At 38.3% G+C, this 537,710-nt stretch overlaps 4 protein-coding genes and 2 pseudogenes across 12 annotated transcripts; 4 read left to right on the top strand and 2 right to left on the bottom strand.

Moving 5' to 3' along the window:
- Positions 1-19,461: 19,461 nt before the first annotated feature.
- LOC133091827 (large ribosomal subunit protein mL49-like) lies at positions 19,462-19,907 on the bottom strand. The gene is given in 2 exon segments (XM_061191028.1): positions 19,462-19,682; positions 19,685-19,907. Coding segments are annotated over 2 exon segments (444 nt in total).
- Positions 19,908-34,045: 14,138 nt separating this feature from the next.
- Positions 34,046-34,396, top strand: LOC133092296 (tumor suppressor candidate 2-like; annotated as a pseudogene).
- A 19,316-nt stretch (positions 34,397-53,712) lies between these two features.
- Positions 53,713-327,204, top strand: WDFY3 (WD repeat and FYVE domain containing 3). Of its 9 annotated transcripts, none has more exons than XM_061192466.1 (67): positions 53,713-53,913; positions 93,475-93,568; positions 154,171-154,381; positions 165,319-165,442; positions 176,057-176,166; positions 179,760-179,921; positions 183,815-184,007; positions 185,327-185,513; positions 187,247-187,413; positions 195,259-195,726; positions 196,633-196,734; positions 199,988-200,181; positions 203,635-204,092; positions 205,945-206,028; positions 210,538-210,715; positions 211,520-211,734; positions 214,119-214,231; positions 216,537-216,768; positions 218,194-218,294; positions 218,451-218,669; positions 222,316-222,497; positions 224,327-224,558; positions 225,924-226,084; positions 227,963-228,074; positions 229,831-230,021; positions 231,124-231,276; positions 235,488-235,561; positions 235,645-235,806; positions 237,174-237,268; positions 240,576-240,696; positions 240,915-241,132; positions 244,632-244,867; positions 246,053-246,187; positions 248,415-248,594; positions 249,981-250,214; positions 257,137-257,236; positions 258,831-258,991; positions 260,010-260,239; positions 261,386-261,495; positions 262,883-263,065; positions 263,957-264,114; positions 265,244-265,321; positions 266,817-267,044; positions 273,140-273,193; positions 275,471-275,639; positions 278,024-278,187; positions 280,712-280,860; positions 282,349-282,469; positions 283,003-283,088; positions 284,610-284,690; positions 292,314-292,368; positions 292,626-292,745; positions 294,601-294,718; positions 295,779-295,885; positions 297,413-297,566; positions 302,595-302,686; positions 302,909-303,121; positions 305,525-305,672; positions 307,710-307,864; positions 308,791-308,949; positions 311,562-311,741; positions 314,496-314,678; positions 315,856-315,952; positions 318,196-318,519; positions 319,135-319,246; positions 319,695-319,892; positions 323,639-327,204. In XM_061192466.1, the coding sequence occupies exons 3-67, from the start codon at positions 154,202-154,204 to the stop codon at positions 323,760-323,762; spliced, it is 10,584 nt and encodes a 3,527-aa protein (XP_061048449.1). In that variant the 5' UTR covers positions 53,713-53,913; positions 93,475-93,568; positions 154,171-154,201; the 3' UTR covers positions 323,763-327,204. The 9 variants fall into 9 exon arrangements, with proteins under 9 accessions (XP_061048449.1, XP_061048444.1, XP_061048442.1 ...); XM_061192461.1 differs by having other exon boundaries at positions 53,845-53,913; positions 244,632-244,822; XM_061192459.1 differs by having other exon boundaries at positions 53,845-53,913; positions 261,389-261,495.
- Positions 327,205-341,087: 13,883 nt separating this feature from the next.
- Positions 341,088-411,287, bottom strand: CDS1 (CDP-diacylglycerol synthase 1). The gene is made up of 13 exons (XM_061191549.1): positions 410,628-411,287; positions 386,220-386,347; positions 379,794-379,890; positions 374,608-374,705; positions 372,022-372,161; positions 362,423-362,481; positions 360,606-360,688; positions 358,741-358,828; positions 356,327-356,395; positions 353,412-353,564; positions 351,341-351,460; positions 348,887-348,990; positions 341,088-343,378 (listed from the first exon to the last, which is right to left on the bottom strand). Exons 1-13 carry the CDS (start codon positions 410,742-410,744, stop codon positions 343,249-343,251), a joined length of 1,386 nt encoding a protein of 461 aa, XP_061047532.1. The 5' UTR covers positions 410,745-411,287; the 3' UTR covers positions 341,088-343,248.
- On the top strand, positions 385,272-385,544 carry LOC133092294 (large ribosomal subunit protein eL37-like; annotated as a pseudogene).
- Positions 411,288-532,038: 120,751 nt separating the features above from the next.
- Positions 532,039-537,116, top strand: NKX6-1 (NK6 homeobox 1). The gene is made up of 3 exons (XM_061191548.1): positions 532,039-532,705; positions 534,395-534,567; positions 536,846-537,116. Exons 1-3 carry the CDS (start codon positions 532,039-532,041, stop codon positions 537,104-537,106), a joined length of 1,101 nt encoding a protein of 366 aa, XP_061047531.1. The 3' UTR covers positions 537,107-537,116.
- The last annotated feature ends 594 nt before the right edge of the window (positions 537,117-537,710 follow it).

Below are 537,710 nucleotides of genomic sequence, written 5' to 3'. Positions count from 1 at the left end.
TGTCCCCTGCAGGCGGATTCTTAACCACTGAGCCATCAGGGAAGCCCCCAGGTTTCTTTTACAGCAAGAAGATGAAAGGACTATTTAGAGAATAGGTTGAGGATACAGGAGATTTTAATTATAATGGAACTGGGACTCCTGAGGGCATCATGGAAGAATTTTAGGGTAGGGAAAGAGACCAGAATGGAAGTATATGGAACTCAATGGGGATTAGAGTATGGGAGAGAAGAGGTAACCTGGATGTCTAGGGACTCCTTTGGTGGCTGACATAAATAGACATAAATGGAATATTAGAGTACTCCCAGTAGACACGATGCAGATGCTGATAGGTTATGAGTATTGATGGGTAGAGAAAGATGGATTTCTAGGTCTTCCTAACAATGAGAATAGAAGGCTAGCGGTAAAATGCTCACAATCTAATGTACCATTTCTCTCTTAGCCTCTGTTGGGGAAAGGGCAATTTTATTTTAAGCCTATATCATCATCTTGACCCCTATGGATGGACTTAAGGGTTTTTGGAGTAGCCATTTACCACACCAAGCTATGCTTGTTCTCTCTTTTCCCCTCCCTAACTTCATTAGCTCACCAAAGTAATGGCTCAGATAAAGAGAATTTTGAGAAAATTAGAATGGAAAATGATGTCATGGCAGACAAGCAAGGATAAAAGTTTAGATCAAAGAGTGTTGCCTTGTGTACCCCTCAATCTATTGTGACTGTGCACTTAACTTTCTAGTAGGATGAACCCTGACTCATCCTGCTCTATGAAGTCTCTGGGATCTCTTGCATTTTTCTCCATACATATAAATTCCATGCTTCCTAATCTCTTCTTAAAATAACCATAGGAATGCAACTCTGAAATGTATCTAGCCCTTTAGAACGTATGTATGTTGTTAATTACAGCAGAAGCAATAATAAAAACTTCCAGTTAAAATTTTCAATGAAAACAAAATTATTTTCTACTTTATGCATTGTAACAACAAACACTGAAGGTACAAAAAGCTGATAGGAAATAACCTAAAACCTCCAAAAATAGAATTCACCTACTTATGAATGAAAAGTCTTCTAAATTAATGAATTACAGTCGACCCTCCATATCCACAGGTTCTGCATCTGTAGATACGGAGGACCAACTGTACTACATCATTTTATATATGAGACTTCAGCACCTGCAGATATCAAGGAATGACTGATTTTATCTAATTTTAAACAAGGCTAATAAGTTACTAAAAAAGTATTTCCTATAATACTCAGTTTGAGCTAAACTAAATGTGCTGACATTCAGTGGATTAACTTTTTAAATTAAATTACTAATATAGGCACTGACAAGATAGGTGAAAATGCAACATGTGCTGCAAAGCATAATCTTGGGTAACCTTATCCAAGCCTCAACTATTACCTATGTTCTGATTCTGATTCACTTATATTCTCAAATAACAGGAGATTAAGCAGAAGTATGATCTCTTCTCAATGCATATATTCACCTACCAAGAACACAACTTGGAGATCTGTATCAGTCAGATTCTTCATAAACATCAATTAGCACCCCCAAAATGGGTACTGAAGAGAGCTTAATACATACCTAATTTACAAAAGTGTGGTCAGTGATAAGGGGAATCCAGTACAGACTAATGAGTCTAGCAAAAGTGAGAGGCAACTACTATCCCTCTGTCTGAAGGGGCAAGAAGAATGAGCAGTTCCAAGAACCTACTTGTTACGCCTTGTTAATACTTGTTGAGCCTCGCAAGAGCTATGACACTCTGTAAAGAAATTCCACCACTGCCCATACATGGCTCAGCAGGGAGGTTTCCATAGGAATAAATACATCAACTGTACCTTCTTCCCACATTCCAATAACCTGCTGATGCCTCCCATTGTTCAAACCCAACTTCTGGAAGCCAGGAAGCTTGTGCTGCCGTCTGTAAAAACCACCCTCCTGGGGCATGCAGCAGGAAGAAGAAGGGTGGAAAGTGAATCTGCAGAGACAAATGGAGAATATCTAGCACAGGGGTCAACACATGATAGAGTTCAACAAAGTTATAGGAGACAGAAAATAGATGAGGGGTAGTGACTGATGAAGCAGCGAGGAATAAAAGGGCCAATTGAGTTTCAAGAAGAATGAGTGAAAAAGTACCCACACACAGTCATATCACCTCCCCCCTGCTTCATCAGAGATACATCATTATGAATGTTCATGAGACCAAGAATAAAAGGAAAATCCTAAAAGTTTATAGAAGTAGGCTTCTCGTGAGCACTGCTGGGTGTCAGAACATAATGGTGCAATGTCTTCAAAGTTCTCAAGAAAAAAAATATTTTAACCTGGTGTACTCAACCTAGCCAAATAAAATGTGGAGACAAAATATGGGCATTTTCAAACATGTGAGAACTCAAAATTTATACACACTAAACTTTTTTTAGGAAGTTGTCTGAGGATATGGTCCAACAAAACAGGAAAGTAAACCATGACAAAAGAAGAAATTGAACCATTGGGAAAAAACAACAGTTAAGAGAATTTTCAAGTTGTTCAGCAGGCACAGAAAATAAAGAACTTAAGTTGGAAAAGAAGAGTGGAAAGCTCTACCAGGAGATCTTTAAGGGAAAAAGGGATGGGGGAGAATTCAACATAATTGATAGTACGGATGAGGGCTTGAAAAAGCACAAGACTATGTGCATTTATGCACATAGTGCAAGTAAATAAAGAATGAGAGATAAATCAGCAAACAAGAAGGAAAAAAAGCTATAAAAGAAAGGCAGCTTAAGTTTAAAGGAAACTAAAACACGACATAAGTTTGAAGAAATGATAAAAAGAAATCTTTTGAACTTGATACTAGGTTTATTCTCTGGTAGGTAACACTGGATCCTGACTTTGTAAACTTAGAGAAGGAAGTATTATCAGAGTGCATTACTTGCCTCACAGAGCAATATTTTTTTAACAGCTGAAAGACTCTGAATGTTGTGTGTTGGCCTTCAATGTTAAGAATTTACCTATAATATGATTTTTTTCATTTTTAATTTTTCCAAATTAAATTTTATCCATATTTTTTTTAATTTTAACAAAATAAAAGCAGGGCTGATACATATATGGAGGTGAAAGGGAGACAAAGGTGGAGCAAAGGGAAAGAATGACAATGTTCTCACATTACAAGATTAGTAGAAAAAAACATATACTTTCCTTAGGTAATAGAATAAGAAATGAGAATTAGGTACATAGTTTGACATTTTGCAGAGTGACCAGTGGAGGAACTGAGAAGGGTGATATTTGTATCAAGGGGAGGAGGAAGGGGCATAGGAGAAAGGGAGAAAGTGATGGAAGTGACAGAGGTGGGGGGTGATATGGAAATACACTAAATCCTCATTATCTTAGAATAGCCCATAAAACCATCAGGAAAGCTAAAATGAGAAATAGAAAAAAAAAAAAAAAAGTTTTAAAAATAGTAAAAAGTTACTGCCTCTGGAGGGTGGCATTAGTTTTGTGAGAAGTAGAAAAGATGTATCAGTCAGGGTTCAATCAGAAGAGAGAAACATCCCAGTAATCTGAAGATGGAAAGTTAAATACAAAATGCTACTAACTATAACAGAATTGAAGTAACAAAAGATTGACTAGTAAGAACTGAAGAGGACTCTGAAGAATATAGGAGTAGCATATTAAAAAAAGAGCAGCCCCTCCGCTTAGGGCTGAGCTAGACTGCTTAAGGAAAGTCTCTTCCTCAGAGCTGATATCCAGACCTTGCAGGAGAGGGCACAGCTGTGGCTCACTGGATGACAGAAGAGTTGCCATGGTGCCATGCCAGCAGAATTTTCTGGAAATCTGTCACCTGGAGCTGGCTGGAAATCCACCCTCCGAGGTGCCAGAGGAGGGCATTCATAGGTAAGCCCTTTACAGGGAGGTGCTACACCTAGGAACTTGCCACAAAGCTGCCAGAGGAGGTGTCTGAGGAAGCTGCTGACCACTGTGTGCTGGAGAAGCTGTGCACACCGCCAGGCCTAGATCTGCAGAAGGCCACTCAGGCTTTTGGTGCTGGGTCCTGCAGAAGCCACCCATGCTGCAGGAGCCGACTGAAGCAACATCAGGAATCAGTAAGAGAAATCCCTTCCTCTTCCAGTGTCCTTCCAGTGCCCTCTGCTGTGAAAGCGTAACACTGGGCTTGTTGCAAAAGGGAAATGCTTCGAGGGTCCAGAGCTGACAATGGCAGATGGATTTGGAGCCGAGAGGTTCCAATCCATAACTGCCACACTGTAATCATGGTTTTTCTTTCTAAGCCATTACTGATGAATTGATGCTTTTAACCATGTGTATGTTTTACTTTGATTAAAATTTTAAGTAGAATTTTATTTTCTAAAATCCTGTTTATCTGTAATGTTAATTCCCAGATTTTCAGGCCTACCTATTGAGTATTTCCTGTTATATTTCATACATAAATTAAATTTATGAATGAGCCATCCTCTTCCATCACTCCCCTCCAGAAATCCTGTTCCTGATTCTCCTCCTGTCTTTCTTATCTCACCTGGTAGCCCTAAGACATAAAGATAGCCGTTAAAACTCCCTCTACACAGTTGCAAGCATTGCCACACACACACACACACCACACACACACATATACACACCTCTACATCAAGTCTGTCACTAAGTAAAATCATTCAGTGTTCTTATCTGTCTAAATTAGTCCCTCCTTTTCTTTCCTACTGCCTTACTTTAGGTCCTCATTATCCTAATAAGTCTCCTAATAGTCTCTCTCACCAACATCCAACACACAATCTATATTGTACACTGCTGCCAGGGAGCTTTTTCTAAATTCGAATCTTAGGCTCTCTCTCAACCCTCCCTGTAATTCATTAATCAATCTCCTGTATTGCTTTCAGAATAAAATCCAAATTCCTTAGCATGGCACACAAAGGCCTCCAGGATCTAGGTACTCGTCCAGGCTCACTTTTGAAAGTAACTACCACCAGTTACATTTTGTGCTCCAGTCACACCAAACTTCAGGCATATCTCCAACAGAACAAGCTTTTATAATGGGAATTAGATATAATGCAATCAACTAATTATGAAACCTACTTTGCATTGTGTAAACTACTATTGATTATAAGTCAGTCTCTATTAGGAATTAATAGCTCACTAGTAGAGGGGGGGAAATTCATGCAGACAATGCATGGAAACACATGACTGCTTTGACTGCACAGCCAGATGCTCTGCCAACATCTTTCCATGGACTTCTGTTCTTGGGCTGTTTTCTTTACCTTTGGCAGCTGCGATAAGCGTAGCAAGCACAATTGTGAGGTCAGGACTCAGCAAAAAAGGAACTGAGGCTGCGTGGACCAAGGAGTAAATGAGAAACTGTTTAGTTTTGATTCTGCCCATTTTGATTTTTTTGTTGTTGCTGTTTATAATATAAAAATACCCTTATAACAGTAGAGAAATTTCACACACTGAAATTTCTGCAGGAGAAAAAAACCTTACTATTACAATTTTGAAGTTCTCTAGCATCTTACTTACCTTTTTTCATTGAAGAAGTTATAATGTGACTTTTAATAACAAGAGGTTTCTTAGGAATGCAGCCAAACTCTACTTCCTCTAATTTGCCTAATTTCTGCTCCTCCTTGAGGTAACAAAAATATCTTCATCTTTAGAAAGTTTTTCTCTGATTCTCTTGACCTAAATCCAGTGTTCTTTATCCCTGCTACCATGGCACTCTGGACACATTTCTAAGTGTACTTAGCACTCTATGTTATAATTGTTAATTTAATGTTCTCTTTCTCCTGCTTGTTTAAAGTGGGAACTTGAGAGCAGAAGCTCTCCTTTGTTTGTGTATCGCCATGGCCTTAAGTGGTATTTCATATACAATACATTCATGACACGTTTGTTAAAATGAAGTGATAGATTAATTGTACAATGGCTATTGATTGATTATATGATGGTTATTCTTGTCTATTTTGTGAAATTTAAAATGGTTCAGGTGCCCCTTCCTTCAAAATTTTCTCCGGGGCTCCAAATTTCTAAGTTACAAGAATTTGCTCCCAGCAATTGTTACTGTAACTCACATGCAAATTGGGATACCACACTGTGGGAAGTCATTCTTTTCATTCACATTCAGGAAGCTGGATTGCATTCAAACCATTATCCGTCCTACCTGATAAAAAAAGATTAGCTGGCATGGTCCTCTAAGATCTGATTCTCTTGCTAAACTGGGACGAAGACATTTAGAAATCAATAACTCATAAAACACGCTAATAGCATCAATTAGTGGAAGTCGCTGGATAACATGTTCTCTATCCATCCTCTCCCATACACATCAAGCATTAAATCACCAACTGTGTATATTTATTTATTCATTTGTTTACTTAAGATTTATACTCTACCTTCCTTAACATAATTTTATAGGAGTGATTAGCTAGGAATACCATTAATATCGATATTTCAGGGACCTTATGATGCATATGTGTGTTGCAGTAGCTAATAACAGCTTGGTTCTAAATCAGTAGCTTAGTTTTATGTCTGCTTTCACTGGCCTTTGTACCAGCAATTTTTCAAGAATAGCTTTTGGATCAAGAATACTGTGATATCACACAGCTTGTATGCAGAAAGTATGGAGGTACTCTGTGTGAGTCTGTGTGTATAGAAAACAAAGAGAACTTATTTAATGCGTTCCTATATAACCAAATGATTGGTAAGTCTGTTTTTTTAATTAATAACTACAGCTGAAAATTCCAGAGAAAAACATATATAGAGAGTAATTTTACTTTCTGAAAATCAATAGCTATAGCAAACTGCACACTTAAAATGAATGCATTATCTTGTATGTAAATTATGCCTCAGTAATTTGGAAAAAATCAATATCTGTAGTGACAGAAAGTAGATTGCTGTTTTCATAGGGCTGGGGAGGTGAGGATGATATAAAGCATCATAAAGGAGTTTTGGGGGGTTATAGAAATGTTTTATATCTTGATTGTGGCTGATGATTATTTGGGTGGATGTATTTGTCAAAATTTATCACACTTGAAAGAGGGTTTATTTAATTTTATGTAAATTATACCTCAGTGAAACTGAGTAAAAAAAAGTCAGTAGCTAAGCAATGCAAAATTCTTATTTTGTTCAAGCCCCATTAAATTGCTTTTTTGAATATTTATAATAAATTAATGGTAAGTTCTATATCTTATGGTGACTTTTCTTTGCCAGATATGTCACAGACCAAAATAATGCACATAGATCTCATTAAATGAATAACATCATAAAATGTCTTTCTCTATGAAGAGAAATTATTAATGTTCAATAATGTAAGGTCACTGAGTTGCTCATGTATATTAAAATGTGTATAACATTCCATGTGTATAACAACTTACCATCCAGTTCTGAGGCCTGCTCTAAAATAAAAGCAAATAGCTGATAAACCTGTGAATTCACAAATATAGTTCATCTAAATATGTTATACTTAGATGGAGAAACTGTCGCTTCTAAATGGAGGACATTTAACAGTAACCTTTATTTTATGTTTCTTTAATACATTTATTTATTTTATTTATTTATTTTTGGCTGCATTGGGTCTTCGTTGCTGCGTACGGGCTTTCTCTAGTTGCGGTGAGCAGGGGCTACTCCTGGTTGCAGTGCACGGGCTTCTCATTGCAGTGGCTTCTCTTGTGGCGGAGCACGGGCTCTAAGCGCGCGGGCTTCAGTAGTTGTGGCGCACGGGCTTATATGCTCCGTGGCATGTGAGATCTTCCCGGACCAGGGCTCAAACCCGTGTCCCCTGCGTTGACAGGCAGGTTCTTAACCACTGTGCCACCAGGGAAGCCCTACAGTAACCTTTATCAATTATATGATATCTGGATAAGAAACTCTCACAGGTATTAGTGAAATGCTGTAATTGGTAAGTGTGCATGGCCCAATATAGTGAAGACTTCTCACACATGACCTCTCATCATCTTTTCAATAATATCCTCTATATTTTATGTTTCTTCATTGTGAGTTTTGCCCTCCCAAGATGAAATTCAGAAAATCTGTTTTCCCACTATCCTAGGCATCTAGGATGCAAACAGATGACCTTGGCTCCACCAATCAGGGTCACCCACATGAGGTTTCAGTTCATAACAAGAGGATACAGGCTAAATGTTGGACATCTACTTTCCTAATGCCAGTGGCAGTTGAGTAGCTTGCTTTAAAGGATAAAGTAGAACCTGCAGTAAAGTTGACTACCTGGCATCTAAAGCAATTTTAGAGATATGTAAAGCAATTTGAGAGAAGTTGAGTTCCTGGCATCTAAAGTGTGGGTTGTGGTAGCAATGACAGTGGCAGTTCCCACACTAGGCAAGTTCTGCACCGTGCTTCTGGGGTCAGAGGCAGCTGCAACAATATGCTTATCCGGCCAGTATGTAGTTGGTTCTGGACGTGGTTGCTGGTATTTGACCTGCTGCCTACTTCTTCAGCCCTGCTGAGGATTCTGTGAGCTACCTGATGTTCTCTACTAAATTCTTTGTTAGCTTAAACAAGCTGGAATGGATTCCATTTTCTTCTTTGACCAGTATGGACATCCTATACAGGGATTTGATCAGCTTCTTAGGAGGTTAATAACATGTGGAGAAAATTCTAATCCAGTTTATTTAGAAAACTCAATTTGACTATAGCGGCCACAGAGTGGAAACTATTTCACAAACTCTTCCAGGGGGATATCTGCTTACCCCTAACTGGGCAGTCTTAGTGTTTACTCAGTAACTTAGCTTCTTCTCTTACCCCAAAACTCCGGGCACACACTGAACCCCATGCTATGTGTAATGGAAATTGTATCTTTCAAGACTTGTCTACTTCTACTCTCTCTTTCTCTCTGAGTGATTTCATAAAGTCCCAGGGTTTTAAATATTGGGTTGGTCAAAAAGTTCATTTTTGGTGTTACAGAAAAACCTAAATGAACTTTTTGGCCAACCCAATACTATCTGTACACTGATTGCTCCCCAATTTCTATCCAGCTGATCTCTCCTCTAAAGTCCAGACGCACTTTCAACGGCCTATCTCCATTTGGTGTCTAATATATTACTAAAATTTAACGTAGCCATTTCTTAGATATGACCCTGAGAGCAAAAATGACAAAAGAAAAAATATAAATTTGACTACATTAAAATTTAAAACTTTTGTGCTGCAAACAATACCATCATAAAGTTGAAAATCCAACCCAAAGAAGGGGAGAAAGTATTTGCAAATCATATGTCTGACAAGGGGCTGGTATCCAGAATATATAAAGAATTTGTACAACTCAACAATAAAAAAAAACCCAATTTTAAAATGCGCAAAGGATTTCAATACATATTTCTCCAAAGACATACAGATGGCCAATACGCACATGCAAACGTGCTCAACATCATTAGTAATTAGGGAAATGCAAATCAAAATCACCATGACATACCACTTCACACCCACTAGGGTGGTTACAATAAAAAATACAGACAATGACAAGTGTTGGCAAGAATCCGGAGGAATTAAAACCCTTATTCATTGTTGAGGGGCATAAAAAATGGTGCAGCCACTTTAGAAAATAGTTTGGCAGTTTCCCAAATAATTAATTACAGAGTTACTACATAACCTAGCAATTCCACTCTTGATTATTTACTGAAGAGAAATGAAAACATATATCCAAACAAAAACTTGTACACAAACATTCATAGCAGCATTATTCATAGCAGCCCAAAAGTAGAAACAACACAAATGTCCAACAGCTGAATGGATAAATAATAGGTAGTATATCTCTATGATAGAATATTATTCAGCAATAAAAAGGATTAAAGTGCTGATTGATTGATACATGCTACAACATAGATGAGCCTTGAAAACATTAAGTTAAATGAAAGAATCCAGTTACTAAAGGCTCACATATTGTAACATTTCTTAATATGAAATGCCAAAATTGGAGAAATTTATAGAGACAGAAAGTAGGTTAGTGGTTGCCTAGGGGCAGGGGAATAGGTAAAGGGTTTTTTTCTGAAGTGATAAAATATTCTAAACTTAGATTGTGATGATGATTCCATGACTCTGTGAATACACTGAAAAGTCCTTGAATTGCTTCAAATGTATGAATTATATGGTATGTGAATTATATCTCAATACAGATATTTAAAAAAGACCTTAACGAGGTTAAAACTGAACCCTTAACTGCTTACTCCCTCAAACCCAAAGCTGGTTCTCTCCCAGTTTTCCCCTAGGTGTCCAGGCCAATAGCATAGAAGTCATCCTTGATTCTTCTTTATACATTCCCACATCCAATCCATCCACAAATCCAATTGTCATTGCCTCAAAATATGTCCCAATTCTGACATCCTCACTCCTTCTCAGTTCTAGTCCAAGTCACCATCATCTATATGTAGATGTAAATGCATTCTAACTGGTGTTTCAGCTTCTATATTTACCTCTATGGGTCTGTTTCCTCATTACAGCTAGCTGAGTTTTTAAAACCTGTAAATCAGACCATATCATCCACTGCTTAAAACTCTTCAATGAATTTCTATTGCACTTAAATGCAATTCACCCTCCTTTCTGCAACCCACCAGTCCCTACAGAATCTGGTGTCTGCCTTCCTCAACAAATTCACTGCATGTACTCTGTACGCTGCCTTCCTCCTTTTCCTTGAATAGGCCAAATCTGTTTGGGCCTCATGACCTTTGCACTTACCATTCATTCTGATGCTCATGGCTGACACGTGCCATCATTCAGGCCTCAGCTCAAAGTCACTCTCTCACAGGGGCTTTCTAAAGTAGCATTGCCTCTCAGGAACTCTCCTCTTATCCTGCTTTATTGTCTTAATAGTACTTACAATTAGCTGAGATTATCTCAATTATTTCTCTTTTTTATTGTGTTAAGAAATACAAAGCATAAAATTTACCATCTTAACCATTTTTAAGTACTCAGTACAGTTGTCTTAACTACACGAACATTGTACAAGACATCGACATTTCCACCTTGCAAAACTGAGACTCTAAATCCACTGAACAACAACTTCCTTTTTCCCCACCCCCTGCCCCTGGAAACCACCATTCTACTTTTTGTTTCTATGAATTTGACTCCTCCACCTACCTCATATTAAGTGGAATCAGACAGTATTTATCTTTTTGTGATTAACATAATATCCACAAGGTTCATCCACATTGTAACATAGTGCAGAATTTCTTTACTTGTTAAGGCTGAATGATATTTCATTGTATGTATGGGCCACATTTTGTTAATTTCTCGGCCAATCTGGTTATCTGTTCCCCTGCTATTCTGTAAGCTTCCTGAGAACAGAGACATTTTCTACTTTGTTCATTGCTGTATCCCTTACACCTAGAACAATTAAAGGAAGTTCCACAGATATGGCAAAACTGGAGTTGATACTAGGAGCATATGATTAAATAGAGGAATTAGTATTCCCCACCAACAAAGAACAGGAATGTTGGCATAGATGTTGAAATGAATATGGCCTGTTTGTGGCATAAAGAGATTTGTGCAATTAAATAACAATTAGATATTAGTGGGAAATAATTTGATATAGGTAGTTAGAGCCAAACTTTCATGATCTTGACTATCAGTCTGAATTTCTAGATTTTATCCTGGAGGCAACAAAAGAATGAAAAGTTTTTAACAGGAAAACGTATTATTAAATATCGTTTCTAAGAATCTACTCTATGCTACATACTCTTGCATACATTATTTCATTTAAAACTTACAACAGCCCTGTTGTTACCTTCATTTTCCTGAAGAATATTTTGGACAAGCAATTAATTAGTGACGATAATTCAGTCTACAGCAATAAGAGTAGATGTATTTAAATATCAAATTTTAATTTTTAAATATTTAATTTTTCAAAGAGAAAATTAGACAAGGTAATAAATTGTGAAAGAAAGATAAGGAATAGTTATTCCAAAATTCATTAACAGGGTGTTGATTGGGACAGTTCAAAGTTGGTTGGAGGAAAAGTATAAAGTTTTAGCAGAACATCTAAATAGAAAAGTACAGGCTTCCCTGGTGGCGCAGTGGTTAAGAATCCGCCTGCCAGTGCAGGGGACAGGGGTTCGAGCCCTGGTCCGCGAAGGTCCCACATGCCGCGGAGTAACTAAGCCCGGGCACCACAACTACTGAGCCTGAGCTCTGGAACCCGCAAGCCACAACTACTGAGCCCAGGTGCCACAACTACTGAAGCCCACACACCTAGAGCCCGTGCTCCACAACAGGAGAAGCCACCGCAATGAGAAGCCCGCGCACCGCAACAAATAGTAGCCCCCGCTCGCCACGACTAGGGAAAAGTCAGCACGCAGCAAGGAAGACCCAATGCAGCCAAAATTAAATAAATTAGTTGAAAGAAAAAGAAGAAAAGTCCTATAGAGATGCAAAAGAAGTGGCACTGGAATATTCACAAAAGATCAAAGCTGGAGATAAAGAATTTCAGTATCCTCCCCACCAAAGATGGTGTTATTTTAAAACTGAATTAATAACTTGGCAAAATTAAAATGTTGCCTTCTTTGTGTTTGATATTTCTAACAAAAGCAAACTCTAACATACTCCTAGTAATTCTACAAAATTCTACCCATTTGAGGTTTAACTTTAGACTCAGCCTCTAAAGTTGACTGGCTTGAGACACTCACATGGGAGGGAATTCATATGGAATGAGATCATATAAACATGGAGGAAGGAGGAAAAGGATGGTATGGTTTCAAATTATTGTTTTACAAAGCCACACTTGCTCTGTAGACCCAAGATTACTTTTAAGTTTCCCAAAACCAAACAAATAAAGCAGGAGTGTTCAGGTGTCCCACAAGCCACTCTCTGTTACTGAAACTTTCAATGGTATTTCAAAGATGTTACAACCTAAAAAGCATTTTCTTTTGTTGTTTTGATAATCATTACTTTCTTCTTCTTCAAGTCTTTTTTCCTATCTGCTACCCCTGGGACATTGTTTCATGCTTGTATTCACAGCCAGTTAAATGCTAGTTACTCTTCAACACCATCTTTCAGATTTTCTTTTCTAATAGTATTGCATTGGGGAACTTGAGATTTTAAGGAAGCTGTAAAAAGGCTTAACAGCAGTGGATAAAGATAAAAAAATAAGCTTTGTTAAATGTGTGCTCCCATTAGGTTTTTCCAAAGTTGAAATTTGAGTTTTATGTGAATATATTTGAATACATTAAACTTTCATTTTTGAAGTCCAGTTATCATTTACTGGTATGATCTGTGAGCATGTGCACACACACAACACACACTGTACACTTTTAAATCATTCTTTCATTAATTTATTCAACATTTCTTGAGCCTCTCCCTGTGCAGTAGGCATTGCATTCAATGTTATTCCAGAAACCTTGTTCTTCCTCATAGTATTATCTAATTTAAAGTTAGTCCTTCTCTAATATTCCTTTATGTTTTCTTCCCAAAACTAGCTTTGCTACTAAACATAACAATATTAAACATTAATCCAGCTGTGATTCTTAATGATGTTCTATTAAAACTTTGTTGTATTGCCAGAGTTGGTTTCCCTTCAAGAGTTAATGAGCACCTACTATATGCCAGGTACTGTGCCTAGTGCAGACTAATTCCAAAGAGTGGGGTAGTCCAACAGCTAAAAGCAACACTATTCCAACAACGCTTGCATGTGGGCCGTATTACAACTGAGCCCCAGTCTGCCTTTTTGACCACGTCTTTATTTCTCTACACACTCATGGACTCTCTATTCCAGCCATATAGAACTATTTTCCAAATTGAGTACATGAAAGACTTTAAGCTTTAGATCTTGTAATCAAGCTCTTAAGATACAGGACCTTATATTCAAGATTGGCTCTATTTCCGATTCAAATTAAATGAAATGTTAATATCTAAGAACTATCACGTACTCCAGAAAAAAATACAGAAAAATCACAGAATAATTGTTTTGTACAGACATTTAAGCAGGAAAACCGTAGATTTCTTCTCAGTAGGGGGAAAAAAGAATTTTAATTATTTTTCACAATAGTTTAGCATCCAAATAGTACCACACTTACAAAGAGTCCTAGTGAATAGCGTATAATTGGAATGCCAATATTTAGGAGGACTTTGGCCCAGCATAGCAATAGTCTCATAACAGAACCAAATATTTAAACTAGAAAAATTAAGCTATACTGATAGATGTATATAATAGAGATAGAATAGCATAGCAAGTAGGAAGGCTGGCTCTTGAGTACACAGTACAGAGAAAGAATCTGGGGCTATCACTTAACTACCCGTCTGACCTCTGAAATATTAACATCTCAAAGCCCCTCTTTCCTAATATGTAAAGTTTAGCTAGTCACACAGTGGTGATGAAAGTTAAGCAAGGGTGTAATAGAATAAATAGAACATAGAAAGTACTCATTAAATGTTATCAAATGTTTTCTTTCTATATCTTCTCTGAGCATATTTAAATTTAATTGTTATACTTATATATCCTTATCACCTCAACCCTTATCTATCCCCAGAGATTAGAGTCCGGGTTTACTGCTTGGTCCATTACGCTAAGCTTCTACTAAACACGTATGCTTCCCCATTCCCTCTTTTTTCTCTGAAGAAGGCAAGTATGACTTTTTATTGAATTGAAACAGTGAGATTCAAGACTCTGGTTTGAGTTTGGGGGTGGAAATGGACCACGTGAGCTTAATTTGAGGCTCTGTTATTATACCAGGTATGATAGTCCATTAAAATGCTAGATTAAAGTATTAACTGATTGGATGCCATTAAGATAAAATTAAGATCCATTATGGTGGTCTTTGCTAACACACACAAACACCCAAACCTTCCTTAACCTACCTCTCCCCACAATGTTGTAAAGAAGGTATATGAACATATGATGAATCAAAACAAAGTCACTTTATTACTGCCTGGGTCCTGTCACAGACTCCAATGTTAAACCCCAATTTTCTAGATTAGACCAAGTACAAACCCCTTTTCTACACTAGATAGGCCTAAGTACCCCTGAATCAGAAGGTCTGCTTCATTTATTTCCACTCCAAAATCAAGTCCAAGTCTCAGATCTTATTTTGTCAGTTTTATACAGAAAGCTGAGAAGAGGGAGGACAAGAGCGTGCTGTCTTATTCATACCCTCCTGATTAAGGTACGCTCTAAAAATGTGGCCTGGATAATGTCTTGATGAATCCCATTCAACTGGGGGAGATAGAAAATATTCCCCAAAAGGTCAGCAAGAGGTTTTCTCATTAACTTTAAAGTGTTTAATAAAATAAAACTATGAGGATCTACAAGCCTTCAGCTCATATGAATTAACTTTAATGTGTTTATGATCACTGCATTTGCAGAAAAATATGGAAAGATAGATATCTCTATATAATCCTAAAATAGATAGTGAAGCTCAGGGCTCCAGGAACACTGATGTTAAGTATCAATAGAAATGAAGTCAACCTACTAGATTAAAGAACTAACTGAAACCTTGCTATGTCCACAGTCATAAAGATCTCATGACTTGTTAACGTACAATCCATAGTCCAGCATATTGGAAATGATTCGGCAGTTAATTGACAGCCTTTTCCAAAGCAAAGCATAGCATGGTTAGTGGGAAATGGTGAATACAATATTTATCATTAAAGAGGAGAGGGAAATCCAGTTCAGAAAGGGGCCTTATACCTGTCGTAGACATTTCCAACTACTGTTATTTTTGCGACATAAAGGGCCTAGGCTCAGCAAGCATTGGCTGATCATATTTGAATTCCTTTTCCAAATACTATCACGTGCCTTTACAATATGATCTTCTCATGTCCAACACTTCATTTAAATACAAATATAAAATATAAAAAGGTTTTTCTTCTCATCCTATAACATTTTCTCAAAAATAATGTTTCAAAAATCTGATACTCTGATCGTTGATACGTTTTGAAGGAAATGACAGGAACCAATATACTTTGATTCATTCAACTAAAGAATTACAGATGGTAAAAACTAATCTCATTGACTGAAATGGGAGGATCAAGCAGGAAGATGTCAGTGAAAACCATACACTTTGGACATCAGCAGTTATAAACTTGTCTCTGAAGGGAGACTGGATCTTCAGCTTCATCAGTAAAATTGTATTAAAACAAAATTAACTTTTGAAAAGGAGTGGGAACATGGCAAAAATAATAAGTGCCTAGGGAAAAGAACTAATACTCTCCACCTTGGAACAGGGGCAAGAATAATGAGCTGTGTGTAAAGCTGCTTTATAAAGTTCTAAATAGGTGTTAGCTACCAGTCACATTAGAAACACTTAATAAAAGTTTTTTGAAGGAATAATTGTCAGTTAACTAAATAAATAGTTAAAATTAATGCAAAGTGAACCAGGGACATGAAAGATATTGTACTGAAAGATGATTTGTGTGACTCAGCCAATTTTCTCCATTCTTATGAAGGGTAAAACTATGATTCCCATTCTAACAGATTTTCAGCACAGCTCTCCTAACAACATTACTTTTACGCTCATAATATGACCTATGCAATTCAGTCAGAAGAGCCAAGAAGCAATATTGATATTTTACATTGATCAGAGGAAATGAAGTTAATTGACTCAATTATTTAACTCAGCATAGCAACACGTCCCCTTGAAGTATTTCTCACTTGAGGATCTCAAGGCACTTTATAAACCTTTAGTGATAAGTATCTCCTCTCCATTTTAATAGGAAGAAGCGGAGGCATACTTAGTTTTAATAAAAATTTTCCACTGGAAAGTGATAGGTCTTCACTCTGAATTTGACACATTAGAATGCTGTTGCCCACAGTATTTCAAGTTAGTATTAAATAAAACATTGCAAATAATGAAAAATTCTCCTCTGTAAGGTCAACCAAATGTCTTTTCCCCCTTAAGAGTATACTTCAGAGGAGAGCAGAAAGGAAGCTTCCAAAAACGTCTTTGTGGAGCTTTGTGGTAGTTAAGGGCAAGGGCTATGAGCCAGGCAGACCTGGGTTTAAATTGTAGAACCAAGGCTTACAAACTGTGGCTTGGACAAGTTATTTAACTGTTACAAGTCTCAATTTCCTTGTCTATACAATGATAATAGTAGCAGTAATTCCCTCGTAGGGTTGATGTGAGGATTAAAAGTTGTACACTGAGTAGCACAGTGTCTGGCACATGGTAAGCACACAATATAGTGTACGCATCATCATCAATCATCATCATCATCACTGGCTCTAAGCACCTGTGATGGATAATTTTATGCATTACCTAGGAGGGTGTTTTTGGATGGTAGCTAGCATTTAAATCAGTGAACTTTGAGTAAACAGATTGCCCTCCAATTAGACTACATCCAATCAGCTGAAGGCCTGCCTCCCCAGGCAATAGGGAATTCTCCAGATGATTGCCTTTGGACTTCATCTGCACTAACAGCTCTCCTGGGTCTCCATCCTGCCAGCCTTTGGACTGGAACTGGAACATCAGTTCTCCTGGGTCTCTGCCTGCTGGTCCACACTGCAGATCTGGACTTGCCAGTTTCCGTAATCCTGTGCACCAATTCCTTATAATAAGTCTCTTTCTCTCTATATACACATCCTGTTGGCTCTGTTTCCTTGGAGAACCTTGGTTAATACAGCACCATATACAAGCCTGAGAACCTAAATCATAAAATAGATTTGATGGTATGAAATAGAGTACTAACATCACTTGGAATATAAGATTCTTGAGGGCAAGGATCAACCTTTAAGTATCGACCATGAAACACATATTCAGTAAATTCTTCAAGAATAAATTAATCTATCAGTATATTTTAGCATAACATGAAAATATAGTGTCATTTTTTAAAGCATATGTGAACTGATATCATACATTAGGCAGAGCCTTAGGATTATAAAGTTAAAAAGACATAGATGAAGAAAAGCTCCAATCACCAGCTATGCCAGAAGGCTGTTAGAGTGTATGAGCTGCCCCAAATGTCATCCGAGGGAACAGAATGTCCTAAAAGAAACAGAAAGCTAAGGAATGGATGAATCACATCTGCCATTGTCATGGATACTGTTCATCTTATCTATGTGAACTTGAAAACTGAAAGCCCTATAGAATAGAGTGACTGGGTATCTAATTGAAGCCTCATCTGTTTACTAAAAGACCTAGTCCAATAGAGAAATCCTTAATGTTTAATAAGCACTCAAAGTGTAGTTGGCCTTGGGCAAAATGTACAAAATGTACAAACATAGTTTCTTTCCTATTGTCCAGTTGTTCTCTACTCTGGGTGCTCATTAGAATCATCTGGAGAACTTTTCTTTTTTTGACAGTTTCAGATGATTATTTAATTTGTTAATATTGTACAAATTTTAATAGCTTAAATTGTATATACAGCCAAATAAAAACTTGCATTAATGACTGGTGGAACTGGTGTGATAGGATCAGTGTGCCACGCTCCTTTTTCTTAATTCAGGCCGTAGACTCGAGAGTGGCCTGGAATCTCCAGGAGTGAAGGTTTACTTATACAAGCCAGCACTGTTCTTGGGCACAGTGTTGAATATTAAGGTATTAGGAAGATATACTCATTTTACATATGAAGAAACTGAACCCCAGAAAGGTTAAGTACCCTGCCTTAGGTCAGAGCAAGTAGGGGAGCCAGGCTCTGAACCCCGTCTTAAGCCAGCTTGCTGCTGAGTGGGGTGGGAACTCAGGCCTTTGGCCCTTGTGACTCCCAAGGATGGGGCAAGTGTGAAGGTTCCTTAGCTGGGTTGGGATAGGATGGCAGGGACAAAAGGTCAGCATCTTCCTGCCTGCAAACCCCCTGTCCAGCCTTGATACTAGGTCAGCAACCTGGGAAGGATGGCTCTGTGCTGGGCTGCTAGGAGCTCTCAGGGAGCCCCTTGTGGGCAGACCAGCTAAAGCAAACCATTTAATTCCCTGGAGCTGGAAACCCAGTCAGGCCCAACTCTAATATGGAATGGAATAGAGGTGACTTGCCTTTTTACCTCTCCATGGGTAAAAGGAATGAGCCGAGGGGCTGACATGCACTACACTTGGAACTGAAGACCTCCAGGACCCACGTCTGAGTCATGCTGTGCTCTCTGTAGCCTCTACCAAGTCGGATCTGACCTAGAGCAAGGGCTCAGTGATGTTTTGCAGCAGTGAGGGTCTGCGGGCCAAGGAAGGAATGTGCCCAATGGGTCTGCCCTGTGTTACCCTCCTGTAAACTGGGCTGGGCTATTGCTTCCAACAGAGGGGCAGTCAACAACCTCTACAGCTTGAATACCTGAGTCCAAGGAGCTCCAATGAAGGGAAAGCAGGAACACGCCAAAGTTGGGGGGGGGGGGACTAACGCTCCCCCCTAGCTTGGCTGTTCCTGGTGGGTCTCTAATATTAGACAGCCCTCCCCCAGTGCTGGCACCTATACAGAGTCCCATTTCCTCCTTTATGCAAACAAGGCCTGCTCCAAGGCCCTCAGCCCTGCTCTCTGTACCCCTTTCTCCTAGCTGCTCCAACAGCCACTTCCCTCCTCCTGAGATCCCTGGGACTCCAGTCTCAGGGGGACGCTGGGCATGCAGGCTGCTCAGCTGGGCTTCAGAAGCCCTTCTCCAGGAGCCAGGTTTTGAGCTGCTGGTCAAAGTAGCCCTTGACCCGAAGGGTACCTGTCACCTCATTGACCTGGGTGATAGGTGTCTTCCCCAGCAGCGGGCTCAGAAAATCTTCCACCTCCTTCTGCAGGGCCCAAATGTCCCCCTCCACCTTCCGGATCACAGTCATCTGACGGTTTCCATGCGTGATGTCCTTGTAGACCGGATGTTGTGCATACAAGAGCACCGCACAAAGAAGGGCAGGTTGGGTGGGGGGCCTCTAGGTGTGGGATAATGTTCATGTTTGGGGGGCTTTGGGATGCTGGTGGGGGGTAACAGGCGCTCCACAAAACGGTATTCATCCACAGACTCCACGAAGCTGGGGTAATCAGGAGGCCCCTGGGTCTGGCTCAGATGCCGTAGCCTGCAGCCCGGTGGGACACCGGTTCTCATCTGAAGATCTTTTAATGAACTTGATGAAATCCCATCCCCAGATATTCTGACTTGGTGCTATGGGGTAGGATCCGAGCCTGGGTATTTTTAAAAACCTCCCCAGGGACTTCCCTGGTGGCCCAGTGGTTAAGAATCTGCCTGCCACTGCAGGGGACACAAGTTCAAGCCCTTGTCCGGGAAGATCCCACATGCCACAGAGCAACTAAGCCTGTGCGCCACAACTACTGAGCCTGCACTCTAGAGCCCGTAAGCCACAACTACTGAGCCCACAAGCCACAACTACTGAAGCCCACGTGCCTAGAGCCCATGCTCCGCAACAAGAGAAGCCACCACAATGAGAAGCCTGCGCACCGCAACAAAGAGTAGCCCCCGCTCACTGCAACTAGAGAAAGCCCATGCGCAGCAATGAAGACACAATGCAGCCAAAAATAAATTAATTAATTAACCAAAAAATAAATAAAAGCTCCCCAGGTGATGCTAATATTTGGCAGCTGGGGTCAAGATCTCTCTGAGCTCCGACAGTCTAAGTGATGCACAAAAACACGTGTAACATACACACACATTAAACCCCTTCACATATCAACACTCTTCGTGATCGTTCACACTTCTAACTCAAATATTCAGGAAATGGTTAGCTATGACAATTTTCTGTCTTAATGGTTGAGATCCTTGCTATCTTCCAGTTATTTCAATGCTCTTCATTTCCCCTTTCAGAGAGTTTATCAAGGTAGTAATATAGGCACATGGGAGGTAGAGATTTTACTATTGATGAGAGGTTAGATAAAATAGGAGCTTGAAGCTAATAGTTAAAATCAATGGCTCTGTTAACCTGTGAATCTTAGGACAATCACAAAAAAATCCAAAGGCTAATACAAGTCAGAGACAAAATAAAGTGTGTCTTTTTAAGTGATAAATTATCTAAAAATAAACTCATTTGTGAAAATATATTTATAATATTATAAAGCTCTGGAACATCTGTACTTGTAAGAATTCATAAACTTTTGAATGGCTTTGGAAAAAGTTGTCTTGTTTTGACCATACCTGTTGACTAAGAACTTTAATTTGTAGAACAAGGCACCATAATATCCTGTAAAAACATTTAATTTGCCATACCTTGTCAAATTTTTTATCTAGAAAATTTATATTTGTATGTTTAGTGATTTGTTTGCTATGTATCCTATACTAAAGGAATTTCTTTCTTTTGACCGGTTTGGTTCACTCATAACAAGTAGAATGGTACTCCTTAGTTTAATTTATTTTCACTTTTCAGAAACAAATGGCAGTGAGCAATTCCACTTCTGAATATATATCCAAAGTAACTGAAAGCAGAGGCTCAAACAGATATTTATACATTCATGTTCATAGCAGCATTATTCACGATAACCAAAAGGTGAAAGCAACCCAAGTGTCTATCAACAGAAGAATGAATAAATAAAATGTGATATACACATATAATGGAATTTAATACAGCCTTGAAAACAAAGGAAATTCTGACACATGCTACAACATGGATGAACCTTGAGGACATTATGCTAAGTGAAATAAGCCAGTCACAAAAAGACAAATACTGTGTGATTGCACTTATATGAGGTTCCTAGAAGAGTCAAATTAATAGAGACAGAACGTAGAATGGTGGTTGTCAGCGCTGAGGGAAAAGAAGAATGGGGAGTTGTTGCTCAGTGGGTATAGAGTTTCAGTTTTGTACAATGCAAAGAGTTCTGGAGATGAATGGTGATTATGGCTGCACAAAACATGAATATATGTAATGACGTTGAGCTATATACTTAAAAATGGTTAAGATGATAACTTTCATGTTATGTGTATTTCACCACAATTAAAAATAATAAAAAGTAAAAATACCTACAATGAGATATCATCTCACACTGGTCAGAATGGCCATCATCAGAAAATCTAGAAACAATAAATGCTGGAGAGGGTGTGGAGAAAAGGGAACACTCTTGCACTGTTGGTGGGAGTGTAAATTGATACAGCCACTATGGAGAACAGTATGGAGGTTCCTTAAAAAACTAAAAATAGAATTACCATACGACCCAGCAATCCCACTACTGGGCATATGCCCTAAGAAAACCATAATTCAAAAAGAGTCATGTACCAAAATGTTCATTGCAGCTCTATTTACAATAGCCAGGACATGGAAGCAACCTAAGTGTCCATCAACAGATGAATGGATAAAGAAGATGTGGCACATATATACAATGGAATATTACTCAGCCATAAAAAGAAACGAAATTGAGTTATTGGTAGTGAGGTGGCTGGACCTAGAGTCTGTCATACAGAGTGAAGTAAGTCAGAAAGAGAAAAACAAATACCGTATGCTAACACATATATATGGAATCTAAGAAAAAAAAAGGTCATGAAGAACCTAGGCGTAAGATGGGAATAAAGACACAGACCTACTAGAGAATGGACTTGAGGATATGGGGAGGGGGAGGGGTAAGCTGTGACAAAGTGAGAGAGTGTCATGGACATATATACACTACCAAACGTAAAATAGATAGGTAGTGGGAAGCAGCTGCATAGCACAGGGAGATCAGCTCGGTGCTTTGTGACCACCTAGAGGGGTGGGATAGGGAGGGTGGGAGGGAGGGAGATGCAAGAGGGAAGAGATATGGGAACATATGTATATGTATAACTGATTCACTTTGTTATAAAGCAGAAACTAACACACCATTGTAAAGCAATTATACTCCAATAAAGATGTTAAAAAAAAAAAAGTAAAAATACCAACATCAGTCATTTATTCTGCTCATGAACCCACAATCTGGGCAGAGCTGGTTGTGGATGGCTCTCTCCTGGTCCATGTGGTATCAGTAGGGGCAGCTCAACTACACCCGGAGGATCCACTTCCATCATGGCTTACTCACATGCCTGGCAAACTGGTGCTGCTGTTGGCTGGGAGCTCACCCCAGGCTATTGATCAGGGGCCTTAATTCTCTACATAGGCTTCTCCATGAGCCTTTTGGTGGCATAGCATGTTGCTTATTTCCCAGAGTAAGTATTCAAAGAAATGGGAATTGGAAGCTAACAATCTCTTGAGATTCCAAAGTGGCACAGGATCGTTCCCACTGTATTTTAAGCAGTGGTCAAGTGGTCAAAAAAAAAAAAAAAGTCTACCTCACCTTTGACAAAGTGTCAAAGAATCTGCAACCATCTTTAATCTACTATACCAACTAGCCCAGTTTTTTTCTCTCTTTATTCTGGAACTTTTCTCCACCTGATAGCTTCTACTTATAACTCAGATTGCCCTGACTTTTCATAGACCTAAATCTAATCCCTCATATATAGCTCCAAATCTATCTCAAGGGCTTCTCTCTATGCATCTTTGGCTTCAAACTCACTATTAACTGTCTGATTCTCTCTTTTCTCAGTCATGTAAGTGGGAGTAAGAATATGATTGGCCCAGATCATCATTTCATGCTAAGTCATGCATGTCATAGGTTACAGACAGATCTATGCACTGGCTGTCATTAGATCAAGTGCTCCTAATCCAATACCTGTAGCCAAGGGTGCTATTTTATATTATATGACTGTTTTGGCTTATCTTTTTCATATATGCTGTGAGTATAGGGGTGAGGGAGATGGGTAGAGTTGTGCAAGGGTTGTGATTGCAGCAAGCACCGTAATTCATTTTCCTAGAATAAACTGGAACCTTTACTGGTTCTGAAAATACTTATCCACTGCTTCCTCGGTGATTAAGGTATTGAAGATATAACTGGTTTATTGTTTCTCCTTTTTATACCTCCTTCAAAAAAAATGCATGTGGATTTCCTATAACATTTTCTTTTCCCCTTAAGATTGCCTTTAAGGTCCACTTAATGCTATCGTCTCTGAATAAAATCGTAGTGTGATTTTCTCTGGACCCTGCATTCTACACAAGATTAATATTTCCTATTCATGTTAGCAGTAAAAAGGTAGCAGTACGTATGTGACCACTTCCTCCTGTTGGACAAAAACTCTCTATTTGGCCAAACTTTAGTCAGGCTCTTCTAAGCCCTCTTCTCAATTAAGCTTTGACCTTGGGCTTCAGTGTCCATCCTGGCTGGGCCTGCATACCCAGTTCAGCAAGAATCCATTAAGTCAGTTTAGAGAGAATCCTCCACCCTCCGATTCTGATCAAGTTCCTCATTTCTCACCATCCTCCAGGTGATATCTGATCACCCTAGCCTGTCTTCAGCAAGAATCCTGTCAAGTCAGTTTAACCAGAATCCTTCCTTACGCCTGACGTTGCTTCTTAGCAATTTTCCATACACTGACCCCCACCTTGCTCCTTGGCTATAAAGCCCCACTTGTCCCTGTAGTTTTCTTCAAATCATCCCTGGCACCACTTTTGTTAGTTTGGGTCCTCTGCAAAGAAAATGCCAAGATGGGATTAGATGTACAAAAGATTTATTGGGGGAAAACGCTGTGAAGGAGAAGGAGCTGGAGGAGGTAGGAAAAGCCTTCAAATCGTGATGCAGGTCTGCCCCCTGTGAGAGAGAGGGGATGGAGGAGGATTGTATAGGCAGGGTCTCAGATGTGGCACAGTTCTAAGAAAGTCTCCGCCAGGCAGAACTCAGGGGAGTCCTCTGGCCAAAGTCACCTATTCAAGGACTCCTGTAACTATAAGAATGGGCACGCATTAGAACAAATCCCCGTGCTACTCAGACTTTGGCTGAGAGAAGGCTTTGGGAAACATGGCCTTTACGTGAACACAAGAGTGAATCCAGAAGGACAGCATCTGGGGCCATCAGTCAATTATACTTCCCGTGGAAGGAAACATGAGTGCTGTATTTTTATGACCACAAATGAGTAGTAGCTACAAATGAGGCCACAAAGTAGGTAGGCGAGGGTCAGATGATAAAGGGTCTTGTATTCAAAGTTTATAATTTATCCTGTAGTCCTATAGTATAAGAAAGGGGTTGGGGAAAAGAAAACAGAGTCAAGAGATAACAGTGAAGTGGGATTAACTGGACATGATGGCAAATTAGACTGGACAAGAAGAGAGACTTGACTCCCAGGTTTCTGTCTTGGGAGGTGAACTGAAATTTACCACATGTTACCGGGAGGAAAACTGCACCCAGGCTTAAAGCATTGGTATTATTGCTGACCCAATCCAACACTATTAAATACCAACATAAATAATCCATCACCTCTGTGTTCCTTTAACACAATAATAATTGCACACTATTAAAAATAATAACATACTATAGTTAAAAGATAAACTAAGGTAGATTAAACTCTTGAAAAGTTTCTTTGAGCATACAGTGATTCAAATCAGGCAGCACCAAACTGAAAATGATTAGGTGCCCTCCCCAACAGGAGCCAGGAAAAGGCTTTTAGAGAGCAGATGAAGAAACAACGCAAGGAAATTATTTGATTGGCTGTAGCTTAAACCCTGCCTTATTTGGGAAAGCCTAGTTGGCTCTTTGTGATTGGTTGTCCTCAGGTTTCCATTTCTTGACCTTGAGGCATCTGCAGAAATTGACTCTGGCTTAGGTTTTGGTTTGTTTACATAGGCAGCCCAGGCATTAGAGACACCTTGGTCTAATGGCTTCTTTGTTAATTACTTTAACACTACAACTTTATGAAGCTTAACATGAGTGTTGTATTAATGGGTGTGTATTAATGTTGTATTAATATTCTTCACATTAGGAATAGATTGGTTTTTGGAAGAAAACTAAGATACGTAAAGTATATTTGTACTTAGGTAAATTCTGGAAGAAAAGAGCCTCAGTCATTGTTGGTGGAGAGCCTGAAACAAAGTCAGACATCCCCCAACTCACTGCAGCTCTGCAGGGCAGCCTCCCTCCTACCCCTTCAGACCAGGAGTCTCAAAGCAGAAGTAAGGCCCTTGGCAGCTGAAATCTGCTACAGGGGAGCTGATAAGAGGCGTGAAAAGCTCTGGGGCCAAGACCCCCTTAAGAGTCTCCCGGCACGTGGAGAGAGTTGGAGTCTCCCCAGGGAGTACTTGATGCGGGGACTGAGGGCAGGAGACAGTGAGAGGAGAGCAAATTGGGAATGAAGATGAGAATGGGTCAGAAAAAGGCTTCGTCACTCTTCTGTAGACCATAGGAGAACAAACAGTTAAAGTTAAAACTCCCACCTTCCAATTTTATACTCTAGGATAAACATTTCAGCTTAAAAAACGAAACAAAATAGAACAAAACTGTCTTACCGTATGTTGGTTCACAACCTCAGGACTTCTCCCGGATGAAATTCGAAACTGGCCCAGAACACAGAGGGCAAGGAGAGACAGAAGAATGAGACAGACCCTTCCGTTGTTGGTTGGCATCCTCAGGGGCTTCCCAGTTGAAATCTGAAACTGGCCCCTGTTCACGGAGGTGGGGGAGAAACCGAAGAAAGCGGCAGCTGCGCCAGGTAGGTGGCGAGCTTAATAAGCTAGGGAATTACATACGAGGCTTATCTTGGGCGGCTGCTAGACCAGTACATCTTCGCACCTGCCCGCCAGAATCTTGAGTTTTTATAGAGGCCTTAACGGGGTTCAGTCACATATTCTGTCCAGAAGATCTTAGCAACACATTGCTCTCTCAAGGCTGCATCCTTGAAAACGGCTCCCACTGTGGGAACGGTAGGCAGAAGTTCATCCCAAGGATGGGGAGGGGGCGAGGAGCCTTCCACTGCCCAGGTCCAGTTCACAGGTCAACCGGCAGTCACGTCCTCCCGCTGACCTCCTCCCACACCATGGAACACAATACAATAGTCAAAAGAGAGGTAGCATTCAGAAAAAGGGCAGCCTGACTCCCTGCTACCTGCTGTCTGGTCATCAACAGCCTTGCCCTTTCGCATTAGTAGAGTCATAGTTTCTGCAGAAGGTACTGAGGAATAGTCTCTGTACTTATACTACTGTGTGACATGAGAGAATGCCTGTCAATTTTGAATATTAAAGTGCAGTGGTTATTATAGAGGCTCGATTAAAATAACTAATCAAATGAGTTAGTGTTTTCCAAAGTTCATTTAAATTATAATTTTGATTTAATTTAAAAAGTTAATAAACTTTTTTTATTCAACTGTCACACACTTTGTCTTAAAATATAATAAATAATTTGTGATGCTTTTTCTAGAGATAAAAGAACATGCTTTTACATTATGACGAGAATAAATTCTCAACATTTACATTAAAATTACAGATCTAATGAACTAGAAAAATGTTGATGGATTATTTCTAAATTATTAGTCACTTACATTGTTTCTAAAAGTATTAGTTACTTACATTTTAACAATTTTTCTGTATTTATGTTACAAATGTAGAAAAATATCTTATCTTCTTATCCCTTCCCTTTCCTATCCAGCCCCCGGCAAATTGTAGACATTTAATAACACTGGAACAAATCAGAGATAATGCTGATATGTTAAGACTAAATAATAGAATAAGGGAAATGAAATTGACAAAAGGAAATATTAAAGAAAGATGATTTTAGACAAATTGGACTATCCAAAATTGAAAACCTGCAAATTATTATTTGTCAATTATAAGTAATTATTCCCTAACAAAATATATTTTATACCTTAATGTCTTCTATTAAACAACATTGCTAATTTGTTCTGGTGATTCTCTTAATCTGCTTTTACAGAACTACAGTTGTGAGAGCTGAACCGAGGTATTATGCTGGTTAACACAGGATAATGGTGCTGATATTTTTATATGTTCTAAATTTGTAGTGCTGATAAAGAATTTATTGTGGAGGCTGAAAGTCTAATACATGATTTATATTGCCTCAGAGGCAGAATTGCTACTGAAATTGCAAAGTGTTAACAGTTATTTTTAAAATGGCTTTTCTATATCTTAATTTGTATTCTAATTGCTTTGTTTGTTTTTTTTTGTCTTGCTGTTTCTTTGCCAAAAATATAACATGCTATTTCAGTTGAGAGGCTCATATTATTACCACTGTGGGAGGTTTCATGCAGATTAGGCAAAACAATGTGGTGGTTTTGTGCATATGGTAATCAAGTTTGAAGCCTTCTCATGATAAGTCTCATTCTTTGAGAATTTTCCCCTCTGTATGTTAGAAAAATCAAAGCACAAATGCTACACTGATATCTTTTCTTTTTAATGCTGAATATTTTTTTAAAGATTTATTTATTATTTATTTATTTTTGGCTGCGTCAGGCCTTAGTTGTGGCACGCCAGATCTTCGTTGAGGCATGCAGGATCTTTCATCGTGGCACATGGGCTTTTCGTTGCGGCACGGGCTTCTCTCTTATTGTGGCGTGCTGGTTTTCTCTCTCTGGTTGTGGCGCACAGGCTCCAGGGCGCGTGGGCTCTGTAGTTGTTGTGAGTGGGTTTCAGAGCACGTGGACTCTGTAGTTTGCGGCACTCAGGCTCTCTAGTTGAGGCGCGCGAGCTCAGTAGTTGTGGCGTGCAGGCTTAATTGCCCCACATCATGTGGGATCTTAGTTCCCTGACCAGGGATCTAACCTGTGTCCCCTGCATTGTAAGGCGGACTCTTTACCACTGGACCACCAGGGAAGTCCTGCTACATGGATATCTGATTTCAATACCAATCGCATCTTCCTCCAAATCTCCTTATCCCTTAATCTCACATTAAGAATTACAAAAGCAAATTAGATTAAAATGTATAAATGGTCAATATGTTAATGTTTTCAATAAATTCATAAAATACAGAGCCTATAATTTTCCGTATGGTAATTTATTTTCCTTTTTTTTTTGAAGTATAGTTGATGTACAATATTATTTTACTTTCAGGTATACAACATAGTGTTTCAACATTTAAATACATTGCAAAGTGATCACCATAATGTCTAATAACCATCTGTCATCATACAAAATTATTACAGTATTATTGACTATATTCCTTATGCTATGTATTGCATCCCTGTGACTTATTTATTTTACAACTGTAAGTTTGTACCTCTTAATCCCCTTCACCCAAACCTGCACCCCCCTCCCCTCTGGCAACCACCAGTTTGCTCTCTGTATCTGTAACTCTGTTTCTGTTTTGTTTTGTTTATTCATTTGCTTTATTGTTTAGATTCCATATATAAGTGAAACCATATGGTATTTGTCTTTCTCTGTCTGACTTATTTCACTTAGCATAATACCTTCTAGGTCCATCCATGTTGTCCCAAATGGCAAGATTTCATTCTTTTTTACGGTTGAGTAATATTCCATTGTGTGTATATACATATACCATATCTGTTGATGGACACTTAGGTTACTTCCATATCTTGGCTATTCTAAGTAGTGCTGCACTGAATATAAAGGTGCATATATCTTTTCAAACTAGTATTTTTGTTTTCTTTGGGTAACTACACAGAACTGGAATTGCTAGATCATATGGTAGTTCTATTTTTAAATTTTTGAGGACTCTCCCACAATTTTCCATAGGGGCTGCTCCAATTTACATTCCCACCAACAGTGCACGAGGTTTCCCTTTTCTCCACATTCTCGCCAACACTTGTTATTTGTTGTCTCTTTGATGATAGCCATTCTGACAGGTATGCAGCAATATCTCACTGTGGTTTTGAGTTGCATTTCCCTGATGATTAGTGATGTTGAACATCTTTTCATGTGTCTGCAGGGCATTTGAATGTCTTCTTTGGAGAAATATCTATTCAGATTCTTGGCCCATTTTTTAACCAGATTGTTTGGGGTTTTTGACATTGAGTTGTATGAGTTATTCATATAATTTGGATATTAATCCTTTATTGTCTATACCATTTGCCAATATCTTCTCCCATTCAGTAGGTTGCCTTTTCATTTTGTTGATGGTTTCCTTCACTGTGCAGAAGCTTTTTAGTTTGATGTAGTCCTATTTGTTTATTTTTGCTTTCCATTTGTGGTTCCTCAGTTATGGAGTTCTACTTCTTGTCCCTTGCTCATTTTTCTATCATAGATGTTCAAGGGCTTTTTACAGAAAGTGTTGGAACTAGATAAAACCAAGTGAGCACAATATTGATATCTGCTGAAGCTGGATGACGGCACAAGAGGGATTTCTTATGCTACTCTCTCAACTTTTAGGTATGTTTAAATTTTTCTATGATAAGAAGTTAGCTCTGCAACTGCATAGCACAGGGAGATCAGCTTGGTACTTTGTGACCACCTACCTAGAGGGGCGGGATGGGGGGGTGGGAGGGAGGGAGATGCAAGAGGGAAGAGATACGGGAATGTATGTATATGTATAACTGATTCACTTTGTTATAAAGCAGAAACTAACACACCATTGTAAAGCAATTACACTCCAATAAAGATGTTAAAAAAAAAAAAAAGAAGTTAGCTCTGTCTACTGAAAAGGTCTAAAATCAGTGACCACACCTACTGTCAGGTTGTGAGCTCTAAATATCCTTCACCAATAAAAAAAAACTAGGGGTCCTTACAGAAATGGCCAGATTCAGGTTCAGTTCAGGACATTTATAAGATGAGCCTTAGATATCTTGTGCCAAAAATCGAAGAAGCCACCAAACTATAATAGGGTTATGTCAAAAGGACATAAGAGCCAGCTTGGCCAAAGATGGAATAATCTGAGCATAAAAATAATCACTTCAATTCACTGAAAATAATTGTATAAAAATGTATGAGTCATAATGATATTCCAAAAGAGAGAACGAGAGAGCAAAAACAAAAAGTTAACAAGAACTCATCAGAAATCATTAGAGGTAGTTAGAGCACTGACTTTTTATTTTGAAAATGACAATTATAGAGAAAGAAATAAGCTTTTATCTCATCAATCCTGTGTAATTTATTTAAAATAGCCCTAGTTGATGAAGGAAAGTTACTTAGAGAAAAATTGCAGAAAGTAAATGTAAAAGAAATGGTAGAATGAGAAAAAGCCATTAAGAGAAAAAACTATCAGTTTTTTTTGACAGACCTTAACAATGGGAGGATCAACTTGCCACCACCAAAACCAATGATCCAACTTAAGCATCACTAAAAGTTGGTCAGCCACTTACTATGAGCCTTTAAGTATGATGCAATATGGAGTAAACAGCATAAGTAGTCTTGTCAAAAAATTCAGTCTAAATCTAATTAAAGCTTTCAAACCAACTTCTAATTTAAGAAATATAGGCGATAGAGACAAGTTAAACAATACCACAAGGAAGCAATACCACAAGGAAATAAGTAGACAAATGCAGAATATTAATCATTCCTCAAGACCTGAGACAAATGACCCAGTTTCTCCAATAAATCAATGGCAAAGGGGAAAAAAGGAGGTGAGACTGTTCTAGATTAAAATAGAGCAAATAATCTAATAAGTGTGATAATAACTGTGACTCTCGTGTGCTTCCTGAATCAAATCATCCATGAAAAAAGACTTTTTTAATGCAATTGGAGAAACTTAAATGTGGACTACATATTAAATGATATTAAGAAAATATGTTAATTGAATTTAATATGATGTTAGCAGTGTCTTTATGTCAGAAACAAATCCTTATTTTTTGGTGGTACATATTAAAGGATTTATGGATAAAGTTACCTGGTGTCAGGAATTAATCTTAAACATACACAGAAAAAAGAAAGGGAAAGGAAAGAACAAACTGACAGATAAAACAAGGATGGCAAATGTTGATAATTATTCAATCTGGCAATGGAAATATGGTTCATTATTAAACTTGCTCCACTTTGGAGTAACTTGGAAAAGTGTACAGTCTTTTTTTCTTTTCAGATACCTAAATTCAGTCTGTTGAAGTTTGATATAAGTAATAAGGTGCCCAATATAGCTCAATTCTCCACTGAATATGGGTGGATGTTAAAACTTTTTTAATGTCAAGAATTCCCAAGAGTGTAGATTAAAGACTTCTCCAGACAAAGGACAAAGAGTTCAACCTCACTTGGAAACATTCTCTCACCTCCCTATGGGAGTAGTGGAGGAAGGCAGGATAATTATCTATCTATATTATTATAGAGAATTCTCTATAATGAGATAGATAGATAGGTATTATAAGGAATTTGCTCACATAATTATGGAGGCTAAGAAGTTCCAAGATCTGCAAGCAGCAAGCTGGAAACCCAGGAGAGCTGATAGTCTGTGTTCCAGTCCTAGGGCAGAAGACCTATGTTGCAGGTCAACCAGGTTCCCTCTTACTCGGCCTTATTTTTCTATTCAGGTCTTGAAGTGATAGAATGAGGCCCACCCATATTTGGAAGGGTAATCTGCTTTACTCAGTCTACTGATTCAGATGTTAATCTCATCCAGAAACACCCTCACAGACACCTAGAAAAATGGTTGACCAAATATCTGGGCATCCTTTAGCCCAGTAAAGTTGACACAGAAAAATTTTTTTTTAATTTTTTTATTTGGTCTACTAATTAGGCAAATATTTTTGTTGAAATTTGAAGGGTAAATTTTGATCTTCCATGATTTCAACCAGTAAACTCTTGCAAAATCTATCAAGTTAATGTTTATATTTTTAGTAAATAGGTTCAAAGCCATTGGAACTCTTCATATAGGAGATTTTTAAACAGGCTAAGAAAATCTGTTTCCAAATGTTCAGGTGTGCATAGTGGGTTTACTAAGTGATACATTGTGGCAGTTTAGGTTCTCAGAAGGGAGACACTTCTGAGTTTGGGGAGACGATGTTTTTCAGGGACCAAAACCTGTAAAGAGAAGAGAGAAGCAGCCAAATGGGGCAGGGGAGGAAGTAGAACTTCCATGGAGCCAGCAATGCCTAGATTATCCTTTTAACAGGGAAGTCTGGAACAGGTATGTCCTGCATTGGTCAAAGAGGACTAAGCCTTTAAACTCCCACATCATTCAGTTACCAGCTGAAGCTGACCTTGAAACAGCTCACAGCAGGAGACAGTCAGCTGACCTCAGTCCTCACAGCTGGGCAGCAGGTCCTTCTTTGATCTGGTCAGCTCATCTCAGAATCTCCCCCACACGTACATCATGTAAAGATGGAATTATTCCAAACATTCATTATTTTTAAATAGTCTCTTCATAATACAACTCCCTTCAAAAAAGTACTAATTTTCTTTCCTATTAAAATACCACATTTACCTTGAAGGGCCAGATTAAGTAAAATTTTAAAATTATCATTATCTGATAGGAACAGGTAGTGAAACAGTTTAATAAACAGCTGTGCTTGTTATATAAGAAAGGGACCTTTATCTTTTTTTTTAAGAAAAGTGTATACTCATCTATAAGTTCAACTCTTTTAAAGCCCATGATACAAGATAACCAATCAGTCTCACTGTAGTACAAAAGATTTCCATAATCATGCCACCTGTGATTACAATGCTTAGAGCTTTTATTATAGGTTTAAATTTGTTATTTTTATTAAATCGATCATGTTGTGACACCTGCTGTGCATGTGTGACCTCCATTTCACATTAAGTGTTTATGAATGATAGAGTAAATGAATTTGCCATCTCTGAAACTCATCTGTAACCTAGTAATACTTTTTAATTCCAGGCACTGCAGCTTGGTTATACATAATGCTTGTAGAAAACAGTGTTTTGATTAATGAAGTCATTTATTATTGAGAAAGATCTTTTCTGGTTCATATACCTTAGAGGCTTACACAAAAAGTAGAACTTTTTTGTAGATTTAATTATTGAAATAGAACCTAGCAAATACCACAAGCTTAAACTTTGGAGAAATATTGGTATTTTACTATATATCATGTCCTCCTTTACTGTGTAATTTGTTGTAACTTTTTTCATATCTTCAGCAATGTTCACTCTGCATCTTCTGATAATTCTTTATGTAAAAGGAATGCCTGTTGGTTTGGTGGATTCTTTCAGGCCTTTTACTGTAACAGAGTGAACAACTGCTTGTTGCCTTTGCAATTAAATAAGAAATGTTAAAGGAGGCTCTCAATGTTTTTATTAATTTTTAGCAAAGTTTTATAAAGTTCTGGATTGAGTATAACTTCAGACATTGCTGAACAGTTATAGAATTTGTCTTCCTGTTCTAGATACTTAGTGTTAAAATGGCCTGCTGATCATTAACCAGTGTATCAAGGGAAAATATACACCTCATGTGATATTCATGAATAATGACAGAGGATGTAAATCTCTATTTTAAATATTATTCTCGATTGTTAAAAAACTTTTTGGGAGCCTGCGGAAGGCGGCGGCGGCGGCGGCGGCACCTGCGAGCGGAGGCCCTGTGACAGCGAAGCTGCCGCGGGGCCCGCCGTGCGCCGGCGGCCCTGACATGGGCGCCCGCGGCTCCAAAGCCTGGGGCCTGTGGCCCTTCGCCTCGGTGGCGGGGGACGGCGGCCCGGAGGCTCTGTCGCTGAGCAATCTTTGGTGCGACCGCGAGGCTGAGCCGTGGCCCCCTTCGTATTCACGCTCCGCGGCTCCATGTTCCAGGACGAGGATGGGGATCTGGCTCATGAGTTCTATGAGGAGACAATCGTCACCAAGAACGGGCAGAAGCGGGCCAAGCCGAGGAGGGTGCATGAGAACCTGATTCCTCAGGGCATCGTGAAGCTGGATCCACCACCCGCCCCCCTCCCCGCCCCGCATCTACGTGGATTTCCCTGTGATCCTCTTTGAGGTGTGAGCCTGTGGGGGGGGGGCAGGCATAAACACCCCCTGCCCCAGCAAGAAACCCCCAGGCTCCAGGTGTGGCTTCCATTGAGGAACCTAGGCTGGGACCACAACATCAATAAACTCCCGTGGCCGGGAACCTTCACCTGTGAGCATGGCCGTCCCGCAGTGCTGGTTGGGTGTTGCTTTGTGTGTGGACGGAAGGTGGCCGGTGGCTGATGGCAGAGTTCCCAGTCCCCCTTTCCCAGCTATCCCTCCGAGGAGCATGGCAGGGCATATGCTGGTCAGGAATGCCTGGCTCCTGTGCCCTCGCCTGGCCTGCATTCTTGCAAGCTTGCCCAGGGCCCAGCCCTGCTGGAGGCTACAGCACTTTACAGGCAAGGTCTGCCTTCTTCCAGCCCCAGGGTGTAGGAGCTGTGCACAGGTGGGAACTTCCTTTCCCTCACTTCCTTTACCCTCTCGTTGGAGCATTTCAGCCGTTTGCCGCCTCGATTCCTCCAGTGTTGGACAGAAGCTGGGAGCAGAACAAGCCTGATTCTTCCTGCCTACCTGCCCAAATGTTCCCACCCCCAGATGGGTGGACAGTTTGCTGGCTGTTAATAGGTGTGGGAGGCTTCTCCCTCTACCCTGGGCTGGGCTCATCCCTCCCCACTGCAGCTAGCTGTTGACCCCCACCCCAACTGAGAGGGCACAGGATGGGGATCAGGAAGGGCTCTGGATGCTTGTGCCTATGGGGTGTTGCCGCATCCCACCTACCGTGTCTAATCCCCCTTGCCCTTACGCATCCGCCACCCTGTGGTAAGGGACAGCACCCTAGGGCTGGTGCCAGTAGCTCTGAGGAGCCCACCACCCCTTCCCCTACAGCATACCCATCCCTTCAGGATCAGTAAAAGTACTGGAGCCCCTGGGTAGGGACAGAAAGGAGAGAACAATCATAAAGGAATACTTAAAATGTGAAAGCTTGTAAATAGTCTAGTCCGTGATGTTGGGGCAGAGTGTGATTTCTACATAGAAATGACTTTTTTTTTTTTTTTTTAATTCCTTACTGTGCAAACTCTGTGCTTTAAGTGTGTGAGAAATGGCTTGGGGAGGATAGCCCTCAATCTAGGAAGGCTGTCGTGTTATTTGTTCAATAAAATTATTTGTAGACCCTGCAAAAAAAAAAAAAAATTTTGGCCAACTGTTCTTCAGATTATTATTTTATCTTGTAATGTGGCTGATAAAAATCTCACATTTTGAGTAAGAAAAATGGCAGTTCTGTTATTTTCTTATTTGTCTGCTTAAACATTGTTAGTCTTCCAACTGGGATTTTCTTTACTGGAAGCTCTGTATTGTTATTTGTTCATTATATGAGGATGAGTTTAGCCCAAAATTGGTCATAAATCTTCTCAACTGGGCACATGCAAGCTGCTTTGTGACACAATACACTGAGAGTGAGCAAACAAGAGAGGGGCACTCTGTGAAGTCATCTTCAGGAGCTCCCACACTTCCTTCTGGACACCTCCTGTACCCAAAGAGCCAGGAAGCATGACCACCAGACATACAGACTGTTCGTCATATGAGGGTCAGTCTGTATATAAAATATCAGTAAAATTTAACTTCTGTCTTATTTTTAGATTTAAAATATAGAACTTCTCATTGTTTCTCACATCCAGTGGATTTTTTGTGTGTGCATACCTTTATTCCATTGATTAGAGACTGCTGGAGCCCATGAGCCATCAGAATAAAAAGAAAGAAGTAAAAAAAAAAAAAAAAAAAAAAAAAACTTAGGAAAGTTACTTAACCTCCTGAAGCTTCATCTTATTCATCTGTAAGATGGTAATTATAGTAATGATAATACCCTGCTGACAGATTTACTATGAACATCAAATTGAATATTATGTAAAAATACGTGATAAAACATTATGTAACTGTTAGTTAATACTAATAAACATTGCAGTGGGAGTTACAAACCTGCAGGCTTATAACTTATGTCTTGAGACATAAGTTGAGTAAAAAAATTATGTGAGACAACTTGCATGTTATTTGTATAAAAGTTTAATTTTCTTAGACTTTTTAAAACATTGACATTAAGATGTCCTGTGGGGTTTCCCTGGTGGCGCAGTGGTTGAGAATCTGCCTGCTAATGCAGGGGACACGGGTTCGTGCCCTGGTCTGGGAAGATCCCACGTGCCGCGGAGCGACTAGGCCCGTGAGCCACAACTACTGAGCCTGCACGTCTGGAGCCTGTGCTCCACAACAAGAGAGGCCACGATAGTGAGAGGCCCGCGCACCGCGATGAAGAGTGGCCCCCACTTGCCGCGACTAGAGAAAGCCCTAGCACAGAAACGAAGACCCAACATAGCAAGCAATCAATCAATAAATAAATAAATCTTTAAAAAAAATATTTAAAAAAAGAAAAAAGATGTCCTGTTATTGCAATAAAACTAGGTGGAAAAAAGACGTTCTGATATTATAATATGGAATGCAAAAAAATGGCAAATAATAAATTTTCTCTAAGAAAATATGTTTAAAATTTTTATATAAAATACATATGGGAATAGAATAAAATAATAAATAAAAATATCCATGTATTAAATTCAATCTCCCACTTAGAAAACTATGAAGGATGGATGAAGTGCCTTCAATCATCCTTAGTTCCATCAGTATAGCTTAATTCAATTTAAGACATTTATTTAAAGAGATTACCACAGAAGTCCAAAATGGTGGTGTAGGAAGACCCTGAGCTCACCTCCTCCCAGAGATACACTGAATCTACACCTACATATAGAGCAATTCCTCCTGAAGAAGACCTGAGGGCTGATTGAATAGCTACTGCACATAGAAGGACCACAAAGAAACAGTAGGAAAGAGAGAGATACAGTACCCATGGTAACACCACCCCCCATGGTGACCTGCAGTAAGGAGGATATTGCTGAGGGGCCCAAGTGCCGACTCGCCAACCTGGTACACAGCAAAAAAAAAAAAACCCAGCAGTTAAAAGGGCACCTAGAAATGCAGGAAGGAAATGCATTCACTAACCCTAGGTTTTCTGCCAAATGGGCAGGGAACTGCTGGAGTTCTCTCTAGGGTAAAAGGTGCCAGTGAGCACGATTGTTTGACTTCCCACCAGGACTGTTCCAGGCCCATGCCAGCACCAGCCATCCTGCCAATGTTGCCTCAGTGTGGCACTCCCCAGGGACTGCCCCCAACCCACACCTCTAGCTCCAATCAATCTGCCAAAGCAGTCTACATAGGGGACTCTCCCACACAAGGCCACTTTTTCAAGACCAGTAGAAGTAATTGTTTCACCTAATTCATGGAAACTAAATCCAAAGAAAAGGTCATAAGGATGTTCAACAAACTCAGGAGAAGAATGGAGGAACTCAGTGAGAATGTCAACAAAGACTTAGAAAATGTAAGAGAGAACCAATCAGAGTTGAAGAATACTGTGACTTAAATAAAAAATACACTACAGAGAATCAACAGCATTTTAGATCATACAGAAGAATGGACAAGCAATCTGGAAGATAGAATAGTGGAAATCACCCAATCAGAATAGCAAAAAGAAAGAATTTTTGTAAGTGAGGAGAGCTTAAGGGACCTCTGAGATGACATCAAGTATACTAACATTCACATTGTAAGGGTTCCAGTAGGAGAAGAGAAAGAGAAAAAGGCAGAGAACATATATGAAGAAATAAAACCTTCCCTCATTTGGAGGAAAAAATAACCAGACATCCAGGTCTAGGAAGTGCAGAGAGTACCAAACAAGATGGACCCAAAGATATCCACACCAAGACATACTATAATTACAATGGCAAAAGTTAAAGATAAAGAGAGACTCTTAGAGGCAGCAAGACAAAAACAACTAATCATATACAAGGGAAACCCCATAAGACTATCAGCTGATATCTCAGCAGAAACTTTACAGGCCAGAATGGAGTGGCATGATATATTTAATGTGCTGAAAGGTAAAAACTTACAACTTATAATACTCCATCTAGCAAGGTTACCATTCAGAATTGAAGGAGAGATAAAGAGTTTCCCAGATAAGCAAAAACTAAAGCAGGTAATCACAACTAAACGAGCCTTACAAGAAATGTTAGAGTCTTTTTTTTTTTTTTTTGGCTGCATTGGGTCTTCATTGCTGCATGCGGGCTTTCTCTAGTTGCAGTGATCAGGGGCTACTCTTTGTTGCGGTGCACAGGCTTCTCATTGCGGTGGCTTCTCTTGTTGCAGAGCACGGGCTCTAGGTGTGCGGGCTTCAGTAGCTGTGGCACGTGGGCTCAGTAGTTGTGGCTCGTGGGCTCTAGAGTGCAGGCTCAGTAGTTGTGGCGCACGGGCTTAGTTGCTCCGCGGCATGTGGGATATTCCAAGACCAGGGCTCAAACCCGTGTCCCCTGCATTGGCAGGCAGATTCTTAACCACTGTGCCACCAGGGAAGTCCCTCCCATAGGTTTTGGATCATCATGTTTTTGTCGTCATTTGTCTCTAGGTATTTTTTGATTTCCTCTTTGATTTCTTCAGTGATCTTTTGGTTATTTAGTAATGTATTGTTTAGCCTCCATGTGTTTGTGTTTTTTATGGGTTTTTTCCCTGTAATTTATTTGTAATCTCATAGCATTGTGGTCAGAAAAGATGCTTGATATGATTTCAATTTTCTTAAATTTACTGAGGCTTGATCTGTGACCCAAGATGTGATCTATCCTGGAGAATGTTCTGTGTGCACTTGAGAAGAAAGTGTAATCTGCTGTTTTTGGATGGAATGTCCTATAAATATCAATTAAATCTATCTGGTCTATTGTGTCATTTAAAGCTTGTGTTTCCTTATTAATTTTCTGTCTGGATGATCAGTCCATTGGTGTAAGTGAGGTGTTAAAGTCCCCTACTATTATTTTGTTACTGTCAATTTCCTCTTTTATAGCTGTTAGCAGTTGCCTTATGTATTGAGGTGCTCCTATGTTGGGTGCATGTATATTTATAATTGTTATGTCTTCTTCTTGGTTTGATCCCTTGATCATTATGTAGTGTCCTTCCTTGTCTCTTGTAACATTCTTTATTTTAAAGTCTATTTTATCTGATATGAGTATTGCTACTCCAGCTTTCTTTTGATTTCCATTTGCACGGAATATCTTTTTCCATCCCCTCATTTTCAGTCCATATGTGTCCCTAGGTCTGAAGTGGGTCTCTTGTAGACAGCATATATACGGGTCTTGTTTTTGTATCCATTCAGCAAGCCTGTGTCTTTTGGTTGGAACATTTAATCCATTCACATTTAAGGTAATTATAGATATGTATGTTCCTATTACCATTTTCTTAATTGTTTTGGATTTGTTTTTGGTCCTTTTCTTCTCTTGTTTTTCCCACTTAGAGAAGTTCCTTTAATTAATTAATTTACTTATTTATTTTTTGGCTGTGTTGGGTCTTCGTTTCTGTGCGAGGGCCTTTAGCATTTGTTGTAAAGGTGGTTTGGTGGTGCTGAATTCTGTTAGCTTTTGCTTGTCTGTTAAGCTTTTTATTTCTCTGTCAAATCTGAATGAGATCCTTGCTGGGTAGAATAATCTTGGTTGTAGGTTCTTCCCTTTCATCACTTTAAATATATCGTGTCACTCCCTTCTGGCTTGCAGAGCTTCTGCTGAGAAATCAGCTGTTAACCTTTTGGGAGTTCCCTTGTATGTTATTTGTCATTTTTCCCTTGTTACTTTTAATAATTTTTCTTTGTCTTTCGTTTTTGCCAATTTGATTACTATGTGTCTTGGTGTTTCTCCTTGGGGTTATCCTGCCTGGGACTCTGCGCTTCCTAGACTTGGGTGGCTATTTCCTTTCCCATGTTAGGGAAGTTTTCAACTATATTCTCTTCAAATATTTTCTTGGGTCCTTTCTCTATTCGCCTTCTGGGACCCTTATAATGCAAATGTTGGTGTGTTTAGTGTTGTCCCAGAGGTCTCTTAGGCTGTCTTCATTTCTTTTCATTCTTTTCTCTTTATTCTGTTCCCCAGCAGTGAATTCCACCATTCTGTCTTCCAGGTCACCTATCCGTTCTTCTGCCTCAGTTATTCTGCTATTGATTCCTTCTAGTGTAGTTTTCATTTCAGTTATTGTATTGTTCATCTATGTTTGTTTGTTCTTTAATTCTTCTAAGTCTTTGTTAAACATTTCTTGCATCTTCTTGATCTTTGCCTCCATTCTTTTTCCAAGGTCCTGGATCATCTTCACTATCATTATTCTGAAATCTTTTTCTGGAAGGTTGCCTATCTCCACTTCATTTCATTGTTTTTCTGGGGTTTTATCTTGTTCCTTCATCTGGTGCATAGCCCTCTGCCTTTTCATTTTGTCTATCTTTCTGTGAATGTGGTTTTCATTCCACAGGCTGCAGGATTATAGTTCTTCTTGCTTCTGCTGTCTGCCCTCTGGTCTGTATTTTTCTAATGTAGTTTTTACCTATTTAGTTTATTTTCTGAGATCTTCCATCTCAATATTTCCTCCTCTCATGCCTTAAATTATTATTTTGAACTGTTGATTCTCCAAGTTCTACAGAGTATTGTACTCGTTATCTATTGCTGCATAACAATATTACCAAAAATTTAGTGGCTTAAAGCAGCACATACTTGTTATCTCTCAATTTCTGTGCATCAGGTGTCTGAGCACAGCTTAGTTGGGTCCTGTGCTTGAAAGTCTCAGAAGGCTGCAATCATGGTGTCAGTTGGGGCTGCTGTCTCATCTGAGGCCTCACTGGATATGGATCTGCTTTCCAACTCAGTTTGGTTGTTTACAGAATTTAGTTCCTTGCGGGCTGCCAGACTGAGGGCCCCATTTTCTTGCTGGCTGTTGCACCCTCACCTCCTTGCTTTGTGGCTCTTTCCATATGGTGTGGAGCGTACAACATGGTAGCTTACTTCTTCAAAGCCAGCAAGACAGAGTCTCCTAACAAGATGGATTACAATGTAATGTAATGTAATCACATATAATAATCATGTACATCCTATCCATTTACTGAATTCAGTTGGTTAGAAGCAAATCATAGGTCCTACCTTCACTCAGTGAGAGAAACTAACACAAGGGTATAAACACCAAGAGGCAGAAATCATGAAGGCCACCCTAGAGTCCGTCCACCACACTCATGCTGTATGTAATTTCTTGGAGACTGTATTAGTTTCCTGGGGCTGCCATAACAAAGTACCACAAACTGGGTGGCTTGAAAAAACAGGAATTTATTGATTCATAGTTCAGAGGCTAAAAGGCTGAAAACAAGGTGGCAGCAGGGCTATGCTCTTTCTGAAGTATCTAGAAAAGGATCCTTCCTAGCCTCCTACCTTCTGGTGGCTCCCTGAAATTCTTGGTATTCTTTGGCTTGTAGATAATCACTCCAGTCTCTGCCTCCACTAATACATGACCTTCTTTCCTATGTGTGTCTCTGTTTGTCCTCTTCCCTTATTATAAGGATATCAGCCATTTGATTTAGGGCCCACTCTAATCCAGCATGACCTCGTCTTAACTAATTACATCTGCAGAGACTTATTCCCTAATAAGATCACATTCTGAAGTTCTGTGTAGACATGAATTTGGGGGTGACACTATTCAGCCCACTACAGAGACTATGAAGAAATGCATATTTTAACTCTTGGTCTATTTATTAGGTAATTTATCTTGCACTGTATTCTCTCTCTCGTAGTTCATTTATCTTCTCTTTCTCTTCTTTTCGGTTTTTTTTTTACTTCTAGTTTCCATCCTGATTCTTTTTTTTGTAGTGGCAAAAATTGCAGACTCACTCATCTTCTCCATTGCCTATCTGTACCACAGACACTGTAATAGTTGTGTGTTTTCCCTGCCTTCCTTAGAGCTAGTGGTTGCCATGACACAGAGTACTCATCAATGAGTTATTGGCAAAAATCTGTTTAGGAGTGGGGAGTGATCTGAGATTGCTGGCTCCTTTCTTCCTTTCCTAATTCTGCTTTAGCTCTAGCAGTCGCCAACAGACTGGAGGCTGTAAAGATGGCATGGCAGCCTGGTGTCTTCTTTAGTTCCACTTCCCCATCAAACTAGACATTCCACTTTTCCTGAGGCTCCTCCAGGCCCAGATCTTGCTGTTCAGATCACAGTTTTTCAGGACTGTTCCTCTTTCTTGGTGAGAAATCTGTGTCCTGCTCAAGGCTAGAGAAGGCATGCTTTTGTTCTCAGCACTCAGCCTCTTCCCACATTTCACTTCATTGCTTGGTAAACCTGCTTCCTGTTTTGTAATTTAAGGTTGTATCATTTCCTTATTTCATTGAAAATGAGAGATTTTTTTTTCCCCTTCTGCATTGTTTTTCAATTTTTTTTTTTTAACAATTAGTAGGTCTCAAGGAAGGGAATGAAATAAAAATGTCTTTATTTTTCCATCTTTAACTGCAAGCTTCTACTAAACTATCTTTAAGAATTTTAACATAATTATTTAACCTTACTTAATATTCAAAGTTCAGAGTAAAATGATATATTTCTAATTCTCTCTATTTGATACAGTGAATTTTGTAAATTTTTCTCTTTTCCTTATCAGTTTTGCTAATACAATATGGAATTTAGATCCAAAGTGTTACTATATGAATATTTTATATCTCCTTTATAAGAATTATTTATGATATTTGCATTCAGTTTATAAGCAGATTTGCAACCCTTTTTTTCAGATATCACTCTTTTACCTAGTTTCATTGTTTTCAGACAGTCATTTCAAACCCTCATTTCTCATTGGCTCTCATACTTCAGTTGTTGGAGAAATATTTAAGGTATTCATTCTTAAAAATCATATAAAGATTGTCTGATAGGACTTGCATATCTGAGAACGTCTTTCTGTTGCGTTTGTACATTATTAATTACATGGATGACTGTAAAATTATTTGGTTAAAACTTCTCCAGTCCTAGATCAGTCAGTATAGGCTAGGATTTATTATGTTAACAAATGACCCCCAAATTTCAGTGACTATAATCTTCAGGTTTTATTTTCAGTCATGCCACTATGGCGTCACCTTCATGCCAGCACCTGAGCTGATGAAGCATCTAGAATATTGTTGATTGTCCTGACATAGGGCAAAAGAACATGGCAAAGTGTGTTCTGGCTCTTAAGTATCTGCTGGGAAGTGACACAGTCATTATGCTTGCATTTTATTGGCCAGAGCAAGTCTCATGGTCAAATCTGCTGTCAATAAGGCAGGAAAGTATGACTGTCCCCCAGGGATCAACAGCAAATACTTGTAAACAATAATGCAATTTACTACACCCTCCATATGTCACAGAGATTGCCCCACTATGCTGGCATTTTCATTCTAAAAAAAAAAAAAGGTCAAATGAAGACTACTACAACTGAAATATAGGAAATAGGAATAGAAATAGGTTTAGGGGAAGATAATTTCAGTTTTAGAGATTGAGTACAAAATATCTAACAAGTAATTGGATATGAGACTAAAAGTATGGGGAATGGTCTAGGTTGGGGATATCAGGTTATGTAATCAGTGTATAGAACTGAATTCATAAGAATTACTGACAGGACCAGTGGAATGACAGTGTCAACTTGGAAAGCAATAACTGTAAGGATCAAGCAGAAGAAATAGATTTGGTAAAGGAAACAGAAAGAATGGGTAGAGAATTTGAGAGGAATCCAGAAGAAGCAGTGCCATATAAACCAAAGAAGAAAGTATCAGGGAGAGAAAGTATTGGGTTGGTCAAAGGGTTCATTTGGTTTTTTCTATAAGATGGCTCTAATAGCATCTAGTTGTCTTTAACTTCATTCGAAACAATTCTGTTAGATTGTACGTGACAGCTGTCATAACAGGTGGCATTTAAAAAAAGACTTATCGAAATTGGTGAATTTTTGTGTAGCCATTTTAATATTGAAGATGGAAGAAAAAGGCAACATTTTCAGCATATTATGCTTTATTATTTCAAGAAAGGTAAAAACGCAACTGAAACGCAATAAAAGATTTGTACAGTGTATGGAGAAGGTGCTGTGACTGATCGAATGTGTCAAAAGTGGTTTGCAAAGTTTCGTGTTGGATATTTCTCACTGGACAATGCTCCACAGTCGGGTAGACCAGTTGAAGTTGATAGCGATCAGATCGAGACATTAATTGAGAACAATCAACGTTATACCACTCGGGAGACAGCCAACATACTCAAAATAGCCAAATCAAGCATTGAAAATCATTTGCACCAGCTTGGTTATGTTAATCGCTTTGATGTTTGGGTTCCACATAGTTAAGCAAGAAAACCCTTCTTGACCATATTTCCACATGTGATTCTATACTTAAACATAACGAAAACGTTCAGTTTTTATAACAAATTGTGATGGGTGATGAGAAGTGGATACTGTACAGCAGCGTGGAATGGAAGAGATCGTGGGGCAAGTGAAATGAACCACCACCAACCACACCAAAGGCCGGTCTTCATCCAAAGAAGCTGATGTAGTGTATATGGTGGGATTGGAAGGGAGTCCTCTATTATGAGCTCCTTCCAGGAAAACGAACGGTTAATTCCAACAGGTACTGCTCCCAGTTAGACCAACTGAAAGCAGCACTTGACAAAAAGCATCCAGAATTAGTCAACAGAAAACGCATAATCTTCCATCAGGTTAACGCAAGACCACATGTTTCTTTGATGACCAGGCGAAAACTGTTAAAGCTTGGCTGGGAAGTTCTGATTCAACCGCCATATTCACCAGATATTGCACCTTCGGATTTCTATTTATTTAGGTCTTAACAAAATTCTCTTAATGGAAAAAATTTCAATTCCCTGGAAGACTGTAAAAGGCACCTGGAACAGTTCTTTGCTCAAAAGATAAAAAGTTTTGGGAAGATGGAATTATGAAGTTGCCTGAAAAAATGGTAGAAGGTAGTGGAACAAAATGGTGAATACATTGTTCAATAAAGTTCTTGGTGAAAATGAAAAATGTGTCTTTTATTTTTACTTAAAAACCGAAGGCACTTTTTGGCCAAATCAATATCAGCATTTCCAAAATAAGGATAGAGAACCTCTAGTTTAAAATGGAAATCATTTGATGTTGCACTAGGAGATCATTGGTGATTTTGGTGAGAGTAGTTTCAACAGAGTGTTAAAGTCAGGCAATTGATACTATTAGGGATTTGAGTGGAGAAATTGAGTATAAATGGAGTATAAATAGGCCACCCCTTTGAAAAATTTGGAGGGGAAAAAAAAGAGGTTGGGAGATATTCCCCCACATTTGAACAATGAAGAGACTTGGAATTAAAGGACCAAGGATTCTGTGTGTGTGTGTGTATTCAATCTTATTTTATAAAGATGGATATGCAAGATGAAATTGCATGGAATTTAAAACCAAAATCAATCAACATAACTATGTTTAAATAGTGTAAAATCCAGGTACCTATAGTCAGTCTTTAATGTCATGGTATGTGATTAGTCTGGGTCCTCCAGACCAATACAAACAAAACAAGTAGGAGATATATATATATATAATACATAATATATATATTATATATATATATATATAATCTATAGATAAAATGAAGAGATTCAATATAAGGGATTGATTCACACAGTTATGGAGGCTCAGAAGTCCCAAGAGCTTTAGTCAGCAAGCTGGAGATCCAGGAGAATCAATGGTATAAGTTCCAGTCCAAGTTCCAGTCCAAAGGAGGAGAAGACCAATGTCCCAGTTTGAAGACAGTCACACAGAGAGCAAATTCTCCCTTACTCTGCCTTTTTATTTTATTAAAGCCTTCTACAGATTGGATGAGGCCCACCTACTTTGGTGAGGGCAATCTGCTTTACTCAGTCTACCAATTCAGATGTTAACATCATCCAGAAACACTCTCACAGACACGTCAAGCATGTTTACCCAAATATCTGGGTACCTCATGGTTCAGTCAAGTTGATACATAAAATTAGCCATCAGTATATTATTAAATTAAATTTGGTTTATTTAAAGAAAAACTAATATTTGTTATTGCATCGATTGATGCCATATAACCTCAACTGATTTTATATAACCTCAATTTAAATTCAGAATGATTTAATTTCTTGACCAGGCAAGAAAATAGAAATCTATTTATTAGTGATTGGTTCTATCTGAAAACCCAAGCTACTGAGAAAATTTTAAAAATAAAACAAAGAAGCTGTAGGTTGTGTTTTGGTTGATTTGTTTGTTATTGTGTCCCTCTATTCCCATCCCACTGGCTGGAAATTTCAAAAGTACAGTAAAAAAGGAACTTGATTTTTAAAGGCACATAATGATAGCAGAAATGTCAGGAGATAAGAAAGAACAAAAGAGGAAGCACAAAACATTTCAATGATGGAGAAGATCTAGAAAATATTAGGTCCATGTTTAACTTTATTTGTAGTTCCTCCCCCAATATAATAATGTCTTGAAGATAGTGCACCCCCAAATTAGCAAGCATTCTGATTAAGATAACTAGACTCAGTAGGCAAATCTTAAAGAAAACAAATATGTTTTCTAGTCTTATTGTGACATATAGGAAAGAAGCAGGAAAAAATAATAAACTAAATTAGTGTTTCAATAAAAGAAAATAGTGTGCATTTGGAATCATCAATAATCCAGCTTATTTTATTCATCCTTTTTATTAGTATACTTTATTGAGTTATGATAGTTCTTAATTGCTTGATTCAAAACTTTTCTATATGAATTGGAAAATTTTTGTAATGAAAAATGATGTTGATAAGTTTGGAACAATAAAGAGCCAAAACAGACACAGTCATTGTCCTCATTGAATTTACAGACATAAGTCACTTAATAACATATAAAACTATAAAATTGCATCTGTGATGAGTGGTATGAAGGAAGCTGAGTGGTTCTATGAAAGTGTTTAATGGTGGGATTTTGTGACTTAGGTAGTTAGTTCAGTGAAGGCTTATTTAAGGTAGTAAAGAACAGAGTGACAGGGAATAGACTGTGCAAAGGCCCTGTGGCAGAGGGAGCATGCCAAGACAGAGGAACTGAAAGCAGGCCAGGGTGACAGCAGCAGAGAAATTGCAAGAAATCATGGTGTGAGCTGATGCTAGAGAGGTGGTTGGTGAACCAACCATGCCAGGTCCTGAGAGGCACTGAGATTTTTAAGTGGGAACAATGGATTGGAAGGGATCCAAGTGAATGTGTGTAGATCAGATAAGAGGTTATTGCAGTTGTGATAGTGAGCCTAGGGTAGTGCCAGAGAAAATAGAAAGAAGGTTAATGTTTAAGAGATACTTAGGGAGTAAAATTGTACCTGGCAGTAGACTTGATGCAAGAAATGAGAGAAATTGAAGTGCTAAGGATGTGTTAGCTTTTTGAGGTTTCGGAGTAAAGCAATAGAACAAAAACACCACGTGGGGAGAAAGTTTTAAAATAAAGTTCTTGCACAAGTCAGAGGATTATTTATAGCAGTTGAGGACAAGAACAAATGCTTATTATATTTCAGTTTATACGAATTATTGATAATGATTTGTGTGTCTCACTAGAGCAGAATGAGGTATTTCTGTACCATCCTGTATATGCTCTGCTATAGTTCTTAAGACATTATAATTTCAGGTTTACATCTGTCTCCTTCACTAGATGGTGAACTAAATGAGGGCATACACTAGGTCTTATTTATATCTCCTGCAGGCAATGAAGTTTATGGCCTAGCAGTCCCTCACATATTTGCAAAGTGAAATACTTAGGTCAAGAATCAAACTTTAAAATTTTCTATTTTCCAAATTATTTTTAGTGTGATCATACATTTAGAAACAAAAATCTTTATATAAAATTTATCAAATTCAAAATTCCAGGTTAATAACTTCATGTACTCATTTGCATTTTATCCATAAAACTACATGTGGTTTTAGTCAAATGGCCACATTTACTGATATGATCAGATTTAACTGTTGGCTGGATTTTGAATAATACTAACAATCACAAGCTAGTACAGAATACAATCTGAAATTTCCGTTTAGGAGGTTGATTAATTTTACATCACCAGCATAGTACTTTTTAGCATGATTAAAAGACATGTGGAGGGACTTCCCTGGTGGTGCAGTGGTTAAGAATCTGCCCGCCAATGCAGGGGACATGGGTTTGATCCCTGGTTTGGGAAGATTCCACATGCCGCGGAGCAACTAAGCCCACACGCCACAACTACTGAAGCCCAGGAGCCCTAGAGCCCACGCGCCACAGCTATTGAGCCCACGCGCCGCAACTACTGAAACCCGCACGCTCTAGGGCCCACGTGCCGCAACTACTGAGCCCGCCTGCTGTAACTACTGAAGCCTGTGAGCCTGGAGCCCATGCTCCTAAATGAGAAGCACGCACACTGCAACGAAGAGTAGCCTCTGCTCACTGCAACTAGAGAAAGCCCACATGCAGCAACAAAGACCCAATGCAGTCAAAAATAAAAAATTAAGGAAAAAAAAGACGTGGAATAAATTAATATCTATTTCTTGAACTCCTGTATCTTCTCATAGATGTGTCAAAGACCAACTACTTTTTTCATTCTGGTCAGCAGATGGCACTGTTTTACTTTATTTAGCTAATAGAGGTGTTTTTGTTTTGGTTTTTTTCTCCTGAGTCCTTAGACACTTACAATTTAGACTCAACCTATTAAATTACACAGTATTTCTGAGAGTTAACGTTACACTTTTTGATCTAAAAATAAATATTGTAGAATGGAGCTGGTCCAGATTAAAAAATAATTCACTTTTTTTTTTTTTTTTAGTCAACTTGAACTTTCTTAAATTCTTTTTATTTTTTAAAAATTGTTCTCATTTTTGTAAACAACAGGAAAACCCAGTTTATTTTACTTTGTTCCTTGGCTTTATTTCTGAGAAAGGTCGATGTTGAACAGTACTTCTGGAAATAAAGTTTAAATTGTATTTAAACTAATGTGGCATAGTTAAAAGTTTCATCGGGTTTCAGTTTCTCACCTGTGGGATTAATCCTTTCAACTCTGAAGTTTTTGAACTTGAGAGTGAGTCGGGAGATCTTGGTTTTATTCAGAGTACCCCCAAATATACACTAAGTGACCTATAATAAGCCATTAGAATTTTTTGCCAAATTTTTTAAATGAGTTTAATGAATCTAGTCTGCACACTACTATATTTAACTTGTAAAAACATTGTCAAGGTACTGTTTTAAAAGTCTGAACTCTCTATAAAGAAATATTGATACAAGGAATTGAAAGTTAAGAGAACCTTCAAACTTTAAGTAGAAATACAAATCATTAATAATGAAGTGTTCAGAAACCCCTGTTTCTATTATAATCATGATCATTATGATGAGCAAAAGCAAAATTGTTAGTATTCAGTTTCCTCCTGTGGTCATGTTCCTCTTCAAAATCTGAAGAAGTTTTACCTTGTATCACTTACTTAAGTAAAAATACAAAAACAATACACCAAGCTACAACCTAACCTCCCCCCACACCGCCCCCCCCCCGACAAAAAACCCACAAAACAGTACCTCTTTTGAATGTATGTATAAGAAGAACAAAAAAAGTCTCTAATTAGAACTTTCTAAAAGCATTTCTCCCCAATTAGAGTGCAGTAATGACTCTAAATGGCACTGTCTGGAGGACAGCTCGTCAGTTAATTATAAGGAGCTCTCTAAATTGAGGCGCGAAGAATGATACTAAATTTCAACCAGTGCAGATAAATATGGCTTGCCATTATTCACTTGATGTTTTAGACAGTCCATCTAAAGAGGAAGAGGTGGAGCAGAAATATTATTAACTGTCTTTTCTAAAAGAACAGAGATTATGAGAATAAAACTGAATATTTATCCAAGACTATATTCTTGTCTGGAGTACGTTTTTTATAGTCATTCGATTCCCACGATCCCCAGAGACTTTCATTTGCTCGCCCTGTTTATTTTCCATTTGGCTCTGTCAAGCAAGGGAAAACAATATGGCATTTCTATTGTTGTACCTAATAGCCTGGGAAAATGGACACATATTTGAAAAATAATAGTTATGTAATTTAAAAATATGTTGATTGAAGTTTCAATTCCTTTTAATTTTTGTGTTCCAGCATAATTTAGCATTCTGTATCCTGGTGATAAATATCTTAAAAATTCTATAACTTACTTATGTTTATCTGTGAGATAATTCTACCTGTTTAACTTTAAATTCTTAGTGTTAAATGCAAATGTAAAGAAAATAATTGTTTAAATAACAAATTGTCAATACATATTATTTATCCTAACAATTTTCCAAATTTATTATTTTCTACTATTTTTTATTTTCTTCCACTTACATTTCAATATTTTTCATGAGCCAAAGTTATGCTTTGCTTATTCATGTTCCTGGAATTCTCAATCATGTTAAAAACAAATATGGGTTTTGTTTATTGTCACAGATATTCTCTTGATCGTTATTCTCCAGTCACTTTATTCATGAATTGTAAGTTGGGGACCAGACTCTGCTTAGAAATAGTCCTTCGTGTTTGCTCCTCTATTCCCAGAGGGGTTTGTTGCACATGTCTCGATCCTTTTCCATCTGGCCTCTGCACAAAGGGTTTACCCGACTTTAACACAATTCTTTGTTTTATAGAGGACCTTGAGTTTATCTGAGAGTGAATACATATGAAACAATAACCATGTTGCTGGAGAACCTGGTCTGACCTTTTTTATTTTTATCCCCGAACCCTAAGATGACAGAGAAACTACACTTAGCCAGCAACAAAGACTAAAGAAGGTAAGGGCTGTAATGATGACAGATCTGAAGCAGAGCTGCAAAAAAGTGAATATGAAGGGTCTGATTTTTCTGGGTACTGTCAATTATTACAGTGCTTATGTTTACATGGCTTCAGTAAAAACAGAAAAAGCTTGCTACATTTTTATCATTTTTTTATCAATATTTTATCTTTTTGTCAGTATTTATTGTTTATTTTTATACATTTTTATTGGAGTATAATTGCTTTACAATGTTGTGTTACTTTCTGCTTTACAACAAAGTGAATCAGCTATATGCATACATATATCCCCATATACCCTCCCTATCGCACCCCTGACAATATTTATATCACTGAAGAAACTTTGTGAGATTTTTAGTTTGTAAGACATTAACAAGGGCTGCATTTGCATACTGATCTATCCATGCACTTCATTGCAGTGTATTTTCTTCAAAAGAAAAACGTTTCTAATTAAAGTGTTAATGAATTAAAAAATGTAGAACTCTTCTTTCTTCCGTGTAAATAAAATCATAAGTTTCCTGAAACCTCATATTTAACTGAAAATCCTCCTTTTAAAATGCTTGCTGCCCACAGTGTTTAAGTCAACTGATTTTCTTACTCTGTGTTCATGTTATCCATTTTATTTTCTCTGAAAATATTCATTTTTATAGGGAAATACTTAAGAATCAAGAATTTTGTGGTAATTTTGTCTAGTAATAAACTGGAGAAACACAAAATCTAAATAAAGAATAAACACCTAAAGGCCAGAAAGAAAACACACATGCAGACACACACACACACACACACATACACACACAGAGCCTTACACCATGTAGGTGCTTTGTTTTTAATAATTTATTCTAAAATGTATTATACAAAGCTGTCTCAAAGACTTTATTTGGGTTTAAAAGAGTTTTAGATGTTGATACAGGTTGTTGATTTCAAATAGAAGAATTACTGGTATTGAAAGATGGCAACTGAAATCTGGAACCAAACTAGGTACAGGTTACTTTGTGAGGATCAAAGAAAAAGATTCGAACCCCACCTCCCTGCCACAGTATACCAATGTTTTTTATTAAAACATATTTTTAGGTTTGTTTTGACATTTCCTTTTCAAACAGCTTGAAACACATTTTTATAACATAATTTTACATTTGAACTTAAAAAAATTACTTTGAAGTAGAATATAAAACTACATTTTAAAACATTTCCCCCTGTAATTGGCCTGTTGAAGGGAATAACCTTTGAACACGTCTACTCATCTTATTCTTCAAGGGCAAGGTGCTTTTTTTTCATAGCCACTGTGACCCTTCCCCAAAGTGCTCACATATAATATCCCCTGTATTTGTCAGCCATGCTGGATCTTGAAGTAATCTGTGAGTGAATCCTTACAAATGGGTCCAATTTGACAAAGGCCAAGTGGCTAAAAAGAAGCAAACAGCAAGTCCAGCTTGCTTCATCTTTAGTAGAGGAAATTCACAAGCTTCTGTAGCTTGCAGTGTTAGGAAAACCAAGTTTGTCATTAGTACGATGATATTACCACTTCCCCACTCTAAGCCTGCTTAAGGGAGTCCACTCATAATTGCTGGCTCAGCTTGCCTCCATTGCCAGAACTACAGGATGCCCCAAACTGTCCGCTGCGTTGATTAGGAACAAACAACAGAGGGGCACACTGATGATCACTTAGCAGCTCTAGCTTTACCAAAGCGTGCTAATTGGGTCTAAACACTTTGTTAGGACTGCAAAGGTATAAGTAATGCCCTTTACAGGAAGGGGAAAAAAAAAAACCCTAAAATCTTAAGGCGACCAGTTCAAGGTCACTGAGGGAAGGCAACCGAGGCTGGGCTCTTCAATTTCTCGGTCCTTTATTGGGCCGGAGCCAAACACGACACCATCCAGGAGTTTCAAAGCTGCGTAGTAAAACAGCTAGCGTGGGCAGTCCTTTTGTACTCCAGCTTGTGTAAAATTAACGCAGCCTCCCGTTCTTCCATCGCTGCCTGACAGCATCCAGCAAATGGGTGTAGGGTTAAGGAGAGCAGAACCCAGCTGTCCTTTCTTAGCTGAGTCTTTTGACTAATTGGGACCGAGGAGGGTGAGAACCACGGGAGAGGGAAACGGGAGCAGCTGAGAGCAGGACGGGGGAAAGGAAGGAAGCTGGGGTGTGCGCCTCTTGGAAGGGAAGGGAGAGAGGGACAAGAGTGAAAAGGGGGGCCAAACTCAGGCTAAGAGAATCGGAGCCCGCTGCCTGCAAGAGGGGGCGAAGCCAGCTAGTAAGAGAAGGGTAAAAGCGGGAAGCAGAGGGAAGGGAAGGAAGTAAGGAAAGAGGAAGGAACGGCAAGAGGGTTAAGAGGAAGAGCGGCTGCAATTTCTGCGGCCGGCTCAGTAGGAGGAGCAGGAAGGGAAAGAGGAGGATCCAGAGTCAGTCAGTCAGGCAGCCAGCGGGAGGTGGAGAAAGCAGGAGGAGGAGGAGGGGGAGGATTAAAGATGGCCACCAACAGCTGCGGGAGACGGCAACAGCCCCTCACTTTCCGGGATGGTCCCTGCGGGGCGGCCCGGCCTTGATGGAGAAGAGAAGCCCGAGAAGCGCCGAGGCTGAGGCGGCGGCGGCGGCGGGGACCCAGCGAGGAGGAGGACGCGGGGGAGCAGGGAGCGGGGCAGGAGAAGGGAGAGGCGGCGGCGTCGCTACCCCGGCCGCCTAGCGCCGCTGCACGCCTCGGCCGACCGGCTCCCGCACCCCCCGGCCGCAGCATCGATCCCGGCCCGAAGCCCCGTCCCCCTCAGCGGGGCTCCCGGGCCCCACCGTGGACGCCGCGCCCGCCGCCCCCTCCCCGTCGCCAGCGCGCCCCCGGCGCGGAGCCCGGCCCGCCGCGGTCCCGCTCCGGGTCAGGCCAGCCCGCGCCCACCCGCCCTCCGGTGAGTGCCCCCTGCCCGCCGCCTCCCACCCCCAGCCCGGCGCGCCGCGGCCGCTTTGTTCGTAAGGGGCGGAGGCGCTGCCCACTCGCGGGCCTGCGCCCGCTGCCCCTGGGGACAGGCCGCGGCCCAGCTGCCGTCCTCCCCCGGGACCGCGCTGCCCCAGAGCCACCGCCGCCGCCTCCAGGGCTGGCTGCCTGGCCTGTGCCCTCCACCGCGGCCTGGAGAGGGCGCCGTAGCGGACGGGTCGGGGTCGGGGTCAAGGGCTGCGGTCGGTGGGGAGCGATGCTGGGGTGGTTCGGGGGATGGGGGAGGAGGGGGCTGGACGTTACCTCCTGTAAGCAGTGGGGGCGTAACCTGGCGATACAGGAATCGGGGTCCGGTCCGGGTCCCTCAACCAGACCCCGCGGGGTCTCGGCTTCCGGAGCCCCCCGCCCCCGGGCGCCGTCGAGCGAGGCCTCCATCCCTCGGGCGCTGTCTCCGCCGATTGCGGGCCTCTCCTGGCTTATTCCCGAGCCCTGCTCTTCCCCCCCCCCTCTCCCCCCCCACGCCCTGTGCTGGAAACCTTCGTTTGTGGAAGCAACCAGAGATGCTCTCGCGGAGTGTGTTTGCCCTTTTATTCTCTTGTACGGGGGATGTGGTGGCATCGCGAACATTCACGGTTACTGTGGGATTTAAACAGCAGATGTGACCTTTCCGACCAAAAGCCATTCGGCGGACCTGGCCAGTGTGTGATCCTCAGGTGCAGCGTTTCATTGATTTTTACCATTGAATTCCGAGATCTACGGTATTAGGTTTTCCTTTCACTGAAATAATCAGATAAGACCGATTGAAAGGATGTTTACTATGTATGTGAACCCTTGCCTCGACTTCCAGTGCCTTAAAAATCGTTGTTTCCTGTGGGAAAATGGTGCTACTGCATGCGAAAAACTATTTTTTGTTCAGTGATGGGCATGAGTTGGTCAGTGCCAAGTGGTTATTGTAGTATGAAAACGAAACAATTAAAGAAAAGCAAAACCTTTTGCTTTGAGATAGCAGCATATTTCCAGGTTGGAATTATTTGATAGCAGGTTTGGAACAGTTTCCACCATCAGACGGGGTAACAAATAACATAAAACAGAACCAAAAATATGTTTGATTAAAAAAATAAATAGATGTGCTAGTAGTGCGTACGTCTAGGAAAATATAAATCTCGCTTGAGAAGAAAAATAAAACTTTAACATGGGACGCTAAGCATAGGAATCAGTTTTTTTTTTGATATTTAAAAATATATATTGCATTAGACTGACTTGGGAACCCTTCCTATGATATTTGAGCATCAGTGGTGCATGTTACACTTTGAACCATTCATTCTCTGGCTGGTAGAAATATAGGTTTCGACTACTAGTGTCTTTTTCTGAGTTGAAATTGATTCATGTAAAAAATGTTATGCTTCTAATTTAAAATTTCTGCAGAAAGGAGATATGAATTAGAAACATGATGTTCTGGTCTTACTTGCAAAAGAAAAGTTTTTTTAAAAAAGTAGATGACAGTGTGCTGTTTCAATATTAGTTGGATTCTCTACTTTGACGATTCTTAAAATCCACTGCTCAACTTTGTAATTTTAAGAGTTTACATCAGGCATTTTTAATTTCATGCATGAGCTTCAGAGGGTCCTTGAATCCTTGGGAATCATATGAATGTAGCATATATTTGCATTTTTTTCTGGGTAAAGGGTCCATGGAGTCAACACATTCTCAAAAACATCTGGCTACGCAAAGAATTATGAACCACTGGATATATAATTAAAGAATAAATCTCCTATGTTAGGAAAATTAAAATTCTTAGGATTAGATTTGATAATTTATATCTTTCACTTCCAATTATGCATAAGAAATGTTTGTTATTGATAGTTTAGCACATAGAAGTCATATTTCATGCATTCTTATTGAAACCTCAGGAAAATGTTAATCCCATTTTACAGATGGGGAAATAGATATCGAGAGAAGCTTGTTCAAAGTCACAGCCACTGGTGGGCCAACATTTGAGCCCAGACTGTAAAGCCAGAGCCAGCACTCCTAACAACAAGGCTACGGTTGGCTCTAAGTCAATGACAGCATTTGCTTGATGTTAATATTAGTAATTGATGTTTCGTTACAGTTGAAAAGTGGATCTGACATTGTCATAACACAAAATATCATGGGATTTTTGAGCCACTGACTCTGAGTAGGAAGAGACCTTAGTGATACTAACCTCTCATAATGATACTAGTCTGGAATGACAAAGTAGGGCCATTTCTACATTATTCTTGGCAGGATTATCCCAACCCTGTTTTTTTACTTCCTGTGATTACAAGTTCACTTTTTTTTTTTTTTTACATTTTTAATCTTTTTCTATTTATGTGAGTTGTCTATTTCCACTGAGTTCCAGTTCCCTCTTTGTATGTGTGATGCATTTGTCATCCATAAAAGAATTAAGAGATAAATGACTTCTATAATTTTTTTGTAGTCAGGTTTATTGGGTGTAATTTACATGAGGTAGAAGTTTTGGCAGATGTATACAATTGGCTGATCACCACCACAATCAACATATGAAACATTTCTATCACTCCGAAAAGTTCTCTCATGCCCCTCTGTGGCGAATCCGTTCCCTCTACCTCCAGGCCTTGGCAACTGTTAATCAAATTAACGTCCCTGTTGTCTTTCTAAAATATCACATAAATGAAATCGTACAGTATGTATTCTTTGGTGTCTTCTTTCATTTATCGTAATCCTTTTTTTTTTTCAACATCTTTATTGGAGTATAATTGCTCTACAATGGCGTGTTAGCTTCTGCTGTATAACAAAGTGAATCAGCCGTACGTATACACATATCCCCATATCCCGTCTCTCTTGCGTCTCCCTTGCGTCTCCCTCTCACCCTTCCTATCCCACCCATCTAGGTGGTCACAAAGCACCGAGCCGATCTCCCTGTGCGATGCAGCTGCTTCCCACCAGCCATCCATTCTACATTTGGTAGTGTATATATGTCCATGCCACTCTCTCACCTCCTCCCAGTCCACCCCTCCCCCTCCCTGTGTCCTCACGTCCACTCTCCACGTCTGTGTCTTTATTCCTGTCCAGCCCCTAGGTTCTTCAGAACCATTTTTTCTTTTAGATTCCATATATTTATCATAATACTTTTGATATTCATTAAGTTGTTGCATGTATCAGTAGTTTGTTAAATGGTATGCTGATAAACATTGTAATGACCAGCTCTCCAAAAAAAAAAAAAAAAAAATCCCTGATTGGTAGCATCTGCTAATTATTGCAGTGTATATACTCTCTTCATGGCCCGTGTTAAGCTACCTAAATCAGCTTGCAAAACTCCTGAAAATTAACAGTGGGCTTTCATAAGCCGTACCAGTCAGCCCTAGCACGCCACTAAATTTGTTCCTTTGTATTGTGTTGAGTAGCATTCCATTATATTGAGGTACCACGATTTGTTCATCCGTTCATGAGTTGGACATTTGAGTTCTCCATTTTGGACACTTATAAATAAAGCTGCTGTAAGCAGTTATGTACAGGTCTGTGTGTACGACAGATGTCTTCAGTTTTCTTGAGTTGTACCTAGGAGTGGGATTACTGGGTCCTATGAAAAGTGTATATTTATCAATATTGGTAACTTTATATTGAACTGCCAAACTGTTTTCCAAAATGACTACTGTTTTGCATTCTTATCTGAAGCAATGTAAGAAAATTTCAGTTGCTCTGCACCCTTGTTGACACTTAGTATTGTCAGTTATTAAAATTTTAGCTGTTTGTTATATGTCTAGTGGTCTCCTTTAATGTTTTTGACTTCTTAATTCTTACTTTCAGTAGTATTTGAACCACCGTAGGAAGTTTATGACAGACATTGCTAAATAATTTTTTTTTTTTTTTGGCTTGGTCATCGGTCATGATCTCAATATGAAGGCAGTAGCACTTAAAGGATGTTTCTTCGAGTTTCTTATTGTACAGTTGGCTTTCATTTATTAAAATTGCTTTTATGAAAGAAAGCATCATTAGAGAATTCTGATACTTAGCTCTTAACATTTTTTAATGTGGTTTTAGAAAAAGCTAGGTAAAGTTTTGTTTCTTTAAGAAAAATTTAGAATTAAAAAATTCTCAAATGATAAAGCATTTCTTCGATTTTTACTTGGACTTAAAGGGAAAACAATAGACTGAAATAATTCAGTCAAGTAGTCTTTGAAGTCATCCCAGATCTTGTAAGGAGCATTAATCCATGAATAATTGCAGCATTACTTTTCAATATTTAGAAAGCTAATTTTCATGTAATATTACAATGTGTGTTCCCCTCTGTTAAGGTGACTTTTGAGCAGAGGTTTGACGCATTTAAGGGAGTGAGAGAGTTTTAGATCTGGGAGAAAATCAGGTGCTGAGGCCCTGAAGCAGGAGGGTGTTGAAATGTTTAGAGAACAGTAGGGGGTTGGCTGGAGGGAGGTGAGAGCTGAGGTCAGGGTAGTGGAGGCCCACGGACCCTGTTGGCAGTGTAAGGACTTCTGATCTCAGTTTGAGCCTAGAGCGTGTCCTCTGCATGGACAGAAGTGTTCTGTTTCCTGCTTGAAGTTTCTGAAGTGTGCCACCCTCTCCTGCCTGGAAGCTGGTCCTTTTACCAGGAGTAGCGCTTGGTTGTCCCTCCCCTGTGTGTTCCCTTAGCACCTTTTGTCATACCTCTACTTAATAGCTGCTTTGTTTATCTGTCTCCTCCCCCTAGATGGAGGTCATAGATTTTTCTTTTAAACCTCTGAATTCCTGTTTCATTGGATGAATGCTTGTGGAATTATGGAATTGCTGAAAATGGTGTTAATCATTAAAAACTGGGTAAGAGATAACCCAAGAGTATTGCTCATGTAGACGTGGATTCTGTCTGTTTTGCTGACTGCTGTACATTTAGTGCTGGGGCAATGAGCTGTGCATAATAGGTGCTCAGTAAATACTTGGTGAATGACTGAGTGGACATCCATGTGCCAGCCTCTGCTCCCTCTTTCCTCTGCTTCCCTTAAACATTTACCATGGGCAAATCCCTTAACGTGTTTCCCTATGGCCTTCCTTTTTCTAACTGCATGCTCAAGAAATGCCAAATACTTAGGAAATTCACTCATTCATTCATTCTAAACAAATGTAATAATAAAGAAATGTAGATAATTTCTCTCCAAGCTAAATAGGGTTCATTGCACAATGTTTTTGTTCATTCACACTTCTGTTTTCCTTTCTTTAATGGGAATTTTTGAGGTTACTTTATAACTGGGCCCCTGAATCTTTAATAAACAAGACACTGATTATTTAATAAACAAGACACAAGGTCTAGAATATCACTTCTGTAAACAACTGAAGCAGAAGCCCTGCAGAGTGAGAAAAGTCTAGTATAGCAATAAAGTCGATATTTTGTAGTGTTTCATTTGGTTGAACAGGCAGTCGTAGCTGCTGTATTTATTCGACTGTACGGATGCAGAGCTTTGGGGTTTTGTGCTCACCACTGAGACTGTAGAAATGTCAGGCTCCAGCACAGACACCCTCAACACTGGAACATCTAGGTTATCATCTTAAGCCTAGAATTGTTAACGGTAACTGCGAATCCCTCCGTCCTTACATCTCAGGCTTCCTCATTCTGTCTGATTCCCCAGTACCTGTATGTCTTTGAACCTGCAGGAGAAGGACATTGGGAGATGCTAAGTATTGCATCTGCAGAAGCTGTAAGACTTGAGAAAGAATATTTAAAGTAATGTTTTTTAGTGATATGAGTCATTTTCCCTCCATTTTTGTTTAGCCAAAAAATTATTGTGTACAATAGATTGTTTTGTGTGTAACAGATCATAAATATTGGATTATTGATCTTCATAGTGTTGTAATCCATTGTGACAAGTCTAGCAGTGATATGCCCTGTAGTTCTTTTGTATATGAAATACTTTGTATATCTTAGCCTGCTTAATGTAGATACTATTTGTATTTTGACCAACTACACTGTGCTTTCACTAAGTGCGGAAAGTTTGTTTTGGGTTTGGGTGTTTTTTTTTTTGCTGTTTTAATGGTTATGTGTGAGTAGGGCCTTGGTTTTACTTCTCTAGTAGAACAGTCTTAGTATTAAATTTGCACATTGGTTTTCTTAAGTCAAGGAAAATTATTAACAACTTAAATTTAAGTTTCCTTCCATAAAGTTTGTTTTTAAATTTTTGTCACCTGCTTCGATTTGTGTATAGTATATGAGTATGTGGCTTGGCACAGTGTTAATGCAATTAGTTATTTTAAGTTTAATATATCATTGTTTTGTGATCAGGTGCTGTAGTACCCGCACAAACTTGAGACTTTGACATGTACTGTGGCAACCCTTTTTATCATCATGCCAACTCAATAACAGATACTTTTAAGTCTTAAGAGAACTGAATCCCTACTCAGTAAAGAGAAGAGACTTAGGCGGTACTTTAGTTACGCATTTTGGTGAGATTGCAAGCTTAGATGAGTAACTTTAAATCAACTAGGTACATGTGAAGCCACAATGGATTTAAAGCACTGCTGTACTGATTTTGGAGTTTAAAAGACTACTGAATGAGGATTTTAAAAAAATAAATAAATAAGCTAATTACGGTTGTTTGATTCTTTTGTGTGTGGCCTAATCCCTTTAAAGTATTTGTTATTACTACTTATAAAAGATAAGTGCCTATTTATAATGGTACTTCAGAGGCCCCCAAATTAAGAGATTTGAATTCTTGTTCTGCCTTTGCCCCTTGAAAGCTGTGTTACTTTGGGTGGGTCACCTGTCCTGTTTGCCCTCTGGTTCTTCATCTGTTGGCAGTCCTTTCTACTACAGGTCCCTTACATAATAGTGATCATTGAGTTCTGACACTACTTCTTTTAGCTTTCCTTGTTTCTTAAGCCACTGGTACCTATGTTGTGAGAGGTGTCATGTTACAGCTTGATCTTTGACATACCTTTGATAGGTATATCTTCAACACTTGATGAATCTGCCAGGCCCAGCTTCCTCTTCCTGTATAATGTTTCTTCCTAGTTGTGTCCCTCTGTTCTCCAGCCAGTATGGACTTCAGGGAGACCAATTAATTTAATATTAGCCTAAGAAAAGTAGGAATCTGATACACAGTCATTATCTGATATTAGAAAGTCATACCAAAATTATTTTGTGTTTGCTATTTTTTCTTCAGGGGCGACAACTAGTTTATCAGCACAGAATCTTTTAGGTTTATTGCCTTGCTCTAAGTAAAGCATCCACTAAAAAAAAGCATGTAAGTAAAATTTTGCTTTATAAATTATATAACTTAAGAGGTGATTAATTATTGTAAATATATAGGACTCAACACTTTGAAAAGAACCCCATGAGTATCTTCTCAAAATATCCAGATTTCTTAGTACATTTTGAGTGTTTGAGTTTAGAAAAGCAGCTTACTAGTTTTAATTTCCCTAACATTTGTTCAAACTGCATTACCTTACTGATATATTTTTTAAATTTTGAAGAAATTATAAACTCACAGGAAGTTGCGAAAATAGTAGTCCCATGTACCCTTCACCTATCACTCTTGACCAGTGGTAATATCTTACATGACTATATACAGTACTGATTTATACTTTATTACTAAAAGCACAGTGATCTTGCTAGCCTTGAAAAATGTTGACAAATACAAGAATGTTGATATTTTTGTTCTCCCCAGAGAGTGAAGAGGTTAGATTCTATACTTTGTTTCCATGGGCCAGCAGACCAAGGGTCTGTTTCTTCCCTTAATTTTCTGTGAAAAGGGCAACAGGTAACTAGGCAAAATGGCTGATTATTTTCTACCAAGTAGGTCATTCACAGCCCCGAACTAGTCAGGTAAAATTCAATCACATGGCATTCTTTTTGCTGTGCTCTTTTATTTAATCACTACTATATTTGCTTATTGGGAACTTTCATTCTTAACAAGTAACAATATAAGGAAAGAAATATTGGACAGTTAGTCAAGGGATGGTATTTATTAAGTACCTGCTATCATTTTGTTGAGTAGAGAGGAGATTTCAGAAATAGAAGGGGTGTTTTTAGTATAGTTGTATAAACAGCTGTAGAACATTACCATATATTGTATAATATATTTCAGCAAATTTTATTCTCTCTCTAAATACACATAGACATGTAATTGGCCTTCAGTAAGCACTGAGTGAATGAATGTAGTTAGGTAATAAGGATGTTGTCAGAAAATTATGTAAGTCTTAAGAAAATAAATGTTTACTGTCACTCCTAGGAATTCTAAGACTTCATTATCAAGTGAAAGAATGATAATATATGTTTTTTTATGTTTCCTTATTCTCTTTGTCCTAGAAATCCCTCAGTAAATTCATAATCAGATCTTCTTGATTAAAGCCTGGGTTTCTCTGACTCTAAAGCCCAAGTTCTTTTCCTGTGGCACACTGCTCATTAAAACACAGTGATTTAGATGATAAATGCCACAGTTAAGTAAACAAGTATGAAATAAAAATAAACTCAGTATTTTTAGAAATATCATTGTCGATTGATTGCATAATAATTTTATTTAATCTGATTTATTTGTTTAACGCCTAGTGACTAAATTAGACCAAATATAAGGGATTCAACTTGCTCTGGGAACCTACTTCTTATTTCCCAAAATGATAATACACTGTAAGTAGATTCTCAAATGATGCTATAATGTAAATTAATAATTTTATACTTTTTTCCTAATTATTTATTAAATGTTTTATTGTGTGCTGTCCTGAGTACTCTGGTAGATACATGGATGTTTAAGACATGGATAGTTCTGCTCTCAATAACTTTATAATATAATGGAGATAAGATGGATGCATAAATAATTGAACAGTATGTGATTAGTCTGTCTGAGGGGTACAGAAGTTCTATGGATACTTAGAGAGTAGAAAGATTACTTTCAGTTGAAATGCTTAGGGTAACCCTAAGATGAGGTTTGATCTGAATATCAGGTGGATTCGTAGAAATTCCTTGGTGAAAACTGTGAGATTTACTTATATCAGAATTACAGAAAATTATAAAATCAATCGATTTCACCATCAATGAATCAGATGAGGTCTCTTGGGAAAAAATTAGTCTGAATTTATTATTTAAGTAATGAGGAAAAGGAATAGGGATAAAGTAAAACATTTCGGAGAAAACATATTTTTTAACATGAAAACCTTAGTTTTGCTCCTGAAGCATTTTACAACTAGGTCACCATGAAAATTGTACTAAATATGACTTCCCTAGCATGTATTCTTTTTAAAGATAACTTGATCTGTTGGACTGATGGCAGACGTGCTTTATGTATTTCATTTCATTTGCTAAGTCCAGAAGTAAATTAGATGAGTTACCTCTTTGGTCAAGATGAAAACTGATTTGTTGCTGTTTTACTATTTCTGAAGTCTGACCAGTGTTTAAAGTATTTTTATTATCTCGGAGTGAAGTAGCATTGAAAAAATTATCTTGACATTGTGAACTTCAAAATTGCTAAGAGGTAGCTATTGGTGGCGGGCTTAAAGCAAAGGCTGGAGAAGGAAGGGAGAGGACAGTGTGGGTGAGTGGAAACACCATGGGGGGGAACAAGGAGAGAGAGAAAATAAAGAGTTCCCTGTAAAAGGGACTTGTTCTGCCCAGGGTCATTCAGTCTAGCAGATGCTGACCTGTATCTAGTCAAACCTGGAGCATTTCTGAAAGCTCGTTTCTTCGTCAAACTTATAAAAGAGCAGAAAATGTTGAGTTTGCTTCAGTTTTACAATAAATATTAATGAAAAATGGTGTCATAACATGCATTTGTGTTCTCTGCCTCCTTTTCCACAGAGACCTAGATTTAAATCTGAGTCACCAGAGTAAATAAGTTCAGTGATTCCCAGCTTGAGTAAGGTTACATAACCACCGCATGCGTTGGCATAGGTGTTTATACTTTAAGGAGGGTATGGGGAATCCTGACACGACATGGCAGCTGCTGAAAAGGCATTAAGACCACTGTAGCACCAACATGCACTTGTGTAGTTGGGAGAGGGCAGGGGGAAAATGTGCTGAATAGCCTTTCTGAGATGATAATACTAGTGATCTCTATTCATAGCTAGGGGTATTGTGTCTTTCTTAGAAAGCTTATTCTTTTTTCTCTTTATGGATTTTCATGAACTCTGATTTTTCTCAGCCTAATGCATTCATCAGAAATGACCCATTTTTTGACTGTTGTTTGCCAGCATTAAGAGATCTTTAAAAGGATCCCCATATTCTAGCCTTTCTTCTTGCTACTCTGCTTGTTGACACCCACTTTAGTGCAGAATTTAATAGTTGCTTTGCATATCCTAATGTCATCCAACAAAGCATCATTCCAGGCCAGTGAAGTTCTGCTCAGCGAGTGCTATTTTAATGGAAGAAGACTGGTTGCATTCCAGGACCTAATTGTTACTTTGGTCTTGTTATTTAACATTAAGCAAGCATACATTATAGATAGTAATCACACCTGGGTGTGCTTTCTTGTGTTTTGTTAAAGTTTAGAAATGCTCTTACATGATTAACGTAGTGGTGACACTGATTTGTATTAAAAATTTTTTTATCTCATTTTTCCAAGTAGCAGAGGTAAGTACTATGCACAGGTTTTGAGTTAAGACTTTTGCATTTTGTCATCTATTATCATTAAGAGATCAATAAGAAAGTCCTGTTTTTATTTTAAAAAAAGTTTAAAGATGGCAGAGTGACTAGTAAAGAATGCTATAGCTTATTGGAGTTACAGTTAAAACTAAATTTCGTTATTATTTTCCTCTTGGGACTTCAAATCACTAGAAAATGTCTATGAACAGCAATTTAGAAGATAAATTGGCCAGATGACTGAAATAGAGAAGTCCTACCAACGTAAACAAGTAGTAAGGTGAATTTTTAAAAGATAAATATTAAACATAGTGTTTGAGGAAAGTGTTATAGTAATATTAAGTTAGACTAGAGGGAAATAATTACCTGGTGAAAAGTTAAAAGCAAATGAAATTAATCCATCATGTGAGCTGCATTTTGCCTTGTGTTTATCGACTAGTAGGGAGTGTTTTGCGGGAAATGGAACTTAGGACTCATATTATACTTGGTTTTCTTCGAGTAAGGTCCTGCCTGGCAGTTGTCATTCCACAGTGACTTTATTACTCTGTAAGATGAGTACATTTGACACTGTTTTACTAGCCATCTGAATCCTTGATTTTTTTTTTGTTTGATTTTTTTCATTCAACAAGAGAATATTAACTCTACTTTGGGTTCTGAAAATAATAAGACGATAAGATACTATTTCTCCATTCAAAGAGCTAGTAAACTAGTTTAGTTTATGAACAGATAATTATTAAATAATGTGGTAACGACATCTGCTTTGAGGTTTTATTGGCTTTCCTTTCTAGCCACAGTATTTGGAGTTCCTTATTATCCATTGTACTTGTTCTTACTGCAGGCCTCTTGGCTTGTAAGGGGCCTGAGGTAAATACACACACCTTTTTCCTTGAATCTTGGGCTATTTTGCAGTTTTTTGTTAGGTCCATGATGATCCCATTTGTAACTTGATCTTTAGTTAGGAATCAAGGTAGAGAAAGCCAGGAGGGGAAACACCTTTAATGAGGATATACTATTAATAACAAAGCTAGACTTTGGAGAAAATGATGGGAATCCCATTTTTTGGCAATAGATGGAATTAGAAATTTAATCATGTTTCATAAAGAAGAATTTAGCATTGATCAAAAGAGATACGAATTTATATGATTAGATGTATATACTTTATTGCTTTGATGTACCTTATTTGTTTTGTGTCAAGAAATTTCTGCTTGAACTCTTGGGAATGAAATGGTCATTTCTGTATGCTATAATAGAATATAGTTACAAAATGTAATTTTTTTTCTCTAGTTTTAGAAATTATAATCTGATGATTTAAAAAAAATTTTTGGCATGTAAAGGTCCAGGATTCATATGATGTTATTTTAATATCACTGTATTACAAAGTTTCCAATTCATACCATTTAGAAAAATTTTTCATTTATTTGTTTTGTTTCTAAATTATGTTGTTTGTATACTTTTACCATATCTCAAGATTTGATAGAGTTTTGTTGTATTTGTGATATGACAGAGCATGGCCAAGTTTTAGAGTAGGGCCGAGCTTACTGTTATACAGGACAGACTAGAATGAGTGCACATTTGAAAGATTGCTGCATGTTAGAGCCAATCTTACCTAAACTACAGGCGTTTGAGAAAAAGTTCTCTTTGGTAGCCCATGTCAGGGATAGAACAGGCAGAGAACAATCTGCACAATCTATTGCTAATGGGAATTCAAGGTGAAGAAGCACATAGAATTGAGAGAGAGAGAAATTAATGAGTGAGTTCATAAATTTATACATATATTTATATGATTGGCTGCCAGAGAATTCTGTCTGGGTACTGGACTCTAGATAATGGCCTGATACCAGTCCTTGGGATTGGGACTGGTAATCGAAAGTAGGCGTCCCAGTACTAGGAAGACACCAGGCAGGGACCAGACTAGGAATCTCCAGAAGTGTTAGAACAGAAGCTTAGTTACAATAACTGAGGTATAAACAGGGCTAGAACAGCAGAGAGGGTAAGAGTAGAACACAGTGGGTATCAGAACAAGCTAGGAACCCTAGTAATCTAATCTGGGATGTAAAGGCTGGGTGAATTAATGTTAATAGTGACTTGATCCAGAATTGAAGATTAGGGCTGAAACTGCTTAAGCAAGCATCCCTTGTCAGAAGTCTATATCTAGGATATAAGTGACCGGAGAAGCAAGGCACATGGAGAGCACAAACAGACTAGGCTTGAAATTTTTTTTTATATACTGTTGTCTTTTAAGGACAGAATTCATTTCCATTGTTAATCAGTAATCATTCACTTTGCTTTGTTGGCACTAGTATGGGATCACGAGATGCAGAGAACTGCTGACATTTCAGAGTAATGTCTTAACACGGAACTGGTGCTAAAATGAACAGACTGAAGCTTTGGGGTAAATGTGCTTTCTTGCAAAATAGGAGGATATGAAAAAGCACGTTAGGCATGAGAGTTCTAATGTTACAATTCTGAAGGCAAAAGTACACTATGTTAGTTTAGTTTTTGAGCGGGCTAAGAGGAAGCAAGGAAAATGTACGATTGTGATAATTTGACGTTAAAATGAGAACATTCCATACGTTTTTACTTCCTAGAAGAAGTCAGTAGCATTTTGGGGTTTCAGTCAGCTGATACTCACCAGCTTAAGGGGGACCAAAAGGCATTTTTGGAACCCATACTGGAAATTGATGAATGGAATGAGTGGGGCTTGAACAGAAGAAACCAGAGCAGCTCTTGGGAGCTCATCAGCAGGAGTTTTTATACCTTCTTTCCAGACCCCTGCCATTAATGTGACTTCACTGTAAAGATTTATTCTCTGCCTTGCCTTTTCAATTTTTATATTCCAACAAGAAATGATTAGATTAGCCCTTTTCAGCTCAGGGATCTGTCTCCTAGAGCCAGAGGACCCACGGTTATGATGTACAGTCATAACCCCAGGAGTCTGCCCCTGTGTGGTGGGGACCATCCCCACAGAAAGAGAAATGGAAAGCCGGGCAGCCCTCCTAGGGGGTGTCTAGAAGATCTCACCCATTAGTAGTTTAACTACCCCTTTTCCTTCCCTTCTCTTCTCTCCTTTCCCCTCACTTCCCTCCCCACTTGTATAAATGTCGAGATAACCCTGCTATATCCCATCCATGGAGGCAACTTTTCTAGTGGGAGAAAATCTAAATGCAAGCTGAAGTGCCACATTCAGAGGCAGTACCATAGGGCTTCTGATTCGGGGTGATATCATGCTGCCCCTGGTTCCACTGTGATTCTATCTTGATATTTTACAACTTAAATTTAATTCCTGCTAACTTGACATCTTCATGATTGGAAGAAAGGAAATAAAAAGAAAATGTATTTAAAGGGAAAGATGGGGGTACTTACCATCTACCAGTGACTAGTAAGGAAATTAATGGTGGCTACAAGCCTTAATATTGTATCAGTGCACACACCCTGACCTGTTTCACTTCAGATTTCATACCTTCTGCTAGCATCTCGGCTTATCAGGGTTCTTTTCCTCACAGCCTGACCCAGTCCTTCATTCTTGAAAGCGTCTGAGCTCCTTGTAGCTCTGTATGGTATTGTGATAGGCTTCCACTAACCTTAACACTGCATAGTACTACCAGAACTTACTCCAGTGGATTCCCCTGAGTTCTTCTCATGGTCTTCCTAGCCCCCAAAGGTAGAGTAGCAACCTCTCTTCCCCCTGATAGTCATGGACAGTCATTCTTAACCCATCCTATAGCCTTCATTTTTGCTTGTTTTTCTACTATCATGAAGAAATCAAACTGAACATGATAAGCTCAGCTTTCAGTGGAGTAAAACAGTTATTCTGTCTCCTGGTAGAAGTATTTTTTTTTTTTTGGTACTAAAACTTCTAGGTCAGCAGATTCCAGAGTTCACAAGATAAAAAGCAAAACTTTGAGAGCAGAAAAGACACCACTCCACTATTACTGTTTGGTTCCCACATCCAATATATTCTGGAGATGGGAGACAGCATATTTTGGTAGATGGTTCAGAGCCCATTTTGTATCCTGCAGGACAGCACCCCAAATTCAGAAGTTTTTAGCTCTGGCAATAACTCTTACATCAAGCTTCTATAATCATTGCTTCCTACTGTGGGGACAGCTGTGTCTGAATAAGAGTCTATTTGATAAGATTAATCAGGCCATGTGCATCTGCCCATTGCCATTTGAAGTGAATTCCTGGATCAGAGGCCATGTGATTTATAGGAAGCATTCAGTTAATTCTGCGTAGTGGTGCTGGCAGAGGCAAATTCCGAATTGGTGACTCTTACAGCAAGGATCGGTCATCACCATTTCTGTAATCCAAGGGGCTTGATGCCTGCTAAGAGGTAGTGCCTGCGGGGGACTCAGGCAATTGGCTTCTCAATAGTAGAGGCAGTGAGGTCAGTCTTAGTGAGTCAATGTAATTGATCCCTTGCATAACTGCTTCTCCTGCCAGCTGCTTGTGGTTATTTTCATGAAACCACTGAGCAAGGACTAGGCTGGCTAGAGAGGGAGTATGACTTGATCTATGATGAGGGTCATCTTGTCCACCCGATTATTAAGAGGCTTTATATTTTGATTTGTTTGCATTGATTGGCAGTGGCAGGGTTCTGGTGAGGAATTTTTTTAGATTGCGGTCCTGTTGTGAGAGATTCATTCAAATAGCCATTCCCTAAATCTCCCTATTAGTTTTTTCTCTGATCTTTTTCTTCAAGGCCATTGATCATGGCACAGAAAAGGGAAGGGACTGTAGGCACTCCAGCTACTCTAAGAAGTGTCTACAACAGAAATAATAATATATTCTGTAAGTTCTCAAAACTTAAGCAAGATTTCAAGTCACATCCAATGGCTGTGTTAAATTTTAACCTAGTTTTGTCTTACTTGACTCAAATCTTTCCCCCTTTTGATTTCATGTTTTACAGTTCCTCAATCATAAAAGCCTCATTTAAAAACTTTAAAAAATTTTGGTTAATAGAATTTAAAAATGTCATATATCCTGTATTTGTGATGGCGTGTGTGTGTACGTGTGTGTACCTATATATACTCATTTGAGCAGAGAAAATGTCTAAAGTGCATACCAGACTGTTAAAGACTATCTTTGGGGCATGGGTTAGGGGAAAAGAAGAGTTGGTGTTGTGGTGGAGAGCAGTTTTATTGTTTCGCTTCAAAAAATGTGTTCTACTTGACATTTTATATTCTACTAAGCATGTATTTTTATTAATACGAAAAATGCCAACATATAATTTTTGTTTCTTATAATGTTAGGAGAGATAATTTTGGGATGATTAAGGACTAATAAATAGTACTTACATATAAAGCTATCTGTGCTGCCAACAAAAGCGTATGTAATTTTTGTTTAAATTGGAGTATAGTTGATTTACAATATTGTGTTAGTTTCAGGTGTACTACAGCAAAGTGATTCACCTGTGTGTGTGTGTGTGTGTGTGTGTGTGTGTGTGTATTTCAGGTTATTTTCCATTATAGGTTATTATAAGATATTGAATATAGTTTCTTGGGCTATACAGTAAATCTTTGTTGCTTATCTATTTTAAGTGTATATAATGTTTAAAATTTTTTTAGCATATGTATTTGACAATCAGATGTTTATTGAAAGTCATTGCATTAATTAGTTTTTTATGTAATTACACTAAAGTTGAATCTCTTTGCTTTTCTCATCAACATAAAGTTTCCACTTAAAACTGTAATTGACAAAAAGTATAATATATCCTAATCTGAAATGTCTAGAATTCAGAGGTCGAACTGCAATAAGGAATTGCAGTAGAGAGGCCTTCAACACAGTATTTTCCTTTGCTAATTTTAGTTTTCATGCCTGGGCATCTGATAGGACCCGGATGCTATGAAGGGCTCTTAAAGTATATGGATATATTTTCTAGTTTTTAGTATTTGCAGACCATTTTGCATCATCTTCAGACTACTGGTTGATGATGACTTCGTCACCTTTCAAAGAACCATCCATTATCTAGCTCCCTCTTTCTCTTTTTAAATAAACCTATTCCTTCAAGTATATATATAAATAAAAGTGAAGAAATTGTAGGTGTACAGCTCAATGAATTTTCTCTAAATGAACATTCTTTACCATTAAAAAAATGAAAAGGCTAGCCAAAGACTGGGAAAAATATTTGCAAAACATATATCCAGCAAAGCATTTGAACCAGAATATCTTAAGAACTCTCATAATTTAATAATAAGACAAAGAACCCTGTCAAAAAATGGGCCAAGGATTTCAACAGACATTTCACCGTGGGTATATGAATGGCCAATACATACCACATAGAAAGATGTAAGTACATAGAAGGATGCCCAACATCACTAATCATCAAGGAAATGGAAAACTTCCCTAACATGGGAAAGGAAATAGTCACCCAAGTCCAGGAAGCACAGAGAGTCCCATACAGGATAAACCCTAGGAGAAACACACCAAGACACATATTAATCAAACTAACAAAAATTAAATTCAAAGAAAAAATACTAAAAGCAGCAAGCGAAAAACAACAAATAACATACAAAGGAATTCCCATAAGGTTATCAGCTGATTTTTCAGCAGAAACTCTGCAGGCCAGAAGGGAGTGGCAGGATATACTTAAAGTGATGAAAGAGAAAAACCTACAACCAAGATTACTCTACCCAGCAAGGATCTCATTCAGATTTGATGGAGAAATCAAGAGCTTTTCAGACAAGCAAAAGCTAAGAGAATTCAGCACCACCAAACCAGCTTTACAACAAATGCTAAAGAAACTTCTCTGGGTGGGAAACACAAGAGAAGAAAAAGACCCACAAAAACAAACCCAAAACAATTAAGAAAATGGTAATAGGAACATACATATCAATAATTACCTTAAATGTAAATGGATTAAATGCTCCAACCAAAAGACACAGACTGGGTGAATGGATACAAAAACAAGACCCGTATATATGCTGTCTACAAGAGACCCACTTCAGACCTAGGGACACATACAGACTGAAAGTGAGGGGATGGAAAAAGATATTCCATGCAAATGGAAATCAAAAGAAAGCTGGAGTAGCTATAATCATATCAGATAAAATAGACTTTAAAATAAAGACTGTTACAAGAGATAAGGAAGGACACTACATAATGATCAAGGGATCAATCCAAGAAGAAGATATAACAATTATAAATGTTTATGCACCCAACATAGGAGCATCTCAATAAATAAGGCAAATGCTAACAGTCATGAAAGGAGAAATCAACAGTGACGCAATAATAGTAGGGGACTTTAACACTCACACCAATGGACAGATCATCCAAACAGAAAATAAATAAGGAAACACAAGCTTTAAATGATACGATAGATCAGATAGATTTAATGGATATTTATAGAACATTCCACCCGAAAGTGGCAGAATACACTTTCTTCTCAAGTGCACACGGAACATTCTCCAGGATAGATCACATCTTGGGTCACAAATCAAGCCTCGGAAAATTTGAGAAAATTGAAATCATATTAAGCATCTTTTCTGACCACAACGCTATGAGATCGGAAGTCAATATCAGGAAAAAAACTGTAAAAAACACAAATACATGGAGGATAATCAGTGCACTACTAAATAACCAAGAAATCACTAAAGAAATCAAAGAAGAAATTAAAAAAATACATAGAAACAAATGACAACAAAAACACGAGGACTCAAAACCTATGGGATGAAGCAAAAGCAGTTCTAAGAGGGAAGTTTATAGCAATTCAGTCTCACCTCAAGAAACAAGAAAAATCTCAAATAAATAATCTAACCCTACACCTAAAGCAACTAGAGAAAGAAAACCCAAAGTGAGTAGAAGGAAGGAAATCATAAAGATCAGAACAGAAATAAATGAAATACAAACAAAGAAAACAGTAGCAAAGATCGATAAAACTAAAAGCTGGTTCCTTGAGAAGATAAACAAAATTGGTAAACCCTTAGCCAGCCTGATCAAGAAAAAAAGGGAGAGGATGCAAATCAATAAAATTAGAAATGAAAAAGGAGAAATCACAACTGACACTGCAGAAATACAAAGGATTATAAGAGACTACTACAAACAACTATATGCCAATAAAACGGACAACCACGAAGAAATGGGCAAATTCTTGGAAAGGTATAATTTTCCAAGACTGAACCAGGAATAATTAGAAAATATAAACAGACCTATCACAAGTAATGAAATTGAAACTGTAAATAAAAATCCTCCAACAAACAAAAGTCCAGGACCAGGGCTTCCCTGGTGGCACAGTGGTTGAGAATCTGCCTGCCAATGCAGGGGGCGCGGGTTTGAGCCCTGGTCTGGGAAGATCCCACATGCTGCAGAGCAACTAGGCCCGTGAGCCACAACTACTGAGCCTGCGCGTCTGGAGCCTGTGCTCCGCAACAAGAGAGGCCACGATAGTGAGAGGCCCGCGCACCGCGATGAAGAGTGGCCCGCGCACCACGATGAAGAGTGGCCCCCGCTTGCCACAACTAGAGAAAGCCCTCGCACAGAAACGAAGACCCAACACAGCCATACATACATACATACATACATAAAAAAAAAGAATGTGGTAGGGGCAAGATGGCGGAAGAGTAAGACGCGGAGATCACCTTCCTTCCCACAGATACAGTAGAAATACATCTACACGTGGAACTGCTCCTGCAGAACACCCACTGAATGCTGGCAGAAGACGTCAGACCGCCCAAAAGGCAAGAAACTCCCCACGTACCTGGGTAGGGCAAAAGAAAAAAGAAATAACAGAGACAAAAGAATAGGGACGGGACCTGCACCAGTGGGAGGGAGCTGTGAAGGAGGAAAGGTTTCCACACACTAGGAAGCCCCTTCGCGGGCAGAGACTGCGGGTGGCAGAGGGGGGAAGCTTCAGAGCCACGGAGGAGAGCGCAGCCACAGGAGTGCGGAGGGCAAAGCGGAGAGATTCCCGCACAGATGATCGGCGCCGAGCAGCACTCACCAGCCCGAGAGGCGGGGGCTGGGAGCTGAGGCTCGGGCTTCGGTCGGATTGCAGGGAGAGGACTGGGGTTGGCGGCATGAACACAGCCTGAAGGGGCTAGCGTACCACAGCTAGCCGGGACGGAGCCCGAGAAAAAGTCTGCAGCTGCCGAAGAGGCAAGAGACTTTTTCTTCCCTCTTTGTTTCGCGGCGCGCAAGGAGAGGGGGTTCAGAGCGCCGCTTAAACAAACTCCAGAGACGGGCGTGAGCCGCGGCTATCAGCGCGGACCCCAGAGACGGGCATGAGTCGCTAAGGCTGCTGCTGCCACCACCAAAAAGCCTGTGTGCGAGCACAGGTCACTCTCCACACCGCCCCTCCCGGGAGCCAGTGCAGCCCGCCACGGCCAGGCTCCCGTGATCCGGGGACAACCTCCCCGGGAGAGCGCACGGCGCGCCTCAGGCTGCTGCAACGTCACGCCGGCTTCTGCCGCCACAGGCTCGCCCCGCCTCCTCCGTACCACTCCCTGCCCCTGGCCTGACTGAGCCAGAGCCCCCGAATCAGCTGCTCCTTTAACCCCGTTCTGTCTGGGCGGGGAACAGACGCCCTCAGGCGACCTATATGCAGAGGCGGGTCCAAATCCAAAGCTGAACCCCGGGAGCTGTAAGAACAAAGAAGAGAAAGGGAGATCTCTCCCAGCAGCCTCAGAAGCAGCGGATTAAAGCTCCACAAACAACTTGATGTGCCTGCATCTGTTGAATACCTGAATAGACAACGAATCATCCCAAATTCAGGAGGTGGACTTTGGGAGCAGGATATATTAATTTTTCCCCTTTTCTTTTTTTTGTGAGTGTATATGTGTATGCTTCTGGGTGAGATTTTGTCTGTATAGCTTTGCTCTCACCGTTACTCCTAGGGTTAGGTCCATCGGTTTTTTTTTTTTTTTTTAGCTTAAAAAAATTGTTTTTCCCCTAATAAATGTTTCCTTAATAATTTTTTCCTTGTTTTCTCTTTTTAAAAAATTAAAAAAAATTTTTTAGTAAGTTTTTTCATATTTTTTATTTTAAAAAATTAAAAATTTTTTTTCTTAATAAATTTTTTTCTTAATAATTTTTTTCTTATTTTTATTATAAATAATAAATCTATTTTTAAAAATTAAAAAAAATTTTTTTCTTAATAAATATATTCTTAACAGTTTTTTTTATTTTTTATTATAATAGCTTTATTTTATTTTATTTTATCCTCTTTCTTTCTTTCTATTTTTTCTCCCTTTTATTCTGAGCCGTGTGGATGAAAGGCTCTTGGTGCTCCAGCCAGGCATCAGGGCTGTGCCTCTGAGGTGGGAGAGCCAACTTCAGGACACTGGTCCACAAGAGACCTCCCAGCTCCACGTAATACCAAACGGCGAAAATCTCTCAGAGATCTCCATCTCAACATCAAGACCCAGCTTCACTCAACGTCCAGCAAGCTACAGTGCTGGACACCCTATGCCAAACAACTAGCAAGACAGGAACACAGCCCCATCCATTAACAGAGAGGCTGCCTAAAATCATAATAAGGCCACAGACACCCCAAAACACACCACCAGACGTTGACGTGCCCACCAGAAAGACAACATCCAGCCTCATCCACCAGAACACAGGCACTAGTCCCCTCCACCAGGAAGCCTACACAACCCACGGAACCAACCTTAGCCACTGGGGACAGATACCAAAAACAACGGGAACTACGAACCTGCAGCCTGTGAAAAGGAGACCCCAAACACAGTAAGATAAGCAAAATGAGAAGACAGAAAAACACACAGCAGATGAAGGAGCAGGGTCAAAACACACCAGACCTAACAAATGAAGAGGAAATAGGCAGTCTACCTGAAAAAAATTCAGAATAATGATAGTAAAGATGATCCAAAATCTTGGAAATAGAATAGACAAAATGCAAGAAACATTTAACAAGGACGTAGAAGAACTAAAGAGGAACCGAGCAACGATGAAAAACACAATAAATGAAATTAAAAATATTCTAGACGGGATCAATAGCAGAATAACTGAGGCAGAAGAACGGATAAGTGACTTGGAAGATAAAATAGTGGAAATAACTACTGCAGAGCAGAATAAAGAAAAAAGAATGAAAAGAACTGAGGACAGTCTCAGAGACCTCTGGGACAACATTAAACGCACCAACATTCGAATCATAGGGGTCGCAGAAGAAGAAGAGAAAAAGAAAGGGACTGAGAAAATATTTGAAGAGATTATAGTTGAAAACTTCCCTAATATGGGAAAGGAAATAGTTAATCAAGTCCTGGAAGCACAGAGAGTCCCATACAGGATAAATCCAAGGAGAAACACACCAAGACACATATTAATCAAACTATCAAAAATTAAATATAAAGAAAACATATTAAAAGCAGCAAGGGAAAAACAACAAATAACACACAAGGGCATCCCCATAAGGTTAACAGCTGATCTTTCAGCAGAAACTCTGCAAGCCAGAAGGGAGTGGCAGGATATACTTAAAGTGATGAAGGAGAAAAACCTACAACCAAGGTTACTCGACCCAGCAAGGAACTCATTCAGATTTGATGGAGAAATTAAAACCTTTACAGACAAGGAAAAGCTGAGAGAGTTCAGCACCACTAAACCAGCTTTACAACAAATGCTAAAGGAACTTCTCTAGGCAATAAACACAAGAGGAGGAAAACACCTACAATAACAAACCCAAAACATTTAAGAAAATGGGAATAGGAACATACATATCGATAATTACCTTAAATGTAAATGGATTAAATGCTCCCACCAAAAGACACAGACTGGCTGAATGGATACAAAAACAAGACCCATACATATGCTGTCTACAAGAGACCCACTTCAGACCTAGGGCCACATACAGACTGAAAGTGAGGGGATGGAAAAAGATATTCCATGCAAATGGAAATCAAAAGAAAGCTGGAGTAGCAATTCTAATATCAGACAAAATAGACTTTAAAATAAAGACTATTATAAGAGACAAAGAAGGACACTGTATAATGATCAAGGGATCGATCCAAGAGGAAGGTATAACAATTGTAAATATTTATGCACCCAACATAGGAGCACCTCAATACATAAGGCAAATACTAACAGCCATAAAAGGGGAAATCGACAGTAACACAATCATAGTAGGGGACTTTAACACCCCACTTTCACCAATGGACAGATCATCCAAAATGAAAATAAATAAGGAAACACAAGCTTTAAATGATACATTAAACAAGATGGACTTAATTGATATTTATAGGACATTCCACCCAAAAACAACAGAATACACATTTTTCTCAAGTGCTCATGGAACATTCTCCAGGATAGATCATATCTTGGGTCACAAATCAAGCCTTGGTAAATTTAAAAAAATTGAAATCGTATCAAGTATTTTTTCTGACCACAATGCTATGAGACTAGATATCAATTACAGGAAAAGATCTGTAAAAAATACAAACACATGGAGGCTACACAGTACACTACTTAATAATGAAGTGATCACTGAAGAAATCAAAGGGGAAATCAAAAAATACCTAGAAACAAATGACAATGGAGACATGATGACCCAAAACCTATGGGATGCAGCAAAAGCAGTTCTAAGAGGGAAGTTTATAGCAATACAAGCCTACCTCAAGAAACAGGAAACATCTCGAATAAACAACCTAACCTTGCACCTAAAGCAATTAGAGAAAGAAGAACAAAAAACCCCAAAGCTACCAGAAGGAAAGAAATCATAAAGATCAGATCAGAAATAAATGAAAAAGAAATGAAGAAAACCAATAGCAAAGATCAATAAAACTAAAAGCTGGTTCTTTGAGAAGATAAACAAAATTGATAAACCATTAGCCAGACTCATCAAGAGAAAAAGGGAGAAGACTCAAATCAATAGAATTAGAAATGAAAAAGGAGAAGTAACCACTGACACTGCAGAAATACAAATGATCATGAGAGATTACTACAAGCAACTCTATGCCAATAAAATGGACAACTTAGAAGAAATGGACAGATTCTTAGAAATGCACAACCTGCCGAGACTGAACCAGGAAGAAATAGAAAATATGAACAGACCAATCACAAGCACTGAAATTGAAACTGTGATTAAAAATCTTCCAACACACAAAAGCCCAGGACCAGATGGCTTCACAGGCTAATTCTATCAAACATTTAGAGAAGAGCTAACACCTATCCTTCTCAAACTCTTCCAAAATATTGCAGAGGGAGGAACACTCCCCAACTCATTCTACGAGGCCACCATCACCCTGATACCAAAACCAGACAAAGATGTCACAAAGAAAGAAAACTACAGGCCAATATCACTGATGAACATAGATGCAAAAATCTTCAACCAAATACTAGCAAACAGAATCCAACAGCACATTAAAAGGATTATACACCATGATCAAGTGGGGTTTATTCCAGGAATGCAAGGATTCTTCAATATACGCAAATCAATCAACGTGATACATCATATTAACAAATTGAAGGAGAAAAACCATATGATCATCTCAAGAGATGCAGAGAAAGCTTTCGACAAAATTCAACACCCATTTATGATAAAAGCCCTGCAGAAAGTAGGCATAGAGGGAACTTTCCTCAACATAATAAAGGCCATATATGACAAACCCACAGCCAACATTGTCCTCAATGGTGAAAAACTGAAACCATTTCCACTAAGATCAGGAACAAGACAAGGTTGCCCACTCTCACCACTGTTATTCAACATAGTTTTGGAAGTGTTAGCCACAGCAATCAGAGAAGAAAAAGAAATAAAAGGAATCCAAATCGGAAAGAAGAAGTAAAGCTGTCACTGTTTGCAGATGACATGATACTATACGTAGAGAATCCTAAAGATGCTACCAGAAAACTACTAGAGCTAATCAATGAATTTGGTAAAGTAGCAGGATACAAAATTAATGCACAGAAATCTCTAGCATTCATATATACTAATGATGAAAAATCTGAAAGTGAAATTAAGAAAACACTCCCGTTTACCACTGCAACAAAAAGAATAAAATATCTAGGAATAAACCTACCTAAGGAGACAAAAGACCTGTATGCAGAAAATTATAGGACACTGATGAAAAAAATTAAAGATGATACAAATAGATGGAGAGATATACCATGTTCTTGGATTGGAGGAATCAACATTGTGAAAATGACTCTGCTACCCAAAGCAATCTACAGATTCAATGCAATCCCTATCAAACTACCACTGGCATTTTTCACAGAACTAGAACAAAAAATTTCACAATTTGTATGGAAACACAAAAGACCCCGAATAGCCAAAGCAATCTTGAGAACGAAAAATGGAGCTGGAGGAATCAGGCTCCCTGACTTCAGACTATATTACAAAGCTACAGTAATCAAGACAGTTTGGTACTGGCACAAAAACAGAAATATAGATCAATGGAACAGGATAGAAAGCCCAGAGATAAGCCCACGCACATATGGTCACCTTATCTTTGATAAAGGAGGCAAGCATATACAGTGGAGAAAAGACACCCTCTTCGATAAGTGGTGCTGTGAAAATTGGACAGGTACATGTAAAAGTATGAAATTAGAACACTCCGTGACACCATACACAAAAATAAACTCAAAATGGATTAAAGACCTAAGTGTAAGGCCAGACACTATCAAACTCTTAGAGGAAAACATAGGCAGAACACTCTATGACATAAATCACAGCCAGATCCTTTTTGACCCAGCTCCTAGAGAAATGGAAATAAAAACACAAATAAACAAATGAAACCTAATGAAACTTAAAAGCTTTTGCACAGCAAAGGAAACCATAAACAAGACCAAAAGACAACCCTCAGAATGGGAGAAAATATTTGCAAATGAAGCAACTGACAAAGGATTAATCTCCAAGATTTACAAGCAGCTCATGCAGCTCAATAACAAAAAAACAAACAACCCAATCCAAAAATGGGCAGAAGACCTAAATAGACATTTCTCCAAAGAAGATATACAGATTGCCAACAAACACATGAACGAATGCTCAACATCATTAATCATTAGAGAAATGCAAATCAAAACTACAATGAGGTATCATCTCACACCGGTCAGAATGGCCATCATCAAAAAATCTAGAAACAATAAATGCTGGAGAGGGTGTGGAGAAAAGGGAACACTCTTGCACTGTTGGTGGGAATGTAAATTGATACAGCCACTATGGAGAACAGTATGGAGGTTCCTTAAAAAACTACAAATAGAACTTCCATACGACCCAGCAATCCCACTACTGGGCATATACCCTGAGAAAACCATAATTCAGAAAGAGTCATGTACCAAAATATTCATTGCAGCTCTATTTACAATAGCCAGGACATGGAAGCAACTTAGGTGTCCATCATCGGATGAATGGATAAAGAAGATGTGGCACATATATACAATGGAATATTACTCAGCCATAAAAAGAAATGAAATGGAGGTATGTGTAATGAGGTGGATGGAGTTAAGAGTCTGTCATACAGAGTGAAGTAAGTCAGAAAGAGAAAAAGAAATACAGTATGCTAACACATATATATGGAATCTAAGGAAAAAAAAAAAGTCATGAAGAACCTAGTGGCAAGAGGGGAAGAAAGACACAGACCTACTAGAGAATGGACTTGAGGATATGGGGAGGGGGAAGGGTGAGATGTGACAGGGTGAGAGAGTGTCATGGACATATATACAGTACCAAATATAAAATAGAAAACTAGTGGGAAGCAGCCGCATAGTACAGGGAGATCAGCTCTGTGCTTTGTGACCACCTAGAGGGGTGGGAAAGGGAGGGTGGGAGGGAGGGAGATGCAAGAGGGAAGAGATATGGGAACATATGTATATGTATAACTGATTCACTTTGTTATAAAGCAGAAACTAACACACCATTGTAAAGCAATTATACTTCAATAAAGATGTTTAAAAAAAAAAAGAATGTAAGCAGACAAGAATAGCATTTAAAAAAAAAAAAAAAAGAAAGAAAAGTTCAGGACCAGATGGCTTCACAGGTGAATTCTATCAAACATCTAGAGAAGAACTAACACCCATCCTTCTCAAACTCTTCCAAAAAATTACAGAGGGCGAAACACTCCCAAATTCATCCTCAAAGCCACCAACACCCTGATATCAAAACCAGAAAAAGATATCACAAAAAAAGAAAATTATAGACCAGCATTACTGATGAACATAGATGCAAAAATCCTGAACAAAATACTAGCAAACAGAATCCAACAACATATTAAAAGGATCATACATCATGATCAAGTGGGATTTATTCCAGGGTTGCAAGGATTCTTCAATATATGCAAATCAATCAATGTGATACACCGTATTAACAAATTAAGGAATAAAAACTATATGATCATCTCAATAGATGCAGAAAAAGCTTTTGACAATATTCAACACCCATTTATGATAAAAACTCTCCAGAAAATGGACATAGAGGGAACCTGCCTCAACATAATAAAGGCCATATATGACAAACACACAGCAAACATCATACTCAGTGGTGAAAAACTGAAAGCATTTCCGCTAAGATCAGGAACAAGACAAGAATGTCCATTGTTGCCACTCTTATTCAACATAGTTTTGGAAGACCTAGCCATGGCAATCAGAGAAAAAAAAAGAAATAAAAGGAATAAAAATTGGAAAAGAAGATAGAAAATCCTAAGGATGCCATCAGAAAAGTACTAGAGCTAATCAGCAAATTTGGTAGGGTTGCAGGGTACAAAATTAATGTACAGAAATCTCTGGCATTCCTATACACTAACAATGAAAAATCGGAAAGAGTAACTAAGGAAACAATCCCATTTACCATTGCAACAAAAAGAATAAAATACCTAGGAATAAACCTGCCTAAGGAGGCAAAAGACTTGTACTCAGAAAACTATAAAACACTGATGAAAGGAATCAAAGATGAAATAAACAGATGGAGAAATATACCATGTTCTTGGATTGGAAGAATCAGTATTGTGAAAATGACTATACTACCGAAAGCAATCTACAGATTCAGTGCAATCCCTATCAGACTAGTAATGGCATTCTTCACAGAATTAGAACAAAAAATTTTACAGGTCATATGGAAACACAAAAGACCCAGAATAGCCAAAGCAATCTTGAGAAAGAAAAACGGAGCTGGAGGAATCAGGCTCCCCGACTTCAAACTATACTACAAAGCTACAGTAATCACGACAGTATGATACTGGCACAAAAAACAGAATTATAGATCAATGGTACAGGATAGAAAGCCCAGAGATAACCGACACACATATAGTCACCTAATTTACGACAAAGGAGGCAAGAACATACAATGGAGAAAAGACAGCCTCTTCAATAAGTGGTGCTGGGAAAACTGGACAGCTACATGTAAAAGAATGAAACTACAACACTCCCCAACACCATACACAAAAATAAACTCAAAATGGATTAAAGACCTAAATGTAAGACCATACAGTATAAAACTCTTAGAGGAAAACATAGGGAAAACACTCTTTGACATAAACCACAGCAAGATCTTTTTTGATCTACCTACTAGAGTAATGAAAATAAAAACAAAAATAAACAAATGGGACCTAATTAAACGTAAAAGCTTTTGCAAAGCAAAGGAAACCATAAACAAGATGAAAAGACAGCCCTCACAGTGGGAGAAAATATTTGTAAATGAAACAGTGGACAAAGGATTAATGTCCAAAATATATAAACAGCTCATGGAGCTCAATATCAAAAAAACAAACAACCCAATCAAAAAATGGGTAGAAGACCTAAATAGACATTTCACCAAAGAAGACATACAGATGGCCAAGTGGCACATGAAAAGCTGCTCAACATCACTAATTATTAGAGAAATGCAAATCAAAACTACAATGAGGTATCACCTCACGCCGGTCAGAATGGCCATTATCAAAAAATCTAGAAACAATAAATGCTGGAAAGGGTGTGGTGAAAAGGGAATCCTCCTGCACTGTTGGTGGGAATGTACATTGATACAACCACTATGGAGAACAGTATGGAGGTTCCTTAAAAATCTAAAAGTAGAATTACCATATGACCCAGCAATCCCACTACTGGGCATATACCCTGAGAAAACCATAATTCAAAAAGAGACATGTACCACAATGTTCATTGCAGCACTATTTACAATAGCCGGGACATAGAAGCAACCTAAATGTCCATCGACAGATGAATGGATAAAGAAGATGTGGCACATATACACAATGGAATATTACTCACCATAAAAGGAAACGAAATTGAGTTATTTGTAGTGAGGTGTATGGACGTAGAGACTGTCATACAGAGTGCAGTAAGTTATAAAGAGAAAAGCAAATACTGTATGCTAACACATATATATGGAATCTTAAAAAAAATGGTACTGATGAACCTAGCGGCAGGGCAGGAATAAGACGTAGACGTAGAGAATGGACTTGAGGACATGGTAGGGGGAGAGGAAAGCTGGGGTGAAGTGAGAGTAACATCGACATACATACACTACCAAATGTAAAATAGATAGCTAGTGGGAATCAGCAGTATAGCACAGGGAGATCAGGTCGGTGCTTTGCGACAACCTAGAGTTGTGGGATTGGGAGGGTAGGAGGGAGGCTCAAGAGGGAGGGGATATGGGGATATATGTAAGCATAGGGCTGATTCAGTTTGTTGTACAACAGAAACTAACACAGTATTGTGAAGCAATTATACTCCAATAAAGATATATTAAAAAAAAAACAACATGGAGATACTACTATACACCCACTAGCATGGCTAAGAATCAAGTCTCACAATGTTAAGATTGATGAAGATGTGGAGCAACTAGAAGTTTCCTCTCATACATTGCTGGTAAAATGGTATAGCCACTTTAGCAAATAGTTGGTTAGTTTCTTACACAGTTAAACTTATTCCTTATGAGCTGTAAATTCCATTCCTAGGTATATATCCAAGAGAAATGAAAGCATATGTCTGCAAAAAAGCTGATTTTCATAGCAGCATTATTAAAAATGGTTTTAATTTGCTTTTCATGAGTAAGTAATGATATTTACATCCTTTCATCTGCTTGTTTACCATCTACATCTGGTTTATTTTAGAAGTATTGACATCTTTTGCTCTTTTGAAAATTAGGCTGCTTGGGAATTCCCTGGTGGTCCAGTGGTTAGGACTCTACACTTTCACTGCCGAGGGCACGGGTTCAATCCATGGTTGGGGAACTAAGATCCCACAAGCCACAATATGCGGCCAAAAAATAAATAAATGAATAAATAAAATTAGGCTTCTTATTTTATTATTATTGAGTTTTAAGAGTTCTTTATGTATTTTGGAAATACCAGTCTTTTAGCTGGTATTTGTTTTACAAATACGTTCTCCCGTTTTTAAAATAGTGGCTTCATTTTTAAAACAGTGTCTTTTGAAGAGAAGTTAATTATGATGAAATCCAGTTTCTCAGTTTTTTCTTTTATGGTTTGTGCTTTATATCCCATAGAACTTTTTGCCTAACCCAAAGTCACTGATTTAGCACCATTTTATTCTAGAAGTTTGATAAGTTTAAGGTTTTACATTTAGGTCTATGCTCCATTTTGAGTTAAAGGTTGTATGTAATGTGATGTATGGGTTGATTGAGATTTTTTTGTTTTGTTTTGGATTTTTGTACGTGGATGTCCAATTGTTCTAGGACTATTTGGTGAAAAGCTTTTCTGTTCTCCATTCAGTTGCTTGACATCTTTGTCAGAAATCAATTGACCATGTATGTCTACGTCTGTTTCTGAAATCTTTCTTTTCCATTGATTTAGGTTTCTGTCCTTTCACCAGTACCGCACTGTCTTGATTACTGTGGCTTTATAATAATCTTGGTATCATGTAATATGAGTACTCCAATTTTGTTTTGTTTTGAAATTGTTTTGGCTATTCTAGTTTCCTGGCTTTTCTATGTAAATTTTAGAATCATTCTGATGGTTTCCAAAAAAAAAAAAAAAAAAAAAAAAATCTGCCTGAGTTTTGATTGGGGTTGCATTGAATCTGTAGATAAATTTTGGAGAGGAGTGATAATTTAACTATGTTGAGTCTCCCAGTCCATCAATATGGTATATCTCTTCATTTACTCACATCATCTTTGATTTATCTCATCAGTGTTTTATGGTTTTCAAAATACAGATCTTGCATATAGTTTGTTAGATTTATCCTTAAGAATTTCACGGTTTGGTGGTGGTATTATAAATGGCAATATAGTGGGTTGGCCAAAAAGTTCATTCGGGTTCTTCCATAACATCTTAACAGAGAAACCCAAACGAACTTTTTGGCCAATGCAATATAAATATGTAATTTCCAAGTGTTTCTTTGTTGATATGTGGAAACATGATTGATCTTTATATATTGGACTTTGCATACTACAACCTTGTTAAATTCCCTTATTATATCTAGTAGGCTTTTTGTTTTTGTTTTTGTTTTTTGTAGATTCTTTAGGATTTTCTGTCTATATAGACAGTCATATTGCCTGGAATAACGACAGTCTTATTTTTTCCATAGTAGTGTATGCCTTTTATTTCTTTTTCATACCATATAGCCCTGGCTAGTACTTCCAGTATAATGTTAAAGACAGAAAACATTCAGCCTTTCGCCATTATGTATGATGTTAGCTGTATTTGTTTTATTTATTTATTTATTTATTTTTATTTTTGGCTGTGTTGGGTCTTTGCTGCACGCGGCTTTCTCTAGTTGTGGTGAGCGGGGGCTACTCTTTGTTGTGGTGCACAGGCTTCTCATTGTGGTGGCTTCTCTTGTTGCAGAGCACAGGCTTTAGGTGCATGGGCTTCAGTAGTTGGAGCACGCGGGCTTAGTAGTTGCGACATGCAGGCCCTAGAGTGCAGGCTCAGTAGTTGTGTCGCACGGGCTTAGTTGCTCTGTGGCATGTGGGATCTACCCGGACCAGGGCTCGAACCTGTGTCCCCTGTATTGGCAGGCAGATTCTTAACCACTGTGCCACCAGGGAAGTCCCTGTATTTGTTTTAAAGATGCCATTGATCAGCTTAAGTTCCGTTGTATTCCTTGTTTACTAAGAGTTTTTAAAATCATGAATGAATGTTGAATTTTGTCCAATGCTATTTTTGCATCTATTGGAATCATCGTATGGTTTTTCTTTATTCTGTTGATATGGTGAATTATATTGATTAATTTTTGAATGTTGAACCAGCCTTATATTTCCAGGGTAAACTTCAGTTGGTCATGATGTAATATCCCTTTTATATATTGCTAAAATTCTGTTAAAATTTTTTGCATCTGTGTTCACAAAGGATATTGTATTTTTAGTCTTCTTTTCTTGTAATGTCTCTGTCTGGTTTTGGTATTGAGGTATTGCTAGTCTTATAAATTACTTTGGGAAGAGCTTCCTCCAGTCTCGATTGAGCTGGTTAGTGTAAACACACATATTAGTTTGCTATCTTTTGTGAAAAAATGGCAGGGGTGGGGAGTGATAAAACGCACTCATATCTGCTTAACTTCACAAAAAGAAGGGGCAGTAGAGAACAAAGATTTATGGGAGGGCATGACACTTCTTAAGGCTATATACCTTTTTATATAGTTTTGATTTTTCAAAGCATATTATCTTCCATATTGAAAATAAAGATGGGAATGGGCAAAGTCCTAAACCACCAGAACAAATGAACCTGATTGTACTATAAATTAGTACTATACTTACATTGAAGGGGAAGAAAGAGTGACTCTAAGTAATTTTTTAACATAATATTTGATTGTTTACCCTCATCCTGGGTAGCGGTAAGAGAGAGGGATTGCAAACAAATCCTGAACTCTTTCCTCTAGAGTTTATTTTTTGTAGTGATATGGACAAAGCAACTCTGGGTCATTTTTAGATGTATTATGGATTGAGTAAATGTTTTCAGGTTGTTGAAGCTAGGACCTGAGGAAGGAGGGACATACAAATATGCATTGGGAGAAGGGAAAAATGAATCCTGTGGGGATGGATTGTAATTGAAGGTATCAGTGTAAATTTATTATTTTTGAAACCAGTATGTATACATGCACATGTATATGTATGTATGAACATATATATATATGTTTATATGCATATGTGTATATGCATGCATGTATTTCCTAGTAGTTTTGTCCAAGAAAAAGGCAAAGAGCAGTGGGCACACCTAATCCCCCAATCTCGATCTCTAATAGTATTCCCAACACAAAGGGACTGGAGTTCCTCAGAGGAATGGCTGATTGCAAGGGTATATACCAGGTGAATCTGTACCTTTTTTTTAATGCTAGAAAATAAAATGTTTTTGAAAAATATGGGAGCATGTCACAAGCCTGTTGGAGGTCCTACTGGTCTAGTCATCAGATAAGTATAGTAATGAATTATGAACCATTAAAAATAGGAATCCATTACCCATAATGATAATAAACTAATAAATGAACAAATAAAGAAGAGAGCTCTCATGCTTACAGTAGAATTCTGAATTCTAGAGTTGGAAAATCATCATTTTGCAGCTCTTATTAGGCAGGGCAAGAATCATAACAAAATCTAGGGGGGAAATATTGATGAGGAGCAGGGTATTTCCATAGAGTTAAAGTGTCTCCCCACCGCCTGTGTATTATTTGCAAGGTATAAAATAGGGATTATGCATTGGTGAAATCCAACAACAACATGGGTACCACGTGAATCTAGATATGATGCCCTGAGGGGATATATCGTCATCTGTGTAGTATTCTGGCCAAGACTACATAACCTGAATCTGGAGGAAACAATAGACAAACCCCACATGAGGAACATTCTACTTAATAAAAAGGGGAGGAGGCTGTATTCTTAAAACAAAACAAAACAAAACAAAAAACAATGTCATAAAAGACAAAGGCTGTGGAAGTGTTCCAAATTATGGGAGGCTTAAGAAAGATAAGCCTAGGTATTGCATTAACTGCAATACCTGACCCTGGACTGGATCCTATACTGGGTGGGGAGAAAAATACTATAAAATGATTATCATTGGATTCATTGAAATAAGTTGGAATACTGATCCTAAATACAAATACTGTAGCAATGTTCAAATTACTGACAACAACTGTACTGTGGTTATGAAAGAGAATATCTCTAAGGAAATACACATTGAAGCAAAGGCGCGAAGAACCATGATATACATAATTCATCCTCAGTTGCTTTAGGAAAAAAAAAGACAGCTCAAGTGTGTCTGTCTGTGTGAAGGGAAAGAAAGTTCATGAGCACAAATGACAAAATAAAGAAGGTAACGTTAACAATTGGTGACTTTGAGTATAAGGATGATTCTTGTATTCTTATATTTGCACCTTTTCTGTAAGTTTGAAACTATTTCCAAACAAAATAGTTAAAACACTTAAAAATATCTGTCCTTTATTTTTAGACTTTCCTTATTTATAAAGAGCTCAGTTCTTTATCTGGAACAAGTTTGGAATGAACATTTTAATAATATTTTCCTATGTGTGTTGTGGCTCTGCAAACTAACCATTGTTGAATATGATAACAGATGGGAAATAAATGTCACCCTGTGGACCGCCAGAGACTAAAACCTAATCTAGCAGGGGGTTGGGGGTGGGGTGGGGAACCATTTATTATAGTGGTTACTTAAAGTTTATGGAAGTATTGGCTACAACATCTACTGAAGTCTTTGAGTTATTGTTGTTATCACTTAACTATTGAAGAAATATTAGAATGATTCTTTTACATCAAGAATCTAGCTATTGTCTCCTGATTATTTATTTTCTTTTGTAAACTCAGAAAGATTGTCATATTTAGCCCTAAGAGTGTAACTATTCATTTCTTCATTCAAAAAATGTTTATTGAATGCCTACTATGTGCTGGACCCCTTCCTAAGCATTGAAGATGTAGCACGAAACAAAACAAAGCTCTTGCCCTTGTGGATTTTATGTGTTGGGGGGAGGAAATACACAAACAGGAATAGAAGTGAAATAAATGAATATTAGTAACATTGGAGAGAAATAAATCAGGGAAGTGTGTTAGGGATGCTGGGAGCAGAATAGTTACAGTTTAAAATAGACCAAATAGGAAAGAGTTAACTCAGACATTTGAGCAAAGATCTGAAGATAGCAAGGGAGTGAGGCAGGTGGAGATAATCATCTCAGAGTAGCTTTGAGGCAGAGAGAACAGTAAGTGTAAAGGCTCTGAGGCAGGAGTATGCCTAGCCTGTATAAGGAATAGCAAGGAGGTCAGTAGGAAATGAGGTCAGAGGTAATGGGGGTTAAATTGTGTAGGTTCTATTTTGCTATTTTAAAGATTTTGGCGTTTATGAGATGAGAAGCCATTGGGAGATTTTGGGCACAGATGTTACATTATATGATTTATGTAAGATTATCAGGATCACTCTGGCTGCTTTGATGAAAAAGGACTGAAATAGGGCAAGGGTAGAAGTTGGGAGGCCAGTTACTAAACTATGGAAAAAATCCTAATGAGAGATGATAGTTACTACTACAGTTTCTATGTAGATGTTGAGAAGTGGTCAGATTCTGGATATATTTTGTATATAGAGCCAGTAGTATTTGCTGATGTGTTAGAAAGAAGAGTCGGAACTTGAACTTCAGTGATGATGGAGAAAAGGAGAAATAAGCAAAGGAAGCTGAGGAGTGGCCAGTGAGATAGGATGAAACCAGGAGAAACTAGGAGAGTCTTTGTTCTGGAAGCCAGATAAAGAAAGTGTATCAGGGCTTGATGAGTCATGCCGATTGCTGCAGATAGGGCAAGAAAGATGAGATCTGACTGGCTTTTGGATTTTACAATATATATATATAAGTAACTGGTGACTTTGGAGTTTCAGTGCTGTGTTCAGGAGCAAAAGTCTAATTGGAGTATGTTCAGCTTGAACTGAAGAATACTTGAAGACAGTAAGGACAACTCTTTTCTGACTTTTCGCTGAAAAGGGAATCAAAGAAATTGGCCATAATCTAGAGGGGTGGGGTCAAAAGCTTTGCTGCTGATGTTTGTTTTCTAATGATTGGAAATATATACATATATACACACACACACACACACACACACACACACCAATGGTTCTGCTTCATTGGGAGGACAAAATTAAGAAATTGATGACATAGGAAAGAGAAGTGGGACTTACTAGAGCAATTTCCTTGAATAGTAGGGACATAACATCTAGTATTAAAGTGGAAGAGTTAGATTTTGATGTGGTTTCAGAAAGTTTAAGCACAGTAGAAGGGTACAGATTCAGGTAAGTGGGTGAGTGTGGTTCTGGAAGTTCTCTTCTGACTGCGTACATAGGAATCAATGCCAGCATTGTAGAGTGATTTCAGATTTTATGTGGCTTTCGATTTTTTTTTTCTGTGTGATGCTGTTCATCAGGTGATCTGCCAAGAGTCCTGAGAAGCCATAGGAGGGCTATAGCCCTGCTTGTTAACTTTTGTTTTTCAGATATTTAGCTTTTTGTTACTCTCTCCAGTTTACTTAACACTTGGGAAGAGATTCCTAAAACTCTTTTGGGGATATCTGGAAAAAAATTTTTTTCTCATTGATCTTCAAAGAGTATGATTCAAAGGTCCTTAGAATTTACCAGCACAATTTTCATGTTAGGTGTAAGAAAACCAACTTAAAGACATAGTTAGGCCAAGGAGGTACAGCTAATTGTCTAGCCAAGCCTGGAATACAGGTCTCTGTTTTTCTAGTTTATATAATTTAGTTTTGAAATTCAGTTTTTATACCTATGTACATATACATTCATACTCAACGTTTTGACAATAAAGCTAACTTATTCTAAATTGGAGGCAACCAAAGCATGAAATAAAAACACTTAAAATGTCAGGGTCAAAATGTAATTCTGTCTAAAATGTGATTTAAATTTTGATTTGTATCAAATGGATACCTGAAATTATATTATATTGGATATTGTAATTAGAATGCACTGAAATCATATCAAAGCATTTGCCCTTGGCTAAATTTATATTAAAAGATTACAAAACAGGATCAGTAATATACCATTTTAAATTTCTGGTACCTTAAGACATCTGTAGATAGTAATAAAATACAAAAATGGGTTGAGAAAAGCATTGGTATTCTAGCCCGCTCTTTCCAGTTCTGTCTGGCTTCCTGCTATTTCTGCTTCTTTATCTCAATACTTGGCTGTACCTGGTAATTCAAAATGGATAAAACCAAATAATCAGCATCCAAAATACATATATAATTTCTATGAAATAATAAGTAAAGGGCAAAAAACTGAGGAGGAAGTGGCCAATAGAAATAAAGAGGCATTTCATGAAAGAGGAAACATGAGTTAGCCAGTAAACCTGAAGAAATGCTCAGTATCATTAATCAACAGAAAAATGCAAATTAAGACTACAGTTAGATGGTTTTACACCCCCAAATTAAGAAGTTGGCATTACTAAATGTTGGAGAGCATGTAGATCAATATGAACTGCCTGGTGCTGATGAGATTATACATTGCTAAACACACTTTGGGAAAAAGAAAAATTGGCGACCTCATGAAAAAATTGAAAACACATATATTCCTCAACTCCTAGGCAAATACTTAAGAGAAACTTTGGCGCATGTGGAACAGATGTGTATGAGAACTTTCATAACAGTAATGTTCATAATAGCAAAATGAAGCAAAACCTGGGGAGAAAATAAGATGCTATCGTAAAGAGAATGAATAATTCAGTCATGGTGTATTTACACAATGTAGAATTATTCTGCCCTGAAATGAATGAACCACAACTATATGCAACATTTAGTTACATATGTATCATGAATACATCTTGAAAACATTATTGAATGAAAAGAAATGAAAGTGTGTTGAAGGATATGTACATATGTGATATGCTTTCTAAAAATCAGAGGAATGATAAACACAAAACATAGGATAGCAATTACAGAGGACTGAAGAGATGAGAGAGGTGGGGTATAGTACAGGGAAGAGCAAATCAGTAAAACATTGCCAGTAACTTATATTTAGGTTCTTGTGTTGGGTGACAACCAACATGTTTTATGTAAGTTGGTAGTTAATATATTAAAAAAACAGTGCAGGTATATTCTGATGTTACGATTTAGGAGACATGTCATCACTTCTGCCTACTCTCTCACTGCCACTTGACTCCCTAACATCACTCAGAATTTCACTAGAGGGATCTTGTTTTAAAATCTTCTATCTCATTAAGCACGTGTCTGCCATCTGACAAGCCACTCAGTAACAACTTGGATGAATAACTGAATGAATGATTTGGGAAAATAATTCCGAATTTTTCTTAGAAACCACCTAAGAGGTAGGGTTTTTTTTTAAAATAAATTTATTTATTTATGTTTTTGGCTGCATTTTGTCTTCGTTGCTGTGCATGGGCTTTCTCTAGTTGTGGTGAGCGAGGGCTACTCTTCGTTGCAGCGCGCAGGCTTTTCATTGCGGTGGCTTCTCTTGTTGCGGAGCACGGGCTCTAGGCGCGCGGACTTCAGTATTTGTGGCACGTGGACTCAGTAATTGTGGCTTGTGGGCTCTAGAGCGCAGGCTCAGTAGCTGTGGCGCACAGCCTTAGTTGCTCTGTGGCATGTGGGATCTTCCCGGACCAGGGCTTGAACCTGTGTCCCCTGCATTGGCAGGCAGATTCTTAACCACTGAGCCACCAGGGAAGTCCCAGAGGTAGATTTTTTAAAATACTTTTTCATAAGTAGTGAGATAGACAGCAGAACTAGGTTATTGCAAAACTAGGTTTTTGAATGAGAACTAACTGTATATTTGAGGGCAATATTATTGATGTTTGAACTATTGTACTAACATGATTACAGAGATTAACAAACATATGACAAAAACAAATAGTTGATCAGTTGATCAGATTAACAAACATATGACAAAAACAAATATTGATGTTTGAACTATTGTACTAATATGATTACAGAGATTAACAAACATATGACAAAAACAAATAGTTGATCAGAAAAGCAGAATGTTGTTAAAAGATGAATCTATTCTTAGGCATAACTTTTTAGACTTAGAAAGCCCATGGGGATTAATCCAAGCTCCTCATTTTTTTAAAAAAATTTATTTTATTTATTTTTGGCTGCATTGGGTCTACATTGTTGCACGTGGGCTTTCTCTAGTTGCGGCGAGTGGGGGCTACTCTTGGTTGCAGTGCGCGGGCTTCTCATTGTGGTGGCTTCTCTTGCTGTGGAGCATGGGCTCTAGGTGCGTGGGCTTCAGTAGCTGTAGCACGTGGGCTCAGTAGTTGTGGCTTGCGGGCTCTAGAGCACAGGCTCAGTAGTTGTGGCACACGGGCTTAGTTGCTCCATGGCATGTGGGATCTTCCTGGACCAGAGATCGAACTCATGTCCCCTGCATTGGCAGGCGGATTCTTAACCACTGTGCCACCAGGGAAGTCCCCAAGCTCCTCATTTTTGAATAAAGGAGCTTTGGAACCAAAGAAGTAATTGATTAAGGGCATAGAACTTGTTGAGAGCAGAGTTAAGAAAGACCAGAACCTATATCTCATCATTCATGTGCTGGTGTTTTCATTTTGGAATATTGAATGGTAAATAAAAGAAACAGTTAAATATCCTATATGAGACATGCTAAATAACTCGAGGTTGGATTATAACCATTGAGTGAGGAAGCACTGTTTTTTATTTTGACTTAGAACATATCAATTCAGCTCTATACCACATTTATCTTCAAGTACTCCTAGAGAAATAACATGATTTTTTTTTCTTTTTTGCTCATATTTGGTTCTCCAAAAAGAGACATTGTGATCTATGATGTACAAATGAATACTGGACTAAAGCAGAAAGAATTAGGTTCTGAACCTGGCTCTGCCACTAAATAACTGTGTTGTCGTTGATTCTTTGCATAACTTTTCCAGGTCTCGGCTTCCTTACCAGTAAAATAAAAAAGCTGAACCAGATGGTCTGTAGAGACCAGTTTTGAATGACTCTGTATTCTGCTTTGAAGTTTGAATAGCAGATTTTATCTGTCTTAAATAAAGTGTTGTCATGTGTTCCAGTATGAAGCCATTGGCAAGAAATAAAGAGGTAAAGAGAATTAGTAGGAAATGAACAACTCATAAAAAACATTCTGAAAATAAACTGGGTTTTCTTTTTTTTTTCTTTCATCACAGGTATAATACTTCTCCACGTCTGCTTCAGGAAGAAAGTGCCTGCCACTCCTATTGTTTCTACGCAGGTTCATGCCAGCCCAGAACATAGAATCAGGTCAGTTTTAGGATTGTTTTGTCTGTTGAACAAGAAGCCAGGAACAGAATCATGATAATCTTTGCTGCATCGTTGCATTGTAACTGAACTGTGACTCAGAAGGGCTGGGTTTTATCCTTCTTTACCACTGATGGCTGGGTAAACTAGACAAACCTTCTTCCCTGGATGGCTTTTAGTTTTTTGCACCAAAAAAAAAAAAAAGGATATATTGGAATATATTTCAGTTTCAATTCTGGCTTTAAAGCATCATACTTTTATTGTAGACACCTACATAGAATAGAATCATGTTATTAAAGTTTTTCCTTTTTTTCCTGGAAAAATCTAGTTGTAAGCACAGGCTTTGGAACTCTTTATCGTATTATAGTAACTTTGAGTGACTAGTTTGAATAATGAACTATGTTGTGAGGCACTTGAGAGTACTATGGCTACCTAGTTGCCTGAGTTTTAGTATTTTACTTTGCTCTATTGTTACTGAAAAGTTTATTTTTAAACAACAGAAATTTATTTTCTCAACAATTCTAGAGGCTGGAAGTTCAAGATCAGGGTGCCAGTGTGGTTGGATTCTGGTACAAGCTCTCTTCTGACCTGTAGATGGTCACTGTCTAGCTTTGTCCTCACAAGGCAAAGAAAAGGAGAAAGAGAGGGAGATCTCCCTTTACCTCTTCTTATCATATCAGGTTAGGGCCCCACCCCTATGACCTCATTTAACCTTAATAGCCTACTAAAGACCCTATCTCCAGATACAGTCATGCTGAGGGTTAAGGCTTCAACATATGAATTTTGGGGGGACACATTTCAGTCCATAGTAGCCACCTAGTAGTAAAATTGCTGGGTTGTATGAAATCTGCACTTTCAACTTTTCTAGATATTTCCAAATTGATCTCTAAAGTGGTTGTAATAATTTACACACCCACTAGCAAGTATATAGGTGATGGGATTTTTTTTTTTTATATAAATCTGATTCTTTTTTTATTTTTAATTAATTAATTAATTAATTAATTATTTTTGGCTGTGTTGGGTCTTCGTTTCTGTGCGCGGGCTTTCTCTAGTTACGGCGAGCTGGAGCCACTCTTCATCGCGGTGAGCGGGCCTCTCACTGTGGCGGCCTCTCTTGTTGCGAAGCACAGGCTCCAGACGTGCAGGCTCAGTAGTTGTGGCTCACGGGCTTTGTTGCTCCACGGCATGTGGGATCTTCCCAGACCAGGGCTCAAACCCGTGTCCCCTGCATTGGCAGGCAGACTCTCAACCACTGCGCCACCAGGGAAGCCCCAATGATGGGATTTTTTTAACTAGAAGAACTAAAAAATCCCAAATGGAAGATAGAGGGTATAGTCTTTTCAAATTGCAACTTCTTTTTCCTATTCCACCAATGTCTGGAAAGTCTTCCAAATAGCTGTTTAAACCTTGGCTTCTGTCAATCAGTTCATTTGTTTGTAGCCATGGTACTACATGGAGTGCTCTGTTCTCCTCTTTTTTTTTTTTTTTTTTTTTGAATTACTAGTCATTCGATAATGTTCTTCAGCTGTAGAGAGGGTATCTTTTTTGACCATGTTAGTTCTCTATTGATTGCATGTGACTCAGTTCAAATTAGCTTAAGCAGAAAGGGGAAGTTTATCAGACTTTTGGGCACACCAAAGGATCCAGGGCAGAAATGCAGCTGGGCTGTACACGGAGAACCCAGGAATCAAATGTAGTCAGGTCTCTCTCAAGCTCTCAGCGGCATGCCTCTCCTGTGCATCTGTCTCACTCTCTTTGGCTTTCTCCATGTTTCCATTCTTTGTCATGGGAAGCGTGGTTGCCACCACTGCCCATGATTTATATCTTGTAATTCAGACTCCCAGAGAAAGGCTAACTCTTAAGTACCTAATCCCAAATATTCCAGAAAAAAACTCTGATTCCCTGGACAAGTTTGCAGTGGCTGTCTTGCCATCTTTGTTTCAAGGCCTGTTCTCTGAAAAGGATCTGACTTATTCCTAGTAAAATGCAGATGACCAATAATATAGTATTACTCCTTCCAGGTGTATTTGTTAAGCTAAAGGTGTTTTTCTAAATGTTAAGCTAAAGCTGTTTTTCCAAACTGTGTGGAAGTGAAATCCTGTGTTCTGGTATATAAAAATGATTAACCTAGATGCAAGAAAAGTATTAGGAATTGAAAGGTAGTGTTTTAGGGTTCAGGGAGTGGAAGAAAATGAGTAACTCTGTAGGTAGAGGAGGAGGGCAGATAGTCAAATATATACTTCTAAGGTAGCAGTGTTACAAAGATTGAATACAGCAAGTAAAAGAAAAGCCTTTCTATTTGCCTTTTTGAGAAAAGATTTGAAGGTAGGAGAAAGGACCATTAGCCTTAGTCCCATCTCAACTACTAACTATGATTTTGGATAAATCACTTATTCTCTGTGTACCTCGGTTTACTAAATCCTGGCTCCTTATCAGCTGTGTCCTTAACTCCTGGACATCAGTTTCTTCATCTTAAAAATGGAATTGATGATAATGGTGCCTCAGAGGGTTCTTGTGAGGAATTAATATATGTTAAGTGTTCAAAACAGTTCCTGGCACATCAGCAGCAGCAGCGTCAATTTTTGAAATGAGTCAATTAGATTATATGATTGCAGGAGTCCCAGCTAACTTAAAAAAAAAAAAATCTGTGGTCTAAGATTTTCTGATACGACCTTATGTCTTTTTTCAGAATATAGACTTAGAAGCTTTGGCCATCTACTTGAGTCCTGCATTGAGGCTAATTTTGGTATTGCCAATAAAAGTCATTTTGAATTCAGTGTATGTATTAGTTCTTTTTGCTACATGTATTAATTTGTTAAGGTTGTCACAACAAATTACCACAAACTGAGTGGCTTAAACAGCAGAAATTTATTGTCTCACAGTCTGGAGACTAGAAGTCTGAAATCAAAGTGTCAGCAGGATTGGTTGCTTCTGAGATCTATGAGGGAAGGATCTGTTCCAGGCCTCTTTCCTTGACCTATAGATGGCCACCTTTTCTCCATAGCTCTTCGCATTGTCTTCCCTTTATGTGTGTCTGTCTCTTTGTTCAAATTTCTCCTTTTGATAAGGATACCAGTCATATTGGATTAGGGCCCACCCTAATGAGCTCAGTTTAACTTGATTACCCCTGTAAAGGTCATGTCTTCAAATAAGGTCACATTCTGAGGTGCTGGGGGTTAGGACTTAAACATATGAATTTTGAGCAGGACACAGTTCAAGCCATAGCACTACATAACAGATTACCCCAAAAGTTAGTGACTTAAAACAACAAACATTATTTCACAGTTCTTGTGGTCAAGAATCTGGGTGCCGTTTGCTGGGTCCTCTGGCTCAGGGTCTCTTGCAAAGCTGCATTTGACACGTCCACCAGGGCTGGTCTCATCTGAAAATCCTAGAGGAGGATCTGCCTGCAGTTCACTCACATGCTTGTTGGCAGTACTTAGTTCCTTACTGGTTGTCGGGCCGAAGGCCCCAGTTCCTCATGTTGGCTGTTTGCCAGCAGCCTACTAGTTCTTGCTGTGTGAGCCTTTGGTTTTTGTAGTGTAGTCTTGGAAGTGGCAACCCATCACTTTTTCCCTATTCCATTCACTAGGAGTGAGTCATTAGGTCCAGTCCACACTTACACAGGGATGTGTATCCCAGGAGGGGAGGTTATTGGAAGCCATTTTGAAGCTCCCTGCAGTAGACTATAAGAATGAAGAAAGAAGAAAATATGCTAAGTGGAAAAATACATAAATTATTTAATATTCAGGAAGCTTTAGTCTTAAACTCTAAGCAGAAGTTTATCACTTTTGTGCCATATAGCTTTGTAATCAGAAAGTACCCCCTCACCCTTAAAAAAAGGAAAAATGTAACTCTTATCATTTCCTTTTTCTTTTTTTTTTAAAACAAAGAGGAGTCAATTTTGTTCCATTTCATCAAATTTGTTATTTTTTTAATCCTATGTAGAATTCTTCAAGTGGTACCTGACTTTTCACTTTGCTGAGTGAAACCTGCTATTTCTCATAAAATATCCAAAGGCTGACCCTCATTTCCCTAAAATATTTAAGAGCAAGAGGTCATAGGTTATTAAGAGTACTTTAATTTTATTAGCTTTTCTGTGGTCACTTTCTACAACTAAGTTATAAAGTGTGAGAAATTATCAGACATTTGTGAAGATATTTAGTATACCAAATTGGCTAAGGGAAATGCCCAATTACAGTTACTTTTACAGAATATAGTGGCACAATCATGTATACTTCATTTACCAGCTAGCAGTTCTCAATATTTATATTGATGAAAAGGTAATTGGAAGGTATTATTATGGATTCATTTTTGTAATCTTTGTTTTGGAAGACAGTATAGTTGTGTTTCTGGAAGCAAGATTTGACCTAGTTGGCATTATCTGTATAAGTTAATCTAAGGGGTGTGTGTGTGTGTGTGTGTGTGTGTGTGTGTGTGTGTGTGTTTAGCACATGGAATAACAGTGTTTTAGTAAATTTAGTCTAAGAAAATCTCAAATTCATTGAGAAAAGATTGTCTTAACTCCATTAGGGTAGACTGAGCATGTACTTCTAAAGCATCTGATTACATGACTGAATTTTATAAGGAGTTTTAAAATTATAATTATTTGTGAATTACTATAAATATAGATCATACATTTTAGTTTAGTTATTATTAGAAATGAGACTTATTTTTAAATCTCAGTAGGTTTGGAAGTCAAAGTCCTCTCATGCTGTACAGAAATTAAATGAGTATAAATTCAATAAGATTTCTATGTGATATCCCTTTTTACTTGTTAGGGGGATGTAGTTTAATAGAAACCATACAAATTTTTGATTTAAAACTTCCTTTTGATACACATAGAGTGGACTGGGGAATTCATTCTTATAGTTGAACAAATGGTAATGTTTTTTCTTAGAAAAAAAGCACTGTTGCATTGATATGGCAAAGAGGAAGTTTTAAACTTAAGCTCTTAGTATTTTGCATTACGAGGATATTGAGCTAAGAGTTTTGTTTATAATTTACTCCCTTGTTTGAAAACTTCTGGGAATAGATTTATGACTAGATTTTGGGCTTTAGACTCTATATGAGAAAAATAGTATAGCATTTTTTGTGGTTTAGAAAACTATTACCCACAAATGAAAGTCTGTAGAATGTATTCTTTCTAGAAACATATATTAAGAGAGTTTAAAAGGTTCAAAGAAGGGAACTCAGTGCAGTGTAAAAAGTGCAGATGTACTTAATGTGAAGCTTAAATTACAAGATTTAAAAGGTTTTTATAATCAGAAAAAATAAGTTGAAAAGTAAAGTAGCACTACAAATTGGAGAATTGAGATTTAAAAATTTAATGCAGTTTTTCTTTATTTTAAGAAATAATACTTAAAGTTTGGGACTTAAAAATATGAATCATTTTAATCATACTTTAACCCATGTTGTGAAACATTTTTTCTTTTTTTTTTTCCCTTAGACTTTTGGTTTATTGTCTAGAGCTTACCGTTTCTATGACTATATCATTGAGTTGATTTTGATCCTGAATATCGCTTATTTGGCTCTTGTTTTGAGGTCAAATTATGCATCAGTCTTTATTGACAATATGTTAAAAAATTGTATAAAATATTAAAAGTAGATATAAGAGGGGATAACTGCAGTGTGTAATATGTATTAAGATTCAGTTTCCAAACTTAGTCGTACTTCCTGGTTTAACTGTTGGTGTCATTGCTTACAGCTGTTTGCCCTAGTATAAATTTCTTAATTTCTTATGTCCTCATCTGTTAGATGGGTTTACTGATAGTATTTAATGGAAGCTCATAAGGGTTAAATGAGATGATGCTTGTAAAGTGCTTAATATTGTGTCTGGCACATAGTAAGTAAAAGCTAAATTCATGTTAGCTGCCATTTCTTGTTACAAGCATCGGCCTTAAGTCATTTTTACTTATGTTTTTGAAGGATAGAATATAAGCAAACTGATATCCTGTTAATGATAATATATAGCCCTTAGTATTCGGTTGATTGATTACATATGTTATTAGCATATAGACTTTATTTTTGGAAAGTAGAATAGAGTTTACATAAAAGGTTATGAGTTTAGAGCCATCACCAAAATTATTGACTTAAAAGGGGGGAGAAAAAGGGAATGGAGGAGGTAAGTTTGCTGTTTTTGCTGTAAGTCTGAGGAGAGATTTTGTAGTCACTAACAACATCTTTTTAAAAAAATTGGAAACACTAGAATGTCAGCTTTTCATTTTCATTTTCTTTTTAAACTTTAACTGCTAGCCACTCTGTTCCGGTTTTTGTTTTGTTTTGACCTGGGGAAAAGGAGTGGGAGAAGGCGTGCCTGTTTTTTCCTAGTCTTACAAAGGATATAATATCCTTTTGGTCTTGTGTTCCCCGTGGTAGGAATGTCCCTTGCGCCTCAGTTTTATGAAGACCTCTACTAAAAGGCATCTTTAAGTATATTAATCTGGTTGTGAGATGACTGTGGCTGCTTCGTAGCATCCTAAGAAAGCTAAACTCCTCCGTTTAGAAAAAGGATCTATGCCTAAGTTGGGGGAAATAGGGAATTTAGGAGGAAGTTTCTGGCTCAGGTACATTTGCTCCTAATTTGGTCAGACATCAGCTCTATCTTTGCCTGAGGACATTTTTGTTGTGTGTGTGCTTTATATAAATGAAAACAAAGATGACCGCTGCTCTCCTAAGAGCTTGTAAATGGAAAGTGTTATACAACATACATGATATAGAAGGAAAGGGAATGGGGGAGGGGGATTCTGAAATATAAGTAAGCTCTCAAGCTGTTTTATTATCTTCTTTGTGTGTAGTCGGGGAGGAGCTTTAAAAAGCCTAACTTAGAATCATATTTTGAAAGTAAAGATTCAGTATTTCTTGACTGAATGAAGGATTGTCGTGAATATGTCTATATGCTGAAGTAGAAGGTGAGTTAAAGAATTATTTGATTTCAAAATGTGTAGGGAAGGAAGTACAGGTCGTTTTAATTTAAGTTGATTTAATTTTTTGCTTTTTAATTTTTTACATAATCATTTTGGGTCTTTAAGTAAAGATTAGGATATTTTGGTTCTTTCCTCTTCCAGATAGCTGAAATTATTTGTAATAGTCTGTTCTCTCTTCCTTCCACCTTCCTTCCCTTCCCTTCCTTGTTTCCTTCCACATAGTTTTTGACCTTTCAGTTGGTTCTTTTATATTTGGTCTTAACCACATGTTTTGTAGGAAGCAAATCACGTAGCATGTGTTCATGATGCAAGAATTGTTTTTCTCCTTATGGTATCCCTAGCTCTTTCTTAACTGTATCATTGCCTAGTCCAAAAAACCCCACAGGAGTGAATTTTTGTAGTTACCTCTGAACCAATCAGAATTCATACTTTATGAGAGCAGTTACTATTTGGTTTATTTTTTAAATCTTTTATAATTAAAAAAAATCTTTTGAAGATTTTTACCTTCCTCTAACATCAGTAGATTATCCTGTGCTTTGCTGTATCTAAGTGGGCGTTCAGGAAAAAGGGCTTCCTTTTTCGGCCAGAGTTTGTTGAAGGAAAGCTTTTATAAAACTTTATCAGAAGGCAAGCTATATCCCTCATGAAAGAATAACTCTTAGTTTATTGTTGCAGAAGCCCTACTAAAGAAATTGTAGGGTTTTTTTAAATGTGGGCTTATCTTTATCTGCCCTGTTTTTTGAATCATAGATTTTTAAGTTTTTCATTTCCTAAGCCTGCTAAAGAATGGCCTTGTTCAAGAAATTCAGTTTTATATGTCACAGATATATGAAATATACCTCCTTCCATGAATAATAATAAAAATAAATACTATTAATAACAATGAACATTTATTGTTTCTTAGGGTTTTTGCATGTATTACATCATTTATTCTTCATAACAATCCTATGAAATTGGTTCTATTATAGTAATTTTGTATGTTAGAAACAGGCAGAAGTAACTTGCCCAAGGTTACAGGATTAGGAAATGGCAAAACCAGGATTCAAACGTAGGAGTCTGGCTCCAGGGTTCAGGCATTCACCTGCTCATCTATCCTGCCTCTCTTATACATGAAGAAAGACATCACTTATTTCTTTTCCCTAAAAGAATGTGAAGCATTCTTATTATATTCGAATTTATATTTGAGACAGTAGCCTGTGAATGTTCATTGTATCAAACATGGGCCTCTAATATTTTATTCTATTGCTGAGAAAAGTAATAAAAAATGTTTAGAGCAGAATGATTTGTTCTGTCTTCTCAGGTGACCTTGTGTAAAGTTAATATACTGTATCGGGGAAGAATCTATTGATTTATAAGTAATTGAATCCTAGGCTTTGCTGTGTCCTAACCATATTTTTGATATTTAGTATGCTAATTTTACTTGTTTATTTCCTTTGTAAGTTTTGTACCTACATAGATGGCCATATTTACCTTTTTTCCAAAAAAAATAGTATTTTGAGAACAATTACCCATTACCAGATACTATACAACTCAAGTACAGGAAGTATAGCCAGGCTTCCAGGGAACTGAATATTTTTAGGTGTTTATTCTCTACTTCTTTTTCTGGAGTTGCCTGTACTCTTGTTTTTGTTTCTCTTTGCCAAGTGGTTTGCTCTGCTTTCTTAATCAGCGTACAGTGGTCAGTTGTGGGTGTTAGGTTCAGCTAGCTCTCAGCCCCCATAGCTAATTATCTTGGTTCTCATATTCTAAATTCTAACTTGCTAAGGGAGAGAATCCATTTGTCTCACGTTATGAAGGATGTCCAGCATTGTTCAGTCAGCGGTTATTGGAAGGACTCAGTTATGTGTTCACAATAGTGTTGCCTTTTCAGTGAGTGGGGAAAGGACAGATTCTCTAAGGGCTTGTGTGTAGGAAGAAAATAAATATCTTTAGTAACTGAAGCTAACCATTATCCATGAAAAAGTGTTTGAGCTTTTAAGTTTCGATACATTTCAAGGTTATTGATTTGAGTTACCTCTTTGCTTTTTCTTACCTTTGTAAGTGTAGGGATTTTGTGGCAAACTTATTTTCCACAGCTCACAGTTTATGAGTCTGGAATGGGGAATTTTAAGTCTAATGGTGGAAAATGGTCTGCTAATTAAATGAATGAATTTTTCAGTCATATCTTATAACAATTTTGAAGAAGCATAGGTGCTTAAAAAATTTAAAGTGTTATCTTTGACTTGTATTCCAGCAGAAAGAAAAAAAAAGTGGTGGCCTTAGCCATTCTTTTTACATTTTCTTTCGGTTTATTATACTCCTTTCTGCATGGTTTGCCTAAGAGCTGGGCCTCTGAGAGTGGTTGGGCCTTTTAAGAATAAGAAAGTATCTATCACAGAATTAACAGAAAGGAGAAGAACATATATGAGATTGTGTAAGGTATATGCAAATAATTCACAGATTTTATAAAAAAATACAGTTTGATCCCTTACCATTTGTTTACCTTGGTGTATGACGTTCTAATGGAGACTGTAAACTCCATGGTTTAAGGAAAGATTTGTGTAGTACAACCATAAATTTTCATCTTTGGTAACAAGGGAAAATTACATGGTTTTATGTTTAAAGTATTAATATAAAATACATTTGTTTTTAGAGGAAAAAGAAAGCATTATAATTTTGCATATCCCTCTAACTCACAACCTGGCTAGAGTGGTAACCCATTCTAATATTTAGCACTTAGCCCTTTGTAGACCAGTGGGAAGTTTCTTATTTCTGCTCTAACAAAAATACTAGAAATCTAAAAACAAGGGGAGACTGCCTAATGGTTTTATCCCCCTCCTTTTAAACCAAACTTTGAATTTCGAAATTTTCAAACATACAGAAAATCTCAATGAATAATACAGTGTACATCCAAATACCTTCAACCTTGATTTGACAACTACCAGTGTTTTGCCACATGCATTCTCATTGTGTTTATATACATTTCAGGGAGGAGGTGTGGCATCACTGAACCATTTGAAAGTAATTTGAACCATCATGACACTTCACTTGTAAATACTTCAGCATGTACCTCCTAGAAATAAGGACATTCTTCTCTGTGACTGCTGTATCATTATCATATATTAGAAAATAACAATAATTCCATACTGTCATGTTTAAGTCTAGTCCATATCCAAATTTTCCAGTTGTCCCCAAGTTTTCTTTTATAGCTTTTTTCACACAACGATAAGGTCTACTCATTACATTTGCTTATGTCTTTTTACTCTTTTAAAATCTAGATTAGTTTCCCCTATCCTTTTTCTCTTTCTCTATTTTTTTTTTTTAATGATAGGGACCTTTTGAAGAGAGTCCAGAACAAATTTGTTAGAGAAAACCACGTTCTGCATTTGTTTCTTCCTTGTAATGTTGGAAAATATTCCTGTCACAGGAGCAGGAAGCTACATGAGATATATGAGAAAAATCTCTAGGGAAACTAAATAGTGACTGGAAGTAGTTATTACTGGGTTGAGGTTAATAAATGAGAATAATTAAGAAAGGTTTCTTTCAGGTTAATGGAGCAGAAGTTGGGATAAGAAAGATGTTAAAGGGAATGCATATGGTACTGAGGTGAGGGATAGTATCAGGTAGTTACTTGGTAAAAAGAGGAGAGGGTTGGGGAATCACAGTCCTCAGCACCTAGAGGGTTAGGTGTTCAATTCCGTGTTGAGTGGTTGAACAAGCGAAGAAGTCTTTGAATTTTCTGCCCAGGTGAGCCCAGGTCAGCTTAACTGCTGTTGGAAAAGCAAAGAAGTTTGTGTGCATTAGACCTTTTGTATGTTATGAGGTTTTGTATGAAAGTACAGGTGTCATATTAATGGGTACTGCTTCTTGGAAATTTTCAGGGGAAAATATGGAGGCATGATTTTGTACATTGGCTATATCTGTATGTTTTAGAATGATTGTATAGGTACTAAAGTGGGAAGTGCCAGGTACTATAGTGAAAAGAATTTCAGCATTAGAAATCTTAGGTTGAGATCTTGTTTACCACATACTAGCTAAGCAGTCTTGTTTGAGTACCTCAGCCTCTGTTTCCTCCTTTGTGATGATGAAGCGGCATAGTGTAAGGGAAAGAACAGGCTTTGGAGTTAGGCAGACCTGTTTCTCAAGCAGCCCAGTTCTTCTGGTTACTACCATGTGACCTTGGGCTACTTCTCTTATTCATAATATTCTCTTTGGTAGAAATGGGATTGATAATATCAATTTCATATGATTATTGTTAGAATTAAAGAGATAATGCATGTAAAATGCTGAATGTGGAGCCTGGCATATGGTAAATACTTGACACATGTTGCTATTCTTCCCACAGGATTATTGCCAGGATCCTGTTAGATGGTCAAATAAATGTGAAATCTCTTTGTGCAGAATTAAGTCCTTTACAGGAAACTTAGCCAGTGCCTAGGAAATAGGATATGGATATGACATTTAGTTATTTTCATTTATTTTTACATTGAAGAAATCTCTGCAATGATGGTTTCCTAAGAAATATTCTGTAAATGCTATAAAATAACATTAATGGAATCTGCCTTTTAAGAAAATAGAATAAGTGTAAAAATCTTGTAATTATTTATGCTTTTGTATGTTGTAAAATGATTCATTGATCTCTCAGGTCTGTGAGCTAAAATCAGTGGGGCTAGGTATTTATAGCCTGAATGCTTTTGATGTACCTTGCAAGAATTTGTTTTATTTTCAAAATTTTTTATAAAAGAACAAAAATAAGCTGATTAAAATTTTGCAGTTTGGTAGGAAAAATAGTATCTCACTCATAGAGTTAAGGACTATTAATCTGTTATCCAATGGGAATTTTTATTTTTGATAGGTTGATACATGGTGTATGGAACCAACTGCTAAGAGTATCTATCATTAGCATTACAGATTGGTAAGGACTTCATTAAGAATCTGATGATCTTTTCACCAAAAGACTAAGGTGATTTTCCCTTCCCCCATTATTTATAAAATCTAAAGAGGTACACAAACTACCTTTGTAAGTTCAAAGATCTCTAAGCATGTTTCCCAGTGGAATAGAAGATAGGTCAAACACTTTCGCGTTTAGCTATCATTTAATTCTTTAAGCAATATGTATGGAGAGTAAATTAAACAACTTTGTGGCATATAAAAGTTTTTGCTGTACTATTGGCCAGTATATTTACATGCTTAGACCTATAGAAATGCAAGCAAAAGAGCCCATCTGTCAACTGAATTGACCTTTGGTATTACCTCTCTGTCTCTGTCTCTCTCTCCCCCCCCCCACCATCCCACCCCCTCCACACGCACGCACGCAACTGCACGCACAGTTAAGATTTTTATTTTTTTAATTTTTTTTTTATTATTTTTTTTTACCGTACCACACGGCTTCTGGGATCTTAGTTCCCTGACCAGGGATCGAACCCACGCCCTCTGCATCGGAAGCGCGGATTCTTAACCACTGGGTCTCCAGGGAAGTCCCAAGATTTTTAAATTAAAGTTTGAAGGACAAATGTTACTTGTTACTGAAAGACTAAATGAGGTGATGAAAACAAAATTTTTGTGGGGAGAGGAGACCATGCCGAGACTTATTTAATCTTCAGTACTTCTATTTAGTTTGTTTTCTTCCTTCTTGATTTTGTTTTCACTGCCTAAAAGAACAGTTTCATAAAAATGTTCCAATTCTAGGGAAAGAGGATGATAATTTCTATAAACTGGAAAAGAGCTATAAGAAGTAAGATTTTTGCCCTGAGGAACTAAATCGTTTAATGAACTCTTTAATATATATTTGCCATCTGTTGTTTTTTATATTCTTCGTACAAAATATAAAGAAATTTTATTTATAAAATAAAATGTTTTATTTATCTTTATTGTGCAGCTTAAAGTGCCACATGAAAGTTATTTGAATCTATTACTGATATCTAAAATCTACAATATGGGTACAAAAGTGGGATCCTAGAATTGAGATATAAATATATATTTCATAGCTTTTGTATATAAAATATACATATATATTATATATGTATATAGTTTTATATAGTATATGGGTCTATATTGATGCCTTGAACTGAGAAATGAAAAAGAGTCTACAAAGTGAGAGCAGTAGAAACATGACTCCATATTTGCTTATACTTTTCAGTGCTTATAGAATATACTTTGATTATGAATAATACTGCTCTCAAGTAACTTCTGATAAAATGTCAACTGTTCATAAAGAACATAGAATTTCATAAAGGAATTGTTCCATTAGGAACAATTAAGAGGGCTAGTTAATTCTCAAAAGGTTGACATCTTACCATGAGACAGATCTATTTTTTACCCTGAAATCCTAGAGAATAGACTTTTTTTTTCTTTTCCCTTTCTTTCTGTTACCTTCTCTATTTTTCCCTCCTCACTTTTCAATACTCGACCCTTCCTCCCTTCTATTCCCTACCTTTTCTTTCCATTCTTTCCTTTTAATGACCTCTTTTTCCAGAGGTCCCATCTCATGTTATTTGTGTGAAGCAGGCACTGAATATATTGCTCAATAGCAGTTGCTTTTGGATTGGGTCCAAGATGGCTCTGGCAGCTGTTTCATGACTAAGTTTACAATTATGTTAGACTAGCTCTTAAGGCTCTGGGCAATCATTTTTGCTTATTTGGATCTCAAGATCCAAAGCAGTGTATTTTATCAATATTGGGATTTTTAAGTTGACCCAGTGCATTCTTTCCTACCGATGTTCAGTACCAGTTGAGAAATGTAGGGAGTGACATGATCAGGTTTCATGTGGGGAAGGGCACTCTGTAGCGGTGGTTAGAGAGATTTAGAGCCAAGGCTGGAGAAAGAGTGATCATTAGTAGATTGTAACAGTAAATCAGAGGAGAAATGCTAAATGATTAGGACCTGAACCAGTTTGGTATGATTGGAGAAAACAGGACAAATATACAAGATAGTCCCTTAGGGTATGTCCCTTTGGGTGTGGGAGTTGAAAGAAAGGAAGGAAATGAATTGAAACCCTTGGGTGATCTAGGTTAACTGCCAAGTTTCTAGCTGGATGACTGGTTGACAGCGGTCCTGTTATGCTATGTAGAAATTATAGAAGAAAAAATAGAATTTAGTGGACTTCCCTGGGGGCGTAGTGGTTGAGAATCTGCCTGCCAATGCCGGGGACACGGGTTCGATCCCTGGTCTGGGAAGATCCCACATAATGCGGAGCAACTAAGCCCGTGCGCCACAACTACTGAGCCTGCGCTCTAGAGCCCACGTGCCACAACTACTGAAACCCGTGCGCCTAGAGCCCGTGCTCTGCAACAAGAGAAGCCACCACAATGAGAAGCCCGCACACCGCAACAAGAGTAGCCCCCCGCTCGCGGCAACTAGAGAAAGACGGCGCCCAGCAACAAAGACTCAACTCAGCCAAAAATAAATAAACAAATAAATAAAATTTAATTTAAAAAAATAGAATTTAGGGAGAAAAATAATGTGTTAGATTTTGAACATAATGATTTTAGGGGGAAATAATTTCAAACTTGCAGAAAAGTTACAAAAATAATATAAAGAACATCCATGTACCCTCACTCCAGATTCACCTATTGTTAACCATTTGTCCTCAAATGCTTTATTATTCACTTTGTAAATGAATGTTTCTGTGTATATATTTATAAATACATATATGCATGTATGTGTATTCTTTTAATTGGACTATTTGAGAGTTACATTGACTATATCATAGCCCTTTTAGTCCTAAATACCTTAGTGTGAATTTCCCAAGAATAAGGATAATCTCTTGCATAAAGTCTAAAAAATCAGTGGATTTAACGTTGTTACGTTACTTTTATCTAATCTACCATTTTCCAATTTTGTCAATTGATCAAATAAGTGTCCTTTTTAGCAAATTTCTTCCCCTTCAATACAGAATTTAGTCTATGATCTATTTTTGCATTTAAATGTCATGTCTTTAGTATCTTTTAATCTAGAATTATTCTTCAACCTTTCTTTGTCATTTATTATACTGGCATTTTAAAAGTATACAGTCATTCCCTTCCCTCCCTTTTTTTTTTAACAGTATATTCCTTATCTTTGGTTTATCTGATGTTTTCTCTTGATCAGATTCAGGTTATGCCTTCCTAGATGGAATATTACATAAAGGTTGTGTCTTTCTTAGCACATCTTATCTGGAGGTACACAATGTCCATCTGCTCTTTATTTGTGATACAAAATTTGACCACCTGTTTCATTGTCTGATTTCTCCACTGTGTTACTCTACTCCCTTACAACTAATAAGTAATCCGTGAGGAGATACTTTAAGACAATGAAAATATCCCACTCTTCATCAAAATTTCATCCGCTATATGTAGGATCCATTGATGATAGCTTGCTTAAACCATGGTTCTAAAATGATGGTTTTTTCTAACTCCAGAACTCCTACTTTTATCAGTCATTACTCAGCATCCTACTGTAATAAGAGCCCTTTTATTTATCTATATATATTATTAGTTATTAAACTCATGGATTCCTATTTTTTCCCTGATGATTAATAATTCATTACTGTCCTTAAATATTTTGGCCTTCAAATTATCTCAGATCTCACCAGTGGGACCCTCTTGTTTTCATGCTGCCTCCTTTCATTTTTCATGCCTCCATCACTTTTTTTTAATCACTTCATTATTTTCATCATTTATAAGACAACTCATTGTATATCTTCTCTGCCCAGCCTAGAGTCACTCATTTCTCCTAGAAGCCCTGGTCCCTTTGAGTGCGGAATGGGTAATGACAGAACCGAGATCTGGACACACAGTATGTACGTTGCTACTTGATGTCTTTACTTCTGAGCCCTGTGAGGGGACAGAGCTAGAAAATATGTCTTTATACGTACACACGTATGTATGTATATACACGTTTGCATGCATATGCTCATGGATGTATGTTTGAACCTGGATGTATATCTTAGAATATGAGTTCACACTGATTTCTCCAATTCTCCCTTGTTCTGTAGTGAGAACATGGGCTCCTAACAGTACCAACATTCTTACGCATTTGCTCTAAATGAGTATCACCTAAAGTAGTTTCAGAATTGTTTCATCTATACCACTACAAAAACAAAACAAAAGCAACAATCCATTTTTGTAGGTAAAAAAATTTATTGGTTTCTTGTTTATCCTTCTGATTTTTCTTTTGGTAATGAGCAGATATGTATGTTTTGTTTTTTTTTTTTAATAAATTTATTTTACTTATTTATTTTTGGCTGCATTGTGTCTTTGTTGATGCGCGCGGGCTTTCTCTAGTTGCGGCGAGCGGGGGCTACTCTTCGTTGTGGTGCGTGGGTTTCTCACTGCGGTGGCTTCTCTTGTTGCGGAGCACGGGCTCTAGGCATGCGGGCTCAGTAGTTGTGGCTTGCGGGCTCTACAGTGCAGGCTCAGTAGTTGTGGCACATGGGCTTCGTTGCTCCACAGCATGTGGGATCTTCTCGGACCAGGGCTCGAACCCGTGTCCCCTGCGTTGGCAGGCAGATTCTTAACCACTGCGCCACCAGGGAAGCCCTATGTTTTCTTATTTCACTTTTTCTAACACAAAAGGTAGCATACTGCCTATATAAGTACTTGGGCACGTAGTGATTTTCACTGAAAAATATACCCTGGGAATCGCTCCATATCAATTCATAGAGATTGCCATCATTTTTCTGTGTATGTATGCCAGTTTATTCATCCTGTCTTCTGTGTTTGGCTATCCAGGTAATATTTTGCAATTTTAGAGTGCTGCAGTGAAATAACCTTGTGCATATGTCTTTTTCTGTTGTTGGAGGTATATCTTCAGGATTAATATAGGAGCGGGTTTATTGGGTCAAAGGGTAAATGGATATGTATATAGTTTTACTAGATGTCACCAAATTCCCTTTCACTGGTGTTGTACTGTTTTGCATTCCCACCAGCAATGTATATGAGACTGCCTATTTTTCCACAGCCTTACCAAGAGAGTATATTGTCAAGCCTTTGAGTTTTGCCAATCTGAAGGGCAAAGAAATAGTATCTCAGTTTAGTTTTAATGTGTATTTTTCCTGTCAGTTGAGTTTATATCTTTCAGATCTGTAAGAGCCATATATAGATATATGGGGATATTTATACATGTCTTTTTCCATTTTTCGCTAGGATTTTTGGTCTTTTTTTCCTTCAGTTATTAAGGTCTTTGTATATTAGGGATATTAGCTCTTTACCTGTAATGTATATTTGGAAATATATCTCCCAGTGTTTTCATTTGTCTTTCGACTTTGCTTATGGTGTTTTTTTGCCATTCAAAGATTAAAAAAAAATTTTATATAGTCAAATTTATAATTGATTTCTTCTATTGCCCTGGCATTTTTGAGTTATAGTTAGAAAACATAATGCATTTGGTATATTTCACAGTGAAGGAATGAGGTAGTAATCTATACCAGAGAAACAGAGATAATTCTCTGTGCCCTGTTTCTCACTGACCCACAATTTTACATTTTAAAGCCTAAACCATAATAATCTGGTATTTCATACATAGAATATGCCAATATATTTATTTTACTTTTAACTTTTTATTACAGAAAATTTTAAACATCCATAAAATTAACACTTATATATACCTATCATGTAGCTTCAGTATTGCTTTTAAAGCTACTGGGCCAAATGATCTAGATTTATAGGTTTTCAGTTATTGTGAATTATCTTTGTAAAGAGGAAAGTTTGGACTAGCTTAGTAGGCGTTGGCCAACTGGCCTCCCAAGCTCTCTGGCCTCTTTTCAATGATCTCGACACCAGATCTGACCTCTTTCAGGCTTCTGTAACTCCACTAAATCCACAAATCTGAAGTGTATAGAAAAAAGGTGAGAAAGATAATAAGTCAGAGAGTAGTAATGTTGCCATGGATCAGTGGAGTAACTCAAGAGAGGTCCGCTTGATTGATTCATTAGAAGTTATATCTTTATTTCAGGTCAAAGTAAACACTGTTTACTGTGGACATATATATTTACATATATAGTGTATTTATGTTTTTCGTGGTTCAATGTTATTAGAGTAGAACCAGCAAACATCTTTTATCAGTGCATCTAAGAAGATAACCTACAGACATTTGCTACTAGAATCTAAACATAACACAGAAAACACTCAAAAATTCTAACTTGCTTAATGGAATTTTCTTTGTACTGCAATTATTTTAAACTGAAATTATATTGTTTTCATTTGATAGCCTCCATGGAAATTGTTTTATTAATTCAGTGTATTCATTTTCAGTTTATCAAGAGGCCATGATTAGTGTCAGAGAATGACTGGAGATCACAAAAGCTCTGGGATTTCTTCATTTCATTTTAGTTTAAGGGCCTGTATCCTATTTGGAACAACATTCTTGATACATCAAAACCCAGTTGAGTTACAGCTTTAGAGTTTTAGAATAGCTTTCTCTTCTCCTCAGGTAGAAGCCAGATAGTCACTTGCCAGTAATCATTTGCTGAGAATATCACTGTTCTTTTAAAAATACTTTAACAGAGGCAGGAAGGAAAATCAGTAAATTCTTCATCTAATGACTATAAATAATTTGCATAAGTAAAGTCCACATTTGGTTTCTTTTTTTCACTGAGGATAACAATGGTAGTGATCATGACAAGACAGAAAGCTTTCTGGCAAGAAGTGGATGAAGAGGACTGATAATAATCACAGGGGAATGTTGCTGCATGTGTCTGTATTCACTGTTTTTCCTCTGCCCATTTCTGTGAACTTGCCTCGATGGACTAAATGTTATCTTTTGCTTGTATTTTGCATTTCTTGACTTGTCCTTTTTGTCTTTCTGTTTTGCTTTAGTTTATGATGTTTTTCGTCCCTCTTCTAAAATTACAGCTTGTCCACAAAAAGGTGGTCTTCTTACCTAGCCAGCATGATGTTAAAACGTTTTTATGATTAATATCTACCCCCTAAATATATGACAAGGCTCTACTTTTGTGAATTAGGAACATCAAATGTAATTTCAAGATTAAGTTTATTTATTATGAAACATTCTTTATTAGTTTTTGGAAAATAGTAGCATTCCTTATTAGAAAATAGCATGTTAAGTGATTGGTTTTGTGCTGCTTGCCAAAAGCATGTAAGACCTTTTCTCCTAGTTTCTGTTAATTGAGGTTTGCACACTTAAAGTTTCTACTACCGGACTTCCCTGGTGGCGCAGTGGTTAAGAATCTGCCTGCCAGTGCAGGGGACATGGGTCCGAGCCCTGGTCTGGGAAGATCCCACATGCCGCGGAGCAACTAAGCCCATGCGCCACAACTACTGAGCCTGCGTGCCACAACTACTGAAGCCCGCACACCTAGAGCCTGTGCTCCGCAACAAGAGAAGCCACCACAATGAGAAGCCTGTGCACCGCAACGCAGAGTAGCCCCCCCTCGCCACAACTAGAGAAAGCTCACATGGAGCAACAAAGACCCAACGCAGCCAAAAATAAGTAAAATTAAGACTTTAAAATAATAAGTTTCTACTACCAAGAAATTATATAGTTTTGATTATTAAAAATTTACATGCACATATTTTTTCTTGGGAGTCCCATTTTTAAACAAGTTTAAAGAGAGAGTTGTCCATGTGGAAATAGAAACAAAGTAAAAATAGACAACTAAAGACTTCAAGCCGCAATGAACTTAGCTTTTATTTCCATGCAGTGTTTCTGAGTTTAGCTTGTCTTGAATGCCAAGTTCTTTCTATAAAAACAAAAATGTGTTTCTTTGGGTTAATTTATAAGCTTCTTTTTTAGTATGGCTAGTGGAGTTGGATGCTTGATATTAATGTTGGCTATATATCTTGAAGGTAGTACTGCATCAGTTTTTCTTAATTTGAAATTTTTGTTGTGATAGGCTTAGGTATAATTAAATTTTGCATTTCATGAATAATATTGAATCTTAAATGCTTTAATTTTTAAAAATTCTGGTAAAATACATAACCTAAAATTTACCATTTTAACCACTTTTAAGTGTACAATTAGGTGATATTATATATATTCCAAATGTTGTCTAACCATCACCACTATCTATTTCCAGAACTTTTTCATCATCCCAAACAGAAACTCTGTACCTATTAGGCAATAATTCCCCATTCTCCTTTCTCTTGGCACCTGGTAACCTCTATTTCTGTGTCTATGAATGTCCATATTCTAGATATTTTATGTAAGTGTGATCATACAAAATTTGTCCTTCTTTTTGTGTCTGACTTATTTCACTTAGTATGTTTTCAAGGTTCAATCCATGTTGTAGCATATATCAGAACCTTATTCCTTTTTATGACCCAGTAATCTTCCCCTGTATGTATATACCACATTTTGTTTATTCATTAATCTATTGACAGACACTTTGGTTATTCCCACCTTTTGCTATTGTGAAATCTGCTGCTATGAACGTTGGCTCACAAGTACCTGTTAGAGTCTCTGCTTTCAGTTCTTCTATACACACACACACACACACACACACACACACACACACACACACACACACACCCCCCTAGGAGTGGGATTGTTGAGTCATGTGGTAACTCTGTGGTTAATTTTTTGAGGAACTGCCATACTGTTTTCCATGGTGGCTGCACCATTTTACATTATCACCAGCACAACGCAAGAATTCTAATTTCTCCACATCTTTGCCAAAACCTGTTATTTTTTTATAATAGCCATCCTAGTGGATGTGAAGTAGTATCTCATTGTGGTTTTGATGGGCATTTTCTTGCTGACTAATGATTTTGAGCATTTTTTCATATGCTTATTGACTATACCTTCTTTGGTAAAATGCCTGTTTAAGTCCTATTTTTTTAATTGGGTTGTCTTTTTGATGTTCTTTATATATTCTGGATATTAAACCCTAGTCAGAGATGTGATTTGCAGATATTTCTCCTTTCTGTGGATTGTCTTTTCACTCTTTAGATAGTGCCATTTGATACACAGAAGTTTTTAACTTTGATGAAGTCAAATTTATTTGTTTTTCCTTTTGATGCCTGTGGTTTTGGTGTCATATTTAAGAAACCATTGCTAAATCCAAGGTCATGAAAAATTGCTCTTATGTTTTCTTGTAAGAATTTTATAGTTTTAGCTTTCAGATTAGGTCTGTGGTCCATTTCAAGTTTATTTTTGTATGTGGTGTAAGGTAAGAGTCCAACTTCATTTTTTTTGCATGTGGATTTCCAGTTTTCCCATCACTTTTTTTTGTTGTTTTTTAAGTCCTTTCCCTATTGAATGGTCTTGGCCCCCTTGTTCAAAATCAAATGGACATATATGTGAAAGTTTATTTTGGGGCTCTCTGTTCTATTCCATTGGTCTATATGTCCATACTTAGGCCAGAACAATGTTGTTTTGATTACTATATCAAATGTTTTATTTTTAACTGACTTATCATTCTTAATGTGTGCCTTTTAAAAGGTTTCTAATATATCTTTAAATTTTGCATTTAATAGTTTCATTTAATTGACATTACTCCAAAAAGAACTGTAAATATCAACTTTATAATGAGTTCTGGATTTAGGTTACCAGGAAAATTAATATTAAAGCAAGCAAATTTGGGGTTATTTAATTGATATTGCACTTTATTTGGAAATTAGAAGGAAAAGCATAAAGACAAAAAATGAAACGTTAGTTGTATTTGCTCACAGAAAGAATAAAAAGAATGGGAAAGACCAATTATTCACATAATCTATTAAGTGATCCTTTAATTTCATGTTAAATGTCACTTTTATTTTAGTTCTGGAAGTAATCTACTTAATGAAACTCTTCAGGAATTTCATAAAAGAAAATATTGGCATTTTGTAAGGAACATTTTCAATAAGGAACTCGTAATGACTCTTAATTATTAAGCCAGAACCAAATAACTGTTTATTAGGCTTTTTTTTTTATGTTACAAATATCCAACTTAATTTTGGTCCTTTCAGACTGCAACAAAGATTAGAAAACTTGAACATCAGCTGCTATTTTCCTTCTCTGTTGATATACAAATTTTATTTTCATCAGTTTTTTCAGAGTAGGTTTGTATCCCCTTCCCTTAAAAGAATATTCCCCCCAATATTTTAACTATAGTTCTTAAATAAATTATTTGGGATTTAGAACCATGAAGTAAAAATATTTTGTAACAAGAATACTGGGCTATACATTAAAAGCAAAAGCCTCTAAGAAAGTAAATTTAACCTCTTTAAAGTTTGTTATAAAGTAATTAATTCTGTCCCATACATTAAAAAGATACCCCTCTTCAATAACTCAATTGATTACTTTCACTTTTTTCTAATAGGTCTCACAATTTTTTAAAAGTTGTGTAATGGCCAGTCTTGTTCTATCTATATCCTCATACACTTATTCTACCCCTGAATTATTTTGAAACAAATCGCAAACATCATTTCATCAGTAAATATTTTAGTAGTTGTGTGCGTGTGTGTGTGTAGGAACAGACTGCTACTCTACAGTTTAGGTCAAATCCATTCAGTAAATAATTTTTGAATTTCTACTATGGTCAAGATGCAGTGGGGGATAGAAAAATGCTGAAGTCATCATCTCTGTCCTAGAGGAGCTTACTTTATAGCTTAGAGCCAGTTCCTAAGTTGAAAATTTATGGGCACTGAAGTCCTGAAGAATTTGAGTCCAGCCTTAGAAAAACTAAATAGAACTCTTGAGCCAAATTAGAACAGTGAGCTGTATTCTGACATACCTGACTCACATACTCAAGGAGAGGTAATGCCATATCCTTTTAGTCCTTTTATCGTAAAAGGGGAAAAAATAAAACTGTACTTGATATCAGCAATAAAAAAATGTTAGAAATATATACAGTTGGGCTTATCAGTTATAAATGACTTAAAATTTTAGGTTACGTGAATTAGAATGATGCAAAACCACTTACGCTTTCATCATATTGACTTTATAGCTCCTTTTTTTTGGACAGTCATAATTGTAAAGTTCATTTCCATTTTCAGAATGTACTGGCGATTTTTATTAATTTAGAAGGTATACAACATATACCAATTAAGATTTTTCTTTTATTTGTTCAAAATATTTTTATAGTACTGTAATTTTCCTTTTTTAGAGCTCTGAGATGTTGATGACATTTAATTTCAAATATAATCCCAAAGTTCTGTTTTTGTACCTTTTTAATGTCTATTGATTTCACCTACTACTTTTTGTCTTTCTTGTTGCTAACATTTTTCAGGCCATCATCCTGCCTAAACTGAATGGCTGCAATCTCCTTTTTTTAAAATAATTTTAAAAATATTTAATTTATTTATTTGGCTGCGCTGGGTCTTAGCTGCGGCACACAGGATCTTTAGTTGCGACGTGCACGTGGGATCTAGTTCCCTGACCAGGGATCGAACCCGGGCCCCCTTCATTGGGAGCGTGGAGCCTTAGCCGGGGGACCACCAGGGAAGTCCCTGCAATTTCCTCTTAACTGTCTGCACTAGAAAGAGCTCCTTTGGAGCCCTTTTCCATACTGCAGCCAGAGTCCTCTTTGTAGAATACAAATCTAATTTTTTTACTCTCCTTTTGGAAATTCTCAACACCTCCCTACTGCCTTTAGATAAAGCCCAGAGTATGGTATATCCCACATTTCTTTACCCAGTTGGAGCTCGTATGTCCAGTCCCTTCAGGTGTCGTCTCTTGTGCTTTCCTCACACCCTTACGTGTAGATATTTATACCCATAACCATTCTTGCCTCCTGCAACAACTTCTCCTCATCTTCCTCTCTCTTCTTTTGAAATCTGGTATTATGTGCTGGGTATACAGGTAGGGTCTTGTTAGTTACCTTTTAAAAGCACTTTTACATTATTACCAGCCTATTTAATTTCATCCCCTCTGTGATACATATAGTGTCTTATTTGTTCTCTGTATCTTTGGGGCCTGGTGACTGGGACATAATAGGCACAGATTGATGTTTATTGAATAAATGAATGAATGAATGTTACCTATCGCTATGATATGTTACCCTAAAGCTTAAAAAAATAAACAAGCATTTATTATCTTTTTTTTTTAATTATTACTTTAATGGTTGCTTAATACCCTTTTAAAAAAATTTAATTAATTAATTAATTTATTTTTGGCTGTGTTGGGTCTTCGTTTCTGTGCGAGGGCTTTCTCTAGTTGCGGCAAGTGGGGGCCACTCTTCATCGCGGTGCGCAGGGCCTCTCACCATCGCGGCCTCTCTTGTTGCGGAGCACAGGCTCCAGACGCGCAGGCTCAGCAATTGTGGCTCACGGGCCTAGTCGCTCCGCGGCATGTGGGATCCTCCCAGACCAGGGCTGAAACCTGTGTCCCCTGCATTGGCAGGCAGATTCTCAACCACTGCGCCACCAGGGAAGCCCAAGCGTTTATTATCTTATAGTTTCTGTAGGTCAGCCATTCAGGAGTGGTTTAGCTGGGTGGTTCTGTGTTGGAATCTCTCATGAGGCTGTAGTCATCAAGATGTTGGTCAGGGCTATTGGAGGTTTGACTGGGGCTCTCCATAGGGCTGCTTGGGTATCCTCATGACACGGAAGTCAGCTTCCTTCAGCGCAGGTGATCCAAGAGAGATAACAAGGAGGAAGCCACAGTGCCATTTATAACATGATCACACATAGTCACTGCCATTACATTCTGTTCTGTCACTAAATTTAACTCACAATTAAGAAGAGACTCAACCTTTGAAAGGAGGAGTATCAAGGAATTTGTGGCTATATTTTATAACTAACCACCACAGAGTGGAACAGTAATTTATGATTCTCCCTTGAACGTGACCAAAATAGGTCATTTTCCCTCCTATTGAAATGCATTTGTTCAAATGGAAATAAATTTTAAATGTATGCCTTTAAAATATTTTATTTTTTTTAACTTTTTATTTTGTATTGGAGTATAGTTGATTAACAATGTTGTATTAGTTTCAGGTGTACAGCAAAGTGATTCAGTTATACATATACATGTATCTATTCTTTTTCAAATTCTTTTCCCATTTAATATTTTATTTATCTTTGATGATACAAAGTAACTAGATTGCACATAAATACAATTATTTAAATGAGCTAATTATTTTCTAAATATTCATAATTTTATTGTAGCTCTTTCACTTAGATTCTGGAAATAAAATAAGAAAGTCATCTAAGTTTTATATTGTCTGTAAAATGAATGTGACACAATATTCACTGCTTTAAGGCTTATTGTAGATCTTCAAAAAATCAAACACATCTATCTGTAAGCCATATTTACATACTTTTAAGAGAGAAAATGATAATCTTTTAAACTTGTAGCTTAAAACAGTTTAAGTTAATTGTACAAAAATTAGTCTTTTTAGCCTAATATATATAACTTGCTCATTCAAGAAAAATTGGAGTCCGTAATATGTGCCAGGCATTTTACTAGGTGCTGGGTATGTACTGGTGAATAGAATAGACATATTTTTTTCTACTTGGAGTTCATCTTTTGGAGAGCAGATAATAGACAAATAGATATCTATGGAGGAAATAAAGAAAGCAAAGTGACAGAGGACTATGGGAAGACAGATACTTCCACATTGTTAGAAAAAGATTGTCAGGGGAAGTGACCTTGAAGGTGAAAACTGAAGGAGTTATCCTTGCCAGGAGCTTTAACGCCCTGCAGTGTTAACAGTTGGTGTATGAGGAGTTGAAAGGATGCCTGGAGATGTCCAGGGGGGGAAAGTGGAATGAAGTTTGAGAGGTAGAAAGCGATCATATTATCTAGTTTAAGAGTCCATGATAAACAATATGGATTTTATTCAGCATATTGAAAACCATCGAAGGATTTTGAAGTTATGATTTGTGCTAACCCCCTCGCCCCCCAAAGAAAGACTTTTTGCCTGCAAAAAGAGAGAAAAGAGAGGAAGTGGGAAAATGGTAAGGAGGTCATTATATTGATAGGAGTCCACATGAACAATGATGGAGGTTTGTTCTAGAGTGATGGGAGAGAAGAGGATGGGTTTGAGGTCTAGTTTGTAGGTAGAACCAATGGGACTTAACATGGATCGTGAGGGAGAAGGAAAGTAAGGACAATACTCAGGTTTTTGGCTTGAGCAGACCAGTGAATGGTAATATCCTTAAATGAGATTGGAGCTCAGTGAGAAGGAAAATTGGGTTTATTTTTGACAATGTTAATTTTGTGATGTCTGCAAGTCATTTGGTAGACATGTCAGATGGCAGACAGTTATGCAGTCCTGGAGCTCAGAGGTTTGAGAGGAGATATACAGATGGTATTTAAAGTTGTGGAATGGTTGAGATCCTTTCTAGGGAGGGAATGCCCTAGGAACTCCAGCTTTTAGAATTTGCACGTGTGGGCAACATTCTTGCTTTATTTTGTGAAACAACAAAAGACAAAACTACAGCACAGAAAATTTGGTTTATTTCTATCTAATATATATTGAAGATATGTATGCTTTCTTTCCTTCAATTTGACAGTAGTGTAGTATATGAGAAAAAAGTTCAAAGCTCCACCCAGCCACTTGTTGAATGAATAACTAAGCCACTTACTAGCTGTATGACTTTGGAATTTTACCTCTCTGAGCCTCAGTTTCCTTATCTGCTAAAGGAAGTAAGAGGAGAGTTATTTTGAAGATTAAATGAATTAATTTATCCAAAGCATCTAGGACAGTGTCTGGTACATAGTAAGTACTCAATATTCTTTATTTTCCCTTTCCTTGCTTTTAATTTGTTTATATGTGTATCTGTGAGCAGGCGAGCCACTCTGAAACAGGTGTTATATTTAATGCCATTCCCCCTGTTCTCATACAGTGTTAGAGAGAAAGGTAGATATAGGCATGTAACACATAAATATATGGGTGTGTAGCATAGTTTCTTAAATATCTGAAAACTATTCTTTGCTAAATGTTCATACACTGTTTTTGTCCTGCTTTTCTTAGACTGTCATAACTCTGCTGCCTTCAAAGAAGGTTATCTCTTAAATAATGAAATACTAAGATAAAGGTTTGTTTTGAAATACGAAGTCTAATGAGTATGAGAATGAATTAAAACAGTATTATAAAAATTTTCACTCTTATGTATTAAACTTTGTAATTATTAACAGAGTTCTCAATTGCATATTAAATTGTTCATTGTCAGATATAAAATTGGATAATCTAATACTTTGAAGGCAAAAATAAAGTGTTAAATTTGAATCTGTGAGGTCTGCTTCTAATTCATCCTTTCCCTCCCTCCCTCCTTCCTGCTCTCTTTGTCTCTTCCCTTTCTCTCCCTCCCTCCTTCCAAGTAAAAGCAGTGACTCAAACTCTCTTCATGTATGCTCTGCTATGGAAAATTCTCTAGAGGTGTCCTTTTGCTTTGAAATAAGTGATCATGTGTTTAATATCAAAAGGAAAACATGTATTCCATATGTGTTATTTCAGTTTTCTGTCACCTAAATGTACCCAATACAGCTACCAATGTTTTGGAAAGACCAACATGCATTGTACAGTGGGGCTTACAGTAGACCTCCTTATCTAGTGCCCTACGTGTGGGACAGCCTGCAAAACCTTAGTCTTTTGTTCTTTATTAATATTTCTCGGTACTTATAGGTATTGGCACAGTATTACAGAGAAACCCCTTGTGCCTTCAAGTACCCTGTGATAAGAAATCCCATTTAGTAGATTTATCACAACCTTATTACCTTTCGTTTATGAATGTAAATCATTGTAGAATGATGTACTATATTTCATCAATTCTAAGATACACTTTTTTCTCATTTGCAGAATTTTGAAACTAGAATCATCTTACAGTAGATATACTAGGAAGTTTTTTTTTTTTTTTAAATTGGCAGTGTTTTTTCTTGGTGGTACATAAAATAACAATAGTCTTATAATTGATGGTAACTTGGATTTGATGAAATTTGGTAGCACTTCAACTGCAAGTCTCTAGCCATAGAATGCATTTGATATTAATTAATGCTTATGTAAATTAAGAATCAATTTTTTTAAGATCAGATCATGTTTTTTACATTTGTTTTCTACTTGATTTGTTGCGTATAACACAAGAGGTCAGCAAACTTTTTCTGTAAAAGGCCACAATGTAAATATATTAGGCTTTGTGGGCCATACCGTCCCTGTTGCAGCTGTTCAACTCTGCTGTTCAACAAAAGCAGCTTTAGACAATACATATGAAAATAGTTATGTTGCAATAAAACTTTATTTACAAAAACAGGCTGTGGGCCAAATTTGGCCCATGAGCTGTAGTTTGCCAGTCCATAGCAGAACATTGTAAACAACTTCTCGAACGTTCACTCCCCAAAATACGACTTCTGGATCATCTTTGAGCTTTTGCGCGTGTATTCTATACCTAAAATTTTCTTTTTGTTTCTTTTGGTTGTTTGATCTATTCCATCTGTCTGTGTCTAAATCAGGGTCATCATACTTAGTTTCATGAACCAGTAGATATTTTGTCTTTGTCCATGTGAGTGATCTTTGGTTCAGATTTGTTACCCACTCTAACAAATGATTTGCCAGTTTGTGCAGTGAAAAGCTATTAACAGATTAATGAGTCAGAGATTTTTAAATACTGTGCCTGAGAATAATAGTTTATTTTAATTCAATCCTCTGCCTTGCTTGTGAGAGTTGGTATCAGAAAGTCAGCTGCATTTGGATCCATCCTAATAAAGTTGAATCTGAGCGGTAACCTAATGAAGTTGAATATGAGAGGTAGCATAATAAAGTCATTAAGAGTACTAACTCTGGAGCCAGACAGCCTGATTAAATCTAGGCTCTACCACTTACTGGTCTTGTGACGTTGGGCTACTTACTTAACCTCTCTATGCCTCAGTTTCCTCTTCTTTAAAATGAGGATAATAACAGTACTTATAGGGTTGTTTTGAATATTAAATGAGTGCCTAGAACTTAACTGTCATAAATAAATAGGATTTTAAGCATAAGATATATGATCTTTAGAAATAATTCCATTACTATTGAATTTAGTTGTCAGAATATTTGCAATTTAAAATGATAAATTAAAAGGAGCTCATAATGAGCAGTATTTTCTCCTTTTTTCCATGAACATATTTTAACTATCAGTGTTTTCTCTGTATTTACCTCCATGGCAACATCCAGTATCTGGCTCTCAGTGAATGTTAATTAAATGAATGGGAATTTGTGTTTTTGTTTCAAGGTGCTGTTTTTCCAATTATTTTCCTAACTTTTATAAGACCCATCTTTTGTCTGATTTGGAGAGAGTAGTCTCTTGCTTGTTGAAAAACATGTTTTATATTTCACTATAATCTAAAAATCTGTGAATTGTTCTTAAGGCATTTCTGTAAGCCATTATTTCCCTCAGTTTCAATGCCTCCTAGTGATATTTCTGATAGAGACTATAACTATATACAAATATGTTTAACTTTTGTTTGATCTCAGAATAGGCTGGGTTAATAACTGACATATTAAAATGGCTATGAAAAAAAGACTGACTAGTTCATTATATAGCAATCTTGGCTTCAGTTTTTCTTATGCCATAACTTGTGAGATATAAATTTATTTCAGTTTTTAGTAATAAGAAAATGCCTCTTCCATAATATTTCTATGCCTGCCTGTATTTTCTTTATATAACTACCATTAGGTTTAACCATATAAAATTGCTGGTACGCTACCGTTTCTGACCTAAAAAAATCGCATTTACATAACTCAACCTAATAGAAAGCAAGATTTTTTTTCTAACAGTCTTATGCTGTTTGTAGTTTCATTTGATTTCAGCAATTTGTGACTTTCATTCATTTAACAACATAATAAACATTTTTCATCTTTAACTTTTGATAATACACACCTTCCAGGAGCCTTTGAGAACTATATATAAGTGGTTAGTTAGAAGCTATATGTTAAGCTTTTAACGTTCTGGCATCACGTAAAAGGCTTAACGCACATTATCTCTGATCCTGACCATAGACCTGAAAGAGGAATTAATGTAAATAGCAGAGCTAGGATTTGAATTCATTCTAATGACCTAGTCTTGGAAGTTACAGAGTGTTAACTCCCAGCATCCTGTTTGTTAGGAGTCCCCATTCAGGAGGAAGGGAGATAGGCTCCTGTTTTTGAAGGTATCTAAGAATTTGTTGACATTTTAAAGTCACCACAAAAAGCTAGAGACTTTTGGATGTGTTTTCTGTCATGATGAAAGATTTTTCTTCTCTTTGATGTCGATGTAAATGATTTACAATTAGTGGTCATTCCTGAGTCCTTTGTCCTCCAGATTTTAACTTGAGACATGGTCTGTTAATTATACACAATGGAAGCAATCAATTTGAATGTTCTTACTGGTACAGGGATCTTAATCTTCCAGTTTTTCATGTTTGATTTTTTTAACCTATTTTATTGGATTTACAAAATACATAACTAATTTAAAAGTTGTTTTTATTATTGAGTCTGTGAAAGAACTAATTCCCATACCTCTGTTTTCCCTGAAAATTATTTTGTATTTGCCAGATTTATCTTTTGATTAAATGTGGTTGGCAGTTAGTTTACACACTGCTCATGGGCAGTCTGCAGGTCTGGCTGCCGAAAAGAAAGTTAGAGACCTTGTACAGAACTAAAACATATATGGTAGAATCTTTCGATGTGTGTATGGAATAAGATGTCAGATTTTCTAGACAGCTTGGAGGTGATGAGTGTGGAAAAAGGGCTGACAACTATGATATAAAACATACTTGTATATTTATGGGTAAATCTGGAGAGCAGAATGGGGGTATTCTGAGATAACTTGGATTGCAGTATTTCTTCATGTAATATGTCATATTTGACAGGGGAAGTATTGCATTGAGGGTTTTATGTTCACCCTCAGATACCACCTGTCAAACTGTGTGCACAAAAATCACAGAGAGTATTTCTCTGTGATGTAATGCTTTATAGTGATTCAATGATAAAAACCAGGAATAACGGCTTCCCTGGTGGCGCAGTGGTTAGGAATCTGCCTGCCAGTGCAGGGGACACGGGTTCGTGCCCCGGTCTGGGAAGATCCCACATGCCGCGGAGCGGCTAGGCCCGTGAGCCACAACTACTGAGCCTGCGCATCTGGAGCCTGTGCTCCGCAACGAAAGGCCGCGATAGTGAGAGGCCCGCGCACCGCGATGAAGAGTGGCCCCCGCTTGCCACAACTACAGAAAGCCCTCGCACAGAAACAAAGACCCAACGCAGCCAAAAATAAATAAATAAATAAATAAATTTATTAAAAAAAAGAAAACCAGGAATAAAACCCAAGAGTATAGCGACCTAGACCACACTTGCTGATCTGATCTTTCTTGGTAAACTCTCATTCTTTGGCCTGAATTTTTGGAGTCTGTTTCCTTATTAGTTTATTGTTTTTCTTTAACCTAACATACTGTTTTATAAAATTTTTATTTTTCTAATTATTACACAGTAAAATTTATCTTTCTTTGGAGTACAGCTCTATGAACTTTGATACACAGATTAGTGTAACCTCTACCACAATACAGACATAGAACACTTTTATCACCCCTAAAACTTCCTTGTCCTATCTGTTTATACACTTTTCTCTCCACCTCTAGCCCCTGGCAACCACTAATATGTCTTCATCAATAAAGTTTTCTCTTTTTAAAAATATCATATAAATGGAATCATGCAGTGTGTAACCTTTTGAGACTGTTTTCTTTCAGTCAGCATAATGCCTTTGAGAATCATTCAAGTTATTGTGTGTATCAAGTTTATTCACTTTTACTGTTGAGTTACGTGTGTGCCACAGTTTGTATATCCATTAACTGGTTGAAGGACATTTGGGTTGTTTCCGTTTTTCTGGCCATAATGAACAGAGCTGCTATAAACTTTGTGTATAGGTTTTATGTGATCATAAGTTATACAGATCAGCAGACTTTTTCTGTAAAGGACTAGATAGGCTGTATTTTAGGCCATATGATCTCTGCTGCAGCTGCTATGCTCTTGTAGGATGAAAACAGCCCTACACAATACAAAAAAGAATGGATGTGGCTGTGTTCCAATAAGACTTGATTTACAAAACAGGTATGGCACATGGCCATAATTTTCCAACCCCTGTTCTATGGTAAATGTCTAAGAACAGGATTGCCAGCTACATGATCAATATATTTAACTTGATAAGAACCTGCTGGTTTATTGATTTTTTAAAATACTTAGTTTAATAATATTTGAATTATGGAATTTTAATGAACTCAGACCTTATAGTTCACACATCAGGCCTATATAATTTATGGTAAGACAGACTTTGGTCTTGTCTTACACTGAGACTCTTTTTTGCCTTCTACTTTTATTCATGTTCATGTGAGGTCTTTTGCTTAGAGGAATCTTGTCTTCCCAGATAAAGTACATATCCAAATTTCAGTCATTTTTATTTGACTTACTTAAGATATGATGAGATATTGCAGGGAGGTTGTTTTTTTTCAGGGATGTATTAAGAACAGAGAATCATAGTGAGAGCTGCTAGATTTTAAAATCACTCAAACAGTTGACTTTTTTCCTATAAATTGAGTGTGACTGAATAGACAGCCATCACACCATGGCATACAGTCTCTTTATGTGTGTTTGTTCATTTTTTCAATTTCAAACCCAGATTGTTTATCCATAATGGGAGTTAATCTGGGAGATCATTGTCTTTATTTTATGAAGTTCCTGATGACAAATTAGGTATTAAATATTAGATTTATGCTCATGCCTTGGAGTTCTTCTAAGGAACAGCATTCTACAGTTGCTATTGGAAAGCTGTTGTTTCTGTTTGTTTTGTCTGTGGGATGCAGAATTAGCTTTCCATTAGTAGTATTTTGTTGTGATTCCCATTGCCACAAAGCAGGGGTGTGGGGTTAAAAGGAAGGCAAAGAATCTTGGATATACCACCAGCTAATGAAATTGGAGATAGTGAATAAAGCAAAGGAGGTGTATCTTTCTGGTTATGGTTTACGATTAGTTATGCTCTTCTGAAAAAGCAGTGAAGCCCCAGGACCATGACAACATCAAAGAGGTAGGAGAACATTTGGTACTAATCATAGTCCTACTTGTTTTGATGTGATGGTTGAAAGGTTATGTCTGTGGGTGGGAAATGCTACTGTTTATATATGCTTTTTTTATAGGAGGTAACTGTTATAAAGTTTTGCTAGTGACTGCCATATTGGACATCACAGGCTTAAGCTCTTCCGTGTCCCCTAGGTTAGAATCCCTAAAAAAGAGATGTTGAGTATGCAACTTCTTGGGGGTGTAATTTGTTCACTTCACTTCTGATTTTTTGCAGTCAAGCAGTAATCATTGTCTCTGGCTGTTCGGTTGTTAAATTTTAATATAAGTTTGGTTGTCTCTAAGTGTGAAACTTCTTTGTAAATCAGGGAGGTTTATATGCATTCCCACCTTTTGATCCTGTTTCTTCCATAACACAGTTACTCGGAGCAGGTTTGTACTGGGCTGTTAGGCTTGTCCAGAGAACGTGAGGTGATGCTCTACTGAGTGCTGCACTGTGAGATTTCCCATGTCACTTTGTCCTATATGAGGAACACTGATGATTTAGAGCCACCTTTGCCCAAGAGTTTTGTTTTGTTTTGTTTTTTAATTTTTATTATTTTTTTATTGGTTGAGTTGGGTCTCTGTTGCTGCGCGCGGGCTTTCTCTAGTTGCGGCGAGTGGGGGCTACTCTTCGTTGTGGTGAGCGGGCTTCTCATCGCGGTGGCTTCTCTTGCCATGGAGCACGGACTCTAGGTGCGCGGGCTTCAGTAGTTGTGGCACGTGGGCTTCAGTAGTTGTGGCTCGCGGGCTCTAGAGCACAGGCTTGGTAGTTGTGGCGCACGGGCTTAGTTGCTCCGCGGCATGTGGGATCTTCCCGGACCAGGGCTTGAACCCGTGTCCCCTGCGTTGGCAGGCGGATTCTTAACCACTGCACCACCAGGGAAGCCCTGCCCAAGAATTTTAAAAGTACATTTCCCATACTAGAACATTATTTAGTAACAAGATAAAGAGGTTAAGGGTGCCTTCCATAAAATCTGATCTTACGTTTCTATTCTCAACCCTGGGTGCATGTTAGAATCAACTGGGGAACCTGTGAAGGCAATGCCTGGGCTCCAGCCCCAGAGATTTTGATTTGAATGGGAATCAGAATCTTTTTTCAAGGCCCTTAGTTGATTCTGATTGATTCTGATTGAATCAGATTTGAATCAGATTTTCAACCAGGTTGAAAATCCCTCATGTATAAGGTCCAACCAGGTTGAAAATCCCTCATGTATAAGATAATTAGTGGACCTGGGCTAGCCATGTCTAGTAAAATATTCTGAATTAGAGACTAATTCATAATCTTTCCCCGCCCCTCTTTCTAGTTGGAGCCCAGATTTCAAGTCTTGAGTTAAAAATACCGTCAGGGAAATGGGCCTTATTGTGCTCACACATTCAGAATCTGTTATCCAAGGAATCCCCTGAAGGTCAGTGTATGGGAAGAGAATTTAGTGGGGTTTTGTTTTTAGTCTTTACTACCATTAAGTTTATTGGCAAATTAAGATTGCACACTACTTGTGAGTAGAAATGCCTTTTTTAATTGACTAGATTTTTAGTGCTATCATTATAAATTTGATTAATATAATACCATGTTTAGGAAATACAAATGTATCTTCGCATATTGTTTATTTTTAATAGGCTATTTAAATAAGCATACGTATAATATCTATCTATCTATCTTTATGCTTATACACATGTAATATAGCTTTGCAAAGATATTCAAGAGATGAAAAACAATGATCGATTCTGGGAAGGCCAACTAGGGCCCAGTGGTGGGATACTTACTTTTACTGTATCTTCTTCTTTGCAGTATTTATTTTAACCCAGACATATATTAAATTTCAGAAAATCTTTTTCAATAGATAGAAATGCTTTTTTAAAAAAAGTTTTACAAATATGCTTATAGTTTTTTCTATTTGGAAAATAGAAAATAACATCACAGTCATTTAAATTGAAGATCTCTGCTTATTATTTGGTACATTACCTCTTGTTTTGGATGTGTTATTTAGGTATATATCTGCTTTTTCCTATCCTGAGCCCACGTCCTGGGTTTTTATTTTGCTTTACATTTTCTCATGGCTCTTTTATTTCACCATAGCTAAATTTGTCTCTTTTTATCTGTCCTATTAGTTCTTATTACTTTACTCTGTTTCCTTACTTAGTCGATGACACTACAATTCTTCCAGTACCTCAGGCTAGAAATCTTATTCTTCTTTGTCTGTTCTGTTTGATCCCGAAAGACATCTCATTCCCATATTGTTAATCCTGTGTTGGTGACATTTTCCCATACCATTGCTCCTCACCACTACCTCCACTGCCACTGCTTTTATCACTGAGGGATAATTAAAATATTCATTTCACACTTCACACTATGCCTAGAAATATATTGCTCTGCTGCTTAATGGGCATTTATTGTTATCCTAGTATGAAAGGCCTTTTATGATCTGCCCATGTCTACCTATTCTATGCAAACCTCATCTCTGGCTTTTCCCCACATTCACCCTGTGCTCCAGCTCTGCTAACCTACTAGAAAGACACAGCAGCATGTCTTGTGCTTTCTCTTCAGTATACATATGGTCTGTCTGCCAGAAATAAGGTCGGGCCTATTTGTCAGCTGAATGAACGCCTATTCAGTTTCCAAAACAAAGTTCAAATGTCATTTTCTCTGTTGATCGTCAAATGCTTCTTCCTTTGTGTTCTCATAGCATCTTGTTTACTTATTGTTTGTTATAGTAGTTATCACATTACTTCTGTATCTTTAACTTAACTGTGAGACCCTAGAAGGTAGAACATGGTCTGTTTATCTTTCTGTTACTAACACTTAGCAGAGTACCCGGATGTAAGAAGTGTTAGAAATGAACAAGGAAATAAAAGTTAACACATACAAAATTTTGTACTGTTTATAATCACTTGAACTCACTAATTCAATGTTTTTAATAACTTAGTAAGAGCTAAACTAAACTTTTCATTTATGAAGAAAGGATTTATTTACTAAGTCGAATAACTGAGATTGAGGAAGCTGTTTACCCATTTAAAAGAGCTGACATTTTTAAAGTACCTTTAGATGATTCAGAAGAATACTTTTTATGCAAATTGATTTATGGTAAGTACAAGACATTTTGACGATTATTTAAATCAGAAACCAAAGTAAGCTTTTATTAACATAACCAGAGTTTATATTCTTGAAAGTAATAATGCTATATTTACTTAACTTATATTCTGTTGTTTCAACGTTTACTTATTCTCTTTTCACTGCATATTCATTTGGATATCGATACCCATTTATTTGCCTTTTATCATTTCTTAGCTTGAATATAAGTATCATAGTAGAAATTTACTATAGTTCACAATTTTATATTCATTTAGATACTTTAGTATATATTTAAAGTTGATTTTGTGCTAATTTTTTTGAACAAGAGTTATCAGTTTATAGATCTTGGTGGTTTATAATTTCTCAGATTTTCAAATAGGAAAATCTATTGACTGAAATAGAAAATGTAGGAATTGAGAAATTTAAGTTCTGCCCATCTATAGATGTACTACTCTTAATGGATGTTTAAATTTATCAGTGGTAGATAAGATAAAGGATTTCCACTTAAAGATAAATGAGTGAAAGCATTTGTATTCTGTTCTGCTTCCTAATGCTAACTGGACATAACTAAAAGGATGAAGACTAGGGAAGAAATCTTTTAACTTTAGTGAAATGAGTAGAAAGCCACAATCCCAATCCTCAGACTACAAGAAGAGCTGTAATCTTTAGAGCAAATTGAGGAAGTGTGCAAACATCTTAAACGTGGCACAGAGCTCTCCCAAAGTCGGTGGTATAGGGGCTACAGAGTGGCAGGCTTGGTGAGGCTGCAGGAAAAGACACAGATGTACTTTTTATGCAGAAAACAGTGGGAAGACACAGCAGAGTGGAGGAGACAGTGTACAGAGCTGTCGCCTTGGTATCAGTTGATTCAGAGTGGCTGAAGAGAAGTAAACACTGAATCACAGTGCAGACAATCGACAGCTTAACACTTTCCCCCCCTGTCTCTGCTTTAGCCTTACTGGCTTCATTACAGTTATCCAACCATGCTAAGCACGTTCTTCCATCCAGCCTTTGATTTTGCTTGTCCCTCAGCCTGGAAAATTCTTCCCCTAGAAATCCTTATGGATTACTGTCTCATTCATTCAAGTTTCTGTTCTGGTGTTAACTCCTTAGAAAAGCATTCCTTGACTGTGCAGACTCAAACAAGCAACCTGGGAATGTTCTATTTTCAAAGCTTACTTAGTTTTTCTTCGTAGCCATTACCATCAGACATATATTGGTTTATTTTTTTCCCTCCACTAGAATCTGAGCTCCCAAAGGACTCATGCTTATTACTATGCCTATATTCCCCCTCTGTATTCTGAGGACCTAGAACACTGGCTGGCACATGGTGGTTGCTTAATAAATGAACACACAGGTCTTCCAGTAGGCAACAGTATGTACCCTGTACAAACTGGGGAATCCCACGTTGAGAGGCTTAAAGGACATCATCACCCAATAGCAATAATTGGTCCCTATTTTGATCCTGATTCATATAAAATAACTATAAAGAATGACATTTATAAAGTAATTGAACATTTAAACACTGGATACTTGATATTAAAGAATATATAGTAGCAGTATGGATCAGTCAGGATTTAGTTGCAGAGAACAGAATTCATTCTAGCCAGTTTAAGCAGAAAGATACTTATTACAGGGTATTCGTGGTTTATGAAGGGATAGAAAGGGCTGAAGAAACAGATTTTAGGCTCATGGTTGACCTTTTATAAACACCTCCTAGTGCTATACCACAGAGCTGGGCCTTCAGGGGAGCTGCTGCTTTCTCTATGGATCAGGATACGGTTGCAAGGGTTAGCAAACTATGGCCAACAGGCAAAATCTGGCTTCAACAGTTTATGTGTGTCCCTCCAGTTAAGAATGAGTTTTGCATTTTTAAATGGTTGAAAAAATCAAAAGAAGAATAATAGGGTTTAAAAAAAATTATTATTGAGGTATAATTGACTTCCAACATTTTATTAGTTTTAGGTGTACAGAATGATTCAGTATTTGTATATATTACAAAATGATCATTACAAAAAGTCTAGTGAACATCTATCACCATGCATAGTTGTATTTGTTTTTCTTATGATGAGAACTTTAAAGATTTACTTTCTCAGCAACTTTCAAATACATGATACAGTATTATTAACTATAGTTGCCATGCTGTTCATTACATCCGCATGACTTAATCATTTTATAACTGGAAGTTTGTATCTTTTGACTCCCTTCACCCATTTGCCCATTCCCCCCCCACTGGCCCACCTCTGGCAGCCACCAGTCTGTTCTCTGTACCCATGAGCTTGGTTTCGTTTTTTAGATTCCACATATAAGTGAGATCCTATGGCATTTGTCTTTCTCTGTCTGACTTATTTCACCTAGCATATGCCCTTAAGACCCACCCATGTTGTCACAAATGGCAAGATTTCCTTCTTTTTTTTTTAATGGCTGAATAATATTTCATTGTGTATATATACACATTTTCTTCATCCATTCATTTCTCAGTGGACACTTTGGTTGTTTCCATATCTTGGTTGTTGTATATAATGGTGCAGTGAACATGGGGGTACATATATCTTTAGTTAGTGTTAGCTGGTGTTAGTGTTTAGTTAGTGTTAGCATTTAGTTAGTGTTTTAATTTTCTTCAGATAAATACCCAGGAGTGGAATTGCTGGATCATATGGTAGCTCTATTTTAAATTTTTTGAGGAACCTCCATACTGTTTCCATAGTGGCTATACCAACTTACATTCCCACCAACAGTACACAAGGGTTGAATGTTTTGTGGCACCTAAAAATTTTATGAAATTCAAATTTCAATATCCATACATAAAATTTTATTAGAACACAGCCATACTTTTTAATTTACCTGTTGTGTATGGTTGCTTTCACACTTCAGTGGCAACAGAAAACACATGGCAAAATATTTATTATCTAGCCCTTAAAAAAAAAGTTTGCTAACCCCTGCTCTAGAATACACACATTATTGTGGGCAGCCAAATGTTTGTGTCACACCCTGCCTCTCAGCAAACAGGAGGGTAATTACTGAATACTGAAATCTCTGTAGCTTAAAAATGTAAATGTCATCCAGAGTGTGGTTTCTCCTTCACTTCCGCCTTTCGGAATTTGGGCAAGTAGGTTTGATTGGCTGAACCTAAGTGGCAGCAACAACCTATTTGCATATGAGTCTGTGGAAACCCTGCTCTTTGCTTTACAGCTTCTATAATGTAAACATTCTGCCTAATTCAGTTCTCAATGCCTTTACAGAAGTTACAACCTCTTGCTTCGTTTCTTCAGTAAAAGACTAATAGACTTTATCCTCTTTTTTTTGGTGTAATATGGATTCATACTTAATGCAAAAGGCCTGTGATGTTCAACACTGTATAATTTATTACTTTCTTGGACAAAAAACTGTAGAAATATTAGTATTGATATTATATACATTTATGTTTTATGAGGAACATATGCATAAGCTTCAAGCAAAATATTTATATCAGAATAAAAATTTAGTCTTAGCAACCTCACAAGGAATAGACTTTGCCTTTAAAGTAGCAGAGTATGCTAAATCAGGTCAATCAGATAAGGATTCAGGGAAACATTTCCTATGAGAGTATTTTGGTGAAATAATATTTTTAATTTAGATCCTTAGTCATAATCTTGTAACTCTTTGAGGTTAAGTCTAAATATTTTCAATGGTAGGCTTTGGAAAAAAATTAAATAGAAGGACAAAGTCAGAGTTTAAAGAGAAAAAGAAGAGACATAATGAAGTAAATAAAATATAAGCTTCTAAAGTGCTAGTGAGGCCTAAGCACCGTAGTGTGCTGATAAATGTTTCACAACCGGCTATTCAGGAAAAGACCCCAAGGAACCCCCATTTTTAGTGTTTGTTGATTTCTTTGATATAAATGTTCTCCCCATGGCTGGTTTCAGGCTATTAAGGTTTGACAACTGGCTCTCTACAATTTCTGAAAATTTGGCCATCAGCTTTCACGAGCTAGTATGAGCTGGATCCACCACACCACTTAGCTTAGCCTAAGACCAAGGTAAGGAACAGTAGAGGCTGAAATAGTTGGCATTTACATTCATAGTGAATATGCAGGGAAGATATTCCATGAAACCTGAATTTCTCTTTACATCAAAAGCAATCATTTTATAAGGATAATATAAAAGTATATTATTTTATTCATAGAAGAATAAGATGAATAGTTTCTGTCGATGTTGGAGTAAATTTTTTCTAAGGTTATTATCTCATATTATTTTTCTTTAATGGAAAAAATTGCTCAGAAGATGTTAAAGTACATACATAATACATTGTTATATTTAATGGCTGGTAATATATTTTTATTTGTAATTTTACTTCGAGGAATTCTGCCAGGAAATTATTTCCTTACTATTTCTAAATATTGTTCCATATTTGGGGTTATGTGGTTGAGTGCATGGTGTGAGGATTGGGAAAGACTTGAACCAAAGAGAACAGGAGGGACTTCGCTAGTGGTCCAAGTGGTAAAGAATCCTTCTGCGATGCAGGGGACGTGGGTTCCATCCCTGGTTGGGGAACTAAGATCCCACATGCCACAGGGCAACTAAGCCCGTGCACCACAACTGCTGAGCCCGCGCGCCTCCACTAGAGAGCCCGCGTGCTGCAAACTACAGAGCCCACGCGCTCTGGAGCCCACACGCCACAACTACAGAGCCCATGCGCCCTGGAGCTTGCACGGCACAACTAGAGAGAAGCCCACGCTCCGCAACAGAGATCCTGTATGCCGGAGCGAAGACCCGACGCAGCCAAAAAATAAATAAATAAATAAGTAAAATAAATACTAAAAAAAAGAGAGAGAACAGAAAATTCAAAGGAAAAGAAAATATAGTTAGGTGTATATAACATTCCCTTGATCTGTCAGATGTGTGTCGAGATACTAAGAACTCTCAGCCAGGATATTACCCATGAATCATATTTCTTGTTGCCAGTCTGGTTACACCCTCGGTGGGAGATACACAGAGTAAACATGGGTTTTTTGTGTTTTTTTTGTTAACTTCTTGGGGACAAAAATACTTGGGTTAATTTTGTCCAAATGTTTTTAGAGAAGAACAAATAGTACTATCATTGCTAGGAATAGTTAGAAAATAAAATCACAGTTGCTTTCATAAATAAAATTATTTCATAAAGACAAAGAAACAGCTTCCAGTTAATAGGAAGAGCACTGGTCTTCAAGTTCCGTGTCTTGAATTCAAATTTCACGTAATGCTAGTTATTGGATTTTTTGGCAAGTTGCTTTCACCTCTCTGAACTTCAGTTTCTTAATCTATAAAGTAGGCATTGTACCACTTGTGGTAGGGAATAAATGAATACATTTCTGTGAAAATAACTAGCATTGTACTTGGGTATGGATCCTAACTCTGTATTTCCTAGACAAAAACTGACACAGAAGCAAGAAATAAGAGCTCCTTAGGGATTAACTCCAGCCCTGGCTGCTAATTGCTGATGCTGTCCCTTTAGACTCTTAAAATGATTCAAGGGCAGACGGCTGGTGTTTTCCACTTGGAAAAACTGATTACAAATCATGTATAGAAAAGTTTGCGTGAAGAGTTAACATACAGAAAACAAAGCTGCAAAAACCTGATTGTCTAGAATAGCCTGTGGATGGGCAGTGAAGTCTATTTGTTTTCTTCTGCTGTTGAAAATCTTCAAAAAATGTGCTTAATCTTCCCTGATACTCTTCCTCCCCACAGCCCGGCTACTCTGCAGCTAGATTAGGTTTCCCTGCTGTACTTTCTTTCCCCTAGTGTCTTATACTTCCGTGGTATAACATGCAACACCTATATCACACCATGGACTCTAAGCTCCATGAAATCAGATATCCTAAAAGAGTTGTCATTTCATAACAAATGGTAAATGTTACATTTGCTAGTTGTTGTTGGTATTCACCACTGTATCCCAAGGATCCACCTAGAGCAACAGTGGCTGACATTTTACACTTTACTCTTGATTCAGAATATTATAGTGCAGAAGTCATCATCCTCAACCATAATTCCATAGAAAGAATGGCAGATTATGCCAAAGTTGTAATGACTCCAAAATACTAATTGAAAGTTGCTTTCTTTTATTAAAACCATATCTCAGCTATCGAATACTACAGTACCATCTTGGTATTCCCAATGTGATTTCCTGTTGACGAAAACCATGGATAGGCTTCTCTGAGGATTGGAAGAAGCTCAGATTTATTTTGTTTTTAAAAACTGCACAATTTATTTTGACATAATAAAGAACCCAGTTTTATTTCCCCTTTTTTTTTCCGATAGTGGAAATCTTTCTGGATCTGAGGGAAGTTGACTGGTTTGGCTCTTCCCTCTCTGAGTCAAGTCCTGTTTCCTTATAGCTTATGATAGGTGGCAAGTTATCATCACTGGCCAACCAAGAGAGTTATTCCCTCCTCCCCAAGATGATGGACGTGTCCATCCAGACTTTATTTTGTTTATACCATTCTAACAGTCATGAATGTTAAAACAAAACAAAACAAAAAAACAAAAAAACAGGAAACTTTTAGCCAAATATTCCTACAGATACCAGTTTTTTTCTTGTTGCTTATGGAGCAGATAAAGTTTCCTTTAAGGAAATTTTTTAATGTCAGAGGAATAAAAAGGCTAAATTGAGGAAATCGCTTTAGAAAAAAAAACCTACTTGTATCTGATTTAAATATGGTTTCATTGAGAGTCATTCAAGAAATGAAAAAGTTGTTATTTAAGTAATTTTAGTTGTCTAATATAAATACATAGTTCTTATATAAAACAGTGATTTGTTGGGCTTAGTTTAACTAAATTCAAAAGTACTGGAAGGTAATTAATTATTTCCTTTAACGAGCCGCACATTTAGTGAGGGACAAGCACAACCCTTCTGAAGCATTTGGTGGTGTCATTCATTCATATGTGTTCTTGAAAAATACTTGTTTTGAGTGTATGTATATCTAGTATTCAAGAACTGGTATGTAATATATATTTCATCCTATTTCTTAGATCCTTTCACTCATCATTATGTTTTTCAGATGCATTCATGTGAAATATATACTTTTAAATGAATATGAATGATTGTACGTCAACCCAGTTTTACTTACTCAGTTTGTTAGTGATGGGCAGTGATATGGACCTCCAAATAGCCTACAAGTCCCCAGTCACCACAAATAACAGTTCAGTATACATCCATTTACAAGTTCTCACCCTTAAGAATTTCTTTGGGATATATGCTGAGGAGCAGAATGCAATACTGAGTAATACACACTGCCCTTTAGATCCTCTGTCTGTTTTCCATCAGTCATATATGTGGGTCCTGTCCACATCTCCAAGAACACAAGGCATTTTCCAGCTTTCTGCTTGTTGCTAATCTAATAGGTATAAAGCGGCCTTTCCTTATTTTATTCTGCATTTCTTTGATTATCAAGTAAATTAAAATATCTCTTGTTACGTTTGATGGCCTTCCATTTTGCTTGTTCATATCTTTTTAAATTGAGATTGCTGTATTTTTCTTGTTGATTTGGGAATTCCTTGTAAATTCTAAGTTATAATCCCTTCAGTTTTAGACATTTCAAATATCTTCTCCCATTGTGTTATCTCTCTTTTTGCTTGGTTCACAATGTTCTTTACTGAGCCAAAGTATTTAATTTTGATGCAATCACATTCATTTTATTTTTGCTTATGGCATGCAGCTCTGAAGTTATGCTTAAGAAATTTTTACATGATTCATAAAGATATCCTTATATATTTTCTTCTCTTAACTTTGTAGTTTTACCCACCTTTGTGTATGGCTGTAGGTGTGAGTCTAATTTATTTTATTCTAAGAGTTTGTCACTTTCCCAATACCATCTACATAACAATCACACCCTTTTCCTGTGACCTTTATCATGTATTAGGTTCCCAGTACATATAAGGATCTGTTTCCGAGCTCTCTCATCTGTACTTTGGTTTGTTTGTTCTTATGTCAATCAGCCACTGGTTTTATTACCATGGTTTGGTAGAGGACTGTCTTTGAAATTTAAAATTATATGATTTAATTTTCAAGTTTCATGAAGTTTCAGCAGGTTTCACTGTTACCTCTTATCTTCCTTAAAGACATTTATGTTATGTTTAACAATCTAATTAGTAACTGTTATGATCCTTGAAACATATGTATTGGAAATTCTTGATCAATTTCTTTAAATATTATTGTATTCCAATTCAAAATCTACTTAAAAAATATAATTAAATATAATTGTTTCATGGGTCTCTTTTTTTCCCATTTTGTTTAAAGTGTTAAATTTTGCTTTTTAGGAACAATCGATTTGAAATTAAATGAGTTGTTATCTGAAGTTTGAGAGTATATTAAATGGTATAAAAAATTTTTAATCATTCAAAAATTAAAAATAAGTGAAGTTTTTTTAAAACCTGGATATATAATAGCAAGTTTCATTGTAGGAATAGTTACTTTGAAAAACCAGTCCAAATATTTCAAGTAATCAAAGTTGGTGTAGCTCTCAGTATTTTTGAATGAATTAATATATGTTCTACTAGGAACATAAATGTATGCATAAACGAAAGTGTCTTGTTTTGACCATAGGATAACTTTCCTGCATGTAATTTCAAAAAGAAAAATAAATATGAAAAATAATCTCTCTTTTCTTGAATCTCAAGTCGTTGCCTGCTGCTGTTCCCTACCTAGTAAATTTTGCTTAAAACCAATTGTAATTTTTAGAATGTCGTATGTACTTTGTAGGTGGAAGGTGGTTAACAAAATGAAACTCTGTACCCTTTATTTATTGAAAATTTTACTTCTTATAGCTTATATTTTCTGTTTTAGCAACTCTTCTGTTTAGGCTTTTGGATTCAAAAGCCCAGACATTTGAGATAAGATAAACTAGGTGATGTATTTAATTTTAACCTCCAGTGCTAAACCTGCTAGCAAATATCAAAACTAGGAGATTTTAGTTGTAAGGGCTTTACCCTTGTCCCCCAGCTCTAGTTGAGATGTTAATTGTGAAATATACAAGGAGCAGGATGAGAAGAATAGCTAGTGTGCTTGATCCTCCGGTTCTGAAAGAAAAATCAGTGCTTTTTTAAATTGTTCCCCCAAATAATGAGAGTTAGGCTTTATTATAGAATGTTTAAAATACATAAACAAACCTAGGAAATAGCCATCTCCCCAGTGTCAGGGGGTCAGTTCATTCAAGGTAGTATTTTATGTATTTTATTACCTGGCATTCCTTCTAAGAGGAAGATGAGACTACTATAAGAAAAATATGGTAAACTGGGTTGTACTGTGCAAGATTATTCACTTGAGTAACTTACTTCCCAAGAATGACAGTATATTTTAAATATTATTGTTAATATTTCAGTTGGATTTATAAAATCTATTAAATAACAAACTGATAAGAATAGCATTTTTCCTCTCATTCTTCCCCAAAGGCATTTTTTAAAATAGGCTACATGTGAACAACAGTGAAATGGGACATGGCTGTTTGTGGTAATCATTCTTATGTTTTGCTCTGGTGGAAGAATAGAGAAACATAGCTTTCTTATTCTTTCCTCCCCTCCTTTCTTTTCAGCCTCTTCAGTCTTCAACCCCCATTCTTCAACCCCTTTAGTGAGAATGCACCTGTACCCCTTAGCCATGAGACATTTTTGTATTTCATTTGTAGAAGATCTAATGCCAGAATTATAAGGAAGCAATAACACTGATTAGCAAAGGGTTATATCTGGTAACACATAATTTTTTTGTCCTTAAGATTTATATCAGTACCACCTTTGATATTTTAAAGTATGTTCTTTAAAGATTCCATAAGTTTCCTAATTGTTTTCATTCATATACCTCTATTAAGTGAATAAAGAGTATTTAAAATAATTATGATAGAGGAGTTTCTGGAAAAGTTAACAAATAAGGTGTCAGCAGGAAGATTTCCTCCCTCACTCCATCCATCCAACTATTCACCCAGCTATCCATAATACATTTATTAATTATCTTCAGTGTTTCAGGTACTGTGGCAAATACTAAAAAGTTGAATATAAAAAACACAGGTCACTGACCTCGCACTAGGTTCATTTTCAAGGAATGGTGGAAAAGCTTCCTGTTCACTGAAAATACCTCCATAAATCCTAGGATGTTTTGACTGTACCTGGGGTAGGTTGAGAAATACCCTTATAGGGGGTCAGACTAGGTTATTGGCTGTTGACTGTTAGCATAACCCTTGTGGAGAGGCTTGATGTGGATATTAAGTGCATGTTTTTCTAGGGGATGAGAATGAGTATTTGTGGATTTGGGGTGGGTCAGACATACACACAGGGTAAATGAACAAACATCCTTACAACAAGGAGCAAAGAGCAGACAGAAAATTGTGTATTGATTTCCATTTCCTTTATTTACTGATGAGGTTATGCAGCCTTTGATATATTTGTGGTCATTCATTTTCCTTTTTTTGTGAAATGCCTATTTGTCTTTTGTCCATTTTTGTATTGGATGGTTTGCCTTTCTCTCGTTGAGTTGTAGCTATTCTTTACATATTTTGGATCTAATGCTTTTTTGTTATTTATAGGTGTTGCAAATATTTTGTTCCCAATTTGTGGCTTGTGTTTTCTGTTAATTTTTCATGTACAGAAGTTTTTAGTTTTGATAAGGTCGTGTGTGTTTGTGTGTGTAGTTCTTTTTTTTTAAGACAGTCTTCCTTACCCTGAGATTATAAAGATATTTTCCAACATTTTCTTCTAAATATTTAAAAAGTTTTGTTTTTCAAATTAATGTCTTAATTGCTTTGGTGGCAAGGACATGGTGAATATAAGCTACTGAAAGCAGAGCTATGTGGCTGGAGCAGAGAGAGATTCAGGTGGGATGGGGAGTGCCTTGATAAATATTTCTTTGAATCAGTGATCAAGTTGCTACTATAGAGTTAGGTTTAAATTGTTTTGGAATTAAATAAAGTCCTGAACTATTCATGATAGGTTGCCAGGCAGTAAAAAAATCTAAGTAGGCCATTTCCGGAAGAGGAAAGACCATGTGGGAAAAGCAACAAGGGTTTGAAATTGCATGGCCTGTTCAGGGAACAGCACTTAGGTGATGTGGTGTGAGCCGAGGCTGAGAGGAGGGATATTGCAGAAGATAGAGCTTCAAAATTAGATGGACAACAGATTTTGAGGAGCCTTTTATACCTTGCAAAGGGTTTTGACTCTATCTCATTGTAGGCGATTGTGTTTTTTTGTTTTTTTTTAATAAATTTATTTATTTATTTATTTTTGGCTGCGTTGTGTCTTCGTTGCTGCACGCGGGCTTTCTCTAGTTGCGGCGAGTGGGAGCTACTCTTCGTTGCGGTGCGCGGGCTTCTCACCGCGGTGGCTTCTCTTGCTGCGGAGCACGGCCTCTAGGCATGCGGGCTTCAGTAGTTGTGGCTCATGGGCTCTAGAGCGCAGGCTCAGTACTTGTGGCGCACGGGCTTAGTTGCTCTGCGGCATGTGGGATCTTCCCGGACCAGGGCTCAAACCCGTGTCCCCTGCATTGGCAGGCAGATTCTCAATGGCTGCGCCACCAGGGAAGCCCCGGATTGTGTCCTTTTTTTTTTTTTTTAAAGGAATTCCTTTATTTTTATTATTTATTTATTTATTTATTTATGGTTCTGTTGGGTCTTCGTTTCTGTGCAAGGGCTTTCTCTGGTTGCGGCAAGCGGGGGCCACTCTTCATCGCGGTGCGCTGGCCTCTCACTATCGCGGCCTCTCTTGTTGCGGAGCACAAGCTCCAGATGCGCAGGCTCAGTAGTTGTGGCTCACGGGCCTAGTTGCTCTGCGGCATGTGGGATCTTCCCAGACCAGGGCTCGAACCCGTGTCCCCTGCGTTGGCAGGCAGATTCTCAACCACTGCGCCACCGGGGTAGCCCCGATTGTGTCATTTTTAAGGAAAGTTATATACTGATCTGTTTGGAATTTTAGAAAAAATACAGCCACGCCATGGAGGTGGTTAAAAACTGGAGTTGGTACTCCCACAGCAACTTGCATACAGTAGGTAGACACTTCAGAAATTAAATTTCAACAATGGCATTGCTCAGAAACTATTCAGAATTTTTCCCCCATAATCAGCTTCAGAGTCTGTGATGCATTCTTTTGATTATTAGTGGTGAATTTTCAGTCTTTTTGAAAGGATTTGTTATTTAGTAATCTGCAGAAGCTATTTGGGGGAAGTTTGGAAACTAAGGCAAATGAGCAAGCTGGGTAATTCCACTTTTGGTAAAACATGGTACATGATGACATTAAGTTTTAGATATAGCTTATAAAATGCCTTGAAAGCAATCTTTAAAGAGGAATTTTTAAAAGTATTTTGAACCATGTCAGCATCATTATGTGAATATAACCTTCTAAGATAACTAATGGGTAGGGCAAAATTTATCTGAATGTATAAATGTTGATGTTTTTATAAAAATAAAAGTACAGGAATTCACAGTTTAAAACCTCATTACCATTATTATTTTATTACTTTTTTCTTTCATTTGTGAGGTTTTACTAATATAATTCTGCATAATCTTTTGCATTTGTCATTTTCCTTTCATTGCTTTCAGACCACAGCACATATTCCAGCTCATTCCGTGATGATTTGTTATCAATACTGGGGAGCTGACTACTTCTTTTGGATATTCCTTTGTTGTTGATGCACCAATTCCCTGTGGAGGATTCCACTTACTGCCTTTTGTTTTGTCATCCTCTGCTTACCAACCAAACCTAACTATTAATAGTGATTTTTTTTTCTGCTTCTGCCCCTGCATTCACATTCATAGTTCTTACTTTCCGAATTTATACCAGTTTTCCCTGAATACTTTTATTCCTATGGGGTACTTAACACCTCCCAGGAAAAATAGTCATATGGTAATGGTTTATAATTTTTTCAAGTAATAAAACTGAATTTAAACAAACCATAAAGAACAAAGTAGTCATCTAAGCCTTCTTGTTTTAAAATAAACAGGTAAGGAATTTAGAGAAAATTCTTTCTCTTTGGCCTATTTTAAATTAACCTTAACTTATTTTTGGCTTGAGCTGCCTCAATTCATTCATTGTCTAAACTTTTATTGATCACTTTTTACACATTTGTTAATCATGTATTGCTTGTATCTTTTTTGCCAGGCACTGTGTTAGACACTGAGGGAAAAAGTTGCATAGGGCATGATCTTTGCCTTCCATAATCTTATATTATTTGTCTAGTGTTGGAAAAAGATAAACAAAATAACAGTTACATAACAAGGTGAGAAATGCTATAATAAAGATATGCCCAGGATTGTATGGGAAAATAAGGGAGCATCTTTATTAAACTGAGAGATCAGGGAATGCTTCCTAGAAGAGGGGACAGTTGAGCTGAGATTTGCAGGATGATTAGTAATTAGCTAAATGTAGAATTGCAGGGGGAGAACCCACCACTCCCACCCCAGGAAGGGTATATGAAAGCACAGAACTGTGAAGGAACATCAGGGAGATGTGCAGGAGACAAAGCATGGGTGGAATAAAGAGGAGGGTTAGATCTAGGGGCCAGGTAGTGAAGAGCCTTGAAAGTTGTACTTTCCGTTAAAGCTATGGGAATTGTTGCTACATTCATTTGTTCATTTCTACTCTGTACTAAATCCTCAGCTAGTTGTTACGGATTTGGAGAGCATAGCCTGCTTTTAGGGAATTCATAATTTAATGAGAGATACTGATAATTAAGCAGAAAGAAATGATCTTTATTTAAGCAACTGGGTAACTTTTCAATTAAGAACAAATGGTTGGGGCTTCCCTGGTGGCGCAGTGGTTGAGAGTCTGCCTGCCAATGCAGGGGACACGGGTTCGAGCCCTGGTCTGGGAAGATCCCACATGCCGCGGAGCAGCTGGGCCCGTGAGCCACAATTACTGAGCTGCGCGTCTGGAGCCTGTGCTCCGCAACAAGAGAGGCCGCGACGGTGAGAGGCCCGCGCACCGCGATGAAGAGTGGTCCCCGCTTGCCGCAGCTGGAGAGGGCCCTCGCACATGAGGCGAAGACCCAACACAGCCATAAATAAATAAATGGATGAATGGATTAAAAAAGAAAAAAAACGGACCAAAAAAAAAAAATCCTTGCCTTAAAAAAAAAAAAAAAAAGAGAACAAATGGTTGTCAATGTAATTTTTTCCTGGAGATGTTTAAGAACTTCGACGTTTATGAACTGTGAAGACTTTCTATACGATGAAAACTAGGACATAACTTTTTAAAATTTTTATGTGTAACATGTAATTTTTTGTGAGGAATAGTAAAAGTAGCACATCCGGAATTCAGAATGTCTGCACATAAAATATGATGCTACCATATAGTAGGTGTATGACCGTATGTAAGTCTTTTAACATTTATTTACCCACCACCTACTATGAACTAGGGATACAAAGTTAAATAAGATTTGGTTCCCACCATTGAAGACATGATAAATTAGTGGGAGTAAATAACCACTGATTGGTATATGTTTGTTACGGTAGAATAGCAGTAAGAATAGCTGTCGCTTACTGAGCACCCGTGCCAGACATTACCCTCAAGCGTTTTCTGTGTAGTACCTCATTCGGTGAATTACACTACACCACCACTCTGGCCTAGGTTCTGATAGTTACTGTCTTCTTGCGCTTGAGGAATCTGATGCACAAGGATGGTGACTGACCTGCTAAAGTTACGCAGCTGGTAAATGGTGCAGCTAGGATTTGAAGCCAGGCAATTAGTTGCAAAGCCTCTGTAACCACTATACTATACTGTCTCTCTTAATGAATATTTTATGCCAGACTCTTAAAGTACCATGGTAGGATAAAACAACAAATTCTGCCTGGAGGTTTGGGAAAGACTTCTCTGAGAAGGCGGACTGAGAGCTTAGCTGCTAGGAAAAGTGGAAGAGGGGCCTTCCTTGGCAGAGAGAACACCATACACAAACACACAGAGGGCTAAAGAAACCAACAAGGCTGGGAGGTACTTTCAGTGGAGCAGAATTGAGAGCAAAGCAGGTGGCTTAGTGAGAGAGGAGGCTAGAAATATTAATGGGGCCAGAGTGTCTAAGAATTTAGATACTAGATTAAGGTGCTTCAGTTTATTCTTAGGCAATAGGGAGTCAGCAGAGATTTTAAATCAGAGAAGTCGTGTATCTGCTTTGTTTTTCAGAAGAAAACTGAGGAGCTGTAGGGAAGATACACTCAAGACAGGGGCACCGGTCATATGGTAGTGAGACTGAGACTAATTTTATCCGTCGTTTCAAAGAACCAGGCTTTGGGTTTTTTGATTTTCTCTGTTTTTCTCGTTTTCAATTTCATTGATTTGTTGCCCTCATTTATTTCTTTTCTTTTGCTTCCTTTAAGCTTAAATTGCTCATATTTTTCTAGTTTCCTAAGGTGGAAGGTTAGGCTATTTTTTATATCTTTTGTAATATATGTTTTTAGTGCTACAAATTTTCCTCTAAGAACATCTTTCACTGCATTTTATGCATTTTGATAAGTTATATTTTCATTCGGTTTAAAATGTTTAAAAATTTCTTTTGACACTTCTTTGGCTCATGTTATTTAGATGCATGTTGTTTAATTTCCAGATATTTGGGGGTTTTCCAGCTGTCTTTTGCTACTGATTTTCTGTTTAATTCCACTGTAATCTGATAGCATATTTGGTATGATTTCTATTCTTTTGAATTTGTTAAGGTGTGTTTACAGCCCAGTATGTGATCTTTTTTTTTTTTTTAATTTATTTTTGGCTGCATTGGGTCTTCATTGCTGTGTGCAGGCTTTCTCTAGTTGCAGCGAGTGGGGGCTACTCTTCGTTGCGGTGCACAGGCTTCTCATTGCGGTGGCTTCTCTTGTTGCGGAGCATGGGCTTTAGGCATGCGGGCTTTAGGCATGCGGGCTTCAGTAGTTGTAGCTCGTGGGCTCTAGAGCGCAGGCTCAGTAGTTGTGGCGCACGGGCTTAGTTGCTCCATTGCATGTGGGATCTTCCCGGACCAGGGATGGAACCCGTGTACCCTGCATTGGCAGGCGGATTCTTAACCACTGTGCCACCAGGGAAGTCCCTGTGATCTGTCTTGGTGAATGTTCCATGTGAGTTTGAGAAGAATGTGAGTTCTGCTGTTGTTGGATGGAGTGTTCTGAAAATATCAACTATAGTTCTAGTTGGTTGATAGTACTGTTCAGTAAACTGTATCGATTTCCTGCACACTTGATCTATCAATTATTGTATGAGGGCTGTTGAAGTCTCCAACTCCAAAGTGGATTTGTTTTTTTCTTCCTTCAGTTCTATCAGTGCTTGCCGCATGTGGGATTTTCATGTTAGGCTTATATGTGTTAAGGATTGTTAAGTCTTCTTAGAGAATTGACCCTTTTGTCAGTATGTAATACCTCTAACTATCCCTGATAGTTTTCCTTGTTGTAAAGACTGCTGTCTAAAATTAATAAAGTTACTTCAGCTTTCTTTTGACTGGAGTTAGCGTGGTTTACCTTTCTCCATCTCTTTACTTTCAGTCTATCTGATTATTTGTATTTAAAGCGGCTTTCTTATAGACACCATATAGTTGAGATGTGTTTTTTAATTCACTCTGACCTTCTGTCTTTTAATTGGTGCATTTAGTCCAGTCACATTTAAAGTGAGTTTTGATATAGTTGGATTAATATCTGTCTTGTTTAAAACTTTCGTATTTGTTGCATTTGTTATTTGGTTCCCCCTACTCCCCTTCTGTCTTCTCTGGTTTTAACTGAGCATTTTACATGTTTTCCTTTTATCTCCTCTCTCTGTGTATCAATTAAACTTTTTAAAAAAAATTTTAGTGGTTGCCCTAGAGTGAACATTTTTTTTTACTAATATTCATCTACCTTCAAATAACACTTTATTACTGAGGTATAGTATGGGTATCTTATAAAAATATTCCCAGTTCCTTATGACATTGCTGTTATTCATCTTACTAATTCAGAAACTTTAAGCACTCAATGCATTATCACTGTTACTACTTTAAAAACAATCTTTAGATCAGTTAAGGATAATAAAACAATTTTATTTTACCTTCATTTATTCCTTCTCTGACACCCTTCTCTTTATTATGTAAATAGAGACATACCCTGGAGATATTCCAGACCACCTCAATAAAGCAAGTCCCACCAATTTTTTGGTTCCCCAATGGATATAATAGTTATGTTTACAGTATACTGTAGTCTATTGAGTGTGCAATAACATTATGTCTAAAAAAGTATACATACCTTAATTTAAAAATACTTTATTCCTAAAAGACCATCATCTGACCACACAGGGTTGCCACAAACCTTCAGCTGGTAAAAACAAAACAAAACAAAACAAACAAAGAAAAAACAAACCTCAGTTTGTGAAGCGTAATAAAACATAGTATGCCTGTACAATTTTCTGACCTATATCATTTTTTTCTCCCAAAACAACTATTAATATTTCTGGTATGGCATGTCACCTCACAATACTTTCACATTTTTTGAGTGTCTGAGAAATTGTTTATTCTTTCTTCACGTTTTTTTTTTTTTTAAGATTTATGTATTATTTATTTATTTATTTTAGGCTGCATCAAGTCTTAGTTGTGGCATGTGGGATCTTTGTTGAGGCATGTGGGATCTTTTGTTGCGGCACACAGCCTTTCTAGTTGTGGCACGCAGGCTCCAGAGCACATGGGCTCACTAGTTGAGGTGCGTGAGCTCAGTAGTTGTGGCGTGCGGGCTGAGGTTGCCCCGTGGCACGTGGGATCCCGGTTCCCCGACAAGGGATCGAACCCGCGTCCCCTGCATTGTAAGGCAGATTTTTTTACCCCTGGACCACCAGGGAGGTCCCTCTTCCTTCACTTTTGAAGGATAATTTCATTGGATATAGAATTCTAGGCTGGCAGGTTTTTCTTCCAACACTTTAAGTATTCAATATTTCCTTTCATTCTCTTCTTGCTTGAACGTTTTGGATGAGAAACCCACTATAATATTCGTCCTTGTCCTTTTATAGGTAAGGTTTTCCTCCTCCTCCCACCCCCTCACCCCACTCCCTTTCAAGAGTCTCTCCTTATCTTTGACCTTCTATAGTTTGAATATGATATGCCTAAATGTAGTCTTTTAGGTATTTAATCTTTATATTCTCTGAGCTTTCTGTACCTGTGGTTTGGTGTCTGTCATTAATTTTGCAAAGTACTTAGACATTATTACTTCAAATATGCCACTCCTCCCTTTTCTCTTTCTTCTCCTTCTGGAAGCTTCTACTGATTTATCTTCAGGCTCACTGATTCTTTCCTTGGCCATATCCAGTCTACTACTGAGCTCATCAAAGCATTCTTCATAATTGTTACAGTGCTACAGTGTTGATTTCTTGCATTTCCTTTTGATTCTTTCTTAGAGCACAGTTGGTGGTTGTAAAGTGTAGAAGAGGGGAACTGTTTTATAATCTCGTTGTTTTAGTGGGCCTGTAACTCTTGGGCTGTGACCTTCACAAGTATTTCCCCAGGGTTATTTCTTCCCTCAGCTCCCTTAGGTGAGACTGGAAGGTTGGTGGGGGAGAGGGGGGAGGAAGAGGTGGAGTGGGAGAGATGCCCTTCCCTCAGGTGAGACAAGGCTAAGATAGCCTTTACCCTGGAAAGTCGGCCTTTGTTATAGAGTATCCTCTGGGAACATTTCAAAGTGATTGTGCTTCCCTTCCCTCCTGCCAGAGCCAGGAGGAGGGGGGGGTCTTTCCCACATCTCTGTGAGAAGGAATCTGGTGGGGTTCCTAGAAGTGCAACCCAGGAAAGTTGTGGTGAGAGCCTGAAGACTGTGGCCCCCAGGAGTTTCTCCCTCTCATGCTAGCCCACTGTTAACCTCTAGCAGTTCTTCATACTCATCATTTAAGTGTTCCCACCAGTTAATGGCTCCAGGGGTTTCTGTTCTAGATAAGCATATTTCATCTGTGAATTTCTGGATTTGCTTGTCTCTCCAGATTTCAGGGATTAGTTTGCCCTGCAACCTCAGTTCTCTGAGGGTTCCAGAAAAATCCTTGGTTTCCAGTTTATTCAGCTGTTTCTTGTGTAAGTACAGGAGTGATGACTTCTAAGCTCCTTACATTTTGGTGCTGAAATCCTGATTTTTTAAAATTTAACTTCCTTTTTCCTCCTAACTTTTAAGAATTGTACTATTCCATAATACAGGTGTACCATGAGTTGCCTATTCATCTATTAAAGGACTAGGCTATTTCTGATTTTTTGTTATTATAAACAATTATAACAACATATAATGCAGTAAACTGTCTTGTACTGTGACTATTGCTCTAGGACAGCTTCCTGGAAGAGGTATCACTAGAAGAAAGAGTAGGTATGTTGATACTATGAGATTGCCCTAAAAAAGGCTGCTAATTCAACAAGGTGTGTACATTTCAATTTTTTCTATTCTTACTATGTATATATTTTGTAAATCCTATCAATTTTTTGCCAAACTGAGCAAATAGTTGTACTTGTTTTTATTTGCATTTTTCTGATTATTAGAGATTTTCAAGTGCCTTTTTATATGTGCATTGTGTTGCATTTCGTATGTATAGTATTTTTACGGGGGATAGTCTATTTCTATTCAATTCTTATTTTGTTATTGTGTTGTTGATTTTAAGAGTTCCATGGATAGTCTCGTTATTAATGCTTTGTTATAAGGTTGCTATTATTTTTGTTTTTTTTGTTGCTTGTCTTTTAACTTTGTGGTATTTTTAGCTATAAATCTGTCTTTTTTTCCTTTTAAGAAGAATTTACCCTAAATTATAAGTATTTCCTTTTATATTTGCTTCCAATGTTTTACTGTTTGTTTACATTTAGATCTTTAATCCATTTGGAATTATTAGTTTTTATTTATGAAAATAATAATTTTAGAAAAATCAAAATTCATGTTGTAAGCAGTCTGCGGAATCGTAGAATTTTCTCCACAGTATCCAGCAACCCAAAATTAGAAATGGAGAAATTGTGTGGTTGAATTCATCCAGGCATGGGTACTAGTTGGAAATATGTATAGGCAGGAGTACAGGAGAACTGAAGGTACAGTTGTTAATGTCTTGAAGAGATTGAACATCATCATCTGAGGAGTAGAATTGGGAAAAGTTAAGAGGAATAAGCGATTCCAGTGAAGACCACAGATTTAGGGAGTGGGAAAGGCAGGTGGATTGAAAGTTAAGATCTCAGAGTAAGATTTCAAAACTTGCAATTTCAGAAATAGAGAAATTCCTAGTGCTGATAGGTCTAGGATATGGCCCTGAAAGTTCTAGGCCTACTTATATGCACTTCACTCCTGAGGTTAGTCTCCCTGCTCTGTGCCATCCATCCACTGAGGATACTGATACATTCACAGAGCTGAATGACTTGAACTAGAGGTTAGTGTAGATACAGGTATAATGCAAAATGTGTCAGTAGTAAGCAGTCACAACTTAACAGAAGCATCGTGCTACAAAAATTCTTTTACAGGTCTTTCATACAAAATTTTGAACACATTTTCTTATGAAGATACACTTTCAGAGAATGCTGGAGAATCTCTGGTCAGCCTACAAAAGTTTATCCCATAATATAATTTAATTGTACTATTTTTAATCATATCAAATAACTGTCATGTAACTATTGGGGTAAATGTGCCTTTGGGACTCCCAAAACAGCAGCAAGGGCCGTAGAAGGAGGGGTTTGACAAAGGTGTCAGGGAGATGTCAGTAGTGGCTACTCATGATTGGAAATCATATCTAAATGAAGTGTCCTTAAATGGAGGCAAGTTGCTTTTGGATTTGGAATATCCTTTCATCTGTGAGGAGAGAAAATTAAGCACACTGAAAAAGATGTTTTGAGAAATTGTTCAGTTCAGTATATGTGTAGGATGATGAGTTCACCGATGGGGTCAGAAGGGTGAAGGATGTTGGGAATAGGTCTAAAGTATTTTGCCATAGAAATGAGATGGCTGATCTTGTCATATCTCATAGGTGGGGCTAAAATCTGATATGACTGTTCTTGAAAGGCAAAAACAATGTTTCAGCAGGTAGAAATTTCAAATTCTAATTCAGGACTGTATTAGTAGTTCTTTTTCAATGTATGGGTTAGATTGCTGGGTTATATACACAGTTTTTTGGGAGCCTCTCAGAGTTCTGCCTTCATTCTTCAAAAGTGTAAGTTTTGCCTTTGCTCTTCACAATGTCAGAAAAAAAATAGGATCTTTTTCCCCAGAAAGTTTAAGAAAAAATTAAAAACCTGAGGAATTACTTATAATTCTTTGATGAAACTGTAAGATTTTCCCTAAGTCCTGTGAGCTATTTATTTCTTCTCTTGTGGAATTAAGGAGTTACTTAGAAAAGCTATTTTAAGTTTTTAGCTGAGCTACTCAAAGGCCATTAGTTACTTGGCAAATATATTTTTACAAATTTAGGCTATTTACTTGTTCTATAATTTAAATAATGGCAGACTGTTTAAAGGACTTAAACAGTTTTTCAAGCATTTCCAGAGGATTTTTAAGCTTTAACACAAGAGATTAGAATAAGAAATACTGTCTGGGCTCATTGCAATAATTATCTCATTGCTATTTAAATAACCCCCTGTTGGCAGTACAAACACTTTTCTCTTGTGAAACAAAATAGAGTTTGCATTAGAAAACTAGTTCTTATGCACAATAATCTTTGTAAATATTTTGAAAATCCCTGATAACATTACCCCCAAAATAATCCTTCTATGATTTGTCCTCAGTGTTATTAAATTTTGCCTATCTCTTCTGTATTGCTTTAGAAACCTCTTATCGAGCATCTAACTAAGAAATAAATTTTCCCTTAATTTTTTATTTATCATTTTGTAAGTCTCTAAAACATAGTACTGTAAGGGCCCACACTCTTTCCTTTGCTTTACTTGCTTAAATAACGAAAAATGTAAATGAAAAGAAATTAAATGTTTCATGATCAAGCTGAAGGAAGAAATTTAAAAATTGTTGAACATAATTAATGTGTTTGGCACTTTATAGAAATGATGTTATTTTATGTATGCATTACAAAAAGCCTATGAGGAAAGATTTTACGGGTGAGAAAAACCCAAGATTCAAGGGAATTAAGAGCCTTTCACCTGAAGTTGCCTATCTTAAATGGACGTGTTGGTACAGATTTCACCAAGAAGTACCCATTCTTTTCTGCTCTTTCACTGCTGAAGCGTACTTTAAACATGATAGTTCTTGGTCTGAATTATACTTTAAGTTACAAACATTGAAGTGCAGACAAAGCAATGAGTCAGCAATCTGATATGCTTAAGTGTTTCTTGGTAAATTAGGAGAAAAGGAGGAATCTGAATTTTTTTCCCCAGTGCTGAGATTATCTGAGTAATCGAGAAATACCAGTAAACCCATTTAGCTGATTGATATATTAGGTTGGCCAAAAAGTTCGTTTAGGTTTTTCCATACCATCTTACGGAAAAACCCAAACGAACTTTTTGGCGAACCCAATATATCCCTTTGTATCTGACAGATATAAAATAACGGTGGTACGATAGCTTGATTTACATCTAGCGAATGTCTGTCTTTGTGTGATTATGTGTGTGTGTTTACTGATAATTGATTAGTGTATCTTCAGAAAAGTCAAACAGATTTCTTTTGCATTCTAACTGCAACTTGATGCGAAATAAATAAATATTCTAGAGTCACAGTTGCCAAAAATTTTGTAATTTAAAATAGGCACATGAATATAAGTAAGCAGGAAGGGCTGAACCAGGAGGTGGGAGTCCTGGATTCTCATTCAGTTCTTTTTCATTGTGAGATTTTGAGCAAATTGTTCTTGTCTTGCGGCCTGACAAAAAGGTAGAATTAATCCCCTCCTCAGTCCCCTTGCTTAAGTTGGAATGAGGACCAAAGGAAATGGTCTGAAAGTGCTTTGACGCTCTATAAGAAAGGATTGAGGCTTGGCTTTTTAATGACATAGACCCCTTTGAAAGCTGGAGATCTCTTTAAAATGTTTTTTGAAGTGTTAGAGGATCATGAATCCTGTAAATCCTAGATTATGAACTGAAGCTATGGGTTAAGGAAAAAGAGCAGATCTATGTATAATCTAAAGTGTTAGCTAATTTATGCAAGTTTTATAGTTAACTTCAAATTTTATTTTTGTCCTGGGGGTTTCCAGGACGAAAAATACCAGCATATAGTAGGCTGTTTGAATGTATTTGTTGAAATCTTTATAATTTATACTCGGAGAATTTACACATTTTTCCGAGAATGAAATATGTTGAACAAGTTTGAACCGGACTGACTTTCACTTGTCATTTTGTAGTTCAGAGGGTCTCCTTGGCCCTGTGCCTGTGGTCTGAGCACTCTTCCCCACTACTGGACACCTTAGCAGTATTGAGTGCTCCTTGCACAGAGGTCCCTTGGCGCAGACCAGCCTTTGGCAGGGTGTTTTCCTGCTTCTCACCTGTGATGAGTCGCAGGTGGCCTCCTGTTGCAGTCAAGCTAGAATGCATAAACATGCGCCCGCAGGCAAACATGGAATCCACTCAAAATTCTCAAGGTCAAGCATGTTTAATATGCTAGTTCTTCTTAATGGTTTTAAAAAATCAATAGACAGATATTTAGTAAATAAACCTCTAGCTTTGCAGTGGTCTCTCATTTCTTAAGAAATGCCATGCTGGCTTATGTGGCAAAATTAAAAATTAATTTTCCGATTATTCCTGCCTTTCTACAGATTAGAAAGCAAAATTGCCTTTTACTCAAGTTCAGTATATCCATAGTGTCTGAACCAGCCTTCCTGGTTCTTTTTGTAAGATATCCTGTTTTTGTGTCTGAAATTAGCTAATTGCTGGCACAGTTCATGGTGGTTGAAAAGGGCTGATGATGCTTTCTGAAAGCTTAGCGTTATTGATTCTGGTGTATGTTCTAACCCAGTGATTGGTTTACTTATTTCTTAACTGCAGCTCTAGCCAGGGATACATACATTTTACATTGTGATTCAATACACATGAATACACCCTTACCTAAAATAAGTTTCATGAAATAATAATTACCCTTACTACATATATTCCAGTATCTTCTATTTCATTAAAAATATTTTTATTGAGGTATAGTTGATTTACAATATTATATTTTACTTCTTTTTTTTAATTGCTTGTCATGATCTATTAAATGAATTAACAGGACCTGCCAAAGGGTTTCAAACTATAGTTTGAAAAAATAGTCAAGTTATATGACAATTTTCACTTTTTTTCTTATGATTTATAATATATTGGAGGGTATCATTTCATTTAATTTGCATGTTTCAAACTACAGCTCTTCAGTGAGGACTATCCCAAGTGTAATCCTTCATCCACAAAAAAAGTTAAATAATTAAAAACAGAAAACTTTGTGGGGGTTTTTGTTTGTTTTTTTCAGTTGTTTGGATGTTTTGAAGTGAGGGTGAATTTTCTGTTCTTTTATTCTTTTTCCATATAGTCAACTATTAAGCAACATATTAATTATAAGATTTATGATCCCTTTATTTGTTGAACTTGTTATGACTAACTTGGAAATGTTTGTTGCTCATCCAGCAACAATTAATTTTTTACATTTAATGTTTTACATTTTATACAAATTGTGGCAAAGCCGGTAAGGAACACTGAGTGGCATAATTCGTAACTTGTCATCTAGGGAGATTTATCAAAATTAGCTTTGCCTCTCTACCTTTTCTGTTCAAAAAGTAGAAAAAATATTTTAGGCAGAATTTTTTTGTTTTTCTGGCTTTTAATGAGCTCCGTGCATGCTTTACCTGGTCAAGACGATGACATTTTGACTGTATGACCATCTTCCTACAGAATTAGAAGTGTTTATCACCAACCAGCCAAGATGAATATGGTGAAGAGGATCATGGGGCGGCCGAGGCAGGAGGAGTGCAGCCCGCAAGACAACGCCTTAGGACTGATGCACCTCCGCCGACTCTTCACGGAGTTGTGCCATCCTCCCCGGCACATGACTCAGAAGGAACAAGAAGAGAAACTGTACATGATGCTGCCAGTGTTTAACAGGGTGAGTCCAGGTTGCCAAGCACATGCCTTCTATGATGGGTGGTACTGCAGGAATCTTGAGGTTATAATAAGTCACAGATGGGAAAAAAAATGATAGAATGAATTAATGTTTAAGAAGCTTGATTCCTTCCTTTCAATTTGCTATAAGGTGATTTGATGTGAGATCTGGTCAGAATGAACTCCTCTTAGTTCTAGCAGATAAAAGGAAGATTGCGAGCATTTTGTAAAATGTTCTTCTAATGGTTGATACCTGGAAGAGGGATAGGTTGTAAATTACCACTTATGTTATTTCTATTATCTTTTGAAGTGATGATTTATGGCATCAAATGGTGCAGTCGCCCAAGTGCTTTTTATGCTTTGAAGAATCATCTCAGTTTATTTTGTTATTTGGTGGATTTTCTATAAGAGAACTTGCAAGAGGATAGTTATAGGCTCTAGAGAGTCAAAACTGAGCTAATGTTTTAATGCATTTTGTCAAGTTGATCACATGTAGCAATCTTAGTGGGGATTTTTAAAATAATTTTAAAATTTTTATCAAAGATGTATATGTACATAGTTTAAAAAGTCAAGTACTTCCACAGGCTTATAGGGCCCTGCTGCTCTCCACTGCTAATTGTTGCTGCCACTTTTAGCTCTTTCAGCTTTTATATAACATACAATACTTTTACTGCTGTCGTGATTATTCAGTTTTAATTGACTTCTTACTGAGAAATAGGAGAATTAGCTTTTTTTTTAAACTCCCCATCCCTCCAAAGCATGCACACACATACGTTCACTCATACATGCTACCCTCCTCCTTATCCTTTCCATACAATAATACCATTTGTTTAAATAAGATTCAGTGCTTACAGTCTACTGACCCTGCTGTAAATATTATTCATAGATGAACCTTATAGCAAACCACCACTATTTTGCCACTCTTATAGAACTTGTTTTCCCGAGACTTTGTAACATAACTGTCTCAATTTCTGTCTTTCCTCCTGTCTCTTTCTTTTTCTCCCCCATCTCTCTTTTTCTCTCCTTAGACCTATCTCTGGCCTTCCCCTATCTTTCTCTCCTTCCGTTCCTGTTTCTGTCTCTTTCTCCCCATCTCTGCCTGTCTCTCCCTGTGTCTCTCTTCCCCATCTCTCTCTCCTGTCTCTCTCTGTTCCCCTCTCTTGGTCTCTGTCTCTCCCCCCGACCCCCCAGTTCTCTTTCCTTGTTTCTCCCCTCCCATGTCTTTCTCTTTTCCCTGCATCTGTGACTCATTGTCTCCCCCCCAAAGTCTCACTTGATCTCTTTATTGTTTGTTCTCTGTGTCTGTTAGTCTTTCTGTCTGAAATTTTCTAGGTGGTTCTTCTCATTATTTTGAAATTTTATTGAGGCTTCATGATGAACCTTCTTAATCTGCAAACTTGTACTTTTCAATTCTGGTAAAATATTTTGAAATATTTCTTTGTTAATATTCTTCCCTTTGTTTTATATGTTCCCTTTTTCTGCAACTCTATCAATCAAATATTAACTCTTCTGGATTAACCTTGTGCTATCATATTTTTAACTTCCTTGAATTCTTCTTTATTAATTTAAAATTCTGCAATATCTCCTCATCCCTCTGAAAATATTAAAGCTTTTTCAAATTTTCTTATGCTTCTTTCATTGTTATTTGCTCCAAATTACTGTTTTTTCTTTGTTTATATTATTTCATATTAGAGTAGTCTCCAGATGTCTGGTGATAATTGTCTATACACTGATATTTAGGAATGAGGTATTGAAACACTAATTGGAAAGTAGGTGTGCAGGGGTTAGACTTTTCCAGTGGTAAGATGATCTGGCTGGATAAAATGCAGAGATTCGTTAGCCTAGGATATGTTGATATTCCAGGAAGGGGTGTTTTCCAGTCTCCTGCCTGGAGCATATATACTTGCTAGTGTTTTCTTAAAGCTAAGTTGAGGAATAAGACTGATGTTTCATATTCAGTAGATAGACTTCCACTTAATCTCCAATTTGCACCTATCAGTGTTCTTGGTTGTTCCTCTCTAGGGGTTAGACCTCCAGGTGTGTACTGCACTTGGGAGGAGCAGTCACCTTCAGTTTCTGGGCTGTAAAATAAGAATATCTACCTTCCGGGGTTGGTATGAAGATTAATTAAGATAATGTACTTAAACCACTTAACAAATGCTTGTCCTAGGGAACTTGTGTCTATTATTGTTACTGTTGTTATGGCATTAAAAATAAAGACATTACAAGGTGAAGCAAAGATTATAAACTATTTATGCTGAAATAATTTCATATTGAATATATGCTGAAATACATCTAGTTTATGTGTTACTCACACCAAGCCAAAGGCTAATTTGACAACAGAGAAGACGGATAGACTCTACATATTCTATGTTTATTTGTTTGCTTGTCTCTTCATTTATTCTGTTATTGTGCATTACTGATTCATTCAGTAAATATGTGTCAAACAAATAGACATTGTGCTCTACATTGGAGTTCTGAGATAAGATACAGTCCAGTTTTGTGAATCAGAAGTGTCATGAGGAAGATAAACATGTTTTTCTGTTGGAGAAGAGATAAACACATAAACAGATAATGGAATAACAAAGAAATGTAGTATTAGAGACACAACAGGGTATTATGGCACCCCTGAGAAGAAAGTTATCTGAAAGTCTGTGGGGATCAGGGAAGGGGAGCCTCCCTTGAGAATGTGATGTGATTCTTGAGTCCTTAAAAGATATGCATTAGCCAGCTTGGAACTAACTGAGCTAAATTAACCAAGAAGGTAATTAGAGTAAGAAGTTAAAGCATGAATCAAGATAAAGGCTACAAACATTTTGATGTGTGCTAGCATCTATAAGTGGTCCAAGAAGTTGACATTATGTCAAGGAAGGGTAAAAACATAAAAGACTGTCAAGTTTGATAGGAGGCACATCATGACAGGTTTTATATCATACTAAGTGCTAATACTTTTTCTCAGAGGTGTGCAGAGCCAATGAAGTATTCTAAGCAATAGAATAAGAAAGGAGAAGGGACCAAAGCAAGGCTGTCTCTTGGGTTTCTAATTTGGGAAACTGGGTGGATATTTTTCCTAGTAGCTGAGAAGGAGAGGTATAGGGGACAGATTCAGTTTGGGACATTGAGTCCAAACTGTTGATATTTGTGAGCTTCCCAGGTGGAGGTATTCAGTAGGCAATTAGAAGCTCCGGTGAGGGACTGTGGGGACTCCTGCAGAGATGTGGTAGTTGGAACCCTGGAAGGGGATAAGACATTACTTGTGCCTCCTGCTGCCCCATGAGTAGTATGCTAAGGATGAACCATGGAGAATATGAATGTTTAGTGAAAGAAGGGGAACCCATAAAGGATACAGAACAGGAATGGGTCAGTAGCAGTACAGAAAGAATCAGGAGAGGCTGGTTATGGAACTCAAGAGATAAAAGTTGCAAGAAGGAGGAGAGCAGTCAACACCGTCCTGTACGTTAGAGAGACCCAGTAAGATGGAGACTGAAAAATGTGCATGAGATTTGCCAGTTTGAAAGTTACTAGAATGGCAGCACCAGAAAGCAGTGAGTTGAGCAGTGAATGGGAGATGAGAAGAGACAGTATGGACTCAGCTTGTAGAAATGTGAAAGAAGAGAGGACAAAAGAGATTGATGGAGGTGAATTTGGCAACAGGGGGTTTGTGTTTGTATATTTCTGGTGTTTTGCTTTGTTTTTAAAAATGGGAGAGATCCAGGCATGCTCATGAAGAGAAGGAAGGAAACCAGCAGAGGGGGAAACTGGAAATTTTTAAGACAGTGAAATTGAGCATAGAGTCAAATCACAGGTGGGTGAGTGAGCCTTGAACAAGAGACACCGCACGCTGCAGGAGAGCATGTCTTGTTGGGTGTGAGCACAGATTTGTAGTGAAGGTAGTGGAAAGTTGAATAAGATCTTGCTTGATGACCTCAGTTTCTTATAGTTATCAACAGAAGATGTGGTCTGTTAAGAGTCTGGAGTAAGTAGGTCGAGTAGGAGACTTTAGGGAATGGTGATGGTTTGGAATATTAATGAAAGAGAATCGAGAAGGATAGTTGAAAGGGACAATAAAAGACTTAAAGAGAATTGAGGGCTCAATGAAGGTTGGAGATAGTAAATTTGTACTGGATCTTATCCATGCAGGCGTATGATTTTTCTCATTCAGTTACAAAGCAGCATGTGTGTAGAAGTAGAAAAGACAGATAGACGCGTTATATTGGGACTGAGATTTGCTGGGCTGGTAAAGCAAGAAGGGCAGGAGTAGAGGGACAGAGCATAGTAAGAGAGACTAATTCACATATCACTCGTGGAATTGGGTGGGATACCATAGGAACAGAGCAGAGGATGTTCACTTTTTAATCTATGAGATAAAAGGCTGAGAGTGAGGGAGGGGAGGGGATGATAGAGTAGGAATATGAGGAGAGGTAGGGAAAGGTTTAAGATAGCTGTTTTGAAATTGGGAGAGAACTGATTATGGACAAGCTATTTTTTCAAGCCCTGTTGAGGTAACAGTCATTAATTTTTATTGCAACCAGTTCTAGGAAGTTGGTTTTGTTTTGTTTTTTTAATTTTAATATTTTTGTTTTACTTCAATGTCACAGTGTGCTATTGGCTATTAAGTAGTTTGAGATAATTTCCTTCTCTCAGATTCATAAACACTGACAAGGTGATGATAATGTTAAGAGTAGTTAGGACAGTTGTTATTCTCAGCTATTAATATAGATTAATAACTAATATCCTGCATATGTGTCCCATGTATTTCATCAGTTAAGCTTCCACAGTCAATTCAATTGAGTCTTAGACTAGAAGAATCAAACAAATACTTGAGGTTTTTTGGGGTTTTTTTTTTTTAGAAGATTTGAGTTGCTTTAGTGATTATTCTCTATTGCTTAGACTGTTTGTCTTAGTTCTGTTGTGTTCTGTGTTGCCAGGAGTCTCTATTCTTTCAAGTCAGAAGTTTTTAGTTGGCTGATTAAAAGCATATACATATGCATTGCCTTAAACCTCTAAGACAATGAGTGATTTAAATATCATAAAGGTTCATTCAACTCTTTTTTTTTCTGTTTCATTGTGCTTCACTTTATTGCAGTTTTTACAAATTAAAGGTTTGTGGCAACCCTGCATTGTCAGATGGTGGTTAGCGTTTTTTTTAATTAATTAATTTTTTTATTGAAGTATAGTTGATTTACAATGTTGTGTTAGTTTCAGGTGTACAGCAAAGTGATTCAGTTATATATATATTCTTTTTATACATATATATATTCTTTTTCAGGTTCTTTTCCTTTATCAACTTTTAACTAATGAAAAGAAAGTTATTTCTGTACTATTGTGACCAATTTAAAAAATATATAGATTATATTCATTGGCCTATCATTAACAAACTAAAATTGTCCGTAGATAAGACACCACATCCATTAAATTTTGAAATAGATAACCATATTTATTTAATGTTTGACAATTTATACTTGAACATTCTCCGCTAGTAAGAAATAGCTTGGATGAATGAATAGCTCAGTATGGCTCCAGACTTCCTGCCACGATTGCCAAAAATGAACCGTACTGTTGATTTTTGAGACTTTGTTTGATTCATGCCAAATGGCAAATAAACCATATTACAGTTAGACATGGACATCCGTCTACAGAATCGTTTTTAAAGTGTGCCCCGTACTGTTATTTCAGTGTGTGATTTTGGCCTGTAAGAGACACGAGGTTGAGAAATGGCGCGTGTTGAGCCCCTTTTCTGGGCCAGGACTCGTGCTGGGCTCTTCAGCTGCCCCTTGTGCTCTGCATCACAGTGCTGCACGGGCGCTGCTGGCGTCCTCCTTCTCACCAGCTCTCTCAAACTGAAAGATGATGGTGAGGTCTGAGAATAGCTGGGTAATATTTAATCAGCATTCTTAAAAATAATTAACCTTTAGTCCCAAGAACAAAAGCTTACAGAAAAAAATACTTCATTTAAACGTATTAAACAATGAATAGCATTTTAGTCATCTAAAAGTTAACTGCCATTGTTAATTACCTTGGTGTATGTTATCATACTAAATTGTGTATGTTAAAATATAATCTTTACTAACTGGATCTTCTTTTAGAGACTCCTCTTGTTTTTGAATTTGCTTCTAATTTATATTCAAGAAACATCTAAGTTGAATCCAGTGTCTCTTTTTTTTTATCCCTCACAAGTAACCTTTACTTTTTAAATTGTTGGCTTTAGAGGAAGGATACTCAAGTTCAGAACCAAATGAGAGATAGATGAAGAGTCAGACAGATGAACTATTTGCATATATGAGGCTTATGTTTACAAATATACAGCTTTGTTACTTATTGCATAGTACCAATATTGGAGAATGGAGCTTAGGTCTGTGCGACAAAGGACTTGCTAGTTTCACCCTTGATATGGTTAAGCTTACTTACCCAGTCATTGGCAAAAGTGGGCAAGCCACACTCAGAGCAGATGAGAGTACATGTTCTCTTGAGGCAGGCGTACCCTAGAAGGAGAGAGAGGGACTGAGATACACCTTCTCATTTTCTTCTCCTGCAAGTTCGTGGTCCTTAGGAACAAGAAGACTGTAAGTATTAATGTAATGATTTATATTAAGTGGTAAATGCAATTACATCTTCACTGTCAATTTTCAAAATCTGTTAGATATATCAAATTATTCATATACTCTGTAACTTAATTTTAGATATTAGTATATATAGGGGAAAAAAGACACCATTTTAGAAAACTGTGTAAAAATTCCTACCTCTCTTTTACTAATATTTAATAAAACTTTACTGAATAGCTTCATTCGGTAACAAATATATATTGAGCCGCTGCTTCCTGCATGCCATTATACAACACCATTCATTTGCTCCCCCTGAGTATACCAAAAATATTTTAGTTGAGGAGCAGCCAGGAAATTTTCTGAAATTTATTTAGGTGGATATTTAAAATGACCCTTCTAAAAACAAGTCGAGCTGTGCTAATTCCCTCGTAAAGTAAACACTGTGCAAAGGTATAGTGATAGGGTTTCTGCGAAGTTTAATTCAGACAGTATATTACTGGGTGACTAAGAGCACAGCTTGGAATCAGACAGACCTAGTTTTGAATTCTCTCTCCACCACCTCCTGGCATCTACCTTGTCTAACCCTTAATTTCTTTTTCTGTAAAATGGGAGTAATGTGTAGGATTTCATGAGATTAGAATGACATTACATGTCAAGTATTTGAATAGTGCTAGGCACACTGTAAAGGCTCATTATATGATAATTGTTGTTATTTTTATTAAGTTTGCTAGAAGGCTTTTTGTTCCTCAGCACTGTTTTTTTCATCTGGGTAATGAATGTCACATGTCTATTATAGAATCATCCCTCTGAGTTGAGTGTATTACCGACCAGTTCTCTTGCTCAACTCTCCCCTTTAACAGATGAGGGAACTAAGAACCGGAAAATTTTGACCAGAGTCCCTGTGGGTGAGAAGGTGAATCCCAGCTCTGTGCTCCATCCTCTGTGGTGCACATTTACATGCATGATTGAAGCACTGTTTATTTCCCACTATTTGTGGAAGGTGGTGAATACATACCTAATATTTTTAGATTTAATTATTGAAGTCAGTCACCAAAAAAATCTCTTTTCTTTACTGCCTTAAACATTCAGTATTATCTAAAATGCCAGATACATGTTTTAGTCCCTGTACTTCTCCAGCCTTTTCTTGCCGCATTTCCCCTCTCATTGGAAACACTCCAGCTTCACCACCGCCTTTTGATCTCTCAAGCTCCCAATCTCTTGCCCATGGTGAGGTCTTAGCACAGTTCTTCTCACTGCCTGGAATCCTCATTCCTTGGCTCTTTGAATTGTGACCTTTTTTCATTATTCAGTATCATCCTTCCGGGTCAGTGTCATCTCAGAGAGCGTTTCTGATAACCTTTTCTCACTCCAGGTATTCCCTTTCAGTTACCCTGTTTACTTCCTTTATAACGCATCACTATCCAACATAATTTTCATTTTTAAAATAACTTAACTTTTGTCTCCTGTGCTAAAATGTACATTCCGTGAGAACTGGAATCATATTTGCTTTATGTGCCTTTGTATTCACAATTCTTTATTTACTTTTGTATTCAAGGTTCCAAATATTGCCTGGCATATATAGTAGACCAGTAAATATTTATGAGTGAATAAATGAAAGAGTGAATCAATCAGTAGTGTTGGATCACTAGATTAAAGATTGTTTATGTTAAAGAAGCAGTATTTGTTCATTTCAGATTAGCAAGTAGGACATGGTCCTTTTTCTGTAACATTTGGCTTGGTCAATTCAAGCAACACAACTTTTGAAAAAAATTTCCTTATGAAAATAAAGCTGTAAATATCAGGATTTGTATGAAAAGTTAGTTGCATTTTTAACAGTGCATTATCCCCGCAGCATGAAGACTGCTTGAATAACCATATGTTTATGCTAAGAAAAGTGCTATTTATTTTATGAAGTTGTTTTACTGTTAGGAATAACATAGTGCTTAATAATTCTCAGGAGCAAAATATACATCAGTATATTCTGAATAATAGGAATACTTATCTACTTTAAATCAGTTTGTCAAAAGGCTTAATAATTGCCTGAGCAGAATATACAATTGCTTTGTAAACACCTTCATTAGCCAGTTACAATACTCATCTCTGGGTGGATGTAGAATGGCTATTCAAGCGTGTGTCGTTCCTCACTAGAAACCAAATGGTGTAGATATTTTATTTGATAAAGATAGTTGATGGTTTATTTTAAAAGATGCACTTTGAGTTGCAATATGTTATTTTTATATGGGCCAAAAAAAAAAAAAAGGAGGAAAGAAAGGAATGAATAAACTTTGCCGTAATCAACTGTGAACTTCAAGCCAGGTTGATTTTAGTAACCAAATTGCTTTGATTTGATATTAATGTAGTCTTCCAGGGCTGTGCTTACTGGGCATACTTTTTAAGTCTGTGAGATAATTTTGGTTCAATAAATTGGCCATTCTTTTTATTTTCTAAGACACAGAAATGTATTTAATAAAAACTTCAAGAGAGAGTGACGAGTAGAATCTCTCCTCCTCGAAAGTATGCTCAAATTTAAAATTGAGGCTTCTCAATTTCTAATCTATCTCCAATTTGTTTGTTAAAGACTATGGGTATTTAGCAGGTGACATAGGTTAACTGTAAGCACATAACATTTATCAAAATCTCAGCAGAAAAACAATTTATTGAGGAGTTCCTGAAAAGAACAGTTTGTTTGTTCTTTGAGATAATTTAAAATTGTGTGTCAAGTTAAAGAACAGACTACCTGGCTAAAAGTATAACCTGTAGAACTGATTTATCATTTGTTTGGTACTTTCAGCTCAATTTGAGGGTGATTGTAAGAAAATGGTGTCTATTGTAAGAATGTAAGAAACATTCCTATTACAAGGATATTATAAGTTGTATCCTTTTATTAGGATCCTTGGAAGAAATTCTTTATATTATGGTATGAAGAATAGAGGTACTTCATTAAATATGTGTTTTCCTTACCTAAGGACATTGTGAACCATGTAATTCATGAGGTTTTCTCTCCTGTATGTTTGAGCCAAAATTCGTGACTAAAATATGGCAAATATAGACTTTTTTTCCCCCAGTCTACCTCCCTAGCCTTGGTTTTATTATTTGATTGTTTTTGGTTTTTTTCTTACTTTTTGTTTATATTCTCATATTATAATTTGTGTCCTTGAATGCTACCTAAACATTTTCTAGAATTTGGTTGTGGGGGCAGGCAGCATACAAACAAACAGCCATATTCAGGGAACATCCCTGTAAAAGGCAGGGTGCTAACTTGGCAAGGAACACAATGACGGGTAAGATACGTTTCCTCCCTTTGCAGTGACATTTGAACAGATAATAAGAATACAAAATATTGTTTAGTTAATATTACAATAGAGGGCTATCATAATAGTTTTAGGAGACACAGAATTCTCTTTTAGCTATAAAGAACATTTTAAAAAAAATATTTATTTATTTGGTTGCGCTGGGTCTTAGTTGCGGCAGGCGGGCTCCTTAGTTGCGGCTCGCCGGTTCCTTAGTTGTGGCAGGTAGACTCCTTAAGTGCGGCTTGCTGGCTCCTTAGTTGCCCCATGTGAACTCTTAGTTGTGGCATGTATGTGGGATCTAGTTCCCTGACCAGGGATCGAGCCCAGGCCACCTGTATTGGGAGCATGGAGTCTTATCCACTGTGCCACCAGGGATGTCCCACTATAAAAAACATTTTTTAAAACAATATTCCAGGATGCATCCAGTTATATAGCTATTATAATACTATTTCTTTTCCTATGACAGTCTGTCCAGGTTTTATTTTTTTCATTCTCTTTGCTGAACCCATGCCAGTTTAAGAATGATTTATTCTAAAGTTCATCTAGTATAGATTTTTGTAAAGACAAGTGTATTTCATGACCCTCTCATTCATTTTTATTCTAGTCTTTTCATTAACAGTCTTGTTTTGGGAATTATTATGGTTAGAATTCAGAAATTCTGAGGTATAAGATGAGTTTAGTAAATTCTGTATTCAGCCCAGGACTTAGCATTAGATAAGTCCCTGCTTTTACCATCTGATATGTCTTTTCGCCATCAAAGGAACTTACCACTTTTCTCTAAATCCTTAATTTAGATTTCTTCAGAGAAACATTATATTTTCTAAAGTTTATTAGTAAGATTGATTTAAATTTTATAGATAACTGGTCTTTGGCTTTTAGATTTTGTTTATTTAATCATTCATTCAACAAATTATTTTACATGTACAAGAAAATGTGGTTAGATGGGATTTATTGAAAGAGTTATGTTTTAAACTTATTCAGATCGAAGTAACTATGCAAGCATACTTTCTTTTATTTGATTTTCAAGTCATACCACACTTTGAAAAGCACATAATAAAAGAAAAAAGTTGACAATGCTGTATTAAAATTGTTTTTCTCATCCACAGGTTTTTGGAAATGCTCCGCCAAATACAATGACAGAAAAATTTTCTGATCTTCTGCAGTTCACAACACAAGTCTCACGACTGATGGTGACAGAAATTCGAAGGAGAGCATCAAACAAATCCACAGGTATTTTTACAGAAACCAGCAAAAACTAATTTATTTGAATGGACAGTTTGGTAAAAGTGTTGTCGAAATCTAACAGAAAATTGACCTGATTTTAAGCACATGGATTTCAGTACCAGTCCCCATTTCCATTCTTACTGTCACATTCTTCTGTTGGTGTCAGCACCTTTTACTCTCAAGTAGAGTACTTCTACCCAAGGCTACTTTCCTTGGACCACTACCACCCCTGCCCTAACCCTTTTAACAGCACTCTGTTTCCATCTGAACAAAATCCAAATTCCTAGCATGACATTCAACACAAACTCAGGACCTGGAAATACATATATATACCCACACATTTTTGCATACCCTTTTTTATTTCTTGTTTCCTTTTTCTATATTTCAACCAAATCGCGAGTTACTTATGGTCCCAAACATGTCTGTGCTCTTTTTACTATCCTTGTGATGCTTCATTCAGGAAGGAGCATCTCCCCCCATCTTAGTACATCTAAATCTTCTCAGCTTGGATTAAGTCACACTTCCTAGATAGAATGTTTCTTGATTCCCTTAATCAAAGGAAAAGTTTTCTCTTCTTAACTACTCAGCTTCACGAGTGGTGTTTATGTATGTATCTTTATCTTTCTATTAGACCATAAACTTATTTACGAGTCTTTATATAACCTACAGTCTTTACCACAGTGCTTTTACACAGTAGGCCTTTTATAAATGCTACCTGAATAGCTACTCTTATTCATAATTAGGTAATTTTAAAGTTCATAAAGTATCATCCCATTTAATCAAGATTAAAATATGATTTTTTGATTTTAATTACCATTACTCATTTTCTAAATTAGCAATGTTTGAAGGATTTTATCTTAATTTTTATCTTGTTGCTTTGGGTTTTAGTGGTTGAGTGCTTTCCTACTGAAGCATTAGACCAAGAAATCAATAATTTAAGTTTTGTTTCTATTGTCTCTTTGAAAAATCACTTATCATTTCCACCCATTGAATTATTATCTTTCCAATTGTAACAGTAATGCCTTTGTTATAAAATCCTATTTTTTAATTTAGTTTTTACTTCTAGTTTTAAAAGTATATAGATGCATGGTTTTAAGGGTCAAATAGTTTATAGGTTTATTAAAAACAGTATCTCCCTTCCATCATCCTGGTTCATCCTCATTTTTCACTCCTAAGATACACTGACTTTTTATGTCTCTTGACTTTTTTTGGTATTTACCTCTGTGTCTCTAACTAATGTGCTTATACTGTGTGCCCTTGATTTTTCATATTTAGATACTGTCTCCAGGCTTACCATAAGAGAAGTGAGACTTTTAAGCTCACCACCACTATCCCACAGATTCTTACTTCTATATCCCCATATCATTCTATCATAATTTGATTAGATCAGTATTCATTATATTATTGTGACTGAAAACATTATACAAAGATGAGCCATATGGTATACTCTGATTACTCTTCCTTTCTTGAAAACTTCTCCACCTCTATCAGAGTTAATAATTGCCTTCTTTTAAAAAAAACTAGTTTTCTACATTTTCATTATGCATTCTTCCCCTACTCCTCTGTTTTTCTGAATTTCCCCCCAATATCATTGAAGACATCAGATATTCTGTCAGTTTCATCTTCTTGCAAATAGCTCTTGCAGAACCTTCTGGTCTGCTTTAATCTGTAGTGGTTGCTCTCTAGGCCACCTGGACAGCTGTCACTTTTTCATCTTCACTCACTTCATCCTGGGATGTCTTTCCACTTCTTTGGGATAGAGCCTCTGTTTCCAGAATCTCACGTCATCTTTTTTCTCAAATTAACTTCCTCATTTTTGGTAAAATATCTTTTCCAGCAGCCTCCTGAAAAAGGATGCAGGGCAGTTATTATTTTGGTTTTTGGATTTTGTTTTTGTTTTTAGAAATCTGTGAGTGAAAATTCCTTTGACTCTTGCTATATAAAATGAGTTCCTTCCCCTTAACCAAGGAAGGTGACAAGCTTTCAGGTACTGGGGCTTAGAACAAACTTTATCACATCGTACAGGATGGCTTTATTGCAGAAAGGGGAACTTGTAGAACCAGGCTTCAACAAGAGAAAAGAAGGCACAGATCCATCACCCTCGTTATCTCACAGAAGTGTGCTTGGGATATTCCCCCCCCAGAGCATGAATGCAATCTTAATGGTGAAGAAACACCGTTTGTGATCTAAGCTGTTTGAGTACTGAATCTGAGTTCTTATTGGATGTTTCTAGGAGTTGTTTGAGAATGCTAGCTGTTTAGTTCCAGGAGACTTGGGGGCCCAGGGGAAGCTACAGGCCCTCCCACAGGGAGTGGAAGCTACGAGTGTCATAGAAAATTGAGCTTGGGTGTAGCACCTCTGGGAACATGGTCAGTGGGTCCTTCTCCAGGCAGCCTAGGTTGAACTCTCAGGGTTATTTTGGAAAATCTCTCAGCTCGCATTACATTTATCCTCCTTTCGGTGGATATAAGGTTCTAGATTGGAAATCATTTTATCTCAGAATTTAAAAATAATTTCTCCATCATATTTTAGATTCCTATACTCCTAGTGAGAAATCTGAAGCTACCTAAATTCTCCATTCTTTCTCTGTGCCCTGTATTGTGTGTGTGTGTGTGTGTGTGTGTGTGTGTGTGTGTGTGTGTGTGTGTGTGTGTTTATAAAAGCATTTAGAATCCTCTCGTTTTCCCTCCTCTTCTAAAATTTCATGATAACATGCCTTAGAGTGGACCTATTTTTATACATTATGCTGAGTACTCACTGGATCTGTTTAGTCTGGAAATTCATATCCTTTAATTTTGAGAAAGGTTTGTGAATTGTTTATATAATAATATCCTCCCCTCTGTTTTCTCTTTCTTATCACGTGTACCCCTAAGACTGTCCCTCTCATTTTCTTATCTTTCCTCTCTTATTTTCTATCTTTGCTTTTTTACTCTCTTTGCTAGGAGAGCTTTTCGGTTTTACCATCTGTTCCTTCCGTGGGTTTTTTTTTTTTTTCCCCCATTTGTGACATGATACTTTTAATTTCTAAGAGATTGTTTTTTTCTTTTTTATTGATGTCTTTTGTTTTCCTTTCATGGCTTCTCTTAGCTCTCTGAGGTTTCTTTTTCTTTTCTTTTCTTTTTTTTAAATTTCTTTTCAGATTTTTATCTTCCTCCACAGTCTGTTTCTTTCAGGTAGTCTTTTTTGTTACTTTATTTTTGTCTCTGTCTTTTATATTAGAGAATGTCCTCACGTGTCTCATCCTTGGCCCTCTACTGCTGTATAAGAATGGAATCTTGGAAAGTTGCTGGGTAGCTTTGTAATTGTGGCTGGAGTTTGCCTGGGCCTCAGCCTAGGGTCATTTTGTTGAGCCATTCTGTTGACCATCTTTCCCTTGAGCTAGACAGAGTCCCCAGAGAAGAATGTCCAGTCTTTACTTAGACAGTATATGCCTGACTCTGAACATTTTAGAAGCCAGTGTCTGAGGACCCTCAACATTTAGTATCAATACATAAGCTTCTATTTTATCTTCATGATGAGCCCACAACTGTGCCTGGTGTAATGTCATTGTCCCCCCTCCACCCCAGTCCAAACATCCTCTGTTTTCTTTTTAGTGAATAAATCTCTAGTCTAGTACCCACATAGTAGTGGGGATCTGGGGGTCTAGCTGCTCTTACACAGACTTCACCAGTCCTGTGTACAGTCCCACATTTACTTCTGCTTCTAAAGGTACTTAGTGCCACCAATTCCTGAGCCTCTTGGAGGTTGTGTTGTAGTTAGCTGCTTTTGTATTTTCCTTGTACTTGCTTTAAGTTAAGATTCTAGAGTCTGCTAAATCAGTTCCCACTAATTTCTCTGCTGTTTTATTATCCAAAACGTTGTTGTTTTCACCTTTCCTATTTTCTTTGTTCTTATGGGTTTATGCTTTTTAAAAAAATCCTTAAACAACAATTTTAGTGGGCGTATTAGTCTGCTTGGACTGCCATAACAAAATACCATAGACCAGTATAAAACAGGAATTTTTCTTCACGATTCTAGAGGCTGAAAGTCTAGGAGCATGGTGCCAGCATGATTGGTTTCTGGTGAGATCTCTCTTCCTGGCTTGTAGATGGCACCTTCTCAATGTGGCCTCATCTCCAGGAGAGAGAGCTCTCTGGTGTCTCTTCTTAATAAGGGCCTTAATCCCATCATGAGGGCCACACCCTCATGACCTCATCTAAAGCCAGTTACCTCCCAAAGGCTCCATCTCCAAATACCATCACATTAGGAACTAAGGCTTCAAATATGAATTCTGTGGGGACACAATTCAGTTTATAGCAGTGAGGTTTCAGGACAGAGAAGAGACAAATGCATGTGCTCAACCTTCCATCTTTAACGGGGGGCCCATTATGGAGTCTTTGGAGCAACAGCCATTAAAGTATTTTTAGATTGAGGATAAAATCTCTTAATCAGAAGCTGTACATTATATGAATTGATGTATGGATTTTAAAGTGAGGCTGTTTTAATTATATTTGTAGTCCTTGAAGCAAGTCTGGTGAGAGGTGGTTAAGATAGTTTAAGGTAAACTTCCTGTCTTTTCCCTTCTCCACCAGAATGGGATTGCATCCTTTTTTTATCTTTATTGATTTCAGTTGTCCCTATACAAGTGAAAAGTTTGTCTTAAATGTAAGATTTCTGTGTTTTATGCCTTTTTAGCTATTTTAAATAGGTAGTATGAAGGGAAATTTCTTTGTCACATGTTGACTCCTGTCATTGCATTTTCTTTTTTGAGTGACATCCCTAGATTAGAAAAAAAAAATTCCAAAGCTTATTTATGCTCTGTTCGCTGTTGCTGTCTTTATGAATACCTAATCTGCATGTTTGTAGAAAAACATTTTTCTACATTGGAGATGTGTTTTCCTAAATCTCTTTACAGTTTTATATCCATAGGGAAATAATGAAGAGTATCTTAAATGGAGGAGATGTCTCATTGTTAATTACAGTAATAGTTACATAAGTTATTTTTTTTTTAAACTTTCTATTTTGAAATAATTTTGGACTCACAGGAAGTTGCAAACATAGTTAGAGCCCCTTGTGCCTTTCCTTCCTCCATTGGTGACATACTGTTTGCCAGGTATTTTAAGATATATTTTTTCATATCATGTAATTCCATGTAAGTTTTATTTTTAAACTTTTGAAATTGGTTAACTGCAGAATCCAGTGAGATTCAGTTCAATTTTGTGTAAGTTTTACCTCCGCAAGAGAAACCTTTCCAAATCACCCTATCTCAAATTGATCTTTTATCCTCTATCTCCACACCAGTGAGTATTTATTCAGTCACCTTAAATACTTCCTTTAGAGGTTTGTTGTCATCTGAAAGTACCCTGTTTATTTACTTATTTAATGTTATTGTCTCTTGTGTTCACCCCTGTATCACCTAAAAGAATGCTTGTCACAGATTAGGTGCTCAAAAAATTTTTACTGATTTTGACATAGGATTTCTCTGTGCTCCCCCCCACCCCATTATGCTTTAAGAGTTAGAAGAGTGTTAGAAAAGCCAGCTTACTGATGTTTAAGAGAGAAAAGCGTAGTTTTGGAGCATCTCGTCTGTCAGCCTTGAAGAACTCTGGCTTCTGGAATCCTTGTTCTCTTCTTTCATTTTTAGTTTTGAACATTGGAAGTTTCTTTTGATCAGTGCTGTTATCAAAAGTACTTTCATGGAGATTTTTTGATATTTTGATTTTTCTAGTAAAAAATTCTAGATTTTGAGCATCTAGGTACATCCTGAATCATCTTTCTTCTTGCATATCCCATTCTGGTTTTTCGATTGATCAGTTGATTTCTGTTGTGATAGAAACACTAACATGAGATCTGCCCTCTTAACAAACTTTTACATGTACAGTACACTAAATTGTAAGTACAGTGTTGTACAGCAGATCTCTAGAACTTTTTCATATTACACAACTGTAACTTTATACACATTTATCAGCAACTTTCCATTTCTTCCTCCTCTCAGCCTTTGGCAACCACCATTCCACTTTCTGCTTCTATGAGTTTGGCTGCTTTCAATACCTCACATAACCTTTTATTTTATAGGAAGTTATCATTGAAAGTAATTTTTGTTATGATTTACATGCACATAATTTTTCTCCAAAAAGAAGCAGGTGGAATGAGTCCTCTATTATTCTTTTGAAAATTGGCTCTATCTGTTGTGCATCAGAGAAAGATTATTTTTCCAGGACTTCTCTGAATGTGGTGTGAAATACTTGTTATTTTGTTTGTTACCTAATCACCATTCACATATCAAGTCTTTTTACCAGATCACTTCTAACATTCATTGTAGATATCTCAGTAGGAACCATGCTTATTGGCAATTCTGTTGTTTAAATCTATCCATCAGAAGTTAGTAAAAATGGAAAATTTTAGGTAGGTCAACGTGCAAAGTGGGTTCATGGGCTGATTTGTAATACAGTAGTCCTCTTCTCTCTGTCTCCCTTAATTCTCTTGGTTATAGCCTCCCTGTGGTTTTGTTAAAAATATGTAGTGACTTTCAACTAATTTGAAAAAATATATAATTTTGTAGCCATATTGTGTACAGGACATGGCTTAAGACTTTTCCCTATCTCTTCTAGTTATTTGTTAAGTTCAGCCATGCAGTCTGCTTAATTCTAAGGTCAGTCACATGGTCGATTTTACATCATTGAAAGAGAAAATTCCCACCTGTGTAAAAATAGTATCTTCAGTTTATTGTTAATGACTTTGCTGCATGCTAGGTGCCACTGTTAAGCCCAGTGCTGTAATCCCCACTGGGCAGCGGCCCAGTGATAGAGAAGCCAAATGATGCTGACCACAGTTGGCATCTGGTGCAGCATCTTGTGGTGGGATTAGTATAATGTAGTGAATCCCCAATTAGACAACCCAGCCTTTTTTTTTAAACAGAAAAACAGTGTGCCCCGCTGTCCTCCAAGGATTTCAAAGCCACAACACCTTCAGGTAATTTCATTCCCAAGGTGTGATGATGTATTATCAAATTGAAAGAAGCATGGAAGCTATGAGTCCTAATACTATTTTTCTCACTAACGTGGAAGTGGGTTTTTTTGGAAGGGAGGGATGGGAATGGGCGTTCAGGGCTTGGTTTCTTCATTAATGAAAAAAGTGTAATAGTACTATTGATGTGTCTCGCATTATCGCATAAGTTTGAAAATGACTATGCTTTAAATGGACTTTGCAAAAGGAAAAATTATTGTATTACACTTATTATTAACACGTTTTGTGTTCTGGTTGTTCTGAATGCAGTCTAATTGAATTTACATATACTCTCTCAGTGTAGACTGGGAACTTAACATTTCCTTTAAAACTGTCTACATTCTATTCTTACTTAATCTAATAATGAGCTCTACTAACTTCATTTCTGTATTTTTTTGGCCTAACTATGTGTACTGAAATGCAGCATGAAAGCTAAAGCTTAAATCAAAATGATTGGCAACTCTCAAGATGGGCTGATATTAATATGTTCTTTTCATTATAATCTTATAATCTTAAGTTAAATCAGTGTTTAAATTAGTATTTGTTTAAAATTAGTGAAAATAGAAGATCATAATGCAATATTTTTTGACTAGGAGCGTTTTTCAAAGTTTTAGGAAATTCTGTGGTTTATGGAGGTTTAATACGTTGTCTACATAATTTTTTAAAGATAGCACTAAATGTTACATACTTTTACAATGAGCTTCTTGATTTATTTAAAATGAAAACTCAGAGATCCCATCAAGTTGTTTTGCATGGCAACCTACTGAAATTAGTAGGTGAAAGTAAAATAGTTCTTCTGAATATGTTTGTTGTGTAAAGATAGTCTATTTTATCAATGAGAGTTTCCAATTCAGCCACAACTATTGTCAGGACCTCTTTGTATGCACCTGTAATTCAAAGCCAGATAACGTAATTATACATTATTGCTGATGTAACTGAAGTCTCTATCTTCTTCTCAAAAAGAGCATTTGTTATTATTAAGTTGGTAAAATTGTTAAAGGGACACCATGAATAATTATACTGTCTTGATCCTTTTCAAGGTTTGTTTTCATACGTATTATCTCATTTAATCAGCTCAGCAATCTACTGAACTGTTGTAATGTTTAATAACAAATAGGACATTTTTGAAAATACATTGTCTTTTCTTATCTTGAGGAATATCTTAATGTTCATTGTCAACCGAAACGAAAGAAACCACGCACTTTTGTAAATGCCATTGATCAGATAGATATATGGAACTGTTTCAAACCAAAAGTACATTTTTGGTGTTTTGGTTCTCAAAATAACCATTGGCATTCATTGTTCATAATTGGCAACTTGTTGAATAGCAGTGAAAAAACATATTTGTCCAAACTTCTTCTAATGTTGATAGTGTTAAGTACTATGGGTGGAATCCGGAGTCACTCAAAATGTGTCTCATCTGTAGGTTTCTAGATTCTGTACCAGGGAGATAAATTTGTTTATCTTTTAAAGTAGGTTTAGTTCTTCAAAATATTTTTTTCCCTCTGTGAGAGACATAGGTAGTATTGATCAGTTGATTTACCAATCAGTGTTTCTTTTTTTAATGAAATAGAAGTTTATTGCATTGGTTTAATTGTAAAATAAGCAATTTGAAGACTGCAGGTATTTTTTTTTAAGATGTTGAGTTACGAAATTGGAAATGCACAATTTAAAACCAAAGTTGCCTGGTTACGAAGAAGCCTAGGAAATGAAAGCATAGCATGTCAGCCTTTGATTAAGAGTTTTAGCCAACTGGTAAGGAGCTGTTTTCCTTACATGAGCGTTTAATTCCTATCAAGGAAAGACTGCTCGTGTTATATAGCAAATGGCTGGGGTCCATTGTAGGCTTGCAGGAAAAAGTTGCAGGTTAGTTTTTACCAATGATCTTAAACCATGATTGCTAAAGATGGTTTCTCAATGGTATTCTTTTATTTGTTTTCTTCTTTCTCTATTTAATCAGCCTTGAACATTGCTTTCTTTGTATTACTCCCCTTTCAAAACTTTCAGGAATCTCTGTTACCCATAATAAATGCAAACCCCCTGATGTTCTTGAGAAGTTGAATTCAATGTGTCCTTCTTTGATCTCCCTGGGTTGATTTAGTCACTCATTTAACAGGTGTTTATTGAGTGCCCACTTAGTGCCAGTGATGTGCTCCATACTGGGGATCAGCTCTGAACAAGGCTGACAAAGTCTGCTCCCATGGTGTTTATTTTCTAGAGAGGGGCAAGAGACTATAAATCAGTGAGCATGAATACAGTAATTTCAACATTTACCAGATACTGAATACCAGAAGTAAGCCAGGGTTCTGTTGACTTCTCTTTTCCAGTAAAATTTTTTTATCACTATCTTTATCTTTTACAGGCTAAGCAGCCTGGATTTGAATATAAGTTCTGTCTCTGACTCTAGGCAAATTACTTATCCTCTCCATTTCTCAATTTATATTATAATAAGGGGTCTAAGAATAGAAAATAACTTACAGGGTTCTACATAAAGATTAAATGAGTTGAATCTGCAAGCACTTAAAACAGTGCTTGTTGTACAGTTAAGACTCAGTAAAAATAAGCTATCTTAAAAAATTTTCCTTTAACATGTTCTTTCAAATGGAAGTATATAAAGATGAAATATGCCCAGCACAGTATCATGTGTAAGTTTTTTATCATTCAATTATTGAATAAAACACTTTTATCTTGATTGTCTTAAATGTCTTAAAGGAAAGAATACCTCTAAAGTAATCTAAATTCTATTCTACATCCTGTGTCTTTATGACGTGTGTTAAGTATACGTTAGTAACTTAACATGTTGGTTTACAGTGAACAGGTTGGACTTATTTTCTGACTTTAATTCATCTCCTATTACAATGTAAAAATTGATGAACTCTGTGCTGATAAAATTAAATGCATGGTTAAGGATTTATCCATTTTCCCTTATCCTTAAAAACATAATCAACTAAGTTGACTTTCAGAGATTCTTCCAACACTACAGTTCTATGAATGACTCCCTCACTGTTTATCTCTTCCTAATGTCAGCTGTTTAGGTCACCCCTTGTGTGTATCACTGAGCCAACCTCCTAATTTGTTTCCCCCATCAATCTCTTTGCCCTTGCAGTTTGTCATACACATCAGTCTAAATTAATAGTCTTAAAATAATCCTTTCATCATCTACTTTGCTCAAGAAACTACATTTGCTCCCTCTTGCCCAAAGAGTCAAATACAGACAGCCCTTAGCTTACCTTCCTTCATAAGTAGGCATTTTCTGTCACTACTATTGATATTAGACTCTAATTCTCAACATATGCTCTTCTAGAATGTGAACCCTATGTTATTACAGTTGTTCCTCTTGATTATTCCTCTAGCCACACTTTTGTTTTAATACAGTGTGCCTAATCTCTCTGTTTCCATCCCTCCCTCCCAGTTTCTAGAGAGACTTGTTTTCCAGGCAGGTTTAACTCAAATTTCCCCTATTCCATGACTCTTTTTGACTAGTTTGTGACGTACCTTTTCCTAAAATATATAGGTTGACTTTTACATTTCTGTATTGATATGATGACATCTACATATACCATTAAAACATTGCTCTCTTTAACATATTTTGTATGTGATTTCTCTCCACCGAATGACTTTCCTTTGGTTTTATAGAGGCTGCAAGTCGGGCCATAGTCCAATTCTTGGAAATCAATCAGAGTGAAGAAGCCAGTAGAGGTTGGATGCTTCTGACAACAATTAATTTGTTAGCATCCTCTGGTCAGGTAAGTTCTTGGTTTTCATGTTTGAAACATCTTTTTATCCTCTTGGGATTTTGTGAAATTAAATTTATCATCATACCCAAATAAGATTTTATGATAATCTGTGTATTCTTCTAATTCTTCTTACACATTATTTCGTGCTTCTCACAACATCTCTATAAGGAGGTTATTAATGTTTCCATTTTACACATGAGGAAATGCTTAAATTAGAACAGTGTTTTCCATCTTTGTCACATCATAGCACACATAGAGCATGGTACCATTTGTACAGCACACTGGGCAAAAAGATGGGCTACCTGTGGCTGGAGGGAAGTAACCCAGGAACTGCATTTCTGTAACCCATGTTAGGGAAACTTTGACTTGGAAGAGTCATCTAAGATTCATCTAAGGTCACTTAGCTAATAAGGAATAAGTGACATGGAAAATACTTTAACATTTTTCTAACTTTTATGCAAAATAAGGAAATATTGTCATTTTCAGGATAATACATATTTCCTTCCTACTTGATTTTTTCTGGAGATTGCTTTTTTTCCCTTTAAATCAGCTTTAAGCATCTGTCATGATACATATGGCATGTAGTCATTTATGCTGTTTGAATACCCGATTTGTGACCTGTGATGTTTTGGGGATGAAGGAAGTTTATTCAGCCTTCTAAAATCCAGAGTATAATTACCTTCAAAGTCCACACCAATCTTGAGAATGACTATTGTCTAAATTACTATGGACTTTCAAATACCTCATGGAATTTACAAAAGTAAATGTGACACCAATCATACTACCGTCACAGGCCACAGGAGAAACAATGCATTTCTTAGTAACCATATCCTGAAACCAGTTACTAGCCTAAAGTAAGCAGCACTTGAATTTTTTTTCTTTGGAATGGCCTGTTTCCTTTTTCATTTGCTGGGATTTTGTTTTGTTTTGTTATTTATTTATTTTATTATTTTATTTTATTTTAAATTTTTATTTTATATTGGAGTATAGTTGATTTACAATATTGTGTTATGTTTTGTTTTTTAAATCAGAAAACGAATAAGACCAACTTGTCCTGATTTACCTGGGACTATCTGAGTTTTGGCATAGAAGGCCCACATCCCAGGAAACCCCTCAGTCCTGGGCAAATGGAGATGTTTATTCACCCTAAGTACTAAGTAACCTTCAGATAGTCCTAAAGTAGACCATTGTTTTCATGTATCTGTGGCCATATCAAGTGACTATCAAAATACCAATTCTACTTGCTATCGATGGTAGCTATAAATGCCTCTACGTTACTGTACCAAAGTTTGGTTTGGCTTAGAACAATACATAAAATAATAGTGTTTAATTGGAATATTTCTAAGTTTTATTCATATTTTCCGTAGATGCACTGTTTTTCTTTCTCTCTTGTGAGCATAGACTGTGTCATACCATAACACCTAGAACATGGTAGAAAATCAGTAAATGTGTATTAACTTAAATGTGCACAAATGGATAGACCAATTTAAAAGCATAAGAAAAGAATCAGGAGAAAAGAATCACTTAAAAAAATTACAAATGTTGCCGATTACCAGTTTGGATACCCATTTGTACTTTTAATCTATCCGTTATAAGATGAAAATGAAAAATCATATATTTTTCTTAATATGAAGGGACAGCTAGTAATAATCTAACTGGAAAAAGACATTTTAAAAAGAAAACTCAGTGTTATGTTTTGAGCTGATTTTCTTGTTTGCATGCTATCTTCTGTTGGCAGCAGTGAGATAGAGATGACAAAAACATGGTCCTGAATCAACATGTAGATGACAGAGATGAAGTGGATGAAGATAATACCATAAAATGCAATAATGGGCTATATGTAGTACTATGAAAATAGAAATGGAGTTGTAAATTTTGTAGGTGAGGGTAGGAAGAAAGATGAGGAATTAAAGAAAGTTTCAGGCATGAACAGACATTTAAATTGAGAGTCAGATGGAGACATGGGGTGTCTAGAAACAATAAATGGTAGATGAGAACTGCAGAGAGCTTTTGAGTATTAGAGGAGGGAAATGATAGTGGATATGTAGAAAGGGGCCAGATCTTGGAAAGGACTGTTGCTTAGGCGCTCTCTTCTCCCCGTCTCCCGGCTACTGCATTAGTTCAGGCCCGGCCGCTCTTACCGTTTTCTGTACTAGTTTCCTAATTGCTCTTGCCTTCCTGCTCTTTAGTCTGTGGTCTATACTGTCACCAGCTAATTTTCTAAAATCTGATTCTATGACTCCTTTGTAACACTTCATTGGGTCTCCAATCCCAGCAAAATAAAAATAAAACTAAAATGGGAGACCACACGCATAGGTCATTGAGCATGTATAAACTGGTGGGCCACTTAACCCACTCTCTAACCCCAGACAGGGTATATAAGTGATGAGCCTCAGTTGCTCCCTTTGTACAGTAAGGAGCATATAGTAATAAAATCTACCTTGTAGGGATGACTTGAGAAGTAGGTGAGAGCATGTATTTAAAGTGCTTAGCTTTATGCCTGTTATATAATAAACACTCATTACAGATTAGACATTATTATTGTGGCTTTTCAGGAGTCAGCAGTTTTGGACTCAGGTTCCTGAAACATTCTGTACCATATGGCCTAAGCTCCTGTGTATCTTCCAGGTGATCTTTCCCCTGTTGTTTTAATTCCTACACTTTGCCATTCTACTCCTGGCAGTGGTGATCATTCCCTTTTATATTAGCCTGAATGTACTACCATTGATACACACAAGAGATTAAATCATAGTTATTAACAAACCTGCCTCTGCTCTAGACTACAGTCTTCTGAAGGGCAGGGATCCTTCATCATTGCATGCCGAGCTCCCAACACACTGACTGACACACCCTAGGCATTCAGGAAATGTTTAATGTCAAAATTAATAAACAGATCAACAGATGATGCTAACCTGTTGATCTCCAGCATGGAAAAACTTTCTATTCCAAACTGTACCATGGAAAGATTTTTATAATTATTATAGCATATTTCTTAACAGTGCTGAAATGTTCACCATAGGAATGTCTAAAATTTCTTCCTTTAGTAATCTTTGAAAATAATGTAGAAATTTTTTTGTGTCAGTGATGGCTATATCCTTCAAGTGCCCTTCCAACCCTAAGAATCTACAATAAAAATAAAAGTGATAGTAAGGCAACTACTAATATATAGTTTAGTACTCAATGTATCTTTGCATTTGTTATATAACCCTCATATTAACCCTAAGCAATGTGTACTATTATATCCATTTTATAGGAGGGAAAGGTGAGGCCTAACAAAATTAGTTTGCCTAATAAGTTCATGGTTAAAATCTTTTCTAAATCCTAAAGGTTATGTTCTTTGAAACATGCTGCCTCTTAATAGTCAACCTAATAAATACCTTACTAAATAACACACTTCTCAATATTTGGTTACAACAAATTTGTCCAAATAGGAAATATGTATTTGTCAGCATGGAGTCATTTTAATTTTTTTTCAGGCATTTAAAAAGTTATTTTGATACATAATTTTCTGGCTTAAAATTTGAGCTTACTTAGCTGTACCAAGTACAGTTATGTCTGTCTGTCTATCTGTCAATTCACTTATTTATCGGTTTGTTTTCCAGAAAACCGTGGACTGCATGACAACGATGTCAGTGCCTTCCACCCTGGTTAAGTGTTTATATCTGTTTTTTGACCTCCCACATGTGCCTGAGGCAGTTGGAGGTGCACAGAATGAGCTACCTCTCGCAGAACGTCGTGGACTACTCCAGAAAGTTTTTGTACAGGTATGGAAGGTGCTATTTGCCTGGCCATCTGTACCACTCTATTTAAAGTGTAACAGGTACACTCCTTAAATAGATGTCCTGCCTATTCCATTTTCTGTAGTATTTCATGCTGTTTATTATAAGTTCACTTTATCTCATCTGTCACATTTCTTGAATCTGCACATTTCTTTTGAAGAATATTTGGATGAGGGATTAACAAGTTTGTTTCTCTGAACAGAGGTTACCTTTGATACAGCAAAAACATCTCTAAAATGAACTAAGCAAGGAAAACTTTTATTGACAATATAATTAAGTTTTGCATAATATTTCTTCTAATGTCAAGAAATTCTGTTTTGTTGCTGTCTGTATATAGGAAGTCCTTAGCCTATAAATATTTAGCTTAGAAAAGAGTTTATTTTAGTGGCTGCTGCCACCTCCTCTCCTCCCTGCCTATAAAGCCCTTCTTTCCCACTGTTGCCACTCTTCTTTTAATAGCATTAGCAGATTAAGTATACCTTTGTTAGCTAGCCTGGAAATATTGTCATCATTTTGATATCCTTTCTTGGGAGAAAATTTTCAAAACAAGCAAACTACAAACATTTAGAATATAATCTGTCCACGTAAAAATACATGTTTGACACAAGACGATAGATACTGCATGGTTCCATTTATAAGTAAAGTGGTCAAACTTTTAAAAGTAGAGTGTTGGTTGCCAGGGGCTGGGAGGTGGGGAAAAGAAAGTTGTTGTTCAGTGTTACAGAGGTTCAGCTTTGCAAGAGGAAAATGTTCTAGAGATGTGTTGCACAGCAATGTGCATGTAGTTAACACTACTGTACTCTATATTTGCAAATAATTTAAGATGGTTAAATTTTGTTAGGTGTTTTTATGCCTCAATTTAAGAAACCAACACCTGTTTGAGTCCCGTTTTCTGAAGTAAGATGCCAAGGATTTTGGGAAAGATTAAATGAATAATAACCAAAGCTATGGTTCTCTGCTTCAGACATAGTAGACATGAAATAAAAATATTTATTTTTTAATAAATAATTGTGATTCCTGCTGTTGCCACCACCAGCGCCATAATCTGTGAGAGGAGGAAGAGAGAACAGAGAGGACAGTGGATCTGCAGTAGGTGCTGTAGAGTTGGGGACCCATGTTGATGACACCTGGTGTAACTGGGGTCGTTGCTCCAGGAATGCTTCAGGCTTTGTTGAGGTCTAGCAATGAAGATCGGGAAGAGGGAGACCAAGACGGTTTAGAAAGGAAAAGACAAGATTATCAATAAAATGCTAATTCAAAAAATATTTATTGAACGCTTGATTTATTATATACTTTTGTGCTGGTGTTTAGCATCCCTTATCTCGTGTTAATTTACAAGACAACCCATGACTTCAGAGCTTCTGTTTTCCTCAAAAATGATGATGTGAGTGAATGGCAGAAGTGGGATTAGACCTGAGGTTTATCTAACCCTTCAATTAGATTGGATGAGAAGAGCAGTGGGAATAAATAAAAGAGTAAATCACATAGGAATTAAAGCTATTTTAAGACATTGATGAATGGAATGGGTTAGTCTTTGCTAATCAGACTAGAGCCCTGTTTCAATAAAGCCCTTCTGTAGAACTAATTAATACCTTAGGCAATAAATGGCAGCTGAATTTTTTTTTCTTCCACTTTTGTTGAGCTATAATTGCCTTACAGCACTGTTGAAGTTTAAGGTGTGCAGCATGGTGATTAGACTTACGTACATCATGAAATGAGGACCACAGTGTTTAGTGAGCATCCATCATCTCGCTTAGACATAACGTGAGGAAGCTGAATTTTATATATTTAACACATTAAATAAGTAGCAGAGATTTTTTTCCCTAAAACTTAATTTTTTCTGTATCTGAAAACACTGGGTGCTGACTTTGAACTAAATGTGGGATTCATTTTAGTATATTGGAATCATTGAATGTTAAAGGCCAAAAGGAACTCAAAAGAAAATTTAAAGGAAACGCTTCATTTACAGTTATGGAAACCGATCCACAGCAGGTGCGTGGCAGTGGTTAGAGCCCAGCTCTCCCACCACCTAGTCCAGTACTCCTTTAGTGCATCACTTACCTTTCTTAGTTCCTCATTGCAGGCTGGACATTGTTTTCATCATTTTGTCTAGAAAAACAATGGACACAACTTACTAAATGTTTTCAGAACACATAGTGTTTATGATAGATGAAATCCCTATGTTTATATTTTGTGACAGATGGTTTCCTGAGACCTTAGCAGTTGGTACTGCTTCATGTAGGCTTTTTTTTTTTTTTTTTTTTTTTTGCATTTGCATTGATGTGGCCAATTACTGCTCTGCCACAGTTGGCTGGACTTTATAACAGAGTCCCTACAAATAGAAGTGGTTAGTGTAGGGGCCGAAGAGGAATGAGTAGACTCTTCAGTTTTCTCTTCTGTAAAATGAAAGGATTATACTAGATTATTTTAAGAATCCTTTTGCCTTTGAAGATTAAGAACTAGTTATCTTAAGAGTCAACATCAAGGAATTAAATCCAGCTTATTTTTGAGAACAAAGATTTGATTTGGAAGAAAGTATTTTATTTTCAGGTTTATTTTTATGTTACAGATTAGAGAAATGACATCTGTCCCTCTAATCACATGAGGGTAGTATGAAAACCAACAAAAAGTATAATCAACAATACACTCTTCTGAGCTTTTTTTTTTTTTTTTTTGCTGCAATTGATTATCTTTTTTTTCATATATCTTTTTTGTTGCATTTAACACATATGGAAAAAGATACACATGTTACATGTATGAATGGAAATTCGGTATCCAACAGTGTGTCTCCAGACATTTTTTTGGTGGGGGGGATTGCCTGTACTTACAGATTTTATAAATATTTTGTTGTTTCTCTGAATTCTTAATTTTTTTCCCTGATATTTGGCAGCTATGAATTAGAAATTCTTATATTTAAGTAAAATTTTGCATTGAAGGAAATAGGAAAAGGAAGACCTAGCTTTCTCGGACAAAACATGATACTTCAAATACTTTTTTCAGTTTAGTAGTTTCCCCACAAATATTAAAATACTCCAATTTTATTTATTTATTTTATAAAGTTTAAAAAATATTTAGATGAGAAAATTTAGCACAGAGAAGAAAAATTAACTTTTTCTGACACCAAATCGAGATTAGAAGTAAAAGGTCCATTGAGGGCAGAAACCATAGCTGCATTCCCCAAGTAGCAGGCCCTTAGGGCTGTAAACACTTGTGCAGTGTGTATTTTGCAAACCATAGGTAAGGAATAAGTTCTCATTCCAGGGTTTAAGAAGTGTTGAATCATGCTTTAGAAGATTTTTGGCAACTAGACATAACTGATACTTCTGAATTAAGATGATTTTTTAGTTCTAATATCCCCTTCTACTTGTATAGAAGTTGGAACAATTTGAGAATGCTTTTACTTTTAAACACCTATTTTTACTTTCTTGTCTCCGTAAAACTGTTCCTTTTAGAGAAGAAAATTACATTTCACCTATGACAAACTAAGAATTAAGGAACCAAATTATCGATAGAAAACTAGAATGCTGATCTTGAAAGTTAACCTTTGATTTATTCCGTTTCATGGTAGGGTGAAACAATGCAAAAAAAAAAAAATACCACGGTAAAGAGAGGATGGTAAACATAGAACATTTAAAAAAAAAAAAAAAGCTGATAAAAGTAGAGGTGATTAACTGTCTTAACCATAACACACTTCTAAATTGTGGGTGTCTTTTTTAATGTTGCCTAAGTTAGAGCACTCATCATTGTGGCTTTAATGATATCGCTCAGGACTAACCCTGAACTTTCAGAGTTTTTAATAATCAGATCTAGTCCTTTTCTAGCTCCTCCCTTTCCCCAACCATTCATTTATTTATGTACATATTTTGTTTGTTCTTTAGATCTTAGTGAAACTCTGCAGTTTTGTTTCTCCGGCCGAGGAGCTGGCTCAAAAAGACGACCTCCAGCTTTTATTCAGTGCAATAACCTCTTGGTGCCCTCCCTATAACCTGCCTTGGAGGAAGAGTGCTGGGGAAGTCCTTATGACCATATCCCGTCATGGTCTCAGTGTCAATGTGGTGAAGTATATTCACGGTGAATATCTCGTAATGTATTCATTTTAGGTGCTCTGAATTTCCTCCACTTTTCTCTCCTCATATGATGGGAAATTTGTTTTTATCTCTCAGTTCTCCAAAGATTCTATTTTAAATTAAAAGTATATTTGCCAGGAGAAAAAAATTTATTTTTTGTTTGTGAGGCATTTCAGGTATAAGAAATTCTCATGTTCCAAATGATGGATATCGACAAGAGTTAAAATAACTGCTTTGTTATGTAAATGATCAATTGTAATATAATGTAAGTTCTATGTCATAGCCTATTCTTCCCTCCTTTTTTGCTGAATAAAAAGAGTTTTTTTGAGAAGCTATAGTTAAAGTCTTTCTGAAGATATTTCATAAGTAGACAATCGGTCAGATGCAGCATAAATAAAATTAGGTAGATTGTTTATCAGCACTGAGGAGAAATTGTCCATTCTGTTTAACTCGTATATAAATATGTGTCAACTATCCCTTAAAGTGTCTAATTAGGAGAAATAGGAGACAGTTGTAGCGTCTCAAATAGTCCATTTACGTATATATATATAGATGTGTATATATATCTATATATATATAGATACAGATATAGATACACATAAACTGAAGAATCTTTCAAAATAATTTTTAGTACAACTATTCACTTACCTGAGGTCAGTGAGTCATTCAATGTTTCTTGCCTCCGTTCTTATGTTAAATCTTGTTAGTTTTTGTTACGTGACACTGGGTTTCTTAAGACAAATAAATTTCATTAAAGGTAAGAGAGGGAATGTCTTCTTTGAAACACCTCCAATCCCAAAAGTCATTATGGGGTATAAATGTGTTTTAAACTAGTAAATATATACTACAAACATAATTTTTAAAATTTTATTTCCTTAAGTATTTCTGTATGTCAGTAGTCTATATTCACTCTAATTTGAACTTTTAACTAATTGGTAGATTTTTCTTCTTAAACTTAGAAGATAGTTTTTTTATTTTTTCCACTCTTTACTATATTGATAAAGATCAAAAATATCATATGGCAGCAAGCAGTCATTTTGTTGAATAGTAAAACATCTAAATATGATGTAAAAACTGTAATAAATGTCAACTAATTTTTAACATTTCCTGTATTACCCTTTGTTTACTACTTAGAGGCAGAGCTTCCTCAATCAATTTGAATCTTACATTTGCTTTTAGAATGTGTAACATTTATCTTACAGTATTTTATAGATACACTAAAATTTAATGTTTCATTAAACACCAGTTAAGAGTGAAGGAAATTTTTTTAAGCAGTTGACAAATTATACATATATATACTTATTCAATTCTTTATTTTTACAGAAAAAGAATGTTTATCTACGTGTGTTCAGAATATGCAGCAATCAGATGACCTGTCTCCCCTAGAAATTGTTGAAATGTTTGCTGGGCTTTCTTGTTTCCTCAAAGATTCCAGTGATGTTTCCCAAACTCTTTTGGATGATTTTCGGATATGGCAAGGATACAGTTTCCTTTGTGATCTCTTGCTTAGGTAAAACCCCATAATTTAAGAATATATTTTAAATTTCTACTCAGTCTTTTCATCAAAGGAAGCAATGTAGTTTGGGGTTATAGGGAAGAAGAAATCAACCAATCACTTATTTAATGTATACTTTATCCTCTTAGCTTTAATCACTTCTTTTTATTCCTGTTCTGTCAAGAGAGTTCAAAGAATGAATTTAGAGTTAATTTGGAAAATGTAGGCTGCAAACGTGGAGTCAGTGGCTGGATGTGAAGAAGAAATCTGTTCTTCTTTAGTAGCTGAGGGAGAAGAATTTGAATGAACTAATTAACATTTTCCTGAAGTGTAAACTCTTCTCGCTTCATTATATTTTTGATTTTCCTTATCAGTAACTCCAGTGTTATTATTAATGTAGTTAATAACAAGAATAATTTTGTAGATTGAATGAGACATTACAAATGTATATGTAAAACAAATGTCACTCTAAAAATGTTTCACTAGCCTTCTTTTTCATCCCAAATGTTCCATGTATATACTGGGAAAATGGCTGGTTACAAGTTTATTAGGAAGAAGATACTCCTGTCTTGCTAGTTGTTCCTGGGCCATTAATTATTTTTAAATCATTTGATCTACTGTAAACCAGCACTATTTTGTAAACTTTTTATTTCTAACACCAGTTTGACCTCATTGCCATTACTTAATACTAGGCAACCCCCAAGAATATAATCTTGCATATATATCCTAATTTCCAAACGAAGACATATGAAAGTTTATGAAATAACTAATTCACATTACTAATTGATGCAGTCCTTTGAGAATTCAAGAGCCTTAAAAATGTTGACACTCTTTGACAAAATAATTTCACTTATGTTTATTGATCCTAAAGACATAATTCTAAGGCACACAAAGTTTTATGCATGTTAGTGCTCCTGAATTCTGGTATCTACTAGCTGTCCCACCTTCCACTCCCCAAATCTACGGTTGGCTCTCTATAGCCATTAAAAGCATATCTATTGCGAGTTTATACTAACACGGAGAGGCATGTGCATAACACTAGTTAATGAAAAAAACAGGTTACAACATTCTGTGTATGGTATGAAAATATTATTAAAACAAAACTTTTTACATTAAAAAAAGACAACTTTAAAGGAATTAAGACTTTTCAAAAATTGTTAGAGACTCTCAGAAGTTTATTTAAATGTACTCTAATGTGAGTATTTGAATTAATTAATGAAATACAGATAAAGTGTTACAAATCTTCCCAAGGAATTCACTTTTTAAAATTAACAGAGAAAAGCAATTATACTCCAGTAAAGATGTTAAAAAAAAAAAATTAACAGAGAAAATTTCTTAGGAAAGAAATGGTTGATAAGGTTTTTGGTTATAAACAGTGAAACTTTTATAACCTTAGAGCCTTAAGGAACTTAAGAGATATTTAATCTAATCCTTTTATATTATAAAAGACTTTCTATACCAAAGATTAGTGATCTACCTAAAATAATACTGTTAGTGGCAAAATCAGCATTTATCAGGTGTCCTGACTATTGGTATAATTTCTTTCAAATGCACCATCATATCTTATAATAAAATTTGTAGATTTATAAAAATAGTATGTTTTCATATAGGAAAAAAATGTAAGAAGAAACTTCTTGTAGTACTCTATACATTTATGTATTGCATATAAAATTGAAATTTTCTTTCTGTATTAAATTTGAAAATACAACACAAGAGAAAACATATTTGCTAAATCATACTTTTCCTAGATTGGAACAAGCAAAAGAGGCAGAATCCAAAGATGCCTTGAAAGATCTGGTTAATCTGATAACTTCCCTAACAACATATGGTGTCAGTGAACTAAAACCAGCTGGTATTACCACGGGGGCACCTTTTTTATTGCCTGGATTTGCAGTACCTCAGCCTGCAGGCAAAGGTGAGTCTTTTTTTTTTCCCCCCCATTCTGAGCCACTCAAAAGAAATAGAGAAAGAATGAATTAGTCAGATTTTGATTGCTCTTTATTTATGTTATTTATAGAAAGGTAATATGCTGTTTTTCATTAAAGTTGGTGCTTTCTATGGTATAATTTCTTGAGTGACAGTCTTTAGCAGATCAAATACTTGAAAATAATATGAAAATATTTTAAAAAGCAGTAAGATTTATATTTTAGTATTTCATTTTAATATTCAAACAGTTTAATAATCCAAACATGCCTCTGTCGAATGTTGACACTCCACACATTTCCAGTTTATGTGGATGGAACTTGATTCACACTCTGATCTCTATACCTATCTCTATGTAAGAGGTATATAGAAAACACAGGTGTACGTGCTTATATTTTATTTAAGCAAACCTAGGTACAGAGAAATTACAGTACATATTTTCGGGTCAGAGAATAAATTTTATAGATCAGATTTCCTAACTTTGGTTCTTCATCTAGTGATCTTTTACTAAGAAAATTTATTGTATCATTAATAACATTTAATTGTGTAAGAGTGCAAGCTAGTTTTATTGTTTATTTTCATTTTTTAAATGCATAATAACCATTCTGAAAGAATCTGAGCCCACAAGCCTCTAATAGTTCCTTTCACATTATTGTTACATACTAAGTATTCAATACAATTATGATATTTGCATGTAAAATTTAACTAGCCAAAAAATATCAGTATGTCTGGTTATTTAAATTTCACAGTACATTATCTATGTATTTTATGACATAGAAGCTAGCAGTTATAAATTTTTAAGTCAGTGAGAATAAATAGATATACTAGAATATCCTAAATTTAATTTACTGGAGAAAATTATATTGTAAAGTCACAACTTAGATTGAAGTTGTCAAACTTACTTCCATAAGATGTACCCTCAGTGTATAGGTTATACAGAACTTTTTAAATAAGCAAAATCTAGGAATATCTACTGAGCAGTTCAAGGCTTCATTTTATTTAATATTAAGGAACAGTATTAAATTAACTCTTTTAATTCGTAGACTCTAGATTGAGTATTCTACAAGTAACTCTTTCTATGAGTTCAAACTAAAAATAGCTCGGCAATATACATCCTATTTTAGATTTCATTGTTTCATTTGGTTACTCAATCTGCTTGTAACACTGACGTAATATTTAGTTACAGTAGTATAATTTTGTAATTACACTACTATAATGAGATAATTAATGCATCTAAATTAACCTTCCTCATATGTCTGCCAGATTTTGTCTCATCCATAACAGGGATGATACGTACATAACCTAGCACCTCTGGGGGTTATTTTGAGAATTCAGTGACATGTTTATGAAAACAAGGTTAGCTAGAAAGGACGTTGCCCTAAGAGTCAGAATTCAGGTAACCATGAGTGACCTAACCTTTCTAGATATCAATTTCTTCTTCAGAAACATTGATGTAATATTCTATAAAATGAATGGGTCAAGCTAGATCATTTTGAGTTTCATTTACAACTTAAAATTATCTCTTTCCCATGACCTACTTTGTAGAGTTATTATACAGGCTAAAGTAGATAGTTTTATTCCACATAAAGGGAATATGGAATATGTTTTATTTTTTGTCAGCAGTATTGAGGTATAATTTGTATATATTAAAATGTATCCATTTTAAGTGTTGAGTTTGATGAGTTTAGGTAAATACATGTGGTTGTGCTGTCACCACCATAATCATGATATGGAATATTCCCATCCTTCTAAAAGTTTCCTTGTTCCTTTTTGTATTCAGTGCCCCCCTCATTATCCCCTTGCCCTGGTAACCACTGATCTGCTTTGGTTTTGCCCTTTCTAGAATTTCATAAACTAGACTCATAAATTATGTAGTTTCTTGTATCTGGCTTTGTTCATTTTCAACATTTATCCATGTTATTGCATATATCTGAAGTTCCTTTTTAATGCTAGGTAGTATTTCATTGTTTAGATATCCTGCAATTTGTTTATCCATTCAACAGTTGATGGTGTTTATTTAACTGTCATGAATAAATGTACCAGAAACTTTCGTATAAAACAAGTCTTTGTGTGGACATATGTTTTCATTTCTTTGGGGTGATACCAAGCAGTGGAATTACTGATTCATATGGTAGATGTATGTTTAACTTTATGAGAAACTGCCAAACTATTTTCTAAAGTGGCTGTCCCATTTTGCATTCACATTAGCTATGTATGAAAGTTTGCTTTACATCCTCAGAAACACTTGGTGTTATTAGTCTTAATTTTAGATATTCAAGTATGTAATAGTATCTTTTTTTTTTTATATAATTTGCCTTTTTCTAAAATATTTCAAGCATCTTTTCGTGTTCTTATTTGCTGTCTGTGTCTCTACTTTGGTTCAGATCTCTGTGTCTAATGTTTGATAGGATTGTTTGTTTTATTGGAATTTTAAGAGTTCTTCAGATATTCTGGATAAGTCCTTTATAAGATACATACATTTTGTAAGTATGTTCTCTTAGTCTTGATGTGCCTTTTCTTGGTAGTATCTTTGAAGATCACAAGTTTTTAATTTTGATGAAGTCCAATTTATCACTTTTAAAATACTTTGTGGGTTTTGCCTCATACTGAAGAAATCTTAACCCAAATTCACTGAGATCTCCTGATTTCTTCTAGGAGTTTCATATTTTAAGTCTTACACTAAGGTCTATGATACCTTTGTGGGTTTTGCCTCATACTGAAGAAATCTTAACCCAAATTCACTGAGATCTCCTGATTTCTTCTAGGAGTTTCATATTTTAACTCTTACACTAAGGTCTATGATACCTTTCAAGTTAGTTTTTGTATATGGTAGGAAGTAAGGTTTGTTTGTTTGTTTTCCCGATACGGCTAATGCACACGTGCTAGGACTCTTTATTGAAAAAGATTATATAGCGATACATCTGGAACTCTTTCTCAGTTCTGCTCCATTAATGTGTCTGTCCTTAAGCCAATACTATTTGGTCTTGATTGCTATGTCTTTAAAGTCTTGAAATAGAGTCATTTAAGTTGTCCAATTTTGTTCTTCCTTTTCAAAATTATTTTGACTATTCTAGATCCTTTGAACTTCCATATGAATTTAATAATTTGTCAATTATTGAAAACAAAAAAAAAAGCCTGCTGAGATATTCATTGGGAGTACATTGAATCTGTAGATCAGTTTGGAGAGACTTGACAGCTTAACAGTATTGAGTCCTTCAATTCATGAGCATACAACTATCCCTTATTTGGGTTCTAGTATTTTCTCTCAGCAATGTTTTATAGTGTCCATTGTATAGAACTTTCAATTCTTTTGTTAAATTTATTCTTAAATATTTTATTCTTTTTGATACTGTTGTGAATAAAATTGTTTTTGTAATTTCATTTTGGATTGCTTGTTGTAGTTTATAGAAGAGATAATGGACTGTTGCACAGGAATGGAGATGAGGAAATACAGCTGTGATGAGGCCATGTTTATTTAACATTGATAGAATGAGGCAGTGATAGTCCTTTACAGATTTTAACTCTTTGGTCTGTACTATTTATAAGTTGGAGCTGTGTATATTCTGATATATTTGACACTATCATACTTTTTGTCAGTTATTTCTTAGGGGTACTTTGGGGAATATTTTCTTTGACTTCACTGGTTTCCCTTTCATTATCTATGAAAAGAAAATTCCTGTTACCAAGGAATTTTTACCCATTCATTGATAATTACACTTAAAAGAGAAAACATGAATATATCTGCCTTATATTGCTCTATACATAGATACAGTTTACCTACCTTATTTTTATTTTTACTGCTGATTTTAGGTCAAGTGAAACAGTATAGAAATATAAAATTTAAAAGAAAAAGTAGACTGAGTTATTAGTGAAGCTGGTAAATGTATCTGTGTGTGTATGTTAAAGCTTGAAAATGACTCCTGTTTCTATGTTATATAGCAAAAGCTTTTTATAAAACTTTGTATCCTCACCAGCAGATAGATTTTTCTAAAGAAGGAAATTAAAGAAAAATGTAGCAGTCCTTCTGTTTAATAACAACTCCATGGTGGTTTTTTACCTTAACTATGCTAGAAACATCTTTGCAAGGTTGTACTCTGTAATTCATAGCTCTCCATAGCTTCCAAGTTTGTTCCCTAAACACAGCGAGTGCTTTTAATACATGTTTAATAGAGAATATATCTCTTCATAAAAAAAGACCATACCTGTCTTTTTCAGAACTCTTCTGTGGCTTCACCTTTACAAACATTGTCTTGTAACACATTAATTCTCATAACATATTAACCAATATAAAAGGATAATGTATTTTTTCCTTTCTCGTATTTTTGTTCACGCTAGTAACCAAAGTGCCTTGCATTGTTCATCATGGGTTTACTTTTGAGAGCTTTTTATCTATTCTGGTTCACTTTGTATTGGATGCGAATGTGGCCAGGGCTGATGTTCAGCTGGCTTGCGGGAGTATATATAACCCTGAAGATTGTCTATAGCCAGCTGTCATTCTGATTGGTCACTCACATGTGTAATTCATTCGTTACTTTCTGTCTCATACTTCCTAAACATTTATTAATTTCCTCCCTTCTGGTAACAGCCCTACTGCCACTAGTCTAGTTGAGGCTGTGCAGATCACTCACCTGGATTACCGTAGGTGTCTTTGTAACTGTTCACCTTTCTATTCGTCTCTTCTCCTCAGAGCCATCCTCTGCAGTGTTGTATGAAATCTAACTCTGGTGACTTGGAATCTGAAAAACAATATTCAGTGTCTGTTTACTGAATGAACGCTTGCATTTCTTTATTTAGACCTTTATTCTTACTTCATTTTACATTTTGCTTATGCTTGTGTCATATAGGCTCTTTTTTCAAGCGTTCACTTTTACATTAGATTCTGAAAATAGGAAAGCTCTATTCTTTGTTGTATATACACTTACTCTTCTAAACCTTAGAATAATTAGTTTCTTTTGTTTCTGCTTATATAGACTTCAGAGTAATGAGATGGTGATTGTCATCTGTTAGAATGATTTCCTTACTTTACTCTTATTTTAGTTATTTGTGTGCTAAACAGATCTTAGTCAGTTAATGCAAATTTTGAAACTTATACAGGATACATCTGTTTAGTTAAAATATTAGAACATTTATGTGTCAATATTTAGGGGATATTCCAGTCTCATATAGAGCAATCTTTTAATTATCTTTTAGATTTAATTATGTTCCCTTCCCAATTAAATATTGTAGGAATTTAATGGCTATGACAGTCCTGAATAATTACTCCTGATACCATCAACACTTCAAATGTGTATGCCACTAATTTTGGAGTTAGAGTTCTGACATTCCTTTAGATCGTTTTTCCTGATAGAAAGCCAAATTATTAGATTCTGTTTAGTTTCATTGTATATAAGGTGTACTAAATTTGGAAACAATATTACAAAATCTGTTTCTGGATTAGTCACAGGAATGATTGAATTTTACATGTTAGTATAAGACTGATTGGTTATTCCGTTGGTTAAAATGCTCTGCTCTTGAAGCTGGTCTTGGAGACCAGTTAGTCTTGATGTTCCTTGGTCATTTACTCTGATCAACCTACTTTAACTCCTTACTAATGGCCCCTAGATGAATTGGATAGCAAGGGGGATTAAGGAGTAAGTAATGAATCAGAGCAGATTCATTACTGTAAGTAAAAAGAAATTACAAAGAGCCAAAATTCCTCTGACCACTGCATTTCTACTGTTATCTTTATATGCAAGGATTACCACATTTTACATTTGACTTTTAATTGTGTGTATTTTTGCTCATTGTGTTCAGTTCAGCTCTTTGGGGTTGGTGGTTAATATGCCTTATCTTTTGTCAGTGACATCACTTAAAACCAGATCATGAAAATTAAACTCGGAAAAATCTAAATTTTCCCACATTACCCTAAGTTCAGCTCTTTCTAACTCCTTTCTTTATGGTAAGAATTGATATTGTCATATAGCCCAAAGATGCAAAATATTGATTAGAGTTATTCTTTAACCTTATTAGTCACACGTAGTCAGACTTGTACATTTGTATGTTCATCAGTCTATCAAAGCTTGGTTTTTGACTACCTGCAGGTAATAAAAAGTAAAGATGTACTCAAAAAGAGCAAGCATCACATTAATAAGGAACTGGAAGTAAGGATTTGACATTTGGCACACATGGAATAAGTTTGTATGTTATAAACAAACAGAAAGTTAAAGTCACATATAGACTGAAGAGTTTTTAAAAATCTTTGCATTTTTCAGATAATGTCCAAACCAGAATTTCTGAGCAGTCTTTCTAACCCATTTTATATTTTTCCTCGTTCTGTGTTTATCCTCTTTCTAAAATGCAGCTGATTCTGTAAGGCTCTGTGTTAACTGTTTGGTCACTCTTGCAAATGCTCTATATTCCTAATGGTTGTGAACCTGGGGACAGTTTTTATAGACAAACGCTTGTTTTCATTTGCCTCACATATTTCCTATGTTAATTTCTTTATAATGATTGTCACTAATTTGCCTCACAAGAGCTATTATATACAGATTTTTGTTTTTTCCAGTTGGTGTGTTTGAAAATCAGATATTTATAAATATAGCTAGTAGCTGGCCATAAATTGCTTTAACAAATGTGTATGTAAACAAATTGCACTTCCAGCTTGAAAACAAAATAAATTTCCGAATTAAAATTTCATGAAAGTTCTAATGTTATAATTAAAAATGTAAAACTGGAACTTAGAGAATTTTTTTCCCCTCCTGTTTTCCTGCTGCCATTTTTGCTGTTCTCATGCCTGTTACCTCTTCAGCCTGAAAGCCTTTTCACATTGAGAGGTAACTGTTCTTATAGTCAAGGTCAATCTTACAGATAATAAAAATGACACTCCTGCACATTTCCAAACTCTGAAGCCTAGACCTGTATAATTTGCTTTATTTTTTCTGAAACAGTCTGATGTTTCAATATATACTATTCTGGAATCAGAATATTCATAATGCTGCATTAAAAGCTTAATTAGTGTTATTTTTAATTAAATGACTGAACCTGTTGAAGACAAAGAAGACCTTTTGTGAAAACAGGATGTATTCTTAGTAAATAGTTGATAGATGTTACAATTCATAATCTGTTTAAATAGACTTGTTTTGGGACTTCCCTGGTGGCACAGTGGTTAAGAATCTGCCTGCCAGGGAGATCAGCTTGGTGCTTTGTGACCACCCAGAGCGGTGGTATAGGGAGGGTGGGAGGGAGAGAGATGCAAGAGGGAAGAGATATGGGGACATATGTATATGTATAACTGATTCACATTGTTATAAAGCAGAAACTAACACACCATTGTAAAGCTATTATACTCCAATAAAGATGTTAAAAAAATTAAATTAAATTAAAAAAAAGATATTATTTTGCTTACCAAAAAAAAAAAAGAAGAAAAAAAAAAAGAATCTGCCTGCCAATGCAGGGGACAGGGGTTCAAGCCCTGGTCCAGGAAGATCCCACATGCCACAGAGCAACTAAGCCCATGCGCCACAACTACTGAGCCTGTGCTCTAGAGCCCGCGAGCCACAACTGCTGAGCCCGTGTGCCACAACTACTGAAGCCCACGCGCCTAGAGCCCGTGCTCTGCAACAAGAGGAGCCACCGCAGTGAGAAGCCAGCACACCGCAACGAAGAGTAGCCCCCACTTGCCGCAACTAGAGAAAGCCTGCGTGTAGCAACAAAGACCCAATGCAGCCAAAAATAAATAAATAAAAATAAATAAATTTATTAAATTCCATATTTTAAAAATAAATAAATAAATAGACTTGTTTGCCACGATGAAAATATCACATAGCACTGACTTTTGTGTTCTTGTTTTCTATTTTAGGTCACAGTGTGAGAAACATCCAGGCCTTTGCAGTTCTTCAGAATGCATTTTTAAAAGCAAAAACCAACTTCCTTGCCCACATCATTCTTGATGCCATCACAAATATTTACATGGCTGACAATGCCAATTATTTCATCCTAGAGTCACAGCACACACTGTCACAGTTTGCAGAAAAGATTTCTAAACTCCCAGAAGTACAAAACAAATACTTCGAGATGCTGGAGTTTGTCGTTTTTAGCTTAAATTATATCCCTTGTAAAGAACTTATTAGTGTTAGCATCCTCTTAAAATCTAGCTCTTCTTACCACTGTAGCATTATTGCAATGAAAACACTTCTTAAGTTTACACGACACGACTACATATTTAAAGACGTGTTCAGGGAGGTGGGCCTTCTGGAGGTCATGGTAAACCTTTTGCACAAATATGCTGCCCTCCTGAAGGATCCAACTCAGGCACTAAATGAACAAGGTAAAGCATTTTCCATAATTTTATTTTTATTTGACAAAGGGGTTTGAGCAGGGTGTTTTGTTCATGTTTTGCCTGTCATTTTTTTATTGATTTGAATTACTTAGTAATGTGAATTATTATGAGATCCTTGTGAATGTTTCCCACAGGTTAACTTGTTCATTCAACCTCTATTAGGGAATTGGGGAAAGGCAGGGGGTTGGGGGGGACAGAAATATGTTGTGGTGGAAGAGAATTTAAGGTAAAAACTGAGGAAAACATTTATGATCCACGTGACCAATGTCTACTACTTTGTTTCTAAGAGGGAATAAAAAAAGCTTCTAGAAATAGTTGGGATGTTTAGGTGCCTTGAAATGTTTTTATTAATTATAGAGAGCAAATAAATATATCTTTTTAGTGATATTATGTATACACATATGTATTATCATTAGGTACCTTAAATTTGATGTTTTTCGTCCTTTCTGATAAATCTGTTTAAAGCATAGTAGTATCTGGCAGTTAGTATTAAACGTGTTGAATGAATTAATGCAAGTTGAATAGACAGCGCTATTCATAAACTTTTCATTCTCTTTGGTGCATTAAAATCTAGCATTCTTCTGTTGACCTCCTTGATTAGGAAAGCACCTGTGAGAAGGATACATTTTACTTTGATTGGCATTTTCCTTTTTAATATTTGTTAGGTAGCTCTAGCTTTCTAGCCACACCAAAATGAAATCTACAAACATTGATTTTGACTTCACTTTTGGTAGCTGGTAGACATGTGTATCATTTTTAAATGCTGTATTATGTAAGTTGTGTTGATGGTAAAAGTGATAGGAATTATTTTTTAAATTATTTAAAAAATCCTAAATCCAGAAAAAAATAAGCTTATAACGTCTGTGATTTGGACCTTTAATTCTTTTTTCCTAGGGGACTCAAGAAATAATAGTTCATTTGAAGACCAAAAACACCTGGCTTTGTTGGTCATGGAGACCTTGACAGTGCTTCTTCAAGGATCAAACACAAATGCAGGTAATTAGAAAATTTTCTAACAAATGCTTTGGGTGGATATTACCTCTGGTTTGTCTTCTGTAATGATTCTTGCTTCTGAAATGCTCCTGTCACTTAGAGGAAAAACTATTGATTCAGTGATGGCACCATCATATCTCTAGAAATGCAATACTTTTGATCTTCCCAAGTTTATGAATGACAAAATATATAACATTATTATTACTTCAAAATATATTCTTATATTTTATTGTATGCCTTGTGTTTGAAGTATTCTTTTTCTGTTTTTTTACTTATATAGTGCAGACTCTTCATCAAATAACTTTGCTTATTTAAATATTTTCCAAAACATGGTGATTCTCTTAATTATTTAGTAATTCAAGTCAGAGTATTATAATGTTACAACCTTAGGGAAATACTGAAAAGAGTAAAACTTGCCTCTCCCAGGTAAAAATGGATTCAGTAAATTTTTTGTTTATCTTTAATCTCAACTTTTCTTCAATCTTTTTCTACCTGTCATTAATAAACGGTCCAACTGTATTTATAAAATATCACACTTGCTTTTGAAAAAGATTACTTAAAATTTTAGCCAATGTCAAAAACCTTCCAGGCACCAATGTCAATACAGCTTGAAAGCAATAAGTGATGAGGAGGTGAGTTCGCATGAGTAGGCTGAGCCCAGATCATATAGAGCTTTTTTAGGCCATGCTGAGGAACTTGAATTGTATTTTAAGTGTTATGGCAAGCTAGGAATGAATGAGTTAATGAACAAATAAATGAACTAGCAAACACACAAATGCATGCCTATTTGCCTGAATGCGGAGGAGCCCAATATGCAACATATTTAAAATATATCGTGTGTCCTAGACACCATGCTAGGCGTTCAAAATGCAGAGATAATTCTTGGACTTACCTGGTGGTACAGTGGTTAAGAATCCGCCTGCCAATGCAGGGGACACGGGTTCGATCCCTGGTCCGGGAAGATCCCACATGCCACGGAGCAACTAAGCCCGCGCGCCACAACTACTGAGCCTGTGCTCTAGAGCCTGTGCACTGCAACTACTGAGCCCACACACCACAACTACTGAAGCCTGTGCGCTCTAGGGCCTGCGTTCTGCAACTACTGAGCCCACGTGCTGCAACTACTGAAGCCCACGCACCTAGAGCCCATGCTCCGCAGCAAGAGAAGCCACCGCAATGAGAAGCCCACGCACCGCAACGAAGAGTAGCCCCCATTCGCCACAACTAGAGAAAGCCCGCGCGCAGCAACGAAGACCCATCGCAGCCCAAAAAAAAAGGATACTTCTTGCCCCAAAGGAATTACAACCTGATGAAGAAAGATGTAAACACGTAATTGTATAAGTAATTATTTAAGTACAGTTTTGGTAAATGCCAGTACAGAGTTGAATGAATTTAGAAGGTAATATAAACAATAAGTATGATAAAATTTAATGGGTATGATACTAACATTTTGTCTGTGGTATCATAATCTCCTTATTTCCACTAACTAAGTTTAGTTAGCTGAAATAGTCAGAAATGTAATGAGGATGTACTAACAATTTATTTGGCAAATTAGCTTTTTATGACATGATCTAGAGTTACACAGGAAGAGACTGAACAATTCCGCTGAAGAGTTGACCCTATAAGACCAAATGTCACTTAATCCATCTCCCAGCGTGCCAGACATTTTCACAAAGTTCTTTTCTTATTGACTGTCTTTTCCTTGTTAAGAAAGATGTTACTAGCTATGTGATCTCAAGCACTTAAAATAGTATTTCACTCATAGTAAGTATTCAAAAAGTTATTAGCCATTATGATTGTCTAATGGGCACTACCTGACAACCAGGAAGTAAGTAAACCTGGCCTTCCATGTGCTAAATCTCAGGCACATGACTTAGACTCACTTCAAGGTTATAGAATTCTTATGAAGTTAGCAAATAGAAAGTCACTAAATAGAGAGAGCAGTGGCCACTTCCACAAAATATACTTGACATTTATTCCTTCAGGAAACATTTTTTGAAACACAGGCCAGAAGGAAATCAAATTCTAATGGGGGACCAAATATATAAGCAAATAATACTAAGACTGTTTGATACAAACTATTACAATAGTGGCATATACAAGGTACTCTGAAAGCATAAAGATAGAACAGTTACTTTGGAGGAAATACTAATTGATGATTTAGATCACTTGGTCCATTTTTTTTTATATACTCAAAAGATGGTATTTGACATAAGAATAGTATCATTCATGGTCAAAAGCACAGGCTATAGAACGCGCCTATATAGGCATAAATCCTGCTGGCTGCTTGCTAGCTGTATGGCGGACCTTGGCCACTCAACTTCTTGAGAAGTTACTCAACTTCTGCGTGTCTCATATGTTCATCTGTGTAGTAGGGGGTGAGGATTAAATAAATCAATCTACATAAAGCCTTTGGGACAGTGCAGTGCCTAATGCTTTCTGTTATAACGTTTGTCTTCTTTTTGTTTGTGTGCTCTACTAACTAAAAAAGTTTGGTTCCTTGTAATTTTTCTCATTGCAGAATAACTTATTCCATTGTTTTCTTGCTATCGTTTTAGAAGCCTTGTTCAGTTTAAACCTCATTTATTTGGGATATTGTTCATCTAAAAGCCTTTTACTAAACTGATTTCAAGTATTGTTCAGTAAAGCCTCTACATAAAAATATTGGCCTCTTTGGTATCTACCCATGAAATTTACGAATAGTCTAGATTTGGAGAAGCTGGACATGTTGACCATATCAGGACATGCTTTTTTTCTTTTTTCCTTTTCTTTTTTTTTTTTTTCCAAATTTATTTATTTTATTTATTTTATTTTTGGCTGCGTTGGATCTTCGTTGCTGTGCTCTGGCTTTTCTCTGGTTGCCGTGAGCGGGGGCTACTCTTCGTTGAGGTGTGTGGGCTTCTCTTGTTGGAGAGCACAGGCTCTAGGCACATGGGCTTCAGTAGCTGTGGCGCGTGGGCTTAGTTGCAGATTCTTAACCACTGCACTACCAGGGAAGCCCCAGGGCATTCTTGCATAAAGGAAATCTACAGAAAATTTGTATCTGCCTTTGCTGACAACCCACAGTTTTGTATTGTATTATAATTGTTAATTTAAAAGGAGATTTTTCTATTGTAATTTAAAAAGTGAAATAGCTGGGTGGGTTTTATGTGCATTCTTCTGAGTTACTCTTTCTACAAAAAGATCAGGTTTTAATTCATTCGGCTTAGAATGTTTTAAGTTAGCCCATATTGTTCTTTTTTCTCCTTCCTCCAAGGAATTTTTCGAGAATTTGGAGGCGCAAGATGTGCGCATAATATAGTAAGGTACCCACAATGTCGGCAGCATGCCCTGATGATGATCCAGCAGTTGGTGCTTTCTCCAAATGGGGATGATGACATGGGCACGCTCCTGGGGTTGATGCACTCAGCCCCACCAACAGAACTGCAGCTGAAGACTGACATCCTAAGAGTAAGTTTGATAAGTGTGTTGGTATGATTTTTACTACTAAAATCTGTGGCTGTTTTTAAATGACTTAAAACTATTATGAACTATTCTTGCAATTTTTCTTCAAGTCTAAAATTATGTCAAAATAATAACTGAAGAAAAGCCAGTGTCTCTAACCTGGCCTCCAAGGGCCCTGGGGACGACAGCTCTCTTTTCCCTCTGACTTCCTCTCCTGGGACCCTCACCCTGTTCCTGCCACAGACATGACAGGAAGTATAGCTTCCTTCTAGAATCATGTATTTCTTTTATTAAACTTTTGCTTTATTCAGTTAATTTCTCATCAATAATGAGAAATTTGTGTGTTTTTCTTTATGCTGTTGTATGTTTCATCCTGTTTTGAGTATAATGACAATTTTTTTTTTTTTGGCCTGGCTGCATGGCTTGTGGGATCTTAGTTCCCCAACCAGGGATTGAACCCAGGCCCTGGCAGTGAAAGCACGGAGTCCTAACCACTGGACCGCCAGGGAATTCCCATAATGACAATTTTGAGTGTGCATTTTAACTTAAAAGCAAGAATGAATCGGACCACAATTCATCTCTTAGACAAGGAAGATATCTACATGCATATCAATATAGAGGAACATTTGTATATTTGAGGGGATTGTTGGGGTAAAAACAAGTGCCTTCAAAAGTCGTTAAGGTTGCCAACTTTTTAAACATACATTTTCCTCCGTTCTTGGTACCTTTGTAATTGGATTTGTAAAATATTGGTAGATAAAGCCAACAAGAGGCAATTAACTGACCTGTAATTTTAAAACAGTGTTGTTCTGGTAAATGGTGATAACTGACTCTGAGACAGGAGGAAGACAGGAGGGGGTCCTGATATTGCTGCATTTACTGATTTCCATGGTGTCAGTACTCCCACTGTGACCTGTTTCAGGCAATTAATGTGTTACTGAATGTGGCTTGGGAAGAGGTGTACAGTAGCACCCCATTGTATAATATCTCAAGGGCACAAATAATCATAAAATATAGAAAATAACTAAGAAGTACAGAGTTTTGAGTATTTACTACTTTTGTTTTTAAAATAATTAATTTAGTTTTAAATTTATAGAACTTAATTTTTAATTATGGTTATGTTTTTAACAACTGGTATGCAGAATTCCAAAAATAAAACTGTTGGCTCTCATTACCGGTATGAGCTGGCTCCAGCATTCCACTGCTTTGAGGGCATGAAGTAGTGTTGGAAGGCAGCGAGGAGGATTTGGGATTCCAGTTTCAGTTTCCATTTTTGCTTCATTCAGAATTGCTTCTCACTGTCTCCATTCAGTTGAGACAACCACAGACCTATGTAGTTTAATTTGTAATATGTAGTATTTTATAATTCTGCCAGTGTACAAATTTGAATTGTAAGCATTAGATTTATGCAAATGGAGTTAATATGTAGCTGATGATTTTGTCTAATTAACCACCTAGCATCTACATCTCCTTGTAACTTTGGAATTTGCTACATTATCATTAATTATTGATTTAAACAGGATATTAAGTTATTCATGGTATTTGAAATTTTCAGATACTGAGATTATGCTGTGATAATGTCACAGTGCCAACAGAGTAACCAGTTTTGAGGCAGTAGGAGGTGAACTTATCCAGAAGCACACAACATAGAGTACTTTTAGACTAAGGATTAATAAGCACTGTTTTTCTGACCCCTATCATAATTCTGACCAGTGATATGATTTTGTACATATTACTTTGACTCTTAACTCGTGCTTCCTCATATATAAAATAATACATGTCCAGTTTTTCCCCAGTGTGTTTTTGAAGATGATGATGGTTATGGGTTTTTATGCCAGGCACTTTGCTAAGGGTTTTACATGTATTTCCTGTAAAGTAAGTTCTTATTATTGTCTAGATTTTACGTAAGATGAAACTCTGGCACAGAAAGGTTAAGTAACTGACCATAGTGAAATGCTTTTTAATGTTGGGGTCAAAATTTCCACCCAAGCGTTCTAACTCTAGCCCTTGCATTTAACCTTCAGGCTAGGTTCTAAGATGCTTAAAAATAACAAAAAGTTATGAAGTCTTGTTGTAAATAGGAGTTGATATTACAAGTACAGTTTATTAAATTTGAGAAGATACGGAAACAAAATGGAAACTTACTGCTTGCAGAATAATGGAAGGAATACACTGTATTTCTAAATTTTATTTACATATACAGATTGTACGTTTTCTGTCTTTTAAAATAATAAGGTATAGGTATGTACAGTGGAATCTCATAATTTCTAAAGTATCAATAGTATATTTGAAAAAGGTAATTATATATATTAATATTTAGCTTTTCCCTTTTGCAAATACTATTAGAAATATATGAGATATTTTAATAAAATGACCTTTTCAAATGTAATGACTGGGACGATTATAAATTGTGTCTTGAGCAAAATTAGGTTCTCATGGTGTTTCAGTTGCTGAAACAGGGAAAAGGAGCCTGTGTATCTGCAAACAGATTTCGAATTGCTCTTTGGGGCAGTATACCTTCATGGTTAATTGAATGAGTAGGGGAATCAGACTGCCTGGGTTTAAATCCTATCTTTGCCATTGTATAAGCCTTTGGCAAATTATTTAACCGTGTGGGGTCTCAATTTTTCATTTCTAAAGTGTGGATAATAATAGTGTCCAATGCATAGGATTATTGAGAGAATTAAATAAGCTAATGTAATAAAGCAATTAAAGAAGTACCTAATACACAGTAAGTGCCCCATAAAATGTTAAGTAATTTTATAATGTGTTATTTTTAATAATAAACTATGTTAAAAGTATGACAGTTCAGAAAATAACTGATAGTTATAAAAGATTGTTTTACCTGTTTGGCCTTAACAGCTATTCTGGGAAAGAGCATGCTTTCAGCCCTCAGGCCGCAGTTCACTTTGCAAGAGAGAATGTCTAATAACTCCTCTGAAGTGACTGCTCTTTCCAAAGCATCGGGATATGGTCATTTTATATGAATCGGAATACTTCAGCTCTTGGCGTCCCTGATCATCTCTCTAATCCTTTCTAGAATAAATCATTTTGTATACACACAGTCGTAAGTTTTCATGATCGTGTAAAATTATACTCAAATATGTATTTTACTTATTTAATAAAATTACTTTGTAAAAATCACTGAATTCATTGATGTCATTATTCATCAAATACATAGGAAAAGCTTTTCGGCCAGGATTTGGATATATCCATTATTCTGTCAAAAGCAATATGCGATAGTGTTTTCTAAAATGATCTTCTGCTTTTAATATGGCACTTTTTAATTAGCAAAATATTTGGCATGCTTCATAAGACTGCTTATTCGGTAAATGACAAAAATACTCATATCAGATGTTCACAGAATGGCATTCCCCTTTGACATTCATGTACGGTTATTTTTCTTTAATTTGAATTATAAGTTTGTTTTTGTTTGTGTTGTTTCTTTGTCCCCTGTAGGCCCTCCTGTCAGTCCTTCGAGAAAGCCATCGTTCAAGAACAGTTTTTAGGAAAGTTGGAGGATTTGTGTACATTACGTCCTTGCTTGTTGCTATGGAAAGATCTTTGAGCTCACCACCCAAGAATGGCTGGGAGAAAGTGAACCAGAATCAAGTGTTTGAACTTCTCCACACTGTATTCTGCACATTGACTGCAGCAATGCGCTACGAGCCGGCCAACTCTCATTTCTTCAAAACAGAGATTCAGTATGAGAAGTTGGCAGATGCCGTTCGATTTCTTGGCTGTTTCTCAGACCTAAGAAAAATAAGCCCCATGAATGTCTTCCCCTCAAATACACAGCCATTTCAAAGACTTTTAGAGGAAGACGTAATCTTGATGGATTCAGTGTCACCCACTCTACGGCACTGCAGTAAACTCTTTATTTATCTCTACAAAGTAGCCACAGATTCTTTTGACAGGTATGGCTCTGCTCTGTGCTCTGAATTAAAGGGTATACTATGTATGACTTCAACATTAAGGCTTAAATTATAATTTAACCTGAAAGAAAATGAAAACAAATGAATCTTCTCTCTCATTTACTTACCACTTTATTTGTGAATATTACTATTGCTCTGATGTTAAGCTTTTCAGCATGGACATCTGTGTATTATTTGTAAAACCAGGTTAGAGTTAGGCTCTCAATGCACTTAGTGGAACAGTTTCAATGAAGTTTACTTTTTTTTTTTCCCCCCATGTTGGGTCTCAGTTGCTACGCGTGGGCTTTCTCTGGTTGCGGCGAGCGGGGGCTACTCTTCGTTGTGGTGCATGGGCTTCTCATTGTGGTGGCTTCTCATCTTGTGAAGCACCGGCTGTAGGCACACGGGCTTCAGTAGTTGCAGCACGCAGGCTCAGTAGTTGCGGCGCGTGGGCTCTAGGGTGCGTGGGCTTCGTAGTTGTGGCGCGTGGGCTCTAGAGCACAGGCTCACTAGTTGTAGCGCATGGGCTTAGTTGTTCCACAGCATATGGGATCTTCCCAGACCAGGGATCAAACCCATGTCCCCTGCATTGGCAGGCAGATTCTTAACCACTGCGCCACCAGGGAAGTCCCTGAAGTTTACTTTTCATGGTGGTGTTTCCTATGTTTTCTTTTTCCTCTTTATTCTCAAGAACATTAGGTACATCCAGACTTATTGATATTAGTTATCAATAGAACATAGTTATGATTACATGTATTTTCAGACAGATGATATAGTCTCAACATTCATAATCATTCCTAACATTTTATAATCCTCAAAAAATGATTTATCTCCCTGGGAGACATTGATAGTTCAAGAGTCCATCAGATTAATTTACTCATTCCTTCATTAAACAAGTACTTAACAAACACCTATCGCATGCCAAGTCATCGTGCTAGGCGTTGAGGGTGCAACTCAGCACAAGGCTACTTTGGTTATATCCATCCTTTACCTTAAATACAAACACATAAATAAACCATAACATATCGTGATAAAATCTATGATGTGGAAAATCCAGGGTTCTGAGATCGTAAGTCTGCTTTACCTAAATCACTTATTTTCAGTTCTTAAAGTGTGTTTTCAATTAAGCTCTCACTTTGAAAATAATGTGAGAGTGATCATGCTGATCGTGCTGCTAATTTGCCCCAAGCATTATCACTTTTAGCCATTACCATAGTTTTACTTCATAAAACAAGTGAATTGTTTCTATAATGGCCCCATAAATAAAGCAAGTAACTCTATCGGGTAGAGCTAAAAGCTTTTATATCCTTAACTGTAAAATTATCTACTTTGAAATACCTACTGAGATGTTTCCTGTTTCTTAATATTTCTTTGGCCTTAGTATTTAGATAGAAAACACAGGTAATGTAAAAAAGGTTTTCAAATTTTCCCTGCCTTGAAAATAAAAATGCATATATATCCTTAACTTATAGAAACCATGGTAGAGTGTAGTGTTGAGGGAATAAGATGTTTTTTAAAATTAAAATTTGTGTATTTAGATTCAGCCTCTTTTCCCTTGTTTTCTAACTTATCCTGGTTAGTGTACCTTATTTTTAGTTTGCTTCCTCAAAAAACAAGGCCTATAGCACTCTGTTTAACAAATATGTTACGTGTTAACATGAATGAATAAGCATCTGCCCTAAGCATGCTTTTCTGTTTCCCTCAGTGCATGTGTTGTAGTCTTGTTCCTTGTTCCCGCTGAGTAGGGAGGACGTTCCCTATTAAACTTTTACTGGTATTTCTTGTGAAACTAACCGACTGCCAACCCGGTGTCCTGTTCTGACCTTTCTAAACCGCCCTGTTTTGTCGTCTGTAGTCGTGCAGAGCAGATCCCTCCTTGCCTGACAAGTGAGTCTTCTCTCCCCTCTCCTTGGGGTACACCAGCTTTGTCCAGGAAAAGGTACTGATCTAATAACCGAAGTCAGTCTTTACTTGTATGGGTTTTTTTCTTCTGTGCTCAATTATATGTTAATGTGGATTTTGTGCTTTGTAACTTTAATTATTTTCTTTCTATTTGATATCTTTGCTTTTGTTTTCAAAACTGTCAGCTTCTGCTGAGTATATTTATGAGAGTAAAATGTGTTGATGCTATGAAGATATGAAGGACATGTAGAATTTTGTCATCCAACCCTATTATTTGGACTAAAATATGCATTTTAGAGCCAGCATGTATTTTATTAAAATTAATTTAGAAATGAGGATGTAATGCCTCTACTCTTTAACTAGAATACTTTTCTCCTTTTTCTTTTCACTTTAAATGTGCTTGGGATCATTCTTTGGTTTTTAGTATTACTTCAAAATGAACATCCCAGCACTGGCTGAGGAAATGTGTATTTTCTCAATCGGGTTCAACCAGTTGAAGTGTGATGCTGTTATGAAGACTCAGCAGGCTAACCTTTGAAAAAGCGAATAAAAAAAATCTCCCCTAGCTCCTGTTTTCATCAGTTGTGTGTAAATCTCTTTCTAAACTGATGTAGTCTACCTCATATATAAAGCTTATGACTATAAAGAACCAGCAGTTGATTGACAAGAGTACAATTAAGATCCATTTGAGATTCCATTTGTGACCTGTACTTAAAAGGATCATAGTCTGTGCACTTGGCACCAAATACTCTTCCTGCCCCTGTTTTCCTCATAAGCAAGTGCAAGTCCTTAAGTCTTGTATTAATTCTCTTCCACTGTGGCTTTTTAAAAATGAATCCTGAGGTTCTGCTATGTTGTTATTTAATTTTATTTCTGTTGTTCAGATTTTGAAACTTGAACACAGTTGTGGTTAAATTAGTACTAAATTTGAAGTATTTGTTATAAATTTGGTATTTCAATATATTTTAAGAGTAATATTCATTAGGTATATAGGCTTATATTTTCCTTTTTCTTTTAAATTTACACTGGGGCTTACAGCTCATTTTCTTCTAGTAAATCATGGCATAGTTAACTGAATTTAGTATTGTTCAATGTATTTGTATTTAAAAACTACTATTTCTTTTTTGTTTTTGTAAGAGCAGTTCTTGATTCAAGATATTATGAAATCAATTTGAGTTGACCTAGTGTATCTTTCTGTTGCTAAAATGAGTAAGGTAAAAGGTATACTTTGTGTTGGAAGATTCATGTGTGCTTACTATCCCAGAGAACTACTGGATGTTAGAAAAATAGTTTCAATTACTAAATAATTTTAATCATTAAAAAAAAATCGTATTTATGATTCTATCATACATGGTAAAGGCTCAGAAATTGCTGTGTTTTAAATTCATTAAGTATTAACCAAAAATTACAGAACACTTTCAATAGGGATTCACAGATTAAGGGGACAAATATTTAAAAATCTATCGGAACCTACTATTTATTTAAATAGTAGTTTGACAGAGGGAAAACAGCATTTTATTCCATATCATAGTTTTTTAAGGCCTTCGATCAAAAACATTTTTTCATCTTTTGCAACACAGCTACATGTAAGGATGTCCTGTCTTTGACCTAAGGGGAAACTGTCACTGAATCAGCAGTTGTAGTTGAGTGTATCTTATCCATGGGAATTCTAATCAGGCTTACAAGTTGATGTTACCCCAAGGAAGCTCCCAGTGCTGTTCCTGCTAATAATAAGATCAGTGTTGACATTTTCAGCTTGCCATTCTGGTCAGGTTACATACATTTTGCTCAGTGATAAGAATCATAAGCTAATAAAGAAAACTTTTTTTACTTCACAGTATAGTAATTTTTGAAGTTAGAATATCTCAAGAACATCTCAAATTGCATCAGCTTATGGGCATCTTTTTTCTTGTGGCAAAACATGTTTTGTTTTGTTTTGTTTGCAAAAGGAAAAACCCGACATTGTGTTAGTTTTATGGCTTGTGGAGATTAAGGTACTAAGGAAATTTCAACTTGTGATACTTGTCTGGCAAGTAAAATCTTGGAGATTCTTCTCTATTAGAAGAATTGGAGGAAAAAGAACTAGGAAACCTTATTTTGGAAAACTAAAAGTCGTAATTTTTTTTCATTATTCAGAAGGAATAATGGAACAGAATTATGCTGAACAATATTCAATCACAGTTAGAGGAGGTGAAAACAAAATACAAAATAGTAACCAAGACTCTCAGAATATATCTGCAATAGCAAAAAAGGTGGCGAGTACTAGTTATCGTTCGAACATGGGGTCCATTACTTAGTGCCTATACACACTTGATAATTAAGGCAAAGCAAATTCAGAATTTAAATATTTAAGTATATATTCCCAAAAGAGGTAGATAAGTATATATGAGAATTTAGATTGAAATATTAAGTAGCAATTTCTTTAAGCTTTAAAAGTAACTGCAACATAAAAATTAACTAAATTTTGCAATGTCATTTTATCCTATCTTTACAAATGGTTAGGTCTTGGTTGGTAGCTACCCATTTAATAAGCTTACCACAGTCTCTAAATGTAAAAAGTGGTAATACCTGTGGTAATACCTAAGTGACTTAGTAAGAATTAATGTTATATAATGGCTGTTAAAATCGACCTAATTTTACTTAATAAATACCATGTTTTAGATTTCTACGATGTTTGCAGTATTTTTCTAGTTTGAGAAGAATAATGTAATTCCTACATTAGAATATTTTTCTATATAAGATTTAAAAGTTTACTACTATAATAGTTACATATTAGTAGAGTTCAGTTTCCAAAGACATAAAGGACTTCTTCCTAGCTATACATATCAATAATTTAAGTTCAAATTTATATTAAATCAGGCAACTAAGAAATAATTTCAGAAGGCCTGTAACTAGAATATACAATTAGAATTGATGTTTTTTCTCAAAATTGTGTTAGTTTTTGTGTGTAATGAAAACAATTTTTATGAAATTTCTTAATGGTTTGGAGTTCCTATTACACAATAGAGGAATTAGGAATCTTTTTTTTTCTAGTTAGGTCAAAATATTTTAAAGAATAAAGGGAGAAACATGGGAGGAGGATACCTGTTGTTAATAAACATTTAGAAAACTATTCTAGTAAGTTTAGAAATTAAATCTTTCTGAACAAAAACAGAAAAAAAAAACCAGGGAGTGAAAAAAATGAGTAGGTGGAGGATATGCTGACTTTAAACAGTAGAGCACATGTGTTTTTTTTCTTTTTTTTAAGTGAAGCTGAGTACTTTCCTAGAATCTCTGTTAAAAAGAGAATGGTACTTAAAAAAAAAAAAAAAAAAAAAGGCAGTGCCAATTCTTTGCTACTAAATCAGTGACTTAAAGCATCTGTTTCCCAAGCTGCTCTTGTGCCAGAGAGCTGAAACTGCGCTGCTCTCAGTGACAGAGCTCAGCATTAGACAAATTATGCTGAAACCAATTCATTGGAACAAAGAGCTCCCATAGGCTGAAGCCACAAGCATCTGTTTCCTTGTGCCAAGATACAAAATGTGCAAAACTCATGAATTGCAGAAGAAGAGTATGAAATAGACGGTGGAGATCACTGATGAGAAGAAATGTTGTGCATTCAGGGCATGGCTAGGCTTTCTAACTCATGGAAGCTTGTTACGTAAAATATCCCAAGTTTTAAAAAATTGTGAGTATTCTCAGTGGTAGGGAGGATAATGCAAAAGAGCTTGAATGTTGTTCCAAATAAGCTAAAGGAGAACTCCTTGATTCTTAATACATTTATTGACATGTGGCCAGGATTCTGAGCCAACTCTGACTCAGTTGAACCAGTTATAGAGTAGGCCGCTTTGATCTTGTTTGTTCTTGATTATATTACCCATGGTTTAAGGAAAGGTTAAAAACACATAAGAAATTTCAAAGAAAACACTCTCACTGAGGCACTTAATATAACTTGTACTCTCATCACAAATTATCAGAACTATCATCTTTCTTAGAGCTTTGACTCACTATAATTTCACCTATTCTTTATATCTTCTGTCATGTATGTTATTCTTTTTGTTTTTCTTTTTTTCAGTTTTACTGAGATATAATTGATATACTGCACTGTATAACGTTTAAGGTATACATCGTAATGACTTGGCTTACATGTGTTGCAAAATGATTACCACAGTAGGTTTAGTTAACATCCATCATCTTACATAGATTCAAGGAAGAAATGGTTTTTTCCTTGTGATGAGAACTTTTAGGATCTACTCTTTTAGCAACTTTCAAATACACCATAGAGTAATGTTAACTAGTCATCATGTGCCATTCTTTAATGAAACAATCCAAAGAGTAAGTGGTAAAAACATATAAGAGCCTAAAAGACTTGATAAGTTGTCTGTATGTGACTCAAGAATTGATAATATATTGTTTTTTAATTTCCCAACGTTAAGGTGTTTTGTAACCCACCCCTTAATTATAAGGCTTTTTTTTACTCAGTGGAGAAAGGTAGTAGAAGATGAAGAAAATGAACAGAGAATGTGATTGAAATTAAATACCCAATTACCCTTCTTTCTTTTCATAGGCATGCATATCATTCTGTTTCAACTCCCCCCGTCTACCCTCCTAAAAATGTTGCTGACCTGAAACTACATGTGGCAACTTCATCTCTCCAGAGTTCTGATGCTGTCATCATCCATCCTGGAGCCATGCTTTCTATGCTGGACCTCCTGGCCTCTGTTGGGTCAGTGACACAGCCAGAAGTAAGCTTGGATAGATTGGTTCCTTCCCGTCTTTAATGAGTGGAAGGTGTGACTGCATGAGCAAGGGAGTGGGACCAAGAAGGTGACATGGAACCTTTCTGTGTCACATACTGAAGTAGGTAAAGGAAAAAAACAGGATTTTCGTGTTTGAGTCTTAACTTTCCTAATGAGTAGTATAGATACGTATGTTTTAGAATACAACTCATTTGTTAAAATGCAGTTACTTCTGGTACTAAAATAATTCTCTTTCTCCTTGTAAATCCTGCTCAGCAGTGGAAATTGTTAATAAATAATACAGGAAGAAAAATGACTGAAGGTACCATTTTGAGGCTATTTATGTATTTTCATTTGTAACACAGGAGTTTGGGTGAACTGGAGTTTGGGTGACTAGTTTTGTTTAAAATGTTGTATGGTTTCAAAGGCCTAAAGTGTCACAAATGTTAACAATAGGTCATTCTTTAAACTGGTTATTTATTTACCGTGAAAAATATTTACTTTATACCCACTATTTCTATAAAAATAAAAATATTATTAGTTACATATAGTCATGTAATACGAAAGACTTGAAAGAAAATGGAGTCGAGCTAGGTATGCTTCTAGCAGAATGAAGACCAGAAATAGTTCCCTAGCCCTGTTCTGGAGTTGCTGTGTCCCTCTTAAGTCAGCTACTTAATTCATCTGAATGTAATTTGAAGCATGTAGAGACCTCATATTAAAAGGTGTGCTTCAACTCTTAAAAGGAGAGAACTATCACCTGTCTTATTAAGAATGCCCTGGTGGCATGAATTTCTTTGTTAACTCCAGCATGCTTTGGACCTTCAACTGGCCGTGGCAAATATTTTACAATCACTGGTGCACACAGAAAGAAACCAGCAAGTCATGTGTGAAGCTGGTCTCCATGCACGACTGCTGCAGCGGTGCAGTGCTGCACTGGCTGATGAGGACCACTCGCTGCACCCGCCCCTCCAGCGGATGTTTGAACGATTAGCCTCTCAGGCTCTGGAGCCCATGGTGCTGAGGTCAGTGTATTCTCTTCTTCACATTCAAATAAGCCACCACTAGTAATGGCTGTTTCTAGAGTCTTCATAGTCAAAGAGTTCTTGCTTTAATAAACATATATTCAGTTATCTGTGGGCAAAACCAAAACACCACAAAAATGGGCAAAATGCCCAAAATATCGCGCTTAGAAACAGATAAATCTAGTTATTAGTAGACAGGATGTTTTTGTCCGTTGGTCCTTTCTTCTGCTTGCATCCAGCAAACTGTCACTTCCCTTTAAAAATGAAGTCATGTTATATTTGTATGACTTGCATCTACTTTATAGATAAGAACATTTTATGTGTACGAACTCTTTTAAGAAACACTTTTTAAATTTAAAATAATTAGAGATTCAGAGGAAGTTGTAAAGGTAGATCAGAGAGATTCTGTGTCCCCATCATCCAGTTTCCCCTAGTGGTTACATCTTATGTAACTACAGTACAGTATCAAAACCAAGAAACCGACATTGGTACGATGTATCCATGTATGCTACAGTTCCCCCATTATTAATCACTTGTGTCAGATTGATGTAACCATCACACAATTAAGATGTCACAAAGATCTCCCCAGTGCTCCCTCTTTATTATCATATCCGCTTCCCTAACCCCCACCATCTCTAACCCCTAGAAACCACTCTGTTCTCCATCTCCATAATTTTGTCACTTTGAAAATGTTATGTAAATTGAATCATACGGTATATGACCTTTTGTGATTAGCTTTTTTCACTTGTTGTAGTGCCTTTGAGATGCATCTAGATTGTTATGTATCAAGAGTTTGTTTCTTTCTATTGCTGAGTTGTATTCCATGGTGTGGATATACCTTGCACAGTTTAGCCATTCGAGAAATAGGTATATTTGAATAACCTTTTTTAATATAAGAGAAACAGTGCTCTGTGTTTTAGGGATAAAACAACACTAAAAAAAATACTTTCCTTGAAATTACCTAGCCAAACAGATTTAATGTTTAAATCATCTTGTCCCTCCTTAAAAAAATACTCTCATGTATCTTGTCACTTTCAGCCACAACTAAGGAGCCCGCCTACTGCAACTAAGGCCCAGTGTAAATAAATAAATATATATATATATATTTTTAAATAAATAAAATAATTCTTTTCTGCTGTTAAAGTACTCCTTTTTCATAAAACTTTTGGAACTTTCTTAAAAATGATTGGACTCTATTTGTAATTTATATTTTTTAACTGACCCCAAGCTAAGAAAAACCTCTGTGGTTAACGTTTGTTAAACAGTATTGTACAGGGCAGTGTGCCAGGCCTTAGTAATAGCAAGATGAATGAGACAGTCTCTACTCACTTTGTCACATTATGAATATATTCAGAGACCTAAAGTTTTGAAAACAGCATGGAGATTTTCCCATGATCCTTTTTGATGATCTGCTCCTTTAAAAGTAGAGAGACTGAATGAGAAAAAGAGACTATCTCATACCTAATACTTGTGTTTTACTAAATAACTTGTACCGCCTACTTAGATAAACAGAGGAAGCAGTGGAAACCAACCATTGGGACATGCTCAGTTTTCACAGTGCATGAATTAGGTGAATGCAAAGGTCACCTGATGGTACAGGCACCTAGCTGCTGACAAGCCATAGATTATGAGCTAATTGTGTATCACACTCTATGTGAAAAACTGGCAAAGGGTACCTGACCTTTAAATATTTGTTTTTTCTGCTGTAGGGAATTGAAACTTCAGAGAAGTATTCTTTTTTTTATTTTTTCCCTTTACATGATGCTGTAAATGACTGCATATAAAGGGCTTCTGTCTTTGTCACCCCTGACAGTTCACTGTATTTCTGCCCGTCACGTTCCAGGAGAGCGTGCTCCTCAGGTTTCCTTTGTAACTTTTCACAATATTTGGTGCTCTTTTCACTGCCTGGTGAATTGAAACATAAAATTAGCATTGTAGGGCTTCCCTGGTGGCGCAGTGGTTGAGAATCTGCCTGCCAATGCAGGGGACACGGGTTCGAGCCCTGGTCTGGGAAGATCCCACATGCCGCGGAGCAGCTAGGCCCGTGAGCCACAACTACTGAGCCTGTGCGACTGGAACCTGTGCTCCACAACAAGAGAGGCCGCGATGGTGAGAGGCCCGCGCACCGCGATGAAGAGTGGCCCCCGCTTGCCACAACTAGAGAAAGCCCTCGCACAGAAACGAAGACCCAACACAGCCAAAAATAAAAAAAAATAAATTAATTAATTAAAAAAAAAATTAGCATTGTATAATAACTGTTCAGATTGCTTTAGTATTTTTAATTAGTCTGTGATAATTCATTAAGTCACATTTTTTGTGTGTTTAGTTTATGAATTATACAATGTTCCCAATCAAGGAATAACTTTGCTTTGTCTCTTCTTTAGGGAGTTTTTACGTTTGGCAAGTCCATTAAATTGTGGTGCCTGGGACAAAAAACTGCTAAAACAATATAGGGTCCACAAACCAAGTTCACTGAGTTATGAGCCAGAGATGAGAAGTAAGTTGACCTTTGAAGTTCCCTTTTTTGGTTTATCTTATAAATGAAAATCATGTAGGGGAAGAAAATTATTTCAAGAAGTTCGACTGTAAAAGAAAAGAAAGGGAAGGGTTTGTTGTTGTTTTTCGTTTGTTGTTATTTAAATAGAAAAACGTAAGATCTCATTGTTTGACTGGAGAAGCGGGCAGATGGGGGTGGCAAAGGAATCAGTGATACAAGCAAGATCCAGAGGAGGTGAGACCTATGTGCAGGATAACCCTTGGCTTGGAAGGGGGAATACCTCTTTCTCAGAAGATCCATAATTTCTTTACCTTTCTCAATTAGCCTTTGCTGCCTGAACTAGAGTGGTTGACTGGGCTATTCACAGGCTGTGGCTTTGCAGGACAGCTGGTGCGGGAGGACATGGAGGACAGGACATTTAAAATACTAATAAAAGTAGTCGAAGAGAAACACCAAGGAGTATAGGATAGATGGGGGAAGAAGTAAAGTCAAGCAGCTAGTGATAGGCTGGGAGAAAAGGGATCGATCACTGGGCTGGAGAAGCATGGCTCGGCTAAAAAGCAAATGTAGTGAGAGAAAAAGAATGAAACATTCTTTGGAGGAATGGAGGTCGGGTAATGGCAATCAAAATTGGAGCGGTGAGACAAGCAGAGAAAAGGACTGTGCCCAAAATTTGGCTCTGGAGTAAAGTAGAGGTAAAGCTCATTGGAGGAAAGGTGATCATAGAAGGGAGGCGTTAGATAGGTTGTTCATGTGGACCTTGAGATCCCCCAGTGCACTGGCAAGAATTAGTACAGGGAAGAGGTGAGAATGAAATGCCAGCAATAGTAGATGGCAGTTTCATAGAGAGGTGTGTGATAGGATTGCTGATGCAGAACCTCCAAGGAAGAGAAGTTTTTTGCATTAGGCTGATGCAAGGATGATGGAGAGGGGGGTGTTAGAATGTAGGCACTGCCTACCCATCCGGCATAGACCATGGAGAAGCACCAGATTCCATCCACTCAAGAGCCGTGGGGAAAGAGTATTCTCAACAGAGAGCTCAGATGCCCTGGATTTCCTCCCAGTGTTAATTCTATAGTTTTGTGGGTTTTAACTTTACAATTTATTTTGTCTTGTTGTTAGCCATAGTTAAGGCATTTGTGTTAATGGATTGAAATAACCGTTACTAGTGAAGCAGGAAAGAATGGAACCTAGAAGAGTAAAATGCCTGTTCTTCAAGCATATAGTAATCATTTAGTTCAACCCTTTTTTTTTTTCAGGTGAGAATCAAAGAGATTAAACAACCTTCAACCATTATTTCAACCTTAATATTTCCTCCTACAATTTATTATCAGTGATTAGTGAATACTGTGTTTTGGAAACACTAAGGTCTTTTGAGTTCCAACACAGTTTTATTGGAAAACAGTATTTCAATTTTTCTTATCAATTAATATACATCCCCTGCATGTATATATTTTTGTTGTTGTTTTTGTACTTTACACAGTTCCTTAGAATTGACAAAAAATAGTTCCTTTCTCTAAGAATATTGAAATATTTTTATGGTTGCCTGACTGCTTAGGACACTTAAGAGGGAAATAATTAAATTCATGTGGTTTATCTTGAGAGGGAATATTTTCTCCATTACATTTATAACGTATTCCTGAAAGAACAGAACAGCTTGCTTAAATTTTATTTTTTTGTTCTTAAAATCATTACCATTTGCATGCATATAGGCATTTTTAAATTCAAGTATTTTTGTGATCACGTGTCTAATTTTAATAGCTACAAGGGAAGAATTAAAAATGGGGAGAAAATGAGAGAAGCAAGTTTCTGCTATTTAGCTGTGATTTTTTTTTAATAAGAAAGATGACCTGTTTCTTTCCATGATAATACTTCTCAAATATTTTGTTTTCTTCTCAAAGAGAAATAATAAATTACTTTGTGAAATGAAAGTATAGTCTGGTTTTTATAAGCATCATTAAGTGTAGCTTATAATTAAATTTTACTGTAGCAGTGGCTTGGATAGTGGTCATTGGTGATTTTTATTCTTTTTCTATCTGATCTTTACTTGCACTCTGTAGTTTCCAACATTTCTGCAATGTGTTTATTACTTTAGTAATAAATATAAAGTAAAAACATATGATATGTAAGTTTTTAAGTGAACATAAAGTACATTAAAACTGGATAATAGCTTTGGAGTTTAAAAATAAAATTATTGTATATATTGAAACTGAAGAGTAGTATTTAAAATTAATCAGCCTTGTTAAAGTCACTGTTTTAGAAATCTATATGATATTTTTCCCAAGAGATTTTCTTTGACTTACAGGTAGTATGATCACATCTATGGAAGGTCTGGGTTCTGATAATGTCTTCAGCTTACATGAAGATAACCATTACCGCATAAGCAAGAGCCTAGTGAAATCTGCAGAAGGAAGTACTGTACCCCTGACCAGGGTGAAGTGCCTGGTCTCCATGACAACCCCACATGACATCAGACTTCATGGGTCATCAGTTACTCCGACTTTTGTTGAATTTGACACATCCCTTGAAGGGTTTGGGTAAGAAGTTTGCCAAGTAGCCAAGCTATTGTATTTCCTGCCTCAGTCTTGCCTTTGAGAAATAGATCTTTGGTTTTAAATCTACTTGATTAAAATTTAGTATATGCTATATATTTTCAAATGATTGAGTTCCTTGAGCATGTTAAGATTTTTGGATTTAATTGTTTTTAATTATTTATTATGCTAAATAAGTTGATATGGTATAGGAGTCAGCAATCTAAGGTGCACGGTCCAAATCTGTTTTTGTAAATTCTCTTTTTTTCTTTTTTTGTAAATAAAGTTTCATGGTAACATAGCCACATTCATTTATGTATATGTATTATCTATGGCTGCTTTCATGCTAGACTGCAAAGTCATGATGGAGGCTATCTGGTCTGCAAAGCATAAAATATTTATGCTCTGGCTCGCTCTAGAAAATGTTTGTCAACCTCTGATTTAGTACAATAAAGTTACAGATAATATGCAAATTACAATTAGATTAAAAGCTCTTTGGCTAGGTTTTGTCCTTTTTTCTCTCAAATTACCTAACTTAGTATCTTATACATTATAAGTATTAGTATTTTATACATTATAAGTATTCAGTTACTATCACATTAAATGAATAAATACTTTGAAGTGGCAGAAAAACTTTAATAGCAGAAGTAACAAATAAAGAATCTAGGGAGTTCCCTGGTAGCCTAGTGGTTAAGATTCCGGGCTTTCACTGCCTTCGCCCGGGTTCAATCCGTGGTTGGAGAACTGAGATCCCATAAGCCACATGGCCAAAAACAAAAAGAGAGAGAGATTCTCCTCTGCTTATAAAAAATAAGTTAAAAAAAAGTTCTATAATAAAGTATATTAATCATTTAAAAGAATCTATAGCGAATCTAGAAGAGTATATTTATAAAGTCTGTCAGCCTCGAAATGGACATAAATGCTAAGAGAAAAGACCTATGTCTATACTCGTTGTTTGTGGTATTCTTCTACATTGATCTAAAACTATAAATTGTATTTTAAGAACGTTGTCGCGGGTTAGTATCGAACAGTGAATTAAAACATATTTGGGACTGGGCAAAACTAATCAGGACAGTGTAACAGAGGAGAGTGACTCACTAGAAAGGGGCACAGGGGGAATTTTTCTGCGGTGATGAAAAATTTCCAATGTCTTGAACAAAGTTATACTTTGGTGCATTTTACCATGTGCAAATTATACTATGATTTTTTTAATTTAAATTTTTTAAAATGGAGATTTTTTAAATATATCGTTTGGTATTCTCACATAATTGAAAGAAGGGAAGGACTTTGTTAGGCATCCAGACTTATTCCATGATCTCTTATCTCTGGTTACTCTTAAATAATGGTAGTTTATTTCACTGTGGTAAGTACATAGTAATAACAGAAGAAAACAGTTGCTCTCTAACATGTACGTTTTCTTTTCTTTAACAGCTGCCTGTTCCTACCCAGTTTGGCCCCTCATAATGCCCCTACAAACAATGCCGTCACAACAGGTCTTACCGATGGGGCCGTGGTCAGTGGCATTGGTTCTGGTAAATATTACTTTCTCTGCTTATGAGATTCTTTTTTTTTTTTTTTCCAGTAGATTATATTTTATTTAGAGATTTTGCTTTTCTTGGCATCTTTTAAAAATATAAATATGAGTCAACACAAACTCTTTCATTGTTATTTTTCTATTTTCACTTTAGGTGAAAGATTCTTCCCTCCTCCATCTGGCTTAAGCTACTCCAGCTGGTTTTGCATTGAACATTTCAGTTCTCCTCCAAATAACCACCCTGTCAGACTTCTTACTATTGTTCGCCGAGCGAATTCTTCTGAGCAGCATTATGTGTGCCTTGCCATAGTTCTATCAGCAAAAGACCGATCACTGATTGTCTCCACCAAAGAGGAACTACTCCAAAACTATGGTCAGTATCTGTCTTTTTCTTTTTGCCTCTTGTGACTGTTAAAAGTAGCAAACTTCATTTTAATGGTCAGTTTTAAGGTCCAGCTGGTAATTCTTTTCTAATTTAAATTATTACAGAATAGAACAGGTTATATAAAATCTTGAATATTGTTTACCAGTGAAATTTTAAGGCACCTTCACTTTCAAAAGAGACTTAAATAGAAAACAGTGGAGAGAGTTCCTAAAATAAGGATTCATCTCTACTTGCCAAGAAATCACAGCTTTTGCTAGGAATGCAGGATGCTTGTTTAATATATTTTAGTAGGGATTTTCATTGGCTGTGAATTCTGCTTAACTCATGAATATTCATTGAGCACCTGCCTACCATATGTGCCACTCTGTGCTAGACACAATAACATTTTAATTACTTTATTCATCACTTACCTTCAAGACTTAATACAGTCCATTTAATAATCCTAATTCCCTAATTCCCTCCAATATGCCATAATGTTATGTTACTATACAATAGAACTTCAAACTCAAGGCATTCATGAATATCTTCTTAAATGATATGAGTAACATAAAATAGAAATCTCAGTTCACTGAATTTTCTTTGCTCTGAATGTAAGCATTTGTGTATGTATGTATGTGTATATATATATATATGTACCTCTTTTTTATCATCTGATTTTGTCTTTTAACTGACTAAATAAAATAATAGCACATATTGCTTCCCCTGTGGTTGGTATTCACATATTAATTGAATATGAATGTTAGCTCCTCAGTTTGATCGTAAGGCTTTTTGTCTTACTTAGGATTCTTCATCATGATCAGCACAGAGTTAGGCATCAATACAGTGCTTTAAAATCCTAGTGGATACTTTATTTGCCCATTTTGTGGCATTTGATCCTATTGATGTTTTCTTCCTAATTAAAACTATCTGCAGTCTTCAATTTGAGATACCCATTCCTTGTTCTGTCACTATTTCTCTGACCTCTCTTGCAATTTCTTTCAACAGCTTTCTCTTCCATCTTCCCCTTAAAATCAGTATTCTTCAAGCTCTTATGTTTAGTCTTTGTACTCAACCTGTTCTTCATGAGAAAACATCAATTTCTTTTAGCATTAGGGCTTTTTTTCCCTCAGGGACTCTGAAGTTAAAAAATTTTGATATGTCTGTGTCCCAGGCTTTGTCCTCATATTTTCAACTGCATATTAGATATCTTAATATGAATAGTCTTCTTGAAAAAATTCAAACTGTAATATCTGTTCTTAAAATCTGTATCTCCTTCTATTTTCCTGTCTTGGTAAATGACACCCTCACTAGCAGTTATCCCATCTAGAAACCTCAAGTCATCCTTGAAAATACCACCCCTTCTGCTAAGTCTTACTGTATTATGCCTCCTTAACATGTCTTGAATCTTCCTTTCCTCCCTATGTCCACTGTCATAGCCTTTGTTTAATATTCTTTATCACTTATCTGGATTTCATAGATTTTAATTCTTTGTTTTGTTTTTGTCTGTCTACCTTACTAGAACTCTTAAGTTCCCACACACAGTGTTATTATCTTTGTAATCTAGGCCCTGCCACCGAAAATAGTGCCTAGCATATATTAGGCCCACAAATATTACATAGAAGTATAAATGAATGAATGAGAAGAAGGAAAAATAAAGGAAAAGAAACACAGATGACTTGAAAGGGAAATAATGAGAAAAGTGAATAATAATGGAGAATTTGGAAAGGAGATAGAATTTAATGGAAAAGTTAGGATTAGATCTAGGGATATTTCAATAAAAAATGTTTTCTAACTATATCATTTTCACTAAATGTAATTTTCAAGACTACGATAGTCTATATATGACTAGAAATTATAGTAACATATACCTTAGTAATACAAACGATGTTACTATTACAAGCATCCGTCCTCTGAACAGCTATAGTCCATTAAGATGCCTAGGTAACTAAGAGCTGTCAGAAACCAGTTGGCTCACCAAATATCCTGACACACCACTGAATGCTGGGTATATCTTAGTTTAAGCCTGAGTCAGAATGTGAAGCTCTCAGAAAATTTTTATAAGTAATATCTTCTACAGTTCTCAAGAAGATTAAGTCTAATAACCAGGGAAGGGAGAGGGAACAGTTCTTGGTTTCACCCATAACCCTTTTATCTTTTCATTCTCATCCCTTGGTCCATAACACTAGACCTTTCAAAGCTATTTGACCCTGCTTTTTGCCTAGTTTATTCAAGTCTCTTCCTAATTAGGTCACCTATGGATAAGATGCTGTCTTTGTAGTGGTCTTAACTCATCAGTAGATGTATCTTCTGAATTGTCATTTAAAAATATAATCTTGGGGGACTTCCCTGGTGGCACAGTGGTTAAGAATCCACCTGCCAATTCAGGGGATATGGGTTCGATCCCTGATCCAGGAAGATCCCACATGCCACAGAGCAACTAAGCCCATGCACCACAACTACTGAGCCTGTGCTCTAGAGCCCGTGAGCCACAACTACTGAGCCCATGTGCCACAACTACTGAAGCCCGCGCGCCTAGAGCCCATGCTTTGCAACAAGAGAAGCCACCGCAATGAGAAGCCCGCACACCGCAACGAAGAATAGCCCCCGCTCGCCACAACTAGAGGAAGCCCGAGCACAGCAACGAAGACCCAACGCAGCCAAAAATTAATTAACTGATTAATTAATTAAAAAATAATAATAATCTTGGCATTTCAGTATATGCAAATATTAAGATTCCAGAAGTAGAATATTTTATTTGTAATTCTTTCTTCAAATAATTTAAACTTTTAATTTTCAGTATATTATATGTGCTTGTACTGAAAACCGGTGGGTCTGCTTTAAGATATATGGTTAACATTATCTCTTTTGAAAAATTTTTCTTGGGGTGGGGGAAGGAATGAATTTTTAACATCTGGATTTCTGCTGCTGTCCCACCTTCTCTTGAATTCTTATTAAAGATAAATTAATTTTTAACTATCTTAACATTAAGTTAATACTTAACCCATTATTTCCTGGCATGATTTGGCAATATACAAGGTAACAGAGACAAGCCAGATTAGAGTCAAGAGTGATTGCAAATGTTAGCAAATCACCAGAGTTGTCAGGTAAAGCAGGAAACTTGGACCAAAAAAATACCTTTCCACTCCATAAATCACCTCCTTACTACCAGCTATTGTTAGACAAGGGTCAGGGCAATACAACCACAAATTAAAAACAGATAGTTGCCCCCTTGTATCATTGAGAGCATAAAGCAAGAATAAAATTTTTAATTTTCTTGGTTGTTTTTCTAACCAGTGCTATAATCAAATGCATCTCAAACTAAGATTTTAAAAGACCTTTTATAACAGACCATGACAGGTAATAATCAACGAATCTCTTTTTGTTGTCTATTGTAACTTTATTTTACTGTCTATTTTATTTTATTTATTTTTTATTTCATTAGTTATTATAACTTTATTTGATTATAACTATATGTATCTTGAACAGAACAAAGCACAATGTATCCTAGGTTTTAGGTAAAGTTATTGAATGAATAGGGTATTTTCATTTACATCATCATCATATTATTTTAACATAGAGTCAAAGTCTAGATATGAATAATTGTTAGAATGAGGATGATGTTAAGTTTTTAATTTCTTTCCCCTCTTCATTGTAGTTGATGATTTTAGTGAAGAATCCTCTTTTTATGAGATTCTGCCATGCTGCGCTCGCTTCCGCTGTGGAGAACTGATCATTGAGGGACAGTGGCATCATCTGGTTCTGGTGATGAGCAAAGGGATGCTGAAGAACAGCACTGCAGCCCTCTACATTGATGGACAGCTTGTCAGCACCGTGAAGGTGAGCGTACTTGTGCTTATAAATCTCAACCTGCTTTTATAAGATAGTTTAAGGGTGGGTGTGCTTGCCTGTATGTGTGTTTGCAGGGGTATTGTTTTAAATTGCTGTCTTAATTTTAAGTTGACCTTCAGTACCCATTTAAACAATATGTGACAGTCATGTGGCTGGTTAATTCAAGTCACTTTATTAGAAAAGACTCGAAAGGAGGGGTTACAGGGTACTAAAGATGTTAGTGAATATGTCAGTGCTTGAGCCAGATTGTTAAATGCTTTTTCACCAGAGAGAAACCAGTTGGATGGTTGGAAACCAGATGGATGCCTAAATTAAATAAATTATGAACACAGTATTTTGTCACTTCATTGTTATTACTGTATGCAGTCCAGTAGATTCTGTGCTCCTTTAGAGCTGGAACTATTTTTATTCATCCTTGTTTTCAGACCACCCAGATTAGTCCCTGATAATAATAGTAATAAGGTGTTCCCTTATTGTTTGTTGAATAAATGAATGTATAAATATTACTCTAGATAGCTGTACTACAGTATTCAGAGGAGAGGCAAGAGAATTAAAGCAACCAGTAAAGAATCAGAAGTTCCTTTTGTGAATCAGGATGACTGCTACTAGTTACTTTCTAACGAATTGAGCTAGCAAGCTCTTAAAATTCTTTAACTTCTAAAAGATGGTATCCATTTTTATAGTGATATCACTTAAAAGAAGCAGCAAAGGTCTCCCTTTTGTGTGAATTGAAGTTTAAAAAGCAGTGAAATGGGCAGCCTTTTTGAATACATTTCCTTCCTTAATGATATTTTATTGTGACATTGTGTTTCAGTATGATAAACCCTAAAATGAACTCTGGGAATAGTCATTTATTTTCTTTGTATATAGGATTGCATTTGAAATGGGCTTGTAGATTCTTTAGTAGGTTGCTCCTTCATTATTTTTATAAAAATGTCCTCAACTTCTAGAATTGAGAGGTAGGAGATTTATTATTAATATATTTACATCGTCATCATTACTGTGCCTGTGAGAATTCACAGTCCTGTGAAACCAACTTTAGGTCACATGTTGGTCTTCATACTCATACTGTTAACATCACAAGGAGTTGTTCTTTAATATATGGAATAACAGATATGATCTGAAGCTAGGACAGTGTTACGACAAAACAATCTATGGGAATGTTACTCATTCTGTCAAGTGATGAAAGCTGCCTGTACTTCAGGAAGCAACTTGAGTTCCTAACCTCTTACACTCTAATTATATATTTATTGTAATGAATTGAATGATAATTTAAGCATCTTGTCAGTGTAATTTCAAATCTGAGAATATATTTTTCACTGAGATTAAACCGTGTGTGTATAAATTATAACATAGACTATTTTTCTAATACTTTTATAGCCCTTTACCCATTGTAAAACACTTTGCATGAATAATTTTATTTAACAGACTCACACTGAAGGTATCAGAACTAATTTCAAGACTGCCTGAATATCATAGTTGGAAAGCTGTTTTTATATCAACCTGAAAATTTCATAGCAGCATCGTTAATTTGGTATGCAAACCAACCAGATAGTAACAGAATCCCTATATTTGACTGTTGCCCTTTCTAGCGTTAGATAGTTTATCTGTATTACAGAGTTGGATTACAAATTTCCAACTTGCTGATCGGGTTCGAGAATCTTGGCCTGCCCTTATGTTTCTCTGCTCAACAGCTTTTGTACATTCATAAAGTTGTATGGCCTTGGGATGATGAAAATATACACAAAAAGTGGTTATTTTCCTGGTGAAAGTGTTTTGGGTTGAATTTCACACATTTGCTTTCATTTTCTTTATAGCTGCATTATGTTCACAGTACTCCCGGGGGCTCAGGCTCTGCCAATCCTCCGGTGGTTAGCACAGTCTATGCATACATTGGTACTCCGCCTGCCCAACGCCAAATTGCTTCATTGGTTTGGCGCTTGGGACCCACGCACTTTCTAGAAGAAGTTTTACCTCCTTCAAATGTTACTACCATTTATGAACTAGGACCAAATTATGTTGGAAGCTTTCAGGCCGTATGTATGCCATGTGAGTAACATATTCTTTGTTCATATAGTTGTATAAAACTTACCTCCTGTGTTATAGATGCTGCATGAATAAGTGCATATGTGTAGATTAGGTTATACGTTACATTTATCCAAAAAAAGGGCCTTTTCCTCCACTTTTCTTCAGCATGATACTATTGACCACTCACTCCTATTCAAAATGCTCTCCTCCACTGGTCATCCTATGCTTTCTTGTTTCTTGTCTTCATGCCTAGTCACTAGTTTTCCAGTTTCTCTTGTTGGCTCCAAAATGTGGGTATATACTTTCTAACAGTCTAACCCCAGCCTTCTTCTCTCTGTCATTTCTCCTATTACAAGAAGCAGTTTAAAGTATATCTACTCTGGTTAAAGGAAAGAAAGATGGGTCTAGAAAACACACACGTGTATTCTGTAGGTTAGACCAGTTAACATCAATTTTCCTCTTCTCTTTATTCCTGCAGTCCACTCCTGTTATCCTTTCTCCCAAAAGGAATTTAGAATCAGAGAGTTGATGTTAAGCTACAGTTCCTTTGTAGTACTCTTTCCAAATGATGTCTTCCATTCCCTTGTTCTCATTCTGCCAAAGTTCTCAGAAGAGTTGAGACAAATATGTTGTAAATGGTAATAATCTTATGGCTACGTAATTTCTCTTTCACTCAGGTTCTTGATTCAGATAGTGTCTGATAACAGCTAACACTGACTGAGCACTTAATGTGTGCTGAATAAGTTAATATGCATGAAGGACATAGCTGCTCTGAGCCCTTCACAAGTATTTATTCATCACCTCAAAACACTGGGACTTAGGGGGCTGTTGTTTTCATCCCCGTTTTACAGATGAGGAAACTGAGGTGCAGCGATGTACAGGTCACACAGCTTTTAAGCGATAAAGCAGAGGTTCAAACTTAAACCATCTCACTTTAAAACTACTTTGCCATGTTGTCTGGAAGAATAAAGAGAGGCATATATGAGGGCTCTCATTGGGAAGGAGACCTAGTGCTACAAAGCTCATAGACATTCCACTCATTTTCATTCCCTTGTTCCTTGGAACCAAGGGGAAGTGTTTTGTGATTTGTTTGGTAACAGTTAAAACTCTTCCTCTTCCTTTACATTATGCTGTATATTAAGTATATTTTAAGAGTAAAACTTAGGATGTAAAGCTTTATGACTGGATGCTTTTCCTTATTTTCTAATTAAAGAAATAAATGAAGAGCTGGAAATTAAATAAAACAGTTTTTAAATTTAGCTCCCCTGTTCCACTTTAAAAGATTTTCAAGGCTACCCATTTAAAAATGATAATAAGAATTAAAAAGTTGTGTTAGGATCAGGAGAAAAACTGACGATCTTGAAAAGGATTACTCTTCTTTTGAAGGTAAAGATGCAAAATCCGAAGGTGTGGTCCCATCTCCTGTGTCATTAGTACCAGAGGAAAAGGTGTCATTTGGCCTTTATGCACTGTCTGTGTCCGCCCTAACAGTGGCAAGAATCCGGAAAGTGTACAACAAGTTGGACAGCAAAGCCATTGCTAAACAGGTAAGCAGATTGATTCCCCAGTGGGCTGCTGCAGATTCTCACTGGAAAGATGTTCCAGAGCTTCCTTCTGGGCACCACACAAGTATGAGTGGTTGCTAAAAACAGTGCCTTTCATACATTGTTTTGGTTTATTTGCCTTTGAATTTAAGGCAAAACATATTTAGATATTTAGTTTAATTTGGAAGAGTGAGAATTCAAGTGCATAGTTTATATTAATTCTTATATTTTTATTGGCAATTAAGAAATCGAACTTTAGGAAACTAAAGGAAACAATTGCTATTTTTAAGGCTGTAATTTTTTTCTGGATAACCTACTAAATGCCGGGCACCATTTTGTTCATGACATAGCAGTAGATAAAGAGAAAATCCCTGCCTTTATTAAGGTTCTTAACATTCTAGTGGAAGAGGCATACGATAATAACTAAAGAAATAACCTGATCATAGAGTATGTTAGAAGATGAAGAGTGCTATGTAGAAAAGTAAAGCAGGAAAGGTGCGAGAAAGAAGCTTATAGTTTTAAGTAGAGTGGTCAGAGGAGGCTTCACTGAGAAGGTGAAATTGGAGCAGCCTTTTGAAAGAAATGAGGCAGCAAAGCATGAGAGTATGAAGAATAAGATGCATGTATGGGCAGGTGGGGTTTGCATTCCAGAATACAAGTGCTAAGGCCCTGAGGAAAGTGCATGCCTGCCACAGAAGCAGGTGTGGCTAAACAAAACAAGAGAAGGCCTGCGGGGTAGGTGAGGCAAAAGTAGAGTCACTTTTTCTGATATGGAGAAAACTATAGGAATAGTAGTTGGAGGGTGGGGGAGGTATTGAGAATTAAGTTTTGCAAAAGTTTGAGAAACATATTAGACATCTTAGGGGGGGACATCATTGGAAATATGAATCTGAGTTCAGGGGAGAGGTTCGAATGCCACGGGTGTTCATAGGTGGTGTTAAGGCCACAAGACTAGGTACACTTACCAAAGAGTAGATGGAGATGAGGAAAGGTTTACAGACGGAGACCTGGGACATTCCAGTGTGACAGCGTTGGGAAGATGATGAAGAACCAGCAGAAAAGACTACGGAGCCAGCAAGAGTGGAGAAAAACTAGGAGAAACTGGTGTTGTAGAAGTCTTATTCACTGTGACAGATGTGTTAGAGCAGTCAGGAAGATGAAGGCTGGCCATCGGGTTTAGGAAGGTGGAAGTCATCAGTGAGCTTGACAAGACATTTTGGCTGATTAGAGGAGGCAAAGCTAAGGGGAAGGAAATCAAGAGGCTGGAAGGGAAAGGATTTAGGAACAGTAAGTATTGACAAGCTCTTGTGCAGAGGTTTGCCTGTGAATATATATATATAAAATCTTCTAAGGAATATTAACCACATAAATTTATTCTACCGGTAACAACAGAATTAAGTCTATGCCTTATATTTGCTTTAAAAGCACATTGTGTATGTATGTGCAAAATTTAACATTTATTTTGTGTACAGGGCATGTTTTATCCATAAACTTTTGGATAATCTATGTGACATTTACTTGGCTATGGAGTAAAGCAAGTATTATATTCACCAATCAGAAATACTGTGAGGCAGCGAGTGATAAGAACCTTTAAACCACAACAGAGTCTCATTCAGAAGGACCCCTGAGGCTGTTTCCCAAGACCCCCTCACCATCTTTCTCTCAGTAGACTGTATTTAACTGAGTCTACTCAGGTACCTCTGAGTTTCCACACCTTTGGAAGTATTTGCACATTTAAAAAAAAATGAATACTCATGTTTTTAATATTCTGTTATGGAGAGAGAGAAAAGATATGTTCCCCATCATGTTCTTTTTTCTTTTCTAGTCAAAACGTTCAGACTGTTCCTGTATAGTTACATTTTTCCCTTTCCTATTCTTCAGTTAGGCATTTCCTCCCATGAGAATGCCACTCCTGTGAAGTTGATACACAACTCAGCAGGGCATCTTAATGGACCAGCACGGACAATTGGGGCTACTCTGATTGGATACTTGGGTGAGTCAAATTGCCTTTGTCTTTCAGACTTCTTTATTTGCCTTCAAATCCGCGTTCACTTTCTTCACTTGAGTGTGGTGTTTAAGTTCTTATTCGATAGTGCTGACCTGTAGTGTTCTTACAATATTTAGAGATCAATGTCAATCCCAAACTCCAGTCAGCTTTAAAAATTATAATCTTTTATAAAATTCCATTAACTTTTCCCCTCTTTTGTCATCACTGATGAGCACTGACTGTATACTTCTACATAATTTCAAGGTAAAAGTCACACTACATTTAGGGACAGATGTAAAGACTTGGAAATACTGATGATTGCTATTGTTACATGGTTTGGTGCTGCAGTGGTGACACTCATGGTGCTTTTTATTTGGAAATGAGCTAGAAATAAGAGCTTCAGAGTATGAGCACTGTGGATCCAACTATAATAGAAGTCAGAGCTGCAGAGCCTCTTACCCGATGTCTGCTTAGAAAGAATTGATTGTTTTCGTTAGATAGAATTTTGAAACATAACCCAGTCAGGCCATCTAAAATTCAGAACTAGCAATTATGTATTTTAATGTGCAAATCAGTACAGAATATTGGTTCCTTTTAAAATAAACAAAAAGTGTTGTGCTAGTCAGCGTCCTACATGTTTATCAGGCGATTATTATTGTCCCAGCAATGTGCACATCTCTTAACTTTGTTTTTCTTTTTTGGCTATGTTGCATTGATAAAAGTTTCCTTTATGCTAAGGCACATGGTAGTTTTTCTTTTTTCAATTCAGCAAATATTTACTGAGCACTGCTCTGTGTCCTTTGCAAAAATACAGCAGCACTGTGGTATAGTAGAAAGAGCAGTGAATGAAGAGTTCAGAGATTCAGGTTCTAACCCCTGTTCGGTCACTGTGTGGATTTAAGCCAGACATTGAGCTCCATGGATGTCAATTTTCTTATCTACAAACTAGTAATACTGGCCCTAATTACCTTAGAAGGTAGCTTTCAAAATCCAGTGCCATAGTATATAAAAGTATTGTGGATACTACAGAGCACACAAATATAAAATGCATATTAGCTTTATTTTTTAAAAACTCAATCTTGATCAGTAGGCAAATGACATTCAAACAATGTCTTTTTCAAAAAACAAGGTTAGGAATGTAGATGTGAATTTTTTTTTTTTTTTTTTTTTTTTTTTTAATTGACAAAGTTAGTTCCAGTACTGTGTTTCCACATACTTAACGCTCTTCAGGGTCACTGATGTACTGTTACTCAGATTACATAACTAAGAGAAGCTTTGAGCAGTGGTCAGGAATGTGCTCTGTTTGGCTTTTCTATAGGGAATACTTCATCCTTGCCAGGGTGGCTTCTCCATCCCATTCCCCAATTCACAGAGATGAAGTGCTTTTGCTCTCTCCCCAAGTTTATTCTCCAACAGTACCTAGTAAGGCATTCTCCCTTACTTCAGAAATATATTCCCAAGGCCTCTGTACTTTTGAGTCTTTACATTTCCCAAAGCTATATAGTAGAAACACTTGTGCTTGCTCTCAAACCCTCTCTTCTCTACTCCCTCCTTTACTCCCAACTCTTCTCTGAAAGTATATGTATCAGCATTTATTGCCTTCTCCCAAATTCTACCTTGAATTTTTTTTTTTTTAGGATAGAAGGGTTTTTTGTTTTTAGGTATAATTTATAATTAATTAAATATTTCTTAAGATGATTTATTCAGTTCTTGTTTACAGTGGGGAATTTATTTTAATTATTTTTCACTGTCTTTTAATCAGGAGTAAGAACATTTGTTCCTAAGCCTGTTGCCACTACTTTGCAGTACATTGGTGGAGCTGCAGCCATCCTGGGCCTGGTGGCCATGGCTTCTGATGTGGAAGGGCTGTATGCAGCAGTCAAGGCCCTGGTTTGTGTGGTCAAGAGTAACCCACTAGCCAGCAAGGAGATGGAAAGAATCAAGGGCTACCAGGTTTGTAACCATAAAGCTTGGTCTTCACTTTACTTTGCATTAAAAATCTTCTAATTTTCATTGTAGTTCATGTAGTTTCAAACTCTGGAAGAATAGTATTGTCCAAGTAAACTTTAGAAGTTGGTAGTTTTTATTAAAACTAACATATTTCGAGTGAGAATATAAGTTGTTAGTTTCGAGTTATTTTTTTTCTGTGGAAACAGGAATTAAATGAAATAGGGTCATATTACCACCTGCTCTAGAGACTGCCAAATTGGTAATAGATCCAGAGTTCTCCTGGTTAACCTCATCTCTCCCCTCCACACCCAGTCATCTTTTACTCCCCCCGCCCCCTTACTTACCTAGGGCATGTGAGAGCCACTGTGTGTCATTACTAGTCCTGAAAACGCATGTGGGATTAAAAATATGTTGTGTTCATGTATTTACAATCTCTACTAGGTTTAGGCAGAAAGTTACTTATAAGAAGAGAAACAAGTATTTGGAGCAAGATTAAATTCCTCTAGTGTAGATGAAGTACAAATGCCTTCTCTAACTTTAGCCAATAGTTCACTGGTAGTAGATAAGCTGTTTACTGTAGTGTTTTCTGTAGATTTAATTATCTAATTTGATGTTTTGTTTAGCAAAACTTTCAAAATGATAATTGCAGCATTGTTTATCATGAAAAAATAGGAATAATCTAAACGTTCCAATAGTATGAGAATGACTAATAATACTATAACCATCTCACATATCATTCAACCTTTTAACATTGTAATTATGGAAACTAGGTTGCAAAAGAAAAAAAATCCTTTGGATAAAATGTTATGTAGAGAACAAGAGCAGAAAATTGTATACACATGATGGCAACAATTTAAATATTTCTGTGTGAATAGAGTTTATGTAAAAGTGGATATTTTAATAAGAGGATGATGGGATTACCCTGCTTTTCAGATTTTCTCTGATGTTGCGTTGTCATAGTAAAAATTTAGAAACCAGCATAGAGGTCTCAGGAATTGCTCTACTTAGGGTTCTCCAGTGTGTGTTTGTGTGTGTGTATGTGTGTGTACGTATATGATGTATATGATGATTGACCAACAGGCATTTTGGTATTGCTTTCTTTTAGTTGCTGGCAATGCTGCTTAAGAAGAAACGTTCCCTTCTTAACAGCCACATTCTCCATCTAACTTTTTCCTTGGTGGGAACTGTTGACAGTGGACACGAGACCTCCATTATTCCAAATTCAACTGCTTTCCAGGATCTACTTTGTGATTTTGAAGTATGTATATAAACACTAACTGGTAATATATAATCAAGGAACTGATTTCTCATTCTGTATATTGATAGAGTTAACTATTAAACAGTTTTGTCTCTAAGATGTGTTTATGTTCTAAAATTTTATGATGCTCATGTTAATGTTATTAGTAAAATATACAAAATAAGGTAGTGATTGGGTTCATTCTTCCCAAAGATATTCCATTTTACAGGTAGTATAGAAGTGAAATGGTGCAATGCATATACCTAACTATAGCCAGTTTGCTGTTGCCACTGGCATTACAAGAGGCAAACATATTTTCATCAAAAAATTTTGATAGTAACTTTTCCTCAATAAATAGGAGCTAGACCTGAAATTTTGGTTACTAGTAGCTGCATAGTAAAATATTCTTTTCGCCAAAATAGCAAAATTTTTATTTCTACTGTCTTATTACCATAACAGCTTCCACTCTGTCCTCTCAAGGCACCACTTAATCTTGCATATCCTTTCTCCATTTCATTTCTTGTTCACAGCACTTTGCACACTCATCACTGTATAAAATCTCCCCCTGTGAGGCTGAAGTCTTTATGAATGCAGAGATCGTGTCTATCTTCATCTTTGTCTCCCTACCACCCAGAATGGTGCCTAACATTTGGTGTTTGCTGTGATGTCTGGCCCTCACTCTTCTTCTTTGTAACTCTTATAAGCTCGATCTTGTCAGTTATTGTAAATCCCTAACAAACAGACTGTGTGCCCGAATTGCTTTTCTGAAACTTTATTTGAAAGCTTATTAGGAGCCCTCTTCTAAATAAAAATCCATGGCTTCTACTCAGTTCTCAGTACCCCTAGCTCTCAGCAGCATCTGATGCAGTCCATTTCCCTCTTCTTGCATCTCCTAGTTCTTTTACTAGCTTTTAGGCATCACTCTCCTGGTTCATATATCTTGCTCACTACTTTCCCCATAATTTTCTGGTTATGGAATTTTCATTACTTTTTATAAAAGTGTCCACCTTTGCTGCTTTATCCTTTCCTTTATTTGTTTTTGCTTTTTTTTAAAGATAGTAGTCATCTTTTCTTTTTTAAATTTATTTATTTATTTATTTATTTTTGGCTGTGTTGGGTCTTCGTTTCTGTGCGAGGGCTTCCTCTAGTTACGGCAAGCAGGGGCCACTCTTCATCGCGGTGCGCGGGCCTCTCACTGTCGCGGCCTCTCTTGTTGCGGAGCACAGGCTCCAGACGCACAGGCTCAGTAGTTGTGGCTCACGGGCCCAGTTGCTCCGCGGCATGTGGGATCTTCCCAGACCAGGGCTCGAACCCGTGTCCCCTGCGTTGGCAGGCAGATTCTCAACCACTGCACCACCAGGGAAGCCCTATTTGTTGTTTTCTTTCCTTTAGATTCTCACCCAGTCCCACAGCCTCATTTCTACAGAGGTGACTCACAAACCTAAATCTTTAGCTTGATATCTGAATTCCAGGCTTATTTCTAACTTCTTCCTCAACATTTCCATTTTTATATCCCAGCAACACCTACGCCGAACTTAACATCCTTCCCCAAGTTAGTGCTTCCTTTTAACTTCTGTTCCTATTAATAGCACCACCATTCCCCCCATTCACTGAGGCTTGAAATTGAAAAATCAGCTTCCTCGTTCCTAACTGTTTATAAACAGCCCATATTAAGTCATATAGATTCTGCTTCCACATTTCATGTAGTCTGTGTTTTCTCTTTCTCCTGCTACATCCTAATCCAAGCCCTAATCAATTCTATTCTTACTAAAATAATGATCAATTCTTTCTCCCTTTCCTCAATCTATCCTATATTTTTTTTAACCTCATTCTTTCTAAGGTATAATCATATAACTTATTAAAAAACTTTCAGTGCTTTTTCTTTCCTACACAATAAAATACACATTTCTCAGCCTGATATGCAAAGTTCTGATACACAGACCTCTCATTCTGTTAGAAAATAATTATTGAATATGTTTGAGCCAAGCACTGTATTAGGTGCTAAGGATGTGAAAATAAAAGATAGAGTCCATGCCTCAAGGCATTTAGTGCATTAGAAGAGAAAAGCAAATAGACAATAAAAATTTTGTGAAAGCACAGAGATAAAGGTATGCAGAGAGGATTATGAGAGTACTAAGGAGACCTACTTAATAAGCCCAGGTTTGTATACATCTGGTACTTGACACATTATCTTTAGTTTCAGATTTCTGACGGAAATTCAATATACAAACATCAGAAATTTAGTTGCTTGACAAATTTTGGCTTCATTTTATAGTACTCTGCTCCCTTTGTGGCTTCATATGGCATTCCTAATAACCCCAAACTGTAGTGGTCAATAAATACTTAATTTACCCTATTTTTAGAACAGCTATTTGACAATATAAGTAAAATAATTGTAATAGCATCCAAGCATTTTCTTTTTTAATGGTTGTTCTAGAATTTGCAATATACATGTGTAACAATTCAGTCTGTCTTCAAAGTACATTATACCACTTCACCTATAGTGTAAAAACCTTGTGATGGTACCCTTCCATTTCTCCCTTCCTGTCCTTTGTGCCATTGTTGTCATACATTTTACTTCTATATGTTTATAATCCCCGCAATATTTGTATTATTTTTGCTTTAAATAGTCGATTATCTTTTAAAGGCATTAAAAATTTTTTATAGTCACCCACATAGTATATGCATCAAATAGTATTTATGGCATTCTTTATTCCTTTGTGTAGATCCAGATTTCCATCTTGTAATGGAATGATATGTCTGCCTGAAGAACTTGCTGTAACATTTCTTGTAGTGCGGGTTTACTGGTGATAAATTGTCCCATCTGAATAAGTATTTTTCCTTCTTTTTTGAAGGATATTTTTGCATAGAATAGAATTCTAGTTGATGATTTTTATTCTTTTCATACTTTAAAATTGTCAGTTATTCCCTTGTCTTTATGTTTCTTCTGCCTGGGGTTTGTTGACTTTTTTAAGTTTGTGAGTTTGTCATTTTTATCAGATGGGAAATTTTTTAGCCATCATTTCTTCAGCTGTTTTCCCTGGTCGACACCCACGCCCCTCCAGCGCCACCACCTACACACACCTTTTTTGGGCTGCAGTTACACGTATCTTAGGTTCCTGGCTGTTGTCTCACAAGTCACTAATACTTTGTCTAGTCATTTATTTTCAGTATTTTTTTCTCATGCTTCATTTTGAATAGTTTCTGTTGTTATGCCTTTAAGTTTACTGAACTTTTTTCTGCAGTGTCTAATCCTCTGTTAGTCCCAGAGGATTTTCATTTTATGTTTTTCATTTTGAATATTTTATTTCTCATCTGTAGAAGTTCATTTTGGATCTTGATTATCTTCTGTTTCTCTCCTCATCATTTTCATATTTTTGTTACATTCTTTAGCTTATGGAGCATATTTAATAGCTTTTAAAACGTCTCAATAATTCTATCATCTCTGTCATTTCTGGGCCTATTTATAATGATTGGGTTTTTTCTCCTACTTATGGCTCATATTTTCCCTTTTTTTTTTGCATTCTTGGGAACTTGATTGGATGCTAAATTTTACATTGTTGAATGCTAAATTTTGTTTTATTCTTTTAAAGAGTATTAAACTTTGCTCTAGTATTGCAGTTATCTTGATTCTTTTGAGGTATGCTTTTAAGCTTTGTTAGGGTGGACTTTGATTAATCTTTAGTGGTAATTTAGCCCCCCTACTAAGGTATTATACTTCTGAGACCTCTACCCATGTATTATGGGTATTGTATATGTATTATGAAGTCTCTATACTGGTTGGTGGGAGTGCAAAGTAATTTCAGCCCTTTGTGAGTTTTAGGAATTGTTTGCTGCGCCAGTTTGTAGTGGTTATTTCTAGTTTTGGACCCACACAAGATTCCTGTCATTCAGTTTTTGTATTCCGTATTCATTCTATTCAGTATATTGTATTCAGTATTCACTAATAGTATTCAGTCATTGATTCCAGAGAAATTTTCTATAGATCTTGCCTTTCTAGTTGTTTACTCTAGGAGGGTAATTTCTACAGCAATTATCTCTTTATGAACAGAACCAGAAGTCCTATATACAAGCAGTTTTGAAGGGCTACAATAAATAAAAACTAATAAAGTGGTTATATTCAATTAATTACCTAAGTGAAATAAGTTATATGTGCTGCATTTGTGCTTATTGGATTGGGACTTCGGGTATTTTTAACCCTAAATATACCACTGTTCTTTATTTTATTATAGGTCTGGCTCCATGCACCGTATGAACTTCATCTTTCCTTATTTGAACACTTTATTGAATTGCTCACGGAGTCCAGGTATTAGTTGATACCTAAATTGTTAGCTGTTCAGTTATAGAAGAGATACTAGTACAGTGTATAAAATCTTCTTTCTCTTATAGTGAAGCTTCAAAGAATGCCAAGTTAATGAGGGAATTCCAGCTAATCCCAAAGCTACTACTGACTCTTCGAGATATGTCTTTATCCCAGCCTACCATTGCTGCTATTAGTAATGTGCTGAGCTTCTTACTGCAAGGTTTTCCCAACAGCAATGATCTGCTCAGGTAGTGAAAACTTCTGTATTTGTTTGTTTGTTAACTAAAAGTACAAATGAGGTTAAGATGATTGAGATGAAAGTAATTGGTTCCTATGCCTAGGTAACACGTGTAAAGTTAATACTATTCAAGATATTTGTAAGGCATGGAAAACATGAATGTATCTTGCAAAGCCAGTTGTTGCCACTAGCGAATAATAGAATTCTGGTGAGAAAAGTTGTTAAAATTAGCCCAGTGAGGCTGATTGTCCTGGACATAAAAATGTTCAATGTAGGAATTCTTGGTCCACAGCCCTCTTCCCCAAGCCTTGCTATTTCTCAGGTGTACATGCAGAAGCACATATGCACATGCACGTACACCCAAAGCGGACATGCCATGTCTTTTGTATTTGTTCTCTATCACCCAAACTGATGGTGGTATTTTATTGTTGTATATTCAGACCTTTTTTATGAGTATTATTTTGCTGCCAATGTGAAATGTGGCTTAAGGCATATTTATGGAGTAGAACTGTAGAACTGTTCTAATAGGCACGTGATAATTCTCATCTTAACTGAAAATGGAAGGAAAAAAACTACCTAAGATATTTTCCAAGTAGAGAACTGCTTAAATTAGACTTAATCACTGCTTGTCATGTAATTGTTCAGATATCACAGGTGAAATCACACATTATTGCTAGAGTATTCCCAGTAAACTAATCTCTAATTGGTGTAGCATATAAATCACTCATTTTATATACAGTTATCTTGAAAGCATTTTTTTTTAACTTGGTGACAGATTTAAAACTGGAGTTTAAAAATTATTTTGGAGCTTGTCATTATTATTAACAATATTTATTTAGGTCTTATCCTGGTGTATGATGATCACTTTGCTGAAATTATCACTGAAACCTATCAAGGCTTTTATTTTTCTCTACATTACAAATTAAGAAATTAAAGCCCGGAGAGGTTAAGCTACTTGCCCCAAGTAACATAATTAAAAACTGTTAGAGCTAGGATTTTAATCTTACCTGTGTTTCCAAAACCCAAGTACTTAACTACTAGGCTACAGTAGATCCATATAGATAATGTTAGGACATTTTAATTTGGATCATGCCGTTGGGTTTTTGAAATTTGGATTAGTGCATTAAAGGACTCATATTTCTGATGAAGTATATTTTTCCCTATACGTATTTTAAAACATTATAGCATATATAATGTTAACTGCAACAGTTTGAGGGGAAGCAAATGAAATACAATCATGTGAGGTCTGTAAAAGATTAGTTAAAATAAGAAGTACTATTTTGGTTTCCATTTCTTTGCTTTTTGTTTCTTAGTGTTCTGTTTGTTTCGGAGAGAGAAAAAATGAAATCTATAACCTCTTTTTTCTTGTATTTAAAGGTTTGGCCAGTTTATTTCTTCTACTTTACCAACCTTTGCAGTTTGTGAGAAATTTGTAGTTATGGAAATAAACCATGAAGAGAAGCCTGACACTGGTGAGTCAATTCTGGAGCTTGGAACCTAATTACTATACCCTGTTTTCTTCTGACACAAGTTAGACCTGAATTATATGTGACACTGTTATATTACTTTTCTCCTTACATTACTTTTTTTGGTCTTTCACAGATGTATTTGTCTTAGACCAAGCCTCTACAGTATGCAGAAGTACAGAATTACCTACAAATTGAATAGGGTGTGAATTTATTTTAAAAATAAAACCTTTCCTATTTTTACAGGATTTATAGCAATGTTCCTTTAAATAATAAACTCTTCCAGTTAATTTTTGAACATTATTATTTTTAATTTATGTAAAACTCTTCAGAAACATCGATTCTTGCTAAAGTGAATTGTATCTATATTGCGGTTATTTTTATTTCCCTGTTAAATATTTAATAGTCATTGAGGGAAAGAACATTTTACTAGAATCACTTTATGTAAGTGTAGAACAAAATTTTCTTAAGTTGTAGTTCCTGGGCCCATGACAACCACTTTTTTTTAAAAAAAAAACTTTCCTCCCTTGAGGCATATTTTTCTCTTGTTAGAATGTATTTTTCCGGTTGTGTATTCTAGAACAGGAGATTTGCTCGGAAAACATCAAAAGGACCTTTAGATTAACCTGTAATTAAATTCACAATATTTTATATTTGTTCAGCATTATTTACATTATTATCCTGTTACATTATTCCCAAATTATGTCACATAAATGATTTCCTTTAAATCTCTTACGACCCTTTCCATCTGGGAGTTCTCTTCCACGTTGGCTGTATCAGTCAGAGCACAGCCTCTGTGGTGCTTCATGAATAAGAAGAGAAAGTGGTGTAGTTATGTTTTTCAAAGGAGAAACTGAGAGATTTGAGAGGCTGACTTCTACAAATCATAGAGCAGAATATAAGGCCAGTAACCACTTACTTCCTACCATTTGGAAGAATGTTGATATTTCTTTGGTGAAGCAAATTAGCAGTGGGTGAGAAGCATATAGATCAAATCAATGGATAACACTTATTTAGTGCTTAATATTTGCCAGGCACTGTTAAGTGCTCTATATAATCTTATAACAGTCCTGTGAAATTGGTCCTGTTGTTATCACAGTTTTACAAAAAGTGAGGACACTGAAACCCAGAAAGTTTAAGAGAAACTTACCTGAGATCATACCACTGCATTTGAACTCAGGTAGTCCAAACCAACATTCTAAGCTTTTAACCACTGCGCTATTCTACCATATACAAAGATTATTTCTAAGTTCTGAATTAATATAAGGCAAGTAAATAGGAATTAAAAAGGGAAGTCCTGGGACTTCCCTAGCAGTCCAGTGGTTAAGACTCCACACTTCCACTGCAGGGGGCTCGGGTTCGATCCCTGGTCGGGGAACTAAGACCTTACATGCCGTGCCATGCTGCCAAAAAAAAAAAAAAAGGAAAGTCCTTTTAAAATCTTTGGAACTGTATAACATGTTTATTTCAAGTATAAAAAATATATATAGGAAAAATATTTCTCTAGTCTCCGTATTTCTTGCTGGTCATTGAATTCAGTAACTACAACTAGTGCTGTAAACTTTTTTTGACAAGAGCACAGTAGCAGGGATGTATAAATTAGGAAATTTTTCTCTTGATCTGCCAAGTTGATTAGACTAGTCTTCTCATCAATTTATTGCCATTTGAAAGAATAGAGAAAGTCAGAAGCATATTGCTGGTCTTGTTAGTATATGACCTTGATTGTTTAATTGTGTGGACTGGACCGTCTTAACTATAACAGGATGTTCCAAAAAATTAAAACCACAGTTTTTTCTTTCATGTAGTTTACATAGTATTCAGGATACACCTGCCAAAAAAATGGCTTGAATAATGCTGAATGGTGATATAATTATTAATGCAAAATAAAATAAGTTGCATGAAAGGACAGTGCAATGTGGAGTAAAGCATCAGTTCGAATGGAAAGAAGATAACCTGGAAATTTCTTTCAGAGTTAATTGTTTTTTTTGTTTTTAATTTTTTATTTTTTAATTTTTGGCTGTGTTGGGTCTTTGTTGCTGTGCGTGGGCTTTCTCTAGTTGCGGCGAGCAGGGGCTACTCTTTGCTACAGTGCACGGGCTTCTCTTGTTGCGGAGCATGGGCTCTTGGCGCGTGGGCTCAGTAGTTGTGGCTCGTGGGCTCTAGAGTACAGGCTCAGTAGTTGTGGTGCACTGGCTTAGTTGCTCTGCGGCATGTGGGATCTTCCCGGACCAGGGCTTGAACCCGTGTCCCCTGCATTGGCAGGCGGATTTTTAACCACTGCACCACCAGGGACGTCCCAGAGTTAATTGTTTTAAACTGTATTTGAAAATTAGCGGGAAATAACTGACAGTGAAAAAAATAGGCGTAAAAACTAAGGAGAATTCTTAATTTCTATGTGGATTGTCATTTTATTGGAAGGAAGTAATTCGTTTGTCAATTTAGGTTGTCCATTCCATTTGTCAACAAGGCAATTTGTAAATTACCAGTCCTATGCCTGTTAGCCGGGGAGGGAATCTTGAGTTCCCCTTGGTAAGCTTAAAGCACCCTTCCCGATGATTAAGGCACTAAGTTAGCATTTTAAAAGATACTATTTAAAGGTAAAAATAGTCCCTTGCCCAAACAAGTAAAAGCATATAATCATGGTCATTAAACTTTAGCCTGAGCTTCAATTGTAGAATAAAGGAAAGCAAGCATGTGGATTGTGACTTATTAACCCAGAGCTCTTAGTGGCAGAGCTGGGCCTGCGACGCTAGGCCATTGATCCCAGTCCCTTGTGCTTCCAGTACTATCCATTGAGAACCGTAAGCTTTCTGTCTTCCTTCCTTTCTTCCCCAAGTTCTCCTGTGCATTTGTGTGCCTTTCCCTCTCGTCTGTGCTATTTAATTCTCACTTTACTTTATGCATTATAATTATTGAATGATTTATGCTTCCTCTTTTCATTTTTAAATCTGGAAATTTTAACCATTTAAGTCCTTCAAAAAGACTAGAAATTAAGGGTTTGCATTGTTATTTTTGTTCATGTGATCCTCGTTTGATTACTTTACCCCTGTTGGTAGGAGAAGGGAATATTAATATAAAAAAGGGTTCGCAGTCTTTATTATCACTTGTTTAGATAATGTCTTAAGTAAATGAACAGTTTTCAGGATTCTAAAGAGAAATGTTGGACCCTTTTTCTTGTTCACTTGAGTGGAAAGTACTCCTAGAGAAAATGTTTTCTGAAAGATGTGTTTCAGTGAGATTTCCTAGAACAGTGTTGGATATTTTATCCTAGTTTATCAGCTAGGGCAATTTAATGTATTTATTTTCATTGTAGGAACTGAAGAAGAGTTTGGAGGTCTTGTATCTGCCAATCTTATACTTTTGAGGAACAGACTTCTAGATATCTTACTAAAACTGGTTTACACATCTAAAGAAAAAACAAGCATTAATTTGCAGTAAGTAAAATCTTTTGAGCATTGATGGTAATAGCAGCTACTACTAGTTTATTCATAGTAGACAAAAGAAAGATTTGCCACTGACTTTTAATAGATTTTTTTTTAAACCCTGAAGTTTATCGTATCTCAAGAATGAAACTAGTCTTATTTTTTTTTATTTGAAATTATAATCCTTTAAATTAATGTTTGTTTTGTTTAATCCATCTATCTTTGAATAGAGCTTGTGAAGAGCTGGTCAGGACGCTGGGTTTTGACTGGATTATGATGTTTATGGAAGAACACTTGCATTCCACCACAGTTACGGCAGCCATGAGGATTCTTGTCGTCCTACTGAGTAATCAGTCTATTCTCATCAAGTTCAAGGAAGGACTCAATGGTGGAGGGTGGCTGGAACAGACAGATTCTGTCTTAACCAATAAGATCGGAACTGTTTTAGGTATGGGACTTTTACAGTCGGCTGCTTTGAAATAAGCTGTTGTGTTTTGTTTTTAAATCTTATGTAAGCTTATACTCTTCAGTTTATCTAACAACCATTGAGTCATGAATTTTAATTAATGATAGAGTAAAAAGCATAAAAAGTTTCAAATTTGGCTTTTTTAATTGCAAATCAAACTGAAGTGAGAGACAGGATAATAAGATGTGAAAACTCAAGTAAATTCCTTATGATTTCTTTCTGTTGTATAGTCCCCTTTCTGATCTATAAATAATTTGCAAATTATCAGAACTGAATTAATAATAATAATATTTTGAGTGTTTATTCTGTACCAGTTACAAACGCTTTTCAGTTTCACAATAACTTATTTCATTTTCACAGTAACACTATGATATATAAATACCCATTTTACAGATGAGAAAGTCAAGGCATAGTGGTGATGTCACTTGTCAGCTAAGAAGTGTCAAAATCTGAATCCAGGTCGCTCAATCCAAAACCCATGCTTTTAATAGTTATGTTATATTGCCACACAAAGATTTAAGCTCATGGAAGTTTCAGCCGAATCTCATTATTCTCTGCTCATTGGTTCTATGCTGTTTTCAACACAGAACTGAGCATTTAAACAATATTAGAAAATTACAGTTTCCTGTGTTAGATTTATTTGAACTGGTATATATTTCTGTTCATATTAGTGATCTTATTTTGGAAAATATATATTTAAGATAATGTTTTTATTGAAAATTATAGTCATTCAGTTCTTAAAGTATTTTAAAAATATATTTGTCTTTATAACATTAAAATCATATATAATTGTATTCTGCAATAAGCATTAAGAATAACTATTTACCCTGTCAGGTGGAAAAATTAGGGATCAGAATTTAATATGTAATTTATCTGTTAAAAAAAAAATGTTCAAGTATCAATACCTAGGTGCAACCTGCACTACTTTGTCAAATGTTAAAGCAAATGGTAGGAAGATAGAGCTTACACCATAGGATTATTTTATTGTTATTTCACATGTGAAAAACGTCTCAAGGAACTTTGTGATGAAGAAAGAAATTCACTGTGAAATGATTTCTCAAGAAAATTGTCTGCTTTAAAATATGCATTTTAAATTGTTATCATTATAGAGACTTCTATGATCTGAAAAATAGATTGCTGTTTGCACTGACTCTGGGAGAAAGATATAGCCAACAAGTGTCATAAACAGTTTCATAGCAAGAAATTTAGCTTTTTGGCCTTAATAGTAGCTAGTAGCTACTAAGAGAATAAACAGTGAAAGGCACAATTCAGTGTGAGTTCGGAGAATGTAAGAGTTTTAAATGCTAATTGACAGCACTGCTTCTCACTGAAGGCCAAAATAATACCTGAGTTTCACCTAGGACTTTGCAGTTTGCAAAATTATTTAACATATGTCACCTCACTTGCCTTCAGGATTCCAGACACGTGTGTATGTATTTTATGGTATATAAGTTATATATTATAGGAAATAAACCTAATGAGTATACATTAAGAATTAATTTCTCTCTAATTAGGAAAATAATACTGTTAAATACATAAGGTTCCTGCGTCAGACAGTAATATGTCTGAGTATCTGTCTTCTGACGGTCAGTTCTGTCCTTTTTTCTGTCCTACATCACTTCAGTAATATCAGGAAAAGGTGCTTTTAACTTATCTGACCTACCTGACTTCATGTCTTAGAATTTATCTGTGCTTCATTGATACCTGCTTGTACATTGCATATGCTGCTTTGGTTCTAAAAGAGAAATCTAGGTATTTAAGTTTAATTTAAATTTGATTCAATTTAATATAATTTTCCCTGAATATCTATCTGATACATACATACTTGTGTATATATACGGATGTATATCTATATCTACATGTATATAGATATATCATCTCATTTGATTCTATTTCTCTTTGATCTGATGAGCAACCTAAAGTTTTTGAATGTTTTATTCATGTTTGTTAGTTTTTTGTCAGATTTCTCTTTATAAAAATACCTTCCATGTAGCTGTAACTTGAATCCAAATTAATGCTTAATTGCTAATAACATATTAGATATTCCTTAAGATCAATTATGGGGTGGAAATAGAGTGTGAAATTTGGAAAGTTTTGGTTTTCATTTAGGACATAGTTTGATCAAAATTTCTTTTCCTACTTCATGTATAAAATACCACTTTATGTTTTTTGATTTCTTAAGGCTCAGACTTTTTTATATTCATGATTTCATTTAGAATTTACTACAAACAAAAATCATCCAGCATCCTAATGCAGCCAGTTTTTCAGAAATGTGGCAATGTCATTGAGAAGGCCAACGGAGACAGTATAGCTTTTACAGGCTCCAAGTCCTACTGCCACCACTCATTAACTTTATGACTTTGAACAAATCGCATATTTTCTACATTATAAAAAGGATAATAGCAGTTTCTTACTCACATGCTCATTGTCTAAGAAATGAGATGATACATGAAAGAGGTTGGTAATTTGCTGTCCAATTTTTTGTTAATTAGAAGAGCATGCTTTAGAAGATTAATTCATATCACACTGAGCAATTGATTTGGATGAACTATTTAAAAAGCCACCTAGATACAAATTTCTCTTTCATTATTTTAAGTAGTAACAAGTATGTGCTTACTTCATCTTAGAAAAAAGAACTTGGAAAAAAATGTGAATATTCATTTGAAATAAAAATTGTTTCAGAGTAAAAGTCAATCTTTCATCTTGCTGTTTGCAAAAGTTTTCCATTGAATCTCTAGCCAACATTTCTTCTGTACTGAGCACTGTACTAGGTTTGGGGTGGCAAAAGAACTAGATGTTTGAGTTGTTTCCCAAAGTTAGTTATATAACGGAGGAAACAGGATTAATAGAAAGGCTGGTGCTGTAAGCCACATTAATAAGCAGTGATCATCTCCTGGTAGAGCTGTGGTTCTAGAACGGACTTTGGATATTCAGATAACCACAGTGACAGTGCCAGACAGCTTTCCAGCAGAGTTACAGATCATGTTGTGAGGAAAGATTATTTTGCATATTCATTTTGTCTTGTCTCTTGATTCTTAGATCATTTAAGGTTATTAGTTTATCATGATTTTCAGGACAAATGAAATATATTAACTATATTTTGGTGCATTTTTAAGTTACATTTTTTGGTAGCATCCTAAATTCTGGCTGTTTTGAATATTACTTTCTTCTTAGGGAAATGTTAGAGCTCTTTGGAGGTCATTCTTTTAATGAGTAGAATTTATACTACCTCTTGTATCTGACTGCCTCAGCTACGTTTTGAGACCTGTATCCTAATAGACAGGCTTGCCCAAGTCAAAGAGATAGTAAAGTAAAACTTTTGACTGAAAGATTAATTCAACAGTTGAGTAGTTAATTACTTATATTATTGTGAATGTTGTGGATGGAAATGTCACATACGCTGAATTACTCCTTTCTGTGTTAATGTAGAATGGTAATCGATTATTAATTTTGTCCTTATCGTTATTTCCTCTTCTCTTAGGATTCAACGTGGGCAGGAGTGCTGGTGGGAGATCGACTGTCAGGGAGATTAACCGGGATGCTTGTCATTTTCCTGGTTTTCCAGTTCTTCAGTCATTCCTTCCTAAACACACTAACGTCCCTGCCCTCTATTTTCTCCTCATGGCATTGTTTCTGCAGCAGCCAGTTAGTGAGCTGCCTGAGAACCTGCAGGTCAGTGTGCCTGTCATCAGCAGCCGATGTAAGCAGGGTTGCCAGGTAGGAATTATCTAGTAGGGTGCAAGTGTAATTACATTTGTCAGAAAGTCACCACAGGGTGATGGGTTAATCACATTAAAACCAACTGGTTCCATCCCTTTCTCATGTTTGAGATTTGATTTGGAACATAAAAATCGGAAAGTACCATAGAAAATTTTCCCGAAAAGAAGTCCTTTGTACCTGTTTGGTCTTTTTCTCTTTATGGTTACTCTATATGATTATATATGTGTGAAGACTTTGGATGATATTTTAATGGTGATCAAAAGAATTCTTTTGAGTAACATGATTTTGTCTAGAAATATAATTTCTGTAGAATTAAAAATGGAGTAATGTACATACCATAAATTGGGTGGGTATGAAAGGATTCTTAGTACAAGTCTGATTAGAAAAATGTTTTTAAGTTCTTAATGATAGATAATGTCCACGTTAGGAAAACAGTAAGGCTTTACCTGATTTCTAATCTGAGACTATCATGGATATCTCTACATAGTTCATGTTTGTGGCACTGCAAAGACATAGGAATTTAGTCTTAAACTCAGTTATACTTCCATAATAATGCCAAAATGCTATTCAAATCAACTCTAGTCATTGACAGAACCTTTTAAATGAAAATGCTGAGTCTGTACCCTTACATTAAGTCACAGTACAGATTCATGCTTAGCAGAGTTTGGTTGGTTATGTAATTTTCAAAATAAGCATGACACCATAGTCATAAAGTGTTATATAAAACTACTATGAATAAATCTCCTCAAACTGATTTTCATTTTGTCAAATCTTCATCTGTATGTAACCTAAAAGTGAATTAGAACATTGCTGAGAGTTGGGGAAAGAGTAAGTTCAATGTGCTTTTTAAAAAGATCCTGCTTAAAACCATCAGTTCTTTAATTTCATCGCCTAGCTAAGTAGCAAGTATTTTATTTTCGTTTGTTTTCCTTAGGAAAAAAAAAAATGATGTTTTTAACATAGATACCTAAGACAGGATGGTACATAATATTCACTTTGTCTTGTAAATGTAAAAATGAGTTTTAAAATATAGGAGGGAGGAGTGCTAGGTCTCTATCTCTTTGTCATTGCTCACTTTGGAAAAAACTAATTTCAAAGAAATTTTAGAATATTAGTACTTTTGAGGGCCTCTACTGAAAAAAATTGGCAATGGCTAATCTTTATTCACTTTCACCTCTGCAGTTTGATTTAGATTCCATTTGGACATTTATCTTTGGAGTGCCTGCCTCCAGTGGAACTGTGGTCTCTTCTATCCATAACGTATGCACAGAAGCTGCTTTTTTATTATTGGGGATGCTCCGCAGCATGCTGAATTCAGTAAGTTCCCTGAGATACTGATACCTGTCGGTAGTTCCTCCTGCCTGTGATATTTTTTAAAATAGAAGAATCCTTTGCTGTCATAACTCTTTTATTTACTACGTGGTCTCTGGAACCTCAGCCTCTGTGTTTTGTTATCTTTAGTGTAAGGAAAGACCATGCAGTTGTTAAGATCCTGAGCTCGGGAGCTGGGTTCAAAATCCCAACTCTGGTACTTCAGACATACTAACCTCATGTGCCTCAGTTTCCTTATGTATAAAATGCTGGTGATAATAGAATTTACCTCTTAGGACTGTTGTGAGGATGTATGAGTTAGTATATACACAAAGCACTTACAAGAGTGCCTGGTGTAGAGTAAGCACTTCTTAAGTGTTAACTGATGCTGTTAGCGCTATAAAATACATATTTCAATGTATAAGTGTATATAACGAATATATATTGTACTGTATGTCATTGCAATATGTTGTTTGAACTTTTAAAATCACTCTCATTTAGAGATTTAAAATGTTATCAGTGCAAGTTTTATTTTGTATTTGTTTTTATGTTTTCTATTCTAATTATTTCTAACTTAGATATGAAAAATTGAAAGAGTAAATGACAAAATGTATGTTCCTACCTTTCTTACAGGAATACCGTGAATAATGATTTAATTTGTTTACACTATTTAGGATCACATTGTAAGAGGACTTATTAACTAGACTCTTTGGATTACAAGTACCTGATAAATCTGATTTTAGTCAAAACTATTCTTATGCCATCTAAAAAAAGAATGTTACTATTAAGTGTGTTAATTTAGAATGCTTTGGGATTCTTGTTTTGGTTTTTATTCATAAACAATTATAAAAATCTAAGCTGAAAAAGAAGCCAGTCTCTGGGCAAGTATCAGAAGATAAGCATTGTTGAAATATATTCTTTTTTTGTTACTCTTTTATCATCATCATCACTGTTATTGTTGTAAGGCTTTTAAGGAAAAACAACTCCTATGTGTCTACTTTATTCAGTATTCTACTACAACGCTACTTAACTTCTGACACTTCTGGTCACCAAGTATGTGGAAGGTTTTGCCACACTAGCTGGGTGTTCGACAGTTCAGTTCAGTTCTGACACTATCTACTGGGAGGTAGCATCGGGTACCACAGGTTAAGGGCTCAGTCTCACAAGATACCCCTCCCCCCCACCAACCCTGCCCCACTTCAAATACCAGTCACAAGTCCAGGTTGTTACCTGTGTTTCTGACTCACCAGTTACAAATTGCAGGTTCCCGTGACGGAGGAAAACATTTTACTTCCTAGATTACCAGTTTATTATAAAAGGACGTATCTCAGGAACAACCAGATGGAAGAGATGCATAGGCAAGGTGGGAAGGGACACGGAGCCTCCACGCCCTCTCCGTCCTGCCACTCTCCCAGCACCTCCACGTTGTTCATCAGTCCAGAAGCTTTCTGAACCCCGTGTTTTTTATTTTTATGGCGCCTTCATTACACAGGCATGATTGATTAAATCATTGGTCACTGGTGATTGAAGCTGGTCTCCAGCCCCTCTTCGTCCCTGGGGGCTGTGGGGAGCAGGTTCGGTTAACTTCCAGCCCTCTACTCCCATGGTTGGTTCCCCTGGCAAGACAGCCCATCAACATAAACTCAAGTGTGGTGGAAAGCGGCTTGTTAGGATTAACAAAAAGACACATTTATGGCTCTTTTATCACTTAGGAAATGCCAAGGGTTTTAGGATCTCTGTGCCTGAAATGGGACAAAGACTAAGTATATATTTCTTATTATAAATCACAATATCACAGTTGCATAATGGTTAAGAGCACTATTTTCATTTTTTATATGACAGTACGAGGCTCAGAAAGGTCAAGTAACTTCCCCATTTTTATCTTAATCCTAACTCTCTGGCGTGATGGAGGATGGGGCAACTTTGATGGGAATAGAGCCACTACTGGCTCCAGCCATACTCATGTTGGTAACGATGAATAATCAAAACCATTGACTCCAGTTACTGAGCTGTGAGTACTCAAATGAATAGAAAAACATCCTGTCAGTTTCTAGGGGTATCACCTTTGTTTTAGCTTATTTCTAGATTTGTCGCCCTGTGTGTTTGCTCCTGTGCGTGGTTTACAAGAGTTCTGGACCATCAGTCAATTTATCCGGTTTTAGAAGAGTAGTGAGTAACTTTTAGTAGTGTCAGTTTTTCTAACATGTTATTTCCTCTCTTGTCCCCATGACAGCCTTGGCAGTCAGAAGAAGAGGGATCTTGGCTCCGGGAATATCCTGTGACCCTGATGCAGTTCTTTAGATACTTGTATCACAACGTCCCAGACCTGGCCTCCATGTGGATGAGCCCCGACTTCCTGTGTGCATTAGCAGCCACGGTCTTCCCCTTCAACATTCGCCCTTACTCAGAGATGGTAGGAAAGGGGGAGGAAAATATCAAAACTGGAATTAGTCTGCTCCAATGGTTAGCAGATTTTTTTGGCCAGTCTTTTAAGGTTCTCACCAAGTTACAGTTTCATAACTTTCTGCTTCATCTCTTACATCATTATCTGGTATCTGGCTCCCCACACTCTCCTTCTGCTTTCCCCTAAAATAACAGTGAATTCTACTTCCTGTTTTCATTTACCGTATTCTTGTAAGTCCCTCATTAGTGAATTCCCTCTTCGTGTAGTTGTTGATCCATTTCTTATTATATGTAATGATAGCTGTATAGTTGTGAAATCAGGTTACAGATCTCTAGTCAGACCAAATTTATTTCCACTTCATTTATCTCAGGAATTAGGCATCTCCTGGATTTAGTCTTTACAAATTAATTACAGGATTGATTGTCTTTATAAGAAATGACATGTATGTTTGTCCTTTCTGTTCAACTTCTTCTATTTCGTTCAACTGTTATTTTTCATATTTTGCACTAACTTAAGAGAAAGTTATTAGACTGTAATCATATGTAGTATACGTACTTCTTTTGTCCTTTAAAACGAACCCAAAAGACAGTTATTCTTCCATAGAACTTCAGAATTTCATGATGTTTTGTCTTACTTCTACCACTTACTCGAGAGCCTAGAATAAGGTATCTTCTTCATACTAATTTTTCTTCATGTATAATGGTGAAATACTCGTTCTAAAATTGTGGCGATTTTTAGGAGAAAGGCAAGTATAGCACGTGACCTTAACACCATGGCTTGTTTATAATTTTAGAATCCACATTTTTGGTAAAAAAAGGATTTTAGTAATATTTCAATGTTTTTTCCTTGTCGGCATCTTGTAATCTGTCTTCTAATCCTTCTTTCTTTTTCTGTTGGCTCAAACTTGGTACTAGTTTTGTTGTTGTTTTGTATTGTTTATTTATTTGGGTTTTTTTTTTACCTACAAAAATGGGTCAGCCCTTGGGTGCAGTCATTATGCCAGATCTTTATCTGAAAGTCTATAACACTTGACTTCTCAGTAGGTATGTTTTAAATATGCAAATATAGTCATTCTCATTTTATTATTTCATTTATTTCAAGTTCAGTTATCCACAGTAAAGATAAAATTCAACATAAAGCAGTTTATATGGTTAGTGGCCAGTGAGTAGCTTAATATTAGAAAGAGCATGTGTTGAGTAATCGTGACATGTGGTGCCCGATTACCACCCTGAAAAGAGAAAATAAGTAAAGCAAAGTGAACGATGTAATGCACTGAATAGCTTAATAGGAGGTAAACACTGAACAAAAATACTGTTGCTGCTACAATTTGGTGGAAGTAAAAATATCAAATGAAATTGAATGTGACTAGGATATACTTCCACTTGATTTTATTAGGTGACTGATCTCGATGATGAAGTTGGATCTCCAGCGGAAGAGTTTAAAGCCTTTGCAGCAGACACAGGGATGAACAGAAGCCAATCAGAGTACTGCAACGTGGGCGTCAAGACATACCTGACCAATCACCCAGCTAAAAAGTTCGTTTTTGACTTCATGCGGGTCTTAGTAATAGACAACCTCTGTCTTACCCCTGCCAGCAAGCAGACTCCACTAATTGATCTTTTGTTGGAGGTAAAGACAAAGAAATGCATTTACATCTCTTTCAAGTTGTTTTTATAATGAGAGCGTTAATAACCAAGCAAGTTTTATGCCACATATCTTTCAGATTTCTAATTCTTTTGGGTTGTAAAGGCAGAACGTATCATGGGCTATGGGAATTTTTTATCACAAATGTGCTAATATACACCGTATCGATTTGTTTCTCTTCTTTCTATTCCTCTTGACATGTCCTTAATTTAGTCCTTTATCACCCTTCCCCTGGATAGACCAGGAATTGACAAACTTTTTCTGTAAAGGGCCAAATAGTAAATATTTTCAGCTTTGTGGGCTGTACAGTCTCTCACAACTACTTCACTCTGCCATTGCAATGAGAAAGCAGCCACAGACAATACATAAACGAGTGAGTGTGGCCGTGTTCCAGTACAACTTTACGTGCAGTAACAACTATAAGCTGAATTTGGCCCATGGACCTTAGTGTTCTAGCTCCTTCCCTAGTCATTTACAGCAGCATTGTCTCCTAAGCTTCTAACTCCCTACTTCAGTCCCTCTTATTTATCACTGCCGGTATTGCTTTTAGTGTCCTGTGGGGCTTAAGGCGTGGTGCATGGCAAGTGCTCAATATGCACTTACTGAATTTTCCCCAAGGCAGCAAACTTGTAGGTTGCTTGGTATCTGAGCTCAGGCTCCTGTAACAAAATACCATAGACTGGGTGGCTTCAGTAGCAGATAGTCATTTCTCACAGTTCTGGAGACTGAGAAGTCTTGACGTCAGGATGCCAGCTTGGTCAGGTTGTGGTGAGGGCCCTCTTCCTGGCTTGCAGATGGCTGCCTTGCTCTCACATGGCAGAGAAAGAGCTCAGGTGGTAATTCCTCTTCTTATAAGGGCATGAATCCCCTCCTGTGGACTCCCCATGACCTCATCTAAACCTAATTACCTCCAGGAAGCTCCACCTCTCTAATATCATCACATTGAGGGTTAGGGCTTAATTTATGAATTTTGCGGGGGGACACAAACATTTAGTCCATTGCACTTGCTAATTCTCCTGATAAGTGATAAGAACTAGCTGATGCATCAGAAAACAAACCCTAAAGTGGTCACACTGCTGGCTCTAGAAATTGACCATCCCTGAAAACCAAATGTTCACCTAGAAAAATCTCAAGAAAAAATAAAAGATCATTGAAAGGCATCTAATATATAATTAGTTGCCTATACATTCATTCTTTTGGCCAATTCATATAAATAGGGTCAAGCAGTACATGCCAGAGCTCTGAAAATAATGTTTCATGAAAGATTCAATCAGTGTAAAAGACTTAACTGCTTCTCTCTGTGAGGAGCTTCCCACATGCCGCCCTCAGCAGTTTGACAACTGAACCTGCACTTTCTCTGCTCCCTCTAGTGGCGAAAACAGTTAACTTTTTATTTGAAACCTTAAAATCCCAGCAAATGTTTTATCTTATTCATGTGAAAATATCTCAGTTTGGTCAATTAAAAGAAATCAGTGTAATTTAGGTACCAGCCACGCTAAGCATTTTAAAGCATTTTTTAATTTATTTATTATTTATTTATATAATTTTGGCTACGTTGGGTCTTTGTTGCTGCGTACGGGCTTTCTCTAGTCGCAGTGAGCGGGGGCTACTCTTCGTTGTGGTGAGAGGGCTTCTCATTGCGGTGGCTTCTCTTGTTGCAGAGCACGGGCTCTAGGCACGTGGACTTCAGTAGTTGCAGCACTCGGGCTCAGTAGTTGTGGCTCGCGGGCTCTAGAGCGCAGGCTGAGTAGTTGTGGTGTACGGGCTTAGTTGCTCCGCAGCATGTGGGATCTTCCCCGACCAGGGCTCGAACCCATGTCCCCTGCATCGGCAGGCGGATTCTTAACCACTGCGCCACCATGGAAGTCCTATGCAAAGCATGTTAACCAGGACCACAGTGTTTAATATTGGCAGAAAAATAATTGATTTCATCAAGAATTCATCTGGTAGAATTTAAAAGCCTGCCTGGTGGAGCTTGTCCTCTTTGGAAACTTTAAAATAAGAAGAGAGGTGGCTAGTATTTTAGTGCATGGGGTAAGAATTTGAAGCATTCTATGCAAAATAAAATGGTTTTCAGAAAATAACAGGATAAAGTTAAGAATAGGTGTGTGTAAGAAAGCATAACTGAGCAAAAAAATAAAATACACATATGTAGAGGAAATGGGGTAAGTGTATGTATTCAGTAATAACAGTCTTGTAGGAATCCTAATAGCTAATTAACTAGCAATGGGTAAATTGTATAATTGTCTTTTATTTTGGTTTTCTGTATTTTTCAGTAAGGAAAGTTTGATATGACATGTATTAACCTTGAGATAACATTCTCATTATTGTGGACACTAATTTGCCCTCAAGTGGAATTGTATCTGATTGCATTAGGGAGTCAGGGGCGGTAGGGTGGTATTTTAGGAAGAACCAGGGAGTGTCAAGATTGAATTTCCCAAATAGATCATCAACTCTTTAAAGTTAGGGACCAACTTTCATGTGTCCTTTTGTCTCTCACAAAGTTAGCTCAGTGCCTTGCTGTGTTCTTTAACTTTTTTTGAATTATTTAACTATAACTACATCCCTGGCAGTTCCCAAACAGGAAGATATGATACCATCTCATAAGAGAGAGATAAATTTGCTTTTAAAAATCAGTGCTTTGAGGAACTTCAAATCTAATACACAAACACAGAATACACATGCCAAAAATATTTAGTGGAAATGCTGTTGCACTCCATGTCTTCCTGTGGTGTAAAATAATAAATTACAAGCATATGATTCTGAATGTTACAATTATGAAGTCTATCTCTGAAGAAAGTCAGCAAAAGAACTATCCTATATATTTACCATTTACCTACGTGAAGGAAGGTGTTTGAACCAACTGATTTTCGGGCTGATATGCTCAAGCCAGGCCATTTTCAGTCTCATGATTGTTGGGATGTCATCATAAGAGTGTCTACTTACTTGATTGTATCTATAAAAGAATGTGTGAAGTTGTCTTTATCAGCAGTCTATAAAAATAAAAGCTTCCCATTCATATAGACTGGCTTGAGTCAGGCCAAATACAAGGGAAGCAGTGAAGGACCTGGTTTGAATTCTGGCCCTGTGGTTTATTATGTAAACATTTTAATCTCACTGAGCTAAATTCATCCTCTGGAGAATGATCTTATATACTGTCTCCCCTGCATGATTGTTGTGAGAGTTAAATATATATAAATCACCCAGCAAAACTATTTTGAGAAATTAAACATGTGCTGCTTATAGCTGTGTAACCTTGGCCCAGCTCAGTTCTCTTCACCCCTTACAGTTTGCCCATCTGTAACGTAGCATAAAAATAGAACCTGTCTCTGAGGACTGTTGTGAGAATTAAGTAAGATAATACATATAAGATTCATAACACAGTGCCTGGCACGTAAGACCTGCTCAAAAATCAAGTGGCCTGCGGTGGCTTATACAATCACCAGCGTCCTCTGCTGTCACCACCAGGCATCTCATGAAAGGCCAAATGAATTTGCTGCACGTGGCCACGGAAGGAAAGTACCTGAGAACAGATAAAAAAGTACTCGTATATACCTGAAGGAAAGAAATACGATGAAACGAAGGAGGCTGATTTGGAGTGTGTGCCTGTCTGATACCATTTTTCTGTAGTCTGAGGAGTTCACTGCTTTCTGCTCCCGCCATCTTCTAAAAGACATCCCCGTGCCCATCAGAGTGCAGCGCCCCCTGCAGAGCAGTAAACAAACCAAACAAAGTGGCAAAAGTGGGCAAAGAGAGTGCTGTGAAATAACTGAGAGAAGAGAAGCCAGTCAGGAGGAATACTGCAGTCAGAAGGGCAGAGCGGAAACCCCTCTTCCTTGAAGGCTTTGCCTGTTATGGAGCACTAAAGGCCTCCCCCCCAGAGCCAGAGGGCTCTCAGCCATGGGCAGCACACGCGCCCACGACGACTCTGCATGGTGTTCCCAGGCCTCGAAAAGGACGCTTTGAGTCTCTGAAGACTCGTGTTGTTGACTGGCTTCACTGTCTTCTCTGGGAAGACAGATCTCGCAGGCAGAGCAGAGCATAGGGCTCACCCTCTCTTCCTTCGGCCCTGAACTCACCCTGGTTGTCTGGTGGGCCAACCAGGTTTATCTAAAAACATGATGGGGAGATTGTGGCTGAATTGCTCTTGTTGTGCATTTGTTAACTTCAGTATGGAGATTTTTAGTAGGGCTGGAAGAGTACGGAATGGCAGGTGAGGTGGTGAACTTTGGCGTCAAAGAAACTGACGTTTGAAACCTAGTTGTGACTTGACCAAGTGACTTGACCTCTCAAAGCCTCAATTAACTTATCTCTAAAGTGGAGATGATAGAATCTACTGCGAAAGGATATTGTGCAGAATGAGATAAGGTACATAAAACTAAGCACTGTGTAGTTACATAATTGTAGTCCAGTGAATTGTTTAAAAAAAAAAAAAAAACACCCAAGAAAACTATGCATGCACTCATAAAGTCTTAAGTCCGTTAAAAGTTAGGCTACTATGAGTCTCAGCAAGAACATTTGAACTTGGCAGTTAGAGCCAGTAACAGAGTTAATTCTGGGTCATGATCATTCAAGAAACAGCTTCAGTGAGAGGAATCAGAGGATTAAATATGCCTGTTGGTGACTGAGCCAGCCTTAAGTCCTTATAGAATACAAAAGAATACTTTCTAATTAAGTAAAAATAAATATTGTTGACAGATCAAACTACTTCTCTATGTTCTATGTTCCCTGTTTTACGTACTCCAAAACTTTGTCTAATTAAGATTTTATAAACCCTACTCATTATTACTTATCCCATTAGCCACACTGAGTTGATTATAATCCTGAATGAGTATTGCCATCTTCAGGGGTGTTTAAATCCTCCTGTGAGTTGGAGAGGCTTACTCCTTAGTAAATTTTGATCACTCAAGCTGTTTGAAAATGGTCTCTGATCTGATTGCAGGGTAGTCCTCATAGACCTATCAATCTGTCACTTACCACTTGAAGGTCCTCGCTTTCCCTTCCGTTAACAGGGGTGGGGTCTTGATGTACTGTCAGCATGAGGAATAGGCAGGCCTTGGCCCCAGCTCTTCTGCTGACCATTGTATTAGTCTGTTCATCTACACAGGAAAATGTATTAAGATTATAAACAGGGACTTCCCTGGTGGCGCAGTCGTTAAGAATCCGTCTGCCAATGCAGGGGACACGGGTTCGAGCCCTGGTCCGGGAAGATCCCACATGCCGTGGAGCAACTAAGCCCGTGTGCCACAACTACTGAGCCTGCGCTCTAGAGCCTGCGAGCCACAACTACTGAGCCTGTGTGCCACAACTACCGAGCCTGCGCTCTAGAGCCCACAAGCCACAACTACTGAGCCTGTGTGCCACAACTACTGAAGCGTGTGCGCCTAGAGCCCGTGCTCCGCAACAAGAGAAGCCACTGCAATTAGAAGCCCGCACACCATAGCTAGAGAAAGCCCACGCGCAGCAATGAAGACCCAATGCAGCCAAAAATAAATCAATAAATAAATTTTCTAAAAAAAAGATTATAAACATGTCATGACCATCACTTTTTCCCAAATTATTCTAATGCCAAACCAAACTCCTAAGAACTAATATTCTTTTAACTGTTACTAGGCCCATGTTTTTCATTTTAAAACAAAATAAATATGTTTTATCAGAAAAACAGAGAAACGTTCATTACAACTTTGGTTGGTTTTTGAATCCTTAGAATAATATCTTTGATCTGAATGTAGGATTCCAATTTTAACTGCTTTTTTAAAATCTTCATCAGCACCACTTTGAAAATCAGAATAGAAAGAAGTGGGTTTTTCCCCAGTGGAACAGATTTTAACTTTAAATGCATAAAGCAGAACAGTGTTGTATAGCCCACTTCTGCGGCATGGTCATAAACATAGTCCTGGACCTGTCTGTGCGAGAAGAAATAGATTCTTTAACTTCACTTGCAAAGCATCAGTACTCTGCTTGTAACTACAACATCCAGATCTCTTTTTAAGAAACAACTTTATGTCAGTTTATTGAATCGTTCAATATCCAGCTCCTATCCAAAGCCAGCTAACACGACTGGCATTTGAGAAGAATGACAAAAGGATCTTTCCTACCTTTCATCCCTGTGTTCCCAGTGCTTTGCCACCTCTCAGGCTAGAGACTTGAAAGTTATGCATCTGGATCATACCACCCTAATTACCAAAAGAAATGCCATCAGAGAACTATAGTTTAACTTTTTGCCCTAAGCTTTTATTCAAGATAATTTTAAAAATCATCTTTGTACCGTGTAAAACCATTATCAAGGGTACAACCTATAGGGCTGTTCATTGTCCTCTTTATAAAAGCCCACAGGGAACATTCTTCTCAGAACAATCTTAGGAAAACATCCTTGCTGACTATATAGTATGCTTCCTTTTTTATAGATAATTAAAGGCTTTGTAAATCATATTATTTTTTTTCTCTTTCTTGACCCTAGGAAGCTCAAAGCAAAATTGTGTGCTTAATTGATTTTTTTGATATAAATACTTGCCTCCCCATTGACTTTACCTTCTTGGTTACTAGACTCCTGAGCTTTTGTGTTTGTTTAAATGGCTTTATGATTTATTTTATCTGTATCTCATTAGAAACTGCCAGATCTCTTTTGGAAGTGAGGTAGATAGATAATAGATATCAAATATTTATTAAATACTTTAAATGTTTAGAATACTGCTTTTGGAGGAGTGGATTCAAAAGAAGCTATTGTTTCACCTTTGCTTCAATTTGTTTTTTAATCTATGGTCAGAAAAATAAGAGAGCATAAGCATACATACCATCTCTCGTGACATATTCTACTACTTACCAGTAGTTTTTTTTAATGTAACTATGGTTGAGCCTTACCTTTGTTTACTGGGTTCTGTTTCTAATTCTAAATTTTATTGATTAGGCTTCCCCTGAAAGATCGACAAGAACTCAGCAAAAAGAATTTCAGACTTATATTTTGGATAGTGTGATGGACCATTTGCTTGCAGCTGATGTTTTATTGGGTAATATCATGTTTTCTTTTCAGTCTGTTAAAAGTACCTATAATCACTTCCCTTCTCTATCTAAACCCCAAGTATACCACTTTTTTAACGTCATCTTTTTCCTTCTTTTCTGTGCATTTTCCCCTCTTATTGGTATTTTCCTATAATGAGGAAAAGGCCCATCCAGCTCCTTCCTTTGAACCTGGGATAAAGGATCAACAACAGGGAGTACGAAGTTGCTTGTCCACGTTCATATGCTCAGAGGTGGCAGGAAGAGGACAAGGAAAGAGAAAAAATGTTTTTAAAACCATATTATGTGAACAGTATATTTTTATGAATTATCTAATACTTTTAAAAATTACCGTAATATACTTACAAATAAATTACAAATGTAGCACTCTGTGAATTACCACCCAGGCAACATGCCTGTATAAGAGCACTCAGATAGAAATGCATTACCAGCACCCTCAGAAACTATACCTATTAGTGGAATTATTCAGTTATAGGTATCTGTGTTATTCTTTAGAATGGCTTTCAGGATGTAAATTCGAAGCACATTAAAATGTTTTTCCTGTATTTCTCTAGTTACAATAAAACTACAAAACTTGATACATTTACAGTGGAGCTAACATTTATATGTAAAACAATGACAAAATTTAAAGGAGAAGGAAAAGTAATGATTTAGCATATTTGCTACTTGAATTTCTGGTAATTATATAAATCATAGAACCTCCATGCTATTACATTATCATTTTTTTTTAACAAAGTAAGTTTGCCAAGAAAATCTTCAGTGTTGTCATAACATGCAACTCTCAAAGCGTGGTGTCAAGGCAGACTTGTGTATTTGTTCTTATCACTTGAGAATCTTAAGTAATATCAGTCTTACTACATAAAGACACAAAACGAAGAGTTTTGCATTGTGTAGTGATTTAGAGTGAGGTGGGAATAATAATTACAGTCAGTTAAGGCTCCTAATTTCTAGAAAAGAGGGAGGGGCTTAAAGGGGGCATTCTGTTGGAGGAGGAGCCAGGAGGATTAGTGTTGAGGCAGTATGTACACAGCGAACACGCTGAAGCCACCGGGGCAGCTTGTAGAAGAGAAACAGTGCTGATGGGAATCATGGAGGGGTGAGAGGTACCCCATGGCACCACCACCACTGATGGTACTCTGTGTTTTACAGTTCTTCTGGACCTCTCTTCTGCCTCCATTACTTCGTTGTGCTTAAAGTTTTGTTTGATGATTTGTTTTGCCCTTTATTAGTTAGACAGAATCAATTTACAACTAATAAACTGACTTAATTTTTCTCTCAAAGGGAGGCTATGTGTCACTGATAGTTGAAGAACTGTTTGCTTATCACAGACTGTCTTAAGGCAGTAAGAAACTTCCCAGTCTCCATCCGTAACACTTTTATCCTGCAGAAATTATTTCTTCCAACATTTATCATGACTTCTGGCCATGAACATCATTTTGCTTAAAGTAGTACATAAGAGCTAATGGTCCTATTTCTAACGGTAGTAGATGTACTCATCTTGCCTTAGCCTGATTTGTTGGAGGGTCTGGTCTTAGGCTGGTGGACATCAATTTTCTTAGACATTTTTTTCCTGCTGGAATTTAGGGGAAGATGCATCTCTGCCTATTACCAGTGGAGGGAGCTACCAAGTATTGGTGAACAATGTGTTTTATTTCACACAACGTGTGGTGGACAAGCTTTGGCAAGGCATGTTCAACAAAGAATCTAAACTTCTTATAGATTTTATAATTCAACTAATTGCACAGGTAATCCATTGTCACGTTAGTTGTAGAGTACATGTTTTCCTATTGAAAAACTTTGCCTCGGGTGTCAAAATTGTTGGAAATAAGTGTAACTAATAAGATAATGAATGTTGACATTTTAATGTAAAGCTCAGCTTATTAAAAGTGAATAAAACGTAGATCTGTAACCATTCCCCCCCTTACCCGTGGCCCGGTGCCAGTGTGTCCAGTATGTAAAGCTTACTCATTCTCTCAAGCTGTGGGCTCCCACTGCCTTCCCCACTGGCATTGCTCTTTGCTAACCACATAGCTGGATAGCTTCCTGTTGGTTTAAAGACCTTAAGTTAATACGATTTGATAGATTTCCATAGTACAATGCATCAGTGTGTCAAGATTTACAGAGCATGAAGAGTTGATATTAGAGGAGTATTCTCTTCTTATAATTGAATCTTTACAAAGTTCACTCTAGTCCTTGTTCCTTTGAAGATGTCATATTAGTGTGTGTTTGTGGTACCTTTTCCGGTTTGGCACAAGTGATAAATCTTATTCAACACACGATGTAGAAAGTAGGAAATACTGTTGTCATGTTATTAGACACACACATGTCACCCAAGAATTTTTTAAGAATAAATTTGTATTTAAGCCAAAGAGAAAAGTTCTCATGTGAGATGAAACAAGAATGTCAGAAGTTCTTTACTAACATTTTAGGTAATTTTTTTTTTTTTTTTTTAGTAATTTTGAGTAGCGATTGATCACCCTTACAAAACTTGTGGGGTAGGAGTCTCTACCCAGATGGCACTTCCCCGTGTTCTCAGGGAGGCTGCTCTGCACACAGATGTGTATACACACAGCACTCAACTCATTACATTTATGTGTCTCTTGGGTTCTGAACCTCATAATAGCAAGAGCTTTGTATTTTTTATCTTAGCACCCCAGTACTTAGCATGGTGTCTGATACATAATAAACCTAATAAATGTTCATGTGTGAATGATAAGCAGACTTTTTTTGTCCATTTTACTGAAGTATCTCTCATATCTTTAGTCAAAAAGAAGATCCCAGGGATTGTCACTGGATGCGGTTTATCACTGCCTCAATAGGACCATATTGTACCAGTTCTCCCGGGCGCACAAAACTGTCCCGCAGCAAGTAGCTCTCCTTGATTCACTCAGGGTCCTGACTGTAAACAGGAACTTGATCCTGGGCCCTGGGAACCATGACCAAGAATTCATTAGCTGTCTGGCTCACTGCCTCATTAACCTGCATGTTGGAAGGTAACTCTTTTAGGTTCAGTTTGAATTTGTCTTTGATAGTTTTCTACCGGAACTCTTTGTTCTACTTTTTTGATTATAACATTTCTTTTTCCTTTAATCTCGGTTTTACTTAAAACTTCATGAGAAGGTAAAAGACAAGGGTTGAATTTCTGCAGTGAAATAATGAGTATATTTTTGCTTTAATTTTCTGTATCTTTAAATTTTTTGTTAATCACATGTCACATGTATAATTTTAAAAAAAGAGTTTGCTTTTCAAGTAAAGTAGATACACACTGTTGGAGGTTAAGAGGGGTAAAAAGATAAGAATGCAATAAATAAATGCAATATATGTTAAATGGGTAAAATTAGTATTTTGCCACTGATTGCTTTGCAAGATATTTCTTTGGTGTCTGCTGGGGGCCAGGCATTGAATTAGGGACTGGGATGAAATGTGAATGAGACAGACCCTGTGGCAGGTCTTGGAGCATGCAGCCTAGGAGGGAGGATCCATAAGTAACAATGTGCTCTGCTAGAAGCACGGTGCTTTGGGAGCACATAACAGGTGCCCCTAGCCTGGGAGAGACGCCTGCTGAGTTACAGCTTGAACCTGGTTGAGGAGGAAGTTAATCCTCCAAAGAGAATGGGGAAGAGTGATGTGGGAAGAAAGAGTCATCTATGCGATCGCCCAGAGGGCATAAAGAATATGGCACATGTAGGAAACTGCAGGTATTTCACTGCTGCTGGAGCAGAGAGTGGTGAGATAAGATATGGGAGAGGGGGGCATATCTTAGGATATAGGAGGAGAACATGTTCTCATGTTTAAGAACATAGGAGGAGAACGTTCTTAAATGAACTTTTCGTAATTTTTAGGTAAAAATGTTAACACTGATCAAAAAGCGTCTTAAATAGTAAGATGCTCCTCTTAATGCTGTCATTTAGTTTAATTACATTTAGTCGAGTGGATTTGTGACGTCATCGCTTGAAAATGGCATTTTCATGATAAACTATAAGTTCTGTTCTGTGCATCTGCCAAATGTTTGTCTGCCACTTACGGAGCTCTGTGACAGAGCCAGCGTTTCCTTGTGTCCGCAGAGTAGTACTTAGTCACCACAGTTTCCAGCTGCAGTAACTTCCTTCATGTAGTTTAAACTGACTGGAATTTTTCAGCAGTGTGGATGGGTTTGGACTGGAAGCAGAAGCCCGCATGACTACATGGCACATCATGATCCCCTCGGACATTGAACCAGATGGTGGTTACAGCCAAGATATTAGTGAAGGTAGCTACCTCAATTTTTCCCCCCTTTTCTCTCCACTCATTTCTGATTTTTAAGATATAGCCAAAAACACCGACTTGAGAAACTGCCAACATTGACAGCCGACCTCTCCATAGGGCGTACCTGAACATACACCGGTATGCCCGCCAGCATATACCAACGTGCTAGCTGTACGTCTCCTTGTGCCAGGATGAGCAAACCCCTGAAACTGCTCGCCCCCCACATTTCATAGTAACACCAGGAAACTTGGCGATACTTACATTTGCACAAGCAGTAGTGCAAATATGGTACTAACTTGGCGCTTACTATTAAGAGAGCTGGCTATTGGTAGTATTAGGCCAGTCACAGTAGAGGCAAATATTGCTTGAGACAGATTGTCAGTACTACCATTTTTATTCTTTCTCCCTTTTTTAAATCTAGTTTTCCCACTGATTTTGTAAGTATCGTGCATATGAGAGTCTTTGGGTGGATTGATTTCTAATTTCCAACGTTGTTCAGTTGAAAAGATTAGATAATTACAGAAGTGCTTGTCTCTCCAGCAATATTTAGTGTGGTAGTTTTGCATATGATTTTATCTCTTGTAGGTCCAGCACTCATTCCTTCATTCATTTAAGCATTAATTTGTTCTCCGTTCTTTCACTAAAATTTCTTGAACCCCAGACACTAAGGACACAGTGATTGTTTTCACCCCTCAAGGAACTAACAGTCTAGAACACTGGTTCTCAAAGTGAGGTGCTCAGACTAGTAACATTGGCATCATTTGGAAACTAGTTAGAAAAGCAGATTCTCTGGCCCCATTCAGGTCTACTGAGTACTCAGTACTCAGATACTCTGTGGGGTGAAGACCAGCAGTCTGTTTGAACAACCTCCCAGGTGATTCTGATGCTTGCTAAAGATTGACTGGCCTAGAGCAGGAGTCGGACAAATTAGCAAGGAGTCCAAAGCAAGATGGAATTTAATAGTAAAAACTCTAAAAATATTTGTTTACTATTTCTTTCCTTTTGCAAAATCGTCAAGAACAATTAACTTATTTGTGAATATACCTTAAATATTTAGATCTAAAATTTACTTTTAAGTGGAGAATAAGTTCTTTTCTTTTATAGAAGAAGCTAGACAATGAAATATATATGTAATTTCCAGTTTTATAAATAAAAATGTAGTCTTTTTGCTTGATATAAAGTTTTTTATTTTTTTTTTAAGTTTTCCAAGTAGCCAACCGCATTTTTGGTTATCTGAATAATCCGTTTTTACTGAGCTGGCTATGATGTGAAGCATTTTTTGGACAATTAAGTACTATACATCTAAGTTGAAATCCTTAGATATAAAAGAAGAAAAAAATACTAACTACCTTTATATTCTTTTTGATCAGTTGCTGTTTTTCATTTTCTAGGGCGTCAGCTTCTCATAAAAGCTGTCAACAGAGTTTGGACTGAATTGATTCATAGTAAGAAACAAACCTTGGAGGAGCTTTTCAAAGTCACTCTACCTGTGAATGAAAGAGGCCATGTGGACATAGCTATAGCAAAGCCACTCATTGAAGAAGCTGGTTTGAAATGTTGGCAGAATCATCTGGGTAAGAAAGTTTACAGATATCATGTGACCAAGGGACTTACATACAACTATCATATATGGGTGCACTTTAGATATGAAATTAAAACTTTCCCCTAAAGATATTATGATGACAGTAGAAATGAAAATCAATACAATATAGCCCATTCTAGAATGATTATGCTGAGATTAGGCTTTTCTTTTTAGATTTTTATTTTTATTTTTATTTTTTATTTTTAAATGTGTTATACATCAGGCATCTATGAGCTTGGTAAATAATACATTGCTCACAACTTTAGTATGGTCACCATCTTGGTTATGAGTCTACATCCCTTATCTATAATTCTGAAATTCAAAAAGCCCTGAAAACCCAAGGTGTTATTATTAATTTGATGCCAAAACTCACTTGGTAGCAAAACCTAACCTATCTTTGTTTATCCTACTAGGCATTAATATTCATACATTTTGCTGTAGAAATATTAATTATTATATTATTAATTATGGTTTATTACCCTAGTGGTCTAGGGTGATACAGTACCTATAATATACAGTATATGTACTGTATCACCTTCTTAAAATTCTAAATTCCAAAGTATACACGACACCAAAGATTTTAGGTAGGGGACTGTGAATTGTTATTAACATAGAAACTGATTACAGTTAAAATAAATTTGCATATTATTGCAGAGCTATGAGGTTTCAACCAAATGTGAGTTCAACTAGTACAATAATTGTCAAGCAGCTATCCTTATACAAGATAAGTAAATATAATATCTAAGAGAGTGTCTGCATCTGTAACATAAGCTGCTTTTGATAACTACAGAATTGTGGTTTGTAACCATTATGCGAAAGTATTAAAAGTAAGGCTAATAAATATATGGAGAAACTGTAAAATACTCTAATTTTAATTTTGTAGCCCATGAAAAGAAATGCATAAGTCGAGGAGAAGCTTTAGTGCCCACCACACAATCCAAATTGTCCCGTGTCAGCAGTGGCTTTGGTCTTTCCAAGTTAACGGGATCGAGAAGGAATCGAAAGGAAAGTGGGCTTCATAAACACAGTCTTTCCACCCAGGTACATTGTTTAGTTTTATTAATGATATGATTAGAAATTTGTAACTCAAGGTTTAGTTGTAGTGTTTTATATAATACACTTAATACATGCAAGCATATGATTTGAAATGGAAATTTTCTGCATTTTTGCTTTAGACAAGAGAGAGAAATAACTCAGGGTGTGGAGCCTTCTCCCATTTTATTATGATAAAATTGCACTATGAGTGTTGTGTATTTACATCCATTTCATAACTGGGCATAAGATGAGATTCAGATATTGATATATGATAGACTATGGATAATTTTTTCTCAGCTTTTCCAAACCCTCAATAATTTTATTAATAGTTATATAAATTTTAAAGCAACAGCAGACAAAATAGCTTTTTATTTTTTATAATTTTGTTGTACATGCCTGAGATTGATTTTTTTTTTTTAACTCCTCTACCTCCAGCATTAATTTCTTCCTCATCATTACTGTCTTTGCCATACTGTCTTTGCCATACTGTCTTTGCAATCTTAGTGGCAGCTGTGAAAAGGGCCTGGGAGAAACCATGTGTATGAGTCATTCCATGTGTCAGGTTGGGTTCCCCGGGAAGCACACTCTGAGAGGGGGTTTAGTGTGCAGGATGTTTATTAGGGGTGCCCTTGATATTTCTGGATGGGAGAAGAAGGAAGCAGGATTGGTCACAGGGAAATGTCAGGCTACAGTGCAGGTCTGGCGACAGACCCAGCTGTGACCCAAGTGGAGCTTTGGTACCAAAATGACTTGTCAGAGTTGACCTTTACTGAGCTGAAATGGCTGAGCCTGCTTGCCTCCAAATCAGCCAGTGATTGTGGGGTGCCCACAGCTCTCTGCAGCTGAGGTGATCCCTGAAGTACTGACAGCACTCCCAGAAGTTGTGGCAGTGAGCCCTTCCTTGAAAGGTGCACTGGGGGATGGGGGGGGGTATATGGATCTGTGTCCATCACATAAGCCTCCATCAGATTCATTATATAATTAATCTTTCAGAGTTTTCTGTGGGGTTTTTTGGGTGTTGTTGTGATGCCTTTAATAGAATTTTAACTAACTTGGGGGCATTATTTCAAGGCTAGTTAACATTTTTTCCAGGAAATCCATGAAATATTAAGACTCTTTTTCCATTCATCGTTAGGAGATTTCTCAGTGGATGTTTACACACATCGCCGTTGTTCGTGACTTAGTAGACACACAATATAAGGAATATCAGGAGGTAAGAATCATAACCATAATAATGGTTTGTTTTGCATTCCTTGAGTGAGAAAAGACTGCTTCCCTTGATATCTTCCTCCTGCTTTTAAGAATAAGTTGCTGAACTGAATTTATCATCAGATAATGTTTTTGATTATCCCTGCCAGCAGCTACTTTGGCCATTGGTTTTAACATAGAAAGACTGGAACTTCCTATAGGCAAACTGCATTAAAAAGTGACAGACTGGAGATCAGCACAGCTGAATCCTAATGACATTCACTACCAACATATTGCATGTGTTTGTTCTTAATAAAAATTAAAATATTGGAAAGATCCCTTTCTTTCATACTTAACAAGGAGACCATGAAAATGTACATCAAAATCTCTGAGAAGTCTCTTAAAATTCTAAAAAATTAAAAGATAAAGTTATTTTTTATTACAAGTGCTTGGTGATTTTGTCAATAAGAAATATCTTCAGTGAAATCCGCTTGATGAATTCATAATTACTCAACAACTTATTCAAAATATTTTATTTCCATGGCAGCTGAGTTATATCTATTAAAGATTTCTGAATGATAAGCTACTAATATTTTATGGGCATGATACTAGATACTTAGTTGTTACAGGGGATTTCCTCCTGCCAGGAACACATAAGTACTATGATGGTATCAGTATAATATCAAGATTACTCCTTCAATGATCATTAGTGTTAGTTGTACAGTATAAAGGGATCTTTACTCTTAAATTGTATACTTACATTCCATGAATTATTAGATAAGCATCTAATGATTAGATGCTTAGTTTTAAGCATCTACTGTTGAAATGTTACACATTTTGACATTTGACAAATAGAAGTTATTCCAAGTCATAAATTTCCATTTAAGTAAGGTGGTTTGGATCTATCCCAGGGCCAAGTAAAAATGGTTTTCCTTTAATTTTTATATGAATGTTAAGTTCCCTATCAGAGATTCATGTGTATATTCTTTACCTAAAATTATTGGAAATGTTACGGTGATTACCAGGAATCTAGTGTGTTGGCAATATTTCTCGATGTGGCTTTCTAGATTTTCTTTTATTCATGTTCTAGTAACTGTTTTACAATTGGGGGTGGGGAAGGGGATTCATCCTTAAATTACTGTCTTTATTAACTCACACTGGACAAACCATTTCCATGTATTTTCATAAGTAATATTACCATCTTCCCTGTGCCCGAGCTACAAGTTCCTTCAACACTCTGGTCAGGTGTACTGCACACACTACCCTCGAGGGATCTTCCATGTATTGTATACTTGGTGCTAAAATAATCGCCTTGGGCCATCACTAAAACCTCAGCTTCTCACAAGATCGGCAGCTTACTTTAACCATAAAATAAATGTAATTTTACTTTTATAATATTGCCTGAAATGACCTGGATTGGTTTTTGTTTCCAAAGAATAACTTGGTTTTAAGGTACTTGTAGACTGTTCATTGTTGCTCGTGCTTTTGCTTGAAAACCAACCTGGACTCCCTCTTGTTAGCGTCAGCAAAATGCCCTGAAGTACGTGACGGAGGAGTGGTGCCAAATCGAGTACGAGCTGCTGCGGGAGCGGGGGCTCTGGGGCCCCCCCATCGGTTCCCATCTCGACAAATGGATGTTGGAGATGACAGAAGGGCCCTGCAGAATGAGGAAAAAAATGGTGCGGAATGATATGTTTTACACCCATTACCCTTACGTGCCGGAAACGGAACAAGAGACAAACGTGGCGGTGAGTGCGCAGAATTCAACGTTTGTAGTGACGCTTCAAAGTCTTCCTTCTTTTTTGTAAGCGTTTTCCCTTATTAGGTCAATTACGAAAAACACCTAATTGAGAAGATTCGATGAACTTATAGTAAGTTGATAATGCCAGGGTGCTGGCAGTGGAATGAAAAGGTACAGCAGGGAGCCTTCACAGTGAAGTGGTTTGGATCGTAGACCCTGGAGCCAGCTGCCCGGTTTGAAACCTGCCTCTGCCCCTTCACTAGCTGGTGACCTCGTACCGGCCACGTTAACCTCTTCAGCTTCTGCTTTCTTTATGCTGAAAATGGAGAAAATAACAGTTCCATCTTAGAAGCTATTGGGAGGATTAAATTAATTAAAATTAGTAAAGTACTTAGAATAGTGTCTGGCACAGAATAAGCACTATCTAAGTGAGTGTTAATAAAATAAACATTGCCACTAAGCAATATTCTTTGAAGAAATACAGAGCACAGTTAAAGAATAATAATAGCCTGAGTGTATAGATCTTCCCATTTATATTGAGAAGCTTCATCACTGGCTCCACGGGTATAAAACGAACAGCATTTGCCCCTCAAGTTCCTTTTTATTCAGACAGGTTGCCCTTCCTAAAGCCTTCATTCAGATTTTTGCACTGACCATCAAAATTTTGTCTAAAACGATCATGATCCAGGAATCATGTTTTTGCGTTCGGGAAAATACAGTCTTCCCCAATAAAGTCACTGCGAATTTGGAAGAGAAACCCTTCATGGTTTAAGTACTTTCACATACTTGACTTTAATATGATTCTCTCAACAGTTGAAGAAACTAAGGTTTATAAAGAAGACTTGGCACATGTGTCTTCTAGTAAGTAGTTCAGATCATAAAACATGAGACAACTTGCATTGTTCCAGTGTCTCTTTTTTTCCCAACCAAAAGCCTGGCTCCATTTATCTTGTGCTAATTGACTACACATTTGTCCTGATGCTACTTAGAATATAGGCCTTAGACCTGCTAATATATAGTTATTTAAGTTTTTTTTTTTAAGATAGCTTCCTAAAGTTTACTTTTCTCAAAGCTATTCCGTTCTGTCGAGAATGCCGTACTTGGGGGACTTCCCTGGTTAAGACTTCACTTTCCAATGCAGGGGGTGTGGGTTGGCTCCCTGGTCAGAGAGCTAAGATCCCACATGCCTTGTAGCCAAAAAACCAAAACATATCGAGACTTCCCTGGTGGCACAGTGGTTAAGAATCTGCCTGCCAATGCAGGGAACATGCATTCGATCCCTGGTCCAGGAAGATCCCACATGCCGCAGAGCAGCTAAGCCCGTGTGCCACAACTACTGAGCCTGGGCCCTAGAGCTCACGAGCCACAATTACTGAAGCCCGCGTGCCTAGAGCCCGTGCTCCTCAACAAGAGAAGCCACCGCAATGAGAAGCCCACGCACCGCAATGAAGAGTAGCCCCCGCTCGCCACAACTAGAGAAAGCCCGTGCGCAGCAACAAAGACCCAATGCAACCAAAAATGAATAAATAAAAAATAAAGTAAATGTTTTAAAAAACATGAAACAGAAGAACAAATTCAATAAAGACTTTTAAAAAATAATAAAAATAAAATAAAAAAAGAATGCCATACTTGGTAAATTTTAATTTAAAGCACTGTAATTTCTAATACTAGCACACTATGTAGAAAAAAAAAAATCCACCCGTATTTTTGCAGCCTTTTAATAGCACCTATGTTTGTCAGAGCAGACTAGCAATATAATCTCTATTCTTCATCCATTTTCCCCAAATAAATAATTGAATAAGAATTTAAGCCTATAGCAATTTGATAAAATATTTCTTACTGAGTCAACGCTCATTCAAATTGAATCCATTCAGGGATAGGAAAATAGAAGATGAATGTGCTCTCCTAAATATGTGACCATTCACTATCTCTATATAACTGAGGCATATACGTTTTGAGTTACATAACCATAGTATTTTTTTTTTTTTATTGTGTCTACGCCTTTCCTTCTTTATAACAGTGTCATTTGTTTTACAAAAGTATATTTGAAGTTCTGTATCAGATAAAAACAAAATAACCTATTCAGAGTCCACACTTACAACCTTAATAATATCGTTAGCATTTTACCTAAGCAAAGGAGTTCACCAGTCTGTGAAATCTAAACAGACAGTCTCAGAAATACGTATGAACCATACGGAACTTTTTTTTTTCTTTTAAACCAGATGGGTTACATATTGGGAAATACAAGGCAGTCAACGAATGTTAGAGATACATTTACAAAAAAGGAAAAAGCAGGTGGGAAGGGGAGATGATTACAGATTGTGGAATTCATGCTGCTGCTTAAGTTCATGCACAAGTCAAGGTTAATCTGCTATGATGAAGTTTTCTGAATGAATAATGATTTTGGTGTTGCTAGTTCAAAATCTTTTGTAAATTTGAAACCCCATTAAATGTCCACTTTTTTTCTTTACGGAATATGCAGTCTGGCAATATCAACAGCAAAGAAAATTCCAAAAAGTAGAGCAGCTGCTATCCCACTAACTTCTATTGTGAAATCAAAAAAGGAGAGCAGATACTTAACACAGTGAGCTTGGTGCTCTGCAGAGCAGTCACTTGCAGTTTCCTGTATGTCTCATGACAGCCCTCTGAAGTATAGTTATATTATTATCCCAATTTCACAGATGATAAATAGAAGCCTAGAAGATTAAGGAACACCTTCTAGGTCATGCTAAGTACTGGAGCAAGATATAATGACTAGATTGACAGTTCCTCAGAAGTTCCTCACTCTTGAAAAAGGATTCCGATCTTTGGTGGTTTTGAGAAGTTGTCAGTGGACAGTGAATTTCTTCCAGACAGAACCACATATTGGGTCGGCCAAAAAGCTCGTGCGGGTTTTTCCGTAACGTCTTATGGAAAAACCCACACGAACTTTTTGGCCAACCCAATACTAGGTTTTGTCTCTCTAATGCTAAAGAATATCTAGAACTTAATAAATGTTGAGTGAATGGACTTACCAGCACTCTTTCTTCCTAAGTTAGAGTTTATCCATTGCTTCCCATTCAGCATTCTTATAGAATTTTCCTAATTATTTTTCCACTAAAAAGGGCTAGAGTCAAATTTTATGGGGTGTGAAGTTTATATAACTTGGGGAGGCGCTATAAGAAAAAGAGTACAAAATTATGAATACAAAATTACTAGGGCCCCACTTCCAGGACTTTGAAAGGAACCCATGGGAAGTGATGGCTGTTGAGGTATATGCTTCATTAAATTCACCATAAATCCTCCTGTGGTCTAAGCTGTATTAAATATTGCCTCCCAGAGTTAGAGATCAGTCACGTCTTCCCTTTCAGCTCCCATAAACGTGTTGCCCTCCTTGCACCCATGTTTATAAAATGTAGGCAGTACTTCTTGCGACGTTACAGGTATTTCAGGTATAACAGGTACAAACTGAAAATTGCTTTTAAGGCCTCTTGATAGGTAAAACAGGCTTTGCCTGGAGTAAGGACAAATGATTTGATCTTTGCCTTATTTATTAAGAACAATTATTGTTTTAAGTAACATTTAAATCTTTAGGCCTCTTAATTGAACTGAAGAAATACAGTGATGATTTAAAAGTTATTTCTTGTTTTAAAATCTTTGATGTGTTAGAAATGAATCAAGTGATTATTTCTTTAGTCATTAAAGTTTTATTTCTTAAACCTGGATAATGCTACATACTGTATTAAAAAGTAGCTTACCTTTTATTATAAGTTTTGAATTTTATTTTTAAATTAGTTGTTTATTTATAGAATGTAGAACATATTTGAGTGTTTCATTTGCCACCGACTTAAAAACTTTGAAAGTTTATCAACTAAAATTGTTTTAATGAGAACAACAATAATTTTTTTGTCCTGAGAAAAGTTATGTACATGTGGAAAATTCTCTGATCTCACATAAAAATAATTTATCCCCTTTGCACAGGGACTTTCCTTAGGGGACCATTTTCAAAACCAAAATAGCTATACTGAATTGCACTGTAATTCTGTATTTTAAGTGGTAATATTAGTTATAAATATTAAGATGTGAGCCTGGGATATGATGAAAATACAAAATATGGTGGTTTTTAAGCAGTTGTCTAATTACTCTGAATCCTAAGGAATGAGAATAAAATTCCATATTTTGCCATTTAAGAAGTTATATTTAAGTACTAAAACCAGGTTTTAATTCTGTAATCCCCTTATTTTCACAGAATAATAATCTCAAACAAATTTACTATTCTTTGCAAATATCATTGGGGCAAAGACCTCACCGTTTCCTATTAATGTTGGGCTGCTTGGGGCAGAAGGGTAAACGACTTACCTGAAGTTCCTTTTCTAATTAAGGGAGTCTCGTGTGGGTGCCTCCACATATATTTTTATGTAATATATAGATATCACAGGACTCATAGGAACTAAGCAACTCATTCAAGAAATTCCATTGCCAGCAATATAGAAAAATTGGAAGTAAAGGGAGTATAAAATTATTTTCTACGAATTCTGACTTTGAAAAATTTAGGTTTCTATGTAAACATAATTATAGTAATAATTTAGTTATAAAAGTTTAAAGAGAGCTATGATAATACTAAAATTATTAGTATAACATATATCTTCGCTAATGAATGCTGTACCTTTTAGTAAAATAAGATCCTCAGTCAGTAAGTGGTTCAGTGAGCAAATATGTATTAAACCAGCACTGTGCCATATGCTGCAGGGAAAATACGATTGTGTACATGTCAGACCCTGCCCACATTCTGGTTGGGGATATATAGTGGACATCAGAATTGGGTTTGACAGTAGTAATTGGTCATTTTGCTATATTGGTTTATCACATATCTATCCAGTGATCTATCTTGTTTTTTTATTAATTTCAAAATGAGTTGCAGAGTCAGTACCCTTCACTCCTAAATACTTCCCCATGCATATCAATAGAGTTCAACATTTGTTTGTAATTCTTTTTTATTGACATAAATTTTACATATATTGAAATATATAAATCCTAAGTGTACCTACCGTTCAGTGAGGTTTAACAAATGTGTAGTAATACTCGTGTAACCCAAATCTTTACCAAGATTGAGAACATAGATGTATATTTTCAAGATTATCCTTCAACATAAGGTATGGTTTTAAAAGTTTGCTTTTAAGGAGAGAGGTTTATTAAAACCATATTAACTATTTGAAAGTATGCCCAGTAGTTCAATGTTTGTTTTGCCAAGGGAAGCAAACATGTGTAAAAGCATTTTGCTTGCTCATATTTACTCTAGGGAAAGGTACTAGAAGTCATCTCCAGGTACAAACTGTGAAAAGGAAGAAAAGTTGGAATGATTCTTGGATGTGTTACTGTCTGTCTGTAGCTGTCTGTGTGTTTACACACACAGGCCACACACTCCAGCTCAACAGATACTGCCGCCTTGTTAGTCGAGATTTTATTGAGAATAAAATATAGAGTAACTACCTAATTCTTTAGAAAGTAATTTTTACAAAAACTTTTGGTTTGGAGGCTGATGATCCAGGCTCCCTTCTGCTTTCAGCCGTTCTGAGGTCATAGCTGTAAAGGTAGCAAAGGAAATAGGTCCTTGGGCTTTTAGGGGAAGGTGTTTTTTCACTAACAAGCGCTTAGTGATTTCTGTGGTATGGGATATTGTAGATAACAGTTTAAACCAGTTGCTTCTGTTACAAAACAGACCTAGGGATAAACACAGTAAAAGGTAGGTGGAAGGTGATAGCTAGCACTAGGTTCTATTATCTGGTTTTCTGTTTTTTCCTTTGAAGCCATATAAAGAGTTGCCTGTAAATCATCCATGACACTGGCAGCCTGTGGTGAAGTTTTGTCTGTGTGATTTTTAAGTTTGTCCTGTTCAGTAGCCTTGAGAATTTTAGTGTAGTTTCTTTTACTTTAAAACTACTTTGGATAATTGAGAAAATAATCACACGATGCTAAGTGATTATTTCAAGTAGCTTAGGATATCATATTAATTTTGTGTGAGTGCATCTTCCATATTCCATACAGTCCTCAAGAATATTTTATTTTTGTGTTGTTCTTTGTTATTTTTTTCTGATGTGTCTATACTTAATACCCTGTTTTCAGTCTGAGATCCCAAGTAAACAGCCTGAGACACCCGATGATATCATTCCTCAAAAGGTAAAACACAAAATACCATAAAAGAATGCAAAATACTTGCAGTTTTGTTTTCTTTTCTTTGTGTTATTTTGTTTTTGTTTTGTTTTATTTTGTTTTATTTTAGTGCATGGTAGACTAGACTAACCTAAAGGATTGACTTTCAATTTGTTGTTTCTGTAAGTTCCTTAGAGTTGAAAAGTGAATTTCATTCATGCTGAGAGATGTCCTCGTCTCTCTCGCTTTGTTCTGATTAGCTTTCTAGGGTCTGTATGCTGCTCACTAAAAGGCTGAGTATTCACTGCTCTCACCGTGAAATGTGTACTGCTTCACACTTAAACTAACAAGTCCCAAGGCATGTTAGTAATGGGCAGCCTGACACTACCAACTTTTTTTTTCAATTACTCATTTAATTCTTCTAGATATTAAACAGTATATATTTTGAGAATGCAAGTGTATTCTCTTTTAAAATTACTTTTTCAATCAGAAGAAACTAAATGGAAACTAAGCGTATATGACCACTTTTTAAAATACAATTTTAATTTATTTTAATTAATTTAAATTTATATAATTGTTTTCTTTTTCCAGAAGGATTCAGTACCTAATTCAGTAAAAAAAAAAAAAAAAAAAATGCAGTTCAGAAATGTCACAGAAATATACCTCAAAATATTTAAGGGAAAATGCTTATAGTTCCAAGTTTGTCAGATATGAAGTCAGTAACCAAGATGTTGTCCCGCATCTGTTAATTCATTGTCTTGCCCATCACTAACTATGCTTTCATCTTTTTAAAAATGAACAATTATGAGTTGAAGATAATTGTTAGATCTCATGGAGAGAATTGTTATAGTACAAAATTTACTACCCTGCTTTCATTTAAAAAATATTGCAGTATTATTAGTTGGTTCATCAGATCCTTCCTTCCATAACTGTAATTTTTTTTTTACATCATTTCAATACTTTCCTATGTTATATATTTCAGTTTTCATTTGCTGCATATCATTCATCAGTTAGCTTGCAGCTCTCTTCATTCTCTAACTTTATACATGAAGTTAAAAGAAGGGTAATGGTGGCTTGAGTTAGGCATCTTTTCATCTCAAAATTGGTTCAGTATTTTAGTCTAAATATTCCTGTTGGACACTTGTTTTCTACTTTAGTTGAAAATCATTTTTTTAAAAAGGTCTTGCTTAAAATAAGCATTATTGTAGACAATACATATAACTACCTGAGTCGAAGAGTTAGGCTGATAGAATACTTTCAATTAGACATTCATAGGAAAGGAAAGATAAGTTTTTTTTTGTTTTTTTTTTAAAAGCAAGCAAGTTGAAAAAAAAAAAAAGATAATGTTTAGAAAGGGAAGGTCTTTAAGCATGTTTCAAACCCTGTCTTTTTCTTAATTGTTAATTTAAAGTCTGGGTCTCATTATGATCAACCTGTATACATATAAACTTTTACCTATGGTTTTACATTTTTGTAGGAAACTTTAGACCTTAATTTTTCATTATCTATTGTTTTAAGAAAAAAAAAAAGTTTGGGTCAATCGGAGAACCTGTTTTTAGGATAAATATTAATTATTCTGAAAAAGAAATGCTCTTGTATCATACACCAAAAAGGTAAATCTTTTCTAATGTTTCTACATAATTAATTTCTTCTTCAAAATGGACTTATATGTTCTTGATATACTCATTTAGTTAGTAAGTTTATGGATCACATTCTTTTACACAACAAACAACAGGATGTTTTAACAAATTAGACACACCAGCTCGGAGTGGCAGGCCAACCAAACAGTGTCATCTGGCCTGAAGCCGGTCGATTCCATATTGGGTCAGGACTCTCTGAAGGTCTGGGCCATTTCCAGAGTTCCAGAGAGATATGGGAATATGGGAACAGGGCAGTTCTGGGTCCCTACCTCCAAATATCTGAAGTAAGCACTCACACAGGTAATTCCAACTGAATGGATGGCCCTTTAGGCCTATTTACTTGGGGTGGAAGCAACGTTTCAGGCTCCTCAGAAACTAGACTCCCCTTGCAACTTGTTGCTCTCCGACACTGGACATTCCCTCTACTGATGCATCAGTGAGGCTGTACTATACTAACATGGAAACATTTGGCTAAAGATGATGTGTTTCTTTTTTCGGGAGGAACAAAACTGCTAATATTGTTGTTTCATATATATTTTTTTAAATCAGTGCAATTTAAAAATAGAGAAACTTAACCCAAAAGACTGTGGATTTACCCTGTATAAATAGTCTATTAATTCTTGAAGATAAATTATCTGAGTCCTTTCCTTTTGTTGTTTCTTAGAAACCTGCTCGATACAGAAGAGCCGTAAGTTATGACAGTAAAGAATACTACATGCGACTAGCCTCTGGCAACCCAGCCATTGTCCAAGATGCCATCGTAGAGAGTTCAGAAGGTGAAGCTACTCAACAAGAACCAGAGCATGGTGAAGACACTATTGCTAAAGTCAAAGGTCAGCCTTCCTCTCTGATTTTAATTAAAAACCATTTGGGAGCATTCCTTTTACGTGAATCTATATGAAAATATTAGCAACTATAAACAGTAGGGCCAACCTAAAAGTATCCGTACATATTTTACTATCGCACCCTTCTTAAAGATTGATTTCTGTATCAGAACTAAAGAGACTGGCTCTTCTTTATTGCCTACAGATGAATGTAATGTGCAGTTGGCTTGATAATTTTTTTTCACTGTATCTGGCAGAATTCTCAGTGGTACCTGATATTTTAAGTTAAGGCCCTGAAAACTAAATAAATATGTATAAAACTAAAACAACCACTAAATGTGTCATTAGTGCATGTTAGCCAACAGTAAGAAATAATGGTCTTTCTTCCAATGAGCTAAGACAGATTATTCCAAAGCTATACTTTATGAGCCTAGAAAGACATGCATATGGTGATGAATTGGACTAAAATGGCCATGGACTTTTTGATTCTGTACTTCTGCATATGTGTGCCCTCTGCCCTCTTGCTACAACTTCTCTGTGATCTGGACCTACCCAGTCTTGAAGATACTGGTCAAACTGTCCTCCTCTGAAGGCTTTTCCAACTCCGCTGTCCTCCAATAGCACTTTGCTCATATCTTTTATAGCAATTTCAGTGATTTCTTTCACTGCTTTATGTTTTCCTAAATTATAAGTTTCTCAGAGGCAGAGATTATTTCTCCTCTCACTTTATAGATTTTGGCACATGCCTAGCACAAAATGGGGATTCGGTCAATATTGAATAAGTAAATCAGTCCATTGTTTTAATTTTTTAAGCCTCTGATTTATCATAAATTCAAAAGTCTTGGCGTAGTCTATAGATAAAGCCCTAGAATATAAATTAAGAACCGTAAATTAAAAATTATTTTCAGATCTCATTGATAAAAAACTAACAGTATATGACCATGTCAATAAAAAAATTTATCTGTAATTGTGATCGGTTTCTCCTATTACATTATACCTGTTCTCTCTTGTGATAACTATGAATTACTAAACATTTCATAATCCATCTAACATTTTCATAGAATCACTGAAAATTTATTAGTTGAACAAAGTTTTCAGCCTTATCATTTCTTGACACTGCATCAGCAAAGTTATTGAGATGGGTCCAAAGTTGTATTTCCTGGCTATAACCAAGGTGTATATAATTCACAGAGTTTGTGATGTCTTGTGTTTGGGTCATTGGCATTAACTTCTCATCTTGGCCTCATTTTCCTAATGTCTAATTGAGCTAAAACCACAAATATTGGTGTCACTACTATGATATGCAAGATGCTATGCTAGACATAGAGTTGGAGGTTTTGATTCGTCAAACTAAAAATAAAGCAGCTGGAAGCTTTTCCCCTTGTGGATATTCTCAGCAAGACTTGATCTTTCTTGTTTGTTTATTATACTCTTTCACATGTGAAAATGAGGTTCTTCCCAAGGCAGAGCAGAACCTCTGATAACTTGTGTTCAAAGGATAGGATTCTAACAGGCTGATTTACGTTTTTCCAGAATTCTTAGTGTAACTATCATTGGTAGATACAACATTACTTTTTTTGGTACAGAACTAAAGAATATTAAATTAAATGTGAGATTTAGAGTTTATTTTGAGTGCTTCCCATACTCTGGGTTATCAGTGGTTACTTTCATCAGCTGATTTTAATTTCATCTCCTGTGATTATCAATAAAATTATCAAAATGTAGGCAGTAAAATGTTAACTTATGTGGCACATTAAATTGTCTGGCCCTATATTTTTAAAAGAATTGTGTTCTTATTCTTTATGACCTGATGATTTAATCAAATTCATTCATGTATGAGTGACCATACTGCCACTTATAATATGAGTCTTGAAGTAGTCCTCATGGGCCCTCCAAGTAGGTGGAATCTCTTATAATCATGTTTATAACTTGCTGTCCTTATTTTTGTTTCTGATAATGACTGATCATTTATTGAGGGTATCCCCTCAATGACATCTGCCCATTAGCACCACCACTTTTACCATTAATTATGCTAAGCCCTCTGTTTATCATCATCATCTGACACTTACTGAGAATTTACTATTTATTATGCGTGATACTAAGCACTTTACATGAATTACCTCATTTAGTCCTCCAACAATCCTCCTGGTATCCATGATAGGTAGTATTCTTGTCCCGGTTTTATAGGTGAGAAACTGAGGTTCAGAGGGGACAAATAATACTCCAAGGTCATGCGGCTGTTTAACTCCAGAGCCTGTGCTGTTGACCACTGAACTGTGCTGCCTCCCCATACCTTCCAGAACTCTCTCAAATTGGAAATGTAGAGGAGGGACTAAATGGCTCCCACATGACCCCAGCAAGACCACATGACCCTCTTGGCTCTTATCCTGCAGGACTGGTCAAGCCGCCTCTAAAACGGTCTCGATCTGCACCTGATGGAGGAGATGAGGAGACCCAGGAGCAGCTACAAGACCAGATTGCTGAGGGTAGCTCTATAGAAGAGGAGGAGAAGACGGACAACGCCACCCTGCTGCGCCTATTAGAAGAGGGAGAAAAGGTGCCTTACTTCTGAAAAGGAGGGATTGTATTAAGTGGTTTGTTTCCATTTTACAAGACTAGTTGAAGGGTATTTATCTGGCAGCCAAAGATAAATATTTTAGCCTCTGCAGTGAAATCAGTATTAGGCGCCCTTTTGGGTTCAGCACTCTGCGTCTTTCATCTGTAGGGTTTTCTGACCTCTCTGAACACACTGAACAGCAAGAAGTTGCATCAGATATAGTATTAACAGTTGACACCTAGTTCACTGTCTTCCTCTAAACCCTTTATTAGGCTGCAACTTTTGCCATAATTCTCGTTTCAAACCCATGTACACAACGCATTCAGTAATTTGGCCCTGTATTTTTTCCTATACCTCTGTAATTCCAGTAACCACACAAGCAACTTCAACTAGCCCATCATCCCCAGCCTTGTACTTAACCCCTGCTGTGCTTCATTCACAGAAGACTACTTTGCCTTCCTGTTTCTCTCAGCCTCTTACACCCTGCGACCCCTCCAGGCTCACTTTACTGACTCTGCCATGTAGCCTGAGCCCCCTGCATTTTGTGCCTTGCAGTTCACTACATCCATGATATTTCTTTACTCTGCACTTTACTCATTGTGTTCTCTGCCTAAATGCCCCTCTTTCCATCACTTGCATAACCTCTATCCTAGTAACTCCCATCTGATGCAACATCATTTATCTGGATGTCTTTAATGCTCACACAGAGAAAGCTTTCCTTCGCTGTCTTGCCAGCTCAGGCTTAGTTAGACACCCTCCTCTATGCTTTTATTAAGCCTTAAAGGTATCACTCATTTTATCATGTTATTATTATTTGTTCCTGTGTCTGTCTCTTCACCTAGATAGTGAGCTCTTTTGAGGCAGGCACTGTTTCTTATTTCTATCCCAGTGCCTTACACAGTTCCAGTCACCTGATAGAAACTCAGTAAACCTTGAATGAAGGAGTGATTGGTTGAATAAATAAAGGGATAAATGAGTAAAGGAATGAATGAATTGAATGAGTATCCTTTTTAAAGGTTGTTTTGCTTATTATATTAGATCTTGGTATAACACTTGAAATCTTATCCACTAAGAAATAGTAACTAGAAATTAGGGTTTAATTTTTTTAATTCTGTTCAAATATATGGCCTGATTAATCTTGAATGAAAACATAAAAAGAAAAAAAAGTATGTAACTATAAAAGTACATTAGATCTGAAGGAAGCACAAGAGAGGCTTCTAGGGCCTTCGGAATGTTCTGTTTCTTGATCTGGATGCTGGTTGCATCATATTTTAAGCATTTGAAAATTCATCAAGCTATGCATTATGAAATAAACATTTTTTTCTGTGTGTATATTATACTTACAATAGAGTTATTTTAAAAGTATGTCAGTTTTTCTCCTGTAACATTCTAAGTTTTTATTATTGAAGTAGTTCAGATGTGGTGATGAAAATTAACTTACATTTGCATATTTTAGAAAATCTATTTTCTGATGCTGTCATTTTTTAAACTTTTTAAACTCATGAGTACAGTTTTTGCTCTAATTGCTTTAAATTTGAATAGTGCAGGAGGTGTATTTAGACTGACATTTATTTGACATTTGTTTGACTCTGATTTAATTGCTGATTTTTTTTTCCTTGATTCATGTTGAACTGAGTGTAAGCAAGAAAGAATTTTTACTAAGGACTAGATCCTGCCTGTTGGAAAGAAAACACTGCTAACATTGAGAGATTTAGCAAGTCCTTCCTTCTGTGAGGAAAATGCCACTTCTGCCAAGTTTGGCATTTTACAATGGCACAACAGGCTGCCAGGCAGGCAGACTCCAGTGGAGAGCAAATAGAGACAAATTCCACAACACCAGTTCCAGGGGTTGTTATGGAAAAAGAGGAAAGTAAGCTATGTGGAAGAGAAGACAGCCAACAATTCCTAACATGATTATGTATGTCTCACTAACTCTCGTGACAAGCCAATGAAGTATATTTGAAACTTATATGAAGACACAGAAGCCCAGAAACATTAAGAAATTTGACCAAATCTATAGTTAGACAACAGAACTGGGAATTCACTCAGGATTGTCAGGCTCTGCATACCTTTTTCACTGTATCATCCTGCCTGGCCCAGGGCACAATCCTCATCTCCTCGCATGTATGCCTCAATTCCCTTTCCTGCAAAGTTTGTGTCTGTCTCCTTCCTTTTCTAACTTGTTCATTGACTGTAGAGCCTAGTACACATGTGCCTGGCACGGAGTTAGTACTCAGTGAATATTAGGATAAGTGGATTGGGTGGATGGATATGAGTAATGGTTGTTTCCTTTTACTGAAGTCAACTGCAACTCAGACTGCAATCTTAGCTATTCTTTTTAATATGCTTAAACTCTGGTTAATATGCTTAGCTCAGGGGATGCCATCACAGAGTGACATCTTCATAAAATCTTGTTCGCCCATTAAATCCATGTTTAAAGACATTTTGCTTCATTTATATCAAAAAAAGAAATTACCTGATTTTTAAAAACTATATTAATGAATGTTTATGGTTTTCTTTGTAGATCCAACACATGTACCGCTGTGCTCGAGTCCAGGGCCTAGATACCAGTGAAGGGCTACTTCTTTTTGGTAAAGAGCATTTTTATGTGATTGATGGATTTACAATGACAGCAACCAGGGAAATAAGAGATATTGAAACCTTACCTCCAAAGTAAGTAAATGAATGAAGAGACACGAAGTACAGCTATCTTTAGAAAGCAATATATCTACATGGGTTTGTTTGGTTTTTTTCTTTTTTTTTTTTGGCTGCATTGGGTCTTCATTGCTGCGCTCAGGCTTTCTCTAGTTGCGGCGAGCGGGGGCTACTCTTTGTTGCGGTGCGCAGGCTTCTCACTGCGGTGGCTTCTCTTGTTGCGGAGCACGGGCTCTAGGTGCGCAGGCTTCAGTAGTCGTGGCACGCAGGCTCAGTAGTTGTGGCTCGCAGGCTCTAGAGCACAGGCTCAGTAGTTGTGGTGCACGGGCTTAGTTGCTCTGCGGCATGTGGGATCTTCCCAGACCAGGGCTCGAACCCGCGTCCCCTGCTTGGCACATGGATTCTTAACCACTGTGCCACCAGAGAAGTCCTACATAGTTTTTTTTAATGCAAAAATTGTGTTTCAAGTAATGTTATCTCTCAGTTTTTGTGCATCCATCATTGAATATTCACCAGAGTAATAGTTATTTCAAGGCTATAAGAGACAAGTTTGCCTTATTTATCAAAACGAAAACTAAATAAAATTTATTGCTATTTATTAATAGCACTAGATATAATACAAGTTCCTTGTATTATAATCTATATATTTATAAAGTTATTCTGAATTTGTAAATTGTTCTTTTTTTCAAATTTCAGTGCAAACACAGTTGTAGAGAAAATGCAGGTGGCTGTATAATACTCTAACAAACGTAAGAGCATCCATGTCCTCTGAGTACCCTAGAAGCAGTGTGACTGAAGCACAGGCAGGAATTAACTGCCTGAGTTTATCCATCTTCCTTTTCTTCTGCCAGCCCTATGATGGACGTGATAGTGGGTAATGGAAAACCCAGAGACAGACAAAGCCCAAAGGGAGATGAAAAAGCTTAAGGCTTAGAAAATCAACACGCTCTTCTCTTCCTTTAACATTTTGAACACCTAACATGCACTGTGAATGTGGACATGGTCATCTTCATTGCTAGGAGATATTTCAAATAATTACTTTCAGTAGCAGTCAGGGCCACATTGACTTTTACGGGCCTCTTCCTACATATAAAGATATCTAAAATGATGTTTTTCTGACTGTGTTGGTTTAAAGATGAATATATTCATATTATATATTAAAACATTTTCTTCTACCTAAAAGTTCAGTTTTTTCTTTTGATTTTAAAAGAAATTAAAACATTTTCTTGGACCCCCTAAAAGAATATAGGCCTTGGCACTTGCCAGCTGTGCCTGATAGATAAGCCCTGACAGCATGAATAGGATTTTTTTTAAGTTATATTCATCAAAGGGTATACTGAGTAGCTACCAAATTATTCTCTTAAAGGTGTGTCTTTTTTGAACTAAATATTCGGATATATCGATTCCTGCTTCTCTTCACATGTTGAAAATAACACACTCTTTATTGAACAGTGAATTTATCTCTTGCTGTGTTTTTATTATCTCCTTTCTCTGGGCTGCCTATAGTATGCATGAGCCAATTATCCCTAGAGGAGCCAGGCAAGGCCCCAGTCAACTCAAGAGAACATGCAGCATTTTTGCCTATGAAGATATCAAGGAAGTTCATAAAAGGAGGTATCTCCTGCAGGTGGGTTGATATAGTAGTAATAAACGTTTTGTCAGGTTCCTTTACTTAGAGGATGTATACATGATAGGATCCACATTATTCCTTAGAGTATTAGATTTGGTTGTATGATAGACAAGCTCATGTCACATGGGTGCATAACTTTATAATACATCCCCCTTCTTAAAAAAAAAAAAAAAAAAAAAACACAACCTAAAACTTTGAGTGATATTTTGTTATCCATCTTTCCCTATAGCTATCCAAATTCATATTATAATTTTCTTTTTATATAAAAATTGGATTCTCACTATAAATTTACAAAATTATAATTTTATAATTATTTTACCATTATTCTGTTAAAGATTTTAGAAACAAATTGAGCAGAACAAACTGGCACTGTTTATTGTGTAATTTAATCTGCTGGGAATTCATGACGGTAACAGTGTTCTTCAGTCAACAAGTTAATTTCTTCAACATTATAGAAATTCATAGTGGAAAAGTTAATATATAACCCTATTTGTGTTTTTTCTTAATGTTTTTCTCTCTGATCACTTCAGCCTATTGCTGTGGAAGTTTTCTCTGGAGATGGACGGAATTACCTCCTTGCTTTTCAAAAAGGAATTAGAAACAAAGTCTATCAAAGGTATTGTTTATTAGGAATACTTCATAATGCTGTCATGGGAAGAAATGGGAGGTAAAGCATTGCCAGTTCAGCTAGTTTTTAAAAAATCTGTTAAATCCATGAATTAACTTCTTTGAAGAAAATGTTTGTTTCATTTTTGCCAGCCTCTTGAAATGTGATTCTTCTGATGCTATTCTATTTTGAAATCACATTTTTCCTTCTGGTAACTTGTAGTAGATATCATCAAAAGCCACCTTAGTGATAAAGTCCCATGTCTCTAACTGTAAAAGGATGATGAAACTGGAGCTTAAAAAAATAATACTTCAGATTCAAAATAGGCTTCTTTCATATTTACCAAAAAGAAGACAGTGTCATACCTTGCTATTGAATGCAGAGCCTGAGTTTCCTTAGAATTTATATTCATATGAGACTTTTCTGACTTTGGAAGAGAAGTTGGATACCTTCATCCCTGAAAAAGTAGCATAGCCAAGTAAAGCAGTTGATGTAATCTAACCATATTTCATTTTTGGTAAACCGTGTTTAAATTTTATCTTATAAAAGAAAAATAGTATATGTCCATGTGCTTGAAAATACTTCTGTTGGGCATGTGAATAGTAAGGCTTTTATGAACTTATCATAATATAATATGAGAGCACTCTTATTCTTTGAAGAGTGGTGTAGATCCTGGCAATCCCTCTATTAGGGAAGTTTTGTATTTCAAGTGAGGAATGACTAATACCAAGCAACATTGCTTATCATTGCAGTACAGTAATACTTACCTGTGAGCACGAGGGAAATGAGGGAGGTTCTTCAAATAAAGTGCCTGTGGATGTTGATTGGGAAGAGCTAAGTAAATGACTGAAATTTTAGTTACCTATCTTATGAATTTCTAAAAGTGATACTGTTTTCAGTGTTAGTAAATTATCTGCTCTTCCCAACTAGAAGCTGTGGCAAGGAGATGAGATTGTCTTTATCTGAGAAATGTCTGTGTATATGCCAAGTTCAAGGTCCACATTCATTCCAAGAATTTTCCCACAATTCTTTTTTACCCTTAAAAAATGTATGTTGACATTATGAGCAACTCTGAAAAAAATTATAATAGTGTCACATAAAGGTTCTTATCATGTATATATTTTCATTTGTTAGAGATGTCTCTGTCCTATCATTTGTTTAGCTGTTAGCACTACTGACTGTCATGTGAATATTCAGCTTTTAATCACTCTTTAGGACATCATTAAGTTGACTTAATTCCTGTGAATCAGTGTGTCAGGCTTTTTCTTCAAGTAATGTGACAGCATATGTAAAAATCCAAAATGACAGATTTTGCTATGGATCTTTATATTTGGCTTTGGAAGCCATCATCCTACCCTTTTTTGTTACAGAATGTTCTAATTATTGTATATTCCCTTTGCCTGCCATTTACTGAGTAGTGCAGGGGTAAATGCAGCAATTAAGATCTAAATGAATCATGCTTTTGTAAGTTCCCATTAGATCCTGACTGAAACGTCATTTCCAATTTTATACTGTTTTTAAATTTTCCAGGTTTCTGGCTGTAGTGCCATCTCTAACTGACAGTTCAGAGTCTGTGTCTGGGCAACGACCAAACACAAGCGTGGAGCAGGGGTAGGTTGCTTGCTTCTTGCACATTATAGTTTAATACTGCAGTTGGATCATTTATATCTGGACAGTATTATTTAATACTTTTAATGAGTGTTCTCCCACCCCACCCCAACCCCCAGGGGTTTGCAAAAAAAATTTTAACTACTGAAAACTAGAAAAAAAAAAAGAAAATGTATGCATGATTGCTCATGTCAGATCAGTGTCAAATTGATCACATTTTGATCAATTCCCTTTAATCTTTTAAGCATGCATATATTCCTATGTGCACAATTGAGTCCATACTATAAACACAGATTTTTATTCTGCGTCTTCTATTCAGTCTTATATGTAAATATTTCCTCCTGGTTTTAAAAAATTCTTTAGAAACTTTGCCTTTATTTACTAGCCCTTCATCATATGTATAAAGCATTCTCTTGTTTTTGGATATTTCATCTTTATCAGGTTTCCCTGTTATAATAATGCAAATGTGATACCTCATTATTTTTTTAGGATAAAATCCCCTTAGTAAAATGTCATGAATTTTAAGACTCTTAATATACAAAACCAACTAGATTTCTATAAAAATTATACACATCTATATTCTACCAATAGTGGATAAGTTTGCTTATCTCAATAGATACCAGCTTTTTATATTTACTTTTTCATTTTAACCAATTTTTAAAGATGCTTTGTTTTTAAATGTACATTTCTTTTCATATTAGAATTCTTGAGCTCTGTATATATTTGTTAGCCATTTAAAATTATCATTTATGAGTTATCTGTAACTTTTGCCCATTTTTTCCCACTGAGTTCTTTATTGGTGGTGGTGGTGGTTTGGTTTTTTTTGTAGTTTTTTTTTTTTTTTCCAGATATAATTGACATTACATTAGTTTTAGGTGAGCAGTATAATAATTCAATTTTGTATATATTGTGAAATAACCACCTCAGTAAGTCTAGTTAACATCTCCTCTGAGTCCTGATTATCAATGTGTATGAGATTTTTCGGTAATAGCATATTATCCCTTTGCTTGTCATATTTGTTGTAAATTGCCAAGTTTTTCTCTTAATTTTTTTTTCTTACATTTAAACATAAACTTCTGTTTTTGTGTGTTCCAACCTATCAGTGGTTCCTTTGTGCTCTTTTCAGCTGCTTTTAATCTTAGGAAGTCTTTTGGATGATACAGCCATTTCAAGAATCTGTATACCCAGCTTCATTTTCAGGCACTCAGGAACTGGTAGCCCTTTATAATCCATTAGAAAAGAAGCAGTAGACAGCAGAAGCAAGAAGAACTACAGTCCTGCAGCCTGTGGAAAGAAAACCACATTCACAGAAAGACAGACAAAATGAAAAGGCAGAGGACTATGTGCCACATGAAGGAACAAGATAAAACCCCAGAAAAACAACTAAATGAAGTGGAGCTAGGCAACCTTCCAGAAAAAGAATTCAGAATAATGATAGTGAAGATGATCCAAGACCTCGGAAAAAGAATGGCGGCAAAGATCGAGAACATGCAAGAAATGTTTAACAAAGACCTAGAAGAATTAAAGAACAAACACCTAGAAGAATTAAAGAACAGACAAACAGAGATGAACAATACAATAACTGAAATGAAAAATACACTAGAAGGAATCAATAGCAGAATAACTGAGGCAGAAGAATGGATAAGTGACCTGGAAGACAGAATGGTGGAATTCACTGCCATGAAACAGAATAAAGGGAAAAGAATGAAAAGAAATGAAGACAGCCTAAGAGACCTCTGGGACAACATTAAGTGCATCAACATTTGCATTGTAGGTGTCCCAGAAGGAGAAGAGAGAGAAAGGAACCAAGAAAATATTTGAAGAGATTATAATCGAAAACTTCCCGAACATGGGCAAGAAAATAGCCACCCAAATCTAGGAAGCGCAGAGAGTCCCGGGCGGGATAAACCCAAGGAGAAACACACCGAGACACATAGTAATCAAATTGACAAAAATTAAAGACAAAGAAAAATTACGAAAAGCAACGAGGGAAAAATGACAAATAACATACAAGAGAACTCCCATAAGGTTAACAGCTGATTTCTCAGCAGAAACTCTACAAGCCACAAGGGAGTGGCACGATATATTTAAAGTGATGAAAGGGAAGAACCTACAACCAAGATTACTCTACCCAGCAAGGATCTCATTCTGATTCAACGGAGAAATCAAAAACTTTACAGACAAGCAAAAGCTAAGAGAATTCAGGACACCAAACCAGCTCTACAACAAATGCTAAAGGGACTTCTCTAAGTGGGAAACACAAGAGAAGAAAAGGACCTACAAAAACAAACGCAAAACAATTAAGAAAATGATAATAGGAACATACATATCGATAATTACCTTAAATGTGAATGGATTAAATGCTCCAACCAAAAGACACAGGCTTGCTGAATGGATACAAAAGCAAGACCCATATATATGCTGTCTATAAGAGACCCACTTTAGACCTAGGGACACATACAGACTGAAAGTTAGGGGATGGAAAAAGATATTCCATGCAAATGGAAATCAAAAGAAAACTGGAGTAGCAATATTCATATCAGATAAAATAGACTTTAAAATAGAGAATGTTACAAGAGACAAGGAAGGACACTACATAATGATCAAGGGATCAATACAAGAAGAAGATGTAACAATTATAAATCTATATGCACCCAATATAGGAGCACCTCAATACATAAGGCAACTGCTAACAGCTATAAAAGAGGAAATCGACAGTAACACAATAATAGTGGGGGACTTTAACACCTCACTTACACCAATGGACAGATCATCCAGACAGAAAATTAATAAGGAAACACAAGCTTTAAATGACACAACAGACCAGATGGATTTAATCGATATTTGTAGGACATTCCATCCAAAAACAGCAGATTACTTTCTTCTCAAGTGCACACGGAACATTCTCCAGGATAGATCACATCTTGGGTCACAAATCAAGCCTTGGTAAATTTAAGAAAATTGAAATCATATCAAGCAATTTTTCCAACCACAACGCTATGAGATTAGAAATAAATTACAGGGAAAAAAACATAAACAACACAAACACATGGAGGCTAAACAGTACATTACTAAATAACCAAGAGATCACTGAAGAAATCAAAGAGGAAATCAAAAAATACCTGGAGTCCACTGACAACAAAAACATGATGATCCAAAACCTATGGGATGCAGCAAAAGCAGTTCTAAGAGGGAAGTTTATAGCAATACAGTCCTACCTCAAGAAACAAGAAATATCTCAAATAAACAATCTAACCTTACACCTAAAGGAACTAGAAAAAGAAGAACCAACAAAACCCAAAGTTAGTAGAAGGAAAAAAATCATAAAGATCAGAGGAGCAATAAATGAAATAGAAACAAAGAAAACAATAGCAAAGATAAATAAAACTAAAAGCTGGTTCTTTGAGACGATAAACAAAATTGATAAATCTTTAGCCAGACTCATCAGGAAAAAGAGGGAGAGGACTCAAATCAATAAAATTAGAAATGAAAAAGGAGAAGTTACAACGGACACCGCAGAAATACAAAGCATCATAAGAGACTGCTATAAACAACTGTATGCCATTAAAATGGACAACCTGGAAGAAATGGACAAATTCTTAGAAAGGTATAACCTTCCGAGACTGAACCAGGAAGAAATAGAAAATATGAACAGACCAATCACAAGTAATGAAATTGAAACTGTAATTAAAAATCTTCCAACAAACAAAAGTCCAGGACCAGATGGCTTTACAGACGAATCTATCAAACATTTAGAGGAGAGCTAACACCCATCCTTCTCAAACTCTTCCAAAAAATTGCAGAGGAAGGAACACTCCCAAACTCATTCTTCAAACCACCATCACCCTGATACCAAACCAGACAAAGATACTACAAAAAAAGAAAATTATAGACCAATGTCACTGATGAATATAGATGCAAAAATCCTTAACAAAATACTAGCAAACAGAATCCAACAATACATTAAAAGGACCATACACCATGATCAAATGGGATTTATCCCAGGGATGTGAGAATTCTTCAATATATGCAAATCAATCAATGTGATACACTGTATTAACAAATTGAAGAATAAAAACCATTTGATCATCTCAATAGACACAGAAAAAGCTTTTGACAAAATTCAACACCGATTTATGGTAAAAACTCTCCAGATAGAGGGAACCTACCTCAACCTAATAAAGGCCATATATGACAAACCCACAGCAAACATCATTCTCAATGGTGAAAAACTGAAAGCATTTCATCTAAGATCAGGCATAAGACAAGGAAGTCCACTCTCGCCACTGTTATTCAACATCGTTGTGGAAGTCCTAGCCATGGCAATCAGAGAAGGAAAAGAAATTAAAGGAATACAGATTGGAAAAGAAGAAGTAAAACTGTCACTGTTTGCAGATGACATGAGAATACATACATACATAGAGAATCCTAAAGATGCCACCAGAAAACTACTAGAGTGAATCAATTAATTTGGTAAAAGTTGCAGGATACAAAATTAATGCACAGAAATCTCTTGCATTCCTATACACTTAACAACAAAAGATCAGAAAGAGAAATTAAGGAAACAATCCCATTCACCACTGCAACAGAAAGAATAAAATACCTAGGAATAAGCTTACCTAAGGAGGTAAAAGACCTGTACTCAGAAAACTATAAGACACTGATGAAAGAAATCAAAGCTGACACCAACAGATGGAGAGATATACCATGTTCTTGGATTGGAAGAATCAACACTGTGAAAATAACTATACTACCCAAAGCAACCTGCAGATTCAATGCAATCCCTATCAAACTACCAATGGCATTTTTCACAGAACTAGAACAAAAAAATTCACAATTTATATGAAAACACAAAAGACCCCGAATAGCCAAAGCAATCTTGAGAATGCAAAATGGAGCTGGAGGAATCAGGTTCCCTGACCTCAGAGTATACTACAAAGCCACAGTAATCAAGACAGTATGGTACTGGCACAAAAACAGAAATATAGATCAATGGAACAGGATAGAAAGCCCAGAGATAAACCTATGCACATACAGTCACCTTATCTTTGATAAAAGAGGCAAGAATATATAATGGAGAAAAGACAGCCTCTTCAATAAGTGGTGCTGGGAAAACTGGACAGCTACATGTAAAAGAATGAAATTAGAACACTCCCTAACACCATACACAAAAATAAACTCAAAATGGATTAAAGACCTAAATGTAAGACCAGACACTATTAAACTCATAGAGGAAAACATAGGAAGAACACTCTTTGACATAAATCACAGCAAGATCTTTTTTGACCCACCTCCTAGAGTAATGGAAATAAAAATAAAAATAAACAAATGGGACCTAATGAAACTTAAAAGCTTTTGTACAGCAAAGGAAACTGTAAACAAGATGAAAAGACAATGCTTAGAATAGGAGAAAATATTTGCAGACAAAGGATTAATCTCCAAAATATATAAGCAGCTCATGCAGCTCAATATTAAAAAAAACGAACAACCCAATCAAAAAATTGGGCAGAAGACCTAAATAGACATTTCTCCAAAGAAGACATACAGATGGCCAACAGACACATGAAAAGCTGCTCAACATCACTAATTATTAGAGAAATGCAAATCAAAACTACAATGAGGTGTCACCTCACACCAGTTAGAATGGGCATCATCAGAAGATCTACAAACAAGAAAAGCTGCAGAGGGTGTGGAGAAAAAAGAACCCTCTTGCACTGTTGGTGGGAATGTAAATTGATACAGCCACTATGGAGAACAGTATGGAGGTTCCTTAAAAGACTGAAAATAGAACTACCATATGACCCAGCAATCCCACTACTGGGCATATACCCAGAGAAAACCATAATTCAAAAAGACACATGCACCCAGTGTTCATTGCCACACTATTTTCAATAGCCAAGACATGGAAGCAACCTAAATGCCCATTGACAGACGAATGGATAAAGAAGATGTGGTACGTATATACAATGGAATATTACTCAGCCATAAAAAGAAACGAAATTGGGTCATTTGTAGAGACGTGGATGGACCTAGAGACGGTCATACAAAGTGAAGTAAGTCAGAAAGAGAAAAACAAATATTGTATATTATCGCATATATGTGGAATCTAGAAAAATGGTACAGATGAACCAGTTTGCAAAGCAGAAAGAGACACAGATGTAGAGAACAAACATATGGACACCAAGAGGGCAGAGCGGGGGCTGGGGGGGGATGAATTGGGAGATTGGGATTGACATATATACACTAATATGTATAAAATAGATAACTAATAAGAACCTGCTGTATAAAAAAATAAATAAAATTCAAGAAAAAAAGAAGCAGTGCTTTGGGGCTACAAATTAATTATTACAACATGCAGGAAAATAACTTAAAACTTCTGGGGATTCTGTAATTTGTAAATAAAATTTTATTTCAATCTGTATGTGTCTAAATATATTAATTTGTGTATTTCTCTTTAACTTACTGCTTTTATTTTTCTTTAGCTACGATTTACAAATGCTGCTTATATGCTTTTGTTAACCTCAGAAACATGTTCTATTCCTAATCATTTGTGTTGCTTTTAAGATAAATATAGGAAGTGAAAGGCTCCCTTAAAGCATACTAAGCCTTTTTTCTACTTGTAAGCAAATTGCTAGTACTTTTGCCTGCCTAGATAATCTTCAGCTTGCTATTTCATTGTTCTTACTACTGTCTGTGCTGAGTTGGCAGTTCTTGAAGAACTGTTGAAAACTCAAAGGCAAGAAATAGGAATTCATTCCCAACTTTAATCTTCTTTTCAATTGTTCCCTTTCCTACAAAGTTGAGGAATGATCATAGCTCTTTTTCCAGGGAGAGTACCCTATACGTTCAATTTGCCTGAAGGGAAGAATTTATCTGGAAGTGAAAAGTGGTATCTGTACCCTTGACCTAGATATGTTTATGAACTAAGGTTTACAAATCTCTTAATTTCCTTTCAGACAATAAAATATATAAAGTGCTTTCCTACTGGTTCAGTGATCAACTCACAGTCTTCAGATTAATAATTATCAATATTATAACCTTAAGGTTTTATAGCATTCTAGAAAATCTGCTATAGAAAAAATTCTATAATTTTCTGAACAGCAATGACTTTCCTGTCGTAAAATATTAATATTTTCATTCACTTTTTCAACATCTCTTTTAGGAAATGTACTGTGCACCTACTGTGTACAAAATATTGTATACTCGTATCAGTTATTCCAAGTTAATGTCTTTAGATCAGTTTATATAGAAATTATTGTAAAGGTTAGAAAGTTGAACTAGATCAATGTTTTTCAAACTCAGTTTCTATAACCCACGGTAAAAAATAACTACATTGCATCCCAAGTCACACAAACTTGTTACAAATACTACAATAAAATTCACAGAAAATATTTTTCCTTCCTGTATGTAGTGCCTTCCGATGTTCTCTATTTTCTTCAATTTGATTCTGTTATTTCATAATTCAAAATGCTGATCACAACCCCCTAAACTGATTTCATGATCTACTAATAGGTTGTCCTCCATAGTTTGAAAAATTCGTGGACCATTGACTTAAAATTTTCAGCTTTGTAATTACACAGATTTTTAAAGTTATGTTGCCTACAATTTATTATTTATCATTTTTAGATCTGGGTTGCTTAGCACTCTGGTTGGAGAGAAGTCTGTGACTCAGAGATGGGAGGTAAGTTCAATGAAAATGTAAGCTTCCTTCGTAATTTGTAGCTAGAAGGTATAAGTCATACAGTTAAAAGTACTTTAATAATTTATAAAATATATACCATAGAAAAAAAGTTTTGTTTTTGTTTTTGGGGAAAAAAATGCTTTATTCTGAAATCTGCAAGAAACTGTCCTTTACCTCATTTTGCATATAAATTTTTAAAATTGAATGTAGCAGAAATAATTGATTGCTTTAAAATGAATCTATTTATCTTTCCCAAGAGAGGTGAAATCAGCAACTTTCAGTATTTGATGCACTTGAACACTTTGGCTGGCAGATCATATAATGACCTCATGCAGTATCCTGTCTTCCCCTGGATCCTTGCAGATTACGACTCAGAGGTAAATTTCAAATCATTTTGTGAAAGTGGAACACATTCTCGAAAGTAATTAAAAGATACTGCAGTGGCTCAAATGATTTATATGCTTTATAGTTTAAGTTCTCAACGGGCACTTACTCCCAAGAAGATGAGAAGAGCTTTAGCTTAGACTTGTACAAAGTTTGGATACTTGATGAACTTCTTGGATTCACGATATCTATTGAATTTCCTAAAGTGCTAATAAATTTGTATCCACTGGAGGATGTCACTGTCCTCTACACTGCAGCCAGCAGGAACAAATCTAATTGAGTCGTTCCTCAGTTTTAAATTATTGCATAGATCATCATCACAATTTGGAGAGAATCTTAAAACCTCGGTATAGCACCCTTCACAAAGTAGCTGATACGTAGATATCCCTCCTGTGCTTCGAGGACCGCTGTCCTGGGCTACCCCATTCTCTCTCAGCAGCTCTGCGTGTGCTGCTCTCCCCGCCTGCACTTCTCCCCATGCCCGTGCACATCTTCTCTCCCGCTGACAGGTTCCTCTGGCTAGCTGTATTTCATCCTGCAGGACACACTCCAGTATACCTCCGGGGAGCCTTGTGTCCTTTCTCTCCTCTTCCTTCTTCCTCTGTTCCCACACTGCCTTGTAGCTGTATCATGCTGCTTTCTTTTACAGCATGTTGTAGTCATGATTTTTGTCTGACCGTACTCAACTGTGAGGTCCTTAAAAACAAAGACTATCTTACATAGCTCTTAAGTCCCAACCTCTAGAGCAGGGGTCCCCAACCCCCAGGATCTGATGCCTGATGATCTGAGGTGGAGCTGATGTAATAATAATAGAAGTAAAGTGCACAATAAATGTAATGCGCTTGAATCATCCCAAAACCATCCTCCCACCCCCGGTCCTTGGAAAAATTGTCTTCCATGAAAACGGTCCCTGGTGCCAAAAAGGTTGGGAACCGCTGCTCTAGAGCAATGCCCGGTACTTAGTAAATACTTTAATCTTTGTTGAAATAACCAAAAAAAGTATAAATAAGGTATTTTGCATGTAGATTTCCAGAGGACAAATACTAACTTGACTTATATTGGTAAATGTGGATCAGTTTCTCCTGTTCAAGACTTTTAAAATACAAGTCGGCAAAATTGGTGGGCCATGATGCCCTATAAAAAGGACACAAATTACGTATCCCATGGATATGTACTTCAAATTTCTACTTTTAAAGCCCTCAGGAGGTAAATTTTGGTTTCCTTTTAAATACATGAATTAGGTCAGCTAGAAATGGGCTTTTAAAATAATCTCTGGTAGACTGAAAGAATCCATCTCATTTGGAAGTCACTTGATCTGGTATGATGTTGTCTTTTGGAGGTGAACAAATTACTGAGTGCTCTAGTTTATTTCACTTCCCTTTCACCTCTAGGAAGAAAATGCTCAGAAGTGAAGTTGGAGTGAAACGGGGGAGAGGGGAAGAGAACAAAAAGGAGATTTGATCCTCCAGTTATGTGGGTGACAGAGGATAAAGATGAATTGGAGCTTTTGTGTCCACAGTCTCCTGCTGTGCCCTTGCCAAGACTGGGAAGGGTTTTCCCTCTTATTCCTCATCTCCAAACCTGGATCCTGAGTGCCTTCCTCTGTGAACACTTAATTTCCAAAACAGTTGTCTTCAAGCCGAACCAATTAACAAACTGCCATGTGCCTGTCTGTAAAATATGGATAACCAGTAGGTGCATGGCATTGCCTTGGAGTCCAGTTCTGCTGGTGTGACCCCATAGACACTAGCACATTTACAGATCATCATTGCTATAGCCATTGTGTCTACATTGGTGAGAATAGAGGATGTATAGTAATTTGGAATTGGGTTTCGTTTTGTATTTTAGGAGGTAGATCTTACTAATCCCAAGACATTTAGAAACCTGGCTAAGCCAATGGGAGCACAGACAGATGAACGATTAGCTCAGTATAAGAAGCGATATAAAGACTGGGAAGATCCTAATGGTAAGTAACTTTTCTTGTCATGGGACTTTGTACCCAAGTTTCAAAAGTAAGCCATTATTTAGTGGTCTGACGCCCTTCCATCTTTCCCCAGATTGCTTATATATCATTATATCTATATATGTTGCATATGCACACTTATACACAACTATCAGAGTAGAAGAATGAGGTTTTGCATACCAACTGATGGCCATGCTTAGAAGGCATTTTTTAGGTAGCTTGTCAGGTACTGGCAGAAAGCAAAGTATGTCTGCTTTGTCTAGGGTAGAAATTTCCATCATAATATGCCATTATCTCTAATCGTGTTTAGGCCAGAAACTAAACTTTCCTTTATTGACTCTTTTAATTTTTTTTATTGAAGTATAGTTGATTTACAGTGTTTCAGGTGTACAGCAAAGTGATTCAGTCATTCAGTTTTTTCAGATTGTTTTCCATTATAGGTTCTTTTAATTTTATTGAGGCACTTTTTAGAACCCTTTTGCATTAAAAAATTATAGTTGACTACCTTCTAAAATACTACAGTTTACCTACTTATGTTCTTTTATGTTTAATGTTTATCATGTATCCCCTTCAAACAGGCAAAACAAACAAAAGAGAAAAAAACTAAGACTAACTATATTCCCTGTGTGGAATCCTTTCTTTTTCCTGCAAGGAGAATATGTAGTAAAAATTGCATAATATTCGAAGACAACAATCTAGAGAAATTTATACTATTGCAAAGCCAGAACCTAATAAAAAGTTGCTGTATGTCAATATCTTGCTTTAGTCAAAGATGGTTTGCTATTAAGGATTACCTGTTACAGTTAGCTTCAAAACATGAATTGCTAGATGTGCTCAGTTTGGGGGAAAGGCACAGAATTATACTAAACTGGATAACTGCCAAATATATAAGTGAGAGGTTGCAGTGTCATCATAAAGTTTTCATGCTGCAAATGCCAGTGCTAACTGCACTTAGTGTCACAGTTATCACATACGTTAGCATTTTCAAGTCTATTGATGAATGCCAATTTTATTTTTCATATTACTCTTTCATTTTCAATTATGCTTTAATTTTCTTGTCAAGGAGAAACTCCAGCCTACCACTATGGGACCCACTATTCATCTGCAATGATTGTGGCTTCGTACCTAGTAAGGATGGAGCCCTTCACACAGATATTCCTAAGGCTACAGGTAAAACTCTTTTAAGTGTAGAATTTTTGCATTTTATTCAAGCCTTTTACTCAAGATTGTTGCTTTTTTCTTTAATGTTGTTATCTTGCCTGACAAGAAGCCCTGTGAAGTTTTTAGTCACAAAAGTAGTCAAAACATAGTGAAAGTGGTATTTCACTGGACCAAAATTGATAAATAAACTAGAATTTGTTTACACTAAACAAGTGCCAGGGTCCTTTAGTCAAATAAGCAAGTAGCATATGCTTTCCAGCCAGGTGTATGGAATTCAGCCTTAACTGGTTGAATTCAACAAACATTTAAAAAAGAGTAATACTGTCTAGCTCATTTGCTGTCTTCCGTATTATAATTGCCTTTCTCCACATTCTCTTTCATTTATTCAGCAAATATTTATTGAATACTTACTGTATTCCAAGCACTGGTCTAGGTGCTTAGAGATATCAGTGAATAAAGACAAAAGTCCTGCCTTATGGAATTTATATATTTTAGTTGAGGGAGACAGACAAACATAATCAATAAGTATATTGTAAAATGTTTTAGAATGTGATAAGTGCTATCAGAAAAATGTAGATCAGGGAAACGGAATGGGAAGTACGGGAATGGGAGGTGGAGGAGGACATGATGGTCAGAGTAGGTCTCCTTGAAAAGGTGATATCTGAACAGAAACTTGAAGGAGGTGAGGGAGTTACTGGTGCAGATATCTGGAGAAAGTATGTTCCACGCAGAGAGAATGGCCTGTGAGGGGCCCTGAGTCAGGCATATCCCTGAGTTGTTTGAGGAACAGCAAGGAAGCCAGTATGTCTGGAGCAGAGTGACTGCAGGGGAAAGCAATAGGGGATGAGGTCAGAGAGGTAGCAGGGGCCAGATGGTGGTAGGCCTTGGTGGCCATTGTATGGACTTCAGCATTTTCACACAGTGAACTTCATTGTAAAGAAAAACACACTCAAACACAGCATAGGGAGTTTGATTGAGGAAGGGAGTGGTGTTATCTGTGAGGCTGTGTAAGCAAAAGAAATCCCTTTTCTATTTAAATTTGTTTTATCAATCTATAACTTTTTGATCATCTTCCGAGTTCTCCACTTAATTCTCATTGGTGTGAGAACCTGAATGTCATGTTAATTTATAAAAGTAGTCAAATACATATATAAACTGAATATTTCCAACTGTAGATGGCTACATTAGAATCTTTTCTTTTAGGAGAGCATTATCAAACAATGGAGGAACTCCTCTATTTCCTTATAGTCTTGCCCTCTCTAAAAACTGATCTTTTTTTTAAATGACTTTTTAAAGTCTTTGTACTTGGATTTCACTTTGATACAAAGCAAGAGCACCCTTGGTAAGGAGTACCCCGAAAAGAATTAGATTGATTTTCTTTCTGTGATTATTTAAAATTTTGTGTATTTAACGTAGGATGATGGGAAATTGAATTGTCACCAAACATATTTACTTGAGTTTCGAGCCCTTGAGCTTGGAAGCTGTGAGGTGGGAGTGGTTCTCTAACAGAAAGGCGCCTTCTCGTTCTGCCCACAGGGAGGCCACTTTGACCTGGCTGACCGGATGTTTCACAGTGTACGCGAGGCCTGGTATTCAGCATCAAAGCACAACATGGCAGATGTAAAGGAACTTATCCCAGAATTTTTTTACTTACCAGAATTCCTGTTCAATTCCAACAACTTTGATCTGGGTATGTAGCACTATGGCACTATCTTAGGATCGTTAGCCAGGAAAAGACCAACAGAAATAAGTCAGTTTTCTGACGATTGTCTGTAGTACACACTGACAAGAAAAGATTTTGTTTCCAGACCAAACTTGGATCCACTCACCCAACATGCAGCAAAGCCAATCTACTGACACTGGGTCAGTCATGGTGAAGGGAAAGGACAGCACTTATTGCAGGTCCAAGCAAGGAGAATGGGCAGCTCATGCTGAAAAGGCCTGAACTCCCCAGTGATGGCTTTCAGAGGAAGGTTTTTAAAGAGTGTGAGGGAGAGGGTCACACGATATGCATTCAGCTTGTGCACAAGTCTACGAGTGGTTGACGGTGAGGGTAACAGGGTGATGTTTTGGGACTATCAGTCATCAACCTTCTGGTTCCAACTGGTCTGGGGTCTGTGTGCTGGTGGTCAGCATGTAGTTAACTTCGTCCACCTGGTGGGGGTTTTAGTATCTGCAAAACAGCTCAAGGACATGGCTCAGGTTATTGTCTATAGCCCTTGAGGAGGAACTAAAGGTCCTTGACTTTGCTTTATGGCTAAACTAATATTATTTTGTCTTGCTTGAGTATTTTCCTTTGTTTCTGCATTTTCTTACTTCTCTGATTAAATTTACGCTTTGGAACTTGGAGTAGACCTAGGAGGCTAAAGCTTTTCTGCAAACAAGAGGCAGGGGACATGTTGGGGGTCAGGGGGGTATTGTTCTTGGGAAGGCCTTGCAGGTTCCTGCTTGATTTCTATTTCCTTGTGAGTTTAGCTGCTGCTAATTACAACTGGGTGTATGAGAGTAAATATAACAAAGGAAAATAGATTTATGCCCCCAAATAAGCTGTTTCAAACCTATAGTTTTGGGAAAATTTAAGAATTAACAGATTACATCTAATGGTCAGAATATCATCATTTATTTCAGTGAAAACAAAGGTGAGGTGAAATTTTGTTTGAAAATTAATATGATTGAAACTCACAGCCAAGAGTGGCATATACAAATTTTTCATGTATTGTTTAAATCTTTTGTATTGCCTGAGGCATTCTCAGCTTACATGCTAATAAAATTTAAAGTTAGAATTTCAGAATAACTTTAGGTAAATCCCTTTCTTCATCCTGTTAGGGTACTATTTTCTAGAAAAACAGAACCAAATCAACACTTATAAAAAGGAGAGAAATTTCCTCGGTACTCTGCTCTCTTTATATTGTCCAGCAGTTTCAGGAAGTAGATTTGACTTTGGCTACAGTTTCTTGGAACACAGTTTGCTGATCTATGTTTCTAAATATTTATTTTTACGACATATCAAAATTACATTGTTTCACTTTAGAATATTAGTGCCAGATATTGTTCTGTTTTCATACTTTTTTCATGCCCTGTATCATACTGTATTTAAGAGTTCAACATATAAACCATTACTATACTACCTCATAAAATTCATTAATGGAAAATTCAGGGAATATTCATATCCAATATATTTGAGTGTTTTTTCTTTGTAATATAATTTTTATTTATTTAATTGTTCATCAGCAGCTTGAACCTTGTGAAATTGTAGCTCTAGGTGCAATAGGAAAGGCAGTAAGACTCTCAATAGCCCCAGCAAAAGGCCTGAAATTGAGTCTCATTACCTCTGATTGGGCCTGGAGCTCACCCTTGAGCAGCTAAAGACATCAAGTTTTCTAGCACTTAGAGTCGGAGGGAGTGGCAGTTCCTCAAAGAAATAGAGTAGATGGTGAACAGGGAAAAACAACAGACGTATGCACAGCATTTGAATATGAGTGCATGTTAGTGTTTTATTATGTTCACTTATAATTCACCTTTGGAGAATGCTACTCTCTTCCCTAGGGACACCACTTTCAAAGAGACAGATACGGAGAGGTGCAGAAAGAAAGAGATACCCCCAATATTCCAGAAACACTCAGTCCGTTATAATAATCTATGTCGCAGAAATGTTCTAGCCAGACTCCTTACAAACCCAACCAAATCATCTATTTTTAAATAAGTAAATAAAAGAAAGGTCATGTATGTTTGTCATGCTCACCTTCGTAACAAATCATCTTCCCTCCTTGAAATCACACACTTTAAAAAACACTATTTGCATGTAAGAGCTAAAGCTATAAAACTCTTAAAAGAAAACATAGAAGTAAATCTTCATGATCTTGGATTTGGATCAACAGCATAAGCAAAAGCAACAAAAAAAGATAAATTGAACTTTATCAAAATTTAAAGCTTCTGCATCCAAGGGCATTATGAAGAAAACCTACGGAATGCGAGAAAATATTTGCAAATAATGTATCTTATAAGGGTCTAGTATTCAGAATATAAAGAACTCTTACAACTTAACAGCAATAGGATAAGCAACCCAGTTAAAGGGGCAAAAGTCCTGAATAGACATTTCTCCAAAGAGGTTATACAAATGGCCAATAAGCATATGAAAAGATCATTAGTCATTAAGGAAATGCAAGTCAAAACCACAGTGAGGTACCACTTCACATTCGCTAGGGTGGCTGTGATGAAAAAAAAAAAGCACACAAACAGAAGATGACTAGGGCTAGTGAGGATATGGAGAAAGTAGAACCTTTGTATGTTTCTGGTCAGAATGTAAAATGGTTCAGCACTGTGGGAAGCAGTTTGGTAGGAAATGTTGAATTGCCATATGACCAAGCAATTCCACTCCAAGAACTGTCCAAAAGAACTGAAAACAGGGACTTAAACAAAGACCTGTACATGCACATTCATTGCAGCATTATTCACAATAGCCAGATGGTAGAAAAAGCCCACATACCTATCAATGGATAAACAAATTGTGGAATATACATATAATGGAATATTATTCAGCCATAAAATGGTATGAAATAATGATAAATGCTACAACATGGATGAACCTCAAAAACATTGCACCAAGTAAAAGAAGCCAGACACAAAAGGTCACATAATGTATGATTTCCACTTACATGGAATGTCCAGAATAGGTAAATCTAGAGAGACAGAACACAGATTGGTGGTTACCAGGGGATGGGAGTAGGGGTGGGGAGGAATGGGGAACAACTGTTTGATTCGTTTAAGATTTCTTTCTGAGATGATGAAAATGTTTTAGGACTAGATAGAAGTGGTAGTTGCACAATATTGTGAACGTACGAAATGCCACTGAATTGTTCACTTTAAAATGGTTGATTTTATGTTATGTGAATTTTACCTCAACATAAAGAAAATCAGACAAAACACTGTTGGTCTCTCCACCCAGAAAAGATGGTAAATGATAGAAAGAGCACTTAGGTTTTTTCCCCTGGCTCTGGAGCAATTAGGTTTTTTTGTCTGGTCTTATCTTTGTACCCTTGGATATACATGGAGGGGAACTGCAGAGTATCAGAATCAGACCAAGACTTTTCTACAGACTGTTCCCTTTAAATGACATTTTAAAATTATAGATAGTGCTGATAAAATAAAATTATATCACACAGTATTTAGGGATTATGAGCAAAATTTTGAAAAGTAGATTATATCTCAAGTAGCCTGGGGATTATTGTTTGCTTCTTCTTATCAAAAAAATTATTACTTGCTTCTTATTCTTATTAGGCCTAGAGGGCATTTCAAGGAAGGTGGGGTAAGGGCCTGAGAGAGGGGGGAGGGGCTGTAATAATTGTTTTATTTTTTTCTTAAGTTATATGGTAATTTTTCCAACTAAGTCAAGACATTCCTTTAAACAATAAACTGATTTTTGTATCTCTAACATTTTTATATCACATTGTAAAGAAGCCATCAGATTGCAATGATGAAAACAAGATTATTTCTAAAGGAAATATTTTTACTGCCCTTACTTGGAAACTGCCTTTTGTGTTCTAAAATGTGAACAATTATACTTCCCTATGAAAATTTATAATTCAGCTTTTTATCTAACCAACTGCCATTAAGCTAATGAGTCAACATTATTTATAGTCATTTTTTACAGTGACCGTCTGATTTGTGCCTAGGAAAACTCTGTAAGCTAAAGTTAGCTTTTTGATGTTATTTCGAAAAGAAGAAAAAAACCTATTTCCTCAGATGGCAGTCCCATTTAATGTGTTTTGTTGTCAATAGATTTCATAGCAAAGGGTTTCTTTAATATTTTAGAGATTATCTGACTATGACTTAAAATAACAGTTTACATGGAATAAATTACTTTGTTATAAATTATTAAAACTCCCTCTGCCAGGTAGCCACATAGTCTTTCCAAAATTTTTTTTCTGTTAAATGATATAACAGCCAAAAGTTATATTGTTTCAGATTTTATTTTTTTAATGAGAATCCTTACAGCAAAATACATGTGGGTTCTACAGAGCTCTCTCAGGAATTTAAGAATCAGAAATATGAGCAAACACATGTATTGCAAATATTTCTAGGAGACTGTGGTACTTTTATTTTCTCTTAAGCCAAGAGAGCATTCAGACTGAAAATGGCTGAGGAGTTAGATACCCTTTCAATAACCTCTTCCATGTGAATGGCAGACCAGACAAATTCAGTACTAGGTAACTGCTATTGACTTACCAAGCTTAAAGCATTCTGGAAAAGCCTAAATGAACAGTTTTTGAGAAATTGCTAAGGATCTTACAAATGAGTGGTTTTAAAGGGGTTAAATTGGTTTGAGCAGTTTTTCCAAACTCAAAACAGTAGACCCATAAAATGTTTCATTCCTGTCCTCAATTAAGTTTCAGAAATGTTGTATCTAATATCCTTCCTAGAGAAGAGCAGTGCCTCCAAGGAATCTTGGAGGAAAGAAACATGTTTAAGCTTGCATAACTCAGCATTTCCTGAAGTCATTTGACAGCGGGAGCCCCTCAGTTTTGCTAACACTCAGCAAATTTCTCCGAGGGAGTGCTCTGAGGAGTCCTCTTGGGGAAGTACCAGAGTAGATATCTCTGAGGGTCCTTTCTGTGGTAAAATTTTATAGTCCTGGTAATGAAACTAACCCACTATTTCTCTGTTACTTTACTATTTTTCTCATTCTTTTATTTTCTTTTTAATGTATCCAATTACACAGGTTGTAAACAAAATGGCACCAAGCTTGGAGATGTTATCCTTCCACCCTGGGCAAAAGGGGACCCACGAGAATTCATCCGAGTGCACCGTGAGGTAATGGCGGTACCTGTGCAGTTGAACTGAGATCTCACTGGGTCACTGACCACAGTACAAAGAGAGGACCTTGAGCAATGTATCCCCCGCGTGTTTAAGTCACTAATGTTGTTTGTATGAATTTTAGCTATTCTGGTTCCTATACCCACTGGCGAATTCTTTTACTTTCTAAGGAAGTAATAAAAGCCAGCCAGTGACTGAACCTGTGTTTTGAAATTACAGGCTTTGGAATGTGACTATGTGAGTGCCCATCTGCATGAGTGGATTGACTTAATCTTCGGCTATAAACAGCAAGGTCCTGCTGCAGTAGAAGCTGTAAATGTCTTCCATCATCTTTTTTACGAGGGTCAAGTGGATATCTACAACATAAATGACCCACTAAAGGAGACAGCCACCATAGGGTTCATTAATAACTTTGGTCAGATCCCTAAACAGGTATGGATGTTTTTTCCTTATCATTGATATTTTCTGTTACATTTTTTTAAGCTCTGTAATATTTCTATAGATGGTAGATGACCATATAATAATTAAGTTTAGACTGAGTTTTTAATTAAGGACCATAAATATCACCCAATAGTTTCAGTAGGTCCCTAGATTATTACTTTCTCCTCCCTTTTACAGTCCAGATAAACAGAAATTTTGCTGGTCAAAGAGCATTTTTCCTCGCAGGCTAGTGCTTTCCTGTACCCACACAATTCCTGGCAGGAAGACGGGAAGAGCATGGTCAGGGAAGCAGATGTGGCCTTGGAGGCCACAGGATACACAGAGATGGGGTTTCATCCCACGGCCAGTAAAAAAACCAATGCTGACTTTAAACATTGTCATATAAGGTCGTATTTAGACTTTAAAGATCCCTCTGGTCACAATCTTACCCATGCACATACTGTAGGGGAGCCAAATGAGGAGCAGGAAGCTCCAATAGTGGTTCAGGGAACAGACAGATAGCGGTGGTTTGGATTCGATTATCGGTGTAGGTTTGACAAGTGCTGTGGTGTGAGAGTGCACACCATGATTACGCCTAGGCCCGGCCCTGCACCAGCTCCTCCAACCACTATCTGGAACCTGGCGAGGAAGACCCAGACCCTCTCAGCACCCAGATGCTGTAGATCTCTCACCTTCGGCAATGAGCGAACCTCTGTTAAGGGAGTTCGTCCCTTCCTTCATCCTCATTGTCTCAGGCACACCAGGAGGGCAGGGTGCACCAGAAGAGACTGCAGCACAGTGGAGAAGGCTGGCTTTGCCGCCCCTTCAGACCACCACCTTTTCCCTAGTGCCCTGGCCTCTGCATTTTGGCCCTGGCTATCCTTCTTTGTTCCTGCTTCAGATATCTCTCCTGGAATCCCTTTTTTTAGGTTAACCAACTTTGAGGTTTCCGGGGTTGACAGTTGGGAACACAGAACAATGGCAAGTCTTTGTTCGTGGGAAAAGCCGTGATAGACAGCGGGACACCCTGTAACTGCACCACTCACAGTGTAATCTGATTCCCCAATGCAGGAACCATGTTTACTTTTAAAGTGAAATGCTTGTTGATAAACTCTAATCATAGCAGAAGAACCTTAGCCATTTTTTGAGGGTTACAAGTGCGGGAACCGTGTTTCATACCTTCTGGGAAACAAATACTCTGAACAAAAAAATCTAGACACATGCACTGTTGCAGGATTTTTGTTCCACTTTTGAGTTTAAGAGGCAAATAATCTGGGAGATAGAGTTTGATACTAACATATTTCTAGGACATTCCAGGAACTAATAGAGAGTACTTCCAAGTGTAACCATCCTAGAAACAGCTAAGCTTTGTGATCACCATATTGATATATCCTTATATACGCTAGCCTGGCCTGCTCTGTCCTCAGGTCCTTGTAAAGTTCTTCAGTAAATGTTCCTTCATGAACATGCTTTAAAGTATGTGGGTCTTTTTATAGAACTTCAGAGTCTTATCTCATTATTAACATTTATGAGAAATAACAGAACCCTGATCCTAAGCCCTGTATGTAGATAAAATGGGAATTATATGTTTAAAGTTTTGGGAGCCTAAAATGTATATCTTTCTCTATACAAAGCATTTTTTCTATTTTTTCTCCTGGAAATCCAGAACGTCAAATTCACAGAGTGTGATGGTGTTGTAGTCATCTTAAATCTCATTTCATCTAAGGTTTTCCAGGTATCTTCTTCAAATATCAGTTGTCCATCAAAAAAGAGTCTGCCTATTTTGATGATCTGTAGTATTTTAAGAACAGTCATCTTAAATGTATATTAAGACTTTTCAATTCTTTAGAAATACTGAACAGAAATGCCAAAGATCTTCTTTTCTTTTTTTCCTTTACAACATTGCAAAGTAAAAAGAAGACAACAATACTCACACTGTCAGCAAATTAGTAGCACCTAAACGATACAGAAATGATGTCACATACAGAAAGCCCATGTTGGAGCCAGAAGTAACCCAGTTAGAGAGAATGGCTGCCTGCCCTCAGTGGCACAGAATGGTATCGTGCTCTAAGAAATTGGTTAATTTTTAAACATCGCTGGAAAATAGTTGTCAACCTACTGTCATTTGAGGAGATTAATTTCCTTTTGAAAAATTCTCATGAGCTCAGTGTAGCATAGAGCATGCTGGTAACCCAAGCTTTTGTGTAGGAGTCATGTCCCCACTGACTGCGGCATGAGGTCTCTGGCAACCTTCTGAGCCTTTTTAAATTTCTTTCCTCAAGTGTCAAATGTGATAATGTGATACCTAATCGTTGTTGCGAAGCTTAAGTGAAATAACAGCAAAATACCTGGCATATAAAAGGGCTTAATAAATGTTAGCTTCGATATAAAATGTGTCATCTTCTCTCATACCAGTTATTTAAAAAGCCTCATCCACCGAAGCGAGTCAGGAGTCGACTCAACGGAGACAACGCAGGGATCTTGGTCCTACCAGGATCTACCAGTGACAAGATCTTTTTTCATCATCTAGACAACCTGAGGCCTTCTCTAACACCTGTAAAAGGTAAAATGACGGGAAATAAGCTTTTGATTCATGATTCTGTGGGATTATTTAATAATCCTAGTTTAGCAATAATAAATTTGCTTCTCAACAATAGCATAATTTGTAGTAAGTGCTAAATCACCAAATACTTGTTAGATTCTCCTTTTCCTTTTCTATTTTCTTCTTTTGGCCTATTGGATTTTGCATCAAAAAGAACCCAACAAGTTTCTCCTCTCTGCTAGGATAGTGAAAACTCCAGTATACCAAACCTTATAGTTCAACTTTATATTCTACATGTAGAAAAACTTTTGTCATCTTCATTTACACGTTCCACCAATTTAGAGCAGTAAGAAGACTGCGTTTTTAATATGCCAACTAAAAACCTCTATCTTTTATCTAATGTTATTTTTTTTTTTTTTTTAAATTATTAGCACCTTTAATTATTATTTATTTATTTTTTTGGCTGTGTTGGGTCTTCGTTTCTGTGCGAGGGCTTTCTCTAGTTGCGGCAAGCGGGGGGCCACTCTTCATCGCGGTGCGCGGGCCTCTCACTATCGCGGCCTCTCTTGTTGCGGAGCACAGGCTCCAGACGCGCAGGCTCAGTAGTTGTGGCTCACGGGCCTAGTTGCTCCGCGGCATGTGGGATCTTCCCAGACCAGGGCTCGAACCCATGTCCCCTGCATTAGCAGGCAGATTCTCAACCACTGCGCCACCAGGGAAGCCCTAATGTTATCTTAAGTTATCTTAAATTACTTTTCCAAGTAGATTTTTTTCCCTTGTGTAACCGAAAGTGGGGTCCAGCTGCTTGCCTCTCAAAAGCCAATAAAGAGGCAAGGTTGGGGGAAAGGGAAGTTTGCTTTATTTTGGATGCCAGCAACTGTGGGGACCCGGGGGGGGACTCCCGTCCAAAGGCAACCCCCCAACCCCGGCACTGACAACCAGTGGGCAAGAGCTTTTGTAGATGGAGGGAGGGGGCTACGTGCAGAAACAGCACAGTCAGCCCTGACAGTCATCTTGAAATTGCTCGTGCAGTGGTCTGACCAGCATCATCTTGATTAAGTACAGTTAATCAGTTCAGTTCCAGGGTTGGTTTGTTCCCGTTTCCTTGGGGCCAGTTCTCAGAATTTTGGCAGCTTATGTCATGGCTACAGTCTGGTCATCGTGTAGTTAACTTCTTCCACCTGGTGTGGGTTTCAGTATCTACAAGACAGCTCACAGGACACGGCTCAGAACATTATCTAGAGCCCTTGAGGAGGAACTAAAGGTCCTTGACTATGCTTAATGACTAGACTATTAATATTTGGTTTCCTTTGACTGTTTTCCTTTGTTTCTGCATTTTCTTACTTCTCTAATTAAACTTACTCTTTGGCTAAAGTTTTTCCACAGACGAAGGCAGGCGGAGGACCTGGGGGTGAGGGGGAAGGACCACAGGGTTCTGCTCCATTTCGCTTAGAATGAAAAACTGGTTTACAGAGTCTTGAAGTTGTCACTTAACTCCAAAAATTGGAGCATCAAAGTCTGGTTAATTGGATTGGCTACCAGCTCTCTGCCATTTGTCTCATTCCACAGACTCTGCCCCGTGCCAGCTCCAGCCACTGCCCAGAGATGGTTGTGGAGCACTGGTGTGGTCGGTCGGCAGAGTCCTCGGGCAGAGCCGGGCTTCTCGGGGAACGTCACGGCCTTCCTTCAAGAAGCCTCAGGCTGAGAGGTCCTGGAGGCCTAGGTTGGTTGACGGTCTGTACAGCATTCTGGGGAGCATCCCACATCACTCTGGCAGTCCTGGAGATCAAGAAGGCGGGCCTGATGGCTGGGAACCAAACCCAAGCAAGTGTCCAGAAACAGGCAGGCTGGAGACACCAGTCAGGGTCGATGTCCGCCCAGCAGGTCTGCGGAAGACTCAAAAGCCAAGCCCTACTTACTTCTAAGGTCATTTTTTCTTAATGTAGGTGTCAAGATGCTTAATTTGTATGAATATTTGAGATCCCTTTACCATCCCCTATGGGATAATGAAGTTAGTTTTCCCTGTCCTTGTTCTAATGTGTTGATTGTTTTTTATAGAACTCAAAGAGCCTGTGGGACAAATCGTCTGTACAGACAAAGGCATTCTTGCAGTAGAACGGAATAAGGTTCTCATCCCACCAACCTGGAACAAAACTTTTGCATGGGGCTACGCAGACCTCAGCTGCAGGCTGGGAACCTATGAGTCAGACAAGGTTTGCATTGTTTCTTGGCTCGCTCATTTAATCTTGCTCTTCCGTGGTCTGGATATCCTGCTTCATGGGGATGGGGAGAGCTCAGGCCAAGGGCTTCTCAGCTGTTCCTCCACAGCCCAGAGGAAAGGAGAGCTTCACTGCATCAGATCAGGATAAAGGAGCTAGTGGACAAGTCATGTTTCCTGCAGAAAAGCCTCTCTTGGAAGGTTGTGTACTAGGGGCTAGCAGTTTCCCCCCACTCGAAGAATTCCTCCAGGAGGTCCTAACCAACCAGGTACTTAATATTTCTGCCAACCAGAAGAGCTTCCTTTTGAGTCACCATCCGGCCCACTAATCATTTCACTACTCTTAAATGGCTGGCAGAATACCTGCCCCCCTTCCCCCAAGAAGCAGCAGCTACTGTTTTGAGTCCCACAAGCATCTCTTGGAGAGGCAGCATGTAGTGATCCTTTGGTGCCCTCTGTTTGCCCTTGACAGTCCTCTCCTGAATGCACGAGGGGCATAGTCTGTGCAAGTCAGTAACAGTTCTATGTAGCCATGCTCTCATGAACAGCAGCACTCATGCTTTCCTTTTACATTCTACCTGGCTCCAGCAGACGCATCCTTTCACCAGATCACCCCCTGCATCTCACAGAGCATCATACAATCTGAACGTCAGTTTCCCAGACTGGAGAAACTGGAGACCCCCATTATGAGCAAAGTTCTTATTATGGGTTTTAACAGCAACTATAGTTAGGAGGCTGTAGGGAGGAGTTCAGAGTAGTTTCAGTAAAGTGTTGCTAAACTGAAGCCAGTCCAGCACATGCGCAGCTACTTGCCTGGGGGAGACCTATATAGAGGTTCTCCTTCACTCGGTATGTTCGTTGTGTCCCAGGAGTTTGTAGTGCTTGATGGCATGCATGTCTCACATCTGTTCTATTTTACAGGTAGTGACAGTTTATGAATGTTTGTCAGAGTGGGCCCAGATTCTCTGTGCAATCTGCCCCAACCCCAAGCTGGTCATCACAGGTGGAACAAGCACGGTCGTGTGTGTGTGGGAGATGGGTGCCTCGAAAGAAAAGGCTAAGACCCTCACTCTCAAACAGGTAACAGAATGTGCAGAAGATGGACGTAGTCCATCCCAGCTGCCCACACTCTAGAGAAACTAGAAACTGTCCTTAATTCCAAAGTGATTTAGACATAAATGGACAAAACCAAACAATGTATGTTCTTTTGCTAGAAATGGGTCTTAAAAAAAGGAAATGAAATCAGAAGATACTATTTCTGAAAATGATCCAAGCTGTCCTTTTTTAAAATCTGAAGTAAGTTGTCTTTAGGTAATTTTTTTTTTAATATATTTAAGTAATATAAATGTTTCTCAGAAGTTATATGTAGGTTAAATTTTTGCAAACCAAGTTATATTTGCTACTGATTCATAATAACTTCTTTTCTGGATGATTTTCATTCATCTAGACCATTAAATCTTTGATTCTTTTGTTTTTCTGTTTCTTCATTTATCATAATGCTTAAGAACATGACAAACTCATGAATGTATTTAGAAGAAACACTGATGATATTATTAACATGTATTTTTGGTCACTTGTTATGTAGTGACTATTATAAATTTTTAATCAAAGCAAGAATCCTTTTATAATTAAGCTATCATCTTTTTTTTTTTTTTTAATTTATGGCTGTGTTGGGTCTTCGTTTCTGTGCGAGGGCTTCCTCCAGTTGCAGCAAGTGGGGGCCACTCTTCATCGCGTTACGCGGGCCTCTTCACTATCGTGGCCTCTCTTGTTGCGGAGCGCAGGCTCAGTAGTTGTGGCCCACGGGCCTAGTTGCTCCGCAGAATGTGGGATCCTCCCAGACCAGGGCTCAAACCCGTGTCCCCTGCATTGGCAGGCAGACTCTCAACCACTGCGCCACCAGGGAAGCCCCAAGCTATCATCTTTTAATATTTGATATGTGAATTTACCATAAAGGTTTCTATCGATTGATTGATTGATTGATTGATTGGCTGTGTTGGGTCTTTGCCACTGCACTCAGGCTTTCTCTAGTTGCATTGAGCGGGGGCTACTCTTTGTTGTGGTGCGTGGGCCTTTCACTGCAGTGGCCTCTCTTGTGTAGCACGGTCCCTAGGTGCGCGGGCCTCAGTAGTTGTGGTGCGAGGGCTCAGTAGTTGTGGCACGTGAGCTCAGTAGTTGTGGCATGTGGGCTCAGTAGTTGTGGCTCATGGGCTCTAGAGCGCAGGCTCAGTAGTTGTGGCACACGGGCTTCGCTGCTCTGCGGCATGTGGGATCTTCCCGGACCAGGGCCCGAACCCGTGTCCCCTGCATTGACAGGCAGATTCCCAACCACTGTGCCACCAGGAAAGCCCCAAGCTTTCTTTTTAATGGAGTTTACATCTAGGTGTTTTTTATGATACACATTTGAAAAGTGTTAACGATATCTGCCATTCATTGAGCACCTGCCATGTTCAGGGCATTGTACTAGGGGTTTAAAAAACGTAAAAACTCCAATCCTGAATTCTCCAAGGTCGTTATTAGCCCTATTTACACCTGAAAAAACCGCAGCTTACAGAGGTTAAGACACATGTCCACGTCACACTTTGTGGTAAAGCCAGGATATAAATGCAGTTCTTCCTGACTCCAAAGCTATTTTAAAGCCAGGTTCAAACAAACAGTGGTGTTTTAAGTATCTGTGGAAAGAACTGAGCCCCTCGTACTTACACCAACGACCGTCTCTGTAGTCCAGAAGCTTCACTGGTTGCTGGGTCTAAAGGTGAGCCCATAAGGGACACGGTCTCGACGTGAACAGGTAAAAGGCTGACATGCAGTTTGCTGATCCAAACGCTCCTGCTTCCAGTGTTTTCAGTTTAGAAAATGGACTTCGAAGCTAGTGTGCCTGTAACCCCTCAGTAGAAAGTACTTCTTACTTAAAACAGCCTTCTGGCGTTTGCTAAGTATACAGTAAGGGTGTGTGCATCACCAAAATTTTAAGCCAGCTCATTAAGTAAATAGTAAATACTCAGGAATTCCTAACAGTAATCTGAATCTTTTCCTTCAAAATGTTTATTTTCCCACATTGCCATTTCCCTGGATCCTGTTTCTCTTCATATTCCAGCAAAAGAGAAAAGTTTTTATTCTAGTTTGAAGAAAGGGTCCCTCTCGGGCACAGGAGATGTCCAGGTGTCTCCAGTTCAGTAACAGACGCCCAGCAGACACATCAGGACTGCATTTTCCTGTATCTTTCTAGGACCACGTACTACACCCATGCACTAGGATTTTTAAAAACGCATCCAATTGTAGTTCCTTAGAATGGACTTAGAGGAGTTGATGGCACAAAAGAATAGATTCCGAGTTTAAATTCTGAATTTGGGGGCCATAATCGATACATCTCCACATGGAAAAGGTATGAAGAAACCCCAGCTGGGTTGCAGTTGCCATCTCTCCTTCTAAGGTACTGGCCCAAGTCCAGGAGAGAAGTAATATAAAAATGGAGATTAGAGCCTCCAGAGTCCTCCAGACTTCTCTCTTCCCCCTGGTGGGATGAGGCAGGGACAGTGGCAAGAAGAGAATGAAGACCTTCCAGATACTGCTGTGCAAGGCACCCCCTCCCAGCACGTGCGCCTGTCAGCTCCCAGCGCATCCGGCCCTCCTGGAGTCCCGTGCGGAGCACTGCCACTGTGGTCAGCTGGTTTTGTCTGTTCTCCTTTTAGGCCTTACTTGGCCACACTGATTCTGTCACCTGTGCCACCGCCTCATTAGCCTATCACATCATCGTCAGCGGGTCCCGTGACCGAACCTGCATCATTTGGGATCTGAACAAACTGTCGTTCCTAACCCAGCTCCGAGGCCATCGGGCTCCCGTGTCTGCTCTCTGTATCAATGAATTAACAGTAAGTAGTAAATTGGCCACTTGGTTTCTATGTAGGAAGACAAATAGCTCTGGCCTAAATATATAAAAAATGACTCTAAGTGTTTCCTAAGTTGATAGGCATGCATTTTATAAAAGCCACTTGTTTTAGATGTTGTTTGCAAAAGCGAATGGATATTAAAGTTTGTAACCCAGAGAGCAGTTTTGTCTTAAAATCCAGTCACTGCAGCATACTTTAAAGAGCAAGATTTGGTTCAAAATAAAACATTCTAGAATACACTTTTTTTAAAAGCAAGGAATTTGTGGGATTTGTTAAAATTGTTGAAGTTTTATGAAATATACTCAAAGTATTTATTATATAAAGTGAAAAGAGTAACATTTGGGTACCCAAACAAGAGAAAAATTCTTATAAAACTGTTTTCTAAACAGATTCCAAAGTTATCAAAGAAATTATCTTTTCTCAAAAATACAATGAATCAGAAGAAAATAAATGCACTGGCGTAGAAGCCCCCCATGCAGACTGAGCGGGGAGGGGAGGATAGTCGTTGCCAAGTCGTATTGGTAAACAGGGGACGCTAACGGTAGGTTTTGAGAGACTGAGGTCTCTGTGCAAATCAACCAGCTCCCCCACAGCCTCATCACTTCTTAGCTCTAAATATCCATTCCCACTCTTCCCCTCAGCCCTGCCCGGGATCATCCTACATGACGCAGAGTAGTTCTAGCCATGCCATATCATCACCCACAGGCAGATTTCCTTTTCAGGGAGGCTACATCTTTCATTTCTACCAGAAGGTGCTAAGTACTGTGCTTTTAGTCAGATACCTTGTAGTCACTCAAAGGGAAAGGGAAGTTACTCAGTTCTAGTTAATGGCACTTGGAATGTCTCATAATAATAAGAGTAATCAGAGTTGGGAATGAGTGGGAGCGTGTGGGAATAAAAGAGTCAAATTTGCTTTTGGTATATTTGAAAGGCTTAAAATGTCTTTAGAACAGCACCTTGGGCTGGCCCTACAAGCGCACTGAGAGGTTTATGGAAATGTCAGCGCAACAGCCACTCTGACCCCCGCTGTGTTGCTCTGAGTCAAGTGCTTAATTGCACTATTTCAAGCACTCTGTTTTGGGGTTGTTCTTCACTCAAATGCTGACAATTTTATTTATAGTTAGTTGTTATTTGAGCCAGCATACACCCATTGGATTGCAGTAGTTGCTGCGGACACTACGGATGTGTTTGATTTTTCCCTTTTAAGATGCTTTTGTAATCTCTTCATAACTCATGAAAAGATTTCTGTTTGTTATGTTTTTTCAGCCATTGTCAAGCCTACTTTACTTCATTCTACACTTTGGGCGTAAGCTACATTGCAGCTGCCCTTGATTCTTCTTACTCTCAGCCCTCATAACCACAGGGTTTGCTCTAATGGAGGCACCCTGGAGTAATTGCAGAAGCTCTTGCATAGTGCAGCGTGGAATGGCTCTCCCCCGTCTCCTGCAGAGACTGAGGCCATTAATTAAAACTCAGCTGCTGACACGCATTGTCAGAGGTGGTTCAGGGGCTGATACACAGGTAGACACAGCAGTGCTTTGCTAAGTATTATTTTTGTTTGGGTTTTGGTTTGGTTCTTGCCACCTTGGTAGACTAAGGGCAGAGGGAGGAAGGGGGCGGGGCGGGGGGGGGGGAGAAAACAGTAGCAAGACCAGCACAGACAGTGGTTTGGAAAAGCCCCAGGCCGCCTTATCATGCCACCCCTGCCTCCCCTTTACCTTCTTTCTTGCGTTAGTACTGCTATTCAGTTTCTACCTTCCCTCTGCTTTTGATGACCATCTGTCAATTTCTGTAGGTTCTCATGTGCCTACTGCCTGTACTGAAACTCACCAAATCATTTCTGAAGTCACTACCTAGCATCAAGCCAGTCAGGCTGTCTCAGGGGTAAGGGAGGCCGCATGAGATGGTGAATAAGCTTTGGGATGTCTAAAGGGTCCACCACACTAACTGACACAGAGTAGATGCTTCAGGAAGTATCTTATTTCCTTTAACAGTAGTGGATTGTATTCTCACCAGGTTGTATTCCCCCCAACCTGGTAGAATTTGAAGGAAAAGGTTAGTTTTTTCCCATCTTTAGAACTCATGAAAACCTGAGTTATCAGCTCTGAGAGTCTTAGGGTTTATTCAGTTTGCCGAGAAATGACGTATATCCTAGTTTTCTTCTTTTTTTCCTCATTCCCCCACTCTTATTGTGAATAACAAATTTTAGGGTGTTACAATGTTACCAGGATTTCATCTTTGCACTAATTGGAGAGAGTTACAGCTGTACATGGACTGACAGATTTCTTTTCTACCCTATGGTTTTGGTGATTTGGCTCATTTGATAAAACTAAGTGGATTCCTACCTCTCAGTGGAAGGTATAGATAGATTTTGTAAATACCGGGAGGAAAAAGAGCAGTTCATCACCCCTCAGGTTACTGACAGCTTTGACTTGGAATGAAGGGGGCTCAGCACTGCGCGGGGGCATAGGCTGGGAGCGTGGAAGGGCTCCCGCCCCGTCTCCACGCACGACCACCTTGGCCGCAGCCTCCACGCGACCCCAGCTTCTTAAGGAGGCCGCTGTTTGGGGTATTTTTTTTTAAGTCAGCAAGCACTGGATTCCAGGCTACCTCAGAAATTCCCCAGTCACTAGTCAGAGGACTGAGAGGGTTCCAAAGAGCGAAGCCAAGGATTCCGTTTGCTTCTGAAATGAGAACAGAATCTGGAGTGAGTGAAGTTTCTCTTCACCTTCTCAGGGGGACATTGTGTCCTGCGCTGGCACGTACATCCACGTGTGGAGCATCAATGGGAACCCTGTCGTGAGTGTGAACACATTCACAGGCAGGAGCCAGCAGATCATCTGCTGCTGCGTGTCGGAGATGAACGAGTGGGACACACAGAATGTCATAGTCACAGGACACTCAGACGGTGTGGTCCGGGTAAGTCGGCTGTGAGGAAACGCATTAGGGTATTTGCTGCCGTGGTTCACCTGAAACTTCTGAAGCTGTCCACAGTTGAGGGACACCTGGAGGTTGTCGTACTGTTCAGCAAACTCTCACTCAGATGCAAACAAACCTTGGCCATGGGGTTATCAGACGCGGAGAACATCTGTGACTCAGCTTCTCTTCTTCCCACTAAGTAGATCTATTAGTGCTGCTAACCACTTGACAGCTTGACACAAGCAGATCACTTAAACACGATTTCCATGTCACGTCGGGATGGCTAAAAATGTCAGTTGCATAAGTATTGCCTTTTCAGCTTGTCACACAGCTTCTTAGGGAAAACGGGGACTGTGTCTCCTCTACAGAGAATCACTGAGCTAGAAAATGCTTCCAGGGGCCTCAGGTCATCCATTCATTCCCTGTCTAGGATCCTGTATGATTTCACCTGAATCCTAGATACTTTATCCTTTTCTTAGTTCTCATGCCTTGGGCCTCTACCAAAAATGAAATCCACAGAGTATTTACCTTTGTAGTCTGTTCTAATATTTGGGTTTTTCTCTCAGGAGATTTTTCTTTGTGTCTTTCTTCATTAATTGCACTCTATAAAAGCAGAGAGCAGCTGGCCGCTGCCCTTGTAATCACAGTCACATGCTGAGCAACGATAAGGCCATCGGCCAATCCCACGCCACACGCTGCACCTCAGACAGCAGGCACACCCTAAAGCCGGCTGTCTGCAGAGCAGCATTACACATTACCCCATCTGTGGGGCATCGTGAAGAGCTCCGTAGCCAAATATGTCTGGGAATCCTGCTTCCTGTATGCCTTCTTGGAGATCTAGAGTATATATTAGTATATGCAGGGTTCTCAGGGGGGGTTGTAAGAACCAAAGACGTGTACTTAGTTGAACTATGTTTTTGAAATCTCTTTGACCCCAGTCCTTTTCCGTCGACCATGAAACACCCACTCATATCTCATGGAACACGGTTTGGGGAGAACTGCTTATTTGTAAGCAGTCCCTGCCGCATTTTTCAAGATAACAGGGATATTAACTATACACAATAATAGGAATTAAGTTATCTGTTTAACCCTGTGAACCAATCTTCATCCGGTAACTGGTAAATTGTTTCTGTAATCAGTTCAACTGTTTTTCATTTCCATACTTACTTAAATTCAGTTTTGGAGAATGGAGTTTTTGCAAGTTCCTGAAACACCAGCTCCTGAGACTGTTGAAGTCCTAGAAATGCAGGAAGACTGTCCAGAAGCACAAATAGGTATTTAATACTTTCTAAAAAGTTTTTCATGTTTCTTTTTTTTTAAGTCATTATGGGTAAACTTACATCAACCGAGATAAGCAAGAGCCTGACGTTGGGCGTTGCTGTCAGAAGCAGGATCACTGCCTAGCGTGTAAGGCAGCTGGGCCGGCATGCAGAGTTCTGTCTGGTTCACCAGGCAGCACCCCTGTGGTCGTGTCTTTGTGGTCGGCTCCCACATCCCATAATAAATAACAGTTACAAGCTTCCTGGAATACCAGAGGCTTGGGCTTTTGGTTCTGAAAAATACAAAGCAGATCCAGAGGGCGCAGTGTTGGATGGGTCAGAGGGCCACACCTCAGTCCCACATCTGTCTCACCCTTCACTCGAACAGCTCCCTGTGAGTGACAGGGCAGCATCGTGTTTGTAAACTATTCACAGAGGCAGACCAGGGTCCACGCCCTGGACCTGCTCAAGAAGAACATTCATCAAACAGAAGCTTGGTGATCTGTATTCTGCTATCTGCTATTTGTGAAGCACTTTAAAATTTTCCAGTGAAATATAGAGATAGATTATATTTATGCAGAATGTTTGGAAACAGTGCCAGAGAATCAGGCTAAGATGTGCTTTGGGTTACTGAATCTCCAGAGAAGTTACCCCTCATCAATTTAGAACGGTTGGTGCAAGACACTTCATAGAAAGGAACAGGGTTTTTTAAGTTCAACCTCTAAATCGTCTCTCCATGGTTACTTTTTATACACTGAGGATTCAGCGTGAGTTTGACGATGTGAGGGAGTTGTTAAGGAAAAAGGCTTATTATCAGAGAGACACAAATCCCCTGTCCTTGTAAGCTGAAAGTAGTCTTTACTTTCTTTGCCAGAACCGGTGGACAGAACATTTTAAAGATTGTATTACTTTAATGCATGTAAATGTCCATAGTCAAATGTAGCTCCACTGAGGAAGTCATCTGGGCATTTGGGGACCTAAAAATTCAGTTCAATTCAGTTAGTATTTGGGGGTTAATAACTATTGTGTGTCGGACATTGGATTGTGTGGTCCAGTGAGAAGTGGGTCCCTTCCCTTCCTTTTAACAAAGCATGTAAGTGGATAACAGCGAAAGATGAATAAGAGAGATAGAAGAAGGGGTTGGATTTGGGGAGGAGAGACATTTGTATGTCTTCGTCTTCCGTATGTTTCATACTGTGGACAAAGTTTGGCAGAAGCAGCAGAGGGAGAGAGCAGCCCACAGGAGGGATTGACTTGGGACAGTGTCAAAGTGGTGGGACTTGAGGGCAGTGGCCTGGGTGAAAGGGAAGATAAGCTAGTGGTTCTCTGGAAATCAAAGCTGCTTCAAAGACTGCTGTTTGAAGACTTTCATGATCATAAGCCAAGTTAAGTATTTGTCTTGCTAAAAAATATTTGTAGTGGGCTGGTGCTTGCTCACTCGTTCTTGCTCTCCTTTTTTCCAGTTACATATATTTATTTCCCATAAATTTTCCCTGCAGTAGACTTTATTGCAAGGGAGTTGAGATGAAGAAATGCACAGTAACAATGGAAAGAGGAGGAAGAACAAAGCTCTAAATTAAAGCTTTCATCCACAGTTCGTTCATCTGTGTTGTCATTTATATTGACTGCTATATGGAAGGCACTGTGCTTGGGACCCCTTCTCTCCAACTGACCACTGTGTTGTAGAAAGAATGACGGAAAGTAATAGTGTGGGGTGAGAATTTTAAATAGGTGAGAGCCATACAGCTGTTAAAGGAGTCCAGGAGAGAGAGTTACTTTCTGTTGCAGGAACCAGGTAAGATTTTAGAGAAAGAAGCATTTAAGCTATGCTTTGGAAGATAGGTAACATCGGAACACACAGAGATTGGGAAGGTGAGTCTAGGTAGGGCCAACCCGAGTGCGCAAAATAAGCTCTACGGAGGAGCAGCCAGCCTGCGTGGAGAGCAGAGTTGGCACCACCCAGCTGAACTGAGGCAGGTAGTGAGAATCCACAAAGGCAGGTTTGGGCCAGATTGTGAAAGAATGAATGCCAAGCTAAGGATTTTGGCCAAAAGCATTCTGTGAACTCCGAAATTCTACCGTTTTGATATCTGTACCTAGCTGGAAATTCTGGCAATTTATTTTCTCTTACTGTAATATTGAGCTTAAGATAGTATGTCTCTTGCGTCTTAACTAGTAGAGGAAAAATACCAGCGGGACAAAGCTGGGTCTCACTCTAATGTGTGTGTGTTCTCTAATTCTCCCACCGCAATACCCAGGGCCAGAAGCCCAGGACGAGGACAGCAGCGACTCCGAAGCAGATGAGCAGAGCATCAGCCAGGACCCCGGGGACACTCCCAGCCAGCCCAGCAGCACCAGCCACAGGCCCCGGGCGGCCTCCTGCCGAGCCACAGCCACCTGGTGTAATGACAGTGGCTCCGATGACTCCAGGCGCTGGTCCGACCAGCTCAGCCTCGATGAGAAAGACGGCTTCGTATTTGTGAACTATTCAGAGGGCCAGACCAGACCTCACCTGCAGGCTCCCCTTAATCACCCCCACCCCAATCCCGCTGAAGCATGGAATTTCAGCAGATTGAAGCCCGGTAACTTGAAGTCTGGTGTCTGTTTCTCGCCTCTTGTGGGTGGCGCGAGGGTTAGTGGACGGAGGCAGTGGGCTGTAGCTCTCCCTTGCCCCAGCCCTGTGACCAAGACCCCCCACAAAGAGGGCCTCAAGTTTCTTCTTGTGTAAGGCAGACTTAAAGGCCCTTGGGCATTCTCTCCTACCATGGTGTTTGCAATACATTGGGCATTTTTTAAAGAAAAACCCCTCAAACCAAAGCTTCCTTCATTCACAGATTATGAAAGCCTTTGAAAATGGGCAAGCTGTTGATCACAGATAGATAGTTAAAATTGTATTCACGGGTATCTTTGCCTATGATAGAGTTGGGGCAGCGTCCTCAACCAGAGAAATTGTGTCTTCTTGTACTGAGGATTTCCCCTTCTCCGTGTGTGTCTTTGTGAAGGCCTGACCTGGTCCATGGTCAGTGTCAAGCCAGACTGCTGTGCCTCTAACTGAGGCAGCAGCTGCCGAGAACAGAGAGGCTGCCGGAGCTGCGTGTTGCAGCACCCTGACGTGTGAGGGCAGCGGGTTAGGGTGCACCTACCAAACGCTGGCTCCCCTCACTTTGTCAGTCACACGTCGCACTTTTCCACCCCAGGGTACCGGTGGGAACGGCAGCTGGTGTTCAGGAGTAAGCTGACGATGCACACGGCCTTTGACCGGAAGGACAACGCACACCCGGCCGAGATCACTGCCCTGGGCGTCTCCAAGTAAGTGTCCAGGCTCTTCCGGCCACTCTTCCCCACGGGGCCGTTGGCTCAGCCTGGGCGCACACACTCAGGCAGTCTCTGGGAGCACAGGTTTCATCTGCATCATCATGTGTGGCTCCAACAGACGAATCAGAAGAAGAAACCTGCCGGTGTGTGGATTTCACTTCCGAATTTCAAAAACCAAAAAGCTTTGCCTTCAAAAAAAAGTAAAACAAAAACGAAAACTTTACCTTCTGTGTTCTTCAAAGGTACGGCACGGTTCGATTCCAGGGGAGCTGAAACGGAAGCGTACACTCCGGCTCAGTCCCATTTTTGTCCCTTTGCACGCACGACCCCCTCCCCAGCGCACACGCCCCTGGGAACCGGCGTCACCGGAAGCTCTCGGGCCGCATGGCGGTGCCGGGGCCGAGGCCTTCCATGCGGTGACTCTGCGTCGTGTCTCCTGCAGGGACCACAGTAGGATCCTCGTGGGTGATAGTCGAGGCCGGGTTTTCAGCTGGTCTGTGAGTGACCAGCCGGGCCGCTCTGCCGCTGACCACTGGGTGAAGGACGAAGGAGGGGACAGCTGTTCGGGCTGCTCCGTGCGGTTTTCTCTCACGGAAAGACGGCACCATTGCAGGAACTGCGGTCAGCTCTTCTGCCAGAAGTAAGATGAGATACAAGCTTCCTGAGTGTCTGTGGGTTAAGCTCTGAGGATGTGCGTTATGCCCGGCACTTAGGTCCTGAATTGCCGCGGGCTCCCCGCTCCAGTGCGCTGTGTCTGTCTAAACCAGCCTTCACTTTCTCCTTGTTCTTTTTTATTGCCATTGTGAAATATTTGTCACATTGGAAAATACAGAGGTAACCATCACAAACACATGGCCACCCGTGACTCAGGCTGGGGAGGTGCTAACATTTGATCACATTTGCATATAAAACAGTACAGATTCATTTTAAGTCCTCTCTTCACCCTCACCCATCACACCCTCTTCTCCATGTGTTTTTACTTTGAGTGCATACGTTGTGTTCATAGATAACACTATATTACTGTTTATTGTGTTTTCAGTTTTACATAAATATAGCATACTGTCTGTACCCCTCCGTAACTTGTTATTTTTCTTTTTACTCAACATTGTTTTTGAAATTCATTCACATAAGTAACTATTATTCTAATAATTTCATCTTAACTGCTGTCATTTTTTTTTTGTATGAATATATCAGTATTTATCTCCTTCCCTTTTGATGGACTGTTAAGGGATTTTCTTTCATTTTATCAGTACTTCAAACAATGCTGCAATGCACACCCGTATAAATGCTCTCTTAATACACAAGCTAGAATTTCTCTAGAGGAGATAACCTCAGAATGGACTTGAAGATGGTAGACATACTCGTGAGCTTAACTAGATATTCAAAATACTCTCCAGAACAGTCGTGCTAGTTTACTCCACCGCCAGCAGGATATGCAAGTTCTCCCAGTTCTTATTCACACCTGGTATTGCCAAACTTTTCCACTTTTGCCAATCTGATAGCCAGTAGTACTTTGTTGTTTTAACTTGCAGTGCTTCTGAGGTTGAACATCTTTTCATATGCTTATTGCCAGTTTGAGTTTCCTCTTGGGTAACTTGGCCCATTTTCCTTTTGCGTTTGCTCTTCGATTTTTTTCCCCCTACTTGAGGAGTTGTTTTATGTATTCTGGGCTCTGATCCTTTGTCTTTCATATGCCTTGCAGATATCTTCTCCCAGTCTGTGGCTTGTGTTTTAACTTTATGTATGTTTTTTCTGTCACACAGGTTTTTAATTTTGATGTAGTAGTATGTATTGCTTTTTATGACTTTTGCTGTTTTTTGGTCTTAAAAAATCTTTCCCTATCCTGTGGTCATAAAGATAGCCTTATTTATTTTCTTTTAAAAGTTTCAAAGTTTTGTTTTTCTTTTTTTTTTTTTTTTGCTAATATGTGCAAAGCACCTGGTATTTATTTTTATTTTTTTATTTTTATTATTATTTTTTAAATTTATTCTTGGCTACATTGGGTCTTCGTTGCTGTGCACAGGCTTTCTGTAGTTGTGGCAAGCGGGGGCTACTCTTCGTTGCGGTTCGCCGACTTCTAATTGCGGTGGCTTCTTTTGTTGCGGAGCACCTGCTCTTGGCACGCGGGCTTCAGTAGTTGTGGCACACGGGCTGCTCAGTAGTTGTGGCTCGCGGGCTCTAGAGCGCAGGCTCAGTAGTTGTGGCGCACTGGCTTAGTTGCCCTGCAGCATGTGGGATCTTCCCGGACCAGGGCTCAAACCCGTGTCCCCTGCATTGGCAGGCGGATTCTTAACCACTGTGCCACCAGGGAAGTCCTCAAAGTTTTGTTTTTCATGTTGAGGTCTTTAGGTCCAAATCCATTTGGAATTTATTTGAGAGTATGACATGGGGTGGGGATCACTTATATTTCCCCAGTATGAAGACTCAGCTGTCCCATCACCATTGATTTGGATGCCATGTCTTTTATACCCTGGGGTCCCACATATGCATGTACAGTCCTCTCCATGGCAGACAACAGAAAAGATCCCATGGGCAGTACCCTCTAATGCTTATATTGCCTTACTAGAGGGATGCTTTCACAGAAAACGCAAATTGTATCATTGCTTCTGAGTTAGTTATTGAGGGGCATTGGCTTATTGGAAAGGGGGTGGCCTTGGGTTTACACTGACAAATGCTCCCTGGGCTGCTGTCCATTGTGCCATCTCAGGCACGTTACTAACCCCTCTGAGCTTCAGTTTCTTCATCTGTAAAATGTGGATAATTACACCTGCTCAATAGAGGTGTTGAGAGAATTAAATGAAATCGTGTATGAGTTTTGTAAAGCACCAGGTGCAAAGTCTGGTAATATAGGTGCTCACTAAGAAGTGTTATTATAATTATTAATATTTTTCAGACTAATGTCTTCCTTTTCTCCTGGGAAGTCTTATTCAAATGAAGCAGCAGAATGTTGCTGCCAGCCGTTTCTTATAGGAATTTCTATGAGGCTGGCAGAGGATTCTGTCTTGTGGTTCTGTGCTTTGAGACACCCACTCTGTAAAGCCTAGTGATCTGATAATTTCTTTTTTTTTTTAATGTTTATTTATTTAGTTAGTTATTTGATTGCGCCGGGTCTTAATTGTGGCAGGCAGGCTCCTTAGTTGCAGCACATGGGCTCCTTAGTTGCAGCTCACTGGCTCCTTAGTTGTGGCATGCATATGGGATCTAGTTCCCTGGCAAGGGATTGAACCGGGGCCCCCTGCTTTGGGAGCACAGAGTCTTAACCACTGTGCCACCAGGGAAATCCCCAATCTAATAATTTCTGATAGTCAGCACCTCCATTTATATGCTGGCACACATCTGTTCTTTGTAGAGTTTAATTTTTAAAGTACTGTTTAAATGTAGGTAATTCTTTAAATTATCTATTGCTCTCAAATGTGGGAGGGAGGCTTTATTTGAAAAACAAACCAAACAAGTGATTGATTATGACAGAGCAGGCACAGAAGGAATGCTGTCCAGGAGGGCGTAGCTCTACCGTGATCTTTGTACCCTTCTGTTGCTGAGGGAGCTTGCCAGCCTTCATTCCTGAGGGTCTCCTCAAAGTCCAGTTCTTTAAACCCCCTAGGCTGGTGGCACTTCACGTATTCTCTGGGTACTTTTACTGGTCTAATGGAAGAAATAAAACTCTGTTTCAGTCTTGTGAAGAGCCAAGGTCAAAGTGATGAAGTGCCACACCCAAGGTCATACCCTGCCTTAGGCCGGGAATAGGAATGCTTTCTATGAAGGACTCTGACATCGCTAAGTATAGTCCACTTCAGGGAACTCTGTCAAGATAAACAGAAAATGAGAAAATTTGGACCAGACAGAAAAGCCAAACTACCTGTTTAAGAAATGACTGAGGAGTGAACCAAAGTGTTTAAAAGCCCAAAGGAACTTGATAATGACCAAACTGTCTTTTAAAATGGGTGGTTAAGTCCTCTCTTGCCAAGAGAAAAAAGTCAGGCTCCAAGTAAAGACATTGGCATACCGCCCAAGTTTATAGGGCATGAGGAAGAATGCATTTCCATCCTGCACAGGAAGAGTAACCTCATAGATGTTCACTTCCTTGGCTTCATCCTGTAGGAAAATCTTTTTTTTTTTTTTTAATTCTCTGCAGTCAAATAAATGGCTTGCCTTGGTTTAATTTTGGTTACTTTTTTTCATAGAATGACACAAGTAATACAGCACTCATTTTGGTCCTTGGTCAAACCACATGACCCAAACCAGTATGGCTTTGGGCATTCTTCTGGCCCTGTACGGTCTTGGGCGTTATGCCACAAGCTGTCCATTCAGATTTTAAATTCGTGTTTCTGAGCCCAGTGATCAAACATGGAGAAGACCCATAACTACCTCATTTTGCCTTTCCTTTAGGTGCAGCCGATTTCAGTCAGAAATCAAACGCTTGAAAATCTCATCCCCGGTACGTGTTTGTCAGAACTGTTATTACAATTTACAGCATGAGAGGGGTTCAGAAGATGGGCCTCGAAATTGTTGAAGATTCAACAAGCCGATTGGAGACCACGGTCTGTAGACCCCCTTCCCTATTCCCCTGTCACAACTCGCAGCTCGGAAGGCATCAAAACAGTCTCCGTTTACACATCTCTTCATACCGCGTGTTTGAAGTGTGGGATTCAAAGGGAACATTGAATAAACGGGTGTAGAGTACAGTCATGGGGCAGACACTATTCAGGTGAACAGCACAAGAAGAATACAAGGTGGTTCCTAGGAGCAACATTTCAATATCCGATTCTCCCTTAACAATAGCTGTCTCCAAGAGAAAATCCTCACGTATTAACTGTCCTTTTCTTGCGTCTCATTTTTGTAGAGCTCCTCATCCTTATTTGGAAAAACCAACGACTACAAAAAAAAAAAAAAAAAAAAAAGGCTTTTAGAAAATAGTTGTAAATCTGACTTCTTTGCAAGTAACTGTGTATATTGTAAATAGGTACAAAGGCCTTTTTTCTAAATAAGGACTTAACTGCCTGTAACATGAGACTTCAAACTAAACCACTAACTCAATGCAGTACTTATGGTTTGTCTGACATCGCTCACCAATTAATTATAAATATGTTTTATTTTTTAATCCTCAAAGACGTTATCTGTGGTCTTTCCCCCCCTTTCAAACCCAGCCCATGTGCCTGATGTCATTTCTTTCAAGTTGCCCGCAGTATCTCCACTTAACCTAAGCTAGTAACCAAAACAGTGTCATGTGGACCTTCTTTAGGAAACAGTGTGGGAGAATAAGAGTCTGGTCATGAGATACCCTGGAAATCTTTGGGCATGTCATACGTTGCTACATCTCACACATGGCTACGCACCACCTCAGTGTTGTTCTAATGTCATAAGGCCCCTTGTAAACTTCTCTTTGGACTGCCCTTTGGTCATAGCATCCCCTCTTAGCACTGCATAGCGGTGGTCGGGCAATCGACGCAGTGCAGGAAACAGCCCTGCCTCAGCTAATGGAAACATATTTGCATGTAACCCACGTTAGCTTCTCCTGCATAGAACATAAGAAGTATGTGTCTTTGGTGACACTAATGTTCTACTATAGCTTATTTTCAAAAAAGGGTTAAAAAAAGAAAAAAGTGTACAGAATTAACATATAAACCTTGTTGTAAAACTGGATCATGTCAGAACTGCTTATAATTAACCTTTACCATTTAATGCCATCTACCTGAAAACAGTGAGATTTATACTGTATCAATGTCTATTTTTTTGTTTTTGCTATGAATATAATTACAGTATTTTAATATTTAGTTATTTAATTTGTTCTACTAGTTGGATACAGAACACACAAATCCAGGGAGACTAAAGCTGGTGGGGGCTAAGAGATAAGTTTAGTTTACAGAAAAAAGGCTTTGGTGGTGGGATTTTTTTAAATGTGTGTTATGTACATATATAAATATATATATAAAACAAATGAAACAATTAATCTAGATTTTAACATTTTCAGATATTTAGTGATAATATTATGAACAATTCTAAAAGCCCTGTGATTTGAAAAATGTAGAAGCATTTATGGCCCAAGAAAGGAAGGAGAGGCCTTCACACCTCATGGAGTTATCATACGAAGGACAGTGGCTTTGGCTTTCCCGATTTTTCATCTTTAGGCCCTGGTGACAGGCACACTTATGCACTAAAATGCACATATATGCACATGCATTCAAAAATAGGCATTGGTACAATAGTAATCTTGTACCTAATGGGCTGAAACCAGCTTAAGAACAAATTTGTTCTTCCTGATAACTAGGTCTCCAAGAGAAAATATAAAGGCTGCTTTAGTGCCTTATGCTTACTAAATTTAAACCTTTATTTACTTAGGTTTGAGCCTACAGTCTATTTATGATTACATATCAAAATTGATTAAAACACTTCCATTTCTAAAAGTTCAAATATACTTGTTAATAAAAGGATTATTGGCATTAATACTTTAACTTGAAGAAAAGTTGTGTTCTGTTTTCCTTTCTGTGTCTCACTCCTCCCCACCTTCCTCTTCCCCCCGCACCTTCTTACTTCAATTCTAATAAATAATGCTGGATGTTCAACAGTTGCAGGACTTGTGCCCTCACATAATCATGGGCTTTGCCCCTGTCCGGCCCTAGAGATGAGTTGTAGCAGTGTTATTCTACACTTTTTAAAAGAGGCGTCCTCCTTGTGTCCACAAACCATGTTTACCCCAAACCCAATGGCAGAGATGTTCTTTAAAGACTTGAATATATGAATGTCTGTATGTAGTTACTTAAAGGTTATTCCTCTATGTAATATGAAGTTATATGGGATGAACACTTTTAAACTTTCCGACACAACTTCCATAACTAGAAGGTGGAAACCAAAACCCTCATGATAGTATTTCCTCTGGCAGCTGGTGCTGTGGGCAACTGTTTCGTTCAGTGGGTTTCTTTTCTTTTTGCTTTTAATGTAGAAATCACAAATCACTCACACATACAAGTGCACTCACTTACGTAAACTAATCGTTCCTCTGGATGTCCTTCTGTGTTCCATGTAAATCTGTTTACCAACATATATTCTCAGCATGTACATCCACCTTTGTGTGGTCTGTATTCTTTCTCTGAGAGTACCTCACAGGGCTTCTGCCTGATCTTTGTAGTAGTTTGTCCATCCACCCACCCATCCATCCATCCATCCATCCATCCATCCATCCATCCATCCATCCATGTCTTCTAACATTCGTGTGTAGTGTGCAACTGTAATGTCATGCTTTTGAAGAGAAGAATAGCTGCCCCTAGCAGCCATCCGTCTGAATAATAGCAAAACACTCTAGATAAGTTATTTTGCACTTTCTTATGTATAAAGTTGGTAGAAACTTATTTTTCCTTTGTATCATTTAAATACATTTTGTTTTGGTAAATGAACTGTGTATAAAATATTTATGCCATTAAAACTGTTTTTAGAAAGTATTTTTAATTTCAGCAAGTTTGGTTACTTGTTGCATGACTATTAACACAGCTGACTTTTTGTGTCAGTGCAATGTATATTTTTTTGTCCTGTTATTAACTTGTAAGCCCTAGTAATGGCCAATTATTTGTACAGCAACAGAAGTAAATTGAAGATACTGGCTAAGACTGGATTGATTGTGGACTTTTGTACTATATTGCAGAATCCAATATCTGTTCTTTGGTGGTTATGTAAAAGGCCTGAAGAATTACTATCTAGTGTGCAATCTGTGATAACTGAATGTTCATTGTATATCTGTCTCTGATGCAAAAAGGTAGAGTAACACAATTACAATACATGATTAAATGCAATAGTCCAGATACTTTTTTTTTTCATTTCAAATAAATACCTACTATCTACCACCACCCCTTCTCACCGCCCCCTGCACCCCCGCAAAAAAAAAGAAAAAAAGTTTTTAAGCCAGCTCTTCAGGGGAGGAAAAACAAAACAAAACTGAGGTCTAATAAAACTTTGTGTAGTTCTTTTCTAGTTGTGAATATATCTTTCAGAAGTGCCTGCTTAAAGTCTCTGCTTGCAGAGGTGTTGGCTGCTAGGGTCTGGTTCCAGTTCTAGTGCGATCCATCTTTAAAAACCAGGCTTTCTGCATCCTGAGCTTCCCAGTTGTGCTGGACTCCTGGGGCTGACTGTGTGCACAGCCGCAGGGAGAGGCAAGTGGCTTCTGGGAGACACGACCCTCACACTTGAATGGACCTGTGGAAAAGGACTACATCGCATGGTTTGGGCTCCTTTTCCCTGAGCCTATTCTCTACCCGTCATATTGTGGAAAGTAAGCAGTAATAAATTATACATCTGTCTGTTATCTCCTGCCCCTGCCATATTCACATCAGGAATACTCTGGTGTCCTGCCCCCCTTTCTGGAAGCACAGCGCCCACTGTCATTAGCTAGATAACTTGCCATTTCACTCTTTGAGAGTGTTAGCAACTTACATCCGTTTTTATAGTTACTCGCTTATTTGGTTTGAAAACTGACTTCCCAGAACAGGAGAATGTAGAAAACACTTTTTAAGTTTATTTAGGGTGCTTTAGTGACTTTTCTTCTTTCTAAAGAAGTATCTAAAGATACTAACAAAATTCCCAGTTCATTTTAAGTATGATCAGCAGAGTTCCACATTTGAGGATATTGTGCTTATTACAAATTCCACTCCAGTGCAACTCCACTTCAGAGGCAGAAGATAGGGAATGTTAACAACTTCTACGACAATAGATATTTCTTCAAAAATAAGAAGTCAGTGGTAAGAGAGAAAACCTAGGGCAGTTCTCATTGTTTTAATGCAATACTACTCATAATTCTAATGACCTCAAGAAGAGCTGCTATCAAATACGGGCTTGCAAAAATTCTTTTCAGGGTTTAAATGTGCAAATGATCTTCAGTAAGTCCCTTTTCTGCCATTTGCTTCTCATCTTTAATAAAATTTCCTCTTCACCCCTCATTTTGGCCCATTTGGAGTGTTGAAGAAGCAGTCCAATGGAATTGGCTTAGCACTAGCTTAGTCTTTTTTGCCTTATCAATATTTTCTCCCACCCATTGCAAAGCTCCTTTTTATTTATTTATTATTCCTATTGACTTTTGCTAGAAATGGCACCAAACCAAGCTACCACACTCAGAGATAGCATGGTGTTGGGAGAGCCCTGGCACAGGAATTCAGAGGTGGAGCCTGCAGCTCTCCCCAGCTTGTGGACTTCCGAAGCCCCTCATGTAATCCCTCTTGGTGCACCAGGTTTCCTGTGTCAACACTGGCCCTGAGAATGGGATGAGACTAAAGTAATGTTTTTTCAACTTTCTGGTCTGAAGACCTTTTGATCCTTAAAAACTTGAGGACTCCACCCACTTTTGTTTATAGGTGCTGCATCTATTAGTAGTCACTGTATCAGAGATCAAAACTGAGATTTTAAAAATAATTTATTTAGAAGTAGCAATGATGAAACTATTATGTAATAACATGGATTACATGTTTATATGAAAAAAAAACTTTTCCAGACAAAAAATATTAGTGAAGAGAGTGGAATGGTTTTACGATTTTGCAAATCTCTTTTATGTCTGGCTTAATTGAACACAGGTGGATTCTCATATCTGCTCCTACATTCAGTCTCTTGTGATTCTTCGTTTTGGTTGAAGCATATGAGGAAAATCCAGTGTCACACAGGTATGTGGTTAAAAGGGGGCGGGGAGAAGGATATTTTAATACCTTATGCAGGTCATTGTTTCTGAATAGCTTTCAGTTTCTTAAAGATTGATTGCTGTGTGGCATTTGAATCTACATCAGTGAACTTTTTATACTCTATTAAACTCCAGTAGTCTATCTTGTACGTTCAATCTATTACCAATATGTAATTTTATAGCACCCATTGGCCATTTAGCACTACATCATTACTACGGTGTGTGTAGATCTTCCAAGACGTTTTATTCTGTAATACATCAAAAAAATCACATCATACATAATATCAAAATATCTCCAGCAGTCTCAGAAAATTCTGAGTCAAACAGTGGTGGATATCACAAGTTTTTCAAAATCAGAATATTTGCTTAAAACCTGACATTTTTTCATCAGCACCAGTCACTGTTTGCTGTTTTCTTTGAAGCAATTGGCTCACTTTGTTAATTTCAAGAATATTTCTGTCAAAGGACCTTGGTTTGTCAGCTGTTCTTTCAGGGCGAAAAGATGTGCCGTGAGAAAAGCAGCAGGCCAGCCGCAACTCAATTGCACAAGTACTTTTCTTCGAGACAAGCATTGTACCTCAGGATGCAGATGCCTTGTGGGTACCTCTCATCTTGTGTCACATAACTTAAGGTTCAAGGTTTAATAAAAGTAGTAATTTTACTGCTTCTCCAAGGACACTCTTAAGTGAAACAGAGCCTTCTTTCTACTGGGAGTGCTTGATAATGACTAGTAGTAGTTTGGTGCCACTGCCTGATTTCATGCTTGGATTCCAGCAGTTTTACTCACCGTTGCTGTTGCACCTGAGTTCTGTACAAATACCAATGCAGTGAAAAAGGCAAACAACATTTCAGTATTATTATGAAAATAGTCTTCAGCTTGTAGACCCCATGAAAGGGTCTTCAGGACTCTGAGGGGTCTGGGACTCCCAGACTTTGAGAAGCACTGGTCCAAGGAGAAGATAGTGAGATGCTCCCTAAATTGTAAAGCAGCAGGTCTGAATCTCATCTGGGAACAGTGTTCCTAATCACAGACCCAGGGCTTTCAGCGGGGCTCCTGTTGAAACCTGCCAAGTGCAAGACCAGGCCCTGCCTTGCTGGGCTCGCCACTGGGGCCATGGCCATCTGCTGGAATACTGCCTCCCCAGCCCAAAGCACAGGAACCAAGAGTGCATCTCTGAAGTGCTGGAGTTTCTAAGAAGGTCTTTTTATAGTAACATTCTTCTAGTCAAGACTCCAAATTTTTGATAATGTTAAAAAAAAACTAATCCTTTGATACTGGATGCTGTTCTACCTAATATGGTGCACTGATCAGGAGATTGATGACCAAGAGTCAGTCTGGGGTTTAAGTTCTCGTTCTACCACTTACTGTGTGATATTAGGCCACTTCACATCTGAGCTTCCTCATAAGTAAATTTTGTATTATGGTACCTGCCCCCAGAGAATTGTTACAAAGACTAAATCAGGTAATATATGTAGGACATGTAGTGCTTGACCAGATGTTCTCAATATATTGTAGCATTAATTTAGAAATATGAACATAAAAGAAATGGTGCACTAAAACATTTCCTAAAGCCTAAATATTTAAAGCCACTGATGGGGAGTTCATCTTCAGTCAGATACACAGCAGGCAGAATGTTAGCCTGGAAAGAGCCCTCGGAAATCATGCCGCCCAAACCCTCATTTAGCACAAGAGGAAAGGGACTCAGAGAAATGTTTGACATTCCCAAAGCCCTGTTGCTTGTTAAGTTTAACTCCCTGCTCTACCCCTAAACTTCCGACTCTCAGGCCAATGATCTTTACAAACAGCTTCCAGGTCCCATTTTCTTTTTTTTTTTTTTTTTGTAGGTGTGGGGACTACAATGAAAATGTACTTAGGATCATTTCCCTACCATCCTGCCCTGCTTTATCATGAAGATAAAGGGTTGGAACTTCAACCTTGGCCTTCAACTACAGTATTACACTTCCTGCTCAACAAAGACAAAGGAAAGTTGCAAGCTGCATTCCAGAGCAGAGGACCCTTAAAGGAAAACAAATCCTTCTTGATCTTGCTCTCAAGCACTGCTGTCCATTTCAAACAAAAGTTATACCCTAAAAACACTTTCTGTTCATAAAAGCCAACCACTCCTTTGCAAACTGATTTAGACAGAAATAAAGCAGGGAGCAAAGGTCAACCGAAGGAGCCTGGCTGTAAACTTAAGGGTCATTACAGTCTGGCCCTGCGGGCTGATTCTTCGGAGAGGAAGGAACACAGACCTATTCCAGCAATGTTATCAAGTATGCTTGTGGCTCAAGTTTGGATCCACCCACGGAGATTTATTTTCCCTTCTCCTAAGGTAGCAATTTCCATGTCCGTGATGATACATATTACACTGAGCCTTGAGGATGATATAAAAATGACATAACTACCCTCTTCAAGAACTTTCTAGCCTATAAACCAGGGGCTTGCCTTCATGTTGGTATAGTATCTGTAACTGAATTTTCAGCAAGTCTATTCCATTTCTCACCGTGTCTAATTCAGTAAGAAGGATGCTGTCACCACAACTGGTTTTCTTAGCTCTGTGATCTTCATTTTCATATCATTGTATTTTTCTATCATCTCATCTTTGATCCTTTATTGAATTCATATATGTTTTCACTAAGTTACATAATACAAAGGCTTCCCAGAAAATTCTCTTCTTTTAGGGTTGTTTCCCCCCCCCCAGACTGGGTTCTTGGTCATGTGTGAATACTTTCCTGCTTTCTTGCCTGCCTGTTTTTGTTTTGTGTTGGTGTCGTAGCATTAATTTGCATCTTCCTCCTTTTAAATGTGGGTACTCCAACCCAGACTTTGCATTTGCTGACATACAGTGTGAGTGAATTCATCCTTAGTTTGGGGGCTGTGGCTTTTTTTTTTAATTAGTCTTTATTGGAGTATAGTTGATTGACAATGTTGTGTTAGTTTCTGCTGTACAGCAAAGTGAATAGTTTTCTACCTCTGCCTTTGCCGCCATGGTCCATTCTCAACTCAGCGGCCAGGCAAGCCGACTAAGATACCCGATCCTGTCAGTCCCTGCTTAAAACCCTGCAGGGCTCCTCCCCTCCTCCCCTCTTTCACTCTGCTCGAATACTTGCCACGCCTGCGCCCGCACCCCGCGCCCCCCCCCCCCCCCGCCCCCGACCGTCACCTCTGCCTTGTGGCTCCTAACCCAGCTGTGCTCTGCTTCCCCCCCACCCGCCCCGTCACCCGTTTCAGTCATGTCTCAATGGTCACCTTCTAAGGGAAGCCTTCCCTGACCACCCTGCAGTATTGAGCCACCCACCCCTCAGCGCTGCCCATCAAATAGCAAGGATGGGAGCCTGAACAAGCTGTGGGGTCCCCAGTGGCGGAGTCAACTGGCAGCCCCTTCCCGCCCCTCCCCAGACCCGGAACACCTTCCTCTGTAGATCCTACCATTACAGATTCTCTAGTCAGATTTTTAAACAACTTGATTGAGATATAATTAACATACTGTAAAATTCATCAAGGTATGCAACTTAATGGGTTTACTATGTTTAGAGTTGTGCAACTATCACCATCGTCTAATTTTAGAACATTTTCATCACACCAAAAGAAAGCTCACACCATTAGCCGTCACACCCCATTCTCCTCCCTGTCCCCACCCACTGGCAGCCACTAATCTACCCTCTGTCTATAGATTTGCCTATTCTGGACATTTTGTATAATGGAATTGTGTAATATGTGGTCTTTAGGAACTATCTCATTTCAGTGAACATAGTATTTTGGAGATTCATTCATATTGTAGCATGTATCACAACTTCCTTCCTTTGTATTGCCAAGTACTTTAGTCCATTGTATGGATATACCACATTTTATTTATCCATTTCCCACTTGATGGACATTTAGTTTGCTTCTACTTTTTTAGTATTGTACGTAACGCTGTTGTAAATGTTCATGTACAGGTTTTTGTGTGGATGGGCATTCTCATTTCTCTTGGGTATATACCGAAGACTGGAATTGCTGGATCATATGGAAAATCTTCAGCATGTTGAGGAACTGTCAAACTGTTTTACACTCACTCCAGCAATGCGTCCAACTGGTTTTTATTCTCAGGGAACAGCACCAACCAACCCTCACTCCCTTCTCTGTCACCTACAAGCCCTCTTTAAAATGTTTCTTTGATTTAGAGACAGGCCACTTTTGCATACACTCTCAGGAAGGTATCTGTTAAGAAAGTAGCTGACAGCAACAGCCTGCACTAGCACCCTGGGAATGATGAGATAGAACTTCAAGGAGAAACAGATGGATACACTATCATAGTTGGAGACCTCAGCACCTCACTATCAGAAATGGACAGATGCAGCAGACAGAAATTCAGTACAGACATAGTTGAACTCAACAGCACCGTCAATCAACTGGATAAAATTGACACCCACATACACCCAACAACAGCAGAATACACATTCTTCTCAAGCTCCCATGCAATTCACCAAAATAGACCACATTCTGGGCCATAAAATACATCTTTTTTTTTTTTCACACACACGCACATATGCACATAGAATATTCATGCACGATCATAGCCACTTATTATTTTCCCAATTATTAAATTTTAATTTCATATCCTTTGTGTGTCTGTTCCTCCTCAGCAGTTATGATTTTAATCAGTTAGGAGCCATAGACTAAGACCTTCCCCACATTTGCAGTTTTTGTCATTCCCTCTTTGTTTCACTCTAGCAATTAGAAGGGAAATCCTGCAAATGAACTGAGACCCTGTGTTATCTTTTTTTTTAATTAATTAATTTATTTATTTATTTTTGGCTGTGTTGGGTCCTCGTTTCTGTGCGAGGGCTTTCTCTAGTTGCGGCAAGTGGGGGCCACTCTTCAACGCGGTGCGCAGGCCTCTCACTATCGCGGCCTCTCGTTGCGGAGCACAGGCTCCAGATGCGCAGGCTCAGTAGTTGTGGCTCACGGGCCTAGTTGCTCCGCGGCATGTGGGATCTTCCCAGACCAGGGCTCAAACCCGTGTCCCCTGCATTGGCAGGCAGATTCTCAACCACTGCGCCACCAGGGAAGCCCCATAAAATACATCTTAATTTAAAAGGAATGAAATCATATAATGTCCGCTCTCAGACCACAAAGGAATTAAACTAGAAATCCCAAAATATATGGAGATTAAACACCACACTTCTAAATAACACATCAGCCAAAGAAGAAATCTCAAAAGAAATTTTAAAATATTTTGAGCTAAATGAAAATGCAACTTACCAAAATTTGTAAGTGAAAGTAGTGCTTAGAGGGAGATTTATACCATTGAATGCATATATTAGAAAAGACGAAAGATCAAAAATCAATAACCTAAGGTTTCACCTTAGGAAACCAGGAAAAGAAGAGCAAATTAAATCCAAAGTAAGCAGAAGAAGAGAAATGATATGAATTAGAGCAGAAATTAGTGAAATTGAAAATAGGAAATCAATACCAAAAAATCAGTGAAACCAAAATCTGGTTCTTTGAAAATATCAATAAAAATCAATAAGCCTCTAGCCAGTCTACCTTAAAAGAAAAAAAGGAGAAAGAGAGGGAGAAGGAGGGAAGACACCAATCACTGATATTAGAAAAGAAATAGAGGCCATCACTGCAGAGCCTGTGAAATTAAAAGGATAATAAAGCAACACTGTGAACAACTCTATGCCCACAAATTTGATAACCTAGATGAAATGCACCAATTCCTTGAAAGGCACAATTTGCCAAAGCTCACACAAGAAGAAATTGTCTGAATAGGCCTATATCTATCAAAGAAATAATAACCTTCTAAAACAGAAAACCACAGGCCCAGGTGGGTTCACTGGTGAATTCTACCAAACAGGGAGAAATTATACCAATTCTCTACAATCTTATTCAGAAGACAGAAGCAGAGGGAATACTTCCTAACTCATTCTATGAGGTTAACATTACCCTAATACCAAAACCAGACAAAGACATTATAAGAAAAGAAAACTACAGACCAATCTCTCATGAACATAGGTGCAAAATCCTCAACAAAATATTAGCAAATCAAATCCAACAATGTATAAAAATTATGTACCATAACCAAGTGAGATTTATTTCAAGTGTTCAAGGCTGGTTCACCATTTGAAAGTCAATTAATGTAATCCATCACATCATTTAGCTGAAAAAGAAAAATCACATGATCATATCATGTGCAAAAATAAAAAAGCATTTGACAAAATCCAACTCATTCATGATAAAAAAAACTCTCAGTAAAATAGGAATAGAAGGGGAACCACCTCAACTTGATAAAGGCTGTCTTTAAAAAACCTATAGCTAACATTATACTCAATGGTGAGAAACTCAAAGCTTTATCACTAAAATCAGCTACAAAGCAAGGATGTCTCCTTTCACCGCTCCTCAACATCATACTGGAAGTTCTACCTAATGCAATAAGACACAAAAAAGTATACAGCAGGGAAGAAAGACATAAAACTGTTTTTGTTGGCAGATGACAGGATTGTATGTAGAAAACCCCCCCCAAAATTGACCAAAAACTCCTAGAACTAATAAGCAATTATAGGAAGTTTGCAGATTATAAGGATAGTATAAAAAAGTCAATCACTTTCCTATATACCAGCAATGAACAAGTGAAATTTGAAATTAAAAACACAATTCCATTTACATTAGCAACCCCCAAAATAAAATACTTAGGTATAGGGACTTCCCTGGCAGTCCAGTGGTTAAGACTGCACTTCCACCACAGGGGGTGCGGGTTTGATCCCTGTCTGGGGAACTAAGATCCTGCATGCCATGCGGCCAAAAGAAAAACAGTTTATTGCTAAAAATGCTAACCATCATCACCTGAGCCTTCAGTGAGCTGCAGTCTTTTTGCTGCTGGAGGATCTTGCCTCAGTGTTGATGCTGCTGACTGATCAGGGTGGTGGTTGCTGAGGTTGGGGTGGCTGAGGCAATTTCTTAAAACAACGATGAATTTTGCCCCATCGATTGACTTTTCCTTTCATAAACGATTGCTGTTTGATAGCACTTTACCCTTAGTAGAACTTCTTTCAAAATTAGAGTCAGTCCTCTCAAACCCTGCCGCTGCTTTATGAATTGCTTTATGTAGCATTCTAAATCCTTTGTGTCATTTCAACAATCTTCACATCTTCACCAGGAGTAGATTCTATCTCAAAGAACCACTTTTGCTCATCCATAAGAAGCAACTCCTCATCCATTAGTTTTATATTTATAACAAATATAATAATGAAAAAGTTTAAAATATCACGAGAATTACCAATTTGTGACACAGAGACTCCAAGTGAACAAATGCTGTTGGAAAAATAGCTCCAATAGCTCCAACCCTTGCTCAATGCAGGGCTGTCACTAAACCTCAATCTATAAAAAAAAACACAAAATCTGCAAAGTGCAATAAAACGAGGTGTGTCTGTATGTGAAATCAAAGAATAAATAAATGGAGAGAGATATTCCATGTTCATGGATAGGAAAACTCAATATTGTCAAGATATCACTTCTTCCCTACTTGATCTGTAGATTCAATGCAATCCCAATCAAAATCCCAAGTTATTTTGTGGCTATCAGTGAACTGATTCTAAAGTTCATATGGAGAGGCAAAAGACCTAAAATACCAGGACAATACTGTAGGAAAACCAACTTGGAGGACCGACACTACCTGACCTCAAGACTTACCATAAAGCTACAATAATCAAGACAGTGTGGTATTGGTGAAAGAACAGAGAAATAGATCAATGGAACAGAATACAGAGCCCAGAAATGGAAGCACATAAATACAGTCAACTGATCTTTGACAAAGGAACAAAGCCTATACAATGGAGCAAAGATAGTCTTTTAACAAATGGTACTGGAACAACTGGTCATCCACATGCAAAAAAATGAATCTAGTCACAGACCTTACACCTTTTAGAAAAATTAACTCAAGATGGTTTATAAACCTAAATGTAAAATGCAAAACTATAAAACTAGAATTTAACATAGAAAACCTAGATAACCTTGGGTATGGCAATGATTTACAACATTAAAGTTGTTGTTACATCATGGTTACAACATCAAAGGCACAACCCATGAAAGAAAGAATTGGTAAAGCAGACTTCATTAAAATTAAAAACTTTTGTCCTGCAAAAGATAATGTCAAGAGAAGGAGAAGACAAGCCACAGATTAGTAGAAAATATTTGCAAAAGACAAATGTGATAAAGGACTGTTATCTAAAATATGCAATGAACACTTAAAACTCAGCAGTAAGAAAATAACCTGATTTTAAAATGGGCCGAAGACGTTAACAGACACCTCACCAAAGATATACGGATAGCAAATAAGCATATGAAAAGATGCTCCACACCATATGTCATCAGGGAAATGGAAGTTAAAACATTACATGTCTATAAAATGACCAAAATCCAGAACACTGACAGAACCAAATGCTGACAAGGGTGTGGAACAACAGGAACCCTCATTCATTGCTGGTGAGAATGCAAAATGGTACAGCCACTTTGGAAGACAGTTTGGTGGTTTCTGACAAAACTGAACATATTCTTACCATGTGATCAAGCAACCACAATTCTTGGTATTTACCCAAAGGAGTTGAAAAATTATGTCCGTCAAAAAACCTGCACACTGATGTTGACAGCAGCTTTATTCATTTTTGCCAAAACTTGGAAGCAAGCAAGATTCCTTCAGTAGGTGAATGGGTAAATAACTATGGTACATCCAGACAATGGAATATCATTCAGCACTAAAAAGAAATGAGTTAAAGCCATGAAAAGACATGGAAGAATCTTAAATGCATATTACTAAGTGAAAGAAGCCAATCTGAAAAGGCTGCATACTGTATGATTCTCACTATATGACATTCTGGAAAAGGCAAAACAATGGAGACAGTAAAAAGATCAGGGGTTGGGGGTGTGTAGGAGGAATGAATAGGGGAAGCACAGAGGATTTTTAGGGCAGTGAAAATCCTCTGTATGGAACCATAATGATGGGTACATGTCATATATTTCTCCAAATCCAAAGAATGCACATTACCAAGGATGAGCCATAATGTGAACTACGCACTTGGGGTGACTTTGATGTGTCACTGTAGGTTTACCAGTTGTAACAAACGTACCATTCTGGTTAGGGATACTGACAGTGGGAGAGGCTCTGCATGTGGTAGGCAGGGCTGGAGGGTGGGGCAGAGCAGAGGGTATATGGGCAATCTCTGTGCCTTCCCCCCAGTTTCCCCATGAACCTTAAACTGCTCTAAGTTGGCTTAAGAATGAAGGAAAAAAAAAAAAAGAGCCACAGCCTTGGAGAAAATATTTGTAAGTCATATATCTGATAAGGGATTTATATCCAGGATATATAACAATGTCTTACAACTTAAGAAAAAACATCACATGTAAAAATGTGCAAAGATAGGAACAGACATTTTATCAAAGAAGGTATACAAATGGCACATGAAAAGATGCTCAACACCAATAGCCATTGGGGAAATGCAAACTAAAACCACCTTGCACACCAGCTAGAAAGGCTATCTTTAAAAAGACAAAGCTGAGTTTTGGTGATGATGTAGGGAAACTGGTACCTTGTACACTGCAGTAGGAATGTAAGATTGTATAGCCACTTTGGACAGTTTGGCCATTTCTTTAAAAGTTAAACATAAACTTACTATATGACCCAGGAATTCCACCCTAGAAATCTGACAGAAATGCAGACATGCCCACACGACATGTCCACAAATATTTACAGCAGCATTTTTCATAAGAACCAAAAATTGGAAATAACCCAAATAATCAACAGGTAAATGGGTCAGCAAAACACGGTATTAATAAAAAAGAACAAAGTACTGATACATGCAAAAATATTATGCCAGACACAGAACACTACATAGTGTATGATTCTATTTACACACAATGTCCAGAAAAGGCAAATTTATAGAGACAGAAAGCAAATCAGTGGTTGCCTAAAGCTGGGCGTTGGACTGACGATTAACTGCAAATGGGCATCAGGGAATTTTTTGGAGTGATGGAAATATTCTCAAATCAGAGGTGGTAATAGTTGCACAGTGTTATGGTACATAAACTATATCTCAATAAAGCTATTGGGAAAAAAAAAACAGAATTGCTAGTGATTCAAATGCGTCTATCTTACCTGTACTAGCTGAAGCCTCTGGTTCCTTCACAAAGTTTTGAGATTTATTAAAACTGATCAAAAATATACTTAATAGATTACTCAAGAATGTTCTCCAAACTTATCACTTTTCTAGGTCCTGTCTGAAGTTTGACAATGAACCTTCTTGAATAGAAAACCACCTGGATCCATTAAACTCAAGCTGGACACACAGTGGAAAAGGAGGGTATAAGAGCTTAAACCCCAAATCCATAACCTGTCGTCCTGTAAGTTTGACAGAGCAGTTTGACATTTCATTCTCTCCCTAAGAGGACACCTTTGGGCGGGCTGTCCCTCAATGATTTTCTCTCTCTGGGCAACAAGGCTGCTTTACCACCCATGTCCGTTGTACACATTAGAGGACCAGACTGTATTCTCTCAGCTCATTTTGGAAACTCAATTTTCCATCAACAGATAACATTCCGTTTATCGGCCCTTACTAAATGCCTCTCCTTGTTATCTGATGATTCAAAAACGTTCTCCCCTTCTGTGCAGGAAAAGGAAGACAATGGAATTAAGGTAGGACAGGCTTTTGATTTTGGTTAAATTGTCTAGATCTGCTTTTATTTGCAGCCACTGCACGCAGATTCCCAAATAGAGCCCCCTGCCCACGGAGTGAATTGTAAACTCTTAAGTAAGTTTCAGGAGCCAGTGGCAAGATCTGGCTGTGGACTTTCTGCAGGACAGAAAGCTCCTCCATGGAGGTCAGAATGATGGTGTCCATTCAAGGAACACTTACATTAACACTACCTAAATCAGATGTGACCAGACACGTGGTTACCTTTCTGTTCGGTCCTATCAATCAAACTGTCTCTTCCCAGTGGAGATGGACAACAGGAGAGGAGCATATAGGAAGAAGGAAGGAACTCAGGATCAACTCCTGTATGTTGAACACAAAGGCACATTCATATGAGTTTTCACTTAACCCTTAAAACAACCCTAGGAACTAAGAATAATGAAGCCCGTCTTAGAACCACACAAAATTGAAAACTGGGATGAGTGTGGAGGGGCTGTCCAAGAGACACAAATGGGAATGTGCACAGTTGGGTCTTCAGACCCCAAACCTTTCATTTGTTCAGAAGCTTGAGGGCCTAGGGAGTTGCCGGCATTAAGCCAGACACTGGGAACACAGTGGCCATCAAAACAGACGCCACCCACTGTCCAAGTAGCTTAAAGCTCTAGTGGTGACTGGATCAAAGATTCACAAAAATAAATAACGTAATTATAAACTAAGATGTACCCTAGAAATTCGGTGCTCTTTCAAGTAAGAGGACATCACCTCTCAACAAACACACATGTTCAGTGATCACCAGAACTTATTTATTCCCAGCCCTGAAGATGTCACTGTAGCTATCGGTGATGAAATATACACAGTATACAATATTTCTGTATTTGTCATTTTGTAAAGACTAGTTGAATGAATGTTTCCTCTCCAAAGAGAAAATGGCACAACAGAGTCAAAATGTGATTTCAGTTTTATTTTCCTATCTATCTATCTCAGTTTCAGTAAAAGGTTCAGAGAACTGATTGACACATATCATAAGCTATCTCCCACCCATATACAGTATATATACACTGTTTCCACTTTTTCTTTTCCCCTGAACAAGGTGATACTATCTTTGTTCAAACCAAATTACAAATGAAGAGATACTATAAATGAGAATAAAACGGTGGTGTGTGTGTGCGTGTAGGTGTGGTCTTTTTATTCTCAGACAGTAAAATGTATACCCACCACCACAAGGGGAAAAGCACTGAGGAAACATTTATACTAAGCAGTTAGTACCATTAGAGTACCTCTCCAAATAGCAAATTTGGAACAATTAGCCATTACTGTAACGGAAGTGCTAGTCTTTCATTTTTCTGCCATCACATTGCTACACTGGAATTTAAACCCTCTTCAGAGTGCAAATATAAAAATGATCAAAGTCAGGGTTTTATGGCAATCTTTGCTAAAGTATATTCTTGATAAAATATATTCTATTTTAATATACATGCTATAAAAGTACACTAAAAATGTCAACCTTTAGAGCACTGTTAAAATTAAGAATTTACTTTTTTACATATAGAATAATATACACCCAACTCTAAATGTATTTGAAGATAGCTATTACTGTGACCCCAAATATTTCTAGCTTCATATTTTGTTTACCATAATATTGATTTTATAATATGTATTCAGTAATGTGCTCATAATTCTGTTCTGCAGTGCCTCACTCATCACTTTAAAGAAAAATGCAGAGGGAACTGCATATCTCCAAGTTCTTATGGTGCAATTCACCAAGTTTTCAACATAAGTTCCTATTACAAAATTTTCATTTTATTTTTTAAATTTTGGTAAGTAAATTCTTTTATGATCTACATTTGGAGCTTTTAATGCAGCAAGTAAAAATGAGCAATGTTGAAAATTAACTTGAAGGTAGCGTGATTTTAAAAATGATCACGTCCTTCTGTAATAACACCTCCAATGCCAATTCTAAATTTTTATGGAATAGTGTGAAATAATGCTGACTGCACACATCCAGTGGCGATGAATTGACTGAGTGCATGCCAAACCAAGAAATGAGACTCTTGGGACCGACTTTAACTGTATCCACCGTAATCATGTAGTACACACGATGAGGCTGCTAGTTACAGATTACATCTGTGGAACCCAGGCATATCTGCAATTTTTTTTTTTTTAAGTAGAGTAGTAGAACAGAAATATAAAAGAATTGAACTTTGTTTCTGATTTAAACAAAAATATTTACTCTTTTCATTAGCAAAACATTCTTTAAAATATATCATCTATCTATCTTTCCTCTGAACATTTAGCCAAGGAGCATTAGGCAATTTTTGAAGGTTTCACTGCTGACTGTTCAATACAATAAATACAGCTGTAGAGAGCACACAGCAACAATAGCTTATTTACATCCACTGAGAAGAAATTTATTCTCATCTGGTTGCAGTGTCCAGTCCACCAAAGGAAAGGTTTGGCATTCGTGTGCTTTTTGTTCTTGGTGGGAATCACTTCTGCTTGATTTTCATTGTTGAAAGAAAAAAAAAAAAAAATCAGCTGATGGCCTCAGATTTTCTGACATGATGTGAAAGAAGAATGCGACAAAAATTAGCTGCTACCATGGAGTTAGTCTGGGACTGGGTTTCCAGGCAGATCTCGCTTCTTCCCAGGTGAGTGTCCAGTGGGCTCCACGGGAACCAAGAGGTAGGTGCCCAGGACCCAGGCGTGCTGAGCCGCATCCAGGGACGGGTCACTCTCGCTCAGCTGAGCACCCCCTGCTCTGCCTCAGTCCCCACCCCTACTCACTACCCTATGTACTGATGCTCGTGGCTACAGAACTTATGGAAACCAGTTCACAGGGAAACAAAAGCGGAGAACTCAACCGAGAGGTGGGCTATGCACGTGTCATCATCCAGTGCTGCCTCCTGAGTTACTGTCTGTTGCGATCATGGGTGGAGGATGGGAACATATGTTCTTCATAGCAGAATTCTCCTGTGTTTCTCTTGAAAGTTTTTGAGAAGGTTATGTTTTTCCAAACAATTCGATCAAAGTAGAGTCTGATGTCTGCTCTTTCTGGCAAACCAATAATGGTAGAAATTTCAGCCTCTCTCTTTTGAATTTCAAACTTACCTAAAAGTGGCATGTTTTTCCCTGGCAAATGATTACTTACTTCTTTGAAAAGTGGACAGTCTTTCTTTTTTGGATCCAACTCAGCCCTTCAGAAAATACTTCAGACTGAAAGAGGAGGAAGTAGAGGAGAACTAACTTCCTATTGTGCCTTACATAAAACATTTTCCCGAAATGAAGAGCAGCTCCGACTACAAAAGTAAATATTTGTGCAAAGGGCACACTGCCAGGTGCAATCGCAAGACATCCTCAATTTACTCATAGTGTTGTGACTCTTTAAAACACAAGTCTTTTAAGTGATGAAACCTAGCAAGTTATGGGAAGGAAGTTAACATCAGAAAATACACTTAGAAAAAGTACAGGATATTTTGCCTGGCATTTGCTACTTATTTCATAACTTAGATCAAGTAAGTGTTAAATATTCACAGTAATTTCAGAGAAGAAACATTCATGTCTGTAGAACTTCAATCTATTGCATTTTCAACATTTTTCTGTACAATTACAAAATGTCATCTGTCGGTGCTTTCCTGTAGAATTCTTTACTGTCAGTCAGTCCTTCCCTCTCCAGATCCAGTTATACCTTCAAGGTGGGCTGTAGGATTCCCTTCTCAGTGAGATGAGTCTTCAGCGCTTTGTATACATTTAACTGTTGTTCTGGTTGAAGCACCAACAACTGCTGTAGCACTTTGCTGGGATTTGGACCCCTGATAACAGAGCAGAAAAGACAAAGTTCACATTATTATTTTAAGAGAGCTAAAGGAAGCATATACTTGTAATTAATTTTAAATAAACCATGCATTTAAGTGCAGAGGATCAATCTTTACAGAATTGAAACAGCTCTTGATCAGAGCCCACTTTAATGCCCAACGTTAGTGTCAAAGGGAGAAAAAAAAACCCTAGAACTATCTGCATTGAGAGGCATACAGTCTAGATGTGGGAAGAATGCACAAACACAGAAGACAGGAACAGCACGAGGCAATTTAGGGAGTGCAGATCTAAGTTCCACAAAAATCCGCAAAAAGGCAAATCCTGAGATTGGACAAGACACGGAAACCATTCTGTAAAAGAAAAAAGGACCATTCCTGGTAGATGAGGATAAACCAAAAGAGAACATGAAGACATAATTTAAGTCTTTAGCTTCAAAGAAACGTCAGACAGGGAAGGTACTCTGTTGAAGAAATACTGTCGGGGAACTCTTCCTGAGCCCAGCCCTGAAGCCCCCACCTGGGATCTACAATGGGAACAACAGCCTTTTTTCAAAGAAGGTCTTAGGTAAACTCCAATATAGGAAACAAAATAAAAGCGGATCTGCTTTAGCAGGTGGAGAGCCCTGCCCGTCTTCCCCAGCAGCCCCACTGGGGAGGAAATAAGCCCAGGCAGTGTTAAGTAAAGTATCCACTGGGCAGTGACACTGCTCTCCAACAGGTATCATACCAGCCTGCACAGGGGCCTCTCCCTGGGTGGCTCCTCCAACATCCCCATGCAAGCCCTTCTCTCTGCACCCTCTGATGGTACACTCTGGGTCAGAAAAGACCCCAACCAGGATTCCCACCCTCCAGAGACACCATGACAGTCAGGGGATTGCAGTTTCCTACCTTCTGCACTCTAGAACTCAACCCATTTATTATAAGCTGGAGATCACTTGTGTTTCTGCACTTACACTACTAAAGTGCTATTTTGTTAAATTCAGAATGAACCTAATTCAGACTGTGATGTAGATGTATCGTTCTTTGCAATTTCTACAATCCACTTAAATAGGAAAAGCAGAGTGGGCTTACTTTTTGTGGAGAGGAATTAGGGAAATCCAATGAGAAAAAGCAAGATGGAGAATGGCGCAGAATTCTGAGAAAGACATTTACATGAGTAATTAAATTTATGACTTATTGCACAATAGCATGGATTAGCCGTCCCATGGGTCACCTTTGTACACGTGGCTCAACTCATTTGCCAAAAACCTGAAGCCATATGTCTCTCACAGCTACAGTCTACTCAAGTCAGGGCACAGCTTGCCTTACATTTCTTCAAAAGATTCAGCAACTTCCTAACATAAACCCAGAGTAGGGCCCACAGAGAAAAGGAAGGCTATTCTAGCAAGTTCAGCTAAATGCAAAATTGTCAGCAGGGGCTCCCAGCTAGTTGCACACTGGCTGTAGCACTGTATTTCTAATCGTCTAAATGTGTACTTTCAAATGGAGGACAACATGGCTCATTCCCTACTGAGAGAACAGCAGATCCAAAAAAAAAAAAAAAAGTATGAGTTAATGCTCTAAAAGCTGCCATCTTCTGCAAATAAAGAGTTCTAAGGATTTAAAGCCACTAATTACTAATACTCAAATATATCAGTAAATAAATCATATGCAGATGGATTAAATACTCCAATTAAAAAGACAAAGATTGTCAGCTGGGTTATAAAAAACAAAGAAAATCCTTGTGAGAAGAGAAAAGAGAAACACACTTTAAATATAAGGAAAAAGGCATGCAGAAAATAAAAGGATAGACAAAGAAATATTATGCAAACACTAATAAGAAGGCTGATGTAGCTATACTTATATTCAACAAAATAAGCTTTAAACAAGTAGTATATAAAGATGGACATTATAGAATGATACTAAGAGTGATGCAACAGTGAGACACGAGTTCTAAATGTGTGGACACCTAATACAACCTCAACATTATATATAAAGCAGAAACTGGGAGATTCTGACAAAGCTCTCTTCGTAACTGATACAGAACAAGCAGATGGAAAAACAAACCAAAAAATCAGTACAGAAGATTTAGCTAAACTTCACCCAGTTCACTTAACAACACTAATCCTGAAACTGCATAATGCATATTTGATTCATGTGCACATGCAATGTATATCTGAGTAGACAATATGCCTGGGCACAAAGCAAGTCATGACAAATATTAATAAATACTGAAGTAATAAAGAGTATGTTTTCTGACCACAGTGGAATTAAAGCAAAAATCAATAAAGGAAGGAGAATGAGAAAATCTCCATTTCTTTGGAAGCAAGTCAATACACTTCTAAATAATCCCATGTCAAAGAAGATATAATACTGGAAATCAGAAAATATTTGTATCTGAATAATGAAACTACACATATAACATGTGGGATGAGAACACTTGAAAGTACTTAAAAAGAGCACTCAAAAAGCAGTAGTTAAGAGGAAATATATAATGTTAGATAAATATATTAGACAAGAAAGCTGAAAATCAGTAATCTAAGCTTTATCTCAAGAAGCTTGAGAAGGAACAGAAAATTGAACCTAAAGAAAGATGAAGGATGCAAAAACAGAAATATAGATCAATGGAACAGGATAGAAAGCCCAGAAGTAAACCCACACACCTATGGCCAATTAACCTATGACAAAGGAGGCAAGAATATACAATGGAGAAAAGACAGTCTCTTCAATAAGTGGTGCTGGGAAAACTGGACAGCTACATGTAAAAGAATGAAATTAGAACATTCTCTAACACTATACACAAAAATAAACTCAGAATGGATCAAAGACCTAAATATAAGGCCAAACACTATAAAACTCTGAGAGGAAAACATAGGGAGAACACTCTTTGACATACATTGCAGCAATATCTTTTGGGATCCACGTCCTAGAGTAATGAAAATAAAAACAGAAATAAATAAACAAATGGGACCTAATTAAACTTAAAAGCTTTTCCACAGCAAAGGAAACCACAAACAAAACGAAAAAATCCACAGAATGGGAGAAAATATTTGCAAATGAAGCGACTAACAAGGGATTAATCTCCAAAATATACAAACAACTCATGCAGCTCTATGTCAAAAAAAAACACAACCCAATCAAAAACTGGGCAGAAGATCTAAATAGACATTTCTCCAAAGAAGACATACAGATGGCCAAGAAGCACATGGAAAGATGCTCAACATCATTAATTATCAGAGAAATGCAAATCAAAACTACAATGAGGTACAGCCAGAAAAAGGAACAAAATTGGGTCATTTGTAGAGATGTGGATGGATCTAGAGACTGTCATACAGAGTGAAGTAAGTCAGAAAGAGAAAAACAAATACCGTATATTAACGCATATATGTGGAACCTAGAAAAATGGTACAGATGAACTGGTTTGCAGGGCAGAAATAGAGACACAGATGTAGAGAACAAACGTATGGACACCAAGGGGGGAAAGTGGTGGGGGGGTGGTGGTGGTGGTGTGATGAATGGGGAGATTGGGATTGACATGTATACATTAATATGTATAAAATGGATAACTAATAAGAACCTACTGTATAAAAAAATTAAATAAAATTCAAAAATTAAAAAAAAAAAAACTACAATGAGGTATCACCTCACACCAGTCAGAATGCCCATCATCAAAAAGTCCACAAACAATAAATGCTAAAGAGGGTGTGGAGAAAAGGGAACCCTCCTACACTGTTGGTGGGAATGTAAATTGGTAAACCCACTGTGGAGAACAGTACAGAGGTTCCTTAAAAAATTAAAAATAGAACTACCATATGATCCAGCAATCCAACTCCTGGGCATATATTCAGAGAAAACCATAATTCAAAAAGATACATGCAACCCCAATATTCGCTGCAGCACTATGGTACAATAGCCAAGACATGGAAGTAACCTAAATGTTCATTGACAGAGGAATGGATAAAGAAGATGTGGTACATATATACAATGGAATATTACTCAGCCATAAAAAAGAACAAAATAATGCCATTTGCAGCAACACGGATGGACCTAGAGATGATCATACTAAGTAAAGTAAGTGAAGTACGTCAGACAAGGACAAATACCATATGATATCATTCATATGTGGAATCTAATTTTTAAAAATGATACAAATGAACTTATTTACAAAACAGAAACAGACTCACAGATTTCAAAAACAAACTTATGGTTACCAAAGGCAAAACATGGTGGGGGGGGGGCTGATAAATTAGGAGCTTGTGATTAACATACATACACTACTATATGTAAAATAGATAACCAACAAGGACCTACTGTATAGCACAGGGAACTCTACTCAATATTCTATAATAACCTATATGGGTAAAGAGTCTGCAAAAGAATGAATATTTGTATAACTGAATCACTTTGCTGTACACCTGAAACTAGCACAGCATTGTAAATCAACTATAGGGCAATACAATTTTTAAAAAAGATAAAGGAATGAAAGATGAGAGTAGACATCAATGAAATAGAAAACAAATACACAACAGAGAAAGTTAAAGTCAGAATTTGATTCTTTGAAAAGATTAATGAAATAGATAAACTCCTAACAAGACTGCTCAAGGAAAATAAAAGTTAATGCAAAAATGCTCACACTACTATGGGTATATATTTAAAATGCATATTTAGGGACCTATAAATATAAGTTTCAATCCACATAACTCTAAAGGAAATACAGGTTTTCTAGGCTCAGACACCAGTAGAGACCATGGCATATAAATTTAACATGTGGTTGATGTGCTTAGCTTTCACACCTCAAACTGGCATTTCAGGGCAGATCCAAAACATTAAAGTTTAGTAATGAGAATAAAGCACCCCATATAAAACAGCTGCACCCTCCACCTAGCCCCTCCCCGCCTCTCCACTCCCCACCCCCACCCCATACACACCCGTAATCCCGCGGACTGCTCTGTGTTTCTCCGTGGCTCTTATAACCACCAAGCAAGCTACATTTGTTTGTTCTCCACTTCTGCCCCTTCTCCCTCCAACTCTCCAGTAAGAAAATAAGCCCTGAGGACAGGAACTTGGTTTGTTTTGTTCTCTGCTATATCCGTGTCCAGAACATTCCCCAACACATAGCAGGCACTCAAGCAATAACTGGTGGACTGGACGAATCATTATGTCCTCCTCCTCTTTAAATAACTCTTAGGGTTCACTGTCACCGCAATGTCCACAGTTGAGAAATTAAATCTCCTGCTGTTCCAAATCGAGTACCATTCACCCACTCTAACTGAATCTTAACTCAGCCCTATTAGACTATGACATATACTAATACTATTTTTTTAACTTGTTGAAATGTAAGGGAAATAATTATAATTTAATCATACTGCCCAAGGCTACAGTGTGACACAGTTCCAGAAGCCACCATCCCCTTCGCGATTACAGATTACCAATGACAAAAAAAGTAACTAATTCAAACTAATGCCTATCGAAATGAGAACTCCAAGAAATCATCTAATAAAACATTTTTTAAAAATCTAGAAGTACCTTATAAAACTTGTGATGTACACATGCACAAAAGTTGCCATCAAATACTGACAATCAAATCTGTCCATTATCCCGCCATGTCCAGGAATGGTGTTTGCAAAATCCTTCAGGAAAAAAACAAACATATTAGTAACTTTTCAAAAAAATCACCTGCTATGAAATTCCTATCTGTAAACGTCTCCTTGACAACATGGACTTGAAGGAAAATACTTTACTATTGGATTTTCCCAGTAAATACAAACTTATTAGAACATGTCCAACAGATTAAAACTGTATCTTTGTGTGACAGGGTGAGAGAGTGTCATGGACATATATACACTACCAAATGTAAAATAGATAGCTGGTGGGAAGCAGCCGCATAGCACAGGGAGATCAGCTCGGTGCTTTGTGACCACCTAGAGGGGTGGGATAGGGAGGGTGGGAGGGAGGGAGATGCAAGAGGGAAGAGATATGGGAACATATGTATACGTATAACTGATTCACTTTGTTATAAAGCAGAAGCTAACACACCATTGTAAAACAATCATACTTCAATAAAGATGTTTAAAAAAAAAAAAAAAAAACTGTATCTTTGGAATATGTGCCCATGTTAGAATGATTACTGAATTGACCCACAGCTTTCAAATAACACTAATTAAATATTAGTTAAATCTAGCACTAACATTTTTTAGTTAATAAAACTTTTTCTAAATCAAAAATGCTATCAGCTATTACTAATCTAATCTTATAGCCTGCTCTTCTGTTTAATCAGAAACTATTTGGGGAGCTATTTTAGTGTTTTTGACAGATATACAACTGGTTCTAGCTCATGTTTATCCTAATGGTTCTTACTCTGAAATAAATATTTTACTACTGTGATAAATATTTCTTTTTTTTATGTGTTGGGGTAAAAAGGAAATCAAAATAGATAGTTCATTTGGGACATGTTTAGTCCATTAAATGGCCAAATTAAGGGAATGGTTAGTAAGCCTCTGCAGATTGACCCTGTATAGATCCATCCACACGTGTCAGGGCCCAGGAAATGGAAATGACTAATTGTCCTTCTCGTTTACTCAAGCAGTCTAAAAACCTCTAAAATGCAACCTTCATTTCAGACATGAAAAGAAACCTCACCATTCACCAAGAAACCTTGGACTGGAGACCATTAAAGATCATTCTAAACATAACATTTCTCTGTTTAAAACAATTACTGAAAAACTCTTTGGTTAATTTTTACCGACACATTTCCTTCCTTCTCTTCCCTACTAACCCAAGCACAATAGAGCCGTGGTAACTCCATCCCGCTTTGCTGTTTGCAGCCTTTACAGGCCTCTCGTCTTGCATAGCTATTGCTACGGTTCTTTGTGGATGTGTATTATCTCCCCTAGTAGGTGGTGAGCATCATGAGAACAGGGACAACATCTTGTACACTTTTGCATATTGCATTCCACCTAAGCTAGTATCTTCCCCATTGCAAGTGCTCGCTGAGTTCGCGTATTTATTTCCCTGGCCTCTGGGATCTGGCCACCACTCTCTGCAGTCTGATCGCCTACTCCCTACCATTGCCACAGTGTTCCTATTCCCCTTCCAGCGGCTAATATCCTCTACTCCTTTGCACTTGCTGGAACTCCCTTCCTTCAATTTCTCTGCAGGACTCATTCTCTTCCTTTCCTGATATCCCTGCTCAAACGCCACCTCCTCAGAGAAGCCTGCCCTGACCACCCCACCTTCAGTAGCCACTCTCTAACTCCCAATGGCACACATTCAGTCTTAACTTAGTAAAGCCATGTGAGGAGAGTTGAGATAATAGGCCAAATATATCTCACTTTACGAGAATTTAACTTAAACAAAACATAGGGCTAATTTTAAGTATCTGGTACAGGGATCAGCAAACTATGTCCCACAGACCAATTCCAGCCCACTGCCTGTTTCTCGTAAGTAAAGTTTTATTAGAACCCAGCCACACCCATTCATTGATGTATTGTCCACGGGGCTCTCACACTACAGTGGAAGACTTCAGAACTGAGTAGTTTGCAATATTGCTGCTATTAGCGTATGATTTGGCCCTTTACAGAAAGAGTTTGCTGACCCCTGGCCCAGCAGAATGGACAGTTACATATCCAAAGGCTCTCTTGCACTTCCCTTCACTTGAGACTGTGACAGGACACTAAACTTAGACAATTCATAGCTGGATTCTTGGATGAACACTTGAAGGATCAAGATTCTGTGTCTGTCCCAGCATTAAGTGACACATGCCATTTCTAGAAAAGAGGGTGACATAACACTTTAAAATGTATTAACACGCCATGACCAAAACCTAGCAAGAAAGAATATACTGTGAGGCTGACACAAATAGGGTGGAAAAGTTTTTGCCCAGGGGCTTAATGCGGGAGACCAAAAGAGAACCAAATTCCAACTATATTATATTCTCTAATTATATTCTGTAACACTGTAACAAAGAATCTAAACACACACCTTGATTTTGAAAGCTCTTTTGAATCCGCTGGCAAAGAATCCTCCAAATGGGCCAATCAAAGATGCAAATGTGGAAAGAGCAATGCTGTGTATCTGGAAAGGATACAAGCTTACTGTTTCCTAAAGAGGGGAAAAAAGGGAGAGGGGTTGGGGCTAACTACATGAAAAATGTATTCGAGCACGCCACCTAAACTCAGAGCCATTATATATTAACACTAAGTCAAAGCACATGCCATATTTTTGTTGATTTCACAAACTTTCAAGATCATAGGAAAAAATAAATGTGTAAGCTCTCTTAACCATTCTCTGCTTATTCAGCCAGCACTCCCTATTCCCTCTGTAAGCGTACTGAAAGCGCCTGGTGTGCTAAAATCTGATAGGCTACTCTTCTAATTTGTCTAGAAACTTCTACATCACTTGGGTCGTAGGCTTACCAAGAATCAGTTAATTTCTGACAATGTTTTTTACCAGTAGCACTTTGTTTTTGTAATTATATAATGTATTTTGTATTTGTATTTTATTTCACTTTAATTTTATATGACAAATGAGGGAAAAGTTGGTCTTTCTCTTAAAATTAAGTTAAATGCTGTGGAAACACCTGAAAATAAAATGCTTAAAAAGACTACCAAAATTAGCATCAGCAAGACAATTATAAAAGATCTGGGGAGGAAACCATAAAAATTGAGAAGAATTCTGCAAATTATTTTGTAAATTCTTAGTTCTTACTCCACTTTAAATAAACTGAAACTACAAATTGTAGAGAGTGCATAATGGGTGTGGTTTAAGAAAGATCACTCCAATCTTTGGACCTGTTGGCAAAGGAACGGCCTTGCCCCAATCAAAGATTAGCAGTATCAAAGAGTTTTACAGCAGATAATAGATGGCTTGGACACTGAAAAAATTCTTGGAATCAATGTATTGAGCCTTCAAGTAGAGAAATAATTTGTTGGTTAACCTTCTTCTCAAAAATTAACTTTAGTTAAAAGTTAAATATTTCAGGGAATTCCCTGGAGGTCCAGTGATTAGGACTTGGCGCTTTCATTGCCAGAGCCCAGGGTTCAATTCCTGGTCAGGGAACTAAGATCCTGCAAGCTGTGTAGCACAGCCAAATAAATAAATAAATAATAAATGTTTCAGATGCATTCATGTGTACACACACACACGCACAATTATTTGATTCCCCACTTTAACCAACCACCCACTAGTCCTGGTAGCATAGATCAGCAGGGATCTACTGGACAGCATGTCAACATCCTTCAAGGTTGCCTTTAAATGGCAGCAGTGTGCTTTTGGAAGGGAAACTGATTTTTAGAAACGGCAGCTTCCTGTACTAGTAAAAGTCCCCTAAAAATCAAGTAATTTTTGAGCTGGTGAATTTTTTTTTTTTTTTTAACGTGATGATCTATCTATCTATCTATCTATCTATCTATCTATTTATTTATTTATTTACTTATGGCTGTGTTGGGTCTTCGTTTCTGTGCGAGGGCTTTCTCTAGTTGTGGCAAGCGGGGGCCACTCTTCATCGCGGTGCGCGGGCCTCTCACTGTCGTGGCCTCTCTTGTTGCGGAGCACAGGCTCCAGACGCGCAGGCTCAGTAATTGTGGCTCACGGGCCTAGTTGCTCTGTGGCATGTGGGATCTTCCCAGACCAGGGCTCGAACCCGTGTCCCCTGCATTGGCAGGCAGACTCTCAACCACTGCGCCACCAGGGAAGCCCTGAGCTGGTGAATTTTAATTAAGTTTTAAATTGAGTCAATTTATACCAGTTACACGTGAAACTCATTATAACTCGTTTGATTTGTAGAAATCTAAGAGACATTTTAAAATGTTTTCAGGATAAATTACCACCAGTATTCAAACCATTAGGCAAGTAAGTTTCTAACAGACAACTGGTTTGTGATAGTAATATTCACTTTATATACAAAAAAGGGAAATCACAAGGGGATAGAATAGATGATTGATGCCAAGCAGTGATCTGTATTAACAGAGTTAAAAATTCTGCAGAAATCGATCTCTTGCAATAAATGAAGCTTAATCTTTGGGAGGGAGGATCCCCACCATGTTTATCTTACCCGTCTCAACAATGCCTTCAAAAAGGGAGGAAGTGAATAACTCTGAAGCTGGAAAAGTTCTGAGGGTTCACATTCTGTAACGAAGGAGTTTACATCACTTCGGTATTCCACTGGGCAGACAAAGTACTGGTATTTGGATAACACGTAAGCGGCCTAAATAACAAAGCAAGCGTTCGTAAAACATTGAATGAAAATATATGTATGTATGTATGTATGTGTGTGTGTATATATATATAAAATTTTTTAAACGTATATATGTGTCAGAAGGGCCAGAAACAGAATGCCAAATTTTCCTCGCATTCACATCCTGCCATGTATTTTCAAAGTTAAATGACCATAACCGATGGAATTAAAAGACTTTAAAAAGCCATTAGAAAACAAAAGTTTTTGGAAATCAGTATGATTATAATCTCAGTATAACCACAATAAAAAGAGGGAAGGGGAAAGTGAGAAAAAGAAGCCGATTTGAACATTTAGACAAGCATTATAGCAAGGTTTTACTTTTTTTAAGAACACGTATTTAATGTCAGCAGAAGCTAACAATTATAAAGGTATGGGAGAGTACAGGACTAAAGTTTCTTGCATAAAGGTTATATTAATTTCATCAATTAAAAAAATAAACAGTGATTCAAAATTACTAAGAAAACAGCACAGGTGAAAAACACCATTGTTCTTAACCAACCCAGACAATGTTGACTAAATTATTCTTTCCCTGGACACATCACTGCAATTTTTAAAACTAGCTGTCCTCAGCCATGGAAGAAGATACATAAAAACAAAATATCTTATTATAAATTTAAATTGCTAGACAATAGTTCATTTTCTTTCTTTTACAGACATTCACACCATTATACTGCTCAAGAATGGTTAATAGAAGTGCAAATATGACACTAGAAATGGATATAAATTGATTTTGCTTCCAACCAGTTTCCTCAAAATTACTTATTAAAAAATATATAAGCTCCCTCCTCCTTATTTTTTCATGCATTACATTCTTATAGGATAGCTCTCTATTTTCTTCCAATGATATGGCTGTTCTTGTAGTATTTCTAAATTGTCTTTAATGATACCAGATTCTTGTAGTATTATTTAACTTAATAATCCCTTCTTCGTAATGTATAATCATTGGACAGGACCAGATCCCTCTTCATTATTCTGTTCGTCAGTTATTACCTCATTGATATTCTACCAAATAAACACTGGACTAATTTTTTTAATTCTATTGCAATTTTCATTGAGAATGAACTACACTGATAAACAGGAATTATGGTGGTTTCCCATCCAGCCTGGCCCATTTCCATTTATTTGTGTATTTGCTCCCTCTCAAAGCTCCATGATGTTATTAGTCACTCTATATTCGGCTATAGAATATATTCTAGAACTGTTAGGGACAAGACTCTTAAAAAATTAAACTTCCTGACAGTAATTTTTTTTGGTATATTTATCTTATATCCAGCCATTTTTCTGTACCTTTTTTGATTTCTCACAAGACACCTTTGAATAAAAACCTAAATTCCGTAATTGTACACTAATTTTTAAAACACTAACAATATCCATTATTCAGAGCTAAAAGTAAACATCAATTATTTTTAACAAGCTTCTTCTGTAAACTGGACTCACAGCAGCAAGCACCCACCAGGCCAAGCAGCTGGCATGTGTTAAAGAGACAGAACTCTTCAATATCATTTGCATTCTCTGCTTTTATTCAACGCCACCACCCGTCCCAGCACCTGTGCACCCACAAGGCAGAACAGCTGTTAGAAACTACCAAAACACAACAGCGGGTCTCAAGCCTAGCTTTATATGAGAATCAGCTGAGGGAGTTAATTGACCTGGGAGAGGGCTGGGACATAGGTGTTGCGTCAGCTCCCCAGGTGGTTCTGATATGAGGCCAGGATGAGAGTTACTGGGCTATAGAATACAGGCATACCTCGTTTTATTGCACTCACTTTATTGTGCTTCACAGGTATTGTGTTTTTCACAAATTGAAGGTCTATGTCGACCCTGCCTCAAACAAGTCTAATGGCACCATTTTTCCAACTGCAAGACTTCAGTGGAGGAAGTAACTACAGATGTGGTAAACTAGCAAGAGAATTAGAAGTGGAGCCTGAAGAGGGGAATGAATTGCTGCAATCTCATTATAAAACGTTCACGGATGAGGAATTACTTCTTATGAATGAGTAAACAAAGTGGTTTCTTGAGATGAACTCTATTCCTGGTGAAGATGCTGTGAAGACTGTTGAAATGACAGCAAAGGATTTAGAATATTACATAAACTTAGTCAATAATTCAGCGGCAGGGTTTGAGAAGACTGACTCCAATTCTGAAAGAAGTTCTACTGAGCAGGGTAAAGTGCTATCAAACAGCCTTGCATGCTACAGAGAAATCCTTCATGAAAGAAGAGAAAATTGATGTGGCAGACCTCCTTGCTGTCTTATTTAAGAGACTGCCTCAGCCACCCCACCTTCAGCAACCACCACCCTGATCAGTCAGCAGCATCAACATCAGGGCAAGACCCCCGCCGGCAAAAAGATTATGGCTCACTGAAGGCTCAGATGATGGTTAGCATTTTTTAGCCATAAAGTATTTAAAATTAAGGTATGTACACTGTTTTTTTTTAGACTTAATCTAGTACACACTTAATAGACTACAGTATAATGTAACTGTAACTTTTATATGCACTGGGAAACCAAAATATTCACGTGACTTGCGTTATAGCAATACTCGCTTTATTGTGGTGGCCTGGAACTGAAGCTGCAATATCTCTGAGGTACGCCTGTGGATTCTGTCTAGTAGGCTTCAGTTAATACATTATTAGCATTTTCTGGTTTAATTCTTTTAGGTTCAGAATAGACTAATAAACTTGCTACCACTTTTCAAAATATAAATAAAATAAAAATCCTAGTGAAACTCACAATGAATCCAAAGATGACTGTGGAAAAGAAACCGCCAATGAATCCTTCCCAAGTCTTTTTAGGAGACAACTGAAAAAGGCCAAATAAAATTAGAGTTACTGCACTCATAAAACACACAGATACGTATGTTCAATAAATTCCCATAATACCTTGTACCTCTCTCCTTCTTTTTTTCGTATTGGAAAGGCTTTGCAACCCTTTTTCCTTCAGTCCATGATGGTGATTTATTTGTGCAAATCTCTCTAGTAGAGTCAAACACATATTAGGCCTTCAGACATCCTACATACTGTGAATATGTTTGTTTCTGTAAATAGCCTCAATTTGCTTTTTTCACTCAAAGGACTATAAACTCTATGCTGAAATAATTGTCCCATGATGTTCATGCTTATATAAACTCCCAGAATAATGTAATAAGGATGAGATATATTCATTCATTCTAAGTATACATGGTCTGTGTTGACCTACAACTGATCAAAAATAGAATGAGTATAACAAAACATGGATTCTGCAGCACCCCAGATTTTCATATATTCCCAAATGCCAAGCTTACAACAGTCCTCTTTCTAAAATGGCAAAAAGCTCCATAGCCCTAGGTACAGTATTTGCCTCACAAGTATGCACATATCCTCCCTCCTTTAGTCACTATATATGTCTTTCTCCATGAAGAAACATATTGGGCTTCTGAGAATACTGTTTGTTTCAGATTCCGGCTATTGTTTATTAGTCCATGGAGCATTCAGGGAGAGAAATCTGGAGGAAAGTCTAGAACTTGGTGAAGCAGGGGCAGGAGAAAAAGACTTAGGAGTAGACAGTGCTAACTGGCTGAGGCGCTCTGTAAGATAAGGACTCAGTACGGGGCCATGATCATCAGGAGATCACTGAAGGCCTCTGTGACATTCCTTTCAGTGGATCAATGGGAACAGAAGCCAAATAAATATCAGAGGGAAGTTTCTGAGATAGAAATGGGTGATATGCTAAACTACATGAGCTCTTGTCCTGAAGTTTATAAAGCACCAAGCCTTTCTTGACCAATCTGACAACAATTCCACCATAGAGAAGTGACTGATATACACTGTCTCTTAGGATAATTCAGTATTATTGTCATGAAGTAGGAGTTGACTCAAATTCAGAAGTACCTGCTGATTATTTTAAAGATAGCTCATTGCATTAAATTGACCCATATCATATTGATTTAGGGGTTAACTTGCTTAATTACATCTGCGTATATTATACAACTAATCCAGCCTGGTTATTCACTAGAAATTGATGTTCAAAATCAGACAGTGAGATTCTTCTACAGCCTCTGAGGGCTCCTAAGCCAACAACTTCTCAGCTGGTACTTGCTCTTGTGCTGAGATAAGCTTTAGAGACTTTAGAAATGTATATAGCTTGGTGGCCAGTATCCCCACAGCTCAGCTTAATGCTGTGTGCTGGACTCCTATGTGGGGAAGAATTTAAGGAAGGTGTTTTTGAAGGACAGGCCGTCCACGCACTCCTCTAGGAATGATAAACTATCCTTACATCACTCTGAACAAAACAGATTTTCTATCTGAACAATTGTCTCAGTCCCTCCATAAATGCCTTCATGTGATAACATCAAAATAGCCAATAAATGCATTTGTCAGAATGTTATAAAAGACTTTGCCCAATATCTGAACTGAGTGAATCCTATATGTAGCCCCAACGTGAAAAGCTTTTTTATTTTTATTTTGAAAAGAAATCAGTTCTAGAAAAAGGTCTGTTTTTCCATGAGGAGTTGGTTTCTTTCTTTCTTTCCCAAGATGGGAACTGTATAAATTACTTCATTTTCTTCTTTGCCTCCACTGACTGTAAACAGAACCAAATCTAAGGCAAAACCACAGGGTCTCCTCATGTGTACTTTCCTGTCCCTTATCTTCACTTTTCCTTATCACTTGCATCATTCATCAGTGTTTTATTGTAGGACCCCAAATTTTTTTTTTAAACAAATTTGGGTATAAAAGTCTTACAAATGGACATGAGTATGTGACGATGGTATAATACACACTCTCAAACAATCTGGTGAAGGAGGAGATAAATGAGATGGCTTGAGAGGAAAGCAGAGTCAAGGACAGGCCTGTTTAGAGGGTTGTTGGGAAGCAGAATAAAGAACTGCACGACAGCCAAGGGAAAGAAACCAGCAAAAAGATGACATGAGCCTTCATGGGAGAGGGGAAATGACCGAGGAGCCAAGAGAATATCTGATGAAGAACCCAGATGGAATCATTGGGAAATACAGATCACTGCCTCTGCACTGTGGCTGCTGAGGGCAACTAAGGAAAATCAAAGCACCTTGGAAATCAAAAATGTGCAACAGCACCAAATTGTTGGGAATTTCTCCAGTGGCTAATCTTTTAGGTTATGGTCAGGGTTTGCTTGTGGTATTTTTCCATTACCTTAATTAATGGAGTTCTTCCAAAAAAAAATCCAAAAAGGTAAGCAGTTATGTCATTGCAAATAACACTTGATATTGGAACAAGGAACCTTAAAAAAAAAAAAAGCAGAAAAAAGTCCATATGATTAAGTGGCAACTATTTCTACAGGTTATGACTCATAATGAACCAATGCAATAACCCTTTGGATTACATTGCAGCCTAGCCCAGAACACAGCATGTACTAAAAGATTAATTAATAGACACAATAAATACCAACCAAATTTGCCCATTTAGCAATTAAGCAGAGCAAAATCTATAAACATACGAGAAGAATATTGCTAATGAAAATATTAAATAATCAACTTAACTTTAAAATTAAACAATCAATTTCTATAGCTATGGGCTTTCAAATTTCAGTTTTATGAGGAATGCCAACCAAAAACTGTCACTCGCCATCTGGCTCTACAAGGATTAGGTCACTAGCCACTGCAGTCACTGACCTCCAACACACCCTGAAAGGAGTTCAGGGCGGAGATCAGGAATGCGGCACTGTGTGCTCTGGGAAGAAACTGGCAAAACAGGCCTTCAGAGACTTAGATATTTTTGGAAGATGATTTTATGAGCCCCATTTCTTACATCTTCTCATATCTAGAAAAGCACTAAAATCATTAACGGAGGCGTCTGCTCCTTGTGACCGGCAGCAACCTTCTGCCAAAATGTGTGCTTGATGGGACGTGCCCCCTTCACTAAAACCATGTATTACTGACCTCCCCTCCGACCTCTTCGCAGCAGTTCCTCAGAGCTATCTGAGACACTGTCTCCCAGGCTATAGTCCTCATTTGGCTCCAAATAAAACTTAACTCACAACGCTCACATTGTGCATTTTTTTCAGTTGACAGGAACAAGTTACAATGGTATAGAGAATTTTTTAAAAACAGCCTTTCCAAAGAGAAACGAGTCATTTGTTCAGACAGCGTATAATCTGATAAACTTACACCAAGCTCTTAATACAAACTCTTTCAGGAAAAATTATCAATTTTAATACTATCTTAGCCTGTAGTTGCATTAAACCCTACTAACTGTACAGAACGTACTAATTTCAGTAACTGCCTCCCATCAACTAAAAGTTTGTATATGGAAGACGATCTTAAAATGATTACAATTGTTTACACACACATACATATCTTGGTTAAAAAAACACAAACCTGTCAAGGGAACAAATTTATCTTGAATAAACCCATCAATTATAGAAGATTTTAATTACTGTATTTTAAAAGAATGTGGAGAAAATATAGTCAGATTTCTTAAAATCTTAAGTTTTTCTCCACTCTTATTTTTAATTTATAATAATTGTTACAATTTAAGCTAATTTTTAACTGATAAAAATGCTTTCTGAATCTGCAACCCACTGCTTATATAGCAAGTAACTCCAAATACCCGAAATCTGGACACCAACTCCTATTATAAAGGCAGAGTAGAACTTACCCAACTTTCACAAAGTTTGCCGAAAAGCAAACTTTCCCTTTTTTCTCTTTTTTTTTGCATCCCACATAAACAATACACTCTTTTTAAACGCAATTCTTTGTTTTCAAAAAAAAGTCATATTAAGGTGTAGTAACACCTGAAAATGTAATTAATTGTTTGGCGCTTTTATGAGGACTTCCTGCATTTTATTTGAAACCTGAATAAGGAAGTTTTCCAGTTGTTAACAAAGCATTTGTCTTCAGTTGTCAAACAGTAAGCAAAACTCAGTAAGCTGTTTTAATGGAATAGAGCAACAACAAATAGTACATTTTAGTAGAAATCTGTAAGACATTGTCCAATGTAAAAGAGCTTTAAAAGTGCTATGACTTAAATATAAAGCAGCAATAATACTGTCCCCTTACCATATCATGCCTTCAAACAGATTCTGGATGACAAGATGTGACTGAGTAACTGTTATCAGTAAAGTGACATGAGTCCATGCGAACTGTTAATAGCACAACAATACAACAATTAGTGAACACAACGGATCAGTGCAGCCCACAAAGCAATTTTGAAACACAAATTTCTAGCATGACTGTTGGTCACATTTCATAAGATAAGGTCATACAAAATAAATGCCGTTAGTAAATTACATTCATTTTGGTGCCTACTGAGATCTGAAAACCATGAACACATTTAACAAAGTAACCTTAATTTATACACAAATGGAATGCTAATAATACTGAGATACACTACTAAGTTTAAAAAAGACATATTAAAAAATAAACCATAATCTTGAATCATGAGATTAAAATGATAATGAGAAGTTTATGGTGTTGCTATGGCATTTAGATAGGAGCTAAAACTACTCTGGCTGCATTCTCTAGTTATTAGAAATGCTAAAAACGATTTTCCTCTGAGTTCACTATGGTACCATTTTCCCATAAAGAGTTATTTCTAACTTCAAATGATTCAAACCAGCAGGGATCAATTGCCCTTAAACTCAATCTTTTCATACTTGAAAGTTGATCTTCACAGCTCTGTGCAATGACAGTACTCCATTTCAGATTTTCAAAGGCCTCTGTGTTTCATCAATTCCATCTAGCCTGAGAGATGGCCACTTTAACTACTTTTAGCATCATTAGTATGAGCAAACTGTGAACAAAAAGCGCTAATATTCCTATGTACTAGTCTCATAATTTTTATTGGAAGTTATGACTTTTCAAAATTCTTAGGATTTTGATTTATTCAAAATAAACCTATTTTCCATTTCAGAAAAAAATACATTATATTGGTTGGTTTTTTTTTTTAATTTTCATCTGCTTAAACAATCCAATTCTCTTCTACCCTGATTGCTTCCAAATGCATAAATGATTTTTTTCCAATAGGAACCATTTATATTTTCATAGCAGATTCTATTATTTCTAATTTGTCTTGATGGTTTCTAGATTTTCACTGAGAATTTTACTCTTTCCTCTCAAGACCCACAGAAATTAGAAATGTAGGAAATACTACAATTTCCCAGCTATGGTGCTCAGCAGGATGTCTTAATGGGAAAAAGCACAGCATGAAAAATAGGAAATATACCCCAAATCCAAAACAAGCCTTACTAATACATGAATTCACAGATCTAAATACTACATTTTGAGTTTTACAGTCTTATAATTAGCTACCTTTTAAGGAAATAAGAGAAGGTCATCATGTACAATGATAAACTTCATAAAACACTGAACACTGTTCAATGATACACTGAATGAAATATCTTTGGCCACAAAGAATCATGTGACTGTATAACTAACCAAGCTGTTATAACTGTATAACAGCTGCCAAGAAAATGTAAGCTCTGTTCCCCTTATGCCCAGGCTAAGAGCAAGTAAACATAGCTACTTTCCATACAAAAAAGATGGTAGATGTTTCCAAGACTTACTAACTGTTCAGGAGACTGTGGAAACACCTCAAATTTCTACAAATTTAGGGAACCCAATACTTGAATTTAACTTTATAGCCTTTGAAAATATTCAAAGAAAAAGTTTTTAGGAAAACTTTGGAAACAGTTAAAATTTTTAAATCCTCAAAAAATTTTCAGCTTCAAATTTTATATATAATAGTAATCCAAAATTCAAATATCCCTCACATTTAGGCAACTAGCAGATTAGATTATATCCTCTCACTACAGAAAAAAATAAAGGTGAAGGTTTTTATTACATATAGTGACTACGGAATAATGGTTAATACACACCATATAAAACTGCAGACGATAATGTTTCTTCACCAAGCTCAGCACAAACATGCAGAAACCTGTTCAAGAACAAAAAACATGGCTTGTTGTATAATTTGTTACAAAGTTTAAGATTCACTGAGCTCATATAAGCCAAATTTCTATACCACATCTAGCTATACTTTAGCTACTCACTCATACGCTCTCTCTCCTGCTCTTCTATTAAGCATTTTAAGTAAAAGTTTCTCGAGGGAAATGATCCTGTATTCTCCAAAATGCCTAATATAGTCCGTGGCATAAATTCAATAAACATCTCCTGCATTAATTAAGTGAATTAGTCCCTTGCTAATGTGTGGACATGGAAAAACAGATCCTGAATTTCAGTTCACTAAAATTTATTTGCTAGTCAATCCATCAAATGTCTGTGTAGAATGTTTCAATCTCTATATAATATAAAAATTAATAATAATTATTATGGCAGCTGACATCTACTGAACACTTACTGTGTTCCAGGCTCTTGTCTAAGCATTTGATAAGCATTAACTCATTTAACCCTTCCAACCTTCCTATGATGTAGGTACCTATTATCATCTCCAATTTACAGATGAAGAAAAATACACAAAGGACTTTATTAATTTACTGGGGATCATGGGGCTAGAAAAGAGTTAAACCCTTAGACCCTAATGACTCTCAAGAGTCTCGTGGTTCCATAAACTATCATCAGCAAGATTCAGGTTAAGAGTGATTTGAAATTTCTCAGACCCATGTTATAATAATTACAGTAAAACATAATACTCTTAATAATTTCATGATGTACAAACAGTATTTGTGTTTCTGTTTATATCCTACAAATTTATTACCATAAAATTTTACTAAATAAAAATTCTACCTAATGAAGTGAAATCTAATAATTATATACTAAATACTGGGAGGCAATATGAAGCACTTTTTGCCTAATATATCAGTAAAGTTCTAAAGATAATTATTTTTTTACAGAAGTAGATACTGGAAATGCATAAGCCAAGTTTAATTTCTGCTAAACAGCTACCCATGCATTCTGTTCTGCAGTATCTTTAGAGAGTTCTTTAAGATAGAAAACGAGCTGTCACCTAATCTATCCCATATGAAATAAGTACTAGACTTTGTATATCTAAGTTATACTGACCAAGGCAATTCTACCCACTAGAGTAAGCAAGGTTGATACTACTCCTACCAGAGCAAAGAATCAAACAGCAGCTGCTGGCAGCTATTTTTTGATGATCGATTTGTAATGTCAGTGTAAAGGATGATGATAAAGGAAGAGAATGCACACTGGCTCCCAGATCCTACCTCACCTCCTATTTGTCACCTATAGAATCTAACTGACTGAACTGCAAAAGAAATATGGAAACATTCTCTGAGTAGAGGCAAACTGACAGCCATATGCCACTTTCTTGAGAAAAAGAAAGGAAGCAAGGTGGGGCAGGGGGAGATTAAAACATGGAATTCATGGCACTGAAATCACCAGTAGCATAAAAGACCTCTTTAAAAATCATTGCTTTTAAATTTCTCTTCAATAGCAGGTAGATTTATTTTTTGGCTTAAGGAATAATGAAATTTCTATGCTGCTTTATGCCATTGGTCCATGGTTAAAGGTGAATGTAGATTGGACTTGGTTCAGAGGCTAATGGGGTAAAAGCAAAGCAGAGGCAAGACAGATGCCTCTGGAACCTCCCCTTCTGTCCAAACGGACCTCTCTGGCTCTCCCAGCACAGCCTCGGGAACCTCGCAACATCATTAACTATGAATTACCTCTTCACAAATACTAGTACAACACGTTTGGTTTGTCTCTTTCTTGAAATTATATAATACCATTCACCCTTAAGCATTTCTTCAAATAAAATTACCAGCAGGCTTATTCAATACTTTCCTAATGATGATTTTTATCCAGGACAGTCTTGGCAACTCACTTTTACCTGATCCAATTTCACTGTTAAATCAACCAGTAGCAATGCAGCTGTTTAGGGTGCTCTAATAAAGGATATAATTATCTGACTCCTAGATACATTAAAATAATACAGTTCTCTGAATGTGGAAGAGGAGGATGTAAAGTGTTTTCCTAGCATATCTAAGGTTAAATATTATTTTCAAAGAAAAAGAATCCAAAAAAGAAACATAAGTTTACTTTTTCATTCACAACCATCTAGCTATGTGTATATTTTATGTTTAACCGTGTAAAAATACATACATGCTATATTTCAATAAATCTATGGAAAGGATAACTTTATACATTTAGATCCATAGTTTTACTTTTTCCCCAATTAACAAAGAACATTTGTACGGTTATATTTCCAATTAAAATCATAGGATTTGTTACAGTATTGTAAACAAAAGTATTCATTGAAAAAGTTTCCTAACATACAGTTCTTGATATATAATTATGTTTAGTTACACTTACTGATCACCATTTATATAAACAGCACTGTGCTGTCTATGCAAAGATGTGTATATCCTGTTGCCCAGTATCAAGGAGTTCCCAGGTGGTTAGGGAGAGCCAGTTACCCAATAGATTACAGACAATTATATTCAAAAAGAACAAAAAAGAATGAGATTTCTAAAGCAGTCAGGAGAAGTGAAGGGAAAAAAAAGACATTAAAAAGTCCAAAATATGGGATAGAGGAAATTTCCGAAAAAATGGACAATCAAAAAATATTCATGGAGCACTTTAGATGCACCAGACACAAGATACAAAAAAATGGATAAGACAGTCATTCCATTCAAGGAGTTCATAATCTAGTTGAAGAGACAGGAAAATATAAAGAAATAATCAAGTTATTTTTAAAATTTCTTATTGGTGATTAACCAATTCAGTAAACACATGCAGTCCTTAACTCAAAAAACAAACTAAGATGGACCCAGGATTAAATACTGGAGCTTACTGACTCATCCTTTACTCTTTCACATGGCTGTATTTTTCATTACACTCCCCTAAGTAATCAAACTCCAAAACATTTCAAACATCATGTTCAACAAATTCAGAAGCACACTGCATTATGTGTGCCCATATTCAGCCACTAGACTACAACTGAGTTGTTTTAAAAAAGTTTGAACATGCACTGTAGAAATTCACACAAACCAACCATTATATTAGCTAAGATAGAGAAAAGTTTTCTCTTAATCTGCATGGTGAGTTTAAGGTATAGAACAAGACTGATATGTGTATAGATTCTAATCATCTTAATTTAAAAACTGTAAGTGGTATTGAAGATACAGTCCTTTATGAACAGTTGTTTGTGATATCTTTCAAAGATTTCATCAACATCCTTTGAGATAAAAGATATTCAGGATATTTGGGAAAAAATTCTTAATCATGCATTAATTTTAGCTATAATTTAATCTTATATGCCCATTGATTTTTCTTGAATTCAAAGTATTATATTCAAGTCATAACTTACCCTTAAGGGTTTTTAAAAAGAAGTCAAAGCAGTTAGCCATGCACAAATACAAGCAAAAACAAAACAAAACAAAAAAAACAAACCACTAAACTTAATACGTCTTTAATATGCCTATCACTGGTTGGATAAAGAGATCTTAAGGTGATGATATTAAGGGTCCAACATCTTAAGCTTATTCACCCGTCATTACTAGACATGTAATCACATAGTTGCTCTGGTTTCTAAAGAGCCCCAAATCCAAGGCACCAAGATCTTTTTAAAATATATCCAGACTCTAGAGAAAATGTTGTTCCTATAATTTTCTTTTTGCTATCACTCAAATTCATTTTACAACAAAATTATCTAAGTGTCAGAATGACTTCTAGGTCCTAGTCAGTGAGTCATCTGGTATAATATTAAACAAACAAAAATGTGGTGGGCCTTGGTGAGTGGGTCAGACCTGGATATACATACATTTTATTTTAATAAAATTCAACGTCAATGAAAGAGCTTGTGTTGTCTCTGCTTTTTAAATCTGCTAAGACCTATAAAAGTCATTTGACCACTGCAGAACTAAAATTTGGACAGGACCCTTGGAATGCTGTTTAACAAGAAGAATTCCAGAGATTTTTATCAGCATAATTTGAGAGAAAGGTACAAATATCTCAACAGAGCACACTTTCTATTTCCTCACTCCTGTTTTAAAGTCTACCTTCATTTGCTAGACTAAGCTCATGAATGTTGCTAATCACTTCAAGAATCACCAGTAAGGCCTCAAGACCCAGCAACCAAAACACTGATGCTGAAAAAAAATCTCTCTAAAAAGCACTGTGCGTGGATGTGCATGTTCTCAGCCTCTTGATCATTCATCTAGTAAATGTGTGTTGGGAACCTAAATGCCAGACCCTGTGCTAGGCACTGGAAATTAAAAACACAAGAGAAACACAAAGTGAGTGCTTATGGTCGTTTAACAGGACCATATCTAGGACACATGTAAAATGATAACAGATATAGAATACTATGAATAATTTATATTGGAAGTTTCATCTCTTATCCCAGTAGCTCCTAGCTTACTACAAAGTTGTGTTTTACAGAAACAGACTCACAGACATAAAAAACAAACTTACAGTTACCAAAGGGGAAAAGGGGTGAGGAAGGGATAAATTAGGATTTGGGGGTTAGCAGATGCAATCTATAAAATATATATAAAATAATAAACAACAAGGGCCAACTGTATAACACAGGGAACTATATTCAATACCCTGTAACAAACCAAAATGGAAAAGAACATGAAAAAGAATTTATATATGAATCACTTTGATGTACACCAGAAACTAACACAACATTGTAAATCAACTATACTTCAAAAAAAAAAAAAAAAAAGTTGTGCTTTAAAAATACTTTTGTAAGACTGTAATAATGTCAATATCCTGGTGGGATCTTACACTGTAATTTTTCAAAATATTACCATTGGTGGAAACTAGGCAAAGTGCATAAGGGATTCTCTATTATTTCTTAAAACTACATGGAAATACATAATTATCTCAACAAAAAGTACATTTCAAGCCAATAATTTGGGATACAAAAGCAATTTTTCATAGACTATCATAAATAGCAGTTGGTTTCTAAGATCAGCCCACAGTATTTTAATTTTTCTTTTTTAAATTTTTTGGCCGTGCCACGCAGCATGTGGGATCTTACTTCCCCAACCAGGGATTGAACACCCACTCCCTGCAGTGGGAGCTCGGAGTCTTAACCACTGGACCGCCAGGGAAGTCCCATAATTTTTTAAAATTTATAACCCTCTTAGTATTAAATATAAACCTCAGGCCAGGCCTACATTATATTTAGTATGAATTAGAGCAACAGGTTCCTATCTTGTCACTCTATTAACGTTACCCAACTCATCCTTCATTTAATTACAAATCTGGTTATATCATCCCTTAGCTTAAAATCCTCCAGTGGTTTTCCTGGGATAAAGCCCAAACTCTTCCCACAATACACAAAGCTTCTCAAGATGGGGCTCCTGCCTACCTCTGCAACCTTCACTGCCTCTCACTGGTCCCGAACATGCCACCCTCTCTCGTTCTCAAGACTGTACAGCTGTTCCCTCCTCCTGGAATGCCCTTTCCTACTGTCCACCTGGCAGACACCTGATTGTTCTTTGCTTCTCACGACACCTGTCATCTCTTCTTCAAGGTGTTCTATGGCCTTCCCACCCCAGCAAAGCAAGGCCCTCCTTCCCCTTCTTTACGCTCTTAGAGGTCCTTGTTCACATTCCAGCAATGAACTAGGGGACATGTGTCTCAGCAGTTGCAAGACCCTGGAAGGCACGCTACCGGCCTATTTCCCTTTGTATCCTCAACACCATGTACAGTACTGGCACTTGGAAAGCACTCAAATGTTTGTTGAAAGAACAACACTGATGACTTTCAATAAGCTTCCATGATTCTATAAAAGAGCAAGTGGTAAGCTATGTCCATGGTGGAAATCAGAAAAAAGAAGAAATACTGATTTTGTTTTATAAAGTAGAGTCAGAAATTTTAGGGAATGAAGAAACAATGACTGAAAAGGGTTGGTTGGGAGGCTATCATGTATACAATGTTATAAAAAGAAAGAAAATAAATTACATTGTCTTTACCCTCTCAATTAAGAAGTTATTTTCAAGTATAAGTTAGAGCAAATGCAAAGCAAGGAAATAGTAGTTGCCTTATTTTCTGACATGCTACCCATCAGATTTTGCTGTACGCACATCAACACAGATGTAACTGCAGATACGGAAAATGTGAGATAAGTTTAAATGTGCCAATATAAAACCACAAATAAGCTATATTAAGTGGGGAAAAAACAGGTACAGGATGGTCTGCTCTCATTTGTGTACAAAAATGAGGGAAGGAGGATATAAACATATAAGCTTGAATACTCAAATAATGTCTGAATAGTGGTAGGAAGCCCCTGGAAAGAGTAAGTAAGGCTCTGAGCGGGGAGGGAGATATCACGGAATACTCCATTTCAGCCCAAATTTTTACTGTGGGAACGTATTACGTTTTCATTTTTAAAAACTAGTTTTAAAAAACCATCCTAGGTAAGGACTCTTGAGATGCTTGGCTTTTGGCGCCCTCCCTATTCAGAACTCAGGCGTGGTGCTGAGAGAGCCAAGCCCCATGGAAAGCCCACACTCGGGTGCCCGGGTCACCAGCCAGCACTAACCGTGCCAGTAAGAGTGAGCCACCTTGGACGTCTAGCCCACTTAGGACACACATGACCAGCACGACCGCCATCTGACTGCAACTGGAGGGGAGGCCCTAAGTTAGAACCACCCAGTGAAGCCCAGTCAATCCACAGGACCAGGAGAAAAAAATTAGTTGTTGTTTTAAGCCAAGGGAAAAATAAAATACTAATCAAGGATTTCCGTTTTTAAATGGCCAATTGTTCATGTATTACATTTCTTTCTCTTCCGTCCTGGTAGCCCACTAAATCATGTTAAAAGAAATTAAGGCAAAAACCTACAGAGCAAAGAGAATTGAAGAAATGTCAAGGAAAAAAGAAGAAAAATGGCTACAAAATTTGGAAGCTGGAAAACCGACTGGATGACTTTCAGCAGATCTGAGAAATCAGGGACAAGTAGAAGTATTTTCTAGAGAAAACTGAACAGGAAAGACTCACTGGAAGGCAAGGTTAAGGCTTGGGCTTCTAAACTAGAGGACTAAGTACAAGTCTACTACTAGTAAGTGGAACCCTAGCCAAAGCAGTCAATTGTGAGAACAGAACAAAGATATTATTAGATATGTACGAACATAAAACATTTACCTTCTAAGCACATTTCATAGGAAACTATTAGAGGCTATGCTGCAGCAGAATGAGGGTGTTATCCTAGAAATTGGAAGACACAGGAAAAGCCAAATTATGAGGGGACAGCTGACAGCAGGCCTACAAGCAGCCAGTCCAAACAGGAACGGGAGCCCAGACGTCCCTGGGATAAAGGTCACCAGGAAAAACAGGAACTAATCAACTCTCTGATTTCTGTGAACATCTGAAAAAATGACCAACAGACATGGGACAGACTCAAAAGGAAAATTAAGGATTCCTACACAGAAATTTATGAAGGTGGAAAAGAAAAGGTAAAGAGCAGCTATTAAGGGCAGGAAAAGCAAAAAGTTGTAAAAGAATGGAAATGTAATCAAAGATACTATTTGGCTCTATAGGAAGTGATACTTTAGGTACCTATTTAATAATATAAATAATGACAATAAAAAACTGAGTATGGAGAAGAGAGAGAGGTTATTACAGGAAGTCAATAGATAATGCCTAAATAAAGAAATAGGCATATTACTTAGAAAAATGAAAACAATCTGCAAGTGTTGGGGTGCAGGGTTATTGTTTACATTAACAATAACATTATCAGATTCTTTTGACATTATCAGATTTTTAAACTAATGGACATATGTTAATGATTTATATTTTAATTAATCACAATTTTACTATTAAGTAATTATAAGAATAATTATATACGAAATAAAGTTATTGTTATTACAGACACTTTTCTTGCTAATAAGAAGTCTTGCCAGTAAAAATATAGACTAAGAAGGTACAGTATGCTTCTCTCCTGTAATAGTAAGGAATCCATCCAGAATTTACCTTACATTTAACAAAATGAATCAAACGTGTTTGTTTGATAAGAGAAATTATGCAAAGTTTCTTTCTACCATGAAAAAAAATGTCACAGATGAGGTTTAATGAACATAAAATCAGAGTCAAGCATATTATTCTCCAAAATTTTAGCTGTTAGCAGTCATAATTAATCTCTCTATAATCACGATTCTTCTAAACAGATTAGAATTTAAAATGAAATAACTACCTTAGAATGAATAACTTCTTTTGCCCTTGAAAGAACAAAAATACTTTTCAATATCTATTTCCAAGAATGAAGATATCTACATTCAATATCTATTTCCAAGAATGTATTTTAGACATATCATTTATAATTTTAAAAAATTAAGTAATGGACTGAGAAAACTGGACTTAACAAAAAACCTGAATGTAAAACAGGCAATTTCTTTGGGAAATGTAGGTTCCCCTGCCCCAAAAATGATTCTCTGAAAATTACCATTATCATTTCAGATTGTATTTCATTCTCTGGCTTCCTAGAATCAGAAATAAAATAGAGACCAAGATCTGCCGGGGTGTTTATTAAAATTGAACACCATGAAAAAGATCATAATTACTGAATATAAATGACATACTTTTAAAGGACTGGACATTCTTCCCCACATACTCTGTATATTTTTTTGTTTAATGAGAAATGGAAGTCATCCATAGTGTATTCAGTTTCCAAAATTGTATTAACTGGAGAAGAATTTATTTATGAGAAACTCCTAACAGCTAAAACAGTAACTATTAAAAGCTAAAGTGAAAACTCACATATAAATTTCATTTCCTCCTTTAAAAGTGGAAATAATGATAGTGATAAATACTTAAATAGTACCAGGTACTGTTCTAAGTGCTTGACAAAGAAACTGAGGCACAGGTAAATTAATTAAATTTCCCAAAGTTTATTCAGCTAGTAAGTGGTGGAACCAGGATTCATACAAGCAATCTGATTTTTAAACAGTACATAGCTAAATCAATTTCTTAGAAATTTCTTTTATGATTGGTAAATTTTAATGGAAAACAAATCTATTAATTCTAATGTTATCCTAAGTATCTGATTCTTAATCTAAATCATAAAAACATGTGGCATAGCCTACTATAAACAAATATGTATATTTTATATTTATATATATATATATATATATAAATGAATATATAATAAACCATGTCTGGAAAACTAAGTACCCCAAATAATTCTATATGAAAACTCTATTTCCTAGGAACAAATAAAGCAATACATATGTGAAAGTTTCTTTGTAAATTATACTTGGTAAATAACCCATATATTTAAAAGTGCCTTTACTATAATTTGTGAAGAAAATTTTCAAATATATGGAGTGACTATTAAGCAAGTACTTTCTTTTAAACCACCATTAGGGAGTGACTACTGCTTAAGACTGTGATGAAAGAAATAGCTTTATATATGAGACATTTTAAAAAGAGAAGCTGGATTAAAATGTAACAAATAAAGGATGTTATAAATTTAAATAACAAATAAAAATAAGCATGTAACATATATTGGCTACATATCAATAAAGACTTTTTCCCTTAACTTACCTGCCAGATAGAGGGCAAATGATATAAATCTGTGATAGCGAATGAGGAACTGAAGTTGCTCTTCTCTTTGAACAAATGTAGCAAAATAATCAGCTACAGTCTCTCCATAGAAAAAGTAGTTTACACACAGTAGAAAGTACCTATAATTTTAAAACAATTAGCTTCTTTAGATTTGAAATTTTTTTCCCCTCAAACTCAACAAAACTATTTTCTACAGTTTGATGATGACACAAAGTTCAAAACCAAGTTGAGAAGACCAGTTCATGATATATTCCACCAAAATGCTTTTTTTCCTGTTTTAAACTTAATTTCAAACTTATCAGTCAACAAAAATTTACTGAATAGTTCATGCCTTTATTTAGCTCAATATCTAAATGCCAGAGACAGATAATTAGAAAACAATGCAGAAAATACTAGACATACACTCACTCTCTCTCATACACTCTCAGACACACACACACACACAGCATTAAGTTTATAATGAAAATTCACTCCCAGCTACTCACAGGTCTAATGCTTTGTAAAGATCCTAAGCCAAACTCCCACCTGCCCTAGGGAAGATCAACAGGAAAAGAAGGTAGAGGTAATTTGACCTCTAACCTCCAGCCTCCTGCCCTGCACACACTGGGGTCTTGCCCCCTCTTCTCAATGCTCCAGATGCACTCTAGTCGAGCAGTGACTCAAAAAGGGTAGCTATGGGGAACGGAGCTAGCAGCGGGTAAAAATCTCTGGGAAAAACTTTAAAAACTTGATAAATGGCCTGTCCCTTCTCCCAGTTCTGGTATAGCTTTGTCCCCGGGGAGAAGTTGAACCCATGAGATTTTGCTGATGGGAGCATGTGTGAGCCAGAAAAAAAGGCTGAGAAACACTGCCTTAGGGTTCCTCCCGACTCCTCCTTAGAAGGGCAGAGTCCTAGGCAGCCAGGAGGGCAGTAGAAGACGAAAGGGGTGGTGGTTTCCCTCTGGTTCTCATGAATGGAATTACACCCCACTGTTCCCAAAGGGAAGTATTTTTTTATCAGCTGTGTTACCATTTTTCTCTCTCCTACAATGGAAACTGTCTGTGTCGCCTCTGTAAGGCTGTCAAAGCCTACTCCAGCCACCAATCCAACTTTTTGGCCACTACTCCCTAAAAAATATACACCTTCTGCTCAGGAGGGCCAGGAAGATCTCACCATCTGTGGCACGTGCCTCCTGGGTCCCACATCTGAAACCTGATGGGTGCTGCTTCCCCAACCCAGCACACTCTTCTCCAGCCAAAGCCTGTCTTTATTTCAAGTAACGGATTCTCTCGCACCTTCTCCATAGAGAAGCCTCTACAATCACTGGAGCCCATCTTGACCTACCTTTTTTTTCCCCTACACTTAAAATCAATCCTGCACAGTTTAGCTTTTAATTACTCTCCGACTACTTCATCTACCTAACACTCCCTGTACACATTGCCACTCATGAAGAAACTTTCCAGAAGGAAAAATTAAGTGTTAACAAAACCAAGAAACTGTTTTCGACTACCGTAAACCCAAAAAGTGATTCGTTTGTTATCATAAGACACTGGCCCCTCTGGCTGATACTAATCAAACAACTATATTCAAAGACATGGCCTGTTAGGTTAATTATGAACTATCATATTATCATGTTTCATGGTCAAGGTCCTGATAACTAAGAAACCTAGAAAGTTTTAAAAATATATAAAGCTTTAAATATTAAAATTATTTGGTGATTTTTATTTACTCATTTTACATGCATGTGTACATATACAATATTTCAGAGGCTGGTAACTGCCCTGAAATATTTAGCGGGGTGCCTTACGCACTGACCCCAGAGTCTTCCTCTTCCCTCTGACTACCCTCCTTGTTGCATGTCACAGGGCCCAGGGCCTGGAGGAGACCAAACCAGAAGCAGCAAAGGTGAGGTCATCCCTCCTCTCACTGCCCTGCCCCCCGCCCCCCGCCGGCATCCTGGGACCTATGGGGGCTTTGGAGAAGGTGGGCCAGCCTGCAGGGGTGGGGATGGGAGGGGAGGAGGGAGACAGACATTCAGCTTGGGCTTTCCCGTCCTGAATAAACCACTGATCACTCAAAAAAAAAAAAAAAAAGACCAAAAAAGACAAAACAAAACAAAAAAACCCATAACTATTTTCATATCTCATCTTCAAGTCTTTTTAGAAATATCAAATTTTATGTGTGGTCTCATATCAACTGAGGGGAAATAAGGCAAAAGATTATACATATTCATAACATTTTACAAAATGAAACTTTCTGTTAAAATTGTAATTATAAAGGATATAAAAATGTGTTGAATATAATGCTGAGGTTTTTAAAAAGAGCACAAGAATAGTGTTTATATTCAATTTAAATCAGGTATCTCTACAAAGAGTGAAAGATGAGATATGAAAATAGTTGCGTTGAAATGAGAGAGTTACAGGTAATTTCCTTCTTTCAAAATTCAATTTCATTCTTTTAATTTATATTTCTTTAAAATCAATCTATAAGGTCAACCGTGTAGATACTGATTGATCAGGATGCTTCCTTACAAACTTTAGAAAAGAATCAGATTTTCATATCGGAAACAGTTTTAAGTCACTTACCAGCTTAGTGTTCTAAACCAAGGTAGGTCATAAGAACGATAGACTCTGTAACCTATAGTGATAATTTCATGGAAGCATTTCACTTGGATGCCTAGAACCTGAAACCAAGAGAAAACATTAACATACATTTCTCAATATTTACATTTATGCTTAGTTATTTAATAAGTAGCTTGTTGTCACATGTATTTTAAAAATCTTCAGCCTACCCTCTTTCAGTTAGTCTAAATATCAGCAGCAAAAATTCAATATTCAACTTCTCTATAATCAAGTGACATCCCAAAGAGGCAAGCAAAACAATGTTTTATTCAAAAAGTTTGAGAGATCCTTCCCGGGGTAGGAGGTGGCATTGTAGTTTAGAGTTTGAGGGGTATAGTCTGATTGGGATCACAGCTGACTAGGCTTTATCCCTCATTACTGCTTCATTTCTTGTGGTTGTCCATCTCAAGATGGACGGTCTTTCTGTCCATTTTGTTTCTTGAGTTATCCTAGGAAAATGATCATAAGTGAAAGTTTGCTTGTATATATTTTTAACCATACAACCTGGTATTCTTGCCAAGGATAAAGATACTATCAGGACAAATGGCTAAAATATCTTTACCCAGTCACCCAGGGGTTTGGGCATGAGCTTTTCATTCTTCCCTCCATGCCAACTCTCCCACAGCCAGCTACACACATCTCTGATCAACCCAAGCAGTGCTTCCTTGACAAATTATAAGCAGCTTTCTACATCTGCAGCCCCACTGGCCAGTCAAGTGAGTCCATGCGGTTCTGTCTGCATAGTGTCCAATACACATGCCTAGTAAATGGGTTTATATTCAAGAATCCCTTTTTGATGGTCTATGTAGCTGTCCTTCAAACTGCTAAATCCACCAATCTGGGTAAAGGTAATTTCTGAGACTGTAGCATCATATCCAGTGTTTGGCTTAAGACAATTCCAAGACTCAAAGAGCAAATGGCAAGCTGAACACTCATCACCATAAACTAAGCGATTCAAACCTTTGTGAATATAGCAGACTAACTTTTTCAACCTCTAGAGAATATACCCAAGGGTTTGTTTTTGTACAACCCTGGAGTTAAGAACGGATTTTATATTTTTAAAGAGTTAAAAATAAAAAACAAAGATTATATGACAGACACATACATATGTGGCTCCTTAAAGCCTAAAATACAACAATCTGGTCCTTTACAGAAAGAGCTAACCAAAGTCTGCCAAAGAATATACTTCGGGATTTCTTTTTGAGATCGCCACAAATCAGCTTTCCCAAACCTACTGCCCAGGATATTCTTAAGCTATTTTTCCCCACTATACCTAGTACATGTCCAATGACATACTTTAAAAAAGTAGTTGTGTCCCCTCAGCCATACAGTAAGAAAATATTATGCCAAACTATTACAAATAGTTCTTTTAAGAAAAACTCATAAATGTGTTATAATGTAAACACAAGAGGAAATTTAAATACTGTCCTTCAGGGGCTTCCCTGGTGGCACAGTGGTTGAGAATCTGCCTGCTAATGCAGGGGACACGGGTTTGAGCCCTGGTCTGGGAAGATCCCACATGCCGCGGAGCAACTAGGCCCGTGAGCCACAACTACTGAGCCTCCGCGTCTGGAGCCTGTGCTCCGCAACAAGAGAGGCTGCGACAGTGAGAGGCCCGCGCACCGCGATGAAGAGTGGCCCCCGCTTGCCACAACTAGAGAAAGCCCTCGCACAGAAACGAAGACCCAACACAGCCAAAAATTAATTAATTAATTAATTAAAAAAAGAAAAAAAATACTGTCCTTCAAATAGCCTTTGTGTATAACATCAAGTCATTTTTTTAACAATAATAGTCCGAGAATGGGGACAATGCTAGATGTTAAGATAAAATGGCAAAGTCATGCTATTTATAGAACCAAGGGCTTTTAGAATATCAAATGAACTGATGCTACTCCTATGAATACATTTGTTCAAGAGCAACCATTAGCACTATATATGGTGTTTCACTGAAAGAAGAAAAAAAGAATCTTTAATATCACACACATATATGTATATGGTTGTCACTTACAGCTTACCAGTAGAATATGGAACTGCTCGGAAAATAGAAAACAGGGAATTCAAAATAATAGACTAAGAACTGGGTGATCACACAGAAACTGATACGCCATGCCATCAATACTGGCAGCAATTCATTGGTAGGACTCTGTTGGCCCGATTAATGTGTTATGAGCATTAAAAACAACAATCGGTATGTAAATACCTACTCTGCTAGTTACTGAAGATTCAGAGAAATAATACAGGGTTTTTGTTCTCAAAGAGGCATAGTCTTTCAGGGGAGAACACACACAACTACAATACCATGTGGAAACAGCCACATGGATATAAGCACAGGCAGACAAAAAACCTGTGGTAAGGGTGGGGATGGGCCAGTTGGGGTGAAGGAGAAGGATGTACAGAGTCATGTACATAGGAGAGGAGGAGGATGTTAAGGGAACTACAAGTAGTCCAGAGCTGCTGGAACACAAAGCTGGGGTGAGAAGTACAGAGAGATGAGTCTGGTCACAGCGCCACAGGAAACAACATGAAAGGCTGCACAAAGGAGTTGGTGCCGATCATGAGAGGACATGATCAGACGTGAATGTCTGGGGATAACAGAGGTAGAAAGAACTGACTGGAGAAGCAGCAAGAGAAGAGACAGTAAGGCAGGCAAGATACCACCATCCAGATGAGTACGGATAAGTGGCAGGAGAGGGTGGAGTATAAAGAATGAGAGACATCAAGGAGGTAGAACTGACTGGATTTGGTGCTTGAGGAAACTGGGGGGCTAAGGGAGAGAGGGGAACACAGGACAACACCAGGGAAGGCTTGGAGAAGTAGACAGAGTTATGCAGAATGGCTGGCGATAGAACAGAAGTTCAGATTTAGATATGTTGAGCTGGAACTATGTGTTATCCAAATAAAAGTGCCTATTTTCACTCCGGGAATCTATTTGAAGAAAATAATCCTGCATTTGAAAAAGGTTTATATTCTAATATGTTTAGGATAATGTTATTCACAATAAAGAAAAACCAGAATATAACCTGAACGTCTAAAAATAACACACTGCTTTAAATAACTTATGATGTACTACATTTCATTGAGTAGATGAAGGTATTCAAGCTGATGGCTATAAAGACCGTGGAGCAACACAAAACATTCAATATTTAGTTTAAAAAGGATACAAAATTTTAGTCACACTATAATTACAATCACGGTTTTTAAAAGAAAAAAAGATGAAAGGAAATACATCAAATGGCAGTATTAATTGAGTTTTGGTGGTTGATGATAGGGTTGGGGTGATTTTTTTTTTTAAATTATCTATTTTCCAAAGTAATTTCAATATACTTTTATAACTCTCACAATGGGAAAAAAACTAATGCACTATTTAAAAATAAGTTAAATAATGTGAATTAAAACAGTTATTATAGGAGTTCCAGGAAGGGGTGGGGGAACCTCTTATATCTTTTATATGTTCACATCTACCTTTAAATCAAGATATGCTTTAGCAACTCCATCACTTAGAAAGTGTGATTCCAAGCTGTGACTGCAACAATTAAAGCACTATAAATAGAAGGTTGAAGGAAAAAAACTCCTTTTATTTTAAGGAATATGAGTATGAGTTCCATCTTAAAATAGTAGCTATCATTTGCTAGAAGTAAGTTTTTAATAAAACTCTCTTGAATTCGTCATTTTTGAGTGCTGATATTATAAGGCAAATGCAAGCTAGGTACAATGTGTACTTCTCAAAATATAAATATAAATGACCTAGTCAGGGTTGTGAATGTAAATAATACTTTAAAACACATAAAGGTAGTATCAATTGAGTACCAAGTGTGTGTATATCCATCCATGTTCCCTTAACATAAACATCATAAATACAATTGAGATGGATGAAGACAAATAATAAAAAGGAGGGACACTGTACATATCCCCGAGAGCAGGCCCTCGCTATTCACTGCTAAACCATGTTCAGCACCCAGGAAATGCATGATGTTCGTCACAAATGTATTTCTCCTTCTTACTTCTATCACTTTGGGCTTCAAGTGTTCCATACTTCTTTAGATATAAAGGCTTTTATACACAGGGAATCCTTTGCTGTGAAAATCCTTCCTCCAAGGTCTCCCCTTCACCCCAACGAATCCTACTCAACTTTCAAGATCGCAGTGCAGATGCTGGGCACTGGATAAAGTCTGGAAAGTCTCCTGGCTCGCCCCTCTGCTCTCATAGCATCCAATTCTTTTTTTCAAATGCTTATTGCAGTTCATGATTACATATCTGATCAATTCTTTAATATGTAGACAGTAAGCTCCATGAGGGCAGACACAGGTGCATTTTTCTCAGCACAACTGCATCATTCCCCAGAACTGCCTGGCATGTAGCAGGCGTCCTGAAGCATGTGTTAAATGAATGAATTAAAAGCTGAAAAAATGTGTCTGACTTCATAACTTGTTGGGCTTCCCATACACAACAAAATCCCAAACTCCCAGAATGGCTTTTGCTTGCCTCTCTAGTCTCATCCCTAGACACTCTCCATATGTATAACTCACAAACCCCCCAACGGACCACAGTCTCTCCTTACTACACCCCTGCCCCTGATATCCCCAACTTGGAATGCCCTCCCGTCTAGTGCTTCTTTATGACTCAGCTTTCGCATCACCTCCTCTGGAAGTCTTCCCTCATCTCTCTCTCAGACTGGATGAGGTAATTTTTTTACTGTGCTCTTCCAACAAGATCTATCATGGGGTTTATTCCACTCATTTACTACACCATTTATTCATATGGTTACTTACATGTCTCTGCCATTAGAATGAGACCCTTGAAGTCAGGGATCTAGCTAATAGTCATATACGTTGAAGTCTCTGTGTGTGTGTGTGTGTGTGTGTGTGTATGTGTGTGTGTGTGTGTGTGTTTCTGTTCTACCTAATGCTTGGTGCAATGTCTGCCACAAAGTTGTGTATCTACTGAATATCACGTATACTTGATACACACTGAATGGCCAATTTGCAAATGGAAAAGATTAATCCAGGTCATTTCATGAACCAGAAGATGCTTAAAAGAACTAAATTTGCTGCTGTCAAGTCTTGAACCACCTTCTTTTTCATGACATGCTCAAATTTACTTCAATATCAATGCTGAAAAACAAAGCAAGAGACACTTGGGCAAACACTTACAAGAAGCATCAGCATAAAGGATCCCATATAGATGATCAGGAAAAACAATGAAATCATAGTTAGAGTAAGAATTCCACGAATCCACCAGTTTTTCCACCTGAAAAGGAAATATTTGTAGAGTTAGCATTAACGTATTCTTAAATTTTTGTGTGTTGTTTCAGTAACGAGTTGCCAGACTTACAGGTTTCCCTTAACTATATTTTAGGAATCCCCTATACTTTACCTTATACAGTAACAACAACACAAACCAACCAACCAAACCAATAGCATTCGCTCACTCACTGAGTGCTAAAGGAAATGTAAAAATTATGTTAGCCGAAGAAAAAAACTAGTTTTTGTTCCATGTGAATGAGGATGAATCATGAGGCTGGGAGGTGAGGTGGCCAATGCAGATGTGTGCACATTCCACCCGGGGTCACTCAGGTGGGAAGGAGGAGCCAGGTGCACAGCCCTCCCAAAGGGCGTCTGTCCTTCCGTGTGGTGGATAAAAAAAGTACTGATTTTAAGGTGGTGTAGAACAGAGAGCATGGCCTTGCAATGAGAAAAAGCAAAGAAAGGACAATGCGGAACTGAAACTGGAGAGCACCGCGATTTCAGGGAAATGAGGAAGGCGTGGGGAGATCCGTCATTGAGGGCAAGGCCAGACGGAAGGTCAGTTCTTTCTGTTGCTCAGTGTGTGCTGCCTGCTTTCCTGCGGGACAGAGCCTTTCGTAGAAAAGTATTCTCTTCTCCTTGGGCCTCTGCTTGGTGCTTAGAGCAGAGCTTCCCTGAGGCACACCTGGCTGGTCCCTGGTAGACTGAGACTTGACCTCCTCAACCCTCTGCCGTCAGTAAGGGCCTGGGGAGCCCATCTGCCTGCCCCCCATCACCGCAGGAGCCTCACACTTCACCCCCAGTGTACCTTACAAATATTTGCACTCTTTATGTGGCTACGTCATAAAAAATGTCAGCAGCCACTGTATGAAACACCTCAAATTGTTCTAACAACACCTATAGAAGGATGATGCTTTCTGAATCTAAAACTGCTGCCCTCTGAGTTTATTCATTCTACACTCATTTTACATTATACTCACAGTAAAGTTTTTAAATAATTTTCTGATTTCTATTAATTCAAATGCTAACATTTAAATTATATCACAAGAGATTCTGACCCAACATATAGTAACATATATGCACTGTATTCTAAGCACAAGCCCTCGTTCTCCTCTCTGTAACAGAAATATTAGCTGATTTCATCCATTTATCAAATACTGATTACACTCCCTGCTTTCAATCACTCTCCTATATAGTCTAGATACCCCTAACTACTCTTCCTCAAATATCCCTTTGATTGGGGCTTCCCTGGTGACGCAGTGGTTGAGAATCTGCCTGCCAATGCAGGGGACACGGGTTCGAGCCCTGGTCTGGGAAGATCCCACATGCCGCGGAGCAACTGGGCCCGTGAGCCACAACTACTGAGCCTGCGCGTCTGGAGCCTGTGCTCCACAACAAGAGAGGCCGCGATAGTGAGAGGCCCGCGCACCGCGATGAAGAGTGGCCCCCCCTTGCCGCAACTGGAGAAAGCCCTCGCACAGAAACGAAGACCCAACACAGCCAAAAATAAATTAATAAATAAATCATTAAATGTTAAAATGATAATATTTAAAAAAAAAAAATATCCCTTTGATCATGTCCTTTCTGCACACAAGATCTAAAATGCCAACATTAAGTCCAAACTCTTTTATATAGTTTCCAAGGTTTTTCACAAGGTGGTCAAATTGTACTTACCCAACTTTATTTCCCTCTACTGTTTAGTTAAGTAGGTAGACTCATACATTTTTCATGAGACTGTAAGCTTTGGGGCTGAACTGAAATGAATGCAGAATCAAAAATGCTACAGCTGAAAGGTTCTATTTGACTTAATAAAACGAACTCTTTGAGGATGAATGAATGGATTAGGAAACTGGGCTAGGTCGCAGAGCTAGTCAAAGGTAAATAAAGGACCATAAGCCAGTCTCCTGATAATAATCCTGTCTTCCTTGCACGAACCTCAGAAATGTACTTAGCCCTCCTCCATAACTGATTCTCAGATTCATAATTACTGAGAACCTCTTCTAGAGAAGAGGACATTACCCAAGTGTCAGAAATCAGTCCTTGGTGGGAGTTGAAAGGTCCAAGTGTACCTCTAATGTTAAAGGGCTGGCTCTGAACGGCAGAGAATGGTAGCTTCTGAGAACCAGAGAGTTAAACAAAGACCTACTCTCTTTTATTATACAGATGTTACTGCAGCCAGAAAAATTCCCCTCCCCAACAAGATCAAAGACTTAATTGCCTTATTTTAATTTAAATGACTCCCCAAATCTCCCAAGAATACCTAACCTACAAAGTTAGGCACATAAAAGCACATACTTAAACTTAATATATATATCCATTGATACAGTAACCCAAAGTTATCTCTCAGGGGAGAAGCACTGAATTCAAAACAGAGCATTGATATGCAAAAAAATATGTACCACTGTTACTAAAATCCAGAGGAAAGTCTGGTTCCGAATTCAAAATTCTTGATTTCCTTTACCATGCCACCATGATCACATTAGAGAAAGCCTTAATTTTGAGTCCAAGTCATCACCTCACAGATTGTTTTAGATAAAGGAACTCAGAATCAGTAGAGAAATCCATTCAAGTCTCATGTTTCCAGGACCTATATGAGCTAGAAATGAAATTTCTAAAAAGTATATAATTAAGCAGTGTCCTTTAAGTGATTATCTAAAGTGGTTACACATTTATTGCTCAAATCAGTTACGTGATGCACAAAGTCTTACTGTTACTACAACTCTTAAGGGGTTTTCATTTCAAAAGTAATAAAAATTTATTTTCTTTTTTTTTTTTTTGGCCACGCCACACAGCATGTGGGATCCTAGTTCCTCGACCAGGGATCGAACCCATGCCCCTTGCATTGGAAACGCAGAGTCTTAACCACTGGACCACTGGGGAAGTCCCGAAAGTAATAAAATTTTTAAAAAAATTTTCCTAGTGGTACAAGCATAATGAGAAAGACCTAGGTTGACAAGGCAGCTCACCTGAGCCAAGAATTAGGGCACAGAGACACTCTTCAAGAACAAACAAGAACCTGGTGGGCCATCTAGCAAAGAGCAGGAGTTTTGAGAAAGCCCATCTACCAGCCTTAGGAGGAAGTTGACAGGACGTGTGCAGGTTCCCAGGGAGAAGGAAGATGCCCTTATAGAGTACAAGAGCACCAGTAAGACTGTGCCTGGGTATTTCCACGGTTTCTCAACCTTCACTAGTAACGTTTGAGCCAGCTCATTCTTTGTTGTGAAGAGTTGTTCTGTGTACTGTAGGATCTTCCCTGGCCTCTACCTACTAAGTGCCAGCAGCACCATCTCTTATTGTGACAACCTAAAATGTCTCCAGACACTGCCAAATGTTCACTGGTTGGGGGAAGGTACAAAATCCAAGGCATTGCCCCTGGAGAAAACTACTAAGTTAGACTCATTGCTGAAGAAGCTCTTCACTAAAGGATAGAGCCAGACCTCACTGGCTAATGAACATTCATTTCCACAGACCCATACACGGGTCAAGAAACAGACTGGGACAACTTGCCAAGTGACTGAAGACCTTTCACACTCTTTCCAATTTCAATGGCTTATGCTCTTTTTGGCATTATATATTAGAGCCTTAAAAATGAACATAAATCTTGACCAAGGAATTTCACTTTTAAAATTTTATACTAAGAAAATAATTATAGATGCTAAATAAAAGTTAGCTATAAAGAAATATATTTAAAGCAGAGTTGGTTTTAATTGTGAAAATTTAGAAATTGGCTAAATGTCAAGCAATAGCTGTTTCAGTTAAGTAAGTTGAACTATACTGTACAAAGGAATATATCATACAGCCATTAAAACATTTACATATATTTAAGGATGTTGTTCCTAATACCATGGAATGAAAATGAAAATAGCAAGGCAGAAAACAGTACAATGTTATTTTTACATTACACACACAGGCACACACATGCACACAACGCAAAAAAAAAAAAGTTTCAAAGATAAACATCACAGTATTTTAAATATTAATGTCTTGGTAGGAAGATTATAGGGTTTTCTTCGGCAAACCATGTACATTCCTTATGTAATTAGTATTTTTAATCCTATGCGTCTACAATTTCTAAATCTTTGCAAGGCAGGCTATTTGGGGTATTAAATAAAAGGAGGGTAAAATGTAGATTTTAAAACATTTATTTAACCTTTACAGAAGTTTCTCGAAAAGACTGAAACTAGTCATATATTATCTGCTGTTAAATCCAATTCTTTCATCAATAGAGCACAATGCCTAGGTTCAGAACGTGGCTCTATCACTTGCTAGCTACACGACCCTTGATATACAACATTTCGGTGCTTCAGTTTCTCCATTTATACAACAGGTATATAGCCATACCTGTGTTACAGGGTTGTTGTGAGAATAAATTAGTCAACACATATAAAGTGCTTGGAGCAGCACCTAGCAAATATACATGCTCAATAAATACCAGCTACTACTACTTGCCATTGTTGCTTTATGCCAGGAAAAAAAAATTATTAAGGAAAATCTTGTTATGAATGACACACAGGAATCCAGCATTATTCTTACCTAACATCAATATGAAACAAAATCCAGATCTGAGAAAGACCAGGTGAGATTTTTTAAAAAAAGGTACATCTGTGAACTAGGTCATGAAAACAACTGGGAACAAGAACTACTAAAATGATAACCATGCTTTTAATAATGGACAGCAAAAATTTATTCTATTGGCTAAAAAATATGAAAACTTTGTTTTGAACCAATTTATTCTACTACGGTCATCCTCTAGGAAATTAAAAATCAGAAAAGCTGGGACTTCCCTGGTGGCGCAGTGGTTAGGAATCCGCCTGCCAGTGCAGGGGACACGGGTTCGAGCCCTGGTCCGAGAGGATCCCACATGCCGCGGAGCAACTAGGCCCGCGTGCCACAACTACTGGTGCACGGGTGCCCGGAGCCTGTGCTCCGCAGCGGGAGAGGACACTCCAATGAGAGGCCCGCGCACCACAACGAACAGTGGCCCCTGCTCGCCACAACTAGCGAAGGCCCGTGCGCATCAACGGGGACCCAACGCAGCCAAAAATAAATAAATAAAATAAATAAATTTATTTAAAAAAAAAAATCAGAAAAGCTCATATTATATTTACTAGATATGACTAAATCAGTATTTTTCAAACTCCAATTTATGACCCATGGGTAGTAAAATCAATTTAGTAATCCAGCGTATTTTTGTTCAATAACATAGAACAGCTATCAAAACTAAAAGAAATCACAGAGCATCACACATAGCAATGGCAAGAATTGCTTTATAACATTTTTACAGCAGTTAAAATATACATTTGTGTGTCTCTTGGGGCATGGTGTAAAATGGACCTCTTACTGTGTGTCACAGTATTAAAAAGTTGAAAAAAGAGTGTTCTGGCTCTTTCGGTCTCTTTGGTCTCGGCGGCAGAAGCGAGATGACGAAGGGAACGTCCTCGTTTGGAAAGCGTTGGAATAAGATGCACACGTTGTGCCGCCGCTGTGGCTCTAAGGCCTACCACCTTCAGAAGTCGACCTGTGGTAAATGTGGCTACCCTGCCAAGCGGAAGAGGAAGTGCATGGATTCCGTGAAGGAACAACACCTAAACCCAAGAGGGCAGCTGTTGCAGCATCCAGTTCATCTTAAGGATTTCAATTATTAGTCACGCAATAAATGTCCCGGATTAAAAAAAAAAAAAAAAGAAAAAAGAGTGTTCTGTACCAATATTTAAGGTTTCATATGTTAATCTGGATAAAATATTATATTTATTTTGCTTTTATAAATTTTATAATTCATATTACAAAGAATACAATGGAGGGAAATATAAAATTAGCTGAAATTGGGTGGTTATTAAACATTTAAAAGTATAGCACAAATATAAAATGGTAAAGGGTTGTAGAGTTTTGGACAATGATTTTAAACTCTGTTAAAAGGAAAAAAATTACCTATTTCCATCTGGCATTTGAAAAACAGGGAACAGAGAATATAGAATTTTCTTTTTTAGATGTTCCAATACCAGAAAAGGCAACCTGATGTGGTAAATGGGTCACTGGCTTCAGAAACCTGGCAGACAAGGGCAGAAATGCCAGGTCCAAAACTTACTAGCTCTGTAACCTTCACCAGTTAACCTCTCAGACTTGGTTTTCTCACACTTAACAAGATTTTAAGGATTAACGAAAGGATATACATCAAGCCTCTAATACTGTGCTCATATATGGTGAAAAAGTATAAAGCCTCCTCTCATAGCTCTAAAACTCACCAAAAGTGAAATTTATTACATTGGACATGGTCCAGGATAACCTCACAGCTTATCTTGTGTACCCATTAGATTCATCTTCAACCAACCATACCTTGAAGACAAACCAGATAGAGCTTTCTTGAGGATCTCAGGGGTTCTATCTGAGGATGGTGGAAATTCTGGAATATCAGAATCTGTTCTGGAATCCAAATCTCCATATCTGTCATCAATATCTGTTTCCTAAAATTAAAGAAAAAAGAAAATCACTTTGCAAAATAAAAGGAAGGAAAAGCACATGCTTGCCAATGCATTTATTTATTGCTCAGTGTGCCAACCCTCATTTATATAACTTAAAACAAAAAAATAACTATTAACTTATCTTGAATATCCAAGCACCGTTGTACATCCTAGTTAGGAAAGTTTGATTATCTTTGCTAAAGTCTATCAATATAAAGGATTAATTTAAACAAAAGACACAAAAAGAAACTCCTATATTATCTAAATCAGAAATTTTGCACAGAATCAAACATTTATTGTTTTTCTACTTAACAGAGAATACGGTGTTAATGCCACATAGATTCTGATCAACTGTACATAGTCTCTTTTTTTATTTGATTACAATCAAAGCATCAACAACAAGAGGAATGTCTTACACTGGCATAGCATTTTAGATAGATAGATAGATAGATAGATAGACAGATAGATAGAGAGGCCGAATCCAGCCTCTGTACCCCAACACTGAGTTAAATCTCAGAGAGTTTTGGGTGAAGTAGAAAAGAATAGCTTTATTTTTTTGCCAGGCAAAGGGGGCCACAGTGGCCTAATGCCCTCAAAACCCATGTGTCCCAACTTGGAGAGGGGAGTGAGAAGTTTTATAGTAATGGGATGTGATCAGCTTGTGGACATTCTTCTGATTGGTTGGTTGGTGGTGAGGTAAGTAGAAGTCAGTATCATCAACCTTCAGGTTCCAACTGGTCTGGGGTCTACGTGATTGTGGGAAGCATACCATCATTAATTGTTAACTCTTCCCACCTGGAGGGGGTTTCAGTATCTGCAAAACAGCTCAAAGATATTGTTGTGTGTATCCGTTGATGGGGAACCAGGACCTTGTCCCAAGGCTGCACTATTGTTTCTCTTGACTGTTTCTCCCTTGTCTCACATCCCCTCCGTTCCCTAATTAACAACTGTTTGAATCTGCCCATTGGAACTCAGAGAAGGTCATGGAGGCTGAATGAAGGCTATTTTCTGCAATCAGAGAAATGGGGGGACACAGAAAGTCTTTGTGCCCAAGAGCCCCACAGGGCCCTGCTCGGTATCAATCCACCCTTTTCTTTGATACTCCTCAATCTTGAGAACAGATGTTGGACAAGGAAGGGAATAATTGTTTTGGATAGAGACTTAATCATAAACTCAGCAGAGGAACTCGGTGTCAGGGGACTTGGTTTTAATCTCCCTTTTTTAACTTTCCCCGAATCTTTTAGGGAATAGGGTGACAACCGCTCTGGCTACTTCCAGCTGAAATGGGGCATAGTCCTGCCTCAATTTGGGACACTGAGTTGGAAATATTACTGAGTTCCAAGTCCTGGATCTGAGTTTAGTATGATTAAGGTCTCAATCCCCTGGGAATTTAAGCCTGAAACCCAGTCTGGACCTGGCTCTTTAAGGGAGACTTGTAGCCAGGTAGCCAGTTGTCTAATTTTATCTAACTAGGTTTTAACTTCTGATATGGTATTAAGATATATATAACAGGAGCTATTATTGGCCATTAAATATGTCTCCTCTTTTGTTGTTAATATCTGATCTAAAGCAATTTTATTGTCTGAAAAATTTAATAGTTACAAGAGGATACCTTGAAACCATAAGGTTGCAGTTACCAGTGGACACTGTTTTGAGATTGGCTGGTGCCACCCCTAGGTCTGACACAGCTCAGAAAATTCGAGTTCTCCGCAATACAGGAACATGTCTGAAACCACATCCATATGTCTGAACCAACAGCTACTCCATTTTGACTTTGAATTGCATTTCTCTTCTTGATGGCCAAAGCAGATGTCACTGTTAATGATTTCAGTGCTTTTCTAGATATGAGAAGATGCAAGAATTTGGGCTCATAAAATCTTCTGAAAATATCTAACTATCTAAAGCCCTGTTCTGCCAGTTTTTCTCAGAGCAGAGTGCCTCATTCCTGATCTCCACCCTGAATTCCTTTCAGGGGGTGTTGACGGTCAGTGGCCACAGTGGCCATTGACCTAATCCTTGCAGAGGCAGATGGCAATTTGCAGTTGGCAGAGCCCCTTCAGGATCATAAATTTGACCATGGTTTGGGGGGCATTTCATGACCATTGTGTCCCACGGTGCTAGGAATGCTCATTCCCAGGTCTGGCAAAGATTTTGCTGATAGGCCAGTGTGCTCTTACTTACTGGACTAGGCCTTATTAGTAACCAAAAGTCTCTGAGCCACCTGTCTCACTAGTCTCTTATGGTCCAGGAAACTATTCCCTCTTGTTTCTTCTTCCCATATCTAGAGTTACACTATTACAATCATTGATCTCATATGGAACTATACGTCATCATTTTATCAGAGGCTCAGTCACACATTTGGTAATGCAAGAAACAACAATTTTGCAAAACAGGCAATATAAAAAACAATATAGCTAGCAGATTAGTAAGGTCGTAAGTCAGAATATAAGTCAAGAACTTCCATTAGGTGCAGCCCAGTACATCCCAGGTCTTCTGACCTAGTCTGTTCTGTACCAATCCTTATCTTTAAGGGAAATTATATATTGGCATTGTCCATAAGGCACCCAGCCCAGTTTCCTAGTGTTACTAGTCTGGTTATCCCTAGTATGGGTTTAATTGTCCCCAACATAAGGGAGCCTTTAAATTTGAATGAACATAACCTGGTGTTAATCTCCTGGTTGTAGATCATGGAGCATCTGATCTTTATCCAAAGACTGATTACAAAGTTAGGCTTCAGAAACAAACTTAGAGTGTTCTTCTGACAATTTAATTAAATTTGGAACAATATAACATAACCACAAGGAACTATCTGGGAAGTGAGTCTTGGTAAGCACAGACATTAATTAACAAAACTAGAATTTAATATTCAGTGAAACATAATTTTTTTCTAAAATTGCCCCCATGTTCATCAAGTACAGCCAAGACTAATTTGTTTCTAAAATAAGACTGGTCCATTGACCACATAGGTTCTTCCACATTGACTCTGGTGTAATTCCTCAGAAGAAGTCTCAGACTAAATTTCCAAAAGGTCTCTCAAGGCCAAGAAAGCCATATCAAAGGCCTGCCATCAGATTTTGCCTAGGTGGATTTCTCTCTTTTAGAGGTCCCCAAAATATCAAGATTTCTGCACATGCCAGGAGACAGTTTTTCTCATTCGCCTGATAAGGCTGGTCAGAGTCTCCAATTTTTGAAGGGAACAGGCAAAGGGAAAAGAAAAATATCTCAATTTTACTCACAGAGGTGTAATTTACCAAATTGTTGCAAATCGTAACCAACTTGAGGGGAAGTTTTTTTCCTATATCTGGAAAACACAGATCAAAGCCAGTAACATTTCAGACAAAACCCATAAAATTTATAACCATATTCACCAGTTCATTTAGTAACCAATCCTCTTGTTAACTTTTTACGAAGCCGTCAGGTTTTCCCTTAGGATTTTTTTTTTTTTAAATTTCTTACCCAGTTTCCCAGTACAACCTGAGATTTATCAAAATACAATAATAACTGTCTACAAATCACAGAGACTTAAAAAGTCATGGTTAAACATTTGATCACAATGGGACTGACAAAAGAAACTTAGTTATTGCTGTAATGTGCAACATTTTAAAATAACTAGAATTATGACTGATAACGTTTTACAAGGACATACTAGATTTTTAGGAATGCCATGTAATTTAACATACTAATTAAATATTTGTCTCTGAGATGCCTCGGCCTTCTAAAGCATCTTAACGTTAGCTGGAGGTTGAAAGAACTTTTAGAATCTGTCAAACAATACTTATTTCATTTAACCAAAGTGAAGAGATTTCAAAAGCAAATATAGATCACTTAAAGGCAAAGAAACTCACGAGCTGTTGTCAAAAGCAGTAGTCCAAGAAAACTTTGAAGGGAGAAACTGAATCTGAATCCGGTCTTGCCCTAGCCCACTCCCAACAAAATCCATCTACCCAACTAGATTTCATAATCCAATCTTAGAAAATCCTGACCATGCACAACTCTAAAAACATGTGCTTTCTTACGGAGAATATCCCAGGGTGGCACCAAATACCTTTAGATTCCTAAATACCTTTAGTCTCTCTCTGCCAAGGGAAGCCAACATTCACTAATTAATGTTTCAGTATCTTAATATTTTATTTGGAAATGACCTACCTATTCAATAAACTTCCATCATTTAACTTAACTCTAAATTTTTAAGCTACCAAGCAGCTGAAGAGATTATTCTTAAGTACACATTCCTAAAACAATTATTCCTAAAGAGTTTTACCCAAAAGCTCTTATCTCACTTGCATTACTTAACATTGATAACTCTAAAGAAATGTCTATATTAATCAAACCAACAAGCTTAAGCCACCTTCAATAGCAAATATCAGTTCAGTACTGAATATTCCCCAGATCATGTGGTCCCAAAATTTATCTTGGCCATTTTCTACACATTTAGATTTAATTCGTAAGTGCTTAATTTTAAGTGAATTAAATAGAGCTCATTTACAAGTTAACTTTTACATAAAGACAGAACCAGAAATCTCAGTTTTTCTGCTTGATTTTAAAAAGGCTTCCCCCCTCCGCCCACCCCCCGACCCCCCCCACCCCCGCCTTTTTTTTTTTTTTTTCTAGAGATAGTCTAGATAAGATAAGTATTCGTGAGGGTCTGGGCACAGCGGGGAGAAATACCAATTCCCTTTTCATGAGGCATAGTTGAAGATCTCGCAGTTTTGTAACAATACCCTGGGGGGCGGGGGGGCGGGTTAGAAGATGGAACAGCACTCTGGTTACCCATAACAAGGCTTGTCCCAAAGGGAAAATCCCAACCAGCATTCCGCCACAGGCAAAGCCTGACACAACAGGGAAGGATTCCCTGGTATTGTCGCATGTGAGCCCTGTTATTTAGCAAAGATGGTCAATATAAGTACTGACACACATACATACAAACAACAAACACGGTCCCACAAACAAAAGATCAGACAAGGTATAGCCCAAAGATTCCATTTCCACTCCCAGACTGAGGACTCAAAATGGCTCGCAATGATTGGGTAGAATTTTCCCATCCTGTGCAAGCCTGAGTGGCTTACCCCAAAACAATATCCACAAAAACGCAAACAACAGATAAACTATGGCCACACAGACAGAATATCAGAGGAGGTATAGTTTAAAAATTCCACTTCCACTCCCAGAGAAAGGCTTCCAAATAGATTGGGTCAGTTCTTGAAAGAGAACAAACCCAGAGTTGGCTCTCAGGGATCCCAGAGTGGCTAGCCCAAAAGGAGTGGAGAGAATTCCCAGCCTTTCCATTCCTGTGACAAAACAATTCTACCTGAAGAATAGTATAATAAGTTAGGCCACCATGCAAAGGCCACCTCTCCTCACTTTTAAGAATATACTTTGGCCAAACAGAATTACAATAGAACCTTATTCTTTTTAGTCATAGATTCATAGTTATAGGTCGACCAATCTGCCAAAATTTTCCCGGGGGGCTATCAGATAGAATAGAAGAAGCAGCGCTTCCCATGTTGAGTCGAATTAAACAGCCGTGCACACAAAATGGAAAGCAAAACCAGAATCCTCACCAGCCAAACAGAAGCCACACACACACACAAAAACAAACAGCCCAAGGCTCAAACTGGCTTCCAACTCCCACTAACCCGGTGGCCTTGGATCTTCCTAATGGAAAAATCCCCAAACGGGAACCAGAGGTTCGCCAAACAGACCAAACCAAGTGGCCTCAGCATGCAAGTTGAGGGGGCTTACCAAAACACTGGCAGAGGTGTCGCAACATCCCAAACGCTACTTTTCTGCTTCCCCAAAACAATTCCTTGGAGTAGGAAGTCCAGGGCAGTCCAGGGAGGAGGAAGAGAGGAATGTCCTCAAGGCAAAGATGGCCTTGGCAGCTGCTAGGGTGGTCCCTCTTCCGCCCTACTCCCGCCTTGGAGTTCCAGCTGCCAGGATGGCGGACAGAATATGACTGGGGCTTGGCCTTTCCAGGCAAGAGTCCCAGGCGATCTGGCCTCTAAAGGAATTCTCCAACCCTCCGCTCTCTTGAAAGAGGCTGGCGTGGAGAAAACCTCGGAGCGTCCGATCAAGCCAAGGGACCCCCCCACCTGGGACTGTCCCTGAGTCAGCCCCACGCTGTGCACCAAAATTGAAGCCAAATCCGGCCTCTGTAGCCCGACACCGAGTTAAATCTCGGAGACAGAGTTTTGGGTGAAGTAGAAAAGAATAGCTTTATTGCTTTGCCAGGCAAAGGGGGCCACAGCGGGCTAATGCCCTCAAAACCGTGTGTCCCAACTTGGAGAGGGTGGTGAGAAGTTTTACAGTAACAGGGTGTGGTCAGCTTGTGGACATTCTTCTGATTGGTTGGTTGGCGGTGAGCTAAGTAGGAGTCAGCATCATCAACCTTCAGGTTCCAACTGGTCTGGGGTCTACGTGCTTGTGGGAAGCATACCATCATTACTTGTTAGCTCTTCCCACCTGGAGGGGATTTCAGTATCTGCAAAACAGCTCAAAGGTATTGTTGTGTGTATCGGTTGATGGGGAACCTTGCCCCAAGGCTGCACTGTTGTTTCTCTTGACTGTTTCTCTCTTGTCTAGCATCCCCTCCCTTCCCTAATTAACAACTGCTTGAATCTGCCCACTGGAACTCAGGGAAAGTCATGGAGGCTGAATGAAGGCTATTTCCTGTAATCAAAGAAATGGGGGACTCAGAAAGGCTTTGTGCCCAAGAGCCCCACAGGGCCCTGCTCAGTATCAATCGATAGATAGGTATAGATATGTAAATATATAGATATACACACATATCTATGTATGAATATATATATATATATACACACACACACATATATAATTTTTTTAAGCATTTAAACTTCCATCATTTTATTAGATCCTCAAGAGACAATCACGGCCAAGACGGTGGAGTACAAAAACCTTGAGCTCACCTCCTTTCATGGGCACACCAACTTTACAACTATTAACAGAACAACTACTGATGAGAGTGATAGAATCTACCAGAAAAGATCTTCTACAACTAAAGATCCAAAGAAGGAACCACAGGAGATGGGTAGGAGGGGCAGTGCTGTGGTATAGTCAAGAGCCATACCACCAGGTGGGCAACCCACAAACAGAAGAATAATTACAATTGCAGAGGTTCTCCCCTAGGAGTGAGGGGTCTGAGCCCCACACATTAGGCTCCCCAGCCTGGGGGGGTCTTACACGGGGAAAACGAGCCCTCAGAACATTTGGCTTTGAAGGCCGGGGGACTTACTTTTGGGAGACCCAGAGGCTGTGGGAAATAGAAACTCCACTCTCAAAGAGTGCACAGAAAACTTCTCACACTCTGGGACCCAGGGCAGAAGCAGTAATTTGAAAGGAGCCTGGGTCAGATCTATCTGCTGATGTTGGCAAGTCTCCAGTAGAGGCAGGAGACAACTGGAGCTCACCCCAGGGAAATAGACACTGGTGGCAGCCATCTTGGGGAGCGCCTTCTACCATGTAGAAGTGTCCATCTAGAATTCTGATGCTGTCAAGTGATGCTGGATGCTGGCAGGTGTCCATCTGGAATTCTCCTTCTAGCTTACTAGCCTTGGGACCCAGTCTGCCACCCCACCCCACCCCCACCCACCAGACTACAGGCACCAGTACTGGGATACCTCAAGCCAAGTAACTAGCTGAGCATGTTACTTGCAGCCCCACCCATCAGAAGGAAGGTTATCTTAAGAACCTCTGAGCCCACAGCCATCCCTGGACACAGCCCTGTCCACCAGAGGGCCCAGGACCTGGCCCCATACACCAGTGCCCAGGCACTAGACTCAGAACCCCCATGGCCCTACAGCTAGAGACCCTGGAACCCAGCTCCACCCACCAGTGAGCAGGCACTGGCCCCCAAATGCCATGGGTTTAGGCCCCGCCCACCAGTGAGCCACCTCTAGCCTCAGGACAAGCCACACCCACCAGCAGGACAACACCAGCTCTGAGACACCCCTCACTCAGCCAGTCACTCCAGTATCTGGCCCCACTAACCAGGGGGCTGACACAAGCTTCTGGACACCCTGGGTTCCACACCAGCTATGTCAGGAACCAGTCCCACCCAATAGCAGTCCGACACCAGTTCTGATGCCTAGGCCCCACAACCACCCACCCCAGAATCTGGCTCTGCTCATCAGTGAGCCAGCACTAGCCCTGGGACACCCTGGGGTTCTGCACCCAGTGACCTTGTGACCCAGCCCTGCCAAACAGCAGCTGGCAGCCTGTGCACATGGCAGGGTCCAGCAACCAACTGGACAAGGGGCCAGCCACGCCAACCAGACCACCCACGTTAGACAGCCCTCCATGAGAGAAGGTGCCATGCAGTCCACGTAGGGGGCATGCTTATAGCATATAGCTCTGATGACCAGAGGGGAGTGTGCTGCTGGGATGCATAGGACATCTCCTACAAAGAGCCACTTCTCCAAGGTCAAATGTAACCAGTTTACCAGATACATAGAAATAAAAACAGCAAATTAGGCAAAATGAGGCAACAGAGGAACATGTTCCAAATGAAGAAACAAGATAAAACCCTGGAAGAAGGCTAAGTGAAGTGGAGATAGGCAATCTACCCAAGAAAGAGTTCAGGGTAATGATCATAAAGACTATCAAAGAACTTGGAAGAAGAATGGATGAGTGAGAAGTTAGAAGTTCATAACAAAGAGTTAGAAGATATAAAGGAGAACCAAAAAGAGATAAAGAACACAATAACTGTAATGAAAAATACACTAGAAGGAATCAACAGTAGATTAAATGATACAAGGGAACAGATCAGTGAACTGGAAGACAGAATAGTGGATATCACTGAAGCTGAACAGAAAAAAGAAAAACAAATAAAAAGAAATGAGTACAGTTTAAGAGAGCTCCACTTCAACATCAGGCATACTAATATTTGCATCACAGAGGTCCCAGAAGGAGAAGAGAAATAGAAGGGGGCAGAGAACATATTGGCAGACATAAGAGCTGAAAAGTTCCCTAACCTGGAATAGGAAGCAAACGTACAGGTCCAGGAAGCACAGGGCATCCCATACAGGATCAACCCAAAGAGGAACACACCAGGACACATCATAATTAAAATGGCAAAAATTAAAGATAAAGAGAGAATATTAAAAGCAGCAAGGTAAAAATCAACAAGTTATGTAAAAAGGAACTCCCATAAGTTTATCAACTGACTTTTCAGCACAAACTCTGCAGGCCAGAAGGGAGTGGCACGATATACTTAAAGTGTTGAAAGGGGAAAACCTAGCACCAGGAATACTCTACCTAGCAAAGCTTTCATTCAGATTTGATGAAGAGACGAAAAGTTTTGCAGACAAGCAAAAGCTAGAAGAGTTCAACATCACCAAATCATCTTTACAAGAAATGTTACAAGGACTTCTCTAAGAGAAAAAGAAAAGGCCACAACTAGAAACAGGAAAACTACAAAAGGAAAAAGCTCATTGGTAAAGACAAATATATAGTAAAGGTAGTAAATCAACCACATACAAAGCTAGTAGGAAGGCTAAAAGACAAAACTGGTAAAATCGTCTATGTCTGTAATAAGGAGTTAAGGAATACACAAAACAAAAAGATGTAAAATATAATGTTGAAAACAGTCATTGTAAGGGTTGGCGAGAACAAATGCACAGTTGTTAAAATGTATTTGAAATTAAGAAATCCGCAACTTAAGACAATCATGTATGTATACAGATTGCTATGTATAAACCTGATGATAACTATAAACCAAAAATTGACAATAGATACACACACAAAAAAGAGGAAAGAATCCAAACATAACACTAAAGATAATCATCAAATCTTAAGAGACAACAAAAGAAGAAAGGAACAAAACAGAACTGCAAAAACAATTTAAAAAATGGCACCAAGAATATACATATCAATAACTACTTCCAATGTAAACGGACCAAATGCTCCAATCAAAAGTCACAAAGTGACAGAATGCATATAAAAACAAGGTCCCAAAAAAAAAAAAAAAGGCCTGTATATATGCTGCTTATAAGAGACTCACTTCAGATCTAAAGACACACACAGACTAAATGTGAGGAGATGGAAAAAGGTATTCCATGCAAATGGAAATCGAAAGAAAGCCAGGGAAGTAATAATTATATCAGACAAAAATAGACTTTAAGACAAAGACTGTTATAAGAGACAACGAACAATATTACATAATGATATTATCAAGTGATCAATTCAAGAAGAAGATATAACAATTGCAAATACATATGCACCCAACATAGGAACACCTAAATAAACAAAGCAAATATTAACAGACATAAAGGGAGAAATTGACAGTAACACAAAAATAGTAGGGGACCTTAACACCCCACTTATATCAATGGACAGATCATTCAGACAGAAAGTCAATAAGGAAACACTCGCCTTAAATGACACATTAGGCCAAATGAATTTAATAGATATATATAGAACATACCATCCAAAAGCAGCAGAATACACATTCTTTTCAAGTGCACATAGAATACATTCTCCAGGATAGATCACAAGCTGCACGTGTTAGGGCACAAAACAAGCCTTGGTAAATTTAAGGAAACTGAAATCATATCAAGCATCATTTTTGACTACAACACTATTTCAATTACAAGGAAAAAATGCAAAAAACCACAAACACGTGGCTAAACACAAAAGACTAAACAATATGCTACTAAACAACCAATGGATCACTGAAGAAATCAATGCCGCCATAAATAAATAAATAAATAAATTTATTTAAAAAAAAAAAAAAACTCCAACAAAGAAAAGTCCAGGACCAGATGGCTTCACAGGTGAATTCTACCAAACATTTAGGGAAGAGTTACCATCTATTTTTCTCAAACTATTCCAAAAAGTTGCAGAGGAAGGAATGCTTCCAAACTCATTCTATGGTACCAGCATCACCCTGATACCAAATCCAGAGAAAGATATCACAAAAAATGAAAATTACAGGTCAATATCGCTGATAAACATAGATGCAGAAATCCTCAACAAAATATTAGCAAACTGAATCCAACAATATATTTAAAAGATCATACACCATGATCAAGTGGGATCTGTCTCAGATGCAAGGATTTTTCAATATCCACAAATCAATCAACATGATACAACAACAAATCAACAGACTGAATAATAAAAATCATATGATTGTCTCAATAGATGCAGAAAAAGTTTTTGACAAAAATTTTTATGTAAAACACCCGTTTATGACAAAAACTGTCAACAAAGTAAGTATACAGGGAGCATACCTCAACATAATACAGGCCATATATGATAAGCCCACAGCTAACATCATACCTAACAGTGAAAAGCTGAAAGCATTTCCTCTAAGATCAGGAACAGGGTGAGGATGGCCACTCTTGCCACCTTTATTCAACACAGTATTGGAAGTCCTAGCCACAGCAATCAAACAAGAAAAAGAAATAAAAGGAATCCAAACTGGAAAGGAAGAAGTAAAACTGTCACTGTTTGCAGTTGACATATTATACACAGAAAACCCTAAGGATGCCACCAAAAAACTACTAGGGCTCATCAATGATGATAAAGTTGGAGAATACAAAATTAATATACAAAAACCTATTGCATTTCTGTACACTAACAGTGAACTACCAGAAAGAGAAATTGAGGAAACTATCCCATTTACAATCACATCAAAAAGAATAAAACACCTAAGAATAAACTTTCCTAAGGAGGTAAAAGACCTGTACTCAGGAAACTATAAGACACTGATGAAAGAAATTGAAGATGACACAAACAGATGGAAAGATATACCATGTTCATGAATTGGGAGGACTAATATTGTTAAAATGACCATACTACCCAAGGCAATCTACAGATTCAATGCAATCCCTAACAAAATACCAATGGCATTTTTCACAAAACTAGAACAAATAATTTTAAAATTTGTATGGAATCACAAAAGACCCCAAATAGTCAAAACAATCTGAGAAAGAAGAACGGAGCTGGAAGCATCACATTCCCTGACTCCATACTATACTACAAAGCCACAGTCATCAAAACAGTATAGTACTGGCACAAGAACAGACACACAGATCAATGGAACAGAATAGAGAGCCCAGAAATAAACCCAGGCACTTATGGTCAATTAATCTATAACAAAGGAGGCAAGAATATACAATGGAGAAAAACAGTCTCTTCAATAACTGGTGCTGGGCAGCTACATGTGAAAGAATGAAATTATAACGTTTTCTCATACCATATACAAAAATAAACTCAAAATGGATTAAAGACCTAAATGTAAGACTGGAAATCATAAAACTCCTAGAAGAAAACACTGGCAGAACACTCTTTGACATAAATTGTAGCAGTATTTTTTTGGATCAGTTTCCTAAAGCAAGGAAATAAAAGCAAAAATAAACAAATGAGACCTAATTAAAGGCTTTTGCACAGCAATGAAAACCATCAACAAAACAAAAAGACAACCTACTGAATGAGAGAAAATATATGCAAATGTTATGACTGATAAGGGATTAATATCCAAAATATATAAACAGCTCATACAACTCAATATCAAAAAAACCAAACAACTCAATCAAAAAATAGGCAGAAGACCTATATAGACATTTTTCCAAAGAAGAGATAGGAATGGCCAAAAGGCACATGAAAAGGTGCTCAACATTACTAATTATCATAGAAATGCAAATCAAAACCACAATGATATATCATCTCACACCTGTCAGAATGACTATCGTCAAAAAGACCACAAATAACAAATGTTGTCGAGGATGTGGAGAAAAAGGAACTCTGTGCATTGTTGGTGGGATTGTAAATCGGTATAGGCACTGTGGAAACACTACGAGGTTCCTGAAAAAACTAAAAATAGAACTACCATATGATCCAGCAATTCCACTTCTGGGTATATATCTGAAAAAATCAAAAACACTAATTAAAAAAGATACATGCACCCCAATGTTCAAAGCAGCATCATTTACAATGGCCAACATATGGAAGCAAGCTAGGTGTCCCTCAACAAATGAATGGATAAAGAAGATGTGGTGTATATATATATACAATGGAATGCTACTCAACCATAAAAAAGAATAAATTTTGCCATTTCCAACAACATGGATGGACCTGGAGGGTATTATGCTTAGTGAAATAAGTCAAACAGAGAAAGACAAACAGTACATCTTATCAATTACTTGCAGACTCTAAAACAAACAAACAAAAACAAAACAAAAAAACCGAAGCTAACGAAACAGAAACAGACTCACAGATATAGGGAACAGATTAACGGTTACCGGGGGGAGAGGGAAGGGGAGACGGGCACAATAGGGGTAGGGGATAAGAGGTACCCATTACTGTGTATAAAGTAAATAACTACAAGGATATAAGGTACAGAAAAAAAAAATATGCTTTTTTTAAAAAAAAGAGACAATCCTAATGAAACAAGTCAAACAGACACTATCATTGCTGTTTTACTTACAGGTAAACTATGATCAAAAGCATTTGCTCTGGTGGTGTGATTTTTTATAAAGTTATTTCAAACCCAAACTGACTTCAAAGAGTGCATGAACAAGAACTGTGTGTGTACGCTGGGGCCGTTACACAAAGACGGTCACTGTAGAACCTCCAGGGATACAGTGGCTAAGGAATTTTAAGAGAAGAGTTGCCTCATGCTCAGTTTTGAAATTGTTCATTCTGCTGTAAGGAACAGCCTCCACTCCTATGTCCTCCCCTCTCCTCTACCCACCCCTAGCAGCAACCTTCATTAAAGAGTGCTACACACACAAATGCTTTGGGAGAGTGGTTTACTGAGGGGGGAACTGGGGGAAGGGGACTGAGCTGGGTCAGAGGGAAGAGAATATTCTCAGGAGGTGAATACACGCAGAAGGAGCTTTGAGCAGAATCTTGGGCCAGAAGTGATACTAGGAGTGAAAGCGCCTAGGGATTCAAAATGTTTAGGAATCTCAAACCAAACTCAGTCTTTATTAGCACCAACGTTTTGGCAAATTTCATCACCCCTTCTAACTGATTCTTTATCCATAAAATGGAAACATTTAATATAATGCCAAGGACTCAGTTAAGTCAATGAAATAGTAAGCTATTATTACTATTGAATCCAATTCCTCATTAAGTGGCTTAACAAATAAAATGTTAGCCTTGGGGGAGTATTATCAGTTTTCATAAAGCAATAATAAACTTTTGTTTACTAACTACAACTTTCTTACTAAACAATTATGAAATTAAATGTGACATTATACCAAAATTGACAAATGAAACAAATGTCACATTCCCACTGTGACACTGAGAGTCAGTTGGCCCCAGAGCAACTTAAACGAAGAGAGATGCTGACTAGTAAACCACCAGACAGGACATCTCCTGAAAACACCAGGGAACCTGCTGTTAGTCTGATGTGCCAGCAGGTTTTTGACATCTAGAATGAGGGAACACATCACATTTTTTTCTTTGCTTTGCTCTCTTTTTTTTCACCTTCGGTAACCCAGAGCGCTGCAGGCATAGTGTGAGTGGTAGTCGAGACAGTGACTAATGGAAATGGCTCCATAAGGGCACATCACCAGGTTGCAGAAAGAGCACCAGACTAGGAGTCAGGAGTTGCAAGTACAGTGATCACTCAGTACCTGGTGGGAGTGGGGGAAGGGGGGTGGGGAATAGTTCCTGGACACCCTCAGATACAAAAATCAGAGAATATAACCTACACACATCCTCTCATACACTTTAAATCATCTCTAGATTACTTATAAAACCCAAAACAATGTAAATAGTTGTAAGTACAATGTAAACAGTTGTGAGTATGCAGCAAATTCAAGTTTTGCTTGTTGGAACTTTCTGGGATTTTTTTTTTTTTTTTTTTTCCAATATCTTGACCCACAGTTGGTTGAATCCATGGATTTGCAACCCACGGATATGAGGGCTGACGGTACTGATTCCACCTCTAACTAGCACTATGACAAAAGGCAAAACACTTAACCCTAAAGAAACTCAGCCCTTGGTTTCCTTAAAAAATAAAACCATTGGACTTTCAGCACACCACCTCAAAGTCCACTTGGCAATAATGGTGATGTGCCACAACCCTCCCCAGTAGTTCATAAGCTTTGTGAGAGGAAGAAATACTACTGGCCTCACTTTTGACTCGCAAGAGGCTGGCAGACGACCTTGCACAGTGGCTGGCATTTATTAGGCACTATGTAAATATGTGTTGAATGAACTGAGTCTGTCAGCTCATGCTAACATTTAAGATTAAAATAGTTCTCAACTGTTCTTGCTAGGTGAGTAATCTTGGCCAAGTCACCTTGAAGAGTAGCCCCCACTCTCAGTAGCACTTATGTAAAATGAGGGCTTCTGACTCTGAAAGACTACTCTTTTCCAAATATAAAATGATAATGAAAGTATTTCTGGTAAATCGTGGATGAAAGTTGAAAAACTTAAATTTTCTTTATTACCCTGTAAATCTAATTCCTACAGTGAAATGTACTTAGAAAATAAGAACAAAAGTACTTTACAAATATTGATTTATTTATACCTCACATTACCTTACAGATAAGTAAATAATCACATCCTTTTTATAAGTGGAAAAATTTAGGCTCAGAAAGGTTGAGTAAAGTGCCCAAGTTTACACAGCTCTAAGCAATGTAGCCAGGATGCAGAAAGGAAATTAAAATGACAATTTTCCTCCAAACTGATCTACAAATTCAACGCAATCCCAATCATCTCAATAGGCTTTTTTCGTGTGTGGAAATGTACAGACTGATTCTAAAATTTATGTGAAAATGCAAAGGACCTAGAAGAGCCAGAACCACCTGGGGAAAAGAACTAAAACTGAAGGACTTACACTACCTGTTTTCAAAAGTTATTATAAAGTTGTAACTGTGGTACTGGCATAAAAGAAAAAAAATGTCAGTGGAACAGAAGAGAGAGTCCAGAAATAAATCCACACTTCTGTGGCCAACTGACTTCAACAAAGTTGAAAGGTAAATTCAATACATGATGCTGGAATAATTAGATATCCATATGTGAAAGGAAGGAAGGAAGAAGAAAAAACTTTCTACTTCACACCATTTACAAAAATTAATTCAAAACAAATCATAGACATTTACATAAAGATATAAAAATTCCATAAAATCTTTGGGACCTAGGGTTAGGCAAAGATTTCTTAAATATGACAACAAAAGTATGATTCATATAAGAAAAACTGATAAATAAAACTACTTCAAAATTAAAATTTTCTGCTTTTCAAAAGACAGTGCTGGACTTCCCTGGTGGCACAGTGGTTAAGAATCCACCTACCAATGCGGGGGACACGGGTTCGAGCCACGGTCCGGGAAGATCCCACATGCTGCAGACCAACTAGGCCTGTGTGCCACAACTACTGACCCTGTGCTCTAGAGCCTGCGAGCCACAACTACTGAAGCCCGCGTGCCTAAAGCCCGTGCTCCACAACAAGAGAAGTCACCGCAATGAGAAGCCCGTGCACTGCAACGAAGAGTAGCCCCCGCTCTCTGCAACTAGACAAAGCCCGCATGCAGCAACGAAGACCCAACGCAGCCAAAAATAAATAAATAAAATTTTAAAAATAAATAAATAGTAAATCCTAAAAGATTTCCAAAATCATTATTAAAAAAAAAAAAAAACAGTGTTAAGAGAATGAAAAAACAGCTATAGACTGGGAAAAGATATTTGCAAATCACAGGTCAGATAAAGGTCTTGCGTCCAGAACACATAAAGAATTCTCAAAATTTAATAAGAAAACAATCAACTCAATTAAAATACATGGGCAAAATATTTGAACAGACGTATCACCAAAGGCAATACACAGATGGCAAATTAGCATATGAAGAAATGTTCAACATCTTAGTTACTAGGGAAATGCAAATCAAAACTGCAGTAAGATACTATGACACATCTTCTAGCACAGCTAAAATTTAAAACTGAACATACCAAGTCTCAGAGAAGATGTGTTGAAACTGGACCTCTCACACACTGCTGGTGGAAATGTGAAATGGTACAACCACTTTGGAAAGCAGTTTGGCAGTTTCTTAAAAAGTTAAATAATACATCCACCCTATGACATAGTCATTTCATTCCTAGGTATCTGCCCCAAAGAACTGAAAGTATATATCCACACAAAGACTGTACACAATGTTCATGGCAGCTATATTTGTAATAGCTCCAAACTGGAAACAACTCAAATGTTGAAAAAAACAAATTGGGCTACATCCATACAGTGGAATACTACTTGGCAACAAAAATGAACTATTGAAGTATGCAACAATACGGATGAATTTCAAAATTATGCTCAGTAAAAAGAAGCCAGACATGGACTTACCTGGTCGGGCAGTGGTTAAGAATCCGCCTGCCAATGCGGGGGACACGGGTTCGAGCCCTGGTCCAGGAAGATCCCACATGCCACGGAGCAGCAAAGCCCGTGCACCACAACTACTGAGCCTGCGCTCTAGGGCCCACGAGCCATAACTACTGAGCCCGCAAGCCACAACTACTGAAGCCCACGTGCCTAGAGCTCGTGCTCCGCAACAAGAGAAGCCACCGCAATGAGAAGCCCCCACACCGCAATGAAGAGTAGCCCCCGCTCGCCGCAACTAGAGAAAGCCTGCGCGCAGCAACAAAGACCCAACACAGCAAAAAAAATAAATTAAAAATAAATAAATAAACAAAAGCCAGACAAAATGTACATATAGTATGTATATGTATACATACATATGCAATGTGTATATGCATACATGTATGTATGTATAGAATTCCACTTATATAAAATTCTAGAAAATACATACTCATCTATAGTGCCAGAAAGCAGATCAGTGGTTATCAAGGTGTAGAAGGGGAATTACAGAAGGGCAGGAGCAGACTTTTAGTGGTGACGGGGTTTGTTCATCATCTTTACTGCAGTGATGAACTCATCGGCGTTGCACATGTCCAACTGCACAGTGTAAGTATGGTCACTTTAGTGTATGTCACTTGTAGCTTATGGTGACTCCTGAAGAGTGTGCAGGAGCCAGCGGACAGGGAAAGAGGACTGAGGTGCTTCTCAATACTAGAGACTGGAAAGCAGGAAGAACAAGGGCATGGGATTCCAGACCATTCAAGATGATGGCTCCAAAGTCTCTAAACTAATGAAGGTAAGCAGCAGTTTAGAATGCAACAAAGGATAACGTATTAAATCAATCACAATTTCCACCCCTTTTACACCTGGTCCCCTAAAAAGTGAGTCAATCAGGGTCAGCTTCTCCACTACAGGTCCCTTGAGGTTCACACTGATCCCTCCCTGTACATAGTACAGCATTAAAATTGCAAACAAGCAAAAGGAAACCCTCAAATGACACAGAGCTCTGTGCCTAAAAGGAGGGGGCCTTTTAAAAATCTTGAAGCTAAACAGGTCTTACTTGAAAGAATGGTAGGTTATACTACTGATTTCAGCATTTTCTCTCAGTCTCTTCATTGTTTCCACGTATTTTAAAGATGTGAGAAAGAAACTACATGCCTTCACCCCACAAAGCTTACTGCCTCCATGAACATGACTTTAGAATCCAATCGCCTTCATTACCATAGCTTTACTATTCCCAGATACTTGCTCTGGAGCTAACTGTTCATCACAAGAACTTCTGAAAAACATCAACCCTTTAATAGGAAGCACCAACGAACAAGTTTCCTCCTAAAACTCTTTGAACCCTTGCCTCCAAATCCTTGCCTGGCTATTGCCACCAATCCCAAACTGTTACATTGTGATCCGTACCCAGTTCTAATCAAGACCCTGCATTGAAAGACCTGCCTTAAACCAAACTTCCAATTCTCAATAAAATCCAGCCTTGCCTTTCCCCCTCCAAGCTCTGCCAAAGCTTAGTATTGAGGTGGTGTTTTTCCTCACCACAGGAAGCAATAAACTCAACTTTGTCTTATCAACTGGTGGGTTGGTGGTATCTGGGGAGCCAGCATTCAAAAACTGTTGTTAAATAAAATGAATATGCTGCAAATGACAACATGGAAACTTATTTGGGTGATAACAGTGACTAACAATTGATGAACAATTGGGGAGTACCAACTTATATTTTATTCTGGATATCTAGATCTACATATTCATATTTTATTAATGGCCTATATTTAGATGGAAAAAATATAGAAAATGTTTAGCACACCTTCAAGTGACACCAAGACAACTCACAGTGAAGTGTGCCAAAGTGAAGAATTTATGGAAACACAAGTTCCAAAATTAAAAGTTTATTTTTTAAATATTAGAATATTTTTGAAAGAAACTACACCCATCTCAAATGAGGAAGGACAGAAGTTAACTGACCTCCAGACTGTTTCACCCTCAACTTCACAAACCCAAATCTGTATCAGAGTAGCATCCCCACATACAACCCCACAAGGGGTCCTCGCCTGACCGTGCACTATTCCACCGGTGCTCCCCATACTGGCCACGGCTTCCCTGTGTACCCACTTCTCTCCCACTTCCGGTCCGGTCAATTAGGTCTAGGCTTCACTTCAACTGCTCAATCTCTCTCAATCCATCCAGTGCTTCAACAGCCCTCTTTGAGCTTCCGTCCACTTTCTTGCCTACCCTAACTGTGTTCAATCCTGGCCCCCCTGGCTCACTCACTCCTCTGGCATCCTTGTCCTGGCATTCCCGACCACAAACACTCCCAGTGCCTTTCTTATTCTCAGCTATTAAATGGGAAATATTCCTAACCCATATAGCTGAGGAACAAAAAAAGAAAGATGTAAAATTACTGTTTTCTCTAAATCACTCTACAAGCATCAACTATTATGACTACTACTGCTACTGAGTTAAGAACTATGCTAATTCAATACATAACAAATTTGTGTTATTTTATTTCAACTGAATCTTCACTGAGTTTGATAATTCTGCCAGTTGCCTCTTGGTCATCTTACATCACACTCTCTAAAATGACATTCCAAAGGTGTCCCAGTCAGAGATGAGCTCTAGTTCCAGCTCTGCGACCCGCTTGAGGTCATTTCGGGCAATAACAAACACAGTCTAGGGCAAGTTTATTATTTAAAAATACACACACACACACACACACACACACACACACACACACACATACACAAACACACACATATATGTATATATGTATGATTGAACTAAATTGTTTCTAAGATCTCTTGAAGCTCTGTGGTTCTCAGACCCTACTTTACTGGGAAAATTTAAAGCGTCAAACACTGATCTCTCCTCTTCTGCTTTTCAAAATGTTTCTGTATCTAACCTCGATTCCTTTTTTCCTTTCCTTGAATACTCCAACCACCTGTACTCTCCACACCATGTCTACTTTCTTTTCCCTAGGGACTGCCCACCCTCATCAGCATCTGCGCTCCCACTTGACTTCTTTCTTTCTTCCTTCCTTCCTTTTTCCTTCCTTCCTTTCCTTCTTTCTTTCCTCCTTCCTTCCTTCCTCCCTCCCTCCCTTCCTTCCTCCTTTCTTCCTCCCTCTCTCCCTCCCTTCCTCTCTTTTTTTCTCCCTCCCTCCCTCTCTCTCTTTCTTTGTTCATCTTTGGCTGCGTTGGGTCTTCGTTGCTGCACACAGGCCTTCTCTAGTTGAGGCACACGAGCTTCTCATTGCGGTGGCTTGTCTTTGTTGTGGAGCACAGGCTCTAGGCACGTGGGCTTCAGTAGCTGTGGCACATGGGCTCAGTAGTTGTGGCTCGAGGGCTCTAGAGCACAGGCTCAGTAGTTGTGGCGCACGGGCTTAGATGCTCTGCGGCATGTGGGTTCTTCCCGGACCAGGGCTCAAACCCGTGTCCCCTGCATGCCACGGAGCAACTAAGCCCGTGCACCACAACTACTGAGCCCGCATGCTGCAACTACTGAACCCTGCGTGCCTACAGCCCGTGCTCCGCAACAAGAGAAGCCACCGCAATGAGAAGCTTGCGCACCGCAATGAAGAATAGCCCCCGCCCGCCGCAACTGGAGAAAGCCCGCGCACAGCGACAAAGACCCAATGCAGCCATAAATAAAAATAACGAAAGAAAGAAATTGAGAGGGAAATTAAATGAATTAGTATTATAAAAAAAATAAAAGATCTTTTGCTAAATTCCATGTTCTCTGCCCCTTCCTCATTTCTAAATACTAGTGATGATATCCTCTAAGCAATTCCTCCTCCTTTAGCTCCCAGGACCTCATTATCTTGGCGCCTTCTAACATCTCCAACCCTACTCTAAACATGGGCACCTCCCAAGGCTCTGTCTTCAGTTCTCTGCCCTCTCTATCCAAATCAAAAGTCTCCACACCTGACAGTTCATTTCAGTTCCCAACACCACCTTGAACCACTTCTCTGTTTTAAAGAATGCCATTCCTGCCCCACCCAACTCACCCATCTCGCTCATAACCTGAAAAACCCTGCAAAACTGCCCAATCATTTTTGCTTCTTTCCTAAGTCTCTTAAGTTGTGCATCAAAATGTGTCTCCCAGCAGGCTCTTCTTTTATTAGTCTTATCCTGATCACCCTTGTCTAGGTCCCATCACCATTATCTAATATACACTTCCTCTCTCTCAACCCCTACTCCCCAGCTCCTACTAGACTTAGTACATGCCCTCAATATTTCATATACATAGCATTTGCAATATACTCCTATCTGGTTTCTTTGTGGCAGGTCTCTCCCCTTCCCAACACTTTCTCCAGAGTGCTGCTAGAATGATAGGCTAATGCCTCTGAAAAAACTTTCCAGTGGCTTCCAGGAGTCCATGGAAGAAAGCCTAACCTCCCTCACAAGACTCTGAAACTCTCAACCCCTCCTCACAAACACATACAGTTTATGCTCCAGCATTATAAAACTAAGCTCAGTTCCCTGTGCCTAGAATGCTGATTTACGAAACAGTTCCACATGCCCTTTGCCTAGAATGCCCTTCCCTAACACTTGTCCACCTGGTGAGTCCCCAGGCATCTTTTAATTCCAAGGCTCAAACCCTCACCTCCTCTTAAAGCCTTTCCTGTTATCTCCATATAGCATCCAGCTATGCCCTCTTTGCTAACAATAAGCCTTGTTCAGACTTATATTAAATCTATCTCATATATATCTCCTGGGGGGGTTCCTCGAAGAAGTGGTCTTGTTATCTTTCAAGTATTACTGCAGCATTTAGCAACTGGGAACATTCCCCTGCAGGTAAGAAGCACCTTTTCACGTGTTAATGCTCTGGACCACAGAACTTTCTCTCAGTATGTCTCCAGGTCCTGAACAATGAGAAGGTCATGTTAATAACACCATTATAAAAAAGACTACAAAATGGCACGGGAGTGTACCATAACAGCAGAATATAACACACTTCCTGTGCTTCTTTCATTAATTCCATAAGAGTTTTGCCTTTACTGCAACTTGAATGGAGAAGGCACTTAAAAGAATTTCAATGGACCAAATATTAACCAGCCTCCGATGTGCAAACTGACTTTATAATGGCCCTTGACCTGGAAATACAGGTGCATTCAAATATACACCCTGATAAGAAAGGACATACAGAGGATAGAGTTCAGTGACACAAGGCTTGCCAAGTCAAAAGTTCCTTGCAATAAACTCTAAAAGTATGCAATACTTTAGATATGGTTTAGAAAATGCTCATCCTTGTCTAAGAAATCTTAACAGAACAGGTTACACATGGCAACACCTACTCTCAGAAAACAAAATCCCGCTGGGTATGTATTAATGAAAACCAATAGTGTGGCATTTATAAATAAATAAATAAATAAATATGCAGTGAGGTAACCCACTCACAGATAGCTAGAGACAACAGTTCTAATGAGTCAAATCAAACCAGAGAAGTAGTTTCCATTTTAAATATATTAGGGTGTTAAGAAACTAATTAATTCAAAAGTTATTTTATGGATGGCTTCCTTGAACATGTTTTTTTCTTATTAAAAGCTTGTTCCAGTTAAGGAAGTAAACATGGGGAAGCTGGTATTTCCTTGATTCTGAACTATATCAGTGCTAAAACAAAACAAACCCCAACCTAATTAATTCTATTTTTGGTCTAGTTTCCAAGGCAGTCTTCACAAAAACTATTCTTTGCCCACTCTTTTTAGCTTTGTAACATCAACCTTCAGAAGCTAGAAACTGTTACACTTTGTATAATTCCTTGATACATATGTTCTATCACAGACTCATTTTATTCCACCTGCCTATCAAGGGTAGGGGGGAAAAAAAGGATCTGTCTTCCCATTGATTCTAAAGTTTCATGCCTAAAATCACTGTTAAATTTATTATTTCATGATGTTGTCGGATATGTTCCTGCCAGAGCTTTATAAGGGGTTACCTCAAGTTCATCAATATCAAGTTCCAGGTGGAACCTTCCCCAAATCAGAACTGTGAGTGAGTCTCAGCAACAGTGCAAACCAGAAAAAAAGGAATCAGGGAACAGTTTCTAGTTCCAAAAGGCCACTGACTTGACCTTGAGCAATCTACTTCATTTCTATAATTCAAACTGCAATACCTGCTTCCAAAAAAGAATGCTTCTAGGAATAGCTTAAGTGCTTTGAGTTTCTAAGATAAAATGGAATCTTATAAACAGAAGATTTTATAAAACAATCTATCGCCTGGCCCAATTTCCTAAACTTATTACCAAATAAGCTGAACTTTGACTTTCTTCTACCTTTAAAAAGAATAGTGGCATTACATCTACTTATTCTTAAATGTGAAGCAAAGGCAATCTACAGAAATGGGAATTTAAAAAGTCCTCCTGAATTAACGTGTCAGGTAAAATGAAATCTACTGCTGCACTGTCGGCCGTGGAGGGTCACAACTGGGTCACGTGTAGGAGCCTCTCAAACCTCCAAAATCTATTATACTGAAAAAGGATAGAGGAAACGAAAGTGCTGATGGGGGAGCGCGAGAAGCCAAGTCTCCAGCGTCAGGATCCAATGGCATGTTAGAAGCGAAGGTGCATGACTTAAGTTTAGTCCTTACTAACTGTGTTCCTCTCCCGAGAAGAGGTGTGAGGTGGCAGCTACTAGAAAGCTGCGGCTCTTAGGGCGGCAGGCTCCATCCCGATTCTAGCGTCGGCCGCAGACCCCGGGGAGGGGGACTCGAATGGGCAGAAACTAAATTAGAGTCAAGTTGAATCATCCAGCTACCCTGGCAGCGGTCGAGGTCATCCTGGGAAACGCACCATCGCTGGGGTCCGAGTCCCACGTGAGAAAGAAGGAAACAAAGCCAGGCAGGGAGGGGGGCGCAGCCCGCAACTTCACCTGACATTCCGTGGGGCCCCACCCTCCCTCCCAGGTGTCCCGGCCCCAACCAGGACCCAGCCGGGGCGCGGGTGCGCGCCTCTCGCGGCTCTACTTACTTTGTCACTGGTGCTCTCGGTTTCGTGGTCGCCGCCGGCCGCCTCTCCCTCGCGGGGTGGCGGCGCCACCGCTCCCCCGGGGCCGGGGCAGCCTCCCCGGTGCCTGAGCTCCCACATGTCCCGCTCCCGCGCGGCCGGGGCGCTCTCCTCCAGCGTCCCGAAACCCGAGCTGCACGCGCGGTCTCGCCGGCTGGCCGCCCTGCCACCCCGCAGCTACACACCCGACGTCCCGCAAAGCCGCGGCCACTAACACGCCCCCACCGTGGAGGCGCCGCCGCCGCCGCCGCCGCCGCCGCCGCGCCGGGTCACCCCCAAAACGGCATCAACGAGCGAGCGCTCGAGGCCGCCCCCAGCGAGCGCGGGGCCGGCAGAGAGGCGAGGGGCGGGCGCCGGGGGCGGGCTCGGGGTGCAGGGCAGGCTCGGGGCGCCCGGCCAGAGCGGAGAAGGTGGGGGCGCGGCGGAGCGCGGCCGCCGGTTGCCAGGTGCGCGTCCCCACGCAGAGGCCCAGGTGGGAGGAGAAGAAAGGACGGGGAGGGAAGGAGGAAGCGTGACCCGCTTTAGCGCTTCACCGGGCGCCAGCCGCCCGGACCCTGCCACTCCCCGCCCCGCCCCCGCACTCAGGAGTCGGCAGGTCCCGGCCCCCCTACCCCTTTCTCCCGGTTGCTGCCTCCCGCAGCCAGGTCACGCGCCGCAAGCCCCACCCCGCCCCGCCCCTCTGCGCTGCACTGCGGTTCCCACAGCCCCGCCTCCATCGCGGAGGGGTGACGTCATGGGTCCGGACCGAGGCTCCGCCCGGGTCTCTGGGCGCACACAGGTGGCGGCGTTGAGAAATTGTGCGGGCTGGAACAAAGGTGAGGAGCAGGGAGGTGGAGGAGGGATGAGCAGCTTGCTTGGAAGTGAGGCGTGAGAACTTGGGGGCTCGTCACGGAGCAACTGGGAGGGCTGAAAGAACTACTCAAAGACGCCTGGTCAGCATTGACAGCACTCAGCACTACCCCTTCGAACGGCGCCGCAGCCGCCGCAGCTTGATACACCGCGGAGTGTCGGAGGTTTAGAGGCGTCCAGAAGCAGAAACTTGTCTGGCAGGAGGAACTCGACGACTTCGCGGCATTGTGACCCAGTGGCATCGCTTGCAAAATAGGAGATGCCTTTGCCTCACTGGGCGTCCCGGGTTGGCCAGTTTCAACCACATACCCAAACTCTGTCTCCAAGGAGCTCGAGTATTGAAATCTCTCCAAATTCACTGCCTAGGGCCTGAAGAGAGAACCAGGACCCTGAGGTGCCACGGGGTGCAGTTGCCAACCAGCTAATCTCTAAGCAGTCATGGACCTTGGGCTGCTAAAGTTGGAACAGGAAGGGCACAAGATCCGCATTAATTCTGTTCCAAATCCTGTTAGAAGGTGATTAGTTTTCTTGACATGTATGTACCACCTGGTCATTACTGACAAGCTGACAAATGGGGGGCGGGGGGAGGAGACAGGCCGTCATACAAACAGGACAACGTTCAGGAAAGCACCCTTATAGAAATAAATCAACAGTAGAAATTTCTTCAGGTCATTACTGACACCCTGAAAATAAGTAAGGTTGTTCCGAAAATTGAATAACAAGCAAAAACAGAAAGTCAAAGTAGGATGCATTGAAAAGCAGAGCACAAAGACATTATTTTACTTCATCAAACAAATCTTTAAAGCTCTGAGTTCAGATTACGTCACCATATTTTCAAAGGGATAGAGAGAAAATTCAGTCAGTCTTATGGGAAGAGTAATTAACATGACAAAAGATATGAAAATAAGTCCTTTGAGTCACAGTCATGGTGTGGTTTTCCTTAAGGAACAGAAGACTATGGGTGACTAGTTTAATCAATTGTTCTTCATTTCTTTGGAGGACCAGAGATGAAACGCTGCCTGACGGTCAGGAACATAAGGTTGAAGAGACTGCTGAAGGCAGTGGTGGAGTTTCCCACCTGGGTCCTAGTTCCGCCAATGCCACTAACTGGGTGTGGCCTTGGATAAGTCATTAAGCCTCAATGTCCCCAACTATAAAGTGGATAGTAAGGAGGATGGCCTCTGTGGTCCCTTCCAGCTTACACATGATTCTGCAACTAAAGCCTCCCTTTATCAGAACCCAGTCCTTCCTTTCTCCCATGCCTCAAGAAAAGGGGACCTAGCATTGCACCTGAATGGTTTCCTCCTTCCCCTTCCCCTAGTAAACCCAATAGCTCCTTTGACTTTCTTCTTCTTTTGCCACAGGAGAAAAAATGGTAATGAGAAAAGTGGCAGGAGGGAACAACAGAGGACAGGAGTGCACGCCAGGAGAAATAGTATTCCCTGACCCAGGAAATGTGGGACCAGGGCAGAGACTGCCAGACTAGAGTGGTTTACTACTTTATCTCACTCTTCTTTAAGCTCTGTATTTCAGCGGAAATGGTCATTTCTTTCTGCCTTCATTATAGTTATTGCCACTCGTTGAGTGATTACACTGAACCCAGACAGAAGGAACCACTGTTTATTCATCTTCACAGCCCAATCCCTTGCCACAGGACTGGCCCCCACTCTCATACAGTCAACACTTTTGTTGAAGAAGTGAACAAAGAAATGAATGAATGGCAGAGGTATAGCATAACCAGGGAAAGATATATAGTATTTGTATTTTTTTTTTAACTAAAAAGGTCTATATTAGCCTTAGAAAGGTACTCACGTGTCTTTGTTTTTCACTTTATGTGAATAGGAGAAAGATTGACTTTAAGATGTATTAAAAGGGGGTTATAGTAACGACTGGTGCATTTTACTTAAGGTATATTATGATATAGTCAACCAGAACTGGCCTTACTGAGCCCTATAGTCTCAAACTTTTTTAACGTTCTTCTTTTCTTTTTAATTTTTATCTTTCATTTTTCTTCATTCAGAGAGCTTACGTTCTCAAAGGTTATTACATTTATGTTCGATGACACAAAATCTGGCACGTAATGGTTTCTGAGGCCTCACCTGTTAGGTTTATAAGACTTTAATCTGCTAGAGGGCATCATGTAAACTCAAAGCACATGCATAGGCTAATCACAGGAGACACTTGGCCAACATTTCTTGGTTGATTTGTAGATTTTCTACTTTAGTGATATTGAAATGATTTATAACTCTTAGCGAGGTGTTTGCTAAAGAGGAAAGAGAGAGTTCTATTTATATGATTTTTAGTAGATTTTTTTTTTTACCTCCGCTTTTGCCCAAAGATGGAGGGACTTTGCCCGAAGTAGTAAGCTTATGAGATGGAGAGACCCCTTATCACCCTCTTCCCTGAGTACCCTCAAAATGTTCCCAGACTGATAAACATTCCCCTCTTGTGTGGGGATTTGAACTGCTTTCCACATCAGAGGCTCAAAGGCGCTCAACTGGAATGTCCCCAGCCTGCCAGGGAAAGAAGAAATCTTCCTCAGCCAAGCGTTTCTGGTTGCTTGGACACCTGCATTATAGTTTTTGTCGCTTGACCTATCTTCCTCTGTTGCCCTCCATCAGTTCCATCTGTAAGTCAGAGATAGAAATTTATGATTTAGGCCCACCTGAGAAACATTTTGTGGTAAATTATTGAAGGACAATTTATGTTTACATTCTTATTTTCAATGAAACTGCACAGGAAAACAACAGTGTACCATCAATTACATCTGACTATCAGAGGAGCAAGTACAGGGATATAGTAAGAAGCACGGTTTTATATACGGACGACCCTGGTTTCAAGTCATAGCTCCGCCATCTTCTAGCTGTGACCCAATTAACTTTATGGAACATTTCATCACACACAGCTGAAGGTACATCCTAACTGACGTGTCCAAAGTTTAAGTAATAACTCTTTACGTAACACTTTAAAAAGCATTTTCACATGATTTTATTGATTCTAGTCAACAACCTATGAAGTAGGCAAGACAAGTATTATTATTCTTATTTAACAAGGAGGAAAATAGGAGGTTCAGTGTGTAAACTACCCAGGTTTGCCAAGGAAATTTGGAATTGAAACCTAGGTTTTTGTATTTTAAATTCTGCCAGGTTCACTATGTACTGCAAGTAAGTAGTAGCAAAAACAAGTAAATTCTAAGAGAGGGCAACTTGTTATAACAATTAAGCACAGGAATTCATCAGCAAACCTGCCTGAGTTCAAGTCCCAGCTCTGCCACCTACTGGCCCGTGTCACCAGTCAAGTAACTTAACCCCTCTGTACCTCAGTGTGCTCATGTATAAAATGAGGATAAGGGTGATACTATTTTCCTCCCAGAATTCTTATGAAGATTGAATTGGTTAATATACGTAAAGTACTTAGAACAATGCTTGGTCCTAGTGAAGCACTATACAGGTGTTACCTATTATTACCATTTATCAATATGTTATTAAAAGCTGCATGTCTCAAGGAGAGCAATATTCAACTTCTAAACTCACTAAAGCTGCAACACCCCAGAAGACTCTGAAGAAAAAGGGATATGCTGACATTGCTTTGGTAAGGTGCATAGAAATTATGAAATGAGGTAGGGCAACTTGGCAAATAATTGCAAAGAAATCATCAGCCTATCAAATTAATTAATTTTTGCTTTATCCTTCAGCAGTAGTAAGATTAATGAAATTGGCATTTCCTATTATTAACTAGAATCAATTTACTACCATGTAGTTTGCATATGTATGATGACTGCAGAATTCCTTCCATTTCTAGCTTCTCCACTGAATCATAGTAAATCTGAGCAAATTATATTTTGGTGATTTAATTCCTTTGTAAAATAGGTAGTATATTCCTTATTTTTTAATTAATTAATTAATTTTTGGCTGCATTGGGTCTTCGTTGCTGTGCACGGGCTTTCTCTAGTTGCAGGGAGCAGGGGCTACTCTTCGTTGCAGTGTGTGGGCTTCACATTGTAGTGGCTTCTCTTGTTGCAGAGCACAGTCTCTAGGCATGCAGGCTCAGTAGTTGTGGCTTGTGGGCTCTAGAGCACAGGCTCAGTAGTTGTGGGCTTAGTTGGGCTTAGTTGCTCTGCGGCCTGTGGGATCTTCCCGGACCAGGGCTTGGACCCGTGTCCCCTGCATTGGCAGGTGGATTCTTAACCACTGCGCCACCAGGGAAGTCCCTATTCCTTCTATAACTTTGTAAGTTATATTCTAAAAGAATGGGTGTATGTGTGCTTTTGATACTGCATGATTCAATTATTTTTTAAATGTTGAATATGGCTGGATTTATATCTTTTTTGGAGATGGTCATTTAGAGAAGTGGAAGAGATTGGTAACTGTCCTTAGAAGAGCTAAGTCACTGATTTGCTTCAAATTATATCAATTATCTCTGTTCAAGAAATGGCTGAAATCCAGAAGTATCATCAGTCAAGGTTCTTAGATGCAAGTCTGGCTGACTTAGGCAAAGAATTTATTGAAAGGTTAATAAGAAGGTCACAGAACTCTTTGGAAAGCTGGAGGACCCAGCATAGAAAACTGGTAGAAACAAAGGATGCCCAGCAGCAGCAAGGACCATAGTCAAAGCCATACCCATACCAGCCAACTAGGGCCCACATTGCTAGACCCACTGGCACAGACCACCACAGCTTGCACCATCACTGTGAGGGTGCCAGCCACTGGGTGCCACCGTTGCCATAGCTGACCTTTCCCACTTCTGTTTTATTTTACAAACTCTTGTGTACTTATACTTTTACAATGGAATCATTTCCTTATAAGATGCAATAATAGCCATAAGATCTCTTTGTGAAAAAAGCCTTACTGATCAGAGAAATAAAAGCTATACGATTCGGGCTTCCCCGGTGGCTCAGTGGTTGAGAATCTGCCTGCCAATGCAGGTGACACGGGTTCGAGCCCTGGTCTGGGAAGATCCCACATGCCGCGGAGCAGCTAGGCCCGTGAGCCACAACTACTGAGCTCTGCGCGTCTGGAGCCTGTGCTCCGCAACAACAGAGGCCACGATAGTGAGAGGCCCGCGCATCCGCGATGAAGAGTGGCCCCCGCTTGCCGCAACTAGAAAAAGCCCTTGCATAGAAACGAAGACCCAACACAGCTAAAAATAAATAAATAATAAAAATAAAGGAATTCTTTAAAAAAAAAAAGCTATACGATTCATGTCTGTTGAAGCCATATCAAATACCATATCTCTTCTAAGATACCCTTTTTTTTTTTTAAGACACCCTTTTTAATTTACATTTTAACCTCTCTGAAATCATAGTGTGTCTTACAGTTGATAAGAATAATAAGTAATAAGAAAACATTGTTTTATATTTTAATTGGCCATTTAATTTTTCTTAGCAGTACATAAAATAATGGTGAGTTTTTTAGATGATGGTTTAATTGAGTCAATGAAGCACAGCACTTTAAAGATTGACTATTGTTGGTCAGGAAGATTACACATCTTGGATTTTTCCAGATCGTCCCAATTATATGTATTTTTTTTCAGTAAGTGTATTTATTAAATATATAACCATGTATGATAATGGTTTTGAAAAATCTACAAAACTTTCCCATGTCTTTATATTCTCATAGCAAAAAACAAAAACAAAAGACACATTTTGCTAGACTTTATGAAGCCTAATTTTTGGTTTGGAAAATATCAGCAAGCATGTTTAAAAGATTTTTTCCGTAGTGAATCTATTTTATTCCTGCATATTACAAAAGGCTTTTAAAATTAGATGTATTTCTAGTAATGCCTATTGTCTGTTGCCCCTCTTTTCTCACAGTTTGATTTAGAAAAAATATATTTATCATATATTAAGAGATTTAATTGATTTGCTCCCTGAATTAATATTAATATCCTAAATTATTATGGAGATTAAATCAATCTCATCCATCCTCTTAACAACAATAATTTGTGCCTTGATCATTTAGTATCTGATGCATTTTCTGCATTTAACCGGTATGGGTTGATGTATGGGAGTGGGAAGGGGCTGTGGCCTTCACTGTGCCCACCAGGCAGTTGGGAAGAGCCTAAAGCAGGAAATCGATTAGAGTATCTTTGGGTGGACCAGAAGGGGTTGTTAACCTAATATGCTTAAGAAGGACCTAATACTGCAGTGTGTGTTTTTTTCTCAACAAACCTGGCTTCAGCAACATACCACTCAGACGGTAAATACTGTACTGCTGTGTTTAGGGAACAAATGCCAAAATGACTTACTAACTGGTTCTGCCAAGTTATTTCCAGTATGTTTGAGGAGGAATTAGTGGTGCAATGAAAACATTCTATTGATTTAAAAATACAGTGCAAGGACACTGAGATTTTTATAAGGCAAAACTTTCAATTAGCTTACTTGCAGAGCAAATTTATTTATTTATTTATTTTTTTTTTTAATCAGTCATCAATTTTATACACATCAGTGTATACATGTCAATCCCAATCGCCCAATTCAGCACACCACCATCCCCACCCCACCGCGGTTTTCCCCCCTTGGTGTCCATACGTTTGTTCTCTACATCTGTGTCTCAACTTCTGCCCTGCAAACCAGTTCATCTGTACCATTTTTCTAGGTTCCACATACATGCATTAATATATGATATTTGTTTTTCTCTTTCTGACTTACTTCACTCTGTATGACAGTCTCTAGATCCATCCACGTCTCAACAAAGGACTCAGTTTCGTTCCTTTTTATGGCTGAGTAATATTCCATTGTATATATGTACCACATCTTCTTTATCCATTCGTCTGTTGATGGGCGTTTAGGTTGCTTCCATGACCTGGCTATTGTAAATAGTGCTGCAATGAACATTGGGGTGCATGTGTCTTTTTGAATTACGGTTTTCTCTGGGTATATGCCCAGTAGTGGGATTGCTGGATCATATGGTAATTCTATTTTTAGTTTTTTAAGGAACCTCCATATTGTTCTCCATAGTGGCTGTATCAATTTACATTCCCACCAGCAGTGCAAGAGGGTTCCCTTTTCTCCACACCCTCTCCAGCATTTGTTGTTTGTAGATTTTCTGATGATGCCCATTCTAACTGGTGTGAGGTGATACCTCATTGTAGTTTTGATTTGCATTTCTCTAATAATTAGTGATGTTGAGCATCTTTTCACGTGCTTCTTGGCCATCTGTATGTCTTCTTTGGAGAAATGTCTATTTAGGTCCTCTGGCCATTTTTGGATTGGGTTGTTTGTTTCTTTAATATTGAGCTGCATGAGCTGATTATATATTTTGGAGATTAATCCTTTGTCCGTTGATTCGTTTGCAAATATTCTCTCCCATTCTGAGGGTTGTCTTTTCGTTTTGTTTATGGTTTCCTTTGCTGTGCAAAAGCTTTTACATTTCATTAGGTCCCATTTGTTTATTTTTGTTTTTATTTCCATTACTCTAGGAGGTGGATCAAAAAAGATCTTGCTGTGATTTACGTCGAAGAGTGTTCTTCCTATGTTTTCCTCTAAGAGTTTTATAGTGTCCAGTCTTACATTTAGGTCTCAAATCCATTTTGAGTTTATTTTTGTGTAAGGTGTTAGCGAGTATTCTAATTTCATTCTTTTACATGTAGCTGTCCAGTTTTCCCAGCACCACTTATTGAAGAGACTGTCTTTTCTCCATTGTATATCTTTGCCTCCTTTGTCATAGATTAGTTGACCATAGGTGCGTGGGTTTATCTCTGGGCTTTCTATCTTGTTCCATTGATCTATGTTTCTGTTTTTGTGCCAGTACCATATTGTCTTGATTACTGTAGCTTTGTAGTATAGTCTGAAGTCAGGGAGTCTGATTCCTCCAGCTCCGTTTTTTTCCCTCAAGACTGCTTTGGCTATTCGGGGTCTTTTGCGTCTCCATACAAATTTTAAGATGATTTGTTCCAGTTCCGTAAAAAATGCCATTGGTAATTTGATAGGGATTGCATTGAATCTGTAGATTGCTTTGGGTAGTATAGTCATTTTCACAATATTGATTCTTCCAATCCAAGAACATGGTATATCTCTCCATCTGTGTCATCTTTAATTTCTTTCATCAGTGTCTTATAGTTTTCTGCATACAGGTCTTTTGTCTCCCTAGGTAGGTTTATTCCTAGGTATTTTATTCTTTTTGTTGCAATGGTAAGTGGGAGTGTTTCCATAATTTCTCTTTCAGATTTTTCATCATTAGTGTATAGGAATGCAAGAGATTTCTGTTCATTAATTTTGTATCCTGAAACTTTACCAAATTCATTGATTAGCTCTAGTAGTTTTCTGGTGGCATTTTTAGGATTCTCTATGTATAGTATCATGTCATCTGCAAACAGTGACAGTTTTACTTCTTCTTTTCCAATTTGTATTCCTTTTATTTCTTTTTCTTCTCTGACTGCCGTGGCTAGGACTTCCAAAACTATGTTGAATAATAGTGGTGAGAGTGGACATCCTTGTCTCGTTCCTGATCTTAGAGGAAATGCTTTCAGTTTTTCACCGTTGAGAATGATGTTTGCTGTGGGTTTGTCATATATGGCCTTTATTATGTTGAGGTAGGTTCCCTCTATGCCCACTTTCTGGAGAGTTTTTATCATAAATGGGTGTTGAATTTTGTCAAAAGCTTTTTCTGCATCTATTGAGATGATCATATGGTTTATTCTTCAATTTGTTAATATGGTGTATCACATTGATTGATTTGCGTATATTGAAGAATCCTTGCATCCCTAGGATAAATCCCACTTGATCGTGGTGTATGATCCTTTTAATTTGTTGTTGGATTCTGTTTGCTAGTATTTTGTTGAGGATTTTTGCATCTATATTCATCAGTGATATTGGTCTGTAATTTTCTTTTTTTGTAGTATCTTTGTCTGGTTTTGGTATCAGGGTGATGGTGGCCTCATAGAATGAGTTTGGGAGTGTTCCTTCCTCACTTGCAGAGCAAATTTAGACAACCTTGTCATTTGGCAATCCAGTCAAGAAAATGCATGGATAGTATCACTCTGCATAAATATAGATTAAAGACATTACTCAAAACTATGCAATCATTGACATATACTAGAAAAGAGGTTTATAAGTGTTTCAAAACACCAAGAAAATTGTTAATATAGCAATGTCAGGAAAAACTGACAGAGCTTCAGAAATGAACAAAAGGGTCCCTGGCTGTCCTTGCAGTAGGCGTTAGGCATTACCTAGCAGTCCTGCTGAGGATTATCTGATACTAAAGAGGGATGCACCTTTGTTGTCTTAGTCAGATCAGGCCGCCATGACAAAAATACCATAGACCAGGTGACTTGTAAACAACAGAAGTTTACTTCTTGCAGTTTTGGAGGCTGGACGTCCAAGATCAGGGTGCCAGCATGGTTGAGTTCTTGTGAGGGCCCTCTTTCACGTTGTAGACTGCTGACTTCTCCTTGTATTCTCACATAGTAGAGAGCAGAGAGAGAAAACCAGCTCTCACATGACTCTTATAAGGTCACTAATCCAATTCATAACGACTCCACCCTTGTGACCTCATCTCATCCTAATTACCTCCCAAAGGCCCCACCTCCTAATACCATCACATTGGAGGTAGGGGTTCAGTATTTGAATTTGTTGGGCGGGGTGAGGGGGGACACAAACATTGAGTCTATAGCAATTGCCTTTGGTCCAATGAGGCTATTTTACAACTCTGTAGGGATGAAAGTTAATCTGTGGAAAACTGATAACCATGCACATGGTTCTTGTTCAAGGCAATGTAAGTGAATTTTGTCTGATAGAGAAGTCCTACTGTCTATTTGCTGTCTGCAAGCTGGAAGCTTAGGGAAGCTGGGTGTTGTAGTTCCAGTACAAACCCAAAGGCCTGAGAACCAGGGAAGCCAATGGTGTAAATCCCCATCTGAGTCTGAAGGCCCAAGAACCAGGAGTGTGGATGTCCAAGGGTAGGAGAAGATGGATGCCCTAGCTCAAGCAAGAGAACAAATTCACTCGTCCTCCACTGTTTTTTTCTATTAGGCCTTCAGAGGATTGAATGATGCTACCCACATTGGTGAGGGCAATCTTCTTTACTCGGTCTACAGATTCAAATGCTAATCTCTTCTGGAAACACCCTCACAGACACACCAAGAAATAATGTTTTACCAGCTGTCTGGGCATTCCTTATCCCAGTCAAGCTGACACATAAAATTAACCATCACAGTGTTACAGCCGGGACCCAAGCCAGGTCCCACTCTTAATGGAAGAGTTTGTCAGCACTACTTCTGTTTTCTCCTGCGGTTCATCTTCAGCTACGTGCTGCTGAAGTGGTCTCCTTAGCCTTCCCTTGCAGCATCTCTACCTCCCCATCATCACCTTCTTGACCCCCTCATCGCTCCTCCTTTTCATACAGTACAATTTAGCTCTGTCCCAGCTGTCTCAGTTGTCCTTCCTACTCCTACTATTTCAAATATGCAAAAGCCTTTATCCTGAAGATGACAAGCAAAAGATACTCCAATTACCAACCAATATTCGTCCTCCTGGGAAGGGTGGTTGGAAGTGTGTGTATGGAGCAGGAGGGTAATTTTAAATAATAACTAATTTTGTTTTCCTATCAGATGTGTCTTTGTAAGTTAGTTTTGTTTTTGTTTTTCAAGGATTTTTACTTCTCTTTTCCTGGTATTTGGTCGGTGGCTTAGTGCTTTGGTGATTGACTGGATATGAAGGATGATAGGAATGGATGTGTCAAGGATGACTACAAGGTCTTGACATTGGGGACGACAAGAGAATGGTCATGTTTGCCAAAAGCAGGAAAATTGGAAAAAGCTGCTACTTCCTCCCTAACCCCAATGGAAATTAGTGGTGGGTGGGAACCGAGAATTTTATTTTGGACATGCACATTTTGAGATGATAGTAATACTCTGAAGTAAAACATTGAGGTAGTAGAAATTGTGTATGAGTGTGGTATAAGTGGAGGAAAAAAGATTGAAGATAAAAGACTTAGGAATTGACAGCATATAGGTGGGGGCTGGAGCAGAGAGACTGGAAAGACTCCCTCAAAGAATACATGCAAAATGTTGATTGAGTGAGGCAGGGCAAAGGGAAAGAATCCAAGACAACAACAAGCAAAGAAAGGACGGAGAGGTAAGAAGAGAATCAGAATGTTACAGCAATATGGAAGCCAAACAAGAAAAACATTCAACAAAAACAGTAGCTAACATTTATGAGCTTTTAATAATAGCATGCATTATTTCAGTTGAAATTCTCAATAACTATATGATTGAAGTACTGTTATTATACCTCTTCTCACTAATGAGGAAACTGACTTAGGAAGCTTACCTAATTTGTCTGAAGCCATAGAGCTGGTAGTCAAATCAAGACTACTAGGACCCTAAAAATCCAAGTTCCTACACACTACTCTACAGGATGCATTTGAGAATCCAGAGTTTCTGTGCAATTATTTAATCCTCATTGCATACCAGGCTCTGTTACATGTCTTTTATGTGCTTACTGAATTTTCCACACTCTGCAGATCTACTATCCCCAAATAAAATATAGAGAAGTGTTATGTAACTCACCCAAAACCACATGGTTAAGTAATGGAGCTGAGATTTGAACTCTGTCAGTCTGTTCCAGAGTTTATACAAAAAAAGGTTAAGAGGGTGGGGGGAAGCCATTATTCCATTTCAGCAGTTAAGAAACATCAAGCCCTTTCTCACTCTGCAATATATTCCACGGGATGAAACTTTGAAAGCCAATGTCTTAACCTGTGTCAGCTGTCTCCTTACACTGTGTCCACCTTGCAGGCTCAGCCTCTCAGAAAATCCTAACATCTTATCCATTCCATGGTCTCCTGCTGCCTTTTCTCCTTTTTGTTCTTCTCAACCATTGCAGGGAACTTGAAGTTTCTGCAGGGCCCAATAGTCTTCGTTGAGCAGATTTTAGTTAATATTAGAAAATAGCTGACTGTCCTAATGTGGCAAAAATGTTAGTCATGTAGGTATTCTTTACGTTTTTCCTTCTCTATTTCTTTTCTCTCTGCTCAAAGCCGGACAAATAGTAAATATTTTCCATCACCTCTTAAACTAGTATTCTCTCCTCCCCTCACCAATGAATGGATAGGGGAGCAGTGGTTAAAGGGAAATTTTATGTTCTTATTATGAGCAGAAGGTAGGGTGGCCAGATTTAGCAAATAAAAATAAAGGATGCCCATTTGAATTTGAATTACAATTAAAAAATAATTTTTTTTTTTAGTATAAGTATGTCCCATGCAGTATTTGGAACATACTTATACTAAAAATAAATATTGACTGTTTATCTGAAATTGAAATTTAACTAGGCATCCTGTATTTTATCTGGCAACTATACCAGACTATGAATTCAGATCATTTCTTTTGGACTTGGCAATTCAAATTAATTCAACTCAGTAACTCATGGTACAAAATGAGAAATGGTGCAAAATGTTGCATCTGAGAGGCTGTTCCATTTGAACTCACCTGGAGATATTTATAAACCACATTTCCTGAGTACCCTGATGCTATGGGCAAGGACGCCCACATTCTCCAGGCAAAGGAGCATGGAGATGCAGCTAACACAGAATGAAATTTTATTTGTGCTGTAATTTGAATCTGGGTGACTTGCAGCTGTCTGGTTTCACAGTGAATTTGAGTATTCACTGGCTAAATCTATCTAGTTGAAAATTAGGGTCATTTCTGAAATTTTCAAATTTATTTAAATCAAGTAAATAACTATTTGAAGTCCCTCCAGAGCCTTTCCTTTTTAGTTTTAAGCATCTGGTTTAAGTCTTGAGGTAACCTAATTGTCTACTGGGTTACCCACTTTCTCGCTTTCTATATACTATACTAATTTCAGACCCTTTTTCTTATCTATAAAACTATTTAAAAAATCTAATCAGAAAGAAATGTGATTGCAGAGGATCAGCCAAGATGGCAGCATAGAAAGACCCTAAGTGCACCTCTTCTCATGGGCACACCAAAATTACAACTATTCACAGAACAATCATCAATGAAAAAGATTGGAACCTGCCAGAAAAGACTATCTACAACTAAAGATATAAAGAAGGAACCCCAAGACAGGTGGGATGGGCAGAGTTGAGGTATAGTCAAGTCCCATACTGCCAGGTGGGTGACCCACAAACAGGAGAATAACTACAACTGCAGAGGTTCTCTCTAAGGAGTGATGGGTCTAACTCCACATCAGGTTACCGAGCCCCAGGGTCCTGCACCAAGAAGATGAACCTCAGAACGTTTGGCTTTGAAGGGCAGCGGGGCTTACTTTTGAAAGACCCAGAGGGCTGTGGGACATAGAAACTCCACTCTTAAGGGCACGCACAAAATCTCATATGCTCTGGGACCCAGGGCAGAAGCAGTAATTCGAAAACAGCCTGGGTCAGACCTACCTGCTAATCTTGGTGAGTCTCTAAGAGAAGCAGGAGGCAACTGGAGCTTAACCTGGGGACACAGACACTGGCAGAAGCCATTATTAGGAGTTTGTTCTACCACATGGACACTGGGGCTGGCAAGCACCATTCTGGAATCCTCCCTTTAGCATACTGACCTTGGGACCCAGCCCCACTCCCTGCCTACCACCTGTAGGCACCAGTACTGGGGCACCTCAGGCCAAGCAACTAACTGGGCAGGCACACAGCCCCACCCACCAGAAGAGAGCCTGCCTTAAAACTCCCTGAGCCCACAGCTTCCCTTGGGCACAGCCCTGCCCACCAGAGAGTCCAGGACCTGGTCCCACACACTAGTGTGCAGGCACTAGACTCCAGACCCCTAGCGCCCTGCAGCCAGAGACCCTACGACCCAGCTCCATCCACCAGTGGGTAGGTATCAACCCCAAAATACCAAGCCCCAACCACCATGAAGCCTGCCTAGCCTTGGGACCAGCCTAACCCACCAGCAGGCAGACACCAGCTCCAAGACAACAATAGCTCCACAGCCTGCAGACCCAGCCCACCAATCAGCAGGCCAACACCTGCCCCAGGACTGGCTGGGCCCTGACCCCACCTACAAGAAGGCCAAAACAAGCTTCAGGACACCCTGGACCCTACAGCCAGCTGCGTCAGGAACTGGCGCCCCCCCCTCCATCAGTGGTCCAACACCAGCTATGGGACCCCTGGGCCCTGCAGCCAGACCCTAGAACCTGGCTCTGCCAGTGGGCTGGCACTAGACCCAGGTCTGGTTTTACACTCTGGTGGGCAGACACCAGCCCTGGGATCTCCTGGACCCTGAATCGGCCCATCAGCCAGCAGCTGGCAGGCTCCACATGAGGCATGCCCTGGCAACCAACCAGACCAGGGGCCAACCAAGCCTACCAAACCAAACACAATTGTCAGTCCACCACAACAGAAGGATCCACACAGCCCAAAAAGGGGGCACCTATAACATATAACTCTGGTGACCAGAGGGGAGTGCACTGCTGGGACGCATAGGACATCTCCTACAAAAGGCCACTTCTCCAAGGCAGGACAATGTAACCAACCTACCACATATATATAAAAAAAAAACAGTAAGTTAGGCAAAATGAGGCAACAAAGGAATATTCCAAATGAAGGGAACTAAGTGAAGAGGAGATAGGCAATCCACCCAAGAAAGAGTTCTGGGTGTCGATCAAAAAGATGATCAAAGAACTCCAGAGGATACACAGAGCACTAAGTTAGAAGTTTTAAACAAATAGTTGGAAAATATAAAGAAGCACCAAACAGACATGAAGAATACAGTAATTGAAATGAAAAATACACTAGAAGCAATCAACAGTAGATTAAATGATACAGAGTAATGGATCTGCAAGCTGGAAGACAGTAGTGGAAATCACTGAAGATGAACAGAGAAACGAAAAAAGAATAAAAACAAATGAGGACAGTTTGAGACCTCTGTGACAACATCAAGTGTACTAACATTCACATTATAAGAGTCCCAGAAGAAAGAGAGAAAGGGGCAGAGAACATATTAGACATAAGGGCTGAAAACTTCCTAAACCTGGGAAAGGAAACAGATTTCCAAGTTCAGAAAGCACAGAGTCCCATACAGGATCAACCCAAAGAGGAACATGCCAAGACACATTGTAACTAAAATGGCAAAAATTAAAGATAAAGAGAGACTATTAAAAGCAACAAGGAAAAGCAGTAAGTTATATAAAAAGGAACTCCCACAAGGCTATTAGCCGACTTTTCAGCAGAAACTCTGAAGTCCAGAAGGGAGTGTCACAATATACATAAAATGATGGAAGAGAAAAACCTACAACCAAGAATATTCTACACACCAAGTCTCTTGTTCAGATTTCATGGAGAGATCAACAAACAAACAAAATCTAAAAGAGTTTGGCACCACCAAATGAGTTTATAAGCAATGTTAAAGGGATTTCTCTAAGCAAAAAGTAAAGGCCATGAGAAACATGAAAATTACAAATGAAAAAGCTCATCAGTAAAGGCAAATATACAGTAAAGTTAGAAAATCAACCACATACAAAGGTAGTAGGAAGGTTAGCAGACAAAAGTAGTAAAATCATCTATATCCAGGATAAGCAGATAAGGGATACACAAAACAATTAGATGTAAAATATATCGTCAAAAACTGTAATTGTGAGGAGAGGAGAGTACAAACACAGTTTTCATAAAATGCGTATGAAATTAAAAGTTTATCAACTTAAAGAAATCACAGAGCTATATATAGATATGATTGTTATAACAATCATACATATGTAGATAGATAGCTAGATGGATAGATAGATAGATATAAATATCTGTGATTTTTTTATATCTATGTATAAATCTCATGGTAAACACAAGCCAAAAATCAATAATAGATACACACACAAAAACGAGAAAAGAATCCAGACATAACACTAAAGATAGTCATCAAATCATACAAGAACAGAAGAAGAAGGGAGCAAAAAACAAACTACAAAAAACAACCCCCAAACAATTAACAAAATAGCAATAAGAACATATGTATCAATAGGTACTTTCAGTGTAAATAGACTAAATGCTCCAATCAAAAGACATAGAGTGACTGAATGGATACAAAAACAAGGCCTGTATATATGCTGCCTATAAGAGACTCACTTTAAATCTAAAGACACACACAGACTGAAAGTGAAGGGATGGAAAAAGGTATTCAATGCAAATGGAAATCAAAAGAAAGCCAGGGTAGCAATACTTGAATCAGACAAAATAGACTTTAAGACTGTTACAAGAGAAAAAGAATGACATTACATAATGATATAATCAAGGGATCAATCCAAGAAAAAGATATAACAATTGTAAATACATATGCACCCAACATAGAAACACCTAAATACACAAAGCAAATATTAACAGACATAAAGGGAGAAACTGACAGTAACACAATAATAGTAGTGTGTTAATGATAATAACCCAACTTACATCAATGGACAGATCATCCAGACAGAAAGTCAATAAGAATACACTGGTCTTAAATGACACATTAGGCCAAATGGATTAATAGATATATATATAGAACATTCCATCCAAAAGCAGCAGAATATACATTCTTTTCAAGTGCACATGGATCATTCTCCAGGATAGATCACATGCTGTACATGCTAGGCCACAAAACAAGCCTCAGTAAATTTAAGAAACTTGAAATCATATCAAGCATTTTTTCCAACCACAACACTATGAGACCAGAAATCAATTAGAGGAAAAAAATTCAGAAAATACAAACATGTGAAAAGTAAACAATATGCCACTAACCAACCAATGGATCACTGAAAAAATCAAAGAGGAAGTAAATAAATACCTGGAGACAAATGAAAATGAAAACACAATGATGCAAAAGCTATGTGCCACAGAAAAAGCAATTCTAAGAGGAAAGTTTAGAGCAGTTCAAGCTGACCTCAGGAAACAAGAAAAATCTCAAATAAACAACCTAACCTTACACCTAAAGGAACTAGAAAAAGGAGAACAAAGCCCAAAGTTAGTAGAAGGAAAGAAATCATAAAGGTCAGAGCAGAAACAAATGAAATAGAGACTAAAAAATCAGCAGAAAAGATCAATGAAACTAAGAGCTGGTTCTTTGAAAAGATAAACAAAATTGATAAACCTTTAGCAAGACTCATCAAGAAAAAAAAGAGAGAGGATCCAAGTCAATAAAATCAGACATGAAAAAGAAGTCACAACCGATACCACAGAAATACAAAGGATCATAAGAGACTACTATGAACTACTCTATGCCAATAAAATGGACAACCTAGAAATGGAAAAATTCCTAGAAGTGTACAAACTCCCAAGACTAAACCAGGAAGAAATATAAAATATGAACAGCCCAATTACCAGTAATGAAATTGAATCAGTAGTTTTAAAAAACTCCTGATGAACCAAAGGCCAGGACCAGATGGTGTCACAGGTGATTTCTACCAAACAATTAGAGAAGAATTAACACTTATCCTTCCCAAACCATTCTAAAAAATTGCAGAGGAAGGAACACTTCCAAACTCATTTCACAAGGCCAGCATCACTGGGATACCAAAATCAGACAAAGGTATCACACAAAAAAGAAAATCATAGGCCAATATCACTGATGAACATAGATGCAAAAATCCTCAATAAAATATCAGCAAACTGAATTCAACCATACATTAAAAGGATCATACACCATGATCAAGTGGGATTTATCCCAGGGATTCAAGGATGATTAAATATCCACAAATCAATCAATATGATACATCACGACAGGGTGAGAGAGTGGCATGGACATATATACACTACCAAATGTAAAATAGATAGCTAGTGGGAAGCAGCCGCATAGCACAGGGAGATCAGCTCGGTGCTTTTTGACCACCTAGAGGGGTGGGATAGGGAGGGTGGGAGGGAGGGAGATGCAAGAGGGAAGAGATATGGGAACATATGTATATATAAAACTGATTTGCTTTGTTATAAAATGGAAACTAACACACCATTGTAAAGCAATTATACTCCAATAAAGATGTCTAAAAAAAAAAAAAAAAGAATAACAATCATATGATCATCTCAATAGATGCAGAAAAAGCTTCTGACAACATTCAACATCCATTTATGATAAAAATTCTCCACAAAGTGAGTATAGAGAGAATATATCTCAACACAATACAGGCCATATATGATAAGCTGCAGCTAACAACATACTTAACAGTGAAAAGCTGAAAGCATTTCATCTAAGATCAGGAATAAGACAAAGATGTCCTTTCTTGCCACTTTTATTCAACACAGTATTGGAAGTCCTAGCCATAGAAATCAGAAAAGAAAAAACTAAATAAAATGAATCCAGGGCTTCCCTGGTGGCGCAGTGGTTGAGAGTCTGCCTGCCAATGCAGGGGACACGGGTTCGAGCCCTGGTCTGGGAGGGTCCCACATGCCGTGGAGCAACTGGGCCCATGAGCCACAACTACTGAGCCTGTGCGTCTGGAGCCTGTGCTCTGCAACAAGAGAGGCCGCGATAGTGAGAGGCCCGCGCACCGCAATGAAGAGTGGCCCCCACTCGCCGCAACTAGAGAAAGCCCTCGCACAGAAACGAAGACCCAACACAGCTAAAAATAAATAAATAAATTTATAAAAAAAAAAAAAAAAAAAATGAATCCAAATTGGAAAGGAAGAAGTAAAACTGTCACTGTTTGCAGATGACCTGATATTTTACATAGACAATTCTGAAGATGCTAATAAAAGCTACTTGAGCTTATCAATGAATTTGGTAAAGTTGCAGTATACAAAATTAATACAGAGGAATCTGTTGCATGTCTACACATTAGCAATGAACTACCAGAAAGAGAAATTAAGAAAGTTATCCCATTTACAACTGCATCAAATAGAATAAAATACCTAGGAATAAACTTTCCTAAGGAGGTAAAACAACTGTACTTGGGAAACTATAAGGCACTGATGAAAGAAATTGAAGATGACATAAACAAATGGAAAAATATACCATGTTCATTGATTGGAAGAATTAATATTGATTAATATTGTTAAAGTGGCCATACTATCCAAGGCAATCTACAGTCAATGCAATCCCTATCAAAATACCAATAGCATTTTTCACAGAACTAGAACAAATAATTTAAAATTTTTTATGGAAACTAAAAAAAAAAAGAAAGAAAGAAACCCAAATAGCCAAAACAACCTTGAGAAAAAGAACAGAGCTGGAGGTGTAATGTTCCCAGACTTCAGACTATACTACAACACTACAGTCATCAAAATAGTATGGTACTAGCACAGAAACAGGCACATAGATCAATGGAACATAATAGAGAGCCCAGAAATACACCCAGGCACTCATGGTCAATTAATCTATGACAAAGGAGGCAAGAATATACAATGGAGAAAAGACAGTCTCTTCAATAAGTGGTGCTGGGAAAACTGGACAGCTACATGTAAAAGAATGACGTTAGAACATTTTCTCACACTATACACAAAAATAAACTCAAGATGGATTAAAAATCTAAATGTGAGACTGGAAATCATAAAACTCCTAGAAGAAAACATTGGCAGAACACTCTTTGCCATAAACCATAGCAATATTTTTTTGATCTGTTTCCTAGGCAAAAGAAACAAAAGCAAAAATAAACAAATGGGACCTAATTAAAAGCTTTTGCACAGCAATGGAAACCATCGACAAAATGAAAAGACAACCTACTGAATGGGAGAAAATTTTTGCAAATGTTATGACCAATAAGGGATTAATATCCAAAATATATAAACAGCTCATACAGCTCAATAAAAAAAACCCTAAAAAACAACCTGATTAAAAAATGGGCAGAAGACCTGAGTAGACATTTTTCCAAAGAAGACATACAAATGGCCAGCAGACACATGAAAATGTGCTCAACATCAGTAATTATCACAGAAATGCAAATCAAAACCACAGTGATATATCACTTCACACCTGTCAGATGGCTATCATCAAAAAGACCTCAAATAACAAATGTTGACAAGGATGTGGAGAAGAGGGAACCCTTGTAACTGTTGGTGGGAATATAAATTGGTGTAGGCACTGTGGAAACAGTATGGAGTGTCCTCAAAAAACTAAAAATAGAACTACCATAAGATCCAGCAATTCCACTCCTGGGTATATATCTGAAGAAAATAAAAACATTAATTTGAAAAGATATATTCCCATGCTCTTGGATTGGAAGAATTAATATTGTTAAAATGGCCATACTACCCAAAGCAATCTACAGATTTAATGTGATCCCTATCAAGTTACCCATGGCATTTTTCACAGAACTAGAACAAATAATCCTAAAATTTATATGGAACCATAAAAGACTCAGAATTGCCAAAGCAATCCTTAGGAAAAAGAAGGAAGAAAGCAGGAGGAATAACCTTCTCAGACTTCAGATAATACTACAAAGCTACAGTAATCAAAACAGCATATATTGGTGCAAAAACAGACACATGGATCAATGGAACAGAATAGAGAGCCCAGAAATAAACCCACAGACCTATGGACAATTAATCTTCAACAAAGGAGGCAAGAATACGAAAAAGGGAAAAGACAGTCTCTTCAACAAGTGGTGTTGGAAAAGTTGAACAGCCACATGTAAACCAATGAAGTTAGAACACACCCTCACACCATACACAAAAATAAACTCAAAATGGCTTAAAGACTTAAATATAAGACATAACACCATAAAGCTCCTAGAAGAGAACATAGGCAAAACATTCTCTGACATAAATCTAACCAATGTTTTATCAGGTCAGTCTCCCAAGGAAATAGAAATAAAAGCAAAAATAAACAAACGGGACCTAATCACACTTACAAGCTTCTGTATAGCAAAGGGAACCATAAACAAAATGAAAAGACAACCTATGGACTGGGAGAAAATATTTGCAAATGATGCGACCGACAAGGGCTTAATTTCCAAAATACACAAACAGCTCATTCAACTCAATAGTAAAAAAACAAACAACCCAATCAAAAAATGGGCAGATGACCTAAATAGACATTTCTCCAAAGAAGACATACAGATGGCCAATAGGCACATGAAAAGATGCTCATCATCATAGGGGTGAATGAATGTTTTCGAATTATAGTTTTGTCTGTGAAACAGACCTGCATTTGTCTCTGCCCTGATGGAGCTCACAATACTCTCAGATGCTATTTCCTTTAATATATAAACTATGTGCAAACCCCAACATTGATTAATAAAAGGCAAATTTAGTTGCCCCTTGAACAACGCAGGGGTTAGGGATGCCCACCCTCCACGGAGTCAAAATCCAAGCATAATTTATAGTTGGCCCTCCATATATGCAGTTGGGTTCCTCAGTATCTACTTACTCTTTTTAAATAAAATGATCTCTATTTCATAATAAATCCAATATGGTTGTTTAATCTTGTTTTCATTCTATATTTCCCAACTGCTCGATTCTGGAATGTATTTTGTAGGAGTGTGTTCTACCTACCCATCCAAACTGAATATCAAGAAATCCAAATTTGGGACTTCCCTGGTGGCGCAGTGGTTAAGAATCCACCTGCCAATGCAGGGGACATAGGTTCAATCCCTGGTCCACGAAGATCCCCCATACCACAGAGCAGCTAAGTCCGTGCGCCACAACTACTGAGCCTGTGCTCTAGAGCCTGAGCACCACAAAGAAGAGTAGCCCCTGCTCACTGCAACTAGACAAAGCCCATGGGCAGCAAAGAAGACCCAACGCAGAGAAAAATAAATAAATTAATTAATTTAAAAAAAGAAATCCAAATTTGCCCAAATAAACATGCATATGCGTGCACGCATGCGCGCACACACACAGACACACACACACACACACAACACAACTATTGCCTTGGAAATTATTTATTTATGGTATTACTTTAAAGAGCAAGTTCTTCCTGGCTTGTTGAAAATCTTGTTCTAAAATACACATTCTTGGAGGGAGGGGCAAGATGGCGGAAGAGTAAGACGCAGAGATCACCTTCCTCCCCACAGATACATGAGAAATACATCTACACGTGGAACTGCTCCTACAGAACACCCACTGAACGCTGGCAGAAGACGTCAGACCTCCCAAAAGGCAAGAAAATCCCCACGTACTTGGGTAGGGCAAAAGAAAAAAGAAATAACAGAGACAAAAGAATAGGGACGGGACCTGCACCAGTGGGAGGGAGCTGTGAAGGAGGAAAGGTTTCCACACACTAGGAAGCCCCTTCGTGGGCAGAGACTGCGGGTAGCAGAGGGGGGAAGCTTCAGAGCAACGGAAGAGAGCGCAGCCACATTGGTGCAGAGAGATTCCCGCACAGAGGAGCGGTGCCGACCAGCACTCACCAGCCCGAGAGGCTTGTCTGCTCAGCCGCCGGGGCGGGCGGGGGCTGGGAGCTGGGGCTCGGGCTTCGGTGCTAGCCGGGAGGAAGTCCGGGTAAAAGACTGCAGCTGCCAAAGAGGCAAGAGACTTTTTCTTGCCTCTTTGTTTCGCGGCGTGCAAGGAGAGGGGATTCAGAGCGCCACCTAAACGAGCTCCAGAGACGGGCGCGAGCCGCGGCTATCAGCGCGGATCCCACAGCAACAGGGACGCAGAGGGAAAAACGGAGAGATTCCCGCACAGAGGCTCAGCGCCGAGCAGCACTCACCAGCCCGAGAGGCTTGTCTGCTCACCCGCCGGGGAGGGCGGGAGCTGGGAGCTGAGGCGCAGGCTTCGGTCGGATCCCAGGGAGAGGACTGGGGTTGGCTGCGTGAACACAGCCTGAAGGGGCTAGCGCACCACAACTAGCCGGGAGGGTGCCCGAGAAAAAGTCTGCAGCTGCCGAAGAGGCAAGCGACTTTTTCTTGCCTCTTTGTTTCGCAGCGTGCAAGGAGAGGGGATTCAGAGCGCCGCTTAAACGAACTCCAGAGACGGGCGCGAGCCGCGGCTATCAGCGCGGACCCCAGAGACGGGCATGAGACGCTAAGGCTGCTGCTGCCGCCACCAAAAAGCCTGTGGGCGAGCACAGGTCATTCTCCACACCGCCCCTCCCGGGAGCCTGTGCAGCCCGCCACGGCCAGGCTCCCGTAATCTGGGGACAACTTCCCCGGGAGAGCGCACCACGGCGCGCCTCAGGCTGCTGCAATGTCACGCCGGCTTCTGCCGCCGCAGGCTCGCCCCGCCTCCTCCATACCGCTCCCTCCCCCCCGGCCTGACTGAGCCAGAGCCCCCGAATCAGCTGCTCCTTTAACCCCGTTCTGTCTGGGCGGGGAACAGACGTCCTCAGGCGACCTACATGCAGAGGCGGGTCCAAATCCAAAGCTGAACCCCGGGAGCTGTACGAACAAAGAAGAGAAAGGGAACTCTCTCCCAGCAGCCTCAGAAGCAGCGGATTAAAGCTCCACAAACAACTTGATGTGCCTGCATCTGTTGAATACCTGAATAGACAACGAATCATCCCAAATTCAGGAGGTGGACTTTGGGAGCAGGATATATTAACTTTTCCCCTTTTCCTTTTTTTGTGAGTGTATATGTATATGCTTCTGGGTGAGATTTTGTCTATATAGCTTTGCTCTCACCGTTAGTCCTAGGGTTAGGTCCGTCCGTTTTTTTTTTTTTTTTTTGCTTAAAAAAAATTTTTTTTCCCTAATAAATGTTTTCTTAATAATTTTTTCCTTATTTTCTATTTTTAAAAAATTAAAAAAAAAATTTTTTAATAAGTTTTTTCATATTTTTTATTTTAAAAAATGAAAAAAGTTTTTGTTCTTCAATTTTTTCTTAATAATTTTTTATTTTTAGTATAAAAAATTAATAAATCTATTTTTAAAAATTAAAAAAAAAATTTTTCTTAATAAATTTATTCTTAATAATTTTTTTTCTTATTTTTTATTATAATTGCTTTATTTTATTTTATTTTATCCTTTTTCTTTCTTTCTTTCCATTTTTTCTCCCTTTTATTCTGAGCCGTGTGGATGAAAGGCTCTTGGTGCTCCAGCCAGGCATCAGGGCTGTGCCTCTGAGGTGGGAGAGCCAACTTCAGGACACTGGTCCACAAGAGACCTCCCAGCTCCACGTAATACCAAACGGCGAAAATCTCTCAGAGATCTCCATCTCAACATCAAGACCCAGCTTCACTCAACGACCAGCAAGCTACAGTGCTGGACACCCTATGCCAAACAACTAGCAAAACAGGAACACAGCCCCATCCATTAGCAGAGAGGCTGCCTAAAATCATAATAAGGCCACAGACACCCCAAAACACACCACCGGACGTGGCCCTGCCCAACAGAAGACAAGATCCAGCCTCATCCACCAGAACACAGGCACTAGTCCCCTCCACCAGGAAGCCTACACAACCCACTGAACCAACCTTAGCCACTGGGGACAGATACCAAAAACAACGGGAACTACGAACCTGTAGCCTGTGAAAAGGAGACCCCAAACACAGTAAGATAAGCAAAATGAGAAGACAGAAAAACACACAGCAGATGAAGGAGCAGGGTCAAAACACACCAGACCTAACAAATGAAGAGGAAATAGGTAGTCTACCTGAAAAAGAATTCAGAATAATGATAGTAAGGATAATCCAAAATCTTGGAAATAGAATAGAAAAAATGCAAGAAACATTTAACAAGGATGTAGAAGAACTAAAGAGGAACCAAGCAACGATGAAAAGCACAATAAATGAAATTAAAAATACTCTAGATGGGATCAATAGCAGAATAACTGAGGCAGAAGAACGGATAAGTGACCTGGAAGATAAAATGGTGGAAATAACTAATGCAGAGCAGAATAAAGAAAAAAGAATGAAAAGAACTGAGGACAGTCTCAGAGACCTCTGGGACAACATTAAACGCACCAACATTCGAATTATAGGGGTCCCAGAAGAAGAAGAGAAAAAGAAAGGGACTGAGAAAATATTTGAAGAGATTATAGTTGAAAACTTCCCTAATACGGGAAAGGAAATAGTTAATCAAGTCCTGGAAGCACAGAGAGTCCCATACAGGATAAATCCAAGGAGAAACACACCAAGACACATATTAATCAAACTATCAAAAATTAAATATAAAGAAAACATATTAAAAGCAGCAAGGGAAAAACAACAAATAACACACAAGGGCATCCCCATAAGGTTAACAGCTGATCTTTCAGCAGAAACTCTGCAAGCCAGAAGGGAGTGGCAGGATATACTTAAAGTGATGAAGGAGAAAAACCTACAACCAAGATTACTCTACCCAGCAAAGATCTCATTCAGATTTGATGGAGAAATTAAAACCTTGACAGACAAGCAAAAGCTGAGAGAGTTCAGCACCACCAAACCAGCTTTACAACAAATGCTAAAGGAACTTCTCTAGGCAAGAAACACAAGAGAAGGAAAACACCTACAATAACAAACCCAAAACATTTAAGAAAATGGGAATAGGAACATACATATCGATAATTACCTTAAATGTAAATGGATTAAATGCTCCCACCAAAAGACACAGACTGGCTGAATGGATACAAAAACAAGACCCGTATATATGCTGTCTACAAGAGACCCACTTCAGACCTAGAGACACATACAGACTGAAAGTGAGGGGATGGAAAAAGATATTCCATGCAAATGGAAATCAAAAGAAAGCTGGAGTAGCAATTCTCATATCAGACAAAATAGACTTCAAAATAAAGACTATTACAAGAGACAAAGAAGGACACTATATAATGATCAAGGGATCGATCCAAGAGGAAGGTATAACAATTGTAAATATTTATGCACCCAACATAGGAGCACCTCAATACATAAGGCAAATACTAACAGCCATAAAAGGGGAAATCGACAGCAACACAATCATAGTAGGGGACTTTAACACCCCACTTTCACCAATGGACAGATCATCCAAAATGAAAATAAATAAGGAAACACAAGCTTTAAATGATACATTAAACAAGATGGACTTAATTGATATTTATAGGACATTCCACCCAAAAACAACAGAATACACATTTTTCTCAAGTGCTCATGGAACATTCTCCAGGATAGATCATATCTTGGGTCACAAATCAAGCCTTGGTAAATTTAAAAAAATTGAAATCGTATCAAGTATCTTTTCCGATCACAACGCTATGAGACTAGATATCAATTACAGGAAAAGATCTGTAAAAAAATACAAACACGTGGAGGCTACACAATACACTACTTAATAACGAAGTGATCACTGAAGAAATCAAAGGGGAAATCAAAAAATACCTAGAAACAAATGATAATGGAGACACGACGATCCAAAACCTATGGGATGCAGCAAAAGCAGTTCTAAGAGGGAAGTTTATAGCAATACAAGCCTACATCAAGAAACAGGAAACATCTCGAATAAACAACCTAACCTTGCACCTTAAGCAATTAGAGAAAGAAGAACAAAAAAACCCCCAAAGCTAGCAGAAGGAAGAAATCATAAAGATCAGATCAGAAATAAATGAAAAAGAAATGAAGGAAACAATAGCAAAAATCAATGAAACTAAAAGTTGGTTCTTTGAGAAGATAAACAAAATTGATAAACCATTAGCCAGACTCATCAAGAGAAAAAGGGAGAAGACTCAAATTAATAGAATTAGAAATGAAAAAGGAGAAGTAACCACTGACACTGCAGAAATACAAATGATCATGAGAGATTACTACAAGCAACTCTATGCCAATAAAATGGACAACCTGGAAGAAATGGACAGATTCTTAGAAATGCACAACCTGCCAAGACTGAACCAGGAAGAAATAGAAAATATGAACAGACCAATCACAAGCACTGAAATTGAAACTGTGATTAAAAATCTTCCAACACACAAAAGCCCAGGACCAGATGGCTTCACAGGCGAATTCTATCAAACATTTAGAGAAGAGCTAACACCTATCCTTCTCAAACTCTTCCAAAATATTGCAGAGGGAGGAACACTCCCCAACTCATTCTACGAGGCCACCATCACCCTGATACCAAAACCAGACAAAGATGTCACAAAGAAAGAAAACTACAGGCCAATATCACTGATGAACATAGATGCAAAAATCCTCAACAAAATACTAGCAAACAGAATCCAACAGCACATTAAAAGGATTATACACCATGATCAAGTGGGGTTTATTCCAGGAATGCAAGGATTCTTCAATATACGCAAATCAATCAACGTGATACATCATATTAACTAATTGAAGGAGAAAAACCATATGATCATCTCAATAGATGCAGAGAAATCTTTCGACAAAATTCAACACCCATTTATGATAAAAGTCCTGCAGAAAGTAGGCATAGAGGGAACTTTCCTCAACATAATAAAAGCCATATATGACAAACCCACAGCCAACATTGTCCTCAATGGTGAAAAACTGAAACCATTTCCACTAAGATCAGGAACAAGACAAGGTTGCCCACTCTCACCACTATTATTCAACATAGTTTTGGAAGTGTTAGCCACAGCAATCAGAGAAGAAAAAGAAATAAAAGGAATCCAAATCGGAAAAGAGGAAGTAAAGCTGTCACTGTTTGCAGATGACATAGAGAATCCTAAAGATGCTACCAGAAAACTACTAGAGCTAATCAATGAATTTGTTAATGTAGCAGGATACAAAATTAATGCACAGAAATCTCTTGCATTCATATATACTAATGATGAAAAATCTGAAAGTGAAATTAAGAAAACACTCCCGTTTACCATTGCAACAAAAAGAATAAAATATCTAGGAATAAACCTACCTAAGGAGACAAAAGACCTGTATGCAGAAAATTATAGGACACTGATGAAAGAAATTAAAGATGATACAAATAGATGGAGAGATATACCATGTTCTTGGATTGGAAGAATCAACATTGTGAAAATGACTCTGCTACCCAAAGCAATCTACAGATTCAATGCAATCCCTATCAAACTACCACTGGCATTTTTCACAGAACTAGAACAAAAAATTTCACAATTTGTATGGAAACACAAAAGACCCCGAATAGCCAAAGCAATCTTGAGAATGAAAAATGGAGCTGGAGGAATCAAGCTCCCTGACTTCAGACTATATTACAAAGCTACAGTAATTAAGACAGTTTGGTACTGGCACAGAAACAGAAATATAGATCAATGGAACAGGATAGAAAGCCCAGAGATAAGCCCACGCACATATGGTCACCTAATCTTTGATAAAGGAGGCAAGCATATACAGTGGAGAAAAGACAGCCTCTTCAATAAGTGGTGCTGGGAAAATTGGACAGGTACATGTAAAAGTATGAAATTAGAACACTCCCTGACACCATACACAAAAATAAAGTCAAAATGGATTAAAGACCTAAGTGTAAGGCCAGACACTATCAAACTCTTAGAGGAAAACATAGGCAGAACACTCTATGACATAAATCACAGCAAGATCCTTTTTGACCCAGGTCCTAGAGAAATGGAAATAAAAACACAAATAAACAAATGGGACCTAATGAAACTTAAAAGCTTTTGCACAGCAAAGGAAACCATAAGCAAGACCAAAAGACAACCCTCAGAATGGGAGAAAATATTTGCACATGAAGCAACTGACAAAGGATTAATCTCCAAGATTTACAAGCAGCTCATGCAGCTCAATAACAAAAAAACAAACAACCCAATCCAAAAATGGGCAGAAGACCTAAATAGACATTTCTCCAAAGAAGATATACAGATTGCCAACAGACACATGAAAGAATGCTCAACATCATTAATCATTAGAGAAATGCAAATCAAAACTACAATGAGATATCATCTCACACCAGTCAGAATGGCCATCATCAAAAAATCTAGAAATAATAAATGCTGGAGAGGGTGTGGAGAAAAGGGAACACTCTTGCACTGTTGGTGGGAATGTAAATTGATAGAGCCACTATGGAGAACAGTATGGAGGTTCCTTAAAAAACTAAAAATAGAACTACCATACGACCCAGCAATCCCACTACTGGGCATATACCCTGAGAAAACCATAATTCAGAAAGAGTCATGTACCAAAATATTCATTGCAGCTCTGTTTACGATAGCCAGGACATGGAAGCAACCTAGGTGTCCATCATCGGATGAATGGATAAAGAAGATGTGGCACATATATACAATGGAATATTACTCAGCCATAAAAAGAAATGAAATGGAGGTGTTTGTAATGAGGTGGATGGAGTTAGAGTCTGTCATACAGAGTGAAGTCAGAAAGAGAAAAACAAATACAGTATGCTAACACATATATATGGAATCTAAGGAAAAAAATAAAAAAGGTCATGAAGAACCTAGTGGCAAGATGGGAATAAAGACACAGACCTACTAGAGAATGGACTTGAGGATATGGGGAGGGGGAGAGGTGAAATGTGACAGGGTGAGAGAGTGTCATGGACATATATACACTACCAAATGTAAAATAGATAGCTAGTGGGAAGCAGCCGCATAGCACAGGGAGATCAGCTAGGTGCTTTGTGACCACCTAGAGGGGTGGGATAGGGAGGGTGGGAGGGAGGGAGATGCAAGAGGGAAGAGATATGGGAACATATGTATATGTATAACTGATTCACTTTGTTATAAAGCAGAAGCTAACACACCATTGTAAAGCAATTATACTTCAATAAAGATGTTTAAAAAAAAAAAAAATACACATTCTTTCTGACCTCAGTCCTTCTGACCTCAGGAGAGTCAAACTTTTCAATAGTTCTAGGTTTGCCCTGGCAAATCAGTGTCAGTGTGTAGTAGGCAGTAGTGGAGACAGTGGAGGGAGGGGATTGGGAGACTGAGAGATGGGAAGGAGAGGTGACCTGACACTTTAAGCCGTTTTGGGTGGTTGGCTGTAGCAAGGCCATGTCATCCGCTGGGCAAGAGCCTGGGCTTCCCAGGCAGGCTGCCCTAATTTGTCATTCTGGCTCTTTTACTTCCTGACATGTGAATAGCTTTAGGCAAGCTATTTAATCTCCATAAGCCTGTTTCCTCATCTGTAAAACTGAACAAATAATACTATAAGCCTCATAGGGTTGACGTGAAATTTATAAAATAAGAAATACTTTCTACTTACATTAGTTTTTAAGACTTGTTATCATTCTAATTAGCAGTTTTATTCAGGCATTCCAGTTATTGAAAACCATTGGCTCAGCTGGGCAAGGAAAAAAGAGGTTGTTTTTGTTTTTGTTTGGCCATGCGGCATAGATTGTGGGATCTTAGTTCCCCTACCAGGGATTGAACCCGGAACAGCAGTGAAAGCACCCAGTCCTAACCACTGGACCACCAGGGAACTCCCACAAAAAGAGTGTCGTTTTATTTTATATTTTGCTCAAGGAGTGTTATTTTAATTATAGCTAGTAGGATGTTACCACTTAAAGATGTTATTCCTGTTTCCACACGCTGCTTATAACACTGAAAATTATTTGCTGCTCTGAAATATCCTTAAGCACAAACAGTATCTCTTTCCAGGAGGAAGTTAAAAGCAGATAATGACAGCCTAACTTCTCCAAGTGTATTTCAATATGGTAATCAGGAAAAGATTTCCTTGTTTTCTTCTACTTGAGCCCTGCAACTCAAAAGAAAAGACTGAACCCAGAGTATCAGCTTTCTGTGCAAAGGAGAAACAAAAATAAGAATTGCAGGGCTGTGGAGTTCCAGCTTTCACTACCCTGCTGGCTTCTTCGGACACACCCAGAAACAATCTTAAAGATCATTATCTAAACCAAGAACCAAAGCCGACAAATCAGCATGCCTCTAGAGCAACGAGATGAAAAGAACACCAACAGCCTGAGGGTTATTTATTTCATGTTGATAGGATGATTACTTTGATTTTTTTTTTTTTTCTGGCCAAAACTGAAGTGAATTATATGAGGTTTGGGTTGGTTTGTGTATTAACTCTTACCCTTTAAAATGGTTATATTGTTTTTCCAGGATTTGGATTTCTCTGAAATCTTCCTTTAAACTGTAAATTATTGCTGACCTTTTGGTGTATTCCCTTCTAGTCTTCTTTGGTTACAGACACAAACACACACACACAGTCAGCTCTCCTTATCGGCAGGTTTTACATACACAGATTCCAACAAGCTTCGATTGAAAATATTTTTTAAAATTCCAGAAAGTTCCAAAAAGCAAAACTTGAATTTGCTGCACGCCTGACAACTATTTATATAGCATTTACATCATACTACATATTATAAGAAATCTAGAGATGATTTAAAGTATACAGGAGGATGTGCATAGGTTATATGCAAATACTACATCCTCCTATAGCAGGGATTTGAGCTTCTGTGGACTTTGGTATCCACAGAGGGTCTTGGAATCCATCCCCCAGGGATACTGAGGGATGGCCATATACACACATACACACACACAAGCATCTCTACACACTGCATTAGTCTTTTTTTTTCCCCCCTTCGCTTAATAATATAAAGCATTTTCCCAAGCACAACTTTTAAGGCCTGGATTTCACAGGAGTTTTTTCTCCTAATTCTACCTCTCTGTGAAGTAGAGCCTCAAACAGCTGGCTTGATGTGGCAGTGCCACACCTGTGACGGGGCTGGGAGGGTGCTGGTGGTGCCTACTCCTTGCTGGTTTCCCAGCGTACCCACTACATTGCCATCCTAAGTGTCACCTAGCCTCACACAACCTCAAGCCTTGATGGCTTAGCTATTCAGTCCTCATTCTCCCAGTCACGCATGCCTACCCACTCCACTGGTTAGGGTGTCCATTTCTAGAGCCAGACCTTGGGGATGAGGGAAATGGGAGAAAAGGGATGCCAGCCAAGTTTCTGTTCTCATAATGCTAAGGTTCCTCAGCCCAAAGTGTAATTGCCAATGATCCACACTCTGCTTTAATGCAGGATAGACAGCCAGTCCATTGTCTGTTCCAGCCTTCCTCCACTTCCCTCGGACACCCCACGATGTGAACCAAAGCAGGGTTTAGGGTTTCCCATCCACGTGGTAAGCGAGGGGGGAGCACCACTAGGTAAGTGGGTACCACTTCTTGAGAGCCTGAAAGTGGCCAGGCACTATACGCAGAGCTTTACCACCATCTTTTTTAATTTTTACAATGATAGCACCAGATATTGCCATTATTTTACATGTTTCTAAACTGAGCTTCAGAGAAGGTAAGGATAGAGATTTGTCAAAAACTTAATGGCCATTCACTGCCAAAACTAGGGTTTGAACATAGGTCTGCTTTATATTAAGGTTTTGTTCTTTCCACAGTGACGATCTGACTCCCCATATATGGCGATATTTCAGCATCCTATCAAGTTAATATATTTCAATGACTCTAAGGGCCCTTCTTATATTTATTTATTTTGAATACTGCACATTGTTCTGCACCTTTTCTTTTTTGTTGTTTAACAATATACCTTGGAACTCTTTGTATATGAGGACACATCAGTGAACTTCATAATTTTAATGTCTGGGTAGCATTCTATTTTTCATTGTATGGTAATTTTCATGATTCTTAGTCGTGCACACCAGAATTTCCTCTGGATGATTTAAACAGACGAGAGCAGTTTAAGAAATCTCGGGGACAATCAGAGAGCAATTGTCTGGAGCTCTGCAGCCAGCAACAAGACCCTTAAAAAGCTGCTAGGAATTCCTGTGCACTGTAGGCCTTGCCGACTGGTGGTCTTCATCACTGAATGATCAAGTGGAGGCCCCTGAATATCAATATTATTTTTCTCTTTTTTTCTTGATTTAGTCAGTTTCCTCAGAGAGAAATTTTCCAGTCTTCTGCCTATGGATTTATCGCTCATGTTTTGGAAGTCATAGGGAGGTTGGTCGTGGACAGCTGTGGATTTAGAAGTCTCACTTTTGAGGATGTAGATTTCTATACTTGCCTTCAATTCAGTCCCGTACCACCACTTTCAGCTGTATGTAATGTTGTTACTGAATCCAAGTTCATACTGCTAGCTGCATGACAGGTCAATAAATTGAAAGACAAGTGTTGGGGCAAGGAATAGCAACTTTATTTGGAAAGCGAATAGACTGCGAAGATGGTTGACTAGTGTCCCAAAGAACCATCTTATCCATGTTAGAATTCAGGCTCCTTTTATGCTAAAAGGTAAGGGGGTGTGGCTGGTTGTTGCACAGAGGGGATGTGATAATCCTTTATTCTTGCAGCTGCCGAGATAGGTCTGGTCACCATGTTCCTGTAAACCTCCCATTTTCTGTTCTGCAACTTTTTAGCTTTAAAGTGTTATACCTTTAAGGGTCAAGCATGGGAGGCAGAGCCTTGAGAAAGGGCTATTATGTACATTTCAGGCTACAGGCAACACTCTTTTACAAAGGTGCAGAGCCAGTTGACTAAGCATAGGCAACAGAGCACAAAGGTTAGAGCTAAAGGAATAGATTCAATATGGAGTCAGGTTTGCTCTTCTCTGTTACAATGTCTCTAGCTCCATGGACTGCATGGTCCCAAGAGAATCAACCTGTCTTCTGCCAGAGTGAGGAACTAGCCTGGCTACATAGGGTGTGCATGGGGATCTTGAACTCTTTATAATTAGCATTTTGTTCCTTATATCAAATTTCAGTCAATCCTCCAGTTTTTAGCCCTACTCCTAACATCCACCTGCAGGTGGGCCTGGTGCTTCCACAACTTTTCAGTGGCAGCAGTAAGAGGAGGAGGTGCACTGTAGTAGGAAATACCTTACTTTTTATTGGTTTTTCTCCTGGTAACAATTCAATTTCAGCTTTATACATCAGTTATTATTCATCTGTCTACTTTCTAGTTTCTAAAATGTTGACATTTTACCTGCTTTTTTCTCATTTCCTCTTTCTTTTCTTTTTCTTATCTCCATTTTTCTGTATTCTTTTGGCTTCATATCTTTTAAATTTCCTTACTCTAGTTTTAGTGAGTCTTGGTAGGTAGTGGAGATAAACATGGTATTAAATACACCATGTTTAAATGGAGATCCTTATTGCAATATGATCTACAGTAATATTTATCAAAAAGAGGATCTCCAGCCCTGCCCTGATTTATCAAGTAATATTGTTGTCAGAGTTTCTAGGCGTATCATATGAAGTTACTTAACTAGTCCCTGAGGAAGCTCAGGTCACTGACTTCAGCATTCTAGGACTTTTGGCCAAGCTGTGCCTCATAATAGCTTACTTAAGTGATAAATGAGAACCCTGCCCATAAAGAGACATCCTGGTACCAAAGAAAATATGATAATAAAAGCATGGGCTTTACTTACTTCTTAAAACATATTTAAGGGTCATAAGAAAACTTAGACACTATTTTATAGAGTTTTTTTCTCTTTTAGAATTTTTGTAAATTATTCACTTTGTCATTACGATGGTCATGACATTTCCCAATTTTTACAGAGAGATTTTGTTTTGAGAGTATAGAAAAAATTAAATTTGGAGGTTGGGAAAGATGGAGATACTGTGGATTTAGGGAAAAACTTTCCAAAAATTTTAGACATAAAACAAAGAAAGCTAAAGTACTGGCACAAAAACAGACAAGTAGATAAATGAAACATAATAGAGATCCCAGAAATAAACCCACGCACTTATGGTCAGTTAATCTATGACAAAGAAGGCAAGAATACACAATGGAGAAAAGAGTTTCTTCAACAAGTACTGCTGGGAAAACTGGACAGCTACATGTAAAAGAATGAAATTAGAACACTCCCTCACATCATATACAAAAATAAACTCAAAATGGATTAAAGACCTAAATGTAAGGCCAGACCCTATCAAACTCTTAGAGGAAAACATAGGCAGAACACTCTATGACATAAATCACAGCAAGATCCTTTTTGACCCACCTCCTACAGAAATGGAAATAAAAACAAAAATAAACAAATGAGAGCTAATTAAACTTAAAAGCTTTTGCACATCAAAGGAAACCATAAACAAGATGAAAAGACAACCCTCAGAATGGGAGAAAAGATTTGCAAACAAAGCAACTGACAAAGACTAATCTCCAAAATATACAAGCAGCTCATGCAGCTCAATATCAAAAAAATAAACAACCCAATCCAAAAATGGGCAGAAGACCTAAATACACATTTCTCCAAAGAAGATATACAGACTGCCAACAAACACATGAAAGGATGCTCAACATCACTAATCATTAGAGAAATGCAAATCAAAACTGCAATGAGGTATCACCTCACACCAGTCAGAATGGCCATCATCAAAAAATCTACAAACAATAAATGCTGGAGAGGGTGTGGAGAAAAGGGAACCCTCTCGTACTGTTGGTGAGAATGTAAATTGATACAGCCACTATGGAGAACAGTATGGAGGTTCCTTAAAAAACTAAAAATAGAACTACCATATGACCCAGCAATCCCACTACTGGGCATATACCCTGAGAAAGCCATAATTCAAAAAGAGTCATGTACCACAATGTTCATTGCAGCACTATTTACAATAGCCAGGACATGTAAGCAACCTAAGTGTCCATCAATAGATGAATGTATAAAGAATATGTGGCATGTATATACAATGGAATATTACTCAGCCATAAAAAGAAACGAAATTGAGTTATTTGTAGTAAGGTGGATGGAGTTAGAGTCTGTCATACAGAGTGAAGTAAGTCAGAAAGAGAAAAACAAATACCGTATGCTAACACATATATATGGAATCTAAAAAAAAAGAAAAAGAAAAAAAAATGGTTCTGATGAACCTAGGGGCAGGACAGGAATAAAGACACAGACGTAGAGAATGGACTTGAGGACGTGGGGAGAGGGAAGGGGAAGCTGGGACGAAGTGAGAGAGTAGCATTACATATATACACTACCAAATGTAAAACAGATAGCTAGTGGGAAGCAGCTGCATAGCACAGGGAGATCAGCTCAGTGCTTTGTGGCCACCTAGTGGGGTGGGATAGGGAGGGTTGGCGGGAGATGCAAGAGGGAGGGGATATGGGGATATATGTATACATATAGCTGATTCACTTTGTTATACAGCAGAAACTAACACAATATTGTAAAGCAGTTATACTCCAATAAAGGTGTTAAATAAAAAATAAATAAATAAAGCACTGGCAGAAAAACAGTCAAGTAGATAAATGAAACATAATAGAGATCCCAGAAATAAACCCACGCACTTATGGTCAACTAATCTATGACAAAGAATATACAATGGAGAAAAGAGTTTCTTCAACAAGTACTGCTGGGAAAACTGGATAGCTACATGTAAAAGAATGAAATTAGAACACTCCCTCACACCATATACAAAAATAAACTCAAAATGGTTTAAAGACCTAAATGTAAGACCTGAAACTATAAAACTCCTAGAAGAGAACACTCCTTGACATAAGTTGTATCAATATTTTTTTTGGATCTGTCTCCTAAGGCAAAAGAAATAAATAAAGCAAAAATAAACAAATGGGACCTAATTAAACTTAAAATATTTTGCACAGCGAAGGAAACCATTGACAAAACAAAAAAACCCTACTGGGTGAGAGAAAATATTTGCAAATGATATGACCAATAAGGGATTAATATCCAAAATCTATAAATAGCTCATACAACTCAATATAAAAAAAAACAACCAAAACCAAAAAAAAAACCCAAAAAAATCAAACTCAATCAAAAAATGGGCAGAAGACCTGTATAGACATTTTTCTGAAGAAGACATATGGATGGCTAATAGGCACATGATGATCAGCTCAACATCACTAATTATTAGAAAAATGCAAATCAAAAAAACGAGATATCACCTCACACCTGTCAGAATGGCTATTGTCAAAAAGCCTACAAATAACAAATGTTGGTGATGGTGTGCAGAAAAGGGAACCCTTGTACACTGTTGGTGGGAATGTTAATTGGTACAGCCACTGTGGAAACAGTATGGAGGTTTCAAACTAAAAGTAGAACTACCATATGATTCAGCAATTCCACTCCTGGATATATACTGGAAGAAAACAAAAACACTAATTCAAAAAGATACATGCACCCCAATGTTCATAGTGGCACTATTTGTAATAGCCAAGACATGGAGGCAACCCAAGTGCCCATCAACAGGTAAATGGATAAAGAAGATGTGGTGTGTATATATATATATAATGGAATAGTACTCAGCTGTAAAAAAAAAAAAAGAAGATGTGGTGTGTATATATATATATAATGGAATAGTACTCAGCTGTAAAAAAAAAAAAAAAAGAGTAAAATTTGCAGTAATGTCGATGGACCTAAGGAATATTATGCTTAGTGAAATAAGTCAAATACTGTATGATATCACTTATATGTGGAATCTAAAAAATAATATTAAAATATAATAATAAGTAATAAAAAATAATACAAATGAATGTATATGCAAAACAGAAGAACACTCACAGATACAGAAAACAAACTTGTGGTTACCAAAGCGGAAAGGGAAGAAGGGAGGGACAAATTCAGACTTTGGGATTAACAGATACAAATTACTATCTAACATAGATAAACAACAAGAATACACTGTATAGCACAGGGAATTATAGCCATCATCTTGTAATAAGTTATAACGGAGTATAATCTATAAAAATACTGAGTCACTATGCTGTATACTTGAAAATAATATAATATTGTTAACCAACTGTATACTTTAATTTTAAAAAAAGCAAAATACAAGAAAATAATTCATGTCGAACTAATTCACATGATTAGCTTACATGACTGAATATGAAGTTATTCTGAAATTTCCATTTTTAGCTATTATTGCATAATGAGGAAAATGGTGAGGACTTTTGAAATCTTATGTTACAGTGAGTCTCTGCTATGTTTGGTTCAGTCTTTCTCAGCTCCTTGTAATTAACCTGGCTTGATGAGATGGTTTTATGTCTGGGATTTGTTTCAAAATAACCCAGTGGAGTGAGTGGAGGGAAATGAATGGGTGTATAGATTAAACAAGATTGGCTGTGTGTTGATAATTACTGAAGCTGGCTTGATGGGTTCATTCTATTCTTTCTACTTTTGTATTTTTGAAAAATTTTGTAAAACCTTAAAAGGAGAAAAATCACTTAAAAAATAAACCTTATTTTTTAGAGCAGTTTTGAAGCACAATAAAATTGAGCAGAAAGTACAGAGAGTTTTCACACACCCCTTGTCCACCCCTCCCCAAGCCTCTCCCACAATCAACATCCCACATCAGAGTGGTTGCAATCAATGAACCCACACTGACAGATCATTATCGTCCAAAGTTCATAGCTTAGATTAGGGTTCATTCTTGGTGTACATTCTACGAATTTGAACAAATGTATAACACCATGTACCCACAATTATAACATACAGAATAATTTCACTGTTCTAAAAATCCTCTGTGCTCTGACAATTCATGCCTCTCTCTCCACTAACCTCTGACAATCACTTTTACCATCTTTGTAGTTTTGCCGTTTCCAGAACGTCATACAGGCAAAATCAGAAATCACTTTTTCAAATCATGACTCAAAATTAAAATCAGTATCTTGCCACATAACATTTATTTATGTAAAAATAAAAATAATTCAAATAGAATAAAAATTAAAAAAAATTTAAAACCTGGCTTTCCCACAAAAGCATGAATGAGGAACATGCAACAACCGTCCCAGAGAGTAATACCTCACCTCAGGGACAAATAAAAATCGATCTTGTATTTGCCCACTTGAATCTCCTTCCTTTCTCTTCATCTCCCAGGATGCCCCCTGATATTCTCTTAGACTCCTTTCAACTGGAGACTTGCATTGGACTTGCTTTTCTGGCTTGACCTAACCCTCTTCTTAAGCCTCCACTTGACGTGACTGGCCCAGGTAAGGTCCTTGCTCAGCTGTCCCTACAGAGGAGCAAACACCAGGCTTAGAAATAAGCCAGGCCACAAAAAATAAATGCTGGAGAGGGTGTGGAGAAAAGGGAACCCTCCTACACTGTTGGTGGGAATGTAAATTGGTACAACCACTATGGAGAACAGTATGGAGGTTCCTTAAAAAACTAAAAATAGAACTACCATATTACCCAGCAATCCCACTACTGGGCATATATCGGAAGAAAACCATAGTTCAAAAAGAGACATGCAACCCCAATATTCATTGCAGCTCTACTACAATAGCCAAGACATGGAAGCAACCTAAATGTCCATCGACAGAGGAATGGATAAAGAAGATGTGGTACATATATACAATGTAATATCATTCAGCCATAAAAAAGAACGAAATAATGCCATTTGCAGCAACATGGATGGACCTAGAGATTATCACACTAAGGGAAGAAGTCAGATAGAGAAAAACAAATATCATATAATATCACTCATATGTGGAATCTAATTTTAAAAAATAATACAGATGAACTTATTTACAAAACAGAAACAAACTCACAGATTTCGAAAACAAATGCACGGTTACCAAAGGAGAAACTTGGGCAGGGAGGGATAAATTAGGAGCTTGGGATTAACATACACACACCACTATATATAAAATAGATAACCAACAAGGACCTACTGTATAGCACAGGGAACTCTACTCAATAATCTGCAATAGACTATATGGGTAAAGAATCTGAAAAAGGGCTTCCCTGGTGGCGCAGTGGTTGAGAATCTGCCTGCCAATGCAGGGGACACAGGTTCGAACCCTGGTCTGGGAAGATCCCACATGCCACGGAGCAACTAGGCCCGTGAGCCACAACTACTGAGCCTGCGCATCTGGAGCCTGTGCTCCGCAACAAGAGAGGCTGCGATAGTGAGAGGCCCACGCACCACGATGAAGAGTGGCCCCCGCTTGCTGCAACTAGAGAAAGCCCTTGCACAGAAACGAAGACCCAACACAGCTAAAAAAAAAAAAAAAAAAAAAAAAAGAATCTGAAAAAGAATTAACATATGTATATGTATCACTGAATTGCTTTGCTGTACACCTGAAACTAATACAACATTCTAAGTCAACTATAAAATTAAAAAAAAAAAAAAAAAAAAAGAAAGAAGCCAGGTCATATACTTCCTTGTTAAAGAAGGACCTTGTTTGCTCTTTTTACATTTGCAATGGTGGATAATATAATAAGAAGTATCATTTTTTAAAATGTTACCTTATACGACTTGACTATTTTTATCCTCAGAACAGCCTTAACAAGATAGGTTTTAATATTACCTCCATTTTATAGATACAGACAGTGACGCAACAGAAAGTAAGTGGGTCAAGTTTGCCCTGTTGGTAAGAGGTGTGTAAACTCTGGGCTGGGAATTAGGAGATGATGTTCTCCTCCTGCCTCTGCTATAAACCAGTTATGTAACTTGAAAAAGCCTCATAAACTCGGTCTGCAGGCACGGGGTTGGACTAGCACTAGATTATCTTCTGGATCCTGTTCAGTTTTGTGATTCTCTGTGTGGTGTTCACGCAAAAGGAGGCACCTCAAAAGGAGACACGTCCAGCGTTCAATGAATCTCTTCTGGAGTATTGGGTTTTGTCAACTTTTCAGCTAAATGGAATGTGTCCAAGTAGTACATATTGCTTTACCTCTCCTTTCATTCTTGCATCCCCAAATGGTTCCTAAGTATGATTCACAATTGAGTGGCATGGGCAGTTTGTTCTCATGTAATGTCTTCTTTCTCTAGGATTTCAAAAGCTTAATGCAACTCATCAGGACTCTTTGTTCTTCCTCTCTTTTTCTTTTTTTAATATTTATTTATTTATTTGTTTGCATCGGATCTTAGTTGTGGCTTGCGGGCTCCTTAGTTGCAGCATGGGGGCTCCTTAGTTGTGGCTCCAGGGCTCCTTAGCTGCGGCTCGCCCGCTCCTTAGTTGCAGATGCAAACTCTTAGTTGCAGCATACATGTGGGATCTAGTTCCCTGACCAGGGATCAAACCCAGGCCTCCTGCATTGGGAGCGTGGAGTCTTATCCACTGTGACACCAGGCAAGTCCCCAGGACCCTTTTTTCTTAATGCAAATGTTTATCTAGAATCCACTTGTCAACCATTTGGTAATTCCCCTGCTTTTGTTATCTTTTGAGATGAAACAAAAGCCCAAACAAAACAATTCGCACCTGTGGTAGCCATCCTCCAAGGTGGCCCCCATCCTTGCCTCTTGGTATTCACACACTTATATGGTTCCCTTCCACATTGTGCCAGTTGGTCTGTGTGACCAATGGTAGATGGCAGAAGTCGTATTTATCACTTCCAAGATTGGGTTATAAAAGCCACAGTGGCTTCTATCTTGGTGACTCCCTCTGTTTTTCTCTTGGATCATTTGTTCTGGGGGAAGCCAGCTGCCGTGTCAGGAGTAACTGTACTGAGAGGCTCAGGGAGGGAAGAACTGAAGGCTCCTGGTTGAAGGAGATCCTCCAGCCCAGCCAAGCTTGAGATGACTGCAGCAGCTAACATCTTGACTGCAACCTCATGAGAGACCCTGAGCCTCAGGTCTGCCCAGTTAAACTGCATCTAAGTTTTAGGGTAATTTGTTATGCAGCAATAGGAAATTAATTTTACAGATGAGGAAACTGATGCACTGAAAAGTTGAGTGTGTTATCCAAGAACACTCAGCCAGCAAGTGGTATTGCTGAGTAAAGTTCATAATTGTGTTTCCTTCTCATTTTAACATCATTTATCCGGGGCACATTTTCTTGGTCACTTTATGAAGGAATTTTTGTTTGGGTTAATGATATAAAAATGGTATAAAAAAGACTCTTGTTATACCTTTAACTTACAAAGTTACATTGTTTGTTGAACAATGAAGGACTGATGTGTTTTCAATTTTCTTACAGCCTTTATTCTAAAAGAATAATTACATAAAAACTGCAAAAAATTAAGGTAAATTTAAAATGACTTTTGTGTACTTATACCACACATGGGGCTTGATTAGCAGGGTGACCCAGTATGCTCAGCAGAATCCTGCTTTTTGCCTGTTGTCTGGTGTAATTATTAGTAGTGCTCCCTTTCACACTCAAAAATGGACTATGAACTATATGATGACTAAGTCAATGAATTAGTCATTGCTTGTCTCCTACAACATCAGCTCCTATTTCAACCAGAGCAACCTGCTTGGCCCCTTAAGGCTCATTCATCTGCGTTCTCGGGTCGATTCTGGCCAGGTCAGGCCCTCCTCAGTGAGTCCTTGTCTAGGACACATTTAGCTCAGAATCAAGCAGATTCTTGCTGTCCATTCTCTTGCTGGTAGAAAGAGCAGGCTTTGCAGTCAAACGAACCTGCTCTCAAACACCACTCCATGACTTACCAGCAACGGGATCAGGTAGAGTAACTTAGATTAGGTTGTCCAATGGCACTTCTGCAATAACGGAAATGTTCTATAATTTGGCACTGCCAAATAGAGTAGCTACTAATCACATATGCTTATTGAGCACTTGCAGTGGGACTAGTATGAAGGAAGAACTTGATTTTTAGTCCTATTTAATTTAAAAATAAATAGCCACATGTGGCTAGTGGCTACCATACTAGATAGCACAAAAATTCCTAAACCTTAGTTTCTTCTCTTAAGAAATAGAGAAGATACCTACTTTCCAAAGTTGTAATAAATTTGAGAAAATGCTTCACAAATATTTGACACTCAAATAATTGTTATATTTACATACATAGACTCTTTGCCAGATTCTGTTCTCCAGTTGACCACACTATGACTCTATGCTTTGACACCTCCCTCCTCATTGCCTCCATATGCAGTCAGTCACCCTCCAGTGTTACTGTACCTCCTGTAAATGCAGCAAGTGTCCCACACCTTCCTTTCAGGGCCACCATCCTAGCCTGAGCTAACTTCATCTGGTCGATTTTGGCCTCAACAGTCCCTCTGCTTCTTTCTTGCTCCTCTCTAACTCATTTGTGACACTGAAGCCCAAGACATATTTTAAAAACACAAATATTGTCATTCCCTTACTTAAACTCCTTCAGTGGTTTCTCAATGATTAATTGACGTTAAAGACCAAGATGCTTCTGGAGACATAAAAGCTGTGCATGATCCTGCCTCACCTGCCTTTCCAGCTCTCCTTCCTCATTGTTCTCCAACCACACCAGTCTCCTTTCTTATCATCTAGTACAGCAAGCTCCTTCATGCCTTCAGGTTTTTACAGATATGGTTCATTTTGTCTGCACTGCTCTCAGTTCCTCCCTTTGCCTGGTTAACTCCTTCATAGGATTAAGATCTCTGCTCAGAAATGTCTCCTTCTCACGAGAGAACAGACTTCTGGCCAATTAAATTAGGGGGATCAACTCTCACTCCACCCTACCTTGCCTCTTTTTTTTTTTTTAATTATTATTTATTTATTATTTACTTTGGCTATGTTGGGTCTTCGTTTCTGTGCGAGGGCTTCCTCTAGTTGCGGCAAGCGGGGACCACTCTTCATCGCGGTGCGCGGGCCTCTCACTATCGCGGCCTCTCTTGTTGCAGAGCACAGGCTCCAGATGCGCAGCCTCAGTAGTTGTGACTCACGGGCCCAGTTGCTCCACGGCATGTGGGATCCTCCCAGACCAGGGCTCGAACCCGTGTCCCCCGCATTAGCAGGCAGACTCTCAACCACTGCGCCACCAGGGAAGCCCCTACCTTGCCTCTTCAAGGCACTGATCACAGTATGAAATTCTCTATTTATTTACAGATCATTTTTTTAAACAACTAACTCCCATGCCTGACTATAAACTTCAGGAGCACAGGTACTGTTTTTCTTCTGCTCACCATTGTATTCTTAGCACCTAATACAACCCATGGCTCATATCACATGCTCAATATGTATTTGTTAAGTGAAAGAGTGGGGCCAGGAAAATGATAGATTTTGCAATAGGTAAATGAAAACTGCAACTAGGACAGCAGCAAAACAGAACACATAAACAAAAACAGAGAGACAGAGTAGGATGAGAAGGAGAGAGAAAAGTTCAGCTTCAAATTAGTGCTTCAGAAAAATCTAGAAATAACCTATTCAATACCAACATATATGTAAGTTTTGAGTTTTGTGATTAAAAAAAGAATTATGCTGAGAGTTGACAAGCAATTTTTTCAACATTAGAGCTTCTAATGTTCATAATCTGGCTCTAATTATGGCTGATTTTTAAAAACTTGTAAGTATTTTTCAAATTAAAAAATGAGCTGTGGACTTCCCTAGTGGCACAGTGGTTAAGAATCTGTCTGCTAATGCAGGGGACACGGGTTCGAGCCCTGGTCTGGGAAGATCCCACATGCCGCAGAACAACTAAGCCCGTGCGCCACAACTACTGAGCCTGCTCTCTGGAGCCCGCAAGCTGCAACTACTGAGCCTGCATGCCACAACTACTGAAGCCCATGCACCTAGAGCCTGTGCTCCGCAACAAGAGAAGCCACTGCAATGAGAAGTCCATGCACTGCAACAAAGAGTAGGTCCCCACTTGCCACAACTAGAGAAAGCCCACGTGCAGCAACGAAGACCCAACGCAGCCGAAAATAAATAAATAAATAAATAAATAAATAAATAAATTTATTTTTAAAAAATGAGCTGTACTACTTTTATTTTTAAAAAAAGCTTTGTTTAAAAGCTAGGTTAAAAGATATTGTTTATATTGATAAACATTTAAAAATCCAGCATTACCAATTTATGATTTATATAGTATGAAAAATGAAGTAGAGTACAGTGAACTTGCATTGGATATATCCATCATAATTTTTTACTCTTACTTTCAGAATATTAGGCTGAAATAATTAGGAATGAATATTGAGCATGTGCTAATTTATGAAATAAATCCATTTTGTGAGCACAAATAGGCACAATCAGAAAAAAATGGCAAAAGCAAAGACAGATCACTTAAATGTAAAGGAACTCACATATTCTGTTATCAAAAGGGGCATTCCAAGAATACTTTGTTTTCCCAGCAGAGAGAGAGAAAACCAAACCCCAGTCTTGTAAGAGTTTACTTTTTTTTTTTGGCCGCGCCTCCTGCGGCGTGTAGAATCTGAGTTCCCCAACCAGGCATCGAACCCACACCCCCTGCAGTGGAAGGGTGGAGTCTTAATCATTGGACTGCCAGGGAAGTCCCGGTTTACTTTTAATAACAAAATTTATTTAAATTCAATCTAATCTTAGTCAGTCTTCATCATGCACAAAACCCTTTTCTCAAGGTTTCTTTTCCACAAACCTACCATCACTTTCTATATACATATTAGTTTGTCCCTTATTTTTGCAGAAACAACCAACTCTAGGATAAAATCACTCTTTTTTCCCACAACAAATGCATTTCCATTCTTTCCATTCTTCTAAAAACATACATCCTGCTTTCCTTGAACATTGAAATGTTTCCCTTATTATTTCTAGTAGCTTTTAATTACATGTATATTATAATTTTTAACCCTTAAAACAGCTTAATCTGTAGCAAAAACCAAGAAGCAAGCAACTGTGAACTGTTTATCATACCCGTATTTCCTGATTGGCAGTGTGAGGGAGGGGGGCTGCAGGGTGTGTGAGCAGCTCATGCTCACACAACCAATTCTTGGATTGGTTGACATCAAGGTGAAGTTCCAAGCACCAGCAATCTTCTGGTTTCAACCTATCTGGGGTCTACGTGTTTGTGGTCAGCAGTTTTAATCTGGTAGGGGTCTGGTTCCTGTAAAAATGACTTAGGAATGTGAGTCAGACCTTTATATATATTATATAAATATATATTATATACTTATATATATATTATATATATATATTATATATATATATATATATATATAAAATATATATATATTTCAGGGAACTGGGAGTTTAGTGACTCTGCTATGTGGCTGGTTTATAGTCTAAATTATCACCAGTTTCCTGGCCCAACAAGTATTCTTTGTTTTTCCATCTTCACATTTCCTAATCATTAACTCTTGCAGCAGACTTCTGAGATTCAGAGGAGGCCTGGAAGGCTAAAGCAAAAGTCTTTTACTTCAAAAGACAGGTACACAGGGGCTTGTATGTGGATTCAATCCCCCCTTTTCTTTGATACACCTCAATCTTAAGGGGAACAGGTGTCGTACAAGAAAGGGAATAATGTTTTGGATAGAGAGGTTAATCATAAACTCGGCAGAGGAACTCAGTTTTAGGGGGACTCGGTTTCATATTCAGAATGAGATTAACATCATATTGCATATAAAATGCATTAATATGATATAAAATCATACTAGAAGAATGTCATTCATTGGAAATGTCCTTAGGCAAACGTATTTTTAAAAAATTCTTAAGGTTAAATAGTAGGTGAAATAGAAAATAAGACCACAGAAAGTATGGGAAAATACTTAAAAGGGGCTGACGTTTGCCTATCACATATGGAATGTTTCAAATAAATTTTAGGTGACTATGTCAAGAATTTGAATATTAGTTGAATTAGATTAAGGGAAGTTGTTTTAAGGTCAATTGGTCTGTTTCTAAGGCAAGAACAATAAGGTTGGTGAGGAAGGGTGATATTTAGAAGGCAAAAATGCAGGACTTGGGAACAGATTAGATACATGAAAGTGACACAGAAGGAGTCATTGATTCTCACATTCTTTCCTTGAACACCTGTGTAGGTACTGATACCGTATCCCATCCTGAGAGGATGAGAACTTGGAAGGAGGAGCATATGTGACAGCAGAAATTAGTTCATTTTGGAGCATGCTGAGTTTTGAGATACTTCTCAGATGGCAGTATATGTTCCATTTGGCAGTTAGATATATAGGTATATATAGGTATATAGGTATGGAACTCAGGAATAAAAATGAGGGTGATAAAAACATTTAGGGCTTATTCATATATAAGTGAAATCTGATGCTATGGGAGTAACAACAACAAAATCCTCCAAGGATATTGTGTAAAGTCTTGCTCTTCCGAGCATGGCCCATGGACCAGTGTGAAAGCCAGCATCCAAGATGGTCCCCACCTCCAGGTATTCATGACGTTTTGTGGTCTCCTCCCACATTGAAAAAGGCTGACTTGTATAACTAGCAGGATGTCATATAAATGACAGTGCGACTTCTGAGGCTGGGTCATAAAGGACGCTGTGGTTTTCTTTTGCTCTCCTGAATCACTGGCTCTGTGGGAAGTCAACTGCCGAGTCCTGAGGACGTTGAAATAACCCAATAATTAGGAACTCCTTCCAACAGTCACATGGGTGAGCTATACTTGAATCAGATGATCCCCCCCTTGAACTTCAGATGACTACAGCCCTTGCCAACATTTTGTCTACAGCCTCACAAGAGATCCTGAGCCAGAACCATCCAGCTCCCAGGTTTCCTGACCTTTAAGAAATTGTGTGAAATAATACATTTGCTGTGTTAAGCTGCTACATTTTGGAGTAATTTATATGCAGCAATAGATAACTAATACAATCAGCATCAAAGCTGTAACCTGAAAGCTTGTTGACATGCAGAATCTCAGTCTCTACACAGGACCTATTGGAATAGAATCTGCATTTTAACAGAGCCCCTGGTGATTTGTATGCACGTTAAGTTTGAGAAGTCCTAGTACAGAGTTAAAAAAAGATAAGAGAGCCCAGGACAGTAAGTATGGGAGGGGGGAGGGTTACAAGTTGGGCAGAGAAAAAGAAGTGACAGTGGCGGAGGAAGAATTGCTAGCAAGGGAGGAGGGACATCAGGAGAAATTAAACAACATCAGGAGAAAGAACTGACAAGGAAAATAAAGGAGGAAGTTTCAAGAAGAAAGCGAATGTCAGTATTACCAAATGATGCAGTGAGACTGAGTGAGAGAAGAAACAGAAAAGGGCCATTAATGTTTGGTTATGCCTTTCTAAAAGTATTTTAAAAATAGTTTAGAAATAGATACTGACATAGTTAAGGATGATATGACATAATTTCTGGGATTTGCTTCAAAATACTATAAGAGGGTAGGAAACGGTAGTATAGATGAAGCATGCTTGACCATGAACTGATAATTGTTGAAACTGGGGGATGGGTACATGGGACAAATAGTATATTATACTAGTTGGTCTGTTTTATGTATGTTTGAAATTTCTCACATTAAAAAGCTTTAAAATGTCTATAAAATTGCTTTAGGAGATTATGGGTGACTTTTGTCAGGGTGAATTTATTAGAGTTTCAGAACAGAAGCTAGGCTACAGTGAGTTGAGAAGAAAAGATAACAAATGAGGACAGGGAGTGGAGATTTTTTTTTTCAGAAATTTGATTTTGAAGGAAAGGAGAGAGAGCAGAAGCTTCAAGGGGAGAAAAGGTTAATGTGGGGTTGTTAGAATGAGAGAGCCAAAGGCTCTCTATAAAATAAAGAAAAAAATCTACTTGTTATGACCCAGAAAAGTCATCAACATCAGCCTCAAGGCTGAGTCTTCCACTTGTTGTTCTTTAGCTTTGTTTGAAGACATTGTAAAATTTATTTGAATTGTCTTAAGAGTCTCCAAACCTTTTGATAATTCAATGACCAGAACTGTAGTTAAATATTTTCATAAACAGCTATTTATAGTGCTATGTATAACACTCAAGTGGTGAAGGTATTACCTGAGTTGAGAATTTTAGGATTGTTTAATGAAACCTCAAACAGAAATAAGTGGCCAAAGTCCAGTAATACCAGCCATGGGGTTGTTATGAGGATTATGTAACATGAGTAACAGTGCTCAATAAGTGTTACTTTTGTTTCCTTCATTATTATAAAATGACATTTTCCAAAATGTGTTTCAAGGACATGAATCCTAAAGGTTGTTAACAAATGTCATAAAAGTGTTCCATGGTTACATAAATTTGGGATATGTTGGGTTAACAGAGACATATCTATCCTTATCACTTCTTATAATCAGTTGCATGCTGAAGTGCATGGTGAATATCCAAGAATATTAAATATTTCCCAACTGTATTTAGCCAGTGAATCCTGTTGGAAAGGGGAATCTCTCAGGATTACTGTTCCTGAGAACCTACTTTGGGAAGTAATTGCACTAAATCATGTGAATCATGTAATCATCACATGACTCTGAACACATTTAAACACTTAACCATGACAGTTCCTTGTAGGGAAGTGCTCACTTTTGCTTTTCTGGTCTTATCAGTTACTCATAAATACGTTATACATTCTGAACAATGAAACACATCTTCCATGAGTCATTCATAAAGATTCATAAGAATGTCAAATTCCCTTCAACTCAACTGGAGTTGTTTGTTTTTGTATCCTATTCTTCCATAGAGTCTTAGGAAACAGTTTTCAGTAGTGGTTAAGAATATCAGCTCTGGAATATGATAGCCAGTACAGAATTAGAACCCAGCTGTGGGACTTACAGAATTAGACTTATAGAACCTGATAGTCAATACAGAATTAGACCCAGCTGTGAGCAAATCTCTTGGAGAAAACTCTGAGCCTCAGTGTTATCATCCATAAAATGGGGATAAACTATAGTCATCTCTGTTATACTGTTAGTTTTATACACATATAAATACTTTAGTGAGCTGTCTAGTAAGTTGTGTTTTATTAATATCCTCTTGTTGGTTTAGCTGTCTACAAGTAATATCTTTATTTCCTTTATAAAAGTCTCTACACATATTTTTATTTATTTATTTATTTTTATCTTCTGGCCGCACTGCACGGCATGTGGGAGGATCTTAGTTCCCCGACCAGGGATCGAACCCACGCACCCTGCATTGGAAGCATGGAGTCTTAACCACTGGACCACCAGGGAAGTCCCTCTACACATATTATTAAAAAAAAAAAAAAATGAGAGCACAGGACTGAGAGGGCCTCACCAGCCTAAAATGAAGAAAGACTCTGCTGCTAAGATTAAGTGAGCAGGTATGAGTCTCTCCTTAATAAATGGTCAACATCCTAGGGATGGGGCTAGAGATTGGGACCTGTTTGGAGAAATGTCACAAATGGATAAAGCTAGAGGGGACATGTCACATCACATCCATGGAAGATCACCAAGGGTGAAGCTGAAGAAACCAATTCTATCATCAGGTAGTAAGGATGTTGGTGATGATGAGAGATGAAGTGACAGGCAGGGATGGAACCAGAGCTGACTTGTGTAGGGGTTCAGAATGTCACCCCAAAACATGCCACTATGATATATTATTTTGAATTAAAGGTGCTTGAGAAACAGCCAGTGCAAGAAGGACCCTCTGAGCCTTCTTGGTTTCCCTAAAAGAAGGAAATAAATCTTCCACATGAAAGGTACCAGGAGGGTGAAACAGATAGGAAATTCAGGGCCAAGAAGGCTTACTTAACAAACTTTGTTACCTCTTCACCATTTTACTACCCCTAGCCCAAACTCCTTTGTCTTGTTAATTCTTCACAAATGTATTGTTTCTTTGTCTAAAAGGCATCAAAGCTTCCTGCTCTGGTCACTCCTTTGAATCTCATACCTTTGTGGAGCTGCCATACATACTCACTTCAATACATGCAAGAAATAAAGCAAGAACAATTTGGGAGGGTTCAAACCTTTGTTGTAAACAGGGCTGAGTCACCCTGAGCTCCCTCTTAACGTGTGCTGGCCGTATGGTAAGTGAGTGGCTTGTTCTGAGTATAAAGCATGTGTCACAGCCAGGAGGTGCCTCAGCTGGTCTGTGTGGTTGCCCAACTCTTTACAGATACTTAAGCTGCTTAGTGAGTCATCTCTTCCTTCTTAGGCTCCTTCTTTACTCACTCGCACATTCCTACTTCCAAATGTTACTTGCAAACCCCTACTATTTGTATTAGTCAGGGTTCTCCAGAGAAAGAGAGCCAGTAGGATAGATATAGATGTGCAGATATAGAGAGAGGAAAAGAGAGAGAGATTTACTTAAAGAGTTGGCTCATGTAATTGTGGGAGCTAGCAAGTTCAACATTTGCAGGCTTGGCCAGCAGGCTGGAGACCTGGGGAAGAGTTGATGCAGTAGTTCAAGTCCCAAAGTAGTCTGCTGGTAGAATTCCTTATTTGGGGAAGGTCAGTCTTTTTCACTAAGGCCTTCAACTAACTGGATGAGGCCCACCTGCATTACAGGAGAATAATCTGCTTTAATCAAAGTCTGATTTAAATGTTAATGTAATCTAAAAAATACCTTCACAGAAACATCTAGAATATCTGGGTACCGTGGACTAGCCAAGTTGACACATAAAGTTAACATCACACTATTCTTTCTTCTTCTTTTACCAAAAACATAGCTTCTTCTACCAGTTATCATATTAAAAAGAGAATTAGGTTGATTCTTGGAAACTTGAAACTCATCTTAGAGCTGTGTATTAATTTTTATGCTCTCATTATAGGGCTCTCACATTAGCATGGCCTAATTTCCACTACCAGGAATAGGATGTGTGCTGTGCAAATGGGAAATGATATATTTACTGTTTTGTATGATCATTCTTTAGTGTCTGTGTCCCTTTTATTGGATGAGAGCCCACATGGAGTAGTTGGATGAAAGTGTCCTTTCTGCTTACCTGTGCATTAGGAATAAAAGAGAGAAAAAATATGCTTGTACTCAGGGAAAAAATCCATTACTTTACAGTTATTTATGGTATTATAATCAGTATAATAACTTTCAAGTACCTTCTAGTTAGTAAGCTCCAAAGACAATAGAGTAATTTCATATTACCTGAAGCTAGTGTCTTCTCCCATAGTGAATTCAATTCCAGTTATGCTTTAAGTGACATATGTTCCTCCATAACATTTAACCACTAAGTACTAATTTTTGGGGGCAATGTAATTAGCAAAATAATGATAAAATAGAATTTAAAAAAGGGCAATTCTTTTCAAACCTTATATAACTATATTATGGTGAGCAGATAGATAATATTTTTTGAATTAGAGTAATTTTAATCAATTCAGTGTCTAAAGACCACAATCAATTTAATTTTCACAACATGTTAAATAGCCATATTTGGTTTATATTAGAATAGCATAAAGGTGTGAAACCAATTTTTTTTTTAACATCTTTATTGGAGTATAATTGCTTTACAATGGTGTGTTAGTTTCTGCTTTATAACAAAGTGAATCAGTTATACATATACATATGTTCCCATATCTCTTCCCTCTTGCATCTCCCTCCTTCCCACCCTCCCTATGCCACCCCTCTAGGTGGTCACAAAGCACTGAGCTGATCTCCCTGTGCTATGCGGCTGCTTCCCACTAGCTATCTATTGTACATTTGGTAGTGTATATATGTCCATGCCACTCTCTCACTTTGTCACATCTTACCCTTCCCCCTCCCCACATCCTCAAGTCCATTCTCTCGTAGGTCTGTGTCTTTATTCCCATCTTGCCACTAGGTTCTTCATGACCTTTTTTTTTTTTTTCCCTTTGATTCCATATATATGTGTTAGCATACGGTATTTGTTTTTCTCTTTCTGACTTACTTCACTTTGTATGACAGACTCTACGTCCATCCACCTCACTACAAATAACTCAATTTCGTTTCTTTTTATGGCTGAGTAATATTCCATTGTATATATGTGTCACATCTTCTTTATCCATTCATCTGATGATGGACATTTAGGTTGCTTCCATGTCCTGGCTATTGTAAATAGAGCTGCAATGAACATTTTGGTACATGACTCTTTTTGAATTATGGTTTTCTCAGGGTATATGCCCAGTAGTGGGATTGCTGGGTCATATGGTAGTTCTATTTTTAGTTTTTTAAGCAACCTCCATACTGTTCTCCATAGTGGCTGTATCAATTTACATTCCCACCAACAGTGCAAGAGTTTTCCCTTTTCTCCGCACCCTCTCCAGCATTTATTGTTTCTAGATTTTTTGATGATGGCCATTGTGACTGGTGTCAGATGATATCTCATTGTAGTTTTGATTTGCATTTCTCTAATGATTAATGATGTTGAGCATTCGTTCGTGTGTTTGTTGGCAATCTGTATATCTTCTTTGGAGAAATGTGTATTTAGGTCTTCTGCCCATTTTTGGATTGGGTTGTTTGTTTTTTTGTTATTGAGCTGCATGAGCTGCTTGTAAATCTTGGAGATTAATCCTTTGTCAGTTGCTTCATTTGCAAATATTTTCTCCCATTCTGAGGCTTGTCTTTTCGTCTTGTTTATGGTTTCCTTTGCTGTGCAAAAGCTTTTAAGTTTCATTAGGTCCCATTTGTTTACTTTTGTTTTTATTTCCATTTCTCTGGGAGCTGGGTCAAAAAGGATCTTGCTGGGATTTATGTCATAGAGTGTTCTGCCTATGTTTTCCTCTAAGAGTTTGATAGTGTCTGGCCTTACATTTAGTTCTTTAATCCATTTTGAGTTTATTTTTGTGTATGGTGTTAGGGAGTGTTCTAATTTCATACTTTTACATGTACCTGTCCAGTTTTCCCAGCACCACTTATTGAAGAGGCTGTCTTTTTCCACTGTATATGCTTGCCTCCTTTATCAAAGAGAAGGTGACCATATGTGCGTGGGTTTATCTCTGGACTTTCTATCCTGTTCCATTGATCTATATTTCTGTTTTTGTGCCAGTACCATACTGTCTTGATTACTGTAGCTTTGTAGTATAGTCTGAAGCCAGGGGGTCTGATTCCTCCAGCTCCATTTTTCGTTCTCAAGATTGCTTTGGCTATTCGGGGTCTTTTGTGTTTCCATACAAATTGTGAAATTTTTTGTTCTAGTTCTGTGAAAAATGCCAGTGGTAGTTTGATAGGGATTGCATTGAATCTGTAGATTGCTTTGGGTAGTAGAGTCATTTTCACAATGTTGATTCTTCCAATCCAAGAACATGGTATATCTCTCCATCTATTTGTATCATCTTTAATTTCTTTCATCAGTGTCTTATAATTTTCTGCATACAGGTCTTTTGTCTCCTTAGGTAGGTTTATTCCTAGATATTTTATTCTTTTTGTTGCAATGGTAAATGGGAGTGTTTTCTTAATTTCACTTTCAGATATTTCGTCATTAGTGTATAGGAATGCAAGAGATTTCTGTGCATTAACTTTGTATCCTGCTACTTTACCAAATTCATTGATTAGCTCTAGTAGTTTTCTGGTAGAACCTTTAGGATACTCTATGTATAGTATCATGTCATCTGCAAACAGTAACAGCTTTACTTCTTCTTTTCTGATTTGGATTCCTTTTATTTCTTTTTCTTCTCTGACTGCTGTGGCTAAAACTTCCAAAACTATGTTGAATAATAGTGGTGAGGGTGGGCAACCTTGTCTTGTTCCTGACCTTAGTGGAAATGGTTTCAGTTTTTCACCATTGAGGATGATGTTGGCTGTGGGTTTGTCATATACGGCCTTTATTATGTTGAGGAAAGTTCCCTCTATGCCTACTTTCTGCAGGGCTTTTATCATAAATGGGCATTGAATTTTGTCAAAAGCTTTCTCTGCATCTATTGAGATGATCATATGGTTTTTTTCCTTCAGTTTGTTAATATGGTGTATCACATTGATTGATTTGCATATATTGAAGTATCCTTGCATTCCTGGAATAAAGCCCACTTGATCATGGTGTATGATCCTTTTAATGTGCTGTTGAATTCTGTTTGCTAGTATTTTGTTGAGGATTTTTGCATCTATGTTCATCAGTGATATTGGCCTGTAGTTTTCTTTCTTTGTGACATCTTTGTCTGGTTTTGGTATCAGGGTGACGGTGGCCTCGTAGAATGAGTTGGGGAGTGTTCCTCCCTCTGCAATATTTTGGAAGAGTTTGAGAAGGATAGGTGTTAGCTCTTCTCTAAATGTTTGATAGAATTCACCTGTGAAGCCATCTGGTCCTGGGCTTTTGTGTTTTGGAAGATTTTTAATCACAGTTTCAATTTCAGTGCTTGTGATTGGTCTGTTCATATTTTCTATTTCTTCCTGGTTCAGTCTTGGCAGGTTGTGCATTTCTAAGAATTTGTCCATTTCTTCCAGGTTGTCCATTTTATTGGCATAGAGTTGCTTGTGGTAATCTCTCATGATCGTTTGTATTTCTGCAGTGTCAGTTGTTACTTCTCCTTTTTTGTTTCTAATTCTATTGATTTGAGTCTTCTCCCTTTTTTTCTTGATGAGTCTGGCTAATGGTTTATCAATTTTGTTTATCTTCTCAAAAAACCAGCTTTTAGTTTTATCTTTGCTATCGTTTCCTTCATTTCTTTTTCATTTATTTCTGATCTGATCTTTATGATTTATTTCCTTTTGCTAACTTTGGGGTGTTTTTGTTCTTCTTTCTCTAATTGCTTTAGGTGCAAGATTAGGTTGTTTTTTTGAGATGTTTCCTGTTTCTTAAGGTAGGATTGTATTGCTCTAAACTTCCCTCTTAGAACTGCTTTTGCTGCATCCCATAGGTTTGGGGTCGTCGTGTCTCCATTGGCATTTGTTTCTAGGTATTTTTTGATTTCCCCTTTGATTTCTTCAGTGATCACTTCGTTATTAAGTAGTGTATTGTGTAGCCTCCATGTGTTTGTATTTTTTACAGCTCTTTTCCTGTAAGTGATATCTAGTCTCATAGCGTTGTGGTCGGAAAAGATACTTGACATGATTTCAATTTTCTTAAATTTACCAAGGCTTGATTTGTGACCCAAGATATGATCTATCCTGGAGAATGTTCCATGAGCACTTGAGAAAAATATGTATTCTGTTGTTTTTGGGTGGAATGTCCTATAAATATCAATTAAGTCCATCTTGTTTAATGTATCATTTAAAGCTTGTGTTTCCTTATTTATTTTCATTTTGGATGATCTGTCCATTGGTGAAAGTGGGGTGTTAAAGTCCCCTACTATGATTGTGTTACTGTTGATTTCCCCTTTTATGGCTGTTAGTATTTGCCTTATGTATTGAGGTGCTCCTATGTTGGGTGCATAAATATTTACAATTGTTATATCTTCTTCTTGGATTGATCCCTTGATCATTATGTAGTGTCCTTCTTTGTCTCTTGTAATAGTCTTTATTTTAAAGTCTATTTTGTCTGATATGAGAATTGCTACTCCAGCTTTCTTTTGACTTCCATTTGCATGGAATATCTTTTTCCATCCCCTCACTTTCAGTCTGTATGTGTCCCTAGGTCTGAAGTGGGTCTCTTGTAGACAGCATATATACGGGTCTTGTTTTTGTATCCATTCAGCCAGTCTGTGTCTTTTGGTGGGAGCATTTAATCCATTTACATTTAAGGTAATTATCGATATGTATGTTCCTATTCCCATTTTCTTAAATGTTTTGGGTTTGTTATTGTAGGTGTTTTCCTTCTCTTGTGTTTCTTGCCTAGAGAAGTTCCTTTAGCATTTGTTGAAAAGGTAGTTTGGTGGTGCTGAACTCTCTCAGCTTTTGCTTGTCTGTCAAGGTTTTAATTTCTCCATCAAATCTGAATGAGATCCTTGCTGGGTAGAGTAATATTGGTTGTAGGTTTTTCTCCTTCATCACTTTAAATATGTCCTGCCACTCCCTTCTGGCTTGCAGAGTTTCTGCTGAAAGATCAGCTGTTAACCTTATGGGGATGCCCTTGTGTGTTATTTGTTGTTTTTCCCTTGCTGCTTTTAATATGTTTTCTTTATATTTAATTTTTGATAATTAGATTAATATGTGTCTTGGCATGTTTCTCCTTGGATTTATCCTGTATGGGACTCTCTGTGCTTCCAGGACTTGATTAACTAATTCCTTTCCCATATTAGGGAAGTTTTCAACTATAATCTCTTCAAATATTTTCTCAGTCCCTTTCTTTTTCTCTTCTTCTTCTGAGACCCCTATAATTTGAATGTTGGTGCGTTTAATGTTGTCCCAGAGGTCTCTGAGACTGTCCTCAGTTCTTTTCATTCTTTTGTCTTTATCCTGCTCTGCAGTAGTTATTTCCACTATTTTATCTTCCAGGTCACTTATCCGTTCTTCTGCCTCAGTTATTCTGCTATTGATCCCTTCTAGAGTATTTTTAATTTCATTTATTGTGTTGTTCATCGTTGCTTGTTTCCTCTTTAGTTCTTCTAGGTCCTTGTTAAATGTTTCTTTCATTTTGTCTATTCTATTTCCAAGATTTTGGATTATCTTTACTATCATTATTCTGAATTCTTTTTCAGGTAGACTGCCTATTTCCTCTTCATTTGTTAGGTCTGGTGTGTTTTTACCTTGCTCCTTCATCTGCTGTGTGTTTTTCTGTCTTCTTATTTTGCTTATCTTACTGTGTTTGGGGTCTCCTTTTCACACGCTGCAGGTTCGTAGTTCCCGTTGTTTTTGGTGTCTGTCTCCAGTGGCTAAGGTTGGTTCAGTGGGTTGTGTAGGCTTCCTGGTGGAGGGGACTAGTGACTGTGTTCTGGTGGGTGAGGCTGGATCTTGTCTTTCTGGTGGGCAGGTCCACGTCTGGTGGTGTGTTTTGGGGTGTCTGTGGCCTTATTATGATTTTAGGCAGCCTCTCTGCTAATGGATGAGGCTGTGTTCCTGTCTTGCTAGTTGTTTGGCATACGGTGTCCAGCACTGTAGCTTGCTGGTCATTGAGTGAAGCTGGGTCTTGGTGTTGAGATGGAGATCTCTGGGAGATTTTTGCCGTTTGGTATTACATGGAGCTGGGAGGTCTCTTGTGGACCAGTGTCCTGAAGTTGGCTCTCCCACCTCAGAGGCACAGCCCTGATGCCTGGCTGGAGCACCAAGAGCCTTTCATCCACACGGCTCAAACACAAACACAAATTCCAGATGGAGAACAGACCTGTCAGTGTTGGAGGGTCTCCTGCAGAGGTTGGGGGGTGGCTGTGGCTCACTGTGGGGACAAGGACACTGGCAGCAGAAGTTCTGGGAAGTCATGAAACCAATTTTTTGAAGCATCTAGACATTTTGCTTTGTGGACATATGGAGAAAGATAACATTTTCAACTCAATCTATTGGTACCCAAGATTAAGAGAATGATAGATAACATAGACTCCCTAAAGGTGGAGACCAAATCTCCTAGTTCTCCAAACAAGGGGATTTAACACGATGTTTTGGTGTAACTGATGAGGAGAAGCTTGTTGTTGTTCTCAGAGTGAATCAGGTAACAGCCTGGTCTACTTCAGTTAGGAATGGCTACACGGTCTCCTTGGTGCCTTGTGGCTTCTTTAGCAACAATAAGGGCACGTGATCCTGGAAATGGGTACCCTTTGTTTTATTTCTATAACTCTTTCAGTGGTTTATGAACTTAGGTGGAACAGCTTACACTCTTCACAAAGGAAATACACCCCGATATCCGAAAGTAGAGCATTCCTATGAAGTTTTTCAATGAAATCTTTTGTAAGTAAACCAAAATGACGTAAAGCAAAGAAGCAATTACCTTAGGACACATCTTGCTAACAGATGCATAAAATAAATTGAGGTAAAGCACAGATACTCACGGACACAGTTCAAAGCTATGGCGGCTGATGCTGAATGTCGTTCCCAGGGAAAGAGCTTGGCGGTGCTGCTCTCGCTGCTAGGGGTGTGCTCTGCCTCTATAATCACTGGCTGCAAAACAAATGCTGAACATTAGTTTTGCTTTCTGCGTTTGTGTGTGTGTGTGAAAGGGAAAATCCTCTTCAGATTTCTTTCAGTTAGTGAAAACAGGTATTAATGTAGGCCTTTCCTAAAACTGAAGAGGCCTAAAGCCAACTTTTGAAAAGCAGGGCATACCTGTAATGAAAAGCTGTATATTTTACAGAAAATTAAATACAAAGGTCCCTAAACCCATGAAGAGAACATGCAAATTAAAACTATACTGACATACCACATTTCACCTTGATAGGCAAAAATCCAAAGGTTTGACAGTTCATTCTGTGGGTGAGACTCTGGGGAAACAGTCACTATCACTTGTTGCTGTTGGAATTGCAAAATGTCATAACAGGCACTGCAGGGAAATTGCTCATATCCTCAAACAGTGAAAGGCATTTATCTATTTTTTGCCCTTCTCTTTACTGCTCTGTACCATGAGAGGCTAACCCTTTTGGAAGGCCTCACTCACATTTCTTCATTAGCTGCTTTAGACCACTACAACACCTAAGTGGCTTGTTAGAGAGAGGTTGGCTCAGTGGCACCACAGACAAATCCACTAGACATGCTGGGTTTCTAGCCTGTCTCTCCTGTCTCCCCTTAAATCTCCAAAATTCACACAAGCTGAGGGGAAAACATTTCCTAGAGTTTTGAAATACAGGCCTTAAGAGAGAAGTGTAAAGAAAGCATTGTTGATTAGTGGACCCCAAACCTGATTGAGCATCAGAATTATGTGAGGTACTTATAAAATTAGTGCAAATTCTTTGACCCCATCACAATCAATTGCATTGGAATCTCAGGTGGGAGGGCTGGGAATCTGTCCTTTGAAGACCCATCATGTTTGGTAACCACTGACCTGAAGCAGTTTTTCAAGTTGCTGCATCTGATCTAGATCACGGAGATGTTAATGTGTAGTCGTCTAAAATAATCATTGGAATACCACTAGCAATACAACAACAACAATAATATACCAATAGCAAACACTTTTCTAGTGTTTATTAGGAGCCAAGTACTGTTCCAAATATTTCACATTTGTTAACTCTTTGAATCTTCCTAACAACCTATAAAATAGCTGCCTTTATTATTTCAGAATTTCAGATTCAGAAACTGAGGCACAAAATGATTAAGTAATTTGTCCAAGATGGCACAGTTACCAGAGACATAGTTTGAACAAAGGCCATCTGGCTCTGGAGTCTGTGTACTAAAATAAGGGTTCTATGGTCAGACATTTTTTGGAAATTCTGCTCTCTCTCAGATTATAATCTAACAGCATATTGGTATAAATCTTTGAGAAGTCTCTGTAAACAATCCTGCTTAATATCAAATTGTCTAATATTTTATAAATTTAACTCGGGAACCCTTTTATTTATAACATGTATTAACATCTTGAAGAACTTGTATTCCAAGGGATGCACAAGATTATTGCAATCTGATAAACAATAACAGAGATAGGGTGTCTTGATTACTCTTGATTCCAGTATTTTTTTCTTCTTTTTAAGATAGTAGAATGTTGTGGACCTTGACCTGGAGTCCAGAGACTTAGATTTCAGTTCAGGCTCTCACCCTACCAGCTGTATCATCTTGACCAATGATTCATCACCCTGGACGTTAGTTTCCTCATGTGTGAAATGAGAAGGCTGGACTGATTGGCAGATTCCCTTCCAGCATAAGCATGACTGGATCTGTGGTTCTGGATAGGATGCTCTGTGAGTGATGTTGAATGGACCCATTTATTGTCACTAAGAAGAGTGGACTTGAATTTTAACAGGAGGAATTTGTGTAAGTTTTAAGAAAAATGTTCTGAATATAAGTATTACATGACTTTGAAACATTTTACCATGAAAATATTCTTATAATAATAGCAACAACAACTGTCAATAAAAAGTCAGACTGCTACAGTTTACAAAGCTCTTTCACCTCCACATGCCACATTTGGCATCCCCATAGGTGGAGATTACTATCATTTCCATTTTAAAGATGAATAAGGTTCAGTGAGGTTAGATGAATTGCCCAAAAACAAGAGCCAGTAAATCGTTGAGCTATTTCAATCCATTACTTTTAGCTCCAAATCCCAGATCTTTCACATTTCCTCACATGACCTTCAGTTTACATAGTGACTTGCACCCTACTAATCAGGCTAGATGGTCATCCATGTAGCAGAGTTTGAATGTAGACCTTTTGGAATGCGGAGTATGATCTTTTGGTTTCAGGGAAGTCCTGATAGTTTTTAAGAATGTTCTTTCACTTTTTTTCACCTTTTATTTTCCACAGATTTTTTTTTTTCCAATAAGGACATAGGTACAGTTAAACACTGTAAAGAGCATAAAGCAATTCAAAGAGCTGTGTCTACTAAGGTGTTGGGATTCTAGCTGTAGTGATAATGGTGATGATGCTGTTTATATTTGTGATAAATTCTTATCATCATCATCACCATTGTCAAGCCCTGCTTTTCTCTTTGTTAGCTCTAGCTAGGGTATTTTTCTGGATTATCTATCACCATTATATTTCTGTAAGTTGAGTCATGTGATTTTATCTATTAAAACTAGACCTGACATTTGAATATATATTATAGAATTAGAGAGCTGCAATTAACAAGTCTTCTCAGACAGGTGTTTGTCACCTTAGAGTTACAGGGAACTTTCCCATTTTTATATGGAAAATTTCCAGCATATATGAAGGTGGACAAAATAGAATAAATGAACATCCATGTAGTTATCCAGCTTTAATAATTATCAAGACACAGCCAATTTTCTTGCATCTACACCCCTACCCACTACCCTGCCACTCCCCAGATATTGTACCATTTTTTCAGGACACTTTTTGATAAAGCTTTCCTGATATTTTAGTTAGAAACATCAGGGGGGAAATGAAAAAGAATTAAAGACTTACCTAAATTTTTAGCTAAAAGGGTAAAATAAAATTATTTTGAAGAACAGTAAATGGACACCAATTATCATGACAAAAGAATAGCCAATATATCTCTCCTTGGAATAAGCCAAAATAACACAATTGGACATTATAACTTACTTTTCCAGAACGCTTTATAACTCCCAGAGGACTTGCATATAGATTTCACATTTGATATTTAAAACAGATCTGTGAAGTAAGTAGGATCTTATTCTATTTTAAAGATAATGAGTAACGCTCAGACGAGACTTATCTATTGTGTCTTAGTTCATTCAGGCTGGTATAAAACAAAGAAACAGCCCCACCCATCAGCAGACAGGCTGCTTAAAGTCTTCCTGAGTCAACAGCTGCCCAATAAACACCTCCTGACATGGCCTTGTCCACCAGAGGGACAAGACCCAGCTCCACCTACCAGTGAGCAGGTACTAGTCCCTCCCACCAGGAAGCCTGCAAAAACCTCTCAGATAGCCTAATCCACCAGGGGGCAGACTGCAGAAGCAAGAAGAACTACAATCCTGCAGCCTGTGGAATGGAAACCACAATCACAGAAAGTTAGAAAAAATGAGGCAGAGAATATGTCCCAGATGAAGGAACAAGATAATACCCCAGAAGAACAACTAAGTGAAGTGGAGATAGGCAATCTACCTGAAAAAGAATCAGAGTAATGATAGTAAAGATGATCTAAGATCTCAGAAAAAGAATGGAGGCACAGGTGGAGAAGATACAAGAAATATTTTAACAAAGACCTAGAAGAACTAAAGAACAAACAAACAGAGATGAACAATACAATAACTGAAATGAAAAATATACTAGAAGGAATCAATAGCAGAATAAATGAGGCAGACGAATGGATAAGTGACCTGGAAGACAGAATTGTGGAAATCACTGCCACAGAACAGAAGAAAAAAGAATGAAAATAAATTAGGACTGTTTAAGAGATCTCTGGGACAAGATTAAATGCACCAACATTTGCATTATAGGGGTCCCAGAAGGAGAAGAGAGAGAGAAAGAACCTGAGAAAATATTTGAAGAGATAATAGCTGAAAACTTCCCTAATATGGGAAAGGAAACAGTCACCCAAGTCCAGGAAGCAGATAGTCCCAGGAAGGATAAACCCAAGGAGGAACGTGCCGAGACATGTAGTAATCAAATTGACAAAAATTAAAGGCAAAGAAAAAATATTAAAAGCAACAAGGGAAAAGCAACAAATAATGTACAGGGAACTCCCATAAGCAAGGCTCTCATTCAAATTCGGAGAAATCAAAAGTTTTACAAACAAGCAAAAGCTAAGAGAATTCAGGACCACCAGACCAGCTTTGCAACAAATGCTAAAGAAGCTTCTCTAGGGGGAAAAAAAAGGCCACAACTATAAACAAGAAAATTACAAATGGAAGAGCTCACCAGTAAAAGCAAACATAAAGTAAAGGTAGGAAATCATCTGATCACCAATATGATATCAAAACCAGCAAATTGTGAGAAAAGGAGAGCACAAATGCAGGATATTGGAAATGCTTTTGAAATTAAAAGACCAGCATCTTAAAACAATCTTGTTTATATATAGACTGCTATATCAAAACCTCATGGTAACCGCAAACCGAAAACCTACAATAGATATACACACAAAAAAGAAAGAGGAATCCAAACACAACACTAAAGTAAGTTATCAAATCACAAGAGAAGAGAACAAAAGAGGAAGGGAAGAAAAATCACCTACAAAATCAAATCCAAAACAATTAACAAAATGGCAATAAGAACATACATATTGATAATTAACTTAAACGTAAATGGATTAAATGCTCCAACCAAAAGACATAGACTGGCTGAATGGATACAAAAACATATATATGTTGTCTACAAGAGACCCACTTCAGACCTAGGGACACACACAGACTGAAAGTGAGGGGATAGAAAAATGTATTCCACGCAAATGGAAACCAAAAGAAAGCTGAAGTAGCAATACTAATATCAGAAAAAATAGACTTTGAAATAAAACTGTTACAAGAGACAAAGGACACTACATAATATATCGATCCAAGAAGAAGATATAACAATTGTAAATATATATACACCCAACATAGGGGCACCTCAATATATAAGGCCAATGCTGACAGCCATAAAAAGGGAAATCAACAGCAACACAATAATAGTGGGGGACTTTAACACCCCACTTTCATCACTGGACAGATCATCCAATCAATAAGGAAACGCAAGCTTTAAGTGACACATTAGATCATAAGGACTTAATTGATATTTATAGAGCATTCCATCCAAAAGCAGCAGAATACACATTTTTCTAAAGTACACACAGAACATTCTCCAGGATCACATGCTGGGCCACAAAGCAAACTTCAGTAAATTTAAGAAAATTGAAATCATATCAAGCATCTTTTCTGACCACAATGCTATGAGATTAGAAATCAAATACAAGAAAAAAAAAAACATACAAACAATATGCTGCTAAACAAACAATGGATTACTGAAGAAGTCAAAGAGGAAATAAAAAAACACCTAGAGACTTCCCTGGTGGCACAGTGGTTAAGAATCTGCCTGCCAATGCAGGGGACACGGGTTCAATCCCTGGTCTGGGAAGATCTCACATGCCATGGAGCAACTAAGCCTGTGTGCCACAACAACTGAGCCTGTGCTCTAAAGCCCCCAAGTCACAACTACTGAGCCCACATGCCACAACTACTGAAGCCCACACACCTAGAGTCTGTGCTCCTCAACAAGAGAAGCCATTGCAGTGAGAAGCCCGTGCACCTCAACGAAGAGTAGTCTCTGCTCGCCGCAACTAGAGAAAGCCCGCGTGCAGCAGTGAAGACCCAACACAGCCATAAATAAATAAATAAATAAATAAATAAATTTACTTTAAAAAAGATACCTAGAGACAAATGAAAACAAAAGCACAACAATCCAAAACCTATGGGACACAGGAAAAGTGGTTCTAAGAGGGACGTTTATAGCAATACAATCTTACCTCAGGAAACAAGAAAAATCTCAAACAACCTAACCTTACACCTACAGCAACTAGATAAAGAAGAACAAAAAAAACCCAAAGTTAGTAGAAGGAAAGAAATTATAATGATCACAGCAGAAATAAATGAAATAGAGATGAAGAAAGCAACAGAAAAGATCAATGAAACTAAAAGCTGGTTCTTCAAAAAGATAAACAAAATTGATAAACTTTTAGCCAGACTCGTCAAGAAAAAAAGCGAGAGGGCAAATCAATAAAATTAGAAATGAAAAAGGAGAAGTAACAACCAATACAATAGAAATACAAAAGATCATAAGAGACTACTATGAATTACCATATGCCAATAAAATGGACAACCTAGAAGAAATGGATAAATTCTTAGAAAGGTACAACCTCCCAACACTGAACCAGGAAGAAATAGAAAATATGAACAGACCAATCACAAGCACCAAAATTGAAACTGTGATTAAGAAACTCCCAACAAACAAAAGTCTAGGACCAGTTGGCTTCACAGGCGAATTCTATCAGACATTTAGAGAAGAGTTAACATCTATCCTTCTGAAACTATTCCAAAATATTGCAGAGGAAGGGACACTCCCAAACTCATTCTGTGAGGCCAACAACACCCTGATATCGAAACCAGACAAAGATACCACAAAAAAAGAAAATTACAGGCCAATATCACTGATGAACATAGATGCAAAATTCCTCAACAAAATACTAGCAAACTGAACCCAACAATACATTAAAAGGCTCATACACCATGATCAATTGGGATTTATCCCAGGGATGCAAGGATTCTTCAATATACGCAAATCAATCAATGTGATACACCATATTAACAAATTGAAAAATAAAAACCATATGATTCTCTTAATAGATGCAGAAAAATCTTTTGACAAAATTCGAAACCCATTTATGACAAGAACTCTCCAGAAAGTGGGCATAGAGGGAACATACCTCAACATAATAAAGGCCATATATGATAAATGTACAGCTAACATCATACTCAGTGGTGAAAAGCTGAAAGCATTTCCTCTAAGATCAGGAACAAGACAAGGATGTCCACTCTCACCACTTTTATTCAACATAGTTTTGGAAGTCTTATCCATGATAATCAGAGAAGAAAAAGAAATAATAGGAATCCAAATTGGAAAAGAAGAAGTAAAACTGTCACTGTTTGCAGATGACATGATACTCTACATAGAAAATCGTAAAGATGCTACCAGAAAAATACTAGAGCTCATCAATGAATATGGTAAAGTTGCAGGATGCAAAATAAATACACAGATCTGTTGCATTTCTATACACTAATGATGAAAGATCAGAAAGAGAAATTAAAGAAACAATCTCATTTACCATCACATTAAAAAGAATAAAATATCTAGGAATAAACCTACCTAAGGAGGCAAAAGACCTGTACTCCAAAAACTATAAGACGCTGATGAATGAAATTGAAGATGACACAAACAGATGGAAAGATATACCATGTTCTTGGATTGGAAGAATTAATATGGTCAAAATGTCTATACCACCCAAGGCAATCTACAGATTCAATGCAATCCCTATCAAATTACTGATAGCATTTTTCACAGAACTAGAACAAAAAATCTTAAAATTTGTATGGAGACAAAAAAGACCCTGAATAGCCAAAGCAATCTTGAGAAAGAAAAACGGAGCTGGAGGAATCAGGGTCCCTGGCATCAGACTATACTACAAAGCTACCGTAATCAAAACAGTATGGTACTAGCACAAAAACAAATATGGATCAATAGAACAGGACAGAAAGCTCAGAAATAAACCCATGCACATATGGTCAATTAATCTACAACAAAGGAGGCAAGTACAATGGAGAAAAGACAGTCTCTTCAATAAATAGTGCTGGGAAAACTGGACAGCTACATGTAAAAAAAAAAAGAAATTAGAACATTCTGCAACACCATACACAAAAATAAACTCAAAATGGATTAAAGACCTAAATGTAAAACTGGATACTGTAAAACTCTTAGAGGAAAATGTAGGCAGAACACTCTTTGACATAAATTGCAGCAATATCTTTTTCTTTTGTTTAAAATTTATTTTATTTTACTTTTTTAAAATACTTTTTATTTATCAATTAATTTACTTGTTTATTAATTAATTGATTTTTTGGCTGCATTGGGTCTTCATTGCTGCACACTGGCTTCCTCTCGCTGCAGCAAGCAAACCGGGGCTACTCTTCGTTGCAGTGCATGGGCTTCTCATTGCAATGGCTTCTCTTGCTGTGGAGCACAGGCTCTAGGTGCGTGGGCTTCAGTAGTTGTGGCACGCGGGCTTCAGTAGTTGCGGCACACAGGCTCTAGAGCACAGGCTCAGTAGTTGTGCCTGGGCTTAGTTTCTCCACAGCATGTGGGATCTTCCTGGACCAGGGATCGAACCCATGTCCCCTGCATTGGCAGACAGATTCTTAACCATTGCACCACCAGGGAAGTCCTGCAATATCTTTTTTGATCTGTCTCCTAGAGTAATGGAAATAAAAACAAAAATAAACAAATGGGACCTAATTAAACTCAAAAGTTTTTTTCACAGAAAAAAACCTAACAAAACAATAAACCATACGAAAAGACAACCCACAAAATGGGAGAAAACATGTGCAAATGATGTGACTGACAAGGGATTAATCTCCAAAATTTACAAATAGTTCATGGGGCTCAATATCAACAAAACAAACAACCCAATCAAAAAATGGGCAGAAGACCTAAATAGACATTTCTCCAAAGAAGACATACAGATGGCCAACAAACACATGAAAAGATGCTCAATATCACTAATTATTAGAGAAATGCAAACCAAAACTACAATGAGATACCACCTCACACCAGTCAGAATGGCCATCAAAAAAAGTTTACAAACAATAAATACTGGCGAGGGTGTGGAGGAAGGGAACCCTCCTACACTGTTGGTGGGAATGTAAATTGGCACAGCCATGATGGAGCACAGTATGGAGGTTCCTTAAAAAACTAAAAATAGAGCTGCCATATGATCCAGCAATCCCACTCCTGGGCATATATCCAGAGAAAACCATCATTTGAAAAGATATATGCACCCCAGTGTTCATTGCAGCACTATTTACAATAGCCAGAACATGTAAGCAACCTAAATGTCCATCAACAGATGAATGGATAAAGAAGATGTGGTACATATATACAATGGAATATTACTCAGCCATAAAACGAATGAAATAATGCAATTTGCAGCAACATGGATGGACCTGGAAATTATCATACTAAGTGAAGTAAGCCAGTCAGAGAAAGACAAATATCACATGACATCACTTATATGTGGAATCTAAAAAAATTGATACAAACGAACTTACTTACAAAACAGAAACAGACTCACAGACTTAGAGAACGAACTTATGGTTACCAGGGGGGAAGGGTGGGGGAAGGGATAGATTGGGAAGTTGGGATTGACGTGTACGTACTGCTATATTTAAAATAGATATATCAGACACTGATGAAAGAAATTAAAGATGAAAGAAATTAAAGATGAAACAAATAGATGGAGAGATATACCATGTTCTTGGATTGGAAGAATCAACATTGTGAAAATGACTCTACTACCCAAAGCAATCTACAGATTCAATGCAATCCCTATCAAACTACCACTGGCATTTTCCACAGAACTAGAACAAAAAATTTCACAATTTGTATGGAAACACAAAAGACCCCGAATAGCCAAAGCAATCTTGAGAACGAAAAATGGAGCTGGAGGAATCAGACCCCCTGGCTTCAGACTATATTACAAAGCTACAGTAATCAAGACAGTATGGCACTGGCACAAAAACAGAAATATACATCAATGGAACAGGATAGAAAGCCCAGAGATAAACCCACGCACATATGGTCACCTTCTCTTTGATAAAGGAGGCACGCATATACAGTGGAGAAAAGACAGCCTCTTCAATAAGTGGTGCTGGGAAAACTGGACAGGTACATGTAAAAGTATGAAATTAGAACACTTCCCAACACCATACACAAAAATAAGCTCAAAATGGATTAAAGACCTAAATGTAAGGCCAGACCCTATCAAACTCTTAGAGGAAAACATAGGAAGAACACTCTATGACATAAATCACAGCAAGATTCTTTTTGACCCATCTCCTACAGAAATGGAAATAAAAACAAAAATAAACAAATGGGACTTAATGAAACTTAAAAGCTTTTGCACAGCAAAGGAAACCATAAACAAGACCAAAAGACAGCCCTCAGAATGGGAGAAAATATTTGCAAATGAAGCAACTGACAAAGGATTAATCTCTAAAATTTACAAGCAGCTTATGCAGCTCAATAACAAAAAAACAAAACAACCCAATCCAAAAATGGGCAGAAGATCTAAATAGACATTTCTCCAAAGAAGATATACAGACTGCCAAGAAACACATGAAAGAATGCTCAACATCATTAATCATTAGAGAAATGCAAATCAATACTACAATGAGATATCATCTCACACCGGTCAGAATGGCCATCATCAAAAAATCTAGAAACAATAAATGCTGGAGAGGGTGTGGAGAATAGGGAACACTCTTGCACTGTTGGTGGGAATGTAAATTGATACAGCCACTATGGAGAACAGTATGGAGGTTCCTTAAAAAACTAAAAATAGAACTACCATATGACTCAGCAATCCCACTACTGGGCATATACCCTGAGAAAACCATAATTCAAAAAGAGTCATGTACCAAAATGTTCATTGCAGCTCTATTTACAATAGCCAGGACATGGAAGCAACCTAAGTGTCCATCAGCAGATGAATGGATAAAGAAGATGTGACACATATATACAATGGAATATTACTCAGCCATAAAAAAAATGAAATTGAGTTATTTGTAGTGAGGTGGATGGACTTAGAGTCTGTCATACAGAGTGAAGTAAGTCAGAAAGAGAAAAACAAATACAGTATGCTAACACATATATATGGAATCTAAGGGAAAAAAAAAAAAAAGGTCATGAAGAACCTGGGGGCAAGATGGGAATAAGGATGCAGACCTGCTAGAGAATGGACTTGAGGATATGGGGAGGGGGAAGGGTAAGCTGTGACAAAGTAAGAGAGTGGCATGGACATATATACACTACCAAACGTAAAATAGATAGCTAGTGGGAAGCAGCCGCATAGCACAGGGAGATCAGCTCAGTGGTTTGTGACCACCTAGAGGGGTGGGATGGGGAGGGTGGGAGGGAGGGAGATGCAAGAGGGAAGAGATATGGGAACATATGTATAGGTATAACTGATTCACTTTGTTGTAAAGCAGAAACTAACACACCACTGTAAAGCAATTATACTCCAATAAAGATGTTTAAAAAAAATTTTAAAAATTTAAAAAATTAAAAAAATAAAATAGATAGCCAACAAGGATCTACTGTATAGCACAGGGAACTCTGCTCAATACTCTGTAAAAACCTAAATGGAAAAGAATTTGAAAAAGAATAGATATATGTATATGTATAACTTGTATCACTTTGCTGTACACCTGAAACACAACATTGTTAGTCAACTATACTCCAATACAAAATAAAAATTAAAAAATAAGAGAATAGTCAATTGACACCAATTTTCATGACAGAAGAACAGGCAATATATCTCTCCTTGGAATAAGCCAAACAACACAACTGGATATTCATAACTTACTTTACCAGAATGCTTTATAATTCCAGAGCACTTGTAAAGAGATTTCACATTTTATGTATAAACAGATCTGTGAAGTAAGTTTGGTCTTATTCCATTTTAAAGATTATGAATAAGGATCAGAAGTGACTTATCCCATGTGCCTTAGTTTGTTCAGGCTGGTATAAAAAAATGACACAGACTGGATGGCTTATAAGCAACAGAAATTTATTTCTCACAGTTCTGGAGGCTAGAAGTCTGAGATCAAGGTGTCAGCACCGTCAGTTGAGAGCCCTCTTCTGGATTGCAGATTTCTCATTGTATCCTCACATGGAAGAAGGAACAAACACATTCTCTGGCCCTCTTTTATAAGGGCACTAATCCTATTGATGAGGACTCCATCCTTATGACCTAATCACCTCCCAAAGACCCTACCTCCTAATACCATCATCTTGGGGGTTAGGTTTCAACATATGAATTTGGGGGAAATAAAGACATTCAGACCATAGCACAATGTCAACTCAACTGATAAGTGGCAGAGCTTGAAACTTAAATTTTAAATTCCAGTCCCTCTTTTCTTTCCATGGCACACTGCAAATGCAATCTCAATGAAGGACCAAATTTATATGTAGCTTTTATTATTAGTGATCTTTTGTTGTAAATGACAGAATATCAACTCAAGTAAGCTTAGCCAAAAAGGGGAAATTGTAGGTTTAGGAATTAAAGGTGCAGGGTAGGCCATGCTCAGATGCTGCAGGATCCAGGTGTTCAGACAGAAATCCGTCTCTTGATATGTCTTAGTTCTGCTCTCTTTTGCTTTGATCCCATTCTCTGACAGGTTCTTTCCATTGGTGGCAAAGTTGGCCATGAATAGCTCCAGGCTGACATTCTACCAGTCACCAACCCCAGCAAAAAGAGATTCACATTTATTGGCTTCAATTGAGTCAAATGCCTACTCTTGGAATGGGTATGGTATTAGCCCCACTAGTAATGTACTGTGCCCACTAATAATGAGGAGAACCTGCATCTAGAATGGGACATTTGAGTGCCAGTACTAGTAAAAAGGGAAAAAGAGTGCTGGGTAGATTAAAAGCAGCAGGTATCCTCAGGACAAATCCTTACAAAGGAGCAAGACATTCAGAAAAATATGTGGAAAAGGGGCTGATGCTCCCAGTTCTCTCAGCCAATCAATCTGCCCACTCCCCAAATCAATAAGGGGAGATGATGATGCTGTTACATAAAGCTCCATAACTGGAATGCCTTCATGGTTTTACCACTGGATGGTTCTAGATTGAAGGGCATTTTCATGTTTACAAAGCATTTTTATGTACATTATTTTTATAACATTCACAATATTGTGAGTTAAATACCATTAGCCCCAAGGCCTGGAAATGAGAGCCACTTGTGGGAATTTGAGGCGTAGGCTCTCAGCTTGGACTTACCACTCACTCTTTTCTAACAGTAGCATTTGAACCCTTTCGGTAGGACCAGAGGCTCACAGGGTGCTTGGCTACACCAAGCAAACACCTGGGCACTGAAGAGCATTCCACTTGGGCAAAGCAAGTCACTAAGTACAAAAGGGTACGGCATATTACCTATATCCACTTATGGGAGTGAGCAGAGTACCTGAGCAGTATAGTCACCCCAAAGGGCTAGTTAGTTATGAGGCTAACAACTTCTGAAAATCTAGTTAGTTAAGCAGAAGGCAAACTTGAGAGGTTGTCCAGAACTCAGAAGAAAAGGGCAAAATGATGAAAATTATGAAAGCTACATGTGGCACAGGTGGAAGAGATCCAATTTGTTAGTAAGAAGAATTTCGGAAAGGGGTGACAGAATCACGGCAGAACAGTAATCAAAGAAGATGAAAAAAGGCTATACTGCATTTATAGTTATTATAGAAGATGAGCTTCTTGAGCCAAAGAAAGATTTCAATCTGAAAATTAAGGGCAAGTACCATGTACTGGGCAAATTATTAGAAAAAAGGACACATGAATGTATTCTGATAGAATTTTAAAACAATAAGGAAGAAATTCTATGAGTACTCAGAAACAGTAGTTATTCACAAATAAATGAAAACATCAGGCAGGTCTCAGTCTTCTTCTCTGTAACATCAAGTGTTGAAAGGAGTCTCAGACTGGCTCCTGCCAGATGCAGAGCCTGAGACCAGGGCTTGAGTGCAGGCAGTTTATGTGGGGCACTTGTCAAGCGACACAGTATAGGATAGCAAGCCAAGGAAACTAGTCCCATATATAAACACGAGGGACACTAGAAGAGAGAATGCCCTTGCTGCCCCCCAAAGGGGGTGGAAATGGCACATCCCAGCCACTATCCTTGAAGGCAGATGGTCCAAATAGATGAAGAATAATGGGGTCAGGGAGCTCCTAAGCTGGCACTTCAATTGAACTCCGAGTCTCAGATGACATTGGACATAGGGGGAAAGCCTATTGAATTTTTAGTCAACACCGGTGTCATTTACTTGGTTCTGAACACCAGATCAGGCAAACCTCGGTCACAAGAGTTGTAAAATTATGGGGGTATCAGGGAAGGCCCAAGATTGGGCATTTACAGAGCCACTAGAATGTAAATTCGACAAACACACACTCACCCACTCCTTCTTGTATGTCCCTGAATGCCCTGTACCCCTGCTAGGAAGAGATATCTTACATAAATTGGGGGCTACTATCTACTTAATGGGAGACAAACTGGAGATTGGAGTCCCCTTAGACAAAGAGCAAAGATGATAATGTTAATGTCTGAGGACACACCTCCCAGGACAGAGCAAGTTGATATCCCTGGAGTAAATCCTGAGGTCTGGGACCAGGGACGGGTGGGACGAGCTGTAGGAGCCAGTCCCGTGAGAGTCCATCTAAAACCCAGACATACTTGACCAATAGAAAACAGTACCCTCTCCATCAGGAGGCCCTGTTGGGCATTGCCCCTATTATACAGGGCCTAATTGACCAGGGCGTTGTTAGACTATGCCAGTCAGCCTGGAATACAGTAAGTCCCCTACATACAAACGAGTTCCACATGAGAGTACATTCGTAAGTCCAATTTGTTCGTAAGTCCAACAAAGTTTAGCCTAGGTACCCAACTAAAATAATTGGCTATATAGTACAGTACAGTAATAAGTTTATAATACTTTTCACACAAGTAATACATAAAAACAAACACAAAAAAATAAAGAAACATTTTAAATCTTACAGTACAGTACCTTGAAAAGTACAGTAGTACAGTACAGCAGCTGGCATACAGGGGCAAGTTCGCGTCTTTGAAAGTTCGCAACTTGAAAGTTCATATGTAGGGGACTTACTGTATCCCCCCATTCTTCCTGTAAAGAAACCCAATGGGGAATATTGGATGGTACAGGACCTGAGGGCAGTCAATGAAGCCATCGAGGATATACATCCAGCGGTCCCTAACCCGTATACTCTTCTGGCCACTCTACCATCTACCAGGACTTGGTATTCTGTATTAGGTTTAAAAGCTGTCTTCTTTTGTATTCTATTAGCCCCAGAGTCACAAAAAATTTTTGCTTTTGAGTGGCAGGACCCAAACAAGCAACAAAAACAATACTGCTGGACAGTCCTGCCCTAAGAGTTCAAAGATTCCCCCACCATCTTCAGGGAAACTTTAGCTAAGGACCTAAAAGATCTACATCTGGAGGAGAAAACCCTCCTCCAGTATGTAGACAACATTTTGATCACCAGCCCTACTAAGGAGGCCTCTGAAAAAACACTATAACCACTCTGAACCACCTAGCTGATAAAGAATATACGGTGTCCAAGAAAAAGGCTCAAATATCACAAACTAGGGGGACGTACCTAGGCTTCATTCTCACAGAAGGTCAGAGAAACCTACCCCAGGAAAGGAAAGAAGTCATTTTTGGCCTTGTCCCTCCTAAAACTAGAAGACAGCTTAGGAGTTTCCTGGGGATGGCAGGGTTCTGCCGTGTCTAGATCCTTAACTATGGTCTAATAACAAGGCCTCTATATGAAAAGTTGAAAGGAAAGGATGATGATTGTTTTGAATGGAATTCAGAATGCGGAGGGGCCTTTCAAGAATTGAAAGAGCAATTATTTCAGGCCCCTGCTCTGGCCCTCCCAGATTTAGCTAAACCCTTTGACTTTTCTATTCACAAGGGAAGGGGACTCACCCTTGGGGTATTAACTCAAAAACTGGGACCCTTTACTACGCAGGTGGTTGCTTGTTTCTCTAAACAATTAGATCAAACTACTAAGGGATGGCCTCCTTGCCTATGGCAGAAGCATCTACTACAACCCTGCTAAAGGAGGCTGAAAAGTTAACGTTTTGTCAGCCAATCACTATACGGACTCCACACCAGGTTCAGGCTTTAGTAAGTTCTAAGGAAACAGAGTGGCTCTCCCCCAGAAGGTTGACTCAAGTTCAGGCTACGCTTTTAGACAACCCACTGGCTACCATAAAAAACTGTCACACGCTAAATCCGGCCACCCTGCTACCTGCTGAAATGGGGCCCCCGGAGTGTGATCGTATAGAAACCATAGACACGATCTAGACCAATCGCCCCTACCTAGGAAGTCTCAAATGCGGAAGAGGAAGGGTTCAAGGACGGGAACAGTTTAATGAGAGACGGAAAAAGGCTAGTGAGATATGCAGTGACCTCCCAGACCCAAGTCATAGAGGCACGAAGCCTAACCCCTGGGACTTCTGCCCAAAAGGCAGATCTGATAGCCCCCATCTGAGCCTTAGAGCTCGGGACAGGGAAGATCTTAAACGTTTACACAGATTCCCGGTATGCGTATGCCATCCTACAGGCACAGGGGTTATCTGGAAGGAAAGAGGTAGCTTACTGTTGAGAATTAAAATGGACCTTGCACTCAGCCTGGAGACCCCAATCATCAGGAAAAGTAGAGAGGTCCAATCAGGCCTTTAAAGCTGTGTCAGGAAACTCACAAGAAAACTGGATTAAGCTGCTTCTGATTGCCTTGCTCCCGCATGCAATTAGCCCCAAGGGATAAGTTAAAGTTAAGTGCGTTTGACCTTTTGTATGTAAACCCATTCCCCAAGCCTGAGAGAAGGGTTCCATATCCCCTTGAAATGGAACAACTCACCTGTGCTCTCCAGTTGGAGAAACCATAAAAGCTCTCAGGAAATATGGTGACCAGGTGCTGCTCGCACCCACCGACCTGGCCCTTCACCCCTTCTGGCCAAGAGACCAGGTGAACCTAGAAACCTGGAAAACTGGCAGCCGCAAATCAGCCTCCTCCTAAGGGGAACGGAACTCAGTGAGCTTAACCACCCATTTCTCCCTAAAGTTGCAGGGATCGCTCTGTGGGGACAACACACTCGAATGAAGAGGGCCCCCGAGCCTCAACCTCCGGAGAGACAACCTGGGGCAACGGACACCCCTGACTACTTGTGTGAACCTCTCTCTGGCCTGAAGCTTCTCTTCTGAAAAACAACAAAAGTGAGACCAGGGATACTCAGGCCCCGGCAATGAGCCTCAACATCAGGGCACACTTGTGCCTACAGGCAAAAGACCTAGATACCTTCATTTTCAGGAAAAATTTGACATGTGACCATTGCTCTCTTGCTAATATTTGGGCCATGCATCCTAAATTGTCTGATGTCCTTTGTCTCCAAAAGATTAGAGTTTATAAAACTCCAAACAGTGGTTGCTCGGGGATGCAAAGAGTCAGGGCTGAGGCACATCTACAGGCAGCTGGGGAGACGCTCTGCTCCTTCACCCGGGGTTATGACGACGCCCCAAGTCAGCAGGAAACAGTTACAGAAGACGGACCTGTACCCGTCGGCGCCCCTCAAGAATGAGGAGTGGGACAAAGGACAGAGGAGGAGTTTGTCATCGGCAAAGCCCACTGACAATTCCCAAGAAATAAGAATAGAATCTGAGTAATAAAGTTTGACCTTTTTGTGCGTGTGCTTAGTCCAGTTTCCCTTGGTCACAGGGGGCCACATGCAGAAGCCTCGCACCCAGCACTTCAGACCAGAGTTCCTCGTGTGAAACAGCTGCTCTTGGTGGGCCCCAAGCAGAAGCTCACTGCGTGCTACCCTCAGTTCAAGATGGTGGCGGTAGGCTGCGTGCAGAGATGCTGTCCCCGGCGCTGCATGATCTGGAGTGTGAGCTGTGCAGCTGGGCCAACCCCGTGAGAACTCTGCCCTCTCCCTGCAGATGAGATCCTATAAAGCAGCCCCACCCACGGCCTGTCTGGGAGAGCCAGTGCTCTAGAGCCAGAGCTTGTACCTCTCCATTCTCTGATCAAAGCATAAAGCTTTCCTTTGCTTCTGAACCAAACTCAGTCTCGTTCTATTGGTTTGAATGACACTGGGCAGGAAAACTCTTGCTGGGGACTGATTTGGGAGGGTTGGTAGCAGCTACATCTCTGATAGCTGCATGAAAGACCTTATAAGCATAAAAGAAATGGAAGAAATGCAATAGAAATGTATGCAACATAATATTAAAATGCTGTGTTGATATTTAAAAACAGACGGGCACAAATTACCCAAGTACCAACTACGCCCACCTAATGACATATCTCTCCTGGCTTTGCTAACCATCAGGGACTTGCCTGTAAGGGCAAAGGAAAGAAATGCCATCTACCAGGGATGATGGCAGACCAACTTTGAAGTACCTAAAGTAGTGAGATTTTTAAATAGTTCTGTGGTTTATCTTAAAAACTCCTTATGTACTTGCTAACCTATTACATATATTTGTTTGAATATAAAAATGTATTAAAGTGTCCTTGAAGATATGCCATTTTATCAGGGGCTTCTCAGACCTCTTGGCATACTCCCAGACACTCCTTTGAGAAGCATGGTGCCCTGCTGCTTCAAACTGCTACATAGAATGAACTTTTCCCTCTGCTTGTCATACCCTTCACATCTGCCACCAGCTTCCCACATGACAACCCCAAGAATATATATATATTCTTACCTTTATGAATCTCGGGTGCAGAATGCTAAGTTGATCATACTCCTCTGTTCCTGGGTGGTGAAGTCTTCATTCATCCTTCAACACTCATCTCAATACAGAGGCTTCACCTCCATGTGGCCTAACTGTACAACTCTGCAGAGAAGAGGGCCTCATCCCATTTCTGTCTTGGGACACACCACTGTCAAACATTACTTTAGGACATATCTTTATGTCTTCCTCTCCCCTCTAGACAATCAGCTCCTGGAGAGTAGATGCTATCTGGAAACTGACAGTGTCTAGCACAGCCGTGATTATTGAGTAAATCCTTGTTTCCGGGTTCGTTTTACCTGGCACACAGCAAGCCAAAACGCTGAGACACTGAGATTTGTAGCAAAGAGAGGGTTTGTTTACAAGGCAGCCATGAGAGGAGATGAGAGAACTAGCCTCAGATCTATCTCTCTTAGGCAAGGGGCTCGGGGTATTTATGGTATGAAGAATAAAGAAGCAGGGTGGTCTGAGGTGTGGGGAGCATGGGAAGCATGGGGTAAGGTGATTGGAAAAAGGTGTGGTAATCGTAGTTTTGCACAGCTGTAGCTAAGCTACAGGCCTCAGCATGTTCAAAATGGAGGTACTTAGCACAATCTAAGGGTGGAGTTTTCAACCCTCTGATGTCAAAAAGGTCACCAAGTGGACACTGGTGCATGCCCAGTTGTAGGAAAGTGGTCCTACTCAGTCTTAGCCAGGTCAGCTTGAACTAGACATAGCTGACTTCAATTTCCCAGACAACAACTCAGGCAAATGTCTTATTGTTTAGGCTACATGATGCTTGGAGGACATACAAGTTTTAAAAAACCTTGATTTGTGAAGGAAGGTGAAATGGATTTGACTCATTACCCATGTTTCACTTTCTCATGTAAAATAGCACCTGCCAAAATAGGCCTTCTCCAATCATTACTTCAAATCAAGGCACCTGTCTTTGAGCTCACTGGTAAGTACTAGGCACAAGAGGTCACAGTTGGTCCTGTACATGTATAGGATATTTCCTTCCAATCTGACATATGTCTGTGAACGTACACCATTTTTTGGTCAAAGTATTTTTTTTAAACTTTTTAATTTAATTTTATTTATTTTTTTATACAGCAGGTTTTTATTAGTCATCAATTTTATACACATCAGTGTATACACGTCAATCCCAATCGCCCAATTCATCACACCACCAACCCCACCCCCCCGCTGCTTTCCCCCCTTGGTGTCCATACGTTTGTTCTCTACATCTGTGTCTCAATTTCTGCCCTGCAAACCGGTTCACCTGTACCATTTTTCTAGGTTCCACATATATGCGTTAATATACGATATTTGTTTTTCTCTTTCTGACTTACTTCACTCTGTATGACAGTCTCTAGATCCATCCACGTCTCAACAAATGACCCAGTTTCGTTCCTTTTTATGGCTGAGTAATATTCCATTGTATATATGTACATCTTCTTCATCCATTCGTCTGTCGATGGGCATTTAGGTTGCTTCCATGACCTGGCTATTGTAAATAGTGCTGCAATGAACATTGGGGTGCATATGTCTTTTTGAATTATGGTTTTGTCTGGGTATATGCCCAGTAGTGGGATTGCTGGATCATATGGTAATTCTATTTTTAGTTTTTTAAGGAACCTCCATATTGTTCTCCATAGTGGCTGTATCAGTTTACATTCCCACCAACAGTGCAAGAGGGTTCCCTTTTCTCCACACCCTCTCCAGCATTTGTTTGGAGATTTTCTGATGAAGCCCATTCTAACTGGTGTGAGGTGATACCTTATTGTAGTTTTGATTTGCATTTCTCTAATAATTAGTGATGTTGAGCAGCTTTTCATGTGCTTCTTGCCCATCTGTATGTCTTCTTTGGAGAAATGTCTATTTAGGTCTTCTGCCCATTTTTGGATTGGGTTGTTTGTCTTTTTAATATTGAGCTTCATGAGCTGTTTATATATTTTGGAGATTAATCCTTTGTCCATTGATTCGTTTGCAAATATTTTCTCCCATTCTGAGGGGTGTCTTTTCATCTTGCTTATGGTTTCCTTTGCTGTGCAAAAGTTTTTAAGTTTCATTAGGTCCCATTTGTTTATTTTTGTTTTTATTTCCATTACTCTAGGAGGTGGATCAAAAAAGATCTTGCTGTGATTTATGTCAAAGAGTGTTCTTTCTATGTTTTCCTCTAAGAGTTTTATAGTGTCCGGTCTTACATTTAGGTCTTTAATCCATTTTGAGTTTATTTTTGTGTATGGTGTTAGGGAGTGTTCTAATTTCATTCTTTTACATGTAGCTGTCCAGTTTTCCCAGCACCACTTGTTGAAGAGACTGTCTTCTTCACTGTATATCCTTGCCTCCTTTGTCATAGATTAGTTGACCATAGGTGCGTGGGTTTACCTCTGGGCTTTCTATCTTGTTCCATTGATCTATGTTTCTGTTTTTGTACCAGTACCCTATTGTCTTGATTACTGTAGCTTTGTAGTATAGTCTGAAGTCAGGGAGTCTGATTCCTCCAGGTCCATTTTTTTCCCTCAAGACTGCTTTGGCTATTCAGGGTCTTTTGTGTCTCCATACAAATTTTAAGATTTTTTGTTCTAGTTCCGTAAAAAATGCCATTGGTAATTTGATAGGGATTGCATTGAATCTGTAGATTGCTTTGTGTAGTATAGTCATTTTCACAATATTGATTCTTCCAATCCAAGAACATGGTGTATCTCTCCATCGGTTGGTATCATCTTTAATTTCTTTCATCAGTGTCTTATAGTTTTCTGCATACAGGTCTTTTGTCTCCCTAGGCAGGTTTATTCCTAGGTATTTTATTCTTTTTGTTGCAATGGTAAATGGGAGTGTTTCCTTAATTTCTCTTTCAGATTTTTCATCATCAGTGTATAGGAATGCAAGAGACTTCTGTGCATTAATTTTGTATCCTGCAACTTTTACCAAATTCATTGATTAGCTCTAGTAGTTTTCTGGTGGCATCTTTAGGATTCTCTATGTATAGAATCATGTCATCTGCAAACAGTGAGAGTTTTACTTCTTCTTTTCCAATTTGTATTCCTTTTATTTCTTTTTCTTCTCTGATTGCTGTGGCTAGGACTTCCAAAACTATGTTGAATAATAGTGGTGAGAGTGGACATCCTTGTCTTGTTCCTGATCTTAGAGGAAATGCTTCCAGTTTTTCACCATTGAGAATGATGTTTGCTGTGGGTTTGTCATATATGGCCTTTATTATGTTGAGGTATGTTCCCTTTGCCCACTTTCTGGAGAGTTTTTATCATAAATGGGTGTTGAATTTTGTCAAAAGCTTTTTCTGCATCTATTGAGATGATCATATGGTTTTTATTCTTCAATTTGTTAATATGGTTTATCGCATTTATTGATTTGCGTATATTGAAGTATCCTTGCATCCCTGGGATAAATCCTACTTGATCATGGTGTATGATCCTTTTAATGTGTTGTTGGATTCTGTTTGCTAGTATTTTGTTGAGGATTTTTGCATCTATGTTCATCAGTGATATTGGTCTGTAATTTTCTTTTTTTGTAGTATCTTTGTCTGGTTTTGCTATCGGGGTGATGGTGGCCTCATAGAATGAGTTTGGGAGTGTTCCTCCCTCTGCAATTTTTTGGAAGAGTTTGAGAAGGATGGGTGTTAGCTCTTCTCTAAATGTTTGGTAGAATTCACCTGTGAAGCCATCTGGTCCTGGACTTTTGTTTGTTGGAAAATTTTTAATCACAGTTTCAATTTCATTACTTGTGATTGGTCTGTTCATATTTTCTATTTCTTCCTGGTTCAGTCTTGGAAGGTTATACCTTTCTAAGAATTTGTCCATTTCTTCCAGGTTGTTCATTTTATTGGCATGGAGTTGCTGGTAGTAGTCTCTTAGGATGCTTTGTATTTCTGCAGTGTCTGTTGTAACTTCTTTTTCATTTCTAATTTTATTGATTTGAGTCCTCTCCCTCTTTTTCTTGATGAGTCTGGCTGATGGTTTATCAATTTTGTTTATCTTCTCAAAGAACCAGCTTTCAGTTTTATTGATCTTTGCTATTGTTTTCTTTGTTTATATTTCATTTATTTCTGCTCTGATCTTTATGATTTCTTTCCTTCTGCTAACTTGGGTTTTGTTTGTTCTTCTTTCTCTAGTTCCTTTAGGTGTAACGTTAGATTGTTTATTTGAGATTTTTCTTGTTTCTTGAGGTAGGTTTGTATAGCTATAAACTTCCCTCATAGAACTGCCTTTGCTGCATCCCATAGGTTTTGGGTCGTTGTGTTTTCATTGTCATTTGTCTCTAAGTATTTTTTGATTTCCTCTTTGATTTCTTCAGTGATCTCTTGGTTATTAAGTAATGTATTGTTTAGCCTCCATGTGTTTGTATTTTTTACAGATTTTTTTCCTGTAATTGATATCTAGTCTCATAGCATTGTGGTCAGAAAAGATGCTTGATATGATTTCAATTTTCTTAAATTTACTGAGGCTTGATTTGTGACCCAAGATGTGATCTATCCTGGAGAATGTTCCGTGCGCACTTGAGAAGGAAGTGTAATCTGCTGTTTTTGGATGGAATGTCCTATAAATATCAAAAAAATCTATCTGGTCTATTGTGTCATTTAAAGCTTCTGTTTCCTTATTTATTTTCATTTTGGATGATCTGTCCATTGGTGAAAGCGGGGTGTTAAAGTCCCCTAGTATGATTGTGTTATGGTCAATTTCCCCTTTTATGGCTGTTAGCAGTTGCCTTATGTATTGAGGTGCTCCTATGTTGGGTGCATATATATTTATAATTGTTATATCTTCTTCTTGGATTGATCCCTTGATCATTATGTAGTGTCCTTCCTTGTCTCTTGTAACATTCTTTATTTTAAAGTCTATTTTATCTGATATGAATATTGCTACTCCAGCTTTCTTTTGTTTATTTATTTATTTATTTATTTATTTATTTATTTATTATTATTATTTTTTTAAACATCTTTATTGAAGTATAATTGCTTTACAATGGTGTGCTAGCTTCTGCTTTACAACAAAGTGAATCAGTTACACATATACATATGTTGCCATATCTCTTCCCTCTTGCATCTCCCTCCCTCCCACCCTCCCTATCCCACCCCTCTAGGTGGTCACAAAGCACCGAGCTGATCTCCCTGTGCTATGCGGCTGCTTCCCACTAGTTATCTATTTTACATTTGGTAGTGTATATATGTCCATGACACTCTCTCACCCTGTCACATCTCACCCCTCCCCCTCCCCATATCCTCAAGTCCATTCTCTAGTAGGTCTGTGTCTTTATTCCCATCTTGCCACTAGGTTCTTCATGACCTCTTTTTTTTTTTTTTTTCCCTTAGATTCCATATATATGTGTTAGCATACTGTATTTGTTTTTCTCTTTCTGACTTACTTCACTCTGTATGACAGACTCTAACTCCATCCACCTCATTACAAACACCTCCATTTCATTTCTTTTTATGGCTGAGTAATATTCCATTGTATATATGTGCCACATCTTCTTTATCCATTCATCCGATGATGGACACCTAGGTTGCTTCCATGTCCTGGCTATTGTAAACAGAGCTGCAATGAATATTTTGGTACATGACTCTTTCTGAATTATGGTTTTCTCAGGGTATATGCCCAGTAGTGGGATTGCTGGGTCATATGGTAGTTCTATTTTTAGTTTTTTAAGGAATCTCCATACTGTTCTCCATAGTGGCTGTATCAATTTACATTCCCACCAACAGTGCAAGAGTGTTCCCTTTTCTCCACACCCTCTCCAGCATTTATTGTTTCTAGATTTTTTGATGATGGCCATTCTGACCGGTGTGAGATGATACCTCATTGTAGTTTTGATTTGCATTTCTCTAATGATTAATGATGTTGAGCATTCTTTCATGTGTCTGTTGGCAATCTGTATCTCTTCTTTGGAGAAATGTCTATTTAGGTCTTCTGCCCATTTTTGGATTGGGTTGTTTGTTTTTTTGTTATTGAGCTGCATGAGCTGCTTGTAAATCTTGGAGATTAATCCTTTGTCCGTTGCTTCATTTGCAAATATTTTCTCCCATTCTGAGGGTTGTCTTTTGGTCTTGTTTATGGTTTCCTTTGCTGTGCAAAAGCTTTTAAGTTTCATTAGGTCCCATTTGTTTATTTGTGTTTTTATTTCCATTTCTCTAGGACCTGGGTCAAAAAGGATCTTGCTGTGATTTATGTCATAGAGTGTTCTGCCTATGTTTTCCTCTAAGAGTTTGATAGTGTCTGGCCTTACACTTAGGTCTTTAATCCATTTTGACTTTATTTTTGTGTATGGTGTCAGGGAGTGTTCTAATTTCATACTTTTACATGTACCTGTCCAATTTTCCCAGCACCACTTATTGAAGAGGCTGTCTTTTCTCCACTGTATATGCTTGCCTCCTTTATCAAAGATAAGGTGACCATATGTGCGTGGGCTTATCTCTGGGTTTTCTATCCTGTTCCATTGATCTATATTTCTGTTTTTGTGCCAGTACCATACTGTCTTGATTACTGTAGCTTTGTAATATAGTCTGAAGTCAGGGAGCCTGATTCCTCCAGCTCCATTTTTCGTTCTCAAGATTGCTTTGGCTATTCGGGGTCTTTTGTGTTTCCATACAAATTGTGAAATTTTTTGTTCTAGTTCTGTGAAAAATGCCAGTGGTAGTTTGATAGGGATTGCATTGAATCTGTAGATTGCTTTGGGTAGCAGAGTCATTTTCACAATGTTGATTCTTCCAATCCAAGAACATGGTATATCTCTCCATCTATTTGTATCATCTTTAATTTCTTTCATCAGTGTCCTATAATTTTCTGCATACAGGTCTTTTGTCTCCTTAGGTAGGTTTATTCCTAGGTATTTTATTCTTTTTGTTGCAATGGTAAACGGGAGTGTTTTCTTAATTTCACTTTCAGATTTTTCATCATTAGTATACAGGAATGCAAGAGATTTCTGTGCATTAATTTTGTATCCTGCTACTTTACCAAATTCATTGACTAGCTCTAGTAGTTTTCTGGTAGCATCTTTTGGATTCTCTATGTATAGTATCATGTCATCTGCAAACAGTGACAGCTTTACTTCTTCTTTTCCGATTTGGATTCCTTTTATTTCTTTTTCGTCTCTGATTGCTGTGGCTAACACTTCCAAAACTATGTTGAATAATAGTGGTGAGAGTGGGCAACCTTGTCTTGTTCCTGATCTTAGTGGAAATGGTTTCAGTTTTTCACCATTGAGGACAATGTTGGCTGTGGGTTTGTCATATACGGCCTTTATTATGTTGAGGAAAGTTCCCTCTATGCCTACTTTCTGCAGGACTTTTATCATAAATGGGTGTTGAATTTTGTCGAAAGCTTTCTCTGCATCTATTGAGATGATCATATGGTTTTTCTCCTTCAATTTGTTAATATGATGTATCACGTTGATTGATTTGCGTATATTGAAGAATCCTTGCATTCCTGGAATAAACCCCACTTGATCATGGTGTATGATCCTTTTAATGTGCTGTTGGATTCTGTTTGCTAGTATTTTGTTGAGGATTTTTGCATCTATGTTCATCAGTGATATTGGCCTGTAGTTTTCTTTCTTTGTGACATCTTTGCCTGGTTTTGGTATCAGGGTGATGGTGGCCTCGTAGAATGAGTTGGGGAGTGTTCCTCCCTCTGCAATATTTTGGAAGAGTTTGAGAAGGATAGGTGTTAGCTCTTCTCTAAATGTTTGATAGAATTCGCCTGTGAAGCCATCTGGTCCTGGGCTTTTGTGTGTTGGAAGATTTTTAATCACAGTTTCAATTTCAGTGCTTGTGATTGGTCTGTTCATATTTTCTATTTCTTCCTGGTTCAGTCTCGGCACGTTGTGCATTTCTAAGAATCTGTCCATTTCTTCCAGGTTGTCCATTTTATTAGCATAGAGTTGCTTGTAGTAATCTCTTATGATCGTTTGTATTTCTGCAGTGTCAGTGGTTACTTCTCCTTTTTCATTTCTAATTCTATTAATTTGAGTCTTCTCCTTTTTTCTCTTGATGAGTCTGGCTAATGGTTTATCAATTTTGTTTATCTTCTCAAAGAACCAGCTTTTAGTTTCATTGATTTTTGCTATTGTTTCCTTCATTTCTTTTTCATTTATTTCTGATCTGATCTTTATGATTTCTTTCCTTCTGCTAGCTTTGGGGTTTTTTTGTTCTTCTTTCTCTAATTGCTTTAGGTGCAAGGTTAGGTTGTTTATTCGAGATGTTTCCTGTTTCTTGATGTAGGCTTGTATTGCTATAAACTTCCCTCTTAGAACTGCTTTTGCTGCATCCCATAGGTTTTGGATCGTCGTGTCTCCATTGTCATTTGTTTCTAGGTATTTTTTGATTTCCCCTTTGATTTCTTCAGTGATCACTTCGTTATTAAGTAGTGTATTGTGTAGCCTCCATGTGTTTGTATTTTTTACAGATCTTTTCCTGTAATTGATATCTAGTCTCATAGCGTTGTGGTCGGAAAAGATACTTGATACGATTTCAATTTTTTTAAATTTACCAAGGCTTGATTTGTGACCCAAGATATGATCTATCCTGGAGAATGTTCCATGAGCACTTGAGAAAAATGTGTATTCTGTTGTTTTTGGGTGGAATGTCCTATAAATATCAATTAAGTCCATCTTGTTTAATGTATCATTTAAAGCTTGTGTTTCCTTATTTATTTTCATTTTGGATGATCTGTCCATTGGTGAAAGTGGGGTGTTAAAGTCCCCTACTATGATTGTGTTACTGTCGATTTCCCCTTTTATGGCTGTTAGTATTTGCCTTATGTATTGAGGTGCTCCTATGTTGGGTGCATAAATATTTACAATTGTTATACCTTCCTCTTGGATCGATCCCTTGATCATTATATAGTGTCCGTCTTTGTCTCTTGTAATTGTCTTTATTTTAAAGTCTATTTTGTCTGATATGAGAATTGCTACTCCAGCTTTCTTTTGATTTCCATTTGCATGGAATATCTTTTTCCATCCCCTCACTTTCAGTCTGTATGTGTCTCTAGGTCTGAAGTGGGTCTCTTGTAGACAGCATATATATGGGTCTTGTTTTTGTATCCATTCAGCCAGTCTGTGTCTTTTGGTGGGAGCATTTAATCCATTTACATTTAAGGTAATTATCGATATGTATGTTCCTATTCCCATTTTCTTAAATGTTTTGGGTTTGTTATTGTAGGTGTTTTCCTTCTCTTGTGTTTCTTGCCTAGAGAAGTTCCTTTAGCATTTGTTGTAAAGCCGGTTTGGTGGTGCTGAACTCTCTCAGCTTTTGCTTGTCTGTCAAGGTTTTAATTTCTCCATCAAATCTGAATGAGATCCTTGCTGGGTAGAGTAATCTTGGTTGTAGGTTTTTCTCCTTCATCACTTTAAGTATATCCTGCCACTCCCTTCTGGCTTGCAGCGTTTCTGCTGAAAGATCAGCTGTTAACCTTATGGGGATGCCCTTGTGTGTTATCTGTTGTTTTTCCCTTGCTGCTTTTAATATGTTTTCTTTATATTTAATTTTGGATAGTTTGATTAATATGTGTCTTGGTGTGTTTCTCCTTGGATTTATCCTGTATGGGACTCTCTGTGCTTCCAGGACTTGATTAACTATTTCCTTTCCCATATTAGGGAAGTTTTCAACTATAATCTCTTCAAATATTTTCTCAGTCCCTTTCTTTTTCTCTTCTTCTTCTGGGACCCCTATAATTCGAATGTTGGTGCGTTTAATGTTGTCCCAGAGGTCTCTGAGACTGTCCTCAGTTCTTTTCATTCTTTTTTCTTTATTCTGGTCTGCAGTAGTTATTTCCACCATTTTATCTTCCAGGTCACTTATCCGTTCTTCTGCCTCAGTTATTCTGCTATTGATCCCATCTAGAGTATTTTTAATTTCATTTATTGTGCTTGTCATCGTTTCTTGGTTCCTCTTTAGTTCTTCTACGTCCTTGTTAAATGTTTGTTGCATTTTGTCTATTCTATTTCCAAGACTTTGGATCATCCTTACTATCATTATTCTGAATTCTTTTTCAGGTAGACTACCTATTTCCTCTTCATTTGTTAGGTCTGGTGTGTTTTGACCCTGCTCCTTCATCTGCTGTGTGTTTTACTGTCTTCTCATTTTGCTTATCTTACTGTGTTTGGGGTCTCCTTTTCACAGGCTGCAGGTTCGTAGTTCCCGTTGTTTTTGGTATCTGTCCCCAGTGGCTAAGGTTGGTTCAGTGGGTTGTGTAGGTTTCCTGGTGGAGGGAACTAGTGCCTGTGTTCTGGTGGATGAGGCTGGATGTTGTCTTTCTGGTGGGTTCGTCCACGTCTGGTGGTGTGTTTTGGGGTGTCTGTGGCCTTATTATGATTTTAGGCAGCCTCTCTGTTAATGGATGGGGCTGTGTTCCTCTCTTGCTAGTTGTTTGGCATAGGGTGTCCAGCAGTGTAGCTTGCTGGTCGTTGAGTGAAGCTGGGTCTTGATGTTGAGATGGAGATCTGTGAGAGATTTTCGCCGTTTGGTATTACGTGGAGCTGGGAGGTCTCTTGTGGACCAGTGTCCTGAAGTTGGCTCTCCCACCTCAGAGGCACAGCCCTGATGCCTGGCTGGAGCACCAAGAGCCTTTCATCCACACGGCTCAGAATAAAAGGGAGAAAAAATGGAAAGAAAGAAAAAAAGAGGATAAAATAAAATAAAATAAAGCAATTATAATAAAAAATAAGAAAAAAAAATTATTAAGAGTAAATTTATTAAGAAAAAAAATTTTTTTAATTTTTAAAAATAGATTTATTAATTTTTTATACTAAAAATAAGAAAAAAATTATTTAGAAAAAATTTATTAAGAAAAAAAATTTTTTTAAATAAAAAATATGAAAAAACTTATTAAAATTTTTTTTAAAAATAGAAAATAAGGAAAAAATTATTAAGAAAACATTTATTAGGGAAAAAAAAAAAGAAAAAAAAAAAAAAGAAAAAACGGACGGACCTAACCCTAGGACTAACGGTGAGAGCAAAGCTATACAGACAAAATCTCACCCAGAAGCATACACATCTACACTCACAAAAAAAAGGAAAAGGGGAGAAGTTAATATATCCTGCTCCCAAAGTCCATCTCCTAAATTTGGGATGATTCGTTGTCTATTCAGGTATTCAACAGATGCAGGCACATCAAGTTGTTTGTGGAGCTTTAATCCGCTGCTTCTGAGGCTGCTGGGAGAGATTTCCCTTTCTCTTCTTTGTTCGTACAGCTCCCGGGGTTCAGCTTTGGATTTGGACCCGCCTCTGCATGTAGGTCCCCTGAGGGCGTCTGTTCCCCGCCCAGACAGAACGGGGTTAAAGGAGCAGCTGATTCGGGGGCTCTGGCTCAGTCAGGCCGGGGGGAGGGAGCGGTATGGAGGAGGCGGGGAGAGCCTGCGGCGGCAGAAGCCGGCGTGACGTTGCAGCAGCCTGAGGCGCGCCGTGCGCTCTCCCGGGGAAGTTGTCCCCAGATTACGGGAGCCTGGCCGTGGCGGGCTGCACAGGCTCCCGGGAGGGGCGGTGTGGAGAATGACCTGTGCTCGCCCACAGGCTGTTTGGTGGCGGCAGCAGCAGCCTTAGCGTCTCATGCCCGTCTCTGGGGTCCGCGCTGATAGCCGCGGCTCGCGCCCGTCTCTGGAGTTCGTTTAAGTGGCGCTCTGAATCCCCTCTCCTTGCACGCCGCGAAACAAAGAGGCAAGAAAAAGTCTCCTGCCTCTTCGGCAGCTGCAGACTTTTTCTCGTGCACCCTCCCGGCTAGTTGTGGTGCGCTAGACCCTTCAGGCTGTGTTCACGCAGCCAACCCCAGTCCTCTCCCTGGGATCCGACCGAAGCCCGCGCCTCAGCTCCCAGCCCCCGCCCGCCCCGGCGGGTGAGCAGACAAGCCTCTCGGGCTGGTGAGTGCTGCTCGGCGCCGAGCCTCTGTGCGGGAATCTCTCCGTTTTTCCCTCTGCGTCCCTGTTGCTGTGGGATCCGCGCTGATAGCCGCGGCTCGTGCCCGTCTCTGGAGCTCGTTTAGGCGGCGCTCTGAATCCCCTCTCCTTGCGCGCCGCGAAACAAAGAGGCAAGAAAAATTCTCTTGCCTCTTTGGCAGCTGCAGTCTTTTTCCCGGACTCCCTCCCGGCTAGCACCGAAGCCCGAGCCCCAGCTCCCAGGCCCCGCCCGCCCTGGCGGCTGAGCAGACAAGCCTCTCGGGCTGGTGAGTGCTGGTCGGCGCCGATCCTCTGTGCGGGAATCTCTCCGCTTTGCCCTCCGCACCAATGTGGCTGCGCTCTCCTCCGTGGCTCCGAAGCTTCCCGCCTCTGCTACCCGCAGTCTCTGCCCACGAAGGGGCTTCCTAGTGTGTGGAAACCTTTCCTCCTTCACAGCTCCCTCCCACTGGTGCAGGTCCCGTCCCTATTCTTTTGTCTCTGTTATTTCTTTTTTCTTTTGCCCTACCCAAGTACGTGGGGATTTTCTTGCCTTTTGGGAGGTCTGACGTCTTCTGCCAGCGTTCAGTGGGTGTTCTGTAGGAGCAGTTCCACGTGTAGATGTATTTCTCATGTATCTGTGGGGAGGAAGGTGATCTCCGCGTCTTACTCTTCCGCCATCTTGCCCCTCCCTCCTCCAGCTTTCTTTTGATTTCCATTTGCATGGAATATCTTTTTCCATCCCCTCACTTTCAGTCTGTATGTGTCCCTAGGTCTGAAGTGGGTCTCCTGTAGACAGCATATATATGGGTCTTGTTTTTGTATCCATTCAGCAAGCCTGTGGCTGTTCGTTGGAGCATTTAATCCATTCACGTTTAAGGTAATTATTGATATGTATGTTCCTATGACCATTTTCTTAATTGTTTTGGGTTTGTTTTTGTAGGTCCTTTTCTTCTCTTGTGTTTCCCACTTAGAGAAGTTCCTTTAGCGTTTGTTGTAGAGCTGGTTTGGTGGTGCTGAATTCTCTTAGCTTTTGCTTGTCTGTAAAGCTTTTGATTTCTCCATCAAATATGAATGAGATCCTTGCTGCGTAGAGTAATCTTGGTTGTAGGTTCTTCCCTTTCATCACTTTAAGTATATCATGCCACTCCCTTCTGGCTTGTAGAGTTTCTGCTGAGAAATCAGCTGTTAACCTTATGGGAGTTCCCTTGTATGTTATTTGTCGTTTTTCCCTTGCTGCTTTCAATAATTTTTCTTTGTCTTTAATTTTTGCCAATTTGATTACTATGTGTCTCCGTGTGTTTCTCCCTGGGTTTATCCTATATGGGACTCTCTGTGCTTCCGGGACTTGGGTGGCTATTTCCTTTCACATGTTAGGGACGTTTTCGACTATAATCTCTGCAAATATTTTCTCTGGTCCTGTCTCTCTCTCTTCTCCTTTCTCTCTCTCTTCTCCTTCTGGGACCCCTATAATTCGAATGTTGTTGTGTTTAGTGTTGTCCCAGAGGTCTCTTAGGCTGTCTTCATTTGTTTTCATTCTTTTTTCTTTAGTCTGTTCTGCAGCAGTGAATTCCACCATTCTGTCTTCCAGGTCACTTATCCGTTCTTCTGCCTCAGTTATTCTGCTATTGATTCCTTCTAGTGTAGTTTTCATTTCAGTTATTGTATTGTTCATCTCTGTTTGTTTGTTCTTTAATTCTTCTAGGTCTTTGTTAAACATTTCTTGCATCTTCTCGATCTTTGCCTCCATTGTTTTTCCGAGGTCCTGGATCATCTTCACTATCATTATTCTGAATTCTTTTTCTGGAAGGTTGTCTATCTCCACTTCATTTAGTTGTTTTTCTGGGGTTTTATCTTGTTCCTTCATCTGGTACATAGCCCTCTGCCTTTTCATCTTGTCTATCTTTTTGTGAATGTGGTTTTTGTTCCACAGGCTGCAGGATTGTAGTTCTTCTTGCTTCTGCTGTCTGCCGTCTGGTGGATGGTCAAAGTATTTATAATATTTTCTCCTAACCTGTTGCCCATTCCTCTTCCTCTGGGCATAACTCCATTTTCGATTTTTGGTATTGACCCATTCATGCCCTTTAGAGCAGGGGTCCCCATCCCCCTGGCCGCAGACCGGTAGCAGCCTGGGGCCTGTTAGGAACCAGGCCGCACAGCAGGAGGCGAGTGGCAGCCCAGCGAGCGAAGCTTCATCTGCTGCCCCCCATTGGTCGCATTACCGCGGTCCATCCCTGGGTCGGTGGAAAAATTGTCTTCCACGAAACGGGTCCCTGGTGCCCAAAAAGTTGGGGACCGCTGCTGTACAGCATTCGCGCCCTGCCCCCCCCCCCAGAATGAAGTCTAAAAACAGGTATTGCATTTAGTTGTCATGTCTCTCGAGCCTCTTTAATCCAGATTGTTTCCACAGCCTTTCTTTGTCTTTTGTGATTTTGACTGTTTGAAAGAATATACTCTCCCCATTTACAATAGCAGAACATTAATCATTTTGTCTTTTTTTTCCCTGTGGTTGCACTCAGGTTATGCATTCCTGACTGGAATCCTACACACTTGATATGTTCTTCTGAGGGTCTCATATCTGGAGGCACATGATGCCCAACTGTGATGTCAACGAAAATAATCAATAAACAATCTATAACAGGAATAGAAAAGAGTTTTATTTGAGCCATACTGAGGACTATAGCCTGGGAGACAGCCTCTCTGAGGAACTGCTCCAGAGAAGCATGGTTTCTGCTCTGTTTTATATCTTGTCGGAACAAAGAACATTAAACAGCTCAGGGATACATTCCTTCTAGTTTCAAACAACAAAAAACAAACAAACAAACAAAACCAGATCAGCATGTACACAGCAAGTTAGTGTGGTTTTGGTACCTGGGAAGGGAGTGTCATCATTGAAGGAGTACTAGCATTGGCATCCTGGGAAGGGAGGCATTTAATCTTTATTTTTAGCATGGACATCCTTTACTTCTGGTCAGTGCACACTTTTCTTTAATGATTAAAGCAGATGTACAATATATGTTTGATAGGCTACAAACAGGAGGTTTTACTTAGCATAAAATTCAAGTTAAATCATGTATAAGCCAGAATGACTTCCCCATACCTCAATATGTGAAAATTTCATCCATTAGTGATGTACATTTGACCACCAGATCACGGTGTTATCTTATTTCTCCATTGTATAATTACTATTTTAATTTTCCTTCCTTGCAACTAATAAAGAGTAGGTGAGAAGATACTTTAAAATCATGCAAGTATCATGGTCCTCATCAAAATTTCTCCTTAGATTTGGAATCTATTGATGTTTCTTGCCTTATTCAATCTTACTACCATGGTGGCAAAATGATCATTTTAAACTCCTGCACTCCCTCCACATGTACCAGTCTGCCCTCACATTCTCCTGTCAACCAGAGCCCTCCCTTTTTCTTATCTATCTGCCTGCCTATCTATTTACCTGTCTATCTTAGTATGAACTCATGAATTCTTAATTTTTCAGTGGTTTAAAATGAATCATTTTGGTCCTCAAATTGTCCCAGGTTTGGCAAGGAGAAGTCTCAAGGTAGCACCTGGGTCCTTGTGACATGCTCCTATCCTATCCTATCCTTTTTGTTTTTATTTGGAGGACTTCCTTACTTTCTGACATAACAAGCTGTTTCGGGATCATCTTGTATCTATTCTGCCCCAGCCCTGGAATTAATTAATACTACTTCTTATCTAGGTGGCAGTTGTAGACTCCAATGCATAGCATAAAGAGGGGAATTACAACCCTGGGGCAGGAAGACTTTGAGCCTTCTGTGATATAAGCAAAGTAGAATGGATAAATAATGAAGTAATCTGGTGGACACGTTTGCTATTGTGAGAAAGACCACATATGACACATAAATTACTCTGTGGCTGTGTCAGAAGAATAGAACAGTGGCTTGGCCCATGGACCATGATGTCAGTCTACTTGAATTCCAATTTCAGCTCTCATGTGCTGACTCTATGTCCTTTGGCCAAAGACTTAGTTTCTTCATCTGTAAAATGAGAGTACTAATACTATTCACAGCATAAAGTAATACAAGGACTGCATTAAATAACTCATGTAAGTGCTGAGCAAAATCCATAGCACATAATGAATCATCAATAAATCACAGTTGTTATCATAAATTATATTCTGTGGATTCTTCTTTTTCATTTTTCCTGTTTCAAGTTGAATGAAAAAAATAACACTACTCTTTTCTAGTTGAAAGCCATTCTGCTAATAGGGTTAATTCTTTTGAGTGTACGTGGAACTGAAAAAATCATTTGACGACAAAACTTTTGTTTTACGTATGATAGAAAGAAAATTTCTAAGAAACTATATAACAAGCATTAAAATAGCCCTCAAGGGTGTTCAGAAAATAATAGTGGGAATGTTCGCTAGGGGGAGCTATTATAACAGGTTATGTGGTGTTCCTTTTCAAAATATTTTTTGTAGTTTGTTGATAATGAATCTTTGCTGTGAAGTGAAAATTGATAAGTATTATGCTGTACCTTTGTGCAGACTATAAATATGACAGCTGACTGTTTTAAAAGATAAACATTAATGTAATTTGTAGAGAATAAATGTTTACCAAGCTTTGAAAACTACACTAGGATCCTATTCCATCTTGGCCAGAAGGATCTCATAAAAACTGTAAGAGTTAAATAATGAATAGGGCTATATAGTTAAATAAAGTTCACATTAAATAGTGAAACAAAAATCAAACCATTTAAAACAGTTGCCAACATTCTCTGAAATGACTGTGGAAAGTAAAATAAACACAGATGACAATTTCAAAGCAGTTCTCCCTAGTCTTTCTCCAACCAGGAGTGAGGGCAGACTTTTAACAGAAAAGAAGTGGCTTTGAATCAGAAATAATCTGGCAATTTGGGACATAGTGTGACACAGCAGCAGGGCAAAGGATCGGTCTGGTAGTCAGGTGACCTAACTTTCCTGCTGTTGGACCCCAGGTGAGTCATTCAGCCTCAGTTGCCTCATCTCTAACGGAAGGGGGCTGGAGCTCCAAGGTTCCTTTGGGTTCTCACACTCTATGATGGTGACATTAAAAGCAGAAAGTTAGTGTAATTTTGTTTAAGGTAGTTATTTGCTTAACTTTTAATATTTTATGTGTTGTAGTCACCTGGTCCATATTTTACTCCAGCCAAATCCCCGCTAACACCAGAATCAGTCATAATTTATATATGTAAAAATGTCTAACATGGAATTACTACTATTGTTTTTGCTTTGTTTTGGTTCTTTTTGGAGGGTAAGAGAATACTAGTTTCTAAGGACTGGGCTGAGCTGAAGAATGTTTAAGCTGGCTACGTTAGTACGGTTGGAAGAATAGATGGGCTATAGTTCACTGCACAAAGCCAAATCAACCAGTAGAAGAAGTATATATTTATTTAAATAAGATTTTGTATTTTCAGTGGAAAACTTCCATATCAATTGTGAATGTATTTGTAATTGGCAGACCCAAATCATAGTCCTACTTTTTTTTTTTTTTAATTTATTTATTTATTTATTTATTTATTTATTTATTTATGGCTGTGTTGGGTCTTCGTTTCTGTGCGAGGGCTTTCTCTAGTTGCGGCAAATGGGGGCCACTCTTCATCGCGGTGCGCGGGCCTCTCACTGTAGCGGCCTCTCGTTGCGGAGCACAAGCTCCAGACGCGCAGGCTCAGTAGTTGTGGCTCACGGGCCTAGTTGCTCCGCGGCATGTGGGATCTTCCCAGACCAGGGCTCGAACCCGTGTCCCCTGCATTGGCAGGCAGATTCTCAACCACTGCGCCACCAGGGAAGCCCCATAGTCCTACTTTTAATTTTGCTTGAGAAAATGCCTTTCAGTATTTGGAAAGATTCCTTACACCTTATAGAATTATATTTAAAAATACACTGTTCCCATTTCATTCAATACTGATTTTATACTGTATACCATAATACTAAAGAGCTTCTGGTAATTTGCAAAACTGTCTATTAGTCCCTTTCAAAGATGATGCGTCCATTTGTAGACCTTGTTGGGATCTTGATTCAAACAATCTACATGTAAAAAGACATTTATGATACATTTGAGGAAATATGAACCCTGAAGAATATTTGATGGAGTTAAGAAACTAAATTTTAGGTGTGAAAATGATAGTATAGTTATATGGGGTTTTTTTTTTAAAGAGTCCTTCTCCTCTTTTAGACACTCACATTGAAGTAATTATAGATGTAATATGATGTCTGGGATTTGCTTCAAAACAGTCCAGTGCTTGAGGAGAGAAAGGTGAGGGAGGTTATAGATGAAATAAGCTTAGCCATTAGTAATTTTGAAGCTGGGTCCTGAGCATATGGTGGGGAGGGTCATTATCTATTCTACTTTTGCATATTATAAAATTTTTCATAGTAAAACATTAAAAACAAATTGTAGGCCAAAAAACTCCCAAACCCAACTGCCATTATTTAATAACTTTGAACTTAGTGTGGACCTAAGAAGACATCTTTTACAAGAGAAATTTGCAGTTCCAAGTCTTTTTCTTGATGATTGGGTCTGAATGTGTTCATCAGCGCTGCCCTGTCATAGCCCCTGACATAAGGAAAATGCTGAAATGTGATTTTCAAATCATAAAAATGTGCCCATAGTAATAGCTCCATCTTTTGCATAATATTTAAATCAATTCATGGATTTCCAGTTGCCTGATATGCTTATTTCAGTAACAAAATAAACGATATGTAGTTCAGTAAAGTTGAATCCATTCGGGTTCATTTGTGCGCAAAGTCTGAAGCCAATTAAGATCTGCTTCTTGGCTGCGTATCTGGGCACAGGGCATCAGTTTCTTTGTAAGGCTTGGTATTTTTGCTTTCTTTATTGTACAGTAGTTCACCATGTTCTCAAAAAGAGAAATCAAGAGTAAAACGCACCCATGTCCTGCCTTGGCTCTTTGTATATTTGCCTGTAAAGAGATAGCGTCACAGTGAGTGTCTATAAACTCTTATAAATATCTCCATAAGAAAAGCAAAACATCCTCAGAAAGCAAAACTTCCCAACCCCATATTCTCCTTCTTTCTCTATGTTTCTGTTTCCCTTTCCAGCAGAACTCCTCAGATGTCAATAGTTGCTGTGTCTCCAGCTCCTTTCCTCGTACCATTTCTTGAATTCACTTCATCTGGGCTTTTTTTGCCCCTACCACCTCCCCTGTCTTGTCAAGGTTATTAATTGACTTTCCTTTTGCTAAATCCAAGTGTCAGTTCTTACTCCCCACCTGACTTGACCTATCAGCTGCATCTGACATGGTTGACCACTCCAATACAGTTTTTCACTTCACTTTCAGATCACAACAATCTTCAGGTTTTCCTTATGCTTCACTGGTCACCCCTTCTCAGTCTTTCTTGCTGGTTCTTCCTCAGATTCTTGATTTTAAAGTCTCCTGTCTCACTCCTTGAAATCCTTCTCTATCCATGCTCATTATCTTGATAATATCATTCACTCTCAACTTAGCATTAAAAGCCATATAAATACAGATGCTCCCGAATTTATATCCTCCCAAATTTCTCCCAATGAATTTCAGACTCACGTTTGACTACCTCCTTGATCTTTTGGATACAAAAATGCATCTCACAGTTAACATGTCCAAAACAACCATTAATCTTCCCACCCACCTGAAACCTGGTAGGGATGATGAAGATGGAAGGGAGAAATAAAGTGACTGTATCAAATTCCTTCTTGGCTCTGTCATTTGCATAAGACAACTTACAGTTTATCAAGAGCCCTTTCATATGCATTATTGTTGGATTTGAGCCTCACAAACAACCTTCATGGATAGGCATCCCTATACCCAAGAGGTAGATGAGGAATCTGGGGCTGTGAGAGGTTAAGGAACTGTCCCAAGACTGTGTAGCTACTTGGTGACATAGACAGTAAGAAAGGAGCCCAGTGTTTGCTATGGAGGACATGGAATTGAATTCTACCTCCTTATCTGTGCAAATGCATTACTAAAATACCATAGGGTCTTGGTAAAGTCACTTAGGGTTTACATATCTGATATTAAGAAACCTATTGAAAATGAAAAATCCTGCTAAAATATTGTCTGTACTACAGCTTGATAGTTTCACTCTACTGATCCATTATGTTATTATGATGTGGAGACAGCCGTAGACTTTTCAATCATATTGTTGCAGGGGCACTTGAGACATCGTTTAGTTTACCCTGGACATTTTTTTCTGACAGGCCTGCAACAAAAACAGTAACAACTAAGATTACTAAGCACCCTCAATCGTACAAAGCACACTGGGCCATCACAGAAGAATAGGAAACTAGTCTATATTTGGAGGCCTCCAGAATGAGAGGAGATTCCACAAATTCTTCCTTGGTGACCTGTTTTGGTGTTTAATAATGCTCTCTGTGGTTGATCTTCTACTTAACAGATGAGAAATATAAAGTACCTATCAGATTCCCTGGCACAAGATCGGCACTCAATAAAAAGTATATATGAAGCTGTGGTTGATGAGCGTGTCACTTGCACACATGATCACCATTTAAAAATGGGACTTTAAAAAAATTTTTATTTTATTGAAGTATAGTTGATTTACAGTGTTGTGTCAATTTCTGCTGTACAGCAAAGTGATTCAGTTATACATATGTATATTCTTTTTCATGTTCTTTTCCATTATGGTTTATCACAGGATATTAAATATAGTTCCCTGTGCAATGCAGTAGGACCTTGTTGTTTATCCATCTTATATATAATAGTTTGCATCTGCTAACCCTAAACTCCCAATCCATCTCTCTTCTGCCTTGGCAACCACAAGTCTGTTCTCTATGTCTGTGAGTCTGTTTCTGTTCCATAGATAAGTTCATTTGTGTCATATTTTAGATTCCACATGTAAGTGATATAATATGGTACTTGTCTTTCTCTTTCTGACTTATTTCACTTAACATAATGCCTTCCAAGTCCATCCAGGTTGCTGCAAATGGCATTATTTCATTCTTTTTTATGGCTGAGTAGTATTCCATTATATATATACCACATCTTCTTTATCCATTCATCTTTTGATGGACATTTTGGTCACTTCCATGTCTTGGCTATTGTAAATAGTGCTGCTATGAACATTGGAGTGTATGTATCTTTTTGAATTATAGTTTTTTCAGATACATGTCCAGGCTGAGGGGTGGGCAAACTCTCCAATAAACAGTACACATTTAAAGATCACATATTCATCTGTCTCATTGGAAGAATTGTTACTCTAGTGTATCAGTCCTCAGACATTTTCCTCTCAGAACTCCTCTCCATCCTTAAAAATTATTGAGAACCTCAAAAAGCTTTTGTTTATGTGAGTTATGATGTCTATCAAAATAAATCATATAAGATATTAAACTGAAAAACATTTTAACTTATTAATCCATTCAAAAGTAACAGTAATACACCTATTACCTGTTAACATGGATAGCATATTTTTATGAAAAAAACCCATGTTTTTAAAAAAAATTAGTGAGAAGAATGTCACTGTTCTACATTTTTGTAAACTGCTTTGAAGTCTGGCTTTGTAGACAGCTAGATTCTGGGGACTTCCCTGGTGGTGCAGCGGTTAAGAATCCGCCAGGCAATGCAGGGGACATGGGTTCGATCCCTGGTTCAGGAACATCCCCCATGCTGCGGAGCAACTAAGCCTGTGCACCACAACTACTGAGCCTGCGAGCCACAGCTACTGAGACCATGCGTCACAACTACTGAAGCCCGTGCACCTAGAGCCCATGCTCCACAACAAGAGAAGCCACCGCAATAAGAAGCCCACGCACCGCAGCAAAAAGGAGCCCCCACTAGCCGCAACTAGAGAAAGCCCATGCACAGCAACAAAGACCCAACGCAGCCCAAAATTAAAAAAAAAAAAAAAGACAGCTAGATTGTCATATGTGCTTCTGCATTCAATCTGTTGCAATACATTGTTGTTTGGTTGAATTATATGAAGAAAATCTGGGTTTACATGGATACATGATTGGAAAGGAGGAGTATTTTAATAGCTTTTTCAGATAATTGTGTATATTCTTCTTTGATAGTACATCAAAATTCAACAAATAGTAGTTTCTAAAAGGTTAGTTGCAATTTGGAATCTGAAATTTTTGTAGTGTGTAACATTAAATCCATTCATCATACACTTTGCATGGCTCTTCTACCCATGCATGATTTTGAACATTAAACACTTGTCATTTTGAAAATGTAGGTTCACCAAGTTATGCATATCTTCCAAATGTTGACACAATCACTTAAAAAGATATTTTTAAAAATCACATTTGTTAATATCACCACCTGTTGCAGGCAGAATAATGGTCCCCCAAAGATGTCCACATCCTAATCCCCAGAGTGGGTGAATATGATAGGTTACATGGCAAAGGGGAATTAAGGTGGCAGAAGAAATGAAGTTTGCATATTGGCTGAGCTTAACATAGGGAATCAGCTGTGATAATCCAGGCGGATGCAATGTAATCGTAAGGGTCTTTAAAAGTGGGAAGCTGAAAGAGAGGGTCAGAGGAAAAAGATGTGATGACAGAAGCAGAGGTCAGAGAGATGTTATGTTGTTGGTGTTGAAAATGGAGGAAGAGGTCAAGAACCAAGGAAAATGGGCAGTCTCTAGAAGCTAGAAAAAGCAAGGAAACTGATTTTCCCCTAGAGCCTTCAGATAGCCCTGCTGACACATTGACTTTAGCCTAGAGAGAATTGTGTCAAATTTCTAGCCAACGTGACTATAATAAGATAAAAAAAATTGTGTTGTTTTAAGCCACTAAGTTTGTGTAATTTGTTCTGAAAACAAATCATTTTTCTGACCATCAATGTCATCAGAAAAGTTTTTAAATGCTGGGAAGTGGTCAAGCTCATAGTAGCAAATACAAGTTTTCAAAAGTTTTGCTTGAAACTTTACATTTTATCATTGGCGACAAATATTGTCCAATATTTTCCTTGTAGTGAGCAGCTTACCTTATTTATATTTGAGAAAATGCCTGCCAAATACCCAAGTCTGTTTGTTTATCAACTGTTCTTTCAAGTAAAAATGGTTTTCTTTGAGAACTACTGCTCTACTACACTTTGTAACAAAACTATTATTTGTTACATAAAGTATTATTTGTTGAAAAAAGATACCCTTAAATAGTTTGGAAGACATTGAAATGCTGCTTACTTTTTAGCTTTCTTCTCTCCTATTTTCAGGTGATTTTTCAGTTTTAAAGTCATATTCCAAAAATTTCTGGGAGGGACTCCCTGGTCTCCAGAAAGGAAATCTTTCCCAGCATTAAAAATACCTGGAGTGAATTTTAAAAATAAACCTTGTGGTTGAAAAATGAAGTCATAACTTTTGAGTAGAACTGGCCCTGCCATCCTGAGTGAAGTATAACTTCTCTTAAGACCAAATTTATTCATTTACTCACCAAGTATTTACTAAATATACTAGGCACTATGCTTTGCATTGAGAAGGAAGAGAGGAAGGTATTGTCTCTACCTTTAAGGAGGTTACATTCTAATGAGGAAGCCCAGAAAGCTGACACTTTCAGTAACCAAAGGATAATACTATGCGAGCTGAGCACAGGGTGCCACGGAAACAAAGAAAGGGCACCCAGCCAGACAGAGAGGGTGTGAGATGGGAGGCTCTGGGAGGCTTCCAGGCGTTGGAGCAGGAGCTGGGCCTGAGAAGGTAAGGAAGGAGTGGGTTCTTGTTCTAGGGAGTAGCATGTGTGAAGGCTTGGTGGTGAGAGGGCTTAGCACGTTCAGAAAGCTGCGAGTAGACAGCTGGGAGCACTGAGTTGAGTGTGAGGGTAGGGCAGGGCTGGTGCGCCTGGTAAAAGGCAGCCTTAGAGAGAGAAGCTGGAGCCAGAGCAAGAGTACACGACCTTGCCTTCCGTGGCAAGGAGTTGCACTTTGTGCTGAGGATTTAGGGAGAAACTCTTACGTTTCTAGAAGGGAGGTCATCCAGGGCTGGTCCTGAGTGCCCCAGATCCTCACATGGCCTTTCCCTCCCACTGTCCTGTCTGATCCCTGCAGGCTGCATTTCCCAGACCCCAGTATCTGCTGGCTTCTGGCTGGGTTTAGTGAAAGGGAGGTACTGTTAGGAAACTGGATGGTGGTGGGAAGGCAGAAATCAGGGTGTTTCTCCCCGACTCTTTCCACCTCAGGCAGCATCGCCGGCTGCAACTCTATCTGCCCCGTGGCCTCTCCTCTCTTTGTACAGGGTGGATGTAGTTCCCACTTCCGCTGTGTGACCCCAGATTCTGGGGTCCAGTAAGAACCCTATTTCCCTTTGTTCCTCCCCACTTTGGGTGGCAGTGTCTCTTTCTTCTGCCGTTGCTAATCCCTGGGTTGCCTCTCCATCCTCTTTTTGATTTCTAAGCTATTTCATCACCTGTGTAATCAGTTTTCGGTATGAAATTACATCTGCTTTTCAGGGTAGCTGGTTTCCTGGCTGGACCCTGACTGGTAGAAAAATGATATAATTAATTGACGTTTGGAAAAGATCACTCAAACTGCAGGGGAAGAATGAATTGCACGGAGGGAGGTGGAAGCAGGGAGACCAACTGAGGTTGATACGGTAACCTTGGTGACAGGCTGAGAGGTTGAATGTAGGCAGTGGCCAGAGTTTCAAATGAAAAGGGGTTAATCTGAGAAATGTTAAGAAGGTGGAATCCACAATAGTTGTGCCTGATGGGCTGTTGGGGAGAAGTTATAGTGATATCCATGTTTCTAGCTTGGGCAAATGGGTGAGGGCATTCCTTGAGGTGGGAAATATTGGAGAGAGAAGGAAGATGATGGGTTCTGCTTTGGACCCATGGGGGTTTGAGGAGTCTGTGAGATCAGTTATTGGACAGGTGAGTTAGAGCTCAAATAAGAGATCTGAGCTAGAGAAGTCTATGAGAGAATCACCAGAGTCTCCAGCTGTTTACAACCACAAAAGTGGCAGAGATCATACGAGGTAGTATGTGGAATGAGGACAGAGAGGGAATAATAGATGAGAAGAGAAGTTTTTGAGGAACTACAAAATTGTCAGCAGCCTACTTTCAGATTTACAAGAATCTGTGGATTCTTTATTTACTTATTAGTTTTGTCTGTTTGGTTTTGGCTGCGTGGCTTGCAGGATCTTATTTCCTCCGAAAAGGGATTGAACCCGGGCCCACAGTGAAAGCTCCGAGTCCTTACCACTGGACTGCCAGGGAATTCCCCCGAATCTGTGGATTCTTTCCTGGCCTGTTGATTCAGAGCTTCTGCTTACCTCAAGAGGAGGCTGGCTAGAACAGACCCTTGGAAAAACTGGTTTGAACAAAGGAAAGAGGTTAGAAGGTAGTTGCCAAGATGCTGACTCAGACTTGTCAACCAGGATCTGATACTTGAAGCAGCCACTTCATCAAGCTTTCTATATTACATGAGAAGTTTTCCTAAGCACTAATAAATATGGGCCAGCCTTAATTACTATTTAGCACAATGTGTTACATGTTTTGAGAAGGAAGAGATTGCTCTGCATTGTTTGGATCAGAAAATGATTTGTACAAGTGAGGATGATCTGGGCCTTTAGCACAGGCTGGGTTTAGCCAGCTAGAGAGGAAGGGCAGACAATCCCTCTTTGCAGGACATGTCAGCAAAAAGGCAAAGACAAGGCTATATCTGTTCAAGGGACTGAGAGAAAATAATCTGAAAGAAAACAGAGAGTTTATAGGAGACAGTTGGGACAAATATGATAGCCCCAGAATACAAATGTCTGGTTGAAAAACTGTCACGATGAGGAGGAATTTGACTTCTCTATATGATTCCAAAGGACGGCAGTTGAGCTGTAGGGCAAAGTTACAGGAGTCATACTTTAGCTGTGCCAGAGACACCCAGAGATAAAAAGTCCCACCTTGGGAGGTAGTGAGTTCTCTGTCACTGCAAGTGTTCAAGATGGACAGAAGATGCTGGAGAGGGCAGCAGGACCAAATTCATTTTCCCCAAACTGCTCTTCAAGGCCCACTAATGGGTCATGAAATCAATTTAGTGTGTTGTATTAATTTGCTGGCTGCCATATAACAAAACACCATAGACTGGGCGGCTTAAGCAGCAGAAATTGTCTCACAGTTCTGGAGGCTAGAAGCCCCAAATCAAGGTGTTGGCAGGGTTGGTTCCTTCTGAGGGCTGTGAGGGAAGAATCCGTTCCAGGCCTTTCTCCTTAGCCCATCTTCTCCCTATGTCTCTTCATATCGTCTTCCCTCTGTGCACGTCTCTGTGTCCAAATTTCCCGTTTTTATAAGGACACCAGTCATATTGGGTTAGAACTCACCCTAATGACCTTATTTTAACTTGCTTACCTCTGTAAAGACACCATCTCCAAATATGGTCACCCTCTGAGGTATAGGATTTAGGACTTCAACACATGAAATTGGGTTGTGTGGAGGGGACACAATTAAACCCATAACAGGTTTCTTCATCAAAATTTAGAAAGAATGAAATAGCATAGAATAGAATAGAAAACATTAGAAGACATCATCTCTATGCGTATGTGCATGTGTCCTGGGTTGTCATGTAAAATGTCACAGTTAAAGTTTCTAAAGCTGAGAATTTGGACTTTAGATCGAGGGAAAGCTCAAAGGAGGATTTCAGAGCAGTTTCCTTTCCCCCACCGCCTCAGAAGTGGGAGAGATGAATCTGAGCGACTCTGCCTTGCTCTCTGCTACTCACAGGCCATCGCTCTGTGTGCACAAGGTGGGTCCCAGAGTTATCTGAGCAGTTCACGTCTGCAGGTCTGTGTAGGCCCTGTGCGGGCCTTCCTGAGCCATGCTGGTCTGTGTTTGTACTGCCTGCTTTTCGTTTCCTGTGTGTTGTGCACACTTGCCTTTATTAAATTTTATTCCATTGGTACAGGAATCTCCTTGTGCTTCGTTGTTTTTTTTTTTTTTCACAATGCTTTTACTCTTACTTAAAATTCCATTTGTAGAACGAATTTATTCTAAGCCTAACTTTAAACCGAGTTACGTGGGATGAACTATATCTTATCTTTGTTAAGGGAAAATACTAGTTATAAAAATATAGCTGTGTGGAAGCATACCATATTTCAAGTAATTGTGGCATTAGTTAGGACTGAAAATATAAATCACATCACTCTCTGCTCGAGGACGCTAGCAAGTGCCCCAGGTGAAATTTCCAGTGACGGTTCTCTACTTATTGATGGAAGAGATAGGACTGGTCTTGGCTGTTTGGATTTTATGCCTGAATAATGCTCCTCTTCACTCAGAATGTAATCAAATTTGTGACTTGGCATCTGTAGTCATCTGGGTGACTGTATTTTTTACGCATTTGAATCAATTGACAGGAAAATATGTCCTTTTACATAATTGCAGGTTCTTCTAACTGCAGAAAGGAATGCCCATTGGTGGGGGCTACTTTGGTAGTCAGGCCTCAGATGCAAAGGTCAGGACGCAAAAGTCTGAGATGTAAACGGACAGCTCAGAGTAGGTTGCCTGAGTCACAGAGAACGGATAAATCTGTTTCTCTTCTGCTAAAAAAAATTCTGTGCATCTAGATCATGCAGTGCGTAAACATAGCACCAGGGGCGCTCTCCTGCAGGTGAACTATTAAGGGCCACCTTAAAGGGTAAATAAGGGTAAATTATGCGACGTGTCGATTAAGTCTGGAGGGGAAGGCAACGCGAGCCCGCTATAGTGCTGTTGTTTTACGTTTCAACTTCTTTCCTGTTAATTGAATCTTGATTAGGAGTCAGAGAGGATATTACGAATTTCTATCTTCATTCAGCACTATAATAAGCTCTCTAGGAGGAACCAATAGGTATTTTCCCTGAGTAATAGGTTTAAATGTAACTCCTTTGTCAGCAGTTCTGAATTTAGGGCACAGTTTTACTTTTTAAACCATACTGACATAATCGAAGTGAGAAACAGGAACTGTATTTTACCTGGTGGAAGAGATGATCATAGCCATAAGCTACTTACAAAATATCTCTTATAAGAAGTGCAGATAAAAATGATCACACTTACTGAGCCCTCTCTAGGTTCTGCAAAGCCTAGATATGGCCAGGCTGGCACAGAGAAGGCAAGCCCTCTCGCAAGCCCATGTCTCCACCCTAAAAATATAGGAACCAAGTAGTGCAAAGGCAAAGGAAAAGAATTCAAAGGCCAGCCTCTTTCTCTCACAGCATCAGTGGCATTGCTCACCATCTACAAATCACTCACTGCCCAGGTTCCAGTGGGGGATGAGTGATGCTGGAGGAGCTACTGGAGCAGAGCCATCCATCCTGAAAAGTTCACGCAGCCCATTGGGTAGCTCCACCCTATGACTAAATAATCCTTTATTCACCTCTTCTTGATCCATTCACGCATTTATCTTGGAAACTTGCATGAATTTTCTTTCTTCTCACATTGCCTACTCTTCCCTGAATCTTTCCATCAAGGGGACATTTCCTGCTTACCTGATAGAAGTTTCCTTATCCACTCTACTCTCCTACCCTAAACATCTATGTTTCTTTATATCTAGTCCTGCCTCCTTCAACCTCAAAGAAAGGCTTACCTTTCTACCTATTTTCAGCCTCTTGGACAATTCTTATTCAATTATCCCCTCCTTCTTTAGACTCTCCAGTCTTTTCCATTGCGTTTTCTTCCTTTTGGCTTTTTACAAAAATGCACAAGAATATCTGGTCCAGGGGAGAACACACAAACACACACTCAAAAGTGAAAAGGTCCAGCTTAGATTAGATTCTGCCTCATCTGCAGCTTTCTCTCTGACCAGAGGCTCTCTTCTCCATGAACTCCAGCCCTCAGTTCTGGCTGACCAGGTGACGTGTGGTACTTATCAGTTAGTCTCTCCCTTGTATTGCCAGTATTTTTACATGTAAGAACCAAGTTATAGGTAGGCTCCTATAAGAGGGACTTAGTGGTTTTTGTTATACCTCTCAGCACCCAGCTGATTTGAGATCAAGACTATATTCTCTGTCCTAATGTCAAGGGAGAATTGATGTTCTGATTATCTGGACATATCAAAGAAAAAAAATTTTTTTTTAATATTAGGATAATTCAAGCAGAAGTAGATTTGTCATGTAGTGTTTAAGTAATACCAGGGACCCTCATAAGAACTTTTTTTACTGACGAGTCCCAGGGTCCCTTCTCAGACCATGGAAGTCCTTTATTACCTTTTTCCATTACGGCAGGCCCCAGAAATTTTTACTTCCTTCTCTTCTTAGCAGCTGCCACCGCCCATGCCATTTCATAGAATCAGAGCCTCTCAAAGGTGCAGAGGGACCCAAGCTACTTCCATTTTCTGAAGTTCCTGGTATATTAAAGGATACATAAATTTCAAAATAGGATAATAAAAATTCTGGTCTGTTTAACAATTAAGCACTTTTAACGTATGCATTGTTACTATTCATAGGATAATTATGAGATGTATTAAAAATATTAATGTAGATCCTATAAAGACCGTGTGGTTGGGTAATGGGACACAGGATTGAAATTGAAACATCTTTTTCAAAATTAATTTTTATTGGAGTATAATTAATTTACAATGTTTTGTTAGTTTCAGGCATACAGCAAAGTGAATCAGTTATACATATACATATATCCGCTCTTATTTTTATTTATTTATTTATTTATTTATTTATTTTTTGGGGTCTTTATTGCTGTGCGCGAGCTTTCTCTAGTTGTGGCGAGCAGGGGCTACTCTTCGTTGCGGTGCGCCGGCTTCTCATTGCGGTGGCTTCTCTTGTTGCGGAGCACAGGCTCTATGCACGTGGGCTTCAGTAGTTGCCGCATGTGGGCTCAGTAGTTGTGGCTCGCAGGCTCTAGAGCGCAGGCTCAGTAGTTGTGGCGCATAGGCTTAGCTGCTCCGCGGCATGTGGGATCTTCCCGGACCAGGGATCAAACCCGTGACCCCTGCATTGGCAGGTGGATTCTTATCCACTGCACCACCAGGGAAGTCCTATCCACTCTTTTTTAGATTCTTTTCCCATATAAGTCATTACAGAGCATTGAGGAGAGTTCCCTGTGCTCTACAATAGGTCCTTATTCATTACCTATTTTATATATAGTAGTGTGTATATGTCAATCTCAATCTCCAAATTTATCCCTCCCCCCCTTCTTTTTTAAAATTGAAAGGTCTTTTTCTTTCCATTGGTCAGTGTATGTGATTGTCTGTGATTGTGTGCATAGTCTTTCTTGGAGGTAACTTCCAACGTCTAAATTTGAGGCCCTTTGTGTGTTGAAGTGCTCAGCTAAATAGCTTTCCTGCACTGCCTACCTGCTTCCTCCAGGTACCAGACACACAGGCAAATGGTCCCACAGTCCAAGTGATATGTCTCCTTGGAGATAAGCTCTCCTCAAGACCTGCTGAAGAGTGGTAGGAAGTCTCCCAGGTATCACCCTGTCTTGCTGTCCCTAAATATAAGCACACAGAACCACTAGGCTTTGAGGAGAAAACAAAAAACAAGTATCCTTAAGTTATTAACTTTGGGAAATTTTACAGAGGTTTGATATTCCTAGTTCCTTGTGTCTGCCTCCTGACTCCCTGGGCTGAGATGGCACCTGAAAGCGCTGTGATTATGTCCTCCACCACTATTCTTCTGAAAGTTAAAGCTTATTACAGACACTCCATTATTCTTACTCCATCTTCTGTGAATCCCCCTTGCTCCAGGATGTACAGGGAAGCCATGCAATCCCACACCAGCTCCTGTCATTAAAACTTGCTCTTAGGTAAGGCTCTGCTAAATTCATTACACCGGGACTTATACGATTGCTAGGGCATACTTCTCGGTCTTTCCAAGGACTTACAATTTTAACCAAAGACAAAGCATTATTTTTAAAGAGCAATAACTGAAAAAGCACCATAGTGCTATTTAAAATGTAAACTACTCTTGTTGACTATTTAGGGATTTAAGCTTCTTACCTGATATTCTGCTGTGAGGCATTTTCAGTTTTGATCTAGAGATCTAAACAGAACTGGTTAGTTGATAACTAGTGTTTTGCTTCTTGCTCCATGTCTGTAATGTATAGAAATTATGAAACGGGGAAAATTCATCCACTTGCTCTGTACAACAGCCTACAAAGTATATTTATCTATAAAAGAACGAACATGGTATTCAAGCATTCTTTTGCAGAATACTTAATCCTTCAGGGAGAAAAGATACAGTGCCTAGCATTCCTGCTCAGAATTTTAATGATAAACTTTATTATAGTTTAGTGTATCATTGGCTTGCATTTTTGTAATCTTACAAGAAAATTTCCGTTTCCACATAGCCATTAAATATCTGATTCATTTTCTTGGCCCAAGATAATGCCTTTCAGCTATACCACCAGCAAACCAGAGTCTGCATTGCACAAATATAAGACTGAGGGTGATTAAGCTATTAAGTATTTTAATTACCTTTTACTGTTCTTTGGACATAGTATGTTTCTGAGGAAGCAGAAGCAGAATTGGAGTACCTTGATATTATAAAGCTTTATAGAACAAGCATATGGACTTGGCTTATTCATCATAATTGGCAGAGATTCTGCTGTACAGAATCCTGCAACAACATCTCAATTTTCTTGCTCTAGTGAATGTCACAGTGAGCACATTTACAGCATGAGTTATGGAGAGAGTGAAAATATTTAAATCTTTATAGCATTTTTATGTTCTCTCTTCCTTTTTGGTAATCAGATCTTGATTAAGAGGTAGAATTAACACTCAGTAGGACATCAGTTTGTTGGCTTGAATCTTCTGCTTATCTTTTCCTTGTCCCTAGGACAGATAATGATTTATGGACTTCGTGATTCCGAAACAATAAAAAGTATCTGAATGCGTATTTGCTGTTTCCTACAAGCCAATTACATCTTGTTTACAATACGAAATATAAAAGAAACTTGGAAGGGAAAATAAGTAAATTGGTGTCATTTTGTTTTCGTATTGCCTTAGTATGTTTTAATTTTCCATTTATAGGGCAGTCATTCCCATGCCCTTCCTCCATCAGTATCCATTTCTTTAGCTACTGAAATTTTGTCACTTCCTCTCTCAGCAGATTTCCTTAGGTGAAGACAACAGTAGGCGTGTTTTGCTCTTTATGGAGTGCTTTTGCCTATACTCTTGGCACTTTTTCACAATCTCTCTCTTATTTTAAAATAGTTTTATTGAGATATGTTTCATAGGCCATAACAGTCACTCATTTAAAGTGTACAGTTCAGGGGTTTTTAGTATATTCACAGAGTTGTGCAACCATCACCAGAGTCTAATTTTAGAACATTTCAAAATCCCCTAAAGAACCTCTGGTAACCATTAATAGTCATTCCTGTTCCTGTTTCCCTCACCATGCTCCCAGCCCCAAGGGGCCACTAATCTATTTTCTGTCTCTGTGGATTTACCTATTCTGCACATTTCACATAAATGGAATCATACAGTATGTGTGGTCTTTTGTCACTGGCCTCTTTACTTAGCAAAATGTTTTCAAGGTTCATCCATATTGCAGCATGAAGCAGTACTTCATTCCTTTCTATTGTTGAATAATACTCCATTATATAGATATATTATGTTTTATGTATCCATTCATTAATTGATGAACATTTGGGTTGCTTCTACTTTTTGGTTTTTATGAATAATGCTGCTGTGAACGTTAGCATAAAAGTTTTTGAATAGACATATGTTTAGTCTATTTTTTTTTAAGGGTGAGGAAAATCAGACTCTGAGTGTTAGAACTTAGGCTTCTGATTCCTAATAAAGCTCTTTTCCTACTCACTGTATTCCAGAAATTTTAGAAATACAAGTTATTTTTAAAACTCTAGTATCACATATTGCTTCTATTTCTAAACTTGATTTGCATCCAAAATGCAGGAATATGTTTTAAATTTTTTCTCAAAATATTTTAAATATCTTTGCATCTGCCTATATATCTCTTCATAATCCAAATTGCAGATAGGCAGTGATGCCAACCTTCTAGTAAGTCTTTGGGATACTTTGCCTGCAATATAATCCTTTTAAATAATAAATAATTGTGAAGGAATTCTGTTGAGAGTACTTATGGAATGAACCACCCCTTGTTATGGGCCTTAGAATGCTGAGGAAATGAATGCTGTGCAGAATGACCTGGCTGTAATAAATCAACCTAACGTAAACTATGTCAAATTAAAATTGAGTGCCTAAATGAGCTGTGATCATAAGTGTGCTGCAGTCTCCAAGTACAGAAACTGCATACAGCCAGCTTGTAGCAACCTCCTGGAAAGTCAGTCCTCTGGAAACCAAACCACGGCAGCTGGTTAATGATATTTTCATTTGTACCCTCCTTCAGAGTGCTGGGCTTCCTCACTAGTTTCCTAGTTCTCTCCACATAGTCTGGTTTGTGTCTGCCTTTAGGTTGGCCTTTTGCATACACCTGGCTGTCAGTCAACTCTTAGGCCCATAGAATATGAGCATCAAAAGGCACCATAGAAATGACCTAAATCAATGCTCTCCTTCACCCACCAATACGTTAAAGACGAGAAAAATTAGGTCTGCCAGGGTCAAATAAGCTGATGACCTAAACCCATACTATTCTGGAACTCCTAAATCCGAATCCAGGCTAATCCCAATCTAAGAGAGGCCCCACAACCTGAGAACCGTGATGATTATAAGACATGACATTTGTTCCTTAGCTGTCTGAACAATTCAAGATTAATTGTGGTTACATCCATTTTATGTGGGAGCACACATGTTTTCATTATCAGTCACACAGCAAGATCAGGACTAAAAAGAAAATGCATGTGAGGTAGTGTTGATTGGTGGATATTAGGCACGGACTGTGTGCCAGGTACTGTGCTGGGTACTGGGGATGCAAAGATAAATAAGGCATGGTCCTGCTCTCAAGAAGTAAGCAAGTAGGTTCAATAGTGAAGTAGTGGGATATTCTAGGCACAGAACAACATAAACCAAGGTACAGAGAGAGAGCTGAGCACTGTGTGTGTGTGTGTGTTGTGTTTAAGACTGATAGCAGCTTACAGGAAAGAGTGGGTCATACGGAGGCAAACTGAAATAACCTATCAGTGCTCCTAACAGAACTTTCAGCAATGGTGGGAAAGCTCTATACCTGCGCTGTCCAATAGGGTAACCGCTAGCCACATGTGGTTATTGAGCATTTGAAATGTGGCTGTGTGACTAAGGAATTATATACATATATATATATATTTTTTTTAAATAAATTTATTTATTTATTTTTGGCTGTGTTGGGTCTTCGTTTCTGTGTGAGGGCTTTCCCTATTTGCGGCGAGAGGGGGCCACTCTTCATCGCGGTGCACGGGCCTCTCACTATCGCGGCCTCTCTTGTAGCGGAGCACAGGCTCCAGACGCCCAGGCTCAGTAGTTGTGGCTCACAGGCCCAGTTGCTCCACGGCATGTGGGATCTTCCCAGACCAGGGCTCGAACCCGTGTCCCCTGCATTGGCAGGCAGATTCTCAACCACTGCGCCACCAGGGAAGCCCAGGAACTATATTTTAATTTTCATTTAAATTAATATAAATTTAAGTTGCCACATATGGTTAGTGGTTACTATATTGCATAGCTCAAGTCTAGATAGCCAAGCTAGATTCAATGGAGTTTTCTGGGTTAAAAGCAGAATTATATCCTGTGTTCTATCTCTCTATATGCTCCAGACTGATGAGTCAAGGAGATGATAAGGATGTGCTCTGGTGAATGACTTTGACTTTTCACATCTCCTTTTGGTGCCTTAGTTTCCTCATTGTTGAAATGGCAGTAATAATGTCCTTCTCATGGGTTTTGAGGAGAATTAAACGAGATATTATATGTGAAAATGCTTTGCAAACTTAATATATATGAAAACACTTTCTAAACTGTCTGAAGTTCTAAAACAGTGATTCTCAATGGGGACTTTGGGCACATCTGTGTGTGTTTTTCCCTTATCAGATTGGATAGGGGCAATACTGGCTAACAGGCAGGGCTCAGGAAGCCTAGACGTCCTGCATTGCGTGGGACATTCGTGCAAAAAGTAAAAATTTCAAATCTCCCAATGGACATTTACGTAGATGAAAAACCTACTTATTATTATTGAGCACATAATTTACTCCGTTTTATATATAAACACAAAGCAATTTTATATGGTTTCAATAAACACTGAATTATCCAGGAGAGTAACTTCCATGTATATTAAAGGAAAAACATAGTGTCTCATTCAAGAGTTATTTACCATTTCTGAAAATCGACACAAATGTTAATGTCACTAATTATATTTGAAACTCCTTAATCAGCCTGTATTTGCAGTGGTTGCATTTATCGTGATTATATGTGCATGTATGTCTGATTATTTCATTGTCTTCAGTGTAGATAGCCCCCATTCATTTACATACTGAATTGCACATCATATTATTATAAAGTATTTTCCATTTATTTTTCCTTTATGTTATAGCTCAGGTTGTATATTGATTTTTTTGGAAATTATGTGTGTAGTTAGATATGAATATCGCTTCAGGGCAGTAAAAGAGCCATTATTAAAAATTTGTTATAAAAAGGTAGCACTCATTCTAATAGGGTTGAGAACCACTGTTTTAAACCAACGTGGCCCTTGTTATCCCTGTTTGCTGTAGTCTCTTAACCCTATCAGAGAACTTTCTATGCATGTGAAAAACACAAATTGTTACTTCTGAGAGTACACTAGTGCTCTCCTTTCCAAGGTGGGGCAATAGTTTTGTGGTGGAAGGGAGAAATAGCTGGACAGCCAACCTAGACAGCCTAGGAGGGGCACAGATCTCCCTCTAATATTGTGTGCAAATATGGACAGTAGATTTGTACTTTCTAGCAGCAATTCCTAGACCACGATAGAACATTTCAATAAAGCATAGGGAAAATTAAAAGGAAAAAATGAGTATCATGAAACTAGGTAAACTAGTTTATACAATGTACTCATCATCAGTTTGGGGTTCCCTTCAGGATTTTCTTCTTCCTAGATCAAGTTTTGCTTCCACGTGATAGTGCTTAAATTTAACCTCTATCTTAAAAGCACCTTGGACAGCTCGAAATCCAAACCAAAACAAGGGACAGTCCGAGTGAGATAAACATTTTCTCTTTTCTTATCGTATGATGTCACTTATATGCAGAATCTAAAAAGAAATGATACAAATGAACTTATTTACAAAACAAACACACTCACAGAATTAGAGAAGGAACTTACGGTTACGGGGGGAAGGCGGGGGGAAGGGATAGTTAGGGAGTTTGGGATTGACATGTACACACTGCTATATTTAAAATGGATAACCAGCAAGGACCTACTGTATAGCACAGGGAACTCTGCTCAATATTATGTAGCAACCTAAATGGGAAAAGAATTTGAAAAAGAATAGATACATGTATATGTATAACTGAATCACTTTGCTGTACACCTGAAACTATCACAACATTGTTAATCAACTATACTCCAATATAAAATAGAAAGTTAAAAAAAAAAATTTTCTCTTTTCTAATTATTTAAGGGCTGCCTTCAAGTATACCTTTCCTTCCCAAGGACCTGCTCTTTCACTGATGATTAAGATCAAGAAGTTCTACTTCATTTGAGTAAACTTCACCCCTGTATACATAGGGCCCTACTTCTGCAAGATTACCTCTACCAGCCAACTCTAGGAAAGGCAATACACTAAGTCTAGAGACTCACTTATTAGCATGACAAAGTGCCAGTTTTAAATAAGAGTAATTAACTTGCCCAAGGTCACAGCTAGGAGGGAGTAGAGCATGAATCAGATAGGGTTGCTGAATTCTAGGCTGATAAACAGCACATTTGTTCTAATAGACAGGGTATCACTTCTGGTTGGTTGATAGTTGTGCCCTGTAGATTGTAAAATAGCTTTAGTACCACTCCTATTCCATCATTATTTCATGATACCTAAAGTATACCAAGTAACTGGAGATTTTCTCACTGGGATAACCCACATCCTTGGCAATTTTGCAGGGTAAAATGGCCAGGTTGACAGGTTTATTTAGAAGTCTACCTGGCCCGTGAATAGCTATTTAGAGCTATAATCTAGACCATCTGTGAAGCAAATCTATGATTAACCACTCCCCTGGATTCAGGGAAAAAAATATGAAGCTGAGGTGTGTGTTTGTTAAAATTAAAAATTTAAGTTAAAGTAATTAAAATGCCTAAAACTGCTCTAAAAAAAAAGTAACTAAAATTAAAATTATTTTGAAACTGAAATGCTTGTCTTGTGTGTAAACCAAGGTCTAATATTATTTTCAGGAATTAAATTTTTATCTGAATAACGCAGAAAAGAATTCAATAAGCTCTATTATCCTTTTCAATGTTCTTCTTATCTAAGAAAATGTGAATTGTGTTTTTTTTCTGTAATAGAATATGCAAAGATTCACTTTATATTTACTTATCAATTTATAATATTCAGATTGCTTTCCTATGCATTAACTTTTTTTCAGTTATCAGTGGAGCAGTTTAATATACTGGTTAAAAGTAGGGACTCTAGAACCAGACTACCCGGGGTTTAAATCCCAGCTTCCCAAATTAGTAGCTGTATAATCTTAAGCAAGTTACTTAACTTCTCTGTGCTTTAATTTCATCATCCTTATAATGGGCGCAGCTCTTGTACCTAATTCAGAGATGCAGAGTTGTTGAATTAATGCTGTAAAGTACTTGAAACAGTAAACACTCAGTGTTAGCTATTGTTAATATTACTATGTCATAACATTCTGAGAACTAGTGGCCAAGTGTCTGAGGGGGTTAATGGTAAGTGGAAGAACCAGGGCAGGAACCTTGGCATTGGAGCACTTAGCATCCCTGCAGGATTATGGTTTGTGGGAGTAGGCTGGACCCAGGCCTCTGACAGTGCGCAGGGCTCTAAGAGGAGACTAAGTCTGGGAGATTTCAGTGCTGATCTGTATCTGCTTCAATAAGTGAATAAAGCAGGTTATAAAATAAGCTTGAGGATACACTATTACATACTCAGTGTGATCTCAACCATTAAAACAAAACATAGAATAAAGATGGGAGAAAAGACAGCAAGCAAATATGCCAGAATATCAGAAGAGTTTGTCCCCTGAAGATGGGATTATGGGTAACTCTTTGTTTTTATAATTCTCTCTACTTTCCAAATATTCTGAATTAAGTAGAGTATTGTTTTGATAATTAGGGAAGAAAAGTAAAAAAATAAAACAATTCCAATAAAAATTGAAATTTGTTTTATCCCAATTGAGTCAAATAATGGAGTGCAACGAAATGTAGGTGAGGAAAAAAGATTAAAATCGAAATGTTCATTTTAGAGGGCTTTTACTATCTGAATTAAAGCAAGAACTGAAACCCACACTTCATTTTATGAATTTGGCATTTCAGATAAAAATTAAGCACATGTTAATCAACGAGCACAGCAGTTACACAAAGGCAGACCTCTTTGAGAAAATAAATCCTTCTAACACAATCAGGCAGGTTTGTCTACTCTAGACCGAATTAACCGCTAAGTTTTTTTCCACAAGAGGGCGGTAACTGCTCAGGATTTCTTCAAAAGGACCTGAAGGACCCAGGAACTGTAAGCAAAGCAGTGACGCAAATAAAACAACTTTTTCTCATCGAAGAATAAGGAGCCGCACGCGTGAGGCGGCTGAAAGGACCAATGCTGACACACTCACTCACACGCAACGACTTTTAGCAGGACAGAAAGGGGAACTAGTTCACAGGCTCGTTTAAAATTACTTAAATTATGTTCAGTGGACGTCATTTATACAGGTGTAAATTTTTTACCGCTGTTCACATCAGATATTGTTTAATCTGGTGGTGAAACTGAACCAGCATTTTATTCTTTAAGGAAATTGTAGAAACTCACAGACATTCCTTGGAGCGCATGATTCCACGCCGGATCCCCGTCTCCAGAATATACATCAAAGCAAGTGGGTTCCCTGGAAGCAAATGGGGTCTCTGCAGAAAATGCTTGGGAGCGTGAGGGGTCAGGGGTATTATACATACATGTATGTGCTTTGCTGAAGTTATGTGTGCTTTGCTGAAGTTGAGGACTAGTTTTCTCTCTAGCAGGTCATTGGTGTCTTCTTGCAATTATTCTTATTCCTGGATCGGGTCTTGATATTGCAGACATTTCCGGACTTTAGTATTCTGCATCTTCTTGGACTTTTCAGAACCCTCCCTTCCGAGTGCACGTGTCTCCCAGGAGAGCCCAGTACGTATTCTGCGGTTGTGCACTGGACTCCCATGTTGCTACTTTGAAGATCGCTTGGTGGTGGTGATGCTGGGGGGGGATCCTGGCTTGACGTTCGAGATCTTTTTGGTAGTAGATCCAACGAGGCAGTCTACACCGAGGGTCGCTTCCCTCTCGTGTTTTGCGTTGGCCTCGGCTGGGAGAGCGCCGACAGCAGGATCCCCCAGCGCTCTTCCCCACCCAGCATTGTTGGCCCCTCGCTACCCCAACCCTTCCCAAGTAGTCTCGTTAATTCCCTGTCAGCAGAAGCGGCCAAGGGTCGCGTTCCCATCCCGCCGCGTTTACGGGTTGCAAAGATGCAGACAGCCGTGCTCTCCCTCCTCGCCGGTTCTCCTTCTCTGACACTGGGTTGTTCCAAGATCGTGGACATTCTTCTTTCTCCCTTGAGTTGCCACTTAGCTGCCCGCTAGACCCCTCTTTTAACATGAACGTAAACCCAGCCGGCCTCTGGGTTCAGCCCGAACAGGCCCCACTCGTCGGCGGAAGTGGCGTTATTAAAGAAGTCATCCAGACGATACAAGCAAACACATTTTCTAGTGGGTTTTGGCCTGAAACACACAAAATTCCCTTCATCCCCTCCTCCCTCCTTCTGCGAATATAGAATTGGCTTCCGGTGGCTACACTCGAGCATCCCGACCTTTTAACGTTAATATATCTGGGGAAGAATAGTTATCACCCATCAACGACAGACTGCTGAATTTAGGTACACTTAGCTGAGATTTCATTTGCATTCCTTCTGTGAATTACTCTGAATTTAGTGGCTGCTCCTTCATTTTAAACCAGAAGTATCAACGCACTAGGCGTCTGAGTCCAGGGTTAGATCGAGGGTAGGGTGGGCAAGTGCGTGGCGCAGGCTGCGTAATAGTAGGAGTGGGCTAAAAACAGTAACTTGAGAACTGAGGCCCTTGTTTGCAGGCTTAAAGAAAGTCAAGGGGCTGGAGAGGGGTGCGTCGCCTTCCTCACCCCTACCCTTTTTAGCCCTTTTTGCAACCTCAGAATTTGCCAAACCGCTTTCATTTGTTTTTCAATTAAAATGCAAATCACTCGGTTTCAAACACAGTCCCCCCAAATATATATATACTGTTCAGAGACGCGGGGCGCGTGGGGCGTCGCGACCACGTGTGACACGTTCCATTCCTAGGGGTTGCTTAGAAATGCCGGACTTTACGGCAGAAGCGCGCGAGGGTCCTGGGGGTTCCCCGAGGGAGAGAAGTCCGGACTCTCTAGGGCGTGTGTATGCAGTGTGTAAGATGGCCCCGACCGAAAACGGCCTCCCCTATCCGCGTCGGAATCTGCTCCTCCAGGACGCCGTCCTGAAGGTGGTTTTAGCTCTGGAGAGACAGGGCTATCTTTCCCCGCGAGAGACTGGGGCAGCCCACCCCCTTCGAGGACGCCCCTCGCTCTCCCGGCTCCCAGCTGGAGACAGACGGAGCAGATCGATGATGACCACCAGCACCACGCAAGAGGCACCGGCCTTCCTTCAGCGCCTCGCAGCGTGCGTCTGGAATACACACTGCTCCACGCGGGATTCAGGCACCCGGGGTTCACCCCCCGGGGATCGAGGTACACAGACCCCAGATTTTTTTTACTGTCACAGTTAAGAACAATGCTGCTATTTTAATTCCCCAATGTGAATGATAAGTAAAAGCAAACGATTGAGACTTCTTACCCGTACCCAGCTTTGCAACTATTTACCGATGGCAATTAACCCGGAGTTGGGTGGAGTTGAATCAATCTCTCCTGGTGTCGGTCTGTCTCTTTGATTTTGCTCTGTCTCTACCTCACCCACTCCAAATCTGATACTAAATTTACAATAGGAAAATGCTCAATTCTTTCCCAGGTCACGCTATTTACATGAAATAAAGGGGAGTAGCTTTTTAAAATTGGAATCTTTGGGAATTACTGGCCTCCTTCCCTCTCCATTCCTACCTAGCCCTTGAGAATGCTGTGAGGAATGTCGGGGATGTGAGGTCGCTGGTGGCCAAGGCGCGCGGTCCAGGCGAAAGGTTGTGTGCCACCTCCGTATTGGAGACACACGAGGCGAGAAAAAGTTTCGTTTTTAACGAATCGAGAAGCAGAGGACCCCAACACTCGGGGCAGGGCCGGGCTACACGCGCCACTCTCCTGCAGCAGTCTCTCGGCCTCCCGAAGGGGCACGGCGCTGGGGTTTAGACCCATAGCCCAGCAAAACATCCTCGCCGGGAAATACAGACAGCCCCCTCATCATCTCTATTCTTGCTCTACTCAGCATAATTCACATTGAGGAAAGACTTCACCTTCCCCGGAGTCAGATTCTAAGGTCTATGAGGTGATGGGTTTAGCCCAGTCTTGAAGTTAATGAAAAAGGGTCGGGAAGCAAGAAGGGAACTTTACTTTTATCTCAGAAGTGAATAATAAAAGTGGCAAAAGATAAACAAAAACCCCTCAAGCTCAAGCTCAAGTTGCCACCCTTAAAAGACCAGTGCGTCGGAAATGAAGGTTATCAAAGCGGAATAATCCCTCTGGCTTTTGGTGCTTGGATGCAAATGAGTGCTTTTGGCACTCATAGCCAAACTCCGTCCATGGGTGGTGCTACTGGAATTTTATTCCTTTATTATAGCTGTTTATTTCTATTTTCTGCGAATTAAGTTTGGACTTAATGATCTCATCCAAATTACTCTAGTCACCACCCCTCAGTGGTGTGTTACTTTAATATCTTGAAATCTCTAAATTGTGCAAGGGTCCTCCTCCCCGTCTACACAGCTCAACCCTGCTGGAAATTTAAAGATCTCCAGGGATGGAAGAAATTGAGAGGGAATAAGGCAAACCGCCCTCCAACTCACACCCTAAACATCCCATCACCACAGCGCAGAAGCCGGAACATCTCCATCTCCCGAAACAACCCTGGACTTGAGAGCAGGGGTAAGAGTTTCGGAGACGGTTTTCAAAATCTTACAGTGGATCGGGGGTGTAACCAGGTACTTCTGTATCTAAAGACTCCACCTCAATTTTGGTGATTCTGCCCCCGTAAAACTCAAAACGAATAATAATCACAGGGGAGAAAAGTTTAAAAAGTTCACTGTTCTCAGGTCGAAACATCACACGAGAAATAAATATTCCCAATAAGCTGATTCCGTTCCCTGCGGATTGAGTAAACCTATAAATGATAACATCGTGTGTGTGGGGGGGCGGGGGGGACCCAGGAATAAAAAGAAAATGAAGGAGAAGGAACAGCGAAGGAGAGCGGGAGGTGGCAAAGACGGAAAAGGACGATGCTTCGGCCTACAAGAGGATTAAGGACATCTATAAGGCTTAAGGAGCAACAAATTAATTTACACAATCCTGGGAGAGCCCAGATGGCCTTTAATTAATCCCTTCAAAAGAAGGAGCCAGGCCAGGGTTACGCCGGCTGCCTGCTCCATTAGCTCCATTTTACAAGAGACCAGACTCTGTTCGAGGTGAGGCGTCGCGAGCTAGTGGGGGGAAGGGGGGTAGGGTGACGCGAGCAGGCGAGGGGGAGGCGAGGGAAGAATATGAACTGCTTTTCCATAAAAGGGTTGGGTTTCCATTATTCTTCTCTTTAAAAAGTAATACCCTCTTCATCTCTGCTCCCCCCTCCCCTTTCCCGTTTTATTTAACACAATTAATTGAAGCGTCCACTGGCCCAGCGGCCGAACCTCACCGCTCGCCAGGCCCCGCCTCCGGGCCCCACCCACAGGAGGGATGGAAGTGGGAGGGGGCGGGAACCAGGCGGACGCGGCCCAACGGCTCGTCCTCCTAAGCCAATCAGAGGGCGCGGCGCTCCCGAGTGGGCGCGACCCGGAGGCGACGCGAGGCCCAAGGCTGAGTGCTATTGGAGACGGTGGTTACGCCCCCCGGCCTGCACCCCACTCCTCGGCCCCGCCCTTGTCGGCCGCCTCGGAGTGACGTCCTTCAAAGTTCTCATTTTGGACCCCCATTTCCCCCTCCCTCTCGTCCCCCAGCTAAAGAGGGGTAGGGAGTGATGCAAATGTTTTATTACCTTTGAGAGCTTCATCTGAACTGTCAGGCCCGAAGGGAAAAGGAGAGGAGAGAGTGGAAGAGCCGCGGAGAGGGTCAGCTTGGCCAGAGGACAGGACTTAGAAGAGCGAAGCCTGTAGAGCCGCGAAGAAAATGCGAGAGAGGAGAGGCAAAGGCGGAGAGTGAGAGGAAGAGAGGGCGCTGGGGGGGGTGGGGCCGGGGTCGCCAGGCCCGTTTACAGAAGTGGACAGACGAGTGGAGCTGTAACCGAAGCCGTCAGACTTTTCACTTAGTCTGTTTTTCCGTGTGTTTCTCGCCCTTTTTCTTTTCAATATTGCAACTCTAGTGCCCCGTGGCCCAGAGGGGAAGGCAGGTCGGCGCGCCGAATCCGGGAGCCGCGGGGATTGGTGGCACTGCCCTTTCTGGCGCAGAAGCCTCGGGCAGCGCTGGCGGAGGAAGCCCGCCCAGAGGCCAAATCCTCCGGCGGGCTGGATGCTCTCTCTCCCTGCGCGCTCCGAGCGCCGAGTGCGAATCAACCTCGTGGCCTAAAGATCAGGGCATCCAAGTAAGATTGGACGAGCTCATCGGGCGGAACCCGGCGTCCTTTGAACCTCCCCAAAGAAAAAGAGCCAGCCCCCACTCTCCCACATCAAAGCGGAGATTCGGTGACTCTTAACTTTGTTACAAGCTCTCTGGGGCCGGCTGGGGTTTTGTTTTGCTTATTTCCAAGAGGGAGAAGATGAGAAGTAGCGCACTTCGAGCGGCGAGGAAAAAGTGAGGAAGAGAGAAGAGCCCGGGATTGAATCCGGGACTCTAAGAGGGAAAAGACAGCCCAGACCACCTGGACCCTCGCTGGTCTCGGCGAGCCACCGCCTCTCGACTGGTGTGTTTGGACATTTCTGCTGCGCAGTTACGAGAGCAACTCTCAGCGGCTGCATTCTTGGCCCAGTTGGCAGGTCGCCTCCTGGTGTGCGGAGCAACTCCTCGCTCGCGCCCTCGGCGCTTCTCGCTCTCCTGAGCCCCTCCGGGGGCACCGGCCGGCGCTCCCGCTGCGTGGCTGCGGGCTCCGGCCTGATCGTGGGATGTTAGCGGTGGGGGCGATGGAGGGCACCCGGCAGAGCGCGTTCCTGCTCAGCAGCCCGCCCCTGGCCGCCCTGCACAGCATGGCAGAAATGAAGACCCCGCTGTACCCCGCCGCGTACCCCCCGCTGCCCGCCGGCCCCCCCTCCTCCTCGTCCTCCTCGTCCTCCTCGTCGTCACCCTCCCCGCCTTTGGGTTCCCACAACCCAGGCAGCCTGAAGCCCCCGGCCGCGGGGGGGCTCTCATCCCTGGGCAGCCCCCCTCAGCAGCTCTCGGCCGCCACCCCACATGGCATCAACGACATCCTGAGCCGGCCCTCCATGCCCGTGGCCTCAGGGGCAGCCCTGCCCTCCGCCTCGCCCTCCGGTTCCTCCTCCTCTTCCTCGTCCACCTCCGCTTCCTCCGCTTCGGCCGCCGCGGCCGCAGCTGCGGCCGCTGCCGCTGCCGCCTCAACCCCAGCGGGGCTGCTGGCCGGCCTGCCCCGTTTCAGCAGCCTGAGCCCGCCGCCGCCGCCGCCCGGGCTCTACTTCAGCCCCAGCGCCGCGGCCGTGGCCGCCGTGGGTCGGTACCCCAAACCGCTAGCCGAGCTGCCCGGCCGGACGCCTATCTTCTGGCCAGGAGTGATGCAGAGTCCACCCTGGAGGGACGCTCGCCTGGCCTGCACTCCTCGTGAGTACAATCGACTGCGCCCAGTTGTGCTTGTTTTGCCCGCTCTCAGGTCATGGCCCCTGGTGTGCATGCGGGTCGGTCCACCCTCTTGCCTGCCGAGTAGTTTGGCAGCACCAGAATCGCACGAGTTAGGTTGGGCCAGGGCGTTCAGCGAGGAAGTCTCGCTGTCCTGAGCTCCATGGTTGCGTCCAAGCGCCCCCCCTCTCCCCAAGCCTTGGGCACGCCTCGCGGAACCGGTGTGCATGCGTCTCCACGGAACACAATGTGGTGCGGGGCGTGTCTCATCCGAGGCCCTGGCTGCTCCCGGAACAGCCCGGCCGGTACCGCATACCCCTCCTGGGTTAAAGAGGTGGGGAGGGCAGGAGAGGCTACTGTGCTCCAGCCCGCACCCCAGCTTTACAGTGTCCCATGCCGAAGTCCCACTCGACCTTCGCCAGCCTGACTGGCCTCCTCTCTACGAACCGGTGGGGACCGGCAGCGGCGAGCCCTCCACAGCCCTGAGCCGAACGTGTGTGTTTGATGTACGTCTCGGTCCAGGGTGTCCCCACCTCACCTCGTCGCCCTCACCACCCTCCCCCCTCGTTCCCCGAGTACGCTCAGCCCAGGTGAGCCCACTGAAGACAGGTCCGCGGCCCGTGGAGGAGGGCAAGCGCCACTTCGGGCCGCTCCCCACCGCTGGGCCCTGGCTTTTCCACCTGCCTCGGCCCCGGACATATTGAGGGGCATCGTGGCTCTCAACATCCTAATATGAGAAAGAACCGGAGGAAGAACGAGGTAACAGGGCAAGGACGGGGGAAAATGCAACATCCCGCAAAGATCTTGCTCGAAACCAACTGAGTTACCCCAGGATCCCCCTAATCTTATAGGTAGTTGGCCAGCGCGCCGCGGAAGCTCCCATACTCCCAGGTGGCATTTAAGGGCCAGTCCCCGGTCCTTTTCTCGCTCTGTTCTTTGCTTTTGACCGAGTCCCCGAAGTTTCTTCTGTCTCCTGATCTCTTTCGTTTGGCTGAGCGGCAGTAACTGAGGGAAGCTGGGGGAGCCAAGCGGAGGCTCCCTTCGGAAGCCTCGGGACAGGGGCGGCCGGGGCGGGGGCGGCTGTCGGGGAGACGTTATTGTATTCGTTTGGATGGCCACGTAGGGACCGCCAACAAAGGCGGCGCCCCCTCCCCCTCGGCCGCAGCGGCTTTCGACTGGGGGGCGATTTAGCTCTCTTGTGTTCCAAAAACAAGGCGCTCTTTGTTGCGCGGGCACAGGTTAGGAAAGCGTTCAAGGAACAAAACTAGTCACCCCCATGCAAAGGCCCCGGGACCGAACAAGCCCCAACTAGACTTGGCGATGAGAGGGGACTTTCCCACCCCCCCCCCGTACCCACACGCCTCAGTTTATTGGGCCTAGAGATTGGGCCTCGGCAAACTTCAGCAGTGCGTCCCTCTGTTGGACGTCGTTGTTGGGCCGAAGGTTATTTACAGCGGCTCCAAACACACGCGCTTTTAAAAAAACAGGTGGGTGTAAGAAGGCAAAGCGAGAAGCGCAGTGGGACTTCAAGCGCCACGGCCCTTCTCGTGCCGCCGCGGAATACGCTTCCCTTTCCCGCCACAACGTTGTTTCTGGAGTTCGTCTCTTCTCAGCGGAGCCGCTCGTAACTGGTTTTTTCCCCCCTTCCTTTCTTTCTTTAATCTGTTCTCGTAGATCAAGGATCCATTTTGTTGGACAAAGATGGGAAGAGAAAACACACGAGACCCACGTTCTCGGGCCAGCAGATCTTCGCCCTGGAGAAGACTTTCGAACAAACGAAATACTTGGCGGGGCCCGAGAGGGCTCGCTTGGCCTATTCGTTGGGGATGACGGAGAGTCAGGTCAAGGTGAGTGGACCTTGCAAACCTCGAGGGAGAGCTCCCCCATGTACGTCATGCGCGCGGGTGTGCGCGCGCACACACACACACAAACACACACACACACACACACACACACACCCCAAACTAACAAACAGCCGGCCGAGGGTGCAGTCTGAGAAGCATGGGGAGAGATGAGATCAGCGAAGGGGGTGGAGGGGGAGGTTACAAAGGCTCTGGGGTCTCTCGGGCGGGCAAACTGTTGATGAACAAAAGGAATCAAGCCTCCGCCTTTGAAATTAGGTTAATCTAGATAGCAGCATGTGCTGGGGGAACTCGCCATTATTAGAGAATAAAAGCATTACGGAAATATCAGCCCTGAGAATAGACCAGGCCAGTTAGATAGCTTCTATGTATTCTATTTGTAAGGATATTCAAGCTTTTGTTTGTCAATTCAGGCTCCACTAGTTATATAATTTCCTAATGTAGATCAGCATTATAGTGCTACTGTATTAACTTGCAGGTTAAAAAAACCCCAATAAATCCACAAGATCTAACCACTTAGCATGGATGCATCTGCTTTTAGCTTACCTGAGGCAGCCACTTTGGAATAGTAATTTTCCAAATGAATTGACAAGATTATTACTGTATTATGAAATATAAGTTTATCAATAGATGTAAGATGTTTTACTGTTTATGACAACAAATTATAATTAAAATGTCACTTACCTTATAATTGAGTTGTACAGTGTATTTCCAGGGAATCAAATTGGAGAAATCTTCCCCTGAAATATAAAGGGATTGAAACAGCTAGGTACTTTAAATCTAGTGGTTTCCTATATTTCTGGTATTCTCTTTTGTTCTTCTTTTTCATTATATTATATGTATGTATGTGTATATATATATATATTTTTTTGGTGTGTGTGTGTGTTTAAGTCTGTTTCCATTAGTTATACTGTTGCTTTTAAAATTAAGTAGGGATAACGTTAGCCATATCTGCTGGTCAGAGAGTATTTCCCCACAGACAAGCACCATAAAATGCATTTCAGGAGTGATTTTGTATGTGACCATTAGAGTACCATCGCAGTTAAAATTATTTTTGCAGTGGTTGGTACAGAGCCTACCACAGTAATGTGGAGATATTCATTTGTCACCATAAATATGTTGGCGTGGCTAGAAGTGAATTATTATAGCTGTATAAAGAAACTAAAAATCACTTTCTTAACAATTCTGATTCTCTAGATAAATACATAATGGATGAGAAAATGGATGAGAAGCATAAAGAGAGGATGATTCAATATGTTTGGGAAATTGGTTGCTATTGCTGATGCTTTAGGTTAAAATATATGTATCAAACACGATGTCAAACATCGTGAATAGGTTTAAAATATTTGTATAAAAATGAATGTCTTAGGGAGGGACAATATTAAAGTAATATTTGAAAGACTAGGCATGCTAATAGTGGGAAGTAATGTAACTGGCAAAATTTCACTTAAAAAAAATAACATGAAAATTCTTACTTTGACTTCGGTTTTATGAAAAACATTAAACCAGAGAGACAGAGAAAGACACACAAACTACTATGATGATTTCAACTTTTAAATGTTAAATATTTTCAAATATTAAATATTTTAATGCATTTATGTTGGTTATTATTACTGATTTGAGGTTTCTGTTTTAGCAGATTTTTTTTAACTTTACATCATACAAGTGTAAGTGGGTAGGGGAGTGTTTACCTACCATATTTGTGTGTATTCAGACCCAAAATAAGTGAAACAGACAAATACCCAAAAGTGAAAAGAACAGAGGTAATTGGGGTAAATGCTGTGGCTTCTCCCACAAATCACACTAAAAAGCCAGTACACTTCAGATTGTTTGAAATACCTTAATCTGAGAAAGTTGAAAACGAATAGAATCGCAGTCATTATGAGGCAACTTTACGAAAGGGAAAAGTTTTCTACTTCAATCGAGAAAGCAGGCAAGCGAACTCTTTTAGGGAAACTCATTTTAAGTTTCCAAGTTTTTTTCTTTTCTGAGAAATCGCTCACTGACAGCCTCAATACTCTTGTGTTACCATCGCTATGGCAACGGCAGTCAGTTTGTTGGTGCCTGATACTCGGAGGAAGCTGGGGCAGTGGAGACCGACTTCAACGGCCCAGACATGGAAGGGCTCTGAGGGAGGGTGTCAAGACGTCAGGGGCCCGCAGGAGCGACTGCGGGATGTGGGAGAGAAGGCATTGACTGGCTCTGCTCCCCTTAAACTCCTTCCGCCCCTGTCTCCCCTCTTCTCCGCTTTCTCGGCCCCCAGGTTTGGTTCCAGAACCGTCGGACCAAGTGGCGGAAGAAGCACGCAGCCGAGATGGCCACGGCCAAGAAGAAGCAGGACTCGGAAACCGAGCGGCTGAAAGGGGCCTCGGAGAACGAGGAGGAGGACGACGACTACAACAAGCCCCTGGACCCCAACTCGGACGACGAGAAAATCACGCAGCTGCTGAAGAAGCACAAGTCCGGCGGCGGCGGCGGCGGCGGCCTCCTGCTGCACGCGTCCGAGAACGAGAGCTCGTCCTGAGCGCCCGCCGCCCGCCCGGCCTCCGGCCCCTCCGCGGCGACCGCGGGGACCGCGCGTCCCGTCTTCCCGCTCCTCGGGGCCCGGAGGACACGGCCCCGCCTGCCGGGGCCCTTTGCTATTTTCTAAGATGTACATATCTATTTTTTTAACCTAGAAGTTGAGCGGGGCGGGGGAGAGAGACTCGGAGGATGATGAGAAGGCAGAGAAGACCACGAAATACACCGCAAGACTAACGCAACAGACGCCGCAGCTGGGCCACCCTCCCGCCCCGCTCGGTGTCCTAGTCGCGGCCCCCCTCCCGTGCCCCCCCGCGCCCCCGCCTCTGTCTTGCGGCCGCTGGCCAGGGCGGGGGCGCTGAGAGGGCCTCTGGACCCGTCGACACCCACCGCGCGGGGGACCTCGGAGCCACGCGGGCGGGCGGCCGCCACAGATGGGAAGAGGGATGTTTCTCCCGCACAAACTGCTGTGCCGACTAAAGTGGCCTGTTGAAGGCTCTTTGTAAATAAATCGTGAGTCTCACTGACTAGAAGTTACTTTATTGTGAATATTTAAAATGTAAAACGCTTTTTTGAATTTGGTATAAAAAGATGGACCTCCTTCTTCC

This window comes from Eubalaena glacialis, chromosome 5 (assembly GCF_028564815.1).
Source record: "Eubalaena glacialis isolate mEubGla1 chromosome 5, mEubGla1.1.hap2.+ XY, whole genome shotgun sequence".
Taxonomy (NCBI): domain Eukaryota; kingdom Metazoa; phylum Chordata; class Mammalia; order Artiodactyla; family Balaenidae; genus Eubalaena; species Eubalaena glacialis.
This window is presented reverse-complemented; position numbering and strand designations above follow the sequence as displayed.

Bases quoted from the DNA above. Each gene is read 5' to 3' on its own strand.
- CDS1 (XM_061191549.1), bottom strand. From the start codon at position 410,744: ATGTGGGAGCTCAGGCACCGGGGAGGCTGCCCCGGCCCCGGGGGAGCG. The intron at 353,565-356,326 runs GTGAGTTTCACT...TTTGTTATTTAG, and splicing joins CAGTCATCTTTGGATTCATT to GCCGCTTACGTGTTATCCAA. The intron at 351,461-353,411 runs GTAAGATAAACA...TCCCCTCTTTAG, and splicing joins TGAAGGCATTGTTGAGACGG to GAAACAGTAAGCTTGTATCC.
- WDFY3 (XM_061192466.1), top strand. From the start codon at position 154,202: ATGAATATGGTGAAGAGGATCATGGGGCGGCCGAGGCAGGAGGAGTGC. The intron at 295,886-297,412 runs GTAAAACTCTTT...TTCTGCCCACAG, and splicing joins AGATATTCCTAAGGCTACAG to GGAGGCCACTTTGACCTGGC. The intron at 297,567-302,594 runs GTATGTAGCACT...CCAATTACACAG, and splicing joins TTCCAACAACTTTGATCTGG to GTTGTAAACAAAATGGCACC.
- NKX6-1 (XM_061191548.1), top strand. From the start codon at position 532,039: ATGTTAGCGGTGGGGGCGATGGAGGGCACCCGGCAGAGCGCGTTCCTG. The intron at 532,706-534,394 runs GTGAGTACAATC...CTGTTCTCGTAG, and splicing joins TCGCCTGGCCTGCACTCCTC to ATCAAGGATCCATTTTGTTG. The intron at 534,568-536,845 runs GTGAGTGGACCT...CTCGGCCCCCAG, and splicing joins TGACGGAGAGTCAGGTCAAG to GTTTGGTTCCAGAACCGTCG.